General features: G+C 37.9%; 3 protein-coding genes, 1 long non-coding RNA gene and 2 pseudogenes across 28 annotated transcripts, besides 4 other annotated features; 4 read left to right on the top strand and 2 right to left on the bottom strand.

Moving 5' to 3' along the window:
- TPT1P14 (TPT1 pseudogene 14) lies at positions 37737-38751 on the top strand (annotated as a pseudogene).
- MOSPD2 (motile sperm domain containing 2) lies at positions 93990-142896 on the bottom strand. 3 transcript variants are annotated; one of them, NM_152581.4, is made up of 15 exons: positions 142780-142896; positions 142559-142628; positions 123439-123594; positions 120923-121009; positions 119079-119233; positions 115682-115742; positions 113313-113351; positions 107333-107457; positions 104904-105080; positions 103956-104068; positions 101718-101814; positions 100553-100649; positions 99991-100120; positions 97535-97637; positions 93990-96645 (listed from the first exon to the last, which is right to left on the bottom strand). In NM_152581.4, the coding sequence occupies exons 1-15, from the start codon at positions 142786-142788 to the stop codon at positions 96508-96510; spliced, it is 1557 nt and encodes a 518-aa protein (NP_689794.1). In that variant the 5' UTR covers positions 142789-142896; the 3' UTR covers positions 93990-96507. The 3 variants fall into 3 exon arrangements, with proteins under 3 accessions (NP_689794.1, NP_001170946.1, NP_001317170.1); NM_001330241.2 differs by having other exon boundaries at positions 94151-94937; NM_001177475.2 differs by lacking the exons at positions 142559-142628; positions 142780-142896 and adding an exon at positions 130860-131026.
- Positions 142929-143158: a silencer, noted in NCBI's record as "silent region_20671". NCBI's record gives its function as "represses an Ori minimal core promoter by ATAC-STARR-seq in GM12878 lymphoblastoid cells {active_cell/tissue: GM12878}" and the evidence as "EXISTENCE:reporter gene assay evidence [ECO:0000049][PMID:35858748]".
- Positions 143248-326793, top strand: FANCB (FA complementation group B). 15 transcript variants are annotated; one of them, XR_007068184.1, is made up of 15 exons: positions 143248-143310; positions 147274-147394; positions 150737-151757; positions 156983-157135; positions 158363-158455; positions 163150-163278; positions 165643-165812; positions 171031-171461; positions 171577-171814; positions 172336-172657; positions 219019-219135; positions 219396-219547; positions 220017-220157; positions 305294-305371; positions 323943-326793. XR_007068184.1 is itself a non-coding variant. In NM_001410764.1 (13 exons), exons 3-13 carry the CDS (start codon positions 150807-150809, stop codon positions 220048-220050), a joined length of 2790 nt encoding a protein of 929 aa, NP_001397693.1. In that variant the 5' UTR covers positions 143248-143331; positions 147274-147394; positions 150737-150806; the 3' UTR covers positions 220051-220689. The 15 variants fall into 15 exon arrangements, 10 of the variants coding, with proteins under 10 accessions (NP_001397693.1, XP_047297878.1, XP_016884845.1 ...); XR_001755672.2 differs by having other exon boundaries at positions 143248-143331; XR_001755674.2 differs by lacking the exon at positions 147274-147394 and having other exon boundaries at positions 143248-143331.
- Positions 180980-182159, top strand: NPM1P9 (nucleophosmin 1 pseudogene 9; annotated as a pseudogene).
- On the bottom strand, positions 284505-567538 carry GLRA2 (glycine receptor alpha 2). 8 transcript variants are annotated; one of them, NM_001171942.2, is made up of 11 exons: positions 486798-487019; positions 486192-486369; positions 485139-485345; positions 483945-484078; positions 441917-441944; positions 434911-435134; positions 411920-412002; positions 409049-409186; positions 407112-407326; positions 325458-325607; positions 284505-286110 (listed from the first exon to the last, which is right to left on the bottom strand). In NM_001171942.2, exons 5-11 carry the CDS (start codon positions 441917-441919, stop codon positions 285832-285834), a joined length of 1092 nt encoding a protein of 363 aa, NP_001165413.1. In that variant the 5' UTR covers positions 441920-441944; positions 483945-484078; positions 485139-485345; positions 486192-486369; positions 486798-487019; the 3' UTR covers positions 284505-285831. The 8 variants fall into 8 exon arrangements, with proteins under 8 accessions (NP_001165413.1, XP_047297955.1, NP_001112357.1 ...); XM_047441999.1 differs by lacking the exons at positions 485139-485345; positions 486798-487019 and adding an exon at positions 567039-567538 and having other exon boundaries at positions 441917-441984; NM_001118885.2 differs by lacking the exon at positions 485139-485345 and having other exon boundaries at positions 441917-441984.
- Positions 341934-343133: an enhancer, noted in NCBI's record as "BRD4-independent group 4 enhancer chrX:14691306-14692505 (GRCh37/hg19 assembly coordinates)". NCBI's record gives its function as "activates an origin of replication core promoter dependent on BRD2, P300/CBP, MED14 and CDK7 cofactors, and independent of BRD4, by STARR-seq in HCT116 cells {active_cell/tissue: HCT116}" and the evidence as "EXISTENCE:reporter gene assay evidence [ECO:0000049][PMID:35650434]".
- Positions 342196-342490: an enhancer, noted in NCBI's record as "tiled region #3255; HepG2 Activating DNase matched - State 9:DNaseU, and K562 Activating non-DNase unmatched - State 24:Quies". NCBI's record gives its function as "activates a minimal TATA promoter and a strong SV40 promoter by Sharpr-MPRA in HepG2 and K562 cells {active_cell/tissue: HepG2 | K562}" and the evidence as "EXISTENCE:reporter gene assay evidence [ECO:0000049][PMID:27701403]".
- Positions 449126-449728: an enhancer, noted in NCBI's record as "NANOG hESC enhancer chrX:14584711-14585313 (GRCh37/hg19 assembly coordinates)". NCBI's record gives its function as "activates a minimal SCP1, AML or CMV promoter by ChIP-STARR-seq in naive H9 embryonic stem cells {active_cell/tissue: H9 hESC(naive)}" and the evidence as "EXISTENCE:reporter gene assay evidence [ECO:0000049][PMID:30033119]".
- On the top strand, positions 459245-474822 carry LOC107985686 (uncharacterized). Of its 2 annotated transcripts, XR_001755803.3 has the most exons (3): positions 459245-471092; positions 471811-471931; positions 473756-474822. It is a non-coding gene; the product is annotated as an uncharacterized LOC107985686 (long non-coding RNA). The 2 variants fall into 2 exon arrangements; XR_007068396.1 differs by having other exon boundaries at positions 459245-471931.

The following is a 576716-nucleotide window of genomic DNA, read 5'->3' as shown; positions in this document are numbered from 1 at the left end:
TATTTCTGCCTAGTTTACCTTGCAGGCTCATCAATGTTGAGGTTCCTCAAGGCTTGATTCTGCAACTACTCTTCTTACTCTAAATTTTCTCTGATTTCATCTACTTCTTCATTTTCAGTTACCACTCATAAGGAAATGAGTCACACATTCATATCTTCAGCTCAAACCTTTGGTCTGCATTCCAGATTTGCATATCTAATTTTCTAGTTTATGTCTCTTCAATATCTTAAAGGCATCTCAAACTCAACATGATCCAAAAGAAAATACGATTTTTCCACCAACACCCTGTACCATACTATTGGTTTCTATTTCTGGGAAGTTAACAGTATCCATTCAGCTTTGAAAAGCTGAAACCTAGTAATCATTCTCAATTCATCCCTCTTTTTCATCATCATCCCACAACATGTCTAATCCATTATTAATTCAATCCTTTTGATTTTACCACCTAAATATTTTTGAAACCATTGACTTCTGTCTCTTACCATCTTCTGAACGTCTGCAAACACCTCCTAACTTGCTTGCCCACTTGCCCTGTACCACTGTCTGTGATTCATTATCAACAGTACAGTCAAAGTGGTATAATTATTTCCACCCTCATCCCCATCTTCAGATTTAAAACACTTTAAAGACTTTTCATTACTTATCAAGTAGACACGAGATCCTTAATCTACCCCCACAAGATTGTGCCCATCTGGCCTCTACCTGTTTCTTCAGCCTCATCTTTTCCTAGACTTTCCCTTCATCTCCCTGGTCTGGCCATAGTGACTTTTCTTGTGCTCCTTCATACATAGTCCTTAACATGGGGTCCTTGTATATACTGTTTTCTCTTCTTAAAACACTTCCCTTCCCCCTTCATTTGTTCCATACTTACTAATTTTTCAGATCTTAGATGAATTGCTACTTCCTTAGGGATGTTTTCATTCACCTATATGACCAGGCTAAATCCTAATATAAGTTTTCATCACACTACATATCTGTCTTAAATTACAATTATTACAGCTGAGATTCACAGTTATTTGTTCAATAAATGAATAACTGCATTGAATGAGTGAATGAAGAAAAGTTATAATCCCAAAACTAAAGTAATCTTATTTTCTTCTGTTATGGGCTGAATTGTGCCCCTCTCCCCAATTCATGAAGCCTTAACCTCCAGTACCTCAGAATATGACTGTATTAGAAGATAGCGTCTTTAAAGAGGTAATTAAGTTAAAATGGGGTCATTCAGTCATTACTTGATATGACTGACTGGTACTCTTTTTTTTTTTTTTTTTTTTGACAGTGTCTCACTCTGTCACCCAGGCTGGAGTGTAGTGGTGCCATCACTCCTCACTGCAGTGCACCCTCAACTTTCCAGGCTCAAGTGATCCTCCTGCCTCAGCCTCCTGAGTAGCTGAGACTATAGGAGCGCACCACCACGCCCAGCTAATTTTTATATTTTTTGTAGAGATGGGGGTTCACCATGTTGCTTAGGCTGGCCTTGAGCTCCTGGACTCAAGCAGCACTTTCTTATAAGAAGAGAAGATTAGGACATAGAAAACACAGGCCGAGGGATGACACACAGACACAGACACATAGAGAACACAGCCATCTGCAAGCCTAAATGAGAGGCCTCAGAAAAAAACAGCCCTGCTAACACCTTCATCTTGGACTTCTGGCCTTCAGAACTGTGAAAAAATAAATTTATGTTGTTTAAGCCACCAAATCTGTGGTACTTTGTTATAGCATCCCTAGCAAACGGATACATCTCTTTTACCTCAATGGGTTGGTGTGCACTATCTTGGAATGCACCCAACACTATCTCATGCCTCAAAAACTCTTCTCACATACTTTGCCAAATACAGCTTCTGACTGCCAGGATGTTCCCATCTGCTCTAAAAGAAGCAGTATTCATCACTGTCCCATGTGTTCAGTGTGAAAGCCAATCTTTATAAATTGAGGGATGAAATAACCTTGGTGTTATGTGTAGTACCCTCACTATATGGATATGGATCAAAAGTATACGAAGGAAGTCTCTTCAGACAGTACTTTTTAAGGAAGCTGCCTTTAAGCCATTTGACACCTTTGTTGTTAGGGGAATGTACTGTTTCCCTCTCTTTTTTAAGAACAAACAATAATATTTCCTACAAATCTTGTGACCAAGAATCCTAATATTCCTACTTTATTTGTTTTGCTCAGAGCAAACACAACAACTGGTAAAATCTCGTGTTTGAAATTATAAGATAGATACTTTAAATGCAAAGATGGCATTGGTCAGGAGTAGGATATTATAGGGCTATTTGTTTATTTTTAGAGAATTAGAGATATTTTAGAGAATGTCGTGACTTATTAATTTGTGAATATGATAGTATTAATAGTAGGACAAGATTTCTCTTTGAGTATGTTGTATCATTTCTGTGAGAGATGCTATAAGTGGCTAATAGCCTAACTTTAAAGCTAGCCATCTTTTCAAATATAATTAATATTTCTCTGTGTTATTCTTAATGCTCCATTAACTAGTGCAGAGTAAGTGGTCCTACTGCCAAAAGCCTTTTTCATTAAATGGAAAATACATTTACTCACTCTGTGAATTAATTAAAGCCATATGGAATTTAGAGCAGAAAATTCTGACTTACACATTTTGTTTTAGAGAGATTTAGAAAATATAGAGCCATTTGTGCCCAACAGGACTCCCATATGCTTTCATATCTTAAAACAAAAATACAGAAACAAACGTTTCAACTTTTTCTCAACTATCACAATTTTCATGTGTATGATTACAGCAAGATTCCAAGTTGTATGTGATTAATAGCAATGAGATACACTGAACATCAAAACCTTTGGAAGGAGGGGGATTCTTTGATGGGTTTTCTCCTGATTCCATAAATCTCTAATATGTTAGAAGTTTGAATATGGGAATGAGGGCTGGCTTCATGGTTAGTTTAGATGATGGATGGTTATATTCCTGGCCTGAAAGAAATTGTGTGACTGCCCAATTCAATAGCTATGCAGGGCCAGATATGGTACCCACTCTGGGAATCCAAGGAAACAGAAATCTGTACTAAGTCTTTATCCACTAGAGGTACACAGTTGTGCAGTAGGGAGGCCCACACATGACCGATTGATTACTCCAGAATTTGCATGAAGATGTGACTGTGTGGCTTAGGTAATGGAAAACATTGAGGACTTGTGTCTTCTGCGTATCTGTCCTTGCTCCTTAGCTCAGTAACTATTTATCAAACACCTACCATGGGCCAAGCAAACAGAGTAGCTGAGATGCCCCAACACATAATAATGTGACATACAGTGAGACGGCTCTGGCCCTTTCTCACTGCTTGTTCAAGGACGGCTACCTCCAAGGATTGATATTCATTTATGAACATCTTTTGAGGGAATTTGCTTATTTTTGTCACGTATCTCCAAAGGTACCATTCCCCATCTAACACAAAACATTTAAAACCCCCTTCATATCTTTTCCAAGGCCTAGGATATCAGTTCTCAAACTTGAGCATATATCAGGATTACTTGTTAAAACAGGACTTGTTAAAACAGATTGCTAAGCCCTAGCTTCAGAGTTTCCAATTCAGTAGGTCTGGGGTGCAACCCAAGAATTTACATTTTTAACAAGTTCCCAGGTGATGATAATGTTGATCTTGGAACCACACTTTTAGAACCCCTGGGCCATGACACAGCCATCCCCAAGCAGTCAGAATCCCCATTGTTCTTACCTAAATACTACTCCAGGCCCTCTCAGCTCTTCTGTAGTGAAGACATCTCCCAAGTTTTTCACCACCCAAAATGCCCCACTTAAAAATGAAAAGAGAAGAATCACTGGAAGGAGAAAGCCCTCTATCATGATTTCATCACTAGTTGAAGTAATTGTACCTCCATCTTAATGATAGACAATTTATTGAACACTCGCTATGTGCTAGAACTCTGAATAACAACAGTTAACATATACTGAGTAGTTATCTGTGTGTTAAGCACTAGTAATAGTAATTTAAATATATTATTTCATTTGATCCTCACTATGACTTGTTTTATAGGTAAGGAAATGAAGGTATAGAGATGCTATAATTATCCCAGAGACATGTGACATATAGCTAGTAAACATAAAACCAAGAAATATAAATATAAAATATTTTGAACCATTAAGATATATTACCTTTCAACAAATGTATCTTTGTCTGTCTGTCTATATATCTATCTACCTAAATTTCACTTAATGTTCACAAAAACCTTAAAAAGTAGGCACTATTGGTCCCATTTGTGGCAAATGAAGCTCAGAGGCATTAATAAGTTGCCCACAAGGTCAGGGATATATGAGAACATAGCCTGGCTGACTCCTGAGCACTTGCTTCTGGCATATAGTGGGTTATACTTGCCTTAGTAGGCAGGAATGGCTATTGTCCTCCCAATACTCATTGTGTGTCCTTGACCTGGTTAGGGCTCCTCCCCAAAGTGGATGAAATGAACGGGGAAAGATGAGTATGGAGCCACTAGGGTTCATACCATCTGAATGACAATGTACTCTTGTCAAAGGATTAGAACAGTTCCTCCAACAGACAGATGGTTGGCCAAAATTTCCCCAAGTGCCAAGAATTTGGCAGCAGTTGTTGGGTGAGGGGCCATTTTGTCTTGGGATTTTGGTTCTAAAGTCTAAAATGATTGCTCTGCAGGGACTAACTGGCCCACACTCGGGCTCATCAAGATGCAGGGAATTCCTGAGACCCCAGATTGTAACTTACAGCAAAATTAATTCCCCCTCATGCAGACTAAAGAACTCATTCCCCTAGCTGCTAAAAAAATTAATGACTGACAGATCACAGCTGAGTCTCCCTCCAGAAGTTGTTCTTGGCCGAGGAGAATCACTTCATCCGAGGTTATGTTTCCTTGGGTAGCAGGGGGACATCCCCTATCCAATGAATGGTTGATGCAGGGGCATAAAGATATTCCTAGTTGCAATTCAGGATATCTATGCAAAGCCATCCCAGCTCCAGAGATCCTAGGGTGACCACCCTGGGATCCTCTTGTGACTGTCTGAGGCCCAGCTTCTTCCACCCAGCCTGATTCCTTCCCTTCCCTCACAGATGTTGATTCCAAGACCATATCCCAATAGAGTTCCTATGTGGTAATCCCCATCTCAGAATCTGCTTTTCAGACTTTCCCTAATATCTGAGACACCAGTTTTTAGGGGAAATGCTAGAGGGTACTGTCACCTCCCATAATTACTTCTCTTTCCCTCACCTACTTAACGACTCATAGAGAGGGTCTGGAGAAATGGTATCAAAGATGATAGACAAAATAAAGCTGACTGAGATCACAGCCAGCATACTAGATTTACTCAGAAGCTCCAGTAGTTTAAATACATTTGTCAGAGATGCAGCCACAATATCTGAGACAGAGTGGAGTAAAGCTGACTTGTGCTATAATGAATACTTCTCATTTTAATTTGTGGGAAAAGTTGTTTGTATTGAAAGAAATTCTTTAAAACTCTCTACAACAGCGTCTAGTTGTTTTTTCTCCTTTTCTCTCTCCCCTCCCTGCCTTTCTCCCTTCCTTCCTTCTTTCTTTTCTCACTTGTTTACTTGCCTGCTCACTTGCTCTCTTGCTTTTGTCAGAGCTTCTGCCTTCACCAGAACTTTTAGCTAATAAAAATGTTTGCCAAGCCGACTCCCAGAAGTCGGATGCAACATTATTGAATTCTAAATTTTATATAACATGGGCTGTAATCAAGGTGGGGATCCTTACAGAAAAGTTATTAGCTTTGGGGATAGAAAGCTCAACAGAAGCATAATAATTAAATTGGCTCCCTGTTTTTATTTTATTGAGAACACTAAGCTATATTGATCTTCTTTCAAACCAGATGGTGATTCATGCAGCCCCTTGCAGATATTTTCTGAAGCGCTAATAGTAAAAGAAATAAACTTGACAATTCTACTCCAATGCACTAAGAGATATTAGAAAATTCCAACACTTAGAACTTCAAAGTGTCTGGCTTGGGGTTCTAAATGCCTTCAAGTGGGAGGACTCAACTGGGAGATCTAGTTCTTTATCTGGTGGTTCTCCCAACATGGAGAAAATCTAAGAAGAGAACAAGATGAGTATAGAGTGTCAGTTTTGCAAGATGAAAAGGTTCCAGAGATCTATTTTGCAATAATGTAAATATAGTTAACCCTACCAAACTGTACACTTAAAATGGTCTAAAGGATAACTTTTATATTTTGTTTTACACCAAAATTAAAAATAAAATAATTTTTAAAATATATAAACAACAGAAATTTATTGCTCACAGTTTTGGAGGCTGGGAAGTCCACAAATCAAGGTACCACCAGTCCTCTGGTGAGAACTCACTCTCTGCTTCAAAGATGGCATCATCTAGCTGTGTCTTCACACGGTGGAAGGGAAATACTAAAATAATTTTTTTAAAAACAGTGAGAGGCCAGGAGCAGTGGCTCACGCCTGCAATCCCAGAACTTTGGGAGGTTGAGGTGGGCAGATTGCTTGAGGCTAGGAATTCAAGACCAGCCTGGGCAACATGGTGAAATCCCATCTCTACCAAACATACAAAAAATTAGCTGGGTGTAGTGGCGCATGCCTATAGTCCCAGCTACTTGGGAGGCTGAAGTGGGAGGATCACCTGAGCCCAGGATGTCAAGGCTGCAGTGGCTGAGATTACACCACTGCATTCCATCCTGGGTGATAGGAGTGAGACCCTGTCATGGTTAAAACAAACAAACAAACAAACAAACAAACAAAAAAACTCAGGGGCAGGCATAATACAGTAAATGACCTACTTAATGCTTTTGCTTGAAGCTCAGACCTGATCCTAGCAGGAGTCCTGTTTAGAAACCTCTGAGTCCTGAATAACTCCCTACTTTCTCTAGATGTTTCTCCTAGACCCACTCTTCTGCCCAATTTTCTTATCTTCTAAACTTGATTCGCAAGCCTGTACCTCAACTGTTCTTGTTCAGTTTTCATCTCCCAGGACCACCTTCTCCCTCTGCACTCTATCGAATGTGTCCCCTCAATATTGAATGGCCTCCTCATGATCTGACATTTACTTTGCATTGGATCTCCTTATAGAGGTGTCCATTTGTATACTGAGCCAGGAGCTACCAGCAGCTCATGCTTCGTGGTTTCCAGCCTCCTGATCTTTCAGAAGGGGGGTTTCTGCCTGAAATACCCCACCCCCACACTCAGGAAGTTAGAAACACCCTCTATTTTGCTCACACACCCCCATTTGGCCCCTGGCCGTGTTGTCTTATAATTGTCTATTTATATTTTATCTGTTTACATTTCTGTTTCTGTAGCCAATATGAGACTGTGAGCAATTTGAGGGCTATAATTGGTGTATAGCTGACTAGAAAGCTATTTTATTTTTGTTTCTATGATAAGATAGAGGGCTTCTTTTTAATTTCACAGATTTTGATAATCCTGATAAAAGTGAGTTGATTCTGAGAATGAATTTGGCTAGAGAAAGGAATATTTCATTATTGAGCACATATGAATTGTAGAAGACATTGTTCTGATTGTATATTTCATAAAAGTATAAAACTTATTAGATAATTGCCATAATATAATTTTATTGATTGTCTCCAAGAGAAAAAAAAGTACAATAGTCTTTCAGTATTTACCTACTATGGAATATTGTTTTTTAAAAAAATAAAAGTCGGCCGGGTGCAGTGGCTCACGCCTGTAATCCCAGCACTTTGGTAGGCCGAGGCAGGCGGATCACGAGGTCAGGAAATCGAGACCATCCTGGTTAACACGGTGAAACCCCGTCTCTACTACAAATACAAAAAAATTAGCCGGGTGTGGTGGTGGGCGCCTGTAGTCCCAGCCACTCAGGAGGCTGAGACAGGAGAATGGCGTGAACCCGGGAGTCGGAGCTGGCAGTGAGCCGAGATAGCGCCACTGCACTCCAGCCTGGGCGACAGAGCGAGACTCTGTCTCAAAATAATAATAAGAGTAACAAATAAATGAATAAATAAATAAAAGTCTTAGTGTTAGTATAAATAAATGGGCTGTGGCATAAAATTATTTCTTTTCCTGTCAACATGCTTTATTCAGTCTTTCTTAAATCTATGTCACTCTTACCAAATTTACATCTCAAAAAAAATCTATTTGCTGTCACCTTCTTTTAGCTAATTATTGACATGAAAGCTATTAATCCCAAAGAGATCTGGAGCCTAGGATTTCTAAAAATAGAGAATGAACTAGATAGAATGCAGAATTTGTTTTTTTATTTTTTAATCAAAGTTATATTTTTATGTGTAAAGTTATAATGCCAATATTATGCACATATAATGTTTTTACAAATTTATGTAAAACCAGATGGCCACCATATCATTTACTGCTTCCAGTGAAAACCATTTTCTCCTCTTATAGCTGATTTATTTTTATGTAACTATTCTGTTTCTCCAAATAACACATTTGTTTCAATAATTGCTACTTCTTGATATTTTATCTTAGGCATTATTAATTGACTTCCCACAGTGGCAAATGAGCAGTCACTATTCTCCCCTTTTTTCAATATTCTTATATCTTAATTCTAGTTAGACTATTATTGTTTACCTTATTATGGCTATGTAAATACTACTTATGGGTGAGTTTGTAGTAAAATATGATTACTTTTCCTTTCATAAATTTTTAATCCTCTTGTGATTGATAATTGCCTCATTTATTGCATGGGAATGCTAGTTTGCCACATACTTAGCATTAAACATTACTTAATTTCCATGCATTCTGGCAACTGCCTGAATCTCTTCTCAAGAGCCTCAGTCACATCAGGTGCTCTGTGATGTCCATTTTTCTTGTAAAACCTCTCCCAGTACTTTCTGATAAGTGCTACTCTGGATGAGCTGCCTCTGTGCCTGCTGCACTACTGGCATGCTGAAGAATATCTTTCCCTCACTACTATGCTGGTTCTCCTGAGTCCTGTATTAGGGGACTTCTTCACTGTAAAGCATACTTTGCATAGCTTCCTAATAAAGATTATAAAATGGTACATAAGTTTGGGAGACCTTTTTGTCTCCCCAGTTGACTGATAATTTGGTTGCATGTAGAATTCTAGGTTTTAAAATCATTTTTAAAATGTTTTTTAAATTGACAAATGACACTGTATGTTTTTGTGTACAACAAGATGTTTTGAAGTATATATGCACTGTGAGATGGTTAACTTCAGCTAATTAACAAATGCACTACTTCATTTAGATATCTATTTTGTGGTAAGATCACATAACATCTATTTTTTACATTTTTAAGACTATAATATGTCATTCTTAACTATAATCACCTTGCTGTATCATAGCACTCTTGAAATTTACTTATCCTATCTAACTATAATTATGTGTCCTTTGATCAAGATTTTATCATCCTTCCCTTTCCAATCATCCCAGCCTCTGGTAACTACCATTTCTACTATCTAGTCCTGAGGTTGAATTTTTTTAGATTCCACATATGTGTGGGATCTTGTGGTATTTGTTATTCTGTGCCTGGCTTGTTTCATTTAACATGTTCTTCAAGCTTACTCATGTTGCTGCAAATGACAGGATTTCATTCTTTTTAATGGCTGCACATTATTCCACTATGTATATATAGCACGTTTTCCTTGTCCATTCATCCACTGAGGAACACAGGTTGATTTCATATCTTGGATATTGTGATAGTGCTGCAATAAACATGAGAATGGAGATATCTCTTTGATATTACTGATTTCATTTCCTTTGGCTATATACCCAGTAGTGGGATAGCTGAATCATATGGTAGTTTTATTTTTAATTTTTTGAGAAACCTCCATGCTGTTTTCCATAATGGCTGTAATAATTTACATTCTCATCAACAGTGTATATTTGTTTGGGTTCTTTATATATTTTAAATATTAATCCCTTATCGGATATATAGTTTGCAAATATTTTCTCCCATTCTGTAGGTTGTGTCTTCACTCTGTTGATTATTTCCTTTGTTGTGCAAATCTGATGTTTCTTTGTTGATTTTTTGCTGCAACTAGGATGTTGATGTCCCCTACTACTTTTGTATTGCAGTCTTATCTCTGCCTTGATATCTATTATTTGCTTTATATATTTAAGTGGTTCAATATTTGGTGCATATATAATTGCAATTGTTATATCCTCTCACTGAATCAACCCCTTTCTCATTATATCGTGACATTTTTTGTCTCTTTTTAAATTTTTGACTTGAAAGTCTATTTTATCTGCTATAAGTATAATTAATTCTGCTCTCTTTTGGTTTCTGCTGGCATGGTGTATCTCTTTCCATCCCTTCACTTTCAGCCTATGTGTTTTCTTACAGGTGAAGTGAGTCTTCTGTAGGCGGCACACAGCTGGGTCTTTTTTTTTTTTTTTTAATCCATTTGGCCACTCTATGTCTTTTAATTGGAGAAATTAACCCATTTACATTCAAGGTAATTACTGATAGGTAAGGTCTTACTATTGCCATCTTGTTACTTGTTCTCTAGTTGTTTTCTAGATCCTTTCTTCCTTTCTTCCTCTATTACTGTCTTCTTTTGTGGTTGAGTGATTTTTCTCTAGCAGTATATTTTGATTCCTTGATTTTTATTTTTAGTGTATCTTTCACAGGTTTTTGTTTTGTGGCTACCTAAATTAGGCCTACATAAAACATCTTATAAGAGCTTATTTTAAACTGATAACCACCTAACTGATCAGAAACAAACAAACAAAAAACTCTACACTTTAACTCTACTTCCCATTACTATATTTTGAATTTTGGATGTCACAATTTACATATTTTATTGCCTTTCCTTTAACAAATTATTATAGTTATTATTTTTAATAGTTTTTTTATCTTCATACTAAAAATATAAGTGATTTATAACCACTGGTATATTATTAGAGTATTCTGAGTTTGACTGTGTACTTACTTTTACCAATGACTTTTATACCTTTAGCTGTTTTAATATCCTTTTCTTTGAATTTGAAGAACTCCCGTTATTTCTTATAAAACTGGTCTGGTGGTAATGAATTCTCTCAGCTTTTGTTCATCAAGGAAAGTAGTTATCTTTCCTTCATTTTGGAAGGATAGCTTTGCTGGGTACAATTTCCTTGGTTGACAATTTCTTTCCTATAGCACTTTGAATATATCATCCCACTCCCTCCTTGCCTATAAGCTTCTGCTGAGAAGGCTGTTGCTAGGTGTGTTAGAATTCCCTTATATGTTACTTGCTTCTTTTTTCTTTCTGCTTTCAGAATCCTTTCTTTGTCTTGATTTTTCACCATTCAATTATAATATGTTCTGTAGTACTTTTATTTGGATTGAATCTGATTGATGACTTTTGACCTTCCTGTACCTGGATATTTATATATTTCTCCAGGTTTGAAATTTTTTTTGCTATTATTTCTTTAAATATGCTTCCTGCCCCTTTGTTATTCTCTACCCCCTTTTGAATTCCAATGACCTGAATATTTGTTCGTCTGATGCTGTCTCACAAATCACATAAGCTTTCTTTGTTCCTTTCTATTCTTTTTGCTATTTTCTTTTCTGACTATAGGTTTTCAAATAGCCTGTCTTAATAGTACACTGATTCTTTCTTCTGCTCAATCAATTCTGCATTGATAGTCTCTATTGCGTTTTTCATTTCTTTCACTGTATTTTTCACCTTCAGGACTTCTGGGGTTTTTATTATTTCAATCTCTCTGTTAAATGTCTCTAATAAAATTCTGAATTGTTTCTCTGTATTTTCTTGAAATTCGCTGAGCTTTTTAAAAACAGCTATTTTGAATTATTTGTTTGGGAGATCATTCATCTTCATCTCTTTGGGGCCAATCACCAGCATCTTATTTTGTCTGCTTGCTGAGGTTATATTTCCCTGAGTATTCTTGTTTCTTTCACTCATGCACTGATGTCCGTATCTTAAAAGATTAGGTATTTATTTTAGTTGTCACAGTTTGGCTTTGTGACCATCCTTCTACATTAGGTATGTCCAGAAATTCTGAGCAGACTGACTGTTGGTCCTTAGGCCCATGACAGCTGCAGTTGTTTCAGCACCAGAGAGTGCCTTAAGCCCAGGTTCACTGAAAGTCACATGAGGACTCTGAGGCTGGCATAATGCCTTACCTGAAACTGCTGAGGGAAGACTCAAGGAGGATACCTGGGATACTGGTAAAAGCTGTCTAGGGGCTTGAGCCCAAGAGCCTCATGGACCATGCCTCCTGCTGTATGGCACTGCTGAGTGGCCTCTCTAGTATGGTGCTTGTCCTGGCCATAATGAAGAGCAACCAGAGTCCTGCACTGGCCACTGTGAACCCCACCCCTATTCTTTGTCTCTAGCTGACCTCAGATGGCTTAACCATGCTGGCATTCACAGTACTTTCTGTGGAATGAAACAGAAGTGAGCCTCCTGCATATAGTCTCAGAATGTTGGGGAAGCCAAAAGTCTACCTTCAACTCACTTTTTCCACTATTGAAATCATGAGTCCAGGGGAATTCTCCATGTGTAACGCTGTGCTTGCTTGGGGGAAGGACATCATAGTCAAACAGAATCATTCTCCTTACCATCTGATCATGGTTCTTCTCAGTTCTGCAGTTCAAGGGACCATCACAGTCTCACTCCTAAGTTCTGAGATATTTCGGGTGGTAATCTTGCTTCTGGATAATCTTGCTAGTTGTGATTCTGTGGAGGAGAGTGAGTCCAGATAACACCTACTCTGCCATTTTGCTGATGTCACTCCTTGGAAATCATTTTTAAAGCATTATTCCATTGTCTTCTAGCTTACAGTAATGCTATTGAGAAGTGTTAAATTATTTTAATTCCTGATTATTAGTATGTGACATGCTCATTCTCTCTCCCTCTCTCCCTCCGTCTCTCCCTCCCTCAATCAATTTGTATTTGTATATAGGATCTTTTTATACCCATAATCCTGAATTTCTTGTTGAAGAGTCCTTGTATGTTTATTTAATCTATTTTCCTATTTGCTCTGTGAGAGATTTTTTTCCAATTTGGAAACACATATCCTATGATTCTGAACACTTTCTTGAATTGTTTTATTGGTGATTTTTGCCTTTCTGTTCTTTTCTGTCTTTTTACAACTCCTATAATTTGGATTGTGGACCTGCTGGGCTGGTCCTTTAGTTTTCTTTGCTGTCTTATTTTTATATCTCTTTTGAAAAAAGTTACTTCCTGGAAGAGTTCTTGAAATCTATCCCTCAATACAATTATTGAGGTTTTCATTCATGTTATAATTTTTTTAGTTTTTAAGGGTGTATTTATCTTCTGAATGTTCCTTTTTATAATATCATGTTCTCCTTTTATGTTTGTAGTATCTTCTTTGATGATATTAGTGATAGATTTTAAGGGTTTTTTGTACTATCCCTGCATAGTCACTATAATCTCTAACTTGCTTTTCTTTTTTTTTTTTACCTTGTTTACATCTACTTTATTTTTTATTATATATATATATATTTTATTATACTTTAAGTTCTAGGGTACATGTGAACAACGTGCAGGTTTGTTACATATGTATACATGTGCCATGTTGGTGTGCTGCACCCATTAACTCGTCATTTACATTAGGTATATCTGCTAATGCTATCCCTCCCCCCTCCCCCCACCCCACAACAGGCCCCGGTGTGTGATGTTCCCCTTCCTGTGTCCAAGTTCAATTGTTCAATTCCCACCTATGTGTGAGAGCATGCAGTGTTTGGTTTTTTGTCCTTGCGATGTTTGCTGAGAATGATGGTTTCCAATTTCATCCATGTCCCTACAAAGGACATGAACTCATCATTTTTTACGGCTGCATAGTATTCCATGGTGTATATGTGCCACATTTTCTTAATCCAGTCTAACTTGCTTTTCTTCTGGTAGGTTGTTTTTGGTATCAATATTGTTTATTATATGCTTTCCTCAGATGCCTGGTAATACTTGGTGTCTGCTTATATTTAAGAATGTGGGATTAAATATATAACTGGAAGCTCTGTCCAATCAGAGTCTCTCATCCCCCTGGATGAATTATTAATTCAGGCATGAGCATATTATTCTGAGCCAGATTAATAAGTATCCTTCTTAGATGATGGGGAAAACTACTTCTCATTCCTGAGATGATTACTAAGCTAACAGAACATGAGTCTCAACTTTCTGGTGTCATCTTGGCCTATACATGTAAAGAGCTTTCAAGAGATTGAGAAATATACAGAATATAGATGACAACACTTGAAGTCCTGGATTTCATTAAATACAACCCTAACTTCTTCATAACCTCACCTACTGTACCTTCTGTTTATTTGGGGGTTTATCTTCTTAAATTATTTTGAGTTGGGTTCTTGTGACTTTTAACTGAAAGATTTTTGACAGATAAAACATATCCCACAACATTTCTGTGCCTTCCTAAAAATAATGTAATTTATGCCACCTGCAATAGCAAAAGGTCATCAATTATTCATCATTTTCATTTCAGCTTTCTCCTAAAGGCTCATATACCCTGTGAGTTCCAGTGTGTCATCCAGTGTCCGATATAGCAACAGTGAGAATGTATGATATGGAAACTGACATAAAAATATCATCTGCAAGTAACAGTGATAAATTCACATTTTCTTTGAGGGCCATCTCCTTTTCCTCAAAGATCTCATTCAGTTCTGGGCTTATTTCAATGGGGAGAAATTGTGCCAAAGATTGTTCTCCAATTTTTTATTTTTTCACTCTGGCTGATTTACTCTTGAGAGTGTATATGTTAATGCCCCTTTCTTAGAATTTTACTGTACTTAGTTTGTTTGTAATAACAGTGTGAACATCCCTTATTCATAATGTTCTTATTTCCCAGATGCAACTATTCTTGATCTTGAGTATATTTACATAACCACTTTAAAACTTATACTTCTTACACAATTTCCAGTTACTCTTTTAGCAGGTGGGAAATAACTTCTCAATTTGAGAGGCATGTCTATTATTTAGAAAATTCTGGTTTAGATTCCTCTACAATAAATGAGAATTTTAAATACCATAATGATTTTCACTTTTTTTCTTGAGCCATGTCTGAATGTAAAATATTCTTTAGCTTTCCAGTGCTTCTAAAGATAGCTTTCTCTTAAACTTCAAATTCCTGCAAAATCAGGTTGCTTGCAAAGCAGCTGAAAGTCTGTGCCTCACACTCTGTATCCCCACAGGGCTTGATGTATTTTCTGTGTCCATAAAAAGGGGCTGCAGAATAATGACTAATTTTACTTGGAAACAGTTTTGCCCATCAAAAATACTTTTAAAGATTTGTGTAATCAATATGCCTGATTTTGAAAATGGAAAAATGGTGTTTATCATATTTATTAGCCAGCAACCTCACACATGAGCTTCTGGGCATGCTTACAAAATCCAAAGGCTGGAGAAAAAGAGACCATCATTCACTGAGGTGCACATTCTCCAGTAAGTGTCATAAAATAAGAAATATGCTCTTATTTCAAAGCCAATAAATAAGGCTTTGGAAATAGGGCCAGAATTTTAAAATAAGGGATGAGCATCACCAAAAAGAGGCAAAGCATTTGGAGGCCTCAGAGAGAAGAACCAGACATCCTCCAAACATCACCTTCTGATGGCTAAGACCCCAAGAGGATTTTTCAATCCCTGACTGCCTTCCCTCCTATTCCCCTCTTTTATTTCTGTGGGATCTATGACCTTGTTCCACCTATTTTCTTTTTTTTTTTTTTACCTTTTATCACATTTTCCATTTTGAAGATTTCTATTATTTATACTCTCCCAAAATACAGCTCTGTGGCTAAACATATTTTGATTATTATTTTTTTCCTTGAGTTTTGTGTGATTTAAAAATATCTATTAATTTATAGTCATTTTATCTAGAGGCAAGCCCAGAATGCATCCTAATTTAAGGACAGCTTGCTAATATCACTACAGGGAAACAGATAAAAAATGATACATGGCTGCATAGTCTTCCATGGTGTATATGTGCCACATTTTCTTAATCCAGTCTATCATTGTTGGACATTTGGGTTGGTTCCAAGTCTTTGCTATTGTGAATAGTGCCGCAATAAACATACATGTGCATGTGTCTTTATAGCAGCATGATTTATAGTCCTTTGGGTATATACCCAGTAATGGGATGGCTGGGTCAAATGGTATTTCTAGTTCTAGATCCCTGAGGAATTGCCACACTGACTTCCACAATGGTTGAACTAGTTGACAGTCCCACCAACAGTGTAAAAGCGTTCCTATTTCTCCACATCCTCTCCAGCACCTGTTGTTTCCTGACTTTTTAATGATCGCCATTCTAACTGGTGTGAGATGGTATCTCATTGTGGTTTTGATTTGCATTTCTCTAATGGCCAGTGATGGTGAGCATTTTTTCATGTGTTTTTTGGCTGCATAAATGTCTTCTTTTGAGAAGTGTCTGTTCATGTCCTTCGCCCACTTTTTGATGGGGTTGTTTGTTTTTTTTCTTGTAAATTTGTTTGAGTTCATTGTAGATTCTGGATATTAGCCCTTTGTCAGATGAGTAGGTTGCGAAAATTTTCTCCCATTTTGTAGGTTGCCTGTTCACTCCGATGGTAGTTTCTTTTGCTGTGCAGAAGCTCTTTAGTTTAATTAGATCCCATTTGTCTATTTTGGCTTTTGTTGCCATTGCTTTTGGTGTTTTAGACATGAAGTCCTTGCCCATGCCTATGTCCTGAATGGTAGTGCCTAGGTTTTCTTCTAGGGTTTTTATGGTTTTAGGTCTCACATTTAAGTCTTTAATCCATCTTGAATTAATTTTTATATAAGGTGTAAGGAAGGGATCCAGTTTCAGCTTTCTACGTATGGCTAGCCAGTTTTCCCAACACCATTTATTAAATAGGGAATCCTTTCCCCATTGCTTGTTTTTCTCAGGTTTGTCAAAGATCAGATAGTTGTAGATACGCAGCGTTATTTCTGAGGGCTCTGTTCTGTTCCATTGATCTATATCTCTGTTTTGGTACCAGTACCATGCTGTTTTGGTTACTGTAGCCTTGTAGTATAGTTTGAAGTCAGGTAGCGTGATGCCTCCAGCTTTGTTCATGTCCTTTGTAGGGACATGGATGAAATTGGAAATCATCATTCTCAGTAAACTATCGCAAGAACAAAAAACCAAACACCGCATATTCTCACTCATAGGTGGGAATTGAACAAGGAGAACACATGGACACAGGAAGGGGAACATCACACTCTGGGGACTGTTGTGGGGTGGGGGAAGGGGGGAGGGATAGCCTTGGGAGATATACCTAATGCTAGATGACGAGTTAGTGGGTGCAGCGCACCAGCATGTCACATGTATACATATGTAACTAACCTGCACATTGTGCACATGTACCCTAAAACTTAAAGTATAATAATAAAAAAAATGAAATTAGGCAGACACACACACACACACACACACACACACACACACACACAAAAGATACATGGGCACATACATAGATTTAAAAATTGAGACAAACTCCAGTCTAAATACTTCCATTACCTCTTCTCTCCAGGATTCTAGAAAGTATCTACCTCCATCCTCTACATATCCAGAAGATACAACAATAAGCCATTTCTTTAAAACCCTCACTTTCTTCTTCTTCCTTCAGGTAGTATAAAGATTGTTATAGAGTGTGATCTATAAAGCAATGTGATATTTTCTATCTTTAGGAGATGAAATGTCCATGCAATCTGGTTGTGCAAAAGAAACAGATCCGTCTATACCCATGTCATTGTCCTAATTTTTCCTAATGACCTAAAGGCAGAGGGTTGCTGGTTACCCTGATCATAAGGCTGCAATTCTAAAAATGTATTTTTTTCTGAAATAACGGTGCGGTGGATAATAAAAGTGATAGCCTTGGAATCAAGAGCTGATGCTTCTAGATGTGTAAAATATAGACAGTTAGATTAGATCATGTTAAGGTCTTTTCCAGCTGTAAAACATTTTATGCTGTATGTCAGTATGACTAATATCCTTTTGGAAGCACTTTCTCTCCTACTGTTCTTTTTGTTTTCCAAAAACTATCTTATTTTGTGAAAGACCTTTGTGAAACTCTCACATTGTAGAATATGGTAAGTCTATCCCCTTCAATCCCTCCATTATACCTCTCTCCTTCTAAGGACAGTGGGAATGTTAAATCAACTAAACCCTGTAATTCTAAGCTCTCTTGACTTAATATGATTACATGGGGTTAAGAACTCTGAACAGCTATACAGACACTCTCTCATCTTGTTTTTCCAAGAGGATTTTGTTCTTGACCTTCAAGAGTTGAAATAATTCAACAATAAAATATTGAGGATTTTGTAGTAACTGTTTCTCTATACCACAAACAGTTTTCCTTGGCACAGCGCTTTCATCAGAGAAATTTCCAATGTAATGGTGAGCATCCTTACAGATAAGCATTTTGACTTTCACTCTGGGACAGTGTATGGGGAGACATGAGCTGGATTTATGCTTCAATATTATTAGATAAGCTTCTGCCAAACATTTTTTTCTTGAGGTTAGAACCATTCTAACACAAGCACTTGAGTTTTATTCATCTCTGAAGTCACTTCCATAACTGGTTTATTGAGAAGAAGAGTATAAATATGACTCGATTTATTCTTTCTCCCATCACTACTTTCAACCATGTGCTGTCATATCTCTCTTCCCTGGCAAATAGTGAATCACTTAATGGATATCCTGAAAGATGCCATTAATTTCTGGTGGCTTTCAGTTACTTCAAGAGCAGTCCAGGTTAAAGCTTTAATCTCAGATTCGATTTATAACTTACCTTGTCACTGCCCCCAAAACAAGCTTAAACTGAGACAACTTAAGCTATTGGAGAGGAGCTTAATCAGCTGTGAGACATGGTTTTTTAAAATTCCACTTCTAGGACTACTGACAGAGGCATAGAGGAGAGATAGGGGAAAAAACAAGTGCCTCTTTATTTAAAGTGGTTATTTTCATCCCCTTTGGCTATCATAGTGTTGCTGGCTAACACTGTCTCATTGTTGATACCCATATGGCCGCCATCCAAATGAGCCAAATGCTGGATTTCTGGTGGAGTGAGGGTTTGAGGGTATAAGCTTTTGGAGATGGGGTACTTCAGGGGTTTTTTTCTTCTGTCCACAACTCTGAAGAGGCTGAGAGTTTCAGTAACAGCCCTTTCTAACTTCCCCTCAGCTGCTAGAGTTTTTTGTTCTTGGGGATACCTGGAATGATGGGAAGCTATCTTGGGTAGCATTGCATCAGGATGAATCAAATCCATTCGCTATACTATTATGGTTCCCCACAAGCAAGCTCTTAAATAAGAAATGCCAGAAAAGGAGTAGGGAAGACCGACAGTGAAGGGAAGACAGCTTTAATAGTGAATTGGCAATCAAGTTACCCTTAGGGAAGTTAGACCTCAATTTACTGGGAATCTACAAAAGCCAGTATAGAATGTGTGTCTTAGAATTATCCTGCCCAAGGGGTAAGGAAACTGAATATTATATAGAAATCTCTGTCAGTCATTGGTTTAGGGTTACTCTCAGGGATGTAAATTTCCCAGCATTTCTGGCTTGCATCAGCATGGGCAGGTTGGACTCCCATGGCAATAAAAAGCTCTTGTTCAAAAAGACACAGATGCTCAAAGTTGGAAGGCCCATCAATTGAGCCAATCTTCAAATCCCACAATCAAGGGTGTACAGTTTCCAGGGCCACTCTGTTTCAGGCTGTAGATCTGAGTAGCTGCAGAGTGGCTGGAGTAGCTCTGTAACACAGGCCTCACTCCCCAGCTCAGGGACAGTAGCTATGTGGCCACATTTTCCTCATGGCAGGCATTAGAGATTCCCAGAGGGGTGGAGGGAAGCACTAAAGATCTCTTAAGGTTTAGCCTTTGAACTAATTCTCTGTCACTTCTGCCTACTCATCATTGGCCAAATCCAACATCAATAAGGAGATGAGGAGAATACTATTTCTCCTATAGAAGTAGGGTAGGGGGCAGGGGAGGTGAATATTTGCTAAACAATAATCTAATCTACCACACATGGTCTCTGAGCATGAAAAAATTTAAGAGTACCAAAGTGAGTAGTAACAAATGTCCATAGAGAACACAAAAGTAGCTATTGCATTTGGTGGTTAAAGATGCCATTGATACCTTCAAGAGCATATTTTTACCAGAATAGAAAAGATCAAAATAAGATTTTTTGGTAGCTATTAGAAAAATTTAAATAGTATTCATTTATTTATAATGAATATTTATATTACATGTCTTATAATAATTAATGTATTAGTTGTAGTAAAATCTTAAAAAGTAGTAACTGAGACAGCTGATTTATGCACCTCTTTCTAAAAGCATAGCAAAGAGAAAAATGAGACAATTGGACGAGTCAGAGGAAAGAGTCAGTGAATGGCACAGAAAATATATGTTAACCTTTGATAGAAGAAAAGAAAAAACATTATGAAGAAAAAAAGAGGGGATTAATTGCAAAAGCAAATGTCCCGAGGAGGCTAGAATTCATTCTGGCAAAGAGATTTCTGAGGCTAAAAAGAAGAGAATGACAAATGTGGCAAGCAGAGTCAAAGAAATACATTTCTAAGGCCTTTTTGACAGAGTTCTAAGCTAATTATTCATTAAGATGCTGAAATTTATTTGCTGCTCCTTGTGTGCCAGGCACTGTGCTAAGTGCTATGAGGTGCCCTATTTCCTTATCCCCATGTTATTATACAATGAGGGAACTTGTCTCCAGCTACACAGTTGCTATGTGCAGGGAGTCAGGAATCAAACCTAGACCTCAGCTCTCATATTGTTCCCACCATGTTAACAGTCAGAAATCTACCATTTTACATTAAAGACACAAGGGCCTCATGGAGAAATTACTTATTCTAGGGCTACAGCAGGGAAGACAGGATGAGACAAGATGAGCCTGGAGCACTGTATAGTGCCAGAAAGCAAGGAAGTACTCAGAAAACAAAAGGATAAGGATGTGACAAAGAAACACAGGAGCTAACCTGAACATGCTCCCAGTGACCAAAACTGGGAAAATTTGAGTAAAAAAATAAAGTAGTATTGGATTATAACCCAAATTATAAAATAAATAGTCATGCATCCATATTGATATAATATTTAGATATCTCCTTCCAGGAGGTGGAGTTTAATTCCCCTCTATCCCTAGTATGAAGTAGTTTTAGGGAATCAAAGTAGTAACTTTATAGTGGAGAAAACCTGGCAGACAGCACCCTATCCACATTATTAAGGTTAACATTACCAATGATAAGTCATGTAGATATCATGTATCCCCTGATGTGATGTGATGTGGTGTGAAAGCTACTTCCCCTATGGTTTTCTTTCTCTAAAATCTATATCTCCGCTACAAATCATGAGAAAACATCAGACAAACCCAAATTGAGGATGATTTTACATAATACCTGACCAGTTGTCTTCAAAACTAACAAGATCAGGGAAAGTCTGAGAAAATGTCACAGACCAGTAATCCTATGAAACATGAAAACTAAATGCAATATGATAGAATGAATAGGACTCTGGAATACAAAAAGAGCTTTAGTGAAAAAATTGGTGAAATCCAAATAAAGTCTGCAGTTTAGTTAATAGTTTAAAAAAAAAGGGAAGGGAGTGCAATCTGAAGAAAAATGAAATGTAGCCATAGAATACTGTGTTATTGTTTATTACTCATCATTATAACAGCAACGATACTTTGATGGAGTATTCCATTCTTCTTCAAACTCTTTCCCATATGTCGCAGTGCTCCCAGATGTAAAGTAGCACAGATTTTATTGTCCTTATTTTACCATATCATTCAATACTCGCAATCTGCTGGGCACAGTCCATAATAGATTAGGTATAGTATCATATAACTCAAATAATCCTTACAACAACTCTATGAGGTAGTTACTATTTTATCCCATTTTCTAGAGGAGGATACTGAGGCACAGAGAGGTTAATTGATTTGCCCAAGTTAGCATAGCTAATATGAAGAAAAACCTGCCTATGAGCAGAGGTGGTTGGCTTTATGTCTTGCACATAACTACTAAGCTACAGTGCATTAAGTATTTGGGTTCAGAAAGGTTAAGTGATTGGCTCAAAGTCATAAAGTTGGTTGGTTCAGAACTGAGACTAGAACTGAGGGCTCCTGGTTCCCAGCCCAGTGCTTTCCCTCTATTTGCAGGTACCACCATCCACATATTTTTTTTTTCTTTTTCCAAAGCACAGTGAAATTCTTGGAATTTCAGAAGCCAATCTGAACATGTTCCCAGTGGCCAAAGCAGAAACAACTTGAGCAACAAAATAAATAAAGTAGTATCGAATTATAATCCAAAGTATGAAACAAATAGGCATGCATCCATAGCGATACAAAGAAATGATCAAATAAAACAATAAAATTGAGGAAATGCATTTCCAAATTTAGCAGCAATTATAACAACAGACATTTATGAAGGGCATTTTAATTTCCAAAGTTCTCTTACCCATGTGTTCTCCCCAGAGTCTCACAAAACCCAGTAAGTTTGGTTTTGTTATCTATCTTTTGTAAGTGAGGAAATTGAGATCACACTGAAGTTTACTCAGTTAGTTTAGGAAGAGCTGGGACACTATTATTTCATGTTTCCTTGAATTCTTAAAAAGAGAGAATTGTATAATGAAGTCACCAAAATGATGATGTAGAAGCAAGCTGGCTTTACTCCCCTCAACAGAAGATCAAAAACAAATACACAGCACTGAGAGCATCACCAGCAATATCCCAGAACTCAAATATGAGGATGGGAAAGTTCCTGGAGCCACAGAGAAATATTTTAAAAACTCCATGTGGCTGGTAAAAATAATTACACTTTTTATCTACAACACACTTCCTCCAAACTTTCAAGCACCAAGTGTGTGGAAAATTTTCCCCAAACTCATTGTTACTAACCTGGAAAAGTGGCGTTGTAGTGGACAGCCAGCTTTCCCACCACCTTCGGTTATCTAGCAGGAGAGGTCAGTCCCTGCCTCAACCTACTGGAAAAAGACGATTGTAGTAAGGCAAAATCCTGCCAACTTGTCAATAATCACTGCTTACCAAGTACTACATATTAATTGATTATTCTTAGATATACCACCTCCATCAAAATGACGACAAACCAAATTGAGTAGTTTAGAATGAGAATAGGAGATAAACAAGATCAAGACCAATAGTGGCCATTTTTTACAATTTCTACCCAGATTTCAGAAACAGGAAAATAAAACCAAATCATTGTAAGGCAAAAGTCTACTATAACATAGTGAGATAATAGATCAAATCTCTCAGAACTAAGTTTTTTTTATTAAATTCTAGTGCCCTATAAGGTACCTCATATAAAAATTGATATTTAGTACGCTGGTCATAGTGGCTCACGCCTGTAATCTCAGCACTTTGGGAGGCTGAGGTGGGAGGATTACTTGAAGCCAGGAGTTTGAGATCAGCCTGAGCAACACAGAAAGACCCAATCTCTATTTAAAAATCTTTAATTAAAAAATCAGTTTTTAGATTGGTATTTAGTAACTATTTTTAAAAATCAGGGCAGTAAGTGATGTAATGTTGGGGAGTGGGATGATTTTTAGACTCAGGCTCTAGCCTGTGGGATTTATTAGTTGAGATGTTTAATTGTAATGATAAAATCTTTATGAGGCTGTTGTTTAAAAGTGAGAACATTTATGTCCTTTGCATAATATACTGACATTCAATAATCTTTATATTTTTATTTATATTATTATTAAATGAATGTATTTTCCTGCTTTAGAGAATCTACAGATGCCTTCTTTTCCCTAGAATAGAAATGTCAACCTTGAGATTTGTTCTTTCTCCATACTTGTTGTCATCCCATGCTTTCAAAATTAATGTACCAAAGAATTACTTGTTTAATGCTCATAAAACCACTTCTTAGGCTATTTACTTGGAAATGAGTTCCATGGAGGGGAAAACATCAGGCAATAAGGCAGGAGGAGAATTTCCTCTATATATGATATTAAGGAAGTGTTACAAATATTGAACCAGCAGGTATTTCAGATGAAGTACATGCCTTTCAAATAATGACGAAATTCATGTGAAGCAGAAAGGTAGAGACAAGTCCAATTTGTTAAACAATCTTAAAATATAGAGGTATGAATAACACTTCAAACATATACAGCTTCTGCCTTCACACATGAAAGGAGTTTTATTCCAGTAACTATGGTTACCTTATATACTACTCAGATACTCATAAAGTGAAAGAGACGAGGGAAGAGTAAAGTTGAAATCTATTGAGACAAATAATGCAGAGACTGGTAACATAATGAAATTTCTGTTTGTTTTTAAGATTTAGATTTGCATGGACACTGATCTAGTTATTTCTGTATATGTCTTTAACCTGTATCAGGACTACACCTTGACCAGGTAGATAGTGGTGTTTTATAATCTAAAATAGCAAAACTTCTCATGGAAAAAGTACACTGACTGGTGGTGGGATAATGGGAATAATTGGAAGAGTAGGGCTGTAAAAGTAAGAGAAAAAATTTAATTAAGCATAGCATATAAATCTTATGAAGCAATACAAATCACATGTGTATAAAGAGGACACACAGTTATAATTAAGAATAGAAAAACAAATAAGGTACTCCCTTCCAGCATAAAGAAATAAGTGAATTCAAAAAGATGAATTGCATTACTGCATGGTTAATGAATCATTCACTGCAAGCCTGTGCATTTAGCTGGGACAGGGGTTCCAGGAATCTGGCAGTGGGATCTAAACTCATTGTTATCCTTGCTATGGTTTAATATCACCTGGTTTTACCAGAGCACCTGTTTATTCCAGCTAAAATATTGATGGAAATTATTCTGGGATCCATGGATGATTCTGAGAATCCTTCTGTTAGATGGTACTTCTTTTGTCAATTTAGGAAAGTTCATTCAAGAGAACACTCAGATTATACCTTCTACCTCTGCTTCCCAAGGTGGGATTCCTTCCTATTTTTGTAGAAAAGAAGAATTTTAAGAAAGGCCCTTAATATTATCTGAAATTTTCACTAATATTTCTTAGTCCATTAACCCTCCTACTCTCTACAATGTCTGTTTTTCATTTAAAAGGTATTGAGCTAAACCATTTATATATTAAAAGGGCAAAGAGTACAAGAAAACTTATAAATAAAAAGAATGATCCCATATAAGCATCCAGTGCTACTCCGTGATGGGATTCTTTGTTTCTATTTTCAGTTCTTCTAATGATGATCTTTGTAATTCTAAATAGTATTCTTGACTTATTAAGATAATTTTTATAAACATCTTCTATGAAATATGAGAATTAGCTCATTATATACTATCCTCCACCTATCTCCCATATACTATATCCAATGTTTGATAGTTATTATTCTAAGTTTTTTCTTGGTTACTTTCGTAACTTCAAATAATGTATTTATATTTCTATTTTTGCTCCATCAGAACTAAGATACTCTTTAGTTTGAATTTCAACCTTTATGTAAGATAACAATATTTTGCTCCTGAAAAGGGGAAAATGGCAACAGAAAACAAATGAAACAAATATAAAACAAATACATTTAATCTTTAACATAAAAATAATCACATTACATGTAAATGGTGTAAACATTCCAATTAAAAAACAGAAATTGTCAGATTGAATAAAAAATCAAGACGTAACTATATACTGTCTACAAGAAACTCACTTAATTTAAAAAAATATTTCCCAGTTTTATTGAAGTATAACTGATAAAGAATGTATATATTTGGATATACAATGTGATTATTTGACATATGTATACATTGTGAAATAATTACCACAGTCTAATTAACACATCCATTACTTCAAATAGTTACCAGTGTGTAGATGGGGAGGGGAGGTGAGGACACTTAAGATCTATTCTCTTAGCAAATTTCAAATATACAATACAGTATTATTAACTATAATTGCCATGCTGTACCTTAGATTCCCAGAACTTATTCCTCTTATACCTGAAAATTTGTACCCTTTGACCAAAATCTTCCCATTTTCCCTACTCCTCAGCCCCTGGCAACCACTGTTCTACTCTCTTCTTCTACAAGTTTAACATTTTTCGATCTCACACCTATTAGGATGACTATTACAAAAAAGACAATAGATAACAAGTGTTGGTGAAGATGTGGAGAAAAGGGAACTCTTGTACACTTTTGGTGGGCATGTAAATGGGTACCACCATTCTGGAAAACAGTAAGAGAATTCCTCAAAAACATCAAAAACAGAGCTACCATGTCATCCAGAAATTCACTTTGAATATAAAAATACACAAAAGTCAAAAGTATCTTTAGAAGTTTCTTTCTGAATCAGTCCCTCAAAAAAAAAAAAGAAAAAAATACCTGTAGAAGAATGAAAAAGATATATCATAATAACACTAATCAAAATAAATCTGAAGTGCCTATATTAATATCAGACAAAGTAGATTTCAGAGAAAAGCATATTATCAGGTATAAGCAGGCCAATTTCACGTGATAAAGGGATAAATGAATCAAGAGAACGTCATGGTTCTAAATGACTGTAGACCTAAAACAGAGCTTCAAGATATATGAAGCAGAAATTGATAGAACTCCAAGAAAAAATAAATACCCACAGTTACAGTAATAGATTTCAATATTTCTCTCTCAATAATTGATAGAACAAGACAGAAAATTCACAAGGATAGAGAGGACATAAGCAACATGATCAACCAATTTGACCTAATTGATATTTAAAGAACAAACCATCAAACAACAGCAAAAAAATGCACATGAAACATTTACCAAGATAGATTATATTCTGGGCCATGAAACAAGCAACAATAGATTTAAAAGGATTTAAATTGTACAAAGCATGTCATCTGACCACATTGGAATTAAATGAGAAATAAGTAAAGAAAGATATCTGGAAAATTATCCAAATATTTGGAAACTAAATTTATTAATTTGCTAGAGCTGCTGTAACAAAGTACCAGAAAATGGGTGGCTTAGACAACAGAAATTTATTGTCTCACAGTTCTGGAGGCTGGAAGTCCAAAATCAAGGTGTTAATAGGCTTGGTTCCTTTTGAGAGGTGTGAGGCAGAATCTGTCCTATGCCTCTATCCTAGTTTCTAGTGGTTTGCATTCCTTGGCCTATGGAAACATAACTCCAATATTCATATGGAATTCTCTGTGTAGGTGTGTGTCTGTGTCCAAATTTGCCTTTTTTATAAGAATATTATAAGGACACCAGTCATATTGAAGTAGGACCCACCTTAATGACCTAATTTAATGTGATTATCTGTAAAAGCTCTGTTTCCAAATAAGGTCACATTAATGCTGGAGGTTAGAATTTCAACATCTTTTGAGAGGAGGAATACAATCCAACTCATAACACTAAATAACACACTTCTAAACAACCTATAGGTCAAAGAAGAAATCCTTAAGAAGATATTTGGAACAAAATGAAAATGAAAGCACAAAACACCAATATTTGTGGGATGTGCTAAGAAAATACTTAAAGGGAAATTTTTAGCACTAAGCACTTATATTGGAAAAGAAGAAAAATCTCAGCTTCTACCTTAAACTAATAAAAGAAGAGCAAATAATCCCAATATAAGCAGAAGAAAGGAAATAATAAAGATAAGCAGAAAACAATGAAATATACAACAGAAAACAGAAATTCCAAAAGCTAGTTCCTTGAGAGCTAGCTAATAAAAGAAGAGCAAATAATCCCAAAACAAATGGAAAAAAGGAAATAGTAAAGATAAGCAGAAAATAATGAAATATACAACAGAAAACAAATGCCAAAGGCTAGTTCCTTGATAACATTATAAACCTCTAACCATACTAATCAGAAAAAAAGAGAGAAGACATAAATTACTAATATCAGGAATGAAAGATGACATTACTATGTAGCCTACAGAGATTAAAATGATAATAAGGGAATATTATAAACAACTTTGTGCCGATAAATTCTGTAACACAAATGAGAGGGGCAAATCTCTTGAAAAACACAAACTTACAAAGCCTACTCAAGAAGAGTTACGTATCCTTAAGAACGATACATCTATTACAGAAATTAAATTTTTTAAATCTTATGCTGGCCTAATTTTCATTCCTTTACAGTTATCCCATTGTTGTTGTTTTATTTTTCTTCTCTCTATAGAGAAAGAGGATTCCAGGATCCCTTCTTTATTCTTTGTAGTGGACATTTCTTTTTTCCTTCTCGCAATCTATTTCTCTTTCTACCCTTCAAACAATCTCATATTTCCGTTGGAAATCCATGGGTTTTAGTAGCATTTACTTTTCTCCAAGACACGTGGGTCAAACATATGAATTAGAACAAACCAGCCAGAACATTTCATCTTTCTGGCCATGTTATCTGTTTATGGGTAGGTGCATGACCTATGCCTGTTAAACCTGAATAAATCTCAGTGTTTTTCTGGAAACTCTGAAACACAAACTCTTTCTCATATGGACCCCATGGTATACAAATGTGAAGCCTTGAACTTTTCTTTCTTAACTTTTATTTTAAGTTCAGGGGTACATGTGCAAGATGTGCAGATTTGTTGCATAGGTAAACGTGTCATGGAGGGTTTGTTGTACAGATTATTTAATCACCCAGATACTAAGCCTAGTATCTGTTATTTTTCCTGAGCCTCTCCCTCTTCCCATCCTCCACCTACTGATAGTGTGTGTTGTTCTCCTCTGTGTGTCCCTGTGTTCTCATCATTTAGCTCATTTACTTTTACTTTACTTTTAAGTGTGAACATACAGTATTTGGTTTTCTGTTTCTGCGTTAGTTTGCTAAGGATAATGGCCTCCAACTCCATCCATGTCCCTGCAAAGGACATGATCTCATTCTTTTTTATGGCTTCATAGTATTCCATGGTGTATACGTACCACATTCCCTTTGTCCGTTCTATAATTGATGGGGATTTAGGTTGATTCCATGTCTTTGCTATTGTAAATAGTGCTGCAATGAACATATGTGTGCATGTGTCTTTATATTAGAACATTTATATTCCTTTGGATATATACCTAGTAATGAGATTGCTGAGTGGAATGGTATTTCTGCCTTTAGGTCTCTGAGGAATCACCACATTGTCTTCCACAATGGTTGAACTAATTTACACGCCCACCAACAGTGTATAAGTGTTCTTTCTTCACAACCACGCCATCATCTGTTATTTTTTGACTTTTTAGTAATAGCCATTCTGACTGGAGTGAGATGGTATCTGACTGTGGTTTTTATTTGCATTTCTCTAATGATCAGTGATGTTGAGCTTTTTAAATATGAATGTTAACCGCATGTATGTCTTTTGAGAAGTGTCTGGTCATGTCCTTTGCCCACTTTTTTAATAGGGATTTTTCTTGTAAATTTAAGTTCCTTATAGATGCTGGATATTAGACCTTTGTCAGATATATAGTTTGCAAACATTTTCTCCCATTCTGTAGGTTGTTTGTTCACTCTGATGATAGTTTCTTTTGCTGTGCAGAAGCTCTTTAGTTTAACTAGATCCAATTTATCAATTTTTGATTTTGTTGCAGTTGCTTTTGGCATCTTCACCATGAAATCTTTGCCCATGCCTAAGTCCTGAACGGTATTGCCTAGGTTGTCTTCCAGGGTTTTTACAGTTTGTGGTTTTACACTTAAGTTGTTAATCCATCTTGAGTTAATTTTTGTATATGGTGTAAGGAAGGGGTCCAGTTTCAATTTTCTGCATATGGCTAGCCAGTTATTCCAGCACCATTTATTGAATAGAGAATTCTTTCCCCATTGCTTGTTTTTGTCAGGTTTGTTGAAGATCAGATAGTTGTAGGTGAGCAGTCTTATTTCTGGGTTTTCTATTCTGTCCATTGGCCTGTGTGTCTTGTTCTTGTACCAGTACCGTGCTGTTTTGGCTACTGTAACCCTGTAGAATAATTTGAAGTCATGTAGCATGATGCCTCCAGCTTTTTTCTTTTTGCTTAGGATTGCCTTGGCTATTTGGTCTCTTTTTTGGTTCCATATGAATTTTAAAATAGTTTTCACTAGTTCTCTGAAGAGCATCAATGGTAGTTTAACAGGAAAAGCAAATTGCTTTGTGCAGTATGGCCATTTTAACGATATTGATTCTTCCTATCCATGAGCATGAAATGTTTTTCTATTTGTTTGTGTCATCTCTGATTTCTTTGAGCAGTGGTTTGTAGTTCTCCTTGTAGAGATCTTTCATCTTCCTTGTTAGCTGTATTCCTATGTATTTTATTTTTTTGTGGCAATTGTGAATGGGAGTTTGTTTGTGATTTGAAGCCTGGAACTTCTATTACCATTTTGCCACCATGGAGAAAGCCTGTATGGGAAGAATGCTGACTGTTGAAGGGAAGCCCTGAGAGAATGACCAAAAAATGAAGCCAGAGCCCTGCTCCAACTACACCTAAAGCATAATATTCAGTCAGGTGAGCTCTCTGTCTCCACCACACACCCAGCAGAAAATTTTTCCTTTAATTTCAAAGAGGAAATAAAAAGTATTGAATGAGGCTGGGCACGGTGGCTCATGCTTGTAGTCCCAGAACTTTGGGAGGCCGCGGCGGTCAGATCTCTTGAGGTCAGGGGTTGGAGACCAGCCTGGCCAACATGGCAAAACCCCGTCTCTACTACAAATACAAAAATTAGCCAGGTGTGGTGGCACACGCCTGTAATCCCAGCTACTTGGGAAGCTGAGGTGGTAGAATTGCTTGAACCCAGGAGGTGGAGGTTGCAGTGAGCTGGTGCTACTGCACTTCAGCCTGGGCAACAGAGAAAGACTCTGTCAAAAAAAAAAAAAAAAGAGACGGAGAGAGAGATAAAGAAAGAAATTATTGGACAGGAAATTAACTGACTGCCCATCACAAAATTTATAAACCAAATTTACAATGGCAAAATATCCCTTCCGCTCTAAGCCTCAAGTCTCCCCCATTATCCGGATTCCAGATTTCTCTTCATTTAGCATTCAAGCTTACTTATGCCCTGCCCAATTAAAAATTTCTCACTCTATCCGATTTTTGCATCAAATTGTTGCCCTGTTTTTCTTCTCTCTCTTCTTACCCAAATTTTTCAAAAGAATGCCCAATACTTAACATTTCCTCCTCTTCACTTTTATCTCACACTTTGCTTTCTGATTCAACATGTTCCACACGTTCAAAAGTGCTTTTACCAAGGTCATTGGTGACCTTCATGTTGCTAAGTCCAATGAACTTCTCAGACTCCTGACATTTCCCCACCTACCTTGGACATTATTGTCCTCTCTCTTTCTGAAAATATTCTCTTTCTTTGATTTATGTATACTATGCCCTCCTGGACACTCTTTTTGTTTTTTATTTTTCTGGGTACATAAGTGTAGGTATTTATGGGGTACATGAGATATTTGGATAAAGGCATACAGTGTGTAATAATTATATCAGAGTAAATGGGGTATCCATCACCACATTTATCCCTTGTGTTACAAAAAATCCAATATACTCTTTTAGTTATGTTTAAATGTATGATTAAATTATTACTGACTACAGTCACTCTGTTGTGCTACCAAATACTAGATCTTATTCATTCTTTCTAACTATTTTTTATACACATTAACCATCCCCACCTTCCTCACCCAACCACCCAGTACCCTTCCCAGCCTCTGGTAACCATCATCTTATGCTCTATCTCCATGAGTTCAATGCTTTTAAATTTTCAGCTCCCATCAATAAGTGAGAAGGTGCAAAGTCTGTCTTTCTGTGCCTGGCTTATTTCACTTAACATAATGTCTTCCAGTTCCATCCATGTTGTTGTCAATGACAGGATCTCACTTATTTATTTATTTATTTATTTATTTATTTATTTATTTATTTATTTTGAGATGGAGTCTTGCTCTGTCACCAGGCTGGAGTGCAGTGGCGCAATCTCAGATCACTGCAACCTCCACCTCCCGGATTCAAGCGATTCCCCTGCCTCAACCTCCCAAGTAGCTACAGGCGTGCACCACCACGCCCAGCTAATTTGTTGTATTTTAGTAGGGATGGAGTTTCAGCATGTTAGCCAGGATGGTCTCAATCTCCTGACCTCATGATCCACCCGCCTCGGCCTCCCAAAGTGCTAGGATTACAGGTGTGAGTCACCGCACCTGGCCCTCACTCTTTTTTTAATAGGTGAATAGCACTCCATTGTGTATAGGTACATTTTCTTTATCCATTTGTCTGTTGATGGACACAGGTTGCTTCTAAATCTTGACTACTGTAAATAGTGCTGCAATAAACATGGGAATGCAAATATCTCTTTGATATACTGATTTCCTTTCTTTTGTATGTATACCCAGTAGTAGGATTGCTAGGTCATATTTTTATGATCTAGTTCTATTTTTAGTTTTTTTAGGAACCTCCAAACTGTTCTCCATAGTGGTTGTATTAATTTAAATTCCCACCAACAGTATATGAGGGTTCCCTTTTCTTCACATCCTCACCAGCATTTGTTATTGCTTGTCTTTTAGATAAAAGGCATTTTAACTGGGATGAGATGATATCTGATTGTAGTTTTGATTTGCATTTCTCTGATGATCATTGATGTTGACCACCTTTTCATACACCTGTTTGCCATTTGCATGTCTTCTTTTGAGAAATATCTATTCAGATATTTGGCCCATTTTGAAATTAGATTATCAGATTTTTTTTTCCTGTGGAGTTGTTTCAGCTCCTTATATATTCTGGCAATTAATCTCTTGTCAGTTTGCAAATATTTTCTCCCATTTTGTGAGTTTTCTCTTCACTTTGTTGACTGTTTCCTTTGCGGTGCAGAAGTTTTTTAACTTGATGTGATCCCATTTGTCCATCTTTGCTTTAGTTACCTGTGCTTGTGGGATATTACTCAAGAAATCTCTGCCTAGACCAATATCCTGGAGAGTTTCCCCCAATGTTTTATTTAGTAGTTGCATAGCTTGAGGTCTTAGATTTAAATCTTTAATCTATTTTGATTTGATTTTGGTATATGGTAAGAGATAGGGGTCTAGCTTCTTTCTTCTGCATATGGATATCCAGTTTTTCCAGCACCACTTATTGAAGAGACTGTCCTTTCCCCAATGTATGTTCGTGGCACTTTTCTCAAAACGAGTTCACTGTGGACATATATATTTGTTTCTAGGTTCTCTATTCTGTTTCATTGGTCTATGTGTCTATTTTTATGCCAGTGTCATGCTGTTTTGGTTACTATAGCTCTGCAATGTAACTTGAAGTCAGCTAATGTGATTTCTCAAGCTTTGTTCTTTTTGCTCAAGGTAGCTTTGGCTATTCTGGGTCTTTTATGGTTCTGTATAAATGTTAGGATATTTTTTTCTGTTTCTTCAAAGAATGTCATTGGTATTTTGATAGGGATTGCATTGAATCTGTAGATTGCTTTGGGTAGTATGGACATGTTAACAATGTTGGTGCTTCCAATCCATAAACATGGAATATATTTCCATTTCTTGTGTTTTCTTCAATTTCTTTCATCAGTGATTTGTAGTTTTCATTGTAGAGATCTTAAACTTCTTTAGTTAATTTAATTCATAGGTATTTAATTTTATTTGTAGCTATTTTAAATGGGATTCATTTTTTATTTCCTTTTCAGATTGTTCGCTGTTGACATATAGAAATGCTACTGATTTTTGTGTAGTGATTTTTGTATCCTGCAACTTTACTGAATTTGTTTATCAGTTCTAATAGCTTTTTGGTGGAGTCTTTAGGTTTTTCCAAATATAAAATGATATCATCAGAATACAAGGATAAGTTGACTTCTTCCTTTCCAATGTGGATGCCCTTTCTTTCTTTCTCTTGTCTGATGGCTCTAGCTAGGAATTCCAGTATCATGTTGAATAACTGGTGAAAATGGGCATTCTTGTCATGTTCCGCATCTTAGAGGAAAGGCTTTCAGTTTTTCCCTATTCAGTATGATACTAGCTGTGGGTCTGTCATATATGGCTTTTATTATGTTGATGTATGTTCCTTCTATACGCAGATTTTTAAGAGTTTTTATCATGAAAGGATGTTGAATTTTATCAAATGCTTTTTCAGCATCAATTGAAATGATCATATATTTTTTGTCTTTTATTCTTTTGATATGATGTATCACACTGACTGATTTGCAAACATGGAACCATCCTTGCATCCCTGGGATAAATCCTACTTAGTCATGATGAATGATCTTTTTAACATGTTGTTGAATTTGGTTTGCTAGTATTTTGTTGAGGATTTTTGCATCAGTATTCATCGGGGATATTGGCTTGTAGTTTTCTTTTTTGAATATGTCTTTGGTTTCGGTATCAGGGTAATACTGGCCTCATAGAACACTTTTGGAAGTATTCTCTCCTCTTCTATTTTTTTGAATAGTTTGAGTTGGATTGGTGTTAGTTCCTTGAATGTTTGGTAAAATTCAGCAGTGAAGCCATAGGTTCCTGGGCATTTCTTTGCTGGGATACTCTAGTATGGCTTCAGTTGCATTACTTATTATCAGTCTGTTCAGGTTTTGTATTTCTTCATAGTTCAATCTCAGTGGGTTGTATGTGTCTGGGAATTTATCCATGTAGCCTAAATTTTCCAATTTATTGGCATATACTTCCTTGTAGTGGCCTCTAATGATCACTTGAATGTCTGCTGTATTGGTTGTAATGTCTCTTCTTTCATCTCTGATTTTATTTATTTGAGTCTTTTCTCTTTTTTCTTAGTCTGGCTAAAGGTTTGTCAAATTTGTTTATCTTTTCAAAAAAAACTTTTAATTAATCTTTTGTAGTGTTTTGTTTCAATGTTATTTATTTCTGCTCTGATCTTTATTATTTCTTTTCTTCTACTAACTTTGAGTTTCATTTGTCCTTGCTTTTCTAGTTCTTAAAGATGCATTATTATGTTGTTTATTTGAAGTTTTTTTACTTTCTTATATAAGAACTTATAGCTATCAACTACCCTTTTATACTGCTTTCACTGTATTACATAGGTTTTGGTATGTAGTGTTTCCATTATCACTTAGTAGATTTCCTCTACAATCTTCTCAAGTGCTAAAGGCAGACAACCTAAGAGTCAAAATTTGACGACTCTGTCACTCTCCATCATGTCTTGTCATAAAGTAAGAGAATGAAAGAATCATTTCATAGGAAGTTGTGAACTGAAAGAGGAACTTCAGAATCCAAAATTTTAGAGGTAGAAAAGTTTCAGGCAGTGGTATGTTTTTAAAAGTGACAAGAATCATAGAAGGCTTAAGTAGATGGGGAAGTGAGGGTCACTGGATTGAAACAGGACAACTATGAGATTGACATGTTGGAAGTTTCTCCATCTTGCTAGAAAAAAAATACTCTTAACTCTCTTCATATATTTTAATCAAAGAACAGACATCAGTTTTTCTTAATTAACATTTTTTTGGTGCAAAATGTTTCACCAGGAATTAGTGGGCATGTATTTCTAAATGATTTCCAGCAACATACAAACAAACCATAAGATGGAATAGTGACACCCTTTACTGTTTAGCATTAAATTGCACACCTCCTTTTCCCAGTTAGGAGAAAGTGATTTCTTTCTCCTAACCCTGCCCTTTGAAAGTAGAACTAATTTAAAGTTCTGGTCTCTTAGCAACCATAGTTGATTCACACACTAAGTGCGAATAGTAGATGTGCCTTTCTGAAAAGATTTGAAGTTACTATCTAAGCTTCCCAGGGCATGCTTTTAAAAGGTACTTAAACAGCATATAGCAAGGTATTTTAACAGAGATAAGAGTACTTTCATCTCAGCCATCATACTTTATTCATAGTCTTTATGACAATTAAATCTATTCCAAGTTTCTTGGCTGCCCACTCTTACCTAGCTGCAGTGGTAAAACACACATTTGCTTGCTTTAATTCAGGGATTTGCATTTTAACTTAGTCTTCTTTGCCACTCACAATAAAATTTTAGCAAATTGTGATTCATTATAATACTGTATTCTTCTAGCCAGTATACTGGTTGATGTAGAAGTACATTTTGACTAAAGACCTACTGCCTTGTTCAGGGGTCAACTTCTAAACTTCTTAACTCAAGAGTCGCAAACTTTGCTAAAAAACATCTCTTGTCATATCCAAAGTTATAAATTATAGTAGTAGAGGAAGCTGTCAAAAATGGCACAGTAAGCTGTTTGCAGAAAATTTAGTTTTAGACAAGTGTTTTTGTTGTTATTGTTTTTCTTCCTTTTTCCAGGCCAGAAATACAAATTCACATAATTGCTTTCAACACACATCAGTGAGAGGAAGGTCAAAAGTTCTCAAGTTTGATTTTTGTGTTTACCCCGTAGGCTCCAACACTTAGTCAGGGGCTTTCAAAATGATTGAATTTGATTTCTTTTATTTTTCTCCAAATAGCAAATGCTTGGTCAGTAGTTTAAGGAAATTAATAGAAACATCTTACAGATGATGTGGAAAAAAAGTACAAAGAATTGGAGAAAAAAGTCAAGTAATTTTCAAGCAAGCTTGAGGATAGAGCTCAAAACTGAAAAGAAAATTCATTAGTGAATAAAGTCCCTCCCAGATGTTAAAGGCTTCTGGGACCATTTGTAGTCTTTTGACCCTATTCAGTCACCTACTTTTTTGTTCCTTTCATCTTTAACTAGAGCATTTTCCAATCATACTCCTTGTTGATAACTCTAACTAAACAAAAGAAGTAAAACTCCCTTAGTCTACCTTTGTTCTATTTTGGCTCAGCTGGTTTGAAATAAGCTATCTCTAACAGAGGCCCAGGTACACTAGGCGTCTGCTATGCTTTTGATGTTTGGACCCTTCAAATCTCAGGTTGAAATTTGATCCCTAATGTTGAAGTTGGGGCCTAATGGGAGGTTTTGGATCATGGGGGTAGATTCCTCATAAACAGATTAATGTCCTCCCTCAGGCTTGAGTGAGTTGTCACTCTATTCGCTTCCACAAGAGCTGGTTGTTAAAAAGAGCCTGGCACCTTCCTGCTCTCTCTCTCGCTTCCTTTCTTGCCATGTGCTCTCTGCACATAACAGCTCTCCTTCACCTTCCACCATGAGTGCAAACATCTTGAGGCCCTTGCCAGAGGCAGATGCCCAATCTTGAACTTTCCAACCAGGAGAACCGTGAGCTAAGTGAACCTCTTTTCTTTATAAATTACCTAGTCTCAGGTATTTCTTTATAGCAACACAAAATGAACTAAGACAGCACCCATTAAATATTTATGGCATGAATAAACTCATCTTTCTGAAATATCAGTGAGGTAAGTTTCTATAATGTATCATCTTGTGATAGAACATACAAAATGGTCATAAAACATAAACATGTAGTTTAACAAACTATTAAAAAACACCAATGTGTCTTCCTCCATGCCAAAACAATAGAATGGCATCTTCCCCATAGAAGCCCTCCACCTGTCTCTTTCTGACCATAATACTAGCCTACCCCCTACGATGACCACTATGTTGGCTTTCATGCTGCTAATAATTGTTTAATGTGGCCTATTTTAAAAATATGTGTCAGTGGGATCATATAGTATTAGCCTAGCTTCTTTAGCTCAGTCTTTTGTGTTTAAGAGCTATCCATCTATGTAGTTTATTCATTGCTTCCTGTATAGTATACCATGATATAAACCTACCCCTATTTTTTTTTATCATTTCTACTATTGAGTTGTTCCTGTGTGGAGCTTCTATTAACTATGTTATTATGAATATTCTAATGCATGTTCCCTGGTGCATGTAAGCATGCATTTATGTGAGATACAAACACCTATAAATGGAATTGCTAGGTCATAGACTATACACATGTTCAGATGTACTATCAGACATTATTCAAAAGTGATTTTACAATGCATATTCCCATCAACAGTACATGAGAGTTCTCATTGCTTCACATCCTTGTTAATAATTGGCAATGCCACTTTTCTGCCCACTCCCCTCCCTTATTCCCTCTCTTGAATGCCACTGTGGCTGCAGTACACTTGCTCTGAGCTCCAGGCTCCTGCTAAGCTAGCACAGTCTCCCTTCAGCCACCATTATGATTATCTACTGGGACCTCATCAGACACAATGAGATGTTCTCTGACATTTACAAAATATGAAAGATCATGGACCAGCTGTGCTTGGAGGTAGAGGGAAAAATAGTTGATAAGACAGAGGGTAACATTGATGACTCACTGGTGGAAATGCTTCCACTGAAGGCCTCAAGGGTGAAGGTACCAAAAGCACAGTCATCACTGGTGTTGATATTGTCATGAACCATCACTTGTAGGAAACCAGCTTCACAAAAGAAGCCTGCAAGAAGTACATCAAACATTACATGAAATCAATTAAAGGCAGACTTGAAGAACAGAAACCAGAAAGAGTAAAAGCTTTTATGACAGGGCCTGCAGAACAAACCAAGCACATCTTTGCTAATTTCAAAAACTACCAATTCTTCATTGGTGAAAACATGAATACTAATGGTATGGTAGCTCTATTGGACTACCATGAGAATAGTATGATCTATATATGGTCTTCTTTAAGGATGGTTTAGAAATGGAAAAGTATTAACAAATTTGGCAGTTACTTTGGATCAATTGCCTGTCATCATAACTGGCTGCTGCTTGTCATCCACACAACACTAGGACTGATATCATCTTGAGCATCTCATTTATTGTGACTGTGATTTACTTGGAGTAGAGGCATTGTTTTTAAGAAAAAAAAATGTCAGTTGTCTAAAAATAAAATGCATTTAAACTCATTTGACAGAATGCCTCCTAGTTTAATACATACTTAAACTAAATCTATTCTGTAATGTTCCTGGAGAAGCTAGAGCCTGGTTGTAAGCCACTACTAGAAAATATAAGACTGTCATCAGGTAACTTGTACAGTGGAAACTACTTTTGGGACTAGAATCTAAAAAAAACAAAAAGTTTTAATTCTGAACTGCAGTAAAGGAAAAGACCATGCTAATATCAATGCCAACATTTTAAGTGGAGCCTTATACATTTCCTCACCTACAACAGAGTAGTTAACTCTGGAAGAGATTACCAAGACAATAAAAAGAAACTAACTCAGTCTGAAAGAAATACTTGGCAATGCTATATATTTAAAAAATGTTCACCATACTCATACATGTGTATTATCAGATGTTTTATTTTTGCCACTCCAATGGGTATGTAGTGCCAGTACATTGTGGTTTTAATTTGCATTTACCTAATTACCAATGAAGTTGAGCATTTTTCCATATGCTACTATTTCCTCTATTGGGATGTGCCTGTTCAGGTGGTTTTCCCATTTTTCCTTTGCATTGTCTGTCTTTTTGTTATTAATTTGAAAAAGGTTTTTATATATTCAATAGGAAGGTTGATTTTAATTATCCAGTTCACCCTCATGAGAAACTGGAAGCACTTATGTGTACATTTTATCTGTGTGCACTTTATGGTCTCAATTTCCTTGGTGGCTCATAGTGACCGGCTACCTGGAAAACTGAAAAAAGATTAAAGTAATTCACTAAAATCTATTCAATTTTAATATATCTGTTATTTTAATTTCTATGCAGCTCTATTGTCAGCATTTTCCCTTCTTTTTTCATTTCATGTAATAAGTTTACTTAGCAACCATTTTATGACTTGTAAATTTCTATCAATTAGTCCATCTTATTTTTCACAAGTACAAAGGCAAGTTAAATTATACTTTTCTACAGAACCAAGTTTACAATATGTGTAATATTGAATTAAAACAGATAATGATTAGCATACTAGAATGATTATCACACAAACACTCTAAAGTGATTAACACATAAAAAACTCAATGATATTTCTTATTAGACTCCATTTAAAAGCAGCATTATTTATTGACCATTTGTGGTTTGAAAAAAAAACAGCATTATTATTATCTTCCTGAATCCTGATTCCTTAAATTAAGATATTCTATGTCTTGTTCAAGTTCTAGGAATCAGAACTTTGACTAACCAGAATATTTTATTTTCTCTAAAATATTGCATACCTGTACTCTCACTAAAAATCTAGAAGAGATAAATCTTTAAATAGTCTTTTATGTAAGGCTTATAAAATCCATTTCAATATACTTTCAATGATCCTTTATCTTTGCAAACATTCTTTCTATTTTTCCTCTTTGGGGGCTTTATCAAAAGAAGAAGCATTCATTAATCTGAGAATAATATTAGTCCTCTAGAGGGTTTGGTTTCATATGGAACCCTGTCTTCTGTGGCTATATAGAAAATTGCAAAAGGATAGTCACATAAATGAAAACACAACTCAAATATCAATAAGTTTTAAATTTCTGATCATTTTGCAACTCATCAGGCTAAAAACTTGCAAGACTGAAAAAATTAGTAGTTAGCTATAGAAAGCAATTTCTGGCAACTATCTCTAAAGATAAATAATTCTAATACAGAAGAGTATTTCTTCTGATCCTTTTGGAGGGTTTCTGCTTGCTTTAGAACACACTTGGAACAGAATGGCACCAAAGGCTTCAAATATTCATATCGCAATGGCATCGTTTGAAATTATCCTGGAGGAAGTTTACGAAATACAGAACCTCCTTCTTTACTAGTTAGGTCCTAAGTTGCCCTCATGGGTATTTTACAAAATGTAAATTCTCAATGCTTTGATAGGCGCCATCAGTTTTATAGCAGTATAGGATTCTTTTATCACAATTTGTCTTTAAAATCAAAGGTTCATCATCCTCAATATGAAGACCTGCAAAGCTAACATCTGAAGGGCTTTAGTAACTTTTTCCAGCACTACTTTAGCTCTAAAGCATCATAATATTTATTTCTCATTCTTTTCAGAGAACAAATTTTATAATGCATTTAAATATGTCCTCATACAATTTCAGCATGACAGAAAATGTATAGAGACTATTTGAAAAATGTAGAATTTGACGGGATTCATTCATCAACCATATGAAACTGGATGCTAGGCAGTATAATCTATATTTCCTCTTGGAGCTGGAATATATATACTACTACTGTATGGGGCCAAATTCTAATAGGACATAGGCAATCTATTAAAAAATGACTTAACTAAGAGTGAGAAAAAGATCTATGGTGAATTTACATTACTATTCTAAGTTTAAATATGGTAAGTTTTTTCTATCTTGAAAATAAAATGTAGTGACCCAAATACATTCTTCCTATAGCATTTATAAAATACCAAGTGAACAAGGTAATAGAATATTATTAATTTAAGCAGAAGAATTTTTAAATAACAAAGCAAAATTAAATATTTCATGTTAAATTAACTCATCTACAACACTGACCATTAAAGGCAAATATCAAGGTCTCCTTTATTAAAGAGCAGAGAAAAGCCTACCTGGAAGTGTCCACATCTTTTTTAAAAAGGGTAAAACTTTCCATAAGATACAAGTAGAGGTTCCAAGATGGCCGAATAGGAACAGCTCCAGTCTACAGCTCCCAATATGAGCAACACAGAAGACAGGTGATTTCTGCATTTCCAACTGAGGTACCGGGTTCATCTCACTGGGGCTTGTCGAACAGTGGGTGCAGCCCACAGAGCGTGAGCTGAACCAGGGCGGGGCATCGCCTCATCCGGGAAGTGCAAGGGGTCGGGGAATTCCTAGCCAAGGGAAGCTGTGACAAACGGTACCTGGAAAATCAGGACACTCCCACCCTAAGACTGCACTTTTCCAATGGTCTTAGCAAACGGCACACCAGGAGATTATATCCTGTGCATGGCTCGGAGGGTCCCATGCCCACAGAGCCTCGCTCACTGCTAGCACAGCAGTCTGAGATCGAACTGCAAGGCAGCAGCAAGGCTTGGGGAGGGGCGTCCGCCATTGCTGAGGCTTGAGTAGTTAAACAAAGCCACCAGGAAGCTCGAACTGGGTGGAGCCCACTGCAACTCAAGTAGGCCTGCCTGCCTCTGTAGACTCCACCTCAAGGGGCGAGTCATAGCTGAACAAAGGGCAGCAGAAACTTCTGCAGACTTAAACGTCCCTGTCTGACAGCTTTGAAGAGAGTAGTGGTTCCCCCAGCATGGAGTTTGAGATCTGAGAACAGACAGACTGCCTCCTCAAGTGGGTCCCTGAACCCCAAGTAGCCTGACTGGGAGGCACCTCCCAGTAGGGGCCAACTGACACCTCATAAGGCCGGGTGCCCCTCTGAAACGAAGCTTCCAGAGGAAGGATCAGGCAGCAACATTTGCCGTTCTGCAATATTTGCTGTTCTGCAGCCTCCGCTGGTGATACCCAGGCAAACAGGGTCTGGAGTGGACCTCCAACAAAATCCAACAGACCTGCAGCTGAGGGTCCTCACTGTTAGAAGGAAAACTAACAAACAGAAAGGACATCCACACCAAAACCCCATCTGTACGTCACCATCATCAAAGGCCAAAGGTAGATAAAACCACAGAGATGGGGAGAAACTAGAGCAGAAAAGCTGATAATTCTAAAATTCAGAGTGCCTCTTCTCCTCCAAAGGAATGCAGCTCCTTGCCAGCAATGGAACAAAGGTGGACGGAGAATGACTTTGACGAGTTGAGAGAAGAAGGCTTCAGACGATTGGTAATAACGAACTTCTCAGAGCTAAAGGAGGATGTTTGAACCCATCACAAAGAAGTTAAAACTTGAAAAAAGATTAGATGAATGGCTAACTAGAATAAACAGCGTAGAGAAGACCTTAAATGACCTGATGGAGCTGAAAACCATGGCATGAGAACTACATGACGCATGCACAAGCTTCAGTAGCTGATTTGATCAACTGGGAGAAAGGGTATCAGTGATTGAAGATCAAATGAATGAAACGAAGCGAGAAGAGATGTTTAGAGAAAAAAGAGTAAAAAGAAATGAACAAAGCCTCCAAGAAATATGGGAATATGTGAAAAGACCAAATCTACGTCTGATTGGTGTACCTGAAAGTGATGGGGATAATGGAACCAAGTTGGAAAACACTCTTCAGGATATTATCCAGCAATACTTCCCCAACCTAGCAAGGCAGGCCAACATTCAAATTCAGGAAATACAGAGAATGCCACAAAGATGCTCCTCAAGAAGAGCAGCTCCAAGACACATAATTGTCAGATTCACCAAAGCTGAAATGAAGGAAAAAATGTTAAGGGCAGCCAGAGGGAAAGGTCGGGTTACCCACAAAGGGAAGCCCATCAGACTAAAAGTGGATGTCTTGGCAGAAACTCTACAAGCCAGAAGAGAGTGGGGGCCAATATTCAACATTCTTAAAGAAAAGAATTTTCAACCCAGAATTTCATTTCCAGCCAAACTAAGCTTCATAAGTAAAGGAGAAATAAAATCCTTTACAGACAAGGAAATGCTGAGAGATTTTGTCACCACCAGGCCTGCCTTACAAGAGCTCCTGAAGGAAGCACTAAACATGGAAAGGAACAACCGGTACCAGCCCCAGCAAAAACATGCCAAATTGTAAAGACCATTGATGCTAGGAAGAAACTGCATCAACTAATGAGCAAAATAACCAGCTAACATCATAATGACAGGATCAAATTCACACATAACAATAATAACCTTAAATGTAAATGGGCTAAGTGCTCCAATTAAAAGACTGGCAAATTGGATAAAGAGTCAAGACCCATCAATGTGTTGTATTCAGAAGACCCATCTCACGTGCAGAGACACACATATGCTCAAAATAAAGGGATGGAGGAAGATCTACCAAGCAAATGGAAAACAAAACAAAACAAAAAAGCAGAGGTTGCAATTCTAGTCTCTGATAAAACAGACTTTGAACCAACAAAGATCAAAAGAGACAAAGAAGGCCATTACATAATGGTAAAGGATCAATTCAACAAGAAGAGCTAACTATCCTAAATATCTATGCACCCAATACAGGAGCACCCAGATTCATAAAGCAAGTCCTTAGAGACCTCCAAAGAGACTTACACTCCCACACAATAATAATGGGAGACTTTAACACCCCACTGTCAACATTAGACAGATCAACAAGACAGAAAGTTAACAAGGATACCCAGGAATTGAATTCAGCTCTGCACCAAGTGAGCCTAACAGACATCTACAGAACTCTCCACCCCAAGTCAACAGAATATACATTCTTCTCAGCACCACATCGCACTTATTCCAAAATTCACCGCATAGTTGGAAGTAAGCACTCCTCAGCAGATGTAAAAGAACAGAAATCATAACAAACTGTCTCTCAGACCACAGTGCAATTAAACTAGAACTCAGGATTAAGAAACTCACTCAAAACCGCTCAACTACATGGAAACTGAACAACCTGCTCCTGAATAACTACTGGGTACATAACGAAAATGTGGCAGAAATAAAGATGTTCTTTGAAACCAATAAGAACAAAGACACAACATATCAGAATCTCTGGGACACATTTAAAGCAGTGTGTAGAGGGAAATTTATACCACTAAATGCCCACAAGAGAAAGCAGGAAAGATCTAAAATTGACACCCTAACATCACAATTAAAAGAACTAGAGAAGCAAAAGCAAACACATTCAAAAGCTAGCAGAAGGCAAGAAATAACTAAGATCAGAGCAGAACTGAAGGAGATAGAGACACAAAAAACCCTTAAAAAATCAGTGAATGCAGGAGCTGGTTTTTTGAAAAGATCAACAATATTGATAGACTGCTAGCAAGACTAATAAAGAAGAAAAGAGAGAAGAATCAAATAGATGCAATAAAAAATGATAAAGGGGATATCACCACTGATCCCACAGAAATACCAACTACCATCAGAGAATACTGTAAAGACCTCTATGCAAATAAAGTAGAAAATCTAGAAGAAATGGATAAATTCCTCGACACATACACCCTCCCAAGACTAAACCGGGAAGCAGTTGAATCTGAATAGACCAATAACAGGCTCTGAAATTGAGGCAATAATTAATAGCCTACAACCAAAAAAAGTTCAGGACCAGATGAATTCAAAGCCGAATTCTACCAGAGGTACAAAGAGGAGCTGGTACCATTCCTTCTGAAACTATTCCAATCAATAGAAAAAGAGGGAATCCTCCCTCACTCATTTTATGAGGCCAGCATCATCTTGATACAAAAACCTGGCAGAGACACAATAAAAAAAGAGAATTTTAGACCAATATCCCTGATGAACATTGATGCAAAAATCCTCAGTAAAATACTGGCAAACTGAATCCAGCAGCACATCAAAAAGCTTATCCACCATGATCAAGTGGGCTTCATCCCTGGGATGCAAGGCTGGTTCAACATATGCAAATCAATAAACGTAATCCATCATATAAACAGAACCAAAGACAAAAACCACATGATTATCTCAATAGATGCAGAAAAGGCCTTTGATTAAATTCAACAGCCCTTCATGCTAAAAACTCTCAATAAACTAGGTATTGATGGGACATATCTCAAAATAATAAGAGCTATTTATGACAAACCCACAGCTAATATCATCCTGAATGGACAAAAACTGGAAGCATTCCCTTTGAAAACTGGCACAAGACAGGGATGCCCTCTCTCACCACTCCTATTCAACATAGTGTTGGAAGTTCTGGCCAGGGCAATCAGGCAGGAGAAAGAAATAAAGTGTATTCGATTAGGAAAAGAGGAAGTCAAATTGTCTCTGTTTGCAGATGACATGATTGTATATTTAGAAAACCCCATTGTCTCAGCCCAAAATCTCCTTAAGCTGATAAGCAACTTCAGTAAAGTCTCAGGATACAAAATCAATGTGCAAAAATCACAAGCATTCTTATACACCAATACCAGACAAACAGAGAGCCAAATCATGAGTGAACTCCCATTCACAATTGCTTCAAAGAGAATAAAATACCTAGGAATCCAACTTACAAGGGATGTGGAAGACCTCTTCAAGGAGAACTACAAACCACTGCTCAATGAAATAAAAGAGGACCCAAACAAATGGAAGAACATTCCATGCTCATGGATAGGAAGAATCAGTATCCTGAAAATGGCCATACTGCCCAAGGTAATTGATAGATTCAATGCCATCCCCATCAAGCTACCAATGACTTTCTTCACAGAATTGGAAAAAACTACTTTAAAGTTCATATGGAACCAAAAGAGAGCCCACATTGCCAAGACAATCCTAAGCCAAAAGAACAAAGCTGGAGGCATCATGCTACCTGACTTCAAACAATACTACAAGGCTACAGTAACCAAAACAGCATGGTACTGGTACCAAAACAGAGATAGAGACCAATGGAACAGAACAGAGCCCTCAGAAATAATGCTGCATATCTACAACTATCTGATCTTTGACAAACCTGAGAAAAACAAGCAATGGGGAAAGGATTCCCTATTTAATAAATGGTGCTGGGAAAACTGGCTAGCCATGTGTAGAAAGCTGAAACTGGATTCCTTCCTTACACCTTATACAAAAATTAATTCAAGATGGATTAAAGACTTAAATGTTAGACCTAAAACCATAAAAACCCTAGAAGAAAACCTAGGCAATACCATTCAGGACATAGGCATGGGCAAGGACTTCATGTCTAAAACACCAAAAGCAATGGCAACAAAAGCCAAAATTGACAAATGGGATCTAATTAAACTACAGAGCTTTTGTACAGCAAAAGAAACTACCATCAGAGTGAAGAGGCAACCTGCAGAATGGGAGAAAATTTTTGCAATCTACCCATCTGACAAAGGGCTAATATCCAGAATCTACAGAGAACTTAAACAAATGTACAGGAAAAAATCAAACAACCCCATCAAAAAGTGGGCAAAGGATATGAACAGACACTTCTCAAAGGAACACATTTATGCAGCCCACAGACACATGAAAAAATGCTCATCATCTCTGGCCATCAGAGAAATGCAAATCAAAACCACAATGAGATACCATCTCACACCAGTTAGGATGGTGATCATTAAAAAGTCAGGAAACAACAGGTGCTGGAGAGGATGTGGAGAAATAGGAATACTTTTACACTGTTGGTGGGACTGCAAACTAGTTCAACCATTGTGGAAGACAGTGTGGTGATTCCTCAAGGATCTAGAACTAGAAATACCATTTGACCCAGCCATCCCATTACTGGGTATATACCCAAAGGATTATAAATCATGCTGCTATAAAGACACATGCACACATATGTTTACTGTGGCACTATTCACAATAGCAAAGACTTGGAACCAACCCAAATGTCCATCAATGATAGACTTGATTAAGAAAACGTGGCACATATACACCATGGAATACTTTGCAGCCATAAAAAAGGATGAGTTCATGTCCTTTGTAGAGACATGGATGAAGCTGGAAACCATCATTCTGAGCAAACTATCACAAGGACAGAAAACCAAACACTGCATGTGATCCCACTCATAGGTGGGAACTGAACAATGAGAACACTTGGACACAGGGTGGGGAACATCACACACCAGGGCCTGTCGTGGGGGAGAGAGGAGGGATAGCATTAGGAGATATACCTAATGTAAATGACAAGTTAATGAGTGCAGCACACCAACATGGCAAATGTATACATATGTAACAAACCTGCATGTTTTGCACATGTACCCTAGAACTTAAAGTATAATAAAAAAAAATTTTTAAAAAGATACAAGTATAAAGATTAAGAACTGTCAAAAGGTAAACTTGGGCACAGTAAAAATTTTAAAGGGTTTACTTGAACAAACAGCAATTCATGATTTGGACAGCTTCAAATTGGAAGTGGTTCAAAAGTTCTGCAGAGGGAATGCAAGGGGAGGCCTTCATAAGATGAATAAGAAAGTAAAGCAAGGAGAATATGTGATTGGGTACAGTTATGGAGTTGCCTTATTTGTGTATCCTGCAGGAAAGTCCCTAGTTATATAAGTTAATTTATGGCTTCTGATTGGTTAGCCTTAAGTTTCATTTTTTTCTCTAATATAGGCATTTATAAGAAATAGTCCAAGTTAATGTTTGCTTATGTTTGCAAATCAAGCAAGGTTAAGGTCATTTATGAGGTCTAACTGGCTTTGTCTTCCCAAGGATTCTTCAGGCCCAGTCTCTATTTACTTTAACAGGGCACATGCACTAAAACTCAAATTATTTGGTTAAAATTTCAGTTTCTCTTTTTGATGAGACAGGTCTTCAGGCAAATTATTGTCTTCTGGTATTTATTTTAAACATTTTTTGAAATACAGTAGATATACATAAAAGAATATTAAAACATTTTATACTGATTTCTCAAAATAAACATGTTAAAATGTTTAATTAAAAAAAAAAACCATGGATCCTATTCAACATAGTATTGGAAGTTCTGGCCAGGGCAATCAGGCAAGAGAAAGAAATAAAGGGTATTTAAATAGGAAGAGAGGAAGTCAAATTTTCTCTGTTTGCAGATGACATGATTGTATATTTAGAAAACCCCATCATCTCAGCCCAAAATCTCCTTAAGCTGATAAGCAACTTCAGCAAAGTCTCAGGATACAAAATCAATGTGCAAAAATCACAAGCATTCCTATAAACCAATAACAGACAAACAGAGAGCCAAATCATGAGCTAACTCCCATTGACAATTGCTACAAAGAGAATAAAATACCTAGGAATCCAACTTACAAGGTATGTGAAGGACCTCTTCAAGGAGAACCACAAACCACTGCTCAAGGAAATAAGAGAAGACACAAACAAATGGAAAAACATTCCATTCTCATGGATAGGAAGAATCCATATTGTGAAAATGGCCATATTGCCCAAAGTAATTCATAGATTCAATGCTATGCCCATCAAGCTACCATTGACTTTCTTCGTAGAATTTGAAAAAAAACTGCTTTAAACTTAAACAGCCCGTATAGCCAAGACAATCCTAAGCCAAAAGAACAAAGCTGGAGGCATCATGCTACCTGACTTCAAACTATAGTACAAGTTTACAGTAACCAAAACAGCATGGTACTGGTACCAAAACAGAGATAGAGACCAATGGAACAGAACAGAGCCCTCAGAAATAATACCACACATCTACAACCATCTGGTCTTTGACAAACATGACAAAACCAAGAAATGGGGAAAGGATTCCCTATTTAATAAATGGTGCTGGGAAAACTGGCTAGCCATATGCAGAAAACTGAAACTGAACCCCTTCCTTACACCTTATACAAAAATTAACTCAAGATGGATTAAGGACTCAAACGTAAGATCTAAAACCATAAAAACCCTAGAAGAAAACCTAGGCAATACCATTCAGGACATAGGCATAGGCAAAGACTTCATGACTAAAACACGAAAAGCAATGCCAAGAAAAGCCAAAATTGACAAATGGGATATAAATAAACTAAAGAGCTTCTGCACAGCAAAAGAAACTATCATCAGAGTGAACAGGCAGCCTACAGGATGGGAGAAAATTTTTGCAATCTATCCATCTGACAAAGGGCTAATATCTAGAATCTACAAAGAACTTAAGCAAATTTACAAGAAAAAAAAACCCATCAAAAAGTGGGTGAAAGATATGAACAGACACTTCTCAAAAGAAGACATTTATGGCTGGGCGTGGTGGCTCACACCTGTAATCCCAGCACTTTTGGAGGCTGAGACAGGTGGATCACAGGGTCAGGAGTTCGAGTCCAGCCTGGCCAACATAGTGAAACCCTGTCCCTACTAGAAATACAAAAAAAAAAAATCCGGGCATGGTGGCAGGCACCTGTAATCCCAGCTACTTGGGAGGCTGAGGCAAGGAGAATCACTTGAACCTGGGAGGTGGAGTTTGCAGTGAGCCAAGATCATGCCACTGAGCTCCAGCCTGGGCGACAGTGCGAGACTCTGTCTCAAAAAAAAAAAAAAAAAAAAAAGACATTTATGCAGCCAACAAAAATATGAAAAAAAAATCTCATCATCACTGGTCATTAGAGAAATGCAAATCAAAACCACAATGAGTTACCATCTCATGCCAGTTAGAATGGCGATCACTAAAAAGTCAGGAAACAACAGATGCTAGAGAGGATGTGGAGAAATAGGAATGCTTTTACACTGTTGGTGGGAGTGTAAATTAGTTCAACCATTGTGGAAGACAGTGTGGCGATTCCTCAAGGATCTAGAACCAGAAATACCATTTGATCCAGCAATCCCATTACTGGTATATACCCAAAGGATTATAAATCATTCTACTATAAAGACATATGAACATGTATGTTTATTGCAGCACTGTTCACAATAGCAAAGACTTGGAACCAACCCATATGTCCACCAATGATAGACTGGATAAAGAAAATGCGGTACATATACACCATGGAATACTGTGCAGCCACAAAAAGGATGAGTTCATGTCCTTTTCAGGGAAATGGATGAAGCTGGAAACCGTCATTCTCAGCAAAGTAACACAGGAACAGAAAACCAAACACTGCATGTTCTCACTCATAAGTAGGAGTTGAACAACGAGAACACATGGACACAGGGAGGGGAACAGCACACACTGGAACCTGTCGGGGTGGGGGGCGAGGGGAGGGATAGCATTAGGAGAAATACCTAATGTAGATGATGGGTTGATGGGTGCAGCAAACCACCATGGCACGTGTATACCTATGTAACAAACCTGCATGTTCTGCACGTGTATCCCAGAACTTAACGTATAATTTTAAAAAAACTTTAAAAAAGCAAATAATCATTGTAATAAAGTTATTCTCCTGCATACAAATATAAAAATAAAACCATGGAGATATATAAGTTGATATAAAATATGCTATAAAATATGCTTGTGGAGAGCTATACTTAAAATAACTGGATGCATAAGAATTTGAGTTTGGCACTTGTAGCCTCTCAGCACTCTGTGAAGAAGTAAGCAACATAGGGGCCATTATACAGAGGTCATATTTGGGGCCATTATACAAAGGTCATATTATACAGAGGTCAACATAGGGGCCATTATACAGAGGTCATATTATACAGAGGTCATATTTGGCTCATTTGTATAATAGTGCATCAAAATAATACTGTGCCCTTTTTCTTCTTCACTCATAACCTCACTTTTCCAAAGTGATTACTTTCAGGCCAGGTGCAGTGGCTCATGTCTGTGAGCAGTGGCTCACCAGCACTTTGGGAGCCCAAGGTGGGAGGATTGCTGGAGGTCAGGAGTTCAAGACCAGCCTGGGCAACATAGCAAGACACCCATCTCTACAAAAAAAAAATTGTTTTTAAACATGAAAACTTTTGATGGCTAAGAGGAAGGACTTTTGATTCAATAAGCCTAAGTTCAGTTACAGTATTTTCTATTCCAGCATTTTCTAGCTGTGAGATTCTGGGCAGGGTATGTAAACAGCTATTGATTTCCTTATTGGGAAAGTGCAAATAATAGTAGTGACCTTACAGATTTGATATAAGAAATAAGTAAAAGAATGCATGCAAAATATTGGTCCAGTGTCAAAAATATAGTAAGCACTCAATTAAACCTAACCGTTAGTATTATTTCTGCAAATAAGTTCAGTCATATGAAGTTGCCATTTTTGCTTGTCAATAATGGTCAAATATCAGCACTTTCTTCTAGTTCAACCTAATGCACACCATGAAAATCTTTCTAATCTTGAGACCTGGTGGTTTACTTTCCAAAGCTTTGATTTAATGAGCTGGAAGCCTGCACCTGCTTTCCTAACCCTTAGCAACATTTAGAATTCTCTGAACCTAAAAGCATTTGTCATCTTGTACTATTTCTTTCATTATTGGGAGCAAGGCTCTTCTGTGTCAAATTCCCCCTGTGAGAATCTGGGTTTTTGCTGTTCTTACCAAGAGATGGGCAAACTACAGCTATTGGCCACATTGGTTGCCACCCACTTTTGTAAATAAAGCAATGTTGGAACAACAGCTATGCTTGTGGGAAAACACTGTTTCTCTACACTCACACAACCCTTCTGACCCCAAATATGTGGATTTTTTCCCACACCAAATAATTCTGCAATTCTCTGGACACCAGCTAGATGTCCTACAATTCAACTCAATTCTGACACTACCTGGAGTTAGTGTCAAATCCCACAAGTTAAGGGCTCAGTCCCATAAGACTATGCCCACCTCAAATGCCAGTCACAAGTCCAGCCATCCACACTTCTGGACGACCAGCTATAAATTGAGGATTCCCACGGCCCACTCCTCAGGTTTGATAATTTGCAAGGGTGGCTCAAAGAACTCAAAAAAAAGCACTTCACTTAATGTTTACCAGTTTAGTATAAAGGATACAAATCAGGAAGAGCCAGATGGAAGAGATGCACAGGGCAAGTTATGGGGTAAGGGGGCACATGGAGCTTCTGTGCCCTCTCTGGGTACACCAACCTCCCAGTACCCTGATGTGTTCACCAATCCTGACATTCATCAAATCTCTTTTTTCAAGAGTTTTTATAGAGCTTAATCTCCAGCTCCCTCCTCACCTTCCCAGAAGTCTGTGGCTGGGGTAAAATTTCCAATCAGTTGGTTTTTCTGGTGACCAACCAGCCCCATCTTGAGGATATCTAGGGACCCCACCCTAAGTCACCTCATTAGAGTAAACTCAGGTCTGATTAAAAGGGGCTCTTTATGACTCACAAAAGACACTCCTATTACTCAGGAAATTCCAAGGATTTTATGAGCTCTGTGGCAGGAACTGGAGACAGAGACCAAATCTATTTCTTATTATACCACAGTGCTTGTTTATTCATGTATTGGCTATGGCTGTTTCTGCCCTACAGCAGCAGAGCTGAGTAGTTGCAACAAAGAGAGCATGGTTCACAAAGCTGAAAATGGTTATTTTCTGGCCCTTTACAAAGTTTGCCTACCCCTGGTTTAGACTACAGGTTTGCAAATTAGAGTACACACTTCTCAAGATCATAGTTCAGGGGGAAAATTCAAACTTCTATTTAAGATTATTGTTCTCTAAAAAAAAAAGGGAAGGGAAACAGGATTTTCTAGTACGTCACATAAGGGCTTACACTGGCCCCCTCATTCCTTCCATCTGTCCTGTCCATGAGACATCTGGAGAGAGTACTGGAATCCCACAATGAGGAGGAATGGTCAGTGGTGCCTCTAGTTTCATTTTTTTGCTATCAGTGTATGGTGACAGATGGCCTCTGCAAATGTCTGTCTACAGATTGTATTATCTAGTGGTAACTGACTTAAATCTCTGAAATGTATAAGTGGCTTTGAAAGATACCAGTAAACAATAATATTAATAAGATAATACTAATAATGCAAGCATCAGAGAGAAAATAAGATTTACATCAGTCACATGAGTAATGAAAATCAATCAAAGCTGATGAAAAATCAGCTAAGAAAAATTTAAAATCATCAAGATTACCTGAAATAAGGGTTTTCATACAGTATGATTAAGAATGGAACTTGTTAAGCATCTATCATGTTTAAGATATTAGTGAATTAAAATATGAAGCATCCTAATTAGCAAGACATTTAGTATCTATTTTTCTTCACCTTTTTCATATTAATTTGCAAATTTGCTTTTATTTGTAATGTACATACTATATTAAACTATACTATAAGCATATAATTTAAAAATAAATACATAACCGAACATATAACAGTAGGTGGGTACTCAAATTTCCCTTTATTTTCTACTTAGATCAGTGCACAATGAGTCGAAATTGGGCACCGTTAGTCTAGGCTTCCATATAGTGGCGCTTCTTTTGTATTCCACAGGGAAGGGATAGAAGCAGAAAAGTTTCTGTGGGATGGAGTTCCTGATGGCATTATTGAGAGTTGTTTTGGCAAAAGTGGTGCTGGGAAATGAGTAAATGATGAAAGAAGTTCAGACACAAAGTTTAGTTTAAAGGAAACGGAAAAGGGGGCAGTTTCTAGGAGTGAACGTGAGATAGAAATGGAATTAAAGGAATTTTTTATTTTTTTCCATACGAAAGAGACTTGATCATGATTAAAAGCTAATAGAGCTGGGCGCGGTGGCTCATGCCTGTAATCTCAACACTTTGGGAAGCTGAGGCAGGCAGATCACTGGAGGGGAGGAGTCGGAGACCAGCCTGGGCAACATGGCGAAACATCCCCCCCGCCCCCGACCGGCCGTCTCTACTAAAAATACAAAAATTAGCTGGGGGAGTGGCGCATGCCTGTAGTCCCCATTACTTGGGAGGCTGATGCAGGAGGATTTCTTGAGCCTGGGAGGCAGAGGTTGTATTGAGTTGAAAGCCCGCCACTGCACTCCAGCCTGGGTGACAGGAATGAAACCTTGTCTCACAAAAAAAAAAAAAAAAAAAAACGGTAATAGAGCCATTGCTTAAAAATTAGCTGTGTTTTGGCTGGGCGTGGTGACTTACGCCTGTAATCCCAGCACTTTGGGAGGCTGAGGTGGGCAGATCACCTGAGGTCGGGAGTTCAAGACCAGCCTGGCCATCATGGAGAAACCCTATCTCTACTAAAAAAATACAAAATTAGCCAGGCATGGTGGTGCATGGCTGTAATCCCAGCTACTAGGGAGGCTGAGGCAGGAGAATCGCTTGAAGCTGGGAGACGGAGGTTGCAGAGAGCCGAGATCATACCATTGCACTCCAGCCTGGGCAAAAAGAGTGAAACTCCGTCTCAAAAAAAAAAAAAAAAAATTAGCTGTGTTCTAATATTAACACCATCTTATTCACATATTATAACACTGGACCTCTTAAATTGTTAGACAAACTTCCTGTGGTCCCTGTGTGTGGAGGAAGAAAATGGGTTGAAATTGTTAAATAATAGCACATGCTGTCTAGTATATGTATATATATGTATATATATATGTGTGTGTGTGTGTGTGTATATGTATATATATGTATATATATGTGTGTGTGTGTATATATATATATTTCACTATTCACATCTATTTAGTATTCAGCAAATATTTATTGAACATGTACTATGTGCCATACCCTGAGAGATGCTTGGGATACAGAGGTAAACAAGATCAACAAGGCCCCACCATATATTCTTGTGGAGAAAACAGACTGTAATCAGGTTAAAATAAATAATGTGATTTTAGATAGGGTTAAGGTCTCTGAAGACAATAAAGCAGGGTAAAAGTGTAGAGAGATTAAGATATCAGGGGTGGGAGCATTTGAGAAGGGGTAATCTAGGAAGGCCTTTCTGTGAATCAATGGTGGTCAGAGGACTGAATTATAAGGAAGGGGGCATCCCCTGGGAGGAGAGAATTTCAGGGAGAAGGACCATAAAATACAAGTATGATACAGGAACAATCTTAGCGAGGAAGCCAAGATTGTCCCCAAAAAAACTGAATGAAGAAATCAGGGAAAGGCCTGATATTGGGGAAGTGGATGGTGGCCTGGTATGTGATGTACCATGAAGGGCCTGCCAAGGGATTTATTAAGTGTACTATAGGAAGTCATTGGATGGTTTTATGCAGAAGAATGGCATAATTCTACCTGTACTTTGTTATAAACCTTGCTCAACTTTTGCCAGTAATATCTTTCCCACTCCAACTTTAATGAAGAACCAGTTTTGTTCTAAGGGTCCAGCTGTCTATCATAACAGATTTTCCATGGGATGGAGTCTTGCTTTTCTTGTTCTTGGTGGCCAATGAGTGCAGCTTTGGAGAGAGTTATTAGGGTGTGTGATTCTATCATGATGTCTGCCTCTTGCCAACATCCGTTGAAAGCAGTCAGTTGAAGGGTGACATGAGCCACAGAAACTTAGTGGCACTTTGCACCTGATTAAGTCAGGAGAAATGCTCCTGGCAGTACCAAAATGTCCATCACCTGCTCACTTGCTGATGCATGAGGGAGAGAGGGGAACCTCCAAGAAAGGAGTTAAACATAAAATTCAATTCAACTTGATATTGTATCTGAGGACCCATGAGGTCAAATCAACCACAAAAGAGATTCCTGATAATCCCAGGCCAGATACTTGGTGTTTGTTAAGAAGCTGGCATAGGCCAGCCATGGGGGCTCATGAGTGTAATCCCAGAGCTTTGGAAGGTTGAGGTGGGAGGATCACTTGAGGCCATGAGTTTGAGACCAGTGGGCAACATAGCCAGACCCTGTCTCTACAAAAAATAAGAAAATTAGCCAGGCATGATAGCACATGCCTGTCATCCCAGCTACTGGGGAGGCTGTGGTGGGAGAATCACTTGAACCCAGAAGGTCAGGACTGCAATGGGGTGTGATCACAACTCTGTACTCCAGCCTGAGTGACAGAGCAAGACTCTGTCTCTAAAAGAAAAAAAAAATTGAAAAAGAAAAAAATAAATTAAAATTTTAAAACCCATAAATATATATACCTACTATGTACCCATAACAAGTAAAAATTTTGAGGTTGAACCTTTAAAAAAAATAATAATAATTTTAAAATAAAAATTTAAGGCCAGGCATGGTGGCTCACACCTGTAATCCCAGCACTTTGGGAGGCCAAGATCACCTGAGGTCAGGAGTTCGAGACCAGCCTGACCAATATGGAGAAACCCCATCTCTACTAAAAATACAAAATTAGCTGGGCGCGGTGGTGCATGCCTGTAATCCCAGCTACTCTGGAGGCTGAGGCAGGAGAATCGCTTGAACCCAGGAGGCGGAGGTTGCAGTGAGCCGAGATCACACCACTGCACTCCAGCCTGGGCAACAAGAGCGAAACTCCGTCTCAAAAAAAAAAAAAAAAAAAAAATTAAAAAGAAATGACATCTCACAGAAAGGCATGTAAACCAGTGGAATAGACATTGGAGTGTGAGCTACTGGCTCGGAATGTGTCAAAACATTTGTAATAACCCTTTCCTACCTAACCTGGTTTTGTTTTATTTTTATTCATTTTGCATAAAAGTTTGCCTCTCACTTTGGCTTTAATCTGTTGATGAGAAGAGATGCCTCAAAGCTGGCTTCTGGCACTGTTGTGGGGCTTTTACAAGGGAAATCTTTGAGTCATTGTAGTAAAATATCTACAGAAAAATTACTGGACCCAGAAATTATGGAATGGCCTGCAAAATCTCAACAGAATGCAGAGGGTGCATGTGACCTGTCTAAATTCAGCCTAAGAATGCAGATGATGCTTCTAACCTCAATGTTTCTGATTTTCTACACCATGCAAAAGGTAGTTCTTCTGGAACTAGCCTCAGGCATAGATATGTGTTTAATGATGGAATTATTCAGTTTAGTAACTGCTATGGTCTGAGTGTGTCCCCTGAAAATCCATATATTGAAACATAATCATTAATGTGATCATTTTAAGAGGTAGGGTTCTTAGGAGGTGATTAAATCGTAAGTGCAGATCCCTCATGAATGATCTGTAGTGTGAGGTGTGAGGGAGCTGTTTGCCTCTTCTACCATGTTAGAACACAGGAAGAGGGTACCATCTAGAAGAAACAGTCCCACACCAGACACCTAATCTGACTACACCTTGATCTTGGACTTCCCATTCTCCAGAATTGTGAGCAACAAATTTCTGTTGTTTGCAAATTACCCAGTCCAAAGTATTTTGTTGTAGCAGCAGTAGAGACTAACACAGTGACTGACATGGAATGTAGTGGGCAAGGGAAATGCTGGAGGGGCAAGCTTATATAGACTTCTCAAGACCTCTTTCTCTGTGTGTTGTGAAAGATGATGGCTGACAGTTAACAAATACTATTTTTTTGAGATATTATAGGGTTCAACTATAATATTTCTTAAGGTTTACAAGCCTGCTCAGTTTATTCTCAAAAACTGTTTCTCTTCTTTCCTGGAAGAATAAAAGCACACTCCTTCAGTTTTAATAATCCTGATAACAGTCCTGGAAAAATGAGTTTTAAAAATATACTGCCAGGCTGGCAATGGGAAGTGGGAATCTCAGGAAATGAGGAGGGCTCAATCTGGCTTTCACAGTGAGGATATCTGATGATCCTCAAGTTCTATTTTAGAGGTTGCATGGGATCAGGGGAACAGAGAATAAAGCCTAGGGAAAACTAAGGTGAAGAGCTTAATAGGAGATACGGAAGATCTTCAGGATCATCCATAAAACTAGGATCCTGAAGAGCTTCACCTGCAGGGTTAGGATGAACAAGAAATAAACCTACAATGCAAAGAAGACAGTTAGAAAACTTACCTGCCTCCACCTTTTTTCCTGGATAGAAAAAAGAGAAGGGAACTAGGCATACTGATAACATGCCTAGAAATCACTACATTACTGTTACATATGGCAACTTGGCTAAAATCTCAAAAATATAACACTGATGAAAAAATAGCAAGTCACAAAAGAACACATGTAGTATTATTCCATTCATGTAGAGTTATACCACACCAATCACATTGCATTAAGAGCCCACCCTGCTCCAGTATGACCTCATCTTTACTGATTATGTCTACAATGACTCTATTTCCATATAGGGTACATTTTGAAGTGTTGGGAGTTAGGAATTCAGCATATCTTTTGGAGAGACACAATTTAACCCATAACAGCACAGCACAGTCCCCCACAACAAAGAATTATCCCATCCAAAATGTCAATAGTCTTCCTTTTGAGAATCCCTGGAGTAAGGCAATAAAGCAAGCAAGGGAATGATTAACACATAATTCTGAATACTTTCTGGGGGTAGAGGAATAGAGAAATATGAGACTGGAGAGGAGTACACAGGGCATTTCAAAGATCTTAGAATGCTATCTTCAGCTGAGTGATGAGTACACAGATATGCACTTTCTTATCCTGAAATATATATTACCTATAATTTTTGCCTTTACGATGAAATATTTTTAAGATTATAAAATTCAAAAATTATGAGGATACAGGTAAGTTATAAGAGTATAGAAATAGGTATAGGCCAGGTGCGGTGTTTCACGCCTGTAATCCCAGCACTTTGGAGGCTGAGGCGGGCGGATCACTTGAGCCCAGAAGTTTGAGACCAACCTGGGCAACATGATGAGATCTCCTCTCTACTAAAAATAAAAAAAAAAATTAGCTGAGTGTGGTGGCTCATGCCTGTGGTGCTACCTACTCAGGAGGCTGAAGCAGGAGATCGATTGAGGCTGAAGTGAGCTGTGATCACACCACTGCACTCCAGCCTGGGTGACAGAGTGAGACCCTGTCTCAAAAAAAAAGAAAGAAAGAAAGAAAAAAATTGGTAAAGAAGAAACTGGGACTTTTGATGAATTTAGTCGTTCATTCATTTATTTTAGGTTCACATGAGGTTATGTTTAAATGTGTTACTTTGGGTTTCAGCCAGGAGTAATGGTGAAAAATTGACCATGTAGTTTGCCAGGTGTGAGCTAGCTGAGAGTTGCTTCTTATAACCATGACACATGTTTTCAAGATTCCCCAGGGGTTAGGAATCCCTGATTCTGCCAGATCCCTACTCTATTCAGCTAGTTTCGTTCCTGAGAAAGAACGCACAAACTACAGACACATGCATATCTTTCACTGGTGGTCTCCTCTTCCAGACCCTGAAGCAGCACAGTACAGTGAATGTGGTCATAAGATCCGGAGGCATACTGCCTAGGTTTTGCATCTTGGCTCTGTTACTTACAGCATGGTCAAGTTAATTTTTCTGAGCTTTGGTTTTTGTCATTGTAAAATGAGGATATTAATAGTGCTCACTAATAGAATTGTTCCAAAGAATAAATGAGGTAATGCATGTAAAACTTCGTCAAAGTGGTGGCATATGTCAAACACTTAATATTGTTAGTTCTCCTCCTCCTTCTTCTCCTCATTATCACTATTGTCCCTTCCTTGTTTCTTTCTTTGATGAGGTCACTTGGGCAATGTGTGAACCTGTCTTTTCATCCTTTTTGTTCTTAAAACAAAGACAGGAAGCATACCCCAGCAACCAGCAACTCTTTGCTCCTTAATTAGCTCCCACTATCTATTCTGTTAGTAGAGAAACTTTCCCAAGCCTCATGGCAACAGTCTAGCAGCATAGAGCCATGGAAAGAGAGAGATTCATTAGGAAGAGAATATTTTAATCTCCTCCAACAAACTCCTTGCTTTCCAGGATGAGATGCTGGCACAGTTGTGTCCTTAATGACTCATGTTTCTCTTCACCTACCCCAACATTCTGCTTCTCCATGGTGGGTGGAGTTGTGATAATTGGGAGACATATTTGTTAAAATATTGATAGCTGCTGTAACAAACAACAAAAAGAAACACAATGGTTTAGACACAAAAGAAGTATATTTCTGCATCAAGTAAAGTCAAAGTGGGGTACTCCCAATTGGCAGGAAGCTCCCTTATATGGTTTGGCTCTGTGTCCCCACCCATCTCATCTTGTAGCTCCCATAATTCCCACCTGTTGTGGGAGGACCTGGTGGGAGATAATTGAATCATGGGTGCGGGTCTTTCCTGTGCTGTTCTCATGATAGTGAATAAGTCTCATGAGATCTGATGGTTTAAAAAATGGGAGTTTCCCTGCACAAGCTCTCTTGTCTTGTCTGCTGCCATGTGAGATGTACCTTTCACCTTCTGCCATGATTATGAGGCCTCCCCAGCCACGTGGAACTGTAAGTCTATTAAACCTCTCTTTTTTTGTAAATTGCCCAATCTCGTGTATGTCTTTATCAGCAGCATGAAAACAGACTAATACAGTAAATTGGTACTGGTAGAGTGGGGCATTGCTGAAGAGATACCTGAAAATATGGAAGCAACTTTGGAACTGAGTAACAGGCAGAGGTTGGAACAGTGTGGAGGCCTCAGAAGAAGACAGGAAAATGTGGGAAAATTTGGAACTTCCTAGAGACTTGTTGAATGACTTGACCAAAAGGCTGATGATAATATGGACAATTAAATCCAGGCTGAGGTGGTCTCAGATGGAGATGAGAAACTTGTTGGGAACTAGAGCAAAGGTGACTCTTGTTATGTTTTAGCAAAGAGACTGGTGGCATTTTGTACCTGCCCTAGAGATCTGTGGAACTTTGAACTTGAGAGAGATGATTTAGGGTATCTGGTGGAAGAAATTTCTAAGCAGCAAAGCATTCAAGAGGTAACTTTGGTGCTGTTAAAGGCATTCAGTTTTATAAGGGAAGCAGAGCATAAAAGTTTGGAAAATTTGCAGCTGGACAATGCAATAGAAAAGAAAATCCCATTTTCCGAGGAGAAATCCAAGCCAGCTGCAGAAATTTGCATAAGTAACAAGCAGCCGAATGTTAATCTCCAAGACAATGGGGAAAATGTCTCCACAGTATGTCAGAGGTTTTCATGGCAGCCCCTCCTGTTACAGGCCCAGAGGCCTAGGAGGAAAAAGTGGTTCTGTGGTCTGGGCCCTGTGTCCTTCTGCTGTGTGTAGCCTAGGGACTTGTCCTGCATCCCAGCTGCTCCAGCCACGGCTGAAAGGAGCCAATGTAGAGTTCAGGCTGTGGCTTCAGAGGGTACAAGCCTCGAGCCTTGGCATCTTCCATGTGATGTTGAGCCTGCCAGCACACAGAAGTCAAGAATTGGGGTTTGGGAACCTCCACCTAGATTTCAGAGGATGTATGAAAATGCCTGGATGTCCAGGCGGAAGTTTTCTGCAGGGGTGGGGCTCTCCTGGAGAACCTCTGCTAGGGCAGTGTGGAAGGGAAATGTGGGTCAGAGCTCCCACAGAGAATCCCTACTGTGGCACTGCCTAGTGGAGCTGTGAGAAGAGGGCTACCATCTTTCAGACCCTAGAATGGTAGATCCACCAACAGATTGCACTGTGCACCTGGAAAAGCTGCAGACACTCAATGCCAGCCCATGAAAGCAGCTGGGATGGAGACTGTACCCTGCAAAGCCACAGACACAGAGCTGCCTGAGACTGTGGGAACCCACCTCTTGCATCAGCATGCCATGGATTTGACACATAGAATCAAAGGAGATCATTTTGGAACTTTAAGATTTGACTGCCCTGCTGGATTTTGGACTTGCATGGGGCCTATAGCCCCTTTGTTTTGGCCAATTTCTCCCATTTGGAACTGCTGTATTTACCCAATGCCTGTACCCCCATTGTATCTAGGAAGTAACTAACTTGCTTTGGTTTTACAGACTCATAGGCAGAAGGGGCTTGCCTAGTCTCAGATGAGACTTTGGACTGTGGACTTTTGAGTTAATGCTGAAATGAGTTAAGACTTTGGGGGACTGTTGGGAAGGCATGATTGGTTTTGAAATGTGAAGACCTGAGATTTGGGAGGGGCCAGAGGCACAATGATATGGTTTGGCTCTGTGCCCCCACCAAATTTCATCTTATAGCTCCCATAATTCCCATGTGTTGTGGGAGGGACCCAGTGAGAGATAATTCAATCATGGGAGTGGGTCTTTCCCATGCTGTTTTCATGATAGTGAATAAGTCTCATGAGATCTGGTGGTTTTAAAAATGGGAGTTTCCCTACATAAGCTCTCTTCTCTTGTCTGCCACTATGTGAGATGTGCCTTTTACCTTCCACCATGATTGTGAGGCCTCCCCAGCCACATGGAACTGTAATTCCCTTACACCTCTTTCTTTTGTAAATTGCCCAGGTTCAGGTGTGTCTTTATCAGCAGCGTGAAAATGCACTAGTGTACTCCCCTTCCACCTTATGGCTCTGCCATCTTCAACACATGGCTTCCAAGTTGCTGAGTTCATTTTCATCAAGTTGGCACAGAGAAAAGTGTTTGGAAATTCATGCAAGGAGAGATTTTTATGGACCAAGTCTGCACACATCATTTCTACTCACATTCCATTGGCTAAAATCCAGTCACATGGAGGTTGGAATAAGTAGACTAGTTAGGAAAATGATGATAGGATTTGGTGAACAGCTAGCTTAGGAAAAAAGAAGGGGATGTCATTGAATAATATATGCTCAAAGCAAATCATATATTTCATAGAATTATAGTGGTAGAAGGCTATGGTTTGAATGTGTCCCCCAAATTTCATGTGTTGGAAATATAATCTCCAGATTAATATTTTGATGATATTTGGAGGAGGGGTCTTTGGGAGGTAGTTAGGATTAGATAAAGTCATCAGGGAAGCCCCCATGATGGGTCTGGTGGCTTTATAAAAAGAAGAGATGCCAGACATTGTGGTGCATACCTGTAATACCAGCACTTTTGGAGGCCAAGGTGGGAAGATCACTTGTGACTAGGAGTTTGAGACCAGCCTGGGCAACAGAGCAAGACCCTGTCTTTACAAAAAAAATTAAAAATTGGCCAGGCATGGTGGTGTGCACCTGTGGTCCCAGCCACTCAGGAGGCTGGGGTGGGAGGATTGCTTGAACCTGGGGAGGTTGAAGCTGCAGTGAGCCATGATCACACCACTGCACTCTAGCCTGGGTGACAAAGTGAGAACCTGTCTCGGAAAAAAAAAAAAAGCAGAGGAAGAGAGGCCAGAACTGGCAGACTCTTGCCTTCTTGAGATGTGATGCCCTCCACCATGTTATGACATAGCAAGAAGGCATTCACCAGATAACAGCACTTTGATATTGGACTTCCCAGCCTCCAGAACTGTAAGAGATAAGTTTCTTTTCTGTACAAATTACCTAGTCTGTGATATTCTGTTATAGCAACAGAAAAAAAAACTAAGACATGGAAGGAGGGGAAATGCCTGATTACTTGGAAAATCATTCGCAAGGCTTAGCCTGGTGCAAATTACATGGAAAGATATCCTGTCCCCTGAAAACTGATTTTACTGCACAATGGTAAACATAGGGTTTCTAAGCATTCATTTAATTCAACAGCCTATCTAAAGGGGCACAATATGCTATTCTAGGAAACTCTGGGGCATATCATGCAGTGATACTACATAAGAGAAATTAGGATTTCAGCTCTGTTTCTGGAGCTTCTTTAACTCCTCACCAGAAACAGGATATTAACACTATCAATGGGAACTGAATATCAGACATTCTCCTGACATTTTCTGGTGCTTACTAAGACTACTGGCAAGCAGAAGTAGGCAAGTCTCAGCAGTCTTTGCCTTCAATACAGCACAACTTTGTCAGTCATTTTAGCTGGTTTTCTTACACTTGAGATACATTCTAGCGTCAGCACCATCTGGGAGAGTATTAGACATACAAAATCTCAGGCCCTACCCCAGGCCAGATCTACTGAATCAGAATCTGCATGATCTTCAGGGAAATCCTGTACAATTTGAAATTTCAGAAGTGCTTCTGTGGAATACTGATTCTTCTTCTTCTTTTTTTTTTTTTTTTTTTTTAAGAAACAGGTCACAGTCACCCAGGCTGGAGTACAGTGGCATAATCATAGATCACTGCAGCCTCAGCCTCCTGGACTCAAGTGATCCTCCCATCTTAGCCTTCCTTGAGCTGGGACTAGAAATGCATGCCACCCCCGCCCAGATAATTTTGTTTTTTGTACAGATGGTAGTGGCGGGGCAGGCGGAGGTTGGGGAGTCTCACTATGTTGCTCAGGCTGGTCTCAAACTCCTGAGCTCAAGCTATCCTCCTGCCTTGACCTCCCAAAGCACTGGGATTATAGATGTAAGCCACTGCGTCGGCCTGGAATACTGATTCTCAAACTTGGCTGCACATTGGAATCACCAGGGAAGCTTCAAAAAATGCCAATGTTTGGGTCCACCTGAGGAGATGCTGTTGTAATTGGCCTGGGTTATTGCCTGGGCATTGGAATTAATAAGAGCTCCCCAGGTGATGCTATTTTGCAGTTAAATTTGAGAACCACTGCTTTAAATGGCCCACTTTCTCACTAAAGTTTTCTCCTTGATCATTGTGGACACTTGTTTAAAGGACTCTTATAGTATTTGTTTGATATCTAATCTGACAGTCCAGATCAATTCACCTTAAACTGAGAAAGACCAGGAGTATTTTATGGACCTTGGTTAGCAGAGCTGCTGACCATGATGTCGCCGCTGGGAGCTATACTCTTGCAAAAGGCCTGGGCTAACGAACAATGCCTGTATATTTACCCTAAAGACCGCTACAGGTAAATTACCACCTTCTCCCTCGTTGGCATAGGCGTAGATAGAAAAAAGAAGTTTCAGGCTGGGCGCAGTGGCTCACGCCTGTAATCCTAGCTCCTCAGGAGGCTGAGGCAGGAGAATCGCTTGAACCCAGGAGGCGGAGGTTGCAGTGAGCCGAGATCAAGCCACTGCACTCCAGCCTGGGTGACAGAGTGAGACTCTGTCTCAAAAAGCAAAAAAAGACAAAAGGAGTTTCAAATGAGTTTTTTCTTCCATTCCTCTGCATCATTTTCTCAGAACACAAAATTGATAGAATTCTCTGATTTGGAAACAACCACGTATTTCAGTTTTTAATTCTGTGTAGAAATAGATTACTGGCATTTTTTCCACTCAGAAAACATCCTAAAAATGCTAGAGGACATCCGTTTATTTAATTTTGCACCCTTTCCCAATCCTATCCTATGCTTAATAAACAATGAAAGAGTAAACCTGGGTTGCTCATGACTGCTTGGTAAAAATGAAAAATGTACAAGAAGATTGCCCTCAGTATTAAAAACGTGGCTTGCATTTATTCTTATGTTGTACTGCCCTGTGTTGTTGATTTTATTCATGGTAAGTTAACCAAACCAAATCAGAGCCTAGGGCAGTGATTTATCTGTGGACCCTGAGCCAGCATCATCATTATCCCCTGAGAACTTGCTAGAAATGCAAATTTTATGTCTCACCCCAGGTTTTTAACAAGTCCTTTAGGTGATTCTGATGTATATTCAAGTTTGAGAAATGCTGGTTAAGAGTTCAAGGGGAGAATAACCCACCAAGTTTTGCCACCTTCTGTCTGTGACTTTGGGCAAGTTTTTCCGACCTCTGTGAGCCTCAGTTTCCTTATCTATAAAGTAGCAGTAATAACAGTAGTAACTAATCTGTGGAACTGCTATAAGATTTACATGTAATAATTGAAGGAAAGGAATTTATGGCATATAACTATCATTACTTGTTATTATCCATTTGTGTATTCCTTCATTCTATAAACAGTTTTCTATTGATCACTTCACATGCCAGAATTGTCTTAGGTACCACAGATGCAAAGCGGGACAGGGCACCATACTTACCCCTAAGAGGTTCATGATCTAATGGAAGAGTTATACAGAAAAAGCAGGGAGTTCCTAATTAGGATAAATAAGTGCTTGGATGGTCTTCTTTTCAGAGAGCCAAGCACCTGTGAAGAAGGGCAGGGAGAATAAAGGGTCTGTCTATGTGGTGCATACAATTCAGATAGAGTCTGAATCTGGAAGCAGAAGTTCCAATCCCAGGTTAGTTCTTCCCGGCTGTGAGGCCCAAGGTCACTTCACTTAACCTCTCTGGGCACTGGGTTCTTAACTACAAAATGAGCGGATGGTCTAAAATAATTTCTGATATACCTCCTGCTACAGATACCTATAGGGGAGTGGAAAATTGCTTCCTTCCCCCTTCTAAGTTCTTTGGCTGGGCTACAAATTAAATTGACGTGAGACAGATTAACAGGAGAAAACCATAGTTAATTATGTATGTATCTGTGAGAGTCCCACAAAATATGAAAGTCTAAGAAGGGCTAGATGATTGAAGCTTCTATGGCATCCTGAGCTACACAAAGAAAGAAAGGCTTGGGGCTTCTGGGGGTGGTGGAGACAAGTTACGGGAGGGTGAGAAGAGGAAATATATGGTAACTAAAGATTGCCTTCTTATGCGGGTAAGGGTCTCTCTGGAGCAGCTCTCTTCCTGAGACAGATAACTTTACTGATGAAAATTTCCCGGAAGATGTAAATTTCTTTTACAAAGGTACAGCTTCTCAGAGCTACTCCTGTGTCTGCAATTTCTCAAAATAACCAGCTAATAATCAAGAGCCCAAAGAGAAATATTTTGGGGTGATGCGTCCTGAGCCCTAACATACCTAAGAGTTAAAAGACTCAAAAGAACCAAGCAGACGTTATAACCAGTTAAAAGAAATATCCAGGCCGGGCGCTGTGGCTCATGCCTGTAATCCCAGTACTTTGGGAGGCTGAGGCAGGCGGATCATGAGGTCGGGAGATGGAGACCATCCTGCCTAACACGGTGAAACCCCATCTCTACTAAAAAAAAAAAAAATTAGCCGGGCGTGGTGGCGGGCACCTGTGGTCCCAGCTACTTGGGAGGCTGAGGCAGAAGAATGGCGTGAACCTGGGAGGCAGAGCTTGCAGTGAGACGAGATTGCACCACTGCACTCCAGCCTGGGTGACAGAGCGAGACTCTGTCTCAGGAAAAAAAAAAGAAAATCCAAAAAATAGACACAGTTGTAGATCAATATCAAACTAAATGTGCAAATGTAGATCATTATATAACAAAAAATTTGGACTGGCTTTTGTCCTCATCATTTCCTGGAAAGGAGCTTCTAAATCCTCGAAATTTCTCAAATGATAAAAGTGTCTCTGCCAAATTTGCAACTGGCATCTGTAGAGAGGGAAGTCTTGTTGAGGACTGTGCCCTTAACCTGTGGAGTCTGCACTAACTCCAGGTGGTTAGTATCAGAACTGTATTACAGTATTGTACATAAAACCAAAACCAGCTTTTGCCTCAGTGGAAGAAGGAAGTTGATTGAACCTCCGAGAAACAAAATTTGCCTGCATATAACCAAAAATTGTTTTGCTATTGGTTATCTATAGCTTACAGAGTTGTAAAATAGCTTTCATAGAATCAGAATAAAATAATGGGGAAAGGTGAGCTATAGACAACACATAGTTTCCCATTGAAGCACTAGTTTTTCTTTACATATCTTCTTTGCATAAAGAAGAAGTGGAACTTGAGAGATCATTAAATCCATCCTTCTGCATCAAGGAGAGTCTACCTAAAACCAGCTCTGGCTGATGAGTAAATAATGGCAAAGTCCCAAATTTAAATCTTCAAAGAAGATAAACTTCATCTCCATTCATACCATATTTCAACATCACAAACTTCCCAACTAGAAAATTCTTTCAGATGTGTGACTCAGCACAACCCTGTGGACATTAATAATCATGAAATTTGTAAATAAATAACCAAAACCTTCCTGCTTAGTTCTTCGGGACTAGTCTGTCCTTCATGTAAAAGATGAGCATCTCATCCACAAAACAACATTTCTTTGTCTTCCCAGTCTCCCCCACCCACCCACTCATTCTGCTTTCTGCATTTGGAGTTTGGTATTTCCATTGATGCCCCCATGTGTTTTTTTATACATTGTTTTCCTTGTTTAGTAGTCAGCTACTGCTTTGTATGTGAAATCAGAAGTTCCCATCACATGGCCACATCATGGGCATACAAAGTCAGCATCTTCCATGTGACTTCAAATCCCATGCTAACTTGACTTACTGGCGATCCAAATATATTTTTAAAATAATAATAATAAAATAAAATTTAAAAAAAAAGATACTTGGGTATAAGTCCCCAGAGTCATGTGTAAATCATCCTTTAAATTTAACAAAATACCCATAAATTATCCTCACAGTAGTGGCCCTCAGATTGTGGTCCCTGGATCAACATCAGCATCTCCCGGGGACTTGTTGGAGATGCAAATTCTCAGATCCCACCCTGGACCTACAGAACACAAAACAGACCAGGTGTGTTTTAACAGGCCATCCAGGTGATTCTGATGCATGCTGAAGTGTGAGAATCATTTGTATAGATTTTTTTTTTTTTGACACAGTCTCGCTCTGTCGCCCAGGCTGGAGTGCAGTGGCATGATCTCGGCTCACTGCAACCTCCTCCTCCCAGGTTCAAGCAGTTCTCCTGCCTCGGCATCCTGAGTAGCTGGGATTACAAGCACCTGCCACCACGTCTGGCTGATTTTTGTATTTTTAGTAGAGATAGGGTTTCACCATGTTGGCCAGGCTGGTCTTAAACTCCTGACCTCAAGAGATCCACCTGCCTTGACCTCCCAAAGTGCTAGGATTACAGGTGTGAGCCACCGCGCCTGGCGCATTTGTATAGATGTTTAATTTTGCTAGAATTTGAAACACAGATAGTCAGGAAAAGCCAGCGTGTATAATGAAAAATGCAATTGCTTCTCGTCTCTGTTTCTGGCCATGACCTGGTTACACAGCTTTGCAGGCAGAAACTCTGAACTTTTTAGCTAAACCTAATAGACAGTCATTCTGCTCCCTGATTTAGTAAACTCTTTACCCCAGGACAGACTACCCCTTATGTAGAAAATATACATATATATATTCATATATTTATATATATATTTATAAAATCAATGGGAAATTTAGAAATACCAATGCTCATTCTAACCCTCATTTATATTCTGACTTCACATCATCGTCTGCATGTGGAAAGAGCTTCCAGTGGGCTCAGCTGGGAAAAACCATCACAGTGTCTCCTAGATGTTTAAAAGCTTGCTTCCAGAATGCTCAGCTCAGGAAAATTGGGGACCACAAGCTTTCAATCCACATGTTTGCCTGCCTTTAGCAGTGGTTCTTAGGGCCCCTGCTACACACTCTTCCTTGCTGTATACATCCCACTCCTCTTGCCTATACGACTCATCTTCTGGCACTTATCCCTTTCAGTAAGAGGTTGGACTTTTAATCATAGCATAAAGCATATGATTCTCTCTTATAATGTCTATTTAAATTTCTTTTCTCTTTCAAGTCTCCCTGAAGATTGCTCCCAGGGGTGGTGATTCCTCTCAGATGCTCATCTTGAAACTGAAAGTGCCCACTGAATGGGGATGAAAAGAATATTTTAACATGGGATAATATCTTCCACTATTATGGAATCTGGAAATGAATGCAAGCAGTTATATTCAAAATGAGGCTGTGCAATTATGCACATCAGATGAAAATGGCAGTCTGCAGGTGGCATACCACTTTGGAGGTGTGATCACAAACACCAACTCCCTCAGGAGATGAGGTAGAGGCAGTTAGTACTTAAATTAGTTTATCTTTAATTTGCATTTGATGTTGGCCCACTAGGAGGTAGAGGGTTGATGAGTTGAGAGTTACTGTTTTGCAGAAGAGCTACTTTCCCTTCAGCACATCTGGAGACTTGGCGTGTTCATGAACTCTGCACAGTTTACACAGGAGACTCTCTGATGCACTGTCAGTGTCTTAGCTGCATGTGTAGGGGTGATTCAGATTAGGAATATGGTGTTCCAAGTAACGATGCATCTACGAACATTCTCTGTTGCACCGTGTTGTAGTGAGTCCTTAGCTTGAACATAAGACATTCTACGGGCCTACTTCTTGTTGACTGTTTTGTTAGGATCTTTGGTACAAAAGTCAGTTTTGCATCACTAAATAAAATATCACATTGACCAGTGATTTTCAAACTTAGCTAAACATTAGACTCTTTAGAGACTTAAAAATCTCAATTCCCAGATTGCACCCCAGACAATTTACATCAGGCTTTCTGGGGTTAGGGCCCAGACATTGGTGTTTTTTAAAGATCTCCAGGAGATTTTAATGTGCAGCAAAATTTGAGAATCACTGGCTTGGGTGCAGGGGCAAAGGGAACTTCCCTGTGCCCTCTGGAGGTTTGATTAATTTGAGTCTATGAAAATGCGCCGACAATAGATTGACAGGAGAAAGTCATATAAGGTTATTACATGTACAAGGGCATCACAGGAAAGTGAGTACCCAATAACCCAATGAGATTTAAAGCTTCTTCATAAAAGATATACCCTTCTTCATAAAAGAGAGAGAAGTGGGGAACGTAGGCAATTTTAAGTGTAAGTAATTTTTAGAGGAGATGAATGGGTCCGATGAACAGACAATATCCTGAGACAGAGTTCATCGGGGTTCTGGTGGTATCAACTCTAGTTTTCTTTCTAGAGAGTTACTCTTCCCCATTTGATGAGATTCTAGGGAGGGGGCTCAAAACCATTGCATTCCTTCTGGAGGAACTTCCCTTCGTCAGATAAGGTACCTTCAGAGAAAGCCCCTCCCTGTACTTAGGGAGAGGCAGAAGGCTGAGAAACAAAGGCAGGAAAAGTTCAGAGAAATGTTGGTTCTGAAGCTGCTTCTTTTGTTCAAAGTACTCAGTATGTCCGTCAGGCATGGACATACTGTAGTCCCAGCTCTTAGGGAGGGAGAGATGGGAGGATAGCTTGAGCCTAGGAGTTGGAGACCTGCCTGGGCAATATAATGAGACCCTGTTCTCCACACACACACACAAACAATACTCAGTATGTCCAAGTGCCATACTTTGGGATATTGTTTTCTGATCCTCAACATGAGCAGTTTCATGGCAGTTGGATGGGTGGTTGTGGGCTCAAAGTAGACAAATCCATTTGTAAGGGAAAGGGGATATTATGCTGTGCACTGGTAATAAGGCTAAGTGAAAATGGTTTCCCAGCCTTACAAATAGAAACAGTAGTCAACCAGGCATGGTGCCTCATGCCAATAATCTTATCACTTCGGGAGGCCAAGGTGGGAGGATCACTTAAGCCCAGAAGTTCAAGACCAGCCTGGGCAACATAGTGAGACCCCATCTCTATAAAATTATTTTTTAAATTTGCTTGGCATGGTGGTGCATGCCTGTAGTCCCAGTTACTTGGGAGGCTGAAGTGGGAGGATGGCTTGAACCCAGGAGGTCGAGGCTCCAGTGAGCAGTGATTGCACCACTTTAGCCTGGACAGCAGAGTGAGACCATGTCTCAAAAAATAAATAAAAATAAAAATAAATAAAGTAAGGCCGGGTGTGGTGGCTCATGCCTGTAATCCCAGCACTTTGGGAGGCTAAGGCGGGTGGATCACTTGAGATCAGGAGTTCAAGACAAGCCTGGCCAACATTGTGAAACCCTGTCTCTACCAAAACTACAAAAATTAGCCTGGTGTGGTGGTAGGCACCTGTAGTCCCAGCTACTTGGGAGGCTAAGGCAGGAGAATCGCTTGAACCCAGGAGGCAGAGGTTGCAGTGAGCCAAGATCGCGCCACTGCACTCCAACCTGGGTGACAAGAGTGAGATTCCATCTCTAAATTAATTAATTAATTAAATAAAGTAGTTAGCAAAATTGAAGAGACCAAACTGGGTCTTCCCCCCTCCCCCAACCTATAAAGTGTTCTCCTCCCTATTGAAGTGTTCAATCATCAGTGTGCAAGAACACAGATGATAGCTCTTTTGAAGATAATGGAGGATAAATGCCTAAACTGGTGGTTTTCAACCTTGACTGCATGTTGGAAGTACTTGGGGACCTTAAAAAATCCCTATGACCTGGCCATATCCCAGAACAATTAAATCAGAATCATTGGATGTCAGACATCAGGATGTTGAAAATCTCTCCCAGTTAATTCCAACTTGCAGGCAGGATTGAGACCCAGTGGCCTGAAACAGGGGTCCTCCAAATTCTGTATATTTAGAATCCTCTGGGAGATTTTCTCTAAGTCCTGATGCCTAAGCCACACTCCACAGCAATAAAATAAGAATCTCCAGGGCAAGACCCAGATATCAACATTTTATAAGCACCCCGGGTGAGTCCAACGTGCAGACAACAAATTTGAAAACTAGTAGTTGGAAAGAGAAGTTAATGGAGAAAAAAAGAGGACACAGAAAAGCATCACTAATAATTATATCCACCTGGTCAATTTGCCCAACTCCGGTTCTTTGTGGTGACTAGAAATAGCTAGATCTGTAGCTGCAACATAAACCATCCTGAGAACGAGCTGCATTCATTCTGTTATTTGGAGACTGAGTGTGAAGATAACTCTCAATCAGAAAACTCCACATCAGCATTTTTCCTCACCTGGCTTCAGGCTCTATTTTAAAAATTTCTATTAAGCTATACTCTTTATCCTAGGAGAATTGTTCTTAACCTTGGCTGCACATTAAAATCACATAGGGGAGATTTTACACTCTCACTGCCCAGGTCACACTCCAAGCCATTTAAATCAGAGTCTGGTGGGTGAAAGAAGTTGAATGGGGGTGGTGTTCATACTTTTTAAAATTGAAATTTATACTGAGATTGTTGTAGACTCTTATGCATTGGTTTTAATTTGCATTTTCCTAATGGCTAATGTTGTTGAACATGTTTTCATGTGCTTATTTGCCGTCTATATATCCTCTTTGGTCAGATATATGTTCATATCTTTTCCCCATATTCTAATTCAATTATTTGTATTTGTACTGTTGAGTTTGGGAGCTGTCTAGATCTTCTCCATACTTCATGAGACGTGGGTTTACAAATGTGTTCTCCCAGGTTGTATCTTGTCTTTTCACTCTCGTTACATGGACTAACACAGAGCAGAAGTTTGTGATTTTGATTAAGTCCAACTTACTTTTCCTTTTATAGACTGTGCTTTTTAATGAAGCCAAAGAACGTGTTGCCTAGCCTTAGACCCTGAGGATCTTCCTCTATATTTTCCTATAGAAGTTTTATAGCTTTACATTTTACATTTAAATCTATACACTGAGTTAATTTTTGTATAAGATGTAGGGTTTCAGTCTAGGGTCTTTTTATTTTTTTCTTTCTTTGCCTGTGGGTATTGAAGCATCAATATCTTTTAAAATCTCTCCAAGCAGCCAAGGCTGAGAACCAGTAGCATGGTGATTGAAATTAGAAATCTCAACTCTAAGGCCTTCATGACCATCACAATAAGCTTTAAAAAGAACAACAGAAATCTGTGCTTTTAGACCAGCACTGTCTAATAGAAATGTAAAACTAGGCTGGATGTGGTGGCTCATACCTGTAATCCCAGCATTTTGGGAGGCCGAGGCAGGAGGATCGCTTGAGCTCAGGAGTTCCAGATTAGCCTGGGCAACATAGTAAGACCCTGTCTCTATAAAAATTTAAAAAAGCAAATTAGCCGGGCATGGTGGCACACACCTGTAGTCCCAGCTACTTGGGAGGCTGAGGTGGGAGGATCATTTGAGCCCGGGTGGTGAAGGCTACAGTGAGCCGAGATGGTGCCACTGTACTCCAGCTTGGGTGACAGAGCAAGATCCTGTCTCTAAATAAATAAATAAATAAATAATAAAACAAGTCACATAAAAATTTAAAAATTTCTAGCAACCTCATTAAAAATCTTTTAAAGGTTAAATTAGTTTTAATACAATATTTTATTTAACCCAATACGTCCAAAATATCATTTTAACTTGTAGTCAATATGCAAATTATTAATGAGACATTTTGTATCCTTTTTTCTGGACTAAGTCTTCAAAATGTGGTATATATTTTACATTTTCAGGACATCTCAATTTGGACTCGCTACATTTCAAGTGCTTAATAGCTACATTTACTTAGTGCCTACCAAATTGGCAGTATAGTTTTAGACAAAGGCAGTCTTGTTTCCCACCCCCATTCTTTGCATGTTTCTTGACTGAATATTAAATTTCCGTACTGTTTCTTCCTGGTACAACTATAGGACTATTCATTTCAAATAATACAGGCTGTATTTAGAAAACCTTGCTTCTGCTTAAATCGGGATGAAACAACTCTTTTCTAGACAAATACATTCATAGTGGAATGTGCTGCCATAAATATTTATGTTGGGCTGACAGTGATGGGCCCACAGCCTTGGAGCCATGATGTCTTCCCTCATGCTTTGATTCTTATCTTATTTTTCCTCAACTAAAGTTATTAAATTCGCATGAGTTTGCACAGTGTTCTAAATTCATGAGGGCCTTGTTTATAGATGAAACTGTGCAGCAGTAAGGGTGGGACAAGGTAAATCTTATATGTCATCATTTAAACTGTCTAAGGAACAAAGAGCTGAACAACACTGATTTCCATTCCACAAAATAAAGCATGCCAGTTTAAATAAATGTACCTTTAGCCATGTCTACAGCATGGACTAGAACAATTTCTCAACATCAGCACTATTGATATTTTGGATTTTAAAGTTTTTAACAGTTTTTATTCTTTGTTGTGAGGGGCTGTCCTGTGCCTTGTAGGATGTTTAGCATCATCTCTGGTCTCCAGTAATCACACTCCCACCCCAGATGTGGCAACCAAAAATGTCTTCAGATATTGCCACATGTGCCTTGGGAGTCAAAATGATCTCCAGTTGAGAATCACTGGACCACAATGAAATGAATTTCTGATGCGTGCATGGAAGTCAACTTCTTTGTTTTTTCCTTTTTTCTTCTTTCTGGCCAAATCTGAAATTTTATATGACTAATAGTATTTCTTTAATATTAAAGAGTAATATTATAGAATGCCAAGCTCTCCAACTTGTTTTCCTCTCTGGGGGGAAATTATATTGTCTAAAAGTGCCTGTGATATTCTTTGGTCATTGATAAAACAGCACCGAAGCCATTTTCACACGGTTCCCAAGAAATCTGGACAGAAATAGAGTAATCATTAAGCATTCCTCAGGCTGCACTTGGTGCCACTTCCTTGTAACCACAAGTCACGTAACACCAGATCCTGACCATTTCCAGCCCCATTGTTCCTATCAATGGGATCTCTGACATTAGAAATCACAAGGCTTCTGTTTAAGAATTGTTTCAGCAGATCCTGAATTCCAGTGAAACAGCTGGTACCAACCAATATGAAGTCCCCTGCAGAGGAACCCAATCAGTGTGAGAACACAGCTTCTTCATCTCCCTGTCCCACAACTTCACCTTGCACTTTTCAAGCAATCAACTATCTCCACACTCTGGCCCACTCCAAAACCCTTAAAGCCCCTAGCCCCAGACTCCTTGGAGAGATGGATTTTGAGTTTCCTCCTATCTTCCTGTTCATTGTCCCTATGGTTAAACCTTTTTCTCTGCTACAACCTGGTGCCTTGGTGTATTGATTTGCTGTGTGCATCCAGCAACAGACCTCTTACAGTTAGAGTACCCTTCGTTTCAGGCCTTGGTACTATAAACTCTTTGAGATACAGAAATAGGACAGATTCTTATCTAATCTTTGAATCTTTGATATAAAATTTATCTTCTGAAACAGTCCTCTATATTCTGCTTGGTGAATTCCTGCTCATCCTCTAAGGCCTGCTCATCCTCCAAGGCCAGTTCAAATGCCTCCTCATGTATGAAAACTTTGCTAATTTCCCAAGGCAGAAAAATGACCCTTTGTCAGAGGTTTCTTAGATTTTTGCCAAAGCTCCTCTAAAAGCATCTATTCATTATGATATTCATCCCTGAATAGTGAATGAATGCATGATTCCAAGTGACATTACAGGTAGGGGGTTTGAGGCATGGCAAACTTTGATTAAACTGGGAAGTGTGTTGTATATATGCACAGACAATGTACAGAGCAAAAGTAACCAGTAAGTGGAGACATGCTTGGGACATGGCCAAGAAGCTCTCCAAAAAAGTTAAAAAAAATTCATAGAGGATTGATAGCGTCTGTAATGGAAACCAAAGACCAAAATAGTTAAAAAAAAAGATCATCGGTGCTGCTCACACTCTTAAGTAAATTGGAATCAATGTAGCAAACTCATCTGATTCTGTGATCTGTGGTTTTCAAGATGTACAGACCAAAACAATGAATATCCTTTATGGTCAAGAATCTCTGAATAAAATGTTATGTTGGTGCTGAAATAGTCATTTACACAAAACATCACTGGATTCAAATTTTATAGCTTTGCTTTATCTCACTGCACATCAGAGAGATGTCTAAACTTAAGTGGGACTGTCTGACTAAGCTAGAATCTTTGGAAGAACCATAAATCAATTCCCTTCTACCTGTGATAAATAACAGGATCCCAAACAGGCCATATTTTGCTTTTTTAAGTACCAAAATCAATCTGCCCTTAAGAAGGAATACTCAACTCAGTGATTCTCTAACTTTAAACCACTTGAGAATTATAGATACTAACAAGCATCCAGATCTCCTGGAGGATTCTGATTCAGATCTGGGTGGGGCTTTAGAATGTGCACTGCTAATAAGCCCTGAGCTGAAATGATTCTGATTTGGGTAGGTCAGTGATCTCTCTTGGAAAGAAAACAATGAACTCTAACCCAGTGGTTCTCAGCCACAGTGGGAGGGGGAGGAGGGAGGCCTCAGCAGTTGATGGGGGAATTTTGGAATTTTGCCCCCAAGGACCTTTGACAGTGTCTGCAGAGTTTGGATGACAATGGCGGTGGGGGTTGGGGGAGTTAGTTCTATTGGCTTCTAGTAGGTAGAGGCCAGGGACACTGCTAAACCCCTGCAGTGCTAGAACAGCCTTCTGCAGTTAAGGAACCCCGGGATAACCCACTGGTTCTGAACCTTGGCTACACAGAATTACCTGGGGAGCTTTAAAAAATTCTTCTGTCTCACCCTTAAACAATCTAATTAGTCTGGCATGTAGCATGGGCCTCTGGGCTTTTAAAACCCCCAAGGTGGGCTGGGCATGGTGGCTCACACCTGTAATCCCAGCGATTTGGGAGGCTGAGGTGGGAAGATTTGCTTGAGCCCAGGAGTTTGAGACCAGCCTGGGCAACATCGTGAGACCCTCTCTCTATAAAAAATTTAAAAATTAGCTGGGCATGATGGCGTACACCTGTGGTCCTAGTTACTAAGTAGGCTGAGGTGGGAGGATTGATTGAGCCCAGGGGATCGAGGCTGCAGTGAGTCACAGTTGTGCCTGTGCCAGCCTGGGTGACAGAGCGAGACCCTGTCTCAAAACAAACAAAACAACAAAAAACAATGAAAATAAAGTAAAACTCCCAAAGTGGTCTTTAATGTGCAACCAGGGTTGGAAATCATGAGTATAGGCCAATGGTCCTCAAACCTATTGTATCAGAATAATTAGGATAGTTTTAAGAAATATATTGAATAGATTGCAGGGCCCCACCCTTAGAGTGTAGGTCTAAGGTAGGATCTGAGAATCTGCATTGCTATGTTTCTAGGTGATACTGATGCTGCTAATTTATTTTATTTTATTTTTGAGACGGAGTCTCACTGTTTCCCAGGCTGGAGTGCAGTGGCATGATCTCGGCTCACTGCAACCTCTGCCTCTCAGGTTCAAGCGATTCTCCTGCCTCAGCCTCCTGAGTAGCTGGGATTACAGGCGCGTGCCACCACACCCAGCTAATTTTTTGTATTTTTAGTAGAGATGGGGTTTCACCATGTTGGTCAGGTTGGTCTCGAACTCCTGACCTCAAGTGATCAGCCCGCCTTGGCCTCCCAAAGTGCTGGGATTACCGGCGTGAGCCACTGCACCCAGCTGACACTGCTAGTTTAGAGACCACAATTTGAGGCTGTCTTGTGAGGCACTGGAAAGTAACTCCCTCTGTTTGGTCCCATTCTGATTCACCATTTTAATTTTGGGGCCAGTAAACTAGAAATAGCATTGATGACATAAATGTTCTTCTGCCAACATGAAGAAAACAGGTCAGGTCATTGAATGAAAATCAAGTGAAATTAAATGATTTCTAGTAGCAATGAGAATGCAAATAAGCATAAACAGCAATAGATAAATCATTTCATGTTTTTGTTTAGCAAAACTTGTTAGGGCCTGTTTATATGTATTTGAAAAAAATATTTTCCAAGAAGCTTGAACAGTAAATTCAAGTCCAACAGGAAAATAATTTTAATTGAGATGGTTGCCAGAAGGGTCAATAGAGAAGTTTTTGTAATGGGAACATCTCAGCATTGCTTTCAAATTCATGCTAACACATGTTCTAAATAAGAGCCTGAGAAATTAAAAAAACAAAACAAAACTAGCTGTCAGAAAAACTGGTCATAGGAGAAAAGAGTCATGAGACCCTCCTGCTGCAAAATAATCATACTGTGCTTGTCTTTTTGCTCTGCCATGAAGAATCTGAGGGTGTCAAGAGGAAGAAGAAAGTCTCTTTGACTCAAAAAAGAGCAGAAAGTTTTTATCAAATCTAACTGTGTAAGCATGTGAGCATGTAATTTTTCTGTTTGTCGTTCTGATGGGAAGAAGCAAGTTATCAGCTGAGAAGAGGAAAGAAGAATGAACATGAAAGAAAAGAAAGAAGAAAGAAAAGAAAAAAGAAAAGAAAGAAGGAAAGAAAGAGAGAGGGGAAGGATGGAAAGATGAATGAAAGGGAGGAAGAGAGAAAGGGAGGGAGGGAGGGAGGGTGGGTCGGTCTTTGGCCCTAAACTGGCTTAGGTTCTGAGTTTAGATAAATCTTTAGATCAGGGATTCTCAACCTCAGCACTGTTGACATTTGAGACCCGAACATTCTTTGCTGTGGAGGCTGTTCCAGTGCATTGTAGGATGTGTAGCAGCATCCCTGGTCTCTACCCACACCACATGCCAGTATTATTCCCCCTATGCCAGTCGTGACAACCAAAAATGTCTCCAGACATTGCCAAATGTCTTCTGGGAAACAGAACTCCCCTGATTGAGAACCACAGCTTTAGATGATCTAACCCAGATTAAAACATTTACACAGTGCTTCCCAAATTATTGGTAGGGAAAACCAGTTTTTAAAACAATTTCCTATTTATTGTGAACCCATACATCTTTCAAACACACTAACATTTACTTACTTAAAAATAAAGTAACAAAAGGACAAAAAATACAAAAACATTTTTTATTATCAGATTGAAATATAATTCATTTACTCTGTAAAGGTGACAATATTTCCAAGTACTCTCAACTTCTATACTTAAATGAGCAAGTAATGAATAATGAACCAGCCTGGTACTCAGTGGCACTAATCTGGAGGAAATCAGAGAAAAAAAATGCATTCATTTAAGAAATACTTGCAGCATAGTAAGAAATTGTTCTAAAGTCTATATTTCTTACATGTTATTCAGGTTTTTGTCATCTTTAAGTTATATTATTTAAGTTAGCTTTAGTAGTTTTGTTGGCAACCTCTATTTAATTTTTAAAAGGAGTAAATGACTTTAGAAAAGCATGTTAATTTATAGCTGTTATCCCAGGAAACCTGGCTATGAAGACTCCAGCTGAGATACTGCATTTAACTTGTAGATAGTACATCATTTCTTTGATTCATTGATTAATTAATGAATTCAGTGCATATTTCTTCTACAACCCACTGAGTATCAGACATTGGGCTAGGCCCCGGGGATCCAAACATCAGTGAGAAAGAAACTCCACTTATGAGGGAAGATACTGCCATTCAGGAAACCTTCCTGGAGGGAATGACACCTCAGCAGAGACAAGAGAACGAGTAACAATCCAGGAGGAGAAGCAGGAAAGACTGAGAGCATTTCAGGCAGAGGGTGCTGCGTGGGAGATGGTCAGCAGATTAGTCATCACCCCTCCAAGGAACTGAAAGTAAAATATGGCTGAAGCTGAGAGTAGGAAGGGAAGGAGCATGAGCTGAGGCTGTAGAAATAATGCAGGGGACTGGGCACGGTGGCTCCTGCCTGTAATCACAGCACTTTGAGAGGCCGAGGCAGGTGGATCACTTGAGGTCAGGAGTCTGAGACCAGCCTAGCCAATATGGTGAAACCCCATCTCTACTAAAAACACAAAAATTAGCCGGGCATGGTGGCGTGCTCCTGTAGTCTCAGCTACTCTGGAGGCTGAGGTGGGAGAATCGCTTGAAACTGGGAGGTGGAGGCTGCAGTGAGCAGAGATCGCACTGGCCATGATAGTTGCTGAAATTCTACCCATCACATCTTTACATCTGCACTCCAAGTCAATACTCCACTTCCTAATTTTATCTTATTTTTTTATTTTTTTGTGGAGACAGGATCTCGCTGGTCTTGAACTCTTGGCCTCAAGTGATCCTCCCACCTCGGCTTCCTAAAGTGTTGGGATTACAGGCGTGAGCCATCACACCCAGCACTGCTTCCTAATTTTAAAGGGGCCTGTCTTCAAATCTCACATCATACTTCAATTTATATATTCCTGACCAGGACTTGTTACATATTTATACCTTGTTATGAAGGAGGCTAGGTTGTGTATTATTATTTTTTTCCTGGACTGCCATGTACTGTATATTCTCTGACAAAAAATCAGAACTCTGTGACAAAGCAAATAGAAGAGAATGTACATTTGGTATCCATATCTCTCTGAAAGACTGCCATAATCAGGTTTACATTTCAGGAATATCATTCTGACTAGGGTGGAGAGTAGGTTGTAAGGAAAGAAGACTGGAGCCAGGTAGATCAACAATGAGGTAGTGGAACACTCTAGGGCCAGGAATGGCAAACTGTGAACTATAAACTATATCCAGCCCACTGCCTGTTTTTGTAAACAAGATTTTGTTACAATACAATCATGTCCATGTATTTGTGTATTATCCGTGGCCCCTCTTGCTATACAGCAGCAGAGTTGAGTTGTTGCAAAAGAGACCGTATGGTCTGCAAAGTCTAAAATATTTACTATCTGGCCCTTTACAGAAAAACATTGCCAACTCCTGCTCTAGAGAAGCAGCAAGTAGTGTTGGAGGAAACAGACACTTTCAGGAGACATCGAGGAGGTAGAAAGTGTAAGCGATTTGGGGGTATGGAGGATTAGAGGCACAGGTTGGAGCTCTGGCTGGAGCAGGCAGAGTATTTCTGAAATCCTCAGCAGTGTCCAGATCACTGTCTAGCAAATCAGGTTTCCATGAAAGGGTTCTTATGAGACTTGAGATTGATCACTTATAGTTCATTAACCAAACAAAAAAAAATTATTCAGGTTTTGCGCTCTTAGCTTTGATGAATAAAAATTGAAAGAGGACTAGTGTCCATTTTAAAGGTGAAGAAAATGAACATAGAAACATGGAATGTTTATGACGTGTAAGACCCTGTGCTAGAAATGCATTTATCGTATCTGTTTATACTCAGTGACAATTCATTTTTTAATTTTGCTTTTTGATGTTGGCTAAAAAATATTTTTAAAGTATCAAAAAATTATACCACTAATGTTTCACAATTTGTTTTTGTTTTATATCTTTATTAAAAGTTTTAGTTATAAAAAAGTATAGTAGTATCATAAGCTTATTAAACAATGGGATAAGACAGAAAATTTGGGAAAAAATCTGTCCTCTACCATTAGATACAATTGCTGTTAATTCACTGTATTTTCTTTTCATTTTTTTCCTTTCTGGAAAGATTAAGCATTTTCTTTTAAATTATACTTTCCAATAGTTATATATAATGCTTTCTTCACTTAAATTCTGTCACTTTTTTTAAATTATGTGATCTTTGTTTGCATTATTTTGGGTACAAAACCATTCTGAAGATTTATGGGAGGTGCTTGGATTTGCACAGGTGTGTGTGCATTTCACAAGCCCTATATTTTCTAATTGGAGAGGTAAATCCATAACATAATATCCTGCTGCCCCACCATCTACTCAAAGGACTTTTTGAGTCAAGAGGCCTTTCGCAGTACAACCCAACACTTACCTCATTTGGGAACTAGGAATCTAATCTTTGTGTTGGCAGCAAAGCTCTTCCAAGAGAGTTGCTGCTTTCATTCAGTGGCTATTTCTAGAATCTATTTATAGATGCAAACTTGCCCTTTGCCCTTTGCCCTTTTATTCTCTCCTTGTGAGTGGCAGGCAGGGTTGCTGTACCACACAAAACAACTCTTCTTTCCCATCTGCCTTCCTGTGACATTTCTTTGGACCTAATCATAATCTAAAGGTCTTGCCTGTTTCTTCCACGCTGGGAATACTTGGCTAGCCCTAGTTTAGGAAATCCTTTTTTAATAGAGGAAAATTGAAATGGCCTAAGATTAGATTGCAGTGATGGTTGTAAAACTCTGTAATATATTGAAAACCACTCAACTATAAACTTTAAATAGTGAATTTTATGCTATATGAACTATATCTCAATAAATCTGTCAAAAAAATTAAAAAAGAAAAAGAGACAAGTTAGTAGTGTTATGGCTTTTGTTTGTTTGTTTTGAGACGGAGTCTCGCTCTGTCGCCCAGGCTGGAGTGCAGTGGCGCCATCTCTGCTCACCGTAACCTCCGCCTCCTAGGTTCAAGTGATTCTCCTGCCTCAGCCTCCTGAGTAGCTGGGACTATAGGCAAGTGCCACCACACCCAGCTAATTTTTTTTTTGTATTTTTGGTAGGGACAGGGTTTCACCATATTGGTCAGGCTACTCTTCAACTCCTGACCTCAGGTGATCTGCCCGCCTCGGCCTCCCAAAGTGCTGGGATTACAGGTGTGAGCCACCACGCCCAGCCTAGTTATGGTTTATCTAAAGGAGCTAAACAAGAAATTGAGTGATTTCACAGATCCAGCAAAGCAAAATTCATTTAATTAGCACCAAAATGAAACACACTCACTTAATAAGGGTGATTGCCAAGAGAGAGTTTGGGTGGTATTTTCTGTTTCCAAGGACCATCCTATGTGGTAGTGTGTAAACAGAGGCTGGGTGCGGTGGCTCACATCTGTAATCCCAGTACTTTGGGAGGACGAGGTGGGTGGATCACCTGAGGTCAGGAGTTCAAGACCAGCCTGACCAAAATGGTGAAACCCCATCTGTACTAAAAATACAAAAATTAGCTGGGTGTGGTGGTGGGTGCCTATAATCCCAGCTACTCAGGAGGCTGAGGCAGGAGAATCGCTTGAACCCAGGAGGCGGAGGTTGCAGTGAGCCGAGATTGCGCCATTGCACTCCAACCTGGGTGACAAGAGTGAAAGTCTATCTCAAAAAAAAAAAAAAAAAAAAAAAAAAAAACAAACAGTACCTGTTCAGGTATTTTCTTAAAAAGTTCTAAATGGTACCTATTCAGGTATCTCTCTCTCTCTCTCTCTCTTTTATTTTTTTCCTTAAGACAGGGTCTCACTCTGTTGCCTAGGTTGTTGTGCAGTGGTGCAATCATAGCTCACTGCAGCTTCGACTTCCCTGGGCTTAGGTGATCCTCCCACCTCAGCCTCCCAAGTAGCTGGGACTACAGGCATGTGCCATCATGCCTGGTTAATTTTTTTGTATTTGTTGTAGAGATGGGGTTTGACCATGTTGCCCAGTGTGGTCTCGAACTCCGGGGCTTAAGCAGTCCACCTGCTTCAACCTCCCGAAATGCTGGGCTTACAGGCATGAGCCGCCATGCTTGGCCAAGGTATTTCTTTTATATGCGCTCTGGTGCTCTGGAGAGCTTCAGAATGTTGAATAATTGGTTTCTAGAATAAGCTCTGTTTTGTTCATGGGTTTTGAACATGAAACAAATCCACTAATTCTCAATGGAGCATTAAACGTCTGAATTCATTTTGCAAAGCTGAATGTCAAAGTGGCTTTTTAAAGTGAGAATAAACATAAAGCCATTTATTACCAGTGATCACACCAGCAGTTCTAACAACTGGACTCAGCCAATTGGAGGTCAGGGAATACCCTGCATTTTTTTACTGTGCTAGATTAATCCCACACAGGATTAATCCCACCAGTGTGAAAGTGGGTTAATCATTAATGTCTTCAAGATGATGCAGGGGTGTGTTGTGAGTCAATTCGTGTTCTAAGCTGTTTGCCCTATAGAAGATTTGCATTTTTGTGTATTTGATGAATGTTTATTGCATGCCTATCTTCTTTCAGATGCTACATTTACAGGGTGTGTTTTGTTAGACTACGGTAAGCTGTTTTCCACAGAAACTTCTTAGAAATTTGTTTCTCTTGTTCTTCCCCCATCACCAAGAGTCCACCCTCTAAATAGTGTACTTCATTAGCTAGCTCCCCACATGACATATCTATGCAAGTGAGAAGGAAAGAGTTAACAGCTGATCTGCAATCCAGCCTTTCTCACCCAGGGAGGCACACCAGAGAGAAATGACCAGGTCACTTGTCCTTGTGAATTTGCTAATTGGATTTCCTGATGGTATTTGCAAATGGGAGTCCTTATCTATAGAATGCTTTTGTCAAGGTTTGTCTAGGCTTATTTACAGTAAACACACCTAGAATCTGTGAATTTCTGGATCATGGCCAGCTGGAAAATGTCATCTTTAGTGATCATGGTACAAAATGAAGATGTTTCATGACAAAAATAGCTCCTTTTGTGGAAATAGTGTCTCTCCACTTCCCACCTTATGGCACTTAGAGATATCCTATGTTAAATCTGGGCTAGGATCATTTCACCATATAGCTGTGATTCCCTGAGAACAGACAGCACATCTTATCCCTCTTTGTAACAATGTCCAGCACAGTACACAGCACCTAGAAAAGACTCAATAAATATTTAATTCATTTTAAAGAATATACATACATAACATAGCCCGCTTATAAATGGCCGTAAACTACTTGGCTAGCAAAACCCACAAAAGATCATAACAGTTTTAACCACAACTGTTGCAGCCTAGAAAATGTTTAACAGTCAAATAAAATGAGAAGGCATTTAGAAAAAAAAAAAGACTTTTAGGTTAGGTGCAATGGCTCACACCTGTAATCTTAGCACTTTTGGAGGCTGAGGTGGCAGGATTGCTTGAGCCCAGGAGTTCAAGACCAGCCTGGGCAACATGGCAAAACCCTGTCTCTACTAAAAATACAAAAATTAGGTGGGCATGGTGGCGCACACCTGCAGTCCCAGCTACTTGGGAGGCTGAGGTGGGAGGATGGCTTGAGCCTAGAAGGCAGAGGTTGCAGTGAGCCAAGATCACCACACTCCAGCCTGGGAGACAGAGCGAGACAGACCCTGCCTCAAAAAAAGAGAGAGAAAAAAAGACTTTTGAATAAAAGGTGGGAGTCTTTTTGATGAATGTTTTTCAAACTTTAACGTGCATATGAATCACTTGGGAACCTGTGATCTTGTGAACATGTAGATTCTGATTCATCTGGGATGAGTCCTGAGATGTGTCTTTTCCAAAAATTTCTAAAGGCTTGTTACTCAAAGTGTGGTCTAGGCACTTTGGCATCAGCATAACCTAGGTGTTTGTTAGAAATGCAGAATCTACAGCCCTATCCCAGCCCTTCTTAAATCAGACTCTGGCTCCTTTTTCAATGATTCCTTCGAAAACACTCTTGGCAAAGGTCCACGGACTTCTTATTGATCTTTCTCTAAGGTTACCTGGCCCTGCTTAAGAAGTGGTATTTCTTTGATGGCTCTATATCTCCATTATAATTGATTGGCTTTTCCAAGCTTATTGCTAAGGGGACACAAGGCACATTTTTATTCCTACTTTTTCTGAAACCATAGAACTTTGAACTTTCAGTCCCTTTGATTCAAGCGTGTCTGCTTTGGGACTGCCTAGCAAACAGTGTAATACTGTTACACATGCTATTTACTGGAGGTCAGGAAAATACAATATTGGCTAATGAGTCCCATGGGCAAGAAAAGGAACTCAGAAATTTCCTGTATAATCTAGTCAAAGAACATTAGATTCAAGAAGTAGCAGAAAGATGTTCCTGTGGTAAATAAAATGTGTTTGGATGTAGGAAGCTCAGAGTTGCCTTTTTTTTTCTGGACCCTTTAATAAAAATGTATATTGATTTTAAGCCATGAAATGAAAGGGTTAATGGGTACAATTCGCTAAAACTCTGCTACGAATTGAAATTCAAAGATGTAAGTGAAGAAGAAAATACTACTGGAATGAAGGTGAAGAACTCAGCAGAATTTCTGTCTTCAGAGAAACAGCAATATGGAAAAGAAGACTCAAAAAGGAAATGCCATTAACATCCACAGAGAAGCAGGCTGAGATGAAAGAATTACGTGCAGTTAAATCCAAGTCTGACAATACTTACAAAATACCATTAGCTTTAAGCAAGTATTATCTCCATACTTATATTTAGGATCTATAATGAATTCCCCTAAATGCATAGGAACCTCATAATGCCCCTGAGGTCTACTTGGATTTGCCCCTAAGTCAATGAAAGCCAAAGGCAGGTGTGTGTCCTGCAGGTAATAACTGCCTAACTGCCAGGAGCTTGCACCCCAAGCTATGTGTGGGTTGGCTGAAGTCCTGCTGAGCAGCGAGCAGAGAGCAATAATGGCTGGTTGTCATGATGAACTTCCATCCCAGAGAGTCTCAAACACGTTTCACATATTTAACCAATCCACAGAAAGATGACAGACAAAAATTAGTCCATATAGGGATAAGAAGGAAGAGAGAGTCAGATGTGTGCAATCTGGCCCTGACTAAACTATGAATTGCTATAGCGGGAAAAATAGGACATAGAAATGCAAATCCACAGAAAGGTCTTCAGGACTACATGCAGCTTTTAGTTAAAATACACATGCTGTCACATCCAATTAATTTTACAAATGGAATTAAGAAAATGAGAATACAAAGATCTATCCTGGGCTTTAGCAGTAAATCTTCTCTCCTTTATTTACCAGTGTTGTGGAATTTTAACTTTGACCATCACCTTCAGCTCTGTTTTACATTTCTGTTGCAGATTGGGCCTACAGGCACACAGGAACCCTTCAACTCTGTGTTAAAACCCTCAACACAATGTATTCTCAGGATATTTAGTCCCAAAACGTAGTGCTTGAAAAGCGGATTCCATGATTTTATAAATTTGGGAAATACATAATATTCTCAGAGATTTGTCATACACATTAGTACACTAAAGATTCTGAGAAATTCTATGGGGGAAAACTTTAATTTTGTTTAACGCGATGTTTCTCAAAATTACATGGCAAGGGAAACTTTTTGGCCCAGTATAAACTATGGAATTAGTGTTCTAAGGGACCTACTTGAGAAAATGCAGGCCTACAGAGATAGAAAACAGCGCCTGAAAAACTGCTCTAGCATGATATTAATGGGGCATAGTTGTCCCTGCTGTGATGTGAGTAGAGGGTAAGAAAAGCTGGGGGAAGCTCCCTGTTCATTAAACATTTGGGTGAGTCCAAACACTATCCTGCTGTAGTGAGTCCATGACAGAAGAAATGTTTTTGCAAGTCTTGGAGAGACAAGGGCTCTACTGACCTATGATTCCCATTAGAGCTGCAGACCAGCTATTCCAGATTCTTTGAGAACAGCCACTGTCTCTTATACATGCTTTTCCCCCTAGAGCACCAAGTTATATGCTTTGCCTAAAGCTGTGCTTGATGAATGTCAGTTGATTGATGTACATGAGGCAAAAAGCTGGAAATGAAGAAAAGGAAGGCTAGCCTAGAACTGAAAAATAGTCTATTTTTTTATAAGTTCAGGAATATTTTCATCAGATAGGCTCCACCCATGTGGCAAGTACGGTATTGTGCTACGTGTTGGGGACTAGACGGTGAATACTTCATGGAGTTTATAGTCTAATTGGGAATGAGGCATTATAAAAATTGTACACGTTTTTAAATGCAAGCTATAATGAGTGTTATGAAGAAAACATGGTGGCGTCATGGGAGCATCTGATAAGGGGACATGACTACCTACATTCCTGGGATGAGGGATTCATTCTCTGAGCAAATGGTGAGCTGAGAGCAATCCTGAAGCGGTAAAGGTGAAAGGCTGAGATGAAGAATTCCAAGCAGAGAATGGGATTGAACAATGAAGAGGGAGCAAGGGGAATGAGGCCAGAAAGCAGGCAACCGCTCATCATTCAGGACTTTGTAGGACAAGTTAGGAAGTTTAATCATTGTTGAAAAGCCATGAAAGCAACTCGAAGCTTTTAATCAGGGGAGAGATATGACTGGATGTGCAGTTTCAATAGGCCCTGAATATTCCTGAATCAGTATGGAGAAAGGATTGTAGAAGATGCCCAGAGACCACATGAGATTGTTGCAGGAGTCCAAGTGACAGAGCTGTGGATTAAAGTGAGGGTGGCAATGAAGAGGGAGAATTGGCAAGGGGTGGGCTCTGTGGTGTCAAGGATGGAGTTCAGTTTCTAGCTGGTGTAAATGGATGGAGGTCCCCTTATTAGATTCTCCCATGACACCACCATGTTTTCTTCATGAAACTCATTACAGCTTGTATTTAAAAATTCGTACAACTTTTATTAATGCCTCACTCCCCATTAGACTATACACTCCATGAAGTATTCACCATCTAGTCCCCAGAACATAGCATAATACAGTACTTGTCACATGGGTGGAGCCTAGCCTAGCCTACCATCCATTGAGATGAGGATGGAAGACAAGGCTATAGGTTGGTTTTGACATTTTCTGTTGGATACCTGGAAATGCTGAGGTGATACTGGGTATGTGTGTCTAAACTTAAAATGGGAAGTCTGGGTTAGAAATATACAAGGGTTAATGGCTTATTGATGGTAATTGCAGCCATGGGTCTGGAGGAGTTAACCTAAAGGGGAGCGAGGAAAGAGAGTTCAGTTCTGACTTCAACATCTTAAAGACTTGGCGAAGGAAGATGAGCCAGTAAAGGAAACTGAAGAATATCACTGAGAGAAAAAAGCAGGAGTTTGTTGTCTCACAAAACTTGTGGTTGATATAGTCAAATGCTGCTGCAAGAACTCACTTCAGACTCAAGTCGAAGCGGATCCATTGGAAGAAGCAACAACGAGGTCATTGCTGGGCCATAGCAAGTACACTGTACTGTTTTGCCAGAGTGATGGATGTAAACAATAGACTGGAGTGTGACCACAAGGAGAGGGATGCAAGTGGAAATGTCCTGAGGGCCCTTTTTAGAGGTTTGTCTAAGAGGAAGATCAGATTTCAGTTCGGATTTTGGCCCTGACTATGTGAGCGACCTCACTTACATCTTAACTCTTAGAATGAAGAAGGTCTGTTCCACTCCACACATGTAGAATGGTAAATAAAAATGTTTTTCTTTCATTCATTCTCAATTCTCTTGTGCTTCTTAAAGCAGGAGAATCTTGCTGATGGTGATTCTAGTTTTAAAGACACAGTACATATATTTATTAGACTACATGACCCCTCCTCCTGGCAAAATAATAAGTAAACCAAATACTTTACCTGGTGTTAAAAATGAATGTTTAATTCACCAAGATATGAGTTATTATGGCCATTTCTGTTGTGGCACCTTCCTAATGATTTTTTTTTTTTTTTTTGAGACGGAGTTTCACTCTTGTTGTCCAGGCTGGAGTGCAAAGGCGCGATCTTGGCTCACCGCAACCTCTGCCTCCTGGGTTCAAGCATTCTCCTCCTCAGCTTCCCGAGTAGCTGGAAATACAGGCATGCGCCACCATGCCCAGCTAATTTTGTATTTTTAGTAGAGATGGGGTTTCTCCATGTTGGTCAGGCTGGTCTCTAACTCCCTACCTCAGGTGATCCACCCACCTCGGCCTCCCAAAGTGCTGGCATTACAGGCATGAGCCACCGAACCCAGCTGACATCTTCCTAATGATTTTTAAAGAACAGTTCTAACTATACTCAATTCTATCCTAAGCACTGACTTTAGAATATAGCTCCTGTGTAAGATGCACTTCCACCTTTAATGACTAAGTTCTTAAGCAGTTTTAAGAAATCCCAGAGCAGTAAATACAGGATTTGCAAGGAAGCTTTGCTTTTTACGTCAATTTCCTTTCACTTATCCTTTTTAGTAACTTACCAGTTCAGCCACATTTTAAAAAATTAAATTCTTCTGGACTGTGTTATACTATTGTTATTGCTTCTAATAATAGCTTCCTTCCTCTGCACCCCCACTAAAAGGAAGTAGCTGGAGTCACAGAATCTAGAATATTGGAAAAGTACCCAAAACACATTTTTGACATTTAGTTTATGACTGAAAACAGTTATTTGGTATTTGATTCAAGTTGTTCAACCATATTTGCACGGTAGTGGGCGAAGACAGTTCAGGGCAAATTTCATAAGTTCTACTGAACGAATCTGTATGATAGTATTAGAGTGAAAACTTGATGCAAAAAAGATAAATAGGTACTGGATTGAGAAACAGAAATGATTGGCTTCTTGGTTTGTTATAGTCTCAGATTCAGCAATGAAAGGGTCAGGCATAATATTAGGAGTTTTGGAAATTTCTTGCATTCAGAAACTTATTAAGAATACACACATATGTACATGATTTCCAAAATGAACCAAGAAATCAGTGAGATTTTTAAACACATATACATGTATACATAGCTCCAGAACAACCTGAAAATGTGCAGAGGACTTTCTGGTATAATAGAATTCAAGGCACTAGAATTTAATCCAAAGTAAATTGGACAGTATAAATGTTGGATATCATGATGCAGGTTTCTGTAAGAATTGTTTCCTTTTTTTTTTTTTTTTAAATAGTTTTAACCTTCTTATTTACTTACATCCACGGAGCATATTTATGTCTAAGAAAACTAACTCAAATTAACTGAAGCAAATGGATTATTCTGAAAGAAAAGGGAAAGTTAAAAAAGCTAATTGCTTTCACTAGAGCTTCATTTATAAAAGAACACAATTACTGGAAGTACCCTTTGTCCTAGCAAATTAACTCATTGTGAGAATCTTTCTTAAGTGCTTTTTATGATTGAATAAATGTTTAAAATAGTGGTGACATACTTTCCTCTAACAATTTACTTATAAAAGTTTGAATACTTGTGTGAACTGAAGCTGCGAGACTAGAGAAAGCCAACTAAGATAGAGATATGTTGTCTCAACACCCGCCATTTGGTGCCTAATGAAGAAGTTCTAGTCTATTTCCTTTCAGGTGTGGAACATCTGTGAATTCAAAGCTGTCAATCACACTGCTTAAGGTTGAGTTCAGCTTTTCAACCCTCTGTTTCCTGGGGGACTGAATTGGATGAGTTTGCAGGTCCCACCCAACACACTCCAAGCATCTCTCCTTGAGTACGGGGGTGGGGTGTTGCTTGTGAATGTGATGGGGTATCACTCCCATGATTAAGAAGAATTTTGCAGATATAATTAAGGTTCTGAATAAACTACCTTAGAGTTGATCCCAAGGGATATTGTCCTGGGTGGGCTTGACTTAATCAGGTGAGCCCTTAAAAGGAACTCGGCCCTTTCTGAAGGAAGATTGGAGGTAGCAACAGCCATGCTGGAAACTGCCTATAGGGGTGGGAAGCTGCAAAGACCTGGGAGGGGCCTCTAGGAGCTGAGAGTAGTCCCTTTTGCTAGCAAACTGACAATCTCAGTCCTATAGTCACAAGGAAATGAATTGTGCCAACAACTTGAAGGCACTTGAAAGTGCATCTTTACCTAGTGGAGCCTCCAGGGAGGATGCAGTCAGCTGACATCTTGATTTCAGACTACCGAGCCCCTGAGCAGAGAACCCAGCCATGCTGTACCACTGCAACCCACAGAAACTGTGAGATGGTAATACATTTGTGCTGTTTTAAGCTGCTAAGCTTGTGGAAATTTTTTATATGGCAATAGAAAACTAACATATGTGCTCTGATTTTATTAAATACAAGACCTGTTCAGGCTACTAGATGATGGCTCCTGAGACAACTGGTGGCAACACACCCTACTATATGCCCTTCTACAGAGAGATGAATAAACCTCCCTGAAGGTTGATGCTGCACATCAAACCACTCCACAAAGCAAACATATGTTAACCTGTATGTTTAAAACCTTTTTGAAAATATGGTCTGTGATACGGTTTGAATTTGCATCCCCACCCAAATCTCATGCCAAATTGGGGAATGTTGGAGGAGGGGCCTGGTGGGAGGCGACTGGATTGTGGGGGTGGATTTCCCCCTTGCTGTTCTTGTGATAGTGAGTTCTCATGAGATTTGGTTTTTTAAAAGGTGTGTAGCACCTCCCCCTTCTCTGTCTTCCTCCTGCACCAGCCACGTAAGACATGCCTGCTTCTGCTTTGTCTTCTCCCATGATTGTTAAGTTTCCTGAGGCTTCCCCAGCCATGCTTCCTGTGTAGCCTGCAGAACCGTGAGCCAATTAAACCTTTCTTTATAAATTACCCAGTCTTAGGTAGTTCTTTATAGCAGTGTGAGAATGGACTAATGCAGTCTGTCTATAGGTTAGAATACCAAAAAACTTCCAGCCAAGGGTCCTGAGTGGCTATTTTACTTTGTCACCTCTGCTTCTCAAGTATTTTATCTTCATTCTTTTTTCTTCTCATACTGTTGGTGAAGTAAAGTTCTCAGACCTACCTGTTCAGCATTTTAACCTACTACTCAAATGTGGCAGCTCTGGGCAGTTACGACAGCACTGGACTTGAAAGATTAAACTCTTTGTTCTGACACCAACTAGTCATGTTACTTTGGGAAAAAATTACTTCCTGGACCCTTGGTTTCCTTACCTATAAAAGACAAGATGTTATGATGTATTCCACTTATGACCAAAAAATTATTTGGTATCTGACTCAAGCTGCTCAACCATATTTGCGTGTTATGACAAGTATGTTTTGTCTTAAGACTGCTCAAGATAAGCGTGGGAAAACTGCTGGTTTCAAGGACCACTCAAATTTTCCCTCTAGGAAGACTTGAAAATATGCACAAATCTTGTCCCTATGGGTCAGGGAGATATTTCTCTGTATTCTTGTCAGTTAAACCAGTCGTCTTCAAATATTTTAACACGTGGAAGAGATTGGTCTCACTCTTCATGGCAGGCAACATGAGTGGGGAATAAAGAAGGTATGAGACTCTTTGGACATTACAGGGAGATAATTTTTATTCAACATAAGGACAAATTAAGATGCAGCTGTGAAAGAACTGATTTGATAATTTTATTGAGGTGCCAAGAATACAAGAGTGGATAAAAAACAGGAAAAAGTTTAGAGAATTGACAAGGAGGTGGAGGCAATATATTAACAAAGCAAGGCTAGACTCCATGCATGCTTTAAATGCATTATTTTCTCTCATTCTCACACCTAACCTGTGGAGTAGTACTATGATTATCACTTAGGGAAGCAGGCTGAAACTGGCTAACTTTCGCAAGTCACACAGGTAGTCTTACCTCAGAGCCCTCACTCCCAACAACCATTGTTTCAGTTGGAACAGAAGATTTCTAGTGTGTCTCTTTGGGCCAGGGAGAGAGGGGGAGCCCTATGCTTTTGAGGGCCCATATTGTTCTGATGTCAGGAAACCTAGAGTTGATGGTAAACATTTAGGGGAGAAAGAGCTGAAGACTGTTGTAAAGTCATCAATCCTTTCCTACCTAGCTGGAGATTTTCCTGACAGGAGCTCTAGTCTCCTAGAAAATTGTGCCCTTTAGGGACGGAGACCACCCTGTCACATCCCGGGTTGGTATGGTGTTTGTTGGCAGGTTAACATTCTTTGTGGCTCTATTTTGAATTTATCAGAGGGTTGGGACTCTTTAACCACCTGATTTTGTTATCTCCACATATTTTTCAGTGTAGAAGAGGGACCTGTCCCATTCATGCTATTTTTATGGAGAGGTAGCTGCCATTTGGGAGGTTGTATATTTCAGTGGTGACAGACCAGACATCAACAACCCTGAGAACCTCTAACATCACCATCCTGGGCTTCCCTGCTGCCCCTCTGCAACACCCCCCAGGTCCCGGGTCCTGAGCATGTTGTCTGATTTCAGAATGATCAGTGCCACACTGCTATCTTCCCTGTGTGTCTGGCAGTTGGGCAGACTTCTTGTTAGCCTGCCTCCTGCTTGCTGCTGTCAGAGAGAACTATGTGTGGATACTAGGACTGGGGAAACTACGTGGCAATTCTGACTCATTGCAGCTCCAGCAACAGGCTCCACAATGAGCTGTAAGCATGACAGTGGGTCCAATGCTATGTCTGGGGAAAACGAAGAACTACACTGAAGAGCAGCTACACCCGACACGGGGACGAGCAGAAACAGGACACACTAAAGGACAGGCTAACCTGACATTGAATTGTATCTTTGGAGGCCTGCAGCACTGTCCTTATAAAAATGCAAAGCAGATCCAAAAGAAATTACTATGATCTTTAAAAGGTCAGAGTGAGGTTGAATATTGATTTTCTTTAAGATGCTTTATCAATTAGAGACCAGAGGTTTTTTTCCTGATGATATTTATTTCATAAATGTAATTATTTTTCTAAAACATATTAAAATAGAAAACATGTTCTTTTAATCAATCAATTTATACAAAGAAAATACCAATATAGTAATAAAAATACTGAAAATATATGAAAAGCACCAGAACATTAGAGAAATTACACTGGCAACAATTCTAGGAATATATTTTTTTTTGTAGTTGTACAATAAAGTGCTATTAAATCCAGTCAAAATTAGTGGCAATATATAAAAACAGTTATGGTAGTATGAAATTTGAGGCCAGGTTTACCAGCAATCGCATTTTTAGGCTACTTGCAGATCAAGGTAATGATATTTCACTAATGCTTTCATGGAAAATCTATTAATTTCCATTCCTAAGTGAAAACAAATATCTAAATCTAAATGTTGGTTCCTTGGTAATTTGGTCATGAATAGGTAATGACATGATTAAAAATAAAATTACTGATTAGAGTACCAAAAAAATCATGCAATTATGATTAAATAAAAACAAATGAAGACAGAAAAAAATCAAGTGTAAATATATGATTAATCAAGACAAGTACAAACGTTTAGATGCCTTTGATTTTATAGTGAATTTTCAGTAATCCTGCTTAGTCACATTTAATAGACACACAAACATTAACAAGATATGTTATTAAATTCAACTGACCAGACATTGAGCAAGGATATTTTAGTGGGTCAACATAATTTTTCATATGAAACATTAAAGGGACACCGTTAGGACAATACATTTTCAATCTTGGCTAATTATTTCTTCATTTATTTGCCAAGGAACAGAAAACATACACAACTACTTTGGGATTAGATTATATTAAGGCCAAAAATCTACCATGTAAGGGGAAGCCACTGTGCACACACACAGGGAGATACTGTGCACAGTACTTAGGGTGGACTGCAGTCCATTTCACAGCTGGAGGTGGCAAACTGAAACAGAAAAGCCCAAATTAAGACAAAGTAGCACACCAGTGTCCTTTTAAGGTTTTATTTCCTAGGCCAATTTTGAAGGAACTGTTATATCATTCTTCATAACTCAGTTTTGGAATCAACTTCTTGAAGATGAAAACCAACAACACTACCCTTCAGAATAGTAATAAAATCTCCAAACATGGCTCAATCGAAACTCAACATTTTACAGGCAGACAACTGTTTTTTCTTTCATATAAAGTAGATGTACATGTGAACCAACATAGACCCAAACTGGTCATATTAATGAGAAAACAAACTCATGTCATTGCCTCTGCTACTGCAAGGTGTATCTTTTTAGGATTTTAGGAATACCGGGTGGGTACTACCATATCAAAGGCAGAATATCAAGTAAGTCAATTGGTCCTAGTTTGAAGGTTTCACAGATCATCATGAGTTACATTTTTCATTCTTTAAACGGAGAGCTGACACCTGGGCGTCTGTGTTTCTTTTTATTTTTTTTTGTTTTCACCCTTCTAGATACTCTAGTATTTTGTAAATTTCCTTGTCATGGGCTGACTTTTACAGGGAACATTTTAAAATCTAAATTTATTATCCTGCTTAGCATCTCAAACAACTAACCTTTCAAAAAAATTTATATCTAATACCTTTCATTTAGAAATGAGGAGGGAGACAGTGCAATTCATGGTCCACAGAGACTCCTCTGCTCTGGAATGGGGGTGAAGATGGGACAATAGAGGGTCAGGCCTTTATAATAAATTAGGCAAAAGGTTCAGTGTCCAGCTATAGTGGACAACATGAAACTCCATAAAAATGACTGGATAGGGGGACTGCTTGAGACTTTTCTTTTGGGCATTACTAACAGAATTCAAAGAAATTCCAACCACGCTTAGTTTTCCAAATTCTACTGAAATGAGAGTGTTCATAAAAAAGCCTGAGATTAATAAAAGGCAGGCTGTTAAGGAACACTGAGAAACAAAGGTTAAGGTGGTTTGGCATTAAATCGGTTTACATTCCAAAAGAATACTGACCATCACTGGGAGGAATTCTCAAAATTACAAAGTCATGGTTACATAAATTCCTCTATATAAGTATGTTTTCTTTCTCAATATACATGTTCTTCTATATACATAGTATAGAAAAGCTAGTAAGTCAGCTCAGCTATAATAATTCTGTCATAAAAAAGCAGATTACATTTTTTGGCTGCAACAAAGCATGTTACTTATACTTTTCAGTTTAGCTAATGTATTTACACGATAAAACTTAAGCTTTAAAAGTATTCAGATCAAAAGGAAAAAATAAATTATATTTAAACTATTAATTTACACAATGGATATGCCTTTACTTACTTTACTAAATAGCTATAGTCTCTTATAATCAATTTCTCCAGCATTTCTTTATTCTAGCAGTTTATTTTCAAGACATGTATGTGTTCCCCTCCACGTGCTGCATATTTCCTTTTAGGAAGCACAGATGTGCAATGTTTTTAGTAGCTTGGTAGAGTTTTAGGTCTGTTACTTTTTCCAACTAATGGACGAAGGAACCGTGGTTCCTACCCGGCACCACTTCTTTAACTGTACAATAAATAGAAGAAAGAGGTGACAAAAGCAAGCAAGAGCATTGTTAAGGAAAGCAGCAGCTGCTGGAACCAGATACAACGCTGAACTTGGTCTTCAAGCTTCCTATTGCTTTCTAGTAAACGACTGAGCTGAAGAGGGAAGAGGGGATGAAAGATTTATATCAATAAAACAGCCATTAATCATGGGCATGACAAACAGGAATACTAGAAATCCAAACACTGAAAGGATGGGGCCCACTACTCTGTAAGGCTGGTGGAAGGAGGTGGAAGTGCAACAGGGCATTAGATTTGTTTGGTGGACAGATATGTCTATGCTTATTCTCATTTTGAGAGGTCTGAATTTCTAGTTGAGACAGGAGCAGAGCAGTCAGTTCCTAGAGGTACAGAAACCCTTAAGCAGCCTTCAGCTACTCAGAGAGCCCCTCTGTCTCTTTCAAATTTAAATGCACTAATTGGTACTTTTTTCTGCAAGACTGAATTATTTGATACTCCCCAAAGTACCTTGTGCTTTGCTAAAAATGGCCAGAGCTTTCAAATGGTTAGTAGATCTCCAAAAATAACTCACTGCTTACACCATTTCTTTTCTTTTTTTATTGAGAAATGGTCTTGTTCTGTTGCCCAGGCTGGAGTGCAGTGGCATGATCATGGTTCACTGCAGCCTTGACCTCCCAGGGTCAAGCAATCCTCCTGCCTCAGCTGGGACTATAGATGTGTGCCACCACAACTGGCTCATTTTTAATTTTTTTGTACAGACAGGGTCTCGCTATATTGCCCAGACTGGCCTCAAACTCCTGGGCTCAAGTGATCCTCCTGCCTCGGCCTCCCAAAGTGCCGGGATTACAGGCAGCACCACACTTGGCCTGCTTACCATTTCTGATTTGGCATCTCTTCACAAAGAAGACAGTATTTCTATCGTGTCTATGCCAAATGTTTTTCTTTATGTCCGTGAGAAAAAAAGGGATTTCTAATGTTGATCAGCATTAACAACTTTGTTTGGGTAGGAAGAAAGTATACTTACTTGTAGACATATATCTTCACTGGTTTTATCTGACATATTGAAAGCATTGTCTTTTAACGTAAGAGTGTTTGGTTTACTGCTTTCAACAGTATGGCATCTTAACCTATTAAAATCCAAAGAAAACATAACTTCTTAAAAAGTTAATTTTCTTATAAAAGTAAAATATAAAATGAAAACAGTTATACACAGAAGTCTATGTAACAGAGGTAAAAGTCCTCATTCCTCTTCCCCAGGTTCACCTAAGACAGTTGCTCTGTGTATATGTATCTTCCAGCTTCGTTAATTAATGCATGTATAAGGAACACAACATATTGCAGATACCATTCGGTAAAATTCAAATGAAAGTGTTTATATGGTATTCAGTAGAATTCATCCAAATATCTTATGATTTGAAGGAAATCACCCTTTCTAGATAGGAGAAAGGTACTTTCCTTGAGCTTCAGTACCCCACCATCAAGCCTCCCTCCCACTTTCTGCAGGAGAACAGTGATCTCCTCTCACAGTTATAGAAAAGCAAGCCATCAGTAATTGGTAAAGCAAAAAACAAAGAAAACAAAGCAACTCGAACATAACAAAACCAAAAATAACCCTTCATTTTGAGGGACTGTTTCGTAAGAACTTCAAATTAATCTGCAACACCTTTTATACCAGCGTTTCTTACCCTTTCAAAATATTCCCATAACCAGTGTCTTTGAACAAAAGAAAAACTCTTGATAAAAACAGAAAGTAGGCCCTCCTGTAATACAATTTGAAAATTTAAATATTACACGTAAAAACAAGGCAGGCTGCTGACTTCCATCTGCTTCTCCCTCCTCCGGACTAAGGCTAATCTCCCCTGCTTTGGTTCCCCGCACTTTCAGCCTTCTCAGGAATTTCACTGTTCATAATCTATTTTCATGATCTATCAGCTAAGCTTTTGATTTTTTGTAGAAAGAAAGTTTCCCTATGTTGCCAAGGGTGGTCTTGGACTCCTGGGCTCAAGCAGTCCTCCCACCTCAGCCTCGCAAAGTGTTGGGATTACAGGTGTGAGCCACTGCGCCCAGCCCTGAAGGTTTCATTCAACCATAGCCATTATCAGGTTTCCCAGCTTCTCTATAAAGTAGGAAAAATGCCTTTCTCCCTCACAGGGCTGTCTTCATGACTGAATGAATCAATATGTCTAAAGCATCTAGAACAGTGCTGGCATACAGCAAATTCCACTTTAGTGTGAACTTGGTATCACTGCCCACCGTCTAGTTTCTACACAGTACCCAGAAGAATCCTTTAAAAAAATAAGCCCGGATCACCTCATGGCTCTGCTTAGTGCCAACTAATAGTTTTTCCTCTCGCTCAGAAGTCCTCACCATAGGGATGATCTGATATCCTACTATCTCTGTCCCCATCTCTCACCATGCTCCTCCCTTACTGGAGTCAAGAGACAGTGACTTCCTTGTTGTTCCTCCCAAAGGCCAAGCACACTCCTTTTGCATTTGTTGTTCTGTCTGGAAAGGTCTCTGTCCAGTTATCTATGTGGCTTGCTCTCTCATTTCCTTCAGGGCCTACTCTAATGTCATCGGAGTGGCCATCCTTAACTACCCTATAAAGCAGGATTTCTCCACCTCGACACTATGGGCATTTGGGGCCAGATCATTTTTGGGGGATGGGGCTGTCCTGTGTACTGCTAGTGGTTTAGCAGCATCCCTATGCTGCCCCCATTAGATGCCCACTGTACCCCATCCCCCAGTTGTGACAACCAAAAGTGTCTCCAGACATTGACAAATGTCCCCTGGGGGGAAAAATGTGAACACTCCAATAAACCATAATTCCAATTTAAAAAAAGCAAAACTACAATACAGCCCCTTCTATTCTCCTTTTCTACATATCTTTTCAAGAAATTTGTCACAACCTGATATATCTATATACATGCACATACATGTATATATCTATATATGCAAGTTTTTCCCCCTCTTAAATAGAATAATGTCCATAACCAATTTTTCTCACTAGATTTGTTTTCTAAAATATATCACAGATGTCTTTCCATGTCAGAACAAATAGACTTGCTGTACCTTTATGAGTGGTTGCAGCACACTTTAGTGTGGATATACTCAAATGTATCTCACTATTGCTTTACTGGTTACGATTTAGATTCTTTCTTTCCAGTTTTTCACTATTACAAACAATGCTGCAAAAAACATTCTAGTATGTAAGGTAAGCACTCCTACAGGGAGAACTGCTGAGACAATCTGTGTTTGTGATCTGGACAGATCCAGACTCTTGCACTGGCCTGCAAATGAGTTTCTGCTATCAGTGACCTCCTTGAGCAACACCAGGTCTCTTTCATCTGGGCATCCCCAGAGCCTTGCAGGGCACCCAGCAGATGCAAGAAGAAAGGGAGGCCACCTGGTCCATGGAGGCACTTTTCTCTTTCTGATTCTTCCCACTACATTTGAGAAGAATGTGAGGGAAAAGCTTACCTATGTTCCATCACTTTGTTTCTGGGAACTTCTTTCCAAAACTGAGTTAATTCTGCTGGGCCTGTGCCAGATGACTGTTCCATTTCTGCAGCCATTATCAGAAAACGGTCTTGGGCAGAGACTGTTAAACCTGCATTCCAAAAGGGTAATTCAGCATATAAACAGGAACCTTCAAAGCGGTTGGATATGCATGTGGTTTAAAGCATTATTCTGGAACTCAACATTAAGGAAAAAGAAGAAAATGGAAATGTCTTTAAAAAGGAAAAAGTTCTAAAAGTGAGGAAATTTCTCTTTTGAAATTCAATTTCAATTGGTGTCAGTTTAAACAATTTTACTTGTTAGAAACAATACATTTTAATGCTGGAAAGGGCTTTAGAGACCTCTTTGACCACCCCATTTCACATGTGGGAAAAAAGATGTCTACAGCGAGGTGAGGTGACTCGTGATACTCTGCTAATTTCTAGATTCTAGCCTGACATCTCTGCTGACTCAGAGCCAAGGTCCAGGTCCCCTTACCCCCACCACACCCAACACCTGCTGTGGCTACTAAGTGACAACTCACCCCCATGGGGAGACACAACTATATCCACTGATGCACCCGGGTCACAGCTGCTATTGCTTGGCTTGACTCTGTATTTTTCTGGAGCTGTTGTTCTCACCTATTTATAAACACAGTAGTCACATAACAACCTTTATGCTTTTTTGGGGGGAAATGGCTTAAGAATGACTTTAAAAAAATTTATTTTTATTTTTATTTTTATTTTTTTTATTTTTATTATACTTTAAGTTTTAGGGTACATGTGCACAACGTGCAGGTTTGTTACATATGTATACATGTGCCATGTTGGTGTGCTGCACCCATTAACTCGTCATTTAGCATTAGGTATATCTCCCTAAAAAAAAAATTAGCAGTGAATAATCAATGAACAAAGAGTTTACAAAGTAACATTGACGATTATGCATAGAAGGTATTTTTTCCCCACTAACAGGAAAAAAGCATCTCGACCTATCTAAAAACATACTCATATATAAGTCAAATTGTCATTCAGACTCCCTCTTAAATAAAACAATCCATCTGTTAAATATTTATCCTGTTAATTGCCTGAATTTAATGACATAAATTCACAAAAACAGAATGCACATTAGATTGCATGTTATTAATACCATGGTGTTCAGAAATTAAAAAACAGTAGATAATCAAAGCACATCAGGAACATCCTGGTAGTTACATCTAAATTAAATAGAAGATTTAAGGCAGGAAAACCTACAATACGGGGTAGTGACGGACTTAGTCTTGTTACACTTAATGCTCAGTATCAGGTTAATATCCGATATAAACTACACTCCAGAATATACCACACTTGGGGAAAATGCACTATCAATTTTATAGTTTTATGTTTCACTGTTATTATAAATTAAATTATTCACATAGTAAAGAGTAATTTTTCTTGGGTTGTTATTTACAACAAACATTAAACCCTTGTATTAACTTAGACATTAACCTATTACTGCACGTAAAAGATTCAGATACAGACCTCAGGGAAAATTTTTTGATAAAGCTATGCGACTTGGTTAGAACCAGAAGGTAGTACAACATGCCTAAAAATTGTCATAAATAAAAACACTGTACAAGTTCAAAATTTTCAATCTTTCAATTAGAATATGTCTAAAATCACTTCCCATGTCAAATTCTCAAACATAATTTATTGTATCTTTAAGATATTTACCTTAAATGCCACTATATTTTTAGTTACATTTGTCAACACTATTAAGGTTTTCTTCTCTCCGGATTCTGTACTTCCAAAGTACAGTTCTTCTGCTGGGCTAGGGAGTGACAAAAACATAAGACATTTGTAATAATCAGAATAAATGACAATCTAATCATTTAGCTTGAAGAAAAATATTTAGTTAATATCTTATGCTCATTTGTATAAAGACATTTCACCAAAAAAGACTTACAAAACAATTACCTAATACAATTTTGTATTTTAATCTTACTGATTCAATGCACACTATTTAAAAAGTCCTACGGTTTTCCCCAAGATCAAAAGCAAACCAGGAAGAACAGAAGAGAGAGTTATGAAGGCTCTGATTAATCCTATAATCAGCACTATCTTAAGGTGCGCTTATTTAAACTATTTGGAAGGTTATAGATAATAAAGCAAAGAAGATATTGCTGCTTCAACTTTACCTAATTACAAATAATTAGAATGAGGCATATTTCTATACACCAACAGAAAAGAGCATAACTTAAAAAGAAAGATGATTAGGAATGTATTTAACAGAATAATTTCTTACTATATAGCAGCTTTTCTAAGTAATAGGGAAGGAGAAAAGTAAACATAAAAGTAAGTTTGGGATGGGAGCTGTAGGAAGAACTAATCAAATAGTAAAATCAATGAGCTTCAATATTTAAATTTTACTATTACTTTCCATTGTAATGCCTATGACCTAAAAAAAAATTTAAAAGATTCAAGCAGTTTGTGTAGTTTAGTTACATTAGCCAAATTGTATCAGGTGGCTCAAAACAATGGGAAGAATAGTGTTTTTGTTTTATATAAAAAGGTGAATAATTTAACTAAAGTGAATTTTCAGCAAGCCGTTGATTTTGAGATACATCTTTAAATAGGTTAATTTTATATCAGGAATGTCTGTACCTTGGGAGTGTTTTTTAATCTAACTAACACATGTTTTTAAGAATGAGCTCTCCCAGAAGGGCTTTGCCTAGTTTTGGATAAGGTGGTAAATTTGCATGGTTGCTGGCTTTCTTCTAGAGCCTAATCTTAAGTAAGTCATAGAAAACCACAAGGTTATGGATCTCATTGTTCTTAGTAACCAGCACAACAACTGTGAGCAGCTCCAGGAAGACAGAGGTTGGTTAGGTCCTTGTGTCTGTGTAGGAGCAGCTCTGGGACTTCACCGGGGGCGGAGGAAGGGAGGAGCAGAGCCCAATGTGCAGGTGAAAAGCTGTCTGGCTTTCTCCCTAGCCTGCTTTTCCTGTCATACCTCTACAATTACAGGCAAGGACCTATGATGTAACAGGTTTACAGTGAAAACAGAATGTGTAACTTCCAAATAAGTAGGGAGAAAAATGGGAACAAGTAAACAAACAAAAAAGATAAACTCCAAAGGGGGAAAATGGGAAAGAAAAACCATGAAAAACAGAAAATGCATGCGCATCTATGTCTCTCTTGCTTGCTGTCTTTCATACATATAGATGGCGGAGATAAATCCAAATATAACAGTAATCAAAATATATGTAAACAAGCTAATACTATCAATTAGAGAATGTCAGATTAGATTTTTTAAAAGTCTGGCTATATTGTTCATAAGAGATATACATAAAACATAGCTATACAGAAAGGTTTCAAGTAAAGGGACAGAAAATGCTACATGAGATCATAAAGTTGGTGTAGCAATGTAACGTAAGGCAAAATATATTTACCAACCAAAAACATCATCAGTGAGAAAAAGGTCTTTATACAATGCTGAAAGAAACAACCTGGAATCTTTTGAATCAAATAACCTAGCAGAAAAATAGAGATGTCCTGAAGTTTGGCTTTAGTCACAAACCTATTTTTCCAGTTCATCTTTGGCTTCTGGAAAGTAAAATCAACAAATCCTTACTTTAGTGTCATTTCTGGCATTCCCAAACTTGGGCAAGTCTAATAGTATCAGTAATGTGAGGAAAATACATGCCATTCAGATTTATTAATATATAAATATTTAGTTTTATTATCTGATGTGTGATGAGAACCCTTTAAAGACACTCAACATAATAGAAGAAAGCAAGGTAGCTAAACATATGCACTACGTCTGGAAACCAAGGTAAGTCTTCAGATAACTCTTGGTTTTATATTTCTACAGTTTCAAAAACCAAATAGAAGTTTTCTTAATTTTGTGGCTCCCTCAAGGTGATCAAGATATGTTATAAAATTATAGCTAATAAAATCTTTGACGATTACCTGATGTGTAGTAAGGGGCCTTTAAATACACTCAATGGTTTCTTGAAAGCTTTCACTTTTGAATCAACTTTTTCATTTTCTTCTGCTTTGGAAGTAGATTCGGTTGGGTTAATCTAAAGACAAAAAAAAAGGATAACTATTTAGCATATATTAACATGACCATTAACATCTATTTTAGTGCCTACTATTATACATAACATAGGTTACTCTAGAAAATACAATATGGTCCTTCCCTTAAGAGTCTTTAAATTTTTCTAAATTATAACATTGTATTTATCCATCTATCAAGTTCCTGATTACTTGTAAAAAGTGACAACTACTAAGTGCTCTTTTAAAAATTAGAGAAAGGAACTAAATCAAAGTTTTAAATTAATTACTTTTAGACAAATAAAAAAATTTTAGATAAAACAATTACTTCTAGATGTGTTTTGCTAGTCTTTATACAAAAGCATGGAATCAGCCTTTATTTTATTTTGAGACAAAGTCTCACTCTGTCACCCAGGTCAGAGTGCAGTGGCACAATCATGGCTCAGTACAGCCTCGACCTCCTGGGCTCAAGCGATCTTCCCAACTCAGCCTCCAGAGTAGCTGGGATGACAGGTGTGCACCATCACATCTGGCTAATTTTTTATTTTTTGTAGAGACAGGGCCTCCCTATGTTGCTCGGGATGGTCTCAAACTCCGGTGCTCAAGCGATCCTTCCACCTCAGCCTCAGAAAGTGCTAGGATTACAGGTATAAGACACAGGCCCTGGCCTGGAATCAGACTTAAATACACTAAAGTGGTGCTTCTGGTCAGCTAATCCCATCCTTCCTCTTTCTTTTTACACACAAAAATGTGGAAGGGTAGCAGGTTAAGTGAATTACCCAAAATCACACAGCTGGCTAGTGTCAGAATTGGGGATAGACCACATCTTGTGATTCAGTTTCATTTTATTTATAAAGTTACCTTTTTAAGAAGAGGTGTTTGTTCTTCATTAGAAATTGTTTCCAATGTTTCTTTGCCATCACTTTCTATGTCTTCTTTACTTGAAGTTTCATCCTCACTGGTAATAGGCCCATTCTCACACAGTGGGGTCTGGAAGTCATCATCTACTAGTGGTGGATAGCTATACTTGAAAGGATCCTACAAGAAAATAATTTCACATGAGCCTACTAAATGGTGGGTAGAGAAATAACTCTCTTAGTAGATTTACAATTCATTACTTTGGCCAAGAAAACAGACTTAATTAGATCATGAAATTTAAAATAAAGGAAGCATTTCAAACCAGAAAGAAAAAGAGCAATAAGTGGTGTGGGACAATTGGCTAGCCATCTATACAGAATCACCTTAGATCTTTAGCTCGCTCTCTACACCAAAAAGAATTTCAGATGGATAAAAGCTTTAAATGTATATGTTGTTTGTGTGTGTGTGTGTGTGTGTGTGTGTGTATTTTTAAAGAACTATATAAGTTCTGTAACAATACAGAAGAGGGATACAGAATACACTGAAAAAGAATGAAAATTGTCTTTTGAATCATAAGAAAGTTTTCAACATCACCTATAATTAAAGAAATGCAAATTAAAATGACAGTGAAATATTTTTTACCTGAGACTGGCAATGACTACAAAAATGAGAATATGCGATGCTGGCAAGGAGGTGGTTCAAGAATTCTCACACATTATTGGTAAATGGGCACAATCTCTTTAGAGGAAATTTGGCAACAGCTATCTAAATTAAAAACTATACTCACAGATTTTTTTCTAGGAGTTTATTCTGTATGCATTCTCGCTGCACACATATATTAAGAATTATTACAAGGATATTCACTGCAGCAAAACTAGTAATGGCAAAAAATTAGAATACAACTATCAGTGCAGCCCTTTAAAAGAAGAGTGATTAAATCAATTATGTTATACCCGTCCATACAGTGGAATATTTTGGTTTAAAAATGAGATAGACCTCTGTGAATCAATATGGTGTAACCTGCAAAATAAAAGATGTGAAAAAAGTACAAATGGACAATATATATGGTATGTGACCATTGTGTAAAAAACTGTAATAGATAACTCCAGAGGGATAGAAAACTTGATGGTGACTGCCTTTAGGGAGTGGCAGTGGGCATGGACCTGGGAAGGCAGATGTAGTTTTCATGGTACTGTTATACTTTTCAATCTCTGGTATTGTATTTACTTTATTAAAAAATCATGTATATGTATTATTTTTTGAAAAAAAATACTTAAAAATTAATGTTAAAAAATAGTAGTCCTACTATAATTTTGACTGTAATTCTGAAGAAACATATCACTAAGGACAGAGAGGGGAAATAAAATAACCGTTTCTATACATAAAATTAACATTATTTAAAATGTTATGAATTATATTAATTATAATTATTTAAGATATAACAATTTTATGAGCAAATTATTAAAAATAAATAAAATCACATTTTAAATCAAGCATAGCACCTGAAATGAAGTATATTTGGTTTTTCTAGGTGAAAATGTGAAATATAAAGCCTTAGAATAAGAAAGAAGCAGACTTCAAATTAAAAATATTTGTTCAGGTCTTTTCTAATCAAAGACAATAAACAGAAGGACATATCGAAACTATTCCTCTTGCTAGTTCTGATTGAATACAATTTTGCCAGGCAGGCAGTATAAAAAATAGATTGCAAAAAAATCAAATAAGTGAAACATTATGAAGTTAACCCAAAGCGTACCAAGTCCATAAGTTGTACAGTTTTTTTATAAGTAGTAAAAATCAGCTCAAAAAAATCTGGATAGTATATGCTTAATAGTATCTTTTTAACTAAAAAGACTGTTGAACAGCAAACAATTGGAAGCACACTAAAGACACATCAAGAGGAAATTCACTAACTTATGTCTAGATAGTAGAATACTATGCAGCCATAAATGAGTATGAGAGCCTGCTACATATTGATTTGGAATAAGACGTACTGTGAAGAGAAAAGCAGGATGCACACTAGCACATAAATACACTGACTTTAGAAGAGATGAGAGGGAGGAAAAATTATATACTATACTTGTTTATATGGGTAATACATATCCCTGCAAATTAATACAAGAAATTCAGCTGGGGAGGGAATATGGTGGTTGGAAACAGAAGTAGGAGGTGATATTTTTACTGAAGACTTATTTCTCATTATTCTTCTGAATACTCTTCAGTTTAGAACCACATAAATATATTACCTATTAAAAAATAAAAAATTAACTTTAAAACTTTAAAAATGTGTGTAACACTACTTGCTATTTTGGGGGTATCTGTGATATTTCTTTGCATATTATGGTACTACTTTTCTTTTTCCCTTGAGGAAAGTATACAGCCTAATGTGCCATTATCCAGTATTGTTTTATAAACAAGTTTCAAATACTTACAGTTCCACCCATGTGGGGAGGCAGGTATTCTACACTGACATAGTCCTGGACTTCATTTTTGCTTGTAAACTTCAACAAGCTCACTGCTTCTGGACCAAGCCAGGTTTTCACAATTTTGAAAGCAGCTGAAGAAAAACCAGTCACTTCATTAAAATTCTCATCATTCCTAGTCTCAATTAATTTACCATAAATGCTAACCCAGGTCTTCTGAAATCAGTTTGGGCTATAATCTGTTAATATTTATCTTTACGTGATGTACTTAATTAACATTCTCTAATTTCTGTAGGCGTTTACATTGTGGCTCTCCCTTATGGGTTTCAAATGTTCCATGAAGATTCAGGAAGATTAAATTACCCTGATGTTCATTAATAAACTTATCAGGGTTTTGGCCTCTGAACAAATCCATCAATGATCCCAACTATTTAGATTTCCAGACACTGAATCAAACAGCAATATGATTCAGGAAATAACTGCACAATAGTATGGAAAGAGTCATTTACCTTATGGTTCTGATAAACTCTCTATCTGAAAAACCTTCTCAAACAGCGAGTCAGAAAAGAAAGAAAGAAATAGCCCTTCTTATTATGAGTGTGAGCTGGATCCAGCCTTCCTTTCTAACCCTACACTTCTCTGCCTCTCTCCCAGGCCTTGCAGTTTATATAATTGTGGGAAACTTACGAAATCTCAAAAATAAACTGGTTTTTAAATTTTTTTTGAGACAGAGTCTCACTCTGTCACCCAGGCTGGAGTGCAGTGGCACGAACTGCCCTGTTCTGTTATCAAACACAGCTGTTTGGTAATTACAATCTTGTTCTGTCATGTCATTTCTTATTTATGCTTAATTTTTAAACCTCATTTTCACTGTGACAATCTAAGTACATTTTTAAGAAATTAAAAGAGAAATACTGCATTAAATTTGCAAAACTGTCAATTAAAAAAACAGAAACTAAGAACAGTATGATAAACATTAAATGGTTCGGAGAAGTATCTTTTTATTTTAGCTAACTATAAGTTTTTTACATAACATTTAAATTTTCATTAATTTCAATTTAAAATGTGAGTTGACATGTTTGAAACTATGCTACTTTAATCTGATAAATCTGATTTTTCATAACTTTATTGAGATATAATTTACATGCCATAAAATCCCCCCTTTATACAAGTCAATGGTTGTTAGTATATTCACAGAATTGTGCAACCACCATCACCACCACCACAATCTAATCTAGAACATTTTCATCACACCAAAAAGAACCTTCATATAGCAATCTCTCTTTAGGCCTCCTTCTCCAAGTCCTTAGCAACTACTAATCTATTTTCTGTCTTCATGGATTTGCTTATTTTGGACATTTTATATAAATGAAACCATACAACATGGCTTTTTCTACTGGCTTTGTTCACTTGGCACATTTTCAAGTTTCATTCATAATGTAGCATGTATCAGTACTTAATTCCCTTTTATGACTGAATAATTGTCCATTTTATAGATATGCAATATTTGCTTTTCCATTCAGCAACTGATGAATATTTAGGCTGTTTCCACTTTTTGTTATTATGAATAATGCTGCCATGAACATTTGTGTACAAGTTTTTCTGTAGACATACGTTGTCACTTCTCTTGGGCATATACTAAGGAGTGGAATTTTGGGTCATATGGTAATTCTATGTTTAGCTACCGAACTGTTTTCTGATGTGGCCAGACCATCTTAACATTCTCACCAGCAGTGTATGAGGCTTCCAATGTCTCCATATCCTTGCCAATACCTGTTATTATGTCTTTTTTATTCTAGCCACCCTAGTAGGTGTGAAATCACACCTCACTTGGTTTTGACTTGCATTTCTCTAATGACTACTGATGCTCAGCATCTCTTTATGTGCTTATTGCCCATTTGTTTATCTTCTTTAGAAAAACATCTATTCAAATATTTCACTCGTTTAATTGGGTTACTTGTTTTTTTTTGAGACAGAGTTTCACTCTTGTTGCCCAGGTTGGAGAGCAATGGCGCAATCTTGGCTCACTGCAACCTCTGCCTCCTGGGTTCAAGCGATTCTCCTGCCTCAGCTTCCCAAGTAGCTGGGATTACAGGCGTGTGCCACCATGCTTGGCTAATTTTCTATTTTTAGTCAAGATGGGGTTTTACCATGTTAGCCAGGTTGGTCTCCAACTTCTGACCTCAGGTGATCTGCCCACCTCGGCCTCCCAAAGTGCTAGGATTACAGGCGTGAGTCACCATGCCCAGCCACTTGTCTTTTTAACATTGCATTGTAAGAGTTCTTTATATATTCTAGAATAAGTCCCTTATAAAATGTATGGTTTGTAAATGATTTCTTCCATTCTGAGAATTGTCTTTTCACCTACTTGGTAGTGTCCTTGAAGGCACAAGTTTTCAATTTTAATGCAGTCCAATGTTATCTGTTTATTTTGTTGCTTGTGCTTTTGTTGTCATATCTAAGAAACCATTGCCCAATCCAAGCACAAGGATTTAATCCTGTGTTTCTTCTAAGAGATTTAGCTCTTACATTTAGGTTTCTGATTCATTTTGAATTAATTTTTATATATGATGTAAGGTGGGGTCCAACTTCATTCCTTTGAATGTGGATACCCAGTTGTCCTAGCACCTTTTATTTAAAAAGCCTTATTTCTCTACTGAATAGTCTTGGCACCATTGTAAAAAAAAATCAACTGACCATAATAAACATTAGGGTTTATATCTGGACCCTCAATTCGATTTCACTGATCTATACGTTTATCCTTATGCCCATACATGCCCAATGTCTTGATTGCTGTAGCTTTGTAGTAAATTTTGAAATCAGGAAGTGTTAAGTCCTCCAACTCTGTGTTTCTATTTCAAGATTTGACTACTCTTGGTTTCTTGCATTTTCATATGAATTTTGGGACAAACATATCCATTTCTGCAAAAAAGGCAGCTGGGCTTTTGATAGGGACTGCACTGAATCAGTAGATCAATTTGGGAAGTGTTGACCTCTTAACAATACAGTCGGCCCTCCATATCCACAGGTTTCACATCCATGGATTTTTGATTCACCAACCACAATTGAAAATATTAAAAAATAAATAAAACCAATACGACAAAAATATAAATAAGAAACAATAGAGTAGAACAACTATATAGCACTCACACTGTGTTAGGTATTATAAATAATCTAAAGATGATTTAAAGTATATAGGAGGGGCCAGGTATGATGACTTATGCCTGTAATCCTAGCACTTTGGGAGGGCGGGGCAGGCAGAGCACTTGAGGTTCAAGACTAGACCAGCCTGGCAAATGTGGTGAAACCTTGTGTCTACTAAAAATATAAAAATTAGCCAGGTGTGGTGGTAGGTGCCTATAGTCCCAGCTACTTGGGAGGCTGAGGCAGGAGAATCGTTTGAACCTGGGAGGCAGAGGATGCAGTGAGCTGAGATTGTGATAATGTACTCCAGCCTAGGTGACAGAATGAGACTCATCTCAAAAAACAAACAAAAAAAAAGGTATACAGGAAGACGTGTGTCAGTTACATGCAAATACTATACGATTTTATATGAGGGACTTGAGCATCCAAGGATTTTGGAGTCTGTGGTGGTGGTGGGGGAGGGGTTCTGGAACCAGTCCCCCATGGATACTGAAGAAAGACTGTATTAAGTCTTCCAATCCATGAACAACATGTCTTTTCATTTATGTAAGGCTTGAATTTACTAAAATGGGGTTTTGTAATTTTCCGTGTCCTTGTCTTGAACTTCTTTTATTAATAGAAGTGGTAAGAGAGACAGTGTTGTCTTGTTACTGATCTTAGGGGGGAAGCATCCATTCTTTCCCTGCTAAGTAAGATGTTAGCTGTGGGTTTTCATAGATTCAGGTTTTTCATATATGCCCTTTATAAACAGGTGGAGGAAGTTCTTTTCTGTGAAGGATTAGCCTTACCCAAAGAGAGATCTGCACTTTGCCCTCAGCTTCTGAGAGGTAATCTTCATGCCTGATAGGATTGTCTTTGTTTGTCTGGGGGCCTTAAGTGACAATGGGACAATATGACTTAGGGTAGGAACTGGCCATAGAAGAAAGACCAACAGTGTGATTCAGGGTAGGCGTTTGGGTTACACAGTATCAGTAGACCTTGGGGGAGACTGAAGACTAAGATCAACCACATGGGCAATCAATCATGCTTACATAATGGAGTTCCAATAAAAACTCTGAACACTGAGGCTTGGGTGAGCTTCCCAGGTTGACTAACTCCATGCACATTGCCACACATTGATGCCAGTGAAGTAATATGCTCAACATTTGGTACTTCCTTGGACTCTGCCCTACACCTTACTTTCTGTGGTTGACCTTAATCTAAATTCTTTCCCTGTAATAAACCATAATTGTGAGTATAATAGTTTTCAGTGAGTTCTCAGAGTCCTTCACTAGACTTATCAAACCTAAGGGCAATTTTGAGCACCTCCTGAACTTGCAGTTTGTGTCAGAAATGGGGGTGGTCTTGTGTGGACTACTGTGGTCTAACTTGGTAGTTGTTTCAACTCTTTGCACCTTACGTTGCTAGTTTGTTGAGTACTTTTATCATGAGAGGGTACTAGATTTTGTCAAATGCTTTTTCTGTGTCTCTTGAGATGATCACATAATTTTCCCCTTCATTATATTAATATGGTAGATTACATTAGTTGATTTTCATATGTTGAGCCCACTTGGTCATGGTGTATAATCCTTTTTATATGCTGCTGGATTCAATTTGCTAGTACTTCGTTGAGGGCTGTTGCATCTATTTTCATAAGGAATACCAGTCTGTAGTTTTCTTTTCCTGTGATGTTTGGTATTATGGTTATACTTGCCTCATAAAATAAGTTGGAAAGTATTCCCTCTTCTTCTATTTCTTGGAAGAATTTGTGAAGGATTCATGTTGATTCTTCTTTAAATATTTCACATAATTTACCAGTGAAGCCATCTGGGCCTGGGCTTTTCTTCGTGGGAAGTTTTTTTTGATTACTAATTCAACTTCCTTTTTTATATTTCTATTCTGATTCTTCTTGAATTAGTTTCAGTAGTTTGTGTCTTTCTAAGAATTTGTTCACTTCATGTAGGTTATCTAATTTCTTTGCATATAATCATTCACAGTATCTCCCTATAGTCCTTTTTATTTCTTTAAGGTCAATAGTAATGTCCCTTCTTTCATTACAGATTTTAATACTTTGAGTCTTTCCTTTTCTTCTTTATTAGCTAAAGGTTTGTCAATTGTGTTGCATTTTCCAAAGAACCAAATTTTGGATTTGTTGATTTTCTCTATTGCTTTCTATGTAACAACTGACTTTTGCAAACACAAATGAGAATGTACATTCTGAAAATAACATTCAATTTACAGTAATTTTAAAGTTGGTCAAGACAGTTTATCAATCAATGGCTTTTTCAAAAAAATTTTACCAAAAAATATATCATGACTGTCAAAAGGGTCATGTCACTACAGTGATTTGGGGTGAGTTTCAGACTGATTCCACCTTCTTTCTCAACACCTGAAGCCCATGAGAAACCTAGACAAGGCCTGTGTTCTGTGACATACCTTATCTGTGCATGACAAATTGAGGCTTCTGACTAGAGTATTACCTTAATGGTTGAATATTTGAGGCTGTTGTTAATTTTTTTTTTTTTTTAAGAGATGGGTATCATTATGTTGCCCAGGCTGGCCTCAAACTCATGGGTTCAAGTGATCCTCCTGCCTCAGCCTCCTGAGTAGCTAGGACTATAGCCGTGCAACACCATGCCTGGCAAGGCTGTTTTTAAAGAAGACTAATGGGTGCCCCCAGATCCTGGGTATAAAATTTTAGCCCTGTTTGCTTAGGAATAGCCTTTGAGTGTTCTAGCTCCAGTCTCTTAAGAGAGCATGCAAAGGACAATATAAACATTATTTTAAACAATTGTAGAAATATGGCTAAATCGGCAAAGTAAAGGAAATTAGACATTTTGTTTTAAGAAAGTATAAATATACTCACCATTCATTAACCAAGGCATATCAAAGATCACTATTTTTGCTGAAAGATGAAAAAAAATTCATTGAATGTGAATCAGTACCTCTATAATAATATCACTCATACCAGCCTAGAAAAAACTGGTCATCTAAATTTAAGTAAAAACTGAGCTTGTTGTCTGAGCTCTAATTCAGTGAAGTGTATAGTATCATGAATAGTATTCCATGTGGTGCTGGAACTGAACTAGCATGTCACAATGGTGAGGTGCCAGCCCAGGAGGAAGACTTGTGGGAAATCAATAGTGCACTGTCACTGTCCTCTGGTAAACAGCCTATTCTTTTGTCACTCACTGCTTTTGTTGTTTGCAGGGAGGTACAAAAGAAAACAGTTAAGTGGATAAATGGAGTTTTTGGATGTGGCATGTCAAAGTAGTGCTGAAGCCACTGAACTTTAAAATCATTTCCAGGTCTAATTTATGGTTTCAATTACAATTTTCTAGAGATTCTATTGTTAAACCAGTCTCACAGTTGCCCCCTCCCCTTTTAATACATCACTACGTTTTCAGAAACAAAAATTATTTCTACTTTATATCATGAGCTCCAGGAAGCTAATAATTCCAAAGTATGCATAAGTATTATTTACACACTGAGTTGAAGATACTAAACAGCCCTATTAACAACTGAGACAACTGTGAGAAAGAACCAGAAACTGCAAAGAAGATTTTTGAGATTCAATTCATTCCTCTATTCCAGAGGAATCAAAATGTAATTTCACTCTTCTCTGAGCAGAGAACCTCTTAGAGTTGTTGCATTAATGTAGGACAAGTAAAGTACATATAAGGAAAAAGGCATCTGTAAAGAGGCACCCTGGTGCTTAATACCTCAGTCTTCGTCTGGGATATGCTTAAAATAATGTGGACTCAAGATTTTAAGATATAATAGTTATTCTTCATGACAGATTTTGAAGCATAATCAATTAAGATTCCACGAAATTCAATGTCTGCAAAACTATATTATGTAGGTAGAATATATATATATGTGTGTGTGTATATATATATATATAAAATCTCTAGTTAAGATGAATAGTATTACAACTCATCTTTATATAGATCTATTAACTTTTTAATAGTTCTCTCAAAAGAATCTCAGATGTATTTTACAAAGTAATAATAATATTTATACTACTGATAAGTGGCTCTTCACAAACTCCTTTAGATATTTCAATGATCAAGTGGATATTTTTTCATTTTGTCCATAAGAGCAACAAACTAAAACTATGGGGTAGTGATTCCCTACTGACCAATGACTGGCACTGCTCTGGAGGCCTTAAGGAATCAGGGTACATGCCAGATACAGGAAAAATCCATAAGGAACAGAAGATAGTACAGGTTCCCCAAACTGGACACTATTGATCATTCTTTTTACCTAAAAATATTCATGAATACTCTCTCTGAAAAGATGAGAGTATACAGCTAGGGGTGGCACTGACTCTTGATATCCATTATGCTTTTTGTCTATTCCTCACTTCACATTAACAATAAAATTAACATGCCAAATTAAGATAATTTAGGGATTTTATGCTAAAGTCACCTGAGTCACGAGTCCCAAAAGACCCAATTTGCTGTTTTCTAGGAGTACGCTCAGGCAGATCTGTAAATTCCCATTTTCTGACATCCCTGTTGCCTCTCTGCTGTCTTTTCACTTTTAAACCATTGGGGTTAAATATACTTGACTGTTTATGTGAGTTGGCATCTCGGCTTCCCTAGGGTGAACCCATCATACAAATTCAACAAGTAAAAAATGGACTATATAAGGTTTAGGAGTTCTTCATTCAGGTAATTAATGGAATAGTCACAATAAAAAACAAACAAACTCCAAATGCCAGATTCAAATGTAGTACCTTCTAGTCAAGTATTTTCTTAATGACAATTTTTAAGTAGCAGTTGGTAACAGTGTACTTTATATATCAATATTGCTTATTATACAGTGTACTCTATCAATACTGCTTATCTGTTCTTGTATGCAAGAAGTTTCATATAATAAATACTATTTGAAATGAATTTCTAAATTGAAATATTAGTAAAAATGAGATAATTTTGAAATAAATGTATGCTTTTATGTACCTATGTGTGTGAGTGGGTGTGTGTGTTATAGGATGCCATATATATAGTTTAGAACTTAAACTCTTAAAATTAACTGTGAAGGACAATGAATACTTATGAAAAACTTTCCTCTGTATGTGTTACAATAATGTCTATGAACACATTTAAAATTCTTCATCAGAAAACAAAGTTTCAGGTATGAAAGTCTATAATAACATAAGGCTCCACAATTCTCAGACATTGTCTACAGTTTCAATATGTTATATTTTTTATAAAGGAGTAAGTTACTTACAGAGGTATTTAGGGTAATAAACCTTAAAGCAGTTGATGATAAAGCGTACAAAGTCCATGTCCTAAAATAAAGATTAAATCTTTAAGACTGTCCACATTAGAGAACTTAAAATTGCACATTTCTAAAGGTGATAAATTATTAAATACAAGTGAGACAATTATTAAATTCTTTAAAAAGTAAGCTCATATGTAAATATCTATATTCTCAAGGATTAAGGTTTTAGGTCATTAAGCTATTTATAATAATCAGCCCTAAAACTGACTTGAAGAAACCAGATGCTTAGTGATGTTTTAAAATTATTCACATTACCTCAAACTAGTTACACACTTCAGGCTACTAAGGCAACAGGGCATAAAATGGATCTAAAAGCAATCTCCATAGAGAAATTCTAAAAATCTGTTGAATAACTAAAGAATTATTGAAACAAGTATACAGTTTATAATCAGACTACTTGGGATAATAATACACATGTATGTAAATTCTCATATATTTGCTTTTTAATCCTAATTTTTACACCACATAATAGTGTCAATAAAATATATTTTATCAACCTTTTTTAAACACAATACTTAATCTAATCACATTGGCCTGCTGTATCTACTCCATTTCTGGCTTTTTAAATTTTATTTAGAGACCTAGAATTAGTTTTTTAGTTTATATTCCAGTGTTGTTCACTGATTCTGATTTCTGGGAGACTACAAACATAGCTATCTGGTTGGTTCTACTGCTTTGAGCACAGCAACAGGAAATTAGGTCATTAAGGTTATTTCCATGAGTCATTTCACTCCATGGCCACATACTGATTCACTAATTCTGATTGGCCATCTTATAAAGACTGTGGGATGAAAGATACAACCAAGCAAACTGAAATCCATCACAATTACTGGAAAGGTGGGTTTTCCTAGAGATAAGTGTCTATAAATTCATCCCTGGAATGTTAGTTGCAGCATCTTTAATTGCAGTAAACTAAAAGTAAGCATCCTTAACTATCTTAAGTATTTGTTATGGGTATATATATAATAATACCTTTGTGTGTGTGTGTGTGTGTGTGTGTGTGTGTGTGTGTGTGTATGTATATAATATATATATATAAAATACCTTTGTGTGTATATATATATATAATAATACCTTTGTAACTAATCATTATAGCCACTGTGCATGGAGTTTTCATAATTGGCAGTTAAGTAACAGTCAAAGAAAATAGCTGAAAAGAACCAGTTATATAAAAATGTGGTTACCTAGTCTAGAATTTATGGCCCCCAGAGACTTTGTCTAAATAGTCTTGGAATAACATTCTTGTTTCTATCATTTATTTAATTGAATATCCTTCTTCGTAAAATCGTGAGTTACTGCTAATTCAAGTGGATATGATAAGATGTCACTGGTGTATTCTATTAATGGGGACTACAAGAAATAGCTCCATCAACCCTATTGCTCAGCATTCTATAAGGATGTTTTCGAGGAGGCTGTTATTATCTTGTAAAACGTCCTTTTGAGGACCCATGAAAGACTTTCTAGTTCAAGTATTAGGAATGGATATACTTCTAAGACACTGGTTGTGAAGGATGGCCGCTGAATAATTTTAAATGATTGCATTTCTTTCAGGCAGGCAGCTGAAAGCTTAGAGCCAAACTGGTGTCCCAACTCTAACAAATGATTTTCTTATTTTTTGCCTTGAAATTTATAAGCTCACCTAAATTCTTTGTGACATGTTTATAAGCTCACTTAAATTCTTTGTGACTCATGAAAGGGTCATTTATGAAAATAAATTATTCAGTAAGATTCAAGTATTTTAAAACAATAATGACTTAAATACTTAGTAGTGCAAATACACCTTATTTACAAATTAAAGATGGTGAGATATAAGTAGCTTGAAAAAATAAAACAGTTCAAGTCAATTCTCTGTCCTTATACTTGGCAACAAAAATATTAACATTTATTCTTCATGATTCTGGGTTAATAATTAGGAAACTATCATATCCAAAGGACAAAAGAATCAGGATTTATTTTTATGGAATATTTATTTATCTAGGCAAATTGATTTTGATTTTGGATATAAAATAATTTACTTTCTCTAATTTAAAACCACTGACATGGAAACTAGGTTGGAAAACTCCAGGGCATCGGATCCTTGAAAAATAAAAAGAGAAATAGAAACATGAAAAAAATTTGTGGTCCTACCACTGCAAGAAAGCTCTTGTTAGCAGTTCTCTCTAGCTGGTTTTGTGTTATGTCTACAGTTTCCTTTGTTGGGCTATGTATCACCATGGTATAGAATACATACATATTATAGTATGTATAATCATACAGCTTTTTTCATCTCAGAAAAAAGTGTTCTCTCCAATATTACTATAAATTCCTTAAAAACACCATTTTACATAGCTATATGTATACTCCATCAACTAACTAGATATACCATAATTTGCCATTTCATCATGTTGAACATTTATATTTTTTTCTAATTTTTCATTACTTTAAATGACACTGGGAAAATATTTTGATGTATGATGCTTTTTCTGTACTCAGGATTATTTCTTTAGAATAGATTTCCAGAAGTTGGTTACCAGGCAAAGAATATAAATACAAACACTTTAAGGTTCTTAACATAATTTGCCAAATGGAATTCCAAAAAGATTTCAACACTGCCCTGAGCACGTTTGTGAATACGACATTACTGCTATCAGAATTAGCCACAGATTAAATATAAGAGACAGTAGTTAGAATAAATGTGCCAAGTGATCTCAATTGCTGCTGAAGGGTTTGTAGGTATCACTAAGGTCACAAGGACCCAAATTAAAGACAGGTAGGTTTTACTTATTTTTCAAGCTTGGCAAAATCACCTGAAGAAAACTGGTTTCCAAAGCTAACCAAATCAAACAGATAGAAAACAAATCCAAACAAGCAAACAAAAACACTCAATAAAATCACAAAGTGTTATATGTGCAAAACTCATGTGAACATCTTGCAACTGTAAAACATGGTATGAATATAACAAATTCGAGATGGTATATTACCTTACTTGATATTTCCTGAATATATTACTATGTGGCACACACCGGGGCAGGTGCTATAGGATATTAGCTTTGATATCAAAGTTCACAGTTATCACATCGATTCATACCTTGCCAGCCTCGACATGCTACCTCTCCATCCTGTGTCTCAGACAAGGAACATTTCTAGGAAATCGACAGTTTCAACGCCAAATACAGAAACAAATTTAATTCTCTGCAAACCCTATTCCATGTTTGACTACACTCACACTGCAAGGTGAAAAAATAAATCCCTAATATAAGTTAGTTACCTCAATTTTACAGCAATATGTGGTTGGCAGCAAGGACAGGAGAAAGGGAGGAAGCCATGATAAACACTGATTTGGAATGAATGAAAAAATGCTTACAATGCTATTTATTCCAGTTTCTGACAGGTCAAACATCACTGTTACAGGTTTCCCATTTTCCCTCTTAGCATAACGTTCCAACCAGAATGCTATGAGCTTCTTTTTGTCCAATATGGTTTTCTGGTCTTTTACATGATACTTCACCCTGATCCAGACTTTAAGCAGAAGATAAAAATAAGAACAAGACTTATGGCATTATAATATTATTATACATATATATTGCCTTTCCCTTGACATTTTTCATTTACAATTCATTTTATTTCTTAGATCAAAAACATCTCTTTCTTATTTTCAATGAGAAACTGTTGCACTTGGGTGCCTTAAATTGAAGAGTAGCAGAGAGATAGACTGTTTCCCTTAGGAAATAAACAAATTTCACTTGTAAGAGGGAAAAGAAAATACAGGTGAACAAACACTATTTGATAATAATCTAAATGTGCTCTGCATTGTGCTTAACAAAAAAGAAAGTCATTGCTTTTGTCGAGCACTGGAAAAAATGTTCCGTCCAGAGGAAAGATACTGACACAGGGCGATGGAGGCATGAGCCAGTGCCGTGCGTGTGTGTGGAGCACGGTAAACTGTTCAGGTGGTGGTAGCTAAGATGAAATGTGATGAGTGGTGAGAGGAGAAGCTAAATAAGAAAGAACTGGACTTGAAGGACTGTGAATGAAACTCTAGGGCACTTTCATTTTCCTATTTTAGAACACCTTTCGGGCAATAGCACAGAGGGCAGACTGGAGGAGGCAGAGAAGGAAACCCACCAGGTTATGACCTGGGAAGGGACTGGGGCAAAGGTGTAGTAGTTAGAAACTGAATTGAGGAAGTAGCTGGTGAGGATGGATAAAAGGCCAAATTGAAGCTATATTAGAGGAAGAGCCAATGAGTGGGCCTGAGGTGGGCAATACAGAAAGTGAGCAAGTGGACAGGCATGGATGTTCAGTAGTGTGTTGTGCTAAAGGCTGCTGACAGTCAGGAGGGGGCAGTCAGTGGGTAGCTAGGTATGTGCATGTGGCCTGGGGATGGTGTGGGGTCAATACTGTGCCGGGGGAGGTAGCTAAAGCTGCCAAGATGCTCGTGATTGATCACCCAAGGAGACTGTATCAGCTGTAAAGTAAAAGAAGCAAGAAAGGAATAAAGCCTGGGAAACACCTTTAAGGGACAGGTGGAAGAAGAAAAATGAGAAAAAAAAGGTTGAAAAGGAGGAGGTGGCAGTAAGAGGAAAATGCAAAAAGAGTATTGCTCAGAGACGGACCACATGCTATGGAGGAGTGAAGATGAGTGCAGGACATCTGTTCAGTATGGGGCTTGAACATGCCTGCCAAGTTGCATCCCTGGTATAAAACCAGGCTGGATTTGGGGCAAGTGGGAGAGAGGTATAACAGGGGAGTCATTGGAACAAAAGAGATGATTGTTACTGTTCCTTTCATTATAATACACATTTCAGAAAAAGCTAGAGTGAGATTATGGGAGACTCGAAAAGGAAAAGGCCTATTTAGCAACCTTTAGCGACTGTCAAAAAAATTCTCCATAAAAATACTAAGACGAGTTTTAATATCACAGTCAGATTAGAAAGAAGATAATGACTCTGAATTAAATAACTTTGTTTATGCTGTAGGATGCAGCATTTATTTTTTGCCTTTATTGCCTACTTTATTATAATGCAAACAGTATGCACAGCTACTAAGTATCTAACACTCTGTAAAAATGGTCCTGCCAATCCCTCATTGCAGAAGACCTGAGGAGTGCTACAGATGGAGAAAGTTCTGCCAATTCTTAATTCAGTTGACATAGATATCTCAATCTCAAAATCTTGAAAAGCCAGAACATAAATTAAATATACTTACACAATTTGTTACCTTCTTTGTCATAACCATGGAGATAAATAACACCAATTTCCAATAACCATCTGGGAATGGAGGATTCATTAAGGTCTAAAAAGTGGTAAGCTTTGATCAGTAGTTGTAATTTAGGGGTTTAAAAATAAAACTCATAATGTAAAGATAATGTTATGTAGTAGTTCTGAGCTTTAAAAATGATATAATGTACCCAAACATTCAAAAAAAAATCTCTGGCAATATAAAGTGGTGCTTCCTACCAAGCAAACAAACTAAATAATGACACAGGGGACCAAAATGGACAAACTCCATTTCCCTTGACAGGTCATTATTTATGTGGATACATTTCCACATTTTGATTGTTTCACATAATGACTTGCAAACAAATATCACTGTCAGAGTTTCAAGAGAACATTCTAGTAAATATCCACATTGCAGCCTCAGAATTAGTAGAAAAAAATCACTTTGGTTTCTTTAGTAAAATGGTATTTTTCTATTAGGTTCATGCAAAAGTAACTGTGGTATTTGCAGTTAAACATAATGGCAAATGCTGCAATTACTTTTGCACCAATCTAATATTAAGTTTGTTATCTAGTAGACTTTAATGCATTTAAAAACCTTTAGGAAAGTGGAAAATACTTCAAGAAAAATGGCCAGGCATGGTGACTCATGTAATCCCAGCACTTTGGGAGGCCAACACGGGAGTATCATTTGAGGCCAGGAGTTCGAGACCAGCCTGGGCAACACAGTGAGACAACCTCTCTACAAAGATAAAAATATAAAAATTAGGCTGGGTGTGGTGGCTCACGCCTGTAACCCCAGAACTTTGGGAGGCTGAGGAGGGCAGATCACGAGGTCAGGAGATCGAGACCATCCTGGCTAACACAGTGAAACCCTGTCTCTGCTAAAAATATAAAAAATTAGCCAGGCTTGGTGGTGGGCGCCTGTAGTCCCAGCTACTTGGGAGGTTGAGGCAGGAGAATGGCGTGCACTCAGGAGGCTGAGCTTGTAGTGAGCCGAGATCACGCCATGCACTCCAGCCTGGGTGACAGAGCCAGATTCCATCTCAAAAAAAAAAAAAAAAAAATCAATCAATAAATAAATATTAGCCAGGCATGGGAGCACATGCCTGTCGTCCCAGCTACTCAGGAGGCTGAGGTGGGAGGCTCACCTGAGCCCAGGCATTGAAGGCTGCAGTGAGCTATGATCACAACACTGCATTCCAGCCTGGGTGACAGAGCAAGACCCTGCCTCAAAATAAAATAAAGAAAGAAAGAAAAGAGAAGATAAGAAAAGAAAACAAAAAATGTGAGAACTTGAACTTCAGCAGGAGGAACAAACAGAGTGCCTCTCCAGTTTTTGGGGAGGCTAAGGACCAACATAGCAAGGCAGCAAATGCCAATGTTTTTGTTTCATTCACCAGCAGTACCTTAAGACCTTTCAAAGATTTATCTTTCCCCATCCCCTTTTACCATATCTCTGCTATTTTTCACCAGGAAATAGCAATTCTGTGTAAGAAAACAAACATTGTTGAGTTTAAATATTTATTCAGTACTTAAATCGTTTAAAAATATCAGATTTATATTTCTTTCTTTGGTTAATAAATGCTTCACTGTTGAAATTACCTACATTTGTTAAATTTCCAATCACATTATTTTTTACTAATCCCCCTTTCAGGGATTCCTTCTGCAAGCATGAAGAGTGAGGAGAGTATCTGCTCTGGATTTATTGTTGACTATTTTGTGTTAAGTCTTCAGATTGAAGTCACTTCAGAGGTTATAATCCTCAAGGACAGAAAATTCTGCTTTATGCCTAACTGAAAACAGAAGTTATGCCAGTTTCTTCTTGTTCAATTTTTTGGTGGAGAGAACTAACAGGTCTTCATATACTTGAAGACCATTATAAAACTCCAAGACTTGAAACTCTCATTTTTGGAAAAAAATTCTATCTAGTAGCAGACTTAGAAATTAAGAAGTTAAGGCTGCATGTACCCCAAAATATGTACATCTACTATGTACCCACAAAAATAAAAACAATATACAGAGAAGACTGTGATAGGCTTCCTTGGGGATAAGCTTGCATTTTTGGGGTGACTCTCATTCATTTAACAATTCTATATGGCGTACCTATTAACCTATTAGCACAAGGAACTGTGGGGACAGAGAAAGGCATAGGCAACAACTGAGAAAAATGGACAGTATCTCCTTATTTCTAGGCCTAGTAGCAAAGATACTGTCTTGCTATTGCTTAATGGTACTGAATTAAACACAGATTAGGAAACTCTGCTGTGAATGAAGAATCTGAGTGTGATTCTGCTCTCTGGTGATCTGATTTCCTTATGAATGATCCCACTTAAAAGACTTATAAGCTGTTCCTTTGAAAATATTACTGGGTCTTTATAAATAATTATATTCTGGTGTTTATGATGACTGCTAGGAATATGTGCAAATACATGATTAGATAAATGTAAAACAATACCATTTATACAGTATATATTACAGTCAAGGTTAAATTGAACAGCTTACCATTGACAGAAATTTCTTTCCTCCACTGAAAACTCTCATCGAGCATCTTCAGTGTTTCATCTACAATATTATGTCTCCAAGATAAGTAACTTTCAACCCAGTTATCATCTTGTTGTAGCCTTTCAACATCACGTGCATCATATTTATCTGACTTATCTAGGGAAAAAACAGTAATAAACATCCAAGTCAGATTAATTCTGCAGTGAAAAATAACCACTAATGGCAAAGGAGAAGAAAGACTTCCAAGACAAAGTTAAGCTATTTGAGGATAGACTCAGGGATGTAGTTCAGATAAAAGCGCCATTTAAAAGATTGATGGTGCTATTGTTTGGATATGGTTTGCTTGGTTCCCCCAAGTCTCTTGTTGAAATCTGATGCCCAGTGTTGGAGGTGGGGTCTGGTGGGAGGTGTTTGGGTCATGGGGAGGACTCCTCAAGAGTAGTTTGGTATCATTCTCATGACAACGACTGAATTCTTGCTCTTAGTTCCCGCACGAACTGATTGTTGAAAAGAGCCTGGCACCTCCTCCTTTCTCTCTTGCCTTTTCTCTCTCACCATGTGATGCCTGCTTTCCTTCATCTTACGTCATGAGTGGAATCTTCCTGAGGTCCTGATCAGAAGCAGATATTGACACCATACTTCTTGTATAGCCTGCAGAACCATGGGCCAAATAAACCTCTTTTCTTTATAAATCACTCAGCCTCAGGTATTCCTTTATAGCAACACAAATGGACTAAGACTGATGGAATTCCCAAGTGTGAGGAGAATGCGTTATCTAAAGACTGCAGGTTTAAGTAAGCCACTACAGATGTTAAAAATTACACCAGAGTAAAGTATTTGGTATAGCCCTCTCTAAAACTATACACCAACATCTGGGAAGATTAATTATGTTATCTGAACTTGAAATTCTTAAGTCAATGAAAAATGAAGAAATTTCATATGTAAAGAAATAACTAAGTTGTGCTTTAAAAAGACATTTGTTTGGCAAGTGTCATTAAAAAAAAATTAAGTAGGCCAGGTGTGGTGGCTCATGCCTGTAATCCCAGCACTTTGGGAGGCTGAGGCAGGCGGATCACCTGAGGTCAGGAATTTGAGACCAGCCTGGGCAACATGGAGAAACCCCGTCTCTACTAAAAATACAAAAATTAGCTGGGCGTGGTGGCGCACCCTGTAGTCTCAGCTACCAGGGTGGCTGAGGCAAGAGAATCGCTTGAACCCGGGAGGTGGAGGTTGCAGTGAGCTGAGATTGTGCCACTGCACTCCAGCCTGGTGACAGAGTGAGACTCTGTCTAAAAAAAAAAATAAATAAATAAATTAAATATAAAAATAAAGACAAAAAAAGAAAAAACAACAACAATAAAAAACAGTAAAAAAAAAATTAACTAAGTACCGATGGAAAACTGATCATGTATGCCATATTACGGTATTTACTATTTTCAGACTCTGGCCAACACATTTTCAATAATTTCTTGGAATAATTATTTCTAATAACAATAATTTCTCATCAGTTGCTCACACACACACTATATTCCCACTAACTTGTATAGCAGACATTCCTCCTTCCTTGCCCTGCTTTATTATTCTGTAACTGAACCTTCCTTGTCTCTGCACATCCAAATGCTACCATTCTGCAAGTCTCCTTTCAAATGCTCCCTATTCCATAAAATTTTCCCTGAGTCCAGAAGTATTAGGTTGGTGCAAAAGCAATTACTTTTATGGAACTTGAACTAAGCTTTTCTTAAGGTGCTTACCACTTTTACCTTGAAATACAGTTACTAGCACGGAAGACATATTTCCCAAATAGACAGTAGAGACAGATAGTCTATACATCTGAGCATCCTCCAAAGCAGATTACAGTAGTGCCAATGAAAAGGCCTTCCATAAACATCTGTTGATGGAATCTATTCCTTCTCATTTTTTTCTCAGTTGTCATACCCTCCTAAGGTTCATACAAAAAACAAAAGAAAACAAAACAAAGCAAAACAACTTCAGGAAATTCCCTGGCTCCTTCATTTCCTTTTCTTCTGCATCTAGTTAGTTGCCAGGTTTTATGGATCCTATCTCTTCTTGATTTGCACTGCCTTATTTCAGGTCCTCAGAGATAATAGCTGAAAGGCCAGGAAAATATAGACTGCATTCAGAGAATTGTCTTCTTTGAGTCTCAATTTCCTTATCTTTAAGCTGTTTTATATACTCACAATGCTGTGTGAGGATCGGATGAAAAAGTATATATTTAAAGCACTAATTTTATATATTTAAAGCACTAAATTTAGTGGAAATTTAAAGCACTATAAAATATAAGAAGAGGCCATAAATCATGCATTTGTAAGAGTGCTGCTTTGGATATGGCTTTTAATAGCTGGGTTGTATTTTTCTAATCTATAAAATGAGTGGTTCTGTGGTAGGTAATCTTAGAGATTGTTGTTTAGCTCTGCTATTTGAAAATTCATCAGTATTCAAAACACATTTTTTACAATTTTTTTCAAGTAAAAAGGGTGGCCTATGAAACAGGTGACTAATTCAGCTGGCAACTCAAACATACTTAGCATGCAGAAGTGTTTTATGCACACTTCCCGATTTTGTCACACAGAACATTGAAAGGACATGTACTCAAGGGTCAAAACTTAATACAATTTACTGTTTCATCAGGGACTTTCTAAAATAAAATTGTCTTTTTTTTTTTAAACTAAGAGTGCTGACAATGAGGACTACAATGACTACCTGCCTTGATTTGGGCGAAGCAGCCAGTACTGATTACACATCATTGCTTCTGTGTAATCAGTGCAAATGTAAAGAAAGTGAAAAAGGCAAATGATATCTTAGCATTATTATGAAAATAGTTTTGACCTCATAGCTTTCTGAAAGTCTTGGGCATCTCCTAGGATCCCCAGATATATTCTAAAAACCAATTACTTAGAACAATATATGGCAAGTGGTAAAAACTCAGTAAATATTAGCCATATTAAGAAGAATAAAACACTATTGTTGTTGTTGTCATTTTTACCACCACTGCTAGTACCATCACTAGGGAATACCATAAACAAATGAATGTCCATTACTAAGAAATTTAAAGCCCACGGCTCTTTGATAGCTTTCAGCAATGTTGATCTTTGAAATTAGAAAGCCCCATTTATATTAAAATGATTTTTATTAATGTTCTTACATATAACATGCTAGTTGTTGACCATTTACCCCTAGACAAATAGAAATGAAATCAGAGTAGGGGAAAGAAAAGAGAAGACAAAGATTTGACAGCTAGGCACATGGGGGTTGGGGGAGAGAGGCAGGAGAAAAGTAGAGGCAGAAGACGACAGAGGACAATGGGACAGAGGAGAGGGTTGAGGGGGAAGAGAGGGGGAGAGACAGATAGAATGAGACACAGAGGAAAGAAAGGTGAGGGAGGTAAAGATAAAAGAGGCAGAGAAAGAAACAGAATAAACTGAGCATTGAAGGTAAGAAAAACATAGCCTGGAAGCACAAGGCCAAGGGTGATAAATAATTGTGCTTTTATCAACACAATTTGTTGCTTTCACACACAGCCCTCAGACAACTGAGCCCTCAAGCGATTGGAAATTTCAGAAAACCAGTCCTTGGGTAAGTTCAGATGTGCTATGGTTTGAAGCAAGCCTCTCCTAAATTCAGGTGTTGCCAATGTGACAGGATTAAGAGTAGGGCCTTTAAGAGGTGATTAGGCCATAAGGGTTCCTCCCTCATGAATGGCATTATGGCCCTTATAAAAGAGGCTTCATGCGGCAGTGTCCTCCTCTTGCCCTTCCACTTGCTGTCACAGGAGGACACAGCAAGAAGGCCCTTACTAGACACCAAGTACTGGCACCTTGATCGGAGACTTCCCAGCCTCCAAAACTGAGAAAATAAATTTCTGTTCTTCATAAATTACCCTGTTCTGTTCTTTATAAATCACTCAGCCTCAGGTATTCCTTTATAGCAAGACAAACGGACTAAGACTGATGAAATTTCAGGTATTTTGTTACAGCATCACAGAACGGACTAAGACAAGATGTTACAGAAAGATGCTAAAGATGTACACCCAAAAGATTATCTAAAGATATAAAAACACACATGCATGCACACAAACACACACACACACACACACACCCCTAGGACATTTTTTTGAAAAACTTTACCTATCAACAATTAAAATGTAGAGATGAGGGTAAGAAGGTGTATTATTCAGGGTTCTATAGAGGGACAGAACTAATAGGATAGATATATATATTTACTGTGTTAGTCTGTTTTCATAATAGCTGCTGATAAAGACATACCTGAGACTGGAAAGAAAAAGAGGTTTAATGGACTTACAGTTCCACATGGCTAGGGAGGCCTCACAACCATGGCAGAAGGCAAGGAGGAGCAAGTCATGTCTTACATGGATGGTGGCAAGCAAAGAGAGAGGTTGTGCAGGGAAACTCCCATTTTTAAAACGACCAGATCTCGTGAGACTCATTCACTATCATGAGAACAGCGCAGGAAAGACCTGCCCCCATAATTCAATCACCTCCCACCAGGTTTCTCCCACAACACATGGGAATTGTGGGAGTTATAATTCAAGATGAGATTTGGGTGGGGAGAGAGCCAAACCATATCAGAAGGGTTCAGTTTTATAAAAAGGTGTGTGTGTGTGTGTGTGTGTGTGTGTGTGTGTGTGTGTGTGCGTGTGTGTGTATATATTCTCCCAATACTTGTCCTCATACACAAATGATAGCTTGTCTCATAATACCAGTGAAAACCACATCAAAAACAACAGTAATTCCAAGTGGTGGATTTTTAAGCCTCATCTCTGTATTTCTTTAAAATAGCTAATTTCAGCCAATCCTTCATGAAGAAACCTTCTTAATGAACTATCAGCACCCTATGGTTCATTGGCCCTTTCTACTATTTATTTGTTCTAATATGAATTTTGCTCTGTAAATTGTTCTTCTATTTATACAAGTGTATTACCACCAAACAAATTGTAAAGTCCATTATTTGGGAGAGAAAGAACTAAAGATACATGACAATGGTGATATGTCTCTAGGAACACACAGTATTAAATATTCCAAGGTAAAGATGACCTGTCTCAGCTTTTCATGTCTCTCCATACACATGCATATGTGTGTTCTCTCTCACTCACTGTTTCTCTCTCACACACAATTTTTTAAATAAAAAAATAAAATTTTTTAAAAATTGTAAGATAAAGAAACTATAGCTCTTACTTGTAAAATAGCAAACTTTATTATTAACTTTTCTTTTTTTCTCTTGCATTTGTTGGCCAGTGATGTTACCAACAGGTCTGAAACTGTGTTTTAAGGCTAACAATGTGAGAAAATTTCTGGCCACATTCAGGATATAGAGTAGAATGATGGACTTGGAAGACCCATGCCACTATGTATAGTGAAGCTAAGCAAGTCACTCTAGGCTTTCTATTCTTCTCTGTAAAATGAAAATGAGGTCTGTCTACCTACAGTCTCAGAAAGATCAAGAACACTGAAAAACTTAAACACTATACAAATGACTTTCCATCAACATACGATAGAATGCTAACTATGAAAAGAAGACTAAATTTAAATTTACCTATTAGTTTACCAGTAAGGAAAATCTTGGAAGTACATTGTTGTTACAAATGTGCCTAAATTTCAGATAAAGGTTGAAAAAATATAAAGTATTCTAATAACGAAAACTAGAGAACAGTTAATATTCCAAAGCAGCAAACATATAACTCTAGATCATTATAGTAGTTTAAAACATCTTAGGATCTCTTATTTCTCCATGACTCTGAGCATAGATCCACTGAAAGTCCTTCTGGGGCATTAAGAGAGCATTCGTATTGGATGGACTATTTCTATTAGCTGGACTGCATAAATGTCAGTAATGGGTGTGATCAAGACAAAAGAACAAAATATTCCTTCAAGATTATTCTCTGCTAGTTGGCCACAACCTATTCTGAATCTCCACTTTCTTGTGAAACTGGTGAGACTGAGAGACAGGTAATCTTTTATAATGGGATTAAGCCATTGGTTTATAGCAGTGATTCTTCAACTTCAGCACATATCAGAATGATTAGGAAGGCTTATTAAAACTGAAATTACTGGGCCCCACCCCTAGACTGTCTAATTCTGGGTGGGATCTGACAATTGGTATTTGTAACCAGTTCCTACATACTGCTGATGCTGCTGGTCAGGGACCACACTTTGAGAACTGTTGTTCTACTGCAGGAGCTGGCAAACTTATTCTGTATAGGCCCAGATGGCAAATATCTAAGACTCTGAGGGCCATATTATATTCTTATTATATTCTCTGTTGCTGATTTCTCTCTCTCTCTCTCTCTCTCTCTCGTGTGTGTGCGTGCATGTGTGTGTGTGTGTGTGTATGTGTGTGTATGTAACAACCCTTTAAAAGGCTCGGCTCAAGGGTCATACAAAAACAAGACTTTGCTGATCTCTGGTCTACTCTAAAAAGGGGAGGTGCTTTCTGCTTCAGTTCTTATCCTTCAAGAGCTGGATTCCTTAGTACACTTGAACAAACAAAGCTAAACTTTCAAAACTGTTCTCCAGGTCCTCATCAGTCACCAGCCAGTTATCCAGGTTAATTAGATATAATGGACCTTGGTCTATTCCTGTATATTACAGACTCTGCCTCAAGGTCTTCGCATAAGCACACTATCTACAATCATTCCCTTGGCTCATTTTGGTCAAATGGGAGAATGTAAACCCAATTTCATCAAAACTAATAGGATAATAGTAAGAGTCAGTCATTTTGAGAGGAGCTCCTCAAATAGGGGATGGCATGAGAGGAGTCGGACTGATGCTGTCTCCTCTAATAAGCTCCATGAAGTCAGGGACTTTGAAAAGTCACACCCTGCTCCCTCCAACTCTGCCCAATACACAGTAAGTACATGCTAAATCTTTGTTACTGAATGATTAGCCATGTACAAGTCTATCCCCTAGTAGATCTTGAGTTCATTGAGGACCCAGAACTTCACTAATAAACTGTTTTATTTCCTTCCCTTTTGAAAAGTTAAAAAATTATAGAATAGAAAATAATGTTAACAAATATTTATGTAGCTGTAACCCAAAATTAACAAATATTAAGTTATTCGCTTCAGTTTTTTTTTTAATAAAAGGACTAGAATGTCATAGATAAAGCTGAAGTTACCCTTAATCTTCCCATAAAAGCCTTACATTTCTTTGCTAGATTAGGCAGTTTAGAGGATTTTGTGTTGTTATCATAAGCCTATGACAAGATTGGCAAACTTTATACCTCATATTTTCCTGCCACGTTCATAACTAAGTTATCCTATATAATGTAGAGTTATTGAAATAATAGCAGAAATCATTGTCTTTTTCCTGACTTTATAGGAATTATTCTAAAGTTCCCCAATTAAACATCACATTTGCTGTAGGTTTTTAGAAGATACACTTAACTTTAAGTACTCTGGAATTTCCAATGTGATGTCCTCTTTAACCCACGGGTTATTTAGCAGAAGAATTTACACCATTGCTGAGAAGTTGGTAATCCATGGATTATTTAGAGGTGTGTTATTCTAGTTTCCTATCATATGACATGTTTTTAAGTACCTATTATTGTGACTTCTGATGTAGTTGCTTAATAATGTATGGGCATGGTCTGTATGATGTAGCTTCTTTGGAATTTTCTGAGACCCCCTTTATGACTTAGTATGTGGTGAATGTTTGCAAAAGCTCTGAAAGTACAAATATATATTCAAAAAGTATATATTCTGTACTAGTTGGGCAGGAGAGTCTATATACTCATATACATACACACATACATATATATGTATAATCAAATTTGCTCATTGTAGTGTTAAAATCTTCTAAATCTTAAATATTTCTTGCCTGCTAGTTCTATTTCTGAAAGAGGGTTGTTAAAATCATTCAACATGTTTGTAGATTTCTTGAGTTCCCCTTATGATTCTGGGTGCTTTTTGCTTTGAGTATTTTAAGGTTATATGGTTAGGTAGTTTTTTATGTTGTTAGTTCCTAGGTGTTATACCCTTTTACGGTTCCTTTTATCACAAATAGTATCCCTTTTTATATGTATTAATGTCTTTCACCCTAAGTAACATTTTACCTAAAGTACTGCTGAAACAACATTACTTTTGGTTAATATTTGTTTTGTATATCTTTTTCCATCTATTTTCAACCTTTCTACATTAATTTATTTTAGGTTAGTCTCTTTTAGACTGCATGCAGTTAAGATCTTTAAAAATCTAATCTGATATCTAATATGCAGAAATCAGTTTATATTTATAGTAACTATTGATAAAGTTGGAATTCTTTCTGCTGTCTTCCTCTGTGTTTTCTGGTAACCAAGCTGCTTTTTTTCTCCTTTTCTGCTTCTTCCTGGAGAGGACTTTTCCTCCATTCCCCTTTTCATTCCTCCACTGGTGTGGAAGTCAAACATTTTATTTCTATCTTTCAATGATTACCCTTATTTTAAGTATTCACACTGAAAACAACAAAATCTGCAGTTAGTATCTCTATCCTCATTCTGAAAGTTCCTTGTAATACTTTACCTCCATTTCTTCTACTCTTATTATTATTTGTTTTTTCTTACTATCCACAGTTAGATTTTTTATTTACTAATTTGCCTACCCATTTCTTTGCTTTTCATTACTTCTTGCATCCCTCTGCTTCCTTTGGTGTACTATTTACTTATTAGTGAAGTAGACAAGTAGTTTTTTTTTTTCCAGCAATGGTCAATCTTTGCATGCCTAAAAAGTTTTACCTTCACTTTTGAATAAATGTTCTAAGTGAGCAGTTATTTCCCTCAGCACTTTCAGAAAATTATTTCACTGTTTCCTGGCAATACTGTTACTGATGAGAAATCAAGTATCAGTCTGATTTTTGTTTCTTTGTGGATGTGTCATTTCTCTTTGGGTTGTTAGATTTTCTCTGTCCTTGGTGTTTTTTGGTTTCACTAAAATAAGCATTGAGATTAATTTCTTTTTCCCTATGATGCTCAGATTTTCTTATGGTTCTTTAATCTGAGGATTTGATATCTTTTATAAATTCTGGGTAACTGTCAATGATTATTTCTTCTAATATCACTCTTTTTTTCCTTCTGGAAGTTTGATTAAATGTATATTGTGTTTCTCATGCCTTTTATTTTTCCTTACACATTTTTATCTGTTTTCTTCCTCCAATGATCTGGGTATAGAGTAAGTACTTGTAGAAAAACTTTAAAATAGTCTGTGAATGTCCTATGTCAGTTGTGAATATATAGCAGTATAATGGGTAAAGAAAAGCTTCTGCAAATCATGGCCCAGCTAGTAAGTACTAGTATCTAATATCAAAGAAAATTCTACACATATATGCCAAATCTTTATAGTCACTACAAGTTCAGCTTAAACTAGTTTTGATTGAAATGTAGCAAATTTTTGTCCTCCTATTCCTTGCAAAATGGCTACAGGAAGAAAAAATCCTTTAGGAATTTCTGTGAGCACTACTCAATCTCCTAGAGATCTTATCAAACCAAAATTCTTGTTAGAGGGTAAATTTTCAGTAATGAAAAACATTCATATGATAGAGTACTACTATCAAGAGCACACAGTAGATTTGGTAAACAGACCACTCCTCTCATGCAAGCTTTCCAAATGACAATGACTAAAAACAAATTCACATCTTAGAAATGACAGTATTCTAGTAACAGACTCTTTTTTTTTTTCGAGATGGAGTCTCACTCTGTTGCCCAGGCTGGAGTTCAGTGGCACGATCTTGGCTCACTGCAACCTCCGCCTCCCGGGTTCAAGCAATCCTCTGCCTCAGCCTCCCGAGTTGCTGGGATTACAGGCACCCACCACCACGACCGGCTAATTTTTGTATTTTTAGTAGAGATGGGGTTTCACCATCTTGGCCAGGCTGGTCTTGAACTTCTGACCTTGTGATCCACCCGCCTTGGCCTCCCAAAGTGCTGGGATTCCAGGCGTGAGCCACAGCGCCCAGCACCTAGTAACAGATTCTTTAGAGCTGCACATTTCCCTAACCATTCAGAATGAGGATATATGAAGAACAGGTATAAACAACTTAAAGAGATGAGTAAAAAAAAAAAAAAGAAAAAGAAAAAAACAAGAACATTCATCAGGCATTGCAAAAAGTCATTACTGAAAAGAAACATTCAAAAATAAATAGGTTTACCAAATTTGGTCTCCAATGTGAAGTTACAATCTGATATTCTCCAAAGCAGTCTTGATATTTTTAGATATGTAATAAGGACAAAAATTGGTAACTTTTTAAAAAATTAATTTAATTGACAAAAATTATATTTATGGTATACAACATGATGTTTATATACTGTGGAATAGCAAAATCAAGCTAACTGACATGCATTACTTCACATACTTATTTTTGTACTGAGAACACTTAAAATCTACACTCTTAGCAATTTTCAAGTATGTAATACATTGTATTTACTATAGTCTCCATGTTGTACAATGTATCTCTGGAACTTATTCCTCCTGTCTGATTGAAATTTTGTTTCCTTTGACTCATATCTCTTGAATCTCCCGCCTCAACCCTCACCCCTCCAGCCCCTGGTAACTGACATTCTATTCACTACTTGCGTGAGTTCAATGTTAAAAATCTAAAACATTAACATTTATGTGAGATCATGTGGTATTTGTCTTTCTGGGCCTGGTTTATTTCACTTATTTCACTTACCATGTCCTCCAAGTTCACCCAAATTGCTACAAATGATAGGCTTTCCTTCTTTTTAAAAGGCTGAATAGTATTCCACTGTATATATATACCACATTTTCTTTCTTTTCTTTTTTATTATGCTGCACCCATTAACTCGTCATTTACATTAGGTATATCTCCTAATGCTATCCCTCCCCCCTTCCCCCACCCCATGCCAGGCCCTGGTGTGTGATGTTCCCCACCCTGTGTCCAAGTGTTCTCATTGTTCAATTCCCACCTATGAGTGAGAACATGCGGTGTTTGGTTTTCTGTCCTTGCCATAGTTTGCTCAGAATGATGGTTTCCAGCTTCATCCATGTCCCTACAAAGGATATGAACTCATCATTTTTTATAGTTGCATATATACCACATTTTCTTTATCCATTCATCTGATAACCTCTTAAGATCTTTTCCTCTTATTCTGATGATGACAACTTTAAAAAGGTTGATCTTGAGAATGTTAATGATGGAGTAGAATTTAAGCAAATCCAAGTGTGTCTGTTTATTTATCAATCTTTTAAAGGCTTCCTCACTTGGAAATAATAATAACTCATTACCTATGAGCACTAATCTCTGATCACCTGCCACATGCTAGCCTAAAAGAGCCAGGTATTGCAGATGCAAAGATGAGTGGAGCCTGAGCTGGTCCCTGAGTGGTTCATAGTCTAGACACATAGGCAAACTCTCCAGTAGTATAGTTACATTTTAAATGTCATTTTCCTTTCAAGAAAGAGTAATCAATAAGGACAATCCCTGTTATATGTTCCCTTTACCCTACAGGAGTTTTTTCCATTTACTGCTTATCTTCCTGTCCTTGAAATTCTCCTTTTTTTGTTATCTACAATAATAAAGTTTCCTGGTTCTCCTACTTCTCTAACCACTTTGTCTCCTTCAGCCTAACAAAATGAAGGCATTCCTCAAAGCTAATTGCTTAATTAAAAAAAAAAAAGGACAAAATAAAGCTATTTTCAAGACCAAGAAAGTTTACTACCAACAGATCCCACCAGGAGAAATCTAAAGGTTATACTTTAGATGAAACAATAATGACCCAGGATACAAGATCTGAAACTCAGGAAGAAAGGGTAAATCAAAATAGTAGTAAATATATGGTAGATAAACAAACACTGATATATAAAACAACAATAACAAATTGGGGGAGTGGTGAATTTGGGGAATTAGGTTGTGCTAAACAATCAATATATCTTATAGGGAATAGAAAAGAGGTAACACTCACTCTGAAGCTTAGATAATCTTGATGTCAATATTGCACAAGAAAAACACTAGAAAGGAAAATTATAGGCCAATTCAAGAATACAAATGTAAAATTCTTAAACTATTAGTAAACAGAATTTAGCAATTTATTTTAAAAACCTAATCAATGTAATCTACCATATTAACACAGTAAAGGAGAAAAACCAAATCAAAATGTCATCAAATATAATAAATGTGTGCAACAGATGAAGAAACTGCATTTGGTAAAACTCAATCATCAATCATGATGGGAACTAAACAAAACAAACAAAAAACCCAAACTAGCAAACCAAAAGTGGAAGAAAATGTCTTCACTTTGATAAAGGGTATATACAAAGATCATACTTAATGGTGACATGTTCAGAGCTATCTTTCTATCATTAGGAATAAGATAAGTAGGCTATTATCACTGGTTCTATTCAACAGTGTTATAAAAGTTCCAGCCAATGTAGTAAAGGAAAAGTATTGAAAGATTTAAGAATTGGAAAGTTAGAAAGAAAACAATCAATATTTCAAGGTGGTTATTATGTACATAAAAAAATCCCAGGTAAATTATCAGAATTTATAAGAGTAAATTCAATATTAATGGAAAAAAGTCATATATATTTCCCATAAACCAGCAACCATCATTTAGAAAATATATATTAAGACATACCATTTAAATAACAACAACAAAAATAAAACACATACAGTATTTGGGAAGAAATATAACAAAAGACTGTGTTAACCACTATAAGGAAAATGATAAATCTTTCAACAAGGAAGACTTTAGCAGATACAAATATATACCAGGTTCTTGGATAAAAAGACTCAACCATGATAATGTCAACTTCCATGAAATTATATTCTGATTTAACATAATACCACTGAAATCCCAACAAAAGTGGTTTTTGTTTTGTTTTGCAGAAACATAAGCTGATTCTGAAGTTTACATGGAAGAAATAAGGGCCAAGAAGAGTTGGAAGGAGTAATTTTCACAGAAGCAGAAACCAAAGGTCCCATAAAGGTATGAAAAAAAAAGCTCAATCTCACTGGTATTCAAAGGCATTAAAACCACAATGAGATCTCCCAACATGCCCATCAGATGGGCAATTTTTTTTTAAGTTACAGTGCCTATTTTTAGGATGTAGAAAAACAAGGATGCCCAAATACTGCTGGTTAAAATGAAAACTGGTACAATCACTTTGGGAAACAGTTCAGCATTACCTACTGAAGTTGAATGTGAAACAATGTGCCTATTCTACCACCTACTCATTTTACTGGTGGAAACAAACCCTAGAGCAGCAGTTCTCAAACGTTTTGGTCTCAGGACACCTTTTACACTCTTAAAAATAATTGCAGACCCCCCAAAAGTTTCTTTGTTGATATGGGTTATATTTATTGCTAGTTACTGTATTAGGTATGAAAATTGAGAAAAAGAATTAGACATGAGAACATAAAGCACACAGTCTATCAGCCATCAGAACAATGTCATCATCACATGCCACCCAGCCTCTGGAAAATGCCACCATACGCTTGTGAGAGGATGAAGGTGAAAAAGGAAAATGGTAGTTTAGTATTATGAAAATAGTTTTAACCTCTCAAACTCCTTGCAACGTCTCAAGGAACCCCAGTTCTTGAACTAACTTTGAGAACCACTGCCCAAGACAAATTCTTGCACGTGTGCACCAGACATGTATAAGGATGTTCATAGCTATACTGTACATGATACAAAAACCTAGAAACAACCCCAAACCCATTAATTGGTATATTTATTCTATGAACTACTACACAGCCATAAAAAGGAATAAATTAGTCATATCTGAGAATATAACTGAATTTTGAGCAACAGAAGCAAATCATGAAAAAATATATTCAGCTTTAATATAAAGTTCAAAAAGAGGCAAAACCTAATGAAGTACTGGTGAGGAATATGTCATAGGTTGCAAATTTAATGAGAAGTAAGAGAATGAGTAACACCAAATGCAGAAAACTGTTCCCTGAATAGCAGGCATGGGTATATACAGGAGGCTTCTAAGGTACTGGGAGGCTCTAGTTCTTTGGCTGAGTAGTGAGCACATGAGTGTTTATTTTATTCACGTTTTATACATTTTGTACATAAACAGAATTCCAAAACTCAAAATTAAAAAATAGTAAACTGTTGGCACACCAACATGGCGCATGTATACATATGTAACAAACCTGCACGTTGTGCACATGTACCCTAGAACTTAAAGTATAATAAAAAAAGAAGAAAAAAAATAGTAAACCAAAACAAAACAAAAATTAAAAGACTAGAAAGTCACTTTTAATGGCAAAAACCACAATTACTTTCGCACCAACCTATTAACTTAATAGCCATAGAAGAAACCACAAAGGAATGGGTAATTTTGAATATATTCAAAAACTGAAAAAAGTGAAAGTGACATAAACAAGAAAAGCCCAGACCAATATTAAAAGTCATACTAATAAAAAAATGTTTAAACTACAAATGGATGTAAATGCATGAAAATAATTTACCCTTATTAGCAATCAAAAGCAAACTAAAACAACCATCAGTTAAGAAATAACAACGCTAAATATGAGTAAGGGTGTGGTAAGACTAACACTCTCCTACAAGCCGGCAGGAATGAATATTGGTGCAACTTCCATGGAGGAAGTTTAGCACATATGAGCAAAGGCCTGAACAATATAAACACTCTTAAAACCAATAATTCAGTTTCTGAACATGAATCTTAAGGAAATAATCTCAACTACTGCACAAAAAACTGTATTAAATGAAACTGGAAAGAATCTAAATGTCCACAAAGGGACTATCTAAGACAAAAGATAAGAAAACTATCTTTTATTTATAGAACCAAATATTAAATGGCAATATACAATGTTGCTTACTTCATAAATACGGAGAAATAAAATCATGTCAATAAAAATGTATTTTATAATACACAAAATTATATACGGAATTTTTTTTTTTTTTGAGATGGAGTCTTGCTCTGTCGCCCAGGCTGGAGTGCAGTGGTGTGATCTGTGCTCACTGCAAGCTCCACCTCCTGGGTTCACGCCATTCTGCCTCAGCCTCCCGAGTAGCTGGGACTACAGGTGCCCACCACCACGCCCAGCTAATTTTTTTTTTTTTTGTATTTTTAGCAGAGACAGGGTTTCACCGTGTTCGCCAGGATGGTCTTGATCTCCTGACCTCATAATCCACCCGCCTCGGCCTCCCAAAGTTCTGGGATTACAGGCGTGAGCCACCGCGCCCAACCCAGAATAGTCTTCTAACTTTGTTTTCTTAAGTGTATAGAAAAAAGACTGTAGGCCGGGCGTGGTGGCTCACGCCTGTAATCCCAGCACTTTGGGAGGCCGAGGCAGGCGATCACCTGAGGTCAGGAGTTCGAGACTAGCCTGACCAACATGGAGAAACCGCATCTCTATTAAAAATACAAAATTAGCTGGGCATGGTGGCACATGCCTGTAATCCCAGCTACTCAGGAGGCTGAGGTAGGACAATTGCTTGAACCCGGGAGGCAGAGGTTGTGTGGAGCCAAGATCACGCCATTGCACTCCAGCCTGGGCAACAAGAGCGAAACTCCGTCTCGAAAAAAAAGAAAAAAGACTGTAAACAATGTATCCACTGTTATGACACCTATCTCTGAATGGTAAGTTTATGGGGGTTTCTTCAGATATTTTTGGTATGACCCAAATTAATTTAAATGAATTCATATACTTGTAAAGCCAGACAACAAACCTAATTACAAAACACACAAACCTCTCAATGGCTCTCCATATTAACTAAAGTACAAACACATGACTCTGGTGCCCAAGGCTCTCTACACTATATTCCCACTGTATTTAGCCATGTGTGCTTACCCTCCTTAAGGTTATCAAAGTAGACTTCCTATTACTTTGGAACATGCCCCATACCTTTTGACCTCAGTGCCTCAGTTCAGACTATTCAATCTGCCTGGATCACCTTCTCTACCTGGCTGAGTTCTACCATCTTCCAAAGTTCATGAGAAACACCACCTTTTTAATGAATTTTTTTCTAACTCTGTGCTAAACTAGTCACCCCAGCCAGATGTTATTTCTCTCTTTGACTTTTACAGAAAATATTTCAGCACCATTACCCTTAATACAATTTGCCTTAATTTTAATAGCTATCTCTGTTTTAATGCCTCTACTAGGTTGTAGTAGTTTCAGAAGGGGCTCTACCCTTCCTCCGCTCTTTCTCTAATACTGATACACTGCTTCCCAGAATTAGGCATATAAAGAGTACTCAAGGAACTTAATAAATTATTGTCACAAGAGATTAGTCTCTTTCCTTGGGCATGAGAAAGAGGAAGAAAGAATGGGAAACGTTTCTTATTTGAGATTCAGCATGGAATTTCTCAGAAACAATAAGGAAAAAAATACCATAATTAGGGGCTAATACTTCATTCTTTTTGCCAGCTAAAAATCTATACATAATGGTAACTTAGTTTCTATGGACACAAAAATGTGCTTGGGATTCCTAAGAACCTAACTCCAAAAGCATTTCTGGAATACAGTTTGTGCTTGAAGTGACACACTTGCAGAAAATAAATATTTTCCTTTAGGAAAAACATCAACTTTGCTTAAGTCTGCCTTCAGCCTCTTCTGAAACAAAATATTGTTAATGACAATAGAAAGGGTGAAAGAAAAAGAAGGAAAGTGGATGTTCTAAACACCTGAGTTAATTTCTAAAAGCAAATTCTAAGGGGAAAACACAGGCAAATTAAACAAACAAAACACCCCTTTTATTATCACTTTCCAATTCTACCTTTATTTGTTGTCATATTCCAGGAAACAACTGAAACCTTAAGGTAAGAAGGTCTTCAAAGGCTTCTATTTTCTTTTTCCATGCAAATCTTTAAAATTGGACCAATCTTCTTATGTATATATTTAAGTATTGCTATATTCATTCAGTAAGTATATATTGAGAACTGTGCTGGGCATACAAAGGTGAGTAAGACACACAAGGCCTCTACTCTCAATGTCTATAGGCTGCTACGGAACCCATGTACACTCTACTGGAGGAAATGAAAAACACACAAACCAATGAACAAGATAATTACAGATTACGATAAGGGCTGTAAAGCAGAGAAAATAAACAAGACGGAGACATTTAATAATCAGTGAAGGCCTCTCGGATACATTTAAACACTGAAGAGAAAAAAGGACCAAGCCATGCGCAATACCTGGGTAAAATCTTCCCAGGCAAAGAGAAGTGGAAAAGTCCGAAATTGAAACAGCCCCATTCTGTTTGAGGAACACAAGGCAGTGTGGCTAGTCGTGGTTTTTCAACTGGGGGTCACATTTTAAATTGTGATGTTAAGTTTGTGGGTAATTTCATTTTTTAAAAGGAAGTCAAATAGAAAAAAATACATCGAGAGTCACATGTTTTCAGAAGTATTCTTTAATGAAATTTTGCTTCAGTTATGTGAGTGTGCACGTTTGTCCTGGGTTGCAACATATAACACGTATCTTACTTTGAACGGTGGTCAAATCTGCACTAAGCAAGCAGAGTAGTAACAGATGAGGATGGCGGGTGGGGGCTGGCAAGAGCCAGATCACACATGGCCTTGAATTACAGGCCACCATAAAGAATTGGGATTTTATTCTAAACGCAGTTGGAAAGGCACTGAAGGGTTTCAAGCTGGAGAGTGACATGATCTAACTTGACATCATGGTATTGCCAAAAGATTACTGTAGTGAAAATCAGAAGACATGAGCACTAGTCCTGGCCTAGCCAATAACATCAGGGATTTTGAGCAAATCTCTTAATCTCTCTAGACCTCACTTTCTTCATTTTAAAAATGAGGAGGTTGCCCCAAGATGACCTTTAAGATCTTGTTTATTGCCTAATTTCTGCCTGTATTCTGCTTCCTCCCTTGGGCATAAATAAATGACTATTGGGGTGTTACTAGCTCATTAGGTCGAATTCTGAGTTACTTCTTAAAATATTATAAACCATGTATTAACAGCTATAATAGTTACATTTCTGTAGAAAGCAATTGAAGAAGGATCTCTTTATTGGAACCAGCTATATTATTAGAAATGGGAACTCTGGGTGAAAAGTGAATCAAGTGCTTTTGCAACTCTCTGGAACAAAGTTTGGGGTGTGAAGAAAATTGGCAAGGAGGTATGAAAAGATTTACTGACAAGTATTTGAAACCGATTTCCATATTTGTTCTATGTCATCAACTGATGTATAATCTAGGATGGTTTAAAGTTGCAGGGAACCTCTGCTGAGTACTAGTCAAGATGTAGAAGCTTAACTCCTTTCACAGTAACCAAAATGACAACTGAGGCAAAATATTCACTGAGAATCCACTATATTTTAAGACATGCTAGATGGTTTATGTTTTTTTAAAAAATTTAATCCTACTAACTTTATTATTTGCACTTCACAGATATGAAAACGGGCTCAGAATAGACAAGTAAGCTATGTAGTGGCAGGGTTAGGATTACAATCAATCTTAAGGTAGGCAACATATAAATCCTTATTTAATTCCATATTTACAATAAGTTATTCCGTATGTTTTACAAAATTACTGTACAAGCATTAAATATTCAGTTAAGTACCTGACAACTCAAGTATCTGTGACATCTGGACACAGAATGTTCAACCAATAAATCAATTCTGGACTCATAGGTACTTTGCAAGATACAGTTTGGGATAAGAACTTGTTCCAGCATTGGAGGGCCTATTTTGTGGGTAGCATGCTGGGTTGTATGAAAGCCAAATCAAACAAAATATCCAAGGAATTTGTATACCCAATTAAGTACACATCAATAGTATTATGGCAGTTTCCAGGTACATTTTCGCTAGTGTTGCTGGTGAAAGGCCAGCAGTGGAACCGTGGACTGGACAATGTCACCCGTGTTGTGGGCCTAACAAGTATCCTGCAAGTTCCATAAACACGAGGGCATGCTAAAAACTTAACCGATTTCCAACTTACATTAACCCTTTAAAGGGAGCATGGGACACACCACTTGACCATTTGAAGCAGTGCACACGGCTTGTCATGGAGAGGAAAACCTTTGAGACGTGCCCAGCATCATTCCTGTGAGGGTCGAAAGGGTCCCTAACACCTCCCACAAATACACTCACAAACACTCCAGCAAAGTTGGGGATGCTCACTGCACACCTTTCTTAATACCTGGAACAGAGTACCCACCTGTCACATACTCAGCTTCGAACCTCCTCCGGGTCTCAGAGATGAGCTTGGCTTTATTCTGGGCGTGATTCTGGATGGGAGACACGATGGGACCTTAGATACTACTTGCATCAACCCGCTTACCCTCAACCCAGCCCACCTGCACACGGGCGCTCGGTCCCCGGGCCTCAGAGGCGGCTTCCGGGTCCGGGGGGCCAGCGGCGGTGCAATAGGCTCCTCACCTCTGCCATGATCACCGTCGTGGATGTGATTGCGGTTGTCGCCGTCGCCCGTTCTACCGTCGCCGACCGAGTATCTCATCACCCGGCAGTCCCGCCCAGAGGTAGACAGAGAAGGGTGGGAGGGGGAGGCGGTCGCGTGACACCGGAAGGCGGACAGAAGCGCCGCCGCACCGCCCAATCCAATGCGGACGCCTGGGTCTGGAGGCGGGACCAGGCCCTCAGCCTAGGTCCCATTCGATTCTCGTCTGGCCTCGCCCCGCGACATCCCCCGCACTGCGGTCCCGCCCCCGCCAGCCGCGAGATCGCCGGCGCTTCCCCCGCGGAGCTCCGCCCTAGAGAGCTCGCGGGCTCTCTGCTTTCACAACACTCCCCAGGGCCCCGCCTCCTCAGCCTCCCTTGGCCACCTCTCCTGGCTGGCTTCTAGGCTCCGCCTCCTCTGCGTTCGACGCAGCCTCCGCCCGGCCTCCCAGGATGCAGCGCGCTGGCGGGAGGTTTGGAGCAGATGGATACCGTATCGACGTGGGGCCTCCGGTATGTTGCCGCTGCGTTGAGGTAGGATGGGGCTGGCGAGTCTTCCCTTCCCAGGACTTCGCAGAGGGGGCGATGGGGCTGGATTTCCTCCCCTTGTCCCCGCATTGCGGGAGAGAGGGAAGGAAGCGGGCATCCCGAGACCTGGGTCTGTCATTCCTTGCAATGATAATTGGATTTTAAGTGCTACATTCGCTTGAAGTTTTTTTCATCCCTTCAGTATCCTTCCAACTTGGAGTGTGAGATGCTTAATGAGCAAAATATCTCTGAAATCTTTAATCTCAAATAATTATATAAAGTTAAAAAAAGCGTGTTTCGGCTTATTAAGGTAGTTGTGTTCAGCCGGGGGGGTGGGGGGGTGTGTGTGGGGGGGGCGGTTTTACCACCCAGGGGACCTTTGGCAACCTCTGGAGACATTTTTAGTCACCACTGCTAGGGGCCGGGGGCAAAAGAGATGCTCACTGGCTACTAGTGGATAGAGACCAGGGAAGCTGCCAAACATCCTCCAGTGTACATGAAAATTCACAACAGTTATCCAGCCCAAAATGTCAATAGTGTCAAGGTTGAGAAAGATTTAGATTTAAAGGGACTGGAACAAATTTTATTCGTCAGTTAAAAACAATTGAAAGAAAATAGTTGCGCATACAATATTGCCTTTTTTAAAGTTGAAAGATACTGAAAACTACAAACAAGTTGTAAGAATAGTCCCCCATATTTCCATCAACCGTAGTCATCCATGACAGAATGGCATGTTAGCATCTTTTGTCCTAGACTTTTAAATATATTTACATTTTTTATGGGAAAAAATGAACACATTGTTTAAACGTTGTTTGACTACATCCTTAAAAGATATTTCAGATATAACTAAAGTCTCCTTCTACCTCTACTCACCTATCCTGGACACTTCCTTGTCCAGAATCAACAGCATTCAGAATTTGGCATGAAATGTTTACAGTTTTACATTTTTTTATTTTGGATCATACTGCCTGGGTTTGAATCCTGGCTCTGTCACTTCTTATCTGCAAGCCTTTGAGAAGATCCTGAAACTCCTTGCCTCAGTTTCTCCATCTATAAAATGGGATAGTAACAGTGCCTATGTCATAAGGATGTTGTGAGGAAGAAACGAGTTAATCCAAAGTGCTTAGAGCAGTACCTGGCACTGTTTCTTCAGGAAAAAAAAAAAAAATAGTACATGGCACTATTTCTTGAGAAAGCACTCAGGGACTGTAGTCATTGTAGGTAAATAGAACATATATAATGCTGTTTTATTTGTTTTACATAAATAATATGCTGCAGTGTACATTTGTCTGCAACTTAATTTTTAATTCATTTTATTTTTGAAATTTAACCATGATTATATATATATATACACACACACACACACACATATATAGATAGATAGATCTAATTCATTCCTTTTAACTCTTGTTTGATAGTCCATCTATACTCATTCCCCTATTGGTGTTCATTGAGGTTTTTACTTTTTTTATATTGCAAATATCAGCACAGTGAGCTTCTAGAGCAATGTATTCATTCATATGTGGGATTATGTCTCTGGGTTTATATCTACAAATGAAACTACTGGGTATATGCATTTCAGTTGACTGCCAAATTACCTTCAGAGTCATCTCTCCCTTTTATTTAAGTACTCATAATTTTCTTCTAATTGTTAGCTCTTTTTCCAGTCTGATCTCACTCACACCTTTAACACTGTCACCAGGATCTTCATAACTCAAAAGTACAGTCCTGTGATTTCTGTTTTTGAAGTCTTTCAGTGGGTTATCATTACTTATATGAGAAATTTATAAGTCCTTAATATGACATAAAAATCTTCTTTAGCGTAATCTTCCCAAATCCTCTAATTTAGTTGATCACGATTCTCCCGCATTTACTCACATTTCAGGCATATTAGATAATGTTGAAAAAGGTGAGATCAATTCTGTATAGGACCCAATAAATAACTTATGTAGGGAGAAAAAAACTTTTAACAGTGGCCCTATTTTGTAGGAAAGTTAATTTACTTTGGTTAACAATGTCATATGTCTTGGAAAAACAACATCTATCATTATTATCTTCATAAAATTATGTTCAGTATTATTAGGTGCCATTTTAGTTGAGTGTCTTAATTTTACTTTTTTCCCAAGGATACTTTCTCTTGGTCACAGTTAATATGGTTTCTTAGACTTTTTGGATGTCATCTGCTCTTCTAGGATAATCTGGAACCACACTGATAGTTTATTTAAAGAATTGTCACATTTATAGGGCCAAAATGATTTATGAGCATTTAAAAAGAATGAACAACATATTTATTAAGAGGGGGGGCAGTAAAGAGTAGATGAGGATGATAATTTTATTGCCAGCCTACTATTTTTATGTTAGCATATGCTTGTATATATTATCATTTTTCTAGTATACACACACATCTGTTTTAATTTTATGTATAAAATAGATAGTCAACTTTGATGTATGGTAATATAGAACAGGAAAAGCTCAAATTAATTATGTAGTATTTTATAAATAATCTACTTTCTGGTCTCCACGCCCCGCCCCGCACCGCCACCCTGCCCCGCACCGCCACCCCTAGTTACTTCTGTATCTTCTGCAGCCACTGTTATAATGTTAATAAGTAAAAAGTCAAATAGCCCATAGGCTAGAATAGTAAACCTGGGGCCCTGATAAGCAGAGTTTAAAATAGTGAGGGGTTGCTTATAATTGGACTAAGAACCTGTAAATTGAACCTTAGTTTGATTTGTTTCCAGATATGTTTCTATTTTTTTTAAATGCCAGTTATTTCATGGCCTGCAGGTTTTATGAACATATCCCAAGAACTTTAAAAATAGATGTTGCAGCAGCAATACTTAATATCTACTGTCTTAGCAGTTACACCTCAATAAAGCTGGGAAAAAAGTTAAAATTCATTTTAGCAATGAATTAAATTTTAATGATTGAGTATTACTTAGATATAATAAATAGCAAACATTAAAAACAAATGAGATTGAAAACATGTTGCATCAGTATAAAATATAGTGGATATGCACATATATGTAAATTCAATAAGTCTTGCAAAAACTTTTCACTCAATAGTCATAAATAGTCATTTATGTTTTTAGATCAGTTTAAGTTCATGAGAATAAGTTTGCTTTCTGCCTGGAGATCGTATTGAAAGCAGGTCGAATTAGGATTATACAACAGAGTTTTGAATGCCATGCTAAGCTTCATAGCAATGATTTGCAAGCTTTTTTTCTCTACACCATTCATATGTTCAATTCACAGTGTTTAGCATCTATTTTTCCAGGTAGTAATTCAAGAATCACAGGTCTATTGAGAAAGGCAAGGGGCATGTAAGCTTTTGGATTAGGGGGTGGACAGTGACAGGATCAAGTGTGTGTTTTAGAACAATTAACTGATGTATTAAATAGCATAAATGAGTTGATATATTGGAGGGAAGATAGATTAGATTAAGGAAGACTAATTAAGAAGCTTTTACCTCAGCCTGAGAGATCACAGCCTGAACTATAGTAGTGGCAACTGGAACAGAGAGTTGGAAGATAGATGTTTCTAACTTAGGGAACTTGATGATGACATTTAAAGAACAGAATGTAAGGAGCCTAACTTTCATAAATTCTGACCATTTTATAATCAGGTTTTCCTTACTCCTATCACACTTAAGTTATTGGTAAGTGAACCAGAGCATTGTACTGATTAAACATTAGTTGTGATATTTAACATTAAAATAATAAAATTCATACAGAGGTGATTTTTGTTTTTGATATTAAGAAATCTGAAAAACTTTGAATAGGTAGTAAAAGATGATGAATTCTTAGAGCTTTACCTCAGAATGTGTAATTTTCATGCTTTTCCTTTCTAGAAATCTAGGAAACCTGACATGGGACCTTTGGTAAATACATTATTATTCATACATTTTGATGGAATATAACTAATATGTTTATTTTCTCTAAACCATAGTTTCATAAGTACAAGCCAGACCTTTGATTTACCTACCCTATCTTCTTTACTGATGAAGCTGAAACTACTTTGTGATGCCTATTGTCCCAGATCTTTCTGTTAATTGCCTAACAACAAACCAGTAAGCCAATGACTTCTTTTTTTCTTATTTACCTGTTTTTATTGACACATTGTAATTGTATATATCTAGAGAGTGCAATTTGATGTTTTGATACATACATATATTGTATAATGGTCAAGTCAGAGTATTTAGTGTATCCTTCCCTCATGAATGTATCCTTTCTTCCTGGTAAGAACATTCAAAAACATCTAGTTATTTTGTAATAAGTAATAAATTACACTTTAGTGTTAACTATCTTTACCCTACTGTGCAATAGGACACTAGAACATATTCCTCTTATCTAATTGTAGCTTTGTACCCTTTGAGCAACCCCTCCCCATCCTCCCATCCTCTCTCCTTTCCCCAGTCTCTGATAACCAGTATTCTACTCTCTGCTTCTATGATAGCAACTCTTTTAAAAAAAATTTTAGATTCCAGCTATTAGTGAGATCATGCGGTATTTGTCTTTTTGTGATTGGCTTATTTCACTTAACATGATGTCTTCCAAGTCCACCCATGTTGTTACAAATGACAGGATTTCATTTAATTTTGTGGCTGTATTAATAGTATTCCACGCTATGCACCAAAAATTGGTATATACACCAAATTTTTTAATCCATTGATTCATTGTTGGACACTTGGGTTGATTCCATATTTTGGCTATTGTAAATAGTGCTGAATAAACATGGGGGTGCAGACATCTCTTTGACATTGATTTCATTCCTTTGGATATAGACCCAGTAGTGGGATTCTGGATCATATGGTAGTACTATTTTTAGTTTTTTGAGGAACTTCCATACTGTTTTCCATAGTGGCTATACTAATTTACCTTCCTACCAGCAGTGTGTAAGTGTTCCTTTTTCTCCACGTGCTTGCCAACCTTTGTTATCCTTTGTCTTTTTAATAATAGCCATTCAAACTGAAATTAGGTGGTATCTCATTGTGGTTTTGATTTGTGTCTCCCTGATGATTAGTGATATTGAGCATTTTTTTTGTGTGTGTACCTTTTGACCATTTGTGTGTCTTCTTTTGAGATATGTCTATTAAGTTATTTTGTCCATTTAAAATATTGGGATATTGCTGTTCTTTATATATTCTGATATTAATCCCCTGTCAGATGTATAGTTTGCAAATGTTTTCTTACATTTTGTAGGTTGTCTCTTTACTTTTTTTTTTTTTTTGGCTGGGCAAAAGCTTTTCAATTTGATGTAATCTCATTTGTCTCTTTTTGCTTTTGTTGACTGTGCTTTTGAGATCTTATTTAAAAAAATCCTTGCCCAGCCCAATGTCATAAAATGTTTCCCCTATGTTTTGTTCTGGTAGTGTAATAATTTCAGGTTTACATTTAAGCCTTTAATCCATTTTGAGTTGATTTTTTATATGGTGAGAGGTAGGAGTCTGGTCTCTGCATATGGATATCCAGTTTCCCAGCACCACCATTTATTGAACAGACTGTCCTTTCCCCAATGTGTGGTTCTTGGCACCTTTGTCAAAAATTAGTTGGTTGTTGGTGCATGAATTTATTTATGGCCTCTCCATTGTGTTCCATTTGTCCATGTGTCTGTTTTTATGTCGGTACCATGCTGTTTCAGTTACTGTAGCTTTATAGTATATTTTGAAGTCAGGTAGTATGATGCTTTTAGGTTCATTCTTTTTGCTCAGTATTGCTTTGGCTATTAGGGGTCTTTTGTGGTCCCATATGAATTTCAGGATTGTTTTTTCTATTTCTGTGAAGAATGTCATTGATATTTTGCTAGACATTGCACTAAGTCTATAGATTGCTTTGGGTAGTATGGCCATTTTAACAGTATTAATTCTACCAATCCATGAGCATGGGATCTTTCCATTAGTTTGTGTCATCTTAATTTTTTTCATCAGTATATTATAGTTTTCATTGTAGAGATCATTGACCTTTTTGGTTAACTTTATTTCTAGTTATCTTATTTTTTTTTGTAGCTTTTGTAAATGGAATTGTTTTCTTGATTTCTTTTTCAGATAGTTCGCTTTTTAGCAAATAGAAATGCTGCTGATTTTTGTATGTTGATTTTGTATCCTGTGACTTTACTGAATTTATTAGTTCTAACAGTTTTTTGGTGGAGTCTTTAGGGTTTTCTCAGTATAAGATTATGGCATCTGCAAACAAGGACAGTTTTGCATTCTCCTTTCCAATTTGGATGTCTTTTATTTCTTTCTCTTGCCTAATTGCTTTGGCTAGGATTTCTTGTATGCAGTTCATAGAAGACTGAATAAAGAGATATCAACAACTTTTTTTTATACATGTGTTCAATATTGAGGATATTCTTTTATCCTTTATTTTACTAATTCTCTCAAGTTACCTTTCTTACAATGAGTTTGTTCAGAATAAGGGAATGCATGCCAGGGCAGAGTGGTAGTTAAAAGTGTAGACTCCAGAGTCAGAAGGCCCCTTTTCCAAACTAGCACCATTGCTGATTTCTGTTAACTGTGGATTAGTGTTGTAACCTTGGAAAATTTTCTTATCTTCTTTAAAATAAGGCTTTCTTGCTTAAAAGGTAGAATAATAAGGGTACTTATTTTAAGACAATAGTTATTAGAATTAAATAATGCATGTATTGTACCTGCCATATAATAAGCTTGAATGATTGATATTATTTAATTCTTGTGTTCATTGTAATAAATTATGTTAATCCTCTATTTTTTCTAATTTGAATAAGAATAGTGACTTTGTTGGGTCATACAAATGCATACAAATGCATTGCCTTTGTAAACTAAGATTTATTTTTATTAATCCTATGGAGATTTTTTAAAGCCTTGTTACAGCATCTCCTATTTTTATTCCTGGGGTTTCTTTTTTGTCTTAGAGCCTGTATAGGCTCCTGTCTCTAGAAAGCAGAAGCCCAATTGCCTGGGCTGTGGGAGAAGTATAATTGAAAATCAACGTATTTGGGGAGAGTGAGTTGCAAGACAAGTAAACCCCTAATTGAATTGTCATTCTAAAGGGGCTAAGGCAGAGAGTGGGAAACCACATTAGAGTTGTTAGGTTTGAAACAGAGAAGTATAACCCTTAAGCAATTTTCTGAGCCAGAACAAATATCTGAAGTCACTTTTAATAGAGCATCTAAAGCTTTAAATATATGCCGTTGACACATTCAGTTATCTTTTTTGATATGGTTATTTGAATTCTTAGCAAACTTTTTTAAAGCGTCTACAGAAATAATATTTAGAATTTTTTTTATAAGTATGATATTGTCAAAATAGTATAAAAAGCTTAAAATGTTTACTTAATAAAATGTGTAGTTACCTATGTTGTAGTTCTCTAACAGAAACGTGTTTTCTTTTCAACCCTTCCTACTTCATGGCAGTTTTTCCTCATTTCTTTTTTAGGTTTAGAAACATCAACTGGAATCAATTTGCATTTGAAAATTAGATCAGCACAAAGACTTGATATTGTGGAATGACTAGCAAACAAGCAATGTCATCTAACGAACAAGAAAGGCTCTTGTGTTATAATGGGGAAGTCCTTGTTTTCCAGTTGTCTAAAGGAAATTTTGCAGATAAAGAGCCTACAAAAACACCCATATTACATGTCAGAAGAATGGTATTTGACAGAGGAACAAAAGTATTTGTTCAGAAGTCCACTGGATTTTTTACCATAAAGGAAGAAAACTCTCATTTAAAAATCATGTGTTGCAACTGTGTGTCAGATTTCAGAACTGGAATTAACCTCCCTTACATTGTGATAGAAAAAAATAAAAAGAATAATGTTTTTGAATATTTTTTACTAATCCTTCACAGTACTAATAAATTTGAAATGCGTTTGAGTTTTAAACTAGGCTATGAGATGAAGGATGGCCTAAGGGTCCTTAATGGCCCTTTAATTTTATGGAGGCATGTCAAAGCATTCTTCTTTATCTCTTCTCAAACTGGCAAAGTTGTTAGTGTGTCAGGTAACTTTTCCTCTATTCAGTGGGCAGGGGAGATTGAAAATTTAGGTATGGTTTTATTGGGACTAAAGGAATGTTGTTTATCTGAGGAAGAATGTACTCAAGAGCCTTCAAAATCAGATTATGCAATTTGGAATACCAAATTTTGTGTATATTCTCTTGAAAGTCAAGAAGTATTAAGTGATATATACATTATTCCTCCTGCTTACAGCAGTGTGGTGACTTATGTACATATTTGTGCAACTGAGATCATCAAAAACCAGTTAAGAATATCTCTCATTGCCCTTACTCGAAAGAATCAGCTGATTTCATTTCAGAATGGAACTCCTAAAAATGTGTGCCAGCTTCCATTTGGAGATCCTTGTGCAGTTCAACTTATGGATTCAGGTGGAGGAAACCTCTTTTTCGTTGTATCCTTTATATCCAATAATGCTTGTGCTGTATGGAAAGAGAGCTTTCAGGTACAACACTTATTGTAATAATAATTCAGTTGGTGGTCTCAGACCTTTTAAACATTTGTATAGTTCATAGAGTTCATTCTGGAGTCTTATTGTCTAAGTCAATTTTCAGTTCTGTACATGAAATGATAAATATTACATTGTTCTTTTTTCTTAAGGTTATCTGAGTACAACCTGATGGTGTTTTTTTTGTCTTGCCATTTTGAGTCATAAAGCCTTTGAGTTGTTTGGAAATGTGTAAATACATATGTAACTAGAATTATGTATTTATTTTTCTATTATAACTTTCTAATTTTTATTAATATGATAGTAGATGTGCATTTTCACTTACAATAAGATTATTAGTGATTTGACTAGATAGATAAGCCTTCCTGGAAAATTCAAATCAGTTTTTCATCTTTTTATTTTTATTTTTTTATATTTTTTTTGAGACAGAGTCTCGCTTTGTCATCCAGGTTGGAGTGCAGTGGCGTGATCTCGGCTCACTGCAGCCTCTACCTCCCAGGTTCAAGCGGTTCTCCTGCCTCAGCCTCCCGAGTAGCTGGGATTACAGGCATGTGCTACCACACCTGGCTAATTTTTATATTTTTAGTAGAGATGGGGTTTTACCATGTTGGCCAGGCTGGTTTCAAACTCCTGGCTTCAAGTGGTCCGCCTGCCTCGGCCTCCCAAAGTGCTGGGATTACAGGCGTGAGTCACCATGCCCGGCCAACTTTTTAAACATTTATAATTATCTATTTAAATTTACTTGTTGTCTCTGATTCATTTCTGAAAGTGAAATATAGAGAAATTCCTTGAAATCTGGAGAGACAAATAATTGTTCTCCATAGACAAGTGGTAAGCATTACTTTTTCTAAAAACTTACTCAGAGATTTTTATTATGTTATATTTTGAAATGCAGAACTGACCTTTGAGCAAGTATTCACTTTTTTAAGTTTGGAAATTGTTCTAAAATATTCACTGGTATTGAGTGTTAAGTAACAGGTAAAAAGGCACAGAAAACCAATAGGAAATTAGAGTTTTGTAACTGGGTGTCTCCACCAATAATATTTCTCTGACTCTGTATTTTTGGGTAATGTTGCATCCTCCTGGTTGAAAATGTATTCAGTTATGTGATTTGAAGTGTTTATGAATTAAGACAAATTATCATTACTAGTTAGAAATGTCTCTTCCAAAAGTAGTACACTATACAACTTTAGTTTTTGTGCTACTTAGGAGAGAAAAGCAGATATTGCCTTATTTTGTGTGCCCTATCCATTTAATTAGAAGCTCAATGAAAATTTTTATCATTATATTATCACCTCTATGTGGAATATTGTTAAATGTTTTAGAAAGTTTGAAATTCATTTTTAAATGTGAATCATTATTGTTTGTGTGGGGGGAGGAATGTCAAGTTGGAATTATGAATCAGGCTTTGCCTTACCAAGTACTTTTATATTAATAGGGATTATTTTGAATTTCTGTAATACGTATGTATCCTCTATAATACATAGAGAATGCAAAAGGAAAATAATTTGAAAGCTATCCTATTTTATCTTGAAAGCAATCTTTTAAAAGCGCATTATACATTTATTTGAAAGTTATTTGGAATTGTCTTTTTCCATTCTCTTTTCCTTTAAAGAAATGGTAGGGGAAAAACATCTGGTATACCCTATAGTGTTTTACTGTAGTCAAGGTAATATAATAGAAAGAACACACGTACCCTGGGTTTGAATCCCAACTGAGCCACTTACCAGTGTTACCTTAAGGAATGTAATTCTTGTGAACTCATTTTCCTCCTTTATGAAATTTGGGATCATTCTGACTCTGAGAGGGGAGAATTAAGTCAAATGACATTGTAAAGTGTCTTGCACAGAGCTTGACACATAGGAGGAACTCAGTTAGTAGTAGCTATTACTCTGTTATATTACTGTTAGACAAAAGCCAGGGCTGTCATCAGTTACTTACACTTACTCAAGATCCCCTATTCACCTAGATAAGGAAAAAACAATTCCTTTATGTGTCATTAATTGCAATCGTCACTCTCTTGAAGTGGGTCCCCTGCTTGGACCCTGTAAAGCTTTGCCACTAACATGTTACCCAAGGCAGGAGACTGCATCATTCCCTGTAGGTGGACCTATAATTGCTGCTTCCCTGACCCGAAGTTGTATTCTAGTGCACTCTCTCTACAATGGACCACTATCTTTTCCACACGTTACTTACCTAAGTCCCTACTGACTTACCCCCTAAGGTGCTTCAGGAATTCTGTACTTCTAACCTGCTCTCAAATGCCCTGTTTTAAAAGCTCTGGAATTCACCCTGATATCTACAAGTAAGTGCTTCAAAGTTGCCTCTAACCCTGCCACTTTGGGCGTATTCAGGTCCTGCTTCTATCTTGGTGTTACATTTATACTCAACTTCTTAAAAAAAAAAAAGGGAAATATTAGTTTAGGGTAAAATATTCAGTTACTTTAAAAACAGAAATAAGGCTGGGCACAATGGCTCATGCCTGTAATCCCAGCATTTCAGACTGCCGAGGCAGGCAGATCACTTGAAGCCAGGAGTTCAAGAGCAGCTTGGCCAACATGGCGCATGCCTGTAGTCCCAGCTACTCAGGAGGCTGAGGCATGAGAATGGCTTGAACCTGGGAGGTGGAGGTTGCAGTGAGCTGAGATCGCCCCGCTGCACTCCAGCTGGTTGACAGAGCAAGATCTGTCTGCAAAAAAAAAAATTAATTTAAAAAAACAGAAATAAGAGCTAAGAATCTAGAAATAAAGTGGGAGTAGAAATAATTATGCCAAAAACTCAGGTTAAGAGAAGTAACTACACTTGAACAATTACCTTTAGTTTTAACAGTTAAGGCAAAAAAGTAAATATGATGGGTTTTACAACTGAAGGGAACATACTACAAGGGAAAAGATTTTTTTCTAACATTAAGTTCTGAGAAGAATTTACTGTTTGTGGTATTTTGTAAAAGGTTTTGAGTAATAAGGTGAATACCTTATTAAATAATAAGGTGGGTCTTTGATAGCAGTTTTCCCCCAAAATAGAAAGCAATAGAAGCAGTTTTCCTTTGGGTTGGCTATGGATCCATCCATCCATCTATTCTTTTATTACCTCATTCCAAGAAGGAATTAAGCCAGCTTACAAAGATAGGTAAAATACAAACAAGCATAAATTAGAGTAAATAATGAAAACAAGGTTAGTGTTTTCCCAGATCAACACTTCATAAAAGCCCGAGGCATGATGTTTAATGTGGTAATAGGACTTGAAACAGAGCTGAATCTAAAGGAATACATGATTAACTTTTTTCTTCTTAGGCTTTCTCTCTTGGGTAGGAATTGTCTCTGCAAGTTTTGACAAGAATCTATGTGGCAGGCATTTCAAAATTGAGGTCATTGGCCGGGTGTAGTGGCCCACGTTTGTAATCCCAGTGCTTTGGGAGGCCAAGGTAGGAGAATTGCTTGAGACCTAGAGTTTGAGACCGGCCTGGGCAACATAGTGAGACCCCCATCTGTACAAAAAATTAAAAAATTAGCTGGGCGTGGTGGCATATGCCTGTAGTCCCAGCTACTTGGGAGGCCGAGGTGGGAAGATTGTTAGAGCCCAGGAGTTCAAGGCTGTAGTGAGCTGTAATTGTGCCACTGCACTCCAGCCAGGGCAACGGAATGGGACCCTGTCTCAAAAAAAAAAAATCCATCTGTCAATAAAATTGAGGTCATTGTCAAGTATACCTGAAGCATAGCTATTGGTGTGTTGTTGATAGAGGTTAATGTATTCTGGTGCTGTGCTGTCTGATATGGTAGCTACTATCCAGATGTAGTTATTCAACTTTTGAAATGTGGCTAGTCTGAATTAAAACATGTTGTAAATGTCAACCATCAAATTTCAAAGATGAATAGAAATGGTAACATCTCTTAATTTTTTAATGATTACATTGAATTAAAATGACAATATTTTAGATATATTGTGTTAGATATATTAAAATTTCATCTTTTTACTGCTACCAGAAAATTTAAAATTATATGCCTTATATTTGGGGCTCACTTACCTTTCTATTGGATGGCACTATTCTAGAGCTATAGATTGCAAATATGTGTGTGTACACATGCATACATACATAGTTCTGTGCTGTTTGCCTGCCAAACACATTCTTATTACTAATGTCTTTTCCCATAGTCCATTATACTCCATGATACTGGTGGGAGAAAGGGAGGATATGGGTTTACAGAAAAGCTGTCTCTCTGCACAAGTGAAGAATCAACTTTGGCAATTAGCCTTATAGGGGAAGATTCATATTTGGGTATGTGGGTTGAAGAGCCTTACTTTCATTCTTGCTCTAATGTGAGCTACCTTCCTGTATCATCTAGATGATGTATCTGTGCTGCTGGAATTCTGAGAAGGGGTTTTAGATTTTTTGTCTCAGGGAAAAGGGGGATTTGATCCTCATGGTGTTAGTTTACCCTGGGACCAATCTTGAGGCTTTCAGCTATATGTACCATTAAGAAGTTGTCCTCTATTTTAAACTTGAGGTCTCAGGTTCTGATATAAACTGACCAAATCATTCCGTGAGGCTAGGATGGTTCTGGCTGTCCCACTTTTAGGACCCCTCACCTGTGTACCCGATACTAGCTGTATTCCCCTCCACACCCACATCAGGGTTTAAGGTTTTAAGCTCATCTTGACTCTATTATAGGTTATTTTCCATTAAGAGCTCTTAAGGTGTCTACTAGTACTGTCTGGTTACCTGACAGTACTGCAGCTGTCAGGTATGCAACAGAATGCAACTGAATTCCTTGGGTAATTTGTCTGATCATAAATACATATACACTAAGACTTAATGGGAATGAAGGTCATCCTTAAATTAGCTGTGCGAGAGAAGGAATCTTCACTAGAGTTTGACTCATGATAAATGTTAGAATTTCCAAAGGTTAGTCATGAAAAGTGTTAGAACTTATAAATAGATTACAATAAAATTTTGATATAGAAATCAAGAATGTGACAGTCCCTGGACAAACCTGAATAAAATATTAAATCTAAGTACCTTGCTATTTATAAAGTTTTTATAACTCTTATATTTCCTCATCCCCTAATATCTTTATTTTATTTTAGTTTTTACTATTTTCATTACTCATTTATAAGATTGAGTTTTACAAATGACAACTACATGAAACAAAAGGACTTAATTTATTTATTTCACATTCGATTTTTTCTTGTCTACTCCTCCTATAATGCTCCCTTTCTTTTAGGTTGCTGCTAAATGGGAAAAACTTAGCTTAGTACTGATAGATGACTTTATTGGAAGTGGAACTGAACAAGTACTCCTACTTTTTAAGGACTCCTTGAACTCAGACTGCCTGACTTCATTTAAAATAACGGATCTTGGAAAAATAAACTATTCGGTAAGTTCTATTTACTTATTATATGGTATTTTAAGAACCATTTTAGAAAATTTAAGTGCTCAAAAGCTTTGACCTATCATTTAAATATTGGTGGTTTTATACTTAAAATTTTGAACTTTAAAAATATATAGATTGAATCTTTTAAATATATACATTGAATCTCCTTTCAACAAATGTTATACAAATTGACCATGCTTTTGATATAAATTTGAATTGTAGTACATTTGGTGGTCACTTAAGTGACAGCAGTACTATAAATTAACTTTATTTTTGCTTCTGAAAATCACATTTTATACCAATAAATATAATATTGGATTAAATAAGGAATAAAATGAAGCAAAATTGCTTTAGTAAAGGAAGTAACAGCTCACAATATCTTGAGATATTGGACATAAGGGAAATTATGCCCCTGAAGTTTCAGATCAATACAAAATCTCTCTAAGCCTCAGTTTTTTCATTTGTAAAATTAGCATAATTTTAATTTTCTCCAGTTATGGGATTTTAGGATTTTTTAAAAAGCTAATGAGAGCCCAGGAATTCAAGGCTGCAGTGAGCTATGATTATTATGTTGCACTTCAACCTGGGTGTCAGAGCAAGACACTGTCTCTTAAATAAATAAATGGAAAAATGTTTACTCTTTAAAAAGAAAGCTAACCAGCTGATACTTTGTAAAGCAGTATATAAATGTTAGGTGGTAGTAGTAGGAATCATAATAATTTTTTTCTAGTTACAAGAAGATGATGGGGAAAATATATAGTTTGCCTTTGTTTATTTTTTTTTTTTTGGAGACAGAGTCTTGCTCTGTCATGCCCAGGCTGGAGTGCAGTGGTGCAATGTCAGCTCACTGCAACCTCCGCCCCCTGGGTTCAAACGATTCTCCTGCCTCAGCCTCCCAAGTAGCTGGGATTACAGGTGCGCGCCACTATGCCTGGCTAATTTTTTGTATTTTTAGTAGAGACAGGGTTTCACCATGTTGTGGGCAGGCTGGTCTGGAACTCCTGACCTCAGGTGATCTGCCCACCTTGGCCTCCCAAAGTGCTGGGATTACAGGCGTGAGCCACTGCATCTGGCCTATAGTTTGCCTTTTATAAAATAGTGTGTATTTTATACACACTAGGGAAACTGTTCTGACTGGATATACTTTAATTGTATTTTGTTAGTTTTGTGAATTTTCAATTGTTGCAAAATTTCAGTCTTAGTGTATTTATTTATTTATTTATTTATTAGAGTGAACCATCAGATTGCAATGAAGATGACTTATTTGAAGACAAACAAGAGAATCGTTACCTGGTGGTTCCACCTCTAGAAACAGGACTGAAAGTTAGTGTCTGTTTGCTTCTTTTGCTTTTCGATTAGTGTTATTCTAAATGAAGGAAAGAACATTGAAAGAAAGGTCCTTAAAGTATAAGCAACTTGGTGCTTGGGTAAAAATGGTATTTCAAAGGATCTTTATCTTTTTGGCACCTCTGTACAAATATTATGATACTACTTATAAATGTATCATCTAAACATACCTTTTTTGTAGTAAGACTATATAGATTTAATAAGCCTCATGAGACAAAATAGAAGCAGCTCACTTTTGAAAACACATTCTTTCTGGGATCAGTATACCACAGTATCTTTTTAGAGTAGCAGCGAATATGATAAATCATAATGCATTCCAGACATGAACAGTTTACTCTCATATTTTCCATAAAAAGCTCCACAAAAGAGTTTTTATTTTTTTTCCCAAATGTACCAAGGTAATGAACATTCCCTGTAAAATACTGAGGCTTTGCAAAGAAATGTCAAAACAAAACAAAATAAAAAAAACCTAATGATTGTCTGTGATTCCACTATTTTGCAATAACCAATTTTAACACTTTGCCCTGTATATTCTTGCAGATTTTTAAATGAATATACGCATTACATAGAAATGTGATTATAAGATGTATGTTCTTTTGTAAGCTGCCTTTTTTGTTTATAGCATTTTCAAATATACAGAAACATTCCAGGAATACAGTGATTATCTCTGTATCCCCAATACATTCAATTCTTGTTACTTTTAAAAATCTTATTGGCCTCATGTGTTTGTGTTTGTGTGTGTATGTGTGTATATATTTTTGTAGAACCATTTAAAAGTTGCACATGTTATATTTCACTCATAGGTATTTCAGCAGGAATCTCCTAAAAATAAGGATATTCTCCTCATGCAACTATAATACCATTATCAAAGTTAGAAAATTGTTAATGATCCCTTAATCTTATTTGCTATCTTGTCCATATTCAAATATATTTAGTTATCACAAAAATGTTTTTATAACTGTTTTTTCCAGGATCCAATCTATCAAAGTTTTTACTCGCATTTGATTATATCTCTTATTGGTCTTTTTATGTAGAATAATTCCCCCTTCCCCCTTTTAAAAATTATGCTAAAGAGGAGGCCACGCTAGTTGTATCCTCTCTTTTGGATTTGTCTCTTTTCTTGCTGTGTTATTGAACTTTTTCTTCTTTGCCTAGGGTTGGAAAACTTTTTCTGGAAAGGGCCAGGTGGTAAATATTTATACTTTGCAGGTTGTTTTAAAATTATTTTGCAACTATTTCATTATTAGAGTGAGTTCACTTTAATAAATGCTTATTGAACACATATTAGACATGAATTTGAACAATAGATAAACATCATAACAGACAGAACCATGAATGAAGACATTGATCTATTCAAAATTTTTGTACCCTGAACAAAGTAAATGTAATAAGACAAATTGTGAAAAAAGAAATTGTAATACCTGACAAAATATTAATTTTCTTAATATAAAAGTACATTCTTCTATAGTATTTTTGTGAATGTATAGTGAGTGACCCAACCTTCTCAGAGGAAAAGTTATTATAGTTGCTAAAATATGAATTACTTATGTCTTTTTACTCTTGCAGTTTCACTTCTAGAAATCTCTTCTAAGGATGAAGATGATTTTACAAGAATGTTTATGTAGTATTTATAAACTACAATATTGGTCCAAATCTAAACATACATCATTAGGAGTATGATAAGTAAATTGTGATGTGCCTGAACTATGGAATACTATGTAGCTGTCAAAAAGAATAGTGTATATTTTTATACTGATTTAGAAATGATGCCAAAGTACTTTAATTTATGAAAGCATGACTTTATGAAAGGCTTAATTTATGAAGCAGGACCAACTCTCCTGATTAAAACTGAAAATGATAGATGAAGTCTCCTTTAAAAACATTCTTAGAAGCTTCAAAAAGCTGACACTCTAAGAATAAATTATCAAATCAAACTTTCAAGGCTGGAACCCAGAGAGATAAGGAGAACACTGATGCTACTTTTGCCCTGGGAGCATGTGTATTGAACTTAAATTGGTGGTGCCCCAGGCATCTGACAGAAACAAACAGAAAATCCTGTCTGGAAACACACATTCATCCTAGCCCTCATAAATCTCACAAGTAATTTTTCAAAGAAAATGAGCTGTCCACAGAATAACTAAGCACATAAAGAAAAAAGGCATCGTGAGTAATTATTCACAGAAAATAACCAAACAGCATCTCTTTCAAGCAAAAACACACTGAAATAAAAAACTCAATAGATGACTTTAAGAGTTAAAGAGATGAAAGAGATACAGAGCAAATTAGTGACCCCGAATATATGAGAAAAATTATCCAAAATGTAGCACAGAGACAGGGAAAATATGAAAGGCTTTAAACAACATTAAGGGAAGGAAGGGAGGAATGGAGGTGGTGGATAAGAGATAGTTGAATATCCATTTTGTTTCAAGTATCCATATTTTAACAGTAGCTTTCAATGTAGGTAATAAAGTTCTAAATGCTGGAAGGCCTTTTAGAGATGAACAAGCCTACCTTTGCACCATTTTGCACATGACGTAACAAATAGCCAGAAAGGTTACGTGACTTGCAGAGCTAGAACTAGAGTCCATTTCACTGTTCTTTCTCCCCTGAAATTTGTATTCTAATCAGTTACTGGAAGGGGAGATGGGGAGACCAGGACCTTAGAGAATCTTGTACACATGTACACAGATGTTCATAGCAGCATTGTTTATAACACTGCACAACTGAGCATAACCCAAATACCCATCAATTGGAGAGTGGAGAAGTAAATCGTGGGTAGTCATATGATGGAATACTGTAAAGCAACGGAAGGAATGAACTACAGCTACTAGTGATAACATGGGCAACTCTAAAGCCTGATACATGCAGAGTGATTCCATTTATAAAAGGTTCAGAAGCAAAACACACAAAAAACTTAAAATACTCCTTAAGAATTCATACAAAGGTTGTAAAATTTGAAGACAGGCAAGGAAATTATCTTAAAAGGCCAGGGTAGTATTGACTCCAGGGGAGAAAGGGCAATTATGATTGTGGAGGGCCCCTGGGCAGCTCCTGGAATGCTACTTTTTGATTTGAGTGGAATTACATGGGTGTCGGCTTCATTATTAGTCTGTAAAATGTTATTTTGTACTGTGCATTCTTCTGCACGTATGATAGAGATCACAATAATGAACAAAAAAGCAAGGTTCAGTGTCGTGCAGTACGATATGCTCCTGTATTTGGTTTTGGGTGGGTTTTTGTTTGTGCAAAGGAAAAAGCATTCCTTAATATGCACATGGAAAAGTTCTGGGAAGGTACACAATCTATTGGTTTTGCAAACGGGATTGGGCATCTAGGAAGAGAAGGTGAGGTGTACTTTCACATTGTTTAAATTTCTTACCATGTGTCTAATTTATTTTTGTAGTTTTATAGCAAAACTTCACAGCCAAGATTATTTAACTACTCTACTCAATCACTATATTGTCCTGGAGTAAGGGGCATGTTAAGGAGGAAGGAAGAGTGAACACTGACAATTTTCGAGGGTGCATTTCAATCTGCCCACATAGTTTTTTCTTCTACTCCCCACCCCTCCAGTAGCTCAGTTGTGGCTACATACCTTTGATGGGTACATCTGCCTCCCCCTGTCACGAATTACTGAGTGATGGAGTGTGAATCATGTGCATCCCACAGAACTAGGTCAACATAAGAAGTTTTAAAATATTAGCTAGACACTTTACATACTTTGTGCAATAAGGTAACATATAGGAATAATTCAGTCTTCACTCTCCAGTTTCTATTTGTTGATTAAAATAAAAAGAATTTACTTGCTTTGAAATGTAATTTAAAAGAAAAGAATCCCAAATAATGATGCATTTTGTTGCATAAATCTAGAAAAATATGTTTTATTAAAAGCCAGATGAATACTTAAACAGCCTCAGATATCCACCTGAAATGAAACAACTTCTATCAGTTCAATGACATGACTCTTTAAATTTTCAGTAGCAAACTATATTCTGTGAATGTTTTATCCTTAGTGCTGAAATCTAGTTATCTGGTATCATAAAAGGAATGGATTGCTGTATGCCCAGTTCAGAGCCAAATTGTTATTTTTTTCAGTAGTTTTCAGTAGACTCTAGCACTGAGTTTATTAGCACAAAAATAAACATAGTTTGGGGGCTGTTATAATTTTAATTTTATTTAAAAATTTTGCTATGAAGGTTACATGAACAGAAAATTTCGAGCAGTATCTGATTAAAAGTGATATTTTCTATTCATTATGCTGTCTTTGCTTATGTGGATGCCTTGTTTTTGAAGCAGAAACTATTTCAAAAAGAAAAAGTTATTTTGTGTGGGGTGAGTGTATTTGTAGGCCTTGATTTTTATTTACATTGATTCGAAGTTACTTAATAACTCACTAGTGAAACATGCTAATATATTGCCACTCTCTCAATTTGATACATAAGCTCTATGTTGCAGTTATTTTTTATATTTTCTTTTGAAAGAAGATACATTTTTTAAACTTAGAGACTTAAAATCTATAAACAAAACTGTTTTGCTCTGAGAAGTATTTTATTTTCTATAGAAAAATGAATTGATAAGCACATTTGGAGAAAGTATTTCCTGAATTATTGGTATGTCTGGTTTCATTTGAAATCATGTTTCTTGCCACTATTTTTCTTTCTACTTTACAGGTTTGTTTTTCTTCTTTTCGGGAATTACGGCAGCATCTGTTGCTTAAGGAAAAAATTATTTCAAAATCTTACAAAGCTTTAATAAACCTAGTTCAAGGAAAAGATGATAATACGTCAAGTGCAGAGGAGGTAAAAGTAATCATGTGACCATTTTATCATTTTATGAATTGAAAATCTATAAGCTATTGAAAAGTTATTTAAATTGGAATATTAGAATATATTAGAAAATGCTGCTCAGTGGATCAAGAAGAAAAGTAGCAGAGGTTATAATGGTGGACTTTTATGACATTGAAAAATATTTGATTAAGGAGCCAATATTTTATCAATTTATAGGTAATTCTGTAGCATATTAAAATTTCAGTTATCAGGAACCTTGGGGAACAAGTCCTTTTGTTTACAGATTTAACCATTAAACTTTTTTATTTGTATTGTTTGGATAGAAATTACTCATAAGTGAATTATGTATTTACTGACTTAAATAGAATATACTGAGTATTATTTAACTTTGTATTGGTGATGAGATAATTTTATTATTAGGATAATGATTGTTCTTTTAGTCTGTTGGATTGTTTGTTTCTAAGGTTATTTTTTCCTCTAGCAAATGTTCCTACACTGCTATGGGTTTTTTTAGTCCTTCTATCTGCTTTTCATAATTTTACTCTCTTTTTCCTTGTGGCTGATCATCATAAGATCCTCCTCAGGGCCGGGCGTGGTGGCTCATGCCTGTAATCCCAGCACTTTGGGAGGCCGAGACGGGCGGATCACGAGGTCAAGAGATTGAGACAGTCCTGGCCAACATGGTGAGACCCTGTCTCTACTAAAAATACAAAAATTAGCTGGGCATGGTGGCTCGTGCCTGTAATCCCAGCTACTTGGGAGGTTGAGGTAGGAGAATAACTTGAACCTGGGAGGCGGAGGTTGCAGTGAGCTGAGATCGCGCCATTGCACTCCAGCCTGGGTGACAAGAGCGAAACTCCGTCTCAAAAAAAAAAAAAAAGAACCTCCTTGGGTCTCTTATGTGGTAACTTATGTCAGTACATTAATGTAGGAAGTTAGCAAAAACTGCTGAAACTTCATAAAAATAATATTTATGCACATTAATTTCATACAGAGAAAGGCACAGCACAGCAACACTATAGTAAATCAGTAAGAGCTGAACTAATGTTGCATTTTATTCCCTCAAGTCACTGTAGTGCCTAGCTCTGACTTCCTTCTGGATTGACCATTCTTGTCATGGGCTATGCTTTGTGTTTGTATTTCAGTCTTAGCCATGTAAGGGTTTGGGTCCAAAATATGATCTTGTTAATGTAATAAAACGTAACAAAAAAACATTGTGTTGCATTTCTATATTACTGTTCTAATTTCCTGGGAAACCTCATGAAAGTCATTGTTAAAATTGTTTCACCATTTCCTTTCCTCACCTCAATGATTTTGCCAATTTTAGAAAGGGGAAGGGTTGTTTAGAAATTAATATATTGAAACCACTATGTGCAAGGCCCCATTTTTGGCTCTTTACATTGTTAGTTTTAAAAGCAAACCTGGCGGCAGGTAGTAAAAATTTCCCCAGGTTTCAGATGAATAGCCTGCTTCAGAACTCGCAGCTACTGGCAGTAGTGTCAGATTCCTGGGAACATATTTAGTCTCCTATTGAGTGAATGCCTCTATCTTTAGTAATTACCACATGGAGAGGCAGTATAGGGTAATAGTTAAGGAAGAGCATGGGCTCTGGAACGAGTTGGCTTCAGTTCAAATCCCAGCCTTGCTACTTGCTAACTGTGTGACCCTGGGCAAGTTACATAACTTCCCTGTACCTCATTTTTCTAATCTGTAAAATGTAGATGATAATACCACAGACCTAGGGCACTAGGGTTATTGTGTGGGTTAAATGAATTGATACACAAATGGCATTTGGAACAGTGCCTGGCATAAAGTAAACACTCAATAGATGTTGTATATTATTATTATCGTTACTATTATTCTTATTACTACTCTTTCGAATGTTATATATCCACATGTGTGTGGAAATGAATATGGCTTGGACTTTAAGAATAAAATTTTAGCAATAAGCTATAAGTAGTCTAAAGATAGTTTAATCAGTTTTATTCATACAAAAGTTTACAGTTATAGGCTTAGTGCAAGTCACTGATAAAATACAGACTGGATTATTTTCAGTATAACTGGGGTACATATTATCAGACTTTTTTTTTTCAAAATGGACTCCAGGTTTACCTCCCTTTTGGCTCTTTGTTGGATACCCCATCTTGCCATACCCCAGTCATGCCATGCCTCTTGATCTGAATAGATAGGGAATTTTATATATTTTATACATTTCATTTTAGTAAATTGTGTATAATCTATAATATGATATGTTATTTGTTTTTAAATGTTTGGGCCATAAGCCCTAGCCAAAAGCACACTTAACTTTTTTTTTTTTTTAGTTTTGCTACAGACGGTACGTATTTTATAATCAGTTATTTAAACTTTTTTTTTTAGAAGGAATGTCTTGTTCCTCTTTGTGGTGAAGAAGAAAATTCTGTCCATATCTTAGATGAAAAGTTATCAGACAATTTTCAAGATTCAGAACAGCTAGTAGAGAAGATATGGTATCGTGTAATAGATGATAGCTTGGTTGTTGGAGTGAAAACTACATCTTCTTTGAAGCTGTAAGTAAATTCCAACATGATAACACTGTCTTGATGCTCCAGAACAGTACTGTCCAATAGAAATTAATGTAAGCCACGTGCAATTTTAAATGTTCTAGAGGCCATATTTAAAAATGTAAATAGAAGCAAGGGAAATTATTATTACTGTTTTTTTTGAGACAGAGTCTCACTCTGTTGCCCAGGATGGAGTGCAGTGGGATGATCTCGGCTCACTGCAACCTCCACCTCCTGGGATCAAGCAATTCTTATGCCTCAGCATCCCCAGTAGCTGGGATTACAGGCACGCACCATCATGCCCGGCTAGTTTTTGTATTTTTAGTAGACACGGAGTTTTGCCGTGTTGGCCAGGTTGGTCTCAAACTCCTGACCTCAAGTGATCCACCCACCTTGGCCTCCCAAAATGCTGGGACTACAGGCATGAGCCACCATGCCTGGCCATTTTAATGATATGTTTTATTTAACCCAATATATCCAAAACATTATTTTAACATGTAATTAGTATAAAAATTATTAATAAGATATTTTGCATTTATTTTTTCATACAAAGTTTTAAAAATTTGGTGTGTATTTTACATGTATAACACATCACAATTCCAACTAGCCACATTTCTAGTGCTTAATAGCCACATGTATCTAATAGCTACTCTCTTGGCCAGCACAGCTCTAGAAGTATCTCTTTTACACAAATGCATTGAGTTAATAATATGAAGAGGATGAGGTTTATGAAATTAAGATGCTATAGTCTCACGGTGAAGATAATCAAACAGCATACAGAACTTTCTAATCAAAATATTTAGAGGTATTAGGGATACTTAGAGACTATTGACCAAAGTGAATAGGTAAAAATTTCGTTAAATAACAAAGTATCTCTCCCTCTGATAACAGACGATATTCTCTTTTGGGATGTTGAAATCATGGATAGAGAAGTATTGTGCATGCCATCTATATCTGCAGTCTAACAAAGAGCTTTTTAGCCAAAACAGGCTAAATACAGGCATTACAGTAACTACATTGAATTTGAACCACGGGTACGCAGAGAAACCAGGTAGTGCCTTGTAATAGGTGATGGCAGTATATTTGAGCAGCTTAACACAGTAAGGGAGCCAGACTACTTATCTAGTGGGTTTGAGATATGGATTTATTGTTTTGTTTCAGTGAATTTCTAAGCTGTTTTGGGCTGGTTGATCATCTGGGTTTTTCTTCTCTCTTCTTTAATGTGGTACTCTATATTAATCAATTTTGTCTTATAAAATCAGTCTTGCATTCTTGTGATAAACAGTTTGTCACTGGATTTGGTTTGCTATCCTTTGGTCAAGAATATTTGCATCTAAATTCATGAGTGAAATTGGCTTGAAATTTTCTTGAATGATACTTGCCTGATTTTAGTATCAAGGCTATACTAGTTTATAAATGAATTGAGGAATATTTCCTTTTTTCCTGTTCTCTGGAGCAGTTTGTGTAAATTTGGAATTACCTATTGCGGGATCTGGCCAGCAGCCCGCAATGCAACGGGGCTCTCTCTTTGTTCCTAGGCAGATCGGCAGGTTGAGAAATAACACACACACACAAGATAGTGAAAGCTGGGTCCGGGGGGGTCACTGCTTTCTGGTCCCACACTGCCAACAATGCACTGGATATACCAGCATTTATTATTAAGGTTAGTGAGGGCGGGGGTAGGTTAGTGAGGGATTTAGGGTCGTTTGATTATGAGGTGAGATGGTCACGTGGGGATGAAGTAATTCTTTAACATAACATTTGTATGTAGAAGTACAGTACATTTTTGTATGTAGAAGTACAGTATACAGAGATAAGAATTTACAATATAGTGTGTGTGTCAGTAATTTCTAACAGAGCCTTAAAACAGAAACACAATCTTTCGATAACCTATGATTAGCAAGATATTAATCAGCAGTAACAATTGCAACAAAAGCTGGTTACTAACAATCCATGGAAACAGGACGTGAAGCTAGACAACCGGTTAGACCAGAAATTCTCAGAAGGGAGTATGCCTTAACCCTAAAGAGGCCTAGAAGAGCCGTGGCAAGATGAGGGTGTTTATAGCCCTATCTTATCCATATGGACAGGCGCCCCCTGTGCGTCCATTTATAGGCTCTCTACAAGGGTCGCATTCCATTCCCAGAGCTATGAACATCTGCTTTTCTGGGATAGGAATCTTGGTGATGTGAAACCTCCCTGACTGCACGTCCATTCATAGGCTCTCTGGAGGGGGAAGCACATCACGCGCTGTTGGCTCGTTCTGGCAGTCCAACCTGGCATTGTCTTTATGCAATCCTGCATGCAATTTTGTATTTACAATAATCAGGAGCATTTCATCTTTTATTCCATAGCAATAGTTTCAGGGGGTCTCCCTACAATTACCTACTCTTTGATATTTGGTTGTAGTCGCCTGGAATGCAGTAGAAATCTGGCATTTCTTTGTGAGGTGACTTTTAACTACTGATTCAATTTCTTTAATAGTTACAGGATTATTCACATTTTTATTTATTCTTGAATACATTTTGCTTATATTTTTCTATTAATTATTACATTTATTAGCATAAGTTGTTCCTAAGATCCTCTTTAGATATTTATCACTGTGTTGTTAGTGTTTGTCAGTGTCTTTTTATTCCAAATCTTATTTGTGTCTTCTTTTTCCTTGATCTTGCCAGAGTTTCATCCATTTTATTAGATCTTTTCAAATAATTAAATTTTTTGTTGATCTTCAATTGTGTATTCCCTGTTCATTTCTGATCCCTTATTATTTCCTTTTACTTTATTTGGATGTATTCTGTTATTCTTTTTCTAAATATTTGACAATGACATGATTAAGTGCAGATTTCTTTTTTTTTTTTTCCTCCTTTAGATTGTTGAGCTTCCTCAAACTGTTTTGTTTTCTTCTGGCAATTCAAACAATTCTTAGTTCTTAATTCTCAAGATACTGATGCTTCCTTACTTTCTCTAGTATCTGTCTCCTTCTGGAACTTCAGTTAGTCCTCTGTTAGATCTTCTCATTCCATACTCTATGTCTCAACATCTCTTTCATATTTTCTATTCACCTGGATAATTTCTTCTGATCTATATTCTTTTCACTAATTTTATCTTCAGTTCTTTCTAGTCAGCTATTTAATCCAGTCATTGAGTTTCTAAGTTTTATTATTATTTGTATTATCATAAATTTTATTCTTTCTTTTTTAGATCTGCCTGGTAATTTTTTATTCTCTATTTTCTGTCTTTTCTTTTTTTCATATGCTAAATAGAATTACTTAAAAATGTTTTTATATATAGAACATTTGAAACATACAAGGAGAATAGTGTGGTGAACTCTTCTGCCCGTCACTCTGCTCCAGTAATTATCAACTCATTGCTAATCTTGTTTCATCTATACCTCCATGCACTCCTCACCCCCATCCCCCAGATTATTTTGAAGCACTCAAAGGCATTATATTATTTCATCTGTAACAATTCCAGTGTATGTATCTAAAAAATAAGAACTTATATAATTACCCCCCCAAAATTATCAGTAATTCCCCCAGTAAATGGTCAAATTTCCCATTTCTGAATTTAAAAATATTTTTTCAAATCGTGAGCCAGATAAGGACTGTAAATTGGACTTGACTGTTATCTCTAAGTCCTTTGTAATCTGTAGGTATCCTTTTTCTGTCTTTTTTTTTTTTCATGCAAAGTATATTTTATAGAAGCCAGGCAGTTTACCCTGTGAAGTTCTATAGACTGGATTTTGCTGATTACTTCCTGTGATATTGCTTAACATGTTTCTCTGTCTCCTGTATTTCCTCTAAATTGATGGTTAGATCTAGAGACTGGGTCAGAATAATGCCTGAATTTTTGTTAACAGAATACTTAATAGTATTGTTTTCTTCCACTGGGAGGTATGTAAAGTGTGATCAGTTTCATTTTGTGATATTAGCAGCTATTGATGCTCATTACTTAGTTCCATTGTTTCATTAGATTTTATAACATGGTGGTATTCTAATTCTATTACTGCTTCTTTATTTATTAGCTGGAATACTTCTATAAAGAGAAACCTCTTCTCATCAATTATTTAGTTAGACCCTCAAGTATAGTTTGTAATTTAGAAATCAGAATTTGAGTGCAAGAGGTGCTTATTTATCCTCAGTGGGTTGTTGTTTCTGGGCCTTTTTAGTAAGCAGAGGTAGGAAATATGTGTTTTGTTAGTTTGGTCTGTTGTGGTTTTGGTAAGTCCATGCTGATACGTCCAATTCAGATTAAGGACTTCAGGTTTTTACTTATCACCATGATGTAAAAACTTCAAGGTTTTTACTTAACATCATGATGTATCTTCTTTCTGTATCTTCTGTCTCCGCTATTGATAATCCCAATTCTCTGTTGCACCTACTACATAATTACTCTACAGTATATATGTAGTGTTCATAAAACAGCATTCCCAACAAAACAATAGTTCAATTAGTGCAAATTAAGATTTTTGAGTTCTTTTTAAATCTTTAGTGTAACTCATTAGACATATGGTCAAATTCCTGTATTAAAGGAGTTTTCAGTATTAAATTTCTACATTCAAGTTCTTTCTTTGGTCATGTCACCATTCTTACCTGTTTTACTTGATAAACTTTGACAATGCTGGAATGTGCTACAGTAAGCCTGTATATATTTGTAAATTATTATAAATGTAGATATGGAAAGAATTGCTGAGGGATGAACAATATTCTGACTGAAAAAGATTTTATTCAAGTCGTTTAGAGGAACGAAAAATACAATTTTTAGTTTAGAGCTGTTTGCATTCTAACGTATCACCAAAATAAACTCTTAAAAAATAATGAGGAGGTTTTTTCTTGTTTAAAAAGAGGAGAAAAAAAAGACCAACCTGAAAGATAAAATCCTGGCATTATTTTGCCATTCCTTTATCTTAAAAAAATTTTTGTCTTACTTTAATTTCTCTTACTATCATTCCTAATACCATTCCTCTATCTTAAAAATTTTACTTTCCTAAAACCTAGCATAGTTACAGTGTTTTTGCTTGCCTTTTGAGAAGTGCTATCACAGGACCTTTAAAAATGTGTTTGGCTTTTACTCTTAACTTTTTGATATATTTTACATTTGAAATGATGTTTTCTAGGAAAGGAAAGAATAAACATTTTTTACTGTTGTTTGTATGACATTTAATCATCAATTTGATTTTAAAGAATGAGCTTTTAGATTAAACCAAAGTCTGGGTTTTTTACAGGTCCCTGAATGATGTGACTTTATCATTGTTAATGGATCAAGCCCATGACTCCAGATTTCGGCTTCTAAAGTGTCAAAATAGGGTGATTAAGTTGAGTACAAATCCTTTCCCAGCACCATACTTGATGCCATGTGAAATAGGATTGGAAGCAAAAAGGGTCACGTTGACCCCTGATAGCAAGAAAGAGGAAAGCTTTGTTTGTGAACACCCATCTAAGAAAGAGTGTGTACAGATAATTACTGCTGTAACATCTCTTTCACCACTTTTAACATTCAGTAAATTTTGTTGCACTGTACTGCTACAAATTATGGAGAGAGAAAGTGGTAACTGTCCTAAAGATCGTTATGTTGTGTGTGGCAGAGTTTTTTTAAGTCTAGAAGATCTTTCAACTGGGAAGTACCTACTGACATTTCCAAAGAAGAAACCTATAGGTAATTTTGTTGGCACTTTTAGATTATATATTTAATTGAATTAGAAAATTTTAAGAATTCTGTTTATCTGATAATGGGCAGAGTTTAATGATAGAGCTTGTGACTTTTTTTGTAGAGCACATGGAAGATCTTTTTGCACTTCTTGCAGCATTCCATAAATCTTGTTTTCAAATCACATCACCCGGCTATGCCCTGAATTCAATGAAGGTGTGGCTCTTAGAACATATGAAATGTGAAATAATCAAAGAATTTCCAGAAGTGTACTTTTGTGAAAGACCGGGAAGTTTCTATGGGACACTCTTCACTTGGAAACAGAGAACACCATTCGAAGGGATTTTAATAATCTATTCCAGGTAATGCATATTAAATTGTAATTGGTCCAGAGAAGTGAGTGTGTATGAGTGTGATCAATGTGTGGTTCAACAGCGATCCGCATGTGTTTTGTATTATTGCCATGGCAATAATACAGAGCCATGGCCTAGCATGAATGAACGCATCGGCTTCATTTAGAAACTGAAGATCTCTGTTTTAATTTTATATTTGTTTTTGGCTTTTTTTAGTGCCTAGTAATTATTTTGAGATTTCCCGTTACCTCTCCTCCACAGTAAAATTTAAAAAAATATTATATTGACCTTATTACTCAGCAAAAAAAATTTTAATTGGAAACAATCTGATTAATATTAACTGATTCGATATGGAATATGTATATTTGATTGCTGTAGTCTGAATTTTATCAATGCTCACGTACATAATTGGTTCTGTTTATCATTATGGTGTTTATAAATGAATATTAATTGATTACTGCAGTATATTGTACATGACTGCTTTGTGCTGTCCTAATTTTTGTAATATTTTGTTTGTTTTTTTATTTTAGGAATCAAACAGTTATGTTCCAGTGCCTTCATAATCTCATCAGAATTCTCCCTATAAACTGTTTCCTCAAAAATCTAAAATCAGGAAGTGAGAATTTCCTAATTGATAATATGGCATTTACTTTGGAGAAGGAACTAGTCACCCTTAGTTCTCTTTCTTCTGCCATAGCTAAACATGAAAGCAATTTTATGCAGAGGTGTGAAGTGAGCAAAGGAAAGAGTAGTGTCGTCGCGGCTGCTTTATCAGACAGAAGGGAAAATATCCATCCCTACAGAAAAGAACTTCAGAGAGAAAAGAAGAAAATGTTGCAAACGAACCTAAAAGTGAGTGGTGCCCTTTACAGAGAAATAACTTTGAAAGTAGCTGAGGTTCAGTTGAAATCAGACTTTGCTGCACAGAAACTGAGTAATTTATAATTATAATTTCAATTTGATCATATTTTAAAATATGTTTTCACCACCATATAAGATTTTGGTTCTACTTGCTATATGCCTCCTTTGTAAAAATAAACACCGAGGCTTACTGTAGTAGAAACTTTAGTTTTGATGATGCACAAAATAAACAGCAGTGGTTCTCAACTAGGGCCATTTTATCTCCCTCTCCTCTACCCCAAGGGGCATTTGGCTATGTCTGGAGATATTTTTTTTTGGTTGTCAGAAGTTGTGGGGTCAGGAAGGGGTGAGGCAGGGGTGCTATGGGCATCTAGTGGATAGAGGAGACCAGAGATGCTGCTAAACATCCTACTATGCACAAGACAGCCCCCTACAACAAAGAATTATCCAGCCCAAAATGTCAGTAATGCAGAGGTTGAGAAATCCCGTCTTAGAGTTACTTAAGTGAAGACCGAAATGGCATAATAGTATTTTGGTCTAAATCTTTTAAAAACTTCATTTTTTTCTTGCTTTCTGCTTAGTAAAACCTAGCATGTAAAAATCAACTTCAAATAGATAAATTAAGCAAGGTTGTCAGGATCCACAAGTTTCTGTAAATATCAGTATTTCTCCTACAGAAATTTAAATGGCAGATTGTCTGGGCGAGACCATTAAAATGAAAGGTTTTGAAACCCTTGTCAATTTGAATGTTGTTACAAAGCTGCCCTGAAATTATGTAAGTCTATAAGAATGTGAAAATTGTAAGGCATTTTTCAGAAAAGCATCTCTCTTTCAAAAGGCTAAGTATACCTTACAGGCCACTGTTTAAAGAAAAAAAATGAAAACGCTTTTAAGCTATCTGAAATTCCAACTCTAGGCAAAATTAAAATTTAAAATTCTAACTAAAGTAACATAAAGAATATGGCACTCCTTAGGGACTGAGAAATTTAAAAATAAATGAAAATTCACTTCAGTTAAGAAGTGATTTATAAGGGGTCCAGTGAGATACATTTCAAAGGGATAAAAATTCAAGCTAGTCTTTTCTTTGAAAAATAAGAATGCTGGATTAATAAGAGAACGTCAGGAGAAAGAAAAAGACGCAAAAGGATATGGGCCAAAATAAATATTCCTGATCCTTTTTGCTCTAAAATCCTTAAGTGAGATGCAGGTTTCCATCTCAGTTGAGAGAAATAAAGATGATTATAGAATGTGGCATCTCGTGCTTGTGGCTGTGAAGTGCTAATTCTCTCATGCCTTAGAAATGCTTATACCTAATGATCTTGTGATGCACATGGTTTTTAGAGAATATAGGTTATTAGTTTCTTGTCTTGGTTTTTATGATGGTCCATATAATAAGGGACCTCCTTTCCTAGTAATCCATTGCAAATTGAGATAGAACTCTACAGCTCTATCCCTATGAAATGTCAATGGAAAATATTTCAGACTTTCTGCATATGGAAATGGAATAAATTCAGGATTAATCGTAGAAATCTGGAAAGAATATGTGTCATGTGCTATCTGTTGAAACTGCCCATGACATGTTCTGAAAGAACAACCAAATATAAAATACAGGAAGTAAATTGTAAAGTAGAGATGGTGAAAAAACTAAACAGTCATTTTAGTAGAGTTGCTTAGGAAAAAAAAAACTAAACAGGATTTAATTGTAATAGTTTATGTGTAGGGAAGTTAAGATACTAAAAATAGCATATTGCTTATTTTTAAATTACCAATGCAACCAAAAGATACAGATATGCCAAATAACTTACAAGTGAATTTTGTACTCCAGTATTTTTTTTAACTTACTACAAACTAGAAAAGCCGAAGTTGAAGAAATGACACTCTTGCCACTTTCATGATTCAGTTGTGTCTTTGCATCTACAAGCATATGTTATTGACCACTGCCCTGGTCACGACTCTGAGACTCCCCTCAAAAACACAGTCCTCCCAAATCCACTCTGCCAAATTGAAAATGAATTTTGTTTTGGAATGTAGCTAAGGAGATGCATGAAAACACCTTGATCCTGTACTCTTGTTGCAAATTATTTCAAAAACTGTAGACCCTTCAAGAATTCTAATAGTACACAAGTGACTCTCCTATTGTCCTCAGAGCATCTCTTTATACCATGTAGAATTGACTACTCAATTGTTTCTAGTGTTAGAAAGGAAAAGGTGTTATTAACATACATCTCTACCTGCTCTCCCCAGTAGAAACAAAAACTTCAACTCTCTTGGCTAGAAACCTGTGTAAAACTTTGCTTTCTTTTTCCTTTCTTTCTTTTTCCTTTTTGCCTAAAACTTGGACAATATCAGAAATTGAGAGGATTCCATTTTCTTCCTTGTCTTCTAAATTACAAAGATGTTACTTTCCATTCTAAGAATTTGGGAGTGAAAGATCTTTCATGTGTAAGCCATCTGAAGAATTTTAGGCTTCTGCTAAAGACAGTGTGGTGCAATGGAAAGAATACTGATACATAAACACTATTCTTAATTCTTCAAGGGTTTGTTGTTTTCCATTTTTGGACTTTCTATATTGGTTACTTGCATTGCTTTACTGCCTCAACAAAATAGCCCTGTCCTGTAAGATCCTACTATGATGAATATCTTTGCAATGCTAATGGTCTGGTCACTTTCTAGGGCCTTATTTCAATGATCCTGCCTTGCCTTTTTATTCAGTAGGGTGTCACACTATTCAGGTCCTGAACTTTAGTAAGGGCAGTAAATTAGACACCTACCATGCTTTGACTATTCAGATTTTTTGCTTTGCTACACCTGTGAGCAACTATGCTGGACAACCGTACCTGTGTGCATAACTCTGGCTCATAATGGCCTTAGGTTCAGCTAGAAAGTTTCTGTAGCATCCTTAACTTAAATTATTCATTTCCCCACAGCAGCAGCCACTTACCACTAAATGTACAAGCAGTGCTATGGTCAGTAAAGCATGCTATTAGTAATCAGTCAAAATATTTAACACTAGATAGCAGGTCAGTCAGGAGTGAGAAAGAAGTGCAGTCTATTGATTACCTTTTCCACATCTATTTCACTTTTTTTCTTACTGAAACTCTCGTTTTGTCCAGGGAACTTCCTTTCCCATAGTTCATGTGATTGGGGAGGTGAATCTCATCCCTAGTTCCAGAGGTTAATCCTGACTAATCTAAGCCAGTTAGTGCAAGACCTTTCCCTGGCAGCTGTTATTGGTCTGGGGTGGACACAAGACCTAAATTGGGTCTAATCAGACTGAGGGGAAGGGCTTGGTTCTTTGGTGAGGAAAAGACTGTCAGGCTGGAAGTAGGTGGCCCTTATTTAAAAAGTTGAGAGTTACCTTATAATCACAAGGCAATCAAGCCTTAGAATGAAATTGACACAGTGGAATGCAAATTTTTTATTGTTGTACCTCAGAATCAAATCTAAATCTCACCCTTTTCCTGGACTGCCAATTACTAAAAAAAAAATTCCTTGGCCGGGAGCAGTGGCTCACGCCTGTAATCCCAGCACTCTGGGGGAGGCTGAGGTGGGCCGATCACCTGAGGTCAGGAGTTCGAGACCAGCCTGGCCAACATGGTGAAACCTTGTCTGTACTAAAAATTAAAAATTAGCCAGGTGTGGTGGCACATGCCTGTAGTCCCAGCTACTTGGGAGGCTAAGGCAGGAGAATCGCTTGAACCCTGGAGGCGGCGGTTGCAGTGAGCCGAGATCGCGCCACTGCACTGCACTCCAGCCTGGGTGACAGAGTGAGACTCTGTCTCAAAAAAAAAAAAAATCCCTTGTAACAGAACTCAAGGTTTCCATTACTTGTAGTTAAAATTGTTTCTAACTGTTAAAAATGGGAAAAAGAATGCCAGAGAATAAAGCAAGGGGAATCCCAGGATAGAAACAGTTTATTACAAAACAGGATGCTTTTACCTTTAAAAGAGTAGTAAAGAACCATCCACTCACCACCCCCATATGCCCCTTTTATTTCTGGGCAGTGGCTTGCTTTTTTTCCTTTTTGAGTTTATAATTCAATTTATTATACACTTGATAGTAGTATATACCTGAAAATAGATGCTTTAATTATTTTTTTATCTTCTTTTCTTTATTCCTTAGCTTCTCTCTGGTATTACATGAGGCCAGTTGATTTATTATGCCATCCTCATTGGGTAGAGGGATATGTCAGATTATTTAACTTGTTTCTCAATATTTCATATTTTAGAATATAAAATTATAAATGTAAGGGCCATATCTGTCTAGTGTGTTTCTTAGATATCTGAATTCAGACTTTCAGTTCTCATTTCTTTCTTTCTTTCCGTTTTTTTTGTTGTTGTTGTTGTTGTTTTTGTTTTTGAGACAGGGTCTTATTCTCTTGCCCAGGCTAGAGTGCAGTGGCGTGATCTCAGCTCTGCAGCCTCCGCTTTCTGGGTTCAAGTGATTCTCCTGCCTTAGCTTCCCAAGTAGCCGGGACTACAGGTGCATGTCACTATGGCCGCCTAAGTTTTGTATTTTTAGTAGAGATGGGGTTTCACCATGTTGGCCAGGCTCATCTTGAACTCCTGACCTCAGGTGATCCGCCCTCCTCGACCTCCTCCCAAAGTGCTGGGATTACAGGCATGAGCCACTGTGCCCAGCCTCAGTTCTCATTTCTCCTGACAGCCATTCTCATATTCTCAGCTATATCCTCTCCAGTAGGAAGAGAAGGAAATCTTTATCAATTTATATTGTTCTAGGAATCTTTCTGCTAGAAACAACTGATTTAATGTCATGGGACTGTTTAGGAAATACAATAGTATTGCTATATAAAAAGAGATGCACGTTATTATTAATTAGAGCTTATAACCTTTCCAATGATAACATATGTACTAAAACATGAGTGGTTGCCTTTTAGTATATACTAGGAATCAAAAGACAAACTTTCTAACTTCATTCTAACCTCATTAAAAAACAAGGTGATGATAATTTTAGTAGGTTTTTTTGTAAGCCTGATGAGATGTTTTAAGATTTAGAATGACTCAATTTGGTTATGTCAAGTACAATAATCAAATCATCTTACAAATTATCCCAATAGGAAATCAATATGCTTTAATACTTGAAAGATTCTGGTAAAAGTAGTAAAAACATTGGGGGTGTGATGGGGGTCAGGGGTGATGGTGGTGGTAGAATCTGAAGGAGACCAGGACCAAATGTGTTCTTAATAGTCTGCAAAATCTTAAGAAAAACTCAACATGCAGCACATGTGTTATGCCCAGGAATGGTGGATAGGGCTTGGTGTGTAGGCTAGTCAGGTGTTTCCTGAAGCCAGTGCCAGCTGGAAGGGGAATTAGCCAGTAAATATAAATAGTAGGAAAAAGAATTATCCACAAGATTTAGGAAAAGTGTTAAAATTATAGCCCACACTTGCATACCAATTTTCTATGGCATGGTGGATAATATAAATAGTGAATATTTATTGATTATTGTGTGCCAGACACTGATCTGAATGTGTAGCCCATGTGATCCTTACAACCCTATAAAACTGTGCTTCCCAGGATAGTAGCTATGAGTCATATAGGACTATTTATGTTTAAATCAATTAAAATAGAATAAGGTTATACATTCAGTTCCTTAGTTGATCCTAGTCACATTTAAGCTGTTCAGTCACATAAGGCTAGTGGCTACCATTTGATCACTGCAGAGAACATTTCCAAAATCACAGAAAGTTATATTAGGCAATGATGTTATAAGATGTATACTATTAACTAACTCTGTTTATCGATAAAGAAACTGAGACTGAGACAGGTTAAATAATATATCCAAAGTCACATAGCTGGTAAGGGGTAAGGAACAGAGCCAGGATTCTAATCATCCAGTCCAGCTACAGAACCTTTGCTCTTTCACCACTATGCTATTCTGTGTATAAAGTCAGTTTGTAATAAAACACTATCATGTCTTGACAGTTTTATATTACCAAAATGCATTTATTGTTGAAAAGGAAAAGTTGCACATAATACACAATTCTATAAAAGTATAAATCTGTTAATATAATTGAATTGTCAGGGAGAATGTGGGCCACATCATCCTAAATCCTGTAATGAGCAAGTTATTAGAGTTGGTTGATGGCCCCAGCTGAGTTTTATCTCTTGACTACTTCCCTCCAATTATGTCTAAATACCTGTGTGCCTGTTCCCTATTTCCTCTCAGTTTTCTTTGTTAGAACCACCAGTCTCCAGAATTATTGCATTACCATTGCTGGTTCATGTTTTAGGGACTTTTAAAATGAAAGTGTCAGTTCTCTAAATAGCCCTTTATGTAGTTTCTCTTTGAAACATGTCTAGGCCCTGAGAATCTCTGAAGTGTTTGTCAGTGGCTGGTGATCGCTGCAGTTGAGGGCTTGGGATTCCAGGGAAAGGTGCAAGGTGTCTAGCCAGGAAAACTTACATCTTTATTCGCTATGAGTACTACAGCACTTGAGAAGAAAAGGAGGTAGAATTCTGTTTTCTATTTGTACCTTTTGCCTGATCTAATCATTCCAAATGATATGCCTATAGAAAACATTTCACCTCTTGCAAATTATCAATAGTGTACAAAGTAGAAGGGAATATAGAGATCTTTTATTCAATCATGTGTCTATAGAGGTTTCATTGAACACATTCTCATGCACATCTAGGTGCCAGATAAATTTAAGACTCTTGTTGGTTTTCAGAAAGCTTGCAGTCTTAATGGAAGAGACAGTGGCAGAGAGTTGTAGGTGACATTGAGGTAATTAATACAAAGTTTTACTGAAGTTCCATGGGAACACCCTTATAGGGCACTATACCCAGTAGGGATATCCTCTGAGAGCAGTTCTTAATTTTGGATAAGAGGACTCTTTGGGGTTCTGACAAAAGCTAAGGATTTCATGTTGGGGGCGGTTGTAAGATTAAAGTGGTATTTTAATATAATGGTGTTTTACCTCATCATTCAGAGAGAATCTCAGAGAAAAATGTCTACACAGAGAAAAAAGTTCAAACCAAAGCACTTTGAATAGCAAAAAGGGGTCTAAAATATTTAAATCATGATTTTGAAGTATTTCTTGGTTGAAAAATTGGTTTATTTTATTGCGGAACTGTAAAATAATTATCTTTAAAGCTTTTTAGAAATAAGATTTGTTGTAAAAATTTAAATAACATATGCATGTACATTAAAGCAAATAGCTTTTAAAAATCGATTACCTCAATTATTTTGCCCTATTTATTTGTTGTAGTTGAAAAAACATTACATTTATCATCCTAACAATTTTTAAGCATATAGTTCAATAGTGTTAAATATATTCATGTTGTTGTATAGCAGATCTCTAGAACTTTTTCATCTTGCAAAACTGAAACTCTATACCCATTGAGCGTTAATTTCCTCTCTCTCTTCCACCAGCTCTTGGCAACCACCTTTCTACTTTCTATGATTTTGACTACTTTAGATACTTCATGTGAGTGGAATCATAGAGTATTTATATTTTTGTACCTGGCTTATTTTACTTAGCATAATGTCCTTGAGGTTCATTCGTGTCATAGCTTGTGACACTATTTCCTTCTGTTTAAAGCTGCATAGTATTCCATTGTATACATATATCACATTTTGTTTATCTGTCCATCTGTTAGACATCTAGGTTGCTTCCACTTCTTGGCTGTTGTGAATAATACTGCAATAAACGTGGGTGTGCAAATAATTGTTTGAGATCCTATTTTCAGTTCTTTTGGATATATACACAGAAGTGAGATTGCTAGATCATATGGTAATTTTATTTTCAATTTTTTGAGAAACCTCTGTACTATTTTTAATAATAACTGCACTATTTTACATTCCCACCAACAGTGTACAAGGATTCCAATTTCTCTGCATCCTTCCTAACACTTGTTATTTTCTGTTCTTTTGATAGTGGCCATCCTAACGGGTGTGAGGTAATGAATTATTTTGCCTTTGAGAGACCCTGGGCAGCCTTTTGAGTTTCCAGTTCAGTCACTTTTTTTTCTCTACATCAGTGGTTCTCAAAGTGTGGTCCTGGAGGAACAGCATCAGTAACATCTGAGAATTTATTAGAAATGCTAATTCTTGGGCCCTACCCGAAACCTGCTAAATCAGAAATTGAGAGTTGGGCATGGTAATCTGTATCTTAACAAGCCCTCTAGGTTATTCTGATACACACTCAAGTTTGAGAACTGCTGCTCTACACTAATAATTCTCAGCCACAGTTGTATATAAGAATCACCCGCCCAGGTGTGATTCTGTCCTGCGCGGCTCTTCTCTTGAGCTGGGGTCGTTTATCTCTGTCCACCTTCTCTCCCACCTAAGTGCATGTAGCCACCTGATGGAAGATTCGATGGACATGGACATGAGCCCCCTGAGGCCCCAGAACTAACTTTTCGGTTGTGAACTAAAGGCCAATAAAGATGATCACTTTAAGGTGGATAATGATGAAAATGAGACCAGTTATCTTTAAGAACGGTCTGTTTAGGGACTGGTGCAAAGGATGAACTGCACATTGTTGAAGAAGAGGCAATGAATTACAAAGGCAGTCCAATTAAAGTTAACACTGGCAACTTTGAAAATGTCTGTACAGCCAAAGCTTTCCCTTGGGGGCTTTGAAATAACACCACCAGCGCTCTTACAGTTGAAGTGTGATTCAGGGCCAGTGCATATTAGTGGACAGCACTTAGTAGCTGTGGAGGAAGATGCAGAGTCAGAAGATGAAGAGGAGGAGAATGTGAAACTCTTAAGTATATCTGGAAAGCAGTTGGTCCCTGGAAGTGGTAGCAAGTTTCCACAGAAAAAGGTAAAACTTGTTGCTGATGAAGATGATGATGATGATGATGATTTTGATGATGAGGAAACTGAAGAAAAAGCACCAGTGAAGAAATCTATACAAGATACTACAGCCAAAAATGCACACAAGTCAAATCAGAATGGAAAAGACTCAAAACCATCATCAACACCAAGATAAAAAGGACAAGAATCCTTCAAAAAACAGGAAAAAACTCCTAAAACACCAAAGGGACCTAGTTCTGTAGAAGACGTTAAAGCAAAAATGCAAGCAAGCATAGAAAAAGGTGGTTCTCTTCCCAAAGGGAAGCCAAGTTCATCAGTTATGTGAAGAATTGCTTCTGGGTGACTGACCAGGAGGCTATTCAAGATCTCTGGCAGTGGAGGAAGTCTCTTTAAGAAAATAGTTTAAACAATTTATTAAAAATTTTCCATCTTATTTCATTTCCATAACAGTTGATATCTGGCTGTCCTTTTTATAATGCAGAGTGAGAACTTTCCCTTCCGTGTTTGATAAATGTTGTCCAGGTTCCATTGTGAAGAATGTGTTGTCCAACATGTCTGTTTAGTTTTTAAAGATGGAACTCCACCCTTTCTTGTTTTAAGTATGTATGGAATGTTATGATATGACATAGTAGTAGCGGTGGTCAGACATGGAAATGGTGGGGAGACAGAAATATACATGTGAAATAAAACTCAGTATTTTAATTAAAAAAAAAATCACCCAAGGGCTTCTTAAAATGTTTTTCTGATCTTATGCCCCACCTCAAAGAAAGATCTTGATCCATGTGGTTTAGGGGGGTTTTGCCTTGAGCCTTGGCATCAGTTTAAAAGCTCCCCAGGTGATTTTTTTGTTGTCGTTTTTGTTTTTGTTTGAGACAGGGTCTCACTCTGTTTCCCAGGCTGGAGTGCACTGGCACAATCTCAGCTCACTGCAGCCTCTACCTCCCAGGCACAAGTGATCCTCCCACCTCAGCACCCCTGAGTAGCTGGAACCACATGTGCCCACCACCACACCCAGCTAATTTTTGTGTGTACATATATAAATAGTGGTTTTTATTTTTATTTTTTTTTAAGAGACGAGGTTTCACCATGCTGCCCAGGCTGGTCTGGAACTCCTGGGCTCAGGCGATGCGCCCACTTTGGCCTCCCAAAGTTGGGATTTTAGCTGAGATTGCAGGTGTGAACCCCCCCCACACCCAGCCTCCCCAGGTGATTCTAATGTACAGCCAGGGTTAAGAGCCACTGCTGTACAATCAGCTTGACCATTTCAGGGCGCAGGGCTTCACAGATTTTTCATTTTTAGTAGCATCATTGTCTTAACAATGTAGTAAGCTAGTGCTTCTCAAACTTTAACATACATACTATCACCTGGAGATCTTGTTGAACTCTACTTTGTGATTCCGTAAGTCTAGGGTGGTGCCTGAGACTGCATTTCTAACAAGCTCTCAGTCGATGCAGATTCTGCTGGTTCATGGGCCACACTTTGAGACTCAAGGTAATAAGTAACCCTCTTCAAAGTCAGGGCTTTTGTTTTGGGGAAAATTCAAGTATTCAAATAGAGCTTTGTTGTCATTCCAAAAAGTCCTCACCATCCGATGTGTTCTTTCAATGGATAAATACAAGGTAATCCATCTTTGCTGGTGTTGTGCTTTCATTGATAGAAATTTTGTACAAAAGTATTTCCCTGCATCATCTGTGTTCCAGCATCTTTGGTGATGAAAGGAAAATGAAAAGATACATGAACTTAATCTTTTTCTTTTTTTACATTTTACCATTTAGGTTATTGTTCATGCCTTATGTAAATAATCATTGTGGAAGGAAGGATATGTTTTCTTTAATTCCTAAATGAGAAATTACTCTGAACGCAGAAGCAATGGGAAGATGATGATTGTACAATGCCTAATATCCTTTATTCATTAAGACTTACACTAAAAGAAAACCCAACTCAAAACAAATTTACACATGAAAGACATATAATGGTTGTTGTAACCAGTGGAAAGCATTCAAGCTTGAGTCAGTTTGATTCAGCAGCTTAGCAGGATATTAAGGAGATTGTCAGCTTCCTCCTAAAGTTGGCCCCCCACATGTTATGGAAGGGCTGAAACACTTCCAAGATACACATCTGCACACCACTCCATCCAGAAGAGAGCTTTATGGAAGAGTGAGGAACCTTCTTTTCCAAAGGAAAATCTTCCCTCATGTCTTACTGCCCCACATTCATTCACACATTCAATCCTGAACTAATATCTATGGCCAGTTGAATACCCTGTATTAATTGGCTTAGGCGTGAAGATAGAGAGGGAGACTTCACATTTTACTGTTTGCTACTACTACAGTTTTTTGTGTAGGCATTTATTTATGGGTTGAATTATGTCCCCCCAAAAAGATATGCTGAGGTTCTAACTCCTGGTACTTCAGAATGTGGCCTTGTTTAGAAATAGGGTTGTTGCAGATGTGGTTGAGATGAGGTCATACTGGAGTAGGGTGGGCTGCATTCCAGTGACTCACGGTGTCCTTTTAAGAAGATGGCCACGTTAATACAGAGACACAGGGAAAATGCTCATGACAAGGCAGGGGCTGGAGTTATGTAGCTGCAAGCCAAATATTGCCTGCAAATCACCAGAAGGTAGGAAGAGGTAAGAAAGGTTTCAGAGGGAGCCTGGCTCTGCCAACACCTTGATTTCAGACTTTTAGCCTCCAGAACTGAGGAACAATAAATTTCTGTTGTTTTAAGCCACCCAGTTTTTGGTATTTTATTACAGTAGCCCTAGGAAACTAGTACAACATTCATTACTTTTAGAAATTAGAAAATCAAGTGTATGTTGGAAGAAGGAGGGTAGGTCATTCTAAAGGCAACAAAAAATGAAACACCATGATGTTTCCAGGGGACTGTAAACATGATTGTTAGTGGTCAGTCTGTTCTCCTAAATATCTTTTAATTTTTTTTGAGTTTTCCTCATCTTCGTTGCTACTCCCTATTTCATGCTACCATTATTTCTAACCTGGACTATTTCAGCAGCTTCCCAACTTGTCTCCTTGTTTTTACTCTTGCTTCCTTCCGGTTTTGTTCTACAGACTGCTGCCACAGTTGTCTTGTCAAAGCACAAGTCTGATCATCCACTGCTGAAAAACTATTCATCATCTTTCCACTGTTTCAGTGTTCATTCAATGACTTCCCATTACTTTTAGAATGAAGATCAAATTCCCTATGTGGCAAGCAAGGTATGGTGTCATCTAGCCTACCTCATGAGTCTAGCTAAGATTCCGTTCCCCATCTCTGTGGGCTGTAGTCTCTGACATCCTTTCAGTTCAAGCACCAGCGATTTGCCTCCTACCTCAAACTCTGGACAGGCAGTTTCCATTGCTTATACTGCTTTCTCTTCAATCCTACTTTCCCATTCACCTAGTTTTATACCCATTCATTTCTCACCTCTCAGCTCTTGATTCATTTCTTTGCAGTGTTCACAGGTATAATTTAATAGCTAATAATAATTATAGACAGGTCATATAGTTAACACCAATTTGAAATCATGGCTTGTTGACTCCAAAAGGTAAAACCCCTAGTACTCTAACTTCCTTTTAGGCGGAGCCCATTTTCTGTCTTGATCATCTTTGTATCCCATCTAACATAATGCTTTGCACATAGTGGGTGGTAAACTAATATTAGTGTAATTTTTTCAAGAAAACATGAATGAATGAAATGTATTACAGTTTTAAGAAAGTAAGGGGCTAGTCTTTGTGTCAGAGATGAGGGTCCATTAAGGAGCTTGTACTTCATTCTGCAGTCAGTGGTTCCCAGAATTTTTGATCACATTGGCAAGTGTCATTTTAAACACTGTGGAGACTAACATAAAGTTCACAACCTTTTTGTTTTGCCAGGTCAGGACATTAAAAAATGTTACCCCTGCCACCATGATTTCATAAAACAAAGAATATAGTGATACTAAATGTGTAATCATAGAATACAGATAATTTAAAGTGAATACATTTGGTTTCATGGAAAAATCACATTGTCTTTATTTTTCTCAGTCTCATTGTGCAACACACTAGTGGAAAGGTATGGATGGGCATCCATCAGCGGATAAATATTTAGGCACCGCACATGGGGAATCTTGAAGGAATTTATGTCGGCACGTGGCATGGTCAGCTTTTTTACATAGGTGACCATGTCAGCTGTTTGGAGGCAGGACAGTAAGAGGCAAAGTAGATTCTGGAATGAGGGTATTGCTAGAGTGGTCTAGATGTGAGGTGATGAAGTATTGATTTAAATTTGCAAAGGTAAGGATGAAGTGTATTGCAGAGATATTTAGGATATATTGTCAGTTGGACTTAGTTTTTCTTTTATTAATGGTTCTTAAAGGGTGGGGAACCAGAATCACTGGAGCTAAATATGTGTGTATGTACATGTACACAAAGACATGTATATAACTGGCATACCTTGTTTTTTTGTGCTTCACATATATTACATTTTTTACAAATTGAAAGCTCCACAACCCTGCATCAGACAAGTCTACCAGCACCATTTTTCTGACATAAGGTGCTCATGTTGTGTCTCTGTGTCATATTTTGGTAATTCCTGCAATATTTCAAACTTGTTCATTATTAGTACGTCTGTTATGGTGATCTGTGATCAGTGATCTTTGACACTACTATTGTAATTGTTCTGGGGTGCCACAAACCACACCCATATAAGATGGCAAACTTAATTGATCAACATGTGTGTTCTGACTACTCTACCTACCGGCCGTTACCCTGTTTCTCTCCCTCTCATCAGACATTCCTATTCCCCGATACACATCAATATTGAAGTGAGGCCTACAGTGGCCTCTTGAGTATTCAGGTGAAAGGAAGAGTTGCATGTCTCTCACTTGAAATCAGAAGCTGGAAATGATTAAGCTTAGTGAGGAAGGCAGTTGGAAGCCAAGATAAGCTAAAAGCTAGGCTTCTTGCAACAGTTAGCCAACCCATGAATGCAAGGGAAACGTTCTTGAAATTAAAAGTGCTACTTCAGTGAACATACTAAGAAAGCAAGACGTCCTTATCTTTGGTATGGAGAATGCTTGAGTGATTTGGATAGATCAACATTCTTCTATTACAGTATTCCCTTAAGCCAAAGCCTAACCAGAGCACTCTCTAACTCTCTTCAATTCTGTGAGAGCTGAGAGAGGTGAGGGAATTGGAAGAAAAGCTGGAAGATAGAAAAGGTTGGTTCATGATGTTTAAGGAAAGAAACCGTCTCTATAACACAAAAGTGTGAGGTGAAGCAGCAAGTACTGATATAGAAGCTGCAGCAAGTTATCTGGAAGATCTAAGGTCACAAATAAAGGTAGCCATACTAAACATCAGATTTTTAATAAAACAGTCTTCTACAGGAAGAAGATGTTATCTAGGATGTTCATAGCTAGAGAGAAGTCAATGCCTGGCTTCAAAACTTCAAAGGACAGGCTGACTCTCTTGGTAGGGAGTAATGTAGCTGATGACTTAAAGACAATGCTTATTTACCATTCTGAAAATCCTAGGACTGTTAAGAATTATGTTAAATCTATTCTTCCTGTGCTCTGTAAATGAATCCACAAGCCTGGGTGACAGCACATCTTCTTACAACATGGTTTATTGAATATTTTAAGCCCACTGTTGAGATCTACTGCTCAGAACAAAAAGATTTCTGGCAAAATATTACTGCTCATTGACAATGTTCCTGGACACCCAAATACATCTTGTAAGGCTATAGCTGCCATAGATAATGATTCCTCTGATGCATCTGGGTAAATTGAAAATTATCTGGAAAGAATTCAACATTCTAGATGCCATTAAGAACATTTGTGATTCATGGGAGGAGGTCAAAATGTCAACATTCAGCTGGGTATGGTAGCTCACACCTGTAATCCCAACACTTTGGGAGGCCAGGGCAGGAGGAATACCTTGGTTCCAGGAGTTTGAGACCAGCCTGGGCAACATAGGGAGACCCTGTATCTACAAAATATAAAAATAGGCAGGTAAGATGGTGCACATCTGTGGTCCCAGCTACTCGAGAGGCTGAGGTGGGAGGATCTCTTGAGCCTGGGAGGACAGGGCTGCAGTGAGCTGTGATTGCTCCACTGCACTTCCAGTCTGGGTGACAGAGACTGTCTCAACAACAACAACAACAAAAATAAACTTTAACAGGAGTTTGGGAAAAGTTGACTCCAGCCCTCATGGATGACTTTAAGGGATTGAAGACTTGGTGGAGGAAGTAACTGCAGATGTGGTGGAAATAGCAAAAGAACTAGCACTAGAAGTGAAGCCTGAAGATGTGACTGAATTGCTGCAATCTCATGATCAACCTTGAATGGATGAGGGGTTGTTTCTTATGGATAAGCAAAGCAAGTAGTTTCTTGAGATGGAATCTACTCTTGGTGAAGGTGCTGTAAACATTATGGAAATGACAGCAAAGGACTTAGTACATAAACTTAGTTGATAAAGCAGCAGCAGGGGTTGAGAGGATTGACTCCAATTTTGAAAGAAGTTCTACTGTGGGTAAAATGCAATGAAATGGCATTACATGCTACAGAGAAATCTTTCCTGAAAGCAAGAGCCATTCAACATGGCAAACTTCATTGTTGTCTTATTTTAAGAAATTGCCACAGCCACCTCAACATTCAGCAACCACCACCCTGATCAGTCAACAGCCATCAACATCACGGAAAGATCCTCGACTAGCAAAAAAAATTACAACTCGCTGAAGGCCCAGGTGATGGTTAGCCTTTTTTAGGAATAAAGTATTTTTAAATTAATGTATTATATATATTATGGTTTTTAGACATAATGCTGTTATACACTTAGTAGACTAAAGTATAATTTAAACATTAAACATAACTTTCATATGTACTGGGAAACCAAAAAAATATGTGGCTCACTTTATTGAAATATTTGTTTTGTTTTGGTGGTTTAGAACTGAACCCAAAATGTCTTGGAGGTATTCCTAGACTTGCTTTATATCTGAACTAGAATCATCAAGAGTAAGGCCTAGCTATATGTATTTTTTAAAGCTACAAGTGTGATTTTGGTGCTCATCATTAGTTAAAAACCATGAGATGGTCAGTGGAAGGAGCAGGAGTAGTCAAGGAGTACTCACAGGTTTTTATTTTGGATTAATTATATAGAGGATTTTGGAAGAATAGTTTGAAATCCTTCAATAAATCTATCCCACTTTGTGAAAACAATTTGTATTAAATGGGCTGACCTCAATGAGAGCAGCCTTCGTTCTTTACCCTCAGATAGTAATTCTGGTTCATCACTGTGGCTTCTTTGGTACTTTTAGGTACTGAAGAGCAATCTCATTTTCAGGTATTGAAAAGTTCATTCCAATCTGTTGTCTTCAAAATGAGACTATATAAGAAAGCAAATATAATTACATTAACAACTAAAATGTACTAATCACAAGAAATGTGTAAGATCTGAATGAAAAAAGCCATTTAAATAATACTAAAAGATTTCAAAAAATGGCTTTAAAATAGTAATATATATCATATCCTTGGATAGGAAAACTAAACGTCACTGTCAATTCTCTCTATGTTAGTTTACAGATTTAACTCACTCCTGATAAAAATACCAATAAGCTGTCTAAGGCACAAATCAAGCTGATTCTAAAATTCTGTGGAAAAATTTGCAAGCCAGAAAAGCTATGAAAACTCTGAAAAAGAAAAGCATGTGGGGAATAGAGATCCACTGTGCTGGATATTAAAATATATAATATCAATAAAAGTTTGTTTCTAGTGTGCAAATAGACACCTGCTACAATAGAATAGAAAGTTCAGAAATAGGATCAGATACACATGAGAATTTAGCATATGATAATGATGACATTCCACTTTAGTGAGGAAAAGATGATCTTAGGAAATCTAAGTAGCCATCTGGGGAGAAAGGAAGGGATGTGCCTATCAGCATGATCAATTTGAAATAGAACAAAATTTCAAATGTAAAAAAAAGAAACAAAAATATTAGATGAAAGCAAGGGATAATTTTCTTACTAACTTAGAGTAGGGAAGACTCATCAATCTATGTCACAAAAGTCAGAAGCCATGAAATTCAGTCACATACAAAAAGCCAAAACATCTTCAATTAAAAAACAACAACATAAGTTAAAAGACAAGATACACACTGGAAAAACATTATTTGTGACTCCTGTCTCAGAGAACTAATCTCGATAATACAGAGAAAATGTCTTGAAAATGAAAAGAGTCAATAGAAAAAGCGGCAAGGAAACTTAAAAATAGTTAACAGAAAAAGAAATGCAAGTGAACTCTTAACATGTGCAACTTCACTCAAGTGAAATGCAGATTAAAATTACATTGAAAAAATGACTTTCACTTAAGAGTGAAATAAAATAGGTTGCTACAGGCATACTCTCCCACTAGACAAAACTGGATACATTACAGAAATCATCTTAAAGGCAATGGAGAGCTGTGGAAATAAGGTCTAGATGAGCTAAAATTACAGAAAAGGGAGAATTATTCCAAAGTAACTTAATAACGGTACACTCTTTGTTTCTCTAGGGACAGGCTGTGAAACAGGCTTAGTCCAAGGAAAGGGCTTCTGCTTGGGGACAGAAGTCAGCAACCTTTTAGCAGCTGTATGGTGCTGTCATGACAGATTAAAATATGGAGGAGGCTTAAATGCACAAACAGTTTTCATCTTGGAATATTTTCATAGTTCTGTGGTTACACAAGAAATGGGAGAGCTAGCCCCAAAACTTCTAAAAGGCAGATTGAAATTTCTTTAAATTGTACAGTGCTGCCAGGGAGGAGCTCTACTTAAAACACATGGCTGGTTTCCCTTTCAAGACATTTGCCAAGTTTTGAAACTGAATGAAGTAGGAGGCTAAAGAGCTAAGCTGAAAACTTTTGAAGGACAGAACTGTCTCTGTTAACTTCCAGGGCTAAGGCAATGTATAGCCTTCAGGATTTAGGAAGATGAACATACCAGAGATAGCTTGAATCTTACTAAACTTGCAGGATATTTCTGATTAAGCACAAATTCTGATTGGATTGAGTTGATTAACCACTCACTCTTATTGCCTAATGGAGTAAAAGGGAAATCCTCTCTGGTGGAAGATAAAATTATCTGGAACATCTATGGTTCTTCTATATACAGTGCCTGGCACACAATATAATAATATCTAGATATGTAAAGATGAAAGACAATGAAAATCAAGAGAAAAATGCAGATCCACAGATATGACAGATATTAATGTTAGCAGATAATTATAATATGTTAAATGATATGTTCAAAATAGAGAGGACAAAAGATGAAAGGATGGAAAATTGAAAACCATCGGAATGTTTAAATAAGAATCAGAAAGTTTGGAACTAAAAAATGCAATATCTGAAATTAAAAACAATGAATGAGTTTAGCTGGAGAGGGCACATAGCAGAATCCAGAATTAGTAAACTGAGATATAGATCAATATAAAATACTTAAACAGAAACACAGAGAGGGAAAACAAAGTGGGAAAAAGACTAGCATATAATAGACATGTGAGACATACACACAATTGAAGCCCCAGAGGAAAAGGAGAAAGAGAATAAGGCTAAAGCATTATTTGAAAAGGTAATAACCGATAATTTGTTTAAAACTGATGAACGACATCAACCCAGAGACTCAAGTTCACAAAACCCCAAGTAGGAAAAAAAAGAAGAAAGCACACGCACTTCATGGAAAATCAGATAAACAAAGGCAAAGTCATTGAGAAGATCTTAAAGTGGTTGGAGAAGATTGCCTTCAAAGAAGCAACAATGTAACTGACAGCTGATGTCTTGTCAGAAACAAATCCCAAATGCAGTGGTATTAATATCTTTAAAACTGCTTATAAAAAATAGCCTAGAATTCTATGCCTAGCAAAAATTTGCTTCAAAAATAAGGAAACGATAAAGACATTTTCAGACAAAGACCAAGGGAATTCCTTTCCAGCAGTCCTCCTCTACAAGAAATATTTGGACAGAACATGGAAATGCAGGAGGTAATGAACAACATATGAAAATACATGTAGTATGTAAATATAAATAATTTCTGTACAAGACAATAATTGCCATGTCTTGACTTTATTTGCGGAACTAAAATGCATAACAACACTCAAAAAGAATTTAGGACAGCAAATAGATTTTAAGTTACTACGTTCTAGAAGTATCAGGAAAATGAAAAAATAATAGGTATTATGACGTGATAAGCCAAATATGTGTTTTGTGATCTGTAAGTCAAACACCAAAAGTTAATAGAAACCTCTGTGACTTAGCACTCCTAAGTAGTTGCTTAAAATAAATGAAAATATTTGTCCACAGAAACACCTGTACACTAATGTTTGTGATAGTTTTATATGTAATAGCCTCTGAAGGAAACAACCTAAATGTCCTTTAATAGCAGAATAAATAGGTTGTGGAATTTATATTCCTACCATGGAATACTAGTTAGAAATAGAACAAAGACATGGATTAATCTCATAAACATAATGTGTAAAAAAAACCGTAAAAGAGTAAATACTTTATGTTTCCATTGTATGGTAGACATACTTGTGTATGATAGATGCACCTGACAGCAATAAGTTAAGCGTACCCCAAGAATGGCTCTGTATGGCAGATAAACCCAAATGTGTGTTTGGAGGTCCCAGTGTGGCCAACCCAAAGATTCATTTCTTATCTATGAGGAACATCTGAGCCTCCAGCCCCTGTCCTGTGGAAAGTGGGTGCACAAGGGATTGAAACCCTTTATTTTGGATTAAATGAAGGTTTTCGGGCAAGGGTTGTTAGGGGGAGGGTGTTAAGTGAAAACACTATATAAACTGCATGCTTTCTGTAGGCAGTGGCAGTTCTCCTGTCCAGTCTGCTGCCACTGGACCACCCTGTATGTAAGTTTGCCTCAAAAAACCCTATGGCTCATTTGCTAGCTCTGGGTCTCTTCTTTGGCCTCTCAAACCTGGTGCTCTCCTTATTGGAGTGTGTAGGGGTCCAGCATGACATCCATTTATATGAAGTTCTAGAACAAATGTATGACTGGGGGAGGTGTTAACTAGAAGGGGTCATGGAAACTTTCTGGAATGATAGAAATGTTCTATATCTTGATTGGGGTGGTGGTTACCCAAATGTGTACATTTGTCAAAAATTATCAAACTATATCTTAAAAATCTGTGCATTTTGTTTTAGTAAATTTACCTTAACAAATAATTATTAACAAAACATCAATGTAAGGAAAAAGTAGAAAAAATATAATTAGTTGAAAAGAAGGCAAGTAAAGAGGAAATAAGGAACTAGATAGGCCAAATAGAAAACAAACAGTAAGATGGTCGCTGTAAGTTCAACTATATCAGTAATTACATTAAATGAAAAGGGACTGAACATTCCAGGTAAAAGAAACAATTTGTTGGTTTTATTTGTGCATTTCTTCATGTGTCTGTGCTGCATTCAAGAGACATATTTTAAAGAGTAAGATACAGAAAGGTAAAAAGTAAAAGGGTAGCTGGGCACAGTGGCTCACGCCTGCAATCCCAGCACTTTGGGAGGCCGGGGCGGGCGGATCACGAGGTCAAGGGATTGAGACCATCCTGGCCAGCATGGTGAAGCCCCATCTCTATTAAAAATACAAAAAATTAGCTGGGTGTGGTGGTGCATGCCTGTAATCCCAGCTACTCGGGAGGCTGAGGTAGGAGAATCGCTTGAAACTGGAAGGCTGAGGTTGCAGTGAGCCAAGATCGCGCCACTGCACTCCAGCCTGGGCAACAAGAGCGAAACTCGTCTCAAAAAAAAAAAAAAAAAAAAAGTAAAAGGGTAGGCAAAAATATAGTACGCAAACATTAACCCAAAGCAAACTAGCATAGCGATATTAATCTGCAGAGTAGAATCATTTTTCAGGCTATATGTCTGAAACTACTGAATATATCAGGTATAAAGTTAACACCAAATATAATGTGATTCCCATCTTCAAAATAAAAAACTACCATGGTTCAGAATAGTGAGAGAATTCTTTTCAGGTAAAAAGAGCAACGAACATTTTTCAGAACCATTAGAGGGAAGCAAATCTAGAAATAAAGTTAATAGGAATTTTCTAGGGTTTGTAGAACCAGAAGAAAGTTATTTCCCTTAACCACATACGTGGCTTCAGGAGAGGTCAGATTGGAAATTAATACCGGAACCCTTTGTATTATTTGCAATGAGTAACAAGTCTTCTGCTGAAGTTGACCATTTTGTGAACTCTGCTTGAAAGAGCTCAATCTTGTGGGTTTAATTACTCTTCGCTAATCATGTATATTATTCTTAGAAAGTAAAGACTACTTTTTAGAAAATGGGCAGTGTTCAAATCTAGGATGCACCATTTACTAGTTAGGAATACTAGGCCAGTTCTTTAACCTCCATTGGCCTCAGTTTCTGTCAGGAGCTCAGGCAAGCTAGAGAGAGCTGAGCTGCCAGTTGTGAGGGCAGTTGATTAAGACCACAAGCCAAAATGAAATTAACATTCAAGTGTTTAATCCCTTACAGTGATAATGTGAAGGCTACCCCAGCCCTGTTCCATTTTCCCCCATGGCATCAGTGGAGGATCAGGCAATCAAGCAGAGTTGGCTACCTACCTCCCACAGCATCTATTTGGCCTACAGAGAAACCTGTCACCCTTATGCCCCTGAATCTCAGGAAGTACAGTTGCTTGCACTGCTTCCTTCTCTCCCAGCTCTCAGGGGGCAGCTCTCAGACCTCTCCAAAGGACAGTCTGGCACTAGTCTTGGCGCTCCTTAAAGGTCTATGATTGCTATCAGGTCTTCCTGAGAATCCTCTTGCACTCTAGTCTGGTGAGACAGGGCAAACCTGTGAATATGTGCAGCTCAGCAAGCACCAACTGCAGAGTGAGGTGCTCTTCTTCCCTTCTGACAAGGATTTCTCCCGTCTCTTCAAAGGATTTTCTTGCTATCCCCTTGACCTGGCTTGAAGGAGGAGAGAATGTCCCTATGAGGAAGAAAACAAAATGCCAGGATGCTCTCATTTTTTCTCACTTTGAGAAATCACCTCTCCTCATTTTTCTGTCTCTCTGGGTCTCTCCTAAATAAGTTGAGGGTAGGTAGTGGTTACTGAACCAGTCTGGCAACCTCTCACTAAGTTAGCAGCTGACTTTAGAATGAATACACACTTGATGCCTATTGGCTTCAGTTCTGGGGGCTTAACAGGACTCCCCAGATGATAAGAAAAGCCCCTTGTGAATTTGTAGCAGACTAAAAGAGAACCAGAATAATCATCTGTTTAAATAACTAGGTTATATATGTCATAAATTATACTGAATGTTTTGTCTTACTCTGTTAGGGTCTATGTCATGTCATATGTCTTAACTATTTGTCAGCTGTGTGACTGAGGGTTAATTGTTAGAGGATGGCATTTTCTGAACAAATATTTTAAAATATAATTAAAACATGAAATTAGATAGACTCTTTTCCCTGCTTAACTGGCTTTTATGACTTACACCCTCAGCATGGGGCTTCACTTTTCATATGATTTTTCTCTCTCTTAAGGGTTTTCTGTAATTAAGACACATAATCCACTACTGAACTGTGATACAATTATAGTGTGTTTCAACTAAATTGATATGGCAGTTTCTTAACTAAGAATAGTATTTTAGCCATTGTAGGCATTATGGAATTTTGAGAATCAAAGCATTTTTGAGAACCAAAGCAGTTTATGGCAAAACAATCTTAATTTTCTATATTTACTTTTATCTTTATAGCAAAAAAAAAAGTTGTATAGACCAGACTCATCATAACATGTCTAGTAATGCAATGAAGAGAATATTTTAGGCATTCAGAATATATATCTGAGACCCATGATCAATATTTATTTTGGAAAACATTCAGATTTTCATTCTCTTGCCCTCACATTTTCATGAAATTCCTTTTTTGAAGGGTATTACATACCTAAGAAGGAGAGAATGCATCCAAAATCATTTTAAAAAGCTTTTAAATTTGGGATCATTTTAGATTTGCTTTCAATGAGTTGCAAAAATAGCATAGAGTTCCTGTATACCATCCCCCCAGCTTTTCCTCATGTTAACATCTATAACTATAATAAAATGCATTTTAATAACAAAAATACAATTTTTTTTATAAAGATCTGGACAGCTGAGATCATTGCTATCTATCTTTCTCAGTTATCTTTTTTAGATTTAAACTTTAAGAAGGTAAAATTTAGGTCTAATTGGATTGATGCCCTAACAAAATTATTTATTGCCACTACTCTGCATTTAGTAAGTCAGAGTTACTTTTGATATTAAATTGTATTACATTCTATTTATTTATGTAACCCATTTTTATTCTGTGTCTCCTATCAGCTAAACTCTTACAAAGTCCTTGTCCTTAATGAGCTTATCTTCTAGTTGGAAAACAAAAAAGAACAAATGACATGGACAATTATAATACCAATACAATGGATATTACAATACAATAAAGTTCAGTAGTTGTGGGAGTATATAAGACATGACTCTAACCCAGTCTTGGGGTATCACCAAAGCAATGACATGGGTTTCAACTGTAACATAAGGAAGTAGGAAGCATACCAGTAAAGAACAGATTATTTCAGGCAGAGGAACAAGAAGGGAAAAGGCTGGGAAGTGAGAGTTGGAGAGAGAAGGGGAAGGAGAAAGAAGAGAGACATAGGCAGAGACAGAGGGATGGAGATAGAGAAAGAGAGAGAGATTAGTGTTTTCCAGGAAGAGAGAACCAATCAGGAGGATAGGACTAGGGAAGAGGGATGGGTAGGTTAGTTGAGTGGTGAGAAAGGCAGGGGATGGTGAAATGTAAGGCTGGAGAAGGAAGGAAAGGCTGCATCATGAAGGTCTTGCAAAATCATGTTAATGGGTTCACTTGGGGGACAATGGGAAGCCTCTGACTTGTTTTAAACAAGGAAGTGACATGATCTGATTTGTGTTTGGAGAGAGTACTCCGGCTACAATTTGGAGAATGGGTTGGGGTGGAGCAATACTAAGCAGGCAGTGTTAGGATGCTACTGCAACAATCCGGGTAAAAGATGTGGCCTGATCAGGGTAGTCGTAAGGCAAATGAATGAAACTGAGAAATATTTTGACATCCAAAATGGCAGAACTTTGTCATTGCTGTGTAATAGATTGCCTATTCAGGCAGACATTGAGTGGGGTGCTCTTTGCAGTGGTTTCCTTGAAACAGATCTTCACAGTACTTCACTCCTTTGGTTATAATACTTTTTCCTATAAAATATGTGTAGAAAAGAGAATAGAGAATAAACAAACACAAAAACAAAACCCAACCAACCAATCAAACAAAAACCAGGTTCCTCTGAGGTCTTTAGCTGGGGGCTGTTTTTCTGTATCCTATCTCTTCTTCAGTCTTGTCGGTTCTTCCATCCAATTGCCTCTCAGATCCTCGGCTCCCCTGCGTTTCTCCTTCTCAGCTCCAGTTTGAGTCCTCATTACTTCACATTTTATTTATGACAATAAACTGTTCATTGGCTTCCCTGTTTTTTTTTCTCAGTTCTGCTGCATATTAACCTCTCTAGAAATCTATTTTTATCTTGATGCTCTCCAAGTGTTGGATAATATAGAGTGGCTCTGTTTTGTGGACTAGCTCATATACAGAGTCTACCTCTGTGCATTCTGGGTCTATGTTCCAAGGGCCTTATGTCATGGGACAACCCTGCTCCACCCCTAGAACCCATCTTCTAGACCTGAGCTGCCTAATGCATAACCACTAGCCACCTGTATGACTCAACTCTTGAAATTTGTCCAGGGGGGCTGGGGAACTGAACTTTGAATTACTATTAGTTAATTGGCATTTAAATTTAAAAAACTGAAGCAGTTTTGTCGGTGTGGATTTGAATATTAATGGAAGATGATTTTTTGATATTTGATGCAATTATTGGAAAACTTTTAAGTGTGTTTGGAACAACTTGAGTATGTGAATTCACTTTTTCAGTTGCAAATTTTACCATATCTAAGTTCAGATCAAGTGCTTCTGTTGAAAATTTAGTACCCAAATTGAGATATGCTTAAGTGTGACATGCACATTATATTTCAAAGACTTCGTACGAGTAAAATAATGTAAAACGTCTCCATAATTTTTGAATATCAATTGCATATTGAAATAATAGCATTTTGGATATACTGAATTAGTTAAAATATTAAAGTAAATGTCAACTGTTGCTTTTTGCTTTTTTAATGGGTTTATTAGAAAACTTTATATGTGTGGCATGCGTTATATTTCTACCAGATAGTGCCCTTCTAGAGCAGTTTGGACCATTTTCCTTATTCTCTCATCCCTTCAACTTAGATTTTCCAGGGAAGCCTCAATTTTTAATATTTTCTATAACATCCCCCCCAATCTTCATAAGTAACTCATGCTTATTAAATTGTTTGTTTGAATGAATGTTTTGGAACATGATCCAGGCTTCCACCCAACCCCCCGCCAGTGTTTTCTAATGTTCTTCACATCTAGAGTCTCTCTCTTTTTTTTTTTTTTTTAATAAGGCCTACATATGCTTCTGGGTCCAACTCAGATATGCTTCTGGGTCCAGCCCAAGAGATCTGCCCCACCCCACCCCGTACCTTCTTTGACGAGCAGTCATGGGTTGCCATTTCCTATCCCTCCATTCCCAGGGCACCACTCTCCCTACTGCTTTCCATAGCTCTGACTTCTTACATGTAAATCTTACCCTCCCTTCTAAAAATTCACCTGAGTCAAGCATTATGCTTTCTCACTCCTTTGACACCCACCCATCAGATCTAATTTTTTTGAGCAATACAAAGGCTCAATGAGGACCGGTTTATTAATAGCTCAGTGAGGGAAATTCCAAATATTTGAAGTCTATCCCTGTTGAGTTGCCAAATATTAAATTTGGTACTCGTAATAAATTTAAAATATATATTTATGTTTGTGCAGATGTGCAGCAGTGGAAAAAGCAGTTGCTGTGGAGTTGGCAAACTAAGGCCTTTATTCCATTTCTGTCTCTCTGGTGCCTGACCTTGGGCAAGTGCACTTCATCTTTCCGGAACTGACTTTCTTCATCTAGAAAACAATTAGATTAGGTAATCCCTAAAGTGCATTGCAAATCACATATTTTACAAGTCTGTGATGGAAATCTTTTTCAAATGCCTTATACACTACCCTGAATTTTTTTTAAATGGAACATGCTGAACAGAAATTAGCATTTTTTTCAAAATGTCAGAGTCATTATTAGGAATGTCAGTTATTATGCGCTGACAATGTAATGCAGCTAGGGGGTTATTGTGGTGTTTATGGCTGCTTACTCTCCAGAGCATGTAGTTTTTATTTTTAAATTAATGTCTGCCCTTTAATTTACTCTTTTAATGTCAGACCTGTTACTTCTTACTACTGACATCTTGACACCAGTTCTGATTGTATTAACACCTTCCCTATCCCTATCCTACCTAATTTGGGACTTCTTTGGTGATGTGGAGAAGCCTGATAATGATAATCTTGTTTGCCTTATGTCTGAAATTGGTCATTTCGTTTCTCAGCAATCATTTATTGGGTGTCTATACCTGTATGCGAGGCACAAGAGGATGTAGGGGCAGAGGAGGAAATAATTTATAAACCATCTTAATAACCTTGGGGGGCTTTATGGTGAGAAATGTATCTGACCTTTAGTGCAGGGCTTCTACATGCCTTTTTCTTCACTTCTCAGTTTCCAGCCTCTTTCCAAATGGCCGAGTTTCTCAGACAAGTCACCTGTGGATAATAGAGGGCTAATAATAATAATGGTTAATAAAAACAGTGGGGAATTCTCACAGAAATATGCAGAGACACAAATAGAAGAGAACGGAAAGTTCAGAAATAGACTCCCTGTGTCTATATAGGAACTGGGCATATAATAGGATGTTTCCCAAAACAGAGAGAAAATAGTAGGTAGTGTCTCATTTAATTCTTACAATAAGCTTGTGAGCTAGGTAACATTATTCTCCTTTTATAGATAAGGTAAAGAGTGGTTCAGAAACTTGCCCAAAGTCACAGGGGAAATAAGTGGTAGATCTAGGAGAAGGTGTTTCTTTCATCTTTGGTCTACTCCACCTCTATATGGGCCAGTTGATGTTTTAGATCATCTTCATCCTTTTAGATGATTTACTGGTCAAAGGAAACTTAGAAAAGTGGTTCTCAATCAGAATTAATGTTCTCACTCTGCCAGGAGCATTTGATAATGTCTGAAGACACTTTTGCTTTTCACAACTGGAGTGGAATCTGGTGGGTAGAGGCCAGAAAGGCTGCTAACACATCCTGCAATGCACAGGACAGTGCCCAAGAATGATCCAGCTCAAAATGTCAATAATGTCGAGGTTGAGAAACCCTATGATAGGTTAAATAAAGCTCTCATTCCCCCATTAATGACATGGCTTGGATTAAAATAAATAAAGTGTTTGAAGTCTATTTTTTATTTCTTTTTTCCTTGGTCACAAGAGTCTGAAACAAGAAACAAGTGGGAGGGAGGTGGGAAAAAACTTCTGATACTTGAAAATACTTGGAAACATTTTAATTTTATTTTTACTATATAACAATTTATTTTATTTTTCCTTCTTTGCCTACAAGTAAAATTTAAAAATAATCTTTGTATCTGTAGTAGACATTACTAATATTTGCCAAGATTTCTGATCCTCTTTTTAAAATTATTTTGTTTTATTTTATATTTGTACATTTTATTTGTTCAATTCTTTTTTATTTACATAAATTTAGAGGATACAAATGCAGTTTTGATACATGGGTATATTGCCTACTGGTGAAGTCTGGGCTCTTAGTATAGCCATCACCCAAATAGTGTACATTGTATACATTAAGTAATTTCTCATCCCTCGCTCACCTCCCAACCTCCCACCTCTTGTAGTCTCCAATGTCTGTTATTCTACACTTTATGTCCATATGTACACATTATTTAGCTCCCACTTACAAATGAAAACCTGAAGTATTTGGCTTTCTGTTTCTGAGTTATTTCACTTAAGATAATGGCCTCCAGTTCCATCTATGTTGCTGCAAAAGACATTATTTCATTCTTTTTTATGTCTGAGTAGTATTCCATGGTATATATGTACCATATTTTCTTTATCCAGTCATCTGTTCTTAGACAGGTTGATTCCATATCTTTGCTATGGTGAACAGTGCTGTGATAAACATGTCTGTGGGTATCTTTTTGATAAAATGATTGCTTTTCCTTTGGGTAGACACTCAGTAGTGGGTTTGCTGGATCGAATTGTACTTCTATTTTTAGTTGTTTGAGAAATCTCCATACTGTTTTCCATAGAGGTTGTACTAATTTACCTTCCCACTAACAGTGTATAAGTGTTCCCTTTTCTTCACATTCTCACCAACATCTGTTATTTTGTGACTTTTTAAATAATAGCCATTCTGGCTGGTGGTTTTAATTTGCATTTATCTGATGATTAGCAATATTCAGCTAATCAATCTGTTCAGTTATTTTGCTGTGTAGAAGCTTTTCTTTTCTTTTCTTTTTTTTTTTACCTTTTATGGCATCTTTTTTTATTTGGGATTCTTCCCCCCCACTTTTTTTTAAATTATACTTTAAGTTCTAGGGTACATGTGCACAACGTGCAGGTTTGTTACATATGTATACATGTGCCATGTTGGCTTGCTGCACCCAGTAACTCGTCATTTACATTAGGTATTTCTCCTAATGCTATCCCTCCCCCTGCCCCCCACCCCAAGACAGGCCCTGGTGTGTGGTGTTCCCTGCCCTGTGTCCAACTGTTCCCATTGTTCAATTCCCATCTATGAGTGAGAACATGCAGTGTTTGGTTTTCTGTCCTTGTGATAGTTTGCTGAGAATGATGGTTTCCAGCTTCATCCATGTCCTTACAAAGGACATGAACTCATCCTCTTTTATGACTGCATAGTATTCCATAGTATATATGTGCCACATTTTCTTAATCTAGTCTATCACTGATGGACATTTGGGTTGGTTCCAAGTCTTTGCTATTATGAATAGTGCCGCAATAATCATATGTGTGCATGTGTCTTTATAGTAGCATGATTTATAATCCTTTGGGTATATACCCAGTAATGGGATGGCTGGGTCAAATGGTATTTCTAGTTCTAGATCCCTGAGGAATCGCCACACTGTCTTCCACAATGGTTGAACTAGTTTACGTTCCCACCAACAGTGTAAAAGCATTCATATTTCTCCACATCCTCTCCAGCACCTTTGTTTCCTGATTTTTTAATGATTGCCATTCTAACTGGTGTGAGATGGTATCTCATTGTGGTTTTGATTTGCATTTCTCTGATGACCAGTGATGATGAGCATTTTTTCATGTGTCTGTTGGCTGCATAAATGTCTTCTTTTGAAAAGTGTCTGTTCATATCCTTTGCCCACTTTTTGATGGGGTTGTTTGATTTTTTCTTGTAAATTTGTTTCTTTGTAGATTCTGGATATTAGCCCTTTGTTAGATGAGTAGATTGCAGAAATTTTCTCCCATTCTGTAGGTTGCCTGTTCACTCTGATGGTAGTTTCTTTTGCTGTGCAGAAGCTCTTTAGTTTAATTAGATCCCATTTGTCAATTTTGGCTTTTGTTGTCATTGCTTTTGGTGTTTTAGTCATGAAGTCCTTGCCCATGCCTGTGTCCTGAATGGTATTGCCTAGGTTTTCTTCTAGGGTTTTTATGGTTTTAGGTCTAACATTTAAGTCTTTAATCCATCTTGAATTAATTTTTGTATAAGGTGTAAGGAAGGGATCCAGTTTCAGCTTTCTACATATGGCTAGCCAGTTTTCCCAGCACCATTTATTAAATAGGGAATCTTTTCCCCATTTCTTGTTTTTGTCAGATTTGTCAAAATCAGATGGTTGTAGATGTGTGATGTTATTTCTGAGGCTTCTGTTCTGTTCCATTGGTCTATATCTCTGTTTTGGTACCAGTACCATGCTGTTTTGGTTACTGTAGCCTTGTGGTATAGTTTGAAGTCAGGTAGCATGATGCCTCCAGCTTTGTTCTTTTGGCTTAGGATTGTCTTGGCAATGCAGGCTCTTTTTTGGTTCCATATGAACTTTAAAGTAGTTTTTTCCAATTCTGTGAAGAAAGGCATTGGTAGCTTGATGGGGATGGCATTGAATCTATAAATTACCTTGGGCAGTATGGCCATTTTCAGGATATTGATTCTTCCTATCCATGAGCATGGAATGTTCTTCCATTTTTTTGTGTCCTCTTTTATTTCGTTGAGTAGTGGTTTGTAGCTCTCCTTGAAGAGGTCCTTCCCATCCCTTGTAAGTTGGATTCCTAAGTGTTTTATTCTCTTTGTAGCAACTGTGAATGGGGGAGTTCACTCATGATTTGGCTTTCTGTTTGTCTGTTATTGGTGTATAGTGTATAGGAATGCTTGTGATTTTTGTACATTGATTTTGTATCCTGAGACTTTGCTGAAGCTGCCTATCAGCTTAAGGAGATTTTGGGCTGAGACGATGGGGTTTTCTAGATATACAATCATGTCATCTGCAAATAGGGACAATTTGACTTCCTCTTTTCCTAATTGAATACCCTTTATTTCCTTCTCCTGCCTAATTGCCCTGGCCAGAACTTCCAACACTATGTTGAATAGGAGTGGTGAGAGAGGGCATCCCTGTCTTGTGCCAGTTTTCAAAGGGAATGCTTCCAGTTTTTGCCCATTCAGTATGATATTGGCTGTTGGTTTGTCATAGATAGCTCTTATTATTTTGAGATACATCCCATCAATACCCAATTTATTGAGAGTTTTTAGCATGAAGGGTTGTTGAATTTTGTCAAAGGCCTTTTCTGCATCTATTGAGATAATCATGTGGTTTTTGTCTTTGGTTCTGTTTATATGCTGGATTACATTTATTGATTTGCGTATATTGAACCAGCCTTGCATCCCAGGGATGAAGCCCACTTGATCATGGTGGATAAGCTTTTTGATGTGCTGCTGGATTCGGTTTGCCAGTATTTTATTGAGGATTTTTGCATCAATGTTCATCAAGGATATTGGTCTAAAATTCTCTTTTTTGGTTGTATCTCTGCCCGGCTTTGGTATCAGGATGATGCTGGCCTCATAAAATGAGTGAGGGAGGATTCCCTCTTTTTCTGTTGATTGGAATAGTTTCAGAAGGAATGGTACCAGTTCCTCCTTGTACCTCTGGTAGAATTCGGCAGTGAATCCTTCTGGTCCTGGACTCTTTTTGGTTGGTAAGCTATTGATTATTGCCACAATTTCAGAGCCTGTTATTGGTCTATTCAGAGACTCAACTTCTTCCTGGTTTAGTCTTGGGAGGGTCTATGTGTCAAGGAATTTATCCATTTCTTCTAGATTTTCTAGTTTATTTGTGTAGAGGTGTTTGTAGTATTCTCTGATGGTAGTTTGTATTTCTGTGGGATCAGTGGTGATATCCCCTTTATCATTTTTTATTGCATCTATTTGATTCTTCTCTCTTTTCTTCTTTATTAGTCTTGCTAGCAGTCTATCAATTTTGTTGATCCTTTCAAAAAACCAGCTCCTGGATTCATTGATTTTTTGAAGGGTTTTTTGTGTCTCTATTTCCTTCAGTTCTGCTCTGATTTTAGTTATTTCTTGCCTTCTGCTAGCTTTTGAATGTGTTTGCTCTTGCTTTTCTAGTTCTTTTACTTTTGATGTTAGGGTGTCAATTTTGGATCTTTCCTGCTTTCTCTTGTGGGCATTTAGTGCTATAAATTTCCCTCTACACACTGCTTTGAATGTGTCCCAGAGATTCTGGTATGTTGTGTCTTTGTTCTCGTTGGTTTCAAAGAACATCTTTATTTCTGCCTTCATTTTGTTATGTACCCAGTAGTCATTCAGGAGCAGGTTGTTCAGTTTCCATGTAGTTGAGCGGTTTGGAATGAGTTTCTTAATCCTGAGTTCTAGTTTGATTGCACTGTGGTCTAAGAGACAGTTTGTTATAATTTCTGTTCTTTTACATTTTCTGAGGAGAGCTTTACTTCCAACTATGTGGTCAATTTTGGAATAGGTAAGGTGTGGTGCTGAAAAGAATGTATATTCTGTTGATTTGGGGTGGAGAGTTCCGTAGATGTCTATTAGGTCCGCTTGGTGCAGAGCTGAGTTCAATTCCTGGGTATCCTTGTTAACTTTCTGTCTCGTTGATCTGTCTAATGTTGACAGTGAAGTCTTAAAGTGTCCCATTATTATATGGGAGTCTAAGTCTCTTTGTAGGTCACTCAGGACTTCCTTTATGAATCTGGGTGCTCCTGTATTGGGTGTATACATATTTAGGATAGTCAGCTCTTCTTGTTGAATTGATCCCTTTACCATTATGTAATGGCCTTCTTTGTCTCTTTTGATCTTTGTTGGTTTAAAGTCTGTTTTATCCGAGACTAGGATTGCAACCCCTGCCTTTTTTTGTTTTCCATTGGCTTGGTAGATCTTCCTCCATCCTTTTATTTTGAGCCTATGTGTGTCTCTGCACGTGAGATGGGTTTCCTGAATACAGCACACTGATGGGTCTTGACTCTTTATCCAGTTTGCCAGTCTGTGTCTTTTAATTGGAGCATTTAGTGCATTTACATTTAAAGTTAATATTGTTATGTGTGAATTTGATCCTGTCATTATGATGTTAGCTGGTTATTTTGCTTGTTAGTTGATGCAGTTTCTTCCTAGCCTCGATGGTCTTTACAATTTGGCATGATTTTGCAGTGGCTGGTACCGGTTGTTCCTTTCCATGTTTAGTGCTTCCTTCAGGAGCTCTTTTAGGGCAGGCCTGGTGGTGACAAAATCTCTCAGCATTTGCTTGTCTGTAAAGTATTTTATTTCTCCTTCACTTATGAAGCTTACTTTGGCTGGATATGAAATTCTGGGTTGAAAATTCTTTTCTTTAAGAATGTTGAATATTGGCCCCCACTTTCTTCTGGCTTGTAGAGTTTCTGCCGAGAGATCCGCTGTTAGTCTGATGGGCTTCCCTTTGTGGGTGACCCAACCTTTGTCTCTGGCTGCCCTTAACATTTTTTCCTTCATTTCAATTTTGGTGAATCTGACAATTATGTGTCTTGGAGTTGCTCTTCTTGAGGAGTATCTTTGTGGTGTTCTCTGTATTTCCTGAATCTGAATGTTGGTCTGCCTTGCTAGATTGGGGAAGTTCTCCTGGATAATATCCTGTAGAGTGTTTTCCAACTTGGTTCCATTCTCCCTGTCACTTTCAGGTACACCAATCAGACGTAGATTTGGTCTTTTCACATAGTCCCATATTTCTTGGAGGCTTTGTTCGTTTCTTTTTATTCTTTTTTCTCTAAACTTCCCTTCTCGCTTCATTTCATTCATTTCATCTTCCATCACTGATACCCTTTCTTCCAGTTGATCGTGTCAGGTCCTGAGGCTTCTGCTTTCTTCGCGTAGTTCTCGAGCCTTGGCTTTCAGCTCCATCAGCTCCTTTAAGCACTTCTCTGTATTGGTTATTCTAGCTATACATTCGTCTAAATTTTTTTCAAAGTTTTTAACTTCTTTGCCTTTGGTTTGAATTTCCTCCTGTAGCTCAGAGTAGTTTGATCGTCTGAAGCCTTCTTCTCTCAACTCGTCAAAGTCATTCTCCATCCAGCTTTGTTCCGTTGCTGGTGAGGAACTGCGTTCCTTTGGAGGAGGAGAGGCGCTCTGCTTTTTAGAGTTTCCAGTTTTCCTGCTCTGTTTTTTCCCCATCTTTGTGGTTTTATCTACTTTTGGTCTTTGATGATGGTGATGTACAGATGGGTTTTTGGTGGGGATGCCCTTTCTGTTTGTTAGTTTTCCTTCTAACAGACAGGACCCTCAGCTGCACGTCTGTTGGAGTTTGCTAGAGGTCCACTCCAGACCCTGTTTGCCTGGGTATCAGCAGCGGTGGCTGCAGAACCACGAATGCTGCTGTCTGATCGTTTCTCTGGAATTTTTGTCTCAGAGGGGTACCCGGCCGTGTGAGGTGTCAGTCTGCCCCTACTGGGGGGTGCCTCCCATTTAGGCTGCTTGGGGGTCAGGGGTCAGTGACCCACTTGAGGAGGCAGTCTGCCCGTTCTCAGATCTCCAGCTGCGTGCTGGGAGAACCACTGCTCTCTTCAAAGCTGTCAGACAGGGACATTTAAGTCTGCAGGGGTTACTGCTGTCTTTTTGTTTGTCTGTGCCCTGCCCCCAGAGGTGGAGCCTGCAGAGGCAGGCAGGCCTCCTTGAGCTGTGGTGGGCTCCACCCAGTTCGAGCTTCCCAGCTGCTTTGTTTACCTAAGCAAGCCTGGGCAATGGCGGGCGCCCCTTCCCCAGCCTGCCTGCCGCCTTGCAGTTTGGTCTCAGACTGCTGTGCTAGCATTCAGCGAGACTCCGTGGGCGTAGGACCCTCCGAGACAGGTGCAGGATATAATCTCCTGGTGCGCCGTTTTTTAAGCCCGTTGGAAAAGCACAGTATTAGGGTGGGAGTGACCCGATTTTCCAGGTGCCATCTGTCACCCCTTTCTTTGACTCGGAAAGGGAACTCCCTGACCCCTTGCGCTGCCCGAGTGAGGCAATGCCTCGCCCTGCTTCAGCTCGCACACAGTGCGCTGCACCCACTGTCCTGCACCCACTGTCTGGCACTCCCTAGTGAGATGAACCCCGTACCTCAGATGGAAATGCAGAAATCACCCATCTTCTGTGTCGCTCACGCTGGGAGCTGTAGACCGGAGCTGTTCCTATTCGGCCATCTTGGCTGCTAGCTCCCTCATATTGTTTTTTCTATTTCTTTGAAGAATGTTGTTGGTATTGATAGGGCTTGCATTGAATCTATAGATTGCTATGGGTAGTATGGATACTTTAACAATATTAATTCTTCCAACCCATGAACATGGAATATTTTTCCATTTTTTGGTGTCCTCTTCAATTTATTTCTTCAGTGTTTTATAGTTTTCATTTCTTTGGTTAACTCCTAGGTATTTAATTTTATTTGTAGCTATTGTAAATGGGATTACTTTATTTCTTTTTCAGATTGTTCACTGTTGGCATATAGAAATGCTACCGATTTTTGTTGATTTTGTATCCTGCTACTTTACTGAATTTGTTTATCACTTCTAATAGTTTTCTGGTGGAGTCTTTAGGTATTTCCAAATGTAAGATCATATCATCAGCAAACAAGGATAATTTGACTTCTTCCTTTCTAATGTAGATGCCCTTTGTTTCTTTATCTTGTCTGATTGCTCTAGCCAGGATTTCCAGTACTATGTTGAATTAGAATGGTGAAAGTGGACATCCTTGTCATGTTACACATCTTAGAGGAAAGGCTTTCAGTTTTTCCCCATTCAGTATGATACTAGCTGTGGGTCTGTCAAATATGGCTTTTATTATGTTGAGGTGTGTTCCTTCTATACCCAGTTTTTTAAGGAGTTTTATCACGACAGGATGTTGAATTTTATCAAATGCTTTTTTAGCATCAATTGAAATGATCCTATGGTTTTTATTCTTCATTCTGTTGATATGATGTATCACATTGATTGATCTGCATATGCTGAACCATCCTAGCATCCCAGAGATAAATCCCACTTGGTCATCACGAATGATTTTTTTTAATGTACTGTTGAATTTGGTTTGTTAGTATTTTGTTGAGGATTTTTGCATCAATATTTATTAACAATATTGGCCTGCAGTTTTCTTTCTTGATGTGTCTTTTTCTGGTTTTGGTATCAGGGTGATACTGGCCTTGCAGAAAGAGTTTGGAAGTATTCCCTCCTCCTCTCTTTTTTGGAAAAGTTCTAGTAGGATTGATTAGCTCTCCTTTAAATGTTTGGTAGAACTTAGCAGTGAAGCCACTGGGTCTTGGGCTTTCTTTACTGGGAGACTTTTTATTACAGCTTTGATATTGTTACTTTATTGATCTGTTCAAGTTTTGGATTTCTTCCTGGTTCCATCTTGGTAGGTTGTATGTGTCTAGGAATTTGTTCATTTTTTCCAGATTTTCTTCTTTTTGTTTTTGGCATATGGTTGCTCATAGTAGCCATTAATGATCCTTTGAATTTCTGTACTATCAGTTGTAATGTATCCTTTTTCATTTCGGATTTTATTTATTTGTATGTTGTCTCTTTTTTTTCTTAGACTGGCTAAAGGTTTCTCAATTTTATTTAACTTTTCAAAAAACCAACTTTTTGATTCATTGATCTTTTATTTTGTTTTCTTCATTTGTACAGGCTTTGTTACAGTTAGTATAGTCATGTAACCACAGTGTGAGTTGCAGATTAATGTGTTTAAAAAGCAACTCATGATGGGAGTGTGTGTTGATATGGAAAAGCCATAGAATCTAAGCATCATGGAGAGTAATAGTCCTGCCTAGTCTCCCACATCTACTGAAGACATTGTATGAGTAATAAATAATCTTTTTATGCTGCACCACTGAGAACTTTGGGGTTATAACTGCAGCATATCCTAACTTATCGTAATACATCAAAATTAATTAGCAACTCTTCAGGAATCCTTGAACTCCCAAATTTCAGAGATATAGCTTCTGCTTTAGCAATCATGATATATTATCTCTCATACATATTCCTTCACACTGCTTTCTTAAACTCTGTTTAGCATAGAAGTCCAAGAGAAATGTTAGCCTCCATAAAACTCTGGTGACTCTGCAGTAAGTACCAAATGTTCTCACATATAGTTGTTGGGGCTGTGTGTGAAAGAATTTTTTTTAGGCTTTGGAAATACACTTTATGTCTGAAATGATTTCTGTTGGCATTAAAATATGTCCTGAATTGTGACATCTCAAGCTTGATGACTTTTACCTGCCTATTATATAAATTCTATTATGTAAGATATAATGGAAATTTGATTTAGTTTCCTGAATTTCTAGCTTAGAGTTTGTGAAAATTCTAGGACAATGATAATAAACCTCTCCCTTTTCTTCCACACACTTCCCTCTCTCTCTTTCTCCTAGTTTGAATCAAACCATGTCATTATTTATCTGAGCCATTGGAAACAATATACCTTTTTTGTAAATTAAGGATCTGGAAAATAAATTCCAGTTTTTAAATAATCATTAGTCATCTTGTGAAGTTAATTCTTTTCTCAAGTCTGACATGATTTTACCAATACTTTTCAATAAGTATATCCATTTTAATTTATATTTTGTGTATTTATCATTGTATATTCACTTTTTCAGAAGTATTTATTTACTTCATAGCAATTCTGTGACTTTCTTATATGGGCTATAACTATAACTGGAAATTCCTAATTTTTTAAGCCTTACAGGAATTGAGTCTCCTTTTCCTCTGTTGTTAAATAAACTTCCCTGAGACACAATCCCTCAGGTTGTAGAAAATCTAACACCCTGGCTAACATGTCTGTTTAGCTGTGTGCATCTCACTTTCCTGTGGTCAGTCTACACTGTGGCCTGCTTCCCTGTCACCCCTTAGATGATGGTGGCTACTGTCTTCTCCCTACAACAGCTCTGCTCTTGGTACACCTGCATCACCTCTGACTTGGACACTACTCTGCACAAACACAAAGTGCCATTGGAACAGATTTTTATAGAAGGTTTAGGAGTAATAGAGAGGCTCACAACTCAGAACAGTGAAGACGAGCCATGTAAAATGGAATCAAAGGCACTCGAGTTCTCTAGAATCTTTTGGCCATCCTCATCCCTGAGAAATTCTCAATGCATGTCTCTCTTCTCAGGCCACAGCATCTCATCATAGTACTGGGCTCTCTTTCATTTTCACACTTGTCTCACTTATCCTCTTCCCTCCTTTCTCAGGGTCCTCACTCCCTCTCTATCAAACTTTTCTCACTTCCCTCCTTTGAAACTCATAATTCTCCTTACTCTTACTTGTATGTACTACAATTTGCCTAACCCAGTCTTTAACTCATTCTACTCTGGGTATATACCCTTTGGAAACATGTGTTTTCAGATTAGCATTTTCTGTAACACAATCACATTGTTAGACATGGGACTCCTACTCACCAATGTTTAGAACAAGGGGAAGCAATATAAAGTATCAAGGCATTCGAGAAGGATAAGAAGGACTAGACATCCTTGTGGGCAGGAGTAGCTTGTGAGTACAGGAATGTTGTTGAGCTGCAGTGAATGGGATTAGAGCAGTCAGAACGGGCCATGTAATGGATGATCTTGGTAAGTATCTTGTGGGCAGAAGGAAGTTGTTGAAAGATGGAAGATGCAGAACATCGTGCTCAAAACTGCATTCTAGAAAGATCACTCTAACCACAGTCAGAGGGGCAGAATGGAGTCTGGGAGAATAGTTATAAGACTTTTAGTCCAGAAGGAAATACAAAATGCCTGTGCTGAGGCAGAGCTGGGTCATCCCTAATGGGTTTGAGAGTTCTTCAGAAGGTGGGATTGATGGGGGTTGGCAGCCAGATGGACCAATAAGTCAGCGAGAGAATGAAGCTGGCTTGAGCAGTTTAGCGGGGGTGATGGTGTGTTCTCCATGATAAGGGAGCAAGGAATCAGGAACAGTTTGTGGTGGAGGTGGAGAGGCCCATGGATTCAGTTATTCCTGTGGTTAGTTTGAGGTGCCAGTGTGACACTATCTTAAATATATTGAGTAGCAAGCTGTGGACCCTCAGACACTGGCACCCACAGCTTTAACACACTTGGTTTTGAATGTTCTTGAGGTTCATGACATCACTAAAGCACAAACATGAATCAAGAGGTAAAATATTGGTGTTTAGGAGTGATCATGTAGCCTGCGAGTGAGACTCATGCACCCACTTTTTTGGAGATCAGGAGAAGTCAGGAATGGTGGGCTCAGGGAGAAGTGGTGGTGTCTAGTAGCATGAGAAGGAGGAGATGATAAATACAATTGAGGCATGTGGAGTTTGAGGCGACAGAGTGACGTACAGGGGACATATCCAAAAGCCACTGAAAAATCAGGACTGGAGCTTGGGTGGTATCAGGACTGGAGGTGTAGATTAGGGAAACGTAAGTTTAGTTCATTTGCCAAACTACAGCCTTTGATTTCTTAGTTCTGTTAAGTGGTAGAGCTGAGAAGCAGGCCTTAGCTTATGGAATTTGCTGTATTTGTACAAGGCAGCCTGTGAAAATTGGCAGAGGCAGGTTAGGTCTTTAAGAATCTACGAAGGGATTCAGGTAATAAATTTGGAAGAGGATGAAATATAATCCATATCAGCAGAATTATATCTTTATTATGTCTATCTGCTATGGGTAGAAAACAAGCATGGCATTTGAAGGTAGAAGATGTACTAAGTTTTCACTTCTGTCACTTTAATTTTCCTCATTTTTTTTAACTTTTTTATTTTTATTTTTATTTTTTTATTATACTTTAAGTTTTAGGGTACATGTGCACAACGTGCAGGTTAGTTACATATGTATACATGTGCCATGTTGGTGTGCTGCACCCAGTAACTCATCATTTAACATTAGGTATATCTCCAAATGCTATCCCTCCCCGCTCCCCTCACCCCACAACAGGCCCTGGTGTGTGATGTTCCCCTTCCTGTGTCCATGTGTTCTCATTGTTCAATTCCCACCTATGAGTGAGAACATGCGGTGTTTGGTTTTCTGTCCTTGCGATAGTTTGCTGAGAATGATGGTTTCCAGCTTCCTCCTTGTCCCTACAAAGGACATGAACTCATCCTTTTTTATGGCTGCATAGTATTCCATGGTGTATATGTGCCACATTTTCTTAATCCAGTCTATCATTGTTGGACATTTGGCTTGGTTCCAAGTCTTTGCTATTGTGAATAGTGCCGCAATAAACATATGTGTGCATGTGTCTTTATAGCAGCATGATTTATAGTCCTTTGGGTATATACCCAGTAATGGGATGGCTGGGTCAAATAGTATTTCTAGTTCTAGATCCTTGAGGAATCGCCACACTGTCTTCCACAATGGTTGAACTAGTTTACAGTCCCACCAACAGTGTAAAAGTGTTCCTATTTCTCCACATCCTCTCCAGCACCTATTGTTTCCTGACTTTTTAATGATTGCCATTCTAACTGGTGTGAGATGGTATCTCATTGTGGTTTTGATTTGCATTTCTCTGGTGGCCAGTGATGATGAGCATTTTTTCATGTGTCTGTTGGCTGCATAGATGTCTTCTTTTGAGAAGTGTCTGTTCATATCCTTTGCCCACTTTTTGATGGGGTTGTGTGTTTTTTTCTTGTAAATTTGTTGGTAATTTTCCTCATTTTAACGTTTCTGATGTCTACGTGATGCTCCTCCCCCAACCAGAAAAAGAAAGAAAGAAAGAAAAAAGTTGGCAGGAGTTTCTTCTCCTCCTTAATCTCCCTCCCCTTCCACACACAGACATACACACCCAAGGAGCTGTTATTAGGTAATTTCCCTTCAAAAGGCATTTCGAAATGTAATTTCTTCATTGGTGAAGAAACACATGGGGATCATTTAAAAATACTGAGTGGCAAAGGAATTCCTGAGTTTTTTTAAGATAATAGATTAAACTGAAGCCTTATTCTGCAATAGCATTTGCTGATGCCAAGTTTATGGCTGAAATCCAAGTAGCATCTCTGCTTTGCCCCAGCACAGTACATGCCTGTGGCTAATCAACATACAGGTCTTGAAATCCCTGGTTGATCTATACACCTTGTCCCTAGTAATAAAAATCATTCCCTTTGGGAGAACTTGAGCCTGGATTGTTCATAACCAGTTCTTTTTGTGTATACAAACTGGTTGGTTTCTTGGAGTTAGAGACAAATTTGTGAGATCAGGACCCTGGTTAACTCTTCTCCACCCATGCAAACATCTTGGCTCTCATAATGAAACTTGATTGTCATATACTGGAATGACAAGAATTTGTTCAAGTTTTAGCACTACCTAAGATCTGAAGATACCAGCATTTGTGCTCTAATTTTTTCAGAATGTCTTGTATTCCATGCATATTGACACTTTCTCTGTCTGAAATTCATTTCAAAAGAACATGGTAGAAATCATAGCCTGATGACTTTAAAGGAAAGAATTTATTGACTGAAGGCCTGTGCATTTCTTGGATTGTTTGATTGCACTTCAGCTTACAAAACAAAAGAAAGGGAATGCCAGATCCAAGTGTCCAACATCCTAATTCACCTGGACATCCTATAGGCACATTAATTCAATCTGGGCCAAACTGAACTCATCTGTCCTCATATGTTATTTCTCTTCCCATATTCCTGTCCACCACCCATCCAACCACTCAATCAAGAAGCATCGGGGGTTATCCAAGACTTTGGCTTCTTCACCAATTTTCAATTTTTAAAATTTTCATCTCTAAAAATCTCTTATTTTCATTCCTTCCTCTGCTTTCCCTGCACTTTCCTTAGGTCCCCACCATATCTCATCTGATCTGTGGCACTAATAGTGTCCCATTGAATTTTCCTGCCTCCAGTCAGCTTACCACCCCTGCTCCCAGCAATTGACTCAGCTGTCCTTAGAAAATGATCTTTCTATATTGCAAATCTGATTACTTTATTAGAAGTTTAGACCCCTCAGTGGTTTCCCATAACTACAGAATAATGTCTGAACTCTTTAATATAGCTTCCAAGGCTTTCCCTCTGTAATTTGGTCTCTGCCTTCCCTCTTTACCCATGGTCCACCATTCTGCTGTGTGACCCAACATTTCAGCTGCATCATATGATGCCATGCCATCCTATAATACACCAAGTTTTATGGAGTTGGCATTCATTTCATGTACCCTGCATATATATTTTTTTCTCTACCTGAAGTGCCCTTCCTCCCCCTTGTCTGACTGGCAAACTCCTAGTTGTCTTTTAAGAACATCTTATCCTTGGTAGCAGCCTACCTTGTTTTCCTTAACCCCACCCTCAACACCACTTAAAACATTGCCTCGAATGATATTATCTGTAATGTTTATCTTCACAATCCATCAGGGAGCACCATAAGGAGCCATGATTCATGTATCTTTAGTATCTAAACTTGCTACAGCAAAGGGAGGAAGATAAATCATGTGACCACAGTCCCAAGGTTTCAAGGAAATCATAAGGCTCTTAAAGGAGACTAAGTCACAGAGCGCTTCTTATTGTCCATTTTGCCCATTTGTTTATGTTTTCTCGGGACTAGAGTCTTTGAAATTCATTGTTTCTGGCAGTCCTCAGTCCTCATGGCCTGAGGACATGGTGTTAATAAGAATAAATAGAAGGGTGGCTACATGAACTGTATAAGGGGCCAGTGGTCATTTTTAAACTGAAGGGAATTTTGAGCTAATGATCATGCCCTAGAGCTATGTTTTTCAAACTTTGAAAAACACGATCCCCAGAAGGATATAGGATTTTGTCATGACCCAGTACACACACACACATGCACACACGGTAAAATCAATAAATGGAAAAAAGTTTATGAAACACTTTACTACATGACACACATTCTGATATTTTCTATTCCATTTAATCTATCCTATTCTATTTTGTTTTTTAAGAAAAATCTGTTTATAACCCATCAAATGATTTCACAACTCACCAATGGGTAATGACCTGTAGTTTGAGGAATCCTGTTGTCTAAGCGGCCTTCCTTTCACTCAGGTGCTTGGTTGTATGTGGCTGAAGATGGGCCACATCCCCAGAGGCCCTAACAAGAAACAACTGTTTGTGGGAGGAAGTGATTAATGGTTGGTGAGATCAGTATCAGCTGATGAATAGAATTCCTTGCATTTTAAAGACCTGAAAGAAGAGTGCAATGTAGCCAAATCCTGACTCTTCCAAGAGCTGAAAAAATTTGCCTGATTAACAGAACATGAACTCAGAGACTGGAACCATTGATGACCGTTAGGTCCCAGCTACTTAGGTCACAGGGATTTGGAAGCCCATGCCATGGCACCACCATTTGAGAATGCTTCCAGCAGCCACGCCCACGGTCAATCTAATCAATGTGGTGCTTCTGCTTCTGCTTCTGCTTCTGCTTCGGTAATTTCTACTGCTATGGTCGTTCACTGTGCATATCAAAATGACTGACAATTATCAGCTCAGCATGTAAACAAAGCCCAAGCAGAATTCAGATTACTTACTAATGAGCAGTGGTGTTTGTCAAAAGAACACTGTTGCTTATTTCATTGGATTTCACATACAAAAATATTGTATTTTTGCAATCATGCCAGAGGGGAAATGAGGAAATTGGAGATCAAGGAAGATGCAAACAGACCAAAATGACAAGTACTATAACTTTCAAAATATCTTAAGCCATGTTTTAAATGAAATCATGCAATTAAATTATTTAATTAATGTAGTCTAATGTTTATTAAAATGTTTATCTGCTGTTCCCCAAGCAGGTACAGAATACATGTGGGTTCCGTACAAGAGGAAACTTCAGCTAGTCAATATGTGTTTTTGATACCTCCTGTATTAGTTTCCTAGGGTTGCTGTAACAAAGTACCACAAACTGCGTGGTTTAAAACAATAGAAATTTAGTCTCTCGCCTTTCTGGAAGCTAGAAGTCTAAAGTCATGGTACTGGTAAAGCCATTCTCTCTCTCTCTCTCTGAAAGCTCTAGAGGATTTTTTCTTGTGTCTTCCTAACTTGTGGCGGTTGCTGGCAATTTTTGGCTTTCCTTAGCTTGTAGATGCATCATTCCAATCTCTGCCTCTGTCTTCACATGACATTCTGTGTGTTGCTGTATTCACATGGCATTCTCCTGTCTGTCCCTCTCAGTTTAACAGTGTTTCTACTGGTCTAAAATTTTCAACAGTTTGTCGGCCTTCCATGAAAGTCACAGGGTTCTGAGCCATTAGACATGAGTGTTCTTCATAGATCCTTCCTGTATACCTCTATCAATATCCGTGGCTGCTGCTGAGATGGTTGATTGGATCCATAATCTCTTTACCAAATGGTTGTCTAGTCACACCGTTGATGTTCTTTCCAGAGCATACTCTCTCACATTTTGCTGTTATCTGAATAGACTGAGGATTTTCCAGATCATCAAGTTCTGGTTCCTTTTTACATAACAATTCTCTCCTCAATTTATCTCTTTCTTCTAGAGTCTTGCTATAAGCAGCAAGGAGAAACTAGACAACACTTACCATACTTTGCTTGGAAATCTCCTCAGTTAGATATCCAAGTTCATTACTTACAAATTCTATTTCCCAAAAAACACTAGAATACAATTCAGCCACATTCTCTGCCACTTTATAATAAAGATCACCTTTCTTTCAGTGTCCAACAACATTTTCTGTCTGAGGTCTTATCAGAAGTACCTTTAACATTTATATTTCTACTAGTATTCTGTTCATGATGATACATGTATTCTGATTTGATAGAAGCTTTCTCTACTGTGCTCCTCACTTCCCTCTGAACCCTGTCACCTTTAACGTCTATATTACCATCAACCATCTCTTCAAGGCAATCTAGGCTTTTTCTATCAAGCTCTTCAAAATTCTTTCAGCTTCTACTCATTACTCAATTCCAAAGCCACTTCCACATTTTTAGATATTTGTTACAGCAGCACCTCACTTCCCAATACCAAGATCTGTATCAGTCAGGGTTTGCCAGCGAAACAGAACTAATAGAATACATACAGATCTGTATCTATACCTGTATATCTGTATATCTTAATGATACTGGTGGGCTAGAGGAGGTCCCCAAACACTGGTAGGACTTCAACCCTGGCCAGTGTCTGGGCCCTTGACAACTTTGCGAGAAGGAATTTAAAGATAAGTCAGAAAATAGTGAAAGTGTGGAGATTTTTTGCAAAGCAAAAGTACACACTCAAGAAAGGGGAGTGTGAGTACTCAAGAGAGTGAGTTGCACCAACAGTGTTTGGGGTTTCTATCTTTATGGGTTTCTTTAACCACGGGGTGGAATAATCATGAACATTTCTGGAAAAACATTAAGATTTCTCAGAACTGTGGTGCCACTCATTTTTGCACCAAATATGAATGTTCCTGGAACAGTCATGGTGCTGGCAGGTATGTGGTTTAGTATGTTAATGAGCATATAATGAGGTTCTGGGTGAAACCTAGGTCATTTCTAGTGCCATATTCGGTCCAGTCAGTCCAGCCAGCATGGTCCACATCCTGTTTTTTAGGATCTTATTGGCCCTTAGCTTATGCAGCAATTTCACCAGTTTCCTTTTTGTCATGTGAAACTGCTGCCTGGAATTTTCTATTCTCTTAATCATATCTACAAAATACCTTTACATCAGTATCTAAATTGGTGTTTGATTAAATAACTGGTTACTATAGCCTAGCCAAGTTGACAAGAAAACCCTAACCGTCACACTCCCAAAGTCAGACTTGATCACGTTCTGTCATGAATTATCAAGCATCTGATCCTTTATAGGCTCAAAATATTCATGATTTATGCTTTTATTTATAAGTTTTTGACTTCATACTTAGCCAGAAGTCTCTTGTATTTGTTTTATTTTATATCTTTGTTTTAGACTACATATGATTTTGAAAATGCAGTGTATTAAATACTCTCCTTTTGGGTATCATACCTCTCTGTAAAACATATTGCTTATTTCTTTGTGTTAAGAAAAGCATTTTGAAGGCTGGGCACGGTGGCTCACGCCTGTAATCCCAGCACTTTGGGAGGCCGAGGCGGGTGGATCACGATGTCAGGAGATCGAGATCATCCTGGCTAACACGGTGAAACCCCGTCTCTACTAAAAATACAAAAAATTAGCCAGGTGTGGTGGCAGGTGCCTGTAGTCCCAGCTACTTGGGAGGCTGAGGCAAGAGAATGGCGTGAACCTGGGAGGCGGAGCTTGCAGTGAGCCAAGATTGCGCCACCAAGATCACGCCACCGCATTCCAGCCTGAGCAACAGAGTGAGTCTCTGTCTCAAAAAAAACAAAAACAAAAACAAAAAAAAAACAAAAACAAAACAGGAAAGAAAAGCATTTTGAATTTTATAAAGTTCTTTAATGATACTGAGTTTTTTATCATAGGAAGTTTTCACACCCGCTTGCATGATATGGTATAACATTAAGGCTGACAAATTGCCCATCACAGGGCTGTGTGCTTGCTTGCTAAGGTCTTAGAGTTATAAGAGACACAAGAGTGGATGCATATGATAGAGGAAACACTTGGCTACCCATTAGAATCACCTAGGGAGCTTTTACTCATCACATACCAAGTCAAAAAGGCTAGGGGTGGTAGCCAGTATAAGTATTTTTTTAAGCTCCCGAGATGTGGTTTTAAAATATATCCACAAATTCTTTGATATTCCTTTCTTCAAGAAGCAAAACTTAACTCCCCCCTCTTTGAGAGTGGGTTAGATTTAATGACTTATTTCTTTCTCTCTCTCTCTCTCTCTCTTTTTTTTTTTTTAATGGAATCTCACTCTGTTACCCAGGCTGGAGTACAGGGGTGCGGTCTTGGCTCACTGCAACCTCCTCCTCCCAGGTTCAAGCAATTCTCCTGTCTCAGCCTCCTGAGTAGCTGGGACCACAGGTGCACACCAGCACACCTGGCTAATTTTTATATTTTTAGTAGAGATGGGGTTTCATCATGTTGGCCAGGCTGGTCTCGAACTCCTGACATCAGGTGATCCACCCACTTCAGCCTCCCTAAGTGCTGGGATTACAGGCGTGAGCCATGTGCTCAGCCTAGTGACTTGTTTCTAACATGAGAATATGGTAGTGACTGTGTGTGATTTCCAAAACTTGGTCGCAAAACATATTGAGACTTCTATTTGGTTTTCTTTTTTAGATCACATGTTTTGGGGAAAGCCAGCCAACCTGCCATGAGGACACTCAAGCAGCCCTAGGAAGAGTCCTACCTTGCAAAGATCTGAGGCCTCCTGCTAACAGCCAGCAAGGAATTGAGGTCTTTGTGATGGTTAATTTTATGTGTCAACTTGACTAGGCCAGATATTTGGTCATACATTATTCTCTGTGTGTATGTGAGAGTATTTTCAGATGAGATTAACATTTGAATCAGTAGGCTGAGTAAAGCAGATTGCCCTCCTAATGTGGGTGGGCCTCATCTGATTGATTGAAGACCTAAACAGAACAAAAAGGCTGAGTAAGATGGAACTACTTCTGCCTGACTACTTGAAGTGAAACATTGGTCTTTTCCGACCTTAGAACTCCAACTGCCAGCTTTTGGGCTGGAATCAACACCACCAGCTCTCCTGGTTCTCAGGTCTTCAGACTTGGACTGGAACTATATCATTGGCTCTCCTGGATCTCCAGCTTGCTGACTGCAGATCTTGGGACTACTCAGCTTCGATAATCATGTAAATGAGCCAGTTCCTTATAATAAATCTCTCTCTCTCTCTCTGTGTATATGTGTGTGTGTGTGTGTGTGTGTGTATATATAGACGTGTGTGTGTGTGTGTGTGTGTATATATGCACTTAGAATTGCCTTTCCAGCAATATATATAATATATATTATGTAACATATATAATATATAATATGTAACATATATATTATATAATATATAACATATAATTTATTATATATAACATATATAATAGATTATATATGTTATATATTATATATGTTATATATATAATATATGTTATATATATAATCTATTATATGTGTTATATATATAGAATCAATAGGAAAAAATATATAAAACCAACCAATAGGATATATGTATATCCTATGTGTGTGTGTGTGTGTGTGTGTATACATACACATATATCCTATTGGTTCTGTTTTTCTGGAGAACTCTGACTAATACAGCTTTCTACCAACAGCCACGTTGGAAACCCCAGTCAAGCCTTCAGATGACTAAAGCCTGAACTGACATCTTGATTGCCAATGTGCAAGAGATGCTGAGCCAGAACTCCCAGCTAAGCTACTTCTAAATTCCTGACCCACAGAAAGTATGTGAGACAGTAAGTGCTCATTGTTTTAAGCTACCAAGTTTTGTGGCAATTGGTTACACAGCCATAGGTTACTACAACCATAGGTGATTCCAACATGTAGCCAAGCTTAAGGACCATGGCCTTAGTCTTCTGTCAATAAAAATCATGAAATATCTGCCTTTTAGGCACTCAAAGGGATCTTAACCACTTATTTGTATTATAAGGCACCTATCAAATGTCTAGCTGAAGCAACAGATCTGTAGTGCTACCTCTTTTTTACTCCTTAATATTTTCCAGTTTCATACTCATGTCCCATCAAACCCTCTATCAGCAAGCTGTATGGCTGGATCATATTGCATTGATGTCTCTTTCTTCTGTGCACTCAGAATTGCCTTTCCAGCTCCGGTAATTCTGTTCTCTTGTGTTTATGGTGTAGACATCTTTGTGTTTGGGACATAATATTGTTCTAAATATCTCTGCTTGTTTGAAACTTTCCCCTTGATTTTCAGAAGAAAATTTCACAGGAAAAATAATAGAAGTCATTAAACAGAAATTCTCTCAATTGTCTTGTCATCCAATTGCATTTGCACGCAATCTTTCTTCTCCTCTAGCTGTTACATTTGAAGAGTCATGTCCCCTTTTCATAGGTGAATCTTTTCACCTGTGCTGTGCATCACACCCTCTCTCCTCAAGGGCTGGTCTGCATCTTCACCCTTTTCCTCTCTTCTGGCTGCTTCTCATTAAAACTACTCATGATTTAAGACCATTAAAGACTGGCTTCTCTCTGCAGCTAAACTGTAGTCTTCTAGAAGGCAAGGGCAGTGTATTGTCAATGAAAGTGCATTAAATATATGAGTGAATGCATTAATTTTGAAAACATTTCAACATTTAATGGAATATAGTTACTGTTTGCTAGTGTCTACCCCAAAATTTGTATTTCGTTTTGTTGAAATGAAAAACTAAGATGAAAATTAAAGCCTTTTCTCCAGAGATGTAGTAGAAGGATCAAACAAATGTACTAGATTTAAAAGAGAGATGTATCTGACTGGTGGTCAGCTACCAATTTGGCTACCTAATGACCACTTGACAGCCTTTAAAGCATTGTGTTGAAATTGAAAAGCTGGCAATCCAGGACACCCTTTCTCTTATTGCTGCCTAAGTGTTCTTGACTTCTCAATTCTCTTTATTCTGTAGAGTCAAAAAGGCATGTTCACTCAAAGAGCCTAATGAAATGTTTTCTGGGAAGCCAAGTAACAGCTATTGTCAGGTGAAAGCATCACTATAGCAGAGTGGCTATGGTCCTTCTCAGTCGCACCTTTTATTACCTTCCCCTTTTGGAATATAAACTACAAACAAGCTACATTGGATTTTTCCATCACACCCAATATTGTGCCTATTCTCTCCCCACTCTACAGACTTTTTCTGGATGAGCCCACCTACTGCAATGACTGTGTGACTTAGAAAAGATCAGCAAGACACAGAGGGAAAAGCATAGGCTTCACATTTAGTGAGAGTTAGTTGAATCCTGGCTCTGCAGCTTACTAGCTATGTGGCTTCTGGAAAGTTACTTAATCTCCCAGAATCTCTCAGGGTTTTCATCAGTAAAAATAATGTACAGCTCAGAGTTGCCATGGACATTAAATGAAATAATTTTGAAAAACATTTATTATGTTGGCAGTTTAATTGTCTTCCATATTCATGATGACTTCCAAAATATATGTAGCTCCAATTTTCCCTTTAATTCAAACCCATGATTCCAACTGCATATCTCAAAGTCATCTCATTTTCAACATAGTGACTCAACTCATTATTTTACCTTTCATCCTTTCCCCTCTGGTGTTCTATAGTTTAATAGCAACATCACAGCCACCCAACATAAAAACTTTTGCATCATCTTCCATCTTTCATCATTCTTTCCTTCAGTCTTCATCCCCAGGATCTGTCAGTTAACAAACTCTGTTGATTCTGCCTCTAAGATACGTTAAAAATCAAAGCTCTCCTCCTCTCCACATCTACTGCCTTGGCTGGGGCTGTCTTTGACTCTTCAACCTGGACCATTACCTAGCTGTATGTAAAAGTATGTAAGTATCTGCTTACATACAAGACACATTTGTAACAGTGTCCTAGAGCCTACAAAAAACAAACAAACAAACAAAAAACCAGACAAACAAACAAATAAGAGCAAATTTAGCAGGACATATGAAATCTTCCATGTTCTGGCCTAAACTCACGTTGTAACCTCATTACCCATAAATAACTGCTGTCCTCTCATCTCCTGCCCTTCCATACTTCCCATTCCATCTCCTTCTTCAACCCAAATATTGTTTCTTCCATGCCCCTTCTGACTCCTGACTCACTGAAATACAAGTTACCACCTCTTCCTCTATAATTGCAAAGCATATTTTATATAGCACTACTTTAAAAAAGAAAAATCACACTCCACTTTGCCTGGCTTCTGTGTTCAACTCAAGATGGGAGTTTCATCCTTGTCCTCTCTCTACGCGTGTTAACTCAGTATTTGATTTCTGTTTAGTGAATGAACAGCTTAAGACATTACAGAGTTAGAGATTAATTGAATTTCTTGCTCACTGACACAGAAAATATTGCTATTGGATTTTGAAAATTTGATCTTTTTTTCGTAACAGCTTTATTGAGATATAATTCACATACCATACAATTCACCCATTTAGAGTATACAATTCTATGGTTTTAAGTATATTCACAGAGTTGTGCAGCCATTACTACAACCAATTTTAGAATATTTTCATTGCCCCTAAAGAAACCCTATACCCTTTAGCTTATACTGCTAAGCAGCTGCCAATCTACTACACATTTGCTAACTCTAGACATTTCATATTAATGGAACCATACAATATCTGGTCTTTTATAATTGGCTTCTTTCACTTAGCATAATGTTTTCAATGTTCATTCATGTTATAGCATGTGTCAATACTTCATCTCTTTTTATGGCTCAATATATTATGGGTTTTTAATCTAAATTTAAAGACTTAAATTTTTTACATATCAGTGAGAAATTTTACATGTTAAGAAACATACATTGATTTATTTCCTTCAAAAAATTCAATTGCTTGGCTTATTGAAATAAAGATAAATTCCATTAGGTAAATATGGAAGAAGAATTGATTAAGTCATAACCCACTAAAACACCAATGAAACTTGTAATTGAATAATTCATTTGGAAATGTAGAATTAGCTACAAATTCCTCTAATTTTATTTTATGTTATGTTTGGCCTGGGATAGTAAAAAACTATAAATTGAAAACATGATAAGGAGAATATATAAAGAAATAAGTCAGATATCATAATAAAATCTCCTCTAAAGAATGATGGTAACTTGTCTACCGTGAAATACAACTAATGCCCTCGGTTGCCTTCTACTTTGGAAATTTTGTGAAAGGGAAGAAAAAAATTGTCTTACAATGTATTTTAGAATGTATTTCTATATACATGAGAAAGTGTGTTAGAAAAAGGCAACTCTTTACATTTCTTCTCCTACAATATAAATATGGCACATTTTCTTTTTAAATTTACAGTATTATAAGTGAAAATATTATGTAAGACAAAATATCTGGGTTACTTCCAACCTACTTTTTGTGTTTTTAATTCTTGACTCCTTTTAAAATAAGACAATATATTGAATTTTTGAATTGAATATATTGATTTTTTTTAATGGTGCATTGATTTTGAAACACTGCCTCTGCTTCCACTTGGCCAGCAGGGTTTAACATCTATATTCATACCAGGAAATTGCTTCACTTCGAGGAGGGACAGCTCAGCCAGGTGGGGAGGGAAAGTCAGGTTCTAACCAAAGTAGGGCATGAGAAAGGCGTCAATGGAGAGCCTTGCTCTTTTTTCAGATCAAATTTATTCAGCATCTTGAAAAAAATCCTCTCATTAATTTGTGCACATATCTCTTTTGAGATTGATGTTTTTGGAAGGAAAGTACAAAATGACAGTGTCTGAGAGGAGTGCTCTTAGCAAGATATTCCTGACCCAGTTAAAGAATCTTAAATTTCAGGCAAAAACTAATGCTCCCGATGTTCTTGGCAGTTCTATCATACATTTTTAGTGAATTCATTATAACTTTTAAAGCTTTTCCAATGTAAAAGATTATGAATATAAATGTAAGATTTTTAGGTATGACACAGTTGTCATCCATCTTTTTGTTTTTGTCATTCTTACCCTAAAAGAAATGGAGGCTGTTCTGGAGATCAAGCTGTTAAAATGTCCCCCTTTCAAATGTGTTAACAAATGTAATTGCTTCATATAAAAAAGGACATGGGATCTTAATGGCTGCCTTGGGAAGAAAAGGTATATTAACAACTGAGAGAAGAATAGGAGGGTTTATCATTGCTTCAAATATAATGAACATAGAGAACAAACCCTATGACAGTGTAGGTTATAGTTCTAGCCATTGCATTTGTATTCCATTTGCATTCCCTTTCTTTAGGGAGAACTGAGAAACAAGAGGCTAATCTGTCACCTCAGTATGTCCACAGTCTATGAGCTCTGTAGCAGATGTCTTTAGTGCTTGTGTCAGTGTCACCTCCCTTGCCTGCCTGTAATATCAGCCATAGCTGTGTTGCTCAGTTCTTCCCATGCTCAGATTTCACACAGCAGTGTCTGTATTAGTTTGCTAGAGCTGTTGTTACAAAGTACCACAAACGGAGTGACTTACTCAGCAGCAATTTATCATCACCAGTCTGGAAGCTGGACATCCAAGATCAAGGTGTCAGCAGCCTGCACTCCCTCCAGAGGTGCTAGGGAAGGGTCTGTTCTAGTCCTCTCTCCCAATTTCTAGTTCCTTGGGTTGTGGCAGCATAACTCCAATCTTCACATGACATTCTCCTTGTGTACATGCGTGCATCCAAATTTTCCTCTTTTATAAGGACACCAGTCATATTGGATTAGGACCAACCATAATGACCTCATTTTTAACTTGATTACTTCTGTAAAGACCCTGTTTTCAAATATGGTCACATTCTGAGATAGGATTAGGTTTCAACATTTGAAGTTTGAGGAGACATACTTCAACACATAACAGTGTCATACCTTAAATTCACGCCTTGCTTTTTTTTTTCTCATGGTCTTCTCAAAGCTAAAGCTGTGGGGACCAGTTGGCCTTAGAAAGTGAGGTTGTTGGCATTTTGGGGGATAAACCTCAATTAATCAGGGATGGGATCCAGTGGAGAATGTACTAGCCTCTTCTCCTTTGGTTGGGCAATTCTAGGAGGTATTCTGTCTTTTCTCAGAAGTCCTGGTGCGACTGAGTCCTAATTGCTACAACCCCCACCCCACTAACCATCCCAATTTTGGCTTTCTCCTCTATCTCACTGGTCCTTTTCTCTTAGTACAACTTCTTGGGATCCCTACTCAATCAAATGACCAACACTCTTGTGGGATTATTTCCTTGTTTCAGACTCTGCTTTTGCAACACTCTAAACAGTCTGCCTTTGTTTTTCAGCAGGAAAACTAACTGATCCTCCCTCCATAAGGTTGCATCTCAATTCAGTAGGACAACTATGTGATCGCCCATAAGGCTGCATCTCAACATGATAGTAGTACCTGAAGTTATGATATGAAATATGAGAAAGTATATTTTTCTAGTCTCCATAAATTTAACCTGTCTTGCTAGCATGATTATAGTAGACATATAAAAAATATAACTATCACTGAAAATGCTGTTGAGATTCTACTCCCATATTGGCAGGTGAGAAAACTGAAGCTCAGAGAGTATAAATTGATAATTACAAGAAGTTAAACACAGAGATGTGGCTAGAACCTAGATTCTCTGATCTCTAAATTAGCATTTTTCCCACCACACACTTAATTCCTGTTGCCAGGAATATTTCATTAGTTAACAATGAAATATTTGTTGTTCCTTTCAGAGGGTGTTTTACAAGCTTTCAAGGTAATGGAATATAAATTTCTTAAGGACAGGGAAGATTCCCATTTATATTTGTGACAAATGGGGTTATGTCTTTCATAGAATGAGTCCTAAATAGATACAATGTTAGCTCCATAATGGCAGGGATTTTGGTCTGCTGTATTCACTGGTATATCCCAAGAACCTAGAATAGTACCTGCCACATAGCAGGCATTCAGTAAGCATTTGTTGAGTGAACAGAGGAATGCATACATTCTTATAAGAAATAATTGTTTCTGTCTCCTATTCCATCTATTAGATTGTCACTTAATATGCATTAATAATAGCACAATTCTACCTGTCAAAGAATGTTTTAGATTGTTTACATATATTCTTGATCTAATCTAATCCTCATGATATCCCTACAATGTAAGGAATCTGAGGCTTAGAGGAATTTAGTAACTATTCCAGTATCACCAGACTAATGATTGACCCTACCATGTCTTCACCATGTTACCTCTGATTAGCATGACATAAATAACTGCAGTGTCAATGCTACAGAAAATGGCACAAGGAGCTCTAATCATCACTCATATAATAAGCAGTCATCTTGCAAACATCATAAACTGAAAGGTGAAGGACTTAATCCAAGCCATTTCCAAACACTGAGTGTGAGGGAGCATGACGACTCATCATAAAAGCAGAAAGACAACCCTTATTCCTCCCTGCTGGGTTGTCTGTTGGGAGTCAATTTTATTAAACTGAAATTACTTTCATTGTTATAATTCTTATATTATTAAGTGTCATTAATTGTTGGCTTTTCTTAATTTGTTATTATTTTTATTATTTTTTGTAGAGGGAGGTCTTGCTATGTTGCCAGGCTGGTCTTAAACTCCTAGTCTTAAGCAGTTCTCCTGCCTTGGCCCCTCAAAGTGCTGGGATTACAGGTGTGAGCCACCGTACTGGCCTAATTGTTGGCTTTCTTTGTCCAATTTATTCTTTCTGAGAAAATAACATTCTACTGAATAATGGCAGGCAAATAAAATCTCTTCCTTGTGAAAGCATGGGGTCCCTTTGACAACCTGAGACAATATACCCCAGCAGTTAAGTCAAGGGCACTAGAGTTCACTGTTTGGCTTTGACAAGTTCCTTACCCCCTCTAATTTTCAGGTTTTACATCAGTAAGATGGGATAAGAAAAAGTACTGAGCTTATAGTGTTGTGGTATTAAATAAGATAATGAAATCAAAGTGTTTTACATAGGATAGGACCTGACTCTAAATGTACATACTGAAATAAATATTGCCACCATCACTACCATCATCATATTGAAGAAAAGTTCTTTTTTAATGACATGATACTGTTATTTGTTTGAAGAAAGATCACCTTTGCTGGGGTAGGGATGGTTTCCCTGGGTCTGCAGATACAACATAGAAGGTGAAAATTTCCAAGATGATCTGAGTTCCTTCTTATGTGATTTAGGGCCACTCTATTCCCTACAGCTGTGCTTTCTAATATGGTAGCCACTGGCCACATGTGGCTCTTGAGCCCTTCAAATGTGGCTAATGCAACTGAGGAACTAAATTTTTTGTTTTATTCAATTTCCATGTGTTTAAATTGAAAGTCAAATAGCTACTTGTGGCTAGTGGCAACCAGAATGGACAGCACTGTGCTTTATCATGCTGAGGCTGGGATTTTGCAAACCTTTGCCAGCTGATGCCGTGTTAGGCTCTGCCTATAGGGAACCCTAGAGAGAGATGTCAAGGTTAGAAGGAGGAGAAGGGACCTGCTCCTTTCTGTCCAACTCTGGTCCCATCAGTCGGTATCAGGACAGCAATGGTTCTTCACCCTGATAGTTGCAGTTGGTTCCAGTATTGCTACATTCCCAGAACTAGCGTCGTTGTATCCCTCAGAGATACCATGACCAGGCTGGGCAGTGCCCCTACCTTGGATGTCTGAGTCCGTATTCCACAGGGCTCCTCTAAACCTTTAGATTCCAATAACCTTAACCTCTTATGTAGTAGTGGGTAACTGCGTCAGTTTCTCCTGTTTTTCTTTTCAGTTCTCTGGCAACAAACAGTTCAATTCTCTGCATTAAATCCTTTCCATTAAAATACTTCATATAGTGTCTGCTTTCCAGCCTGGTCACAATACAGGCTTCCTGGAATCTCAGTCCCTCTCGGGCACATTTCTACAGCTGCCTGAGTAGAATGCAGCTCCAGCCCCGGGACTTGTCCTAGCACTTTCCTCTGACACAGTCTAGCCAGATTTCTCCTTTTCTTTTTGCTAATTTTTAACTGCAGCTTTTACCTAAAAAGGTTGAAGTTTTATTTAGTCATACCATACTTTTCTCACTGGATCTCAGTTTTATAATCATTCATATATATATATATATATATATATATATATATATATATATATATATATTCTATTTTTAAAAATTAGAGTTATTTATTATTATTACTATTTTTGTCTTGTCTTCTGGTTTTCTCCTTAGTTCCCTTGTCTAAGTCACGTCTGTTTCATTGTTCCTTTCTGTTATTTATACTAGGTTCATAAAAAACTAACAAATTAACTTTTTTATTTTTAATTTATAGATTTAGGTTTGCCTTTATTTATTTATTTAAATTGACAAATAATAATTGTAAATATTTAGGGGGGACAATGTGATGTTTTGATCTATTTATACGTTATAGAAAGATTAAATCAAGCTAATTAACATATCCAACACTTTACCTACTTATTTTTTGTGGTGAAAACATTTAAAGTCTTCTTTTCTAGTAATTTTGAAATATACAATACATTAATTCTGGTCATCATATTTTGCAATAGATCACTAAGTCGTATTCCTTCTAACTGAAAATTGGAACCCTTTGACCCTTTTTCCACATCCCCACCCTCATGTTTCCCCTTTTTCCACACCCCCACCCTCATCCCCTGGCAACTACCATTCTACTCTGTATGAGTTCGACTTAAGATTCCATGTGTAAGTGAGATCATGTGGTAGTTGTCTTTCTGTGCCTGGCTTATTTCACTTATATGTGCTTTTTTTTCTTTGTTCTTTTTGTTTCATATATGTTTTAAATGACTTTTCATAAGGATGGCAAGAATTGAATGAATCCCAAGGGGCATTGATGACAGACTTTAATCAATGAGGAAAATGGAAATTTTCCTCCCTCTCACTTCTTCATGTCTATTTCTCTGGCTCCCCCTCAGCAACCCCCTACCCTAAGTGAGGCTTGTTCTCTAAAGAAATTCACCATGTAGTGACTGAGGCCATATAAAAATTAACTTTTCTCAGAGTCATGGTCTTCATTTTGCCTTTGACCCATTTTCTTCACTGGAAAGTTTTTGCATTCTGACATTTCACTTCGTTTGACTCACTGAGCTCTAAATCCATGGTCTATGAAATATATTATTATTGGATTATAGACAGATTCTTCTGGTGTTATGTCATAAACCTGGAGACATTGGTACTATGGAGGTGGCAGCCAGAGCAAGGCTGATACCATAGTGTTCTCAGGTGGTATTGAACTTCTCAACATTAATGGAGGCCTGATAGAGATGATTTTGCTACCTCTTGGACAATTTTACCCCAATCTGCTTCTTGCCTACTAATTATGAGGCTCCTTCTCCTCACTTTCTTATTGCAGACATGGAAAATTTTCTTTTAAGTGCACTTTTCCTCAGCTTCCTTCCCTTGTCATGCAGGCCAAGAGACACTGAAAGGATAGGCATTAGCACAAATAGAGGGTTAAAAATGTTTTATTTCCTTTTGGGGCGTTCATTCATATGTCAGGTTCCATTCTTGGCAAGCAATGATAAAGAGAAGTGTCAGACCCCCACCACTTTTAGATAATGGGTCCACTATGCCACAGTCCTCATCTAGGGGTCAGGAAGAGTCCTCTCAGCATATTTAAGGTGCTGAGACAAGGCTTTTTTCAACTTTTAACCATTGCCCTTATAATAGATGATGCTGTGAATAATCCGGGTTTTCATTTAGGACTGAAGCGCCTATCTCCCCTCCTCCCCCATCTGCTGGGTGCTGCTGGCTGACAGCTCTCAGCAGAGTTCCTCTTTGGGAATTCCCTTTGGCTGAAGAGAGCTACCTGCCTGGTGCATCACACCTGATTTCCCCAGAGAAAGCCACAGCCTTTGACTAGTTGATGTAGGAGTATAAAGGCCCAGCCCCCTTGCTTCAAGGCAGGACAACTGAAAGGACCATCTGAGCTCCAGAGTGCTCCACCTGGGCTCAGCTGAGGCCATGGTGGTGAAGACATTGCAGTTAACTTCTCTCTGCAGTTAACTTCTCTCTCTGCTCAACTGTTTACTCAGACTTTTCTAGGCATTCCCAAGAGCACTCCTGTAGCCATGAGGTTTGGTACCCGGAGTGGTCTGAGAAAGCACACTCTAAAATGGAATCACCCACCAGCTTGCCAGCAATCAGGACCCCATCACTTGGGGGAGGTAAAGGTCAGACAGCATCTGGCGTACTGTAGTCCTGTGATTGTTAGAACTGTGATGGGAAGCTTTCATCTCCTGCAGCCAGATAAACGAGGGTCCCATCACAATATAAGCCTGCCAGGGAAGTGCTGGCCTCCCAAGAGAAAGGGGGACTATACCCCAAAGTTGCTGCCAGATCTGGTCAACATATGCTGCTGTTGGGAACCAGAGGAGGATTGTGCTACTGGATTTTGAGGACACTGGATCAAGGAAAGAGCAAAAGTTGGATCAAAGGGAGTGTATTGACTTAGGTGCATCCTCCTCTGATGCAGGATTTAACACTCGGTAAGAATGCAAGGAGAGTATGCTGATACACAATTAGGTTGGCTCATGGAAGCTTGGAGAAAGCAGTTACCTGCACCAAGTCAAGTAAAAATGGCAGAATTGCCATAGCAGGTGGTGTAAGAAGAGGTCAGAAAGCTCAAAGAAATGGGCACTCTAGCATGGATATACTGTAAGGCTAGAAAACCCAGTGTTAATTATATTCCTAATCCCAAGAACCTGTGCATATGTTACCTTACCCGGCAAAAGGGACTTTCTAGACGTGATTAACAATCTGGAGATGGAAAGGTTTTCCTGGATTATCTAGGTGGGCCCACTGTTATCACAAGATTCTTTTTATTCTTATTCTAAGTTCTGGGGTACATATGCAGGATGCACAGGTTTGTTACATAGGTAAACGTGTGCCATGGTGGTGTGCTGCACTTACAACCCATCACCTAGGTATTAAACCCAGCATGCATGAGCTATTCTTCCTAATGCTCTCCTTATCCTTTGCCCCACCCCACAGTAGGCCCCAGTGTGTGTTGTTCCCCTCCCTGTGTCCATGTGTTCTCATTGTTAAGCTCCCACTTATAAGTGAGAACATGCGCTGTTTGGTTTTCTGTTCCTGTGTTAATTTGCTAAGGATAAGTGACTTCCAGCTCCATTCATGTCCCTGCAAAGGACATGATCTTGTTTCTTTATATGGCTGCATAGTATTCCATGGTATATATGTACCACATTTTCTTTATCCAGTCTATCATTGATGGCATTTGGGTTGCTTCTATGTCTTTGCTATTGTGAATAGTGCTGCAGTGAACATATGCGTGCATGTGTCTTTATGGTAGAATGATTTATATACCTTTGGGTACATACCCAGTAATGGGATTTCTGGGTCAAATGGTATTTCTGGTTCTAAATCTTTGAGTAATCACCACACCATTTTCCACAATGGTTGAACTAATTTACATTCTCACCAACAGTGTAAAAGTGTTCCTATTTCTCTGCAACCTTGCCAGCACAAAGATCTTACTAAGAAGGAGGCAGGAAATTCAGAGAAGAAGATGAGAGGACAGAAGCAGAGGTTGGGGTGATATGATTGCTGGTTTTGGAGATGGGAGAAGGGAAGGAGTCATGAGCTGAGGAATCCAGGTGGCCTCTGGAAGCTGGAAAAGGCAAGGGAATGAATTATCCTCTAGGACCTCCAGAAAGGAATGCAGCTCTGCTCTGCCCTGCCAACACCTTGACTGTAGCCCAGTGAGACCTGTGTCAGACTTCTGACCTCCAGAAATGTAGGAGAATACATTTGATATATCTTTTTCTTTTTTGAGACTGAGTTTCGCTTCTTGTTGCCCAGGCTGGAGGGCAATGGCGTGATCTCTGCTCACCGCAACCTCCGCCTTCCAGGTTCAAGCAATTCTCCTGTCTCAGCCTCCCAAGTAACTGAGACTACAGGCGCCCACCACCATGCCCAGCTAATTTTTGTATTTTTAGTAGAGATGGGGTTTCACCATGTTGGCCAGGCTGGTCTCGAGCTCCTGACCTCAGGTGATCCGCCTGCCTCGGCCTCCCAAAGTGCTGGGATTACAGGCATGAGCCACCGCGCCTGGCCTTGCATTGTTTTAAAAAGCCACTGAGTTTGTAGTAATTTGTTACAGCAACAATGGGAAACGAATAATTAATACAGACATGTATTGCTAACAAGGCACATTTGCATTCCTTGGCATTTATAGCTGTTGCATTCAAGGTAATGGGGCAAGCATCCAAACACTCCTGTCTTTTCTTGTAGTCAGGCTTGAACCTTTTCATATTGAAATATGTGTTGTTTTATTGTGAATTCCATTCTTTTTATATATTCTTACCTTTTGGGTTCAACATCCTTAAGATCTGTTCCCAGAAATATCCCCAATTTTCTATCTTAAAGCCTCCATTGTATAAGCCTTCTCTTCCCTAGTTTGATTCCACACTCAAACCCTTTCCAGGCATGCTAGAATCTGATTATGGTTATTGACTGAGCAACAATAACTGGTGGGGTACAAATTACTTTGTTCTGCAAGGCAGCATAATCAGGCCAGGAAGTAACAGTTTCTTTAAGCAAGGATAGGAGAACTGCTCTGCAGGCCCAGAAGGCTGTGGGAAGTGCTTCATTGGGAGGTTGGGGATTTAGGGGACTCCTCAGAGTGTTTCAGATATTTCCATTTAAACTGCTGGGATTGTACTCTTTCCAGGTCACTGCCTTTGCTCACATCAAAGACCTAGCAGGGCTATGAATTCAACTGATACTGTGATTCAGCAAGCAAACTTGGATTCGATCAGATTCAAAGTCTGAGTTAGATTTTTGGATATTTCATTCTTTTTGCTATAAGGGATAAAATATTTTTTAAAGCATGGTTATAGAAAATCTTTGATTTTAATCTGTGCCTTGAGGTGAAAATTTAGATATATGAGGTTTTTGTTCTCCAGGCTTTAGGTTTCACACTGCCAATCAGGAGCAGCCATCCAACTTAATTAGCTGTTTCAGCCCTGCCTAATTTGAACTGCTGGGTTCCTGTATCAGATTATGGACATAAGGTTCGGTGCATTTTCCTTCCTTGCTACTCAGAATATGGCCTGCAAACCAGCAGCATGGTCATCCCCTTAGGAGACTGTTAGAAATGCAGCATCTCAGGCTCCATTCTAGACCTGCTAGAATAAGAATCTGCATTTTAAGAAGACCCCCCGACTAATCAAGAGCCCAAGGTGGTCTGTATGCACATTAATGTCTGAGAAGCATGTGCCATACTATCTTGGCCAGATAAATATGGCTGGATTCTGAGTCTAGCTTCTTACCATCTCCTGGCTCTGCCTTCTTCCCTGTGGCTTTCAATTTGAGCTTCAGGTGCTGGCTCTAGCCTTAATATACCTCATATCCTCTCGGATTTAGGCCTAGGAAGAAAGGACACTGTCCTGTCTCCAAGAAGCCCTAGAAAAAGACTAATCACCTCTTAATAGTTCTGACTGGGTCACAAATTATTCCTGAACCAATCACTGTGGCCAGAAAAGTAAGATACACTGACAGTGGTCAGAGTCTCGTGTTAAAATGAGGGGTGAGGTCTAGTCAGAAACATCTGCTGAACATTGTCCACTATTAGTTGATACGATGTCCTAAGAGGATACCTAAGGACTTGATGAGTTTCATTTTACAAGAAAGGTAAATAAATCCCGCAGACAAAACAACAGATATTGACTCTGCCTCCCTTTGGGTTTTTGTGCTAGCTCCCACTGAGAGTGAGTTCTCTTTCCTGGTGGGCTCTGCCCCATCTTTGAATGTCCCCCTGTCCAACTTGATTACAAACAGTGATATTTCTCCTCATTTTCTTCTGAGTGATAGATTAAGACCTCAGGCTAAGAGTCTATCTTAATGCCCTTTCTTCCAGAAAGAGTTGTTAGGACTCATCCTTTGTTGCATGAACAGTGCCCTCTTCACTGCTGGTGACCTTATCTAAAAAGCTACAGACTCACCTACACTTAGTAACTGCTCACAAACATTCTAAATTGGTCCACTTAGACCTGCAGTTGTAAGTTTTGATTTCAGGAGTTTGCTTTCCAATCCATGACCAACATTTCTTTCTGGGTGTGTGGCCAGTTGGATAAGGCCCCTAGGATATTGGCTTTCTTCTGAGTTTTTAACTTTATAGCTTGTGAGTGACCTTGCTTTTAGAATATTAATCTCCTCAAATCTGTGATTTTAGGCTCCCACAGAAATAGAATATTACAGAAATAAATGGTATTACCCTCTGTAGCAAACACTTTTTGTTCCTTGTGCCATATCCCCATGGCCCACTTGTGATGGTGGATGCTGCTCTGGTAGAAAGTTCCCAAGCTGGCCAGCAGTATCTCATCTTGAGTTCTTGAACCACCTCTTTACTTTTTTGCCTGGGGGCTTTTGCCAAAGCAGAGGGAGGTTTAATGACCCACAGGTGGGGGAACCTGAAGTGAAGGGACTGTATTCAGTAGATAATGACTCTAGCCTTCTGCCTCTCATCCTTCAGAGAGGCATTTCTAAAGCACATTCATCTTTTATTTTTTTTAAAAGAAATATTTATTTTATTATTTATTTATTTTTTGAGACAGACTCTCATTCCATCACCCAGGCTGGAGTAGAGTGGTGTGATCTCGGCTCACTGCAACCTCTGCCTCCTGGGTTCAAGTGATTCTCGTTCCTCAGCCTCCCAAGTAGCTAGCTGGGATTATAGGCATCCACCACCACACTTGGCTAATTTTTGTATTTTTAATAGACATGGTGTTTCATCATGTTGGTCAGGCTGGTCTTGAACTCCTGACCTCAAGTGATCCGCCCACCTGAGCCTCCCAAAGTTTTGGGATTACAGGCATGAGCCACCACGCTCAGCCTACAGCATATGCTACCAGTTTCTCAGAGAGTCTCTAGTGGGATAGAGCCCAACTGCCTGCAGTAACCAACTCAGCAACACATACTTTGTTGGTTTTTTTCTCTTTCTTGATATCTCTTTCTTTCCTTTTCTCTCTCCATGTTACCTCACTCTTGCTTCCTGGGGCTGCCTCCCAAATAAACTGTCTGTACCCAAGCCCTTGCCTCAGCCCTGCTTTGGGGAAAAAATTGGGACACCAATTTCTTGGGCCAAATTCGTCCATTACCTGTTTTTATACAGCCTGCTTGTGAACTAGCAATGGTTTTTACATTTTTTTAATGGTTGGAAAAAAAAAACAAAAAAAACCAAGAATATTTTGTGACACATGAGAATTATATGAAAATCAAACTTCAGTGTCCATAAAGTTTTATTGGGACACAGACATACCCATTATTTGTGTAATATCTATGGCTGCTTTTGTACCGCAATGCAGGGTTGAGTAATTGCAACAGAAACCATCTGGCTTGCAAAGCCTAAAATAATTACTATCTTGCTCTTTACGGTAAAATCTGCTGGCCCCTGATCTAGGCAATAAATGTTAAATTAAAATTGAATTGTAACATTGTTAATCAAGTATAGACTGAACTCTAACCTTCTGTGTTATTCACATCAAAATAATTTCTTTCAGAATGTTTTAGATAGTCATTTAAAAAGTTTAACAGAGTTTCTACTTGACTGTCATTTATAACTTGCTTTTTAGATCTCAAAGATTTAATGTTGTAGGTAACTCTTCTGTTTATATGTACAGAAAAGAGAGATTAAAAACTCAGAAAGTGATTTCAATATTCGACTTTAATATTTCCTTTTAAATAACCTATTCAGCGTTTGACACATAGTAGGGAATATTTAATAATAAACAAATAAAAAACGACCACACTTTTTCTGACATACCGAGTAGTTTTCCTGTTTCATGTTAGAAAATTAGCTTCTTATAGAGGTAAGTGTTGCATTTTGTAAAATAAGTGGTCCCAGGCTTCGGGAACACAAGTTTCCTTTTTATGGTTTGGTTATAATCATAGTTCAAAGTAATTTGGTCTATTCATGTATTTCTGGAGCACAAAGCCCCTTTGTACAGAGAAAGTAATCAACACCTAAGAATTTTTCATTTTCTTTTATTACATTTTGCTGTACTTTCAGGTTCCCCATTACTTAGTAACACACTTGGAAAATGTCCAATAAATTATGTTTAGTATCAACTAAGGTTTATTAATGTAGCAATTCTGTTTCATGTGGAATGTTCTCTCTTACTGAAAAATTGTTAATAGTTTTCCATTGCTCACAGGATATATCCAAATACATTAGTTTGACTCATTCTGGGTACAGCCCATCTCTCAGACCTTATCTTCCACTATCATCTAGTCCTCACTTCCTTCTCTATCTTCTGATTATTATCGCAATGTTTTAGTCCATTCTGTGCTGCAACAAAATACCTGAGACTGGGTAATTTATAAAGAACAGAAATTTATTTTTCACAGTTCTGGAGGGGCTGGGAAGTCCAAGATTAAGGCACTGGCATTTGGTGTCTGCTGAGGGCCTTCTTGCTGTGTCCTCAAATGGTGGGCATGGGGGAAGGTAGAAAGGCAAGAGACAAACACTACTGCTTGAAGCCTCTTTTATGACGACCTTAATCCCAGTCATGAGGGAGGAGCCCTCATGGCTTAATAATCTCTTAAAGATCCCACCTCTTAATACTGTCACATTGGCAATACCAGAATTTTGAAGGGGTACATTCAAACCATAGCACCCACCAAAGCCCAGTTAAATGTCCTTTTACTCTGAGAAGCACTCCAACCTCCCTGGCCCTGCAAGATATCTCTTCTTATGTGTTGGATTGGGTTCCCCAGAAACAGGCCCAGAGATAAGAATTTGTGTGCAAGTGATTTCTTAAAGAAGTGCTCTCAGGAGAAAATGGTGAAGGAGTTAGGGAAACAGGACAGGGAAGAGTGTGATTTTTGTCTTGCTTGGGTATTTCAACCTGATCATGCAGAGGAACTCTGGAGTGTAAGTTACTTCTCAGCCTTTGTCTTACCTTGAGGAACAGGAGTTGGACTTTTATACTCTCAAAGTCCTGAGTTATTGGTGAAGGACTGCTCAGGGGCAAGTAGAATCCCAGGCATCATGTGCTTTGCCCCATGCATAGGACCAAAGTGGCTTTCAGTGGTATCTTCTGAACAAAGTCACAGGTTATAGACCATTTTAAGCAGAAGCCACGGGAAGGACATACAGAAGTGGTAAAAGAAATCTCAATTTCTATCACATGATTTCCTCTAGCATATGCTTGGCATGTGTTATGTACCACCTTCCATTTCCAAATTCTGTTGAAAGGAAAATGGTCTGGGATTGAACTCTGTCTCACTACCTAGCTGAGAGACCTTGAACATATGACTAAACTCATAGTCTTAGATTGTGCTTCTTTAAATGAACATAGTTCTGCCTACTTCAGAGAATTATTCATCGAGTTGAAGGGGTTACCTGGGAAGCTGGCACACAATAGGTCTTCCACATATGTTAAATCTGAAATTGCCTCACTTTGCCAGTCTTTGGCAACCTCTTGCTCTTCTGGCCATCATCTAGGATTAATCTCTATTATATGACACAATGGAATGATTTATGAGCTTCTCTATTTTAGTACAGTTAAGCACCATTGACAAATGATGCATGATGTCTCAGTTGGGTTAGGTGGGAATTCTGAACCTCAGCATTAGTGACATTTTGGACTGGATCATCCTTTATCATGAATGGCTGTCCTGTGCACTGCAGGATGTTTAGCAGCATCCTTGACCTATACCCACTACATCCTAGTAGCACTTTCTCAAGTTAAGAAAACCAGAAATATCATCAGACATTGAAACAAAATGTCCCCTAGGAAGCAAAATCACTCTTTGTTGAGAATCACTGGACTAAAGAAATCTCCAGGAGCTGTGCAGAGTTTATTTCAACCTCAGAAACCATGTAAGTAGGTTAACAGCAGCACCTGTTAAATGCTAGAAAATGTCCTCCCTTTCCCTCTTTAAATAATAGAATTTTTCATACATGGTGGGTTTTTCATTTTTATTTTCTTTCTTATTATTGGCTATTGTTTTGTTCTGGACATTGAGGAGGAAGGCAGGGAGGAACCTCACATTCCAAATGTAAGAATTTGGAGGGCCATGCTGCAAGCAACATGTAGGTCTTAGAGATCCAGAGAACTCACATATATCTTATAACAAGTCTCCAAAGGAGCCATGATTTGAATTCATACTGCTTTGCTCACTCCAGCATTTGGGAAGCAGTCATTGAAAGATCGTGATATCGGGTAGTGATTGATTGTTTCCTGTTACATTTTGTTGGGGACAGGAGGAGTAGAATGAATGTTATTGGGTAAGACAGGATGTGCCAATCTTCTTTGTAGAAGGAAAGCTTTGCAACATTTTGTTACTGTGATGCTAATGAGTCATATTTAGGAGTGAATATTTCCATACAAAATGCTGTCCAGTGATCTTACCTTTATATGACCTATGGGTTCTAATTTTACTGTGTTTCAGTCATCCTTGTCAAAGAGAAAGCCAGAGTAATTGAAATCATCAGATTACTATAATTGCAGCTTTATATGAATCCAGTAATTATCCCCTGAATTCCATTTTCAGCACTGAATATTTATCTATTTGGAGCAGATAGAATTTAAAAAAATATTGAGTAATGCAAATTGTAATCTCAGGAATTTGAACTGGTAGAATAACATTACTTTCCCATCCTAGAAAAATAATATGCTATTTTCAATCTCTCCTGAAGTGATGATAAGTAACTGCCAACTGAGTGATAACTCTCAGCAGGTGTCCTAATAGGTAGACCCCTGTGAAAAATCAGCTAATTTACACTACCAGCAGACCTTCATTTAAGAGAGGCTTTTGAATCTTTACGAGTTGAGTTTATAAACCTTTAAGTATTTCAGTATTGTAATGATTGGTTTTATTTTGTTAACCTGCTTTTAGACCCAGCAATGCCTGGCAAGGCTTCAGAAACAACGCATTCTTACATGTGATAAAGCAGGAATGCCTGTGGAGACCAGTAGATGAGGCCAGTGTTGCCCCACTGTTCCCCTCTAGGCACCCTCCAGTTACTTTGAGCTCATTTCACATGAGTACCCAGTAATCCTCTTTCCTTGATTCCTCTTTCTACTTTATCTTCCAACCCTTCTCTCTAGCTTCAACACCTCAACTGCCTTACAAGCCCACCCAACGTGGCCCAGATGGCATGTCTTCATTTCTTGCATTAGTGAGTTCCATTTTGCCCAGAATCCTTAGGAAGTTCAGAATGGCACACCTGCAAGATAAACACTCCTCTCTCTTGCTAATAGTACCCATTAGTCCTCATAGCTCTACTGTGGTGTTTCCTTTGAATTACTATTTTGGTTAAGTGGTTGTCCAAGTTTATTTTAGCAGTCAAGATTTTCCCTCAAATAAAAACAACTAAGTAGCTGCAATATGTGAAACTGACATGTATGCTGTTGCTCTTGGAGAGGTGGGGCTGGGGGCCTAGGGCCATCTCAGCCAGCCTTCACAGTCCCCTTTTCTCAGCCCAGGCACTCCCTAGACTGGAGTGCGCTATTCAATACCATTTACAAATTGCTGATATAGCACAACCTCTTTATTTTACAAAGAAAAAACGGAGGCCCAGAGAGGTTCGGGCACAAATTCCAAGTCTCATTGCTCATTTCTGACAGAGCCAAGATTTGAACTGTTGCTCTTTCCCCAACAGCCCTCCCAACCATCCTGGCCAAATGTCCAACAGGTATTTTTGACAACCTGAAGCGGGTGGGCATTTTCCCTAGGATCAGAGACCCAAATCAGTCTGAACTACTTGCTTTATCATTGCTGATGAAACAAAAAGCACTCTGAAAAAATACCACACCCAAGCTGATGATGTATAGCTTCTCAGAGGAAACCTCTTTTTTCTTTATTTCCACCATTCCTGCCATTGCAGGGCTCTCCTCCTCCCCTTCCCCCACCCCCACCCCAGTGATTTCGAGAGCTATCAGGGCATATCAGACGTGCCCATAAACAAATCACGAATTTTTCTTTCCATCAGGCCTGTTGGGCTCAGGCTGTGACTTGTCCCTGTGAGTTTGTAGGTATTGATGACCTGTCCACTGGGCACTGCTGTTCTTTCTTGAGGACTTGGTATGAAGTGGGTGAAGAATTTCCCTTTTCTCTGTCATCCTCTGCATAGCAGCTGCTTATGCCCCAGTGCCTTACAGAGCTCTTAGGAATGTGACCAAGGACCCTCCATAAGTATTGGACACACTTGTCCAATTGTGGATGCTGGGTAGGAAGATAACTCTAAATAACTGACTCGATGCTGTACTCAAAATAGCCCCAATCCTCTGATCACTATATCTGGATCAAGCTTGTTGTGCAGGATTTTGTTTTGTTTTGTTTTGTTTTATATTGTTCTGTCTCAGGAGAACCCTTAAATGCTCAAATAAATAAGCAAAACAGATTTCTGGCACTGAGCCCACAGAGAGGCCCAGACAGCCTCAGTTCTCCTTGGTGACACAGCATAAGCTCAAGCTGAGACTTCACTGGGCTGTGAAAAGTGATTTCCACAGTTTAGGATTTGGCTACAGCTTGCACCCTTGCCTAGCTGGCCGAGCTAGTCTCGAATAGCTATCCTCCTGCCCTTACTGCTTCCCAGCAGCTACAGGAGTCCTGCCTGCCTTCGCAACACCTTCTCCTGGCTCAGCTAGTTCTTCTGAGTTCTTTTGTCCCACAATGCCTGGCCAAGTATCAATTGTATTGAAAGATAGAGGAAGGCAGGCAGGGACACGATCAGCAGCAAGAAAGTCTTCAAGTATAGAAGCGCGAAGATGGGAGCTGGCAAGTCAAAGGAAGGATCCCCCAGAAGGAAGGAGAAATAGAAAGTCAGAATGACGGTACCAAAGTAAAAAAAAAAAAAAAAAAAAAAAAAAAACATTAGAGAAATAGAAATAACAGAGTGGAGGCCGGGTGCGGTGGCTCACGCCTGTAATCCCAGCACTTTGGAAGGCCGAGGCGGGCAGATCATGAGGTCAGGAGATCGAGACCCTCCTGGCTAACACAGTGAAACCCCGTCTCTACTAAGAATACAAAAAATTAGCCGGGCGTTGTGGCAGGCGCTTATAGTCCCAGCTACTTGGGAGGCTGAGGCGGGAGAATGGCAGGAACCCGGGAGGCGGAGCTTGCAGTGAGCCGAGATTGTGCCACTGCACGCTAGCCTGGGCGACAGAGCAAGACTCCATCTCAAAATAAATAAATAAATAAATAAAAATAACAGAGTGGAAATAGAAGGGAGCCTCAAAAAGAAATGTTATTGTTTACGGACAATAAAGAGACATGGCCAGGGCTTTCAGAATCTGACCCTTTGTTACCTGTGAAAAGATAGGAAAGACAATGACTATTAAAACATTTGTACTTTTCCTCTGAGTTGTATACTTCACATAAATCATAGGAAAGTTTTTTCTACTTCTAGGAAATTTGTTCATTTTCCTTTCTTTAGTACTTTTAAGATTTCAAAGTTTTACCTTTAAAATTGATCCATTTGGAGTTGATGTTGGTGCACACTGTGAAGTATGGAGCCAACTTTTCTTTTTCCAGAAGGCTACCCAATTGTCCCTATTGCCATTGATTAAAAAGCCCAACTTTACCAAATAGGTTTGAGATGCCCCCTTCTATCATATGCTAAATCCTCATATGGATTTCTATTTTATATTTCTGGACTATTCAGTTGCATTGGCATTTCTGGTTGTGTATCAGCTCCATATTTTAAAATAATTTTGAACATTATAAATATGTTTTAATATCTAGTAGCACTTGTCATTCTTCATTACTTTTGTTATTCTTCAGGCTTTTGCCTAGCTATTCTTGTATATTTTGTCATTTAACTTTTCAATTAGAATGACTGGTTCTAGACAAAAATGATTGGCACTCATTGGGATCTCATTAAATTTATAAAACAATAATTTAAATTTTTAATAGCTACTTAATATTTTTCATACTCGAATTTATTATGCTGTTTTTTGACATTTAAGTAGTAGGCATTTATTATTTTGTCAGATCTTTATTTGCTCTCCTTCTTTGAGGCAGTTGCTCCTTTCTCAGTCTAATTATATGATTTGGGTGGGTCCTGTGAAATATAGAACCTCACCACACCGTTGTATCTGGTTCACCTAATGGATCTGTGTATCAGGCCAGACAAATTAAGACTCTTCCCCGGGACTTCTTTGAGAGCGAACCTCAATGGGTGTAGAGATGTGAGGTTGTGAGCAAAGATGGTTTCACTTCATGGAGAAGGTACCAGGAAAGAAGAAAGTGGACACATACAGAGTGCCCTGGTGATATATATCTCCTGCTTCAGGTATCTCTCACTAGAGTCCCACTCTTGCTGTTTACAAGAGCCAAGCAATCCCATTCTGCTAAAGATAGTTTTATTAAAGGAATACTTAACAATATAAAGGTTCAGTATTCCTTTCCTCCCCTCCTCCATGCCTTTGTTTAGATGTGAGAATCTCATTGAGCATTGAGCATCCTCTAAAATGCAGTCATGGGCTCTGTACCTGTATTTCTCTCTCCTTTTTCTTCCAGCATCCTGCATGTCAGCTAAACTGCTTTATGACTATACCTTTGCCTTGCTTGCCTTTGAAACCTGTTCTAAATCTCCTAGATTCTCCCATTTTCTGATTCCCATAGTAATATTATGACACCTTACTATTCACAAGAGGTATGTTCAGAGCTCTCACAGACCCCTGCCATTGCTGACATGAAATGTTTATTTAGGCTTTCTTTTTAGCTGCATTTTTGTGCAAGGCATGCATGCATCCTAGAGCCAGCTCTTCAATCATCACTAAAGTTTTAGCTTTCACTTAATTGCTGTTGTTCACAAACACCTTTTAAAAATCTCCTTATAAATTTCTATATGCGGTACTAAATTAAAGAAAAATAGATTGGGATCCAAGATGGCTGATTAGAAGCATCTGCAGTCTGTGGCACTCATGGAGAGGAATGAAAACGGGCGAGTGAATTCAGCACCTTCAACTGAGATATCCAGGTTCTTGCATTGGAACTGACTGGGCAAACAGCTCAACCCATGAAAAACGAAGAAAAGTAAGTGGGGTGGTGGTGGGGGAAGGGGTGTGGCCATGACCCACCCGGGAGCAGCATGGAGCCAAAGGAACTCCCACCCCTAGCCAAGGGAAGCAGCGAGTGATTGTGTGACTCTGCCTGGGAAACCATGCTTCTCCCATGATTCTTTGCAACCCTTGAATCAGGAGATCCCCTCCTCAGTCCAGGCCACCAGGGCCTTGGGTCTGGTACACAGAGCTATGTGGAGTCGTGGCAGAGCAGCTGCTCAGGCACACACCGAGATCCAGGAGTTTTATATACTCTGGCCCTGGGATCCCCTGCAAGGCAGGAAATCCATTTGTACATATCACTAGGAAGGGGACTGAATCCAGGGAGCCAGGCAGCATCATTCTGCATGCCCCACTTCCATGGAACCTCACAAGTTAAGACCCACTGGCTTGGAATCCCAGCCGTCCAACAGCAGCTGGTTGGAGTCTGCCTGAGAAGGGTTCGAGTTCCTGGGAGGAGGGGCAGCTGCCACCTATGCAACTCAGTCAACTCAGCCACTCCAGCCTGCTGGCTGTGGAGAACACAGACAATCCAGATAAGGAAGGGTCCCCAACAATGAAGCATAGCTGCCTTGCCAGATTGTAGCCAGACTGCTTCTTTAAGCAGGACCCCAGTCCATTCCTCCTCACTGGGCAGGAGTTCCCTGTGGGGGCTTCAGCCATTCCAGCCAGGGTTCTATAGACAGAACTTTGATATCTCCCTGGGATGGAGCTCCCAGGGAGAGAGCGGCCACCATCTCTGCAGTTCAGTCAACTCAACTGTTTCAGTCTGCTAGCTTTGGAGAATACAGGTGGTCTGGACAAGGAAGGCCCCCCAACCCCTCCAGCCCCCAACACAGCACATCTGCAGCCAGTCTGCTTCTTTGGGTAGGTCCTTGATCCCATTCCTCCTGACTGACTGAGACTTCTCAATGAGGGTCTCCAGCCACCTCCTACAGGTATGTGGGGGCCAGCAACAGGTCAGTATCCCCCTGGGATGGAGCTTCTAGAGGAAGGAGCTGGCTGCCATCTTTGCTGTTTTGAAGCCTTCACTGGTGATACCTCCAGGTACAGGAGAAACTGAGGCAACTGGAGTCTAGAGCAGACCCCAACAAACTGCACAAACAGAAAACAACAACAACAACATGAACAACAAAAAATACCTCACAAAAAACTCATTCAAAGGTCAGTGACCTCAAAGATTGAAGGTAGATAACCCCACAAAGATGAGAAAGAATCAACATAAAAACACCAAAAACTCAAAAAGCCAGATTGCCTCTTCTATTCCAAATCACTGCAACACCTCTCCAGCAATGGCACAAAACTGGGGTGAGGCTGAAATGGCTGACTTGACAGAAGCAGGCTTCAGAAAGTGGGTAATAACGAACTACACTGAGCTAAAGGAGCATGTTGTAACCCAATGAAAAGAAGCGAAGAATCATGATAAAACAGTACAGGAGCTGATAGCCAGAATAGCCAGTTTGGAGAGGAACATAACCGACCTGATGGAGCTGAAAAATATGTCGGGAGAGCTTTACAATGCAATCATAAGTATCCATAGCAGAATAGACCAAGCAGAGGAAAGAATCTCAGAGCTTGAAGATGCTCTGTCTGAAATAAGACAGGCAGACAAGAAAAGAGATAAAAGAACAAAAAGGAATGAACAAAACCTCCTAGAAATGTGGGATTATGTAAAGAGACCTAACCTACGACTGATTGGGGTACCTGAGAGAGACAGGGATAATGGAACCAAGTTGGAAAACATACTTCAGGATATCATGCAGGAGAACCTCCCTAACCTAACAAGACAGGCAACAGTCAAATTCAGGAAATGCAGAGAACCCCACTAAGATACTCCATGAGAATATCAACCCCAAGAAACATAATCATCAGATTCTCCTTGGTCAAAATGAAAGAAAAAATGTTAAGGGCAGCCAGAGAGAAAGGCCAGGTCACCTACAAAGGGAAACCCATCAGACTAACAGCGGACCTCTCAGCAGAAACCCTACAAGCCAGAAGAGATTGGGGGCCAATATTCAACATTCTTAAAGGAAAGAATTTCCAACCCAAAATTTCGTATCTGGCCAAACTAAGCTTCATAAGCAAAGGAGAAATAAGATCCTTTTCAGACAAGCAAATGTTTAGGGAATTCATCACCACCAGGCTTGCCTTGAAGAGCTCCTGAAGGAAGCTCTAAATATGGAAAGGAAAAACCATTATCAGTCACTACAAAAACACACTGAAGTACACAGACCAGTGACACTATGAATCTATCACATAAACAAGTCTTCAAAATAACCAGCTAGCATCACAATGACAGGATCAAATTCATACATAACAATACTAACTTTAAATGTAAAACGACTAAATGCCCCAAATAAAACGCACAGAATGGCAAGCTGGATAAAGAGCCAAGACCCATCAGTGTGCTGTCTTCAAGAGACCCATCTCGTGCAAAGACACACATAGGCTCAAAATAAAGGGTGGAGGAAAATTTACCAAGCAAATGAAAAACAGAAAAAAAGCAGGGGTTGCAGTCCTAGTTTCTGACAAAACATACTTTAAACCAACAAAGATCAAAAAAGACAAAGAAGGGCATAATGGTAAAGGGTTCAATTCAACAAGAAGAGCTAACTATCCTAAATATATATGCACCCAATATAAGAGCACCCAGATTCATAAAGCAAGTGATTAAAGACCTACAAAGAGACTTAGACTCCCACACAATAATAGTGGGAGACTTTAACACCCCACTGACAATATTGGACAGATCATCAAGGCAGAATATTAACAAAGATATTCAGGACCTGAACTCAGGTCTGCATCAAGTGGTCTTGATAGATATCTACAGAACTTTCCACCCAAATTCAACAGAATATACATTCTTCTCATTGCCCACATGGCACTTACTCTAAAATTGATCACATAATCAGAAGTAAAACACTCCTTAGCAAATGCAAAAGAACTGAAGTCATAACACACAGTCTCAGTTCACAACATACTCAAGATTAAGAACTTTACTCAAAACGACACATCTACATGGGAATTGAACAACCTGCTCCTGAATGACTCTTGGGTAAACAATGAAATTAACGCAGAAATCAAGAAGTTCTTTGAAACAAATAAGAACAAAGAGACAACATATCACAATCTTTGGGATGCAGCTAAAGGAGTGTTAAGAAGAAAATTTATAGCACTAAATCCTCACATCAAAAAGCTAGAAAGATCTCAAGTTAACCTAATATCTCAACTAAAAGAACTAGAGAACCAAGAGCAAACAAACCCCAAAACTAGCAGAAGACAAGGAATAACCAAGATTAGAGCTGAACTGAAGGAGATGGAGACACTAAAACCCTTCAAAAATCAATGAATCCAGGAGCTGGTTTTCTGAAAAAATTAATAAAACAGATGGACCACTAGCTAGACTAATATGGAAGAAAAGAGACAAGACTCAAATAAACACAATCAGAAATGATAAGGAAGATATCACCAATGACCCCACAGAAATACAAATAACAATCAGAGAACATGACAAACACCTTTATGCACATAAACTAGAAAATCTAGAATAAATAAATTCCTGAACACATAACCCTTCCAAGACTGAACCAGAAAGAAATTGAATCTCTGAATAGACCAATAACGAGTTCTGAAATTGAGGCGGTGATAAATAGCCTACCAAGCAAAAAAAGCCCAGGACCCGACGGATTCACAGCTGAATTCTACAAGAAGTACAAAGGAGATCTGGTACCATTTCTATTGAAACTACTCCAATAGATTGAAAAGGAGGGACTCCTCCCTAACTCACTCTATGAGGCCAGCATCATCCTGATACCAAATCCTGGAAGAGATACAACAACAAAAAAAGAAAACTTCAGGCCAATATCCTTGATGAACATCAGTGCAAAAATCCTCAATAAAACACTGGCAAACTGAGTCCAGCAGCAGGTCAAAAAGTTTATCCACCATGATCTAGTTGGCTTCATCCCTGGGATGCAATGTTGATTCAACATATGCAAATAAATAAATGTGATTAATCACATAAACAGAACTCATGCCAAAAACCACATGACTATCTCAATAGATGCAGAAAAGGCCTTTGATAAAATTCAACATCCCTTCATGTTAAAAACTCAATAAAGTGGGTATTGAAGGAAGATAACTCAAAATAATAAGAGCCATATATGACAAACCCACAGCCAATATCATACTGAATGGGCAAAATCTGGAAGCATTCCCCTTGAGAACCGGCACAAAACAAGGATGCCCTCTCTCACCACTCCTATTCAACATCATATTAGAAGTTCTGGCCAGGGCAATCAGGCAAGAGAAAGAAATAAAGCATATTAAAATAGGAAGAGAAGAAGTCAAATTATCTTTATTTGCAGATGACATGATTTTATATTTAGAAAACCCCAATGTCTCAAATCAAAAGCTTCTTAAGCTGTTAAGCAACTTCAGCAAAGTCTCAAGATATAAAGTCAATGTGCAAAAATTGCCAACAGTCTTATACACCAACAACAGGCAAGCAGAGAGCCAAATCATGAATGAACGCCCATTCACAATTGCTACAAAAAGAATAAAATACCTATGAATACAGCTAGCAAGGGAAGTGAAAGACCTCCTCAAGGAAGACTACAAACCAGTGCTCAAAGAAATCAGAGAGGACACAAACAAATGGAGAAACATTCCATGCTCATGGATAGGAAAAATCAATATAATGAAAATGGCTATACTGCCCAAAGTAATTTATAGATTCAATGCAATTCCCATTAAACTACCACTGACATTCTTCACAGAATTAGAAAAAACTACTTTAAAATTAATATGGAACCAAAAAAGAGCCCAAATAGCCAAGAACAAATCTGGAGGCATCACACTACCCAACTTCAAACTATACAAGCCTACAGTAACCAAAACAGCATGGTACTGGTATAAGAACAGACATATAGACCAATGGAACAGAATAGAGAACTCAGAAATAAGACTGAACACCTACAACCATCTGATCTTCAACAAAACTGACAAAAACAAGCAATAGGGAAAGGACTGTCTAATAAATGGTGCTGGGAGTGCTGGCTAGCCATATGCAGAAAACTGAAACTGGACTCCTTCCTTGCACCATATACAAAAATTAACTCAAGATGGATTAAAGATTTAAATGTAAAATCCAAAACTATAAAATTCCTGGAAGAAAATCTAGGCAATACCATTCAGGACATAGGCACAGGCAAAGATTTCATGACGAAATTGCCCAAAGCAATAGCAACAAAAGCAAAAATTGACAAATGGGATCTAATTAAACTAAAGAGCTTCTGCACAGCAAAAGAAACTATCAAGAGAGTAAACAGACAACCTACAGAGTGGGAGAAAATTTTTGCAATCTCTCCATCTGACAAAGGTCTAATATCCAGAGTCTACAAAGAACTTAAACAAATTTGCAAGAAAAAAAAAACAATGAAAAGTGGACAAAGGATATGAATAGATACTGCTCATAAGAAGATGTACATGGGGCCAACAAACATATTAATAAAAGCTCAATGTCACCGATCATTAGAGAAATGAAAAATCAAAACCACAATGAGATACTATCTCCCACCAGTCAGAAAGGCTATTATTAAGAAGTCAAAAAACAACAGATGCTGACAAGGTTGTGGAGAGAAAGGAATGCTTTTACACTGTTGGTGGGAGTGTAAATTAATTCAACCATTATGGAAGACAGTATGGTGATTCATCAAAGACCTAGAGGCAGAAATACCCTTAGACCCAGCAATCCCATTACTGGGCATGGACACAAAGGAATATATATCACTGTATTATAAAGATACATGCACGTGTATGTTCATTGCAGCACTATTCTCAACAGCAAAGACATGGCATCAACCCAAATGCCCATCAAGGAAACTAGATAAAGAAAATGTGGTATATATACACCGTGGGGTATGCAGCCATAAAAAGGAACAAGATCATGTCCTTTGCAGGGACATGGATGGAGTTGGAAGCCATTATCCTCAGAAAACTAATGCAGGAACAGAAATCCAAACACTGCATGTTCTCACTTATAAGTGGGAGTTGAATGACAAGAACACGTGGACACATGAGGATGGGGAACAACACACATTAGGGCCTGATTGGGTGGGGAGTTGGGGAGGGAGAACATCAGGAAAAATAGCTAATGAATGGTGGGCTTAATACCTAGGTGATGGGATGATCTGTGCAGCAAACCACCATGGCACATGTTTACCTATATAACAAACCTGCACATCCTGCACATGTACCCCTGGACTTATAAGTTGAAGAAAATTTAAAAAAAAAAGAAAAAGAAAGATGAGTTAATGAAAACACATATATCCAGGTAGTTTTATACATTGGCCTAATGATGTATTCTTCAACTAGCCGACAGTGACAACTGCTCTTCAAATGTTTGCCTTAAGAAAGTTACCCATTATTAGAATTATATTAATACAAAGCTTCGTTGAGTCAGTAGGATTTTGCTTCACTTTACTATTAACTCTAAATTTTGTATTGTTTTGAAGGAAGAACACATATTTGATTCATCCCTCATTACTTCTGGGTGCTTACTAACTTATTTAATAGCTGAATGAATGAATTTCTTATGCATGTTAGTTTTTCCCAAAACACCTGGCACTCTGAAGCACTCAATAAAATTTTGTTGAATGAACAAATAAATGTATGAATATATGAATGTAGAATGAATAAATCAAAGAGCCATAGACTAGATCAATGAACTAAATATTTTCATAGTAGAAATTTCCTGAATACCAGAGAATTACAGCAATCTGTTTTGTCAGTATAACAAATAGTGTGTTTATACCTCTCTTAAGCAGGGTTTCTCAACCTTGGCACTGATGACATTTGGGGCTGGATAATTATTTGATGTGGGGGCAGTGTAGGATGTTTAGCAGCATCCTTGGTGTCAACCCAATAGCTTCCAGTAATACCTGCCCCTAGTGCTGACAACCAAAAATGTTTTTGTAAGTTGCTAAGTGTCGCCTGGGAGAGGGGGGAGAAACAGCCCCCATTTAAGAACCACTACTCTTGAGATCCTTTGGTTACCCATTTTTCCTTTCTTCTCTCCAGCTGCATGTTTAATAATGTGTAAATCATTTTTAAACATCTTTTCATTTCTCCGGCGGCAGAGTGGACACTGCCTGATCTCTCAGTTGTGTAATGTGCATTTGCCATTTTCATGTTTGCTTGAGGAACTGTGGGACCTTCTGTTTACAGCAGACATCACTTGCCTGTCATCAGCATTTTTAGGCTGAATCAAGCTGTCAGGCTTTGTTATGTTGAAGCTGCTGTTGCCAACTTCAGTAAGTAAGAACAACAAAAAATGCCTTCTGACTTCCCTAACAAGAAGTCCTGTTTGACAGATTTAATTTGATTAAATAGATGCTGAGGCATTTCATTAATAAATGACCAACTTAACTGTCATTTCTGAGCTATCTTCTTACTCTTCAACTGGAGAACGGAGTTTGCTCCTTTAATGGTGGAACTGTTCTTGATGATTGTATCTCATAAAAAAGACAAGCTGGCTGGCCAAGATAATGGGGTAGACAGTTACATATTTTATTAGTCCTCTCTTACTGTGTAACAGATTACTCCCTAAACAAGTGGCCTTAAATAATAAGTATGTATTATTTCACTCTCTGGGTGGGGCAGGAATTTGGGAGCAGCTTCCATAGGAGGCTGTGATTTAGGGTCTCTCCTAAAGTTGCAATTAAAATGTCAGCTGCAGTTGCAGGTCAGATGATTTGACTGAAGCAGGGCTTAAGGAAGCTTGGTCACTCTCATGGCCCCTGGCACGTAGGGTTACCAAATTATGGGAAACATACACAAAATCAAAACTCAGGATGCCGAGTTAAATTTGAATTTCAGATAGACAATGAAAAATTTTGTAATATAAGTATGTCCCATGCAGTATTTGAGACATACTTATGCTAAACGATTACTCATTGTTTATCTGAAATACAAATTTAACTGGCATTCTGTTTTTTATCTGGCAACCTTATTGGCATTGGCAGTTGGTCTGAGTTCCTTGCCACATGGGGCGCTCCAAAGGGCTGTTGAAAAGTCCTCATGGCATGGTAGCTAGCCTTCCTGAGAACTAGTGACAAATAGGTGAACATTGCATTGTCTTTTATGATCTAGCCTCAGAAGTCACATGCCATTACTTCTGCCATACTTTATTGGTCACATAAACCAAACATGATACAGTGTGAGAGGGGATTATACAAAGGTATGATCATTAGGTGCCATCATGGAGGTTGGCTCCCACATCTATGTTGTGGGATTTTTTTTACTCTTTTTGTGGTTGGCAGAATTCTAAGAGAACCCCAAATGAGTTATGCCCTTGTATAATATCCTCCCCTTGAATGTGGGCAGAGCCTTGGATTTGCTTCTTGCTTCTCACATGTCTTATTCTAGCCAATAGAATGTGAAAAAGGTGATGAGATATTTATCCCTTGATTAGGTTAACTTATAGGGCAGAGATGGTAGGATGTCATTTTCATAATTAATTCTGTTACATAAGTCCCTTTTAGCTGACTAGAGCAACAGACACTCCCTTGCTGGCCTTGAAGAAGCTACCATGTTGAGAAGCCTGTGAGAGGGCCTGCGAGATGGAATATGAGCAGACTCTATGAGCAGAGAATGGCCCTCAGCTGGCAGCAAGCAAGAAAGCAGGGATCTCAGTCGTACAGCTGCAAGGAACAGTATGGAAAGATAGACCAACAACCACAACCATGTGAGCCTAAGACCCTGAGACTCCTAAAAGAAATGCAGCCCAAGTGACACCTTAATTGCAGCCTTGGGAGACCCCAAAACAGAGGACCCAGCTAATCTCTGCCTGGATTTATGAAACACAGAAACTATGAGATGATAAATATGTGCTGTATAAAGCTGCTAAATTTGTAGTAATTTGTTACACAGCAATAGATAACTAGTTTACCCTTCTATCTTTTGCACTGCACCAGGGCTGATAGTCTACCCTCGGGGAGTATTATTAAATCTTACTCCCTTCGCATGCCCCCTATTAAAAGTTGTGCACTTTCACAATGTGCCTGAAAAGATATATAAAGCCAATTTGCAAAACTTGATTCAACAACTATTTGTAATTAAATATGAAGAGTTGTTAAGATAGGAGAACAACGGGGAACTTTGAACACACAGCATGATGAGCTAAAATAGTCTAAGAGTTTAGAAAAGAACTTCTGGAAGAAACTGAAAGTTGTAGGAGCAAGCATTAGCCAGGCAAAAGTGGATGCTGAGTAAGAAGGGAGATAATTTTTTAAAGTGTAAACAATCGTGATATGACTTCACAGAATACTGCATAAATTTTAACTGTGCAGCTTGACAAATTTTTACAAAGCAAACACCCATGTAACTATACAGATCAAGAAGCAGAGTTATAAGCTTCCTAGAAGCTCCCTTGTGACCCACCGTGCTTCTCTGCAATGGTAACCCTGCCCTGATTTGCAACACCATAGTTTAGTTTTGACTATCTTTGTACTTTATGTACTTGGAACAATATACTATGATTTCCTCTGTACCTGCTTTTCCCCCGCGATGCTAAGTTTGTGAGATTCATTCATATGGTTGCATATGGCCATATCTACTTTTATTTCATGGCTGTATAGTATTCCCTTTTTAGAAGATACCACATTTATTTATGTTATTGTGAGTGATCTGGATTGTTTCCCATTTGGGACTATTATGTATAGTGTTGCTGTGAACATCCTTGTACATTACTTTGGTGAACAACAGCATATTTTGAGTAGATATTTAGGAGTGGAAGTGGGTCATAGGATCAAGGCATTGGATTTTTGTAATCAAAGAGGGGGCAATCTAAAATAGCTAATGGAGGACTAAGCAATCTAGCACCAGCCTACCTTTCCAAGCTCAGTTTAGATCACTCTCTGAAGTACAAATATTCAGAGGAGACAGTAGTCTAAAAATAGAGGTTGGAAAGGTAGGTCAGTACTAGATTACTCACTGCCCCACAAGCCACAGTAGAATCTGGACTTTATCCTGATAAGTTATTAAAGGGTTAAAGTAAATAAAATGAAATATCAAAATTCATTTAAAATATATCTACCTGGTTACATTTTGGAAAATGAATTGGAAGGAGGCGAGCCTGATACAGGGAGAAGAGTTGGCTGCTATTACAGTAGTTGTGAACCACAAAAAGATTTGATCTTCTAAAGGTTTATTGAGTCTGGTGTTGATGTTGGTTTCTGAAGTAAAGGACCTTGCATTTAATTGTTGTCTTTTCCTGGATCAGCCAGAGGACTTAGTTGTCATTTCCCTTGGGAGAAATGTGGAGGTTGGTAGATTCGGTGGCTTGCTTTTGTTGGCTATCATGCACACCTGTTGTAGCTGTATGCCTGTTTTCTTTAAACATAAAGAAAACTGTAAAGAAAACAGGAGAAGCACGAGGGCCACAGTGGTCTGACTGTGTCCCTGAAAATTCATATATTAAAATGTAGTTGCCAAGGTAGTAGCATTAAGAGTTGGGGCCTGGCCGGGTACAGTGGCTTATGCTTGTAATCTCAACACTGTGGGAGGCCGAGGTGTGAGGATTGCTTGAGCCCAGGATTCTTAGACCAGCCTGGGAAACATAGGGAGACCCTGTCTCTACAAAAAATAAAATCAAATAAAAAGAGTTGGGGCCTTTAAGAGATGATTAAGTCATAAGGGCAGCACCCTCATGGATGCGATTAGGTCCCTTACCAACAGGCTTGAGGGAGTGGGTTTATTTCCTCCCATCTCTTCTGCCATGTGACGACATAGCATTCTTCCGTTTTGCCCATCTGCCTTCCACCATGTGAGGATGCAGCAACAAGGTGCCCTCTTGGAAGAAGGGAACAGGCCCTTAGCAGACAGTGAACCTACTGGCACCTTGATCTTGGACTTCTTAGCCTCTAGAACTGTGAGAAAATAAATTTCTGTTCTTTATAAATGACTCAATCTGTGGTATTTCATTATAGCAGCAGAAATGCACTAAGATGGACTCCACCTAACCTCCATTTTCATTCTCCCTACTCTACTATATTTTTATACATTGAGAAGGCAGTATTTTTTTCCCACTTAATGCCTACAACCACATTCAGGGATCACCCTTAGAGCCTTAGAGTCTCTGAGACTGTTGTCTATTCTATCAAAATTATGATCACTTTTCTGGAAAGTGATGATACTTGTGGGCTGAATGGACCTACTTTCCTTGGGGCTGGTCAAAGAAGCAATTGTTTCTTAGTGTTCTAAAAGTTTAGCCTTTGCCCAGATATCGCAATCATACTGCTAATCCATTGTCTGCACCCTTCCCTGATCTGCAGGTGCTCAAGGATTAGGACTCCCCTCAAACCTGTTCCTGGTGCATCACTCAATTTGGGTAACACTGCCATCTACTTCTACCAGCGTTATGTTCCCAGTCCTTTGTAATCTTTCAATCCTATGCCCAATCATGAAATGCTGTACCTTCTGTTTGGAGATTCTATCTTATGCCATCCTCTTTTCTCTACCCCCCTGCCTTAATTAAAACTCATCACCTCTGGAATCGTTTGCAACTGACCTCCCTGCCAGTATTCCCCTTGTCCAATTTGTCTTAAAAATATCCAGACTCTTTCTCAAATATTAAACTTTTATGTTAATCTTAAAAATCTTTTAGGTGGGGCATGGTAGCTCATGCCTGTAATCCCAGCACTTTGGGAGGCCAAGGTGGGAGGATTGCTTGAGCCGAGGAATTTGAGATCAGCCTGGGCAACATGGTAAGATCCTATCTCTACAAAATAAAAAATAAAAATAAAATAAACCTTTAAAAATTACCTCTATAGGGATAAAATTCAATCTTTCCTTAAGAGAACTGACCTACGTTTTTGTTCTATTTATAGTTTTAATTTGTATTTTTTTGTTGAGGTAAAATTTACACAAGATTTATCATTTTAAAGTATATAATTCAGTGGTTTTTTTTTTGTTGTTGTTGTGGTTGTTTTGTTTTTGAGACAGAGACTCACCCTGTCACCCAGGCTGGAGTGCAGCAGTGCAATCTTGGCTCACTGCAACCTCGGCCTCCCGGGTTCAAGTGATTCTCCTGCCTCAGCCTCCTGAGTAGCAGGAATTACAAGCTCACGCCACCACACCCAGCTAATTTTTTTGTATTTTTAGTAGAGACGGGGTTTCACCATATTGGCCAGGGTGGTCTCGAACTCCTGACCTCAAGTGATCTGCCCACCTCGGCCTCCCAAAGTGCTGGGATTACAGGCATGAGCCACCGCACCTGGCTGGCTTTTTTGTTTTTTAAAAATTGGTTTTAAATTGACAAATAGTATTGTATATATTTCTGGAGTACTGTGTGATATTTTGACATGTGTATACATTGTATAATGATCAAATCAGTGCATTTAGCATATCCCTCACCTCATACATTTATCATTTCTTAAGCAATTTTGAAATATACAATAGTGTTAATCATAGTCACTCTACTGCACACTAGAATGCCAGAACTTATTTCTCCTAACTATGACTTTGAACCTGTTGACCTGTCTCTCCTAATCATCCTTTCCCCACTACCCTCCAAGCCTCTGGTAACCACTATTCTACTCTCTACTTCTATGAGATCAATGTTTTTAGATTCCACATATGAGTGAGATCATGTGGTATTTGTCTTTCTGTGCCTGGTTTATTCCATTTAGCATAATGTCCTAGGTTTATCCATGTTGTTGCAAATGTCAAGATTTCATTGATTTTTATGGCTGAATAGTATTCTATTGTGTATATTTACCACATTTTCTTTCTTTATTTAAGGTTAATATTGTTATGTGTGAATTTGATCCTGTCATTTTGATGTTAGCTGGTTATTTTGTCTGTTAGTTGATGCAGTTTCTTCATAGTGTCGATGGTCTTTACAATTTGGTATGTTTTTACAGTGGCTGGTACCGGTTGTTCCTTTCCATGTTTAGTACTTCCTTCAGGAGCTCTTGTAAGGCAGGCCTGGTGGTGACAAAATCTCTCAGCCATTGCTTGTCTGTAAAGGATTTTATTTCTCCTTGGCTTATGAAGCTTAGTTTGGCTGAATATGAGGCCATTTATAGTCAATGTTACTATTGAGATGTGAGGTACTATTCCATTCATCATGCTATTTGTTGCCTGAATACTTTTTTTTTTTTTCCATTGTGTTTTTGTTTTATAGGTCCTGTGAGATTTATGCTTTAAGGAGGTTCTATTTTGGTGTATTTCAAGGGTTTCTTTCAAGATTTAGAGCTCCTTTTAGCAGTTCTTATAGTGCTGGCTTGGTAGTGGTGAATTCTTTCAGCATTAAAGACTGTATCTTTCCTTTGTTTATGAAGCTTAGTTTCACTGGATACAAAATTCTTGGCTGATAATTATTTTGTTTAAAAACGCTAAAGATCAAACCCCAATCCCTTCTAGTTAGTAGGGTTTCTGCTGAGAAATATGCTGTTAATCTGATAGGTTTTCCTTTATAGGTTGCCTGATGCTTTTACCTCACAGCTGTTAAGATTCTTTCCTTCATTTTGACTTTAGATAACTTAATGACTATGTGCCTAGGTGATGATCTTCTTGCGATACATTTCCCAGGTGTTCTTTGAGCTTCTTGTATTTGAATGTCTAGATCTCTAGCAAGACCAGGGAAGTTTTCCTCGATTATTCCCTCAAATATGTTTTCCAAACTTTTACATTTCTCTTCTCCCTCAGGAACTCCAATTATTCTTAGGTTTGGTCATTTAACATAATCCTAAACTTCTTGGAGACTTTGTTCATTTTTTAAAATTCTTTTTTCTTTGTCTTTGTTGGATTGAGTTAATTTGAAAGCCTTGTCTTCAAGCTGGGAAGTTATTTCTTCTACTTGTTTGATTCTGTTGCTGAGACTTTTCAGTGTATTTTGCATTTCTCTAAGTGTGTTCTTTGTTTCCAGAAGTTGCGATTGTTTTTTATTTATGCTATTTTACTGAAGATTTTTCCCTTCATATCTTGTAATTTTTTTTTTATTTAAGATGGACTTCACATTTCTCTGGTGCCTCCTTGATTAGCTTAATAATCAATCTTCTGAATTCTTTTTCTGGCAATTCAGAGATTTCGTCTTGATTTAGATCTATTGCTGGTGAGCTAGTATGATCTTTTGGGGGTGCTAAAGAACTTTGTTTTGTCATATTACCAGAATTGTCTCTCTGCTTCCTTCTCATTTGGGTAGACTATGTCAGAGAGAAGATCTGGGGCTCAAGGGCTGTTGTTCAGATTCTTTTGTCCCCCACAGGGTGCTCCCTTGATATGGTGCTCTCCCCTTTCCCCTAGGAATATGACTTTCTGAGAGCTGAACTGCAGTAATTGATATTTCTCTTTTGGATCTAGCTGCCCAGCAGAGCTACCAGGCTCCAGGTCGGTACTGGGGAGTATCTGCACTGAGTCCTCTGATGTGAACTGTCTTTAGGTCTCTCAGCCGTGGATACAAGCACTTGCTCTGGTGGAGGTGGCAGGGGAGTGATGTGGACTCTGTGAGGGTCCTTGGTTGTAGTTTTGTTTATTGCGCAAGTTTTTTGTTGGTTGGCCTCCAGCCAGGAGGTGTTGCTTTCAAGAGAGCATCAGCTGTGGTAGTATAGGGAGGATGAGACGGTGGGTGGAGCCCTAGAGCTCCCAAAAGAATATGTCCTTTGTCTTCTGCTGTCAGCACAGGTAGAGAAAGATCATTAAGAGGGGGAAAGGTTAGGCTTGTCTGAGCTCAGAGTCTCTTTGGGCAGGGCTTGCTGTGGCTGCTGTGGGGGATGGGGTGTGGTTCTCAGGCCAATGGAGTTATGTTCCCGGGGGCACTGTGGGTGCCTCTGCTGCGTCATGCAAGGCAGTGGGAAAGCTGTACCGCGGAAATGGGGGAAAGCTAGCAGTTATAGGCCTCACCTGGCTCCCAAGCAGCCCAAAAGGCTGGTCTCAATTCCACCGTGCCTCCCCAACAGCACCTAGTTTATTTCCAGTCAGTGGATGAGCAGAGCTGAGAACTTGCCCCAGGCTACCAGCCTCCCAGCTGAGAAAGCAAGTAGGGCTTTCAGGTTTCATGCCTCTCCGTCTGCCGCCTGCCTGCCGTGGCTTCTGTGCTGTGTCTGCACTCCCGATTTGCCCTCTCCCCCAGGTTCTGTCCAGGAAACTTTGCATTCAGTCAAAAGTGTTACAAAGTTCAGCTGGAAGTTTTCTTCTCCCTGTGGTCTTTTCCCAGTTCCTCTGGCATCCCTCCCCAAGGATCCGCGTGAGACAGAAATGGCTTTCCTGGGGACTGAGAGAGCCCACAGGGCTCTTTTTGCTGCTTCTTCTACCCCGTACTTTGTTCGGCTCTCTAAATTCTTCTCAGCTCCAGGTAAGTTAAGATCCTTTTCCCGTGATCTGGACCTCCAGGTTCCCCAGTGAGGGTCTGTGTTTGGGGGCAGATGATCTCCCTTTCATTCTTAGAGCACTCACAGTTTTTTGGCTGTCTTCAGGGGCTTGTAGCAGCAATCCACTTCCTTCAAAGGGTCTGTGGAGTGTCTTGGCTTTCCAGATAACTTTCCTGTGGTAGTTCTTGGAGCAAAAGTTCATGATGTGAGTCTCCACACACTGCTCTGTCCATCCGAGTGACAGCTGTAAGTTAATCCTCCCATTCAACTGTTGATGGGCATTTAGACTGATCCCATATCTTACCTATTGTAAATCATGCTGGAATAAACATGGAAATGCAGGTAGCACTTTGACATGATTTCCATTCCGTGGGATGTAGATCCAGTAGTGGGATTGCTGATCATATGGTAGTTCTATTTTTAATTTTTTAGACAACTTTTATACTGTTTTTCATAATGGCTATACTAATTTACATTCCCACGATAGTGTATAAGAGTTCCCCTCTCTACATCCACACTAGCATTAATTACTTTGTCTTTTTAATAATAGCTATTCTAATTGGAGTGAGGAGATACCTCAGTATGGTTTTCATTTGCATTTCCATGAAGATTAGTGATGTTAAGCATTTATTCATATCCCTGTTGGCCATTTTTGTGTTATCTTTGGAGAAATGTATATTTGTGGCTGACTGCCACAGCTACTACTTGAGACCATCACTATGACAGTTACTATTGTCACTACTTGAGACCGTCATTACAGCATTTACTACTGTTACTGCTTGAGACCGTCATTATGACTGAATGAAGGGACAAACGTAGAAATGATAACATAAAACAAAAGAAACTGTTTTGAGGAAAGGCAACGTGGAGAGAAGAGAAGAGCTCCCTGCTTCTAGTGAGCAAAGACCGCTGCCCGAGCTTCTCAGCCCTTCATATTTATTGGGTAACAGGAGCAAGGAGGAGGAGGTAATGACCGGTCAGTTGCTTAATTGATCACAGGTTCATATTGTTACTGACAGGCTTCAGTTGTGCCTAATCATAAACATTTGTGCGGCCTCCAACATGTATTGAGGTCTTTTGCCCATTTCAAAATCTAAATTATTTGGTTTGTTTTGTTATTGTTATTTTTCTATTGAGTTGAGTTGCTTATATATCCTGAATATTAACCCCTTGTCAGGTACATAGTTTGCAAATACTTTCTCCTATCAGTTGTCTCTTCATTTTATTGAGCATTATCTTTGCTGTGGAGATGCTTTTTAGTTTGATGTAATCCTGTTTGTCTATATTTGCTTTTGTTACCCATGCTTATCAGGTCTTATCCAAAAAGCCTTTGCCCAGACCAGTGTCATGATACATTTCCCCTAAGTTTTCTTTTTCTAGTGTTATTATTTCAGGTCTTTTAGGTCTTTAGTCCATTTTGGGTTGATTTTTGTATGTGGCTGTAGGTAAGGGTCTAGTTTCATTTTTCTGCATGTGGACATTCAGTTTTCCCAGTGCCATTTATTGAAGAGACTGTCCTTTCTCCAATATGTGTTCTTTGCACTTTTACTGAAAATCAGTTGGCTGTAAGTATGCAAATTTATTTCTCTATTCTGTTCTCTTTTATATTCTGAGTTTTCTTTTCTGTTCCATTGGTCTATATGTCTGTTTTTATGCCAGTACCATGCTCTTTTGGTTGCTATAGCTCTGTAATATATTTTGAAATTACAGAGTGTGATGCTTTTAGCTTTGTTCTTTTTGGTCAAAATTGCTTTGGCTATTCAGGGTCTTTTGTGGTTCTATATGAATTTTAGGATTTTTTTTTCTATTTCTGTGAATAATGTCATTGGTTTTTTGATAGGGATTGCATTGAATCCATAGATCACTATGGGTAGTATGGTCACTTTAATGATATTAATTATTCTAATTCATGAACATAGGCATAGCTTTCTGTTTATATGTATCCTCTTCAATTTCTTTCATCAATATTTTATAGTTTTCCTTGTAGAAAGTTTTTCATGTCTTTGATGAAATTTATTCCCATGTATCTTATTTTTATTGTAGCTGTTGTAAGTGGGATTGCTTTCTTGGTTTCTTTTCCATTAAGTTTGGTACTGGTACGTAGAAATGTTACTGACTTTCATATGTTGGTTTTATATCCTGCAACTTTACTGAATTTCTTCATTAGTTCTAACAGTTTTTATGTGTGTGGAGTTTTAGGGATTTTTTTTAAATATATAAGATCATGTTATGTACAAACAGAGACAAGCTGATGGCCTCCTTTTCAATTTGTATTATTTTCTTTCTCTTGCATAATTGTTCTATGATCCCTGTACTATGTTGATTGGAAGTGGTGAAAATGAACACTTTTGTCTTATTCTAGATCTTAGAGAAAAAGCTTTCAACTATTTCCCATTTGGTATGATGCTAGCTGTGGGTTTGTCACATGTGGCCTTTATTACGTTGAGGTACATTCCTTGTATACCTAATTTGGTATCATGAAGGGACATTGAATTTTATCAAATGCTTTTTTCTCTATCTAATGAAATGATTATATGGTTTTTGTCTTTGATTCTGTTAATGTGATATGTCACATTTACTGGTTTGTATACGTTAAACCACATGAATGATCTTTTTAATGTGCTATTGAATTTGGTTTGCTAGTATTTTGTTGAGGATTTTTGCGTCTATATTCATCAGGGAGATTGGCCTGTAGTTTTTATTGTTGTTGTGTATTCTTTTCTGGTTTTCGTAACAGGGTAATGCTGGTTTCAGAGAATGAGTTTGCAAGAATTCCCTCTTCTTAATTTTTTTTTTGCGTCGTTTGAAAATAATTGACATTATTTCTTCTTTAGGTGTTTGGTAGACTATATTAAAAACCTGCATGTGTACCCCTGAACCTTAAATAAACATTAAAAAAACTAAAAATCTCAGAAAAATGAAATAGGGATTCTCCTCCAATGACTGTTATTCTGAGATTGAGTCAGCCCCTCTCATTTTGTGTGTGTGTGATATTGCCCATCAACCCTATTCACAGCAATTTAGCTCCATATTTTTGTTAAGGGCATGAGTCCTTACAATATCAAATATCAGGGTAACATATATACATTTCTGTGAGTTACTGTTAATCAACCAGCTTAGAATTATGTTTTCGTAATAGATTTTCATCTTAAAAGTAACATTTATTGCTTTTAAAAATACGTTTGGTAGAATATAGCACTGTGGCCATCATTCAGTCTCGTTACTTGTTATTGGTCTGTCCAGGATTTCTATTTCTTTGTGCTTCAATATTGGTAGGTTGTGTGTTTACAGTTTATCAATTTTTTCTAGACTTTTCAATTTGTTGGCATATAGTTCATAATAGTCTCCCCTATGATGTTTTTATGTCTTCAATTGTAATGTCTCCTTTTACTTCTCTGAGTTTAACTGCAGCAGTTCAGCTGGCGAACTATTGTACGTGTGTATGGTGTCATGGCTGTAAAGCCACAGGGATGGGGAGATGCATTGGCTACCAGATCCTGGAGCAGGACACACTCTCACAATGCGTCTGGTTACAAGATGGCACCATGTTGCAGCAGCTTGGGTCATGGAGGGGGAGGGGGCAAACATTGGCTTCTCTGGAGCAATGCGGCTGTGTAAACTTCTGCCAGCTCCCCAAACTGTGCTCAGATCCTGTGCATATTCTTTCTAATAGCATATTCTTTCTTTCTTGAAAAAATATTTTATTTCTGGCTTTTGCCTGCTGTGGTAGATTATAAAAATGGCCACAGATCATTCTACTTCTATCTATGGTCTAGGGAAGCGCTCTGCCACACTGACCCTAGGCTGGCCTTGTGATTTCCTTTGGCGAATAGGACATTAACAAACATGATGCAAGTGAAGGCTTGGGAGGTCTTTGTTCATTGGGGCTTACTCTCTTCCTGAGCTTGGGAACTCGGTAATCACTACCATGTGAATGAGCCTGAATTAGGCTGCTGAGAGACACATGGCTAAGTCATCCTTGTCACCCAAGCTGATATTCAGCCAACTGCCAGACATGTGAATGAGGTCATCCTAGACCACCCAGCTTTAGCCAACCTGGCCCAACCAGAAGAAGCATCTAGCTGAACCACGGAATAGTGAGAGATGAGAAGTATTTGTTCTAATAAATTTTTGTTTTAAGCCACAGACTTTTGGGATGGTTTATGACATAGCAATAGATAAGTCGTATAACCTAGATAAATAATTCTATTGTAAAAATAATGGCTTGCATTTTTCCAAAATGTCAGTATCATTAAAGAAAAGAAAGACCAAATAACTTTTCCATATTGGAGGAGAGTAAAGAGGCTTGAAAAGAAAATATAAAATGTCATACTGGATTGGATCTTGGATTGAGTGGAGGTAATGCTTTAAAGGACATTGCTGGGATGATTAACAGAATTGGAATGTGAACTGTAGAAAAGATAAAAATATGGTGGCGATATTAATTTTCTCAAATTTTATAATTGTGGTTATATATGAAAATATCATATTCTTAGGAAATGTACACTAAAGTATTATGAGGTAAAGTGGCATGATTTATGTAATCTCTCAATAGAGAAAAACTAATGTGTGTGTGTGTGTGTGTGTGTGTGTGTGTGTGTGTGTGTGTGTGTGTCAGAGAGAGAGAGAGAGAGAGAGCCAGAGACAGAGAAGAAGGAAGGAGGGAGGAGGAGAGAATTATAAAGCAGCTGTGGCAAAATGTAAAAATTGAGCAGTCTGGGTAAAGTTTTATGGGAGTTATTTGTACTATTCTTGTATTTTTTAACTTTAAAAAATGTTTCAAAAAAAGTAAAAAGAAAAACCTTGACAATTGAGGAAATAAAGACATAATTGATACAGCTTCCTCTAGAAATTTCCTAACAATATTATCTCAGTACATTTGTTTTAGGCAAAAGCCAAGATACTCATTTATGTAGACATCAGACCTGGGGACTTATGATTGAAATGGGAAATGCAGAATGTTGGAATCATATTCATTTCATGTCAACTACATGTGAAGAGAAACAGAAGTCCTTTAAAGGTATGGGGTAGGGAAAGGATGCTAAATAGGGAAGAGAAAAATCTGGATTTCTTTTGGTCATACTATATGTCTTAAAACAAGTTATTCAAGTCTCTTGGCCTTAATTTTATCTTAGACTAAATGGAAAGGTAACCTCTTAAACTTCCCTTTGATGGTAACATTTATACAATCACTTATAAAAGGAAGCCAAATGTGTTGATCAATGATTGCTAGTGTTGTAATCTTAGTGGCCTTTTGTTATTATGGGATAACTCCACATGACAAGTATTTATGGGTGCCTTGTTCAATATGTAGAAGCATGTGAGCATAAGCTTGAGTTATTACCTGTAGTTACCCCTGTGGAAACCAGGCTATCTGGAGGTGATATTAGCAGATAATGATTTTTACATGATTATGATATTGAAAGTCTTATTGGTGATTAGGGTAATATATAAATTGCAAGGACTGGCATTGGTTAGGATGACTCCCTACCCTTACAAAACACAAACATACACAGACACAACCTAACTCCCCCAGCATACCAAAATGACAAAGGAAAAAAGAATCACAATGACAGAAATGACAGGGTGACATATGGAACAGAAAGACACATTATAATCTGGAAGACATGTAGTGGATTGCCCATAGGGAAGACTTGTATTTTCAGCAGTGCTAAAACTTAGCCCAAATAAGAATGCCAGGGTACTGTGAAAAAAGTGACCTGGACCCTTTTGCAATTGTCAGGGTTTAGATATAACAGAAATGGCATGATTTAGAGAAGTGGTAGATATCTCTGGCTGTTGATACCCTGCAGCCTTATTGTGTGTCCTCACCCTCTCCTCCCTCTTTATGGCTTATTTTCACATTTCTCCCTTCTTGCTCCTTTTACCCTTTTATCCCCTTCCAGAGGCTGTGGTACTTGTGAGCAATATTTAAGCCCTTTGGGGGTCTCTCAGGGGAAAGACATTATTTTTAAACACTTTTTATTGATGTAAGTATATAACTTAGTGAATTTTTACAAACTGAGTGTACCCAGTAATTAACACCCCTATCCAAAAAGAGAACATTACCTGCATCCCACAAGCCATGTTCATGTCTATTCCCTTGCAATATCTCCCTCCAAGGGTAACGATCAATCATTTTCTCTCTAACGGTGCAGATTAATTTTGTCTGTTTGGAACTTTATATAAATGGAATCACACGGTAGGTATTCTGTTGTATCTTCTGCTCAATATATGCTTGTGAGATTCATCCATATTGGTGCACGTAGCTACAGTTTGTTCATTTTCATGCTGTGTAGCATTGTGTGTAAGATATACCACAATCTATTTATCCATTGTACACTTGGTGAGCATGAGTATATTTCTGCTTTTTAGCTATTTGAACAGTGCTGCTCTGAACATTCTGGTACTTAACTTTTGGCAAATATATGTATTTGTTGGCTATATACCTGGGAGTGAGTTGCTGGGCTATGGGAGATGTATGTGCTCAACTTCAGGAGATGCCATGAGGGCGCTATTTTACAAGTGCCTTTTATGAGCCAAGCACTTGCCATGTCATTACAGTAATCTTCTTATTGAGGGTATGCTGCTGAAGACATTGAAGTTTGGAAGGGTTAAATAAATTATGCAAGGTCTCTCATTGCTTGGGCTGGAGCAGGGATTAGAACCTAGCCTGGCTTGACTTCAGTGCCTTTTTTTTTTTTTTTTAAATAATGTCTTCCCATTAGCTTCTGATCTCTGGTTTAGAACTATGAAGGCCTATTTTCATATGATTTAAGGATAAATGTCAGCAGCTTTCTGAGCAAAGCTATTTGTTTTATTGATAACACTTCTAGCTATAAAAACCTTTGATGTGTGTATTCCCTAGAAATGCTGGCAAGAGGCAAGGATACAAAACAGTAGACATCTGTGTTCTTTCTGTTCCCAAGTGAGGCATAGTGGTTTCCTGTCCCCCAGAGACTTGGGCTCCCCTTTCATAGTGTTGAGTTGTTCCTGGCAAACCAGGAACAACGTTTTCTACCACCCTTGTGCCTAGCAGAATGTATAAAAAGTTCTCACCACAGGAATATGAGTGGAAGTGATGTATGTCATCTCCAAGTATAGGTAGCTGAAAACAGGTGTTCCTCCTTCATCTTTTCCTGTACACCAAACAGATACAGAGGATTCGGCCGTAGACTTTGAGCCATGGTGATGGTGGAGCCATTGAGGGAGTCTGGATCCCAAATCACTGCTTAGAAGAGAGAAAAGCTACCTGCCAATCCGTTGCTTTGAGTGAATGACAGACGTCCATTGTGTTAAGCCTCTGAGTTTGTGGGCTTATCTGTTAAAGCAGCTAGCATTACCTTAACTAATACACCAGGGAAGTCCCCACACTCATCCCTCCATTTCCCCCTGCCTAAATCATTTGGATGCTGGAACTTCTTCCATGGCTGAAACCTGGAAAACATATTTGAGAATCATAGGAATTGAATGCTCTGCTTCACAGAGCCTCAATCTGATTATCTTTGTGAATCGTCTTCAGCCCCATTATTTATTGTACGTTCTGTGACAATGTGATACAATTTTTATGTTATTTTATCCTTTGAAACTCTTTGCTCTTTGTAAAGGAAGCCATTACACACTGAAAAAGGGTCTTTTCATGGCTGCAATGGAAAACTTAGTGGAATCTCTTTTTCTGTGTAGCCAAGCATTTGTACAGCCCTTTAACACTTTTCAAACTTCAACCTTCACAGAAGCTTTGTGACATAGGACAGGCAGCTATTATTATCTTTATTGGGCAGTTGAATTACCAATATATGAAATGCAGAGAGGTTAAGTCACACTAGACTAGAATCCAGACTTGTGGCTCCAGTTCATTGCCCTTTTGGCTCCTCTCTGACGTGCCAGTGTCTGTGTCAAGAATCAGAGAATTATCACTGGATTTGCTAAACCAATTATGATAAGATGTTACATTTGGGATTCCTCAGCCTGGGTATGAGGAATCAGTAATTCAAATAAATTATTACTTTTTTAATAATTTATTTAAAGGTGGGTTTTTGTATACGAATTTTATGTATCAATTTCCAAAGCTTTATTCGCCTACCACACGGCTGTAGTGTACATCTGTATAGATTAAACACTACATAACAATATCTGGCAGCCAATATGGTCATATAAGGGAGGATCCTGCCACAAGATCCAGGTAAGGGTTTTGGCATACTCTAAGCACACATCTGAGCCCTACGTCTACAAGTGTGAGCCTTTCCTCTTTCTTTCCTTCTGCTTCAAGACTGTGAAACTATAAAGTTTCCCAAATTCTGATGCCTGCCACATTTCCTGCCCACCCATTTATCTTATTTCCACATTCATTCTGCTTCCTGCCATAAAGTCTCACACAAATGTTCCTTGGTTTGTTTGTCTACCAAAATTTGTCCTCCTTACCCTGCTCCTTGTAGGTACCATTTCGCTCCAAGGCCTCTTCATCCTTGCTTTTCATATGAGCTTCAGGATGACTGACTGAATCATGGAGATTTTGTTTTTTGGTACCCCTCACATGAGACACAGTCCCATCACTGTTCTTTCTGTCATATAGACTCCTTATGTGAAATGCCTTCCCTAACCCTACCCATTGTTTCAAGCCCTGCTTAAGTCATACTTTATACATTCAGGGTTCTCCAGCCTTTCTGATCTTCCTGTCTTCTATACACTATCAAGAGATGTTGTGGAAGAACCTTAGTGTAGGAGTCAGGAGCCCTTCGTTCTAAAATGACACTGCCATGGTCCTGGGCAAGTCACTTAGCTCTTCTGAGCCTTAGTTTCCATTTCTGTAAAATGATGGGATTTGGCTAGTGACATCAAAGTTCCTTTCCGGATAGTGATGCTCTAAATTTGGCCTTGATTTAAAGTGATGGGATCCAACCTAGTTTTTGGCAAGTCCCCTATTTAGTTTTCCACAAATACCAGACAATGTTCAGAAAGTCATGGTCTATTTCCAAGAAGGAAGTATCTAAGTATCCAGATCGTGTGAACTCTTCAGGGAGTAATTAAATCATGCATTGTTGTCGTTGTTATCAGCATACATTTACTGAGTGTATTAGTTAGCTATTACTGCATACAAATTGCCTTAGAGTTTAGTGGCTTTAATACAACAAACATTTATTACTGCACAGTTGCTGTGGGTCAGGAATCTGTGCATGGCTTAGCTGGGTCCCCTGTCTCAGAGTCTCTCACAAGGCCACAAAGTGCTGTCCAGGACTGCAGTCACCTCAAGGTTCAATTGGTGGAGAATATGGCTGTTGGCAGGATTCAGTTTTTCACAGGTTACTGGACTGAAGGCCTCAGTTGCTTGCTGGATATTGGCCAGAGGCCTCCCTCAGTTCCTTGCTATGTAGACCTCTCTGTAGGGCCATTCACTACATAGTAGCTTGCTTCTTTTGAGTAAGCAAGCAATAAAAGCCACAGAGAGGGCAAGACAGATGTCAGAGTCTTTTGTAACCTGATCTTGGAGGTGACACCCTGTCACACTTGCTGCATTCTAGTTATTAGCTGGGGCCAGCAAATAGCCATCTCCTTTTTTCATTGGGTTGTTAACCAGTTGAAAAATAAGACAAACAGGTAAGGCAGATGAGAGGCCCAAAATACAGACACCTCTAGCTTGACATTGGTTTTGTGTTAATGAAATCAGTTGTTCTATATGAAAATACTAAAGGAGCCCTTTTCCAATTATTTTAAATAGGGAAAATTATTGTGCATTACAAATCAACCCCAAACCCCCAACCAACTAAAACACATTAAAATGTCCACGCATGAAGAAGAAACTGTCATATCATGAGATAAATGCTTAAAACATTGTTTCCTTGGTACCAAACCAACCGAAATTAATATGGCTATTGACAAACAGTTGCTTTGTCTGCAGTGATATTTTTCTTAGTGCTAGGAACATCCTAGCCACAAATCCCCTCTGTTGATACTTGGAGCACTTTAAAATAGCTATGTGTACTTCTGATTCATCTAAACTTGATTCATTCTAAATGCCAGTTGTATTTGGAGTGAAACTTCTGGATGTTTTTCACACATTCTTTTGTTAAAAATGTTGTATTGATTTTTAAAGGCATAAATGTAGTTTTTTTAAATGCAACCCTCATTCCACTGAGTACTTAGGTAAAGTTTAGTTTTTAAAAACCAAGAGGCATTCTCCTGAGAAAACATTAACCAAGGACAAATTCTGTGTGGTATACCTGTGTCAATTTTGTTGCAAATAGTGCTTATATTGGAAAATGTGATTTATATCTGTGGACAAGCAGGCTTGAAAATTCTGTACTCTAGAATTAGTTAGACTTACCTGTTGAGTCATAGATCATGTTGGAGAACTGTAAGCTTTCCCTGGAGGGAAATATTGAAAACATTTTTCTCCGTAGAAAACATTCCCATTATGTTGAAAACATAAGGCAAGACCAGAGCACAACATACCATTTTGGAGGGTAGGCATCTCCCAAGAAAAAGGAAAGAGGAGTGGGGCAGAAAAACATCTTCAAACTCCCTAGTCAGATCCAGTCATTCTTTCTGTGGAGGGGCTGACAGAGGCCAGAAAGAATACCCTAGTGAGCTCTCTCCACATGTAAAGAAACCACTGAGTTGGGTAGAAATGACCCTCATCACAAACCATGTAATGTTCCAATTCTTTACATGCATGGATCTCACAATGGCCCATCGTAAATTTGGTGCTGCTATCCTTGTTCCCATTACAGATGGGAGAATTTGAGAGATGAAGCAACACATCAAAGGAACAGGAACAAAAAGGAAGAGAAAGTGGCACATTTGATACTCAAACATAGGTCTCAAATGTACTTAACCACAAAGTGATACAGCCTTACCATTTTGCATACTTTGCTTAACTCCTGATTGTAACTGGAAGTGGAATGTTGCTGAATATTCAGCTGGTAGCACCATGATTTTTGACAAATTTTCACTGGTAAAGTTTTTATTCAAGTTTCTAGGGTCCGCTTTGTTTCTGTCTTTGTCTAGGCTGGAAATTCTCCTTTGTTCAAATGATGTTCATCAGTAGATGGATCTTGTCACGTTTCAACAGGAATATTTAATTTCAAAACTTTAGAGATCACTTAGATCCATCCAAGGCTTTCCTGAAATCAATACCATAATTACATTTATCCTTTCATTCTTCTTTTATCCTTTCATCCCCTTCTGATCTCTTCCATACTTTGTAGTCAGAATTATGTGCTGAAATGCAAAATCACTCTTAAAATCTTGTAATGGCATCCCACTGCTTACAAGATAAATCCCAAGATCCTAAAACAGGCATGTGACTTCATATTTTCATCCCTGCTTTTCTCTCCAGCCTAATTTCTCATTCTCATTCTAGAATGACAAGATTCAATCATTTGAAACTATCTGCAGCTGGCATAGTTTCTCTGGAGAAGGATGTGGAATGCTAAAAGTTTTGACTGAATGATTTAGTGAAACTATAATCATAAAATCAGAGATCTCCAAAAGTTCTCAGACACATCTTCATCTTGCTCCCCTTAACTGCCCCAAAGGGCCCCTAATATATTAATGACAAGTTGTTGTTAGGGCTATTTCTTTAAAAATCCAGAGTTTCGGCCGGGTGCGGTGGCTCACGCCTGTAATCCCAGCACTTTGGGAGGCCAAGGTGGGCAGATCACGAGGTCAGGAGATCGAGACCATCCTGGCTAACACGGTGAAACCTTGTCTCTACTAAAAAATAGAAAAAATTAGCCGGTCATGGTGGTGGGCGCCTGTAGTCCCAGCTACATGGGAGGCTGAGGCAGGAGAATGGCGTTAACCCGGGAGGCGGAGCTTGCAGTGAGCCAAGATCATGCCACTGCACTCCAGCCTGGGCGACAGAGTGAGACTCTGTCTCAAAAAAAAAAAAAAAAAAAAAAAAAAAAAATTCCAGAGTTTCCAGTCATCAGTCTCAAGACTTGTATTCATTTTGGAGGTAGCCAGAGCCTCCCAGTAAAACACTGGGTTATGTGTTTGTCCAACCAAGGAGGGGAAGGTGTTGGTTGCAGGATTCTGAACTGGTTGGAAGGGAAGGGAACTGAGGAGTGTTAAAATAATTAATTGAGAGGCCATTAGATTGAGGTGGCTCCAGCACCCTGGATTCCTGCATAAGCAAACCAAAACCCAAGTCAGAGCAAATGGTCGTATCCTAGGAAATGAAACTTAAGCTTAAATAATAAGAAATAACCAACTAATTTCAAACTAGGGACTCTAAGGCTACTCTTCTACCTTAACCCATCAAATGTTTTCTTTGTTTTGCTTCCAAACTTTTGTTTACAAAAGTTTTCTTCTTACCCTGTGTCAGTGGAGCCCAAACCCCTTGTAGTTTGTTGCTGCCTGATTCATGAATCACTGTCTGCTCAAATAAACTCTTTAAAATTTTAATGTGCCTAAGTTTATCTTTTAACAGGGGGAAGTATATCTGGAATTTTTAAAAAATTCATTTCCTTAATGGAGCTAGAGAGGAAAGATGTAAAATCAGCTTTAATTCATTTCAATCCTGAGGTTTGGGGTCTTCCTGTTCGTGCAGCCACACCACAGGATGGATGGAACTAGGACACAGTAGCTCTTAGTTTTGCCTTGCTACTTCATTAACAGCTTATTAAATCAGTTACCAAAGCCATTGAGAAAATTAATGAGTGAACCATGCTGACATACATTAAAAGTTACCTTGAGATACCTCCCAGAACCCACTAAGAGGACCTTTTTGCCTGCCTTGATGTGTTCCGTGCAGGTACTTTGTAGTCTGCCGACCCTGACATGTGAGCCCATTTTAATGATAACTGAGACCACAAGAGGAAAAAAAAGATCCATCCAAGGCTTTCCTGAGATCAATACCATAATTACATTTTAGACCCTCCAGGTATTAATCTTCTATTTTCAGAAAAGCAATTCCATTTTCCTGGCATGGTCTCTTAGAAATTATACTGCTTCTCCATGGCTTTTTAATTTTTTCCCCTGAGGGGAAAGGGAAGGCAAGCCTTTTCCTTTTCACCTCCTTCCCTCCTACAGCCATTCTCTCTTTTAAATTGAATGTTCATTGATGCTCTAAAAATACTACACACAGAGAAAGGGTTGATGTGAGAATATTTTATAATATTAACAGCTGAATATAGGCTGTTTTAGTGCTTTCTGGAACTCCTTGCTTGCATTATTTCATTTAAAAATATTGTGTTTGCTGTCTAAAAATAATCTTTGTTGAATACTTCTTATGGACTAGTTATTGTTCTAAGCACTTGTTCTGAATTAACTAAGTTCAGTCTCATTAGAACCCTGTGAAATAGGTACTATTTTAAACATTAGGACTCCAAGGCATAGAGCATTTGGAACCATCGCTTAAAGGCTCACAGTTGTTAGAGGCAGAAAGAATGTTTTTTTCCCAGGGAATTTTACTCCGGCACCTGCATGCTCAGTCACCAAGCTATCTCTGGCTTAATCTGTATGTATTTTACACTAGGGCCAGGGAATCTATAAAAATATTAGACACAGTTGGTGCCTATACTTGGTTGAATAGTGTGTACCCAAAATTCATGTTCACCTAGAACCTCAGAATGTGACCTTACTTGGAAATAGGATCTTTGCAGATATAATTAGTTGAGCTAAAATGAGGTCATACTGGATTAACATGGGCCCTCTAAGGTGTTTTTATAAGGAGAGGGAGTTTTAGAGACAGACATACAGAGAGAATATGGCCATGTAAAGGCAGAGGCAGAAGTTGGAGTGATGCAACTGCAAGCCAAGGAATGCAAAGGATTACCCGAATCACCAGAAGCTAGGAAAAGGCAAGGAAGAGTTCTTTTCCAGAGACTTTGGAGGGAACATGGCCCTGCTGACACCTTGATTTCATACTTCTGGCTTTCAGGATTGTGAGAGAATAAATTCCTGCAGCCCTAGGAAACTAATACAGTGACCTCAAAAGCTCATAGGCTGGTAGGGGAAATGGGTAAGGAAATGAATAATTTAAAATGATATGACAAGAGCTACAAAAAAAAAAAAAAAGAAAGAAATACACAAAATGTTACATAGAAGCCCTGGAGGGGAGTATAACTGATGAAGAGGGGAGGGTAATATAGCATTTTTTCCATCATAATAATTTATTTCATTGAAGCAATATGATGGGGTGATTAAGAGTACGGATTCTGTGGAAACATTGCCTGGGTTTGAATCTTGGCTGTGACATTTATGAGCTGTGTGCCCTAGGCAAGTTACTTAGCCTCCCTGTGCCCCAGTTTTCTCATCCATGGAATAGTTTTCAGATACCTTTGACATTCATGGTTGAAAGGTGGGGAGGTGGGGCAAATCTCATCATTCTCATCTTATAAACATTGCCAAGAGCCACACAGCTAATACCTGATGGCAGGGCCCACTTCTGTGACAGTGGACTAGTTTCTTAACCTGTGCTGTTTCAGTTTGCTTATCCGTAAGGTTATGATCATGGTGGTGGTGGTGTTGCTACTTATGGTTTTGATGATGGTTATTATGCACTGAAGGCCTACTCGCCTACTCCGTGCTAGTCTCTCTGATGGGAAACCATTATTCTTCTCCATTTTACAGAATAAACTGAGGCTTTGAGAGAAACTGGCCCAAGGCCGCCATCCCTGTGTTCACAGGATGATTTGGCAGAATTTATGTTAAAGCAATTTATAAACTATACTGGCGCTACATCAATATTAGTTATATGTAGCAAAAGCCCTGCTTATGCCAACATAAGCCTTTTTAACATTTCAATTAGGAAAATGTTTACCTTTCTGTAGTAGGTCAAAATGAAACAGTAAAAACCCTGTTGTCACCGTTTGCTAAAGAAGTTTGTCCAGACTGTCTCTAGATATGGTCTCTTCACTTCCAACCAGCCTTTTTGATGTTTAGGCAATGATTTAAAATTACGGTAGTTATAGTAGACCACAAAGGAATAGACTTCATTTATAGGCGATAGGTTCTGAATGGCATCATTAGTGAAGTAAAACATTATTAATTAACGGTGGGTAGGAAGGGAAATGAGAACTAGTATTTATTTAGTACCCACTAAGTGCAGGTACTAATCAATTTAAACCTCACCTGCAATTGTACAAGGTATATACTATTATATTTTACACTATCTTCTGTCCCAGGGCATTAAAGCTTTGCTCAAGGACACTCAGCAAACCAAAGACAGAGGGATAATTTAAATGCCAATGTGACTTCTCAAACTGTGCCTTTAGAGCTATGACACTTACCTTCCGGAAGAATGGGCAAATAATCACGTGGAAGTAGAATAACTTAAAGGAGAGGAACTGCCCTTTTAAACTTTCTCTACCTAGAATATATGGAAAAAGGCTCATGGGAATGGTTAGAAAGGAATCAGGATAGAATTCAGGGGACTTTGGTTTTGAGCTCAAAGGCACATTAACATGCTAAGTAATATGGGCCATGTCACTTTAACTCTCTGGGTATTGGTCCTGTTGAGGTATGATATTGATATTCAGATGATAGTTAGGCATTACATTTGAATTGCACTTGTCCTTAAGAAACTTGGAATTAGGCAAAAAAGATTACAGATGCTCTTTTAGTGTAGTGCTGGGCATGGCATGGTATTTTCTAGGCTATTTCACCCATAAGTAGAGGCAGAGATGAACTAGTAGAATTTTATCTAATAGAAACTCAAATAATTTCTGTCCAAAGAACAGATAACCATAAAGGTTACTGTTTATGAACTCTATTGGACATTAGCCCGTTTTTAAAAAAATCTAACCCAGGAAACTTATCCTAACATTGCTTGTAAATACCTCGCTCCTTAAATGCTCTTTGGTCTGGAACATTTTACTGTTTTTTCATCAATTAAAAAGCTAAATTTCGGACTTGTGCTAATTTTATATTTGCCTAAGAGTCATGATTTTATCCTTTTGAATACTATGAGTTAAGAGTATTTGATAGAAAACCTCAAGTGTAAAACCTTTCCTGGAATCTCTGCCTCTGCTTCATTCAGATGACAAAACAGTGATTTCATTGAACTGATACTGCTACCTGGCACTTGGTGCTTCTTGTGCCAGGGAGTCAGTAGGCAAAGAAGGGGGTTGCTGTACTAGCTGGGGCGATTTATTCTGAGTATTCAGAGGAAAGTGAGTTACTAGTACATAGTGAGGGTAAGGAGAAATATGTTCAGAATGCAGGAGATCCTCTGGGGTCCCTCTTAGAGAGCCCACATTTAGAATACCCATGCTATCTGATAAAAGTCATTGAAACTACAGTGACTCAATCCAGATAGGACTGCTAATGTCCCATACCCTTAAGGATATATAGTAGGGTTTTTCAGAACACACTTTAGAAAATGTTTATCTAGTGCAGTTCCTTCATTGTTATAGACTCAAAACCTACTTAAGTTTTGACAGTGATTTTTATCTAACTGGGTAATACTAGGTTCCTTAGTTCTATCTCTAAGCCTTCCATACACCCAATTAACTCCCTAATAAATGTTAACTATTCAGTTATTCATTGAACAAATACCATATTGATTAAACATCTACTAAATACCAGGCACAGGTCTAGATCCTGAGAATACAATAATGAACCAGGTTCCAATTTCTCACTTAGAGCTGTCCTTCGTGTGTTCGTGTGTGTGTGTGCGTGTGTGTGTGTGTGCATGTGTTTGTGTATTAGAGAAAGAGAATAAACACATAAAAATACCAATTGTCAGAAAGTGTCAAATGCTGTGAAAAATATAAGGTAGAAATGGGAAATAGAGAGAAATTATTGGGAGGTGCTAATTTATACAAGGTGGTCAGAGAAGGCTTCTCTGATAAGAAGGCATTTGAGCAGAGGCCTGAATTAAATGAGTGAATAAGCCCTGTATGTATCTAGAGCAGGGATTGGCAATGTACTGTCTATAGGCCAAATCTGGTCTGCCACCTGCTTTTGTAAATAAAGTTTTATTGGTGCACAGCCACACCCACTTGTTTATTTAATGTCTGTGGCTGCTTTCATGCTACAATAGCAGAGCTGAGTAGTTGTAGCAGAGATGGTATGGCTTGTGAAGCCTAAATCATTTACTACCTGGCTGTTTAAAGAAAACTTTTGCCAACCTCCTAGTATTGGAAAAGAGGGTGCCAGGTAGACGAATTGGCTAGTGCAAAGGACCTGTGGTGGAATTGTGCTTGGCATGTTTAAGCACTGGTAAGGTGGCCACTATGCTTGGAGGGAGAAGGTATGGCCGAGCATGATGGGAGATCATGTAGTTAGATCATGTGGCCAAAGTGAGGACTCTGGCTTGTTCTCTGAGTAATATGGGGAGGCATTGAAGACTAAAACAGTGACATTATCTGGTTTGTGTCTAAAAAACACCTTTCTGGCTGTTGTCTTCCTTTTATCTCTTCTCCCTTCCCTACTACCCTGCCCCTAAATATTTCTCCTCAAGAAGCAGAAATAGTATAAGAAATGATTATTCATTGAATTTGATGAACTCTTGGTTAGTCCTGATCCTTGCACGTGAAGGGTCTCCTTGTCCTTGGTTTCATCATTTTTGAGGACCTGGAGCTACTAATGAGACTTCAGTGTGTATGAGGACTGACCAAATTGTCTGTTCCATGAGCAGCCCTGGGCTCTACTGCAAGAGGGCCAGTGTGGTACACACTTCACAAAGAGCACCCTAGAGCTTTGCACTCCTCTTTGAAGCTACATTTACCTGCTTATGAATCATTTGTGCCAAAGTGATAATGTCCTTTCTAAATGCTAGCTCATAGTCTAAAAACATCTAATACACGCTTCCATCATCTTGGGAAACTATATATTACTTGTTATTTTTAAACTGCATTTGCACCCAGAGTAGAAATAGTGCCTCTTTTCTCATGTGGGAGCATGTGTAACAAAGCAAACGTCATTTTCCCTCCTTCAAAAATGAAAATAAACGCCTTTGAAATGGAATTTTGTTGGTCTTTTTTTCAACTCCTGTATCTTTTGGGCCATTCAATCACACAAAATCTTGACTCTGAAGATGTTATTAATGCGGTATGCACAATTTTAAATTATTTCTCTTAAGCATTTTCAACAGAAATATTCTGGGCTCTCTTTTGACATTTATTTCGTCATTCATGAGCATGGATCAGTGGTACCATGACCTTTTACTTTCCAGGTTTTTCTTTTCTTAGTGTGGATATAGTGAAACTGTATATAGTCTGAGGAGTTAAGAAACAAATTGTGCTGGATGTTCAAACTCTAATATGATAGGTGATCTTGGGCAAGGAGTTTAATTCATGGAGCTTCTGTTTATCTGTTGATCAAAGGGTGTATATTGACTCTTTGTGATCTGGGCACCTTGGATTGTTGTTAGGATCAAATGCTGTCATAGGCATTAAACATGTTGATATTTTGAAAACACTATGTAAATATGAGGTTATAGTGTTATCTTTAATTCTTCTACTTTATAATCTATGAAAAAATATATTGCTTGAATCATTCAAATTATACTTAAAAAACCCTAAATTGGTGAAAATAAGAAAAGGTTTAAAGCAGAGGTTGAAAGATTAAAAAAGAATTTCTGACAGACATATGGTTTAGATTCATCCCACAAATTGGCTTTAGGCTTAAAGTAGGAAATGCATAAACCCTAAAAAAATTCTGAATAGATTTTTTTATTTTCCAAAGCTGTGAATCATATGATATGGAATTTTGTGCCGTGTTTTGGTTAGAACCTTCTTATTTGATATTAATGGAGTAAGTGAAATGTAAAATGATATTCATTTAATCTTTATTGGAAATTTCGCTTTTAGAATTTGGCAGTCCTGTTCAGTGGCATAGATGAGGAGCTTAAAGCTAGCGCTGCTTGGAAGGATTTTTAAAAATCTACAGCCAGTCTGGTTTGTAGCATCGGTTTAGGGCCAAGTTATTTGAGAATGCCATAAAGAGTCTCAAGCCTTAAGTCATCCCTATGTGTTTTTAAAACCAAGTGGTAGGAATTGAAAAATGTTTAAAAGACAAATCCTCCAGTAATCCATTATCTGAAAAAATGATGGCAGTAGTTAGTTACCTTCTGTAATTTCTGGGTTGGGGAAAACTTATGTGACTTTTTCAGTAGGCACAGCATATCCTCCTTCACCAATGTTTTTCTAGCGATAGTAATAATATCCGTTGGGGATTTGAGCTTTGGCAGGCATTGCGGATAACCAGTGGAAACATAGCCACTTTCTCCCAAAAGCTTCCAATCTAATGAAAACAGGTAAGAAGGTCTCTTCCTCAGAGCCATAATTGTACTTTTGAACTATTTTCCCTGAAATACTATCACAAAAGAAAAATGTCCAAAATAAAATCCCCAGTAACGTTATAAGGGAATTAATCTGTTTCACCAGCATATGTGGTACTCAAAATATTTTCTCTGAGATTTCATCTTATTTATATAACCCACATTGGTGCATTTAAGAGTTTATTTCACTGAATGTAGTCTAGAATCAGAGAAAAGTCAAGAAGTCCTCTTGCCATCCAAGACGCCTTTGCCTACTTTAGTGGCTGGCAGATATATTTTGGTGTGAATCTCTTCTCAGTTTTCTAATGGGAGGACTGTACCTCCCTCCAAAATTTTATGGCACACACATTGATTAAACATAATCAATTGTCTTAGGATTTTCTCCCTAAAGTGCCTACCCACTCTGCCATATGCTGCATTGGGGTTCTTCCTGGGATACTTATGGGGTTAGGCCCATCTTTGGGAGGCATGTTAGCCTCAATTTTACTGTTTTGCAGAGAAAGGAAAAGAATTGAGAATAAACACTTCACCTTATTTGTCTGGAAAGGAATGACCAATAAGACAGAAACAGTATTTTAAAAATGATGCAAAAAGCATGTCATTGAACTTGACAAGGCTAGACGTTGTGAAGCTTCTTGCCCAATGGATAACCAATGCTATTCATAACAATAATTATTTTATTATCTTTTAGTTATTGAGAATTTAATATGTGTTAGACACCATGCGAATGGCTTTAGCTGCATTACTTCCAGTCAGTTCTCTTGAAACTCTATGAAACAACTATTCAGAAAAGTCAGGTAATTTATCCAAGGTCACACTGTTGATAGTGGCTGAGCTAGTCTCCCTATCTCCAAAGTGGTTAAAGGTGGTAGCTAAAAGCTCTCGTAAAGTTAAAAGTGGTAGCTTCTAACCACCCTGCAATATTCCTCTATATGAAAATTATTCAATATTTGAATAGGTTTAAAAGGCCGTAAACATTGTCTTATGAATCCATATCTTCCTCAGAATACTGATTAATATCTTTGGTTAAGGAAAATCTACAGGAGTCAACACGAATTACCTCTACTTCACAGGGGCTCTCATAATTTTTCTTTCATCTTGGAACTCCATTGTTGACAAAGTTAGGATGGGTAGCTGAATGGGTTGGTAACTTAAGTTTCGTTTCACCTTAAGATTTTATGGTTCCTCAGTGCTCTTGGCTTTTTTTTGTTGTTGTTGGAGTTTTGCTCTGTTGCCAGGCTGGAGTGCAGTGGTAAGATCTCGGCTCACTGAAACCTCCACCTCCTGGGTTCAAGCAATTCTCTCGCCTCAGCCTCCTGAGTAGCTGGGACTACAGGAGTGTGCCACCACGCCCAGCTAATTTTTTTGTATTTTTAGTAGAGACGGGGTTTCACCATGTTGGCCAGGATGGTCTTGATCTGTTGACCTTGTGATCCACCTGCCTTGGCTTCCCAAAGTGCTGGGATTACAGGCATAAGCCACCATGCCTGGCCTCACAATGGCCACTAATACTTCCATTTCTCTATTTCTACAACGAGAAAAACATATTTTTTCTTTCTTCGTGGAGATACTAATGCATCAATAATATAATAGCTGTACAACTGCTTCAAGCTTATGAGGAAAACCAGATACGAAAATCCAAGTTATCATTGTCATTTAAATAATCTACATTTTGGAAGATGGCCAAATAGGAACAGCTCCAGTCTGCAGCTCCCAGCGAGACCAACATAGAAGGTGGGTGATTTCTGCATTTTCAACTGAGGTACCCGGCTCATCTCACTGGGACTGGTTAGACAGTGGGTGCAGCCCACGGAGGGTGAGCCAAAGCAGGGTGGGGCGTTGCCTCACCTGGGAAGCACAAGGGGTCGGGGAACTCCCTCCCCTAGTCAACAGAAGCTGTGAGGGACTGTGCTGTGAGGAATGGTGCATTTCAGCCCAGATACTATGCTTTTCCCATGGTCTTCACAACCCACAGACCAGGAGATTCCCTTGGATGCCTACACCACCAGGGCCCTGGGTTTCAAGCACTAAACTGGGCGGCCATTTGGGCAGACACCAAGCTAGCTGTAGGAGTTTTTTTTTTTCATACCCCAGTGGTGCCTGGAATGCCAGCAAGACAGAATAGTTCACTCCACTGGAAAGGGGGCTGAAGCCAGGGAGCCAAGTGGTCTAGCTCAGCAGATTCCACCCCCACGGAGCCCAGCATGCTAAGATCCACCAGCTTGAAATTCTCAATGCCAGCACAGCAGTCTGAAGTTGACCTGGGATGCTCGAGCTTGGTGTGGGGAGGGGTGTCCGCCATTACTGAGGCTTGAGTAGGCGGTTTTCCCCTCACAGTGTAAACAAAGTCACAGGGAAGTTTGAACTGGGTAGAGCCCACCGCACCTCAGCCAAGCTGCTCTAGCCAGACTGCCTCTCTAGATTCCTCCTCTCTGGGCAGGGGATCTCTGAAAGAAAGGCAGCAGCCTCAGTCAGGGGCTTATAGATAAAACTCCCATCTCCCTGGGACACAGCGCCTGGGAGAAGGGGCGGCTGTGGGCGCACTTCAGCAGACTTAAATGTTCCTGCCTGCCAGCTCTGAAGAGAGCAGCAGATCTCCCAGCACAGCGCTCTAGCTCTGCTAAGCGACAGACTGCCTCCTCAAGTGGTTCCCTGACCTCTGTGCCTCCTGACTGGGAGATACCTCCCAGCAGGGGTCAACAGACACCTCATGCAGGAGAGCTCCGGCTGGCATCTGGCAGGTGCCCCTCTGGGACGAAGCTTCCAGAGGAAGGAACAGGCAGCAGTCTTTGCTGTTCTGCAGCCTCTGCTGGTGATACCCAGGCAAACAGGGTCTGGAGTGGACCTCCAGGAAACTCCAGCAGACCTGCAGCAGAGGGTCCTGACTGTTAGAAGGACGACTAACAAACAAAAAGGAATAGCATCAACATCAACAAAAAGGACATCCACACAGAAACCCCATCCGAAGGACACCAACATCAAAGACCAAAGGTAGATAAATCCATGAAGATGAGGAAAAAACAGTGCAAAAAGGCTGAAAATTCCGAAAAACAGAATGCCTCTTCTCTGCCAAAGGATCACAACTCCTTGCCAGCAAGGAAACAAAACTGGAGAGAGAATGAGTTTGATGAATTGACAGAAGTAGGCTTCAGAAGGCGGGTAATAACAAACTCCTCTGAGCTAAAGGAGCATGTTCTAACCCAATGCAAGGAAGCTAAGAGCCTTGAAAAAAAGGTTAGAGGAATTGCTAACTAGAATAACCAGTTTAGAGAAGAACATAAATGACCTGATGGAGCTGAAGAACACAGCATGAGAACTTCGTGAAGTATACACAAGCATCAATAGCCAAAGTGATCAAGTAGAAGAAAGGATATCAGAGATTGAAGATCAACTTAATGAAATAAAGGGTGTCAAAAAGATTAGAGAAAAAAGAATGAAAAAAAAAAAACCGAACAAAGCCTCCAAGAAATATGGGACTATGTGAAAACACCAAATCTACGTTTGATTGGTGTACCTGAAATTGATGGGGAGAATGGAACCAAGTTGGAAAACACTCTTCAGGATATCATCCAGGAGAGCTTCCCCAATCTAGCATGACAGGCCAACATTCAAATTCAGGAAATACAGAGAACACCACAAAGATACTCCTCGAGAAGAGCAACCCCAAGACACATAATCATCAGATTCACCAAGGTTGAAATGAAAGAAAAAATGTTAAGGGCAGCCAGAGAGAAAGGTTGGGTTACCCACAAAGGGAAGCCCATCAGACTAACAGTGGATCTCTCTAAAGAAACCCTACAAACCAGAAGAGAGTGGGGGCCAATATTCAGCATGCTTAAAGAAAAGAATTTTCAACCCAGAATTTCGTATCCAGCCAAACTAAGCTTCATAAGTGAAGGAGAAATAAAATCCTTTACAGACAAGCAAATGCTGAGAGATTTTGTCACCACCAGGCCTGCCTTACCAGAGCTCCTGAAGGAAGCACTAAATAGGGAAAGGAAAAACCAGTGCCAGTCACTGCAAAAACATACCAAATTGTAAAGTTATATAAGTTAATTGGTGGCTTCTGAATGGTTACCCTTAAGTTTCATTTTGTTTCTCTAACATAGGCATTTATAAGAAATAGTCCAAGTTAACTTTTGTTTATGTTTGCAAATCAAGCAAGGTTAAGGTCATTTATGAGGACTAACTGGCTTTGTCTTCCCAAGGATTCTTCAGGCCTGGTCTCCATTTACTTTAACAGGACACATGCTCTAAAGGTAAAATTGTTTGGTTAAAATTTCAGTTTCTCTTTTTGATGAGACAGGTCTTCAGGCAAATTATTGCCTTCTGGTATTTATTTTAAACATTTTTTTGAAATACAGTAGATATACATAAAAGAATATTAAAATACTTAATACTCATTTCTCAAAATAAACATATTAAAATGTTTAATTAAAAAATAAAACCATGGGTCCTATTCAACATAGTATTGGAAGTTCTGGCCAAGGCAATCAGGCAAGAGAAAGAAATAATGGGTATTCAAACAGGAAGAGAGGAAGTCAAATTGTCTCTGTTTGCAGATGACATGATTGTGTATTTAGAAAACCCCACTGTCTCAGCCCAAAATCTCCTTATGCTGATAAGCAACTTCAGCAAAATCTCAGGATACAAAATCAATGTGCAAAAATCACAAGCATTCCTATACATCAATAATAGATAAACAGAGAGTCAAATGATGAATTAACTCCCATTGACAATTGCTACAAAGAGAACAAGATACCTAGGAATACAACTTACAAGGGATGTGAAGGACCTCTTCAAGGAGAACTATAAACCACTGCTCAAGGAAATGAGAGAGGACACAAATGGAAAAACATTCCATGCTCATTGATTGAAAGAGTCAATATCATGAAAATGGCCATACTGCCCAAAGTAATTCATAGATTCAATACTATCCCCATCAAGCTACCAATGACTTTCTTCACAGAATTAGAAAAAACTACTTTAAATTTCATATGGAACCAAAAAAGAGCCCATATAGCCAAGACAATCCTAAGCAAAAAGAACAAAGCTGGAGGCATCATGCTACCTGACTTCAAACTATACTACAAGGCTACAGTAACCATAACAGCATGGTACTGGTACCAAAACAGAGATCTAGACCAATGGAACAGAACAGAGCCCTCAGAAATAATACCACACATCTACAACCATCTGATCTTTGACAAACCTGCCAAAAACAAGAAATGGGGAAAGGATTCTCTAATAATTGGTGTTCGGAAAACTGGCTAGCCACTTGCAGAAAACTGAAACTGGACCCCTTCTTTACACCTTATAAAAAAATTAAGATGGATTAAAGACTTAAACGTAAGACCTAAAACCATAAAAGCCCTAGAAGAAAATCTAGGTGATACCATTCAGGACATAGGCATGGGCAAAGACTTCATGACTAAAACACCAAAAGCAATGGCAACAAAAGCCAAAATTGACAAACGGGATCTAATTAAACTAAAGAGCTCCTGCACAGCAAAAGAAAATATCATCAGAATCAACAGGCAACCTACAGAATGGGAGAAAATTTTTGCAATCTAGCCATCTGACAAAGGGCTAATATCCAGAATCTACAAATAACTTAAACAAATTTACAGGAAAAAATCAACCCCATCAAAAAGTGGGCAAAGGATATGAACAGACACTTCTCAAAAGAAGATATTTATGTGGCCAACAAACATGAAAAAAAGCTCATCATCACTGGTCATTAGAGAAATGCAGATCAAAATCACAATGGGATACCATCTCACACCAGTTAAAATAGCGATCATTAAAAAGTCAGGAAACAACAGGTGCTGGAGAAGATGTGGAGAAAAAGGAATGCTTTTACATTGTTGGTGGGAGTGTAAATTAATTCAACCATTGTGGAAGTCAGTGTGGCAATTCCTCAAGGATCTAGAACCAGAAATACCATTTGACCCAGCAATCCCATTACTGGTATATACCCAAAGGATTATAAATCATTCTGCTATAAAGATACATGCACACATATATTTATTGCAGCACTATTTACAATAGCCAAGACTTGGAACTAACCCAAATGCCCATCAATGATAGACTGGATAAAGAAAATGTGGCACATATACACCATGGAATACTATGCAGCCATAAAAAAGGATGAGTTCATGTCCTTTGCAGGGATATGGCTGAAGCTGGAAACCACCATTCTCAGCAAAGTAACACAGGAACAGAAAAACAAACACCGCATGTTCTCACTCATAAGTGGGAGTCGAACAATGAGAACACATGGAGTCAGGGAGGGGAACATCACACACCAGGGCCTGTCGGGGGGGTCGGGGGCTAGGGGAAGGATAGCATTAGGAGAAATGCCTAGTGTAGATGATGGGTTGATGGGTGCAGAAAACCACCATGGCACGTGTATACCTATGTAACAAACCTGCACGTTCTGCAAATGTATCCCAGAACTTAAAGTATAATAAGAAAAATTTTCAAATAAAAAAATGAGATAAAGTAAATATCTACATTTTAATTCAAAAATGAAAACGAAAGCCTCTAGAGAAGTTTGCGGCACACTTAGCTTTATTGAAATTGAACAAATGCTTTTTAAAATAACCCCTTGTACAGCACATGTAAAATTTAATTATTATATTTTTACAGGTTGTCTTTTATCTGAGTAAGCAAAAATACGTCTTTTTTTTTCTTACTTAAAACATGTAGCCAGAATTCAAACCACGTAGCTCTGGTACCAAAAAGGCAACGGGTTATGAAAATCACAGTACAATTTTAAAATTCTTTAAGTTAGTTAAGGATATTTAAAACAATGTTCACTTATATTGACTGACAGTAGAAATCATGGGTCAGTTGACATTAGGACTAGTAGTTACACCTACAATGAGAGCAGAAATGGAAAGTTCAAGCTGACCTGAGCTACACTGTTCAGGACACACCATCTCCATAAATACTGTAGCTGAGTAGCTGCAATGACTAGTCACAGTTGGGCGATTAAAGTCACGTGTAAATATAGCCAAAGCAAAAATATATATATAATGCACTAACTTGGATATAAAATAAAGTGGGCATTTATTAAGAGGGTACACTATCAAATTAATTACACAATACACAATTTAAGTTTCAAAATTTTATCTTGGAAAGAAAAATATTAAAATGCACACCTATATGGACAGTAAAGTAGAAATTTTTCTGTCATTGGTGTTTATTTTGTCATTGTTATTTACTGGATAAGTAGAAATAATTTACGACCCACAAAAGGCTTTCTCAAGTGAAACACTAATTACAGACATTGTAAAGAACATAGCTTAGGAGGCTTGTTTTAAAAACGAGGCAGCATTTTCCTGAAAAAGTTTGGTCCTCGACTCACTATAGGCTAGTCACTATGGTCAGATGGTTAAGCATTTTTGAAGTTTGTGTGTGTGTGTGTGTGTGTGTGTGTGTGTGTGTGTGTGTGTGTGTGTGTGTGTGTGTATAGCTAACTTTTCAGTACCAGAATTAGTCAAAGCCAAACCAAACCAAAAGGACCAAAAGGCAAACAGCCCTTAAGAACTTGACCCCGCATATCATGTCTGAATGATGCGCATATCATGTCTGAATGTTGCGCATATCATGTCTGACTGAAAGAACAATGCTAAAGATTATGGAAGGGAATTATTATGCTCCCGTGATTCTGCAACCCCTTAATTTTGTGCAGTTTTCTTCATCACCCATATAACTTGTCTTTTTTTTCATGTAGGTGCCAGGAAACCCACCCCCATGACCCTCCCTCCCCCCTCCCTCAATCTTCTCCTCTGTCAAAGTGATATAAAGACAATTTCACTGTGTATTTACAAGCACAACACTGAGGCAAGAAGGTCCCAGGGTCTGTAGGGCACATCTATTTCTTGTGGACATCTTCATGCCGAATGATCTTGTATGTGATCCAGTAAAAGATGTTGAAAATGAGGAAGGCCAATGGGAAGGCAGCTCGAGATATCGTGTCAATCCTTTTTGCCCGGTCCACAAACTTCTTCTTGATAGCATCTCCATCTTTTGGCGGTTGTGGGAGTGGGTTGGCAGGTGTGGCCTTGACAGCTGTTCCATCTTTCACTTGGAGGCAGTGACCCATCCCATAACCGCTAAAATTAAAACGACTTTCACGAGTAACGTCTTCTTCCTGACGGAATAAAGACAGAGGAAGCACAGATTGGTTGTCAGTCAAGTTAGATGGAAGATGCTTAAAATTCTTTAGAAGTAAAAGGATAAATCACAGTTAACTGGTGGTGTGGGAGGCTTTTGGAATAGCGAGTTCTCTTTCAAGTTCAACTCAATTATTCATGGAACAGATACAGTTGATTAACTTTTCAGACTGAGAAATTAAGGGTAAGAATAATGACTGTGGTCATTTTAATTAATTAACAAACAGAAACACCTACATTATATTCAGTACTGACTTTCCCAAAATCTAGTTTATTAATCCCTAGATATGAATAGAGATTTTAAAGCAGTTCTCCAAATCCCAGTGTTACACTGTAAGTCTATGAAGAGGACCATTCATTCATTCATTCATTCATTCAGAAAACATTTACTGAGCCTGTGCTGTGTGCCTGGCCCTAAGGAACCTATAGTATTGTGGTTCATTCACAGCGCAATTCCCCCATTAACATTAGGTTTAATGTTGATGTTACATCTAAGGTGAGCCCCTTATATATATACCTGTTCCCCCTCCAGCCCTCTAGTTCATCTCATTTATATAGCAGAGATTAAATATTCATTAATAATTTAATTTTTCCAGTGTTGATTTTTAACATTGATTATTTGGCTGGTGAATCATTTCTACCATATTTAAATGTGTCATTTTAGCTGATGTCAGTGATATTTGTATGATTATTTCTACATAAATTAGATAAAAGTCTGAAAAATTGTATTTATTCCTTGGTGTAAAGGACAAATAGCCTTAGAGAAAAATGTATGGGATCTGGGTATGTGTTTGGGTCAAAGGAGGGGGTCAAACGGTGGGGTTGAAAAGGTGGGGTTGAAAAGCTGGGATTGAAATGACTTAACTGTAAACAGCCATCAATTGAATTATCTTCTTCTGTAACTAGATTACTGCCTTCCACAATAACATGCAACTCCTCTGAGTCACCAGAGGCACTAAACTCTTTATCTTGCCAGATAATAATAATGGTTATGTTTCCCAAAAGACAAGGAAACTTGGTATTAACTTTATTTCATTAATGCTTACTGAATGTCAGTAGTGTCTTCATCCACATATAAAAGGTATACTAAATGAAGGACTTATAATATGAATGACAGCCTAAGTAAAACTCAAATGGTACAACAAGGACAATTTGTACCTTGTGTACTTAAATGAGTTTTGTAAGTTCAACAGCAGATCCCTGGAGAGGTAAGGAAGGTGAGAAGAACTATTTCAGTTAATTACACTTGATCATGTGCAAAATGGGGAGTGAAAGAGCAGGTAACAGTTTAAAGAGTGGTGCAAGGACTTCAGAATAGGTAGATTAGATTATAGTATACGTGCTCAGAGGGGAAGCTGCAGAACCTGCAAGGCAGAACAGATTTGCTTCTATGTGGCTCATTTAGCTAAATTAGTGTAGTACCCAGGTGCCACCTCCCTTTGTGGGAGATACATGCAGCCTGAAAATGAAGAAGAGTTCAACGCAGTCCTTGAGGCTTTTGATTTATCGACATTGCCCATTGTGATACAGTATCTCTGGTGAAGCCAGCCCTAAACATGGCTGAACATTCCATTGCAACCTGGCAATGACTTGGAATTTGAGCTGGAGAGATAGCAAGTGTGAATAATTGCCAAATATTCCATGTCATCCTTCGCCATGTAAATTTGATCTCTAGGAAAATCAGGTGGGAAAACAGAAACCTCATTTGCTTGATACATTAGTAGGTTTTATTAATGACTGCACCTAGTGCTTCCAATAAAAAATTAATTATAACCTTTATTATTATTATTTTTTGAGACAGTCTCACTCTGTTGCCCAGGCTGGGGTGAACTGGCATGATCACGGCTCACTGCAGTCTCAACCTCCTGGGCTCAAGTGATCCTCCCGCCTCAGACCCCTGAGTAGCTGGGACTACAGGTATGAGCCACCATGCCCAGCTAATTTTTTGTTTAACTTTTTGTAGAGACGGGGTCCCACTATGTTGCTAAGGCTGGTCTTGAACTCCTGGGCTCACGTGATTTTCCTGCCTCGGCCTAGTTGTAACCTTTAATCAGACCATTATATCACAAAAATCAGACCAAAGGTCTTTAAAAAGTAACTATAAAACTACTACTTTATAAAGCCATCTTTCCATACTTTTATTTATATGGGATTATCCTACACAAGTTGGCTAAAGGCACTCTGTCTCATTTCTTAACAAAATATAATAAAGGATTTTTAATTCAACCATTAATTGTTGAGTGTTGCCTCTGTGACAAGCATTGTACTAGGTGCTGGGAGACAATTGATGAAGTTGGACAAGGGCTCTATCTGCATGGAACTTTCAGAATCTGGTGGAAGGGGCCAAACTAAAGGTATTATCATATAAGGAAGTCAGCAAACAAAATCCAGCCTAACATCGGAGTACTTCCATGTGCTCAGTTATATAAACTCGATAATGAAGACTTAAAGTGGGACTCAGATTCAAATATTAAACCTGTTTTCTTTGCCTTAAAAATATGAATATTTTATGGATGCAAAAGTTTTAAATAAGTGAAGCCTTTCAAAATGTGGAATAACTGGATATATTAATTATTACAGTGTCATCAGTGTCCTCATAACTATCTGAAGACTTACTCAGTGCTTAGCAAGAAAAGGAAGCACATACAGGTCATTAGGAGGAGGGGACTTGTTATAGGCAGTCTTGGACTTCCCAACTACTACTAATTGGTAATTAGATCTCAACCAGTGTGAAGTAGAAATGATGCCAGTTGGTTTAGTAAAGAGAGATCCGCTCTGGGAATTTGGATATTTCTGTTCTGTGCCTGCTCCAAGGCTTATAAGCTGTGTTGACCTTAGGCAAGCTACTTATTCTTTCAAAGCCTCAGGGACCTCATGCCAATAATGTCAAGGCTGAGCTGGGATCTGTGGGTTTCAGCTCTGGCTGCTGGGGAACTTTTACAAATACATGTATGCCTGCCTCCCCTCCCAGCCCTTTCTAGACCAGTCTCTGGGGATGAGAACTTAGGGTCTATTTTTTTTAAAGATCCAGTGACTCTAATGTAAAATGTTGGAAACCACTGGTCTAGATGAGTTCCGATGTCCATCTCTAAAATGTACAACCTATTCTATATTTTTAAGTCTAAAGTTACTATTGAAATAGAAACAACCCCTCAAAATACCTTTCTCCTTATCTGCTCAAATTTACTGTGCTGTTTTTTTCCTTTGCGTATCTGCAGAATCTTGCAAATTACAGCTCTCACCTCTATAAACCTTTAGAAACTCATGATTAAGCATATAGTTCACCGCCTCAGTAAGATAATGTTCTTTTAAATTCTGAAGCCCCTAAAGAAATAGAAAGGGTATGTAGGTAGTAAACTATTTTTAGCACACAAAAGGAAACTTAAATATACATGTCCACGTGTCTTTTCAGATTGACTCATTCATTTAATTTCTATAGTCTTTCATCACATACTGTGAATGGACAGCTAAAAAGATTAACTCATTCAATTAACAGAGCTAGAATAGAAGGATGTCAGGTTAGAATCTCATTATATTGTACATCGTCATGCAAACTGTGGGGGCTTAATAAATGTTTGCTGAATAATGAACAAAAGGGAATTTTAAGAGGGTTTTCCCTATGCTTGAAAATACTTTCCTCATTCATTCAACACTATTTCAAATTATGCTTCTGAGCATAGTTATAGCTAATTTAATCAATTCTTTAAAATTCTCTGCCACAAAAATAAACCTGTTGTGAGTAAAAATTATCCATTTAAGGTTTTATGTGCAGGAGGTATGAATGCTAGTTTAAGGGTCTTCTTATTTACCATTATGATGCATTCAATGCCTTTTAAATATAGAACTTTATGGTATTCACATCAAAGGAGATGGTTTTGATTCTGAAAACATAACTGCAACCAATTTGAATTTTTTTGTGTTATAATAAATGACTAATTGCCTTTCTAGCAGGTTCAGAATAAAATGTTATGGTAATATGACAAGATTCCTATATGAAATGAGCTTGAGTCATGGATAAACTGAAACTAAAATAAAGAACAATCTGTAGCCACAGCTGAGTTGAGCATATTTACAGGTAGACTCAGTTAGGTCCTTCCAGTAAGGAAATAATTAATTTTAGGCATATATTCTCCATTTCTTCTGATTAGCCAGAAACTCAATTAATTATCCATCATCTTCCATCTTTAGTAACTGAGCAATAAGCACTTCTAGCTGACCCTCTTTTGTTATTCACTGATTAGTTAAATTCTCACAGAAAATGAATCATCCAGTCAAGGTTTCAACACATGCAATTTTTATATCGCACTTTGATAAGATCTCCTTAATCCCGTCTGCTGTATAAAGCACTGCCATGGCACTGTGCAATTTGCTTGAAATTTATTATCTAATTTTATGTATTTTATGCATCAGTTTTACTTATTGTAAAATTTGCTCATTCCTGTGTTTAGAATAATTCTTGTCTAGATGGGAAATTGACCTAAAGCTCACTGGAGTTGCATTGTAGTGAATTGTTTGTCATAAGCAAATGATTTCAATATAATTAAAGAACATGGCACTTACAGATGAAAAGATTTTAGCAGAGTCTATATTTGTAATTTTTCTTTTATTCTTGAGAAAGGAGGAAGTAAAAGGACTCCTAAAAATCTTTCCATCGCATTTCTCACCCAGATTTTTTTATTGGACTGAGCCTCCTTTCTGTTGGGACAGGAAATTTCTCAGTTGGAACTGAAGGTTGTAGTGAGTCTCACTCAATGCAAGGACATAATGGACTCTCCAGTCTGTCTTAGGAAGCAATATGTGTCCAAATACAGTGGGTTTTCACTGAAAAAATCTCCCAAGCAAATGATGGTTGAATGATGCTTAATCACAGACCTGGATATAAGAGGAATGGCCTTGGGAAATTTTCTTCAACTGTTAAGGCTTCAATTTCCTCCTTTGTATCATGGGTACTTTGGGAATAGACATGAATAATAAATGGATAGCATTTATTAAGAGTCTGTACCATTCACTTAAAACCATGGTCAGTCCTGTTACTGAATTGATCTTTCAAGTCACATATTTCTTGGGGAAACTGAGGCCAAGAAAAGTTATGTGGCTTCCTATAGTTATAGTGCTAATAAATGTTGAAGCTGAGATTCAAATCCAGGTCTGTCTGATTCTAAAACTGATTCCAAAGTCTCTGGGTTTGATTTGTGTACGTTTTTGCCCCTATCAAATCCCAAATGGCTTCCATTATCAAATCCCAAATGGCTTCCATTCAAGATTATGAATGAAGAATCTGACTGAGCTTTGCAGAACAACAAAGTTGAAATAAACTAAACCAAATATAGCCCCTTGTTGCTTAATGACATGTGCTGAAATGAATTAAAACTGTCAAAGTGTCATTTTGGGCAGATTGTGAAAGGCAATTTTTCCAAAAGAAAAACATGTCAATGTATTATCTCTTTCTCAGTGCAGCATATTTTTATCATTGATTTTTAAAGAAGAAACTTCCAGGATTTATTTATTGAGCAACTGCCATTCTTCTTCTTGTTTTTTTTTTTTTTTTTTTTTTTTTTGAGACAGAGTTTTGCTTTTGTCACCCAGGTTGGAGTGCAGTGGTGTGATCTCATCTCACTGCAACCTCTGCCTCCTGGGTTCAAGTGATTCTCCTGCTTCAGCCTCCCGAGTAGCTGGGATTACAGGTGCCCACCACCATGTCCAGCTAATTTTTGTATTTTTAGTAGAGACGGGGTTTTACCATTTTGGCCAGGCTGGTCTCAAACTCCTGACTTCCGGTGATGCACCCGCTTCGGCCTCCCAAAGTGCTGGGATTACAGGTGTGAGCCACCATGCCTGGCTTATTTCTCACATTTTTAACAAATATTTATTGAGTACCTATTATGTGCCAGGTACGTGGTAGAGTTACAGCAATGAACAAGAATACAAAAGTCTCTGATTTTTTGGAATTTACATTCTAGAGGGGGAAACAGTAACAAGTAAACAAATTATACACACACACAAACATATTTATACATATACACACATATACATATACGAATGCATATACACACAAGACACACACAGATAATGATGGGTGCTTTGGAAAAAAATAAACAGTTAAGGTAAGAGACTTAGGCAAGTGGCATAGAAGGGAGTGTTTTAGATTGAGTGGTTGGAAAAGGCTTGCAGAGATGCCAGGCACTGTGCTATGTGCCGGGGATCCAGTGGAGAGCAAAATAGATTTGATTCTTGCCTTCAAGGAGTTTGCAACCTTGAGATGAAGGGAAACAATAAAGTAATCACATGAATACATAATTACTAACTATGATAAGGGCTCTGAAGGAAAATTATAAGATGCTATGAGAGCTTACTAAATGGGGTCCTGGTCTAATCTGACAGATAAGAGAAGCTTTTCCCCTAGGAAGTGATATTTCATTAGAGATTTAAAAAATGAGAGGCATTAAAGAGGTGAAGGCAGGGTTTGGCAATGTCTGAGATAGGAGGGTTTGCTGCAATTGAGGGATGCAACTGAGGCCTGGAATACAGGGGGAGTGTGGAGTGAGACAATGTTTCAGAAATGAACCAGGGGCTACATCATATAGGGCCCTGTAAACCAGTGTCTGATGAAGCTTTATTTTGAGAACCAAGGGGAGCCATAACTGGCTTTTAATGGAGATTGCATGACATAACCAGATCAGCATATTGAAATAAATCACTTTGGTTGCCATGTGGATGACTGCCTAGAGGAACGCAAAAGTGAATCCAAGAAGTTACAAAGCTACAGCAATGGTCCAGATGAGAGATGATAATGATTTGGATTTAATGGGTGGTGGTATAGGTAGAGAGCAATGTGCCAACTAGAGACATAGAGGGGCAATCAACAGGTCTTAGAGATGGATTGGAAATTGTCAAGGTTAACCTCCAGCTTAAACCACTAGATGGATATTAATGCCATTCAATGAGAAAGAAGACACCAAAAGAGGATCACATTAAGTTTGGGGAAAATAATACGATTGAGGTGCACTTGAGACATTCGAATAGATACATGGGGTAGGTGATTGATTGCAATGGACAGTCTGTAACTCAGAGAGATCTCAGCTGGAGGCATACACTTGGTTATATTTTAATGCATGACTGGCAGTCTTTCTTTTCAACCCCAAACTGTTTGCAAGACAAAAAATACTGAAGGTGACTTATGCTAAAATCAGCCATTAGCCAATACAGTTAAAATTATTCTTTTAAATACTTTTCAAGTTTTACCCAGATAAGGCAATACTTGTAAATAATTTTGGATTCAGAATAAATCTTTGCTCTGATGCTGAGGATAAAATGAAATTATAAGTATCATTCTGCATGTCAGCTAAGTATTCCAAAGGAAGCTTTATGGAGTAGCCATGGTTTAGGTCAGCTGGTGGGATCCCCTACACTCATTCTGCAGGGCCCTCTCAAACTGGTCTGTGGATAGCATAGTGGCATGTTGGCAAGGCAAAGAGAAGAGAAGCAGTTCCCACTTCTTTCTCCTCTGCATGCTTCCATATGTCATATAGAAGTCACAGACTGTATTATATTGTGTTTGCCAAAGATAGCCACAACAATATCTCCCATCCCATATGCTTTTTTCTTAACAGTATTATCATTGACACTCTTTCCATTGAGACATGGGGTCTGTATCCCCTCCACTTGAGTCTAAGTGGGCTTGTGACTTGCTCCTAATCAACAGAATTTGGTGGAAGTGACACTAAGTAACTTCTAAGTCTAGGTCATAAAAAGTGATGAAGCTCCAATCCTGGTGTGCTTGGAACCATGAGCCACCATGTCAACTGTCTGACTGCCCTGAGACCACCATGCTATGAAGAACTCAAAGTAGCCCATGTGGAGAAATCACATGGAAAAGCCCTGTGAGTACATGAAGAAAGAATGATGCCTGCCCAACTCCCAGCTGTTCCAGCCCCAGTTACTGTCTGACTGCACCAAGAGGAGAGACCCCGAACCACAACTGCCTAGCTGAGATCTTCCCAAATTCTTAACACACAGAAAGTGTGAGAGATAATGAACTGCTTGTTATCGTTTTAAGCCACTAAGATGTTGGATGATTTATTATGCAGTAATAGATAGCTACACAGATAATTGATGCTGTATCAAAAACTGAAATGTTGTGGCATTATCTTTGGGACCAGGCAGCAGGCAGAAGCTGGAAGGCCCTCAAGGAGGTTGTTGGAAGACTGGGAGGAAAGAAAGGCAATTGCTGTGGAAAGCTGGAGGATGGGGAAAAGTTTACCAACATTGTTTCCTGTGGTAACATGGAAAATAGAAAATATACTTAATAAACCTCATCATCTACCTAAGGAGATTTCCAGATAGAGCACTGAGGATGCTGCTTGGCTTTTAGCTGCTGATACCAAACTGAGAGAGGACAAAGAACTGAAGAACAGGCCATTAAGTGTCCAAGTAGAAGTTGGAGGAAATGTAAAGGATCCAGAATAAGTCTTTTCAGCCTGCGAAGGGTCCTCAAATCAGAACAGGCCTCAGGGGAAAAAATCATATACAGGGTGGGACTGTACGATTCTTTGTTAAAACCTGAGAAATATCTAAAGCAGTACCTGATAAGCTCTTTCAGACAGGCAATAGGTCTTATAAGGATCATAAGAACATGCCTTACAGATTGTCTCCTCTAAACAATAAGCTTCTACGAATATTAAGGGTGTTGGGCCACACAGCATACTCACAGGGAGCCTAAGATAACAAGGGCTTATAATTGATAAATAATAATTGTATATATTTATGGAGTATAATGTAGTGTTTTGTTGTGGAATGATTAACTCAAGGTAATTAACATATCCATTACTTCACATACTAATCATTTTTTGTGGTGAGAACACTTAAAATCTATTCTTTTAGCAATTTTGAAATGTACATTATTATTAACTATAGTCACCATGCTATGCAATACATCTCTAAAACGTAATCCTCCTAACTAAAACAGGGTTTATCTTGAAAATATTTGTGAGTATAGCTTTTGTCTAATGAAGTGGATTATAAATTTATATATAAACCCCAACAGTATTTTTTTTTTTTTTTTTTTGAGACAGGGTCACACTCTGTCACCAAGGCTGGAAGTGCAGTGCCATGATCACAGCTCACTGCAGCCTCGACTACCCAGACTCAAGTGATCCTCCTGCCTTAGCCTCCCAAGGTGGACGGGTCATGTGCCACCATGTCTGGCTAATTTTTTTGTAGAGGTGGGGGTCTCACTATATTGTCCAGGCTGGTCCCAAACTCCTGGACTCAAGCAATCCTCCCATCTTGGTCTCCTAAAATGCTGGAATGACAGGCATGAGCCAACATGCCCAGCCCTGCCCCCAACAGTTTTTAAGGAATTGTATGTTTGGACTGAAAACAACAAAGATAGTATAAAATGAAAGGAGGTCTTTAGACTCCTAATCTTTTAAAGACAATAAATAGACTAAAAAGGTTACTCAGTGGCAAACAAGTGCCCCTTCTTATAGAAAAAGAAAGATGTTTCAAATAGCAGAATAAGAGTCCAGAGAGCAGACCCAAAAACTAGAGAGGACAACCAAGGAATATATCCCCCAAACAAGGATCTTCCAACATGGACCTTTCTAGGTCTCAGAATTCCTGTTAACTAGTGACTGCTGTGTGCCTCTTGTTCCCCCTATTTTTGAATGGAAGAGTCTATAACAGTTATCCTCTGTATGTCTCCATATTGTCTGTTGAGTAAGTGGAGCAGATACCTTGTCTCTTTAGTTCCCAGGTTTTCATTTTTAACTGTATCCAAAATGCTTAACCTGAGATGCTTCATTTGACTTACATGATGAGATCCTGAGTTTTGAGCTACATTTAAATTTTTAAATATATTTTAATGGACACATAATTGTACATGTTTATGAGGTAAGGGTGGTATTTCAATACACGTGTACAATGTGTAATGATCAAATCAAGTTAATTAGTATATAAATCACCTCAAAACTTAATCACTGTGTTGTGTTGATAACATTCAAAATCCTCTCTTCTAGCTCTTTGAAAAAAATACAATAAATTATTGTTTACTGTAGTGCTATAGAATACTGAAACTTGTTCTTCTTATGTAGCTGTACTTCTGTATCTGTTAATCAAACTGTCCCTATTCCTCACTCCTTTCTACCCTTCTCTTCCTCTAGTAACCACTATTCTACCCTCTACCTCTATGAGATCTACTTTTTCAGCTCCCAAAAATGAGAAATTGTAGTATTTCTCTTTTTCTGCCTGACTTATTTCCCTTAACATAATGTCCTCCAGACTCATCCATACTATTAATGACAGGATTTGATTTTTTTAAGACTGAATAGTACTCCATTATGTATGAACACTACATTTTCTTTATCCATTTATCTGTTGATGGATATGTATGTTGATTTTATGTCTTGTCTTTTGTAAATAGTGCTGCAGTAAATATGGGAGTGCAGATATCTCTTTAACATACTGTTTTCCTTTCCTTTGGATATAGAGCCAGTATTGGGATTGCTGGATTATATGGTATTTCTATTTTTAGCCTTTTGAGCTATACTGTTTTCCATAATGGCTGTATTAATGTACATTCCCACCAACAGTATATAAGAGTTCCCTTTCTTCTGTATTTTTGCTAGCATTTGTTATTTTTTGTCTTTTTGATAATAGCTATTCTAACTGGGGTGAGATGATATCTCATTGTGATTTTGATTTGCTTTTCTCTGATGACTAGTGATGTTCAGCATTCTTTCATATACCTGTTGGTCATTTGTATGTCTTCTTTTGAGAAATGTCTATTCAGATACTTTTTCCATTTTTAAATTGGATTATTTGGATTTTTTGCTGTTGAGTTGTTTGAGCTCCTTGTATATTTTTGATATTGATCCCTTATTGGATGAAGAGTTTGAAAGTGTCTTCTCCTATTCTTCAGGTTGAGCTACATTTTAGTTCAATACCTGTAATCAATGTTTCACCCATTGAAGTCTTTTATAGGTCATTAATTATTTCCCCTTACCCAGAAAATAAAATAAAACACCAATAACAAAAAACAGCTTTCTATTTTACTATTCCTGTAGGTGTGCATTTAATATTGGTGGTCTTGGAAAAGGGAGTGAGCATATTTTGCACGTGGGAGGGATGTGAATTGTTGTGCGAAGAGGGTGGACTGTGGCAAAATGTATTTGTCAAAGATGGCCACAACAATATGTCCCATTCACATGGTTTCTTCATTGTGACTTTGAAGCTCTTCCTACTGAGAGTTAGGGGTCTATGTCCCCTCCCTTTGAATCTGGGCAGGCTTATGTTTGCTTGTAAGTAATAGAATGCAGTGAAGATGACACTGTATGACTTCCAATGTTAGTTCATAAAAGGCAATGCAGCCTTGCCATGTTCACTGGTGCACTTGGGCCTGGAGTCTTGGGACACCATATAAAAAATCCAACTACCCTGAGGCTGCCATGCTGTGAGGAAGTCAAGCCACATGGAAAGACTATGTGTAGGCACTCTGATGAGCAGTCTTAGTCTTAGAGTTTTCCTAGCCTAGGCACCAGACATGTGGACAAACAAGTCTACAGATGACTGACTCCTAGCTGTCAAATAATCATGTGTCTTTGAATCGTCTGAGCTAATATGTCAGACATCATGTAGTAGAGACAAGTCATTCCTACTCTGCCTTTTACAAATTCCTGAGCATAGTAAGATGGTTGTTTTGTGCCAATAAGTTTGAAGTGGTTTATTCAGCACAGTAACTGGAACAGGCTATTTGAGTCATCGTTGTGCCAAATATTACACTTTCAATAGCTAGTTATCTAAACCTAGAATTCCTGCCATAAAGTAAGATAAATATTACAAATATATGGGATTGAATGTGTTCCTGATTGACCACTGGTTGGCTTTTCAAATTTAAAAGTAGGACTAAAAATGCCAGTCTAAGTACAGTGTTGGTGAAAACTGCTCTGTAAGTCATGCTAGGTAAACTGGCTAGTGGCTCTCTGTGCAGTGAGCTGCCTGTATCTTATCTTAGTCACTTGAGATACAGCATCACTGCCTAAGGCTCCTATATCCACCCTACTATAGGAATCAATCATATCCCTGAAGAACTAGCAGCACTATAATGTAATGTCATATTGATAGAGAATGTAACTTCTGCTTGAAAAATAAACATCTTGACTTCATCTCAGTAATGATACATTAGCAGGAAACCAATGTCGTACCCGACGACATTCTCAGGGGTACCATTTCAGAGAATCACATTTACTCATCAGCCTATCTCTCCTCTGTTATAAAACCAAACACAAGTGTGCTTCCTTTCAAAATAAGTATCTGAACCATATAAAAGCAATAAATCAGTGGATGATTTCTTTGAAATTGGATTCATAACTGAGTAATCTAATGCGTGCTCAAAAAATTCTTGATAAATCCTTGTTTATTGACCGATGGGTTTTTTTTTTTTTTTTTACTTTACAGAAGGATCTTCCAGTTGCTAGTAAATCCAAGCTCATCTAATTCATGATGTACTCCATATAAAGTGATTTATACTTAACCTTTTCTATAATATCTGCATTCCACAGAGTTGAATGTACTCATAACTATATACAACTCTATGACAAAATAAACTTAAGAAAGAAAGATGATCTCTACAAATAAATATTAGAGCAGGCTTATGCACAGGTAAAGATTGTGAATGAATGCAATCAAAACCTGACCTGGTTAGAAAAGTGAGCCCGTGTCCTATAAGGTAGTTTAATTATTTCAATTTAAAATGATCAATGAGAGGTAAAACTGTGTGTAGGAGTATATATAAGAATTAAGCCTAGGTAAAGGACTTGATATCTACTTTTTTTTTTTTTTTTACTTTCTTAAGTGAAGAAATTGGCAGAAGGATAAAAGAAGAGTGAAATGGCAGAAGTATCTCTTGGATGTGGCTGACCCTGCTTCTCTCACCTTGATGCACTGAAAGCTTCTCTCTGTACCCAGGCCCTCCACTTGGAGGGTGCCCCCAGTTACACTGACCTCATCTGTCAATCCATTCAATTTATTGACCATCGGCAGTAATGTTGAATAAAGAAGCTCCTATTATAGGGCAGGCACTGGACTTGGCTCTGGAAGCACATAATTAAGATATACTTCTAAACTTTGGACACGTCAGATTTGTTGTTGCTTTTTTTGAAGGGGGCATAAATAACGAAATAGAGTATAATAGGAGGCATATTTTTGAGATATGTACAAAGGTTTATTGGGGTTCAGTTTAGCCTGAAGTCTCCAGAGTTGGTGAAGGTACTGATGGTAACACTGCTGAGACATACAAGGCGATGTGCAAATCATCCATGATTCTCCTATTCTGAAAAAGACTTTCTAGTTACCTATTGGTTTTAGGTATTAATTTCCATTTTTCTTTTTATTATTTTCTTTAATATTGCTTCCCATTCATATTAAAGGATAGATGCCCAAGGACTCTGGGTTTTGATAGCTGATTTTCACTATTATCTTTGCTCACCAGAGGGGTGAGCTCCTGGGAGCATGTCAAAATTAACTCTGTAGCCCTATTCTCTAGAGTACATTGCCTGGTTCCTAATCATTACTCAATAATTGTGTTTGTAGTGATCCTCTTAATTCTAAGTAAGGACACAGAAAAGTCGTGCTCCCTGGGGGAAGGGAGAGGACAGCAGTTGTCTCCTGGCAGATAACTCTCTCTTTACCAATTGTAGTCCTTTCTGCAGCCTCTGGATCAATCTCTTCCCTCAAAGGACTTCCATCCTCTTCTACTCACTTTAAATAGACTGGATATTGCAGAGGAACAGAGGAAATCACTGGGCTAGAATCTGAAAGGCTTTGGTTGAATTCACATCTTTACTATAACCTAGATGTGTGAGGTTGGGACAGTCCCTCAATTTTTTTTTGTTCTTCAATTTCCTCATCTTTAAAATGAAGAGATAGGACATTTGGCCATTTTCTGAATTTGTGGGTATAGGACTATAATGCTGGCTAGTATGTTGCCTTGAGACTAATCTCTAGCTGGTTGATATATTTAAGATTTTTCTTCCCAACCAGGGAGTAGACACATGCAAATAAGGGTTTTATTGTCTTCTTTCAACCCCGGCCCTGAGACCTTCTGACAGGGTCAGCTTCGTGAGTATGCATACTATACAGTCACACAGTGCCCAGTGCTTAGAAGGGTCCTGTGCTTGGCTTAATGCTCTGCTATAGCCATGTTGACATTCATAATAATTTTTAAACAAGGGACCTACATTTTAATTTTGCACTGTGCTACGCAGATTATGGAGCTATCCCTGCCTTCTACTTTAGTGGAATAGATGCCGTTGGACCATTGCTTCCATTTCAAGACTTAATACTTTTCAACAGTTTCTCATCTCCTTAATGACCACTCCCAAGCTCCTTTGTGTGACATTCAAGGACCCCCATGTCCTGCCTTACACCTACTTCTCTCATAGGATTACATGACCTTTGACTATAAACTGCTTCCCTTTATATAGAATAATCCTCACCTCTTTTTACCTGGTAAACTCCTTCAAGTCTTTTAAGATTCTACTCTGCCATTATTCTATTCAGAATGCCTTTTCTTGACCCCTGATCCTGAGCCATGGGTTCCTCCTTACCTCCTGTAGTACATGTCTCCATAATGGAATCTACTGCATCATATTAAATTCAACTATTTACGTGTCTGCCTCTTTCATGTAACTTTCAAGTGCAGGGGCCCGTTCTGACATATTTTGATATCCCCAGTGCCTAGAATAATACTTGGCTGAATCTTCCTACATTGAATGCATATATGTATAAAGTAAAGGCTTAAGTGAATGGTAATATGAAAAAAGTATTTTGTAACTTGAAAAGTCATTTCCTTGCTTATTTACCATATGGCTTATTTTTGCATACTGGATTTATATAAAATTAGGGCAAACCTAAGCTTAACAATGTCACTCAATAACTGAGGTTTTCTATTTTTGAAACACCGTCCATTTTTTTGGCCAAGTATTAAGCTCGTGAGCAGCCACATAGTGTGAAAATTAGATTCACCCTGTTAAGAATCTTAAAAGAAAGTGCATACTTATTTGCAAGGAAAACAAATGGAATAGACAAAAATTTTAGAATATAAAGACTTTTTTTCATTTATGTATGTGTTTACAATTCAAAATAATAAAGCTAGTTAAAAGTCAATACATATTAGATATATTCAAATATTTTACCAAATAAATTTCGATCTTATCAGTTAACACCCATAGCAAAAGACTAAGGAGTATTTGTATAACATTAGGGTATTTGAACTCATATTCTATTCATTTGGGTTTAGCAAGGAAAGCAAAATCCCTGTAAATCTATAGTAATTACCAAACATCCGTTTTTAAGTCTTAAAATTCTAATTAATGGAATATTCTCTTCATAAATCTCTTAAAACAAATTAATACCTGCACTGTGGTGCTTTGTACTATTTAGCTATCATTATACAACATCACCTTCATTGCCTTGATCACACATGTTATTTTTACAAGCCTCATGCATTTAAAAATGCCAGTAGGGCCTCTTATTCATGACAGACTTCACCCCCAGTAGTGGGGAAAATGTATGGGCAGGGGAGAACAAACAGAACTCAGTTGTGGTATGAGCAGAAATCTTGGAACTGATGTTGCCACAGCCTGTAAATGGCTGGGGTGGCGGCATAGGGAGTTGAGTTGGGCTATACAACTCCTAGTTACCACCAAAACCCATTCTTTATTTCTTCTCATAATGGTGGATCTTTCTTTAGTTCAAGGTTGCTTACCTGCAGGAATATTGATACTTGGGGCTAGATAATTATTTGTTCTTGGGAACTGAGCTTTGCATTTCAGGATGTTTAGCAGCCTACATGGCCTTTACCCACTAGATGCCAGTAGCACCCCGCCCCTGAACTGTGACACCAAAAATGTCTCAAGACATTGCCAAGTGTCTCCTGGATGAGTAAATCAACCCTACTTGAGAACCCCTGTTTTGGCTGGTCATAAATGTGTACGTGGAAAGTCTGAATATTCTAGCCTCCCCTACACCTATGTGGGGCTATGCAATATATCTAGTATCAGGAAATAGAATCAGTTCAAGCTTCAAACCAGGAAATAGAATCAGTTCAAGCTTCAAACCAGAACCTAATAACTTCTTGCCATCTCCAACACTACATGCTGGTCTGAGCCACCCCTTGGTGGCTCATCAGGATAATTCCCACCAGAATTATTGCAGTAGTCATCTACATGGTCTGCTGGCTTCTAGACCTGTCCTCCCAACAATAGTGTCTATTTTCAACATAGCAAATAAATGGATTCTGTTAAATTTCCAGTCAAATCAGGTCATCTTCAGCTCAAAACTCTCCAGTGGTTCTCCTCATAAGTCCTTGTAACATCCCCTTTACCTCTCAGACCTTAACTCCTGCTGTTCTCCCTCTAGCCCAGGAGTCAGCAAACATTTTCTGTAAAGGGCTAGATAGTCAACATTTTAGGCTTTGTGGGCCATGCAAACTCTGAAGTCTTTGTCTTTTCAATGTATATTTTGAATAGAATTTTCTATAGTGAAATATATTTTTCACTCTTCTTTGGATCATACCTCACCTACAGCACCACATTTTAAATGGACTAGAAGTAATTGTTTAAAAATAGTTGTTTGGCTTTCTGTTCAAAATCTATCAAGCAGAAATGTTTTTATTTAATGTCATCTGTAGCCTTAGAGAGTAGTTTAGAAATGGATAATATGGCTGTGATATTTCAATTCCTCATAAGAGAAGCAATGCCTTGCATATGGAAATTCTTTCACAGCAGTTTCTGTCAATTCTGCTCTAGCTAGAGTGCTCAAAAGACACACAAAATTCTAAGAAGCATGAAGGTGAACATCTTCCATCTGGAGTATGAGCTGTTTGATTATTAATATCATTTGCCATCTGTTCAGGGTGCAAGGTGAATGTTGAGACTGGAGGGGTCAGGTGATTAGGGGATGAACCCACTACTAAACTCAAAACAATAATAACAGCATCAGTGACAAATCACATCAAGCATTTGCTTGTTTACTAACTTGGATGATTCTGACTGCCAAATTCTCTAGATCTTTATCGTGCTTCAACTTCTCTCTCTATATATATCCACACACTTGGTGCCAAAGTGGTTATTGTATGGGATTATCTGTTGTTTATCTGGCACCACCACTCCTTAGGCATCTGCCTAAGGCTGGGAAGAACTATATTTCCCAGAATTCTCTTCTGGATTGGTTGCAGGTTAGGATTTTTCAGTAAGAGAAACTTGGAAGATCTGGAAAGCAGAAAGGAAGCAGAGGCTATTACTTTTGGGAATCATTGGGGTCAGAAGAGGCTGCTTTGTTAGACACGGTGGCTAGACCTTTCTGTGGACTCCCACTTTATGATCTTACTTTGGTGCCTAGACCTGGTGACTTCTCAGATTTTTCTGTGAACACTTGGTTTTCTACTCAGAACTTCATGTTAAGTCCCATCCTTTGACTATTGCCTTTTAGACCTTAACCCCCCCAGTTACTCCCCCACATTCATATAAAGCCTAATTTCTATATTAAACCCTTGATTTTGGTACTACTTTTAATGTCTTTGTCTTCATGACTATACCCAGATGGATACAGGTGTACAGTTACTCCAGACTTTTAACTACAAAACGCCACTTTAATGCAAGCAACTATAGTTTTTTTTTTTTCAATTAAGAGTGATTATCTTAATGTACCAAGCGTTGGACAGAAACAAGGATAAAGAAGACAAAATCCTGCACTTGAAGTCAGTGTGCGATTAGTGGAGAGGATCTAGAACATGTAGACGAGTGATTCTCAACTAGGGTCATTTTTGCCCCCTAGGGGATATTTGGCAATGTCTGGAGACATTTTGGTTGTCACAACTGGGAGAGGGTGTTTTACTGGCATCTAGTGGATAGAGGCCAGGATACTGCTGAACATCCTGCAATGCACAAGACAGCCCCCACCACAAAGCATGAATTATCTAGCATCAAATCTCAACAGTGCTAAGGTTGGGAAACCCTGATACAGACAAATGACTATAATATAATGTGATATCTGCTCTGGCAAAGGAACAGACCACCAGATACTATGGAAAAGGTAATGTTATGCCAAGGCAATTGAAGGAAAGCTAGATGGCATTTTTTTCTATAATAACATGACAAAATGCACTGCCTCTGCCATTTGGCCATTAGTTGGTATCTTTTAACCATCTGGCATCTTAATCGCGGAAGATTTGTTACAAAGGACAGAAACTCACTCATAGTAGCTTAAATAAATGGAACTGTCTTTAAGGAATTATTATAAGAAAATTATTGTAAGATAATCTCATAAGTTTCCAAGGATAGGGAAGCAATGCCCTGTAAAGGTGAGAAGCCTGGGCTCTGGAGCGAAAACTCTGGTTTCAAATCTTGGCTCTGCCACTAACCATTGTGGGAACTGGGTAAGTCACTTACTACGTGCCTCAGTCTCTTTTGTAGTAAAATAGAGATGATATCTCCTTCCTTAGAGGGTTTTTTGAGAAGATTCAGGGAAATGTACATTAAAAGTTTACATGCCTGGTATATAGTGTATGCTCAATAAATGTTAGCATGATGGTATACACAGGGCTATCTAGCCCAGGAGCTCCAATGAGCAAGTCAGGAAGTGAGAGTGTTCTCAATTTCTCAGGGCTCATGCTCTCTCCAATTTCTGCTCTTCTCTTACCAGGTTCCCATAATCATTCATGTTCCAATCAGGCCCACACCGCCTCAGCTCTATGTGAAACTGTTCAACTCAAGTCCTCACTGTCATCTAATTAGCGTATCAGAACCTCTGTTTGAATTCTTGAAAGAGAGAATCTCATTGATATTCCAATTTATAAACAGTTGTCCCTGGGTCACTGGATAGAAAAAGGGGTAGGATTATGAGATACAAACAGGACAGATTGAGAATAAGTTTGGGGGCAAGGGAACCCTCCCAGGGTGGTGAATGTTCCTGAAAGTGACAACACATGAGGAAGCATAAAAGGAACAAGAATAGAAGGAACAACAAAAGGCTGGCCTTGAGAAGAGATAAGCCTGGCTGATATGACAAGTATTTTCAAAAGAATGAAGGGCTCTTTTGAGTTCACTCATATTTGTATTAATGGCTCCAAGGAAACTAATCAGAGACTGTTGGTTGATATTACAGGGAGACAGAATTCAACTCTATATGAGGATGAACTTTTAACAACTCTGTGACTGAACATGGAACATACCACCTTGGAAGGTAATGAACTCACCATTGCTAGAAATAGTCAAGTATTCAGCCATTTGTTGGAAATGTTGAATGGGTTAGGGGACTAGGTGAAAATTTATATCTCTTCTATTTATGGAGTCTCTGTGTGTAAAAACTGCTAAGTTAAGAAGTCTAAGAGGGTAAACCACATTGAAGGTGCTGACCCAAGTTCAGGAAAGATGTATTTGATAAGCTATGTCCTGCTATGGCCCTCCATAATCTCTCAGAAGTTTCTAGTCCAGTTTTGAGAAACCCTGTTCTAATATAATCAACCGTAACAACAGTTCAGTTCAGGCATATTTTCCTCTTTCAATTATCTTTGACGTACATAATATTTTATTTCATCATTTTTAAGGGTTTTAATTAGGCAACAAGTCCCTTTGCTGCTGTTATAATTTTGAAGATGACTCTAATATAGAATATATAAAATATAGAATATAGAATAAGAAAACTCCTGATATAGTAACATGTTACCTCACATTATGTAAATAATGAATGTATGTCCTTTTAGAGGCTGACACATGGTGTTCACAGAGGCCTGTCTTTATTATATTGTTTTGATAGCCTAGAGGCTTCAAGCAATGATATCAACCTTCCAGATAGCCACTGCTTTCTTTCCCCTCTTCCCTCTTACTGCTCAATTTCTGCTGGAAGTAGCTCAGAGGGATGAAAGTCAATGCTGTTTGCAGTGGAAGTTTGGTGAGTTGTTTGTTTCTGCAGGGGGCTCAGTAAACTCAAGAACTGAGAACTCAATCACTAGGATCAGATCTATATTTGGTCTGGCCCTCGATGTCTTCCTGCCAACTTAGAAGAGACAGGTTAGGTTCATGATGAAATCGCCCAGGTGTGACTTGGAGAAGTGTTAGGAGGTTTCTAGCAGAGGGGCAGTGAGGCATGTCCTGAGGAGAGAGACATCTATGGGCCATCATGTCATTGCTTTCCACAGCTGCAGAACAAATGTGTTTCTCCAGGTGAAAAACTATAAACCTGCTTTCTCTGGCCAATCTTATCTCCTGAATTTGAATGATGTTGGTAAGCTAGCTCTTCTTTAATGAATATGGACTGTAGGTTCTGGTTTAAAATTAGCAGTTACCGAAGCAGGTGAACACTGTAAACCATCAGGAGGCACTTTCCTATTGCTTCTCTCAAGGACATTCAAAGCAGCAGAGTAAGGAGGGGGTATAGCTCAGAGGTAGAGCATTGGACTGCAGATCAAAGCAGCAGAGTGAACCAGAAACACAGTCTATGCTCCATTATTCTGGCTTATGATTGATTTAGCTTTGCAGATCATCTCTGTCCTAGCTCCCTTATGCTTTCCCTGCAACCATTTGTTTGTTCACTGTCGCTTATAGCTTCTTATACGCAACTCTTGCTGGAAAAAAATGGAAAATTATGGATAAAATGAGAGTTTGTTTGGTGGAGTATCTGTAGTGCATTTCCAAGAGTTCCTCTTTTCTCTGCTTCATTATTACGGTTACCAGATTTAATATTTCAGAGAGAAAACTTGTCTGTAGGCCCAGAGGGAAGATTGATTGAAGTAAACACAGAAGACAGATTGGTCACTATGGGAAAATAATGCCAGTATCTGTTGATCTAATTGTTGACCAGCTGAGTTTCTAGTTAAGAAAGTGTGCATGAAGGTATGTAACACAGTATTTGGCACATGATGGGGGGTCTGTAGCCCTTCCCTACTCCTTTTTAAAGAGACAGGGTCTTGCTCTGTTGTCCGGGCTGCAGTGCAGTGCCGTGATCATAGCTCACTGCAGCCTTGAACTGCTGGCCTACGTGATCCTCCCATCTCAGCCACTCAAGTAGCAGGGATTACAGGCATGCACCACTGGGCCCAGCTCTCCCTTTCGTTTTCAAAGATGTCAATACAATAGTTATAATCAGAGGCAAAAAGGAAAACCTGATATGGTTCTAAGACGATATATTTTCATAGAAAATGGACTTAACTCCTGAGTTGCTGTCTCTCTCTCTTTTTTTTTTCTTTTTGTGTGGAGACGGAGTTTCTCTCTTGTTGCCCAGACTAGAGTGCAATGGCGCGATCTCGGCTCACCGCAACCTCCGCCTCCCAGGTTCAAGTGATTCTCCTGCCTCAGCTTCCCGAGTAGCTGGGATTACAGGCATGAGCCACCGTGCCCGGCTAATTTTGTATTTTTAGTAGAGACGGGGTTTCTCCATGTTGGTCAGGCTGGTCTCAAACTCCTGACCCCAGGCCATCCGCCCACCTCGGCCTCCCAAAGTGCTGGGATTACAGACGTGAGCCACCGCGCCTGGCCTGATGTCTCTCTTTTCTCCCAGCTGTGTGCTGTATAATTGGGCAGATGTTGTGTCCAGCTGAGGATGACACAGCTTGAACTCTGAAGGCAGGTCACGGAGTGATGAGCCCACTGGGTCATGGGCATCATAATACTCAGGTGGCGTGTGAGTGTGGGCTGGTCAAACAAAAGCGAGGGCTTAGCAAGTTTTAGTGAGGTGCAATATAGTTAGTGCAACATATACCTCCTGTCCCTGTCATCATGGCAACCAAATGACCCCTCCTACTGTGTCTGTGACTGCCTCTTGAGGGTATGTGAGAAGGTTTAAGCCTGAGATGGTCAGGTGAATTTGTTTACCTGGCCTGATCCACCCTGAGAGCACTGGCCTTCAAAACTTTTTGCTGTGAAATACTGCAGGTTCTCACTTATATGTGGAATCTAAAATAATCAAACTCACAGAAGCAGAGAGTAGAATGGTGGTTGCCAAGAGATAGAGTGAGGGGAAAGGGGAAGATGTTGGTCAAGGGATACAAAGTTTCAGTTCTGTGAGATGAATAAGCTCTGGAGATCTAATGTACAACAATGTGACTATAGTTAACAATACTGTATTGTATACTTGAAATTTGCTAAGGGGGTAGATCTTTAGTGTTCTCATGAAAGAAAGAAGGAGGGAGGGAAGGAAAGAAGGTAGAAAGGAAGGAAAAAAAAGAAACTGGTAACAATGTGAGATGATGGACATGTTAATTAGTTTAATCATGGTGATTATTTCACAGTGTATACATATATCAAATCATCAAGTCGTATACCTTAAATATATATGATTTCTAATTGTCAATTATACCTTAAAGCTAGAAAAAAAATAAAGACTGTCATCTAACAGTGCATGCAACACGCGCGCGTGCACACACACACACACACCTTTTTTGCTGTCAAAGTAGGAAAACATATTTTCCATTACTAACCAGGACACACATACACACACTTCCACACACATTAATATATCTAATGGCAACAAAAGTTTCACAAAGTAGTATTTACTTTTACAAAGCAGGATATACCATGATATTTTCTTTGTTGTTGTTTTTTGGTTTTTTTAGAGGGTGGAGGGTGGGGGGTGGGTTAAAAAACTACCTATCAGGTTCTAAGCTCACTACCAGGGTGAAGGGATTCATGCTCCAAACTCTGTATCATGCAATATTCTCATGTCAAAAAGCAGGCGAAAGGAAGAGAAAGGAAATACTTCATAAGTATTGGCTGTATGCAAGGCACTGTTCTTCACGTGCATAATCTTGCTTGCTCCTAACAGCAGCCCATGAGAAAGGACTTTATTAGACTCTTTCTACAGATGAAGAAACTGAGACCCAGAGTGGTTAGGCCATGACTCTAATCACCCAGCAAATAAAGCACCAGCCAGGATTTAGATTCAGCCAGCTGGACTCCTGGCCCTAAGCATGTGTCACTATGTCATGCTTCTCTCTCATATTCTTTTTTGCATGTTTTGGAGAGAAAAAGTATATGTTATTAAGAGGACGGGAATTCAATGGCAGTAATTCCAGGAAATGGTGCTGTAATGAAACATATTGACAGGATAGGGTACTTGGCTGGGATGAAGAAGGCTGACTTTAAGACAGGTATTTTTGTAAGTTTTATTTTAATCAATCTGCCCTAAAAGACAGGAAGTGTGAAAGAACATTCAATGATTCTGTGTTGAATTAAGGCGTCTCAGGTCTGGCAGTCAGGAATTGGCTGTACGACATTCAGCAAACCTTATAAACTCCCTGTGGAGATATCACTGCCAAACTACCATAATTTGAAGCATTTTGTGCTTTCCAGAATGAAGTTGTATGACTATTTAGAATTATTGTTTTACTACAATGCATGTGTGCACTGTTCAATCTTGTTAACAAAGGTGAAGCTCCTCACTCTATCATGGATCCTGTTACATGCCATTTCAGATCATTTCCTCCTTGTGTATGTGAACACAGAGCTGAGAAGGAACCTTCTCAGTTATAGGAAAAGGTCTTTCATGGGGTTCCCATTTGGCTCCTAATACCAGAATGATAATCCTAGGCTACTTAGTGATTACTCTTCTTGAGAGAAACAAAACAACAAGCAACATAGGGTTAAATTACTCTATATGATTGAAATCTTTCACAATTAAAAATAAAATTTAGTGCAAAACACAAGCAGCCACAGTAATAAACTTAATATTTCTTACCAAGTGAAAATAATTCTATTTAAAGCTTTGGAGCTTTTTACCATGTCTTAATAGTAATAGTATGCCTTGTTTTAGACTGTGCATATTGCAACATGCATACAATTTAAAAGTGGACTCTCTGCGATATATTCTAGAGCAGCACTTCTCAAGCTTTAATGTGCTAGTGAATCTCCTGAGAATCCTGTTATTTTTGATTCCACACGTCTGGGGTAGGGCCTGAGAGGCTGCATTTCTAGCAAGCTGTAGGTGATGCTGATGCTGCTGGTCAACAGATGACATTTAAAGAAGCAAGGTTCTCAAACTTGGCTTCACATTGCAACCACCTGGGAAGCCTTATAAAACCAAGATGTCTGGGCTCTACACCTAAATATTCTGATTTAATGGTCTGAGGTGGGGTCTGGGCATTTAGATTTTAAAAAGCTCCCAGGTGTCTCTAGTGTGTAACCAGGATTGAGAACCATGCTGTAATGGGTTACCTTGTTTCTAGAAAATACCAGAGCTCATTTCTGGTATGACTTCTGTTGCTCTTGAACAAATCCTAGCAGCAGCAGATAGAGTGGAATGAAGTGGAGGCATTTAATAACTTAACCTCCTGATGTTTTTACACCCATGTCAACATGTCAACATTTTGAAAAGCAATTAAATCATACACCCAACAAAATTCATGCCCCTGTTCATTACCAGTACAAAGAACCATATTTTGGATCCCTGATTTGCTATATGATGTAAATAAAAAGAACTTTATGTAGAGTAAAAGAGTTCACTTACAAAAGAGGAAATTCTTAATGAAAGGTTTTTCTGACTATTTTGTCAACTGGGTTATACTAGCTCTAATTAATTACTCCTGACAGGAGTGACATCTTTATTCATAAGCAGCTTGCACTCATGAAGCTAAACCTCAGTCCTCTGTGTGCACAGCATGCTTCTGTCCCTTAGATTAGGGTTTTTCAAACTTGACACTATCCATATTCGGGTCAGATGATTCTTTGCTATGGGCACCATCCTGTGCACTGTAGGATGTTTAGCAGCATCCTTGGTCTCTACTCATTAGAGTTCAGCAACACACACAGTCCCCAACCCCAAGTTGTGAGAACTAAAAACGCCTCCATACATTGCCAAATGTCCCCTGGGGTGGGGAAAAATAGCTCCTGGCTGAGAACCACTGCCTTAGATCAAACAAAGCTTCCGTGTCACTGACTCTCACTTTCCTCTTGAAGGTCTTGGAGTGGGAAGCTCTCCAGGTTCATCTGATGTAAATGTGTATCAGCAAGGCAGGATAAGGCTACTTTCTAATGAGCATTAAATGCCACCTTAAAGAATGTAGTTTTCATTACCTATTTAATTATTTAATCTCTGTTTCATTTACTGACAATAACAAGATGAGTTTAGAATAACTTACAGTTAACATTCTAAGATAAAATGAACTTTACAAATGCTGCTTCTTTCTTGAGAATCTCCTCCCTCCTTAAGAGCTGGAAGTACACTATACTCTCCCTTCCTGGGAATTGCCACAGCTCCAACTATAACTCTCTTATGGTTCTTAAAATTCTCTACCTCATATTAGAACATTTTTGTACTTTTTTTCTGATATTGACCTCTAAAATTTTGTGAAAACAGGTTTCAAGCAGTTTTTTTTATCTGCCCCTTATCTAAAACAAAACACTGTACAAGGCAAGCATTCAAAAACTATTTGTTGAAGAAATGAAATCTAGGATTGTCTAGCAGCTTAGAATGAAAACTAAGAAGGCAGGGGTCGTTTCCTTTTACCCACTCCTGCACAGAGCCAAGGTCATTTATTTTATAAACGGTTATACTCGCGTCTGATGCTGCCTCATCAATCAGGTGGGAAATAACTCCATTTAAGCATATTGTCCCCAAATCAGCTTGTTAAAAACAAGAATAACAGTGATAGAGACAAATTACTACTATGATTAGGCAAACCCACATCTCTGATGTAATGCCAAGGAAGCACCAGACTTTTCTGTCATTTAGCTCGATCTTTTTATGAGAGTCCAGTTATGCTGAAATAACTACAGCTCAAGTTGCCATCAAGAATCTTAAACCATTGTGCAGGATCTGGATTTTAAAGTGGAAAAAAAGAATCTTACACCAATTAAGAGCTAGATAGTGAAAGAAGAAGGTTCAAGGTATCTGCCATCATAGCCTTTATGAAACACTAGTAGAGCTGAAGGCACAGGCTTGATTTCAGGGACATAAAGCAATAGAATTGTGTTATGAAACCTATTTTAGAAGCTCAGCAGCACAGAAATATTTTAGCAATGCCAACTGTAAGGTACAATAAACCATTGTTTGACACTTGCTGCTCCTAGATTCCCTCTGTTTCCACACTTTAGGCACAAAAAGTCCTCCAGAATCTGGTGTTTAGTGGGGAGGCCGAGGATGGGGTTCAGTGGGTTGTGATTCTCATGAGGTCCTTGGCCTAGGAGGCATTGCACCTTAGTTTGTTTTTGTTCTCTCCAAAGCAACCCTGAGATGAGGGATTGCATGCAAGAGGTTTACTTGGGAGGCAACAACAGGAGTGTGGTGAGGGAGTGGGGAAGTGTAGGACAAGGAAAGGAGAAAAGTCAATAAAGGATGTGTGAATAATCAGCAGGTGACCATGGTTGCCAAATGGGGCTCAAACCTCTGAGAGACTGAGACTTGACTTACCAAGGGTTGAGGAAGCTTGGTATTTGGCCACCAACTCCCAGTTCTCATTGGTTGAGGGCCACTCCTGTAGCATTCACCTCCTGGTACTTCTGGACTGTCCTGAGTGTGCATGGAGCATGCTACAGTGCCCAACGGATGCTCTCAGAGTTGCAGTGGAAACCATTGCTGTTTGTGGCAGGCAGGATAATGCCTACCAAAGATGTCTGTGTCCTAATCCTTGGAACCTGTGAATATGTTATCCTACAAAGCAGAGGGGCTTTGCAGATGTGATTAAGAAACTAAGGATGGGGAGAGGGCCCTAGATGATCTACGTGCTCACAACTTAATCACATGACTCTTAGAAATGGAGAACCTTTCTCAACTGTGGTCAGAGGTACACATGGCAATGGAAGAAGGGTCAGAGAAATGCAATGTTATGGCTTTGAACAACTTTCCCCTTTGGAGAAAGGGGACTATGAGCCAAGGAATGTAAGTAGCTCTAGAAGTTGGAAAAGTCAAGAAATCAGATTCTCCCCTAGAACACTGTTATATAAATGAGCCAAAGATGGCCTCTGAGTATTGTCCCCTTGGTTGTTTATTTCCCCACTATAGGTTGAGACCTGTTATCTCCAAAGCTTGCTGGCACCAAACTCAAATTTTACACATTCCATTATTTTAAAAATAGCCTAAACAAGCAGATTTTTAGCCATCTAGACCCTGACTGCTTTGCATAGCCCACGAAACCATGCCTAGCATCTGCTGGTCCTTGCACTTATAAGGTCCCATGGCACTGCTGCTCTTTGAAGCTCTCTGACCCAGAGGCTCCCCCACTGTGCAGCTGAGCAACATCACCTAGACAAGTGAGCCCCCTCTGATTCACCTCCCCACTGGGAGTCCCCTTGTCCTCTCCTCTCTGTATGGTGGCCCCTGTCTCTAAGCCTCTGGATCATTTCATGCTGTGAGGAGCCACCTTTTCACGCAACCCTGTCCAAGTGCCACCCAATAAACTTTGTTGTGTATTACTGCCTGCGTGGTCATATCTTTTTCTTTGATATGGCCCCCAATCCCTTGAACCCCCGTGACAACCCTCCAGAAGCAATGCAGTCCTGCCAATACCTTGATTTTAACCTAGTGAGGCCCATTTTGGACCTACAGAAGTGTAGATAATAAGTTTTTCCTGTTTTAAGCCATTAAGTTTGTAGTGATTTGTTACAGCAATGATAAGACACCTGTGTTACTGCAAAGAATTCAAACCAGAAAGCCACTTTTATATTCACACTTAAGACAAGCTTTGGTAAGTTTATAATATACATCCCAGATTTGGAAAGCTAGTTCTAGCAAAATTACAAAAAGGCAAACCAAAATAGTAATAATGATCTATGCCTCTAGGGAGGGGCTTCAGGGAAGTGTAGACTACTTATAAAATTAAGGGTGTTTTTAAGTTGAAATGCTGAAGCAGCATTTTCCTGATCTTGTGCCTTATTCCAATCTGATCCTTTCTATATAGAGTGATGTTTCCACAGTTCCAATCTGATTGTAGCATTCTATCATTTATAAAGCCTTTTGGTGGCTCCCAGTTCAAGAGCAACTGAAGTCTTCCTTCCTTTTAGGCCCCATGCTTTAGCACTTTCCTGACTCAACTTTTTATGATGTAGTGAAAGCATCATGTCGTTTCTAACATCTGAACCTCTGCATAACCGTTTCCTCAGCCTGGATATCCTCTTAATTTTCCTTTTGACCTGGCAAATTTCTACTCCTGTGTCAAGACCCAGACAAAGGCTCAACTCCCTGGCACTACCAAGTGGAGAAGATGCTTTGTCCTCAGTCATCACTTTAAATCATGCACTTAAACCTTTCCCACAGCACACAACATTCTGCACTGAAATATTTGTCTGAGCCTGTCTACCCCAGTAAACAAAACAACACAAAAAGGACACTAGTTGATACAAGTTTTCTTTCTCATTTAAACATTGAACTCCCTTCAAAAAATCTGTAAAGCAAAACTCCCTTAAGAAGGTCTGTGCAAAACTAGAACTTCAACTAAATTTGGTAACTATAGAAATATAAAGAATCATTGAAATTAAAAGCTAGAGTTAACTGTTTTATTGCAAATAAAGAATAAATAAGTGGGCTAACTGCCACATTTTATTGCTTACATTTATTTCACTTATGTGTAAAATATTCTCCTTTCATTCTCATCTCTTCTTTACAGTATCCCCCTTTCTCTACCCTGCTTGGACCATCACGTGATTCATATTTTTATCCATTCATCCATCCTGTCTGGCAAAACCCTCAGCTTGGATCCAAGATTGGCTTCACGGGCATGCAACCTGTGCAGACACACAGGGTCCATACACAGAGGGGTGCTAGGCTTAGTTTAATGCTCTGCTGTTGCCATCTTGAAATTCTTAATTGTTTTTGAACCAGGGGTTGCCCATTTTTATTTCAGTCAGTCCTGCCTGGATCAATTGTGGAACCCACCATCTGGTTATTCTAGGCTGCTGAGCTCCTCTGGAGAACCTCACCGAATCCAGCACATTGATGCCCCTACATATCCAATTTCCCCTACGTCCGATGGACCCTAAGCCTGCTTGAGAAAACTTCTGTGGGTTCCTGGTGATGTATTTCGCAATTCACAAACATTTCAAAGTTTTCCCACTGTTCTCACACCTCCTACTCTGTCACCTCCCTCTTTATTCTCTGAAAATGAATGTGTTTCCTGTGTCACAGAAAACAATCAGATGCCATCATGTGGGGATTCCTTCAAAATCCTGTCCGCCTACCCACCCACCCACAAACTTGCCATGTCCTTATTCTTATTCCTTCTTTTGTCTCCCAGTTATCAGAAGGAATACCTTCTACTGGGTATGGCTAGTGGCTCCACCTAAGTATGCTCTCCCACCTTTCCTCAAAACTCCTGTAAGTAATATTATTCTCTCTATAAACAACTCTCTCATCAGCATTTAAATGTACTCAAGTTGCTCATTAAAAAAAACACTAAATAAAAAGCAAAAGAACCAACCAACCAACAAAAAAATCCATGGCCTATATGCCTCCTCAGCCACTTCTGCCTCTTTTTCTTGGATAAAATGGCTGCATTCAATGTCCTCACTTCCTCACTGTCCACTTCACTACTACACTGCCTAAAATCTTGTGTCTGCCTCCGTCTCTCCACTGAGCCTGCTGTTGTTGAGGTTACCAATGTCCTCTGACTTCCTAAAATCCATGGCTGCTTCTTAGCTTTTATTTTATGTGAACTCCACATCTTTAGATACTATGAATTTTCTTCCTGAATATGTTTCTTTTTCTAGCCTCTGAGTGATTACATAGCCGTCTGACCTTCTCTGTCTCTCTCATGGGCTCCTTTCCCCCTGCCTGTCTCTGATATGCTGGTGCTCACAGGAGTTTGCCCTCAGCCCTCTGCCTTGCCTTACACTGCCTTCCCTTACACTGCCTTCCCCTTCCATTCCCTCTTCCTGCTCCGTCCCTGCCCCTTCCTGCTCTTTCTCAACCTTTCTCCTCCACTTCTCTTCTCACTCTGTACACTCCTGCTGGGTAATCTTATCCACTTCCATAGCTTTAACCTCCATCTATATCCTAATGACTTCTCAGCATGTCTGTCCAACCCAGTCCTCTCTCCTGAGTGCTGGACTGCCTCATGGACATCGCTACCTCCATCTCTCACATTTCACCTATCCCACACTGAGGGTCATGTCTGTAACTGGGGGTCTGTTGTACAGATTATTGTACAGATTATTTCATCACCCCAGGTCTTAAGCCTAGTACCCATTAGTTTTACCTGATCCTCTCTGTCCTTCCACCCTCCACCCTCCAAAAGACCCCAGTGTGTGTTGTTCCCCTCTATGTGTCCCTGCGTTCTCATCATTAGCTCCCACTTAGAAGTGAGAATGAGTGGTATTTGGTTTTCTGTTCTTACATTAGTTTGCTGAGGATAATGCCCTGCAGCTCCATCCATGTCCCTGCAAAGGACGTGATCTCACTCATATGTGGAATCTAAAAAATTTGATCTCATGGGGGTAGACAGTATAATAGTGGTTATCAGTGCCTAGAGAAAATGAGGGGGAGGGAGAGATGAGGAGAAGTTAGTCAGTGGGTACTATGTTACAGTTAGATAGGAGGAATAAGTTCTGGTCTTCTATTGCACAGTTGGGTGAAAATCGTTAATGATAATGTATTGTATATTTCAAAATATCTAGAAGAGATGATTTGGTGAAGAAATAAGTGTTTCATATGATTGATACAGTAATTATCCTGATTTGATCATAATACAATGTATAAAACCTTAAAACCTCACATTGTACCCCATAAATATATACAACTATTATGTGTCAATTAAAAACAAAATAGAAGAAAAATAAGTAAAAGGCAACTTGTCATTAGGTGGCCCACATGCCATAACCATGTTCTCAAGCAGCCACAATTTCTATTTAGTAGCTGAACAAAAAGAAGTCAGGGCTATCTGGGTAACTGGAAACATTTGAAATTAGGTACAATGCCAGAAGTAAGGCATGGTGCAGCCAGATATAAAATGAAAGTGGGAGATAAATGCAGGTGAGGCTGCATTGTAGAGAAGTTGTTATAACTTCACATGGTGCACATATTTCTTATTGGAGCAGAGGCGATAACATTAAAACAGAGTTTTATTGCATAGACCTGGGGCATCAGCTTCTAATAGACTGGGGTTGGCCAGTTCTGTCAGGGAAGATCTGGGCGTGATTGTTTCTGAGAAACTCTGTTTTGATAAAATTGACAGTGGCTGCTTTACAAAACCTAGAAAAGATAATCAAAGCAAATACACCTAGTTGCACATTGCCCGGCCACTCCTTGAAAGTGACCCCATTTGATAACTTGATTGCTCAGTAAATACCAGACACTCTTCCCATGCATGTAAATGTAATCTCAGGTGTTCTCTCAATAAATACCTTCCCTGAATAAAGCTTAATGCCATTGTCTTTTTGGGAGATGATCTGCTCTTGTTTTTTGTTATACCTTCTAAAATATCAACCTGTATGTTATTTCAGAGGTCAGTTTCTCAGTAGGAAATTAAAGAGATGACATATTGCCTTGGGAATATTTACTTTTTTTTTTTTTTTTTTTTTTTTTTTTGAGATAGATAGAGTCTCACTCTGTCGCCCAGGCTGGAGTACAGTGGCGTGATCTCAGCTCACTGCAATCTCCACCTCCCGGGTTCAAGTGATTCTCCTGCCTCAGCCTCATGAGTTCCTGGGACCACAGGTGCATGCCACCATGCCTGGCTGATTTTTGTATTTTTAGTAGAGACAGGGTTTCACATGTTGGCCAGGCTGGTCTCAAACTCTTGCCCTCAGGTGATCCACCCACCTCGGCCTCCCAAAGTGCTGGGATTACAAGTGTGAGCCACCGCTCCCGGCCAAAATATTGAACATTTTTAAATAATTAAAAAAAAATTAACTCAGGCCACAATGCATTTCTGTGAAAATTAATTTAGTAGTTCATGACTAGGTGGGCCCCAAACTAGGGGAAAACAAGTGAGGCCTCAGGGGCAAAATCTGAGGGGGTACCCAAAACTCCAGTACTCAAATGATATTTAATGCAATGTTTGAAAATATCATTATTAATACAAAAAATCCATGGTGAACAAAACATTAAATAAAAAATAAAACAGGATCTGACCCTGTACTTGTGTGACTCACTTGCCTCACCCTATTTGCTTCACCTTGCCTCACCCTATTTTCTTTTTGCATTAGTTTCCTCATCTGTAAATTGAGATAAGAACAGTATCTTCATTGTTATTAGTTAATTTACTCAATTTAATCCAAACAAGGACAATTTTGATAGTGGCAAGTGGCACTGACAGACATTACAACTCTATAATGTTGACAATTGCAAAGTAAAAAAAAGTTTTATCAAACAATAAAACGTAGTTAAAACGGATTTATATCATACAAAAATGAAAAAAATCACTCAATTATGAGCATTCAGATGCTCAACAGCAAGACTGCTCAGTTTTTCTTTCCTTTTTATGTGTACAGAACCTGTGATTTTCCATGTTTCCCACTGACCCTATGAAGTGATAGCCCGGTGGCTTCATGGATTTTGCATGCCATGCCATGCCATGCCATAGAACAAGGCTGGTATCCCAAGTGACCAGTAGGGGCAGCAGTGACCCATCACTGATAGAGAGCAACATCTGTCCCCAGCCTCTGGTGTCCAATTGCACTTCATTTTATAAGCAAGCTCCCCTCCCGCAAGCTATCCTGGAAAGGGAGTGTTAGTTATGACACTGCATCTGGAACATATGAAGAAAAGATGCCTGGATAGTAGTGATTATTATTATTTTTTCGATTTCACCATGTGTTAAGGTGAGAACTCGTTCACTGCACATGCATACCCCTATACCGGAGGATCACCCTATGACAGAATCCAGGTCTATAAAGTGGAGGTCAACCAAACCCGTTTCCACTTATTTTAATGCAACTATTAATAAAAAACATTTTGTTTAAAATGAGTAATCCAGGACAAATTCTAAATCACACAAGGTATTGGAAAAATAGGCCTAAATCAAGACTTTCCCAGGTAAACTGGGCTGTATGATTGCATTACTCACACAGTTGTAGTGGTGATTAAATGAATTACTATATGTAAAGTATCTAGAAGAGTACCTGGCATATAGTAAGCCCTCAATAAATGTTAGCTCTTGTTATCATTTTTTTTTTTCTAACCATGGTTCAGACTTTTTTAAAAAGCTGAAAAATGCTGCCTTTCCTAAGGGACAAATAATTGGAAATATTTCTTGCCTATTTTTTCAAAATTCAACCATCGGTGATAATTAGGAAACTTGACCACAAAGCTTAAGCATGATTTGATTTGCTCTTCAACTCCCCCCAAGACTTAACTTTGGTAATAAAACATTATGTTCTGAATAGCCATACACAAACTTAAGAACATCTCCATGTCAAACATGCAAACTTGCATTTCTCAATAAACATAGCAGGGATTGTAACTGCCAACTGGCATCTCTAAAACATCTTTTAATCTAAGGTATCCTTTTTGCTCCCCACTGCAATGCCCAAACCATATCTTTTTCCTCCTTCCTCAAACCCAGATCCTTTGGCGTCTCTGAAGCTCAGGTCATTAGACTTCACTACTGATTTTCCTTATCACTGCTGTTACCTATCTGTGCTGTTACCCTTTATTAGTTGTACTCCTTTATTAGTTGATGACTTTAGCATCCATTTCCCTGTCAACCCAACACTCATACTAATGTCATCTTTATTGGGGGATCTTCAATATTCATATGGATAATAGACCCCATCCTCGGCCTTCCAATTCCTGGACTGCCTTGCTGTCAATAATTTTTTCTCAACCCAACCTTAGTCACACATGCTTATTTATGATCATAACCTTATCTTTGTCTTTACTTCCTGTGAAATCTTAATTTTGAGTCTCTCTCTTTCTCTCTCTTGAATACAGTGTCTCTTCCGTGTTTTCCCCTCTCTATCCACCTTAGAATTTCTGGTTCATCACTGCAACTACTGCCATGCAACCTCCCTTAACTTCACTTCCGTCCCTCCCTCCCTCCCTCCCTCGCACTCTCCCTCCATCCCATTCTCCCTCCCTCCCACTCTCCCTCCCTTCTTCTCCTTTCTTGGTTTCTTTCTTCCTTCCTTCTTCCCTTCTACATTCTCTTCTTTCAACTCCTCTATTGTCTTCTCTTTGTCTTCCACTCACTTTCCTGCTCATTTGGCAAAACTTCAATTGTAGTTAAACCGAAGTACCTGTTATCTCAGTACCTGAATCTGATCCTGGAAGCTTGCTGGGGGGAAACACATACCTCCTGATTGTTCACACTTTAAAGTCATAACCACAGTTCTCATATGGGCACTCCCACTGCCTCTGCCTCAGCATTCTGCCCCATTACTCTTCTTGGAGGAATGGCTTTTTTACCCTCCCAAACTACTATTTAATACTTGATCCTTCTTCCTCAAACCTATGTTTCTTTTTTCCACCATACTCTTAGCTGATAGCCTCAGAATTCATGGACATGATAGGAGCTATTAGTTAGGAGCTCCTACATCCTATCATAATTGGACATACCAATTGGCTAGCAACCATAGTCATTCTCCCATTTTGTTTGTACAATGGTGAAGCACACAGACTCTGGGAACACAGTATCTCACTTCAGACCCACTACACCACTTCTTGGCTCATGAGAATGAGCAAGCTATTTAACCTCTTTGTGCTTCAGTATCTCCATCTATGAACTGGCAATAATTTAAGTCATTATTAAAATGGGTGAAATAGTTGTCTCCATGTAATGCCAACCCTGACCCTTTGCTTTGAATTTTATTTTTTCTCACCTTCTTAAGACATTTGTTCTTGAAATTATGCCCTCCTTTCACTGCAATGTGAATACCTCCCTTTTCCTTTGCCAAATGCATTCTTTTATCTTCCATTTTGGAAAAAATATATCCCCCCATGAGCACACATTTTATTCCATACCATCTTCTATGTTCCCCTGCACAGTAAAGGCAATTGCAAGTGATATCTAAGGTTTGTCACCATTTCCTTTGTTCCTTTTTCTGCCCAATCCACTCTAGATAGGCTTTCTAAATGATGGAATGCTCCATTCTCAGAGCTTTTTTTTTTGTTTCTGTTATCTCAATGTGTAATCTCACTTAGTTTTGTGGATTTAAAACAGTATCTGTTTGCTGGTCACTGCCAAATATACATTTCCAGATTTTATCCCTTTCTTGAACATATATTTCTATCTAATTACTTGCCAACTCTATCGAGATGTCTCATGGGCATCTGAACTTAAGAGCATAAAAATGTGACTCAAGTTCCACTCCAAATCTGCGCTTGTCACAATAGTCCCCATCTTAATAAATGGTAACACTACTTACCCAGTTGCTTAAGCCAAAAATCTGTGAGTCATATTCAATTCATCTTCTCATCTCTTCACATAAAATGCATCAGCATGACCTATTGGTTTTACCTCCAAAGCATAACCACTAGAATGTAAGTTTCATCAAAAGGCTGCATTTTTTTCTGTCCTGTGAAGCAACGTATTCTAAGGATTTACACAGTGCCTGGCACATAGTAAGAAGTAAATAAATTTTTGTGGAACAAATGAAAGAATCCTGAACCTAACCACTTTCCTTCATTCTCATGACCAATACCATAATCTAAGCCATCAACATTTCCACCTATAGTTCTACAATAGCCTCCTAACTTATCTGCTGCTACTCTTGACACCACAACTATCCACTCAATAGCCTATTTGCTATATTGAAACTAACTAGTGGATTCCAATCACTTAGAATAAAATAAAATCCTTTATACTGGCTTGCAAATAAATCTTGAAATTACCTATTTTTCAACCTCATTTTCTACTTCTTTGTCCCTCTCATTCTCTACTATATTCACAGCTTTCCATGTTTAAGCATAGTAGGTGCTCAATAAACATCTTTTGAATGAATATATATATTTAACCTGTGAGTAGTCTAATGATGACAGGGAGTGAGATTGTGCAGAAATTTGTTTTACCCTCTCTCCCTTTGAGAGCTAAATTTTCAAGTAATCTATACTTGCTTTTTCCATATCCTCACCTACCTTAAACTACTGCAATCTGGTTCTTCCCAAATGCTGATTTGAAAACATTCATGACAAGATAATCAGTAAACTTAATGGACCATTCTTTTATTTTATTAATTTTTGCTCTTTGTGTTTTTTTTCATAGTTTTTCACTCCTTCTACACTCTTTGGATTTAATATCTTATTCTTCATTTTGTCTCCATGAAATAGATTCTTAGATAATCAGTTTTCAGCTTTCCATCTTTATAAAATATGCATTTGAAGTATACATTTTTCACTAAGCATGGCTTTAGCTCAGTTCATATATTTTGATATGTACAATTTATCTTTCAATTCAAAATATTTTCTAACTTCCAATGTGAATTCTTTTTGATTCCTGAATTATTTCAGAAGTATTTGGTTATTTCCCAATTTATAGAGATGTTCTAGTTATCTTTGTACCATTGATTTTTAGCCTAATTCTATTTACTCAGATAATATTATTTCAGTGTTTTGATATTTGTTATGAGGTGCGTTATAGTCCAACTCATGATAAATATACCAAAATGTTTCTTCTGACTTGAAAAGTATATGTTTACTGCATTTGAGGGTGTAGTTTGTTAATTATGTTGTTAAATGTTTTATATCCTTACTGATCTTTCTGTCTGCTTTTTTTCTATCAGTTGCTGAGAGGTATATTACAATTCCTCACTATGAGTGTGAGTTTGTCTATTTCTTCTTTATATCTGTCAATTTAAACTTGGTGTATTCTGAGGCCATGTTATTCGTTGTAGACATATCTATAGTAATCACATCCCCCTATTGAAGTGATCATTTTGATTATGAAATATCTCTATTTCTAGTAATAATTTTGGTCTTAAAGTCTACTTTATCTAATATTAATGGAGCTAAACTGGCTTTATTTGGTTAGTGTTTGCATGAGATATCTTTATCCACAGTTACTTTGAAGCTTTCTCTATCTTTATATTATAGGTGTGCCTATTGGAGGCTGACTAAAGTTGAGTTTTATTTTTAAATTTCATCTGAAAATGTTTGTCTTTTAATAGAGGTATTTATTCTATTTTTCTTTACTGCATTTATAATATATTTGGGTTTAATCTACCACTTCTCTATTTGCTTTCTCTTTGTCTGTCTGGTTCTGCATTCCCTCTTTCTTTTTTTTTTTTGTTATTATACTTTAAGTTTTAGGGTACATGTGCACAATGTGCAGGTTAGTTACATATGTATACATGTGCCATGCTGGTGCTTTAGATTGATTTTGTCTGTTTATTATTCCATATCCAACCCCCCTTGTTTGCTAGTTATACTTTTTTAAAAATTAGTCTTTAATATCTGTTATTATGTAATGCCAGACATTGCTAATTGATGACAGATCTCATTCCCACAGAGCCCAGGTACAGTCTAAGAATCCTTCACACAGCATTTCAAAAATTCCCTAACAACTATTTAGAATTGGGAAGCAAAATGAAACCCATTTTCCATCTTTGGTCTAGGAGAGTATGCAGTCAGTAAGCCAGGATAGTGTTTCTTAAATTTATCTCATCATAATAATCACCTAGAGTGCTTATTAAGGGTACAGATTCTTGTATTCCACCCAACTTTATAAATCAACATCTGAAAGGAATTTTGCTGAGAATTAGTATGTTTCACAAGGGTCCTAGGTGAGTCTCATTATGATAAGGTAAGTTTGGGAAACCTGAGCAGTATTACCATATGTAAAAGAAGTTGTTGAAGGACTTAAACCATCCACTGACCAATAGACAGTTGCAGCATGAATTCTTTTAACTCTGTACTGTTTTGTGTTGAAATACCATCGTAATGTAAGAATATTTTCTAGGTGGCACAAGTGATCCTGAACTTTTGCTGCTGTGTGCTGGACTTCTGTGAATGTGATTAAAGAAACGTTAGCACCAACAGGGAGGCAGTGAGGAGAAAATTGAGAAAGGCACAACATTAAAAGGTAATGTACAGCAAAGAGGATATTTGTGCTTGTTTACTTGTTTTCCTTATCTATGGCAGGACAAAATGTTCCTGAGAGGTAGCGAAGAGTGAGACAGGGCAGCTAACAGGATAGATTTATCTCTTCCAGCCCAGAGTATGTGCAGGAAACCTTTCAGTGGATGCAGTCAGAACTCAGTGAGCTCATACCCACATAAACTCCTCAATATAAGCAATGTCTCACAACAAATATTCAGCTTTACATCTAGGTATTTGCAGCATTAATAGGGACTGTGAAATATTTTTGTTTTCATTCCAACAGAGTAGCATATAACTATTACTTCACCAGCAGGATTAATTTATCAAATATTTTCTGGAACAGATTTTGAAAAATCTTTCTCTCTCTACTGTACATAAAATGTTAACTTTAGTTCTCAAGCAATATTGTTACAGGAGGTAACATTCTTCATATCAAAGGGTATGTTTCTCTCCCAGAGTTTGAAATGGAAAACAGGTGCAAGCCTTTTGATAGCCTCTATGAGATTGGGTTATAAACCAGAACAGTGCTTTCCAAGCATGTCTGCACACCAGAATTGCCTGGGGAGCTGCAGAAATACAGAGGCTGGTGCCCCTCCTAACATTGAGGTTTAGTTGGTGTAAGGTGTGTCTAAGGCTTGGGATTTTTAAAATATCCCCAGGCGATTCTAATGTGCAGGCAAGTTTGGGAACCACAGGACTGGAGATCTTGAGCTATGCATTTCAAACCTGAAGTCTCTGGACAGTGTAAAGCTTAGAATTCTGCACTAAAGTTTAAGTTGAGATAATGAGGCCAGTCTCACTGGATTTATCATGTTGCAATCTACATGGGTACGGCATAATTTACATAAAGCCAGAGCAATTGATGAAAAAAAGTCAATCAGATCAGTGATGTACACGCACGCACGCGCGCACACACACACACACACACACACACACACACACACACACACACACACACACACAGTCAATATTTAGAAGAACCAGGATTTTAAAGTAACTTTGTCAAATCAAGTATATATCCCCAATTAGAGTTGCCAGATAAATACAGGGAGCCCAGTTACTTCCGAATTTCAGATAAACAATTTTTAGTATAAGTATGTCCCATGCAATATTTGGTATGTGCTTATACTAAAAATTGTTTCTTGTTATCTGAAATTCCAGTTTAACTCCATGATATGTATTTTTATTTGCTGAATCTGACAATCCTCCCCAATTTTAAAGGCCTAAGCTGAGCACTAAGTCAGTGTAGTAGGACAAATCAGAACAAAAATTAACCTTGGCTTCTTGCTTATTGTGTGCTCTTCTGTTTTCTGAATTACATTGCCTAGCTAACCAACTCAAGCTCTACATTGTCTGAACTGAGGGGCAATCATACCTTATTCTGCCTCTTCTGTCTTCTTCGGAGGCGCAGGAACTCCTTGTGTTGCCTGGAGACGAAGTTCACCGCTGCGTATTCCAGTAAGGCAGCAAACACAAACAGAAGGCACACCGCCATCCAGATGTCAATCGCTTTTACATAGGAGACCTGAGAGAGAGAGAGAGACACACACACACACAGAGAGAGAGAGAGAGAGAAAGAAAGACTATGAAAGCCTGCCAGGAAACCAGATTCTTAATGGTGTGAGCAGCAAAATAACCTAATTTCCTTGGTCAATGATTTTCCAGCGTTTTCTTAAGAAAGTGCTTAAGCCATTGATTCTACTTTGAAGATTCTGGGCAGAGCACTGAAAGTCACACGCCCCTGAACCAGTAGCTTTATTCCTGAGACCAGCTCCAATGACTTCAAGAATTTCCTTAATGACAGATTTTAAGTGTTCTCACTACAAATAAATATGTGAAATAATGCATATGTTAAGTAGCTCAATTTAGACATTCCATGATGTGTACATATATTGAAACATGTTATACACCATAAATATATACAATTTTTACTTATCAATTAAAAATAATTATTCTCTTAATTAGACAAGAAAAACAAAACTTTGAGGCAAAATAGATGGGTGCTATTATTCAAACTGCTCACTTCTATTTTTTAAATTGAAATTTAAAAATCAATATAATTAAGATAATTTCAAAACATGGATGAGAAATAAACTATATATGGCCTTAGGCTCTTCAAAAGCCAATTTGTAATTTTCTTCAATTTACTGATCCTAACTGACATGAAAACACAGTTCTAAATAGTTTTAAATCCTCACAATTAAAGAGTATTCAACCAAAGTAAAATATGAGGAATACAGCCTTGAGAAGGTATCTGGTTAAAAAGAAAACTTTGATAACCCTTCAGTGTTTGCTTAAGTGTTTAGTAAGTCTTATAATTTGACAAAGTAGATTCTGAAAGCAAATACTTTTTGCTTGCAATGGAAAATGCCCCTCATCTCACTCGACTTACAATTATTTTTTCAAGTGTAAAAGGGAAAAATAATTGGAGGAAGCTATAAAATATTGGATCCTAGACTACAAAGAATACTTATTAAACTACCATCTGAATGTGTACTATTCAGTTCTAATTTTTAAATAGAGTTTCCTATATTTTGATAGCTGTCAAGTGCTTGCCAGCCAGTATTTTAAGCATTTTACATGTGTGAATTTTTTAACCCTTACAACAACTCATCCCAATTTTCTGATGAGAAAACTGGGGTAAAGAGGGATGAAATTATTATCCAAGGTAACAAAAGTAATAAATGACAGAGTCAAGATTGGAATTGGAACTCAGTCTGACTAATGGATTTCCTTTCTGAACACACACACAAACACATTGCTAGGATCACAGTTTGTATCTTTGCATTTCCCTTTGACCTTTATACTGAGCATTTCCCATGTTACTTATTTTTCTTCTAGATCATAATTTCTAATGCTTGCCTAATGGTCTATACCATGATTAAACATTCTACATTGTAGGACATATAGGTTATTTTCTATCTAATATTTTATGACTGTAAGTTTTGCTGCTATGAACATTCTTCTCCCAAAATACTTGACTGTGTCCCTGATTATTTGTTGGATCAACTTTTAGGTGAGTTACAGAAGTAAAGATATGAAAACAGGCTCTTGAATTAGAAGGTTTGCAGGAGCACAGTGGACATAAAAGCAGAGATTCTGGAGTAAGATGCCCCAATTAGGAAATGCTGCTCTGCTACTATCTGTATAATTCAGTTATGTTATTTAACCTCTCTCTGCCTCTATTCCTCATCCCTAAAATAGGAGCAATAATAGTACCTACCTCATAGAGCTGTTAAGTGGATAAAATCACTTAATATACATAAAGATTTTAGAATAGTTTCAGAAAGAAGTTCCAAGATGGCCGAATAGGAACAGCTCCAGTCTACAGCTCCCAGCCTGAGCGACGCAGAAGACGAGGGATTTCTGCATTTCCAACTGAGGTACCACGTTCATCTCACTGGGGCTTATCAGACAGTGGGGGCAGGACAGTGGGTGCAGCCCACCGAGCGTGAGCCGGACCAGGGTGAGGCATTGCCTCACCCGGGAAGCGCAAGGGGTCAGGGAATTCCCTTTCCTAGCCAAGGGAAGGGGTGACAGATGGCACCTGGAAAATCGGGTCACTCCCACCCTAATACTGCACTTTTGCAATGGTCTTAGCAAGCGGCACACCAGGAGATTATATCCTGCGCCTGGCTCGGAGGGTCCCACACCCACGGAGCCTCACTCATTGCTAGCACAGCAATCTGAGATCGAACTGCAAGGCAGCAGCGAGGATGGGGAATGGGCGCCTGTCATTGCTGAGGCTTGAGTAGGTAAACAAAGCGGCCTGGAAGCTTGAACTGGGTGGAGCCCACAGCAGCTCAAGGAGGCCTGCCTGACTCTGTAGACTCCACCTCTCGGGGCAGGGCATAGCCAAACAAAAGGCAGCAGAAACCTCTGCAGACTTAAATGTCCCTGTCTGACAGCTTTGAAGAGAGTAGTGGTTCTCCCAGAATGGAGTTTGAGATCTGAGAACAGACAGACTGCCTCCTCAAGTGGGTCCCTGACCCCCGAGTAGCCTAACTGGGAGGCACCCCTGAGTAGGGGTAGATTGACACCTCACATGGCCGGGTACCCCTCTGAAATGAAGCTTCCAGAGGAAAGATCAGGCAGCAACATTGGCTGTTCAGCAACATTCACTGTTCTGCAGCCTCCGCTGCTGATACCCAGGCAAACAGGATCTGGAGTGGACCTCCAGCAAACTCCAACAGACCTGCAGCTGAGGGTCCTCACTGTTAGAAGGAAAACTAACAAACAGAAAGGACATCCACACCAAAACCCCATCTGTACGTCACCATCATCAAAGACCAAAGGTAGATAAAACCACAAAGATGGTGAAAAAACAGAGCAGAAAAGCTGAAAATCCTAAAAATCAGAGCACCTCTCCCCCTCCAAAGGAATGCAGCTCCTCGCCAGCAGTGGAACAAAGCTGGAAGGAGAATGACTTTGACGAGTTGAGAGGAGGCTTCAGATGATCAAACTTCTCCAAGTTAAAGGAAGAAGTTCGAACCCATCACAAAGAAGCTAAAAACCTTCAAAAAAGATTAAATAAATGGCTAAGTAGAATAAACAGTGTAGAGAAGTCCTTAAATGACCTGATAGAGCTGAAAACCATGGCGCAAGAACTACGTGACGCATGCACAAGCTTCAGTAGCCGATTCGATCAACTGGAAGAAAGGGTATCAGTGATTCAAGATCAAATTAATGAAATGAAGCGAGAAGAGAAGCTTAGAGAAAAAAGAGTAAAAAGAAATGAACAAAGCCTCCAAGAAATATGAGACTATGTGAAAAGACCAAATCTGCATCTGATTGGTGTACCTGAAAGTGACGAGGATAATGGAACCAAGTTGGAAAACACTCTTCAGGATATTATCCAGGAAAACATCCCCAACCTAGCAAGGCAGGCCAACATTCAAATTCAGGAAATACAGAGAATGCCACAAAGATACTCCTCGAGAAGAGCAACGCCAAGACAGGTAACTGTCAGATTCACCAAAGCTGGAATGAAGGAAAAAATGTTAAGGGCAACCAAAGAGAAAGGTCGGGTTACCCACAAAGGGAAGCCCATCAGACTAACAGCAGATCTCTTGGCAGAAACTCTACAAGCCAGAAGAGAGTGGGGAAAAATATTCACTATTCTTAAAGGAAAGAATTTTCAACCCAGAATTTCATATCCAGCCAAACTAAGCTTCATAAGTAAAGGAGAAATAAAATCCTTTACAGACAAGCAAATGTTGAGAGATTTTGTCACCACAAGGCCTGCCCTAAAAGAGCTCCTGAAGGAAGCACTAAACATGGAAAGGAACAACTAGTACCAGCCACTGCAAAAACAAAGACCATCGAGGCTAGGAAGAAGCTGCATCAACTAACGAGCAAAATAACCAGCTAACATCATAATGACAGGATCAAATTCACACATGACAATATTAACCTTAAATGTAAATGGGCTAAATGCTCCAATTAAAAGACAAAGACTGGCAAATTGGATTAAGAGTCAAGACCCATCAGTGTGCTGTATTCAGGAGACCCATCTCACATGCAGAGACACACATAGGCTCAAAATAAAGGGATGGAGGAAGATCTACGAAGCAAATGGAAAACAAAAAAAAGGCAGGACTTGCAATCCTAGTCTCTCATAAAACAGACTTTAAACCAACAAAGATCAAAAGAGAAAAAGAAGGCCATTACATAATGGTAAAGGGATCAATTCAACAAGAAGAGCTAAGTGTCCTAAAGATATATGCACCCAACACAGGAGCACCCAGATTCATAAAGCAAGTCCTTAGAGATCTACAAAGAGACTTAGACTCCCACACAATAATAATGGGAGACTTTAACACCCCACTATCAACATTAGAAAGGTCAACGAGACAGAAAGTTAACAAGGATATCCAGGAATTGAACTCAGCTCTGCACCAAGCAGACCTAATAGACATCTACAGAACTCTCCACCCCAAATCAAAAGAATATACATTCTTCTCAGCACCACATCACACTTATTCCAAAATTACTTCCACATAGTTGGAAGTAAAGCACTCCTCAGCAAATGTAAAAGAACAGAAATCATTACAAACTGTCTCTCAGACCACAGTGCAATCAAACTAGAACTCAGGATTAAGAAACTCACTCAAAACTACACAACTACATGGAAACTGAACAACCTGTTCCTGAATGACTACTGGGTACATAACGAAATGAAGGCAGAAATAAAGATGTTCTTTGAAACCAATGAGAACAAAGACACAACATACCAGAATCTCTGGGACACATTTAAAGCAGTGTGTAGAGGGAAATTTATAGCACTAAATGCCACAAGAGAAAGCAGGAAAGATCTAAAATTGACAACCTAACATCACAATTAAAAGAACTAGAGAAGCAAGAGCAAACACATTCAGAAGCTAGCAGAAGGCAAGAAATAACTGAGATCAGAGCAGAACTGAAGGAGATAGAGACACAAAAAACCCTTCAAAAAATCAATGAATCCAGGAGCTGGTTTTTTGAAATGATCAACAAAATTGATAGACCACTAGGAAGACTAAGAAGAAAAGAGAGAAGAATCAAATAGACGCAATAAAAAATGACAAAGGGGATATCACCACCGATCCCACAGAAATACAAACTACCATCAGAGAATACTATAAACACCTCTACGCAAGTAAACTAGAAAATCTAGAAGAAATGGTTAAATTCCTGGACACATACACCCTCCCAAGACAAAACCAGGAAGAAGTTGAATCCCTGAATAGACCCATAACAGGCTCTGAAATTGAGGCAATAATTAATAGCCTACCAACCAAAAAAAGTCCAGGACCAGATGGATTCACAGCCGAATTCTACCAGAGGTACAAAGAGGAGATGGTACCATTCTTTCTGAAACTATTGCCATCAATAGAAAAAGAGGGAATCCTCCCTAAGTCATTTTATGAGGCCAGCATCGTCCTGATACCAAAGCCTGGCAGAGACACAACAAAAAAAGAGAATTTTAGACCAATATCCCTGATGAACATCGATGCAAAACTCCTCAATAAAATACTGGCAAACCGAATCCAGCAGCACATCAAAAAGCTTACCCACCATGATCAAGTGGGCTTCATCCCTGGGATGCAAGGCTGGTTCAACATATGCAAATCAATAAATGTAATCCAGCGTATAAATGGAACCAAAGACAAAAACCACATGATTATCTCAATAGATGCAGAAAAGGCCTTTGACAAAATTCAACAACCCTTCATGCTAAAAACTCTCAATAAATTAGGTATTGATGGGACATATCTCAAAATAATAAGAGCTATCTATGACAAACCCACAGCTAATATCATACTGAATGGGCAAAAACTGGAAGCATTCCCTTTGAAAACTGGCACAAGACAGGGATGCCCTCTCTCACCACTCCTATTCAACATAGTGTTGGAAGTTCTGGCCAGGGCAATCAGGCAGGAGAAGGAAATAAAGGGCTTTCAATTAGGAAAAGAGGAAGTCAAATTGTCCCTGTTTGTAGATGAGATGATTTTATCTTTAGAAAACCCCATGGTCTCAGCCAAAAATCTCCTTAAGCTGATAAGCAACTTCAGCAAAGTCTCAGGATACAAAATCAATGTGCAAAAATCACAAGCATTCTTATACACCAGTAACAGACAAACAGAGCCAAATCATGAGTGAACTCCCATTCACAATTGCTTCAAAGAGAATAAAATACCTAGGAATCCAGTTCACAAGAGATATGAAGGACCTGTTCAAGGAGAACTACAAACCACTGCTCAATGAAATAAAAGAGGACACAAACAAATGGAAGAACATTCCATGCTCATGGATAGGAAGAATCAATATCCTGAAAATGGCCATACTGCCCAAGGTAATTTATAGATTCAATGCCATCCCCAATCAAGCTACCAATGCCTTTCTTCACAGAATTGGAAAAAACTACTTTAAAGTTCCTATGGAACCAAAAAAGAGCCTGCATCGCCAAGTCAATCCTAAGCCAAAAGAACAAAGCTGGAGGCATCACCCTACCTGACTTCAAACTATACTACAAGGCTACAGTAACCAAAACAGCATGGTACTGGTACCAAAACAGAGATCTAGACCAATGGAACAGAACGGAGCCCTCAGAAATAATACCACACATCTACAACCATCTGATCTTTGACAAACCTGGCAAAAACAAGAAAAGGGGAAAGGATTCCCCATTTATTTATTTATTTTTTAGTTTTTTATTTTTGAAACCCAAGTTTTACTATTCTGTACATTCACGTAGCAAAATCCCATCAAATTAATGTCATAGACATTATAGGCCCATAATAAAATTCTTAGCTAAGAATTCTCCATGGCCCTACTGATTCTGCTTTTTTTTTTATTATTATACTTTAAGTTTTAGGGTACATGTGCACAATGTGCAGGTTAGTTACATATGTATACATGTGCCATGCTGGTGCACTGCATTAAATAGGATTCCCTATTTAATAAATGGTGCTGGGAAAATTGGCTAGCCATATGTAGAAAGCTGAAACTGGATCCCTTCCTTACACCTTATACAAAAATCAATTCAAGATGGATTAAAGACTTAAATGTTAGACCTAAAACCATAAAGACCCTAGAAGGAAACCTAGGCAATACCATTAGGACATAGGCATGGGCAAGGACTTCATGTCTACAACACCAAAAGCAATGGCAACAAAAGCCAAAATTGACAAATGGGATCTAATTAAACTAAAGAGCTTCTGCACAGCAAAAGAAACTACCATCAGAGTGAACAGGCAACCTACAGAATGGGAGAAAATTTTTGCAATCTACTCATCTGACAAAGGGCTAATATCCAGAATCTACAATGAACTCAAACAAATTTACAAGAAAAAAACAACCCCATCAACAAATGGGCAAAGGACATGAACAGACACTTCTCAAAAGAAGACATTTATGCAGCCAACAGACACATGAAAAACTGCTCATCATCACTGGCCATCAGAAAAATGCAAATCAAAAGCACAATGAGATACCATCTCACACCAGTTAGAATGGCCATCATTAAAAAGTCAGGAAACAACAGGTGCTGGAGAGGATGTGGAGAAATAGGAACACTTTTACACTGCTGGTGAGACTGTAAATTAGTTCAACCATTGTGGAAGACAGTGTGGCGATTCCTCAAGGATTTAGAACTAGAAATACCATTTGACCCAGCCACCCCATTACTGGGTATATACCCAAAGGATTATAAATCATGCTTCTATAAAGACACATGCACACGTATGTTTATTGCGGCACTATTCACAATAGCAAAGACTTGGAACCAACTCAAATGTCCATCAATGATAGACTGGATTAAGAAAATGTGGCATATATACACCATGGAATACTATGCAGCCATAAAAAAGGATGAGTTCATGTCCTTTGTAGGGACATGCATGAAGCTGGAAACCATCATTCTCAGCAAACTGTTGCAAGGACAAAAAACCAAACACCGCATATTCTCACTCATAGGTGAGAATTGAACAATGAGAACACTTGGACACAGGAAGGGGAACATCACACACCGGGGCCTGTCGTGGGGTGGGGGGAGGGGGAAAGGAAAGCATTAGGAGATATACGTAATGTAAATGATGAGTTATCGGGTGCAGCACACCAACATGGCACATGTATACATATGTAACAAACCTGCACGTTGTGCACATGTACCCTAGAACTTAAAGTATAATTAAAAAAAAAAAGATTTTAAAATAGTTTCAAACACAGAATAAGTCCTTATAAATGTTTGCAATTATTTGGCCATAGAAGGGTGTGATTTTGTTAATGGATAAATTTTGGAAGAGACAAAAATTAATAAGGAACATAAAACTCACCCACAATCATAATATATTCTAATTATTATTTTTAAGATCACCACCTGCCTTACACTATTTGTCTAAAACAATCTGAAGTACTTGTATCAGTTCCACATGTGTTGTGATAAAATGATCTAGCACTTTATCTCCAGTCTTTTAAACATATTATTCTTCCTACCTGGGATGGTTATTCCCACTCCTTCTGATTAATAGATGCCTCAGAATTCTTTAGGACTTAGCCAAGATATCAATTCCCCTGGGAATATCCCGACCTTTCCCCTTTCTCTCATCTGAGTTAGGGGCCATGTTTCTTTGTTCCCTTATCACTCTCTATTGAACTTATCTGTTCCTTCTTAGCCCACTTTTTACATGGAAGATGTCCCTCATCTCACTCAACTTACAATTTTATATATATTTATATATATACACACACACACACACATACATATATAAATACATATATACACACATAAATATACATATATAGACACACACACATATATATACATATATATATATATATATATTTTTTTTTTTTTTTTTTTTGAGATGGTGTCTCGCACTGTTGCCCAGGCTGGAGTGCAGTGGCGCGATCTCGGCTCACTGCAGCCTCTGCCTCCCAGGATCAAATGATTCTCCTGCCTCAGCCTGCCGAGTAACTGGGATTACAGGCACGTGCCACCACACCTGGCTAACTTTTGTATTTTTTAGTAGAGACAGGGTTTCACCATGTTGCCCAGGCTGGTCTCAAACTGCTGACCTCAAATGATTTGCCCATCTCAGCCTCCTAAAGTGCTGGAATTACAGGCGTGAGCCACTGTGCCCGGCCAGTTATATTTTAAAGTATTCCCTGACCCTACTCTTAGACTGTAGGTTTATTTTTTTGTTTTCGTTTTTAGTTTAGGCCCTGTGCAGTATTACTTTGTATCACCAGCACAGGACCTAGCAAATAGTGCATAGGCAGTAGTTATGTGGGATGGATAGATGGATTGGTGGATAAATACATGGTGGATGGATCTATGATGGATGGACTGATGGTTGAATGAATGAATGAATTGAATGAAAGAAGGAAGGAAGGAAGAAAGCAAGGAAGGAAAGGAAGGAAATATCTAGCTATTTTTGCATCTTTGTGCTTTAATTTAAACAGTTATGAATGATATACTGTTACCCACGATTGTATATATTTGATACTTCTAAGAGTGTACTATTAGTGAGTTTTTATTCTCTTAGCTCGCCTAACATTCCTGGAACATTTGCTTCCTTAATAGTTTGTCTTGTATTTGCTCTTCTGGAACACCAACATGGCACATGTATACATATGTAACAAACCCGCACGTTGTGCACCTTTAACCTAGAACTTAAAGTATAATTAAGTTATACTATTTTCCTGTAATAATAGAACATTACCAATCACAGCATTTCCAGTTATATATTATTCACATGGCCCATAAATGTTTTAAGACCCAATAATGAGAGGAATGTGTTAATGCCCGAGATATGTGCCTACCAAGAGCTAAGTCCAGTAGAGCTGACCATCATTCCTCCTCTTCCTGGTGTTTACAGCATTCAGTAATTTATACACCTTTTCCCCATCTTCTAGCAATCAGCAGACCAAGCTCATATTTGGCTTCTTTTTCAGCTGCTCACAAATGAGTCCTTTCAGTCTCTTAATCATTTTGGTTGCTCTCTGAGTTTCCTCCAAATCATGAACATCTTTCCAGCATTGAAGTGCTGGCATTAAATGCATTATTCACATGGATTTAGAGGGTGTTGTGAGACATCTATCACATATGATGTGATGTTCCTTGGTGCTGGTTTCTCAGAACTGAAATGCCTTTTTGTTGCTTTTACCCAGCTCTGATGTCAGATTCTCTTCTTTCAGCTGCTAATCCTTAGATGTTTTGAGCTCACATCTTCCCCTGTTACATTATTTTTATGATTCTTGGGCTTACAAGATTCCTTCTTGAACTACTTTACTACAAACTTGCAAGATAGTTTTAAAAGGTAATGAAGTTCTCAAAGTGCTGTTATGATTAACTAAGTTGGTATCTTTTCAGGCATAGCATATTTAATTCAGAAAAACAAAAACAAACATTGAGAGCATACTACATTGAAGGCTCTACTAGGTGCTGGTGGGAAATGGGGTAAAAGATACAAAGATGACTAAGAAGTATATTAATTCTCCCCAGGACTTCCCAGATTATATTTCAGGGGACCCCACTCATGCTGTGCTCTAGAAAGTATCATTCACATAGATCATGGAGCAGCATATTATAGTCCATGGATCAAATTCAGTCCACTGCCTGTTTTATAAATAAAGTTTTATTTGAAGACAGCCATATTCATTCATTTACATATTGTCTGTGGATACTTTTGAACTAAAATGGTACAGTTGAGTAGTTGTGACAGAAACCAAATGGCCACAAAGCCTAAAATACCATATGGCTCTTTACAGAAAACATTTTCCAGCCTCTGACCTAGACTTTAGTGTTATCTTGTTTTTCTTGGGGTTGTACATCTTAGTGGCCCTGCTTCACCACTTAAGAATCCCATGGTCTACTGAGGGAAACAGTCACATGAACATATAAGTGATATAAAGTAGATGGTTCCACATGACAAAGTAAAGGAAGGACAAAAAGTCGGTAGAATACGGGGAGGTTAATATCGATGGAAAAATCAGTAAAGGCTTTATTCCTAGGTGGTGTAGCACTTGTTTTAGGCTTGAGGAGAGCCAGGTCTTTGGTGGGTAGAAGAAGCTGTAAAATCAAAGCTGTAAAGATGGGAGAGAGTATGGTGGTCTTGCGAATAATGAGCAACCCAGTGACCGGGATATGCTGGGCACCTGGGAGTTAACGGTGAGGGGTGGACAGTTAGGCTGGGCTGGCAAAAGAAGGCATTGAAAGCCAAGCTGATAGGTTTGGGGTTTCAAAAATTTGTAAAGATAAGCTAATGATGGTTTTGAGGTGGAGTATAGATGTATAAGGTGTCTTTTTCTTTTCTTTTTTTTTTTAACAATCATCATGATGCTCTTTGCCTCTGATGAAAGCAAGAGTCTTAGCAAAGTAGACATTATCCTCCTTATGGAAATTTACCTTCCGTCTTCTTGGCACTTTCACCTCTATATAGGTTGGTTCTCTTCTAGGCTCTCCAACATCTCTGAATCATCTGATCTTCCTTACTCTCTTTGGGACATCTTATTCCATTTGGTATTTCCATTTCTTGAACTCTCCTCCTCAGTTTTCACTCTATCTTCATATCCTCAATGAATTAATCCACTCCTATAGCTTTCTTCTTATTTCTGTGTGTCAGGGTGGTGGTGGTGGTGGTGGTGGTGGTGTGTATGTTGAGCGCTATAACAGAGACTGGCTATATTCTTCTAAATTTCATTTCCTCTACCAGTAAGCTGGATTTGCCACTTCTTTTGGATCCTCCATGGAATGTAGGCAGAAGTTACACATGTTAGGACCGCTAAAATCTTCCATGAGGCCCTTAAGACTATACCTTCTGCAGCCACCTTAGATGTCACCGGTTTAAGATGGCAGTGCCGTAAGATGGAAGAAGGCTGGATCCCCAAAAGACCTAGGGCCACCAACCCCATAGTAGAGTTTAATGTGAGTGAGAAGGAAATTTTTATTTTGTCAAGCTACAGGAATAAGAAGAAAGCTATAGGAGTGGATAAATTCATTGAGGATATGAAGGTTTTGTGTTTCCAAAGCTCTCAAATTATTCCCTCAGCCCTGACCTCACAGCAGCATTCTGTGATAATACTAAAATAGCTAGTTAGTATTTGCAAAATTAAACATATTAAATGCCACCTCCTTCTTATTCATCTCATTTAAATCTTTCTTCTCACTAGCAACCTGGTTTTACCACTGTTTCCCCCTCCATTGTCTTCATCTCTAATACTCAATCTATTGCACAGACTCAACATTTCTCTCTGTAAAGCAATCCTGGGTTTACTCTTTACTCTCTCCATTCCAAAGATGTCACTTTAATCCTATCCATCAACACCTAATGCCTGGTTATTATAACAACTTCCTAACCAGTCCCCCTGCATTCAGTTCTTCCCCATGGCACCTAGTCTTTTGCTTCTGTGAAATTAAATTTAAAACACCAATTTCATTTTGAAACACATCTGCTTAGGAATTACTGTGGCTGCCTATTGCAGTCTCTGGTATTCAAGGCCTCGCACAGCATGTGTCTACCCTAGTTAATCAATCTTATTGCACTCTTTCATAACACAAGCTTGGTGTTTTGTTTAAACAATTTTGCTTAGCCCTGAGTAAGCCAAATCCATTCCCACTGATGACTTTGTCTACACCAGTAGTTCCTAAATGAGGTTGACTTTTCACTCCAGGGGACATTTGGCAACGTCTGGAGATATTTTTGATTGTCACAACCAGGGAGCAGTGCTATTGGCATCTGGTAGTTGAGGTCACGGATGCTTCTAAACATCCTATTATGCACAGGACAGCATCCAAAACAAAGACTTATCCAGTCGAAATGCTAATAATTCTGAGGTTGGAAAACCCTGAGAGAGAGAAAGCAAAAACAAAAACAAACAAACAAAAAACCGAGGTAACTATATCCAGTCCAGTGGTTCTCAACCAGAAGTGATGTTGCTCTGAAGAACATTCAGCAGTGCCAGAAGATGTTTTTGGTTGTTCCATCTGGGAAGTAAAGAGTTGCTCTGGTTTCTAGTGGGTTGAGGCCAGGGATGCTGTTAAATACCCAACAATGCAAAGGACAGCTCTTTATGACAAATAATTACCCAGTCCCAAATGTTAATAGTGTTATAAGGTGGAAAAACCCTGGTCTACACTCTTCTCCCAGCATAGAAACATTTCCCACATTTTATATCTGTTTATTTCCAGATAATTCTTCAAGGAGTAGACCAAATTCCATCCCCAAGGTGATAATTTCTTTGCCTATTCTAGCCCACGGTCGTCTTGCCCATCTTTAGAATTTGTAACGCACTTAAAGATAGAATCATCCAGTTTAGTCTTCGCTTCATGCATATGTGTTTTATCCACCCAACTAAAGTATAGGATACTTGGGGGAATATAGATCCAGTAATGTCTTCTGTATCCATGCCACCAAGGACAAGTTTTTGTGCATATAGTAAGTGTCCCTGTAAGTTTTTGTTGACTGTCAAATTTTCCAAGTGCTATATAAATTCAAATTCCTTTCACAATTATTGCTTTATATAAAGGGTAAGCTACAAAAAAAAAAGACAACTAAAAAGAAGAAAAATGTAGTTTTGGTCTTTTAGAGATGATAGTTGTTGATATCCAAATTACTCTGGATTTATTTTCATTAACGGAAAGGAGAATACTTATTATTTAGATGACTTTATAACTTATGTAGTTTGCAAATATATCTGGCGGGAAAGTAGAACCAGTCAAGTGGTTTAGAGTTTCATGGTGCTAGATAAGCATTTATCTGTTGTTTGAACAGATAAGTGAGATGGTGGAATTTGGTTAGTTGCTCAGTTGTTTCGCATTGTATAGACATTTCTTAGAGGTGTTTCCCATTAATATTCTTTTTAATACTGTCTTGGCATTTTTGAAAACTTTGGCAAGTTTTATTGAGTCAATTTTTTTCATGAATTACATCATTAGTTCAGTTTCAAAGTAGAAAATCAAGTCATGAATTTATTTACTTTAGCCCCACAATTTGTTTTGTCTGTGTTCAGACACTGTACTGTTTCCTGTGCCATGAAGCCAGTTGATGTTATTGGTTGGGACATTTTCTACATGATGTTTATCCCCAGGACAGAAGAATGAGTCACCATTGTACAAGGATTACTTGAATGTCCTTACAGCTTGGATACCCTCTCCATTCCTCATGGGCAAGGCACTTCCATGTGATAATGTGCCAACTAAAGTATATTCACATTCCCAGCCCCTAGGCTGACCCCAGAGAACTGCGACATTCCTCCAGCAGCTAATCAAGGAGGATTGCTAATGAATGTGTACAGAGAGCAGTTCACTACAGTGGAGAAAAAATCACAAATGACTATGATCAAGTGTTGTTTTGTAATAGAAAAGAAACAAAATGAAATTCATAGGGCAATCTCAAAATATTCAGATATTCCTTCTTTAAGTGGAATGATTCCTCATATCCACCTGCTTGAGTCAATGTTTAATTATTCTCCACAATATATCCATGTAACAAAATTGCACTTGTGCCACTTACATTTATACAAATAAAAATGTTTAATTATTCTCAAACTATGCCTGAAAACTATTGGTAAAGCAGAATAGTTTTCTGTACAGTACAATTTCATTTTATCTAATTTATATGTGGAAAATATGTAATTAACCTTGATTAATGCAGCTGTTGAAATGAGAGATAACTGTTGGCCACAGTAGCCTGAGATGTGTTTCTGTTACATAAAATAGAAGGCTTTGGTAACTCCAATCAACTTATCTTTTATTGAGTGCTATAAAGTATACCATCATGCTTTCCATTCCCATTTTGGGGGGAAATTAGTTTATTAAATGCATATCTAAACTTTATATAGCTAGTAATTAACAGAGGTGGGAATGAGAATTCTGGCTTTGCTTTTTCTGTTTGATCTCTTACCTATATTCAGTAACTGTATCACGAGAAAAAAATATAGTCAAGTTAATCCTGGTGCCAAAGATTCATGGTGCTGTACAATTTCATGTTTATAGTTTCACTGCCAAGTTGCCATTTTTATTGCCTAATTAAGGAGCTCACACCTGCCATTTAATGCTGGGGAAATCAGATTTCCTTGGCAGAGATGGATGATGACAGCACTGACTACCTGGCCCATCCCAGTGTCACCACCCTCACCCCATTTTCTCTCCATATCTAATATTGTTGAGTTCTATACTGAGTAGTTGAGTAAAGAGTTACTTATTAAAGTGCTGTTTGCAGAAACAGACACTGAGTGGCAATGCCTCCAAGCCTGGTATCTGCAGGAACCACCCAATTATAAATGGACCTTTGGGGACCAATTAGTTTGTTGGGCATTGGACGGTACACAGGCCTAGTGAGTTGATATTCTTTCCAAAGATGAATACATTTCTCTCCATTATGGTGGTCAGAAAATTGTTTAAAGTAGCTTGCCAAAACTTACTATCCGTGTGAGTTTCATGAGTGGAGAGGTACAAGAAGAGTAAAACTGCCAGCCCTAGAATACACAAGCAACACCAGGTGATATCCATTGTTAGAGGCACCATAGGGACACTCTGCAGAAAGGCACCTCTAAGTCTCAGCCTCCTGCAAATGTAGGCATCTGAGAGAGTCAAGGTGAAGGAGGGGTTAGCATCTGGAGGAAGTAGGGCAATGCAGCATCTTCTTCCCTGTGCTTATGTCTGCCACGTCACTACATTTTTGGCTGATAGACAAGCACATTGATTCCTGCCATAGTCTACTTCCTGTGCCTGCACCTTCAGTGACAAAACAAGTGATGTATGTTTATTATCTAACAAGGGCAGGAATAAGGGGGAAGTGGGGATTCGGAACAAATTGCCCACTGGTGGAAAAACAATCTCAATGAAGAAAAGACCCAATTGGGTGATCTCAGTATTGGAAAGACAACAATGGGCTTTGGGGAGATGATGAGATGATGCTTCACTTAATAAATGTTTGTGTAGTCAGAGAGTGTGTGTGTTTGTGTGTGTGTGCATGGGAGAGAGAGAGAGAAAAGGAGAAAGAAAGAGAAGAGAAAAACTGGGAGACTATGAAGATATGGAAGAAAGAAAAAAAAGGAAAAATAATGAATATTTTTGAAGCTAGACCAACTTGGATTTGAATCCTAGGTGAATGACCAATGAATTTGGAAAAATTACTTAACCTTTTTGAATCTTGATTTCTTCATATCAAAGTAGGGGCCCACACATTCCAGTTTCATGGGGTCATTGAAGGATTGAATAAGATACTTTATATAAAACTTAACACTCATTTGGCAGATTGTAGATTCTCAGACACATTGGCTTGTAAGGGATGAGCCCCTGAAGACACTGCATAATTCAAAACTTGCATAATTCAAGGCAGTTTTCCCCACAGGAATAATGTAAAGTAAAATATCTTGTATTTGATGTTTTGTGCATGGACTAAGACTTTGTTAGTATTTTTATATTGCTTTGCTTTAAATTCACATAATCTAAGTTCACATAAATGGAACTTCATTGCAGTGAGCACTCCTGTATATCATGGGGACTGATATATGCTGTTACAAAAAGAAAACAGAACAAAATCACCACCACCACTATCATCAACAAAAAGCTTACACCACCACCATTCTATGAGTTATCTCCATTATAAGGATAAGGAAGCTGAGTTCACTCATTAACTTTACCAAGATCACACAGCAAAAGAATAGTTGAGCTGCGATTTGCATTAAATCTGGCTTGACTCCAAATTCTGTGCTTTTCTGCCTCACTGACCCCTGTGGGAACCTCCCTCTCTGGCGATGAGTCAGAAGAATTACTCACAGACTGTGCTTACACCAGATGACAACATCTGATGTGGAAAAGAGGTGAGAAGGTACATGCAGTGGGACTGGCAAGCAAGAAACAACAGTAGCACTGTCACACCTGCAGCCATGGACATACTGTGAAGATAAGTGTTCATAGATGGCAGATAACCGCAATCTTCATTTGTTTTCTCAGTCAGCAATTAGTGCCTCGACTACTTGTATACTATTTGTGCATTTACTCCCTACCCTAACCCAGGTTCAAAATTCATACTTACAAGCAAGGAAATAAAAGAGGGAAGTTTAATAACTGTTATTTGGAAAGGCCTTGGAATGGTGGGTAAGGTTTATAGTGATGGGTAGAGGAATATGGAAGAGCTGACAGGTCTCCACTCCCTGGACTGAGCTTGTTGGTTTATGATTTCCAAGTTGCCTATGCCTCCTATAGTGGGATGAGGAGCCAAATCAGGAAGGAAGCAGTGGCCAAACCTTTCACCCCTGACCATTTCTCAAACTCAGAACCTTACCAGAGTGAGTGGGTGTACCTGTGTTAAGTGACTATGTGCAGATGCGTCATCATCTCATAACAATTATGGATGATGTACTCCTGAGATGAACAGTGGGTAAGATATGTAGGGAATGGGTGATTCTGGAGTACAAAATAGAGGCAGTCTTAGAAGCCCAGTTCAAGTTGCAGTGATGGAGAAATCATTTCCTCAGAATACCTAGAATCTTGTGATAACTCCAGGATACAAAGAGGCCCCTTCTGGTGCTGAACTTCTCCACCAATGCACCTGAACCCTCTGAGCACTGTGATGCTACATCCTGGGGATGAGAACAGGGATTCCTTTAGTGGAGGGCCATAGAGTATTTAATATATGAGAGTATAGTGTGAAATATGAATTTCAATTGAATGGTAGAGTCAGTGGTAGCCGAGAAGCTTTCCGACCCAGACTCTGGCTTGTGGACTGATTTAGTGTCAGCTCTGTACTTTAATGTGAGCTCACAGTGGAGGCTGCAGATCATCAAGGATGTCTCGATAGGAGCCAACTTGCCAGACACCTTCCCTTCTTGGCATGGCACTCTGGGCGCTCAAGCCTAGTGTGTTCTAACCTAAAGCTCTTGAAGTTAATCAGCTACCTACTGTTTCATACTATTCAAAGTGAAACTGAAATGGAAAAATTCCAGGCATCCACCACGCTCCAGGTTCCATGTGGGGAGGAGAAAACAAGAAAAGGAGCTACAGGTCAGTCAAAGGTTTGTAATTAATGTGGTTCAAAAGCTTCTGGCTGGGCTGTTGATCTCACTTTTTGTTAGTTATAAATTACCAAAGATTATGTCTCTACTGTATCCACTTCCTATAGTTGAGCAGCATTTTGATACAAGTCAGCTCCATTCCTTTCTCTTTAACAAAAAAACCAGAAGCACAAATCACCCATTAATAGTTAAATACCTATTTGCAATAGATACTAGCCTACAGGAGTCTGTAATGATTAAAAAGAAATCCTACTGCCTCTTGAGTAAAATGACATAAGTAGATGTGTAAGCTCTTTGAAGAAATAAAAGGCCATGCCATCAGATAGCATTATTATTTTTCAATATGGAAGTGTACAGAATGCTTAAAAGATAAAGTGTAAGTGTGAAAATATTTTGGTTGGGCTCATTGAGTGCCTCAGTTTCTAACATATCAGTTGCATACATCTGCTTCAGAAAGTTTAGATCAATCTCAGCCCCTTGGCGGAAATCAATCCAGTATGACTATCTAAAGTAAGAGAAAGCAGCAAGGCTGTGTTAGAGAGAGCCATGAGAAGATGCCAAAAATGTGGACCTCAGCTTTGCCACTGGCTCACATTGCAAATTTGGGCACATTATCTCACGATTTGGGGTCTCACACTCCCACTTGGGATATAAAAGGATCGGGCTGATAATTTTCAAGGGTTCTGCTATTCTAAGATTCTGTGACTCAAGGGAAATAAAAAGTGATGAGAGAGGAAACCACATCAATAGCAGTATGGGTTCCCAATGTCAAGGTGATCAGAGCTGTGAGTCCCAGTAACAGCCTTCAGGCCCTCTACTCTGCATTCTTAGCACTTTCAGTATCATCTGATAATGTCTATTCATTGAATGCCTCTATGTGCCAGGCAAGACTTGCCTAAAATAGTGAATTCCTTGCTTAGAAGCAAATAGTACTAATTCAGGAAAAACAATTGCATGTGCAATACTATGTGCATAGCAGATACACTGAGTTTACTTGCAGATTCAATGGACAATTCTCACATAAACCCTCAGCAACTCACCCCAAGCTCTGCTTTTCTGCCTAAGAGATTTCTCTGGTACCTTGGAAACTTTCTTGACATGCATGCAAGGAAGCCTAGAACACTACCAGGGGCAGTCCTCAACCATGGAAGGATGGGGGTTGGTGGATAAAGACCCTGGATTTCCTGGTACTTGTTGGGGCAATCTGAAGAGAATTCTACACAGTTTTTGGAGGATCCCTAGCATAATTGAACACTAGTTGTCCCTCATGGTAACCAACTCAATAATACACTTGTTTGCCTTTTCTCTTTTCACTATTTACATTCCACATTCTCTCTTGTCTTTCTTGTCACCATCTTTCAAATAAACTGCATCCAAATGCTTGTCACAGGGTCTGCAGTTTACTGAAACAAATGACTCAAACCCCAAATTAGATCAGGAGAGCCTATCACAAAAATGATGCCTGCCACATCATTGCCATTTAGAACCAGGATAGCAAAGAAACACATCCTGAAAATTTTTTTCTTACTAGCAAATATCCTATGCCTGGCTGGCTTGCCCATCACCAGTAAGAATGGAGTGTTGACATGAATCAAAAAACATTCTTCAAGCAGTAAGTACCAAATCAATTTAGGACCTATATTGCCCATATGATTTAACACCTATCACTTCCCTTTTTGCTCTGCACAGCTAGTTTTAAATTTATAAAATTAGAATAATGGAGCTGAAACAGAAACTAGTATTTCCTGTCTAATACTGTGCGAGAATCATTCAGCATATGCCAACTCTCCTGGGGTCAGATAATGAGAGCACCTTATTTGCAGAAATGTTATATAAATAATCTGTCCCACCCTGAGCTCCTTAGGAGGACAGAGTCACAGTTACATTTTGAGCCTATAAGGATGTGGATATTACGAAAGTACAAATTACTCCTGTTGACAGGACATCAGTTAGTTAAAGGTTTTAACAGTGATATGGTTTGGCTGTGTCCCCACCCAAATCTTATCTTAAATTTCCATGTGTTATGGGAGGGACCTGGTGGGAGGTAATTGAATCATGGGGGCAGGTCTTTCCCGTGCTGTTGTCATGATAGTGAATAAGTCTCGCGAGATCTGGTGGTTTTAAAAATGAGAGTTTCTCTGCACAAGCTCTCTTTTGCCTGCTGCCGTCCACATAAGATGTGACTTGCTTCTCCTTGCCTTCCACCATGATTGTGAGGCCTCCCCAGCCACGTGGGACTATAAGTCCATTAAACCTCTTTCTTTTCTAAATTGCCCAGTCTTAGATATGTCTTTATCAGCAGTGTGAAAACAAACTAATACAGTAAACTGGTACAATAGAGTGGGGTATTGCTGAAAAGATAGCCAAAAATATGGAAGTGACTTTGCAACTGGGTAACAGGCAGAGGTTGGAACAGTTTGGAGGGCTCAGAAGACAGGAAAATATAGGAAAGTTTGGAACTTCCTAGAGACTTGTTGAATGGCTTTGACAAAAATGCCGATAGTGATATGAACAATAAGGTCCAGGCTGAGGTGATCTCAGGTGGAGATAAGAAACTTGTTGGGAACCAGAGCAAAGGTGACTCTTATTATGTTTTAGCAAAGAGACTGGAGGCATTTTGCCCCTGGCCTAGAGATTTGTGGAACTTTGAACTTGAGAGAGATGATTTAGGGTATCTTGTAGAAGAAATTTCTAAGCAGCAAAGCATTCAAGAGGTGACTTCGGTGTGGTTAAAGGCATTCAGTTTCAAAAGGGAAACAGCATAAAAGTTTGGAAAATTTGCAGCCTGACAATGCAATAGAAAAGTAAATCCCATTTTCTGAGGAGAAATTCAAGCTGTCTGCAGAAATCTGCATAAGTCGAGGGGCCAAATATTAATCACCAAGACAATGAAGAAAATGTCTCCAGGGCATGTTGGAGACCTTTGCAGCAGCCCCTCCCATCACAGGCCCAGAGGCCTAGGAGGAAAATGTGGTTTCATGGGTTGGGCCTGGGGTCCCTGTGCTGTTTGCAGCATGCAGCCTTGGGACTTGGTGACCTGCATCCCAGCCATTCCAGCTGTGGCTGAAAGGGGCCAACATAGAGCTCAGGCTGTGGCTTCAGAGGGTGCAAGCCTCAAGCCTTGGCAGCTTCCACGTGGTGTTGAACCTGTGAGTGTACAAAAGTCAAGAACTGAGGTTTGGGAACCTAGATTTCAGAAGAGGTATAGAAACACCTGGATGCCCAAGCAGAAGTTTGCTGTAGGGTTGATGTTCTCATGGAGAACCTCTGCTAGGGCAGTGAAGAAGTGAAATGTGGGTTGGGAGCCCCCACACAGAGTCCCTACTGAGACACCACCTAGTGCACCTGTGAGAAGAGGGCCACCGTCCTTCCGACCCCAGAATGATAGCTCCACTGACAGCTTGTACTGTACACCTGGAAAAGCTGCAGACATTCAATGCCAGCCTGTGAAAATAGCCAGGAGGGAGGCTGTACCTTGCAAATCCACAGGGGCAGAGCTGCCTGAGACCATGGGAACCCATCTCTTGCATCAGAGTCACCTGGATGTGAGACATGGAGTCAAAGGAGATCATTTTGGGGCTTTAAGATTTGACTGCCCTGCTGAATTTTGGACTTGCATGGGGCCTGTAGCCCCTTTGTTTTGACCAATTTTTCCCATTTGGAATGGCTGTATTTGCCCAATGCCTGTATCCCGATTGTATCTAGGAAGTAACTAACTTGTTTTTGATTTTACAGGCTCATAGGTGGAAGGAACTTGCCTTGTCTCAGATGAGACTTTGGACTGTGGACTTTTGAGTTAATGGTGAAATGAGTTAAGACTTTGGGGGACTGTTGGGAAGGCATGATTGGTTTTGAAATGTGAGGACATGAGATTTAGAGGGGCTAGGGGCAGAATGATATGGTTTGGCTGTCTCCCCACCAAAAATTTCATCTTGAATTTCCACGTGTTGTGGGAGGGACCCAGTGGGAGGTAATTGAATCATGGGGGCAGGTCTTTCCCGTGCTATTCTCATGATAGTAAATAAGTCTCACGACATGTGATGATTTTAAAAATGGAAGTCTCCCTGCACAAGCTCTCTTCTCTTGTCTGCTGCCATGTGAGACGTGCCTTTCATCTTCTGCCATGGCTGTGAAGCCTCCCCTGCCACATGGAACTGTAAGTCAATTAAACCTCTTTCTTTTGTAAATTGCCCAGTCTTCAGTATGTCTTTGTCAGCAGTGTGAAAACGGACTAATACAAACAGCATTACACTAAAAGACCAATGCAGAGTTAGTTTTATTAAAATAGTGTGTGGTAGGCAGCCTTCTAAAATGGGCCCCAATGATTCGTGTCTCTTGGTATTCATGTGCTTGGATAATCTGCTCCCCTTGACTATGGGCTGACCTACTGACTTGTTTCTAACAAATACAATGTGTCAAAATTGATGGGATGTTACTTCCACAATTAGGTTATAAAAGACTGCCTTCCATCTTGCTTGCACTTTCTTTCGTGCTGGCACTCTCTTGCTGGCTCTTCTCATGTTGCCTTTGTGGAGAGGGCTACCTAGCAAGGAACTGAGGGTAGCATTCAGCCAATAGCCAGTGAAGAGCTGAGGCCTCAGTCTGACAGCACAGGAGGAACTGAATCTTGCCAACAACTATATGAGTGAGCTTTGGAAGTAGATCCTTCTCTAGTTGAGCCTTCATGTGAGACTACAGCCTTGGCTATGAAATCATGTGAGATTTCAGCCTTGTGGGAGACTCTGAAAGAGAGGTTCCAGCTGAGTTGTGCCTGGATTCCTAACCCATAGAAACTACAAGATAAAAATGCTCATAAAAACTGTAAGATTAAAATATTGTTTAAGCCACTAAAATCTGGCAGAAATTTGTTATGCAGCAATTGACAGTTAATATATGTTATCTTTGTTGTGGAGGAGAGAGAAAGAAATATAGATAGATAAAAAAGATGAGAAAAGGGAGATAAGTTGCTTATTTTGGGCCTCATGAATCCAGAATTTGGAAAAATTTGATTTTTTTTTCTTTACTATTTAAAGAGAAAAGTTCAGTTTAAAAATAATAAGCAAGGTATCTGGGAGGATAATTAATCAGTATAAGAGAAGAAAAACCATAATATATTCATTTTTAATCTATCCATTCAAGTAGGCTCCATGCTTGAACATGTATAAAAGTAGCTATTCAAAATCAGTTTACCTAAGCTGAAGTCCAGGAGTCATCAAACTACTGTCCATCAGTTAAATCTGTTCTGCTACTTGCTTTTGCAAATACAGTTTAATTAGAACAAAGCCATACCCATTCATTTACATATTCTCTATGGCTCTCTAGTGCCCACTTACCATGGTAGAGTTGAGTAGCTGCAACAGAGAACTTTAAGCCCAGAAAGCCTAAAATGTTATCTATTTATCTCTTTATAGAAAAAAAGTATTATGAATTACTGCTTTAATCCTATATTTTAATTCAAGCTAATCATTACCTAATATAGTCTGAATCAACAAATTTTCTCTAATTTTAATGATCATAAAAAGTAAAACTGGATAATTCATATCTTAAAACATTTAATTGTAAGGGTTTATTACGGAATCACTTAAATAAATTCTCATCTCAATTTCCACTTGTCATTGTATACACAGATATGGGGCCCCAAAATGAATTGCATATTTTCAGCAATAAGTCAACAAATCACCGTAGACTGTTCCTTGTGTGTGAAATGCTGAGAAGTATACAAAGATGATTAACATTTGGTTCCTGCCCTTGTGTAATCTGTTTTACAGAGGTAAATAAATACAAGAGAATAGATGATTGACTTGCACTCTATCAGTGCTGAGTTAGAGTGGTGATAAACCCTGTAAGCACTAGTATTGGACTTTGAGGGTCTAAATCCTGTCTTGCCTCTTCCTAGCTGTACAGTTTGGACACAATACTTAATGACTCTGTGCTTCAGTTTTCTCAGCTGAAAAATGAGGATAATAATGGAGCCCACCTAATAGGTTTGCTGTAAGTATTGAGATATCTGTGAAATAACAAGTAGGTAGTGCTTTAGAACTGGGCCTGGTACCTTGTAAATGCTCAAACATGTTAACTCTCATCATCATGGTGGAATTACCTTTTATACTTCTATCCGGCCATTAGAATCAATGCCCTGAGTGCTGCAAATTAGTTAGATTAATTAATAGTTTCATCCAATTTAGGATCTTCATTAAAGTTAAACGTGGGAGTCATTCTTGTGTGACTTCTTCCTGGATAGTAGCACTTAAGAGATATGGGAAAACTGCTGTTTCTTGACATCAATGCTATCAGAGAGGGGCTAACTTTCCTGCTACAATTCTTGCTTTAAAATTACTGTTTGGTTTGAAACAGCTCAGTTTTACCTTTACATCTAAAACTATTAATTATTAATTTTCAGAAAGCCAGGCAAAATTATTTCCATGGAATTTTGGATAAACTGTATATCAACTGTATAGTCTCTCAAATGCTAGAGATCCATTTATGCTTTTATAATGCATAATTGAATTTGATTTTTACCATAAACATTTGTTGAGCTTTATCCAGTGTTATGACTCATAGTGGTGATAATGAAGGCTTTTCATTAATGAGTAACATTATGAAAATACCAAGTTTGTATCATTTTGCCTGATTTTCTCTCACATGAAGCACATTGTCACTGTGAACAATTATTATGTATTTTGTGTAGGATAAACTAATTTTTCAAAAAGTTAATATATAACTCATTCTATCTCTACATACAATACTTGTGCAAATACTGAGGTCAGAGAGCTTGAGAGATTTTCCCAATCTCAAAGAACCAGTTAAGAGAAAAACCAAGCCTGGAGCTAGATTCTTGGTCCAGCTTTATTTCCACTGTGACATCACATACTCATTCTAGTTTTACCACTTGGAATATCTTTTATTTTACTCTAATTCTTTCAGCATTAGTTTTCCTGGTATCTTGCACCTAGCAATTAATAAGAATATTTGATTAACCTACACTACCTTTTCCCAGGGGATTTATGTCTATGGAAAGGACATGGACCAGATGATCTCTTAGGCCTTTCTCCATTCTTTGTCTTTGATCATTGATAACCTATTTCTGTATTATCCACTGTTAAGATGATTTGTGCCATACCTCAGTGCTGTGGATGGTCAAAGACTGACTATACATCCCCTCCACCATGCCATCTGCCGTTTGAGGATTTATTATGAATTCAATATTTGCCTTGCTTACCCTCAGCAATTCTCCAATGGTGATTGGGGTTATTTAAAATAATTTACAAAGGCTAAATGCCAGAACTTCAGAGCTGAGACAACTTTCTAAATCAGCTAATGGAATTTATCATTTTTCAGATGAGGAAACGAAAGGGAAAGGGCAAGATTGTATATGGCCGCCTCCAATAAACTATGCTGATTCCATGCATTCACAAAGTATGATTAGGCATGAAAGTGGAAGAGCTATTCAGAAGATGTATTTAGATTAGCAGGCTCCCATTTGGCAAAGAAAATATGCCCTGAAAAATTAAGTTGATAGAGTCAGTCACAACTCCTTGCAAGTTACTTTAATAAAACCAATACTCAACTGAGACTGGCCTAATTGGAATTTTCATTGCAAAAGGGAGAAAAGGACTGAGGAAGTTTCTAAACATTGAAGCCAGAATAATAATATGAGATTAGTGGTGTCTTCAGAGGCAGGGTACAAAATTAGGGAAATAGGTAATGCTGGTGATGAACACTGGCCCATTTGCCATTTTTCCTGTTGCAGTTGGGCTGATGGCGTGCTACTGATCCATATCTGAGTACCAATGTGTTAGGCTGCCAGTGTCTGACTGAGAATTATAGAACTTGTTTGGAAGATTTTCCATTTGCCGGACACCTCCAATGTATCTATAATATTTTCTTCCCAGTGTCTCCTTCCCTGACCCCTCCCCTCCAGCCTTCTCTTTAAAGAGAAATTCTAAATGGGAGAAAGTTATAAAATACTCATCCATTCATTCAACAAATGATTTTGAGGTCATTCTATGTGCTAACAGCTGTCAGGTCCTGTTTTCAAGGACCTTGAATGTATGGACAAGTAAATTATAATGCAATGCAAGAATTGTTAAAGTAGCAGGAAGTACAGGTGCTAGAAAAGCAGAGAAAAGGAGATCATCTGGCCTCAGGTTGTGCAAGTTTGAGAAAATATCTATGGAAATCTCTAGTAAGCTGACAGCTGAAGGGAGATCAAATGGAAGATCTAAGTAACATAAGCAACACGGAAAATCTAACCGGTATTTTCTGAATTCTGTAAATAAAGAATATGCCTTCTTTGCAAGTACCCATAGAATATTCATAAAAATCAACCATGTACTAGACTGCAAAGACAATCTCAATAAACTTCAAAAATTAAAAACAATATAGCAAATATTTTCCCATAATGTGATAAAACTAAAAATAAAACAACAAAATGTAGGAAATAAAAAGATTTTGCTTTCTGGGGAAAGCATGAATTTCTTAGTCCTTGAACCAAAGAAGAAATACAAGCTGAAATTGCACAGTGTCTACAAAATAGTAATAAAGCAATTTATACCACAATTTATATGACCTATCTAGAGACATACTCAGAATGAGATTTAATATTTTTATCAGTAAACAACAAAATGGACTAGGGGAAAATAGAATAAAGGAATTAATAAAGATAAAAGCAGGAGTTAATGAGTTAAAAAAGAATATTAGCTGAATAATAAATACAATGAAGAACTAGCTTTTTAAATAAACTAAACTGCTAGACTAATCAAGAAAGAGAGAAAATATAGCTATATAAAATAAGAAACAATAATGGGAAAGAACACAGAAAATTAAAAGACTCTTAAGAGACTACTTTAACTTATACATATACATTGGAAAATCAGGATGAAATGGACAGTTTTGTAGAAAAATATACTTTACTGAAACTGAGGAGATATTTTTAAAAAATCTAAGTAGCCCATTTCCCTAGAAAAATTTTTTCAAGGGCTACAGTTTTCAGCATTTAGCCATATGATTTTTCTCCTTAGATAAATTAACATGAAATATTTTAGTAATAGATTTTCTTATAATAAATTATCGTTGCATTATTAAATAAATCGTACTTGGTCATAACTTATTTTTAAATTTCTAGCTGAATTGTTTGCTACATAGCATTTTTACATCCATTTTCCTAAGTGAGACTTGTCTTCAGTTATTTTGTGTGTGTGTGTGTGTGTGTGTGTAATCTTTTCTAGTAATTTTGGCATGATTGTTATGCTTGCTTTATGATTTAGAAGTTTTTCTTTCATACATTAGGTTCTGGAATTGACAAAACAAATTAGCATCATCTACTTTTTCAAGGTATACTAGAAGTCTTCTATGAATCCATCTGCGCCTGGAATCTAATGCAAAAATTATATGATCAGCTACTGATATGCTAAACAGATTTTGCAACATTCAACCTAAATTCTTCATGAAAATCTTTAATAATACTAATTCAGGGAAAATATATATACAAAAGCCAAAACTATGTTTAATGGGGAAATATAGAATTATGACTAGTACCAGGAACAAGACAGGGATACCTACATTAGCATTATTATGCAACATTGTACTCAAGGTAGACATTAAGGCACTTAGGAAAAATAACTAAAGGTATACAAATTAGAAAGGAGATGGTAACATGGTAGCTACTTGTGAATGATATGACAGTCTATCTGGAAAACTCAAGAGAACCAACTGAAAAATCTACTACTACTAGTATAAATATTTAGAGAGTTCAGTAAAGTAGTAAAATACAAAATTAATATGTGGAAATTAATAACTTTTATTCATACAAAATATAATGAAAAATAACAATAGCAACAGAAAAATAATAAAATATTTATGAATAAACTTAACAGGAAATGTGCAAGAACACAAAAGTTGATTTGAACAAATGAAAAGACATTCCGTGCTCTGTCATAGAAAAGTTCAGTATCCTATGTTTTAATCCTTTTATAAGTTAACTTTGTAACTGTAATGTGTTGGTAATAAATATATAAATTGTTTGCCTGTTGACAGAGATGCAAACTTAGGTACTGTGCCCATAGTATATGTGGTCAGGGAAGACTTTAAAACAAATCATATATAGCATTCATGTAAATCTATTCTTGTTCAGAAAATTAAATAAATATTTTTATAACTCATGTGTGCCTAAACCTTTAAAGCCTGAACATTCATATATATTTTGTTTGGAGCCTGGAATGCTTATCAGGATAATTTCTCTGCTTTCTATCATCATTCACATCTGAAATTACAGTTTTAAAAATGAGTTAGCTTAAGAAAATAGTGTTGCTCATCTTTCTGTGCAGTAATATATACTGAAATTAATGTAAAAAAATGTGAGCCAAGCTTTCTGCAACTCTGAAATCAAGTTATATCTGCTCCTTTAAATAAAACTGCCTTGTTGATCATGAATTTTTATTAATAGGTATCTGTGTATATGTAAGAGTGTGTGTGTGTGTGTGTTTTATTCTGCTTTATGAATTGCAAAGGAACAGATCTGAAAATGTATAATTTATTCTCATTTGTCACAACTCAACAGAAGGAATTATAGTAACAAACTTGGTAATATTCAGGAAAATAATAAATCTCGGTGTCCTGATACATCAGTTCTATCTACCAAACTATTCCATTCCCTTTCTTAAATAGGAGCTGGAAATTAAAATTGATAAAAATATTTATATTAGTATATTTATTTGGGCAGAGTTGCTACTTTGAATACATCATAGGCTTGAGATATTATGAACCTCAAAAATTTATTAGTAAGCTGCAAAAATATACTTAATTCTTAGACTGTGGATGATATTGGCAAATGTTTTCTACTTTTTTTTTTTTTTTTTTCTGAGACAGAGTCTCACTCTGTCACCCAGGCTGGAGTATAGTGGCACAATCTTGGCTCACTGAAACCTCCACCTCCCAGGTTCAAGTGATTCTCCTGCCTCAGCCTCCCGAGTAGCTAGGATTACAGGCGCCTACCACCACACCCAGCTAATTGTTCATATTTTTAGTAGAGACAGGGTTTTGCCGTGTTGCCCAGGCTGGTTTCGAACTCCTGAGCTCAGGCAATCCACCTGCCTTGGCCTCCCAAAGTGCTGGGATTACAGGCCTCAGCCACCACACCCAGCCATTTTCTACTTTTAAATTAAGCTATAATAAAGTTATCTACTTCCTAGAAGTTATTATTTTTCTCTTGTCTTAGTCTGTCAGCTATACATTTTTTTTTCTCAGATGGATGAATATTCCTGACCTTTTACTTTAGACTTTAGTTACTCTGATCATCCAGCTTGTCTAGAAATTGACAACTCTTCTTTGATCAATATGAGTCATCCTCTTAAAGCAAGAATAACTTGGACTGTCAATATATGTATTATCTCTTCCTACAACTTAAATGATGGAAAAGATAGCACACTGCCAAGTTCAAAGTCCATATTTGATCCTTTACTATGATACCTGCTTGAACATGCAAGCTTTCTAAATACCATTAGAGGTAAATGAAACAACTTGAAGTCTTTTTCCTTCCACAGGAGGAAAATGTTCTTGTCTCAAAGTGCATAAGTAAGTTAGCGTCATAAAAGTATGTGTCTGTTCATTCATTCATTCATTCATTCATTCATTCATGTAGCATCTTTGAACATCAGCAAAACACAGTGTTATTATGTTTCTGGCACCATGTTAAGGGCTGGAGATAAATGAATGAGACAGGCTCTTGCCATGAAATAATTTACAGTCTAGTAAACGAAACAAAGAAATGCCAGGAGCTGTATTTCAATCAGTGAAATTTGTATCTTTAGCCAAAACCTTCTATTAACTCCACACTCCTATATCAAATGCCTATTCACTGACTCTACTTTGATGTCTCATAGCTGTCTACATTAACCTGTTCTAATCGCAGTCTTTCTCATGGTCAAGTAGGCGCTAACTCCATCATTCCAGTTACTACGCAAAACATTTAACTACTTTATTTCATTTAAATCCCATATCCAATCCATCAGGAAGTTCTGTTGGCCCTACTTCAATGTACATGCAGCAAAATCTGACCCTTTCTCATCTCTCCACTGCTAGCCACCGGTCCCAATCTCCATCTCTCGCTTTGATAACTTCAATAATCTCCTAACTGGTATCCTTGCTCCCTCCCTTGTTCACCCACAGTCTATAATCAACAAAGCAGCTGCAGTATCCTTTTTAAAACCTAAGTCATACCATGCAGCTTCTTTGTCCAAAAACCTCCATGGCCCACATTTCACCTAGTATGTAAGCTGGAATCCTTTCAGTGGTCAACAAGGACCTACATGGTCCATCCACCATAATTACTTTGACCTCATTTTCTAATTCTCCCTTCACTTTCTACTCCAGACACACTGTCCTCTTTGTTGCTTTCACCGTAGAGTTTCTGCACTGACTGTTTCCTCTGCCTGGAATGTTCTTTCCCAGACGTCTATGTGCCTTTCTCCTCACTCCATCAAGTCTTTGCTCAAATATTATCTTCTCAATCAGGCCTACCCTGACCATACTATTTAAAATTGTATTCCTCCATTTGTAGTCTCAATCTTCATTACACTATTGATTCTTTCCTGCCCCCCAACAGCACTTAACTCTTTCTAAAGTGCCATATAATTTGCTTATTTGTTGTATATATTACTTATTATCTGTCTCCCCCTGATGGAATATAACCTATAAGAAGATTACGGAGGTCTTTAAATTTTGACTGGTAAATCCCAAGGGTACTTGGCACATAGTAGATGCCCCATAAACATTTCTTGATGAACTTGTTAACTAAAACGATTTGCCAGAACCCAATTTGCAACAGATAAATCCACTGAATGATCTGCGTGTCATATTGAACAAATTTATCAAATTACCAAATTATTTTAAAACTATTTGTAGGTTGACAGAAATTAGTATTGGATGTGATAGTAGGACTCACTCATTAATGTTGTGAGTAGCTAGAATCCAGAGTTCTGGGCTGTCATACTCGCCCCCAGCTGCAGGGTCTCCTATCTTCCTGTGCTTGGCCTTTCTCCTTCTTTCTCCCAGGTTCACTCCTCTTGATGGCAGCCCAGGATGTGCTCTAAAATGGCTCTTCTCTCTGCCTTCCCCCAGACTCAGGGTCCCCTTTCTCTACCCCAAACCCTCCAGCTAACTCAGCAGGATGCAAGGGCAATGAGAAACTGAGCATCACTGACATATTAATTAAGAAAACAACATAAGAACCAAGCAAAGAAACCTTTGCAGAATGATTCAAAAGCTGTTAATTTCACCCAACACAAATTGCTTTAAATCCTATAAGTAGTTCAAATAAATATATTTTTGTTAGATTGGTAAATATAGTATGGTAAATGTCATAAATAATCTACAAATAGATTTTTGGTGAATTGGCCTGTTTCTGGTTAACTGTAAGAGGTGCTATGAGGGTCTTCTAGAGCTGGAGTCAGCAAACTTTCTGTAAAAAGCCATACAGTAAGCATTTTAAGTTAAGAGAGCAATACAGCCTTTGTCAGAACTACTCAACTCTGCCTTTGTAGTGCAAAAGCAGCCATAGATGTATGTAAATGAATGAGTGTGACTATGTTCCAATAAAACTTTATTTGCAAAAACAGGTAGTGGGCTGGATTTGGCTCATGGGCCATAGCTCACTGACCCCTGCTATAGAGGACACTGGAGCCTTTAAGGCAGAGTGAAGAGATTAGGCAACACATCCAATAACTAGTCTGGCTAAACTCAGGGGCTTTTATTTACTCAGAGTAGGTTCATATTCTGGATTTGTATTCATTTACCCTATCACTTTGGGTAAGAGATAACCGTCTCTGATCCTCAATTTTTCATCTTAAGATGGCAAAAACTTAAAGCCATTTAAGAGTGGTGATGATAGATAAGAATATATATATGACAAGGGGAAAATATAAACATATGAATGGCCATTGCCTTTTCTTTTTTCTTCTAAGGTTCCTTTGTTGCTAGGGCTGCCTGTTTGATGAGGTTGGTTGATTCAGCTTTCATCTCATTGGGTGTGTAGAACTGCCAGTGTGAAGAAGCTTAAGACACAGTAGATTTATTTACACTAGAAAGGATACAAAACTACTGTAGGGAGAAAAAATAAACTAGATTTGGAAAGAAAAAGGAGGAAAGAAGGAAACGAGGAAGAGACAGAGGAGCAAATCAAACCTGGAATGAGTTTTGAGGAAAGATTTTTAGAGTTTGGAAGAAGTGGGATTGGATACAGCTCTCATGCATTGCTTATGATGAGGGAGGATGAGGACAAAGGGAGAGAAAGATTATCAGAAGTGTTGTTCTGTGTTATGAATACTATTATCTTTCTGGACTTTTTAAAGATAATGCAATAAAGACGAAAACGATTTAATTTTACAGTATAGGACTTTGAATAAAACCATTTTATTGCATGGCCAGGAGGCAGCCTAACTTTATAAGGGTTACACAAGCACAACACCAAGCACAGAGCTTGACACAGAATAAGAACTGAAAATGATAATAATATAGTCTTTGTCATAGTGTGTATACCTGATGAGGGGCAGGTAAGAGAAAGTTTCATTGAGAGTAGATTCTTGAGCCGAATTTTGTAAAATAAGTGGTTATTTCTCAGGAAGATATGCAATATGACTATGAACTCAAGCTTTGGAATCAGAAATGCTGGGGTTTGAGGCCTGGTTAAGTGTATAACTTTGGACAAGTTGCCTAATGTCTATGTGACTCAGTTTCCTGGTAATGAAGACAGTGCCTAATACAGAAGGGGGATCGAATTTGATAATACATATAAGGTAATTAGAAGAGAGATGAAATAGAATTAAAGTTATTTTGTGTAAGTCCATGTTGTTATATTATAAATGTTTAATGTGCATTGCCAGAGTCAAATGACATGTGAAAAAGAGGAGACCCATTATGGTTACATTACTCATAATCATCATCATCACCAATCATCATCATCAAGCATTGTTCCTTTGAGGGCTGATATTTTAACTTCAAGATTTTGCAATTAAGGTTTCTATAATTGGGACACAAATCTATGGACCCTAGATGGACTTTGGCAGCTGAACTGTAGAAATAAAACCATGATATCTGAAACAAAATGGTTCAAGAAGCAAGAGAGCAACAAAATTAATGCCACTCAGCCCCTTGGCTGGAACCAGAGACTCAAACAGTTTGGAATCAGAGCCATGCCCCAACACCCAGGACACCATGCCCAGAGGGCTGGCTCTTTGTGCTGATCCCTGTTTTCTGAGCAGTTCACTCAAAGGGGAAGAGACAGAAGCAGGAGAGTGCCTAAATGGACCTTTACATCACACAAGAGAGCAGGAGTAAATTTGCTGAACTCAAGGCACTGCCTAGAGAAGTAAATATTATCTCTGTATGTGTTTGGTCTCACGATCCTGCTGATCCTAAAGTAAAATATTACTATATTGGAAAGTACAGAAGTTGAGCCAATGATGATGACACTCTTGGTTTCTGTTACTTTTGTGCTGCCCCAATATTGGGCATTTATGCCTGCAGGTGATTTATGTTTCCCATAAGTGCTCTAAAGCTTTGATACTTTTAAGACTTAAATACGGATCCTTTAAGTCATAGACTAGAGACATCCACAAAGAATGCTACTACAACCACCCTTGCTCTTTGTCTAGCGCTTGACCATCATTAGCTTGTTTCTGACCCAGGACTTCTATTATTGGAGGCTGTCTGCTTAGAAAGATCTTTCCTGCCCCCAGATCTTTGCCTAGCTTTCCTGTTACACCATTCAAGTCTCTGCTCAAATGTCCCCTCTTCAGAAAGGTCTTCTGTGATAACCTAGTTAAATAAAGTCTCCCCACTGTCACCTAACAATTTACCACGCTCCAACACTTAACTGTGCTCTATTTTTCTTCTTAGCACTTATTACTACCTATGCCTCTATCCTGCTTCATATTTTTATTTATTTGCTTGTTATTTATATCTCCCATTATAAGTTCTATGAGGACAAAGGCTTTTTCTGTCTTGGCTGTTGACCACTATCTCCTCAGTGCCTAGAACAGTAGCTGTTAAAGAACAGATGTTCATACACATTTATTATGTGAATGAATGACTGAATAACTACTAGAGTTAGAAGTCATTCACATTTGACTGAACAAAAACATTGACTTCTGAGAGGTTTAAGTGATCTGCTCAGGGTCAAAGAGGTCATGGCTTACAGGGCCAGGACATAAATGCTAGTCATCTCCCCCCTGCTTTAGTACCCCATCAACCATGAACATGTCATTGAACAATGATTATACACTTAACACCATACCAAGGATGATTTGGAGGATTCACAAAACATAGAAAATGTGGAAGTGGCCTTCAAGGATCTTCTAGTCTAACACAGAATATACAACATGTACAGCTAAAAGGGCACAAATTTCACCTAATATTGCTTATTCTAGGAAAGTGTGTTTCAGCTGTGAAATGAAGTAAATATGGAACAAATATAAAACTTGAAAATAATATCCATATTAGGGCCCTGCCTCAAATCAATTAAATTAGAATCCCTAGGAGTGGGACCCAACTTTGATATTTTTTTAGAAGTTCTCCATGTGACTACTGTACAACCAGCTTCAAAAACCACCACTGTAGCCCAGCGTATTTCAAATTGTAATATGCACCTGAATCACCTGAGGATCTTGTTAAATTTCAGATTGTGATGCAGTAGGTCTGGGACAGGGACTGAGATCCTACATTTCCAGTAAGTTCCCAGGTTATGCCTATGCTGGTTTGTGGATCACACTTTGAATGGGGAGGTTCTAGAGTGTAAGTGACCTGGGTTAGAAAAAAAAGTATTTGCATAGTTATGAAATAAGTACAGAGAGCCACATTACAACACAGATGGACTCATGGCAAAGACCCCATACTTAATAGGGAGGTTACATCATATTTGGGGAAAAAATGGGAAACCAACAATGTACAAATGCAGGCAACGAAGCCCAGTGGAAGCATAGCTCACAAGTGCTGGGAGGATGCGGAGGGAAGCAATTAAGAAAATATTCTAAGAGCTGAGAATAAGTACCAAGCTGTAGAAACATCCTTCTGGGCCTATTCTGAGAATGGAACAAATCCAAAAGTGCAGCTGCAGGAGCCAACTTCACATTTCTCTAGGGAACAGTGGACATCAAAGAGTCAGATGGGGAGTTTGTGCAGGAACCCTCAGTTTGGATTATTTTCATCAAGAATAACAGAGATTTAACATGGAGAACATAATCTGGCCATAACCTTTCCAAGTCTACAGAAGGAAGTAATTCAGGAGTGGCTGAACAAAAATGAAGTTAAGCCTGTTACAGGTGACCTCGCCCAGATTACAGTGGGGAGAACAGGAACCCACCACTGCAAAGATAATAGAGAACCTTGGCAGACACCCAGCTCTGTGCTCCACAGATGCTCCAAACAACCTAGCTTGCCTCCATCTCACCTAGTTTGTTTTTTACCTAACTTCTCCATATTTGCAGAATGAAATTTCAGGATTCTGTGATTTACCCAAGTAATCACTTACTTCCATCTTTAGAGAAGTCCCCATGTGCAAGCAGTCTCTGCTCAGTGTCTATATTACACCTGGCTTATTATTATTATTTTCTAATCCAAACAGCTCTCCCTCTCCTCCATTTTGGAATACTGTTGATATGGTTTGGCTGTGTCCCCACTCAAATCTCATCTTGAATTGTAGCTCCCATAATTCCCACATGTTATGGGAGGGACCCAGTGGGAGATAATTGAATCATGGGGGCAGTTTCCCCCATACTGTTCTCGTGGTAGTGAATAAGTCTCACAAGATCTGATAGTTTTATAAGGGGAAACCCCTTTCTCTTGGTTCTCATTCTTTCTCTTGTCTGCTGCCATGTGAGATGTGCCTTTCACCTACTACCATGATTGTGAGGCCTCCCCAGCCATGTGGAACTGTGAGTCCATTAAACCTCTTTTTCTTTATAAATTACCCAGTCTTGGGTATGTCTTTATCAGCAGTGTGAAAATGGACTAATACAACTACTCTGAAAATCCAGGCTACCATGTCCTTCAACCAAAAATATTTCAGTATCCATCATGCTTAGGGCACTGAGTTTAAATATAAGTTCACTAGAGGTGGATACTGATTTCAGAGAATTAAAATGCATTAGTGATAGAAAACATGCCCACATGCTAACTACAGGCATACCTCAGAAATATTGTGGGTTTGGTTCAGACCACTGCAATAAAGTGAATATTGCAAAAAAGTGAGTCAAACTTTTTGGTACCTTGGTGCATATAAAAGTTATAGTCTAATAAGTGTGCAATAGCAATATGCAATAGCATTATGTCTAAAAATGTCTAAAATTTTAGACATAGCATTATGTCTAAAACATAGCACAATGTAATAACATTATGTCTAAAAAACAATGTACATACCTTAATTTAAAAATACTTCATGGCTAAAAAATACTAACAATCATCTGAGCCTTCAGTGAGTTGTAATCTTTTTGCTGGTAGAGGGTGTGATGTGGTCTTGTCTTGACATTGATGGCTGCTGACTGCTTAGGGTGGTGGTTGCTGAAGGTTGGGTGACAGTGGTAATTTCAGTGATTTTTGTTTTGTTTTGTTTCTTTAAGAGACAGGGTCTCATTCTGTCACTCAGGGTGGAGTGCAGTGGTACGATCATAGTTCACTGCAGCCTTGACTTCCTGGGCTCAAGCAATCCTTCTGCCTCAGTCTTTCCAGTAGCTAGGAATATAGGGGCACACCACCATGCCTGGCTTATTTTCAAACTTTTTGTAAAGACACAGTCTTGCTATGTTGCCCAGGCTTGTCTCAAACTTCTGGCCTCAAGTGATCCTCCCTACTTAGCCTCCCAATTCGCTGGGATTACAGGCATGAGCCACTGTGCCCAGCTGGCAATTTCTTTAAATAAGACAACCATGTAGTTTGCTGTGTTGATTCACTCTTCCTTTTACGAAAGATTTCTCTGTATCATGTGATGCTGTTTGATAGCATTTTACCCACAGTGGAACTTCTTTCAAAATTGGATTCAATCCTCTCAACTCCTGCCACTGCTTTATCAACTAAGTTTATGGAATATTCTAAATCCTTTGTTGTTGCAACAATGTTCACAGTATCTTCACCAGGATGTAGACTGCATCTTAAGAAACCACTTCCTTTCTTCATCAACTCCTCATCTATTCAGACTTTACTATGAGATTGCAGCAATTCAGTCACACCTTTAGGCTCCACATCTAATTCTAGTTTTCTTGCTATTTCCACCACACCTGCAGTGAATTCCTCCACTGAAGTCTCAGACCCCTCAAAGTCATCCATGAGGGTTAGAATCAACTTTTTCCAAACTCCTGATAATGTGGATATTTTGACCTCCTTCCATGAATCACAGATGTTCTTAATGGCATCTAGAATGGTAAATCCTTTCCAGAAGGTTTTCAATTTACTTTGCCCAGATCCATTGGAAGAATCACTGTCTATGGTAGCTATAGTCTTATGAAATTCATTTTTTAAAAAATAGTAAGAATTGAAAGTTGAAAATACTCTTTGATCCATTGGCTGCAGAATGGATGTTGTATTAGCAGGCATTAAAAAAAAATGTTAATCTACTTGTACCTCTCCATAAGAGCTCTTGGGTGACCAGGTACATTGTCAATGACCAGTAATATTTTGAAAAGAATCTTTTTTTTTTTCTGAGCAGTGGATCTCAACAGTGAGCCTAAATATTCATTTAGGTGTTCCCTGGAGTAGCACTTTTAATTTCTTTCAATAACTTTTTCTTTGTATTCACATCTTGACTGTTTGGCACAAGAGGCCTAGCTTTCAACCTATTCTGAATTTTTACTTACGTTCCTTACTAAGCTTAATCATTTCTAGCTTTTGATTTAAAGTGAGAGATGTGCAACTCTTCCTTTCACTTAAACATGTAGACCATTGTAGGGTTATTAATTGGCCTAATTTCAATATTGCTGTGTCTCAGGGTATAGGGAAGCTTGAGGAGAGGGAGAGAGACTGGGGGACAGCTGGTTCATAGAGAAGTGAGAACACACACAACATTGATCAATTAAGTTACCATCTTATATGGGCATGGTTCCTGGTACCCCCAAAAAATTATAATAGTAAAATCAAAGATCACTGATCACAAATCACCATAACAGACATAACAATAATGAACAAGTTTGAAATACTGTGAGAATTACTAAAATATGACACAGAGAAAAAGTGAGCACATGCTGTGGGAAAAGGGGTGCTTATAGACTTGCTTGGTGCAGGGTTGCGACAAATCTTCAATTTGTAGAAAATGCAATAGCTGTGAAATGCAATAAAGTTCAGTAAAATGAGATACGCCTATATATGTGGAGAGAAATGCAGAGGGACAACAAAAACAATGTTATTCTGCTGTGTCAAGGACACCAGGATGATTTTCTGCCCTTACTTATGTCCGGTAATCCCCTGACTCAGTTTCTGCTCAGACAAGCAAAGCAGTGGCTAGATGACAGTCTAGGTAAAGCACACTAAGCAAAGTTAGTTGAATATGTTCTAAGTTAGTGCCTTTGTCAGCTCTGACTGCCATAATTAAACACCATAGCTTGTGTGTTAAACAACAGAAAATCATTCTTTTACAGTTCGGGAAGCTGAAAGTCTGGGATCAAGGTCCCAGCACGGTCAGGTTCTGTTGAGGGTCCTCTTCCTGGCTTGTGAATGGCTGCTTTCTCATTGTGTGCTCATATGGGGAGGGAGAGAAAGAGAGCAAGTAAGCTTTCTGGTGTCTTTTCTTACAAAGGCACTAATTCCATTATGAGAGCCCTGCTCTTATGACCTCATCTCAACCTAATTACCTCCCAAAGGGCCCCATCTTCAAATACCGTCGCATTGGAGGTTAGGGTTTCAACAAGAAATCTTGGTGAGACACAAACATTTATTTCATAATAGATCTGATTTTACTGGGGGATATCTGGATATAATAACATGGCATTAGGCTATATACAATCACATGTCACCTAACAATGGGGATACATTCTGCAAAATGTGTTGTTAGACAATTTTGAAGTGCAAGCATTATAGATTGTACTTATAGAAACCTAGACTGTATAGCCTACTACCCATCTAGGCTATATGGCATATCTTATAGTTCTTAGGCTACAAACTTGTACAGCATGTTACTTTACTGAATGCTGTAGGCAACTGTAACATAATGGTAACTATTTGTATATCTAAACATACCTAAACATAGAAAACACATGGTAAAAATACAGTACTATGCTTTTATGGGACTGCCATTGTATATGTGGTTCATCGTTGACCAAAAAGCTCATTGTGTGGTACATGACTGTATATTATAATAATTATATAATAATGTAATATCAATTTTACTTTGAAATTTCTCACAACTCAGATATTTACATCTAAAAAAACTACACTGCTTCCTATCCCCAGCTTTGGAATTACAAAGTATGGGAAAACAGTTTTCTGGAATTATTTAAAGCTCCTGCTTGAATTTTATGTATTCAAAAATTCTTCCCTCATGAAGCCCTACAAGTTCTTTTGCAAGTGATAAATGTCTTGGTGTGGTTCACATTCAACAAAAGAGTAAAAAATATATTCATGTTTGTACAAAATTATCTCAGAGATGGCACACTACAGCGAATACTACACTATGATAGTTGGACTGTTGACATATATGTTCTGGACTATAGCGATCTTTACTAATGTCATAATAAGCAAAGGACATAGGAAAATTCCCCTTTTCTACCCTCCAAACAAGAACACATTTTCAGCATCAGAATTCACAAAGGGATATTCTTTTGATTTTTATGCATCAAAGCAAAGATCCCTCCATTCACTTATTCCAGATTATAAGTGGACATTGATGAAGTCCTTAAAACAATAAAATCCCATGTCAGAGAGTTCAAGCTTGGGATGCCACAGTTAAGCTTTCTCTAGCCTTATAAATACAGGCAAATGTGGATCCTCCTGATTTCTCTTTTGGGATGCAAATGAAAGTAAGACCCTTGTGCACCTGGGAAAGGTGTGGAGATGGGGGAAATTGTGATGAAAGGGAAGACAAAGGAATAGACTGTCTATTATAATTAAAAATTGCAATGCACAAGTTACATTTTTTTTGGTCCATGGTAAATAGATTGCTGCTAGAATTTCTCAATGGGTAGAAAGCCTGGGTGCCCAGGCTTTGTTAGAGAGGAGGCTGGAAGGAGTGGTTGGAAGCTCTCTCTGACACTAGAGACTTCCCGAAAGTGAAAGGTACAGGGAATATTCAGATGTATTTTCCCTTCCTGCCATATTTATTTGATTAACCTGTCACTAAAGAACAAAAGAGCAGAAGAGAACAAGGAAACAGGGATTTTGTTTTTTTTTTTCTGAACAGAACTTAATTTGCACACCATGAAGAAAAATTGATCGTTTTCTTATGTCTGCTACTCTGTTGAGAGTGTCCTATGTAGAAAATCAATTTCCTTGTCTCAAGTTGGTTTGCCTATTTAATTAACTTAGCAGCTTAATGGAGGCAAACGTGATTAAAACACAGTTTTAAAAAGCTTTCAAAATTGTTATTTATTATATATTGTAATATTGCATCAAAGATTTCCCTATAGTAATTATGGTGTGTTTAGATTTTGTTTTCCTCGCACCAATGTTTTATTAATTATTGAAGATGATTAGTTCAGTAGTCCTGTGATAATCAGAAACTAAAATATTCCTATTAAGCTTTAATGTATGCAACACAATACTACCTGGGCTTGAATATTATTTGTCATATGAATCTGTAACTTGGTAGTTTTTTGGCTTACCTAGAATTTTTGCATTGAACAATCATTTCATAGTTGTCAACTAATTCAGAACAATGAAGTGTTTTAATGATCAACTTTTAGAAAATCATTTTATATCTGCTTAACATTTTTAAACTCCATGTTTTTTAGAGTAAGCAGTAAAAATCCATGTATCCTGATGAGAGGTAGGGAAGAAGACTTAGGAATATTTGGAGTCAGATTAGGCAGGTCAGAGAAAACTTAAATATTAGGAAGAAATATCATGTATTGCGTCTTGGACTTTATTTACTTTAAAAGTTATTTTAATCTCTCAACATTAAAAATACAATTAATTTAAAGTGGCCTAACTTTTTTAAATTACAAGGTCATGAGTTTATTCTTCTCCATCTCTAATTCTTGCTAGATGTACTGTATCTGCATTGTCAGAACATAAAGCCATTATCTACTATGTTTTCTTCTTTATAGCCATAATTTAGTTTTAGTTCTATAGGTACACATATATTTAATGATCACCACCAGTCCTTATACTCTTAAAGTTCATAGTATAGATACACTACAGTATTCATACTCATCCTACTACTGATGGAATTTGGGTTGTGTATTTGGGAATATTGTAAAAATTACTACTCTGAACATTCATATACAAGTCTCTGTGTAGATGTATATTTTAATATCTCTTGGGTAAATACCTAGGAATAGGATCATTGTGTTACATGGTAAGTATATTTTAATTTTTTTTTTTTTTAAAAAACGGAGTCTCACTCTGTCATCAGGCTGGAGTGCAGTGGCGCGATCTCGGCTCACTGCAACCTCCGCCTCCTGGGTTCAAGCGATTCTCCTGCCTCAGCCTCCCGAATAGTTGGGACTACAGGCACGTGCCACCACGCCCAGCTAATTTTTGTATTTTTAGTAGAGACGGGGTTTCACCGTGTTGGCCAGGATGGTCTCGATCTCTTGACCTTGTGATTCGCCCGCCTCGGCCTTGCAAAGTGCTGGGATTACAGGCATGAGCCACTGCGCCCAGCCATATTTTTTAATTTTATAATTCGCTACCACATTATTTTTAAACATTTTGCATTTCCACCAGAAGTGCATGAGGATTTCAGTTGCTCCACATTCTCACCAACATTAATCATTCTTTTAAACTTTAACCATTCTAGTAGGTGTATAATGATATCTCATGATTTTATTTTGCATTAACCTAGTACTAATGATGTTGAGCATTAAATTGTTAAATTTAAGTTAAATTAGGCTAAATTGGCCATTTGTATACCTTCTTTGGCAGGGTCTGTTGAAATTTTTTGGCCCATTGTTTTTAAGAGCTCTTTTTTGTGTTTCGGATATAAGCGTTCTGTTCAGTTATGTGTCTTACAAATATCTTCTCCAAGTATATGGCTTGCTTTTGCATTTTCTTAAATGTTAGTTTAATTTTAATAAAGTCTATTTTATCATTTTTTAATGGTTTGTGTTTTTGTGATCTGAGAAGACTTTCTCTAACCCAATGTCTCAGAGATTTTCCCTGCTGTTTTCTTCTAGAAGTTAATAATTTTAGCTACTTTATTTAGATCTATGTTTATTCAAGATTTATTTCAAATATCATTTCCCATGTGATTCTTCCAGGAAGAGTTCATCAAACCCTCTGTATTTTCATAATATCATATGTACACTTACCTTAGAGTACGTGATTATTTATTTAAATGTTCATTTTCCCCACTAGACTGTAAGCTTCAATGCATAGTGATAAGTCTTATTTGTTTATGTAAAATGCCTAGACCATGCCTAATAAATAACAGACTCTCAATAAGTACTTGTTACATAAACAAAGGAATACAATTATATTAATTTATTAAATATTTTTACAAAGCATTTTTGCATCAACTTCTCATTAAAATCTCACAAGAATTTCATGAGGCAGACATTGTGTTACTTCCATGTTGTAAACTAATGTTGGCTTTTCAAAGCCTAATGAATTAAGATCAGACTATTTAGCCTGGCATTTAAAGGATTCTATGATATTATCCTCCAACCTTTCCAGCTTTGTTTTTCACTATTTCCTTTTACATATCCATTGCAACACTTAAAGTGGACAATTCATTTTTCTTCATCTATGCCCTTAATTTCTACGTTTTTACATTCATTCAAGCTATCTCTTTCACCTTGGAATTCTCTCTACTTCATTTCTCCCTAAGAATATCATAGCCATCTCAAAAGCCACCACTTTTATGTACCTTCCCATGATCTGACTAGATAAATGACCACATAAATGTGAATGCTTCTTCATCTACATAACCACAAATATCCATCCATCTTTACCTTAAATAAAATAAATGGTGTTTTTCCTTAGCTTCTCACCATTTTTCTCTTAATACCCATTCTCCTGACTTGTAGCATGTTTTCCTCTATTAGCAGGGTCCCATTGGTCTCCTGTTTTCCCTTTCTCCACATTGCCCTGTTCAGCCTTATGTATACACAGACTGGGAGTTATAAGAAATGGATTCCGACTCTGGTACTGCCAAGCACTGGTAGTAGAGCTTGGACCCTTAATTGCCTCCTTTGTAAAGGAGATCTACTCCTGCCTGTCTTTGAAGGCTGCTCTGGAAATTAATAATACAATGGATGGGAAAGTCATTTGTAAATTTAACATGTTATACAAACTCTTATAAGCATGATTGAAATCAGTCTTTAGCTTAAATTCATGCATCTGTCAGCCCCACAGCTGAAGACAAATGTTTGGGACAAATGTGTTCTGGGGCACCCACATTGGTGTTACTTCCAATGGCTCTTGGCTCCTGAATCTCCCTGTACCAAGGTGAGCCCTGAGCTTGTAACTCTCCTGGTTCCTTCTGCACTTTTCTCTGTGTTTAATTAGATGCTTTTGGATCCCTCTGTGCACTGCCCAACATCTGTTCATGCTTCCCCGTGTCAGGCTCTGTACAGCTAATATGAAGGCGGAATGTTGACCTATTTTGCTTGATTTAATCAGGTTTTGCAGTTGTAAAGCCCTGCCCCAAGGTGGTTGTCACTGTCTTTTACAAGGTCCTGGGACACATACGGCAAGAAGGGAAAGTGGAAGCCCAGAGTAAACTGTCACTTCTTATTTTTAACACAATTAAAAGATCGTGCCTCCCTAGGTAAAGCTGTGAAATTATTGCCACTGGGATACATACCTTTCTCCACTAATTGATTCTCTCTACCTTTGTTAAACTCCCACCTCTGGACTATATCACCCTAAGTCTTCTCTATCGTATGTCTACCTGCACATCCCAGTTATCCTCTTTCAAGTCCACTGGACTGGTATGAGACTGAGACTGGCTCCTCAAATTAAGTTTACTTTGCTGACTTCCTATCACAAGAAAGGTTCAAATTAGTTATTTAGTGATACAGGGAGAGGTAGCAGTTAAAAGTGCAGTCTTTGGAGCAAGATTTTCTGAATTCAAATTCTAGTTCTGCCATACGTCCTTTCTGAAGATAGCAAGTTACTGAGATTCTCTTACCTCAGTTTATGAAACTATAAAATGGGCTAGTAACAGTCCCTGCCTCATTTGTTGTTTGATTAAATTAGTTAATTAAAATATTAATCAGGTAAAGAATTCAAAACAATGCCCAGTACCAAGTAAGCAGTCAATACAAGTACAGTATTTTGTGCCAATTAAAGGAACCTAGAATGGAGCCATAATGCACATGGCTTCAGAATTATAAATCTCTAGGTTCTCATCTTGTCCCTGCCACTTACTGGCTATGCAGTCTAAGTCTAGACAATTAATCTCTGTAGGCTTTAATTTCTTCATGTATAATAGCAGTGTCTTCACCATATGGGGTTGTGTTAAGCATTAAATAACATAATATGTAGAAATCGTTTTTAGAAGAGGGCTTGGTACATAATTGGCATGCAATTAAATTGGCTATTTTTATTTCTTAGGATAATGTAATTCCCCTCCCTAACTACTTAATCATGGTCTTCTGGAGCATTGTCCAACTGTCTCCACTTTTTTCAGAGGAAGTGCTTTAATGGTGTATTCATGCAGTCAGGTTGGAAGGTAGAAGAGCTAATTTTTTGTAGACTAAATTTGTGATACTTCTCAGCTCACAGAGGATCAATGGAGGTATTGTACAAGGAAGACAGCAAAGCATGGGAATAGGCAAACAAATGGGCAGTTTTAATTAACCCAACAGATGAAAGCCCTTTAATTATTGTTCAAGGCACATCTATCTCACTCTGTGGGAAAACAAGTTATCTAATGATGCACCAAGTCCAGCAAGCCCCAGGTGGACTCCACCGAAAGCTGTGGTGTGTTCTTGCTCTGGTTTCTCCTTTAGGTTAATTGCAAAGAGGTGAGATAATGAATTTAGAGTTGTGTTTTGTTTGGATCTATGTTCAAAGTATTTTGCTTTGAAAAATGGCTCTGCCATTTGCACGTATATTTGGGCACGGTGTCTAATTATGAGCTCAGAGGAAAGGAGGGAACATAGAGTTTACTGTCATTTCTCCATAATTTTCTCATTTTCTGTTGACAAATAGATGATCCATCCCAGAGGAAGATACTGGGAAGTAGAACCCAATAAAAATATGAACCATGTGCAGCCATGAGGAATGGAGAAGAGAAAAATGAAAGCATCAACTAAATTCTCACCTTTACTAGTATAAGGAAAGGAAGACTATGTATTAGACACTTTGATCTGTATGTAAAGAGGGTTTGTGGCTCAAATCAAGGAAATATATACCCTCCACCCTACAATCATCATTTGTCTACCCAAGTCAATTAATCAAACCATGCACAGAGCAAACATGGAGTTTCTGTTCATCTTTACCTACCTATGCTATTAATATGGATCATGGAAGTCACATCAGTTTTTTAAAACCAACATTTCTCATTAATGGCCATATAGTAAAGTTGTGCAGGCCACAATTTTATTCGTGCTACCATCCAAATTCTTCTTCACATTGAAGATGAAGGCTTAAGTATTATGTTTTCAGAGATCCAACCGTGAACAGCATTTACAACACCCGTTAAAGTGCTGTGATTAGTACTAGAGTTCAGCACTAGAAAGGTAGAAGATAAGCAAGTAGGAAAGAAATTGCTTTTATCAAACTGAAAAGCCGATACTGAACTGAATTATTTTCTTCTGTTTGTCTTTCCCTCAAATCAGCATTTGACTAGCAAGAATGTTTAAGGACAGAGTAATACTTTAGATAATTTAGAACCACTCGTTTAGGTAGGGAATAAAATTATTGCTTGGTAGAACAAGCCTTCTAGTTTTATTAAAAGCATGTTAATTTGAACAAAAAAAGCAATAAAATCCATTCTCTAAAATCTTATGTAGGCAAAAGAAACACTGTGAGTAAGGATAATAAAATAAATCACCCTGATTTGACACCCTGGGCTTTTTATTTTGAGATTTTGGCTGTAGAGAATGCCATAGTTCTTATCTCATTTGAAGTAGCAGGTCATGAAAACCACACTTTTTTCTGTAAAGAATATATCTATTATAATATTTAGAAAGCTTAGCATAGTCTCTGAAAGAGGGATTTTCTAAATATCTAGATTGCCCCCTTCATTTATGAAAATCCATGACCCTCAGTTTCCCTCTTCCTAAAAAAAACTACTGTATTTCTTCATTCGACTATCCCACTAGTCTATCTAAACTCATCCAACAAAGCAAGAGATGTGACCTCTGTTGAGGAGAGTGCTTTGGAAAACAGCACTATTTGGGCACTATTATGGGGAAATCTTTCTGAAAAAAATCTTATCCTGAGAACTGAAAGGGCTCTGTTCCTGGCCACAGAAGAAGGGCAAAGGAGGTCAGGAGTGTAGAGAAAATCCAGCAAGATTGGTGGCACATCATGGAAAGCAGAGCCCAAGGTGAGTGGACCACACCAGAGTAGAAGGCCTACACATCTCTTCCCAGGAGCTGCTGGGACAGAGAAGTGTATTCTTCTCTCTCAACAGTTTCTTATTTTAGCTCTGTGTTAGACACACCCAGGACCCATCCTTTCATCCTGTTTCTCTTCCAGGATTTCTGGATCCATATATTATAGTTTCCTGTAATGTAATTCTGGAAATCATTTAATATTTTTAATCACCACTTCCCACCTTCCACTTTTCTAGCACCTTGTGACACCTAGGCTATGTATGTTTTAATAGTGGATTTTGTGACAAAGACATGTAATGTCAACATGTTCCCATTGCATTGATGGAGCTGTCATGGCACTACTGAACCTTGCCTATGTTGTTACAGGAATGGGGAAGCACTCTATACACCAAATATAAAAGGAGAGCTCAAAAAGCAAATAACATTCCTGGTATAATTCAAATTTGAAGGAAAAATGGTTGTCAAACTCAGCACCTGGTGAACTCTTATGATAGCACTGGCAGACTTGATGTTCTTTCTTCCTTGTCTCAATTATATTGCAATAATTATGAGCATGATGGTGTCAATTGGAGTCTCTTTCTAGTGAAATAACCCCATGATTTCAAATAACCCAAACTAACCCCGGGTATTTCTCAGGCCATTTAATTTTTTCTACCCAATTATCATCTACTGGTCAGCCATTTAAAAGAATGCAATGAGAAGAAACCAGGTATGTTCCTTTTCTATTGCTGCCTAACATATCACCACAAATTTAGTGGTGTAAAGCAACACCCATGTATCAGCTCACTTCTGTAGGCTGGAAGTCTGACACATCATGGCTGAGTGTTTTGTGTCTCACAATGCTGAATTCAATGCATCAACCAGCTGTGTTTTCACCTGGAGCTTGGAGTCCTCTTCCAAGGTTATTATTCCTATTATTGGCAGAATTTAGTTCTTTGCAGTTACACAACTAACATACCTGTTTCCCTGATCGCTGTCATCCAGGGGCTTCTTTCAATCCCTTAAGGCTGCCAACATTCCTTCTCCTGTGGTTACCGCTATTTTCAAGCCACAGCTGAATCTCTCTTATGCTTCAAATCTCTCTGACTTTCTCTTCTGCCAGAAATATCTCTGTTTTTAGGGGATAGTCTGATTAGATCTGGCCCACCTAGATGATCTTCCTATTTTAGGGTCAACTGTACCATATACCATGATGCAATCATGGACATGATATCTTATCAGCTCACTGGTTCTAGGGGAAAAGGGCATGTAATCTTGATGGGAAAAGGGATTTTTAGAAATCTGCCTACCATACCTGATCAATAAGAATATGCAAAAGGACTCAAAGTCTATTTTTCCCTTGAGCCAAATAATTCCTGTGTCAATTTCTTAAAATTCAGGAAGTAGAAAGTTGAAAAAAACTAAGCAAAATAAAAACAATTACATGCTATATGGATATATAATAGTAAGAAATTAATATAGCTATAACATGATGTATTGTAAAAAAAAAAAAATCATGACCAGATGCAAATCATTGCACATTTTCACATAAGCATTTATGGGAAGCTAATATCTTGATGGCATAGATTGATAAAGGATGTGATTCCCTTCTGAAATCCAATGACTCAGCAGAAGAAGGACAGGCAGTCAGCGCTGTTCTCTGTCCTCTGCATCCAATGGCCAAGGAGCTGGGTGACTGAATAATCATACTTAGCTGTGCCTTGAAATGCACAGAAAAATTGTTTCTGACATGCCACTGGCACATGCAAAGAGGTAGAGATGAAGACTTATTTCTTCCAGTATTAGGAAGAGCAGATTCTCATTAGCAGAAGAACTGCCAGGCACCCAGCCCAGGCAGATGGACTTAATGAGAGAAAAACCCCATGGCCCCCTGTAAGTTACTGGCAGAGAGGAGGTTCTCTTATTTAGGCAATTTCCTCTCCTGTCACATTTGACTTGCTTTCTCTGGCCACTTGGATGCCCTGGAATATATAACCTTTATAGGAGTGTTACTGCAGATTTTACAAGATGATTCTTGTGGAACCTAAGTTTCTATTTTATTAAAGTGCTCCTGTGTCTTGGGCTGCCTGTAAAGGGAGCTGCTCTTTCCCTCCTAAATCTTTTAGTTTCTACCCAGAGCCAGACTGAACAATTTACCAGTCACGAATATGTATAATTTGGCATGGGCCCTCCTAACTCATATACCAACAGAGCCATTAGGCATATGGTGGGTCTGAAAAGCCAGATGGACCAGAAAGTACATTTACAACAGGCTTCAGTAATCATTTCAGTGGTCATTTCACACAGCTAGACCTGGAGATTCAGACCCAATCCACCCAGTTTATGTCTGAGTGGTCCAGATCAACACGTGAATGTTTCCCCAGTGTGTTGGATAATGTTCTAACCTTAACGGACACAATGAGGGCCTAATATGACACCCCAAGAATGTTACCAATAGCCAAACTTAATGAGGGCTTTCAATGTACTAGGCATCACCCAAAGAGCTTCATGTAGGTCTATTCCGATGATCTCCTCAACACTATGAGGCAGGTCCTATTATTATCCTCATTTTATAGATGAGGTATCAGAGGTATGTAAATAAAACTAACTTCATATGGCTTGAACCCAAATATCTCATCTGAACCACCAAACTGTGGGATTTTATCTTACTTCTGATAATATATGCAAGACAGAATTCCTGCCATATAGAATGCTGCTCTTGAAAAAATGGTCCTTTTAAAACCACTGCTTTTGAAAACACCACAGAGAATTTCAAAAAAGGCAAAAATTATTACCTATGAAAAACTTAATTAGACTGTTTTATTAAAATCATGTAGAACTCAACATAGAGTACTTGGATAAAGAGTTCAAATCCAGACTTGTGCTTGGGTAAGAAAATAATGAGCAAAAAGTTGGATCAAGCACTTCACAAAAGAAGACAACTAAATGGCTACTGAGCATGTGATAAGGTGTTTTCTTGGTATCATTAGTAGTTAGGAACATGCCAGTTAAAACCACAATGAGCTACCACTAAACGTCATCTGAATGGCTACATTGAAAAAAGTAGCAACCTGACAATAATGAGTGTTGACATGGATGTGGAGCAATTGGAACTCTCATATTTTGCTAGGGGACTGTAAATTGTGTCAACCACTTGGGAAAACTGTCAATACACACTGGAGTCAAGCATGTCAATACCTTATAGCCCAGCAACTCTACTCCTATATATATATATATTGTCAAGATAAACGTGTGCATATGTCCATCAAAAGTATGTACCAAATTTTCATAGAAGATTTAATACATAATAATCTAAAACCTGGAAGTGATGCCCACCAACAGGAGAACGGACAACAAAAGGGAAAAAATTACAGTTATACAAACAACACAGATACATCCCACAGGGATTGAGTTTTGTGAAAGAAGCCAGTTATGAAAGAATACGAACTGCAAAATTCCATTTATATGAAGTTCAGTAAGAGGCAAAAGTAACAATAGTTAAACAAGTCAGAACAGTAGTTACCCCTAGGACACTAGAAATATTCCATATCTTGATCTGAAATGTATACATATATAAAAATTTATGAATTGTACCCTTAACATTTTATGGCATTTTAATGTACATGGGCATTTTATGCATTTTAATGTATATGTTTTACTCTGAGAAAAAGGAAAAGAAGACTTTGTGTCTGACAAATGTTTTACTTGCGATAGAACAGGACATTTTAGCTCTTTTTTATTTTCTTTTCATTTGCATGATATTCCTTTGCTCATGGTACAAGCAATATATTTGCTGAGTGATTACGTTTTTTTGTGATGAGTTTACCACGTAATGTTAGGGATCTTCCAAGCAAACATGGTGAGGCATTGCACGTTTCCTTTCTTAAAAGTGCCTGTTGTATATTGCCTATCTCTTGGCAAAGTAGTGGGAAGTTTAAGACTTGCTTTAAAAAAAAAATAAACACAAATCCTTAAGGAAAGCAAACATTAAAAATTATATCAATTTAAAATGTGTATCCACATGCCATGGTTTGGGTTGGGCATTACTATACTGTGACAATGCAAAGAAGGAGAAACCATGCAATGGCATAGGAACAGAGTTGCAAGGTATTCTTCCAATTGGGAATACTACTTGGATCACCAAATATGTGAAATTCACATATGAAATATACTTGTTCTATATATCATTTAAAAACTTTTTACTATGAATATTTTTAACATCTGTGTAGCAGTTCTTTGTATCATTACAAATATTCTGCCAAGTAATAAAGTTTTTAAATATCTATATGAAAACATTCACAGTAAAAAGAACAAATAAGGCAAGTGAACAAACAGGGATTTATTTAAATGAGAGTAAACTTTCCTCAAGTTTACACCAGTTTCAGTTGTTTTGGTAGGGTCTCCAGGCATTTGTTAGAATTTAGAAATTTTACAAAGGCAACACAAGTCTCAGCATTGCTAATGATGTGCAGTGTTTGAGGGGTAGAAAGCACAGGGCACAGAACTGAAGAGCTGGTTTTGACAGTTGTCCCTGGGGTTCCCACACTGGCACTAAAATAGGGAAGCATTGTCACTGAATAGAGAAAAACATAAGTAATTGCAGTGCAGGAGGGAATTTTCCTCTAAGACTGTTAAGTTGCCTAATTTAACTATTTAAATGTTAAGGATTTCCTTGTCTGATACAGGATTTCCTCCATTGGGAAATTCTTAATTTTCCTCTAGTTATTCATTCAACAAATACATATTGAACACCTGCTTCATACCAAGATGTCTGCTGTGCTGGGTACACAATGGTTCTCTGCCCTCATGAGGGATAAGGTCTACAGTGTCATATTTCTCAGCACTGGGAAGTGGTTCCCATTGAGTCTCCTGGGAAGGAAGTTTGAGTGACTCCTTGAGGAAGATTAGCAGGAATTTGAAGGAAGAGAGAGAAAGATAATTACCTTTTATTGAATATTCCACATTAGACTTTACTTACGGAATATATCATGTAAGACCTTACAGCAGCCTTAAGAGGTAGCAAGTGTAATAATTGGCTTGATCAAGGGTATTTACCAGCAACAAAGGATTCAGATCCAAGGAAGTATGAACCCTGGATGTTTTATCTACTGTAGAAGACTGCCTCACCAAGAATTTGAGTATTTAGGTATTCACTCAACAAGTGTTTATTGAGTGCCTACTTTTGTGAGAGGCATTATTCTAAGCACATTATGGTATTTGAATTATATATCAAATATATATTTTAAATTCCATTTACTCTGTTTGGCTTTTAATATTAGTAAATTTTATTAAATTAGTCAAAACAGGAATGGACTATAATACAAGGAGATTTAGACATTTCTAGGAATTCATATTTCCACAACACATTGTGAGTAGAATAAATATTATACTTTCTATTTATATGCTCCTAATTATCAAATGCATATAGGTGCTGGTGTGAATGTACCTGAATTCATAGTAGCTTTTTGTGTTTGCAATTATATTTTCAGGAAGTTGATACCAAACATAAAATTACTTTCATCTAGGAGACATGGCATATTTTGATATTAAAAGGAAGGTCCTCAAACCCAAAAGTAATGGAAATCATTGGTTTATGGAAGGATAAAAATAATATTTCATTATTACCATTAATGTAAAAATAACAAAATAAAATTCCTCATTAGTAAATGGCCACATGTTTATTTGAATGAGAAACAATATTTGAAACTTGGCCTTCATATAAATAATAAAGAAGATCATGAAAGCTGTTAGTTGCAAAAGCAAGGAAAAATACCATGAAAATAGGTTTTTTTGAAGATATGGCAAAAGTTATAATTATAGGTTTTGAAAGTACATTGTGCAGATTCCTATATAGTCAACTCTACTCCATCCTCCCACCACCACCCTCCCCAAAAATCCTTGGCAAACCTTCCTTTTCATACTTCTCCAAATATCAAAGAAGCCACCTATTAAGTTGTTTTGTTACCCTTTTACCTACATGCTAACAATGCCATTTCAATAACCCTTTTTCATCTGAAATGCAGGGTGGCAGTTCAAAGACATTGGATTACTGGTTAGGAGACCTGGTACTCAGACCCTACCCTGTCTCTAGTAAAATCTTCTCTAAGTACCCCTCTTTTATTTCTAAAATGTAATACTAGTATTAGCCTTGCTTATATCCAGGACTTCTTCAGATGGTTTAAAAAAAGAGCATGTTTGTTTTCTTGTATGGTTTTTATTTTTGTGGTTCTTGTTTTCAGAGCTACATAAAAATGGACATTTATTTATGTGATTATGTGTAGTATTATAAATGTATCCCTTATATGAAACCTGTGGGAGCAATTATGCACTGTAACTCAGAGTTATTCAGATTTTATTAAGGTAATACTGTGACGTATACAATGTATTACATGCCCCTTACTCCCAGTGGGGCTTGGGGAAGACCCTGTAATCAAACACATTAATATTTCTTTGGAAAACAGTATGAATATTCACACTAAATGGGATATGCAAAGCCTATAATTAGCCTCCCATCAGTTCAGAACAGGTTTTGCTGCCAAATGAGCTGTGGGAAACCTTTTGGTTTTCAGAGCTTAGGAGATTTCATAAGTGTGGATAGAAGATTTTAGACCTGCATATTTTCAGAAGTGCTAAATATTTATGTTTCATATTAAGTCTACTCCCTCTCTCACTTAGATACTTTATTTTTATTCCTTTAGCTTTATTGGGTGGAACCTGTTCTGTCCTTTCCACCACTTTTCATCCTGGGAGAAGCGCCTTTTCTTTCTCATTCCACCTCCCCCATAGTTCCCCACCATCCACAGGGGTGATACACTGGGAAGTCAGGTACATACATGTAACTCTACTCACTTGATGGCAATTCATTTGTCCAGGGTGATCAGGGGACCTAAGCTAGGCTAATCAGAGTCCCTTCCCTGACCCTACCCCCATCACAGATGATAGGAATCAGAAGTGAACTCCTGCCTCAAAGTGAATGATCCTTTCCTCTGAGAATGTGGAATTGGGTCAAAAGAAAGAGCAGTTCCTCTCCAGGTGTCTAGTATTTTTTTTAACATGAATATCTTGGCACTGTCCATAGCCAGGCTTTCTACCTTTTGTGGATAAGGGACAAGGAAGAATGAGAGAGAGAATAGAACAAATTAGGTCTCTTATTCAGAGACAGAGAAAGAGGATTCCTCCAGATTTTTCCAGCCTTCCAGTCCATTTTGAATGCCTAAGCACACATCCATTCTTAGATTCTGAGACATTTCAGTTGCTTTCAAATATTTATCACTTTTTAAAATAAACTTTAAAAACTTTAGAATAGTTTTAGATTTATAGAAAGTTGTAAAGATAATACAGTTTTCATAAACCGCACACCTAGTTTCCCCTAGTGTTAACATCTTACTATGGCGTGGTACATTTATCACACCTAATAGATCAATACTGATATCTTAGTTTTTATCTAACTTTTTTTCTTACTGTTGTTCAAGGATTCCATCCAGGATACCATGTTACATTTAGTTATCATTCTCTCCTTAGGATCCCTTTAGCTGTGACACTTTATCAGACTTTCTTTAATTTTGATGAACTTAACAGTGCTGAATACCACTCAGGTATTTTGTAACATGTCCCTCCATTGGGAACTGTCTGATGTGTTCCTCATGATTAGACTGGGATTATATGTTTTTGGAAGGAAGACCACAGAGATAAAGTGCCCTTCTCATCACATCATACCGAGGTTATATACAATCAATATGACTTATTGTTGATACTGACCTTGATCACCTGACTAAGGTCGTATTTGTCAGGTTTCTCTACTGTAAAGTTACTCTTTTTTCTACTTTCCATACTGTACCCTATGGGAGGAAGTCATTATGGGCAGCCCACATTTAAGTAATAGGGAGTTATGCTCTACCTCCTTGAGGGCAGAATATATCTATATGAGTTATTTGGAATTCTGCATGGGAGATTTGTTTTTTCTACCTCAATTATTTTTATGCAATCATTTATTTATATCAGTATGACCTTATGGATATTTGTTTTACGATGTGGGTAATAATTCAATACTACTTTACTTATTTTGTTGCTTAAATAGTTCCAGCTTTGGTCACTGGGAACTCATTCAGTTGGCTCCTGTGTTTCTTGGACATACCCTATCATATTCATTTGACCCAATCTCAGTTGGTCCAGGAAATACCAGGAGCAGTGATTCTATTAGGGCACAAGGGGAAGCATCTCTTTGCTCTCAATTCAAACTGCAATGTTTGATCCCCATGATTTGGGGATAGGAAATATACAGTACCCAAAATTTCTCCCTAGGAATTGTTTTCAATAGACATAACATGAGACATACATTTCACATGATCTCATTAAATTCACATAAAGAACAAATTAATACTTCTCTGGAGGCCCTTAAAGACAATGACAGAAATTTCCTTGATTTTTCATATTTTGAAGTCTACATTGTATTGTTGCTAAACCGTCCATTTTCTCCTGAATAGTAACACAGTTTTTGGCCTTCATGTTTCTCTTATTTGCTTATTTGGTGACATTTACTAACAAAAGAACATTACTACTCATAAGCTACCACCTACGTAGTCTCAAAGACACACAAGCGTTATAGAAACAGATCCTCATGACGGATGGTGGCACTATTTGCTTCTAGAAAATCTTCATTAAATTATCCTCGGCCTCTTCTTCCCTCAGCCACATGTGTGTGGTCAGATTCCATTTTTGCTGTCTTCATTTTCTCAGTGGACATGACAGCTCATTTATAATTCTGCAGTTATTTACTCTCATTGCAATTCAAAAGATTTATTTAAATGCTAACTGCTTGGTGTTTTTCTTTAAAGAATTGCTTGGAAACTATGTCTGTGAAACATTATACATTTTAAAAAATGATTTCTATGACGATACTAGTGATTCCAGGAGGATTTGAGAATACTTTATTAGCAGCTTTCCTCTCTTCTCAGGTTAAACTTGACATAGACAATTTTGTCTGCTGCTACATAATAGAACGCATAAGCTTTTAACTCATTTCCTAAGCTTTAGTATTCATTTTAATATTATACTGATTTGATTTTAACCCATTTATTTACTCCAAATTCCATGCAAAATGTATTCAAACATAAAGATTAATTCACTTAATTAACCTTTTGATTAAAAACTAAAACCCCAGTACTTATCCATCTGGATTCTCTCCTCGAAACAGATTGTGGAGAATTGCAACTTAGAAGTTGTATTTCAAGTGGCTGCTAATATGGTCAAATCTACATTATGAGGGAATTAACGCACATAAAGTTGAAAGATCTCTAACCAAAGCCCTTGTTGAAAAATAAAGGTGCTAATATAAGGAATGAACATTTTCATTCCTTGTCAGTAGGCTAGTCTTTAAACCATTTCTGTAGGACCTCAATGTCTATTTGATAAGTCCAAATGGTTTGGGCTTGAAGTGGATGTTTTCATTACTAACCATGCAATATTTTTGCTCTGCTGCTGGGTTCTATCTCTGTGCTAGAAACAATGAGAATTCAAAGTTGAATGGGATATAATCACTGCCCTAAATGTGAAGATTGTCTAGTAGAGGAACAAACAGAAGTGCAAAAATAACCATAATATAAGGCAGAATAAAATAAAAGACCAAAGACAGGAGCTTCGCAGGTCTACAAGAGGAAGACATTATTTCTGCCTTGGTTTATCCAAAGACCTTACATTTTCCTTATTTTTCTATTACACTCCTTAGTATAATCAACATACCAGCCAAACAGAACTATGTACTTCTTCCCAAAATCTTCAGTGCTTACTCATCACTGTTAGTTATTTCAGGTTTTCTCCTGTGATATGATCTGGCTCTATATCCTCACTCAAATCTCATCTTGAGGCCAGGTGTGGTGGCTCACGCCTGTAATCCCAGCAATTTGGGAGGCCGAGGCAGGTGGATCACTTGAGGTCAGGTGTTTGAGACCAGCCTGGCCAACATGGTGAAACCCTGTCTCTACTAAAAATACAAAAATTAGTCGGGCATGGTGGTGGGTGCCTGTAATCCCAGCTACTTGGGAGGCTGAGGCATGAGAATCGCTTGAACCAGTGAGGCGGAGGTTGCAGTGAGCCAAGATCGTACTATTGCACTCCAGCCTGGGCGACAGAGTGAGACTCCATCTCAAAAAATTAAATAAATAAAAATAAAATATCATCTTGAATTGTAATCTGAATTGTAATCCCCATGTGTTGGGTGATGGACCTTGTGGAAGGTAATTAGATCATGGGGGCAGTTCCCCCATGCTGTTCTCATGATAGTAAGTGAGTTTTCATGCACTATATGGTTTTATAAGGGGTTGTTCCCCTTTTGCTCTGTACTTCTCTCTCCTGCTTCCTTGTGAAGAAGGATGTGTTTGCTTCCCCTTCCATCATGATTTTAAGTCTCCTGAGGCCTCCCCAGCCACGCAGAACTATGAGTCAATTAAACTCTTTGCTTTATAAATTACCCAGTCTCGGGTATTTTATTATAGCAGTGTGAAAATGGACTAATACACCCTGTCATTCCTGCTTTTCGTAATTCTGTCTAAATACATCAGCTTAGATATTGCTGCCTCTCTTAAATCATTCATTTGTTGTTGTTGTTGTTGTTGTTTTAGAGATACAGTCTCACTCTGTCACTCAGGCTGCAGTGCAGTGGTGCAAGCATAGCTTACTATAACCTTGAACAACTAGGCTCAAGCTATCCTCCTGCCTCAGCCTTTCAAGTAGCTGAGACTACAGGTGTTCACCACCACACCCAGTTAATTTTTTATTTTTTGTGGAGTCAGGGTCTCATCATGTTGCTCAGGCTGGTCTCAAACTCTTGGCCTCAAGCAGTCCTCCCAACTCAGCCTCCCAAAGTGCTGGGATTATAGGCGTGAGGTGCTGCACCTAGCCAATTCATTGTATTTACAAATCAAGTATTAAGATATGAATCTCCCTTCTTTGACATCCCATGACACTTGTTTCTGGTCATCTTTGTGATATATCTATTGTTCTATGTTGTGTTTCTCTGCTTTTTTCCATTGGATCAGGGTTTTATTGGAACATAACCATGCTCATTTGTTTTCATGTTGTCTATGGCTGTCTTTGTGTAACAACTGCAGAGTTGAATAATTGTGACAGAGACCTTATGGCTTGCAAGCCTAAAATATTTACTATGTGGTCCTTTGCAGATGATGTTTGCTGACTCTTGTACTAGATCATAAATTCCTCATGGGGAAGAAACTATCTTATTATCTTTTTGACCTATTTAATACCTAATACAGTATGTGTACCTTGAATATTTATTAAATTGATTTAAACCAAATTAAAGTGAATATGTGATTTAGTGGCAGCATCCATGGCGTTAAGTATGAACCATTAAGAAAAATGGTTCGTTGACATGTAGAAAGAGGTTGCTGGATGGGAATAAGGTCCCCTACCCCCCAAAGCAGTCTACAGTGTATTATTTAAAAAGAGTTAAGAATCAGCAATTATAAGCCTAAATATGTTGAACGATATTACCTTGAAACAAACCTTTTGATGAAACATTTTGTAGAACAAAACTGATTTCTATTAGAATATTAATATTTATTACTGTACATACCAATTATTAATTCCTTTACAAAAATTTGTTCTCAGTCTTAGAGTTCATGGATGATATATTTAATAAATAGTCTTCATTGATTAGAACAACTGAACTAAGCATTTACAAGCTAATGCTAGTTGTGATAATTATTTCAATTATCTACATTGTCACATTCAATTTATTCACATTCCATGTCAAATTTTAAAAAGAAATCAAGGATTCAAAACCATGGCAGTGATTGCCACTTAACGTCAAGATGGAGTAACAGGGACCACATTTACCCTCCATCCTGAATCAACTAAAAAATTTGGTTAAAATATATTTGGAAAATGGTTTTTAAGGCAAAAGACATCAAGTAAAAAAGGGCAGTGATCCCTGAAAGGTAGGAAACAAATGAGGTTAGGCCTACTATTGTTCCAGTTTACTGTCTAGAGAAAGTTTCTAGGTCATGATGCAAGGAGGAGGAATCTAAGCAGAGCCCAACCAATTCCCAGAATTGAAAAGATGGATCTGAGGGTCTGTTGAGTCCACAGAAGCTGAAGTTCACAGAGAAGAGTACCAGAATGAAGACACTTGTATATATTGTCTTCATATACATTGTATATACATATATACATATACATATGTATGTCTATATATATACATATACATATGTATGTCTATATATGTCTACACACACAAGACAATATATACACACACATACACTCTCTCCCTCTGTCTATAGGGTGTATATGTATGTGTGAACTCCAGAGGTCTGCAGAGGATTCCTCTGGAGCACTCAGCAAAGTACTGATAAGTGCATGCATGTGAGAAGAGTAACTGAGGCTAGGGGAAGAATCTTCAAAAGAATTAGAGAAAACAGAACTTGCAGTTCTCAGTTCTTGTTTCCATAAGCCAGACTGGAAAAGTTGATCATTCATAAGGTATTAAATAGAGTGCTCAAAGGGGTCTTGCCTATCTAAAAAATCCTAAGAGCAAGACAAAAAAAAATCAAATTGTTCCAAGTAACTGTCCCAGAAAGTTTCAATTATATGTATATCCACCACCCAACAAGATAAAAACCACAATGTCTGGAATCTAATAAAAAGTTACCAGGCATACAAAGAAGCAAGAAATTAACACACATGATTAAGAGAAAAAGAAACCAATTGCAGCCAACCCAGAATTGACACAGATATTAGAATTAGCAGACAAGGACATCAAATCCTACTATAACTACATTCTATATGTTCAAAAAGCTAGATAAAAGAATGACTAGGTTAACAAGAGACATGGAAGACATAAAAAAGACCCAAATCAAATTTCTAGAGATGAGTACTGTGTCTGAGATGGAAAATATACTGAATTGAGATTAACAGCAAATTAGACATTGCAAAAGAAAAGGTTAATGAATTTGAAAATAAGACAGTAAAAACTAAAATGAAACAGAGTGCTATGATTTGAATGTTTTGTCCTCTCCAAAATTTATGTTGAAACTTAATTCCCAGTGCAACAGTATTGGGAAGTGATTGAGTAATGAGGACTCCACCCTCATGAATGGAATTAGGTGCCCTTATAAAGGGGCTTGATGGAAGGAGTTCATCCTCTTTTGCCATTCTGCATTCTGCCATGTGAGGGCACAGTGTTCCTCCCTTCCAGAGGACACAGTGTGCAAAGCACTATCTTAAAAGCAGAGACCGCCCACACGTTGTGCACATGTACCCTAGAACTTAAGGTATTAAAAAAAAAAAAAAAAAAGCAGAGACCAAACCTTCACCAGACGACAAACCTGCCAATGCCATGATCTTGAACTTTGCAGCCTTCATAACTGTGAGCAATACATTTCTGTTCTGTGTAAATTACCCAGTCTGTGGTATTTTGTTATAGCAGCACAAATGGACTAAGAGGAAAAATAAAGGACCAAAAAGAGAACAGATGCTTAGTAAGCTGTATAACAATGTCAAATAGCCTGATGTACATGTAATTTAAGTCTTTGAAGGAGAGGATACAGAAAAGGGTACAGAAAAATTATTTGAGAAACTAATGGATACATTTTTTCCAAATTTGATGAAAACTATAAATCTGCAAATCTAAGAAGCTTGATGAACTCCAAGCACAAGAAACATTAAGAAAATTACACTGAGCCACATCATAATTAAATTGCTCAAAACCAGATAAAAATGAAAATAGTTAAAATTACCAGAGGAAAAAAGACAAATTATGTACACAGGAAGAAATATAAGATGACAGCAGATTTTTAAATTGGAAACAGTGCAAGTGTGAAGACAATTAGAGAAACATCTTTAAGCTACTTATTAGGGGGAAAAAAGGTCCATCTAATATTTTATAACCAATAAAAATATCTTTTTAAAACAAACATGAAATAAAAGACTTTTCAGACGTATAAAAGCTGAAATAATTTACAGCCAGCAAACTTGTACTATAAAAAATGTTAAAATAATTCCCATGGGTAAAAGAAAAATGATACCAGATGGAATTATGTATCTACCCAAGAAATGAAGTACATTGGAAATGGTAACTACCAAGGTGAATACAGAAGATTTTTTCAAATTAGTGGAATAATTTAAAAGATAATTGGCTGTTTAGACAAAAATAATAAAAATGAACTGTGGGGTTTATGATATATAAAGAAATAAAATATATGACAACAATTGTACAAAAGCTGGAGGAGAAGAAATAGAAGTTTGCCTTGTAGGGCTCTTATACTATATGAGAAGGGATATAATATTAGTTGAAGGTAGACTGTGATAAGTAAAATATATGTACTATAAACCCTAAAGCATTTAAAAAACACAAAAAGAGTTATGGACAATAGGCTAACAAAGGCTACATGCATTAAAAAATACGATATCCAAAAGAAGGTAGGAAAAGTTTACAAAGAACAAATGGGACAAATGAAAGACAAATAGCAAAATGGTAGGTTTAAACCTAAACATATCAACAGTCATAGGAAATCGAAATGGTCTAAACATCTCAATTTAAAAACCCCTGAGTGGTGTTTTCTGCCAAAGGCTGATGGTCATGAACCTATGGTGGTGTCACAGAGGTAGGGCTGCAGTTACTGTTTCCTGTTGATGAAAACCACAGGCAATGAACTCTCCCACTACTTTTCTGGTTCAGATGGGCACTACTGAATCACACTGTGCTCCAACAATAGCCCTAAATGGGGAAGTATGCTTCGGTACCTAATGACACTAATTGGTAAGTAAGCTACAAATCAGTGCTTCTTGTGCTCCCAGTGCTTTATGGGGAAGGCTTTTCACTGTTCCTCACAGCCTTCCTTCTCTATTATTCATGCCTGAGTTACAAGACACCAGGCTGTACTCAAAGCCCCAATTCCTTCCAACCCTGATGTGTTGTCCTTCGGTCAAGCCTATGGGTCTTCATTTTTTCATCCCTTATGATGTGTCTTCAGTAGTTGGCTTTGGCCCCATTTCTGTCTCCACCAATTCCTTATATATAATCAATTGCTATGTCCCATTAATTCTACCTTCAATATTTATCTTGAATCCATTCATTTATCTTCATTCCGACAGCCAGTATCTCGCCTAAGCTACCTCTCCCTTGTTATAGCTGTAGCTCCCCAACTAGTTTCCCTACATCCACCCTATCCCCTCTCAAATCTTACTCTACACAGTAATCAGTGCAGCCCTTTTAAACAAATTAATTGGATTATGTTACATCCCCATAATGAGGAAACTCAAACTTCCTGCTAGGGCCCATGAGGTCCTGTGTGACCTATGTGCCTCCCTGTTTGCCATTTCCCCTTTTGTCCTCTACATTCCAGCCACACAGTCTTTCTTTCTAATTCTCTGAAGTTTACTGGCTCATTCCAACTTCAAATCCTACAGACCAGTTTCCCTTTCTGGGGTTGTCCTCTGCCACCTTTATATAGGTACCTATTATTAAGCCTTAAAATCCCACTTAGCCTTCACTTCCTTGGGAAAACTGGAAAAGCACCAGTTTCCTTCTTACATGTTCTCATGACACACAGAGTTACTTCTTAATAAGCATTATCTATTAATTTGTGCTTAATATTTGTCTCTACAGTGGGATGTGAGCTCTCTGAGGGCTGAGAACATGTCTGTCTTACTCACTTCTGTATGCCCAGTGCCAAGCACTGTGGCTGGCTCTAGAAGCTTAGGATAGTAGTTCATTAAATCTAAGATGCCAGCAATCATAAGATGCACCATTATTTTATATGCCACTAAGGCAAACATCTCTAATTAAATTCTATTTTGCCTTCAATTTTAAGACGCAACCCAAACTCAGAAATGTGAAAAGGTGAAAAAGTATGTCTTAGAATTCAGAATATATTGTAAATATTTTAAAAACTAAATAAATGAGTAAAAGAATCATCTTTGTCCTCATGTAATCCCCATTATGCCTGGCCCAACAAGCAATCCCCAATATGCCTGGACATTAGTATACCCCAAAATGAATTTACGTCTTGGTGCTGTCAAACCACGATACCCTCACTATACTTGAAAGTCTGGACTGCTGTGTCTATGACCATTACCTAATTCTTGCCTGTTGAAATTATATTAGACTAATCCTATAATCAATGCTATTTCCGTATTTGTCCAGCATACTTTCTACAGAGTCCCACAAAAAGAGAAATCTACACATACGGTTTGGAACTAACAAAGTTCATTGTAAAACGAAACGGTCTTCCATATGAGCCAATTACAAAATATTAATTCATTTTTTAAGAACTCTTTTACTTAGGGTTACATAGGGCAAGAAACATTATTAGGTGCCAATTTCTGTTTAATATCTTGTACCTACCTTCAGATTCTCTCCAATGACAGAAAGCTCTTAATAACCCTTTCCATACGAAAGAGTTGTTCAGGAAGTGAGTAGGAAACAGCAATGGGAAGCTAAAGATAAAAGGTGGGACTGTTCCAGTGAGAATTCAGAACTAGATGGAGGATTTACTGTGATTACTCAAAATTGTGAACTTAAATATGGAAAGAATCTCTAGGCTGCCAAAACCCTCCAGTCCCATCAATCAACCCTTAAGCGTACAAGCTGTAACTGGCATGGAGGACATACATTTTAAAGGTTGAAGGGATATTAGTCACTATAAAATGGGAAGGAGAGCAGCATAGTGAAAAAGGAATAGGGTTTAGGGTCCAGTGAAGTTTGGATTCTGGCTTTGGCACTTATTAGTTGTAAAGTTTAGACTCAATTTACTTATCTAAGACCAATAATATCTATCTTATAGGGTTGAGAAGATTAAATAATATATGAATAAAAAGCACTTAGAAGCAGGTCTGGCACATAGAGTGAATAAATATCAGCTTGTATTATTTTTATTCTGGAAAAGGAAAAAGAGGAAACTTCCTAAATTATGTGAGTGTTCTCTATTTGGATTCATTATTGTTGCAATCCGTTTTTAACTTATTTTTTTAAATATTGAGAAGTACCCAGATCACAAGTGTATAGTTTAATGAATCACCACAAAACGAACATAACCATGTAACCACTACCCAGGTCAAGAGATAGAACATTACTTGCTCCTGAAAACCTAGCTCTTCATGGTCCCTCTCAATCGCTACTTTCCCTAATTTCCAAATCCAATCATAATTCTGGTTTGAGTACCATAGATTAACTTTCCCTGCTCTTTTTCAACTGAATAAGCATAAAATTATGCAGCAAATATTCTTTTGTTCTTGGTAACTTTTCCCCAACATTAGATTTGAGAGATTCATCTCTTGTTATGTGTGACTGCAGTTCCTTCATTTTTATTTACATCTATTATTTTATTGAATGAATAGGCTACAATCTTTTTAACCATTTTATTGTCAATGATCATCCAATGTGCTTTCCTTCAACCTTTTAGTTGCCACTGAATGACAGTTAATGTCTTATACCTGGTTGGGCTCTTAACATAATCTCACATGCTGTGAATTGATGAAAATGATGGTTAAAATGGCTACAGCTGATAGAGGCAATAAACAGCAACTGAGTTAAACTGAGAAAGTGTGCTGAGGAGGAATGTGCTTGTCAACAAATCCAGGGTGCATACTGGAAGCCTCAGGAACCATTATAAAGTATTCCTAATATGAAAGAGAAAGGGCAATCAGGCAAGCATTGCCTCTTCAATAAAATGATAAACAATATGTGAACTGCATGTAATATACAGTGAATTCAGTATGCATAGCCAAAAGACAGGGATTTCACAGTCTAGAAAATAACTTATTTCACAAATAAGGGCTACCGCCTATAATTAGCATAGTATGGACAATGTGATGGGACTTAAAATTCTTAGTTCTTCCTTTTAGAGGATTTGAATTGACTACTGATTTAAATCTGGGTTCTTCACTTGCTACAAATGTAACTGTCCACAAACTGCTTAAGCTATTTATGTTTTAGTTTCCCTACATATAAATTGGTGATGCAAAATACTACTTACCTCATATGGATGTCATGAGATAATCTATGTAAAGCGTTTAGCACAATGAAAGGCATCTAAAAGGAGCTCAATAATTGTTCACTATGAAAAGTGGTATGGCATAATGATTAAACACACCAACTTGGAGCCAGACTGCCTGGGTTCGAGATCTAGCTCTAGTTTAAGGTCTAGCTCTGTATGACCTTGAGCAAGGTATTTAACCCTTCTGTGCCTTAGTATCCTCATCTATAAAGTAGGGATAATAATAGTACCTACTTCGTTGGGTTGATGTGAACTTTAAATGACACATAGTAAACATAGTGAAAACACTTCCCCACATAACAGTAAAATTTAGAGTTACAGTTCACAGCCCTGGCTACACATTAGAATCACTTGAGCAGCTTTAAAAAATGTTGATGTCTGGCAGTTCTCTCAGCAGAAACTCTACAAGCCAGAAGAGAGTGGGGGACAATATTCAACATTCTTAAAGAAAAGAATTTTCAACCCAGAATTTCATATCCAGCCAAACTAAGCTTCATAAGTGAAGGAGAAATAAAATCTACTTTACAGACAAGCAAATGCTGAGAGATTTTGTCACCACCAGGCCTGCCTTACAAGAGCTCCTGAAGGAAGCACTAAACATGGAAAGGAACAACCAGTACCAGCCACTGCAAAAACACGCCAAATTATAAAGACCATCGATGCTAGGAAGAAACTGCATCAACTAACGAGCAAAATAACCAGCTAGCATCATAATGACAGGATCAAATTCACACATAACAATATTAACCTTAAATGTAAATAGGCTAAATGCGCCAATTAAAAGACACAGACTGGCAAATTGGATAAAGAGTCAAGACCCATCAGTGTGCTGTATTCAGGAGACCCATCTCACATGCAGAGACACACATAGGCTCAAAATAAAGGGATAGAGGAAGATCTACCAAGCAAATGGAAAACAAAAAAAAGCAGGGGTTGCAATCCTAGTCTCTGATAAAACAAAATTTCAACCAACAAATATTAAAAGAGACAAAGAAGGCCATTACATAATGGTAAAGGGATCAATTCAACAAGAGCTAACTATCCTAATGATACATGCAGCCAATACAGGAGCACAAAGATTCATAAAGCAAGTCTTTAGAGACCTACAAAGAGACTTAGACTCCCATACAACAATAATGGGAGACTTTAACACCCCTCTGTCAACATTAGACAGATCAACGAGAAAGAAAGTTAACAAGGATATCCAGGACTTGAACTCAGCTCTGCACCAAGCAGACCTAATAGACATCTACAGAACTCTCCACCCCAAATCAGCAGAATATACATTCTTCTTAGCACCACATCACACTTATTCCAAAATTCACCACATAGTTGGAAGTAAGCACTCCTCAGCAAATGTAAAAGAAGAGAAATCATTACAAACTATCTCTCAGACCACAGTGCAATCAAATTAGAACTCAGGATAAAGAAACTCACTCAGAACCACACAACTACATGGAAACTGAGCAACCTGCTTCTGAATGACTACTGGGTAAATAATGAAATGAAGGCAGAAATAAAGATGTCCTTTGAAACCAATGAGAACAAAGACACAACGTACCAGAATCTCTGGGACACATTTAAAGCAGTGTGTGGAGGGAAATTTATAGCACTAAATGCCCCAAGAGAAAGCAGGAAAGATCTAAAATTGACAACCTAACATCACCATTAAAAGAACTAGAGAAGCAAGAGCAAACACATTCAAAAGCTAGCAGAAGGCAAGAAATAACTTAAGATCAGAGCAGAACTGAAGGAGATAGAGACACAAAATACCCCTTCAAAAAACCAGTGAATCCAGGAGCTGGTTTTTTGAAAAGATCAACAAAACAGATAGACCACTAGCAAGAATAATAAAGAAGAAAAGAAAGAAGAATCAAATAGATGCAATAAAAAATGATAAAGGGGATATCACCACTGATCCCACAGAAATACAAACTACCATCAGAGAATACTATAAACACCTCTACACAAATAAACTAGAAAATCTAGAAGAAATGGATAAATTACTCAACACATACATACACCCTCCCAAGACAAAACCAGGAAGAAGTTGAATCCCTGAATAGACCAATGACAGGCTCTGAAATCGAGGCAATGATAGCCTACTAACCAAAAAAAGTCCAGGACCAGATGGATTCACAGCCGAATTCTACCAGAGGTACAAAGAGGAGATGGTACCATTCCTTCTGAAACTCTTCCAATCAATAGAAAAAGAGGGAATCCTCTCTAACTCATTTTATGAGGCGAGCATCATCCTGATACCAAAGCCTGGCAGAGACACAACAAAAAAAGAAAATTTTAGACCAATATCCCTGATGAACATCGATGCAAAAATCCTCAATAAAATACTGGCAAACTGAATCCAGCAGCACATCAAAAAGCTTATCCACCATGATCAAGTGGGCTTCATCCCTGGGATGCAAGGCTGGTTCAACATACGCAAATCGATAAATGTAATCCAGCATATAAACAGAACCAATGACAAAAACACATGATTATCTCAATAGATGCAGAAAAGGCCTTTGACAAAATTCAATGGCCCTTCATGCTAAAAACTCTCAATAAAGTAGGTATTGATGGGACGTATTTCAAAATAATAAGAGCTATTTATGACAAACCCACAGCCAATATCATACTGAATGGGCAAAAACTGGAAGCATTCCCTTTGAAAACTGGCACAAGACAGGGATGCCCTCTCTCACCACTCCTATTCAACATAGTGTTGGAAGTTCTGGCTAGGGCAATCAGGCAGGAGAAAGAAATAAAGGGTATTCAATTAGGAAAAGAGGAAATCAAATTGTCCCTGTTTGCAGATGACATGATTGTATATATAGAAAACCCCATTGTCTCAGCCCAAAATCTCCTTAAGCTGATAAGCAACTTCAGCAAAGTCTCAGGATACAAAATCAACGTGCAAAAATCACAAGCTTTCCTATACACCAATAACAGACAAATAGAGAGCAAAATCGTGAGTGAACTCCAATTCACAATTGCTTCAAAGAGAATGAAATGCCTAGGAATCCAACTTACCAGGGATGCGAGGGACCTGTTCAAGGAGAACTACAAACCACTGCTCAACGAAATAAAAGAGGACACAAACAAATAGAAGAACATTCCATGCTCATGGATAGGAAGAATCGATATTGTGAAAATGGCCATACTGCCCAAGGTAATTTATAGATTCAATGCCATCCCCTTCAAGCTACCAATGACTTTCTTCACAGAATTGGAAACAACTAAAGTTCATATGGAACCAAAAAAGAGCCTGCATTGCTAAGACAATCCTAAGCAAAAAGAGTAAAGCTGGAGGCATCACGCTACCTGACTTCAAACTATACTACAAGGCTACAGTAACCAAAACAGCATGGTACTGGTACTAAAACAGATATATAGACCAATGGAACAGAACAGAGCCCTCAGAAATAATACCACACATCTATAACCATCTGATCTTTGACAAACCTAACGAGAACAAGAAATGGGGAAAGGATTCCCTATTTAATAAATGGTGCTGAGAAAACTTGCTAGCCATATGTAGAAAGCTGAAACTGGATCCCTTCCTTACACCTTATACAAAAATCAATTCAAGATGGATTAAAGACTTAAATGTTAGACCTAAAACCCCAGAAGAAAACCTAGGCAATACCATTCAGGACATAGGCATGGGCAAGGTCTTCATGACTAAAACACCAAAAGCAATGGCAACAAAAGCCAAAATTGACAAATGGGATCTAATTAAACTAAAGAGCTTCTGCACAGCAAAAGAAACTACCATCAGAGTGAACAGGAAACCTACAGAATGGGAGAAAATTTTTGCAGTCTACCCATCTGACTAAGTTCTAATATACAGAATCTACAAAAAACTTAAACAAATTTACAAGAAAAAAATCAAACAACCCCATCAACAAGTGGGCGAAGGATATGAACAGACACTTCTCAAAAGAAGACATTTATGCAGCCAAAAGACACATGAAAAAATGCTCATCATCACTGGCCATCAGAGAAATGCAAATCAAAAGCACAATGAGATACATCTCACACCAGTTAGAATGGTGACCATTAAAAAGTCAGGAAACAACAGGTGCTGGAGAGAATGTGGAGAAATAGGAACACTTTTACACTGTTGTTGGGACTGTAAACTAGTACAGCCATTGTGGAAGACAGTGTGGCGATTCCTCAAGGATCTAGAACTAGAAATACCATTTGACCCAGCCATCCCATTACTGGGTATATACCCAAAGGATTATAAATCATGCTGCTATAAAGACACATGCACACATGTTTATTGCAGCACTATTCACAATAGCAAAGACTTGCAACCAACCCAAATGTCTACCTATGATAGATTGGATTAAGAAAATGTGGCACATATACACCATGGAATACTATGCAGCCATAAAAAAGGATGAGTTCATTTCCTTTGTAGGGACATGGATGAAGCTGGAAACCATCATTCTGAGCAAAGTATCATAAGGAAAGAAAACCAAACACCACATGTTCTCACTCATAGGTGGGAATTGAACAATGAGAACACTTGGACACAGGATGGGGAACATCACACACCGGGGCCTGTCGGGGGCTGGGGGACAGGGGGAGGGATAGCATTCGGAGAAATACCTAATGTAAATGACGAGTTAATGGGTGCAGCACACCAACATGGCACATGTATAAATGTGTAACAAACCTGCACATTGTGCATATGCACCCTAGAACTTAAAGTGTTAAAAAAAAAAGAACAAATAATCAGAACAAACTTTTAGTTTTAAAAAAAAAATGCTGATGTCTGGACCCTATGCCCAGATAGTTTGGTTTAATTTGTGGTAGGGTCTGGGAAACCTGTGAAATCTCCTCAACTGATTCTAATGTGTAGCAAAGTTTGAGGTCCCTGCTTTAGAGACCCTTCCTTATTAAGACAAACTCCAACACTAATTCTTACCTTGATCACAGAGAATCAGGAGCCACTGAACACTGTCTCTTTACAGTACTTCCACAATAACTACTTACGGGCTCTTCTGTTTAAGTCATACGGGTCATGCAAAGTTGAAAAACATATGGCCTTCTCCAAAAGGAATTTATAGTACAGTTTGTTAGAGCAAGTACACATGGGCCCTGATCACTAAGCCCCATGTCAGAATGCAATGATTGAAAGTGGCATGGAAGCAAGAAAGCGTCGTGGAAGTAAGGAAGAGAGGCCATTTACACCTAATGGCAAACCATAAGGGGTTCATGTAAGAAGTGACATCTACTTCAAGTGGCTCTTGAAAAGTGGATTAATCTTCATCAACATCAGTTTTCTCATCTCTAACAAGATTGCTGAGGCCCCATGCTCTACTAACGCAGAACTCTAAGATTTTATGAGACCAATCCATGTGTAATCTGGAATATATTTGATATTCCAGTTTCTTTAAGTTATAGTCATTTTTGGAAAGCAAACTGCAGTCCCAGTCCCCATTTTGTGATAAAGGATGGAAAATGGTTTGCTTTAGTTTGTAGTTTGTTTCAGATTGGAGTTCATGGCCTCTTAAGTCCTAGATGAAGTTCAAAGCAATCCTTAGATTCAAATGCACAGATAGTCTTTAATGACACCTTAAGATCAAGGAAAATAAAACCTTACTCAGTTCTTGCTAGATAAAGAAAAAGGTGCTAATTTTCTGGCATTTGGGCTCCTGTGGAAGAGTGTGGGGCTGTACCTTTGGTCCAGAGCTGCTGTATAGAGTCCAGATGAGAAGATCTTTAGACACCTTTATCAGAATTCAGAGAATAAGCCTGCATCCTAAAAAACTGGAGAAGCGAGAAGGGACAATGGAGGCTTGCGTCAGCACACCGAGAAACCCCCAAATTAGTTGTGACAGTGCTGAGGAAGCAAAGCTGAGGTAAAAATAGTCTGTCTTGATGCCCTCTTATCTAAACCACTATTTTATTTTATTATTATATCTTTGATTAGATTACTCTGTAAGAAATATATATCAAAGAAAAAGAAATGTAACACTACTTGATACTATCAGAGAAGTGAAACTTATAAAATGTTATTATATTAGAATAACATACTATATGCAGCCGGATTCTCTGTGGTAAAGAATAACCAGTAAAAAAAAAAACGGGGGGGCGCCTGGCTAGGTAGGTTCCCTTTTATTCTTTTCATATCTTAGATAAAGGTTAGATGGATAGTTCTCAGTGACCCAACTCTAGAGATGTAGATGTTCATTCATTATTCAATCAACAAATATTTATTGAGAATATACTGTGAGCTAGATGCTATTGAAGGGAGCAAGCCAGATAAAGAACCCTGCCTTCATGGAGCTTATAATCAAGCTAAGGGAAACAGATAATATACAATAAACATAATCCATAATAGAGTTTGATATAAATGATAGTGTTGCTATAAGGTAATAAAGTACTGCGGGGAAACAAAAAAAAAATTAGAAAGTTGAATCAGGTCAGGGTATTGATGAGAGCCTAGGTCAGAGTGGTAATGACCAGGCTTTGCTGAGAAGATAAGATTTGAATAAGGATTTAGAGAAGGTAGAGAAGGTAGTCAAGTGGCTATCTGAGGGCAGAACATTCCAGTCACAGAAAACAATCATTGCAGGGGCCCAGAGCACATGCCCTCTATATTTGGGAAACAGCAAGAAGGTCAGTGTGCCTGAAGCAGTGAGCTAGGGGGTAGGTTAGTGGGATATGAGATCAAGAGGAAATAGGGGATAGATTATGAATTGTTCACCATAGTGAGGACACTGGCTTTTGCTCTGAGTGGGATGGGGAGCTATGGGAAGATGTTCAACAGGGAGCTATGGGAAGATGTTCAACAGGGAGCTACGGGAAGATGTTCAACAGGGAGGTGCTAAATAGGACTTTTCTGGCTGTTGTGTTGAAAATACAATATAGAAGGCAAAATGGAATCAGGGAGACTATCCAAAGAATATTCCAGTACAAAGGTGTGGTAGGGAGAATTCTAAATCCCAAGACCCCAAGAGTTCCAGTCCTGGCTGTGCATAATCCTGCTAGTTATTCCATCAAACACTGATCTAGAGACTGTTATGGAGGGGTTTTACAGATATAATTAAGATCCCAAATTAGTTGACCTTAAAACACAGAGATTATTAGGTGTGTCCGATCTAATTAACAAGCCCTTTAAATCTGGGTATAGAGGAAGTCAAAGATTTGAAATATACGAAGGAACTAATGTGCTGTTTCTGACTTGAAAATGGAAGGCACCACGTGTAATGAAATGTGTACAGTCGTGTAAAGAAATGTGTACAGCCTCTAGAAACTAAGAGCAGCCCCTGGCTAACAGCCAGCAGCAAGGAACGGGGGCCTCATCTCTACTGCTGCAAGGAGCTGAATTCTGCCAGCAACAAAAATGAACTTGGAAACATATTTTTCTTCAGAACCTCCAAAGAAAACCTCATCCCAGCTGACACTTTGATTTCAGCCTTATAAGACCCTGGGCAGAGAACCCAGTCATGCTAAGCCAGGCTTTTGACTTACAGAATTACAAGCTAATAAATGGGTATTTTAAGTAGCAAAGTTTATTATACAGCAACAGAAAATTACTGCATCAGCTGAAAGCTTTCTAATATTCCTTATTATGCTATATATATGTTTATTTTAATTCATAAACATAATGCCGTTTACATAAACATTACCATACTATATCTCTGTTTAATTCATAAACATAATACCCTTTACATAAATGACTACATTATCATGCATGTATACAAACACATAATTCTGTCTCATGAAATGAGCATATTTAGTATAAGGATATGTACAAAAATGGAAACTTGCCCAATTGTTAGTGAGTGCTCAAATTGGTGTGTTTATCATCAGCATCCTGCTCCTTCCTGGGCCATGAGAGATATTTTATAAAGAGAGGTAGGCACATAACAATTGCCTAATTGAGGCTTCTTCTTATGGAAAGCTATGAGGAAACTTTTCCAAAGAATTTGAGAAAGCTTCCTGGAAGAAATGGTAAATTTTAAGAGTGGTTTCAAAATTAGAAAGAACATCACCAGACTAAATGGCGATATTCTTATATTCTTATCCTATATTCTTATTATAGACTTGTTCCAAGGACACTAAAGTTAATATCAGTCATTTTATTTAAAACATGGTGGTGGTAAGAATTTGTGTCCAAATAAAAACTTCATCTATTTTCAAAAAAATTTAGTTCAGGTGCTGCTTCCTCATGTCCCTTCTTCCAGGAAGTTCCAGACTAGATCAAGGATCCTTCTTAGCAGCCATAACTTTTGCTGTGTAACAAACTACCCCAAGATGTAGTAGCTTAAAATGACAGCTATTTATTTGTTCACGATTCTTTGGTTCAACTATTTGGTCTGGGCTCATCTGGGATGGATCGTCTCTGTTCCACATGGCAGTGGCTGGACACCCTCATGTGTTTGCATGGCCTCACCTGGTGGTTGAGATAACTGGGCCATGTGTCTCTTATCACTCAATAGGTTAGCCTGGTCTTAGTCACATAGTAGTGGTCACAGCATCCCAAGAGTAGCAGGAGAGAGCTAGCTTCAATATGCAAGCAGTTTTTAAGCCTCTAGTTTTGCTGCATTTGCCATTGTCCCATTGACCAGGACAAGTCACATGGTCAAGTTTACAGTCAATGTAAGAGGAAGCTATTACCCAAGGGTGTAGACACAGGGAGGGAAATTATTATAGCCATTTTGTAAAAAAATCTGCCTTTACTGCACTGAATTATAATCTTCTATTTTATGTTTATGTCTTCTTAAGGACAGAAGTTCTGTTTCTTCTTGTCTGTAATGTGATCATGTATTATAACATAGTGCCTGACACTGTGTTGCATGCTCCACAATAGTTCATTTTTTTCCTCACTGTGTGGTGTTTATAAGAACCCAAGCCATTTGGACCCATAGTTACCCATTTTAGTGAAATGGAAAGAGAAAGAGTTCAAAATAATCCTGAATTTCCATATGCCATCCCCAAAGGCTTACGAGCCTCACCAGGACTTGAGCAAAAGCCTAGCTTGGATAGCTTCTCTCACTGTCAGCTTCCCTGCAAAGGCTGCCAACAACATTCTTAAACTAAAGTACCAATGGTGCTTCAGCTCTCTCCCCAGAGAATTCTCACGTGTCATCTCTTTGCATATTTTTTTCACACACTCACTACATCAACGACTCTTCAATTTGCTGTGGCTTGGGAAATGTCGGGAGGGAAAGTTTATGAAGTCTCCTACATATGCAGACATCTGGCTAAAGCAAGCAGGCCTGCAGATCAATTTGCTTGGCTTTCTTACTTTTTAATCTTTATCCAAGAACTTCATAAGATCCTGATTATGTACAAAAAATAATTGTTTCCAACTTCTTTCAGAAATACTGGGAAAGTCGTTTAAATTAGCTGGGGATATACCTGATTCAAGGAGCAATCATCTTTATTTTTTAGAGCTAAAACAGATATCCAAACAAATCTTTAAAAACTCCTACAGGTATCAGTCTTACTGTTTTCGTAGTTCTCTTACTGCAATCTCTAGTTAGAAGCATTCTGGTAGGGGGAATAAAGCAAGACCAAATGTGGCAAAACTATGTATGGCCTCTTTCGTTTTAAATTCCAAGCATGTCCTGGGTTTGTCAGCTGCTTGAAATGGTCCAGCTGGTCTTAGTTGACCAGATGGCTGAAAAGTAAGGAGAAATTTCCTTATATAGGAAATAGGCCATCCCAGTTAATAATGGCGAAAGACAATGCCTCTGGATCCTTGCTTCAAAGAGACAGTTCTGGACCTGTCAGAGTCGTCTGCACACCTAGGTCATTCTAGCTATCCCAGTGTTTGCTTTCACTTCTATAGTCTCTGGGCTTCAGCCACAAATGAGGACTCAAGACACACTTAGGAGTGGCTATAAATCATCTAGCTGTGATAACAAACATGGAGTAAAGGAAAATAATCGTTTAATCTTATTTTGCCATGTGCAAAGCCTGCCTGATGTCTCAGTCTTCCATCTTCCATTCAATTCATCCTCATACTTTTCTGAGGGTGGGAAAGACAACATGCAGCCTTTAGTCTGCCACTAGAGGCTTTATGCTCTAAACGGTTAAAAGAAGTATTGCCAGCACAATAGCTTCTTGGGGGTTGGCAGAGATGTATGTTTAAAAACCAATTTTATAGCTTCAAAGGGAAAGATACCGATGAAACACATATCATGCTGGTATTTGATTTTCCTGTATTTAGAGAAGGGATTGAACTTCTGAAAAACAAAAAATCAAGAACAAAAACACAAAAAGTATTGGTTGGCAGGAAGATAGGAAATTAACTTGGAATCAATAAACACAAGTTTCTTACTTGAAACGTGTTTAAAATGTGTGAAGCATGTTTGAAATGTACCCAGATTTTTTTCTAGAAAGCCTTATTTTAAAAGTGTAGCCCAAATATTATGAGTAGAAGGTCCTCATTGCCTGGAATGCCCTTTACCTCCTCCTACTTCACCTACTTAATATGCCTCGTAGATTCAGCTCAGGCTTCCTCCTTCAGGACATTTTCCTAGATCTGCTCCTGCTCTCTCTACTTCCTTTGCTCCTTCCCCCTCTCTTCTCTCCCTTCTTCACCCACCCATTCTTCCCTCCTCCACTTAATAGGTTAGGCATCTTACTTCATATATCTTTTTATCCTACATTGTTAAATAATCACCATTCCAAATGCCTATCTCTGGCCTAGCAGATTACAAGCCCCTGAGGGTAGGGGCTGTGTTTTATCTTTGACCCCTAGAAGAATGCATGGCACAGATAAAACATTCAATAAGTGTTAGTTGAATAAATAAATGGATGGATGAATCATCAATTGAATTATACTGGGAATACCCCTTGATTACAAGTATTTTCAACACTGTTCATTTATTCACTGATTTACTCTTTACTGAGCACCTACTGTGAACCAGGTGTTGTGCTGAGGGGTGGGTACACGAACATTTCCAAGAGCAATGAAGTCCTTGCCCTCATAGGGATAAAAGTCTAAAATTAAGAGTGTATATTTATATGTGTAACAGTATGGGAACAGGATATTCTTATTGCCTCAGCATTTTTACTAAAGCCTTACACTAAAGGGAGACGCTGCACATATACATGCCAGATACAGTACTTTCTAGAAGACAGAAAATGCTGTCTAGAGACTCTTATACCCAACACCCTGTATTATTACAGAAAACCAGACATTCGAAAACATTAATTGAAGTAATGGAATTTGTGGACGTTGACAGTGCTGTGGCATTCTCCCTGTTCTCCTAAAGATGGATAGAAGGTGGTTTATACCCACCCCTGTAAGAAAAGAGACTGGTATCTCTTCCATATGCCATATATTTGGTAAGCTGCTGAAATTCCAACAAGTTGCCCCTGGATCAGAGTTCTTAAGAGAATCTCTCATTTGTCTTTAGTATTTGGGTTTTATATGAAAATGTGAACACCAATATCTTTCTTACCTGAGTGAATTTTGAAGGCAGTAGGTTAGCTGGAATACCCATGATAGTAGGGTGAAAGCAGAAAGATTAGCAGTTGGTTAAGTTGCATTTCTATCATTTAGCAAGGCAATAATGCACAAGTTCTTAGTGAGCCTAATAAATGGTGTGGAAGATAGCCAAAGGTGAGTCATCTGGAAAATACATCAACCAGAAGGGCTATCTTATTAAGGAAGGGGACCTGAGGAGTAAGAAGTTGTATGGGATATACTGCTAGGAGGTGATAGCTAAGAGGAGATGGTAAGACATCACCCAGAGAATACATTATTCATCTGGAAATGGTGTAGTATGTTGGATGCCCTGGGAACTCCAAAGAACTCAAGTTCACCTCACAAGAAATCCAGCATTTGGGGGCTTGCCATTAGAGAAGGCACTAATAGTATACCACAGCTTCGGTCACATGAGACTTTCCTCCATCTTTCCCATTACTCTCAGCCCTCAACAATGGTGAAGTCAGCAACATGAGTGAGGAAAAAAGTTGGAAATACAGGGGAGGAACTGTGAAGGAACAGACAAAGTGCTCCACATCGCTGTACATTTTCAAGGCACAAGTCAGGCCTGAGCATGCGGCAAGGGAAGAAAAGAGCATTGAATTGTACATGAGACTGAAGTTTTGTTTCAGACTAGATAATTTTTTAAAAGTCTGATAATAGACTATCCTAAAATATCTGTTTGTCACTGATACTTTAGCTGTCTATTAAATTGAAAAATACACGTTTGTACATTCCAGGTCTAATAGCATAGCATATAGTACTGAGAATCTATAGAATCCTCCAGGGGCAGAGAAGACATAGCCAAGTGAGGGTATTTAATGGTAGTGAGTGGGGAAAAATTGACTCATATCTTATTCAGACCCTCTGGAACTGAACCCATTTAATCAACTATCTGTAAAAAAAACACACACGTGTATTTGTGCATATGTACATAGTTGCCCCCTTGGTATCCACAGGGGATTGGTTCCAGGATCTTTGCAAATACGAAAATCTGTGGATGCTCAAGTCCCTTATATGAAATGGAGTAATATTTGCATATAACCTATGCACATCCTCCCATATACTTTAAATCATCTCTAGATTACTTATAATACCCAATACAATGCAAATATTGTATAGTTGTTATGCTGTATTGGTTATTTTTTTTATTGTTGTTTTGCTTTCTTTGTTTTTTAAAAATATTTTTGATCCATGGTTTGTTGAATCTGCAGATGCAGAGCCTGCAGATATGGAGGACTAATTGTATCTTGTACACACATACATATGACAAACTTTGGTTAATCTCATTGACAGTACAACTATAAGTGAATAGTGAGCCATCCAAAGAACAGGACATCTTCTATTCATAAGGCCCTTTATGCATTTTCTAATATAACCTCTCATGCCATGGAGCAGTCTTTTCTACTACATTATGGACAGGGAACAGTAAGAATAAAAATAACCAGGATGAGATGAATACCGACGATGTAGAAAAACTGGGCTAAACAATTTATATAAGTACTGCTTCATCTCATCCTCATTTAATTTTTTTAAGGGGTAGATAATAATGTTCTCATTTTATAAATGATGAAACAAACTTAGAGAGGTTGAGTGAAGTAAAGGCTCTAAGATTTAGATCAAGGCCTATGTTTCAAAATATGTCTTTGTTCATATTTTTATTATTATTATACTTTAAGTTCTGGGTTACCTGTGCAGAACATGCAGTTGTGTTACATAGATATACACATGCCATGGTGGTTTGCTGCACCCATCAACCCATCATCTACACTAGGTATTTCTCCTAATGCTATCACTCCCCTAGCCCCCCCACCCTCCGACAGGCCCCAGTGTGTGATGTTCCCCTCCCCGTGTCCATGTATTCTCATTGTTCAACCCCCACTTGTGAGTGAGAACATGCAGTGTTTGGTTTTCCATTCTTGTGTTAGTTTGCTGAGAATGATGGTTTCCAGCTTCATCCATGTCCCTGCAAAGGATATGAACTCATCCTTTTTCATGGCTGCATAGTATTCCATGGTGTATATGTACCACATTTTCTTAATCCAGTCTATCATTGACGGACATTTGGGTTGGTTCCAAGTCTTTGGTATTGTGAATAGTGCCGCAATAAACATACCTGTGCATGTGTCTTTATCATAGAATGATTTATAATCCTTTGGTTATATGCCCAGTAATGAGTTCGCTGGGTCAAATGATATTTCCAGTTCTAGATCCTTGAGGAATTGTCACACTGTCTTCCACAATGGTTGAACTAATTTACTCTCCCACCAACAGTGTAAAAGCATTCCTATTTTTCCACAACCTCTCTAGCATCTGTTGTTTCCTGACTTTTTAATGATCGCCATTCTAACTGGCATGAGATGGTATCTCATTGTGGTTTTGATTTGCATTTCTCTAATGACCAGTGATGATGGGCATTTTTTCATATGTCTGTTGGTTGCATAAATCTCTTCTTTTGAGAAGTGTCTGTTCTGTCCTTTGCCCATTTTTTGATGGGGTTGTTTGTTTTCTTGTAAATTTGTTCATATATTCTTAACTTTGCAAAGTCTGCTTGAGAATTTTTGGAAAGGGAGACATACTCTAGAGAAATTCCAGTCCTTTATAGTACATGTAATATTATTATGAGATTCTTCTGTACATTAAAACTCAAATACTTTTCTGTGTAACTTTCACCCATGGATTCTGCTTCAAGTCTGATCTACTAGGTTGGTACAAAAGTAATTGCGATATTTGCCATTACTGTTAATGACAAAAGCCAGAATTACTTTTGCACCAACCTAATATCTTCAACATGGCCTCACATGGGAGAACATGGCTGATCATTAATTTATCCATTCGATGAGAATTTATTGGTCATCTAGTCTAAGCCACATACTGTTCTAGGTGTTGAAGTTAACAGAATGAACAAGACAAAGTTGTTGCCTGCATAGAACATATATCCCATCAAATATCTTCTCATAGATCTTCCCTCATTCACTCTAAACATGCTCAGTACCTTCTTTTTTCTCATTGAAAGTTTTTAAAAATTAAAAACTATATATATGTTATCTAGAACACAGTGGGCTACAAACACTCCTATGCAAATGTATTTATAATTATCATACTTACAAAAGCAAAAAAGAAAACTCTAAATATCTAAGATGGTGTAAAAGTTTGACCTCAATTTTCTGTGTGTGCATGTGCATGGGCTTGCCCATAAATGCACATGGAAAAAAGACTGAAAGAAAATACACCAAAGTCTTAACAACAGTTATTTAATGGTTGGTTAACATTAATCATGTTTTCTGTGTTTTCTGTCTTTTCTATAACAAACATCTTACTTTTAAAGTGTAATGTGCATGTGTACTCTGTACGGGGCATTGTAGGAGGCCCTGAAGTAAATGTACAATCACCACAGTGGAGCATCTGGTCAGGGATTGCAGTGTTTATAAATTAAAATGAGTATTTACATGCATGTGCATGTATAAGTAACTGTATGACCAATTCTTCATTTTCCATGACTCACTTTTTATCCCATGTGTTTCACACCATCATCCACATAAGTTACATTTCCTCATGGTCAGTTGAAAGCCAACCATGTTTAATAACAGCATAAGAAAAGTACACAGAGGAAGATAAACCTAATGGTGGCAAAAGGATAACCACCATGAGTTCAGAGCCAAGTGTAAAATGATTTTTGATTTTACTCTCTTTTGGTTTATCTGAGTTCCTCATTGCCTTTACATACAAAGATCCCTGATCAGTGAACATTTATTTAGCAATAGTTTTGACCATTGATGCAGAATCATAACAGCTTTATAAAATGAATAACAAATTTATAAAAACTCAAACTCCCATTTTGAAGATAAATGACTACTCTTTTCACAGCAATGAGCAGTTGGAGGCTAAATGTCTTATATTTTGACATTATATGCTTACAGTTTGTCACCAGTACTTTAGCTGTCTATTAAATTGTAAAATATATGTTTGTACATCCTGAGGTTTAATGCCATGGCATGCAGTGATGGCAATAGCTAATGACTAATAATAAATAAGCAAATGAACCTGTTTGGGAGGGGCACAGAGTGGATTAAAAGTGCTATTAGGTAAAATTGATTTTTGATTATACAGGTTAAAAAAGCTGTTAGTATTTCTGACATCTGTATTCCAGTAGAAAAATAATACAGGTACATTATACTATTTGTTATTCTAGAAGATAAAAAAGTATTAGAGATACCTCTATTCCTTTCTCTATGACCATATAAAACCTAATGTTTATCTTTGGAGGCATGGGACTTAATAAGTTGTGTAAATATTTCTCCAGTATTCAGCCCACCTCTATTATAACCACAGACCTCCTCCATATGTCATCTTATCTTCTGGACATGGGAGATAATGTGGAACATGATCTAACATTTCTCATTATGTCAAATTCAGCACAACCAAACATAAACTCAAGCCAGCAAAAATATGGAATTACATCTTCATTATTTTCCGGAAATGCATTTTGGAGAGACTGCTCAACCAGTATGAGACAATGTACACTGAATCCTAAATTAAACTCATATTCTGGAAAATTGAAGCCAATGGCTCAGTGTGCTCAGTGAAATGGGGAAGCACACAAAGGCACACTTCTGGGGTGCTAGAGCATTTCAAAAGTGGGACATTCATCATTACTTGCTTAAGCAATATTTACAAATGCAGATGGCCTTCTTTTTATAAAAATAGATTACACAGCCACTTATGGATTATTATTTGAGGTGCTATAAACTGTCTATATGTCCCTGATATCGATCCCACACTCCTCTGTCACCATGCCACATTTCTAGGAATTTTCACCATTTTAGATGACTCTACTGTTCCTTCTCTGGGTAACTGTGTCACTCAAAAATAGTAGCATATCAGCCATTAAAGGAAATTAAGGCATAGCAATGTTTCATATATCAGATTGCTGTACCCTAATATTGTACATTAATTTCTTACATATATTTATTGATATGGCTCTTCTGTGATTTCCAGGAGCCTAATTCAAATTTTTATTACTATAAATGACTTCACTAAACATATGAATTGCAATAGTTTCACCAATAAATACTTGAAAATATGGCATAAATTGCATCAGTCTTACTCCAATTCTTGCAAGCTTCATGTCTTATAAACAACCGAGATCAAAAGCACTCAAGGGCTTCCTAGAGTCTCTAAGCCATGTTTCTGCCTCTACTCATTTCTCTTCCCTCTCAATACTAATTTCCCTTTCCTCTAAATGATATGATTTTGAGGGTTCCCCATGTTCCCAGATCCCTGATTCTCTCAAACTCAGCTTCTTGTCCTCTTATTGCATTCATATCTATGACAGTGTCATAGGGTGGCCAACATTTCTGTCCTCACAGAACTCTCCAGCCCACAAGACCTTTGGGAAGCTTTCATGTCATCTGTTATCAAGCAAGATTTCTTACCTTTGGCAGAGATGCCCTGGAGCCTGAACTCTGGGTGGTCATCGTTAAGACTGTGGTGATGCCCAGTGCGACCCTGGCAGGGGCTGCATCCATATTTATCCAAAAGGAAACCCAGGACAAAATTACTATAAGCAGGCTTGGGATGTACATCTGGATCAAATAATATCCCATTTGGCGTTCCAGATGAAACTTGACCTCAATGCAGGTAAACTTTCCTAGAAGGAGGAAATGATCATTTAAAGTCCAGCCTGAATTTATATTTCCAATTCCATTATCCCACGTTGTTTAAAAAAAAAAAAAAAAAAGACTACTGCAGATGGATTTGGAAGATTGCACAAAATGTTCACCCTACGTAACCAATTCAACTCTTCTCCAACTGAACCAGTAATAGAAATAATTACTGTGGAATAATAGTGATAATAATAGTGTGAGAATGTGTGATCTAAAGAGTCACTGGACCAAAACCATAAAGCATATTTAATTTTTAAAATCTGTGCTTGCTGCAGCTTGATTGTTTTAGACAGAGCTTCAGAATTTACAAGACTGACAGAAAATAACCAGTGGAAATAAAATATTCAAATTTTGGGGGGTTATAATATGTTATATATAGTATATTATATATTAATAGCATATACTATATAGCATATAATATGTAACACATGACATACACTGTGTAATAGTTGAAGCCATTTCCTCCAAAGTAGTACAGTTTACATAAAACTACAAAGTATTTAAAGAACTGTGTATTTATCATTGTGTTATTAATGGCAAGAGAAAAATGTACATTTGTATAAGCCAGTGTATAGTCTAGTCATTGTAAAAATTTCCTAGCCTTCTGGGTAATTGCTTCAGGACATTTAGCATATGCCTAGGAACTACGTACAGTGTTTCTTTACCTGTAAAAAGGAGTTCATATAAAGGTATTAAAACTTCTAACATTTAAGAGACAGATATTCCTACCCCTTCCCACTTTTTTTCTCCTTAATTGACTTGGAGTTAGAACTCCAGAAGGTAATTTTGCTTAGTCCATACAGATTACAAGATATAGGGTTGAATTCTTCTTGGTCAGAAAAAAAACATCCTTGGAATCAGGTTTTGGTTACTTCATAAGTATCACTGTTGGCTGTTGGAACAAGTGTGCATAAACTGTTTTCCTCAGCAAGGGACCTAGACCAGTTACTGGACAAACCATCATGTCTTGATTGTCTCTCCATGATCAGCTTGCATAGTATTGAATGAACACCATGGTTTTTCTTAAGAAAAACCATCAACTTTTCTGGACAGGTAAAATCTTCCAGAAAACAACGGATGCCTATTTGTTGCTACCACCTCAAGTTCTTCCTTCACCACCTGCCCCCCAACCCCATGTGTCTGTCAGCACTACTGATAACACATGACTTTAGAGCCAGCTGAATTCCTGCCAGCTGACTTTCATCCAAACTTCTATTGCTATCCAGGACTGAAGAACACAACAGCTCTATTTCTGGGTTTACAAAGACCTGTGTTATTGTCCCTCTTTTCCACTAAGGCACTAAGGCAGTAAGACAGTGGGTGCAAATTGACCTAAGCATCCAATGGCAAGAGCGGATGCCAGAAAGGAGCCAGAATTTATGTTTTCTGCACCACTAATGAGGTTTTCTACATCTTTCCTCAGACTCATTCGACAACAGATGGTCAGCTAGGAACAGCAAAAGATCCTAAATCCTCTCTCCTTCTCTCTATGTTCTGGAGAAATTACCTCTTGTGTTTGCTGACCTATTCCAGAGAGTATAGGAATCTTATCTGTTGAGGGAGTTTTGAGCCAAATCAGGTCCGTGCGACATAGGTCTATTTGCCTGGTAAATATGCAGCAATTAGAGTAATGAGATGTATACTCCAAACTGCAAATGGCGCTCACTTGTGTTTAACAGCTGAAAAAAAAAAAAAAAGAAACTTACCAGTGTTGTAGTGCTTTGTACAGTAGCCAAGTTCCTTCTCTTCTTTCAAAATAAACTGGGGCAGGGTCAATCCTTCAGCAACTTGCACTGGACCATCACTTAACCACTCAAATATCAGGTCATTCATCGTGTACCCAACTGAGGTAAAGAAATCATAGTGAAAATTGAATATGGCTTTCCAAGAAAGCTTGAAAGTCTACCCATGTAAAGAAACAAACAAAGAAACTGTCTAAAGCAGACATACGCTCAGTCAATTCAAGAGCATTCTTAATAAAAGAGCTGCAATCATCACTACAACTCTGTGTCATTGGAGCCAAAGAAATTTAAGACAGAAAGCTACTTATGGATGGATTTTTTTTCTGTGTAATGAAAGAATGGAATCTAAAAAGTCTATTGATTTCTGCCTTTTTATTCACTAACTCTTTCTGAAGAACAAACAAGTGAACAAACATAAAAATCCTTTGAAGATTGTCTTTACTTGCAAGAGCTGAGGCTTTAGCAATCCAATAAGACAATCCAATCCACAGTGCCAGTCAGTACTTTAAATGAAAACCATTCTTTTTTTAAATGAGAATGAATTAATCACGGGCCTGCCTAAAACATTCCCATTACAGACTTGGCCCTCCTCCTAGGGTCTATTAGCTTTGCATTCAGAAAGCTTATGTTAAAGTCCTTCTACTTTAGCAAATGGGGAAGACTATTGGCAGGTAATCTAAGAGGAAATTATGGAATATGCAAATTAAGAATATTCATTTGTGCTAGTGTCTTGCTAAATGGGCCCACTCATCACAATTATTAATACAAAGTAAAACAGATTACCTATTATGAAAGATCATATTTTTATATGACTTGAACCATCCAAAGTAAAATTGTTATCAGTTTGGTAATCCAAAGTTAGCTCTTAGTCTCCAAGCTAGGTCATCATCTGTCAATTTTTTCTGGATCTTTCTCTACCCTAGAAATGAAGCCTACTCTTCTTTCATGCACCATTTCTCTACCTTTTCCCTTTGTTTGTAATATTTGAACTTTTCAGATAAGAGTGATGAGGACAGAGGATATTATGTGAGGTCTTGGCTGGCCAAAATCCTCAGCATGTTTTTTTTTTTTTTTTTTAAGTTTATGGATTCTTATTCTTATTTACTGCAAGATAGTGACTCGCCAGAGCTACCCAGAAATCAATGGCAAGTTTAATTGTAATCTACTTTCCTGTTTCTTTGGACTACCTTTTCAACATAAAGCCAAAAAAAAAAAAATAATAAGAACATGGAAAGCAAGGAGATACAAAGAGGCCCTATACAAGCATTGGTGGTCCACAAGGAGAATGGCAAACCCTATCTGTGTGAGTACACCTTGGAAACCTCCAGCAAATACTACTCTAAGCTCACAAAATACCCCACGTTCTTGTCTGGTGAGCTTCTCGTTGGCCACCACAATAAAAGTTCTTGTCAGTCACCCTGAAGCCCCAGCATGGGGAAGACAGCAGAGGTAAAGAGGTGGGGATGAAGAAAGTAATATTGGGATAGAAAAGGAAAAAAATAATAATTCCCACCCTTCACATCCAAAGTTAGTGGTAAACATGATGTTTCTTTGATTTCATTATTCATGCCAGGACTGAGCTTATTTACTAATTCAAATTTTCTAAGCCTTGGATGAACATCAGTTGACAGCTACGGCTACTGTTTTACAGAAAAAATAAAAGTGTTGGGTTGAGTCAGGGGAGATTTTGGAGCAGTAGAGAAAACAGAAAGAAGGAATCATGTAAGAAAATGTTTTTCTCAGCTTTTTTCTCAAGAGAAGGAGCAATAAGGAAAAAAATGAATACATAAGGCCTATTTTAAATCAGAAATTTTCATTTTATCTATGACAACTTCTTAAGATAAAGAGGTTTCATCATTTTGTTTATTTCTCTGGGATGTTTCAAGGGAAATCCATAGTGATTTTAGATGATCAGAATGAAATCAACCCTGTCACTACCTCTTTTTAAATAATAGATAAGTCTTTTTACATATATTCTTTTTCTAAACCAAGAAGTTAAAAGTATTTCCTTGCCCATGCCTCATTAAATCTCCTAACGTCCATGTAGGTCAGTGGCACTTATTATTCTCTGCATTTTACAAACAGAGAAACTGATAGACCAAGCCAGAAAGAAATTCATATCTCTTAACTGAAAATCCTGTTACTTTGGAGGCATCAGCAACTTATGGTGACACATATCAAAGACTTTAGTGGCATCAGGGTTAGGTCATAAAGGGGACAAAGTAGATGGCCTTTTTCTACTTGCTTCACCATGCTTTTGTGTATCCACTGCTTATCTAAGAGAAATGCCTCTTATTCTGTCTTATTCCATCTCATCTCATGCCCCTCATTCTTACATCCTCCTCTGGCCAAGGTCCTTATGTCTTGTTCTCAAAGCAATTATCCCTTCCTGCCAGAATTCCTTTTGGGGTGATGGTCTACATGGGCATAAGATGGAAAGAAATTCAATTTTCTGATTAAAGAGTGATTCACTATAAAGATTTAATGACTAATAATTTTAATTTTCTCAGGAGACATTTTCATTTCAATGAAAAGCTTACCAAATCAGGCTATTTTTTGGGCGGGGGGAGAAAGGCAAGTTATTTGGCATTTTACTTTGAAAGGTTGCCTATGCTGTATTGATAATGAGATTTTGTATGACACACACACACACACACACACACACACACACACACACACACACACACACTTTGGTTTGTCTTTCCATTAGGATGTTGGGGGTTGGTCAGTATATAGGGAATGAGTTGTAAGGGTCCTTTCTCTTTAATGACATACTAAAAGAACCAGGTCATTGGTTAAAACAAGCAGGGAGTCATTTCAACAGTGGTGACTTACAACTCTCCAGCTGCATTGTACAGGTCTGGACATCCATCGGAAAGTTCTTCAAGTCCATGGGACAGGATAAGGTCAAGGTGAGTCTTAGCAAACAAAAAAAAAATTAAAAACCATTTTTAAATCTATGAAGTCCAGTTGTTGAGAAACAAACAAAATACACTTGGCATTAAGCAAAGTGACATTGATTCAAATAATGAAATCTAAGCTCCAACTCAGGGCAGTGCTTTTTGTTTTTAAAATGAAGAACAGTCACTGATAAATTTTTTAAATATTGTAGTATTTCACCATAACCTCTTACTCTCTATTTTTCATCTTCCAGCCTCTGATTCTCCCTCCTTCCCCCAAAATGGTGCTGTTCTCAGCTTTGTACTAGAATAAACAAGACCACTGAGATATAACATAACAAAAACAATAGGCTCTTACCCACGCCAATGTCCAAAAGATATAAAGTTTATACTATTTTAGAATTACACCTTGGACTTTGCTTCAAGGACAGAAATGATGTAATAAGTATAACTGATCATGGTAAGTGCTAGTTCTTCTTACATCAAATGGGCAAATGCTTAACTCCACAGTCTTCTCATTTACTGCATGTATGGGTTAACAATATATTGTAGCATTTATTCTAGAATTTTGATAATTCTGGAGCATGTAGTTCTTGAGCTAGAAAAACCCATTTAAAGATCATGGTTTATTTCATTAAGTCCCACATATTATCTTTGTTTTTATTGCATTTGTTTTTGGGTTCTTGGTCATGAAATCCTTGCCTAAGCCAGTGTCTAGAAGGGTTTTTTCCAATGTTATCTTCTAGAATTTTTATAGTTTTAGGTCTTAGATTTAAGTCCTTGATCCATCTTGAATTGATTTTTGTATAAGGCGAGAGATGAGGATCCAGTTTCATTCTCCTACATGTGGCTTGCCAATTATCCCAGCACCATTTGTTGAATAGGGTGTCCTTCCCCTACTTTATGTTTTTGTTTATTTTGCATGGCAAAAGGAACAGTCAGCAGAGTAAACAGACAACCCACAGAGTGGGAGAAAATCTTCACAATCTACACATCTGACAAAGGACTAATGTCCAGAATCTACAATAAACTCAAACAAATTAGCAAGAAAAAACCAAACAATCCCATCAAAAAGTGGGCTATGGACATGAATAGACAATTCTCAAAAGAAGATATACAAATGGCCAAAAAAGATGTGAAAAAATGCTCAACATCACTAATGATCAGGGTAATGCAAATCAAAACCACAATGCGATACCACCTTACTCCTGCAATAATGACCGTAATCAAAAAAGTCAAAAAAAAAAAAAATAGATGTTGGCATGGATGTGGTGAAAAGGGAACCTTTCTACAGGGAATGTAAACTAGTACAACCACTATGGAAAACAATGTGGAGATCCCTTAAAGAAAGAAAAGTAGAACTATTATTTGTTCCAGCGATCCCACTACTGGGTATCTACCCAGAGAAAAAGAAGTTATTATATGAAAAAGATACTTGCACACACGTTTATAGCAGTACAATTCACAGTTGCAAAAATGTGGAACCAACCCAAATGCCCATTAATCAACAAGTGGATAACGAAACTGTGGTACATATATGTGATAGAATACTACTCAGCCATAAAAAGGAATGAATTAATGGCATTCACAGCAACCTGGATGGGACTGGAGACCATTATTCTAAGTGAGGTAACTCAGGAATGGAAAACCAAATATCACATGTTCTCACTCATAAGTGGGAGCTAAGCTATGAGGATGCAAAGGCATAAGAATGACACAGTGGACTTCGGGGACTCAAGGGGAAAGGGTGGGAAGGAGGTGAGGGATAAAAGATTACAAATTGGGTTCAGTGTATACTGCTCAGGTGCTGGGTGCACCAAAATCTCACAAATCACCACTAAAGAACTTAAGTCATGTAACCAAATGGGACCTTTTTCCCAAAAACCTATGGAAATAAAAAAATTGAAAAAAAAAGGAAAAACAAACTACTCATTATCTTACAAAACAAACAAACAAACAAACAAACAAACAAACAAACAACGGTTTGTACATAGTCTTCAGCTCTCTGCACCCAGAAGGGGTTACTCTGCTCCACTTTCCTCTTTCCTTAACTTTTTTGAACTCCAGTCAGCTCTGGCTGATCCTTATATCAGGATATTCGTTGAGCTACCATCTCATTTCCACCATTTCCCTTTTTAATCCTTAAGGGAATGATGCACACCTCTTGCTCTCCCATTTTTCTGTATCTCCAAGATTCAAGGAAGGAAATTAGGATTGAGAATTAGTAAGTCTTGGTTCCCTTCCTAGTACTGCCTCAAACTATCTCTTCCCCCAAACAAGACCTTAAACTTGCTAAACATTTGTTTTGTCATCAACCAAATGATGAGGTAGGTAAGATGATGCTTATTCTCATTTGATCCTAATACTACAATCCGTATTTTTCTAAAGTTGACTGCTTCAAATTCTGTTCATCGTATCTCAAACACCTTTTATATCCAAAGACCCCTCGAATTCTCACACTGTTGCCTAAACTCTCCCTTGCTGTCATGCTCATTCTTGCTCTGCCTTCCTGCTTCCTTTATTTTTCCTTTCTCTGCTTCATTTTTACAATCTATTCAAGTAAAAGCAAACAAAACAAAATTTAGCACATGTATTTTAAAGAAAGGAAAGGGTTGCGATTTGAAGTCAGATTAGACAAAGAATCCACGCTGACAATCATCAAAATTATTAAAATATAATGACTGGAAAAAGAAAGATATAAAACAGTGCAATGTAAAAACATGTTTTAAATCTTGGAAATAAGCACACCATTATATTTTTGGTTAGTGGGATGATTCATATTTTGTTTTTATTCTTTATCTTGCATTATCTGAATTGAGCAGTATAAATTATTTGAAAATGTCCATAAAAACTATTCATATAACAGCTTTCCCATCTTTGTGTAATTAGCTGTGCCTTTCTTCAAACAATAACTGAAAGGTAAAATTACAAAATTCCATTTCGTTCAGTAATTTTTTGCTATTACAATCATATCATGATTATTAAAAATTTGCCACAAACCTACAGCATTTCACATTCATTGCTAAATAAATTAGCTACCTTCCGTGGGCTATTCTGAGAACCCAAACATGTCTCTAAAGGAAAAAATGTGGCTTATAGTTCTAAACAACTGACTTAAAAATAACATTTTAGGCAGGAAAAATTGTTGTCAATTATGGAGTTCATTTACAGATATAGCTATAGATATACAGATATTTAGTTTTTGGTTCCCAGCATAAAGACTTTGTTTTTTTGAAAACACAATTTTGTGTAGATTAATGCCATGAACTCTTTGAAATAAGGACAGAATATAAGAACCAAAAAAAAGTAAACAAACAAACAAAAAAAAAAACAACAACAAAGCTGACACCTTATTAAAGGTGAAAAAAATTCAAAAGGATCCATGAGCTTAAAATTATTATTACCATAATGAGAATCTATTTTTTTTCTATTTTTCAAAGAAGAAATAAATATTTTCATCATACAAAAATATGTTCATTCATAACTTGTCTATTATGAATAGTGCTGCAAAAGGAAACAAAGCCTCAATTAGACAGAAGGAATAAATTTTTCTTTCATGGAGATATATTGCATAGCTTGGTGAAAATAGTAAATAATAATGCATTGTATATTTCAGAATTGCTAAGAGAGTAAATTTCAAGTGTTCTTACCATAAAAAAATAATAAGTATTTGAGGGAATGGATATGCTAATTTGCTTGATTTAATAACTCCACATTCTATTCTTAAATCATAACATCACTTTGTGCCCCATAAACATAAACAACTATAATTTGTCCATTTACAATTCAAAAAATTAAAATTTAAATTAAAAAAATGTTCATTATATGAAAATAATTAGATGGCATATGGATAATTGGTTTCAGTGAATCAAAACCAAAAAATCTGGAAATTTCATTATAGTTTTGAAAAGTTTAAAGAAATTAAAAATAATAATAATGAAGATGAACACAGCTTAAAAGAACATGTTCTTTTAAGAATGTCACAGAATTCAACTATATATTGGTTTGTTACTGGAAACAACCCAACTTTAATATTCCTAATCATAGGCTTGCTGAATTTGACTGTTTTGCAAAATGACCTTTTCACATTTCTTCAGGAAGCAGAGATCTCACACACAATTATTGCTGCCTTTGTGGCAGATCTAACTATCCTAGAGGGGCTCAGCATTTTGGGAGCCAAAACTATTAACAGCATGGGAGACCCCACTGAGAGAAATACCTAACAAGCATGACCCTATCCCTGAATCTTGTCTCAGCTGAGAACTCAGTGGGTTTTTTTTTCTTCTTTGTTTTTCTAATTTCCTTTCTAGATAGGTTTTGTACTGGAACCCAGTGGGTGCCAATAATAAGGAGGAGAGTTAACAGTTCCGCAGTTTGTTAAATCATGAGCAAATAGAAAGATATTGTAAAGATCTAATAAGTCCCTGCCTGAGCCTCAGAGCTCATCATTTATGACATCCAGTCTACCGTGCATCTAAAGGCCTAAGATCTAGGTTTTTCCCGCTACTTATTTTTTCCTTTTTCATTTTTTCTACTGAAGTGTACATTAAATACAGTAAAAAAACACAAATCTTAAGATACAGTGCAATTACTTTTTACATCTGTATTCACCTATTTAACAAGCTTTCAGATCCAGATTTAGAGCATTCCCATCACCCTAGAATATTTCATTATGCTCCCAGACAAGAATCTACAAAAGTGCCACCCCATTTGCTATTTAAAAAGGCTATTTTATGATTTTTTAAATATGAGTTTGGGGGAAAAAAAGAACTTGATATTATTTTGTACAGACATGCAGAAATTGCACCAAATAAGGCTGATATGTCTATACACCAATATACTAAAATGTGAACAATTTTTATCTCCTTTGCTCTGGCTTTTCACCCACTTTGGGTGGGTCTCACAGAATTAACTATTTTAGTCGGGAAGCCAGTAGTCTTCCGAACTTGCCTGGACACTCAGACTTCTCACTGGCAGACATTGACCAGCATGTCAGATTTGTCCTCTTCCCCGATAATCTGAAATATTAAGGCCATTGCACATGAAGGCATTGAGCTGAGGCTGCCCCTCTTCCTTTTGATTTTTGTTAAATAACTCATTTCCTGAAGCATTATTGTCCGTTCCTCCACTGTGCATTCAGGGCACCCCTGCTCCTGTTTGCACAAGGGAAGAAGTAAAGTTCCTTCACAGAGGCCCTGCTTCTTTACTGAAAGTAAGAAGGCTGAGCAAGCATTCCTATTTTAAAGGCAAAGAATAGAACAAAGCAAAGAAAGTCCGTCTCCCAAAATCTCACCTTTCCTGCCCTTTCCCTTTCTTACTACTTTCCTATTGAGTTCACCTTGCTCATAAAACCATCTCTTGGGTTTATACCTCACTTAAAATTTAAATGACTGATAGATGCAGACACTGTAAACTATTTCAGTTACCTTTACAGTTGTTAAATCAAATATTGTAATTTTTATATTTTTTATTTATTTTTCTTCCCTACTACAATGCAAGATTTATGAAGGCTGAACCCCTGTCTCTGCTTAGACCAGAGTAGGTATCCAAGAAATATTTATTGAACAAATTAATGAATCAGTATCCTAAAATTTGTGTGAGAATTTCAGGCTTTTATTCTGTGGAAATGGGAAAGGTTAAAGGATTTAGAAGGGACGAGGCCAGTCATCAGAGTCCACAGGATGCTGCTAAATTACAGGACTGTCAAAGCTTGCCTGGTGCCTCCGCTAAGTTGCTGGCAGATTCTCACTAGAAATAAAACAAATCAAGTTAAAGGAATGCCAGGAAGCCTGGCTGACTTGTCCTGGAACCTTGGTCAACTAGTTAGGGCCATGGCTGGGGCTATTTTCACATTGCTAGAAGAATGTAAATTAATCATTTAACATTACAATGTTATGGCAGACAGAAGGCTGCTTGACTCATAAAGCAACTACTGGTTCATAAGGAACTTAGAATTAGAACTCGGAGTTCATTCCCAATGAAACTCTTGAGGGAAAAATACCATTTGAAGAGAAGATGAATTTTCAGGTACAAATACAAATTTTAATGAGTGATCTGCTTCCCTAAAGCAAGGATTGACAACATGCTATTTTTGGAGAGTTAATTCTAATGATTACAATAGTTTCTCTTGTTCAGAGAGGAAGGACAAGAGGATGTTTCTGTGTCTTTCAGGACGAACAAGAGAGTCTTGGGGGTATTGCTGTTCCTCTGTTGGGACCACATTTATCTCTCTTTATGCAGCACACCACAAACTTTCAGTGGCACATGGACACATCTGGGGGCTGGAACCTATGGTGCTCCTTTAGGATGAAAATACTTAGGCAAACTAAAAATTAAAGTGATGGTGATAATAGTATTAATAATCATAATTCTCAGAACACCTGCTGTGGGTCAAGCATTCTTATTATTTTATAATCACTGAGTATTATCACACAAGGCAGACAGTGTTACCTCCATTTGTGAGATAAGCAAATTGAAACTCACAGAGTTTAAGCTTTGTTCCCAAAGTCATAAAACCACTAAGCAACCGAAGTTAGATTTGAATACAGCTTTAACCGACATCAAATTCCCTTTATTATTTCCCACTCTATCACATTTCACATTTCCTCCTTAGGAAAATAATCTGTTACCAATTTATTATCCTCTTTTGTCTATGAAGCCAGCAGAGTTGGTCATAGACACCTTAGTTGCCTTGTACCTGCTCAGGGATACCCCTTTCATTTTTCCTCAGACACCCAGAATCCTCATGGCTTGTTGTTTTAAAAACTCCTCCAGCCTCTCCCGGCAACCCAGAAACCTGGGTGATAGACCTGGCTTACCCATAAAGAGCTATTTGATCTTGACTAAATCTCTGGGCCTCCCCCAGCAAACATCCCCATCCTGCTCAACATCTCTGTGATTATAAACTATAAGTGAAGGCAACCAGCTTGAAGGATTTCCTCTTATAGGTAAATTTACCCTCTTGAATATGATGAAAACTTTAAGTGCAAGTAACACTTCTTAAAATAGGAACTTCTTGGCAATCTGGGCAGATAGGTGAGACATTTATTGCTTCCATAGGGCTTTGTCATCCAACATCCTAGAACACTATTCACTCTTTCACTGAGAACATAAGGAAGGCCTTCCTGTACCATGTTGATCCGTTGAATCTTTCCTCCCAGTTGTACCTTGAAATTTCTGAACCATGTGACATTCTAGTGTCAGGGAGATTTGACAGGATGCATCAAGTATCAAACAAGAGTGTCATCTTAACCCACCTAGACCTTAAGTGAAATTAGCCTGGGGGCAAGTTAGAAGTCAAGTTAAAAGTGCATCATTAATACAGCCCACACATGGAGAGAGGGAGGGAAGATTAGGAAATCACTGGGATAAAAAACACCGCTAGGCTGGTTGTCTGATCAACCATCTTTTAGTATAGTGGGTTTCAGTCTCTGGTGGGCATAAGCATTGTCTTATGGGCTTGGTTAGAATGCAGATTATCAGGCCCTCTTGATAAAGCAGCCCAGGTTACACCAATGCTGGTTTCCTGGAGCACACTTTAAGGAGTACTACTTCAGCATATCCCGAGGGATGACTTTGATTTCTGTCAATGTGATAGACAAAAAGGAGAAGGTTTTAAGAAAGAGGTCTATAATTTTTCAGTAACAGTAGCACTCCTTTGGGAAATATTATTATTATTTTCTTTTTGAGACAGAGTCTCGCTCTGTCACCCAGGCTGGAGTGCAGTGGCATGATCTCGGCTCACAGCAACCTCCACCTCCCGAGTTCAAGCGATTCTCCTCCCTCAGCCTCTCGACATTAGGGTAGGACAGTTAGCCTCAAGTAGGCTGCTAAGTGATTGGACTAGGGGTAATGATACAAGTTGGGGGTGTTAATCATGGGCTTCAGTCACATTGGAGAGGTATACTGGTTAAGTCAGGGCAGTGAAGCCAAAATCAGTCCACTGGCAACCAAGAATATGGTAGATGTGGCTAGGAAACTGGGAGAGCTGCTAAGAGGGTTAGGAGGACAGTTTCTAGGTAAGATAGAGAAGAAGCCAAGACCATCATGCCTTTTAACACATGCCAGTGTGCAAAGGCCAAAAGTAGGCAGTGAACTCTACTCAGGGCGATGGCAGCATATCAGATTACTGTCTCTGATGTCTGGAAAATAGGCCACCAAGAAATTTCAAAAGAAGTTAGGGAGGTGGCTGCAACCTGCATTGAATGAACCACAACAAAAATTTTAGGAAATCTCATGGTACTGGTCATAAAGAACAGAGTACATGGGAAGACTAGCTCTAGGTCCTATTGTGGAGGGATTGGTGTTAAGCAGGACTGCATCTGGGCTGTAACTTAGTATTATACATCCATTCAGCAATATTTTGGCAAATATTTATTGGGCACCAGGCACCAGACACTTAAAATAAGACAGTGTGTCTCTTGAAGGAGATCACAACTTAATATCAGAATTGCAGATATGTATCCTAATAGTTTCAATTTATTATTGAACTTTTCGAAGTTGTTTCCAACTCTCCCACTTAGACAATACTTTTGATGATGTGAATCAGACACACGTGAACAGAATCAAGTAAAGGACCTTTAATTACTCCCTTGGGGCCCAGATAAGCACTCACAGTGATCGGGTAGAGCAGGTTATCTATTCTTACATACCTGGATCCTTAGAGGGCCCTTTTGGTCTATCAGAGAAGCATGACTTGATGCTCCTGAATTGAACCTGAGGTACCCACATGAGGATCTTTATTCACAGAAAACAAAAGGAATTGGTCCAAGTCTGGTTAGGCAGGCAAGGAATGAAATTTTTTAACTTACCATTTCTGAAAGCTCTGTGATTAAATGGCTACTTTGAACTTACATCATGTAATGCATAGAGAGAGTCCTGCCTACTCCAGCCCTGAGCTTGGCACCTGGGAAGACTTTCCACCTAATCAAAGTTTGAAAAATTAATGGTGTATAAATTGTTGGGAGTTCCACAAAGGTCCCAATATATCCTTGCTCAAACACCTTCCAACTCTTAGCTGCTATATATAATAAATAAATACACATTTAGCTAAAGGCTTCTTTGACTATTAAGATGCAAAGCTAGGAAGAGAAATGTGTTTCAAGTACTGTTACTCATTTCCTTCTTTGTGTAAATAAATTGATAGATTCCCAGATTCCCTATTGATATCTCCAAGGGCAGACTGTCATACTAAGAAAATCAAAGGGAAAGATGAAACTAGATGAAAAACAGGGCTCAGAACAGTGTGGCTGGGCACCAGAGACACATCATTTTTTCAATATTGTCTAAGGCTGGACCTAAATCCCAGGTTGTTTCTAAGCTGTATGGTTAGACTCTTTCCTCTCTATTAATTCCAAATAAGCACTTTTGCTGTTTTTTTTTTTTTTTTTTTTCCTGTTGACCTTGGGATGTAGAGGAGATAAATGGCAACACTGCTTGGCTCATTAGCTATTCTCCTCTCCCCTGACTAAAATCCCAGTGGCTGAGTAGGAAGGTCCATGTTTACCAAATATTATAAAGGCATCATAAAAAATACCCATATGCACTGAGCAATAGTAGCTGGGAAGGACAAAAATACAATATCTGTTCCCATCTGTGTGTGGTCCTTTCAGAAAGTGTGCACACATATGGTTGGCCCATGTTAATTAAGTCCAAATGTGGATTGGATTCAACTTGGAGAGCAACTGATAAATCTGCAGCTAAAATTTTCCCAAATGCTTTGATATTTCCTGGATGAAAATGTTTTGAAGGTGTTGAATAGAAGAGGGATAAATTGAACACCATCAGAGGAAGGAACTCAAATTACCAAAGATTTAAATAATCAATACTCCCCCACATCTTAGTTACATTTTACATTTCAAAGTCATTTCACATCTAGTATTTATATATCAAAACATTGGTGAAGGTAAAATGTAGCCTGCACATTGAAATAATGAGAACTGCCTTTTTCATTGTTACTATGCGTCTAGTATTACAGCTATTTAATCGTGGCACTGAGGTGAAGAAAGGGAGAAAGTTACTGTACAGTGTAGCAATTTTTAAAATGTTTTGAGTTCATTTTACTTTAAAAAAAAGGGGGAAGAGAACACGTGTAAGCATGCTTATGAACTGCAGATACCGTTTTGAGAAAACCAAAGTAACCTTGTACCTGTTGACAACTGAGGGCAAAATTGTGTTACCTGGCTGATATTTTGCTGCGTTAAAAAGACTTCCACTGTGGTAACTGATGGAGACTTACTGACCACTGTTTCTGGTGGCAAAGTTTGGAGAGAGAATGGAGTTCTGGTCAGTTGATAGGATGGTCCATCCTTGACTGGATAACACTTTGAAACCAAGCATAATTCCTCAGTTTACTTTTAACAAGCAGCTAAAGGGGAGGAACAGCATCAGCTAAACTATTATCTGAAAGTAGATGCAACTGTCACCTCTGTTATGAGCTACATGTCTCCCAAAAAGAGGAAACTCAAGGCAAGGAGAGTATCCATCTGCTTTGGACTAAGTGTGGAAAGTGAGTGGAGCCTGAATGGTACAAGTATGTCCATACGTATGTGTTAAGGAAGGTAAGGGGCGTTGTCGCCCTTACTTCCTCCCTTTTATCCTACAGCCAACTCAGGGATAATTAAGACATTCATTGAACATTTATTGTGAATCTGGAACTGAGAAAAACTGCAGGTCAAAGAAAGGTTAAATGACTTTTTATGGTCATTTAGTAAAATTGGATTTGAATCCAAGTATTCCTGACCCTCAGAACTGACATTTGTCCCACCCCAATAGAATTCTGTCTTTAATCCCCTAGCATACTTTTTGCTTTCTATCCTTCATCTGACTGCTCAAGTTTAGCAAAATATCCATACTAAAATGAAACATCAAATAAAACCTTTATTTTATTGTCATTTGAAATAACCAATCAATCAGAAATGAGATGGCTTTGCTCTGAGAGTATATCTCATGTGGAACTTCACATAATTGTATTAATATACGTACTTAATAATCTTTTAATGACTGTCCAATGATAAATATCGTATCCTCTTTGATACAGATGTTGGTTTGTAATTTTAAACACCACAAGCGAGAAGAAACTTGTTGGAGAGACTGCTGAGATACGCAGATGGACACATTTTTTTTTCCATTTTAAAATAAAGTACCTTTTCCTTTGGATTATGTGCTGTGAGAATGAACTAAAGTAATTCATATGTTTCATAAGAGCCATGGTGACATTATGCATGTTTATTTTGGTATTAATGTCATCCAGGGAGCCTTTCAAAGCAGCAGTGTGGACCAGGTAGAAGCCCACATTAATGTAAGTTGAGCACCCTCACCAGAACCTCTGGTTTTCCTTTGGCTTTCTGCCATGAGAAAGTTCAGGTGATGAGTAATAATAGCAGACTAGCTCTTCAACTCTGCTGGCTCAAATCTACCACATGATTCCTTTAGTCTACATATTCAGTCAATTATTTTCCCAGCCAACCATCTTTGTGTAATTGTCTAAAAGTATATAAACCTATGTTTCATGAACATATTCTAAAATAATAGTTCACAGATATTCCTGGTGATTGAATCAGAGGGTACAAATGATCTAGTTTACGACTGGGAAGTTTCTCAGGGCACTTGATACTGAGTATTTGTCATTGTGTAAACTATATGTTGAATTTTTCTTTTTTTGAGACAGAGTCTCACTTTGTCATCAAGGCCGGAGTGCAGTGGCATGATCTTGGCTCACTACAGCCTCGACTTCCTGGGCTCAAGCTATCCTCCTGCCTCAGCCCCCTAAGTAGCTGGGACTACAAACACACGCCACCAAGCCCAGCTAGTTTTTTTGTATTTTTTGTAGGGATGGGGTTTTGCCATGTTGCTCAGGCTTGTCTTGAACTCCTGAGCTAAAGTGATACACCCTCCTCAGCCTCCCAAGTGCTAAGATTGCAGGTGTGAGCCACTCTGCCCGGCCATGTTGAATGTTTTAACGCTGCCTCTTAAATTACAGGTAGTCCAAACCTCCCTAACCTACTCCAAAATCAGGTTCCTCTTCTCAGGAGTTGTATATTTAATTCAGGAGAAAAGGGTTCAAAGATCCAAGTAGTTTAAGACAGGCACCTTGAAATTCTGAATCTCCTCTGCTGACTCAAGCCCTAAGGGACATGAAGAATGCACTCTTATTTACTCATCAGGAAAGTGTTTTGTGGTTTGGGAAGGAGAGGGACGTTATTTTGAGTTACAGACTTATAATAGTGCTAGAAGGAGCCTCATACTTGGTCTAAGTGTCTGGTTCAGTCTCATTTTATAGAGGAAACTGAGACCCAGAATGATAAACTTATGGAGCTGGAAAGGCTGTTCTATGATCCTGGGAGATACAGTAAATGATGAAAGGAAGTGTGGAGATCACAATGCCCTGAGCCATCTTCTCAATATTCTGTTCTTTGTACCATTGCCTGAAGAGCAAACTGATGAATGTTAATGAAATGTAAGGTTACCTCTAAATGGAAGAAAACCTACTGGTTGCTATTGCTAGTCCAGTCACGTAAACAGTTAAGGACAAGTGGTCATGCTAGCTGCCATGTATTTCATTGATCAAGTCTCTCCTTTCCTCCAAACAAGCATAAGATCTGTAATGGTTAATATTGAGTGTCAACTTGATTGGATTGAAGGATGCAAAGTATTGTTCCTGGGTATGTCTATGAGGGTGTTGCCAAAAGAGATTAACATTTGAGTCAGTGGACTGGGAGAGGCAGACCCACCCTCAATCTGGCTAGGCACATCATCTAATCAGCTGCCAGCACGGCTAGAATAAAGCAGGCAGGAGAAGATGGAAGAGCCAACTTGCTGAGTCTTCCGGTCTTCATCTTTCTCCTGTGCTAGATGTTTCCTGCCTTCGAACATCAGACTCCAAGTCTTCAGCTTCTGGACTCTTGGGCTCACACCAGTGGTTTGCCAGGGGCTCTTGGGCCTTTGGCCACAGGCTAAAGGCTGCACTGTCGGCTTCCGTACTTTTGAGGTTTTGGGACTCAGACTGATCCACCACTGGCTTCCTTGTTCCTCAACTTGCAGACAGCCTATCATGGGACTCTATCTTGTGATGGTGTGAGTCAGTCAGTTCTCCTTAATAAACTCCCTTTCATAAATATATGTAATATGTAACTTGTAGTTCTGTCCCTCTAGGGAACCCTGACTAATACAAGATCCTTACTCTGTTGTGTCTGAACCAATATTAGGTCCCATAGTGTTTGCGTATTTCTAACCTGAGCAGGAGCTCAACAAAGCTTTCCATACTTTATGAGAGTCTGTCATACATACAACGCACTTTCTGGACCTTCATATTTCTACCCTCAGCTGTACCTTTTTAAAGAGCCCCTCTCCAAAAACAGCCCCTCCACACCACAGCTCCTGCTGAATCCACTAGCATATGTGCATGCCAGTGCTTCCCACCCTCCCGACCTTGCTCGCCTCTAGGAAGAATGGAATCATTGTGGTTTCCATGGCATTTCCCAGCACTTCTCTGAAGACTGCTTAATTCTGATGTGGACGCTTATGTTACAGACATTAATTACTTAAGTCACAATACTAATGAGGATTTGGACACAGAGTTAGAAAATGAGAATGTAATTTTGCCTGGATTATAGAACATAAAGATAAATAATGGTCCAAATATGCACAGCGAAAAGAAATCATAGTTTTTCATAGCTGCCTTCTAATAGAAAATACGGGCTTATGTGTCTCATCAAAATTGAGAGTAAGGTAATCAAAGCAACACCACTGGCAACATTTAAGGCAGGTCTCAGTTCATTGTACATTTTATTTTTGGCTCTGACATCTAAATAGAGAATGTCCTTATTCCCTATGCCATAAAAAAATATATAACTAAAGTTAGAATCTTTTGAAGTTCTTGCATCAGACTATAGGATGAGTCAAGGATGGGAGGCCATGTGAGAAAAGCTAGCCTTTTATGTATGTGGGTAGAGTTGGTCATTAGACAAGATTGTTTGGAGGAACATCGTTGGATGTCTGTCTAGAAATCTGCACTATACCTACTCTCAGTGGTGCCTGTAATCTATCATCAGAGGGAAAAGCGTGTCAATCCCCAAGAGTTCTCTATTACAACTCAAGTACTACTGGGAAGGCAGAATACTGAATTATCAACACCCAGAATTGCAAATAGAATCAAAAGGGATTAACAAGCAAATCACCTCCAATGCCATAAAGTTTTAGGTGCCAATAAGTTTTAGGTCAGATAAAGGTTGATGATGAGGTAAACAGATGCTTTGGTGATATGGGGTGCTATTGTTGAGGGGCAATTTTATAATTATTTATGGGTTATTAGATGGTAGTATGAGGCCCCCAGATAACTGGTCAGTTTAATAACACACTGAAAGCAAACAATATTTCCTTAATCACTTCACCTTTAGGCATACCCATTCTGGAGGCATGCAGTAAATCTGGAAACAAAGCTCAAGCTCTTAACAGTTGGAGGGTCATAGCTTCTTTAATAAAGATAAGGACCTTTTCCTCTAAACAAACAAACAAAAAATAGCTTAAATAACCTAATGCACAAAATATGCATATATATATACATATATATACATATATACACACATATATATACACATATATATACACACACATATATGTGTGTATATATATACACTATACATATATATATATATATTTTTTTGAGATAGAGTCTCGCTCTGTTGCCCAGGCTGGAGTGCAGTGGCACAATCTCTGCTCACTGCAGCCTCCGCCTCCTGAGTTCCAGTGATTCTCCTGTCTCAGCCTCCTGAGTAGCTGGGACTACAGGCACCCGACACCATGCCCGGCTAATTTTTGTACTTTTTTTTTTTTTTTTTAGTACAGATGGGGTTTCACCATTTTGGCCAGGATGGTCTCGATCTCCTGACCTCATGATCCACCCATCTCGGCCTCCCAAAGTGCTGGGATTACAGGCATGAGCCACCGCGCCCTGCCAAAATATGCATATATTTTGAGGAAGGTTCAAGCAAAACCATATGATCATCCCAATAGACACAGAAAAATCTTTTGATAAAATTCAAAATCCTTTCATGGTAACAACCATCAACAGACTAGGAATCAAAGGAACATCGCTCAAAATAATAAGAGCAATCTATGACAAACCCACAGTCAACGTTATACTGGATGGCAAAAGCTGGAAGCATTCCCCTTGAGAACTGGAACAAGACAAGGATGTCCTCTGTCACCACTCCTATTAAACATAATACTGGAAGTCCTAGCCAGAGCAATCAGGCAAGAGAAAGAAATAAAAGGCATCTAAATAGGAAGAGAGGAACTGAAACTATTTCTCTTAGCTAATGATATGATTCTATACCTAGAAAACCCTAAAGACTCAGCCAAAAGGCTCCTAAATTGATAAATGACTTTAGTACAATTTTAGGACACAAAATCAATGTACAAAAATCAGTAGCATTTCTATACACCAATAACATTCCAGCTGAGAGTAAAATTAAGAACACAATACCATTTGCAATAACTACAAAAAAAATGAAATACTTAGGAATACAGCTAACCAAGGAGGAGAAAGATCTCTACAAGAACTACAAAACACTGCTGAAGGAAATCAGAGACGACACAACTAAATGGAAAAACAACCCATGCTCATACATTTGAAGAATATCATTAAAATAGTCATACTGCCCAAAGCAATTTACAGATTCAATGCTATTCCTATCAAACTAACAATGTCATTTTTCACACAATTAGAAAAAAAAACTATTCTAAAATTCATACAGAACCAAAAAACAGCCCAGATAACCAAAGCAATCCTAAGCAAAAAGAAGAAAGCTGGAGGCATCACACTACCCAAGTTCAAACTGTACTATAAGGCTACAGTAATAAAAACAACATGGTACTGGTACAAAAACAGACACATAGACCAATGGAACAGAATAGAGAACCCAGAAATAAAGCCACACACAACCAGCTGATCTTTGACAAAACAAGCTGGGGAAAGGACTCCTTTTCCCAAAAAATGGTGCTGGAATGACTAGCTAGCCATATGCAGAAGAATGAAACTGGACTACCACCTTTTACTATATACAAAAATTAAATCTAGATGGATTAAAGATTTAAGTGTATGGCCTCAAACTATAAAAATCCTAGACAGGGCTGAGCATAGTGGCTCATGCCTGTAATCCCAACACTTTGGGAGGCTGAGGTGGGCAGATCACTTGTCGGGAGTTCGAGACCAGCCTGGCCAACATGGAGAAACCCTGTCTCTACTAAAACTACAAAAATTAGTTGGGCATGGTGGCATGCACATATAATCCAAGCTACTTGGCAGGCTGAGGCAAGAAAATCACTTGAACCCAGGAATGGAGTTGTCAGTGAGCCAAGATCACACCACTGCACTCCAGCCTGGGTGACAGAGTGAGATGTTGTCTCAAAAGAAAAAAAAAAAAAAATCCTAGACAGAAGCTAGGAAACACCATTCTTGACACTGGCCTTGGAAAATTATTTTTAGACAAGTCCCCAAAAGCAATTATAACAAAAACAAAAGTTGCCAAATGGGACTTAATTAAACCAAAGAGCTTCTTCACAGCAAAAGAAATTATCAATAGAGTAAACAGACAAGTTACAGAATAGAAGAAAATGTTCACAAACTATGCATCTGATAAAAGCCTAATATCCAGAATCTATAGGGAACTTAAGCCAATCAATAAGCAAAAAACAAATAGCCCCATTAAAAATGGGCAAAGGACATGAACAGACACTTCTCAAAAGAAGACATACACATGGTCAACAAACATAGGAGAAAATGTTCATCATCACTGGTCATTAGAGAAATGCAAATCAAAACCACAATGAGATACCATCTCACACCAGTCAGAATGGCTATTATCAAAAAGTCAAAAAGCAACAGATACTGCAAGGCTGCAGAGAAAAGCAAACACAAACTGTTGGTGGGAATGTAAATCAGTTCAGGCACTGTGGAAAGTAGTTTGGAGACGTCTCAAATAACTTACAACAGAGATACTATTCGAACCAGCAATCCCATTCCTGGGTGTGTACCCCAAAGAAAATAAATTGTTCTACAAAAGACACATGAAATTGTATGTTCATCACAGCACTATCCACAATAGCAGACATGGAACCAGCCTAGCTGCCCATCAATGGTAGATTAAAGAAAATGTGATACATATATACCATAGAATACTACGCAGCCATAAAAAAGCATGAAATGATGCCCTTTGCTGCAACATGAATTGTGTGTGTTTGTGTCTTTGGACTTGGGTTGAAGTAAATGAGGAATTAATGTGGGGGTAGGAAATGACAGCACTGAAACAGAAGTTAAGAGCCCTGATTCTTGTCCTAGCTTTCCTACTTACTAGCTCCATTGTGACGTCCTTATCAACAAAACAAGGGTGTTGGATTAGATATTTTACAAGGTAACTTCAAATTTAAAAAAAATCCTTCTATAAAAGTCATATTTCTGACTAAATTCTCAGAAGCAATGGGATTTTTAAAAAGAAGACAATATCAGCAAAGATACTGTGGGCATGTGAGATGAGCTGTTCTTCAAAAATGCTCACCTTCTCCTTTTTTCTTTCATGTTGTCCACCATATCCCATGATGTCCTGACCTTTATTCCAACTCACAATATTAAATTCAACAAATATTGTTTAAACAATAATATGTACAACCTTCAAGACTCACCTCACTATTTCAGTATGGATTCAAGTATGGATTCATTGTAAGTAATGTGAATTTAGAATTTGACTCTCTCTGAATTTAGAATTTGACTCTTTCCCCATCCCAGATGAAGGACCACATGTTACTCAGTACTTGATCTCTATTCTCTGGATTATTGACTTTCTCTGAAGAAGGTTTACAAATCAAAATGTATACTCTTGTCAGAGATGATCAATAATTAATGGGGCAGGTCAACAAACAACTTAGGAAAAAACAGAGAGTAAGATAAAACATTAGAGAATGAATATTAAAGAAAAATGGACAGAAATGGATTTGGTACTTTTTCATCAACAAAGATTGTGTCCTACATCACTGGATAAAAGGTTTATTAACACTGAGATAAGGCCTTTCCTTCCTATTTAAAAGATTTGTTTGAATTTTAGTCAAGGTACCCCAAGTGTTCATAAGGATGACACTTACGGAGTTCTGGTCTACTGCCTTCTCTTTTTTTTTAGACCCCTACCTTTTGGAATACAGATATATGAAGTATTAGGAAAGGTGATCGTGCTTGTTATGAAATCAGTGGACTGTATATTTCTATATTTGTTTTGTTTGACAATCAAAACCTTGGGCTTTGGTGCCCATATAGAGTTAATTCTACCCCTACACCTACAAAGCCAAGAAAAGCATGGAATTTTTCCCAGATTAAATGCAATTGATATTTGCTTTAGGTTTCAGGAAAATGCAAATACAGAGTATCAAGACAGAACATTACTTTTTAAAATGTGGACCACATGCTTACATAATTAAATAATTGCTTAAGTATTTACTGTGTATGTGGAGACAGTTTTAGGGTTTTTATTTGGTACTTCTAGCCCCTTCCTTGTATCTTTCCCAACCTTTCTTCATTCTATCCCATTTCTCCTCTTAGGAATCCAGTATGTTCATCCTCAGAAATAAATTTTATATCAGCTCTTTAGAGTTTAGTATGGATTTAAGCCAGTGGATTTCCTCTCCTGGGAGTATTTGTGTTGTAAACCTGAGTATGCAGGGAAATTACTTTCTAATGGAACGTCAGCAGGAACTTTTCAGCACCTTTAAGACATGGACACAACTGTACCCCCCTTGGCCTTAAATTTGAGTCAAACCTGCAGCTGGGCATATATTAGCATTAGTTACTCCTTGACCTCTAGTTAAATTGAGCCCACTGACAAACAGGACTGTGGATGCCAACTGCCAAATTCTGACAATATTTTGATCACATACTTCATTTGCAAAATTAGAGCCACTTTTGTTTTCCTTGTTTCCTATTTATTCCTATTACTTAATTTATCATGCATCCACCTGCCTTGTTAGACTGAAGTCATTCCAGGGGAAAGACCACATCTTACTTAGTTCTGGATCTCTAGACCCAGTACAGTATCTGGTTCATCAAAAGCCCTTCTAGGCAAATAATTAGATTCTTGCAGTTCAAATCTCCGAACAGCTTGTATTTTCTTAAAATGATATCCCCAATTCTCCTTTACCAAGGTTTTTTATTTTGATTTCAGAAAATACTCACAATGAAAGAAAAGTATAAAATAGCCTGCACAGGACAATCCCCACCTAATCCAAAACAGTTGTCAGGGCATTTCAGGGCCTGTAATGTGCTATGCTTGGGAACCAGAGACACAAGAATTGCCTCTGGGTCTAGGCTTGGGAGCATCATACTCTTCATGATTCTAGAATGTAAAGACCTTCACAAAACAGCAAGAAAGCAACAACAGCAACTACAATCTGATTTTATTTCAGCAGTGTGTGATGCCTGGTATTCATTAGAGCAAATGCCACCCAAGGCCTGGAGGATTAGCTGGGGCAGCTGATGCTCTGTGCTGCTTTTTATAACTCTCCTTCCTAGCACCACACTCCACATATGTCCCATTTTCTCAGGTCCGATCAATTTATGTTGTGCTCAGTACTGCATTTTACACCAACCAAACACATCACCATGGAGAATGTTTTGTGTTTCCTTAAAAATGAATGGTCACTGGGGGAAGTTTCCTGGTTTTCTGTGCAAGCAGTGACTTTGCCGCTTTTTACAAATGAGCAGCTTCTTTTATTCCACAAGACATTGGGGCTGTCAGCCATCAGCATGCTGTGAAATTACTAGGTATAAGAATGGAATTTACAATACAGAACCAAATCATATACAGAGTTGTCAAATGAGGTGATGATGGTGAGTCTGCAGACTTGGAAAAATTATTTGCAAGGAGACTAGCTGTTTACTTTTTTGGTAATAAATTTATATAGCGAAAGGGGGCATTCTGTTAAGGACCTTTAAATGCCAATACTTTATTCAATGTACTGTCTCTCATATACAGTACATTGTCCTAGACATTTGGTAGATGTTACAAAAAAGACAAAAACCAAATATCTTGAATTGAAAGAGCTAAGAGCTTACTACTGAAAAGGAACATTAATTTTTCTAAACGCTGATTTTAGGTTCAGGGATACATGTGCAGGTTTCTTGTATAGGTAAATTGCATGTCATCGGGGTTTGGTGTACAGATTATTTCACCACCCAGGCAATAAGCGTAGTACCCTATAAGGCAGTTTTTTGATTCTCGTCCTCCTCTTTCCCTCCACCCTCAAGTAGGTCCCAGTGTCTGTTGTTCCCTTCTTTGTGTCCATATATATTCAATGCTTAGTTCCCACTTATAAGTAAGAACATGCAGCGTTTGTACTGCATGTTCAGTTGAACAGTACTGTACTATTCTATACTATTCACTGAACAGTATTCTTCTGTTCCTGTGTTAGTTCACTTAGGATAATGCCCTCCAGTTCCAACCATGTTGCTGCAAAGGATATGATCTCATTCTTTTTTATGTCTGTGTAGTATTCCATGGTGTACAGTGCCAGTTTTTGTTTTGTTTGGTTTTTTGTTTTTGTTTTTGTTTGTTGACACAGAGTCTCACTCTGTCACCCAGGCTGGAGTGCAGTGGCACTATCTCGGCTCACTGCAACCTCCGCCTCCCAGGTTCAAGCGATTCTCCTGCCTTAGCCTCCTGAGTAGTTGGGACTACAGGCACGTACCACCATGCCCGGCTAATTTTTTATATTTTTTAGTAGAGACGGGGTTTCACCATATTGGCCAGGCTGGTCTTGAACTCCTGACCTCGTGATCCACCCATTTCGGCCTCCCAAAGTGCTGGGATTACAGGCGTGACCCACGGCGCCCAGCCGCCACATTTTCTTTATCTAGTCTACCACTGATGGACATTTAGGTTGATTCTGTGTCTTTGCTATTGTGAATAGTGCTGCAATGAGCATACATACACGTGCATGTGTCTTTATGGTAGAATGATTTATATTCCTTTGGGTATATATCCAATAATGGGATTGCCTGTTCAAATGGTAATTCTGCTTTGTTTGAGAAATTGCCAAACTGCTTTCCACAATGGCTGAACTAATTTACATTCCCACCAGCAGTGTATAAGTGTTCCGTTTTCTCTGTGACCTCACCAGCATGTGTTATTTTTTGACTTTTTAATAATAGCCATTCTGACTGGTGTGAGATGGTGTCTCATTGTGGTTTTTATTTGCATTTTTCTAATGATTAGAGATGTTGAGCATTAAAAAAAAAGAACTGATTTTAAAATACAGATAGCCATTATTTTATTTATCAAACATTTACTCTGTGTCAGGCACTGCAGCAAGTATTTTTAATATATCTTATATCAAGGGTTGGCAAACTACAGCCAAAGGGCCAAATCCAGTCCACCATCTATTTTTGTAAATAATATTTTATTGAGACACAGCCGTGTCCAATTGTTTGCATATTACCTATGGCTGCTTTTGAGCTATAATGATAGAGTTGAGTAGTTGCAACAGAGGCAATCTGGTCTGCAACATTTAAGATAATATCTGGCCCTTTACAGAAAATATTTGCTGACCACTACATTACTCATTCACACAAGAATATACAGAGATAAACATGGAGTTTCCCGTTTTAAAATTAAGGTAACTGAGGGTCATAGATTACATAACTTAGTAAGTGGCAAAGCTTCGATTTGATTCTAGATTTGTCTAATTCCAGAAATCCATGTTTTTATGCTATACTCATGAACAGCAATAACCAAAATAATAAGGCAGGAAAAAATAAGAGCCTTACAGAGTCACAGATAAACTGCTATTAGATAGCAAAGACTTGGAACCAACCCAAATGTCCAACAATGATAGACTGGATTAAGAAAATGTGGCACATATACACCATGGAATACTATGCAGCCATAAAAAATGATGAGTTCACGTCCTCTGTAGGGACATGGATGAAATTGGAAATCATCATTCTCAGTAAACTATCGCAAGAAGAAAAAACCAAACACCGCATATTCTCACTCATAGGTGGGAATTAAACAACGAGAACACATGGACACAGGAAGGGGAACATCACACTCTGGGGACTGTTGTGGGGGTGGGGAGGGGGAGGGATAGCATTGGGAGATATACCTAATACTAGATGACGAGTTAGTGGGTGCAGTGCACCAGCATGGCACATGTATACATATGTAACTAACCTGCACGTTGTGCACATGTACCCTAAAACTTAAAGTATAATAAAAAAATATGGAAAAAAAAAAAGAAACTGCTATATGAGTTCAGAAAAGGGGGAGATTATTTTGAGCCTAGAGTGATAACACTTCTGGAGAAGATCATATTTGAATATAAAAGCAAAAATGGATCTCAGCAATTGTCTGTCCCAGGCCCAAGTCCAAGAAAAGTTAAGAGATCAAGGTCACGTGTTTACTTAGAAGCAAAGCTGACATTGGAACCAGGTTTCCATGTATCCAGCTATAAGTATGTTGTTAATGACTATGCTGAGCTATTGAATTTGTGTGTGTGTGTGTGTGTGTGTGTGTGTGTGTGTGTGTGCATGCTTGAATGTTACAGAATGGCAGAATTATTGAAATGAGATTTTGTATATTATGCTTAATGGCAATTGAACGGAATAGCCTGTACTTCCTTTACTGAAGCAATCAGGAACACATTTGTGCAGGTGATTACACAATACCATTAACCATGTACCATCCTACCAAATACATTCTTGTTATGGAGAATCACATTTATGAGACCAAAGGGACTTCTGACACTCTCCACCAACTTTAAGATTCAAATGATAAACAAGAAACCACAAAAGTCAAATATTCATATACATCCTACCCTGCAGAATCAGGCAGCTCTACATTAGTGGAGAAATGGAGATGCGAACATGTGCAGCCAATGGAGGCTTACCTGATACTGTAGAGCACTTTGCCATTTTTCGAAATCCGTAGCAATTTGTTGTCAGTGGTGACATCGTGGAAGTTGGCACCCTTCTCATTGGCAAAGAACAAATCTGGTTTCCAAATGGAGTCTAGCATGGATGGGTCCAAGTCCAGGGAGTCATCTGGGTACTCACTGTACGCCAGCCGTGAATCATTCCACTGTTGTCTCAGAAAAATATTCACTCGGTAGTCCTACAGAAATGCCGTGGACAAGTGTTACTGATTACCCTGGCACAGGAGTTCTATTTGCATTTCTCTCTCATTCTTCTCCCTGATTTGATACAGCTTTGGTGTCCGAGTAAACCAAACTGTGTATACCTTGGTCAAAATAAACCATTTAGTTCTATTAGGAGAGGGGACAAAAGGGAGAAAGAAAAAGGAAGATTCAACCAAACCAGAACACCAATAAAACGGGTTGACTTGGTTGAATTTTTTAGTGTTTAAATTATTCATTTTGGGATGAAATAATACTAAAGCTGATTTTGCTACAGAAAAAGGTAAACAATGAACACAGAAATCAGTCTGTCATGGCAGATTGTCAAATAAAACTGATTTATTTTCCAAATCAGAAATCACATGATCTCTGATCCCTTTCTGCTGAGATGCTCTGGGCAGAAGGAAACCCACTGCGTAATTTGAGTAGTGAAAATCTTATAAAACTATGACATGATGGGGCAATATTTTAAAATTTATCAACGTAAACATTAAGATCTTTCATGTTGACAAAATATTTTCCTTGCAGCTACTTACTTTTGAAATTCTTATCATTTTGTCTGAATGTGTTGTATCTACACTAGCCAACTTGATGCTTTATCCAGAGATGTTTCACGTTCTCAATCAGAACACTGTGGGAGACTTAGGTACACCCCTGGCATTCCCATTTGGTCTGGGAATTTTCTTCTGTTAATGAATAGCTTGGGGGCAGTGACTGCTCTTCTGGGGACTTCTACTCAAAGACCTTAGGTTCATTGAAAGTACTACTTCACTTGATAATCTGGACTCCGATTGAGGCTTCAACAGTATTCCCTAACCAAGCCAGTCTGTGGTTTCAGAGCTAGTAGTTATCCACTATTGCTACGTGTGACCACAAGTGTGATATATACTAATTCATTATTACTCTCTTTCCTTTACATTTTTTACCCTTACTTGCTCCATCTCCACATATTTGGCAACTGGATTTTTGGTCATTGTTTACGTTACTCTAATGGTGACTAACTTGTCCTGGTTTGCCTGAGAACTTCCCAATTTTGGCCCCAAAACTCTCACATCCAGGGAACTTCCTCAGTTTAGGCAAATTGGGATAGTTGGTCACTCTACTGGGAGTCACTCTACTCTGGAGACCATTTCAGGATGGCAAGTTTGGGTGAATTCCCCCAGGATCAAAAGGGAAAAAAATAATTAAGTTGTAAAGATTAGGGTGTATGGAAAAAAGCTTCAATACGGTTTTTGTTTTTGTTTTTCTTTTTTACCTATTTACTAAACTATACAAATTCCCATGACTTATTTTCAAATACATTCATCCTGATGATCAAGTTCATAGAGCATTTTGGAGGCAGTAGCTCTTGGGAAGAGTGCCCAAAGTAGGCCTAATCTCAAGTCTGTGCGAGCTTTAATATGGGAAAGCTAACCTTGAGTTTGAAGTTATAGGGGGCAGTTACTTTATGATAAATTGAGGCTTTACCATTGCACTGCTAATTTAGAGACCAAGGTCACCTTATATGTTTGTTTAAAAAATGTCAGACTTGGCCCAGGTGCTGTGGCTCATGCCTGTAATCCCAGCACTTTGGGAGGCTGAAGTGGGTGCATCACCTGAGGTCAGGTGTTCGAGACCAGCCTGGCCAGCATGGTGAAACACCGTCTCTACTAAAAATACAAAAATTAGCCAGGTGTGCTGGTGCATGCCTGTAGACCCAGCTACTCAGGAGGCTGAAGTGGGAGAATTGCTTGAACCCAGGAGGCGCAGGTTGCGGTGAGTGGAGATTGCACCACTGCACTCCAGCCTGGGCAACAGAGGGAGACTCCATTAAAAAAAAAAAAAAGTCAGGCTTGTAATAGATTCTTGATTCTTCCTTAAGAAGTCAAAAATAAGAAATGTAGCTACCTGCTATCCCTGATAAGTCAGCATCTTCTTATAACTTGTTTACGCAGCTATAGAATGAAAGGGGACCCACAGTCTCATTTCAGCAGTTACAGCACAACATGCATTCTAATAAGGGGCTGTCTATCTTCTTAATCTGAGTTCTTCAGGAATGTGATTTCAGATTGGAGATAAAACAACTCTTCATTCTGCAGAAGTAACCAGCAAAGCATGTGAAATGTCTGTTGTGGGGAAGGATTTGAGGGAGCTAGAATTATATTCTGGAGATGTTCTCTGAGCAGACACATTTTGTACACTTTGAGTTCACCCTCCTATCTGTTAAATAAGGAGCAGACTAGGATCCACTGCTGTAGCATGGATAGTGTTCCAGCATCCATATGTCCAAATCACACACTATCTACCTACATCCTTCCAGGCAGTCATTTGGAAGCTGGGAAGAGAGCATCTTTTCTCTATTTTCTGATGGCCCAAACTTATGGGAAAGCTATATACAGATGGTATGAAAGCACCCTTGACCCTTACTGACATTACTAAAATTCTCAAACCATGCCTTTATATCAGGAAATAGGGGTTGCAAATATACTCCCCATCCTGTAAATTCACTTGCCGTCAGAAACTAAAGAAAAGAGAAAAATAAAAGAAAACGGTAAACTCACATTTCAAAAACAGAATATAACCTATCTTATCATTTTCTCCTTATTAGTCATCTAAGTCTTTGGGACCACACAAAATTTGTTCCACTGAATACTCTTAATGCTGGGGCAACTAGCAATGAACACTAACAGATTTCTGTGTGTCTTAATGAACAAAAATGCATTTTTGAATAATATATCCATAAAAATAATGATACATAAAAATACTCCTTAGAGTAACACAAATGTGTTGTCCTGTGAGTACACATCTCTGACACTAACATATCAGAGTGAGAATTGGTATTGGGTCTGTAAGCAGGCCTCTACTTTGTGGGCAGGCAACACCTACAATAAATTAGTGGGACTTCATTAACCATAGGAAGGGCAGACTGGATAGCAACAAAGAAAGCCATCTTGACTTCTTGAAATATATAATCATTGCCTTTGATCTGGGAACAAATACCCCAAACTAAAACTTTTAATAATGCTATTTGGATAATGGGGTGAGAGTGAAGTGTAAGGGAAGAGAGGAAAGTCAACAGGTTTAGAAACTCAAAATTCTGAGGCATTCTTTGACATAATTTATTCCAGAAAATGTAGAGAAATCAAAACTATTACCCCAGAAAATAGCACCAATCAATGTCCTCAATGACCTCATCACTGTGCATAAAGCTAAGGATTCTGACTACAACTAAAGACAGTTCAGGGAAGAATCTGTTTCTGTTTAATTTTTTTGACCAATTTTTCTGAGTCAAATTTTGTGAAACTATCAGTAAATTCATGGATGGTAAAATCTTAGCGGTATGGTAAAGAAAGCTTGGGCTGTGATGACACTTTGGGTGTGCAATGGACTGAATGTTTGTGTCCTCTCAAAATTCATATGTTGAAATTCTAACCTCCAATGTGATAGTATTGGAGGGTAGAAGCGGGGCCTTTGGGTGGTGATGAGGTCGTAAGGGTAGAGCACTCATGAAGGGGATTACTGCCCCAGATAATTTTCTTTCTACCATGCGAGAATACCAGAGGAAGTCAGCAGTCTGTAACCCAAATAGAGTTCTCATCAGAACCTGACCATGCTAGTACCCTGATCTCACACTTCCAGCCTCCAGAACTGTTAGAAATAAATTTGTGTTGTTTATAAGCCAACCAATCAATCCTTTGTTATCACAGCCTGAGCTAATTAAGACTGGTGTACCAGGTGGAGTCCCAGGCAGGGCCTCAATTATCTTGGAAGATGAGGCCCTTTCTTGTTGGAGCAATTCTCACATTCTTATTATGCATCCACTTAAATATTGATGCCCTAAATCTGGGGCTGGCAACCTATGGCCTGTGGCCCAAATTTGGCCTCAGCCTGTTTTTGTAAATAAAACTTTATTGGTACACAACCACACCTATTTGCTAACTTGGGCCTTGGCCTGTTTTTGTAAGTAAAGCTTTATTGGTGCACCACCACAATTATTTGCTTACTATTGTTTATGGCTGCTTTCATGCCAAAAGGGCAGAATCACATAGTTGTGACAGAGACTATCTGGCTCTCAAAGTCTTAGGTATACTGTCTGGCCTTTTACAGAAAAAGTTTGCCAATCCCTACCCTCGGTGGCCTGAGGATTTCTTCTTTGACAAGCATGATAGAGTTCCAAAAAATATTTTCTGTAGTTTTGCACCAAAGCCAAAATTGAATAAAACAAAATATATTTTTAAAGCAAATGGAGTTTGTCATTATATCAAAGCTAAGAAGTAAAACAAAAGAAGCACAATATACATCAGTCTTCTAACCATGCAATTCAATCTGTGTTATACAGCAGAATAGACAGGCTGTGTATGTTACCCTTGAGCAACAGTTTCCAAATTTTCTGGCAGGAAGCATGACAAAGGTCACTAAATAAGTGGCCAGGAAGTACCTGAGCAGCCCATTTATTAAACTTTCAGTAGCTGTTAAAGATAGCAGAAAACAAGGATATCCATAGCTTCCATTTTAATCTCTTTAAATGTTTAGCTTTTTTTTGCATTAATGAACATCGAAAAGGTGCACATTTACATTTTTGATTGAGAATACGATGCAATGAGGAGATTTAATCAAAGCAACATGGGAATCTAATTAATGCAATCAGCATTAGGTCGTGCAAATATTGTCATTGAATGCCATCGTGTAAAGCTGGTGACAGTGATTTGGGCTACTGGAAGCTTTGCCCCCTCTCTTATTACGATAAAGCCAAGAGGGGAGAGACAGAAACTGAATGTCAACCTGGGAGTTGATATACTCTTTCTGTGTTTAGCTTTTATTATGAGTCATTTAATAGCCCTATCAAAACTATCCTATTTAGGTAAATTTTTAAATGCACCACATCCTGTCAAAGCCTCACAAGTCTCATTTCTGGGTAATAATGTTTCAGAATAATATCAAAATGGGTAATGGAGTTGAATTATGTCTAATTTTGCCAGTGGAAAAAAAGTGGTAAAGGTAAATTAATTCTTCCTAACATGAAGGACACCACAAAGAACAGTAATTTATTAAACATGATGTTAGTTGCCAAAAAGAGAAAATTCATATAAACAAGGAAACCTTTTTTTTTTTTTTTTACTTCTCAATGGCATTATGCTTATTATTTTTAGGACATCAGGCACCATAATACTTAGTCAAACTCAATTACACTTGATTTTGGTTTTATCAAATGAATGGTTGTAAACTTTACATAGTAATGCAAATTAGACCCAGCCAATTGATTTAGGACTTAAAGTAAATAATATGGGGACCAAGAAAATATCTCACCCAAAATGCAACCTCCATGCTGTAGCCGAGAACCCTGTGGGGGTAAGACTAATGATCCAATAGGCTATGTCACAGGTAACATGACCATGACATTTATGAAGAGTGTTGGTAGAAGCCTGGGTGTAGTAGTTAATGCCTTTAATGCTGGTGCTTTGGGAGGCTGAGGCAGGAGGATTGCTCGAGGCCAGGAATTTGAGACCAGCCTGGGCAATATAGTGAGATCCTGTCTCCACAATTTTTTTTTAATTAACCAGATGTGGTGGTGTGCACCTGTAGTCCTAGCTACTTGGGAGGCTGAGGCAGGAATATCGTTTGAGCCCAGGAGTTTGAAGTTTCAGTGTGCCATGATCTGCACTCCAACCTGGGCAGAAGAGTGAGATCCTGTGGTGGCTCACGCCTGTAATCCCAGCACTTTGGTAGGCCGAGGCAGGTGGATCACCTGAGGTCAAGAGTTCAAGACCAGCCTGGCCAAGATAGTGAAACCCTGTCTCTACAAAAATACAAAAGTTAGCTGGGCATGGTGGCGTGCACCTGTAATCCCAGCTACTCAGGAGGCTGAGGTGGAAGAATCGCTTGAACCTGGGAGCCAGAGGTTGCAGTAAGCCGAGATCGTGCCACTGCACTCCAGCCCGGGTGACAGAGAGAGACTCCATCTCAAAAAAAAAAAAAAAATGCACTGGTAGATTTTATAGTATCTGAAATCTTTTTCAGATATATGAAACATGTTTACTCATACTGTATAATGAGCTTCTAATTAGCTTTAAGTTTAGGGGTTTTTTTTTTTGGAAAAGGCATTCATATGGTATAATTGTTATGGACTTGGGACTACTTTCTCTTGTCAACAAAATTGTGTGTGTGTGTGTATTTTTCTAATTTCAGCCCTTTGGAATATATCTTGAATGTGGCATCGAAGGGAGGCTCAACTATCTTAAAAATTCCATTACATGTAAAAAACTGGCTATACTGTTACATCTCTCAAACTTTGAAATTTGTACTTCTGAAGCATTGGAGATGCACCTATTTAAATATCCATAACTATGCATCATGTTTATTGTGGATAATTCTACAGAAAACCATTAAAACATCAAATGTTTTAAAAATTTCTCTGGCACGATAGATATAAGATCACTGAATATTAAGTAATGAACACTTGACAAATGACTTTACAAAATAAAGTAGTATAAATTATTGCTTTTCAGAGGCGAGCAAAGTTGGAAATTGGCACTCAGTAAATGTCTCACAAATATGCCACAGTGCACTTCAATCCCACATCCCATTCCTTCACACGATGGCTTCAATGCTCAGTCCCACTCACCATTGTAGTTTCTGCTATTGACCCAAAGCTGTTGATAAATATGTTGCAGGTAACATTTACAGGAGGCCCTGCAAGTTGAACAATAGAAAATTTGACAGTTTGTGTTCACAGCATAATTGAGTTGTGTCTTTCTCTTGCCAGTGGCATTGCAGCACTTACCATGGTCGTTTCTGTGACTGATCCAAAACTGTTGATAAAAATATTGCAAGTAACGTTTACTGGAGGACCTGCAGAATGCAATGAGAATATTGCAATAGACATTGAAGCAAAAATACAGCTCCATTAACATCTGTGCAATTGGCTAGAGATTTGAATACAATTAAAATGATGGTGAGATTGCCAAAAAAAAAGTTTTACCCTGAGGTGCATAATGATAACATTCCCACTTGTATTTTGGATAATGGCTGTTAAGCAATGGCAACTTACCCTGAAGAGTTTTGGATTTGGAAAATATAAGCTGAAAACTATTGAACTGGATTCACTGTCATAAGTTTCTATTAAAATAGCCTTTTGGGTGGTGGCTTTTTTATTTTTGACCTTAGGATCATCAACATTGTAGACATCAACAGCGGTTCCCTCGTAGTGATGAAATAGCCTGGTCATGAGGTCAAAATGGAGCTGCATTTTGAGTTATGGATGAGTCAGAAACACCCACCTCCTTTTGTATGACATTCTTTAAATCAGCAGGTTACTTTGATTTTCTTGACACCTCTGAATTTACCCCACTCCTTCTTTATATCCTCTGACCACCAATGAGAAATGATGTACAGAAATATAACAAACAAAATTAACTTAAGACATAAACACATACAGTAATGTCAATTTACGTCCATATTGTTACCTTAGTAAATATGGTGTAAAGCAAGGATTATTGCATCCTAGATGTGCTTTGGACACAATAAGAGTCCATTGTTATCTCCAGAGATCCAGTGACTAGCCTGACTGCAGTTCTCTTTTTCTCTTACCTTTTGTCAGTAGGTAAATCACTGTCTGATGATTCTCTGCTTCACATTTTGCTGGGGAAGATATTTATTGCCTTTGTGGAATTTTCTCCTAATGCTTTCTGAGCTAATATTGCCATGAACTATCTATTTACTTGCTGCCTTCTCCTGTAGAAATGTGTATGTCTTCATGCAACAAAGGATCAGCAGCCCAGTGCAAGAAACACCCTAGTTGGCTCAGTACCCAACAAATCTGTAGGATCTGAAAGAAGAGGAATTTGGCTTGAGGCCTCCCTCGAAGGCAGTGAAAACACAAGTTATGGCAGCACTTAAACACTGCATTTTTAAACCTCTTCAGAAGTCCGTGTGGGGTTCTAGAAATGAGGAAATTTGGGGCACAATGGCTAATTTAACTCCCCAGGCAAAATCTTTTGGTAAAAGAAGGAGCAAGGAGTTGTGGTAAAAGAGATGTGTTGTTATTCTTTGAAACATAACTAATTTTTCTATTTTTAATGAAACAGTAATTGTGATTGTTTTTCATGTGTTTGCTCATATCTGTGTAATCTTCTGCAGTGGGGATGTGAAAAGAAATGTACTGAGTTCTGTGACCCTTGAAAAACACCTTATACCCCTCAGAACTCTCTTTTCCTAATGAAAGTACAAGTGTGTTCTTATGCACACTTTTGTATAACAGGATTTATATTTAAAATAGTTTGGATACTTATTACTAATGAATTTTGATAGATGCAAACCAGGACTATCAATGTGTTTTTCTCTTCTTTCACCTCTTTAACTCATTCATTTGAGAGGGCCCCTTGTAGCCCTCCTTAAGTCTACCTTTTGAAATGTGATTGTGATTTTAAAAAATATATTTGTAGGCACAGAATAACAGGCACCACCATATTACCAAAACAATTTTCAGTAGACATCTTTGAAATGCTCCAACTATTTTTAATTTGTCCCGGCCCCTCTTATGTCAGCATCTGCCATGATGAATTCTTCTCCATGGTCACTTTCTACTCTGCTGGATTTTGTTTTTCTTTTTTGATTACTCAAAACAAAGCAAAATAGATACTTTCTCTTTCTTGGCTATAGAATTCTATTTTGTAACAAAGATTTTTCTGCTAATGAGAAATAAATTAGACAAGGCAGAGGCAAGTCACAAGAAATTATATATGTTTGCTTTTTCCCTTTCTCTCCACAATGAAATATTTCCTTCGAGATCATCCAGTTCAAGGTGGAAAACTTTCCTGAATTCTTATATGCAAGATAGATAGAAAAATGAATGATGGGAAAAATAAACAGGAAAAAGAGAAATGTCATTTAAAAGCATAAATTTGAAAATTTAAACATTGGTTGTCTTGTACATTTTCTGCTTCTCTAGCCTACCCAACTGGCTTGGAAGCATTTAGAAAGCTGGGTCATACCATTATATATTCGTTTTTATCTTTCCTGATAAGTGGCATTATGAGTATGTTGCTGGAAGTCAAAATAATTTTTAAGTTACCATATATTGCTGCACTGTGCTAAGTGCATGTAAAAATTATCTAGTGTAATCCTCACAAAAGACGAATCTGTTTATTGCTCTAGTAAATGTTTACAGATGAGAAAACATGGTGTTAGAGAGGTTAAATTGCTTGAAGTCCCATCACAGTAATTAGAAAAGCTGAGAGTCAGTGTCTCATCATTCTGATTCCAAAAACCTAAACTTTCAACCTTTTTGTTGCACTTCCCTCATTTCATAATATCCTGTTGCCCTCCTGGCCTGCTAACCATGGTATTTTACATTGGTTTGTACCTTTCTTAATCCTTTACATCTGACTTTTTCAATTTTGGGCACTTTTTTTTGGTTCAAGGTTCATTTGCATTTCTATATAAAACCTTAGAAAGAAAAAAAGTTTTTTGATGAGGGATTAGCACACGCATATACTAAGAACTGACATATATTTGAACCTTGCTGTGTGCCAGTGAATGTATTATTTCATTCTTCAATAATTATCATCACCTCCATTTCTCAGATAAGAAAAATTGAGGCATAAAGATCATTAATTTTCTCAAGGTCGCAGAGTTTATAAGAGGCAGAAATTGCCTAACTTTAAGGATATTTTTCTTAACTGCAGGGGTAAAATGCCTGAGGCCAATACAATTATCCTAGTGATATAAGCTACCTAAATATGGAAGTTGACCTGCAAGTTCTTTGGGTTGAATTGTAGATAACTGTTTTTTTCCCCACTTTTAGGAGTTATCCTAGCATGTGTCAGCACAACCTTTCATCTGCATTTAGCACAATAGTCTGCTCAGGTGTTCTGATTGACAGGGACATGTTCTTAGATGTGATCACCAGTGAATGAATGTGCTCTGTAAACTACAGAAGGAAATATTTTACACTAGTTAACCCCATCTAATTGATTTATCAGCAAAGTGATGATATTCAAAAATGAGTTGAATGAGAATCTGACTGTTGAAAAGAATTATGTAAACATCTAGTTTTTCATGGCACTATCATTCCTATCCTTCGTTCCTTCCTTGTCTCCTATTTCCCTTCTTCCCTCTTCTTCCTGCTCCCCCCTTCCCTTTCTCTCTTGCTCTCATTTTTCCTTTTTCTCTTATTCTTATGAGAAAGAGTGGCCTGGCCATAATTCAAGTATGCAATCCAAATATAAATGGAAGTAAGATATAGATCTGGCATACTTTAAATGTATTTGAAAAAATAATTCCACCTCATCTGCCCCCAGCACCAAGTATGACAATCCCCATCCCATATTGATCTTCTTTGTTGCTATATATCACTTTCTCAGAGTATCTTCTTTGGAATAAGGTATTTGTCTTAGAAACCCATGTAAAATTATAACTATGCTACATTGGAGACATAATAAATTATTGATTATTATCCATTAACATCTTTGCTTTCAGATCAGTTGATCAAATTGGCTATGGTAGGGAACAGGATCATGAAGAATAGTGCTATTCTTCATATATAGTACTATTATATCCCCTGCTACTCAAACTGTGGGCTGAGGACCAGCAGCATCAGCATCACCTAGGAGTTTGTTGGAAATGCCAAATCTCAGGCCCCATCTGAGCCCTGCTGAAGCAGTCTGCACTTTAACAAGGGGGACTTGTTACTGCAGACCATCTTTCTCCCTTTCAAAATTATGATCACTTGTACTTTGTTTCTATCTTTCATAAATGTCCTTGGAAATGTTAACTGTAGTCCATTTTTAAAACTTCCAAGGTCAAACAAGTTTGGAAAGCACTGTTGAATAGTTATGTAGTTTCTTTAATGTAGATTTTCCCAAAGCATTTTATTGTTTTTAAATCGTGGTGTTTTATATACATATGTGTGTGTATTATGTATTATAACACATGTTATTTGTTTTATATAAATATATATTTAAACTATATTCAGTGGCATTAACTGCATTCACAATATTGTGCAACCATTACCAGTCTGTTTCCAAAACTTTTCAATCACACCAAATAACAACTCTGTAACCATTAAGAGATAACTTTTCCTTTCCCCTCCCTGCCACTTCTGGTAACCTCTAATCTACTTTATGTCCCTATGAATTTCTCTATTTAGGATATTTAATGTAAGTGGAACCGTATAATATTTGTCCTTTGTGACTGATTTCTTTTATAGCATAATATTTTCAAGGTTCATCCATGTTGTAGCATGTATCAGAATTTCTTTCCTTTTCATGGTGGAAAAATATTCCATTGTATGTATGTATAAAACATTATTCATCTGTTAATGAACACTTCAGATTGTTCTCATCTTTTTGACTATTATGAATAATGCTGCAATGAATATTTACACACAAGTAGGTTTGAGTCCCTGCTTTTAATTCTTTTGGATATATACTAAGAAGTGGAATTGCTGGGTCATAAGATAATTTCACGTTTAGCATTTTGAAGAACTGCCAAACTGTTTACCATAGCATCTGCACCATTTTGTCACAAGCAATGTGTGAGAGTTCCAATTTCTCCACATCTGTGTCAACACTTATTTTCCATTTTTAAAATTATTGCCATCTTAGGAGGTGTGAAATGGTATATCATTGTGGTTTTGATTTACATTCCCCTAATGAGTAATGACATTGAGCATCTTTTCATGTACTTACTGGCTATTTGTATATTTTCTTTGGATAAATATCTCTTCAAGCCCTTTACCCATTTTTGAATTGGGTATTTTGTCATTTTATTGAATTGTAGTTCTTTACATGTTCTGGATATTAAACCCTCCTCAGACATGATTTACAAATATTTTCTTTATTGTTTTTTCACTTTCTTCATAATGTCCTTTGATGCATAAAAGTTTTTAGGGTTGTGGCTTTTTTTGTTTGTTTGTTTTTTTCTTTTTTGAGATGGGGTCTTACTCTTTCACCCAAGCTGGAGTGCAGTGGCACAGTCTTGGCTCACTGCAACCTCTGCCTCCCAGGTTCAAGTGATTCTCCTACCTCAGCCTCCTGAGTAGCTGGGATTACAGGCACCCACCATCATGCCTGGCTAATTTTTGTATTTTTAGTAGGGGCAGGGTTTTACCATGTTGGCCAGGCTGGTCTGAAACTCCTGACCTCAAGGGATCTGCCTGCCTCAGCCTCCCAAAGTGCTGGGATTACAGGCATGAGCCACCACACTTGGCCTTTAGTTTTGATAAAGTTTAATTTACCTATTTTTTCTTTTGTTTCTTATGCTTTGGTTTCATATCCAAGGATCAATTGCCAAATCCAAGGTAATGAACGTTTACCCCTATATTTTAAAAAGCAGCTTTTTGGTTTTAACGCTTACATTTAGGTAATTGATTCATTTTGAGATAATTTTTGTATATGGTATGAGAGAGGTCCAACTTCATTGTTTTGCATGTGGAAATTCAGTTGTGCCAGCACTATTTCTTTTTTTTCTTTTCTTTTTTTTTTTTTTTTTGAGACAGAGTCTTGCTCTGTTGGCCAGGCTGGAGTGCAGTGGCACAATCTCGGCTCACTGCAACCTCCGCCTCCCAGGCACAAGCAATTATCTTCCCTCAGCCCCCCGAGTAGCTGGGATTACAGGCATGTGCCACCACGCCCGGCTAATTTTTGTATTTTTAGTAAAGATGGGGTTTCACCATGTTGGTCAGGTTGGTCTCGAACTCCTGACTTCAGGTAATCTGCCCAACTCGGCCTCCCAAAGTGCTGGGATTACAGGCATGAGCCACCATGCCCGGCTGAGTCCCAGCACTATTTCTTGAGGAGACTGGTTTTTCCTCATTAAATGGACTTGCCAACCCTGTCAAAATCAACTGGCCATAGGTGTGTGGGTTTATTTCTGAACTATCAATTTTATTCTATTGGTCAACATATTTATCCTTATGCCAGTATGACACTGTTTTGATAATGTGGTTTTGTATTAAGTTTTGAAGTTAGGAATTGTGAGTCCTTCCGCTTTGTTCTTCATTTTCAAGGTTATTTTGACTATTCAGGGCCCCTTGCAATTTAATATGAAGTTGAGGATTGAGTTTTCCACTTCTGCCAAAAAAGGCTGTTGGAATTTTGATAGGGATTGCATTGAATCTGTAGATAACTTTGGGTAGTATTGACACCTTAAATATATTGTCTTCCTACTCATGACTTAATAAGGGATGTTTTTCCATTTATTTAGGTCTTCTTTGATTTTTTCAGCAATGTTTTGTAGTTTTCAGTGTACAAAACTTTCACATGTTTGGTTAACTTATTTTTAGGTATTTTATTCTTTTACATACTATTATAAATGGAGGTGCTTTTTTTCTAACTTTCTTGTCAAATTGTTTATTGCAGGTGTACAGAAACAACTGATTTTTGTGTGTTCATTTTGTATGCTACAACTTCACTGAATTTATTAGCTCTAGTAATTTTCTTTTGGATTCTTTGGGGTTTTCTATACGTAGGACTGTGTCATTTGTGAGTAAAGATATACTTCCTCCTTTCAAGTTTGGATGCCTTTCATTTATTTTTCTTGTCTAATTGCTCTGGATAAAACTTCCAATACAATGCCAAATAGCAGTGGTGAAGGCAGGTATTGTCTTATTTCTGATCTTCTTAGAAGGAAAAGCTTTCAATCTTTCACCCTTCAGTATGCCTGTTGTAGATGGCCTATAGTTGGATCATGTTGTTAATTGTGAGTTTTAATAAATTCCCTTTATCATATTGAGGAAGTGTTCTTCTATTTCTAGTTTTCTGAGTGTTTTTAAAAATCATTAAAGGATGTTGGAATTTTGCCAAATGCCTTTTCTGCATCAGTTGAGGTGATCGTGTGTTTTTCTCCTTCATTCTATTAATGTGGTATATTACTTTAATTTGTTTCCTTATATTGAACCATCTTTGCATTTCTGGAATAAATCTCAATTGGTCATGATGTGTAATCCTTTTACTGTGCTGTTGGATATGGTTTGCTAATATTTTGTCAAGGATTTTTAAATACATCTTCATAAGGGTGTTTTGAATGAAACTCTATCAACCTAGCTGTTAACTACTGTCCCCCAGCAGCTAAGAGACTTGGACAAAAGAGCACCAGCAGAGGCAATCCACATCTGTACGCTTTGGGGCTGCCTCACTGTCAGGGGTCAGATTGCAAGAACAGCTTTAATGACGCAACCACAACGTGAAAGTTTAAGAGTTTTTACTACTTATGTACCCTGGAGGGTACACAGCATGCCCAGAGACTGCACACATGTAGAGGTCAGGGTGCACAGGCAGAGAGAGAGAGAAGGGACCCATGGGCCAATGCTTTTATTCAGTCTAGGGTGTTATCTAAACAGGCTTCCCACTGGGGGGCTTTAATTGGTGGTTTTAAAGTGAGCAGGCAATCGTTTCAAGTGGTCATTTTGTAACTGAGAGGTGATCACTTTAAGTTTGCAGGCAAATGTCTGAATGGTCTCTTTAAAGGACGTAGCAGGAAAGCAGGGAGTCCTCCCTGCTAGGCAGGAGAGATGCCTCTAAGTTTTACCTCTGGCTACCATTCAGGTGGGAAGAAGAATATGAGACTATGTCAAGGGTGACTGAGCCCTGTTTCTGGCATGAGAGAGTTAAACTTACATATAAAATGGATGCCAAGACAACATACAATTACAAGCACTCACTACAAAGGGATATTGGTCTGTGATTTTCTTTTCTTGTGGCGATTTTATCTGACTTTGGTATTAGAGTAATGCTGGACTCATAGAATGAGTTAACAAGTGTTTCCTCCTTGCCTACTTCTTAGAAGAGTTTGAAGATTCATGTTAATTTTTCTTTAAAATGTGTGCTAGAATTCACCAGTGAAGCCATCTGGTCTTGAACTTTTCTTTGTTGTGAGGTTTCTGATTGCTGATTCAATCTCTTTACTTGTTATATGTTTGTTGAGATTTTTAATTTCATCTTCAATCAGTGTAGGTAAATTGTGTGTTTTTACTTATTTGTTCATTTCATCTAGGTTATCTAAATTATTCGTAATCTTCTCTTAAAGTTCTTTTTATTTCTGTAAGGTCAATAGCAATGACTCCATTTTCATTTCTGATTTTGGTTGAGTCCTCTTTTTTTCTTCGTCAGTCTAGGTAAATGTTTATCAATTTGGCTGATATTTGAAAGAACAAACTTCTGGTTTCGTTTATTCTGCAACTCTTTTTCTATTCTCTGTCTTCCTCCCCTCTAATCTTTATTATTTACTTTCTCTGATAACTTTGGGTTTAGTTTGCTCTTCTTATTCTAGTTCTTCAAGGTGTAAATTTATGTTGATTTGAGATTGTTCTTCTTTTAAGTGTAGGCATTTATATTATACATTTTCCTCTAAGCACTGCCTTCACTGTATCCCATAAGTTTTGGTACGTTGTGTTTTTGTTTTCATTCACCTCTTATGTCCCTTGTGATTTCTTCTTTGATTTATTAAGACGGTATTATTTCCAAATATTTCTGAATTTTCCAGTTTTTCTTCTGTTATTGATTTTAGCTTCATTCCACTATAGTGGGAAAAGATACATTTTATTATTTTAATACTTTAAAACTTACTGAGGCTTGTTTAGTGGCCTGAAAACAATTATATTATATATTGATAAAATGGTCAACTCATTAAGATATAATAATTCTAAACACATATGCACCAAACAGAGCTCCAAAATATATAAAGCAGATATTGACCAAAATGATGAGAGAAATAAACATTTCTACAGTAATAGTTGGAGACTTCAACATACCATTTTTAATAATAAATAGAACATCTTTAGAGATCTCTCTCCATATATAATGTCATTCTTTGTCTCTTTTAACAATTTTTGACTTAAAATCTATTTTGTCTAACATTAGTATACCACCTCAGCTTTCTTTTGGTTACTATTTCATGGAATATCTTTTTCAATTCTTCTGCTGTTAGCCTACTTGTGACTTTGAAACTAAAGTGAGTCTCTTGTAGATAGCATATAGTTGAATCATGGTTTGTTTTATCCATTCTGCCAGTATATGTCTTTTGATTAGGGTGTTTAATCCATTTACATTTAAAGTAATTACTGATAAGCAAGGACTTACTTCTATCATTTTGTTTTTTGAATATCTCATAGCTTTTTATGTCCTACATTTCCTCTATTATGACCTCTTTTATGTTTAGTTGATTTTTTTTGTAGTGAACCATTTGGATTTTCTTTCATTTCCTCTATTATGACCTCTTTTATGTTTAGTTGATTTTTTTTGTAGTGAACCATTTGGATTTTCTTTTCATTTCCTTTTGTGTTAACTTTTCACATATTTTCTTTGTGATTACCATGGGAATTACATTTAACAACCTAGATTTATAACAACCTAGTCAGAAATGATACCAACTTAACTTCAATAACATATGATAGCTCCACTCTTATACAACACCATTCTCTCTGATACCAACTTAACTTCAATAACATACGATAGCTCCACTCTTATACAACACCATTCTCTCTCCTTTATGTTTTTGTTGTTGCAGATTATATCTTTTTATTGAATGCACAATAAAATCAACTAATAATTTTTTATGCATTTGTCTTTCCAAGTCCTGTAGGACATAAAAGTGCAGTTATAAACTCCAAATACAATAATAGTGTTTTTACATTTGCCCATACATTTACCTTTACTGGAGATCTTTATTTATTCATAAGACTTCTACTTACTGTTTAGCATCCTTTTATTTCAGCTTGAAGGACTCCCTTTATCATTTCTCGTAGGCCAAGTGGTAATGAACTCCCTCAGCTTTTGCTGGTCTAGTAATGTCTTAATTTCTCCCTCATTTGTTGAGGACAGTTTTGCTGGATATAAACTTTCAGTTACAGTTTTTTTTTTTCTCTCAGCACTTTAAATATATCATCCCATTGTCTTCTGGCCCTTATGGTTTCCACTGAGAAACCAGTTGATAGTCTTACTAGGGATCCCATGTATGTAATGAGTTGTTTTTCTCTTGCTGTTATTACAGTGTCCTCATTGTTTTTGGCTTTCGACAGTTTGATTATAATATGTCTCAGTGTGGATCTCTTTGGGTTTACCCTACTTGGAACTTATTGTGCTTCTTGGATTTGTAGATTTACATATTTCATAAAATGTGGGAACTGTTATTTCTCAAAATTTTTTTATTCATATATTCTTTCCACTCTTTATTCTTCTGGAACTTCTAGAATGTGTATATTGGTCTATTTGATGGGTTCCCATTGGTATCCTAGGCTCTGTTTACTTTCACTTATTCTTTTTTCTTTCTGCTCCTCAGAATTGACAATTTCAGTTTTCCTATCTTCATTAACTGATTCTTTCTTCTGCCTGCTCAAACCTACTGTTAAACTACCCTAGTGAATTTTCAATTTCTGTTTTACCTTTCAGATACAGAATTTTTTTTACAATTTATATTTCTTTATTGATATTCTCATTTTATTCCTACATAATATTCCTGATTTCCTTTCATTCTTTGTCTTTGTTTTCCTTTAGATCTTTGAGCATATTTAAGACAGTTGTTTTAAAGTCCTTGTTTAGTAAGCCCAGTGTCTGAACTTCCTCAGGGATAATTTCTATCAATTTATTTTGTTCCTTTGAATTGGCCAATACTTTCTTGTTACTTTTTATGCATTGTGATTTTTGTTGAAAACTGTATATTTATCATACTGTAGTAACTGAAAATTATCTACCTTCTCTAGAATTTGCTGAATGTTTTGACTGTTGAAGGGTATAGTAGGCCATTTGCTTAGTGACTTTCCAAAACTATTTCTGCGAAGACTGTAATATTCCTTCTCATGTGTGGTCACTATAGTCTTTGTTTCTCAGCCTGTGTTCAACTAGAATTTTATGAGAGATTTTCTTGAGTATCTGGGGCCAAAATACAAAGCAACCAATCAACCAACCAACCAACCAAGCAAACAAAACATAACTCTCCCAGTCTTTGCAGATTGGCTCTATGCCAGAGCCCTTCAACAACTAGCTGGGCTTGAACTGAATCTAGGGATCAGCCCAAGGTGAAAGCTAAGGGTTTGCTCGGGTCTTTTCTGAGCACACATATTTCCCTGAAAATGCAGTGGCTTTCTAAATTTGCCATATGCATGGTCGATTTTGAATGTCCTAATTTCCCTAAGAAACTCTAAGTTTCACTTCCAAGCTTTTAGATGGTCTATTGTATATTTCAATTGTAATATTTTGCCCTTTAAGATTTTTAGTTTGACTTGCAGTATTTTTTTAATTAATACTCACTGCCTTTCCATCCTGAGTTAGGTAAAAACAGAGATGAGCATTGTCATAGGCTGAATTGTGTCCCCCCCACATTCATATGCCTTAACCCTCAGTACCTCAAAATGTAACCATATTTGGAGATAAGGTCTATAAAGGGTTAGTTAAGTTTAAGTGAGGGTTGGCCCCTAATCTGATATGACTGGTGTCCTTATGAGAAAAGGAGAAAAGAGACACCAGGGATGTGTTTACACAGAGGAACGACCATGTGAAAATGCAGTGAGAAGGCAGATATCTACAAGCCAGGGAGAGAAGTCTCAAAAGAAAGCAAACCTGTCAACATCTGGATTTTGGACTTCTGGCCTTCAGAACTGTGAGAAAGTACATTTCTGTTGTTTAAACCACTCAGTCTGTGGTATTTTGTTATGGTAGCCCTAGAAAACAAATATAAACTCCTTGCATTTGTCCTTCTGGTAGCCTATAGAAAGGTTAGAACAGACACACAAAATAATTTGTGAATAAGGTTTGGTCTACTCCTTCCAGATCAAGGGACCAGGGCCCCATACTAGGAGTGTAGGCTGCTACCAATTTTAAACCAAAACTACTGCCATACTAGGGAGGGAATGGGACAAGGGCAAGTGGGAATACCACAAAACTTTCCTACCATTTCGAAGTTACCTTTTTCTTGATTTTGTGGACATTTGGTTGCTGTAAACTTTTGACTGTTTTCCAGAGTTCTGACAAAATTGGTTCTGACAGTTTCTACTCTTTTTGAGAGCTTGAGCTGTCTACTGTGCCGTTTTGTTGATGTCACCCTCCCTTTCTCCAAAACTTTAATACACCTATGTGAACTATGGTGTTCCTGAAAATAAATAGTGTGTGTCATTATTTCCCAAACTTATTTGACTATAGATTTTTTTGTTTTTTAGATAGACCATCCTTTTCGTGGAACACATTTCAAAGATAGCAAGCATTCTGCAAAACATAGCTTTGAAAATGCTGATCCACATTTTTTCATTTATTAATTCAATTAAAACATTCTTATTGAACAATATATATGTTAGATGATAACAATAGAACTATTCAAAGGACTAAAGGCAATCAAAGGGCTATTATAAAACTCTGTGCTCCTGCCAAGGAAGAAATGTTCTATTTGGGCTGCAGAGTAGGTACCTAGGATAGAGAGGCAATAGAAGAGGAAAATCAGTAAAGTCAGCTTAACTTTTCCCAGTTATCTATAAGTTTAAGACTAAATTTATGATTCTCTAGTCTGCAGATATAACTTATGGATGTGATTGAAAAGCTCTATTTGTAACTGGATTTGACAAAGTTATTAATTCCTGGCTGAGCTGTCTTAAAAACTCAGTGCCCTAGTCAACATCATTTTTTTAAGGGGCCAGATATTAAATAGTTTAGCCTTTGTGGGCCACAAGGCCTCTGTCATAACTACTCAATTCTGCTTTTGTAGTGAAAATAGCTGTAGACAATATGTAAATAAATGAGTGTGGCTGTGTTCCAGTAAAACTTTATTTACAAAACAGGTGGTAGGCCAGATTCGGTCTGTAAGCCAACTTTGCCTGGCCCTGCTCCTAATCAGACTAGGAGGCTAGAGAACAACAGGAATTATTATAAATTCCATGGTCTTTCCATAGATGAAATGAGGACTGACCATGGACATGGAAGAGCATAGGGACTGCCTGTAGGACTATCTACAATGAGTTTGATATTGTGCTCTGTAGCATGAACAAAGTCATAGCAGAAAGAATGGATGGGAAATGATGGCCTCGGAGCCAGATGCACTGGAGTGGGCTCAGGTGAAAAACCATCAAGCCTGAATCAGAACACTATTTATCACAAGCGTTAGGAGGTAGTATGGAAGTGAAACAGGGCTAAGCCAGATAATATGGACAACAAATACTTAATATATACGACTCAGTTATTATAATGACTTACATCGCTCATAAACATACATGAGACTTCTGTATTTTGCATATTCAAAACCTAGATAACAAAAATGTTTTCTATTATTCATAATGACTATATTTTAAAACACTTGTTAATGTTATGTGTGTGTATGTATATATATATATGTTTGTATTTACCACAGATTTCTAAGTTCACAATAAATGTTACTATTATTCTTTTTTTTTTTTTTTTTTTTTTTTTGAGACAGGGTCTCTCTCTGTCCCCCAGGCTAGAGTGCAGTGGCACTATCACAGCTCACTGCAGCCTTGCTCTTTTACCTCAGGCTCCCAAGTAGCTAGGACCACAGGTATGCACCACCACGCCCAGCTAATTTTTAAATTTGTATTGTTTGTAGAGACGGGGGTCTCACCGTGTTGCCCAGGCTGGTCTTGAACTCCTGGGCTCAAGCAGTCCTCCCACCTCAGCCTCCTGAAGTGCTGGGATTATAGGCATGAACCACCACACCTGGCCAAATATTATTTTTTGAAAAGCATTGTGATGGATTCTATTTAAAAATAAACATTGGGAAATAATAGGGTATCCTGTGTAACACCAAGACAATTAGTCACTATTTGTTAGTTCTCCTTAGTTATTTCCCAGCGTCCTTTTAAGGTAAAAGCCTACTTGAGAACAGAGGGAAATCTTTGAGTTCCAAGATGGAAATGATATTATTTTTCTCTCTTGTCACAAATAGAAAAAAGTGGCATTTTCACTTTGCAATTTCACATAAATAACTTAATGTGTCTTCAAGTACCACAATTGTTTTAATGTGTGGCCCTTGGATGGGAATAGAATATGAAATATATGGGCTTGACATATACAGAAATTAAATTTCCTTTAGAATAAAAAGATTTTGTCTAGCATAAAGATTCTTGCCATTAGCTCAATAGACAAAGGGGGAAAATAAAGCACACAGAAGAAGCAGGAAGATGTAGAGTTAAGGGTCAGAGCCTTGATATCTGAACATGAGTAAGCACTGTTTCTTATTATGGCTTCCTGCGTTGCATGGTGCTTTGATGCCCATGAAAGAGAGAGCCTTGGAGGATAGGAGGATCACAAGGGAGAGGGAATGACTTTTCTTCATGGCACTCCCTTTATGAGAGAGAATTTAAGTCATTTAATCTGAAAGAATAGAGAAATTTTTTAAATGTCATGATTGTAATTAGAAATGGCCCCACAATCGAGGCGGAGGTTGCTGTGAGTCGAGATCGTGCCATTGCAATCCAGCCTGGGCAACAAGAGTGAAACTCCATCTCAAACAAAAACAAACAAACAAAAAAAGCTGGGTGCGGTGGCTCATGTCTATAATCCCAGCACTTTGGGAGGCCAAGGTGGGTGGATCACCTGAGGACAGGAGTTTGAGACCAGCCTGGTCAACATGGCAAAACTCCGTCTCTACTAAAAAAATACAAACATTAGCCAGGCGTGGTGGCGGGCGCCTGTAGTCCCAGCTACTCGGGAGGCTGAGGCAGGAGAATCGCTTGAACCCAGTGGGGTGGAGGTTGCAGCCACTGCACTCCAGCCTGGTGACAGAGCAAGACTCCATCTCAAAAAAAAAAAAAAAAAAAAAAAAAAAAAAGAAATGGCCCCACAATCTAACCCACTGCCACTGTGCTGTTTTAATCTCCTTGAAAATTCACCGTAAATTATGTATCGATTCTTCTGCTCAACTCATACGCAAATGGTTTTACCAGTCTTACTGCATTCAGCTTGTTTGCTGACATTCCAGGTTTGTGCAAAGGGTAAAACATTCAGAGAAGTAAACATGCTGGATGTTTACAGATTCCCACAGCCTGATGAGACAGCTTTGGACTCATCAAAAACCATTTGCTTTGGACAAGCCATGTTGATAGAAATTAGAAAATTGCCATACAGATGGGTTGTGGTGGCTCACGCCTGTAATCCCAGCACTTTGAGAGGCAGAGGTGGGCAGATCACCTGAAGTCAGGAGTTCGAGACCAGCCTGGTCAACATGGCGAAACCCCGTCTCTACTAAAAATACAAAAATTAGCCTGGCATGGTGGTGGGCACCTGTAATCCCAGCTACTTGGGAAGCTGAGGCAGGAGAATCACTTGAGCTTGGGAGGTGGAGTTTGCAGTGAGCTGAGATCATGCCACTGCACTCCAACCTGGACAACAGAGTGAGACTCTGTCTCAGAAAAAAAAAAAAAAATTCTAGACAAAGCAATTAATTAACACCTAAGGTAGCTTAAATATCAAGAACCAAATAGCATCTTCTGTGAGTCCTTCCCACAAATGGCCACCAGTTGTCAACTGCTCCCACACAAGGATAAGTAAATGGACAAATAAACACATGGCTCAGATACATGTCAAAGGGCTTTGAGAATGCCAGCAAGTTTCTATATTTGCCTGATGTGGATTTCTCCAGTTTAAAGAGAAAAGAGAGAATCCATCATCTCATAAAGAGTGATCACTTTTAAGAGAAAGTGAGTGCTATTAATAATTATACAGGAAAATCAGGCAGAAACCAGGGCAGTCCTGAGAAAACCTGGAATTTGGGTCATACTACTTAAAGATATATTTGAAGTATGGTGGCTACTAGTCTGTTTTATCTTTAACACTAACTCTGATTATTACCACCTGTCAACTTTAAACAGCTGCCAAAAATTCTCTGAGCCTGTTAATTCTGCAGAATAGAAATAATGATGCTTACTTTGATGATAATTGTGATAATTAGTAATAATGTATGGAAGGCATGTAATGGTTCCTTAATAGATCGTAGTTACTGTTATTTATAGTAATGGTAGTAGTATTACTATCATTATTGTGCGTTCATTGGATTGTAAAAATATGCCTGTGTAGGAAATACATTGTCAAACCCATTTTAATATAAACTGAAATCTTGGAGACTACAACTTAGATCTTCCAATATCCTCTATGCCAATCTTTACTGAAATAATGCCCATCTTATCCTATTTCCATTCTCTTTTCTCTGTAAACTTTGTTTTGTTTTGTTTTTTCTTCTTAGCTTTACAGGACTTCTTGGCAGGACCCAACCACCTTTTATACCTTTCTTGTTTCTGGGAATTATGCATAAACATTCTTCATGTCTGGAAAACCCATGTAGCCATCATGAATTTGAGATTATTGCAGCCAGCTTCTTTTTTTAAAATAGGCTTTCTCTACCTTGGGACTATTGGCATTTTGGACTAAATCATTCTCTTTTGTTAGGAGTTGTTCTGTGCGTTGCAGGGTGTGTAGCAGCATCCCCCTCCTCTACCCACTAGATGCCAGTAGCACCACTTCTCCCACACCCCCTGTTGTGACAATCAGAAATGTGTCTAAACATTGCCAAATGTCCTCTGTGAGACAAAATCTCCCCAGTTGATAACCACTAAATTATAAAAAGAAGGTAAAATTGCAGGATGAGTAGGAAGTTTATTTAACAAAGATCACATTTTATGTAATAATGAAATGAGCTTCAGTTTACTCTTCTGCTTCACCAAACAAATGCTAGTATCATATTAAAATATTTCTTGGTCATATGGCTTTCTTATGAAAAAGTCTCACATGTTTCAGCAAAGAGTGTGGATTTTAAAAAATATTTAGAAATACTTTAGGTGGGCCGGGCACAGTGGCTTATGCCTGTAATCCCAGCACTTTGGGAGGCCGAGGCGGGCGGATCACGAGGTCAGGAGATCAAGACCACCCTGGCTAACATGGTGAAACCCCATCTCTACTAAAAATACAAAAAATTAGCCGGGCGTGGTGGTGGGCGCCTGTAGTCCCAGCTACTCGGGAGGCTGAGGCAGGAGAATGGCGTGAACCCAGGAGGCGGAGCTTACAGTGAGCCGAGATCGCGCCACTGCACTCCAGCCTGGGCGACAGAGCGAGACTCCGTCTCAAAAAAAAAAAAAAAAAAAAAAAAAAAAAAAGAAATACTTTAGGTGAAGACATGGCAGTATAATAGAACTTATACTCGTTTGTTGAGTTTGTTAATCAGAAAACTGAATTTGCAGACATTTGCTGAATTCTGTGTATTTTCATGTTACAAATCCTCAGTCGCTTATTAAATCAACAAATATTTATTGAGTACCCATTATGTGTCTAGTATATACTTGGTCTTCTACTACTTATGACCTACAAGTAGATGGTAAATTGTGGTGCTAAATAAAAGAAAATCAGGCATTAAGGACAAGTCAGAAACAATTTGCTGAATAGCTCTTGAGTCACTCTGCAAGAAATGTCAGATGAAACAAAACGTGTCTGCCCAACCAAGCATCACAGAGAGGGCATTTTTACTAAGCCTTTTCTAATACAAGTGAACTGCTGCTTTTTTGTTCATTGCGGGATCATAGTGACCTTAAAGTGAACAGTTTATGTTTTGGGAGATTCAGAACACTTTGCTTGTGGTAACAAGCTTCATTTCCTATTTTAAAGATCTCAGAGGCTAAATGGAACCTTCAGGTTGAGAACAATTTGTAAGAATAATTTACATATATTTCTATTTATGCTATAATAAAATGTCATCAAAGAATTGCTGGAAAACATGGGATTCTTGCTATTTGGGATTGGGGTGAATAATAAATAAAGAGCCATTTAGCCTTAGAAGAAAATGATTTTGAATGCCATTTGGAATTAGTTTTGAAATATAAAGACCTGAGAATTTTTCATGAACCTAAATGACATATCCTTTCCTTTTAGGAAGTAACAAAAATAGAATTAAAGATGACTTTCTCTCATGTTAATTGAATCCTCTACTATGAATAACAAGTTCACCAACTTGTTAGGCCCTGACAAATTGGAAATAGAATTTTTTGCATTAATAATTTTTAAGAAGAAACTATACTATGTTTGGAGTTATGATAATGGAATTGGCTGATAGGATACACACACATATACACATTTGTTTCCAAGTTAAAAACTTATCCTCCAAAGCCAAATGATACCTAATTGATGAAATTTTGCATGATTCTCCCTATATGAATATCATCTTTCCTAGCATTCCTATAACCCTATAACCCTTATCTTATTGTATTATGGTCGACTTTTATATGTGTCTAATCTTTTCTAGTTTGCTCTGGACAGGGCATGGATTTTACCCGATTCACTGTAGTGTTCCCTTGGCACTTAATATAGTACTGAGCACATAGTAGGCATTCAGTAAATGTTCAATAAATGCTATTAATAAGAATATAAGCCATTTTTATGTAAGGAACTTTTAGTGGCATCCCAGGAAATCTGATTCAGAACAACTTTTAAGGCATTTTAACCCAGTTAATCGGCCTTCATTTCTTCAGCTTCAAAAAGTAATTCATTCAAAAAGTAATTCATTTAAATCAAATGTTTAAGCTAAACCTATGAGATCAGAAGCCAATTCTGTTTATCTCTCCAGAGCACTCAACAGAATGAGAAAATTATGACAAAAATATGACAATCACCAATGAGAAACACTGCTACATGCTTCTTCGATACCACTGCTGAACTGCCCTGTTTGAGGTGGGGATCAGGAAAGTCTTAACCGTTGCCCTCCATCCTAACATCATCCTTTACCAGTACAGTATGGCATAATGGAAGAAAATCATAAACTTCAGGGCTAAAAAGACTGGGTTTAAATCCTGGCTCTACTATATACTATTTGTATGACCCTATGTAGGCTACTTAATTACTCTGGGCTCCCATTTCCTCATCTTATAAAAGGAGAAATATCTTCACCTAACTCTCAAGTTCATTGGGAGAACTGAATGAGATAATGTAAATGTGAAATATCAGCTACTTCTTTTCTGTTACCATCTCTTTCCTTCCCCTATCAAGGAAGGATCTTCCTCCTAAACCTTGAGATCTTTTTCTTAACAATCAGATGTACTTTTCTCAAGCATAGTATCTCTGCCCTGCATTTGATTACTCTCATCCCTATACACAGTGTTAAGAAAATGAGCTGGATTTTAAAAGTATAAGTAAGCTCTAGTAAAAAGTCTAATTCCCCCTTATTGGAGAAATATTGCATTATTAAATCAAACGATCGTGAGTGTAGGGAAAAATTATGCTTCAGTAAAAAACTATACATTGTCCATACAGCATACCTTTCAGTGTTATCAGACTCTGATTCTATGGGAGCTATTTTAAAACTCTGCAAATTATATAACTAATAGTAATACAAAATATCCCTTGCTTATAGGTATGGAAATTCTGTCCTGTAGAGGTTCAAGTGACTTCCTTCCCCCACTGTGGAAGAGGCTAATTTTGCCTCCATTTGCACATTTATTTCAATATTTTTATCTATAGATGTGTCTGTTCTTTGAGGTTTTTTTTGAACTGATTATACCATCTGCCTGGTTCCCTCATTGACTAATGAGTTAAATAAAATCTTTAACATGTATTAATTATATAACTGTGTAAGAGTCATGATTTTACCTTATTTTGGAAAATTATTTTTTCATGTGAGGTTTTTAAAAAAGAAAGAGATTATTGCTCTTTGGACATCTTGGGCTCAGAGCCAAGCTTTAGCAGCTTGGAGACCTAAATCCTGTTCAAGGCCACTGCACTGCCAGGCAACCCAGCACTTTCTATTTAGCTGTCAAAAGAGATCTTAAAGCACCATGTCTGCCAACGAATAGTACCTAAGCTCTCATTTCCCTCCTCTGTTCCTCTGTGGCTTCCACAAATGGGGACTTGTTTCTTCCTTAGGCATTCTGCACCATTTCTCTGAGGGTGGGAAGGTCACTACAGTACTGTTAGGAAACAGGTTTTCTATGTCAGCAAGAGGTCTAAAAATAGAAGCCAGAGCTTCCGATAATGTACTCTTCTCTACTAACAACTAGGACAGCCGCCTTCCCACTGCAAAGGGAAATCCTGAAATCATGGTGCTTGTTGTGTTTACAAGTGCTCAAATTTGACTGATAGGCTCCCAGCACTTACGTAGCATAGCACTTCCACGTTTTATCTCATGCTACACTATGCATCTTTGTAATTCAATTTTATTAAAAGGACATTTATTGAAGTCCTTCTGTATATTGGGTGCTTACGTAGTTTGTGTTCTCCTCGAGTCAAGGATTTAGGTGAAAGTCATTTGTTAGGGATGTAAGTAATATGCTGGATGAGACGTCGGGAAGTAAGACAGGTTAGGCAAACAATAAAAGGTGTGTTAATAAGTCCATTATTTTCTGATGGCAAATGAAGCCTTGTCCCATGAGCAACTCTGGAAGCCAGTATAGAAGGACTCCTCAGAGCTATTCTGCCCAAGGGGAGAAGGAGCTGGTGTATGTTAAATTGATTTCCACCAGTCATTGGATGAGAGTACTCTCAGGAGACACTAATTCACCTTTAATTCTGGTCTGCCACAAGGGTGGGCAAAATGGCTTGGATCAGAGAATGCCCTCAACGAAGAAATGCAGCTGCTACCATGTAGAAGTCAGGTTGATGTGGTAAGGGACCGGGGATATGGGAAAGACACAGACACTGATGCCTTGTAAGCTCCTGGGAATACCAAAATGTACTGAATCTTTGCATTAAAAAAAAGCCATCATCTATCAAGGCAGAAAGACATGGATTAGACTAATTACAATGTCATGTGATAATAACAATAGTGTTTAAGGGAACATGGCAGAGGAGGCAACAAATTGTGCATGAGAAAAAGAGAAAGGGAAAGGAGAGCAGAGGTTCTTTGCAAGGGATTGATGTATCTCTTCATGTGCAGAGGAGGGGGAAGATATGGCTCTATTTCATAGTGAGTATATATCACTAGCCAAAGTATAATCAGCAATTGAAGGCTGAATCTGCATAATTGCTCTTTATTGCATATCCTTTCTCTGATTTGAAGGCCACCACATTTTGTATTGTTAGACAGTCTTGAGGTGATGGAGAAACTGTTCTATGTCCGGATTTTGATATTACATATTTCTACCTCCATCTCAATGTGAGACAATCTCTGATAATAAGCCGAATACGGTTGTCCCTCCAAGATTGAAGAAGCCACACGGCCTCCTCTCATTCATCATAGTTGAGTTCACACTTGAAATTGAGGAGGTCATTCTCCCACTAGACACCATCATTGCCTGTGTGCTCATGATAATAGACAGTGACATCACCTTGGGACCTTGAGAGGGTTATAATTTGAGGACATGAGAGTTGCTAATGAAACAGAATAGGGTTTTTACCCATGATCTTTTCATGCTAGAGACAAGGTTTGTTGAGGCTTTAAAGAGTCTCTAATTTTGTGTGTTGTACCAGACACAATAGAGCAGTACTATAGAAAAGCAAGCCCTCTGATGAGAAATGGCCTCATTCTCCTACCCTCAGGCAATGGAGGTAGAAGGTCTGCCAGGTCAAAGGGGAAGAATCCTACTAAGAGTCTTTTGGGGTATTGGCTTGGGTTGATGCATACCTCTCAAAACATTCATCTCCAGTCATATGACCTGTATATTTGCAAACGCAGACACGATTAGCCTGCCTAGGCCACCATAAGGTGTAGTACAGTTGCTGAGTATGTGGGCCTCAGCACCAGACTGCCTAGATTTGACCAGCTTCTCTGTCTCTCACAGCTTGCCAGCTCTAAGGATTCTGAACATTAGCTTCTGGATTTGGAAAAAGGATATCGTTAACAGTAGTACTTATCAATTTTGTAGAGAACAAATGAGAGCATGCATATGACACACTTAACATGTTGTTGGGCACATCATGAGGAACACATTGCCTTTGCATACCCCACCCATACTCCAAGTCTTCACGTCATTTTCCACCTCTTCCTTACACTTCGGCCATTATCAATTCCCCTTATTCAGAACTTCTAATCTCCATGACATAATTCCATATATAGCTGTACAATTATATAGAGAGGAGTTGGCTTCTGTTGCTCAGACTTGTTTTATGTCTGTTATTTCATTTGCTGAGGAAGATGATGCATTGCTAAAGGACAAAAGTTGCCTGTCACTGCTTCTGTAAGTTCTCAAAGTTGCTATACGTTAGGCACATCATAAATGTCCCTCATAAATACTTTGTAATTAATTTGTACCTTACTACAAAGTTAACTTGAATTTGTACATAAGCAGCAAGTACTTCCTCTGCTTAAGAAAAGAACAAGTAAATTATTTCAGAGAGCATTCTCCTTAGTTCTGAAGGAACATCATCCCAGCAAGCAGCCCCCAGACTTTTCCCTTTCCTATTCCCTGAGCAAGCTTGGGCTCTTCATGTGTGTTGGAAAGTAATAAGAGAATAAATTATAGACTTCATGTCTCAGACTTACAGTTTTCTCTCACTATGCCCAAATGATTTGAGATTGTTAAATGAAAACATTCCTAGGGTCCGGAGAAAAACTCTATTTAGAAGCAAACTATAGGACTAGATAAAATCTCATATGAAAGGGCATGTTTTTGGTATATCATAGCATTTTCTTGAAATATGTTTAAGTACATCACAAATTTGCACTCAAAGATGTAAAAAAAAGTTTACAAAATGCCGTTAGTCAGAGACAAAGTCATGTAATGTGTAGCCCATGGAGGAAGTAGTCCCTGTATCTCTTCTGTTTTCCTTAGCCACCAACTGTTCTTTACCATACCTCCACCCCACGATCTACAATCTAGTTCCAATACATCCCAAGCAGAAAGCTGTTGGGTGATTGGAGAGAAATCATCTTTGCTCATTCATTTGATTATTCATCAAATATTTATGGAGGATTATTAATGTGCTCAAATCTGAGGATGTAAAGTTAAATAATAAACACATCCTTAGGCATGCCTCCAGATTCACAAGCCCCTAGCATGGCTGTAATTAAGAAATGATTATAGGCTTGGTGTATAACAACACAAATCTTTAAGGTTTTTACTATCCCACTAATAGCACTGAGGGCAGACTCATGCTAGACTGCCTGGAATCAAAAGCCATTTCTGCACTCTTACTAGCTGTATGACCATAAGCAACCAAATACAATTTCTGTTCTATTTTGTAATCTGTGAAATAGGGATGATAATAACCTTCTCTGTAAGGTTATTGGAAGGATTAAATGAGTTAATATGCAAAGTGCTTAAATGCTTGACACATAGTAAGGACTCATTAATATAAACCAACAATGTTATTATTAACAATTTCTGAGTTCCTACAATGAAAATGGTGTGAAATATACGCATGGGTGCAGTGAGGAATAAAGCACTGGCTAAGAAGTGAGCTGATGGATAACTTGGACACTAAGTCCCTTTACTTCTGTTCATCTTTTGTCTGAGAATTGTGCATAATACCTTCTGGCTTGATCTTCTGGGACATATGTTTGAAATACATAAAATATCTTCCTACTCAATAAGCCAACTGAGAAGTATAAATTTTTTTTAGAAAAGTCTGTTTTCATGATGTGTTTAAAATTTTTAAATGCTTTTTGAATCTTTGTGGTCTGTCCTGGCGGCAAAGATGGCAGGTATCAAAGCATCAAGGGCCTGATGCTCTTTTTTAGCTTCATGGTGACTGTGCCCAGGACCAGCCCATGCTTGTGGCAGCAGCCCTTCTGTGGCAGATGACAGAATACTACTTCACCAAGAAAATACAGATCATTGGATGTGAACTTATCTGACTACCTTCCCCTCCACCTGTAAAACTTATTATCAGAGTAAGGAAATGGTATTCCTCCTTCAGTGCAAAGGTAATCTCTTCATCTTCCTTATGAGATTGATTCCTCCTGCTCCTTCCAGAACTCTCCTCCATCAATTATCCTCTATCTCACTCGTACTTTCAGTCTCCCTTTCCTTTATTCTACAAATGTACCCTTCTCATCTTAATTTTAAAAAAAAAAAAACCTCCTTTCCCTCAAATTCTGTAATCTAGTATTCAATCCCTCTCTTTCTCTTTGGCACCAATCTTTTAAACGATAAATCTACAGACTTACTTTTCCCCACTTTCTCAAATCTCATTTACTCTACCAACTCAGTATGGGCTTTTGTATCACCACTCTAGGGAAATTGGCCTTGCTAAGGTCAAAAATGTCCCAGTGGTCAAATCCAATGACCTCTCTTGTTCTTTCTACTCAACATTCCTGCTGCACTTGTCGTGGTTGCTTTCCTCATCTGCAAAACTCCCTCTTCCCTTAATATCAATGACTGCATCTCTTTCTGGTTCTCCTCCAGATTTTCTAACCACTCTTTCTCTGTATCCCTTGTTGAGTCCTTCTCTTCCTCTTATTCTTTCAATGTTCATGCTCATGGAAATCCTATTCTTATTCATCTTCTATATTTATTCTACACATTCTCACTGGGTGATCTTAGCAATACTGTCATTATATGATGACTACTATTCCTACATTTATAGCTCTGGTATCTGTTCTTGGCTCCAGATTAAAATTTTCAACTGTAGATTAGATATCCTCGTGTGTCCCTGACATGAATAAACAAAATCACTGTCTGCTCAGTTGCTCAAAATGGAACCTTGAGTCAAACATTACTCTTTCTATTGTACCCGCTACATCTTGTCTGATGCAATTTTACCTTAAGTTTATCTTGTGAATCTTGCCCGTTTTCTAACCCATTGCCACTCCCTAAGCCCAAACCTTCATCATCTCTCTTTTGTGGATGATTGTCCTGGAACCCTGGTCCCTTACCTTTTTCGTATATCCTTTGAAAGGTATCTTGAGTTATCTTCTTAGAAATCTTATGTAATTATGCTCCTCTTCTGCTTAAAAACCTTGATTGCCTTCCTGTTACCTGTGGTTAAATCTATGCTTCAATAATCTTCTTTACATTCTGGCCTTAACTAACTTTATTCTGTAGGCTTATCTTCTATGATTTATCCCTTTCACTTCCTCTAGAGATACTCATCTTTTATTATCCCCCAAACTAGCAATGTTCTTTCCAGACATGGACAGTTCTCTATCTGAAATTCCCCTTTTCATTCATTGAACACCTATTTGCTCTCAATACCAAATTCAAGTACCTCCTCTTTTATAAAGCCTAGAGCTACTTCTTTTTCCTCCTCAGTGAACTGAGTTCTCCTGTACCACGGGCCCTCTAGAGAAAAATAAAGGTCATCACTATTAGTGGATACCTTAGTTAGCCCCCCTAGTCTTTTGTAAAGATTTTTGGTTCACTGCCTCATAATCTGGGAGAATCCTGTACTTGAGAACTACTCAATTTTTTTGTAAAGCTGGAAGATGAAGCTCAAGAGGAGAATTTCAGAAGATGCCCAACCACAGACTCACTGGTTGGAAGGAAGTATGGGCCATAACCATGAAGTGAACCTGAAATTACTTTAGCAGTCAGAACTCCCTGGCAATTCAGGTATATCCAATATTATCAACATGTATGATTTATGCGCCTTTGGTTTTATTTACTGAACACTGCAGACACTGAGTAGGAGAGTGCCTTAGGCCAGGGATTCTATTTGGATAAGTTAGATGTCACTATCCATCCATGTTCGGTATTAGGCATGGAAAAGAAAACTTTTTATAAATGGGATATTGGTACTGAAATAGTGGTAAAGTAGAAGAAGGTGGGATAGTAAAGTTGCAGGTTAGAATGCTGATAAGTTAACAATTCTCCTTTGAATCACCCTCTACTTTGTACTTAGCGCAGTGTCCTATGCATAATAAATGCGTGATACATGTCTACATGTAAATAAATCCACTTACTCAACATTAAATATTTATTAAGCTCCTAGATAAACAGAAAGTGCACAAAAACCTGGGGCTTCAAAGATAAATTCAATTCAACCTGTAATAGAAAGGGCAGCAGCTGTGTTACAAATATATTCAATAAAGTATTGCAGATGGGGAATGAGTGTCCCTGTTGTCATTTTCTAATGACTTATACTCCCCTCCATCCTAGGTTATATATAAGGAAAGGTAGTGTTTGTCCAAGTCCTATTTGGCAGCAGGATAACTTTTTCTTCCCCTAAATAACAAGAATGATAAAATTCTGGCTGTTTTCTATTCAAGAAAATGCAGTGAGGAGTCAAATGAGATGATACATATGGAGGGACTTCATGAATTTTAAGTGAATCACAATAATTAGCAGATAATAATAACTTAGTTCAGTTCTTAATATTCAAGTTTGCATTGGTACAGATTCTGAGATTAAGGATTAGTGTTATCAATTTTTAAATTTACTTGATAAATGTCTATTGACAACCTACCTACTGTCACGTGTTGGAGATACAATGTAGAATGAGATAAGCTCAATCCTAACCTTCTTGAACTAGTCTAGGATGGAAAGAAATAGAGAAGCAACTAATCACAAGATAGACTCTAGACTGAGCACGTAGGAAAGGTTGGGATTTGTAGTTTAAGAGAGGCTTTCTAGAGGAAATGACATTAACCTGAAGTCAGAGTAGAGAGTAAGCTGTTGGAAAGGCAGGGATGGTAGAGAGAAATGCAAGTGCCAAGCACCAGAAATAAAAGGTTTGAGGAATGGCAAATGGGGCATCGAGGCTGGAACATAGAGTGGGAAGGTGTGGCTTGAGATGTGGAATGAAGATGTTGAAATTGACAATATAGATGCTTGGCTTTCCCACTTCTTTGTCTCATTTCCTCACTCTCTTATATGTCTCCCCTGATTGCTTATTCTTAATAAATCTCTTTTGCACAGGGTCTGCTTCTTGGAAACTCAACCTCAGACAGATGTAGTAAAGAACCTAAACACAGAGATCTTTGTGAGACATGTACAAGTGCAAGCACTTTATCCAAAAATGATGAGAAGGCCTAGGAGAGTTTCAAGGGTCATGAGAGACCTAGAATATCAAGGATACTAGTATTTTGAGCTCTGCACTCCCTTGGGTGACAGCTCAGCTTCCTTTTTCTGTGCATTCAGATAAAGATATAGGCAATCAGGCACCCCAGAGCAGCTGCACTATGGATTTTCTAAAAAAAGTACAGGAGTTTATTTTTGATCTTAGCTTTCCTTTAGGATCTATTTATTATGTCATCTTTATTTCTTTGCCTTCTTTGCACCTGCCACATCACCCATCTAAAGTCAATAATATTTTTTAAAGGTGTCATTCTGTGATGTATATAGCATATTACATGATGTCACTGATGGATACTTTTTGTTAATACCCTCAAGTGCTTTGCTCTATCACTGAAGCAGATAATTTATTCTGGCATTTATATGAAAAGTTAGACACTGAGAGGGTACCTGCTTATTTGAGACTTTATGTATGCATGGTTTATTATGGCACATATTGTTAGCACATGGCTCCAAATTTTTATGTAATAATTATATTCTTTTCAATATGTGGGGGAATGAGAGAGGCCCCATGATGAAGGAATAACTCAATCATGAAAGCTTCACATGTCAATCCACTCTTACTGAGCATCACAAAGATTCCTTCAGCCAAACTACAGTGCTGTTAACTATACATTGGCACCTCTTAAATGAACTCATTCTGGGAGATGGAGGTGCTATAGAATACTTTTTACCCAGGAGCCATTTGCAAACCCAGTTTCAACTGTAGGCAGAAAAAAAAAAAAATCCCACGTGTGTAATTATCCTATTTGCAGAGCTGGTTGACAAGTAGAATCGTGGAGTTTTCTCCTTGAGATAAGTGTATTCTTTTGCCAAGGAAATCTTTTTTTTAATAGGGTTTAGGATATTTGCCCCAAGTCACAAATTCATACACTCTGCGGAAAGCCCTGCATGTTATAAACTTTGTTGGCATTCAGGAGATCTATGGAACAGGAAGCCGCCTGCTGGGTTTTAAGTGGGAATATTTGCTCAGAATATTTGATTAAAGGATGCACTTAAATGAGGCATATGTGCATGATAAACAAACGTGAGTCAGAAACTTGGGGGAAATAAAAGGAACACATATTCCAGACTGTGGATAATTCCTTTTATGTTGGGAGAGCTAGAGAAATACATCTGATAATATAGGATTAGTTTGATAAAGATCAGGTTAAGCATGCCACTGGTTACAGAGTGGGCACGGATTCTAGGAAATGAAATGGTAATATTTCAGATAAAATAAATACTGAATAGTATGGCAACCTTATTAACAAACTGTGACCTTAGATTTTGGAGAGAACAGGTAGCCTGGCATTCATCTATTTAAAAAGGCCTCTGAAAAAAGTGAAATTTTCAGTGCCAGGGCTTCCTATTCACAAGGCATGACCCTGGGCATATGTAACATTTCCTTTCAAACAGGGATGATGTCTTAAATTTTTATATTTTGGGAACACACTGTATATACTTCCTTTGGAAAGCAAATCTCAGGATTCCAAAGAAAATCTTATCCTCTTGTTCATATTCCTTGACATCTATAACTAATAATTCAGCAAAGCCACCTTCTCATACCCCAATATCTAATGACACCGTCTGTCCCTTGGAAATGGAGAAGCTGTGACCCTGGAAGCAAATGATAGCAAAGGATCTAAGTCAGGCACTCAGATTATATAAAACAAAATTTGAACTCAAAGTAAGCAAATGTGTGCATGCCCAAATAACTTCTTTATAGTTAACCTTTATTCAGTTCTTCTTCAAGATGCAGTGTATCTAAGACTGCCAACCTCAATCAAAAGACAAACTTAATCAGTGCTGTGGTTTTAATGTGTCCCCCAAAGCTCATGTGTTGAAAATTTAATCCCCAATTCAATAATGTTGAGAGGTGATGCCTCTAAGAGATGATTAGGTCATGAGGGCTGTGCCCTCATGAATGGATTAATGTCATTGTCATAGGAGTGGGTTAGTTCTCACTGGAATGGCTTCCTGATAAAAGGATGAATTCAGTCCCCTTCCCCTTCTTCCTTATGCCCTCTTGCCCTTCTGCTTTCTACCGTGGGATGATGCAGCAAGAAGACCCTCGCCAGATGCAGACTCCTCAGCCTTGGACTCCCAAGCCTCCAGAACTGTAAGAAATAAATCTCGAATCTTCAAAATTACCCAGTCTATGGTATTCTGTCATAGCAACACAAAATGCACTAAGACAATTGGTATCCCATTATCTGTGGGCTGTACAGTGGAATACTAGCAATGCTAATGTCATCACTGTGGATACTTTGTCTCAAATAAAGGATTAGTTTGATATAGAATGTGTAGGGGCTCCATCACCAATGTGTTTTCACCTAGTGTGTAAAATAAATGACATGAATCAGGAGCCATTGATTAAGTCTGAGGTGGCATCACTATTTCCCTACCCCTACTCCGTTATTTATCTCTTCCTAAGAGCTTGGATTGAGAAGAAGGAAGAAAAAAAATCATGCTTGCTTACTTGACAAACACTCTCAGAGAAAGCATGGAGGAGGAACTAGTAATTTAAAAGTATATATTATATTTAAGAATATCTATATATAATCATCCTTTCCCCAAGACATTTAGTGATATTTCAAAGACATTTCATTTTCTGCATCCATCTTCATTGCAAACAATTTTCAATAGTTTTTCCTTGGAATTTATATATTGAAGTATATGAAACATTATCATTTTTAAACAGAGAAACTTAGAGTGATTTAATACTAATAAATAGGAAGTTAATCTTAAATCTGCACAAGTTAAGATAAATATTGCATAATTTCAATTTTAAATGAGATTTTTGGTATAGATTTAAATTTTTAAAATTTCATTGCAAGGAAGTGATGGAAAAACTATTCTCAGCAAATGAGTGGAAATTGCACAACTACAAGATTTACCCATTTTTTGAAAGCTGCCTGAGAAAGAAGATAGCAATCCAAAAGAAAATTCTTCATACAGGTATGAAACTTTGTCATATACTGCTGAAGAAATATCTCTAATTCAAGGTTAAAGGTCACTTGTTTAAATGTATATATTTGTCAGCTTTTGTAAATCATAAAGACTAAAACAGTAGGTGATTATTAGATCCAAGTATTTTGATGTATTGACTAATTTCTTTTCTCTATGCTTTTCAAAATGCCACTGTTTGTTTATTTATTCATGTAGATGAAGCAGGAGAAAAATAGACTGCAATAATATTCTAACTTGTAGAGTAATTCTCTTGTGGCATCATAATGCTAATGTTGACCATGAATCAAAATGAAAGCCTCATTTACTGAATGCTGGGCCCTTCTCACTCTTATGAATATTCTCTTTCTGGCAAATTATTATATTTTATGTATGTTTAAGTTCCCCATCATCTATTTTCATGGCAAAATTTGTTTAGGTTTCTGGATTTTACCAAAACTACATTTTCCAAAATATTCCATAAAACACTGGTTCTCCAGGATGTTACTCATGATAAGGAATCTGTGATCAAGTGAATATCAAGCAAACCCCTGTGTAAAAAAAAGTTTTTAAAATATTTATTTGTGTATTTATTTTTACTACATATTTTCTCACAACTTTTTAATATGCTAATGGATATTAAGTCTCTCTCAGAGGATGTTTTGCAGAATTTCCTATACTTATTTTACATTTAAAAACTTAGAGAACATTTCATGGACTACAGTTTTGGGAAACATCTTTGGCCAGATGCTGAATTAAAGAAACTTGGTAGCTACATTTCCCAGAAGCAGCCTTTGTACATGAATTTGCTACCTCCAAACCAAGAGCAAGGCAAAAATTGTAATAGCTTATTTCTTCAGTAATCTCCTCATAAGTTTCCAGGGTCTTCCCTGCAATAACAATTCTGAATGAAATACTGGGACTTGAAATAAGGTAGAGACAACTGTTAAAAATGCTGGACAGAATTAATAATTTCCAAGAAAGGAAACATTATCTAGGAAGATTGGGTGCATCCAAGTTCTCTGGGTGAGTCAACAATTTACAAAAGGATATACCCAAAGATATTAATTTAGACTATTAGAACCAGGGACCATCAAAGTTAGAAGTGAAGTAGAGAGACATCTTGTTCTAAGTCCTTTTTTTTTTTTTTTTTTTTTTTTTGCAGATGACAAGAGTGACTCCCAAAGAGGTTAAGTGGCATGCTCCAGGTCATAATTGTCAAAACTGGAGTTAAAATCAGGCCTCATGAGTCTCGATTTAGATATTTTTTTCTCTTGTGGGATTTTCCCCCTTCATTTCGTAAAACAATATAGGCACATAGGATCTTGGGAAAAATACTATAAAGAAGGTATCATCCTTCTGATATAAGGGCAAAAATGTCTTATTCTAGTCCTGTAGGTCTTAACCTGTAGGGAGTAATGACTTTGTTAAAGTTGTAAACTTAAAATCCTAAGCCCCTACTGACTGAATGGGCCCTCTTGTAGCCAAGGGGACTCCAGAAAAATCTTAAAATTGAGTTCCCAGCCACAATGGGACAGGAGGTTAGACACAACTCATTATACCTCCTCTCTTTTGGCGTTTAGACACAACAACTGACCAGCACTAATGTTAAAGTAGAGATCATAAGACTGACAGAACAGACTCTTTGTGGCAATGAGATATGAAATTATATACAGGACCTGAAACCATGCTAGGCAAGGGGTAAATCATGCACCCCTACACTTAAAGAATAAACTATGTTCTAACTGCCACAGGGTTTTTTTTTTTTCTTCTCTAGCAGTTAAATAAGGACTGGTCTCAAGATAAGCAATATTAAAACAATTACAACTCATCCAGTTCACAGATGCTAACTGATCCCCTGTTCCATCAACCATAACTACAGCTTTGACCGGACAAGAGACTGATGTCAGTAACTTTCTCCTAATAAGAAGACCACCAACCATGGACTGATGATTCTGGCTGGTTTAAAGAGATCACTCTTGCATGCCTCTGTGTCCTAAAAAGGCCTTTTGACATACAGGCCCTAATTGTAAGACATTTAAATGTTAAGTCTCCACCTCAAAGTGAACATGGGTTGTATGTTACATGCATGTTTGCTTTATACACATGCATCAGAACCACCTTTGTGAATATTCGTAGCCTTCTATAACCTGTTGAATATGTATGTTTAGCCAACCTGTTCAACATAAAGCTCCTATACCAACCGTTCCTCCTTTGAAGTGCCTGTCTCTGGTCTTGTCCAAAGACATGCTTCCCAGGCTGCAGGATGGTCACTTTGCAGACTATAACCCTTTACAAGAAATAAAGTCTCCTTTCCTTTTCCAAATTTATAGATTTAAGTTGACAAAATGAATACTCCAAGATCCCATCATCCATATATTCTGTAGATGGAGAGGTGTGGGGCCCAGGATTTGCCTTTTTAACCAGACTCTCAGGTGGCTTTGAATCAGGTCTTCTGAAAAACATGGCTTGAGAAACACATCTGGTTGGTTGTTAATTTGTTTTAGTATTAAATCCTAAATCCTTTGATTTGGCATACTATATACAAACTTATGTAATAAACCAGAGTTAATTCAAAGGAAAAAGTAGAATATGAGAAATCCATTGTCAGCACCGTACATTATATTTATAAATTTTCCTGAATCACATAATCTAACTTAAGTTTGGTTTGCCAAATGTGTGCCTCATTCACTTTTCAGAGACTCTGAGATTCAAATATAAATAAACGGATCCCTTGTTTTCTGAATACATTTATTTGGGTGGTGGGAAATGGGCAAAATGCTTTTTCTAATAGAAAGCCTGATAAAAGAAATCTTGACTGTCTTGTTGGTCATGAAGTGGTTATTAGAAATCAACATCTTGAAGTATTTAAATGCAAATAAATTAGAAGAAGATACATTGTATTACCTTCTGTGTATGTTTGGTTTAAAAATGAAGTAAAAATTGTGTGGTAAAGTAGTCCTGGGCTTTTCCTAACGTAGGAGAATTGCCAAGATGAGTAGCTGTATTTCAAGTGTGATAATCAAACCAGCCAAGGAGTGGGAAATGAGCAACTGTTCCCAGAACTCTCCATTTCCTGGAAATGCACACTACTCTGCCCCTGGTCTTCATGCCTTTTTAACCCCTTACCCAATCTTTTCTTCTAACACCCTTTCTCAAGGTCTATGCAGAGCAGAAGAGCATGAAGGGAAAGAATTTATCTCAAAAATGCTTCCCCAGAGAGACTTGGCATTAAATCTTCTGCTCAAATCCAAACCCACAACACATCCCAGCATGGGGAGCCTGGAGGGAATTACTGTAGGGACAAGCACATTAATATTAGCAAATATGTTAAATCAGACAGAAAGGAAACTGTATTAATTATTTTCGTAAGCTCCACAGGAAGATCTCTCTTTTTTTTTCTCCCTCCGCGTCTCTCTCTATCCCTTGCTCTCTTTTTCCTTTCTCTCTTTCTCTCCCCTCTGTCTCTTCCTGTCTCTCTCCCTTTATTTCTAGTGCCCCCTCCCTTTCCTCCCCACCTTGCACCCTCCCCAGTTCCGTCCTTCTTTCTCTTTCTCTCGCACACACGTATACTCCAATCCATTTATTGCACCTCTTCCTGTTTTCTATTTAGGAGACAGAACAATCACATTACACTATATTTCTCTCTCTTCTCTGCTTTTGGGGATAGCACTTATCTATTGGGATAATATATCCAAATGGTCTCCAGACTGATCAAAGAAGGCTTACTAAATTTGTCATCAGTGTTGGAGATGTCTGCTCAACCACCTGAATGGTAAGGGGTGAGTTTGCTCTTAAGTTGACATTTGTGCTGGTTGTCTTCCATTTCCCCACCCCAACCCCTCTCTTCTCTTCTATTCTCTGTACCCTAGGAAACTGTCCTTCAGGGTTTGTATCAATGGGCTCCCTTGCTCTCTGACTGTTAGTTGAATCTGGCTAATGAAAGGCTTCCACAGGAGAATGGAAAACAGGAGGAGGGCAAGGTCTGGATATTTATTCCCAGGCTTACTTCCTGCTAGGATAGCACAAATTGACTACATTCCTCCACAGGTTTCATTAGGTGACCCTTCTGTATAGCTGCCTTCACCAGGTTCTGGTAATCACTCCCTCCCTTGCTTCTTCAGTTCTGTTGATAGTCCCAGAATACTACACTCTCCCTTTAAGGGTTGTTTTTTTCTCTCACACCATTGAAATGTGTGGTCTCTTTCCTGCAAATATCCTGGATAATAAGCATTCAACCTACAAATTATATTCCAGTTTTTATTTAAGTGAGATAGTAATAGTAAGAACTGACATTTAAAAGCTTAAATTTCTATTTACCACTCTATACTTAGCACCTAACAATGGTACCTGGCACATGGTGACTAGTCACTAATTATTTATTAAAATAATTAACAAATTAACTGTGTTTTTAGACTCAACTATAAAGATGTAAAACCATTACATGTAATTCTTTGTGCCTACATTTATGCTCCCTTGCCACAAATTTATTCTATTGCTTTGACAGTGCATAGGCAAGTGTGGCTTTTCTTCCCCACAAGAAAATATGTTCCACCATCATCAGAAAAAAAGAAAAAATAGAAAACAAGACTTATCCAGTCATATATATACTTCACAGATAGGTGAAGATGCCTTTTCTCAAATGATAATTGCCTATGGACTTTTCATACTTTTACTGAATCCAGAATTTATTTTGCCCTTTGGATGAGTATACAGAGCCACTATTTGGTGTATCATATTAATAATGGAATGGTGGATACACAAACCATAGCATGAGTCAAAGAAAGGGTCCAGCTTCTCTCTTGTATTTACCTCATAACCACTTTGGTTGGCTGGCCAAACTAGACTCCAAGTGAGTAACCTGGTGACTTTGTTCTTACATGTACTGCACACATTAGAATATCCATTTGAGGCCTATGCCTTTTGCTCATATGCTCCCTTTAGTGGCTTCTGCATGGCTGAAAGTGTCTGTAGTCAGTCATAAGTGTGCAGAGTAGCTCTCTCAGGAAAGAAATCAATGAGCAAACGCTTCATACAACAGTCAGGACAGCATCCTAGGCGTTAATTCCAAAGGGAGCCCAGAATGCTTCCAAAGACCTTGTTATTGAGGCTTCGTCAAACATAGTTACATTTTTAAGACCCTGTTCCACAGTGTCTGAGCAACACACCAAGAAAAATATCCAACACCATCAAGAACAAACTAATGACTTATTTTTTTTCTCACTCTAAACCTAACTGCCCCAACTGAACACATTATACTGTCCATTCATTGAGCACCAAGAGACCTGAATATTGATGCCATTTAAGTCTCAGATTATCAGCAAAATTGACTGAATTATCCTTCAGGATGTGGAGGACCAGCAAGGTCTATAAACTAAGGATAAAATATTTAAGTTCATTCAATAATGAAAATTAAGGATATGGGGTCGCCCAGAATCAACCAAGGAGCAATGCAGTACTTTCTCAAAGACTAAATTATGGGCTTCCATTTCTGGTACGCTTAACCTGCCATGTTGTGAGACCAAATGCTCTCTTTTAAATACTAATTCTAAAATAGGAAATCATCTCAGTACTATTGTGCAGTGAACCTTGCAACTATAGTAACTGGACAAGAAAATACATCAGAAATGGCAGTCATATTATCTTCAGTTAAATTTAAGGTCCTCCTTTATAGGACTAAGTTAAATTTGTTCTATTTCTCTTATTTGGTTTATTTTTTAAAATGAGTCCAAGAAAATAATCAGAGATGGGATTTGAATGGGTAAAGATAATTCCTTCCCACAAATGGCTCCCTCATTGTTTTATATTTAGGAATATGAAATAGCCGTTTCAGGTTGGAAATTTCCCCACTGAACTAATATAAGGAAAACCAACTGAGGCTTATGACCTCTACATTATGGTTACTCTGGTAGGAATCTAAGATGCCCGAATTTCTCTAACTTGTTTCTTTCCATTTAGAAAATCAAGCAGCTGTTTTCACAATACACAGTAAGTGTTGGCTATGAAAGAAAAATGGTGGAATTGCAATAATAACTCAAATTATCTGTATAATAGTAACAGTTGAAAACAAATAATTCATGCTCATGATATCATTTGATCCTCAGTACAACCCAAGTGAGGTAGGTAAAGGCAGAAGAAAACCTGAGGCACAGATAGGTGAAGACATCTTTTCTCAAAAATGGCTGAACCAGAACTTGAACCTAGGTCTTCTAGATCCAAGTTCAGGGCTCTTTCCACTATACTACCCTGTCACCATGGAATGAAAGACATGCTGACAAACTTATTGCAATATGCTTTACCAGGGTGCATTAGAATGCTGTAGATGCCCTCTTGATGCCACTTCAAATCCCTGAAAAACCTTGTGGGTCCATAGTAGGAGCCTAGTATATACAAATGTGTTGTTTGGTGTTCATACAGCACACAAAAGCTGTATGAACACCAACCAACACATTTGTATAATAAATTGTGACACAGCCAGTGATTTTTGATGTTCAAAAATCTTCATCAATATTGTCTCTGAATGAAACTATCATATATGTTTCCCTTTGTTACTCCCAGCCTTTCCTTTCAATAAGGAAACAATATTTTATTTCCTTATTGATAATGTTTTATAATGCCTTGTTTTATAATGCCTTGCACCATCAATATTCTTCCCCAGTGCCAGACTACAACCAAATACTCTCATTCAAATTATGGAGTAAAATACTAATTGGGCTTACTGTCATTTCCATCAAGTAGTTTTAATATGAAATAAAATCTTTAATCCAAGAACAGAAGCAACAGTGCTGTAATTTTAGCCATTATAATAGCAAGCTAGGTTAGAATAGTTATTGGACAAGGGATTTCTTTCAAGGGCTTGGGTACTATTGAAATCAGGCCACGTGCATGTTACTGCACTTAAAGTAAGAGTGACACTGACTCTAATCTGCCACCATGGACCATACTACCCAAGAGAGGCGCTTCCTTGAGCTTTACCTCTCTAGAAGTGCTTAACAATTAATTACCCTTTTGAATTGGAAATACATATAATGATGAGCATTCAAGAAGCATGCAGAGAAAAGTAACTTTTCTTCCTACCCATCTCCCTGGCATCCAGTCACCTTTCTCAGAAGCACCTGATATTTCCACTCTTTTGTGTATCTTTTAGGGACATTCTATTGCATATACAAACACAACATTTGTGCATATATATAGACATACTAATATATACATAGTCCCCCATGCTATATGTACTTTGCAAGGTAATTTTATAATAATTTGTCCTAAAATAAATCTATTCTTCCTTTCCTTCTTTCTATTCTCCCTTAGTTGTCCTTTAATTTCTTCAATGAATGGTTCCCACTGATAACTATAGCCTATGTATTTAGCCAAGAGTAATTGCCCTAATGGGAGTGTCAACTGTCTTGGAATTGGGCTTAGTTCTAGGCCATTTTAAAATGACTGCTTTCATAATTAAAAGATAATGTCTCAAAAAATCATATGCTGTATTCTTATCATTTTAAAAGTTTTATAATTGACAACTCTGACTCATACTTGACATTCGTAGACACCTGAAAACTCTTTTTTTCTGTATACTTTTTAATAATGACTCTCATATTTTTCAATGTGGGCTTAGTGCCATTAGGGCTTTTTTTCATCTCAGCCATTAAAGAGTGATTTACCTCAGGCCTCTTGATTAATTAAGGGAGACCTAGAATTAAGGGAGAATAAGAATTCTTCTGTGAGGAAGGTAACTGTCAAGCAGATAATCCAGATAATTCCATAATCACTTCCAAGGTGATTTATAATTGAACCAATTACTGTCTGTATTTCCTAATAAAACCACAATGTCAGCATGGCCATGAAGTTACTTTTTCAGGTGCCTGTAGGCTTCTGCTACTTTCTGCACTCAGGCACAATGCTTCTGATACTTGCAAGCATTTTGGTCTTCTTTCTCAGGTTCCATAGTAATGTCTGATGCCAACCAGGCTGATCAAAGAAATGGCGATGCTGGGGTTGCATTGTCACTAACTTAAAGAAGCACCCTTTCCAAGTGTCCCTGGTGGACGCTTGTGCTCAAGCACCTTCTACAGGGGTTGGTATTCACAACATTTGAACTTTAGCTCCACTTGACTACAGACATGATCATTTTCCAGGGGCAAAATCTGAAAACCTCTGGTTTCATGGAAGTGGATCTATGATACTTGAAACACCTCTTGAACTGCTAGCTCTTTGGAAATTGCAGAAAAACATATTTCAGGCAAATGTAGGTTTTAATGTCACACATTACACTTTCTAACTTAGGTCTCTAGATGTGGGAAAAAAATAGTGTGCATGGCAGGCACAAAGAAGTGGAATGAATAATTATCTCCTGGCATTATCTACTCTAGATTCTATCCCAAAAAGAATGTTTTAGTGAAATGTATTTATTCACATTGGGATGAAAACTAGGATGTAACGCTAAGTTAATTTTATTTTCAAAGAAAATTTCATTAAAATAGATAAAGGCTTTGTTTCAAAAAGAAAGAAATGGAACTAATGCATTTTGCCCAGATTTGAACATTTCATTAAAAGCCTAATGTTTAAAGTGCATTTTCAAGATACAATAATACTGACAGAAGAATATCTGATAGGATGATGGAATAACACCATGATAAATCAACTGAAAATGAGACAAATCACCTAAGTGGGGAAAGAGGTTCATCTCTTGATATAGAATCAACATTTACCATGGTTTCAGAACCAGGTAATTGTGAATGGATATAGCTTGTGTTTTTATCTGAATTGAGGATTTTCATTAAATGTATGTTTTGACAAGATCTGAAACACGTCTCTATGGATCTTATAGATAAAATTCAATTGACAACTCTGACTCATGACTTTGTTTATACACTTGTGCTTCAACACATCAGAAAAGCTATTTTTTCCCTGTAGTTTCTAAGAATGTCTCTCAATTACAGAGTCTAAGTCTGAATCATTTCTGGTGGTTATCTTTTCTAGCTTACATCCATTTTTCCTTCTTATATATATGCCCATTATGACATCTTTCAAAGCCCATCAGGAATATGGAATAGACATGCAATATTTTACTGACTTGAAAGTATACAGGAAAAATTCTTTCCAATAAGAAAAATTATACTTATGCACTTCTTTTTCCCTTGCCAATGCAGGGCAGCAAGGAAAACAGAGAAATATGCTAATATTTAATAAGAATTCTAGAATAACCATTCTGTTTACCTCAGTGGCCCATATTTGGCTCTTGATTTTATTCTGGTGGTCAAATTTTGCCCTTCTATCTTCTTAACAGTCACCGTTATTTTAATTGTCAACATCATCATCACTATCATGTTTATAGTTATCACAGAAAATTGCTTTTTCACATTTACAGGGAGACCGTTACTATTCTGTATGCATTCACATTTCCTAATCTCCCTTCATTTCTACTGACTATATTAAATTCCTCATTGGTACATTGCTAATCAACTATGGTAAGTATTATAGTGTTTATCTAAGCCTCCTCCTTGTTACAAGTTCCCTATTTTCTCTGTCTTTTCTTTCCTTCTCTTCACCTCAGCTAAGATCATCTTTGCTTGCCACTATGACTACTGGCTGGTCTCTCAAAAGTTACCACCCTCACATTCTACTACAACAACCAGTTGGAAGCACTAATCTTCATTAATTGATCTACCTTTTCCTCTCTGTCTTGGTTCTAATTTCCTTATCCTGGAGAAAAGGATCACTTATTTTCCCTACACTACCAATATTTTATGTATGTATGTATATATAAAATAAGGTACTTCCCTGCCCTCTCAGATGTGGTGTGAGAATGGATCAATAAAATATACATATGTAGAAGGATCATATTAGACATATAAAATTCCATGGGAACATCAAGAAAAAATTATTGTAGTCTAAAATAATGGGGAGTGTTTTAAATCCAGGAATAATCAAGCTCCCCCAAATGAAGAGAACTTTGGGAGATGTCAGATAATTGATCTGATATAAATGGTCTATGTAAATAAATTTTATGAAAAGGTAGCAGTGTTCATTGAATTGGAGAGTTAAAGGGAGAGGGAGATAAAACTCAATGAATCCCACTAATGTTAGAGTCTTCTGTGATATCCACCCCATTTCTTTTTTATAAGTCATTAAAATATCCTGTACTTAGACTTTAAAGTAGTAGATAGATCAAAAAAAAAAAAAAACATGGCCACACTTTGCTGAACCTGACATTCTCCTCATTTATTTATCCTTTGGAACCATGATAAATATCATTTCCCAAAGGTGATATCCCCGGAAGAACCAGGAAAAAATTGGATGTGGAAATGATGGCTCATTCTTGTGTGGTCACTTAAAGTAGCAATGTCAACATGGGTGTGTTTTATTACTCTTTGTACTTTCCTGCCCTTTTGAAAAAGTATTTCTAGAAAGAAATGAATAACAGCTATGAAAGAAGATGCTTGTAAACTTGAAACAATTTTCCATCTCTGGACCTTCTCTATAAAGCTTTCCATTAATATCTTAATAGGAAATTATCTTTCCATTTCTTGGAATCCTGTAGTGATTTACCTGTATTTCCTAATGGTACTTTCCTATTTCCATCTAATAGTAAAAGTATTCATGTAACATCTCCTCCCTCCACTAAAATTTTTGATAGAAGCACCTAAACTGTTTCATCTCCCAATTTTACAAAGCACCCAACAGTTAGTATTTTGCAGATAGTCCAGACTCAAAAGTTGTTCAATGACTTAGTGGATAAATATATGAATGAGCAATCCCATTGAAAGCTGGTTCTCAGTTTGTTACTCACAAGATTTTATTTCAAATATTGACTTCCAAAGCAATGACCACAAAATTAAGAAATGGGATGAACATGACCATCTTTTTTTTTTTTTCAGAAAAATTTATCTCTGAATGTAGTTCAGTTATCTCTCTTGGAGATACTTAAAAAATACTATTTCACCAAAATTCTGACATATTTCTTTATAAAATATGCCCATACCTGGGTATATTCAGAGGTGTAACATTTAAAGAAGAAATGAATTTAAAATTTAGTTTTCATGCTTATATTTGCCAATAATAAAAATCAACACTGAAGAAAAGTGTGCCATTAAATTGCTAATAAACAAAAGTAAGCAATGCATGAATTGCTACATAATATCCAGAACATTATAGGTTTCTCCTTTTATAAAATGTTATAAACACTTCACAATGCATTATGTTAAATTTCATTACAAGAAAAAGACAACATCACTTAAACTATGTATTTAAAAATTAAAGCATCAACATGATTCAGTTATTAGTAATTGATTCTTATTCTTTTTTTCTGATTCAGAATAAAAATAAACTAAATATATTTAAAAAGCATTTCTGCAGACTATTAAGTATATTTTTGTAATGTTCAACAAATAAAAACAAAAAATATTGGTTTGCTTCTAATTGAACAAAGAAAGTATCCACCATCTTTGACATGTGCACTTTAAAATTCTGTGATCTTTGTTGATTTCAAATAAACAATTTCAAATAAACAATGAGAATGCTTAAACAAAAAGGAACAAAAAATTAGAACCTCTTCTTACGAAGTCTAAAAATTAAAGAGGCCTGAAAGTATGTAAAGTGGCATATTTTATAGAGATTTAAACTCTACTTTGATGTAGGTATTTAAAATCAAAACCAAATATTTTGGAGTAACCACTGAATCTTGCATGCATCCTGGTAGATATTCAAGCAAGTCAAGTCTATCACTTGCTCTTGTATTCACTTTCAGCCACACTCCCACTTACGAAAAAATAAGGACTGTGGCCATAATTTATGACACTAGTTTTATTTGTGAAATAGAACACAAACAAGGAAAGTTTTCAAATGTGGGAAGTGACAGGTAAAATGAAAATATCAGTAACTAACGCAAAAGAATACCAAAATAAAATGAACACTATACTTGTCATTTTCATTTTATAATTAAAAGCCCTGAAAATGTTTTTCAGTTAACTATTCAAACATCTAGAAGATTTCTCAAAGGCTTAACGTAAGTTTAAGTGGAACCTACCTTTAAAATTTGGCCTGATTCTTGCATCATATCCTGATGTCCTTCCCATTAACTTGTCCAAGAAATCTGAAGGAGATAGGGTCTGTGAAGGTTGTTTTCCAGACCTGGAGTCATGGTCTTTGCAGAAAGCCGTCCTAAACACATCATTAACTCTTTTAGCAACAATTTCATTTGCATCCCTTGAGAGCTAACGCTCACTGCATTTTTAACTTTACATTTTGGTAAAGATATTTGATATGTTAGTATGAAGAAAACTAGAAAAATCCAAACTCTTTGGCCAACTTCTGAACTTGTACATGTTCTAAAGTTAACTTTAAATGATGAGAACTATAAATCCTGAGTCGCGTCACCCAGGTTTCCAAACTTTAACCATAAGATGTTTGAGAACAGACAATGTATTTAGTTTTAGGTTGTAGATTTTATGTATATATAGTTAAAACTATTCAGAGAAATGAGATGATATTTTTTTAAATTCATGTGATTGTCTTAAAATCATTTCTATCTGACTTAAAAAAATTGTTTCAGCATTTCGGCCCTAAATATAAGTCATCTACCTTTTATAAGAAATATATAATAAGATGGGCAGAACAAACTTATTATTTCATTGCTTATTTTTCCCATCTGCTAGTTCTAATCCAACTATCAACTATTAATATTTTTCAATGTGATATCTAAAAGAGAACCTTCATTTGGACATTTCATTTCTTTTTAAAATAGGTCAACAATGAGCATGTATATGACTTCTATTATTTTATCAGTTATTTATATGCTTATATATTAAATGCTTATATAAGCATTTAAATTGTTGACTCTCTAAAAAATATTGATGAAAACACACTTCTAAATCATTTTGACTTTTTATCACCAAAACACTGAAAGTTGGTGAAAAATTTCTCAGATTTTCATTTTCCTGTTAAAAGTAATAAAGAGCTTATTAAACATAGCATATTTGGTTTGTAGCAAAATTAATTATTTCACAATACATAGTGGTTAACTGAAATTTCTTCCCTAAAGTATGTATTTTATAAGCTTTGTTTTCAATAGTTTAACAAATAGTGTCTTATGAATTCTATCACTAAGAAAATACCACATTCTTGCCAGCTTTTCAAAGAAGGGGTATTCAAAATAAGTGCAAAGATGATATAAATATTTTGTAGGAGTTAAAAATTGATATGAGCATGCATAAATACTCACATTCTCATATGCAGATTCATCTGATTAATCAAGTATTATTTGATTATGATGGTGGTGGTGGTGAGGATGATGATGATGATGATGATTCTAATAAAAACCAGCCTATATTTTTTCTTAATCATAGTAGGAGGTGTAAACCTGAAAGGAACATAGTGGGTTTTCCCAGTATTCATAGCATTATTACTATGTGTTCCATTTATCTTGGTTCTGTGAAAAAATGCCATAAAATTTAATGAAAATTAAATTTAGAGTCCTATACTTTGTTGTAAGAGCATCTCCTGTCTCTGCTCAGTCTTCCACTCTCTGTTATTAGATGACTATTTCACTTACTGGTAATGATTTGATATTTTGAGGTATCAATTGATTTGGCAACTATTCGTAAACCATGTAGAAAATGCAAGCATGAAAATAGTAATTTCTCACTTTTTAAAATTATGCATGCTCCACTTCTCATATGTACATAAATACAATTATGTCATATTAACTAAATTTTGGTAGGCAATCCATTTCCAAACAGATTGAATAGTAGAATATAGTAGTAAAAAGAAATTTTTGATATTTCAAGAAAATTCCTGAATTGTAGTCCTCATAGTATGCTTCTAGTTTCTGAAATATAACAGAAGTCCCAAGTTGGCTGAGAATTAGGGATCTTTTATATTTTATCTAAAATGAGCATGCTCCTGCCAAATTAATACAATCATCTTATATGAAAAACACTGCACCCAATAATCTCTTTAAATTACTTTCAGAAAAATAATTACCCTTATATAGAAATGTAAAGAGCATGCAACTCATCAGACTACCTTAATATCACGTTGGCTGTGAAAATGTGTGTTGAATTGCATAGAGTGCGGCTATGCATCATAAAACTTGCTTTTGTGAAAAATTTACCACCCTCCCACAATTATTAGGCGTTTTAAATGAACAAAAGATATCTAACTTTCCTCTATAAAATTAAAATAATATAGTCCAGAGCACAGATAAATACACAATTACATGACACATTCTCTTTTAAACAATTTAAATATCAACATGCAAAGTCGTTTCACCTACCTGAAGTGGTTTGTCTCTAAGAAAAATGCAAACAAGGCTGTCAAAATGTTCACTAGCTGCCGGTTCATTCCTGTTTCTGTGTTGCTTGTGGAAAATATCCCGAAATGATTCCAGAAAGATGCTAGGACAAAGTGTCTGTTTATTGTCCAGATTCAAAATTTGGCAGGAACCTAGTTTCCTTGAAAATCAAAAAGAGATTTGGTTTTGTACAGTTTGCTGAGAAAAAAGAAAAAGTGCCAGTCCTGGGCATCATGGTCAGGTCAAACCGAGGCTTGGGACCATCAGTTAACCCAGAAAGACAAAGCCTCAGAACTGATGAATCCCCCAGCTGCTTTTCCTGAATAATAAAAATGCTGCTACCTTAATCGCATCACCATGCAAAGGGAGTTGGTGACAATGCCATGCTAGATAGCTGTGGCTTTTGTTTTATATCTTTTCTGTTTAGCAAAGCCCTTTTTCTAGAAAATGTTTTCTTTTAAAAAGAAGTTGTAAATGAGAGAGAAGAAAGGACTCTGCGCGCTGGAGTGGGTGGGGGGAAGAGGGAAAAATTGCTGAGATCCTGTGCTGGAATGAGGGCTATAGAATGAGACGGAGACGTGATCTTACCCAGCCTATAAATTTCAGCACTCGGACAGCTCCAAGCTCTGAAGTGCGCATGTTTCCTTTTTCAGTTGCTTGGGGCGGGGGTCGGGGAAAAGCATTCAAGAGGGGACGTGCCTGCTGTTCGAAGGCAAAGAGTGACTGGCCGTTCAGCGAGGGGATACTGAAGGGGGTACGATGACAGCAAGAGGAGAAGAGAGGTCGGGAGACGGAGAGGGTGAGGGAAGTGGGGTCTGAGCTCCTGGAAATGCTAGGCTGTCGGTGGGTGGGCGGGACGGGAATTTGAAGCAGAAAAGGGAAGGGAATAAGGTTTAATCGTGGGAAAACGAAATTGGGGGAAACAGAGAACAGGATTCAGAGTACTGAAATTATAATAAGGGTGTGGACAGTTCACTCTTTGTCAGTGCAAGCCGGAGGCAAAGAGGAGTCCTGTGCCGAAGAGAAGGGAACATTTCCTTGGCACAGAGAAGCCCGCGTGCAGAAGAAGGTTCATGAAGATCGATAATTTAATTTAGAAGTCCTTTATGCCTTCCTCGCCTTTTTAATGTTTTCATTTGATTTTAGCCGCCTAGTCCCAAAGGATCTCTCTACCTCTGTACTAGGGAAAGCCCCTTCCAACTGAGCTTTCTTCAGTGGCTCAAAATCCTTGGGCATCCGCAAGTCACAGATTTGTAGAAAAGGAAATGAGACAATGGGCCGGCAGGGGGCAGTAGCAATCTTTTCTTGCCATGGTTAAAGGTTAGAGCAGGGCTCCATGTTAGAAATGGAGCAAGGAAAAGTGCAACTGGGAGTTTAGTTCATCTGCCCATTCCAGATGTTAATCACTAGGAACAGTCATGTAATAAAGTGCATATGCTATTCTCCTAAATTGGCTAAAGGGACTGAAAATAGTGGAAGTTCATAAATCTGTACAAAAGTCTGACGAGTAACCCTGCTATTTCAAATCAAAATTACAAATATTATTATTAATAAAAAAGAGGAAGGGTAGATAGTCCAATGCGGATAATTAGCAGCTTCTGGGAAGGGGGAATGAAAAATGCATGTCCTACCATAAGCTAGGAGAGTAACCTACTTTTTGTGGAATATTCCTTGTTAGTCACCTATGTGCTTTACTGGAGGTCTTAATTTTAAAACAAAATAATATGATTAATTTTTACTCCGTAAATGACTAACTTTGGATCAGTTTAAATATCATAGTAGAGTAACAATGAATTCTATGTTTTTAAGAAGTAGATTCAGAGAAAAAAGATGGCAAGTTCTTTTTACCTTTTAATGTTAATATAAATCACCAGAGGATCTTATTGAAATGCAGATTATGATCCAGTAGGTCTGGGGTGGGGCCTGAGATTCTGCATTTCTAAGAAGTTCCTAGCTGAAGTTGATGCTGCTTGTCCACAGTTCACACTTTGAGTAGCAAGAGTCTATATGCCCTTTCATAAGATGTCTATCCCAGTAAGACAGTGAAAATACAGGAATCTCTTTTTAGATGAAATGCAGTAGTGCCCAAGCATTCTATTTACATACAAAATCAATTCTTCAAATATGTTTTCTTAACTTTCAAAGCCTAGAGAAAATGATTCAATTTAAAAGAAAAACAGTATGGTGTAGTGTGAGACATCCCTGGACTGCAGCTTCAAATCTGTTCACTTCCAAATTCATCCACATGGAAACTCTAGACCTGATTTTATCCCTGCTGTCCTGACCCAAAAAAATATATAAAATCAATTCCTGGAAATATTTCTTCAATTGGTTCTACATGGAAAAATAGCACAGATTTTTTTGTGTTCAAGATTCTTTCCAAAAGAAAATTAGGTATAAAGATAGAAGAAAATTATTTCTCTCAAATTTAAGGTTGTAACGATGCTTAAATAATATAGTCTTTGTAAATCATTTCTCTTTTTTTTTTTTTCCCGAGATGGAGTCTCACTCTGTCACCGGGCTGGAGTGCAGTGGCGTCATCTCAGCTCACTGCAACCTCCACCTCCCGGGTTCAAGCGATTCTCCTGTCTCAGCCTCCTGAGTAGCTGGGACTACAATCACATGCCACCATACCCAGCTAATTTTTGTATTTTTAATAGAGACAGGGTTTCACCATGTTGGCCAGAATGGTCTTGATCTCTTGACCTTGTGATTCGCCCACCTCAGCCTCCCATAGTGCTGGGATTACAGGCGTGAGCCACCGCGCCCAGCCGAATCATTTCTTTTAACAAGAGTTGTGTTATTAACCAGGAATAGGATGAGTAAGGAAATCTGTGACAAAGGAGACTCAGGCCAGCAGCATGAAATCACAGCATTATATTATTGTAGAGTTGTAAGGGACATTAGAGAGGATCTAGTTTAGCCTCCTCATTTGATTTCTCAGCTCTCCTAAATTTGGATTCCAGCCCTATCAATCCACAGAAACAGCTCTCACTAAGTCTGCCAGTGAATTTCTTGTAACTAAGTCCAAAAGACATTTTTCTGTTCTCATCTTACTTGACATTTCCATGGTACCTAATGTCATTGGCCTTTTCTTCCTCCTGGAAACACTTCCCTCTATTGACCCTGTGACACAGTGCACTCCTGGATTACCTCCTATTCTGTCTTCTTGGCAGGCATATCCTCCTCTACCTGGCCTATAAAAGTTGGATTTCCTAAAGGCTATATTCTAGGCTGTCTCCTCTTCTTGCAGTACACTCGCTTAGAAAATATTATGGTAATATAATTTCCATTATCATTTTATGTACATGACACAGAAATGTATATTTCTACCCAGACCTATACATCCAACTGCTTTCTAAACAATTCCTAATGTATGTCTCAAAAGCTGCTTAAACTCTTCATGTCAAAACCGAACTTCTGATAATTCCTCCAACTCCTACTCCTATTCTACTGTGTCTATTTCATTGTTACCAACCAAAGGCCAAGGCATCATCTCCATCATCCACTATATCTAGTTCTTCACCAAGCCCTATTGATTTTTTTCTCCTAAATCTTCTCACTTCCCTCCATCTCAACCTCCATGACCCCAGTTGAGATATCTTTATCTCTTGCCTGTACTGCTGCAGCCATCCTCTTACTAATCTACCTGAACCAACAGCTGGTCTTCTACTACCTCATCCTGTATGCTGAAACCAGAGTGATTTGTTCAGAATCAGAATCTGATTATGTCACAGCCCCTGGTTAATACTATGGTTCTCCATTGATATTTGTGTAGAACAAGGAAACTACTCAATGACCTAAAGGTTCCACATGGTTTGGCCCATGCCTACATTGTTCCTCATCTCATCCACTAATCATCTCATTTCTTCCCCTGTAGCCATATTGGTCTTTTTTCTTACTCCCTAATGCTTACCGTATTGTTCATGAAGTATATCATGTCCCCCATCTTTGTCTGGTTAACACCAGCCTATTTTTCAAATCTCTGGAAGGCCTTTCCTGACCTGCATTACTCTAACAATTCTATTACAGGCCTTCATAGTGCTCTCCAACTCTGACTCAAGGAGCTCGTCATCATTGTATGTATACATGTGTATGACTGTTTGCTTATGTAGCAAGCTTTGCAATGGACAGAGACAGTACATGCTTTGGTCCACCATTATATCCCCATACATTCAATGATAATGACAATCATCATAATGGTATTGATGATAACTAGTATATAATTTTAAATATATACCAGAAATTTGTGGCTTAAACAAAATAATATAAGTACATATGTATAGTCCACAAATAGTTCTTTCAAAAAACTACTTGTTAGGGAATTAACAAGTTAAGATCTGTGATTATTTGAAAGGAAACCAAGTTCAGTGGCGCAGCAGTCTAAAGCATAAAATTAAATTCAAAGTAAGAGATTATTAATTCAATATCCTTGATTCGAGTTCTACCTCTAACACTCATTGGTTATGTGACTGGACAAGTCATTTAATCCCTCTCAGTGTCATTCTCATAATATATAAAATTTATATAACATAAAGTGTTACATAATTACATAAACACATATGTTACATAAAATATTTCTATGTAGAATACTCTTGAAAATCACGTGAAATCAGACCTGAGGATGTGTTTTTAGAGTCTTAATCTCATTTACTTAATTTATTTAATCTCATCTACTTACTGTTAAAATTCATGTTTTAACTTTGTTCATTGGACAATTCCACTTTCAAGGACAGTAAGATTTAGGAGCTTTGAAAAGGTTTTATTTGCAATGCAATGGAAACTGAAGTCTAATTCTCCTATGCCTCTAACTTACCAAACTGTAACTGGTTGAGGTATGTGGAAACCTTATTCTGTACTCTTTTTACAAGAGAAATGAAAAGATTGTGACCCATCCTATGTCATAAGGACCAACACACAATATTTGGTCTATATCATGCTACATATTAAACTTTAAAAAATAGATATAAAAAATAAAAACACTTTTCTTAACATCAGTATCATTTACTGATACTGATAAACCTTAAGAACTCTAACATATACATAATGCTTTATAGTTTTCAAAATACCCACATTATATGGCAGAAAAATAATTGATATCTATATATTTTAATGAGGAATCTATAGTTTGTGTAAGTTTATCAATTTTCTCAGGTCTATATGATTAAGTGACAGTCATACTTTTTATATTTACTACCCATCAACAAAATTATTTCTCATTACGTGTGATTGCTGTTATTTTTTAAGTCACTGAAAGCCTACTATATGCCCACAACTACTTTAATAATTATGTTTTTGTGATTCCATTACATTAAACTTTGGTTACTATTATATTAAGATACACACACACACACACACACACACAAATATGTTGAATGGAATGCCCACATTAAGAGTCTCAGAGTCAATTTCCTCAAAGAAAGAGTCAAAAGATATCCAATATATCAATATCCTGTGTCAGGACTTTTACTGAACGGGTTTCCTACAGAAAAAACGTCCTCCTCAAGTACAGACATTCTTTCCTCCACTTGAAAATATGAAGAAGTTAAGAAAAGACTATTAATTTACAATAGACACCCACCAAATAGAGGTTTGAGGCAAATTAGAGAAGGCAAGAAGTTGTTTTTACCAAATCTTTCGTTGTTAGAGATGCTTTCCCAGAGAACAATAAAGACAATTTCACCTTGATAAAATGCACCTCCTGAATTTTATGAGAGATTTGTCTCAAATAGACTCTCTTCTCACTATAGGGCCATAGATTAAAATAGATTTCTAGATGAGAAGACCTCTGGCATGAGGATGCATGGCCATTATGATATTTACTAAGCCATATGGCTTGTGATATCAATATTAACGATTGCCATTTCTTAACTACCTATAATATTGTATTAGAGTTCTCCAGAGAGACAGAACCAATAGGATATGTATATATAGGCATACCTTGTTTTATTACAATTTGCTTTATTGTTTCACAGATATTGCATTTTTTACAAACTGAAGATTTATGGTAATCCTGCATTGAGCAAGTCTGTTGGCACCATTTTTCCAACAGCATGTGCTCACTTTGTGTCTTTGTGTCACATTATGTGACTGAATTGCTGCAATCTCATGATAAAACTTGAATGGATGATGAGTTGCTTCTTACGGACAAGCAAAGAAAGTGGTTTCTTGATATGGAATCTACAGCTGCTAAGGATGTTATGAACATTGTTGAAATGACAACATTCTCACAATCTTTCAAACTTTTTCATTATTATATCTATTATGGTGACCTGTGAATGGTGATCCTTGATGTTACTACTGTAATTGTTTGGGGGCACCATGAACCACACCCGTATAGGATGGCAAACTTAATCGATCAATGTTGTATGTGTTCCGACTACTCTACTGACTGGCCATTCTCATTTCTCTCCCTGTTTTGGGGCCTCCCTATTCCCTGAGACACAACAATATTGAAATGAGGACAACTAATAACCCTACAATGGCCTTCAAGTATTCAAATGAAAGGAAGAGTCATATGTCTCTCACTTGAAATCAAGCTAGAAATGATTAGGCATAATGAGGAAAGCATATGGAAAGCTGAGATAGGCCAAAAGTTAGGCCTCTTGCACAGACAGCCAAGTCATGAATGCAAAGGAAAAGTTCGTGAAGAAAAATAAAAGTGCTACTTCTGGGAACACATAAATGTTAAGAAAGTGAAACTGCGTTATCGCTGATATGGAGAAAGCTCAAGTGGCCTGGATTGGAGATCAAAGCAGTCACAACATACCCTTAAGCCAAAGTCCAATCCAGAGCAAGGCCCCCAACACCTCTTTTCAATTCTATAAGGCTGAAAGAGGTGAGGAAGCTGCAGAAGAAAAGTTTGAAGCTGACAGAGGTTGGTTCATGAGTTTTCAGTAAAGAAGCCACCTCCATAACATAAAAATGCAACGTGCTCGAGTAAGTCCTGATGTAGAAGCTACAACGAGTTATTAAGAAGATCTGACTAAGATCATTGATGAAGGGGGTTAGCGTAAACAACAGATTTTCAATGTAGATGAAACAGCCTTCTATTGGAAGTAGATGCCATCTAGGACTTTCATAGCTAGAGAGAAGTCAATGCCTGGCTTCAGTGCTTCAAAGGACAGGTTGACTCTTTCGTTAGGAGGTAATGCAGCTGGTGACTTTCAGTTGAAGACAATGCCCATTTACCATTCTTAAAATCCGAGGGTCCTTAAAAAGTATGCAAACTCTACTGTGCATCTGCTTTATAAATGGAACAACAAAGGCTGGATGACAGCTAATCTGAACATTTAGGTCCACTCTTGAGACCTACTGCTCTGAAAAAATATTCCTTTCAAAATATTACTGCTCATTGACAATGCACCCAAGGGTTCTGGTCACCCAAGACCTCTGATGGAGATGTAAAAGGAGATTAATGTTTTTCTCATGCCTGCTAACACAACATCCATTCTGCAGTCCACAGATCAAGGAATAATTTTGACTTTCAAGTCTTATTATTTAAGAAATACATTTTGTAAATCTATAGCTGCCATAGACAGTGATTCCTCTAATGGAGCTGGGAAAAGTAAATCGAAAACCTTCTGGAAAGGATTCACCATTCTAGATACCATTAAGAACATTTGTGATTCATGAGAGGATGTCAAAATGTCAACAAGAGTTTGGAAGAAGTTGATGCCAACCATCATGGATGACTTTGAGAGGGGTTCCAGACTTCACTGGAGGAAGTAACTGCAGATGTGGTGAAAATAGCAAGAGAACTAGAATTAGAAGTGGATCCTGAAGATGTCACTGAATTGCTGCAAACCCATGACAAAACTTAAACGTATGAGGAGTTGTTACTTATGGATAAGCAAAGCAAGTGGTTTCTTGAGTTAGAATCAACTCCTGGTGAAGATGCTGTGAACACTGTTGAAATGACAACAAAGGATTCAGGATATTCCATAAACTTAGTTGATAAAGCAGCAGCAGGGTTTGAGAGGATTTACTTCAATTTTGAAAGAAGTTCTACTGGGGGCAAAATGTTATCAAACATCATTGCACCCTATAGAGAAATATTTCATGAAAAGAGGAGTCGATCTATGTGGCAAACTTCAATATTGTCTTATTTTAAGAAACTGTCACAGCCAACCCAACCTTCAGCAACCACCACCCTGTTTAGTCAGCAGCCATCAACATAGAGGCAAGACTCTTTACCAGAAAAAAGATTACAATTCACTGAAGGCTCAGATGATAGTTAGCATTTTTTAGCAATAATGTATTTTTTAAATTAAGGTATGTGCATTATTTTTAGACATAATATTGCACACCTTAATACACTAAACATAACTTTTATATGCACTGGGAAACCAAAAAATTTGTATGACTCACTTTTTTATTATATTCACTTTATTGCAATGGTCTGGAACCAAATCTACAATATCTCTGAGGTATGCCTGTATAGATATATGACAGAGATTTATTGGGGTAATGGCTCATGCACTTATGGAGACTAAGTCCTGTGACCATCTGCAAGCTGGACCATCTGCAAGCTGGACACCCTGATGCTGGTGGATGGCTCAGTCCATGTCCAAAAACCTCAGAACCAAGGAAGCAAATGGTGTAATTCTCAATCTGAAATTAAAGGCCTAAGAACCTGGGAGAGGGCACTGATGCAAGTCTTGGAGTCCGAAGGATGGAGAGCCTGGAACCCTGATGTTCAATGAAAGGAGAAGTGTGTCCTATCTTCGGGAGAGAGAGAGAGAGAAATGAAGTTGCCTTTCCTCTGCCTTTTTGTCCTATCCAGGACCCCAGCCTATGGAATGGTGCCCACCACATTGAGGATGGATTTTTCCCACTCACTCCACTGACTCATATGCCAATCTCCTCTGGAAACACCCTCCCTCACAGACACACCCACAAATAATGCTTTACCAATTCTCTAGGTATTTCTTAATCCAGTCAAGGTGACACCTTAAATTAAGCATCACAAATATCTCAGGGATCAGGTAGAGAGTCTCTCTCTCAAAGTGAGACCTCTGAGCTACCACTGCAGAGTCCACAATGGCTCTTGACTTTCATGGCCAGTGATTGGCCCATATGTCCTTTATTTCCTTGCATTGGTTATATTGGAAATCAAAGGCATATTAAAGAGCCCACTCTGTTGGATTAGATAAGTTGTTAGAAGCATAGTAATAAAAAATGACGAAAACAAAGCATAGTTTCTGTACATTGATTTGTGCAGGCTGCTACAAGCATTGGTACTGATGAATTTAAAGCTGTTTTCAATGGCCAGCAATGTCCATAGAGCAAGAACACTTAGAGCTGATGTCACTCTGCATTTACTCTCTCTAATTTTCAAAAGTCCAGCTTGCTTCTCTCCTTTTTATTTTGCAGAAGGCATAAAGATGCCCATCATGCAGAGAGACAAGCTTCAAGGACATGAAGCCTAAATGGGAAATCACTGCTCTTCCAGGCTCCATGCAGGCAATTGGATGTCTGTCCAGAACATTTCTGGATTAAATTGTTTAGAAGTCAGAAAAATTATTTTAGGACTGGAGTTCTGCTTATTAGTGTTCAATGTTCACAGGCCATAAATGTGTCAAATGCTTGAAACAATTTATATTTCCAGTGATGATTCATGGCAAGTGATTGCTTCCCTGTTGGCTAATGTGAGAAATGCAGCGTTTCTTTTCATAAACATTAACAGGACAAACAGTAATTTGGAGAATAAATAAAATGTAATTCCACTTGGATGCATTAGAAAGATTTCTCCTTTGCTACAATTCTAAAGATGATAATAATGAATAACAATGAGATTGATTGTTGCAGTAGCACTTGTCTTAGAATCTTCTAGGTTTTGTTCTGCCACTGATGTGAAAAATCCCTTGACATCACCTTCGTTATCATGATACCTTCGCTGAAAATGTATTTTGGGGAGTTCTCACATTTGAAACTTTTGTTATTGACTTCATGAGTATCTAACCCCCATTCCATAAAATGCCTCTTCTGGATTGCCTTGGATTCCGAGAATGCTGAAAAGAAGCTGAATTTGGAAAGAGTGAATTATTTGAAGTTGAACAATATTTTTATATTTGCAAGTAAGTTAGCATTTTGTAGCTGACATGGAATTACATTCATTATAGACAATGATGACTTTATTATTTTGAAGCATAATATAGATGCTAACTCATTAGTGCATGTGTACCCAACAGTCCTATACCAATCAACCAGTCAACGAATATTAGTTAGGCATTTACTTTATGCAAAATACTGTTATTTCTTTGAAGATTAGACAAAGTAATATGAAGCATTATTTCTTCTTTGTAGGGACTTAAGACCTATCTATATGTGAAAATAAGGAAAATAAATATTATGAAAGTGGGGCTCTAGGTTACAGTATCTAGGGAGATCAGCTTACTGATACCCAAGACGTTTCAAAATGTGGCATTCATCCACGTATTCTTCACAGTCTAAATCCTGGTTCTTAGCCTTGCAGGTTTATAAAATTAATCTTGTTAGAGCCTCAAATATGTTATTAATCAGGAATGTGACATACTAATTCTATAATACCTAATAACCTGACATATAAGCCAGAATGAAAATATAGCCACTGGGCTGCCAAGTAACCCATAGGCCTGGGCAGTGTGTAAGCTTCCTAGGTACATGCTGCCTTGGAAGGTTTCATGATAAACATGACATTAGAATAATGGGATCTGACTATAGTTGAAATGTGAAAAAGCTGTGTGAAACCTATATAAAGTAGACTGAGGATGTCACCTCTAACTTTTAAATACTCATTTGAGAAACTGAATATTTACATCTGTTCCCATTACTCATTTCTTGGATTGGGATTTATCTCTCAGACTTCTTTTTAAGCTTCATTTTTGATTAAGTTCACCACTAATTGAAATATTCATTGCATTTTGAAAATGGCATATGATGAAATATTATACACTTACACAAATGTGTATAATACATATAAATTATATATAATAATAAAATAAATTGCCTTGTAGCCACAGATAACATAAGACACAAAAAATCACCAATACTTCTGAATCCTACTGAATGGTAATCTATTACCTGATCTCCTTTTTTTTTTTTTTTTTTTTTTTGAGACCGAGTCTGGCTCTGTTGCCCAGGCTGGAGTGCAGTGGCGCAATCTCGACTCACTTCAAGCTCCGCCTCCTGGGTTCACGCCATTCTCCTGCCTCAGCCTCCCAAGTAGCTGGGACTACAGGCACCCACCACCACACCTGGCTAATTTTTTTTTTTTTTTCAGTAGAGACGGGGTTTCACTGTGTTAGCCAGGATGGTCTCGATCTCCTGACCTCGTGATCGGTCCGCCGTGGCCTCCCAAAGTGCTGGGATTACAGGCATGAGCCACCGCACCTGGCCACCTGATGTCTTATGTCAGCTTTCATACTGAAAAATTTTCTTAGCATTTTGTTTTCACACACACACACACACATACACACACACACAGTTTAATTTCTCATGTTTTAGACAGTACATAAATTGAATGAGAATGTATTCTGTGATTTAGGTCAATATTATGTAATTGTACATATCAAGGATTCATTCCTTTTCATGCTGTATTTCTCCATCCTTTGAACATTACACAATTTCTTTATCTGTTTCACTGCTGATGGGCTTTGGATCATTTCCAGTTTTGTGTGTTTTTTGCTATAATAATGCTGCATAATATTCTTATACATTTCTTCTGTTGTACATGTGCAAAGTTTCTCTAGCATGCATATTTAGAGGAAGAACCATTGGGTCCTAATATATGCACAGCTTCCATTTTATTAGAGGATGCCAAGTTGTTTTCTGAAGTGTTATAAAATTTATGCTCTTGCCATAATGTAAAAAGGTTATAACTAAGTAAAAAAGATATAATTTTATATCTTTACCAACACTTGGCCTCTTCAGACTTTAATTTTTGCCAACCTGGACAATGTTAAATAGTATCTCACTGTGATTTTGGTGTACATTTATCTGATTACTAAGGGTTCAGTACCATTTCAATATGTTTACTGACCATTTGTGTTCCATCTGTGAAATACCTGTTAATTTTTTTGAAAACTATTCAATTAAGTTGTTTCCTTTGTCTTCTATATGTATAAAGACTATTTTATAACAATGCTTTGCCAGTTTATGTCTTACAAATATTTCCTGGTTTGTGGCTTTTCACTTTCTTGATCATATTATTAAAATAAATTTTATAAATCAAATATTAATAAATTTATAAACTTTATAAATAAAATATTATTGGTAACATTTGTTAATCTTTCCCCTTATGGTTTTTACTGTTTTTATCTTGGTAACATTTATTCATCTTTTTCCTTATGGTTTTTACTGTTTTTATCTTAGAATAGAAATATTTTTCAATACTGAGATTATGAAGATGTGTTCTTATATGATCTTTGATATGGTTTGGCTGTGTCCCCACCCAAATCTCATCTTGAATGGTAGTTCCCATAATCCCCACATGTCATGGGAGGCACCCGGTGGGAGGTAATTCAATCACGAAGGTGGTTATTACCCCATGCTCACTCATGATAGTGAGTTCTCACAAGATCTGATGGTTTTATAGGGGGCTTTCCCCTCTTTGCTTGGCACTCAGTCTCTCTTCTGCCACCATGTGAAGAAAGACATGTTTGCTTCCCCTTCTGCCATGATTGTAAGTTTCCTGAGGCTTCCCCAGCCATGCATAACTGTGAGTCAACTAAACCTCTTTCCTTTATAAATTACCCAGTCTTGGGCAGTTCTTTATAGCAGCATGAGAATGGACTAATACAATCTTCTAATGTTTTTAAAATGGCACATATTTAAATAATTAATACCTAGAGTAAATAGTATCTCTATTAGTTATCTATCTTCATATACTCATAGTTGTTAATTGATGTGCATAGATTATATATGATGCAAAAATTAGGTGCTCTTGTTCAAAGAGTTTGAAAATTAAAATGCCTTATAATATCAACATAGCATGTTAGACTACAGATTTGCAAAGAGATACAAGGGCTACTAATTCAAAACATCTTGACTGTTGATCTGGTAATGTATGGTTGTGTAATAAACTATCCAAAAACTTACTGGCTTAAAGCAATAATTTGTTAATATCTTTCATGATCCAGTAGATTGAGTGGGTTCATCCAGAGATTCTTGATTGGAATCTCTCTAGCTGTTACATGGAAGCTGAGGCTTGAGTCATCTGAAGGTTCAACTGGACCAAACTTCCAAGATGGCTTGCTTATATGACTGGTATTTGGTACTGGCTGTTGGATACTGAATAGGAGTTCACCTGGGACAGTTACAAGAGGACCTACATGTGGCCTCTTTCTGGAGGTTGGGCTCCTTATGCCATGGTGCCTGGGTACAAGAAGGTACATCCCAACAGTGAGCATTCCAAAAAAACAAGGAAGATGCTGCTACAAGGCTTCATATGACCTAGCCTTGGGAGTCATGTAATGTCACAGTTTCTTGCATTTTACTAGTTATGTATGGCCGGCTCAGTTTCAACATAGGAGGAGACTTCTCTAGGGTGTGAATTCCAGAAGGTACGGTTCACTGGGGCATCATCTCTGAAGATTAGTTACAACAGTTAGGTAAAGGGATGGCTAGTATTAATATTTGCAGAGAGAGTTCTATGACATCATCTAATTCAAGCAAGAAATAAGATTAAATAGATTGAAAAACCTCTCACTACAAAACATCTAAATTTTATGGATAAAATGTATGTTTTTAAAAACAAAGGTGAATTGGCCATGAAGAAAAATTCTCAGAGGTCCAAAACAAGAAAGCATAGATTTAGAGTAAAATTTAAATGCTAAAGACAGATTAGCTTAGAGTACCTTTTGATCCCAGACACCTATGACTTTAGTTTTAATGCACATTGGTGTGGGAGGGAGGGGATAATAGAGAAACGCTAGAGCCAAGGTAAGGTGGATAATCTATTTGAAGACCCTCTACTATATGAGCCATGAAGTGTGCTATACAAAAGGAGGGATAGCAGGAAACATGCATATTCAAAACTTGACTCTAAATGGAACTTAAAAGCCTCTGAGAGTTTGTGAACAAGGGAAAACATCATGTAGGTTTGTGACTATAATTAGTAGTAACTCTATGATCCAAACACCTCAAACCAAAAATTTATTTAAAGTTATTTTAAGTTGGTGATCCCAAGTATCTCTGATAGAAGCAATGAAAATTCAGTTGGGGGAAACAAATTTCAACACACATCTCAAGGTTTTTCTTCAGCTAAAGTTCTAATGGATATGATTTGCAAACACAAATCTCAAGACACATGGCATAACAAGGACCTCATGAGTAAGAGCCAGGAGAATTTTTAATACATGTATTAAATATGTCTAACAATTACAAAGGCAAAGAATGAGTAAGAAACAAGTGACTCAAAAATAACCAAATAGAATATCTAGAAATGAAAAGCATAATAATTAACATTTAGAAGTCTAACTATTTAAAATAATATTAGATTTAACTTATAAGTATTGACTTGGAAGATAGACCAAAAGTTCTATTCAGAAAATAGCAGACAGAGACAAATAATTTGGAAACATCAAAGAGAAGTTAAGAAACACCGGGGATAGAAAGACAAGATCTAACACGTATCAAGTGGGTGATTCAAAGAAATAACAGCAGAATTGATTTTTAAAGAGGCAATGGCTAAAATTTTTCAAAATTGATTTAAAAAAACTGGGATCATCAGGATTAGGAATTCCAATGAAATTCAGGAAAAATTCTGAATATCCACACCTAAATACATTGTACTGAACGTGAAACTTAAAAGCTAAAGACAAAGAAAAAACCTTCAGATCAGTTGGAAATAGATTTTTTAAAATTACTAGGTGACAGTTGAATGGCTGAATTATCAGCAATAATAACAGGACAAGAAGACAGTGAAATGACTTCATATACTCAGGGAAGGTAACTGCCAACATAGGATTATATATCTGCAAAGTTATTTTAAAAAACAAAACACGAGTGAAATAAATATACTTAACAGACAAAACTGAAATTCTTGCTACCATTAGAACTCGAGGAAGGGAATAAAAGAAAAATAAAATAAGAGTAAAAGACTATTTCAGGAAGAAGAAAAATGCTCTCAAGATGAAAGTATAAGATGCAAAAAAAAGTGGTAAACATAGAAATTGCTATACAAATGGGTAAATATAAACAGTATATAGCATATTAATGGGTTTTAAGGCAAAAAATGAGATTTTATTAGGAAAGGCAAGGATTGTACACAGATTAATCTGATTAAAACTATACTATGACACCACACTGGAATAAAGCAGAAAGAAAAACCAAGGAAGATGAAGACAAGTAGAGAGAAAAATAAAGGGAGTAAAAAGTTGAAGGGGCCTCCTGAGAAGTTTTCAAATGCTAAAAAAAATTGTTGACCAGAATTAACATTTTTAACTGGAGAATTAAAGAATCTTTCTTTCTCTGGCTTTTCTCCCTAACCCAAGGCTTGCCTGGTATTAATCCTACTCCAAAACTCTCTACCACTTTAAAAAGGTGTTGCCAAATAGAGAAACAGGTTCTCAGAGTCCAAGATACTGGAATTATTTTACCTTATATGAGAATGTTAAATGACAATTTAAATGTTGTCTTCAGCAATTTAAGCTCCATTTCCTTTTTCTTTTTTGTGCCTTTAATGTTTCTTTCTCTTTTCTTTTTTTAAAAAAACTTATTTTTTATTTCCATAGGTTTTTTTGGGGAACAGGAGGTGTTTGGTTACATCGGTTCTTTAGTGGTGATTTCTGAGATTTGGTGCACCCGTCACCCAAGCAGTATATACTGTACCAATTTGTAGTCTTTTTTGCCCTCACCCCCTCCCACCCTTTCCCCCGAGTCCCCAAAGTCCACTGTATTATTCTTAAGCCTTTGCATCCTCATAGCTTAGCTCCCACTTATGAGTGAGAACATATGATGTTTGGTTTTCCATTCCTGAGTTAATTCATTTAAAATAATGGTCTCCAACTCCATCCAGGTTGCTGCAAATGCCATTATTTTGTGCTGAGTAGTATTCCATGGTGTATATATATACCACAATTTATCTACTCATTTACTGATGGGCATTTGAGCAGCTTCCATATTTTTGAAACTGCAAATTGTGCTGCTATAAACATGCATGGGCAAGTATCCTTTTTGTATAATAACTTTTTTTTCCTCTGGGTAGATGCCCAGTAAGGGGATTGCTGGATCAAATGGTAATTCTACTTTTTGTTCCTTAGGGAATCTCCACACTGTTTTCCATAGTGGTTGTATCAGTTTAAATTCCCACCAGCAGTGTATAAGGGTTCCCTTTTCACCACATCCATGCCAACATCTATTATTTTTTGATTTTTTGATTATGGCCATTCTTGCAGGAGTAAGGTGGTATTGCATTGTGTTTTTGATTTTAATTTCCCTGATCATTAGTGATGTTGAGCATTTTTTCATATGGTTGTTGGCCATTTGTATATCTTCTTTTGAGAATTGTCTATTCATGTTCTTAGCCCACTTTTTGATGGGATTGTTCGGTTTTTTTATGCTAATTTGTTTTAGTTCCTTGTGCATTCTGAATATTAATCCTTTATCAGATGTATACATTGCAAAGATTTTCTCTCACTCTGTGGGTTGTCTGTTTACTCTGCTGATTATTTTGCTGTGCAGAAGCTTTTTAGTTTAATTAAGTCCCATCTATTTATCTTTGTTTTTGTTGCATTTGCTTTTGGGTTCTTGGTCATGAAGTCTTTGCCTAAGCCAATGTCTAGAAGGGTTTTTCTGATGTTATCTTCTAGAGTTTTTATGGTTTCGGGTCTTAGATTTAAGTCTTTGATCCATCTTGAGTTGATTTTTGTATAAGTTGAGAGATGAGGATCCAATTTCATTCTTCTACATGTGGCTTGCCAATTATCCCAGCACCATTTGTTGAATAGGGCAGGCGTTCTTTCCCCCACTTTATGTTTTTATTTGCTTTGTTGAAGATCAGTTGGCTATATTTAGCTTTATTTCTGGGTTCTCTATTCTGTTGCATTGGTCTATGTGCCTAGTTTTAGACCAGTGCCATACTGTTTTGGTGACTATGGCCTTATAGTATAGTTTGAAGTCACATAATGTGATGCCTCTAGATCTGCTCTTTTGGCTTAGTCTTTCTTTGACTATGCAGGCTCTTTCTTGGTTCCATATGAATTTTAGGATTTTTTTTTCTAGTTCTGTTCTGAGAATGATGGTGGTATTTTTATGGGAATTGCATTGAATGTGTACATTGCTTTTGGTAGTATGGTCATTTTCACAATATTGATTCTACCCATTCATGAACGTGGGATGTGTTTCCATTTGTTTGTGTCATCTATGATTTCTTTCAGCAGCGTTTTGTAGTTTTCCTTGTAGAGGTCTTTCACCTCCTTGGTTAGGTATATTCCTAAGTTTTTTTTGCAGCTACTGTAAAAAGGGTTGAGTTACTGATTTGATTCTCAGCTTGTTCACTGTTGGTGTATAGCAGAGTTACTGATTTGTGTACATTAATTTTGTATCCTGAAACTTTGCTGAATTCATATTTCAGTTCTAGGAGTTTTTTGAAGAAGTCTTCAGGGTTTTCTAGGTATATGATCATATCATCAGCAAACAGTGACACTTTGACTTCCTCTTTACTGATTTGGATGCCCTTTATTTCTATCTCTTGTCTGATTGCTCTGGCTAGGAATTTCAGTACTATGTTGAATAGAAGTGGTGAAAGTGGGCATCTTTGTCTTGTTCTAGTTTTCAGGGGAAATGCTTTCAACTTTTCCCCATTCAGTATTATGATGGCTGTGGATTTGTCATAGATGGCTTTTATTACCTTAAGGTATGTCCCTTCTATGCTTGTTTTGCTGAGGGTTTTAATCATAAAGGGATATCAGCTTCATTTTCTAAAATATGACAAACCAGCATATCTCCATCTCCTTTCTGGACAGCCATATAGGGGCCATAATTCTAAAATACATAAATGGTAGGAATTCTTGCCAAATGGTTGATGGCTGTACTAGCAAAGAAATGGGTGGAATCTCCATCAACAGTGCTTTTCAAAAAACATGTATATCTTTCATAAACCCACTTATCCTCTTACAGGCCTGTGCGGCTATGGCACATGGTATTAATTGGAACATTCAGAAGATATATATTAAAGTTCTACCTCTTCTGCTTACTAGCTATGCAGTCTTACACAAATTAACTCTCTGAGCCCCAGTTTAGTAGAATGGGAAATAATACCACTTTTCTTCTTGACCATCCTGGTTGTAGCAAGGATGCAATGACACGGATTGTAGGGCTATATAAACTTCAAAGACTCCAATAAATGTAAGTTGTTATTCTTGAATAAATACTTTTCATTATCACAATCACATGAAGCTATTTATGTAATAACCTCCTTAATTCTAAAGAGATGATTATAATTTGTTTTCAACTTTCACATTAATTTAGGAAAATAGATAAAAAGAGATGCATTTTCAGTGATGATGAATAGTACATGCAAAATATATGTGAATGAAGAAAACAAGATTCTATTATTTTTCAGCTGAGCAATTATCATATGAGCCTCTGGAGAGAAAATCTAATTCAACTTTTAAGTTACTAACTTTAGTAATTCTAAGCATGTTTAACAGTCATGACAAATGACTTAGATAAATTGCTAAATATGAATAAAGGGAAGAATTCTATTGATACAAAGGAAAGGTATTCTAGTCAGAAAAAATTTAAAGGGGGCTTCAGATAATTTAATGTACATATAAGACTAAGTCTGTGGAAAATATTGAATTGTGTTTGCTTCTTGACTAGCACACCAAAAACATAATCAACTAAAGAGATTGAAACAAGTGAGTAATCATTTCTCTTTCTCCTTTTAAGGAAAACTATTTCTGTTAGAGTTTTGAAAGCCTTAAAGATAAGGCCAAATAATATTACAAAACTAAATCAGGTTTTTGCTAAATACTAGACAAATCCAGTTGTATAGGCTTTTATCATATAGTTAGAAAATAAGCTTTTCTATTTATTTACACTCTGGGGAGGGATAGCATTGGGAGATATACCTAATGCTAGATGACGAGTTAGTGGGTGCAGTGCACCAGCATGGCACATGTATACATATGTAACTAACCTGCACATTGTGCACATGTACCCTAAAACTTAAAGTATAATAATAAAAAAATAAAAATAAATAAAAAAAAACCAAAGTGTTATAAAGGAGGGATGAATGTAATTCTCAGTGTCTTGTCTACAAAGTAGCATTGATACTAATAAGAATGAGAAATGGGATATGAACAATGGATGACAAATCATTTTCTTGAGTCTCCAGAAGCCACTTAAGTATTAAAATAAAATGATGCCATAATTCATATTTTGTGCCATGAGGATATCAAAAACAATCTGACTGTGGACTTCAGACTTTTTTATTCTGTTTTGTTGAATAGACCCATTTTCCCCAGGAATATGTCCCTTCACCATGGAGTTCCAGCTCCTTGCATCAGGATGGTACACTCTTACTTTCCAGTTATGTCCTACAGTCTATTCTGTTTCTGGTATTTTTTCATCACCAAGGGCCCATGACTCCTGAGCACTCTGTTTTCCCCCTTTGTCCCTCCAGATTCCCTCTCCACCTTTCATCCTGCTCTATACCTCTGGGGGCCAATGTTAATGGACTGCAAAAATTAGGCTTCATTGACATTTGGCTTACAATTCAGCTCAGCCAATATAAGGTACCAGCAGGAGTTGAGAAGGAAAGACAAATTGGGGTATTTATTTCACCAGCTTCCTCCCAGCTCAGCAGAAATTTGGTGGTGGCTTTGTCCTTCTGTTGAAGGCCACAGTTCCTGAAAGATGACTCTCTTCTATCGCTACAGCTCTTCCTAGTTTTCAGTGATGGTTTTCTACTCCTGTGCTTTTAGACCTAGGACAGTAACGGCTCCCTGCTATTGTTGGTCCCTGGGTGTTTTACCATCCCTAGTTTTCTTCCCTTAATTTTAACCACAAACTTTTATATACAGTCCCTTTAATAAATCCTCTCTAATTTACCCTATTGGGTCCATCTTGTTTCCTGCCAGGACCCTTTCCCACATAAGCCTACCACTGCCTATGAGATAATCTTTAAACTCTTCTCTCTGATTTTAACTCACTTTGCTATTTGTCACCTTCTATTTTTGCTAGCTGTGAGCAAACATTACTTTCCCCTCTTCTAAATGGAATCACCTCTAGCACACATTTTTTCTGCTCTATTATGCCTTTGCACTTTACTATAAACTCAGGTATAATCATTAACTTAGGTGTAAGATACATTTCATCCAAAAGATGACAAAGAAATTCATTCTTCACACTTCTCATAGCATCTAATCCAGGAAGAGACACTAGTTAGGAGCTGGATTTGAAATTTTAATTCATTATTCCTTGATTTGTTTCTCTTCCTTTCCAGCCTTCGTTAATTTCTTTCCATTTTAACCTACGCCTTCATCCCTATTTTTCTCTTGGCCTCAACTTTTACAACACTTTAAGCCCTAAGCCCCACTTTATGAAGCCACTACATTAGATTATTGATGTCAAATCAAGGAACTCTGAGTTTATGAGTCTGAAAGTCCTTTTCTTCCTCAATATAACAAAGTCTGAGTCTTCCACGCCTCAGGGCACAATACAGAGCTCATCTAATTTTTGGTTGTTTTGCTGATCAATGAAAGGTGGTCCGTTTTCTTGGAAAATGTTATCATGTTTACTTAAACTAAACACTGTTGTTAGTTCTGTTACTGTATTACAAATATTCAAGTGAAGGAAGCTCAAGGGTAATATAATACATGAAGCTGTTGGAACAGGGAAGATAAAGATAAGACTAGAAAGAATTTTTAGAATCAAATTTCACTTTGGCTTTATTCTTCAATCTATTACAGTAATCTCTACTTTTGTATCCCTAAGGGCTAGCTTAGGTTATTTAAGACAAAGCCAGAACACATTCCATAGATGAAGACAGAGAAATGGAAGCCTTCTTGCCCACAGTAAAAGCATCCAACTTTATCTTCCTAGTAGTAAGTTTAAGAAGTGCCACTATACATTCCTTTTTAGAGAGGAGTGAGAGAAGTGAGGGGTAACACAGCCTCAGTGAAATCTGGGGAGTGGGTGGCCTAGATTAGATATCCTAGGGCCACTCTAATGTGAAAAGCATGACATTTGTTTCTGGTGTCATCTCTGCAGCAGGCTGTAGTAGGATGAGCATGAACTCTGGAGTTAGACAGCTTTGTGTTTGAATCCTGGTTCTACCATTTAGCAGAACCAGGTATCCTGGACCAAACCAATGACAAAACCATGTTTCTAGAGGTATTCTATAATTGGTGACCTTGAAATTCATTTTTTTCATTCAACAAATATTTGATTGAATGCCTACTGTGTTCCAGGCCCTATTCTAGGCATGAAGTGTATTAAAAATGGAAGTAATATGAAGTCCCTAATCTCAAACAATTTATCATGATTTTGCAGGTTGGCCTTCTCTTCAGCCATCAATTGACCCTAAAAGTGCTAGATGGCACAGTGTCCCTCCTGTGTCTATAGGCACTCATGCAAAATGCACTAATTAAATGTCTCCATAAGGACTGTGTGCTGCAGGAATGGCCCAGTGCCAATGCCTTGAAGTCTGTGCTCCAAATGCCACTCTTGTCCTCAAGCTAATGGATAAAGTGACCACAGCATACATTTAGAATTGATTGTTTTCTTTAGATTTAATCAAGCCCTCCTCTCCTCCGCCAATGAAAATTTTAACGTTTTCTTTCTACTACAGTCACTATACCTTAACATGAAAAGAATTAAATTTTCCTCTCTGACTTTTAATTATCCCCTGACAGCTTTGAGAAATGGCATGAGTAATACAAACCAGAAATGCCAGTTGGCTTTGGAATGCATCCCGTGTGCTTTTGAAACAGATTTTCTGAGCTATGTTTTGAACAAGTGTTAATGTTAATTTGTGTTTCTTTAACAGACACCAACAGATGAGCAAAAAAGAGAAAGAGGTCCTTCACAAATGTAATAGTCTGACAGGAGGGCTTTCCAGGATTGACAATACCATGAAGACAATCAGCAGCAAAAAAAGGAGAAGTCATTGAATATCCTTAAGAATGTCTCGCAGTGGCTCACGCCTGTAATCCCAGCACTTTGGGAGACCAAGGCGGGTGGATCACTTGAGGTCAGGAGTTCAAGACCACCCTGGCCAACATGGTGAAACCCCCTTTCTTCTAAAAATACAAAAATTAGCTGGGTGTGGTGGCACGTGCCTATAATCCCAGATACTTGAGAGGATGAGGCAGGAGAATCGCTTAAACCCAGGAGGCGGAGGTTGCAGTGAGCTGATTGTGCCAGTGCACTCCAGCCTGGGAGACAGAGTGAGACTCTGTCTCCAAAAAAAAAAAAAAAAAAAAAAAGAATGTCTTTCGTAGTGATATATTTAAGTGGTCGGTCGGACATTTTCTCAACTGAGGTTTCAACTACATTGGTGCTTCTCAAAGTATCTGTGAGGAAAGAACCAGTTTTTTAAAAAGAAAATTTTCCAATCTAAAAGTTTCTAAGGGCTGACTCTCAATTTCTGTACTTTTTCATCACAGACCAGTAACAAACAAGCATCACTGCTCCATGAACCACATTTAGAGTAGTCCTGTTTTATTTAAATAACAATTGCTGTTTATGGGGCAGATAGCGTGCCAAACATTTGATAAATATAATTTAACGTTCACAACGATCTTATGTGGCAAATCTTTCCCACTTAACGGCTAAAAAAGTGAGATTTAGAGAGTTTAGGTAATTTGCAAAGACTCATAAAATTAATCAGTGGTAGAACATTTCATCCTAACTTAAATCTATTCATTACCATCTTTTAAGAATCAGGAGCAGCAAGGTTGGATAGTTCAAAATATGCAGAATTATTGACAGAAGAATGACATTGCAAAAAGTCAGATCTGATAGTCCAAGGACACAAATTAATGAGGAAGCAAAAGACCAGGAAAATCTAGTTGGGCATGAGTCAGGTACTAGGTAATTGAAGAAAAGAATGGTTGAAACTGGGTTGACTGCTGGAATGTAGAGTGTAGCTTGTGAGCAATTACTCAAATAAAGATTTTTCCTTTTGTTTAGTGTCCTTTCTTCCTAAGGTAACAAAACATATTCTTATTAATAGCTGTCACCTGATTCTTCCACCACCTTCCAATGTACTGTGTCTGGGGCTTGCTGTACCTCTCTGGTCCTGATCCTTTTAAGGTGATATGGTCATCAATATCTATCCATAGAGTTTGATTACACCCAGCAAAGGGAGGGATACATCCCTTGGCAAGATCTGAGGCTCAATTAGAGGGTCTTCATCCTCTGGGAGACCAAATGGTGCACCATCTAGGGTTGTCAAATTCAAGGACTTGGCTCCTCTTTATTAGAACATCCTTTTCACAGGGAAGCATAGCCTGTGAGGCCTAATGAAGTGGGAATGGATCACCCCTTAAGTCTTAGAGGTGTGTACAGCATGATTACTAAGCTATTTGCAAGGAGAAAAGAGGCCTTTGGCCGGGGAATTAGCTTGTAGGGAGACCCACTGGAAACAGTGTGGCATGTTCAGTCCCCTAGGAACAGGGGACGTAAACACTAATTTATGAAATTAAATTATGAAACTCACATTGGAAGCCAACATGGCAAAGGGAGTCCAAATGCAGGGTGGAAAATGATGTAGGAGAAACTGAAAACGTGCACTGTGAAAGCGAGGATGCAAGGCAAAAAGGAGGAACCAAGAAAAAAAAGTCTCTGAGGAGGAGGAGGTAAGTAGATCAAATAAAGTAGATGAGGCCAAACCTTGTCCAAGCTCCAGGGTTTTGCATAAGATCAAGTAAATAAATATATTCAGATTGTAGACAATACAGAAACACAGGCACACACATTTTTATGCCACCACAAGAAAAAATCCATTACCCATATTCATACCACCCAGAGATGATGATTTAATTATGTTTTCTATGCATTGTTTGACTTTGAGAGTAAGCAAAGCCCAACCAAGCTTGTTGCCTGACTGTATTCTGATAGTGTGTGTGCTAGAGGGAGGGAGAGATAATTGAGGCAGGGACAGTTAATTCACTTCTGAAAAAATCGGTGTAATGTTGCAGATGGCCAAGGCATCATGGGATTTCTGACCCAGAGAGAACTTGAAGATCATCCAGCTGATGGTTTTAAAACTGTGTTTTTCAGAGCCATATAGGTCCAGCACAGATGCCTCAGGGGCTGTCTGGGGGCAGAATTGGGTGTACAGCCAAGTGGTCAGGGTTATAGGTCTCCCAGCCTGGCTTCAACCCAGCAACTCTGCTTTATCTGGTTTTTATATTCATTTCTGGGTAAGGTTTTATTTGAAAAAAATGTTCTGCTGCTTTCAAAGGAGAACAATAAAAAGATTTAAAGTCATTGCCCTAATCCCAAGTATTCATTTTGCAGCCAAGGAAATGGAAACTGAAATCCCAAGAAATAAAAGGACATTCAGAAGAATGTCTAACCCATGGCCAGATGTGTTAGCTATAAGGTACATTCTTGATTCCCTATTTATTCTCTGACATTCCCCTCAAATTGTCTGTATCTCTTTATAGTCTTCCTTAGAATAGGCCTCCTCTTACTCAGAAAATGTTCAGTCTTGGCTCAGGATTATATAACAACAGAATAATCAACTGTTTCTGTTTTCCCAGGACTGAGAGGCTGTCTTTGGGTACAGGACTTTCAGTGCTAAAGCCAAGAAAGTGCCACAAAAACCAGAAGGGTTGGTCTACCTATCAGGAAGCCTCCAGTTCCCAGATCTTTTCTTACTAACAGCTCTGTATTTGTTTCGGAAATTCTAGGTAAGTTTGTCTCACTTTAGATTTCTGACTCATAGAATCCTTCAGCCTTTGGAACTCAATATTTGAGTTTGGCTTCCTAATTTCTGTTTCCTGACCTCACTTCTGATTCATGCCTGTGTAGACACATTCTACCTGCTTACTTCTCTGTGTCATGGACAACACACTCTACCCAGTCTTTATTTTTTCTCCCTGGGATCTGATTGTGTGTAGTCTTTGAATATGTCACTGTCAGGGTGTCATTTGCCATTCATGTGAATTGAAGTAACTGCTGACACCTTACTAATCAAGCAATACTGCCCAACTTCTGGTACATTCTAGAAGTTCCTAGACCCATACTCAGACTTTTCTCAGAGCTTCTTTCCATTATCTTTTCCCTTTACTGCCAACAGGCTTGAAAAACATCATATCTTGGCTGCTGGACATCAACAATATATTTTATGCCCCATGTGGTTCATGAACTGAGTGTCCCAACCTAACAGATTAGTACCAGATAATTTTTTAAACTGCATTCATTAATAGTTAGCATCTCTTTGGATCACTGCTGATTAGAGTATCTAAATTATTCTCACAATTTTGTTTTACCTTAGGAAGACTTGCTGTATATAATTCAAAGAGGGTTTTATTAAGTAACTCAAGCATGGGATTTTAGTGTCTCATTTGATGAGAACTCTGCCAAAGTGTCCGTTACTTCACTCATCATTTGGCCTGTGGGGAGAGCCTTGTGGACTTTGCTCTGCTCATCTGCCCACTCAAATTTATTCTAGGTTTACTTTGTAGATTTTGATCTGAACTATTTTTCAGAATCCCAGACAGGTTCTTTTTCAAAAACAAAAACAAAAACAAAAAAAAACCTGTTTGGCTCAACTCTGTGTCTCTTTTGCTCTTTCTAACCACAGTGATGGCACTCAGATCTCAGTGCTCAAGGGATGTGATTAGAGACAGAAAATGGCATTGAAATTCATGTCACAGAGCATTTAAGTTCAGCTATCATGTGAAAGATCATAGTGTTTTTGTTCCCATTCAGTATACACTGAGTTATATTTTTGCCTCTTTTGTTTTTGTTTCTTTGGAAGGAAAAACATCACTTTATTTTCTTCCAAACTTGTGAATAGGGAGACAGACATCAATGATGTCGTAAACATACTGTGGGGAAGAAAATCTATTAATTAGCATATTTCTTATAGTAGCTATATTAGTAGAAAAAAAGACTGGAGGAGGAAGTGTCCCGGTAGTTTTGAAATGGAATTTAGGATTGTAGCTTACAGCATATTTTCTTGGGACTCATCAGATGCCAACATCTTTTTCTATATATGAGTAAATTGAAACACAAATAAATCAAAGTGGTGGTTCTCCACTCTGGATACACATGACATTCATCTGGGAATTTTAAAAAAATAATTTAAATTTAAGATGCCTGGGCCCCACCCTCAGAGCTGATCTGATTGGTCAGGGATAGAGCTTGGCATTATTGGTTTTTGAAAACCCTCCTGGAGGTTCTCATGCGCAGAGGAAATTCAGAATCCTTGTATTAAAGTTCAGTGGCAGAGTGCGGAGTAGAACAAGTCCATATGAGTCCCCAACAGAGATCTGCTCACTGCCCTCATGCCCTCACCTTGAAGAATGCTGGCTGTTGGCATTGAAGAGAGCACCAAAAGGTTAGCGACACATGCTGAAGAGGGCAAGTATTGCAGCCAGGGACTATTTGAGTAAAAGAGATAATGCTATTTCCATATCAAGTCAAGTGCAAGCATTTCCCAGGAGACAGAGGACACACAAAAACATGCTGACATACTACATAACTCAGTTTGAACTTCACTAGGGTCTTCCCCAATTGTGGTACCCTCTGGAAATAGAAACTAATCGTCGGAAAGTGGAGTGACAGCAGAGCTCCTTCAGGAGGCAGATACTTGGAATCCTCTTCCTCTCCAGAGGATTCAAAGAATCAGAACATTTCTGTAAACTCCTTAAATCAGCAGGTCACTCATTAAGTCCCTCTTTTGCCACCCTACTGCTCTGTCCTCTGCTAGACAGTAAGCAACACTAAAGCAACTGCCTTGTTCTGTAGTGTGCCCTAGAACCTAATACAGTGATTGACATTACTCTAGGATTCTCCTTACTCTAGGATTCTGTATTTGTGAACTAACTTACTTGCCAAAAGTTATTTGCAACCCCCAAAATCAATAGTAGCAGCAGTTTCATGGTCATTAATGGATATGTGCTAAGCAATGAAAAATTTTAGTCTCTCAATATGCATGCATGCTCCCAGCTGAGGTTGAACAAGGTGACACTCTGCCTTCTTATTTCTGCTCTCAGACTCTAAACAAGTGTCCTTTTGTAGTCTATTTACTGCCATGGTTTTTTTTTTTTTTTTTTGCATTTTTGTGCTTCTTCTTGGTAATTTCACTGTTTAAAATGTAGCGTAGTGCTGGAGTGCTGTCTAATGTTGCTAAGTACAAAAACGCCATGATATGCGTTACAGAGAAAACACATATGTTAGACAAGCTTTGTTCAGGTATGAGTGATGTGCTGTTGGCCATGAGTTCAATGTTAATGAATTAACTATATATTAGATAAAGTGTTTTGAAACAGAAATACACATAAAACAAAGTTATATATTGATCAGTTATTGAAAATATTGTGGCTAGAGGCTTATAGGAACCTAATCCTGTGTTTCTACTAGGAGCAATGGTTCGGTATTAAATAATTCAGTGTTCACAGTGACTTTAGAGAACATAACCAACACAAATCATAAGAATTGACTGTATACAGTAAATACTCAATAAATACCTGTTAAGCAAATGAGCAACTGAATAAAAATCTCACATTTGCATATTTTTACATATATCAATATGTATTATGTGTATTTGTATTGGATTCTGTATTGGTGCTGGAATGTCAAAGATGCTAATAATAGTTAACCTTTATGGAGTGCTAACTATGAGTCAGGCACTTTGGACATCCATTTTTATTTAGTCTTCACAACAGTTCTGTGAGGCAAATACTTCATTTAATGGAGAAGGTAACTGAGGCCAAAAGAAATGAAGGAACTTGCTCAGATTCCCTTAGTTAGAAAGTAGTGAATATATGTTTGATCCAGGCAGCCAAACTTCTGTTGTGGGCTCAACTGTGGGTTCTCACAAATTCATATGTTGACATTCTAACCCCAGTACCTCAGAATGTGACTATATTTGGAGATAGGGTTTTTAAAAAGTACTTAAGGCTAAATGAGGTTATTGGAGTGGGTCTTAGTTCAATATGACAGGTATCCTTATAAGAAAAGATTAGGACACTGACACATGCAGATGGAAGATGTATAAAGACATAGGAGGAAGACGGTCATCTGCAATCCAAGAGGAGAGACCTCAGGAGAAACCAACCCCAACTACACCTTGATCTCAGACTTCTAGCTTCCAGAACTTTCAGAAAAAAAAACATTTCTATTGCTTAAGCCACCTAGACTGTGGTACTTTGCTATGGCAGCTTGAGCAAACTAATACAACTATAATTACGATTCCTGGCTGATAAATAAAACATGCCCAGAGCCTCCAAATTTCTTAAGTATAGCCACTTGCTATAATCCACTTGAGATATTTTTCTTCAGAGGGAGAGCAGTATGCTGTGAATGAGGCTGTGAATAAATTTGAAATTCTGGAACGGCTCGTAGGATAGAGCAAGTGAAAAAAAGTTGCTGGATCTTGAGCCAAAGCCAAGTGGAGCATAAATGTGGCCAAGCCAGAACAAAGCACAAGGAGGGGTGCCAAATCACAGAAGTACAAGCAAAGCAGGGAGGGGTTGTACTGGATGGAACATAAGCCAAACGATCCAGTCAAGGAGGAGGACCAGGTCACAAAAGCAAAAGTTTAAAAAGCGAAGCACAAAAGGCATAAGACAATAGGAGATGGATCATGAGGACTATTTTATGGATGCGTAGCCCACCTGGGACCCAACTGGCCACAATATGTAGGTTTAAAAAGTTTAAATACACTTTCCTTTCATGTTCCTTCACCTGAATAAAAAACAGTGTTGAAATTAAATTTTGACATTCCCATCAAAATATGGTTGAGTGATAGATCATTACTGTGTCATGGTGGGTTCCGCAGAAACAAATGCTGAGAGGGAGATTCTGGAATACAGCAGTCTTTAATTTTAGTAGCAGGTAGGATAAATCTTTTTTTTTTTTTTTTACTACTTTTTCGAAAACATTCTTGGCAATTTTTGCATACTTTGTTTTCTTATGAAAAATCATTTTATCAATTTTATAAAGAAACCTTGTTGGGTTTCTGATTGAAATGATATTAAGTGTATTTATTTGAAAAGAAATCACATTTTTATTATATTAAGACTTTCTGAGGACTTCCAGTTCCAAAATGGTGGTGTAGATATAAGCTGGCTTCATTCCTCCCATCACTACAGAGAATCAAAAACATATACAGTGTCAAGATGATCACCAACAATGTCTAATAATTAAAATATGAGGATGAGACCATTTCTGGGGCCACAGGAAAGTGAAAAAACTCTGAGCAGATGGGAAGAGAATTGGATTTGTACATCTGTGACACCCTTCCCTGCAATCTGTCCATCACTAAATGCACAGAAAACTTTTCCCTGACCCATGGTTTCCACACTGGTGAAAGTAAGACAAAGGTGGACAACTAGCTTCCCCACCATCTTGGATTCCCTGTCAGGAGACCTGTCCCTACCTCAACCCACAGGAAGCATCAAGAGTACCTGAAAGGAGAAATATCCCTGAGCATAGCCAGAGACAAAGGGGTGAGGTAGGACTACCATCCAAAGTGGCTGTTTAGCATCACCATGCTATAGTCTGGGTTTTGTTTGTTTCAGGTTTGTTTCAGGTCCCCTGGGCATGAACCTCTAACAAGACTTTCCATACTACTGGGATATCCCCTTTGGAACTTTCCCATTTGGGTTGGATGGCACTCTAATTGTGTATTAGAACCAAGGCAAACCTGGGCCTCAGCAAACCTGGCAGCCATCTAGTGCTGAAAAAGAGACAGTGACTTAGCTGAGAAAAAAAGAGAGACAGCATGGTGATGCTGAACAGCCACTCAGATTTGATGTCTCCTTTGGCCAAAATACAGAGCAGAATTTCTAGGGCTTTGGATGGTAGTCTGGATAAAAATATTTTGTGTAAGACTGCAAAAGCACAAGCAACTGAAGCAAAAATAGACAAATGGGATTACATCAAACTAAAGCTTCTGCACAGCAAAGTGAATAGACAACACACAAAGTGGAAGAAAATATTTGCAAACTATCTGACAAGGGATTAATAACTGGAATCTTTAAGGAGCTCAAACTATCAATAGAAGAAAAAATCCACAAATAATCCAATTAAAAATGGGCAAAAGACCTGAATAAATTTTTTTAAAAAAAAATCCATTTTTACTTTAGATTTGGGGGTATTGGTGTAGTTTTGTTATCATACAAGATTACAGTGCATGATGCTGAGGTTGGGTTTCTATTGATCCCGTCACACAGATAATGAACATAGTACCCAAAAGGAGGTTTTTCAGCCCTTGCTTCTCTCCCTCCCTCCTGCCTTTTGGAGTCCCAGTGTCTATAGTTCCCATCTTTATGTACCCAAGATTAACTCTCACTTAAAATTGAGAACATGCGATAATTTGGTTTTCTGTTTCCATATTAATTTGCTTAGGATAGTGGCCTCCAGCTGCATCCATGTTGCTGCAAAGGACATTATTTCATTATTTTATGGGTGTGTAGTATCCCATGGTGTATATGTACCACATTTTCTTTATCCAATCCACCATCGATGGATACCTAGGTTGATTCCAAGGTATTTTAAGAAATACCATGAATAGGTATTTCTTAAAAGAAGACATACAAATGGCCAATGGGTATATGAAAAAAATGCTCAACATCATTAATCAGGGAACTACAAATCAAAACCACAATGAAATGTCATCTCACTGCAGTTAAAATGGCTTCTGTTAAAAGACAGGAAATAACAGATGCTGGTGAGAATGTGGACAAAGGGAAACACTTGTACACTGTTGTTGAAAATGCAAATTAGTACAGCAGCTATGGAAAACTGTATGGAAGTTCAAAAACCTAAAAATAGAACTGCTATATAATTCAGCAATTCCACTGCTGGGTATATACCCAAAAAGAAAGGAAATCAATGTATCAAAGAGATATTTGCACTCCTATGTTTATTGCAGCATTATTCATAATAGCCAAGATATGGAATTTATCTAAGTACCTATTAATGGATGAATGGATACAGAAAATGTAGTATGTATTCACAATGAAATATTATTCAGCCATAAAAGCATGAAATCCTGTGATTTGCAGCAACATAGTTGGAACTGGAGGTCATTATGTTAAGTGAAATAAACCAAGCTCAGAAAGACAAATATCACATATTCTCCTTCCCACGTGGGAGCTTAAAATGAGAATCTCATGAAGATAGACAGGAAATTGATGGTTATCAGAGGCAGGGAAGGGTACAGGGTGGGGGGAAATGAAGAGAGGCTGATTAATGAGTATAAAGATACAGTTTGTTGTAATAAATTAGACCTAGTGTTTGATGGATCAGTAGGGCGGCTATAGTTTATAATAATCTATTATATGTTTCAAAAATAACTAGAAGAGAATAATTCAATTTTTTCTATCATAAAGAAAAGTATTTAAGGTGACAGATATCCCAATTGCACTGATTTGATCTGTACAAATTATACAAATATATTAAATTACCTCATGTGCCCTCAAAATATGTATATTATATATAAAAAAATTTAAAAATAAAAATGTCAATGACCTAGGGGGGAAAATACTTTCTATCAAGGGGTATAGTTTGTCAATACATTTATTCAGATCTCATTTTATGTCCTTCAATAAAATTTATAGCTCTTTTAAATAAATGTTACATTTTCCTTGTTAAATTGTTTCTATGTAATTTGTAGTTTTTATTTTATTGTTAATGAGGTGTATGGTTGTGTTTTCCATTTCTATTTCTATCTGGTTTCTATGAGTAAATCAGTTGGTTTTTAAAATATTTTTCCTGGTAACCAGCACCTTACCAAATTATTTTACTTCTAGTCACATAATTTTCTTTTAATTGAGCCTGTTGGTTTTTTTTTTGTTTTTTTAGGTAACCATGGAATTATTTGCAAATCAGTGTGATATGACTATCTTCCAATATTTACATAACTTCTTTACTTTTTAAAGAATTCTCAAGAACTCTGAAGAAATGAAAATAACATCTCTTCCTTTAAAGAGCATAAGCTATTGGCCAGTGTTCACTATATATTAGAGTTGTAATTGTGATGGCAGGTACTTTACTTGTGATGCATAATCCATCTTGCTGTCTGTTCTATTCCAGGATGATATTTCTGGGTTAGAGTACCTCCTTAAGCAGAGCCACATGGAAACAGGATTTTTAAGGGACACATTTTGAGTTGGTCTGCCTAGCTGTGAGATAGATGGGAGGGGGTGGGGCAAAGTGTATCTTAGAGGCCAATTGTCCCACAGGTTTTCAAATAAATGGCAACATTTTTTAAAACTAAGAAAAATTGAGCTTTTGCCTTTTAAAATCTGGTTCAAATGTCCCCTTATGAAACAGAACGAAGTGAAAATGCTCCCAGCAACATGTCATGTGTCTGGATGGGAAGTGGAGGCTCAGCCTGCCACTCTCTCACTATGTCTCCAAGGACTGTGCTGTGGTTTGTGACTCAGCTATTGTTTGCAAAGCCCAGGACCACCACATTTTGTACCCTTCTCTGTCTTCAAGGAGAAAACCCACTTCATATAACCAAGCCCACATGGATCCTCACACTGAGAATTATAAAAGACTGCACCGAGCTGTTTTCTTCCTGTTACTCTTATGATAAATTCCTTTCTGAGCTTTAGAAATAAGTAGCTGGGGAAATTTGTTCCCTCTACTTTCACTTTTGCTTTCTCGTTTTGAAATCATCATGAAAGCTTACAGAAGCTAACATCAAGTTGCCCTGGTTATCAGACGATTTCTCTTCTCTATCTTGACCCCTCATCAACCACTTTACATCATCTTTCCATGTGATACAACTATTTATTTGAGTGCCTTGGGCTCTAAGCTCTGTAGAGCAAGCAGCCTATACTTTATTTTTCCTCTTCTGTGTTCTAAGACACTTGTAATAATTATCAGCCTAAAATTAACCCAAATATCAGACGCATGGTGTTTGGTAGCCCTTCAAAGCTTTTTTGTTTTTTTCCTGGCCAATCTCAGGTACAATGGTTTGGTATTAGACTAAATTTAACATGTGTACAATGAAAAGATTTTGCTTCATTTTTCTAGGACTTTGATGCTCTGGTATTTTGAACCACCTAGGCTGTGATCACTCAAGTTGCCTAGTAACCAGCTGAAGGCCAGCACCAGAGTGAAACCAAGAGAAGCCACATTCCTTAATAAAGACAGCAACAGCTGGGGAACCAGCAGGTCTAGGTTCACGGTTGAGCTGGATCCTTACTCCTTTGAGGATGTGACTGACATGTCTTTTATTAAACTGCTTAAATCCTCCATCTGTAAAATGGGCCTGACGTTTGACAGCAAGTACCTCCTGCACATATTGTGAGGATTAATGAAGAATCTAGAAAACAGTTTGAACCTTTCAGAATAAAAGCACTTGGAAAACATGTTGGATTTACAATAATTTAGTGCTAGCATTAAGATAATGTTGGAAAGCAGGGTCAGCTAAATCACTGATTTCCAAGATTTAAAGACAACTACAGTAATAACAGTCTTTCCACTTGCCTTATAGTTAATTGTGTTTATATAATTATCTCAAGGACAGAAAGTGGTGATAAATGCATTGAAAATGGAGAAAAACGTATTATGGTATTAAAAAACAATCTGAGTTACCATATCTGAGATCAACCCACATATGTGCGGATTTACTCAGTACTAATTCAGCTAATCTTTCTTAGAGATGACTGTCAATTCTAGAAGAACTCAAGATACAAGGTAAGACCATTAGCTTGGTGTATAGTCTGATGAACAGCATATAAAAATGGCTTTGTTTGGGAAACAGTCCCTCTATGTCAATATGGAATTCTGGGCTCATCTGAGCCAACACACTTACCTAGGATTCAAGTTCCTTCCCCTCACCTACAATCTATGCATTCTTTTTTTCTTGTCATTACCCCATGTAGACTTTGCATTTCGCCCATGCTAAAATATTTCATCTCCCTTTCACCCCAAACACAATGAACTCTCCTTAGCTAGAAATGTCAGCTCACAAGCTTCTGTCTTAGAACAATTTTTTTCCACAATTCTCTTGGATTATCTGAAACAAAACTATCCTGAAAACCACCAGCTCAAGTACTCCTTTGCAAAATGGACTGTTTTATTTCCCAGGCCCAGAGTGGTCATAAAGTCCCTGAGGTATCATTAGGCATCAAGAAGAACTGGGTTCAAATCCTTTTTATGCTTTCTGTGCATACATAAGGCAAATTACTTAATTTCTCTCAACCTTAGATTCTTATCTATAAAACAGATAATAATACACTCAAAGGTTGTTGGGAGGATTAAATAAGGATATATATATATGTAATATTTTCATATATATCCTTATATAAGTATATAAGGATATATATGCAATATGTATATATGTATGTGTACATACATACACATATATAGTGCGTATATATATATACACACACTCACACAGACATATATATATGGTGGGTCAGAAATTTCAGAAATATACCCCGTGCTCAATCAACGTAATTGATAGAGTTCTCTTTCCCCCTTCCACTCCACCTTCTTTCTAGCTCTCATACTAATCATGGCTGCTTTTCTAGATGGTAGAGTAGAACCCTATATCGACTAACAAAATAGATGTCTTCTATTTGAAGGGATTTAGAACCAGGTTAAAAAGTAAAACATAATGTCCATTCGCCTGCATTATAGTTTTCTGCGATGTTTAGAGAATTTTTTTAATGACAGGTTTTGATTGTCTTATATTGAATATGTTTTAAGTGGTTTTCACCTAATATAAGAGGAAAACATCAAAAGCCACAATCCTAGAAAGAGAAACTACATTACATTGAAAACTCTCAAGGGCTAATGGGCCATTTATGCCTTTTCTCTGGGCATTAGGAAACTCATTGTATGGTGACAAGTTTGCCTTGGCTCAATCTGATCTACCAGCAAGGACTCTGAAAGACATTCATTCAATCACTTGTCCATCCTGAAGCCACTGCTAAAATTGCAGCCACTGCTAAAATTGCAGCCGGCTGAAGTGACACAGGAAACCAAGTCCCTGTACTTAACTTGGAGGATGAAAGGAGGCATCATACAGAGGACTGATTAAAGGCCAGGTGATGTGGCGGCCCTCATACTCAGAACATCTGGGAATTTTTAAATGCTGTCCTGACCCTCACTAGTTTTCTTCAAATACTGGAACTGCTGGAAATTCCACCCAGTTTTTCTGCAAAACCCATTTAGGTGCTTCTACGGGAGTCAGGTGATTCCCAGAGTCCAATAACTCCAATGACATGAGACTTCGGAGATTTGCTGTTTTCTAAAAAGAGCAAGACAACCGTCTCTTCCACTTCCATTCTAGTTTTCCCAGGACTTTCCCAGTTTTCCAGTGAAAGTCCCTAGTCGTAGGAAACACCTCAGTTTCAGGTAAACACTGAACAGCTTTCTCAGAAATATAGCTAGGATTGGGGAATATCACAAGATCACCAACACTTTAAATAGGATAGGACTTAGACTCTTTCAACTCAGAAAAAGACAGAAAAAAACCAGTTTTGTGATCAACCCACAAACCTAATGCCATCCAAGGTCTGTTCTTTCTTCACCAGTTCAATGGTTACAATTATTTTTGAGGCAGAAAATCCTTTGCAAAACAGATGAAATCTGTGGAAACTCTTGTTAGAAAAATCTATTCATATCCACATAATACTGAAGTATATAGCACACAAAGCAAGTGTACTAATCAAAAGATTACAGCTTTATAAATTTTCACAAACCAAACACACCCATTTGAACAGCACCTAGGTAAACAACAGAATATTACCAGCACCTCAATAGGATTTATCTTTCCCTTCCAGTCACTACTAGCCTGCCAAGGGTAAATGCTGCCCCAACTTCTAAGACCTTAGATTAGTTTTACCTTCTTTTGAACTTCATATAAGTTAAATTATTTAGTATGTACACTTTCATGTTTGGCTTCTTAAATGCAACATTTTTTTGTGACAGTAGGTCTTATTATTGTGTGTAGTTGCAGTTCATTAATTCCCATGTATGTTACATCGTATGAAAATACTATATTTTATTTATACATCCTATTATTGGTGGTTATTTGGTTAGTTTTTAAAGTATTGTGAGTAATATTACTGTAAACATTTTCATGTATATCCTTTAGTGAATAATTATATGCATTTCTTTTGGATATAAGCCAAGGAATAAAATGATGGGGTTCTAGAACATATATATGTGTGTGTGTGTGTGTCTATATATATATGTATACATATGTATACATATACACGTATATATGTATACATATACACGTATATATGTATACATGTGTATACATATATACGTGTATATGTATACACATGTATACATATATATGTGTACATATGTATATATATGTATATATGTATATATGTGTATATATGTGTATATGTGTATATATGTATATATGTGTATATATGTATATATGTATATATGTGTATATATGTATATAAGTATATATATGTGTATATATGTGTGTATATATATATATATGTTCAGCCTTAGCAGACACTGTTTTTATTTTTAAATTTACATATAGTAAAATTCACATTTGTTTTGGTGTAAAGGTCTGTGAATGTAGCCTTTTTAGATTAGCCTCTTTCATTTCACATAAGTATTTGAGGTTCATTCATGTTGTTTACATATCCTTAATTCATTCCTTTTTTATTATGGAATAGTATTCCATTGTATGGATGTATCACAATTTGTTAATTCACCTGTTGAAAAACTTAAAGTATAATAATAATAAAATTTTAAAAAACATGATAGAAAAACATTTTTTTTCCACTTTAAGGCTATTATTAAAATTCATGTACAGTTTTGTGTGAATATAGTTTTCATTTTTCTATGTGATATGGTTTGAATGTATGTGTCTCTCCCAAAATTCATATATTAGAGCTTAAAACCCAGCATGTTAGTATTTAGATGTAGGGCCTTTAGGCAGGGATTAAGTCATGAGAGCAGAGTCCTCATGAATGGGATTAGTGACCTCGTAAAAAGTCCTGAGGGAAATAGCTAGGCCCTTTTGCCCTTCCACCATATGAGGACACAGTATTCATCCCCTTGGGAGAACACAGCAACAAGGCACATTTTGCAAGCAGTTATCAGCCCTTAGCAGACACCAGACCTGCCAGCACCTTGATCTTGGACTTCCCAGACTTCAGAACTGTGAGACGTAAATTCTTGTTCTTTATAAATTACCCAGTCTCAGGTATTTTGTTACAGCAGCAGGAACAAACTAAGACACTAGGGTAATCATTTAGAAATTTTGGTTCTCATTTGTTCTTTAACTTTATAAGAAACTGCAAACTTGTTTTCCAGAATGACTATACCATTTTGAATTCCCATCAGTAATGTGTGAGATCTCCAGTAGCTCTGCATCCTCACCAGCACTTGGTAGTCTCAGGCTTAATAAGCTATTCTGGTAATTATGTAGCAATATCTTATTATGGTTTCAATTTACATTTCCTTAATGATTAATGAGGTTGAATATACTTTTATGTGTTTATTTAGTATTCCAGATAATTTATGTATTATATCTAAAATTTTTAATTGTAATTAGTGGGAAGATAGGGTAAAGTGTATGTATTTCATGTCAGCCAGAAGTTCTCAATACCTTTTGAATTGGATTTTAGTCTATTCCTCAAGCAGAGTCTCACAGAGACTGAGCATGAGGAGACTAGATGATAGGAATGCATCTCAGTGACACTCAAGGAAACCTCATGTCCTTTGAATCATGTTTCCTAGTTTCCTGACAGCCTGCTGTTCTGCAGGCTAAGCTCCTACAAAACTCAAGTGGACAAAAAAACTTGTCTGAGTTAATTGAAAATCCACTTTACACCTGTTTTTTTTTTCAATCCATTTTGCTTCCTAAGGGGATGGATGAGTTCACTCATTCTCCTCAGGCTATGGTATTTTAAACTGCTGTCATAGAAAGTAACAGGATCTGTTTGGGTGCTCTTTCTCTTTCTCACAGTTCTACTAGAATGACCTCAAGTTTGATTTGACCCAGTACTTCCCAAGCTAAGGAAACAAGCTTTCTGAAAGTGCACATACTTCTGTAAAGTGCACAAAGACTTTACTGAATTGGTAGGCATGAGTCACAATGATCAGCTATGACGACATGTTTGCCAAACTGGGGCTGGTCTCAAAACATAATATTTCTGGAGGACACCCACGTCTTGACATCCATCCTCACTTATTAGGCTGGATTATTTGGACCCAACTACAATCCTCTAGGAGGACGTCAGGTGTTTTGAATGGCTCCATTAACTCAGCCAGGCCATTAGAACAGTACTACTCAAGTGTGCCCTGCATACCCATAGCATCACATCACCTGGGAGCTTGTTAGAAATCCTGATGCCCAGACAACATTTTCGAAATCATATCTCTGGGGCTAAGTACAGGAATCTGTGTCTTAACAAGCTTTTCCAGGGATTCTTATGCATTCTGAAGTTTAAGAACCACTGATTAGAATTTGCATTTACTTATGACAAAGCTAAATTAAAAGATTGGGAAAAGGAAATGAGATTTTTTCCCAATGTTTTCAAATTTCTACTGAGTGTTAATCTATTACTCTTTTACAAACAAACTCTTCAGGCAACCTACGAAAGGAAGAACTAAGGTGACTTTAGTAATAGAAGTGAACAAAACCGCCAGTTTATAGGCGAGTATGTGGCCTTCCTTTTGCAATCATAGATGGCAAAACAATATTATGAAGTGTAGGTAAAAATATGATCCTATTTTTGAACTATTTTACAGCAAATGGACAGAATAATATAATTTTTAAATGAAAAAGCTTATTGTTTATTATTGATGTTTAAAAAATATTTGAAAATCATCAGGAAAAAAAGCTGTTTGGTGAGTTTCCCTCTAGAAATATATTATTTTCTGACCATAATAGCAGGCCTATGTGAGCAAATTTTATAGTAATTCTGACTATAATCTCAGTCTTGAGCCTAGTTAGAGGAATTCTGAGAGCTGAATTCAAATAGAGATAGACTGGAGAAAAGACAGAAGCAGTCTTCTAAATTGATCTTGAATTGGTCAGATGCTGTTAGTAAATATTTATTGGGTACTTCTTATGTGCAGAGTGTGTGCTGTGTGCTGAAGCTGGTCATATCAATTTGGAAGTATGATAAGATAGCCTTATAAAATGTCCATTAAAACCCATGTAGGTGATAGAAGGCAATAAAGTTTTTCCCCCATACACTCCTTCTACTTCTCTTCAATCTTCCCACCCCTTATCAAGGTGTGTTTTCTTACACAAGAAGCCACTACCACCGATTTAGCATCAATGACAGAAGATTTTCATTGTTTGTTTGTTTCATCCAGCCATGAAGATTCTCTGATTCACCTTCCCTCCTCCTAGTTGTTACCAAGAACATGAATTTTGCAAGCTGATAAACTGAAATCTGAAGTGCAAACTGTGGAATGGAACCGAGCTAAAGGAGCTTGTATTACAGAAGGAATTTATTTTTTAGAGAATTGTCTGTTCCTGCTGTTCCAACTTTAAGGAAAAGATACATATCAGATTGTACTATTTTTAAACTGTTTTTCCAATTAATTTGACTATGAAAAAACTCACTAGAAGTGAATTACTCATTGCATCTTATCTCTTGATCTTGGTACTAGAGCCCAGCTGCATCACCAGTTTTAGCCTTCCCTTCTGCCTCCCACACACTCCCCCAAGCCCACTGACTTCACTTGCAGCTTACTGAAGAACAGATAATGTTGGCTATTTAATCAGAACTGCAAAGATATTTGACACAGTGTACATGCAGCCCCTGGAGCAATTGTAACTGACTACCCATCTTCCTACAGCTGAATCCCAGGCAGGTGAGTAGCCTGAGATGAAGGGAGGATTGTTAGAAAGGAGAGGATACTGACTGATGGGTTAGCTGGGCACTGTCTCTATCCAGGGACACGTAAGGGAGTCAAGATCAGGACAAGACAATGCTTGGGTGAGAAACTAAATGGCTAGATGCCTGGGATTCCTTGACTTTTTGTCATGCTCTCTCTAGGTCCTATTATTTCCTCATGTTTGGAAAGACATTGTACTATTATAGGATTTTTCAAAAAAAAAAGAAAAAAAATAATCACTTTAGATAAGCAATGGATTTTTATTTGGTTTTAAAAGGACTTTGTTAATTTTCCATTGTTAACAACCCAGATTCTGTCCCAGGTTCTGCTCCAGCAATATTCTAATGTCTACTGGTCAGCAGTGACAAAGCGACAAATCCTTGTTGCTCAATGATTTGTAACGTCCATTTGCAGGCATTAGTTCATAATGAGACAGCCAGGTGGTAAGGGCTCCTTGGCAGAGCCTCTGACCGACCTGCACACTGGGAGGAGTGTGCACTGGAGTGCAACCACAGAAGTCCGCATCGCTTTCTCTGGGGAGAAGCCTGGCCCCTCCTCTTCCTGGGTTGTACCTGGGATTCAGTCTGCAAGGCGGGAAGCCCATGAGCAGAAAGCATAAACTCTTACCTCGCTAAGAGTCTGTTTCCCCTTTTCTTCCTTTTTGTCCAATAAATCCCATTTTTCTCACTCTTCAAATCGTCTGCGAGCCTAAATTTTCATGGCCATGTGACAAGGACCCCATCTTTAGCTGAATTAAGGAAAAGTCCCACAACAATAATAGGAGATGGCCCAATTCTGCATGACTTAGATCAAGGTTTCCTAACATTTGTGAGTTTGAGGACCCCTTTATACCATCAGAAAAGTCCCCAAATCACCATACAATTTTACCTGTGTTTCAAGTTATTAGTTGATTATAACATATTTGTACTAGGACAAAAAATGACTATCAATTCAAAAACCATTTTAAATTATCTTGTATAAGTTTTCAAAAAAGAAAGGAAATAACCACCATATATTAACCATAACACTTGCAGACATTTGAAAATAGCAGTCCATATACAGGAAGATCTGTTTTTATTCAGTATGCAGCCAATACTTGGTAAACAGAGGGGTTAAAGGTATCTTTTGTACAGCACTTATAATTCCTAAGTGTCCACAATACACAGGCTTGAAACCAGTGACTTAGGCAATGAATTATATCACACACAAAAAAATGAATGAATAATAAAGAAATAAATAATTGGGGAAAAAAACAAACCTGGGCTTGTTATTAAAACATAAGAAAGGAGAGCTTTTTGTTGAGGTTGGAATTATAATTACTTTGGTTGGTAAATGGAAATTATTTTATGATGGTTCTTGTTATAGCTATGAATACTTGTGATGAATTTTGGGGTGTTTGTTGTTTCTGATATTACAAACTATATTAGTAGAACAATAAGATGAAATATGCCTCCTTTAGAAGTAAATTTTAGCAATTAAAATGGTGTTTTTAAAGATGTCTTTTTCTCTTCAGGGATTCAGGACTGCAGGCCATGCAAACATTTGTGGCTTTAAAATGCGACATTGCCAGGATGGCTAGGCATATCCTAAATGTCTTAGGTGAGGATGGAAAGTGACTTGATGTCTCCTGCTGTACCATCTCTAGTATTTATGGAATAATGACCACTCATAAAGTGAGGGAAACACCTCTTTAAAGAGGGATGTTAGCTCCTAGCAGGGCCATCCTACAACTAAGAGCAGACTGTGACTTCTCTAACTCCCTGTTCAACTCTGAATCAATCCCCACCTAGTATCTCTTGGGTGTGGTAATGGGGCTTCAAGTGCCATTATATGGAAGTTTGGCCTAAGGATAAAGTATCACCTAAATTTTATCTTGGCTCAGCTCATCTGTTCTCCTTGAAATTCCAAAGGCACTGTGCTCACAATAGACAATGGCAAGGGAAGAATGGCATTATTTCTTTTCAGTGAGCCTGTGGGTGAAATTCCAATGTCAGCTTTCTAGGCAACTGGACAGGAATCCATGGCTTAGACTCAAGAGATGAGGGGAGTATGCATTCTGCCCCAAAACTAAAACCCCACTTTCAAAATTTTACCACCTTCATGGCAGCTGCATTAGGAACATGAGGGCAGGGTTTTAAACATCCAAGTGCATGTGCAATGGAAAAGAGGGAAAAGACACCAGAGTCCAAGGCCAGATTCTGCTCTATGGAGGCAAGAAAAATAGAGAAAGACACTCATGTATTTGATCCTGTAACACACAAGGTCAGATTCTCACTAGAGTATTAGAATCTGAACCACTCAGATTAGCAATGCCTGCTTTGGTAAAGGACCTAGAAAGTAGGTGGGAGGGAGACAAAGATGTTCCTCTCTAGTACTTATGGATTTTATTCTGCAAGACCATTGCCCACTTATATGTCCTACCTTGGAGGACATGTAGCTTTAGATATCTTTATACAATGAATTATTTTAGCAGATTAAATTCTGCTCACAACCTTGTTGGCATAGAAGCTGAACATATATGCATGGAAATAATCTCTGACTTTCTGAAGCCAAAGAATAATCAGGCTCATGCTGGCACTTGATGAGTTAAGTGAGCTGAAATATGAAGTCCAACAAATTTGTTAATGGCATTTCCTTTAACTAAAAGGATCAACGAAATCCATAGGAAGTAAATCTTTGCTTCATCTCCTACTGCTGTTACTAACAGAATTTTGGAAACCTTTTTTTTTTTTTTTTTTTTTTTTTTTTACAGAAAACCAATGAATTACTGGCTTTTATTAAAAAGTGGACAAAAAACAATATCTAACTCTAGGGAGATAAGAATGTCCTAGAACAGTGCTGCCCAATAATCTGCACTGTCTGATATGGTAGCCAGCAGCCACACATATGGTTACTGAGCATTTTAAATATTATAGTATGACTGAAAAATTAATTTTAAATAATTTAAATAGCTGCATGTGTCTGTTGACTACCATATTAGACAACGCAGTTCTAGAACTGTTCATCATTGCTGTGTTTTTTATTAAATATATCATAGGCATAAATTAGTATATAATATAGTTTAAAGAAGAATAATCCATGTACCCCCCAACTCAGCTTAAGAAAGAGACTACTGTCCAAACCTCTGAAGTTCTTCAAGTGTCTCTGTCTGATCCCTTCATATGCCACCCCACCCCCAAAGGTACTTAATATCTTGAATTTTATGTTTGCCACCATTCTTTTATTTTGCTGTGTATTTTGGTATGCATTCCTAAACAAAATTTTATTTCATTTTACATGTTTTTGGATGTTTTATAAATAGAATTATACTGTATGCATTCTTTGATGAAGTACACATTTTTTACTTTATAGGGTAATGTCAAATTATTTTTAGAGTGGTTGGACTAACTTTATACACTCACTCACAGTTCAAGAACTCTTTGATTCTCCATATTCTGGCAATAATTATATTTGACAAACTTTTAAATTTGTGTTTATCTGGTAAGTAGGCATAAAATGTCATCTCATCGTATGCCTAATTAGTATCCCCAGATTATTTATAGGATAAGGGATCTTTGCATTCATATATCTCTTCTTTTGAAGTGCCTGCTTAACTTTTATTAATTGATTTATGGGATATTTTTATATATTCCAGATAGTAATTTTTGCCAGTTGTGTGTACTGCAAATATCTTCTCCCTATTTGTGGCTTGTCTCTTACTTTTCATGGTCTATTTATTGAACAGGAATTTTTAATTTTATTGTACTTAAATTTAACATTTACTTCATTTGTGTATCTGTCATCTTTTAAAAGAAAGCCTCCCTACCCAGAGGTTGTAGAGCTATTCTCCTATATTTTCTTCTGTAGGTTTTTATTTTGCCTTTAAGTCTTTTATCTATCTGTAATTGATTTTTGTGTATGGTGTAAGATGGGGATACAAATTCCATACCAACTCTTGTATATGTAGGCACAATTCCAGGCCCTCTCTTTTCTTGTATCTCTCATTTCCTTTCATATTTTAACGTATCTTTTCATGTTTTTCATGTATATGTGGGCACAATTCCAGACCCTCTCTTTTTTCCCACTAGTCTGTTCAGTCCTGAGACAATACCAGTGTCTTAATTACTATAATGTTGGAATAAAGGAGCCAGACACAAAAGAGTAACTAATCTGTGCGTCCATTTATGTAAAACTCAGAATGTTCCACATCCTGTCCCATGGGGCAGGGAGAAGAGCAGGAGACAATGTCAGAAAGGCACTATAGGGATAGATCATGGAGTAAAATGGAAGTCACTGGAATGCTTTCAGTAGAGGAGCTACATGATCTGACTTATGTCTTTAAAGTATCACTCTGGAGCTTTGTTGAGAATAGACAGCTGTGGAAGCAGGGGACCAATTACGAGGCCAATGCAACAATCCAGATGACAGAAGATGGCAGATGGGACCAGAGTGGTGGCAGTAGGGGTGGTGACATGTGGTCAGATACCAGGCACATTATAAAGATAAAATTGATCATATTTGCTGAAAACTTGCCAAGAGAGTAGATTTTAGGTGCTCTTACCACAAAGAAAAAGGGCAACTATATGAGATGATGGATATGTTAATTTCCTTGACTATAGTAACCAGTTCACTATGCATAAGTCTGTCATAACATCATGTTGTACACCATAAATATATACAGTGAAAAAAGAGTGACACATCAAGGTTTTGGGGCGAGCAACTGTAAGGATGGATTTCATAGTATAAACAAAATACATATAGAATACATGTATGTTTATATGGAATACATGTAAAGTACACACACATACATAGTGCCTAGCACAGGTTGGGAACATATTATATGTATACGTTTAATAAATAGTTCCTTTATCTCCCTCTTGGGGCATGGATATAAAGGGCAACCTAGTTCAGACTTTCATATTCTGCAGCTTCGTAAACCTAGAGATAACCTCACACTCAAGTGATGATTCTGAGTTATGCTTGCCTGACAATGAAGTGGAGATGGAACAAGGTACGTGAAAGAGTGATGCTTACAACTTTGATTCTTGGGCAATGGGCATGCAGTAATAAGGATGCCCATCTTGGGAAATAATCAGAGTAAACAAAAGTATCTATAACCATGTGGTTTCCAAGAGGATAACATTTTTAAGACCAAGTGCTATTTTAGCATGAGCTTAAGGGTGTATGTTTACAGTAGAGAAATTTGAGATGTCTGTGTTATCTGAGTATAAATAGAACATTTGAACTCCTTGGAAGAAAGCTTAGGTATTTACCGAAATGAACATTATTCTCTCTGCTGCTGTCGACCAATAAACTGCTTTCCAAATGTGATTTTAATTGCATCAGCCCTTAAGATGGTGGCTTGATATGACCTTATTAACTATGTGCCCTTCAGAGATGACAGATCCCATCACCAACATGACATAGTGTCCCTCTATACATCTAAGTCCACGAAGCCATTAGGCACTTGGTTTTTAGACTAACATTATCAACACCAAATTAATCTCTCTGGTTGTTACAAAAGCCATGCTCACTCCTTTTTTGGGTTTATAATTAATGTCTAACCGAAAGACTTTGCCAAGAACTCCATCCCTCTATGCTACTCTCACATCTTCTTTATGTAAAATCATTCATATCCCTATGCATTCATGAAATTATGCCCAAATTCTACTCTCCATCCAGTTGGGTTAACTGCTAACATAAGGTCAACAACCTTAAGTATTCTTGACTTGGTGTTTCTTGAAAATTGCAAAGAAAGTCCAGAGCATTAACCAGCAGTAAAGATTGACTAGGTTGAAGTAAAACCCTTCCTCAAGGAATGCAAAGTGTTAGGAGATGCTTTAAAGTAATTTGAAGACCATTTTCCATTTGCATCATTAGTTGAGTATAGCAGCTATTTTTATATCAACATGACTCCACTTTTGAAATTTGTAAAATTAGTGCAAGATAGACAAAGGCACAAAAGAAAATGTTTTTCTTATCGTATTAGGGTTCTCTAGACAGACAGAACTAATGGAATATATATACATACAAATGATATATGTATATATGAAATACATATACGAGTTTATTAAGTATTAACTCACATGATCACAAGGTCCCACATAGGCCGTCTGCAGGCTGAGAAGCAAGGAGAACCAGTCTGAGTTCCAAAACTGAAGAACTTGGAGTCTGATGTTCAAGGGCAGGAAGCACCCAGCATGGGAGAAAGATGTAGGCTGGGAGGCTAGGCCAGTCTCTCTTTTCACATTTTTCTGCCTGCTTATGTTCTAGCCACACTGGCAGTTGATTAGATAGTGCTCACCCAGATTAAAGGTGGGTCTGCCTTTCCCAGCCCATTGACTCAAATGTTAATCTCCTTTGGCAACACCCTCACAGACACACCCAGGAGCAATACTTTGCATCCTTCAATCCAATCAAGTTGACACTCAGTATTAACCATCACACTTATCATCCACACTTTTTAAAAATGCAATAAGACATTATTGAGTTCTAACAAATAAAAAGGTAGTTATGCCAGGTACCTGCTCTTAAGGAGTTTATTGTCATTTAGAGGCCAGTGGTTTTAGAGACAGCAAATGGCCAATGATTGCCTTCAGAGGACAGTTTTCTTGTAAGAGATGAATACTGTAGTCAGATAATGCAAGTTAACATTTATCATACAGTTCTAAGTGTGTTGCATGTAGCATCAAATTTAATATTTACTATAACCCTATGAAGTAGGATATTGTTTTTATATCCATTTTGTAAATAAGGAAATTGAGGTATAGTCACGTTAGGCCTAAGTCACACAGGTAGCAAGTAGTTCAGTCAAGATCTAGAATAATTCAGGCCATCCTGCTCTAAAATCTGCATCTCAGTTTCTGCATTGTTCCAGCATTGTGATGTCCATGTGGAAAAACTGTATGGCATAGTAACAAAGGGTGCGTGACAAGAGAGAGCTTTCTATTTTATGCCCTAGCCTGTGTGTGCACAGCAAATTTGATAACTGGGCGCCTTCTTGACTAGTCAGATAATGGTAAAAAGACCTTTAAATTACATTCAGGTATCTCTTTCATGATTCGTATTGGAAGAGGGTTGCCTTTCAATCTAGCAAATGTTTGTTGCATGCTTTAAACTTCTAATGTTTTAAGAAGAATACCAAGTCAGGAACATTTAGGATTGCTGACTCTGTAATAGCAAATAACTGGATGGACAGCATAATTTGGACTCTAGTGGTATATATTCAGCTGCTCTAGGACTAAATTTGTTCCCCCTGTAAAAGGAAAATAATAATAATATCTAACTTACAGGGTCTGTGTGAGAATTAAATAAGATATGGAAAGTGAACTGCTTAAATATATGCCTGGCACATAAAAAATACCCTATGATGACAACAAAGATGATGATGGTGGTGGTGGTGGTGGTGGTGACAATTATGATAATGATTAAAAAAAATCTTTGCTGATGACATGCTCAATTTTAGGACCTTCAATTTTAGGGCCCCTGGCTGAGATGTTCTATATTTTATACTTATGAATATAATATTGGTAATTAGAAATATTCATATACCAATGAACTCTTCTAGGGTCCATTACTAGCTTTTATATGCATTATCTTAGCCATCTCTGTAAGACCTTATAAGAACATTTGAAAGACAAATTTTATCAATTGCCCTATAACCAGGGTTGACTTAAAGTTGGGTGAGAGGATTTTTGCTTTGGTGAAAGTTTCCCCACCCTCCACTTCCTGCATTGCTCAAGCATTTGAATTTGAAGAACATGATTCTGAACAATCCTATGAACATATTAGAGCATCCTGGAGATGAAAGAAATCATGTAATAGTTGCCTATAAATGGAACAACCCACCTAATTCATTATGCATACTAAATATGCATCTACTTCCAATATAGAGTCTAATGTAACCAGACACAATGAATTCCAATAAATAATTCTTTTGGCATTCTTACCAAAATTAATTTTGAATTGTGTTCACCAGGCATATATGTTATTTGTAATTAATGATGAGATATCAAGTAAGTTTTCTTCAGATTCTAGAATTTCATTCATCATCATAGAAAGTTTACTCTCAGATTTTAAAACACCAATTAGGATTTAAAGCACATTTTTGAAAAATCTGGAATGTGTAATTAAACCAAGTGGTTAGCCCTACTTGCTTTTGTGTGTATATATAAACATTTTAATTGTATTCAATTCTATAAAATAGAAACATTGTTTTCTTTTCTTTCAACTTTCTAAAGCAGTATTTACAGTGCAGTCTTAGATGTTAAAGTGGGCTAAAATATGGACTTATAAATATGACTAAACTTCCTTGAATCAGAAGAAAATTTCACCACCGAGAGGGAGTGTGTATGCACATACATGTGTGTTTTGTTTGTATTACCATACATTGTAATCACTCTTCAGGATCTGAAGTAATAAGAGTATTTTTATGGATCTTATGGAACTCATTTACAATCACATAGTGAAGGAAAACTCCAGATAAACATATAATTGGCTTATTAGAATATCCAGTTTAGATAAGTAATACAACTCTAATTTTAGTAATAAAGATTGGGTGATTTTCTATCTTCCATTCATTCTTTCTGGACAGGCCTCAGTTTCCCTGCCAGTAAACATCCATTGTTAAAATGTCGAAGAGCTCAAGAGAATGGGCAGCTGGATTTTCACTCTAAATTGCTAGCTTTCCTGCTTTGCCAGCTGCCAGTCCCAAGTGATCATCCCTATCCCATAACTCGCTATTGACCTCAATGAGATACCATCAGATGCAGGCCTAATACTGACTTACTTCTGGCTTTGGGATATGCAATGAATACCAAAGGCTTAGTGAGGCTGAGAGAGGCCACCCAGGCATTAATTAGACCAGTAGATGAAATGTGGAATCCAGTAACATAGATCTGAATCAAAGTGAGGACTTCAGTAAAATTTCAGGATACAAAATCAATGTACAGAAATCAGTAGCATTTCTACACACCAACAACATTCAAGCTGAGAGACAAATCAAGAATGCAGTCCCATTTATAATAGCCACAAATAATGAAATACCTAGGAATATATCTAACCAAGGTGGTGAAACATCCCTAAAAAGAGAACTACAAAGCACTGCTAAATGAAACCATAGATGAGACAAATGGAAAAACATTCAATGCTCATGGATTGAAAGAATCAATATCGTTAAAATGGCCACACTGCCCAAAGCAATCTACAGATTGAAGACATTACTATCAAACTACCAATGTCATTTTTCACAGAATTAGAAAAAAACGACTCTAAAATTCATATGGAGCCAGCCAACCAACCAACCAAACAAAAAGCCCGAATAGCTAAAGTAATCCTAAGCAAAAAGAGCAAACCTGGAGATACCACGTTACCCTACTTCAAACTATATTATAAGGCTATAGTAACCAAGACAACATGATACTGGTACAAAAACAGACACATAGACCAATGGAACAGTATAGAGAACACAGAAATAAAGCTCCACACCTACAGCCATCTGATCTTCAAAAAGTCGACAAAAACAAACAATGGAGAAAGGACTCCCTATTCAATAAATGGTGCTGGGGATAGCTGGCTCGCTATATGCAGAAGGATGAAACAGGACCCCTACTTTCACCAGATATAAAAAATCAACATGGATGAAAGACTTAAATGTGAGATCTCAAATTATAATAATCCTAGAAGAAAACATAGGAAACATCATTCTGGACATCTGCCTTGGGAAAGAATTTATGAGTAAGTCCTCAAAAGCAATTGCAACAAAACCAAAAATTGACAAGTGTGACCTAATTAAACTCAAGAGCTTCTGCACAGCAAAAGAAACTATCAACAGAGTAAACAAACAACCTACGGAATTGGAGGAAATATTTGCAAACTATGCATCTGACAAAGGTCTAATATTCAGAATCTGTAAGGAGCTTAAACAACTGAATAAACAAAAAACAAATAACCCCATTAAAAATGGGCAAAGATATGATCAGACACTTCTCAAAACAAGACATATACACAGACAAACATGAAATAATGCTCAACATCACTGATCATCAGAGAAATGTAAATCAAAGCCACAATGAAATATCATCTTACAACAGTCAGAGTGGCTATTATTAAAAAATCAAAAAACAGATATTGGTGAGGGTACAGAGAAAAGGGAACACATACACTGTTGATGGGAACGTAAATTAGTTCAGCCACTGTAGTAAGCAGTTTGGAGATTGCTCAAAGAACTTAAAACAGAACTACCGTTTGACTCAGTAATCCCATTACTGTGTATATATCCAAAAGAAAATAAATCTTTCTACCAAAACAACATGTGTACTCACATGTTCATCACAGCATTATTCACAACAGCAAAGATACGGAATCAACCTAGGTTCCCATCAATAGTGGACTGGATAAAGAGAATGTGATACCTATACACCATGGAATACTATGCAGCCATAAAAAAGACTGAAATTGCATCCTTTGTGCAACATAGATGCAGCTAGAGGCCATTATCCTGAGAACACAGGAATAGAAAACCAAATACCACGTTTTCACTTAAAAGTGGGAAGTAAACATTGGGTACTCATGGACATAAAGATGGCAACAATAGAAATTGGGACTACTTGGAGAGAAGGGGGAGTCAGGGTTGAAAAACTAACCATTGGATGCTATCCTCAGTACCTGGATGACGGGATTATCTGTACCCCCAATCTCAGCATCATGCAACATACCCAGGTAAGAAACCTGCATTTGTACCCACTGAATCTAAAATAAAAGTTGATAAAAAGAAAATAAAGCCAAAAGATCCATTGAAAACTAGTCTGGAAACAAACCAAAAATAAAAACCATTCTGGTTCTGCAATGTTAAATCTGACTCAATTAAAGAAGGTTTTACCGATGGTCCCCAGTAATGCTGTGAAAACAGAGCAAACTATCTCTGATATTCAGCACTCAGAATATTTTCTTCTAATAGATCTCTGGAGGATAAATTAAAGAATGAATGTGAATGTTTCAAAGCACAGTTCAGTGTTACATTCTCCACTTGCCTTTTTTTTTTTCTCTGCATGCCTACTTCTGTCTTCTCTCATTCCGGCATTCTTTGTGTGTCTTTCTCTCTCCTTCCCTCCCTCTCCTGATATTTTCTCCTTCATGCATGTGACAGAAAATATGGCCATATCTTGTTGTGACTCCTAAGTTAACATCACCTCCATTCTAAGGACCAACCCAAATGCCAAATGGAGTCAAATTTTAACAGAACCAATTCCAAATAATGTATTCATGTGTGCCCACCTTCTCACAAAATATTGGGGCCATCTTAAAGTAAAAATGCATAGATATGTAAACACAGGCTAGTTTAAGGGAATTGAAATTGTGGTGAGGAATCATATAAAGAAAGTGAGGCTATAACAGGAAGAAAATAATGAAATGATATGAAATTATCACCATAGTGACAAATAAATTTAGCTGGGAGCTTCCTGGCAAACAGGATAATTAAGGAAACATTATAGATTATAAAACTATCACCAACAGAAGAAATCATCATTTTTTAAGAACCAGGGCTTATTATAATACTTTGCATATAGCAGGTTCTCAATTTAAACACTTGTCAGATGACTAGAAGAAGGTAAACATTTTGGTAGATAAAAATGTAACATTGTATGCACACAGAAACACACCCACACAAATAGGATATAAGGCTGTATAAGACTTTTCATCTAGCTAGCAATACAATGAATTGGACTACTTCAACCATATCTCTATACAAAATCTTGTTTTGAGGATTCTGATACAAGTTGAAAGATAGCTTGTACAGACAGTAGTTCAGAGAAGACATTCTTCTACTTACGACTCCTTTGGCTGCACACAACAGAAATGGACTCAAGTGGATCCCAATTAGTATAAGAAAAAAGCGACCATTTATTATTAAGATATAATAACATGGATCCCAAAGGCCTTGGGAATGGATTAGAGTAAGTGCTTAAGACACCATCTGAACTGTCTCCATTTTTTCATCTCTGCATCCCTCTATAAGTCTTCTTGATTTCCTTCTCTTTCTTTGTATCTAAGTTTCTGTATCTCTCTTCTGGGTTTCTCTGCTCTCCAATCCACATAGTGAAAAACAGTATCATATCACCACTCATGGATATATATATATTTTCTCTTTTTAAGCTAGCAGTCCTGGTAGAAATTGGAATTGCAATTCCAATTCCAAATTTTCAAGGAAGTTCCTCTTTTTTGTCCAGTTTAGGTCACAACTTCAAGTCTGGCTGATCAGCTGTGCATGGGAAGCCTAGGCCACATCACAGAAAATCGTTGCCAGGAGGATGCCTCTTACTATTGGGGTGGGAGTGGGGTGATGTGCCAAAGAAGGATTCTACTGCATCCAAGATAACATTATCTGAATGCATTACTTTCGGGAGATCTAAGACTTAACACAAGCTACTTTAAATGGAAGCCACTACACTGTGTGGTGTTTGGGCAGTTAGTGATAATAAATATAGCCAGTGAGTTCTGGTTAGAGTTCAGCTCCTACTCAAGTCCCATAAGCCCAAAAGGACACAAGTTGCACCGTTACACAAGGCAACTGGAGGTGCAAAGTATCCCAGGCCAGACTAAACTATAGCAGCTGAAAGGTAACCAACAATATATCTCTGCTGGGGAGAGTGGTTAGATTTTTATTATCTGACCATATATGAGATCCTAGAATTATTGGTGGATAACCTAGACTGTCTCTTGCAAGTATAATCCTTCTTGACCATGATTTTGGCCAAAGCTACATCTCAATTCAAAAATAAGCTCTCTGGTGAGTATCGGACATGTATATATTTTATGTTGTTGAACTAAATGTCTCATATGATTTTGCTTCCAGATGACTATGTGGAAAGGTTAAATAAACTTTTTTCTTTTTAATAAAGAACCTTGGGAAATTTTAAAGGAAGTTATTAGTATCAACTGCTATGACCACTGCAGTACCATTCTGGCCCTAGGAATCTTCTGGCCACAAGTGTGGGAGAGAAAGAGAAAATAAATGATTATATAAGATTTTCAAATTATCTTTCCCTGGGAAGCACTCAAGGCGTTAATCAGCTTACCATGACCAAGAGAGGATGATTGCCTACCATTCCTCCAGAATGCAGGGTCCTCAGTATAGGGATGAGTCCCCTATCCCTTGCATTAAAACAGTTAAAGCTGGTTTGTTCTAAACTAGAGTAATAGAGAATTTTCAGGGAGGTCTAGACATAACTCAGTGTCTTCCTTCCTCTTTCTTCACAGCCAAGACAAACTATGAGGTTCTTGTAAAAGCAATTGCAGTTTTTCCCGTTACTTTCAATGGCAAAAACAGCAATTTCTTTTGCACGAACCTAATAGAATGGCTAGAACAAAAGCCACATTTATGCATTGGGAGGAAAGAAGCCAATATAACAACTTGCTACGTTGTCCAATTCTCACTACACATAAAATTTCCAAGAATGTTCTACTCTCTGCTTGTAGTAAATTTCCAAATAGCATAAGGCACAATACACATTTCTTTTCCCCAGGCCAGTAGAGTCAGGTTGAGACCTAGCAGACCTTTGGAGGAAGAAATGATTAATAGTATCAGAATGACATCTGTGAGGGACTGATCTGCTGTCTGAGATGACAATAATCTAACTTTACAGAACAAACAGCACCGCTAGGCTGGGACTTGAGCTACCTTACCACATTCTGAAGAAACGGAGGAACCAAAAGAGCAGCTTTAGCATAGTCAGGAAACATGCCAGTAAGACAATGGTTGGAGTACACTTGGCAGGCTTTAGGGAAACACCAGCTGAATCCAATATGTTCATTACACAATGCAAGCTAAGTCTGAGTGAGTAGAAAGCCAGCTGAAGCAAATGTAGCTGAAAGGCAGTAATAAAACAATCAGGAAATGGAGTAAATATGGTTAGAAATCAGCAATAAAAATCAGTCTGGAAACTTGAGAATTTCCTTAGGTTTGTGGATCAAATAAAGGAGACTGAAATATACAGAGCAGTGGGACTGTAAGCGTGGTCCTTGGAGAAGCAGCATCAGTCCAGGAACTTGTTGGAAATGCAAATTTTTGGCCTTATCCCAGTGTAACTGAATCAGAAACTCTAGGGGCGGGTCTCAGAAACTTGTGCTTTAACAAGTGTGCCAGGTGATTCTGAAAGCCACTGGTACAGGGGACTGGATATTAAGAGGCATTTATTACGCATTAGGGGAAAGGCATTATATATATTAGCCATGTATCCATAGAAGAAACAAAAATGTTTAAATAAATGTACTATAAGCATATTCCCCAAAGCTGTGTTTTTCAAAATCCAGGTTATGACACATTGGATTATGAAATATACCTGAACCACTTATCAGCATTTAAAAAATTAATTAGAAAATATCTATTATACTTAGGGTATTTTCTCCTCAAAATCATTTTTAAGTCATCTGTCTTTACATATATGTGTGTGTGTGTGTGTCTGTGTGCGTGATTGAAATGTAAAAATTATTTATTACCTTGGATAGAGGTAGGAAAGTTGCAAAAGCCACTTCTTTAAGGCAGTGGTTCTTAAACTTTAATGTAAATAAGAAGAACATGGGTATGTGAAAGATAAATTTCTAGGCCCCAAGCAGAGATTTTGGTACACTAGACCTGAGGTGGGACCTCATTTTCACAATCTGCATTTTAACAACACTCCAGGTGATCCTGATTCAGGTGGTTTGTAGATCTATATGTTTCTAGGGTCAAGCCAGTAACTGATGTTAATAACAAAAATTTAACAAGTTAGATTAAATATTTTTGAGCCCAAATTCTATGCTATGCTAAAGGTTGTGGAGTTTATAGTGTTGAATTAGACATGCATCTTTCCTCAAGGAACATTAAAAATGTAAAGAAGCAGTCTTTATTGTTGCGCCTGCTTGCTTTAGCAAGTCTGCAAAAAGGACAAAGGATAAAATATCCTTGGGGATTTTATCTGCTGCTTACAATGTATTTAGTAAAAGAAAACATATATTGGTGCAATCAGTCTCTGCTGGCACATATGTTGCCTCTGTGAGTGGTAGAAAGAGGTATCCACTTTGGGCTAATGAATTATGAAAATACACACATAATGGGTGAGCCATCTAGAAAAAGGTGTCCACTCCTCCACACTGATGCAGCTTCAGACCAGTGCCATGATTTTGTGTGGTAGATTGCAACAAGGGCTACAAATATTTGTTTCCTATTCATAGTCTTTGGTACTGCCTTCCCACACTAATTCTGGACTGTCCTTCAGATTTGATTTGGCCAGTAGGACCTTCACAAACATAATGTAAGCAGAAACTTGAAAAATACTTATACATTGGGGCTTTCCCTCTTGTTTCTCTCAATAACCCTTGTTACTGTGCAAGTTAGCCAGATGGATGATGAGAAACTATAAGGGGAGAGGCCCCAGTCATCCCAGCCATCCCAGCCATCCCAGCCATCCCAGCCATCCCAGCCATCCCAGCCATCCCAGCCATCCCAGCCATCCCAGCCATCCCAGCTGAAGCCATCCTAAACCAGCCAGCTTCAGCCCACCCACCAGCTGACTGTAGATATTAAAGTAAGCCAGCCAAGGTCAGCTAAGCCCACCAAGCCCAGAAGAATCACCCATCTGAGCCCAACCCAGATTTCCAATCTATAAAAATCATGAGAAAAAGCAATGGTCATTTCTTGAAGACACTACATTTTGAGGTGTTTGAGTAGCTAGTGATAAGATACAGTCAGTGAGTTCTGGTTAGAGTTCAGCCCCTACTCAAACCCCCTAAGCCCAAAAGGACACAAGCTGCACCATTACACAAAGCAGCTGGAGGCGTAAAGTATTCCAAGCCATACTAAACTGTAGCAGCTGCAGGGTAACTAACAATAAATCTCTGCTGGGTAGAGTGGTTGGATTTTGATTATCTGACCATACATGAGAGATTGAAATAATCTGTGAAGAGCCCGGTGAGTTGGGAAATTTGATGGTCTAATGATAAGATCAGACCTAGTCAATATATAACGGATTGTACATCATGACAAAAATTCCAGATTGGCTGTTGTAATCAAGGTAGTTGTACACACACAGCCACTTAGGCCTAAGGATTATTATGGGCTATTTTTATTAAGCAAAGCATGTTAAGACTAGAATATCCTACTGTATTGCTTCAATCTCATTATCAATCTGGATCCCTGTAAAAAACGACGCTGAAAATGTGTTCTTATGTAATAGAACAGCAGGAAACAACCAGATAAGTTCACGTCAATTTCCCCCCACTTTCCACTTCTCACCATACCATCCAATGTGAAGGGGAAAATCTCTATTTTCTTCAATTTGGAAAGATTTTATTTTTCCTTTTAAAATCTGAAACAGTTTCCTTTCATATAAACAAATACCTGCAATTGATCACAGAAAAAGGAAGATCATATCCCTTCATAGTCCACTGTGTACAGAAATGAAGCCTGAGCAGGCTTGTTTATTATTCTAAAGTGGGAGCCAACAAATATTGAATGAAAGATGAGATGGGTGCATAGAAGATGAAAAGACACATGGATGCCCAGAGCAGAATGGCAGCATTTTACACACTTATAGGGGAAAGGAGGAAACCTGGAGTAACACAGTGAGCAATCAGCAATGCTGATGTCCTCTATCAGGATTCATGGACAGGCCATAAATAGCATGCAAAACCACCAGAATTAAGTGCAATAGTTCATGTGCATGAATATATGTACTTTTATCTGTGGAGAAGGTTTGATTGTTTTCATCAGATTCCTAAAAGGATCTTTGTCCTCACCACCTTCTCCCAAAACCTAAGAACCACTACACTAATGGAATCTAAATTTATAGGCACCTCAATTTGTTAGAGGGTGACTTGGTTTTCTTTTTAAACCACATCCTGAATGTCCTTTACACACAAGTACTTTGCACTACATATGTAATATGAATTTTTTCTTTCTCTTGATTTTATAATGAGGTCAAACATGTGTTCCCATGGGGAAGGAAAAAAAGTCTTCCAATTGTTAATAAACAAGAGTCAAACTAGTACACGCAACTTTCCCCCCAATCTCCTCTCTAATTTTCTTACAGTCTCCTTTCTTATTTCTTCATGGGTCCTTTCATGTCTTAGAACATTTTTTGTCTGATTCTAAGACACATCTGAAGCTCCTTACCTCGCTCCACTGTCCAAAGGAATTTCTCTGGGTCATGAGCATCCCTTAGGATCCCCCAGTTCACTTCACTTCAGCTGCCAGAACTCTACTCTCTCTCTTCTTGTATAGGAGTATTCACCAGAGCTGAGATACTTATATTAGCATTCCCACCAACATTCCCTAACACACACAGAATGCCCCTGGTCTGAAGGTTCTAACGTTTGAGATTTGATGGTACAGACAATGAATCAGTTCCCTTCCTCATCTGAATCTCTGTGAGTTCAGAACAATGCCTACTTATTTGACCAAACATACCTAGCAACCCTTCATTAAAAAGATGCGACAGGAGCTGGAAGCCATTATTCTCAGCAAACTAACACAGGAACAGAAAACCAAATACCTCCTGTTCTCGCGTATTAGTGGGAGCTGAATGATGAGAACACATGAACACGATGGGGGTTGGGGAACAACACACACTGGGGCCTAAAAGAGGTTCAGGAAGGAGGTGGGAGGAGTGAGAGCATCAGGAAGAATAGCTAAGGGATCCTGGGCTTAATACCTAGACAATGGGATGATATGTGCAGCCAACCACCATGGCACACATTTACCTATGTAACAAACCTACACATGCTGCATATGTACCTTTGAACTTAAAAGTTGGAAAAAAAAAGAGATGCCATATGAGATTGTCAAAGGTTTCTCCATACTGCTATCCCCAGTGCTCTTGAAAAGAATCTGGAAGCAGGGAATGATGAAAGTCTTTGTGCATGTCTGTCAGCTACACTGGCCAGCCAGGTATCCATAGCTCAGGAGAGACAGTGTTCAGCCATCAGCAAACTTGATTACAGAGGCCACAACTGATTTAAAAGCCTAGGCAACCTATTTGAACAGTGAAGTTGATCTGGTCACCTATTCTGGGAAAAAATTTACGTTAGGTGAGGCAGGACCTGTCCACACTTAAGTGGGGTAGATTGAGGAGGGATGTATTCGTTGGCTTCTATTGCTTCTCACTTTAAAAGCAGCAAAACCACATCACAAAAAAATTGGAACATGAGGTAAAGAAGCAAAAAAGAACCCCAACCTCCACTCCCAGTCCACCATTCTCACACAACCAAAATTAAGATGTAGCTCTGTTTTAATCACACTGTGAAATCTACTCTTTCTTGGTATAATGTATAAAACCCAGTTACCTCAACCCTTGTTGGTTCTCAGGTTGTCCGATTCTGGGGATTTCTATAGTGGTTAATGATTCTCACACAGAATTTCAAATTAGCTGAAAATATGTGAAAAACCATCTTCCAGTGAATCAAATTAGACTATGGGACAAAATTGGGCTATCCCACTTATTCGCTGTGCAAATTGGACCATCTATATGTATCAGTTTTTCCTCTCTAAAATGATAATAGTAATGATCACTAGCTACATGCATTGGTGAAGAGTTAAATAAGACAATCTTTTAAAACACATAGCAGAGTACCTGCTCAATAAGTACTGGCTATTAGTAGTAATAGCCTACCACAGCATTTGCTGGTTTATGTTTCCCATATACTGTTTACATCCCGTAAACTGGGAGCATAGATCCCTTGAGTCAAAGAGAAAAAAAGAGGACTATAATCACTTCATGACCTGTAGTTGTCACAGCTAGTTCTTAAATGAGAATGGAGCTCCTCTGTTGTGCTCTCAGTCTTATGTTTGTTTAAGATATCAGTTGAAGGTGCCCTTGTGAGCCTACTCAGCACTGTTATGGTTTTCTATCACCATCAATCAGGGAAACACATGTTAATTAACTGCTTTACTGTTTTGCACATGATTTATTAGGTCTCTTCTCATTAATGTGTTTAATCAAAAAAAGTAATTAAGTGGGGAATAGTGGCAGCAACACATACTTGGCATCAATTATTAAAAATAAAAGTTCTTAGGATGAGAGCCTGATCATTTGTCCTTAAGCCATTTGGGGGGGTCTCAGCTGATGGCAAACCATCTGAACTATTACTACCACTAATTCTTATATTTGCTGGGGCTTTCTTTTGAAGAACACTAAAGGGAAATATAATTTGATATTTACAATCAAAATACCAGCAGCTGGCAAAGGAAGACTGGAATTGCACAATCTTCTCTTTATCCCTTAATCATAGAAAGTCAATAAAACGCCTCTGCAGTCAAAAACCTGTGATTTGTCCTTTAAATATCAGTGATAACACTTTATAAGGTAGGCTTCTCAGAAAATAATGACTGCACCATTTGAAGGGGAAACAACTCATTTTAAAAGAAAAAAGAAACATTATTTTTTCCTTGAATAACTTGTTTTTCTAATGGAAGAGTTCATAACAATTTGAAAAGCAATGCCAGAGGTTATTTTGTGTATCCCTCATGTTTCTAGGCAGGGTTATAAACAAAATCTCCTAGAATTTGTTCTAGCCTTTTCAATAAAAGCACCCAACATAAAGACTATTATTCAGATATTAGAATTAATTCTGCTATTGTGATGAATCTATAAAATGAAGGTTTTCCTCTCTCTCCTTAGAGATATTAAGATGCTATTGGTTTTCAATATCTGAAAGCCAATGAGTTTTAATTCCTAGAGTCAAATTAAAGATATATAATCATCATAAATTATGCTTGGATCAAGGTAAGGAATAAATATACAAATAAATTGGATGTCACTGTCAGGGAATATTCAGGTATAATAAATATTCAGCCTTAGAATATTGTACTAAGAATTATGTATCTGACCATTACTATGAAGCTAATTTTTCTATCTTGCATCTATTACTATTTCATTTTGATGATGTTTTATCAATATTCCACCTTGTATTAGAAAACTTTTGTATTTGAAAGTTCTCGTAAGAAAACGGGCCAAATGTGAAAGTGACATTGCCATATACAAAGTAGAACATGAAACCTGCTAAATGGAAGATAAAAATTTGACTTAAGGATGAAAATGAAAAAGTTAATTCAGAAAATACTTCAATTTTTGGAAAAATCTCTATTAAAATATTAAAAGTTGTGACTCTCTTAATCATTGCAAATTTTTGTGCTTATCTGTGTTCTTCAAATCAAATTCTACATAAGGTGCATTGACTTTGAAATTACATCAAAACGTTGCTTTTTAAAGCTGATTTCATTGAGTTAAAAAAGCAACAAACTAAAAATAATATTAGCTTTGTTTTTTTTTAAATTATTATTATATTTTAAGTTTTAGGGTACATGTGTACAATGTGCAGGTTAGTTACATATGTATACACGTGCCATGCTGGTGTGCTGCACCCATTAACTCGTCATTTAGCATTAGGTATATCTCCTAAAGCTATCCCTCCCCCCTCCCCCCACCCCACAACAGTCCCCAGAGTGTGATGTTCCCCTTCCTGTGTCCATGTATTCTCATTGTTCAATTCCCACTTATGAGTGAGAATATGCAGTGTTTGGTTTTTTGTTCTTGCGATAGTTTACTGAGAATGATGATTTCCAATTTCATCCATGTCCCTACAAAGGACATGAACTCATCCTTTTTTATGGCTGCATAGTATTCCATGGTGTATATGTGCCACATTTTCTTAATCCAGTCTATCATTGTTGGACATTTGGGTTGGTTCCAAGTCTTTGCTATTGTGAATAGTGCCACAATAAACATACGTGTGCATGTGTCTTTATTAGCAGCATGATTTATAGTCCTTCCTTACACCTTATACAAAAATTAATTCAAGATGGATTAAAGACTTAAATGTTAGACCTAAAACCATAAAAACCCTAGAAGAAAACCTAGGCATTACCAGTCAGGACATAGGTGTGGGCAAGGACTTCATGTCTAAAACACCAAAAGCAATGGCAACAAAAGCCAAAATTGACAAATGGGATCTAATTAAACTAAAGAGCTTCTGCACAGCAAAAGAAACTACCATCAGAGTGAACAGGCAACCTACAGAATGGGAGAAAATCTTCGCAACCTACTCATGTGACAAAGGGCTGATATCCAGAATCTACAATGAACTCAAACAAATTTATAAGAAAAAAACAAACAACCCCATCAAAAAGTGGGCGAAGGACATGAACAGACACTTCTCAAAAGAAGACATTTATGCAGCCAAAAAACACATGAAAAAATGCTCACCATCACTGGCCATCAGAGAAATGCAAATCAAAACCACAATGAGATACCATCTCACACCAGTTAGAATGGCCATCATTAAAAAGTCAGGAAACAACAGGTGCTGGAGAGGATGTGGAGAAATAGGAACACTTTTACACTGTTGGTGGGACTGTGAACTAGTTCAACCATTGTGGAAGTCAGTGTGGCGATTCCTCAGGGATCTAGCACTAGAAATACCATTTGACCCAGCCATCCCATTACTGGGTATATACCCAAAGGACAATATTAGTTTTTTAAGTTTTTTATGTAGGTAGGTTTCTATATATTCCTGATTTAACTTTGGTAGTATGATAACATTATGCTAAAACTGGAAGTAACTTTCAAAATCGTCTACATTTCCCAGTATAAGTTCCATAGAACATTAATCTTACGAGGTAGTCCTTGTAAACAAGCGTTCCACATCAAATAAGTTTGGGAAGCCCTGCTATCCACATTCAGAGGCTCCATCCAAAGGATCTAAGAAGCTTGCCACTAATAAAACCTGTTGAAGTCTATTTAACCCACTATCTGCCTACCTCATTTAACCATGGGCAACATTTTTCCACAAAACTCTTAACATCCCATCACACTGGAAAATGTTAATCTAGAGCAGTCCTCTAAAGAATGAAACTTACTCAGAGCTGTTGCTCAAGATCCAACAGCTAGATAATAGCAGCTTTGGCATTGAAATGCAAATATTCTAACTCCCTGCCTGGTGATCATTTTTATTATGCCCAAGTATTCAACATTTTTTACTCAAAGATGAAGAGATGCCAATTTTTCCTTTTACATTCATCCAGTAGTCCTTTCCTCACCTCAAGGAAACAGATCAGGGAAGATTTCTCTTGATACCTCATTCTAATATTCAAGTCAACCTAACATTGATGCACCCTCACGCCTTAGAACATTTGGATGACTATGAACAGACCTGAATAGTCCATCTATTGACCCACTTAAGAAGCAAAATTCTGCCTCACCCTTTGCTATTCCCATTTTGGCTAATATGAAATGCTCCTCTCTGCAATAAACTTGAAGTAAAGGATTTTTTTTTTTTCGGTCCTTACACACTAATGCCTCTTGAAGGCCATTTATATCACACTTCAGGAGGTTTTTTTCCTCATTACCTGGGGAACAATGAGAGAGTGAAAAAATCACTACTCATCTGGGAACTGGAATGGAAGCTATGTTTAGAACTTTTACAGCTATTCCCACTAGTTTTATTCTCTTGTACAAAGTTTAAATGTTCGGACATGCAGGCCTATAACATCACCTTACCTTTAACTTGGAATGTTTTTCCTGGTGGTAATAAAGTATTTGTTGTTTACCACCACTTAGATGTTGTCTGCAAATCCAGACCTTCACATATTCCCTTTATTGTACTGTTACTTTCTTTTTCCTACTTATTTTCTCTCCCTTTTAAAATATTCCAAGACATTTAAAGAATAGTTAGCATTTTGGTATGACAATACAGCCTTCCTCCTCATGTTGAGGTCTGTGGACGTTACTTTGGGAGTGGTGTAGAAATGCAGAACCTCATAGTACTACTCAGGTCCCACATAGTACTACTCAGGCTGCATTTTAACACGATCCCTGTGGGATTTGTGTGCACTTTCAAGTTAGGGAAACATTGACCTGGGATATGTTACAAAGGCATTTATTTGCTAACCCCTTCTGAACACAAACATCTTTTTTTTGTTCTAAAATATACACCAAAGCTAATATATTAGATATGTGAGCTTTTAAATATTGTGAAATAGAAACAAACATGAAGACTTTCTGAAATGTTTCAAAGGGAACATCAAAATATAGCACATATAACTTAGGAAGTCAATTTGACTCAGATATCAAATAAGCTAACAGGCAGCCTTCTTTCCTTCTAGGAACTGACAACTGAAGCTGGGCAGCACAGGTCAGAATCAACCAGAGCTATTGAGGGGTGTGGATGGAATAAATGCAACCCTTTCATTTCCCCATGTGGAACCATCCTGGATGAGGCATTAGCATGCACAGCAGAGTGTAATCAGTCCATGGCTTTAGTCTATCCAGGCATTTCTACGTTGTAATTTCCTTGCAGCTATCTTACTGGGACTAATGGGAAGAGGGGAATCAAGTATTTAATGCTCCCTTGATGTAAACAGGAAAAAAGTGTGATTTTCCTCAGGATACTAAAAGGTGATATGTGTGACTCTGTACTAATCTTATTTGATAAGGCCATTATTGATTTCTTTTTCCATGCATTTAGAAGTGCTGTATCTTAGCAGTAGCATTCTCTAAGGAGCTTTACACAAGCAGCTCATTACACCACAAAAAAAATCCCTGTGAGGTAAAGGGATCAATATTTATTATGCTCAATCTTAGAGCCAATGGAGACAATGCATGAAGAGTTAAACATGTTGAGTTAAATTTCAGACTGCTACCTCTAAGCTAAATACCCTATGTAGTGGTGTCTCCAGAGGCCAATTTATAGAATTAGGAAAAATGAACTTATTAGTTTTATTAGGTTTACTGTTAAGTAGTCCTAATCATCCTCTAGATTTACAACAGGGAGGTAGATGGATGCCAAGAATCCAGGGAGTTGTATCTTAGACAACAGATTTAGTTGTTCAAGAGTAAGGAACAACTAAATTTCCAAGCTGTTGGAAGGCATGCTGATTGTGCCATTATTACTTGCTAATTAATTGCTTACCTGCTCATTTGTGGTCAGTAGATATCAATGCATCCTCAAATCTGCCCTTAGTTGGGGATTCTGCCTTACTTAATCAAAGGTTACAATCCAGGATGAAACACCATAAATCAAAAGGAAAGCCAATATGAAGGAGCAATTAGGTGTAGGTTGTCTAGCATAGAATAAAATCTAGAATATAAAGTCTGGAATAAAACAATAAGCATTGATAAATTTCTCAAGAACAAGTACGTAAGCCCATTTTTATCTGAAACCTATGGGTATACATCCAACTAGAAGTGTTCATGGGTTGGTTAGGGCTAAACACAATTATAATAAGTTAAAATGGAGAATGTGACACCTCTCCCATACAGCGTATTTGTACTTTAGCTGGGGTCTCCAAAGTATTAACCTAAAGAAGTGGTAGTATTCCTACTTATTGTGATCAAGACAAGATAAAGAATTTGGGGCAAAAAAGCTTTTGGTTTTCTTCAATGCATGCTATCCAGGTAACTGCCAATTCTAACTTGTTCAATCCTTGTTTAGAGCAAGGATTTCTGAAAGTAGAGGACACTTGAGAAACTGAGACCCAATTTTTCTCACACCTAGGACAGAATATCAGTCTCTCTAAATCCAGATATTTTTTGATACAATAGCTGATAGAAAGAAGATAAGCATTTTCAAATTATGCTTTGCCCAAGGCATTAAGAAACATGCAAGAGAATAATACAATTATGTGCCAATAGCTTCATTATAATACTGGAAGTCCTAACCAGAGCAATTAAGCAAGAGATATAAATAAAGGGCATCCAAATTGGGAAAGAAGAAGTCGAATTGTCTCTGTTTGCAGATGATATAATCTTACACGTAAAGAAAACCTAAAGACTCTACCCAAAAACTCTTAGAACTGATAAACAAATTCAGTAAAGTTGCAGGATACAAAATCAACATACAAAAATCAGCAGCATTGCTCTATGTGACCAATGAACTAGCTGAAAAAGAAATCAAGAAGCCAATCCCATTTACAATAGCTACAAAAATACCTCTATAAGGAAAACTACAAAACACCGATGAAAGAAATTGAAGAGGACACAAATAGACATTCATGCTCATGGATCAGAAGTAATATTGTTAAAATGACCATACTGCCCAAAGCAATCTACACATTCAATGTAATTCCTATTAATTCTTCATAATTAATGACATTCTTCACAGAAATAGAAAAACATCCTAAAACTTATATGGAACCACAAAAGACCTCAAATAGTCAAAGCAATTCTGGGAAAAAAGAACAAAACTGGGGGCATATGCTACCATATTTCCAAACATACTACAAAGCTATAGCAACCAAAAACAACATGGTGCTGTCATAAAAATAGACACATAGGCTGGGCGCGGTGGCTCACGCCTGTAATCTCAGCACTTTGGGAGGCCGAGGTGGGCAGATCACAAGGTCAGGAGATCGAGACCATCCTGGCTAACAAGTGAAACCCCATCTCTACTAAAAATACAAAAAATTAGCTGGGCGTGGTGGTGGGTGCTTGTAGTCCCAGCTACTTGGGAGGCTGAGGCAGGACAATGGCATGAACCTGGGAGGCGGAGGTTGCAGTGAGCCGAGATCGCACCACTGCACTCCAGCCTGGGTGACAGAGCGAGACTTCGTCTCGAAAATAAATAAATAAATAAATAAAAAATAGATACATAGACCCATGAAACAGAATAGAGAACCCTGAAATTCATCCATCTATCTACAGCCAACTCACTTTCAACAAAGGCACCAAGAATATTCATTGGGGAAAGGATAATCTCTTCAATAAATGGTGCTGGGAAAACTGGATATCCATATGCAGAAGAATAAAACTAGACCCCCACCTCTCACCTTATATAAAAATCAACTCCAAATGCAGTGAAGACTTAAATGTAAGACCCAAAACTATAAAACTCCTGTGAAAAACATAGAAGAGATGCTCCAGGATATTGGTCTGGGAAAACATATTGTGAATAAGACCTCAAAAGCACAGGCAACAAAATCAAAAATAAATAAATTGTATCAAACTAAAAAGCTGCTGCACATCAAAGAAAACAATCATCAGAGTGAAAGGAAAACCTACAGAATTGGAGAAAATATTTGCAAACTATCCATTTGCTGGGGAATTAATATCTATAATATACAAAGAACTCAAACATCTCAACAGCAAAACAATCTGATTAAAAGTGGGAAAATGGGTACAGTAGCCTCCAAGGTGGCAGATTAGGAACAGCTCTGGTCTACAGCTCCCAGTGAGATAGATGCAGAAGACGGGTGATTTCTGCATTTCCAACTGAGGTACGTGGTTCATCTCATTGGGACTGGTTGGACAGTGTGTGCAGCCCACGGAGGGTGAGCCGAAGCAGGGCAGGGCATTGCCTCACCGGGAAGCACAAGGGGTCAGGGGATTTCCCTCTCATAGTCAAGGGAAGCTGTGAGTAACTGTACCTGGAGGAGTGGTACACTCCTGCCCAACTACTGCACTTTTCGCATGGTCTTCACAACTGGCAGAACAGGAGATCCCCTCCTGTGCTTGTCTCGGCGGGTCCCACACCCACAGAGCCTTGCTCACTGCTAGTGCAGCAGTCTGAGATCGACCTGGGACACAGGAGCTTGGCAGGGAGAGGGGCATCCACCATTGCTGAGGCTTGAGTAGGCGGTTCTATGCTCACAGTGTAAACAAAGCTGCAGGGTAGCCCGAGATGGGTGGAGCCCACCACAGCTCAGCAAGGCCTACTGCCTCTCTAGATTCCACCTCTAGGGGCAGGGAATATCTGAACAAAAAGCAGCAGACAGCTTCTCCAGATTTAAACATCCCGGCCTGACAGCTCTGAAGAGAGCAGTGGTTCTCCCAGCATGGCATACGAGCTTTGATAACGAATAGACTACCTCCTCAAGTGGGTCCCTGACCCCGTGTAGCCTGACTGGGAGACACCCCCCAGTAGGTGCCGACAGACACCTCATACAGGCAGATGCCCCTTTGGGATGAAGTTTCCAGAGGAAGTATTGGGCAGCAACATTTGCTGTTCTGCAGCCTTCACTGGTGATACCTAGGCAAACAGGGACTGGAGTGGACCTCCAGCAAACTCCAACAGACCTGCAGCTGAGGGGCCTGTCTGCTAGAAGGAAAACTAACAAACAGAAAGGAATAGCATCAACATCAACAAAAAGGACATCCACACCAAAACCCCAATTGTAGGTCACCAACATCAAAGACCAAAGGTAGATAAAACCACAAAGATGGAGAGAAACCAGAGCAGAATGGCTGAAAATTCCAAAAACCAGAATGCCTCTTCTCCTCCAAAGGAACACAACTCCTTGCCAGCAAAGGAAAAAAACTGGACAGAGAATGACTTTGACAAGTTGACAGAAGTAGGCTTCAGAAAGTCGGTAATAAAAAACTTCTCTGAGCTAAAGGAGCATGTTCTAACCCATCACAAGGAAGCTAACAACCTTGAAAAAAGGTTAAATGAATGGCTAACTAGAACAGCGTAGAGAAGACCTTAAATGACCTGATGGAGCTGAAAACCACAGTATGAGAACTTCGTGAAGCATACACAAAGTTCAACAGCTGATTCAATCAAGTGGAAGAAAGGATATCAGTGACTGAAGATCAAATTAATGAAATAAAGTGAGAAGACAAGATTAGAGAAAAAAGAGTGAAAAGAAATGAACAAAGCCTCCAAGAAACATGGAACTATGTGAAAAGACCAAATCTACATTTGATTGGTGTACGTGAAAGTGACTGGGAGAATGGAACCAAGTTAGAAAACACTCTTCAGGATATTATCCAGGAGAACTTCCCCAACCTAGCAAGGCAGGCCAACATTCAAATTCAGGAAATACAGAGAACACCACAAAGATACTCCTCGAGAAGAGCAACCCCAAGACACTTGTCACATTCACCAAGGTTGAAATGAAGGAAAAAAAAATGTTAAGGGCAGCCAGAGAGAAAGGTCAGGTTACCCACAAAGGGAAGCCCATCAGACTAATAGCTGATCTCTCGGCAGAAACCCTACAAGCCAGAAGAGACTGAGGGCCAATGTTCAACATTCTTAAAGAAAAGAATTTTCAACCCAGAATTTCATATCCAGCCAAACTAAGCTTCATAAGCAAAGGAGAAATAAAATCCGTTACAGACAAGCAAATGCTAAGAGATTTTATCACCACCAGGCCTGCCTTACAAGAGCTCCTGAAGGAAGCACTAAACATGGAAAGGAACAAGAGTACCAGCCACTGCAAAAACATGCCACATTGTAAAGACCATCAACGCTATGAAGAAACTGCATCAATTAACAGGCAAAATAACCAGCTATCATCATAATGACAGGAACAAATTCACACATAACAATTTTAACCTTAAATGTAAATGGGCTAAATGCTCCAATTCAAAGACACAGACTGGCACAATGGATAAAGAGTCAAGACCCATCAGTGTGCTCTATTCAGGAGATCCATCTCACGTGCAAGGACACATATACGCTCAAAATAAAAGGATGGAGGAAGATCTACCAAGTAAATGGAAAGCACAAAAAAGCAGAGGTTGCAATTCCAGTCTCTGATAAAACAGACTTTAAACCAACAAAGATCAAAAGAGACAAAAAAGGCCATTACATAATGGTAAAGGGATCAATTCAACAAGAAGAGCTAACTATCCTAAATATATATGCACCCAATACAGGAGCACCCAGCTTCATAAAGCAAGTTCTTAGAGACCTACAAAGAGACTTAGACTCCCAAACAATGATAATGGGAGACTATAATACTCCACTATCAATATTAGACAGATCAACGAGACAGAAAATTAAGAGGATATCCAGGACGTGAACTCAGCTCTGGACCAGGGAGACCTAATAGACATCTACAGAACTCTCCACCTCAAATCAGCAGGATATACAGTCTTCTCAGCACCACATCACACTTATTCTAAAATTGACCACATAATTGGAAGCAAAACACTCCTCAGCAAATGTAAAAGAACAGAAATCACAACTGTCTTTCAGACTAGAGTGTAATCAAATTTAAACTGAGGATTCTCACTCAAAACCGCTCAACTACATGGAAACTGAACAACCTGCTCCTGAATGGCTACTGGGTAAATAATGAAATGAAGGCAGAAATAAATATATTCTTTGAAAATAATGAGAACAAATACACAATGTACCAGAATCTCTGGGACACATTTAAAGCAGTGTGTAGAGGGAAATTTATAGCACTAAATGCCCACACGATAAAGCAGGAGAGATCTAAAATCGACACTGTAACATCACAATTAAAAGAACTAGAGAAGCAAGAGCAAACACATTCAAAAGCTAGCAGAAGACAAGAAATAACTAAGATGAGAGCAGAACTGAGGGAGATAGAGACAAAAAAAACCCTTCAAAAAAAATCAATGAATCCAGGAGCTGGTTTTTGGAAAAAATCAACAAAATTGATAGACCACTAGCAAGACTAATAAAGAGGAAAAGAGAAGAATCAAATAGACACAATAAAAAATGATAAAGGGGATATCACCACTGATTCCACAGAAATACAAACTACCATCAGAGAATACCATAAACATCTCTACGCAAATAAACTAGAAAATCTAGAAGAAATGGATAAATTCCTGGGCACATACACCCTCCCAAGATTAACCAATCCCTGAATAGATCAATAACAGGTTCTGAAATTGAGGCAATAATTAATAGCCAACCAACCAAAACAGCCCAGGACCAGATGGATGCACAGCCAAATTCTACCAGAGGTACAAAGAGGAGCTGGTTCCATTCCTTCTGAAATTATTCCGATCAATAGAAAAAGAGGGAATCCTCCCTAACGCATTTTATGTGGCCAGCATCATCCTGATACCAAAGCCTGGTAGAGACACAACAAAAAAAGAGAATTTTAGACCAATATCCCTGATGAACATTGATGTGAAAATCCTCAATAAAACACTGGCAAACCGAATTCAGTAGCACATCAAAAATCTTATCCACCACAATCAAATCGGCTTCATCCCTGGGATACAAGGCTGGTACAACATACGCAAATCAAAAACGTAATCCATCACATAAACAGAACCAATGACAAAAACCACATGATTATCTCAATAGATGTAGAAAAGGCCTTCAACAAAATTCAACAGCCCTTCATGCTAAAAACTCTCAATAAACTAGGTATTGATGGAATGTATCTCAAAATAATAAGAGCTATTTATGACAAAACCCACAGCCAATATCATACTGAATGGGCAAAAACTGGAAGCATTCCCTTTGAAAACTGGCACAAGACAGGGATGCCCTCTCTCACCACTCCTATTCAACACAGTATTGGACGTTCTTGCTAGGGCAGTCAGGCAAGAGAAAGCAATAAAGGGTATTCAAACAGGAAGAGAGAAAGTCAAATTGTCTCTGTTTGCAGATGACATGATTGTATATTAAGAAAACCCCATCATCTCAGCCCAAAATCTCCTTAAGCTGATAAGCAACTTCAGCAGTCTCAGGATACAAAATCAATGTGCAAAAATCACAAGCATTCCTATACACCAATAACAGACAAACAGAGAGCCAAATCATGGGTGAACTCCCATTCACAATTGCTACAAAGGGAATAAAATACCTAGGAATCCAACTTACAGGGGATGTGAAGGACCTCTTCAAGGAGAACTACAAACCACTGCTCAATGAAATAAAAGAGGATACAAACAAATGGAAGAACATTCCATGCTCATGGGTAGGAAGAATCAATATCGTGAAAATGGCCATACTGCCCAAGGTAATTTATAGATTCAATGCCATCCCCATCAAGCTACCAATGACTTTCTTCACAGAATTGGAAAAAACTACTTTAAAGTTCATATGGAACCAAAAAAGAGCCCTCATTGCCAAGTCAATCCTAAGCCAAAAGAACAAAGCTGGAGGCATCACGCTACCTGACTTCAAAGTATACCACAAGGCTACAGTAACCAAAACAGCATGGTACTGGTACCAAAACAGAGTTATAGACCAATGGAACAGAACAGAGCCCTCAGAAATAGCGCTGCATATCTACAACTATCTGATCTTTGACAAACCTGACAAAAACAAGAAATGGGGAAAGGATTTCCTATTTAATAAATGGTGCTAGGAAAACTGGCTAGCTATATGCAGAAAGCTGAAACTGGATCCCTTCCTTACACCTTATATAAAAATTAATTCAAGATGGATTAAAGACTTAAATGTTAGACCTAAAACCATAAAAACCCTAGAAGAAAACCTAGGCAATACCATTCAGGACATAGGCATGGGCAGGGACTTCATGTCTAAAACACCAAAAGCAATGACAACAAAAGCCAAAATTGACAAATGGGATCGAATTAAACTAAAGAGCTTCTGCACAGCAAAAGAAACTACCATCAGAGTGAACAGGCAACCTGCAGAATGGGAGAAAATTTTTGCAATCTACTCATCTGACAAAGGGCTAATATCCAGAATCTACAATGAACTCAAACAAATTTACAAGAAAAAAACAAACAACCCCATCAACAAGTGGGCGAAGGATATGAACAGACACTTCTCAAAAGAAGACATTTATGCAGCCCACAGACAGATGAAAAACTGCTCATCATCACTGGCCATCAGAGAAATGCAAATCAAAACCACAGTGAGATACCATCTCGCACCAGTTAGAATGGCGACCATTAAAATGTCAGGAAACAACAGGTGCTGGAGAGGATGTGGAGAAATAGGAATGCTTTTACACAGTTGGTGGGACTGTAAACTAGTTCAACCATCGTGGAAGTCAGTGTGGCAATTCCTCAGGGATCTAGAACTAGAAATACCATTTGACCCAGCCATCCCATTACTGGGTATATACCCAAAGGACTATAAATCATGCTGCTATAAAGACACATGCACACGGATGTTTATTGTGGCACTATTCACAATAGCAAAGACTTGGAACCAACCCAAATGTCCAACAATGATAGACTGGATTAAGAAAATGTGGCACATATACACCATGGAATACTATGCAGCCATAAAAAAGGATGAGTTCATGTCCTTTGTAGGGACATGGATGAAGCTGGAAACCATCATTCTCAGCAAACTATCACAAGGACAAGAAACCAAACACCACATGTTCTCACTCATAGGTGGGGATTGAAGAATGAGAACACATGGACACAGGGTGGGGAACATCACACACCGGGGCCTGTTGTGGGGTGGGGAGGGGGAGGGATAGCATTAGGAGATATACCTAATGTTAAATGACGAGTTAATGGGTGAAGCACACCAATATGGTACATGTATATATGTGTAACAAACCTGTACACTGTGCACATGTACCCTAAAACTTAAAGTATAATAATAAAAAAAAAAGTCAAGAAACGACAGATGCTGGAGAGGTTGTGGAAAAATAGGAACACTTTTACACTGTTGGTGGGAGTGTAAATTAGTTCAACCATTGTGGAAGACAGTGTGGGGATTCCTCAAGGATCTAGAACTAGAAATACCATTTGACCCAGCAATCCCATTACTGGGCATATACCCAAAGGATTATAAATCATTCTACTATAAAGACACATGCACATGTATATTTATTGCTGCACTATTCACAATAGCAAATACTTGGAACCAACCCAAATGCCCATCAATGATAGACTGGATTAAGAAAATGTGGCACATATACACCATGGAATACTATGCAGCCATAAAAAAGGATGAGTTCATATCCTTTGCAGGGACATGGATGAAGCTGGAAACCATCATTCTCAGCAAACTATCACAAGATCAGAAAACCAAACACTGCATGTTCTCACTCATAAGTGAGAGTTGAACAATGAGATCACATGGACACAGGGAAGGGAACATCACTCACTGGGGCCCGTGGGGGGTGGGGGGCTAGGGGAGTGATAACATTAGGAGAAACACCTAACGTAGGTGACGGGTTGATGGGTGCAGAAACCACCATGGCACATGTATGCCTGTGTAACAAAACTACATGTTCTGTACATGTAACCCAGAACTTAAAGTATAATTTTTAAAACAAGTGGTAAAATGATCTTAACAGACATTTTTCAAAAGAAGAAATACAAACGGCCAAGAAATATTTGAAAAAAATTTAAAAAAAAGCTCAACATCACTAATCATCAGAAAAACGCAAAACAAAACTACTGTGAAGTATCATCTCATCCCAGTTAGGATGGCTAATATCAAGAAGACACAAAATAACAAATGTTGGTGAGGACGTGGAGAAAAAGGAACCCTTTTACACAGTTGATAGTAATGTTAAACTAGTACAGCCACTATGGAGAACAGTATGGAAGTTCCTCAAGTAACTACAAATAAAACTACCATAAGATCCAGCAATCTCACTACTGGGTACATATCCAGATGAAAGGAAATTAATATACTATAGAGACATCTGCCCTCCCATGTTTATTGCAGCACTATTCGCAATAGCCAAGACATAGAATTAATCTACGTGCCCAACAACAGATGAATGGATAAAGAAAATATGGCACATACACATGATGGAATATTATTTGGCCATAAAAATAATGAGATCTTGTCATTCATGGTAACATGGACGTAACTGGAGGACATTATGTTAAGTGAAATAAGCCAGAAAAAGAAAGTTAAATACCACATGTCCTCACTCATATGCAAAAGCTTAAAAAAGTTGATCTCGCAGAAATAAAAAGTAGACCAGAGGACACCAGAGGCTGGAAAGGGAGAAGGGAGGTATAGGGGGAGATTTGTTAAAGGATACATACAAAACAGCTAGATGGGAGGACTGGGTTCTAGTGTTCTGTAGCACTGTAGACCTAATATAGCTAACGATAATATATTTTATAGATTCAAATAGCTAGAAGGACGACATTGGATGTTCCTAACACAAAGAATTGATAAATGTTGGAGATAATGGATATGCTAATTACCCTGATATGATCAGCATACATGACATGTATCCAAACATCACTATGTACCCCATGAATATGTATAAATGTTAGGTGTCAATTAGAAAATAAAATATAAAAAAGAAAAGAAAAATTATTAAATATGACCAAATAGGGTTAAAAACTTAATAGACCATGGAAAAAAATTTAAAATTCTCAAGATTCTTTCTTCCCCCACAAAGGCCACTGTGATCAGATAGTTCTTCAGATTAGGGTTATCATATCGTCTAGGAAATAAAAATCATGTGTATTCTATTTAAATCATTCCAAAGGTAAGGAAAAAAGTCCAAATTTATGTCTGAGAGACTAACCTAACTCTGATATGAAAATCAGATAAGGACAATGCCTCTCCCTCAAAGAAAACTGTTGACTAATTTCATTTACGAATATAACTCAAACATTAGCAAATTGAACATTAAAGTGGATTTTAAAGGAATATACATGGTACACAAAGAATTCAAGGATAAATCAATATCAAAAAACAATTTACATAATTAAAAAAGTAAAACCCATATAATCATCTTAACAGATTCATCTGCTAAAATTAAACACAAATTCATGATAAAATGATTCGTAAGTAGTGAATAGAAAATTATGCCTTTAATTTGAGTAAATATATTTATCAGGAACCAAGAACAAACTTCTTCCAAATAGCAAAATATAGACATGTCCATTAAATATAGGAACAAGACAATGATCCCTACCATGAAACTATTTTTCAACATATTTTGGGGCAACAAGAAATGCTTATTTATTTATCTAAATCATTATTTAAAACAAATATCACTTTTAGTGAGATAAGTTGATTTTTAGCCTTTAGTTTTTCCTCAAAAAAATGTGTCAGATAATTTCTTAAGTTACCATATTGCTCACTGAATAAAGAGAAATTCTCTTTCACATTTTACAGATACACAATATCATTGTCCTATGTGATTTTCCAGATGTTTTCTGAAATCATGCTGACACTCGTTCCATCTTGGCTTGACACGTAGACTATAATTATCTTCTAAGTGTCAAATAAATCAAACAGAAGAGAGTTGAAAAACCTAAACTTATCTTCTCCTGTTGCTTTCTACCTTCTATGGTTTCAGAAATAGCAATATCCTTCATTTTACAAAGCAAGTTTTATATCTTTGGTAGGCCATTCTCTGAATTCTCATTAGTACCAGAGGTATGATAGTGGCTGATTTTGAGGTAAAGCTACTAGCACCACTGCAACAGGGATGGCAAATCACTGTTCATCTTAAAGGTAATAAAGATATATTCTTAATTTAGCAAATTAACAGAAGAACAAACACATTAGGCTGACATTTACATAGGTGATGTCCATCAAGTTCTAATTAGAAACATATTAATTAGAAATGTTGAATAAATAAAACTTGGAATGGGATAGCTATTTTTAAAACTTCAATTTTGTTTAAATGTCAGTCATATTTATAGTCTCTAATGAGGTTAATTTTTATATCATTGTTTAGTTCTAAGAATCATAGCATATTGGACACAAGTTACAGTCTAGTAAAGGATGAACTTATTTCAAGTGCTATATTTGTATTGATGGCAACAGACAATGTTTACTTAGCCTAGTGAAGCATGTGTAGGTAGGAGGGACAGACAGGGGCATTTGCAACCAAAATGGTACAGTGGAAGGGGATCACTATAATTTTTATAACTAGTGATATTAGGAAATTATCAATAAGGTTGGACACGCTTTTTTTTTTTTTTTACCTTGAGGGCTTACACTTTATTTGAGAAAAGAAGACAAAAATCACAATGAACTTACGCATAAAAAGGATATAATTTACTGAAAGGTTGTACAATCCAAACATTATTATTTTCAAACTATGTGGATCTGAATTCATTTTTTTAAAGTTTTTAGTTTGAGATAATTGTAGATTCCCATGCAGTTGTAAGAAATAACACAGAAAGAGATCCTGTGTACTTTTACCCAGTTTTACTCCATAATAACATCTTTCAAACTATGGTACAACATCTCAACCAGACTACTGACATAGCTACAATCCACTGAATTTGTTCAGATTTCCCTTGGTTTCCTTGAACTCATGTATGTGTGCGTGTGTGTGTGTGTGTGTGTGTGTGTGTGTGTGGGTGTGTGGGTGTGGGTGTGTGTGGGTGTGTTTAGTTCTATACAAGTTTATCAGAATGGTAGGCTTTTGTATCCATCACTACAGCATAATCCTGAACAGTTCCATCACCACAGTGTTGCCCTCTTAAAACCAACTCACCTTTCTACTACGCTCCCTCTCCGCTTAACACCTGGCAACCACTAATCTGTTCTTTACTATGATTTTATGTCAAGATGTTATACAAAGAGAATTTTGTAATATGTAATTTTTTGGGATTGGCCTCTTTCACTCAGCATAATTCTCAGGAGATTCAGCCAAGTTGTTGTGTGTATCAATTGCATATTCTTTTTATTGCTGAGTAATATTCCATGGTATGGATGTACCATAATTTACTTAACCATTTGCCCATTGAAGGACATCTGTGTTGCTTCCAGTTTTGGGTTATTATGAATAAAGGTGCTTTGAATATTTGTGCACAGGCTTTTGAGAAAACCTACATTTTCATTTCCCTTGGATAAATAAATGCCCAAGAGTGCAACTGCTGTGTGATATGGCAATTGCAGGTTTAGTTTTATAAAAAGCTGCCAAACTGTTTTCCTGAGTAGCTATTATCATTTTACATTGCCACTAGCAGCACCTGAGTGATTGGATCCAGTTTCTCCACATCCTTGCCAGCACTTGATGGGTCACTATTTTTACTAGCCCATCTATTATAATAGATGTTGAATGTACTTTTAATCCAGGATTCTCAACATCAGCCTATTGATATTTTGGACTGAATAATTATCTGGTGTTGGAAGGAGGGCTATTCTGTGATTGTAGGATGTTTAGCCATACCCCTGACCTCTACCTACCAAATGTCAGTAGCATGCCCTATCCCCTACCCTCCACCCCTTCTTGCCTTTATTAAAATCAAACATGTCTTCACACATTGCTAAATGTCCCAAAGAGGCAATATCTTCCCTGTTTGAGAATCATTATAATTTATCATGACATTCTAAATCTAAAACAAGATCACTAGTGCTCATTTATCTCCTCTGGGCTCTTTCCCTTTTTTGGGAAATATAAAACTTTTCTTAACACTCCACTCTCTTTCTCTTTTCCAACCAATCCCCTTAACGCATCACCCAGATCCATAAGATTATAAACCTGCTACGATGACTTATTGGACTAGAACCAAAGTGAAATTGCTTTCATATGATCTTGTTCAGGCTACTAACTCTCAAATTATCTCCATCAGCTAGGAATGTGTCTACTCCCATTTGTTTGCTAGGTGCTAGTCTCAGGCAGAAGCAAATTCAGAATATCTGTGAGATGAGAAAGGCGAGGAAAACCTGAAAAATAGGCTTTTTAAAAGGGAGGTGGTGCAGATTAGAAAGAATCCAGGTTAAAACAGAATATGCTGCAAGTTGGGAAAAACTAAAATTCCAGCCACTGTACCTGCATACTCTTATCACTAAGCACAAAACTCTGCACCTAACTTTAGGTATATGTCCGAACACTAATCCCCCCACTTCTCAGTCTATTAAAATACTTCTCATCCTTCAAAGCTCAGATCAAGTACTATCTCTTCTGTAACACCTTCCCCATTCCAGCTGGAACAAAATAAGCTTTCCCCTGGATTCTGCCAACATTTATCTCCACCTTGATCATTACTAGGACTCGTATCATTCTGTCCATGCTTTGATTATGTGTGCATCTCTGCCCATCCTGAGATGGCTAGCTTCTTGAATTTCATTTAGCAAAAAGACCAGGGCAAGAATGCCTGTGCAGTGGTACAGTAGGTTATGTAGAAGGCAGAATGAAAATGGATAGAGAAGAAACAGGCAGCATAAAGAGAATCAAAGAAAGGGTCATTTTAAAGTCAGAACTTTTAGGGAAATTTGGGGCTAAGCCCACCTTGAAATTTGTATCCAAGAAACTTCTACAACTGGGATAAAAGAAAAAAAACTGTTGACTGTGAAATAGAGGAAGGAATATTTTGAGTGAGTGGTTCTTAAATGGAATCACCTGGAAGGTTTCTTCTTTTAAAAAAATGTAAGCTTTGACTTTAGATTCAAGGGTTGCATATGCAGGTTTGTTACATGGATATATTGTGTGATGCTGAGTTTTGGGACATGAATGCTCCCATCATCCAGGTAGTAAGCATAGTACCCAACGGTCATTTAGTTTTCCCTCTTTCCATCATGACATTCCAAATCTATGTAAAATGAAATTACTAATGTTCACTTATCTCGTCTGGGCTCTTCCTCTTTTTGTAGAAAAAAATGTTGGGTGCATATATATTTAGAATAGTTAAATCTTGTTGTTGAATTCAACCCTTTATCATTATGTAATGACCTTCTTTGTCCTTTTTTTATGGTTGTTGGTTTAACATCTGATTTATCTGATATAAAATAGTGATTCTTGCCCTTTTTTTCATTTGCATGATAGGTCTTTCTCCTTTCCTTTGAGCCTGTGGGTGTCCTTACCTGTGAGATGGGCCTCTTGAAGACGGCATATAGTTAGGTCTCGGTTTTTTAATCCAACTTGCCACTCTGTACCTTTTTTTTTTTTTTTTTTTTTGGAGACAGAGTCTCACTCTGTTGTCCTGGCTGGAGTGCAGTGGTGTGATCGTGATCTTGGCTCACTGCAACCTCTGCCTCCTGGGTTCAAGCAATCAAGCAATTCTCCTGCCTCAGCCTCCCGAGTAGCTGGGACTACAGGCGCACACTGCCTTGCTTGGCTAATTTTTTGTATTTTAGTAGAGATGGGTTTTACCGTGTTGCCCAGGCTGGTCTCAAACTCCTGAGCTCAGGCAATCCACCCACCTCGGCCTCCCAAAGTGGTGAGATTACAGACATGAGCTACCACACCCAGCCCACTCTGTGCCTTTTAAGTGGGGTCATTTATACCATTTACATTCAAGGTTAATATTGACATGTGAAGTTTTGATCCTATCATGTTGTTGTTAGCTGGTTGCTTTATAGTCATGATTGTATAGTTGTTTTATAGGGTCTGTGGGCTATGTGCTTTCATGTGTTTTTATGGCAGCAAATGTTCTTTTGTTTCCATGTTTAGAACTGTCTTAAGAATCTCTTGTAAGGCTGGTAACAAATTCCCTTAGTGATTGCTTGTGTGGAAAAGATTATTTTCCTGTATTTATGAAGCTAAGTTTGGCAGGATATGAAATTTTTGGTTGGAATTTTTTTTTTAAGAGTGCTAACATAGGACTGGGCATGTTGGCTCACACCTGTAATCCTAGCACTTTGGGCAGCCAAGGCAGGTGAATTAGAGTTCAAGACTAGCCTGTCCAACAAGGCAAAACCTCATCTCTATTAAAAATACAAAAATTAGCTGGGTGTGGTGGTGTGCACCTGTAATTATAGCTACTCAGGTGGCTGAGGTGAGGTGGGAGGATCACTTGAATTTAGGAGGTGGAGGTTGCAGTGGGTCAAGACCATGCCACTGCATTCCAGCATGGATGATGGAGTGAGACTGTGTCAAAAAACAAAACAAAACAGAATGCTAAAATAGGCCCACAGTCTCTTCTGGCTTGTAAGGTTTCTGCTGAGAAGCCCACCGTTAGCCTGATGGGGTTCCCTTTTAAAGTAATATGCCCCTTTTCAATAGTGGCGCTTAAGAGTAAGGGCCATCTCTTTACATATAAAGCAGATGGACTCTTACTTATCCATGCATCTGTTTTGTATTTCAGTGCATATAGAATGGTGATCTAGGGAGGGCAAGAGATGACTCCCTCATCAGGTCTATTCCTGGGCCTAGGCAGAGCCCCCTACAATTACTGGCGCCACACCTGCATTTCCTTAGCCCTAAGTGGGGCGTTGGCAGGCTGCACTCCCTGCTCCCTCAGGGGAAGTCTGAGCTGAAGGTTAGGTCACCAGGAGGCCTGCAACTCTCCTCCAATAACCCACTAGTCCTCTGAGCTTGGCAAAGTCAGAGCAGGTTGTGGAGTATGTCTGCAGGTGGTCTTGTGATGCACTGGGCCAAGGGTGGAGGATCCCCAAGCAGGGCCCTTGTGCCATGGCTGTGCAACTTGTATGGCACCTGTAGCCTGAGGTTTTTAGCCCAGCAAACATCTGTGTGGCCCACACAGCTCACGCTCCCCCAACTAGGTCTCTCTCTGGCATCTGCCTCAGGAGTAATCCCAACAAGCTAGACTTGTCCCAAGCCTTCTGCTCCCTCTAGGGAGCACTGTCACCTGGAACACCTGGGCTCCCTGAGGCAGTATCTGTGGCTGGATGACAGGCTACACCCTTCCTGGACTGGTCTTGTGCAGGGAGGGATAGCTAGCTCCTGTGCCAGCACATGAGCCTATACCACACTCTTCTCAGTGTTCTGAAACTGGGCGCTCCTCCCCAACCTCAGCTCAGGCCACAGATCTCAGCTGGATACCCCTGGACAGTGTGCTCAAATCCTGGGGTATTGTGATGGGGCCCACAGTTTTGTCTGCTGGCCCATTGGGTCAAACACTGGCTGTGCTGACAGGATGGGGGCTGGGGTGCTGAACTGCTCCCAGGCTGCAGGCAAAACATTCAGGCAGGGAATTGGAGGTTGTGCTGTGGGCACCCTCCTGTGGGAGACCCAGGCAGGTAGTCTTGGGAGGGGATGGCAGGCAAGTGGGCACATGGATCAGGTGCACCCTAGTTATGTGGGAATGACAGCTCTGCTTTCTCCCCACCTGGCCATCAGCAGGGCTAGAGCCACTCAGAGCAAGATGGAGAGCCTTGGGGGATGGGTGCCTATGGCTGCATTTTACTGAAGCTGCATCTGGCACTATGACACCTTCTGGACTCCACACAGGTTTAAGCTCTGCTTCCTCTGGGGAGTTCCCCTTGCAAACTCAAATGTCTATGTGAGTCATGGGATCTCTTTTTGCTAGGATCCCAGAGGTCCACAGTGGGAGAGTGGTTCCCTGGAGTTCCTTCACTTACCTCTTCCTTAGGATCAGGAGCCAGTCCTGGCACTTGGCAGCTCTGTGCAAGCTTCCCAGCTTCCTCCCTCTTCAATTTTGGTGTCTGCATCTCCTCTCTATCAACTTTCAGTATTTTCTCTCAAAAGATCTGTTTGAAGTGTGATGGTTTACTCGATATTTTGGTGTCAGGTTCACGAGTACACCAAATGTCCTGCTCAGGGTCAGGTTCCAGCTCACGCAGAGGTCTGAAGGGAGTGGGTGAATGAGCAGATAGCTGAAAGAACGCTCAGCGGGTGGGGTGGCGGGGTAGGCAGGTGAAATGTAGTTTTATTCAGTAGCTCTCTCATCAGCAGCTCACTCACCGTCCACCTCGTCTCAGCTGCTTGAGCCGGTGGCTTCCACACACAGCTGCATGGCTGGCTCTTCCTTCAGGGTCAGCAGCTTAACTCTTTCTCTCTCTAGGCACGAGTGAGCTGAGCTGTGTCCTGGCTCCCCTTGTCCATCTGCAAAGACGGACAATTCTGGCTCGCTTGCTCTCTCTCTCTCTCTCTCTCTCTCTTTCTCTCTGGGTGCAAGCATGCCTGTAAAGTGTTAGCGGGGCAATTATATCTTTTATAGACAATAGTGGCGTAGGTCCAAGGGATGGCCTTTCCATGTTATGGCTACATGGCTGTGATAACAAGTGGAGTTATATGACTGCACTACAAACTCGCTGAGTCATGCAGAATATAAACATCCTACCTCGACCTATCCTTGACCAAAGCACAGCCATGTTCCTTATATTTGGTTTCCCTCGGTAAGCGAGGCATTTCCCAGCTGCGTCTCATGGGCCACCTTATTTCATTTTCCCCACCTGAAGGCTTCTTACAACAGATTGCTAGGCTCTACCCCTAGAAATTTTGATTTGGAGAGTCTGGAGTAAGGCCTGAGAATATGCATTTTTAAGGAGTTTCCAGGTGATGCTGCTATTGGTGGTTGAGCACCACATGTTGATAACCACTGGTGTAGCCTAACCCTCAAGGTTCCTCCACCTGTGGAGGTCAGCCCAGCAGCACTGCTATGCAAAGTTATTGGGGGAAGGACTTATATAGTGGAAACAAACTGGGAAGCACCTCCTCTTTGCTGAGCAATCTAGAATCTTCCCATGAGCTTCGGCTCTGGGCCTTTTTAATGACGTTAAACAAATATTTAGTAAGAAATTTATGTTCATATTTATATTTCTGAAATGCTTTGCACACAATAGATGGGGGATATACAATAAAGGCTCATTATGTGAAAACACGGATGGAATGAATTTAATATTCTTGCAGTTCTTGCATGTTCATTGCATAGAGAAATTTCCTAATAAAAGTTTGTTGGTCTTGTTGTTGTTCCTATTGGTAACGACGCCATAACATCCTTCTCAATGTGATGCTAAACATACAGAAGATAAGGAAATGTTTAGAGAAATGAATAATAAGTTTTGCAAAGATAAAAGTCTAGAAAGCTAGTCTAGGCTGCAGATATTTCCCATAATCTGGCAGGTAGGTGAGGAGATAGATAGATAGAGATTGATAGATAGATGAGATACAGATAGATGAGAGAGAGAGAGAGAGAGAGAGACAGACAGACAGACAGAGACAGAGATACCCACACACCTCATGGATTCTGTGGCAGACAGACCTCTAAGATTGCCCCTAGGATCTCCACCCCTGGTATTCATGCCCATGTATAACCTACTCATTTTGAGTGTCCTGGCTCACTACAGTGATTTGTTTTAAAAAATTGAATACAGCAAAAGTGATGGATATTACTTCCTTGATTAGGTTATGAAACATTGTATCTTCCTTTCATTTTATTTGTACTCTCTCTCTCTTTTGTCTTTTCATGTGCTCAATCTGACAAAGTCAGCTTTGATGGAGAGGCCACATGGCAATGACCTCAGAACAGCCTCTGACCAAAAGCCCGTGAAGAACTGAGCCATCAGCTCAACATGGGCCCAACAACCTGATGAGTGAGCTAGGAAGCAAATCCTTCTAAGTTAAGCCTTGAAATCACACTGGCTTTGTTAGACACCTGGAGACAGTGGGCCTAGTTAACCCAAATGTGCATTCCTGATCCACAGAAACTGTGAGATAATAAATGTGTTTTAAGGTGCTAAATTTGGGGGTTATTTGTTTTGCAGTAATAGATAATGACACAGATTATTTTCTTAAAATGCCAAATAATTAATGTATTCTGCAAAGCATCAAAGAAGTAGTGTGTGTGGATGTGCATGTGTGTGTGTGTGTGTGTGTGTGTATGTGTGTGTGTGTGAGAGAGAGAGAGATCAGGCAGGGTTCCAAAAAGATTTCTGATCTCATTTCCCATTGCACAAGACTTGTTGCTAATCTGATCCCCTAAAAAATTAAACACCAAAAGTTCCAGAATTAATTAGGGTCATCACTATTATCATTATTATTCAAGCTTTCCAGACCTAATTGTGCCATCCCACTCACCTTACTCACAACTATTGACAGAACTGTAATATTTGTAATAATGGTTGGTCTTAGCCTTTCTGACTCACATGTTAACTCTACTCAGATCTTCTTGCAGACTTAAGTGAGACTGAAAGAGAAGGTAGCTGTGCTCTGGCCATGACTAGAGTTTAAAGTACCACAACTATACATAAACATCTCTACACATCAAGAATCACAGACAACATTCCATCCATCACTTATCCATCCAATTTTCAACAAATGTTTACTGAATACCTACATTGAGCAATGCACCATGCTAGGAAGAATAATTGAAAGATGGCCATGATCATAATGTGTTCATATTCCCTTTTAAATTTACAGTAACCATGACACCTCCCTTACCTCTACAGTGTTTTCTTTTTAGCAGTGTCTATATAGCAAGTATTTTGAGCACATTGCCATTTGTGAAATGCTGTCAGTGAAAAATCTAATTCTTAAGAACGGACAAGAAGTCTGCCATTGGCAGGTACTTCAACTAGGCTTTTCAAAGTTGAAACACCAACAACGGGCCTTTTGCTATTGCTGGCATGACATTTGACTTGATATTTGAAACTCTTGTCTGGCCATTTCCCAAGGGGCCACAGTGAAGGCTCAAGGGGCTTCGCTGTAAAGATGAACCACAGCAAGGCAGATACCAGTGTGCGTCTGACATGGATTCAGCTCTCCTTGCACAGTCAGCCTGTAGCACAACCACAGCTCATAAAATCCCATGTCCCTCAGGATTCCCAGAGATCATAAGAAGTAAACAAAAGACAGAATAAGCTCATGAGGCACATTGCTTTTAACTAAAAAGCAATATACAAGTATCAAAATAAGTCCAGAAAAGGCCATTTGGCAATCCATATGAGAAGATTTAATTTGTATTTTGCATATCTTTTGATCTAGCAAATCTACTCATAGGAATTTATCCTAAGTTGTGTAGGGGAGTGGGAAGATCATAGGGCTTTGAAAATCTATGGCTACGGGGGCGTTTGCTAAAATGATGTTTATGAGGAAAGAAATTAGAAACCACCTAAATATGCACCAAGAGAGGACTGGATAAATTAACTGTTATATAATCATACAATGGAATATAATTTAGCCATTAAAATAACATTGTGGAAGAATAAGAACTAGGGAAATATTAATGTTCAGTATATATTATTAAGTGAAACGGCAGGTTAAGAAACATGTACAATATTTTTATGTTTTTGTTAAAAAATGCATGTGCATACTATATATATGTACATGTATATATATATAGAGAGAGAGAGAGAGGTGGGAATGTTAATAGTGGTTTTATCTCAATATTGAGTTTTTGGATAATTTAAATATTATTTTTATTTAACTATATGGTTTATATTTTCATAATGAGCATACAGTTTTGAGATTAGGGATAATTTCAATTTTATTACTTTTATTTTGCTATTGTCTGTATTTTCTATAATGAATACACATTGTTTAGAAAAACATTAAATTATTATTTATAAAGGGATCGATTAACTGAAAATGTACATTAAAGAAATTCTTAAACTAAATCTTGAGGTTTTAAGTACATGAAAAGGGAATAAACGTAACTGAGCATCTTCAATTCTGCCTTCTGCCCAGCAACTTAGCTATCACTCAAAGGAAATAAAAAGTTAGAGTTTAAAACATCACTGTCACATAACCACCCTAAATCTTGTTATCTTCTGGAATTGAGACTTTTTTTGCCAATGAATGAACCAAAAGGAACTTTTCTTTGTGCTGGAGGAGGAGGAAATGATCTTTTTAGGAGGAAGGAGAGAAAGCACACCCTCATATAAGGATAACCAGATACCAGCTGGAGAAGGCACATATGTGTGGCCGCTACTTACAGAGGTTCTCAAGGCAGTTCAAATGTGAACACATTTTCTGTTCAGGGACAGTGTAAGTTTTCCATTTTTAAAATTAGTCTCAATAGGCAACTTCAAGGAAACCAAAGTGGTAGAAGATATAAGTATTATAGGTATAAAAATAGTCTTTTTCTAAAATTAAGCAGAACTTGATATTTTAGAAGGCAATTAATTTTTATTTTAAATCAAAACAGTGCTTCATGTTTAAGTAATGTTTGCCTCTAAATTTTTCTATTTCTTTTATCTAAATAAAAAAGAGAAGCTCTCAACTAGAGTTTGAGGCATACATAAAATAGCAAAATAGACCAAAAACATATAATTTAACGAATACTGTGACTCAATTACGTTACTTCTTTCTAGGAGACACAAAACACATTCTGAGGAAATATACATTCACTACACGTGCACGGGAATCATTCATTTACTCATTTAACATGAATTATCACCCACAAAATGTTAAGTACCTAGAATAAGGAGATAAAGATCAATCCTGTCCTACAGACCCACTGTAAAAAGAATAGGTGGGGCAGTTGAGACAGAAAATATGTTAAAGTCTTCTTTGTGGGGCAGATAAACAAATTATATTTTCAACACAATGTATTAAGTGCTTTAATAGATTAATGCACAGTGTGATTTCTGTTGGCACCAGAGGACGGACATTCGAAAAATACTCGACAGGAAAAGACATTAGGGAGGCTTCCAAGAGGAGGAAAGACTTTTGCTGAATCTTGAAGGGATGGAGAATTAAGCCCGTAGATGAGTGAGGAATACATGTGGGGCACAGAGATGTGTCACTGATGAAATGTAGGCTGGATACATCTAAAACAAAGGAATCCTTAGGGCAACACAATGATATCTGCTAATGTCTGTTATTTCATTAAAATAGAATTTGATTATACATTGACATTTAGCAAGCTCATAGGTTTAAGAACTTGTGAGATTGCTCAACTATGGTATATTAGGTTATTGTTAAAAATTATTCACTCACCCCTCTTTCACTTTGTGGGTGGAACATGCTTGCTCATCCCTTGATTCTGGGTTTGTCCACTTGCTTGCATTAGACAGTGGAATGTCAGGAGATACAAGGCATGAAAAGCACTCGAGAGACAGGGCTTTCTCACTTACACCTCTGCAAACCTATGGAAAGAACTCGTTCTGACTAGCTCACTGCTCTTGGGAGGAAAATGAGAGAAACAAAGAGCAGAGCCTCCCCACCCAAGTCCTCCTATATAGCCATCCCTTAGCTGATATTCAGACTTGTGACCCTATTGTTGTATGCCTCTGAGATTCTGTGGCTGTTATGCAGCAGTATCGTGGTCATAGTTACTGATACACCAATCAAAAATATTTCCTGATACAGTGTATACGATTCCAAACTTAACTAACATTTCTTAAATGAGTAGCTCATCACAATTTTGTATTGCGTTACTGTGTGATGCATGAGTTTTGATTGGAGAGATGTGATATGGAGTTTGCTTGAAATGAACATGCCCAGACACCCAAAAGAAATTGATGAGGTTCCTGGACTTCCAGTGGTATAAAAGTGAGAAGAGAAGATAAAAAAAAATGCAGAGTGGTACTGAAGCCAATACTCACCTTCTTCACATTTTTTTTGGTAGGGCATATCTGGCACTCAACTAAATGTTTAATTTGGGGGAAAGCAGGATTTATTCCAGATCTTTTTAAACTTTAATCCTGCTCCTCCACATAGACTATATTCATGGGTTCAAATAATCAATATTGTAAAGTTACCATTTTTCTCCTAATTGGTCTATAGATTTGATGCAATCTCAATCGTAATGGAAATGCACAAACTGCTACTAAAGTTTATATGGAAATTCAAAGGCCAGGAAAAGCCATGGAAATCTTGAAGAAGCAAAGAGCTAGAGGACATTGTCAGATATCAAGACTTATTATAAAGTTAAAGCAATGAAGTTTATGTGGTATTGGTGCAAGAATAGACAAATAGATCAATGGAAGAAAATAGAGTCTAGAAACAGACCACTCATATACTGTCACATGATTTCTGATAAAATTGATTATGCAGTGGCATGGGAGACAAGGTGATCTTTTCAAGAAATGGTCTTGGATTATTTAAATATCCAACTGATAAAACAGTGAATCTTGACTGCTACCCCCACACCAACCACAAAAATCAATTTCAGATAGATAGTAGATATAAATGTAAAGTAGAGAAAAGAAGAAAACATAGGATACAGTTTTTATGACTTTTGAGAAAGCAAAACATTCTTAAACAGGACCATAAAGAAAATAAATGACAATTAGATGATAAAATTTTAATCCTCCCATTCTGAAGTGATGCTACCAGTCCCATTTCAGTGGGGGAAGGGGACATTTGAGATGGACCAAAAGATGTTATTTCATTTACTGAACAAACACTAAATTTTTTTCTTTCTACCTTAAGACTCATTTTATAAGGCCATCAATCTATGATAGAAAAGATCAAAGCTTCCCTTACTAGTGATATAAATAGTGACTATAGAATGAATGAGTTTCTTTTCTAATATAGATTTATAATTAATATTAGGGAGCAATTTTAAAAAGGTCATTTTTTCAAATAAATTTCTCCAATAGAGGCATCACAGAGCAAAGAGGTAATACCTTCTTACTTCCCACTCCATGCCCCTTGCAGTATTTCATTAAAGACCTTTGCAAATAGCAAGTATCACAACAGCACATTATGATATTCCACAGATTATTAATTATGTGACTGACTGATGGCACTAAATTTCATGTTAGGAGCCTTGTTAAATGGAGATCACTTTGGAATAGAAATAAAACATCTCGCATTATGATCTGAATCAAGAGGAAAGATTAATTCTATATAAGCAATTCTCAATAGCATCCATCACATGAAATGAGGTAAGCATATTCAGTTCTAGGCATTTCAAGAGTTGAGAAGTTCTGTGGAAAGAAGATCTCAAAATATTAACTCCCAAAGAAGCATGGAAATGAGCCAAGCAAAGGGCAGCCCGAGCAGTAGCCCTGTGTTCTCTTTTTGCTCTGTGATGTTCACCAATACACAGGTGTCAGACGTCACCTGAAGTGACCTGGAGACCACCAGAAAAGGTTACTCCTGAGAAAATGAAACTGTGATCTATTTTTTTTTTCTCTGCAGATGTGTGTCAGGATGAATTTGTGCCCCAAAGGGAGAAATCAGAGCATCAGCACAGAAGTCATTTCCTAGAGAGACGTCAGCTTACCCCACAGAGAACCCTTCCTCCCTAACAGGCACAGTTGCTGACATCACACATCCTACCTTGCTGATTCCAAAAGGGCCTGGCAGAATCAGAAAGTTCAGGTTGCAAAAGACACCCCCCTCCCCCGCGTCCCCCACCCCCAACACACAAGAGAAGTGTTCTATAGCCTACCGCATGGAAGTATTCAGACTTGACAGTATTGAGCTACATTATTAAAAACTACCTACAAGGACTGCTCTTTTGTCTCTTGGGAAAGGAAGGAGGCATAATGCCTGAAGGAAGAAAAAACAATGTATATTATCAATACTAAAAAAAAATTGTCAAAAGGCCATTTTCCCAATATAATTTGCCCGCCCCACCAAATTTAGCTGCTATAGTGACAGATGTCATAAAATGACAGCTTCCATGTTGTCCATCTGACTTTCTCAGATCTTGGATTAAGTTAACCCCTTCTGGGTTTCTTTATATGCAAAATTAACATGTAAAGTATTTGGTTTTTGCCTGATTCAAAGGCTCTAGAACATTTAAAACTTGGCTGATTACTTTCTGTTCTGGAAGCTCAGTGTATTATGCAGTAGCATGCTAATACCCAATTGTACCTAACCTTGGTTAAGGACTAATTGATTGACTTTAGAATGACTTCAACTTTTAGTTTAAAAGTGCACAAATACAAAATATTTGTGGCCATTACTGAGAGAGTTTTGATGGATTTATTTTTGTAGAGCAGAGCCAAAAAATTTTTATTGAAAAATGAACCACTTATTAATCTAAAAATGATTTTTTCCTTTAATAAAAGAAAAATCAGCCATTCATAGGAGATTCATGCATAACTGACTATGTGTTAAATACTCTAAACAGGCTTATAATAATATATTTAGAGATTTTAGCACAATTAGAAACACATGATACCTCCCTTTTCCTTTAAGCATCTCCCATAACTCAAGTCCCAAATGAACTCACAGAAAGAGAGGAAGACAATTTGTCAGTTCTGCAATATTTGGTAATAAAGATACCTTTGGGAAACAAAGACTGTGAAGCTAACACATCAATATGTATCTTTGGAAGACAACTCTGCAATGGATTTAGCAAAACACATTAAGATTCTGGCATTGCCAGTTATAAGCAGACGTGAGTGGAAAGTGGCTTTTTTGTTTTGTCTGATCAGTGTACCTTGTAGTGGTCATCAGGCTTCCAATCTCTCCTTCCTGTTACTGTCTCCCTCTGTGCTTTTCTTGATTAAATGAAGTTGGCTACAGTCTGATGGGCTGTGTAGATTAATTCAAGATATGTGTGGAATCCACCTGGCAAACCTGATAAAAGCAGCTTCCAAGAGTGGAAATGGAACAAAGGCATGAATAATAACATGGGGGATTTGCAAAGGACAAAAATATGGGCTGCCATTTGATAGTGACAGTAATTACTTAAGTAAATGTCAAAACACTTGAAAGAAACAAGAGAAAGACAAGTCATGAATATTTAAAGCTGAAACATGCCATTCTATTGATGTGCCATTTGGAAAGAGATCTTTCCCATGTTCGCTCAGTTAGTATGTTTTGAAAGTGGTGTACAGCCTATCTGTCTTTACACTAGGCAAACTGAATTATAATTAATATAAAATCCACAGGCATTTTCATCCAATCCCTTAGTGCCTCGTTTCTCAAAGTACTATCTGTGACTAGCAGATTCTCAGACCCAAATGACCTGTCCATTGTTGAAAGTGGGGTGTTGAAGTCCCCTATCATTATTTTATTGCAGTATCACTCCCTTTAGGTCTGATAATATTTGATTTATATATCTGGGTCCCCCAGTGTTGGATGCATATATATAAAATATATATATATATTTACAACTATTATATCCTCTCTTTAAATTGATCCTTTTATCATTATATAATCACCTTCTTTATATCTTTTTACATTTTTTGACTTAAAGTCTATTTTATCTGATATACAGATGGCTACTCCTGTTCATTTTTGGTTTCTATTTTCATAGAATATCTTTTTCCTTTCCTTCATTTTCAGTTTATATTTGTTTTTAAGAGTTAGGCCGACCTCTTGTAGGCAGCATATAGTTGGGTCTTGTGTTTTAATTTATTCAGTCACTCTATGTCTTTTGGATTGGAGAA

Source organism: Homo sapiens, chromosome X, assembly GCF_000001405.40.
Source record: "Homo sapiens chromosome X, GRCh38.p14 Primary Assembly".
Taxonomy (NCBI): Eukaryota; Metazoa; Chordata; class Mammalia; order Primates; family Hominidae; genus Homo; species Homo sapiens.
The sequence above is the reverse complement of the archived record's forward strand: the minus strand, read 5'-3'. Positions and strand labels throughout refer to the sequence as shown.

Excerpts from the sequence above, each read along its gene's own strand:
- MOSPD2 (NM_152581.4), bottom strand. Across the intron at positions 121,010-123,438 it reads GAAAGAAATTTCTGTCAATG|ACCTTAATGAATCCTCCATT; the intron begins GTAAGCTGTTCA and ends ACCACTTTTTAG. Across the intron at positions 105,081-107,332 it reads CTCCCCACATGGGTGGAACT|GATCCTTTCAAGTATAGCTA; the intron begins GTAAGTATTTGA and ends ATTTTCTTGTAG.
- FANCB (NM_001410764.1), top strand. The coding sequence starts at position 150,807 with ATGACTAGCAAACAAGCAATGTCATCTAACGAACAAGAAAGGCTCTTG. Across the intron at positions 172,658-219,018 it reads TGTTGCAAACGAACCTAAAA|ATCACATGTTTTGGGGAAAG; the intron begins GTGAGTGGTGCC and ends TTTCTTTTTTAG. Across the intron at positions 219,548-220,016 it reads TACTCAGCTTCGATAATCAT|CCACGTTGGAAACCCCAGTC; the intron begins GTAAATGAGCCA and ends TTCTACCAACAG.
- GLRA2 (XM_047441999.1), bottom strand. The coding sequence starts at position 486,259 with ATGAACCGGCAGCTAGTGAACATTTTGACAGCCTTGTTTGCATTTTTC. Across the intron at positions 441,985-483,944 it reads AATCAGGCCAAATTTTAAAG|GTCCTCCAGTAAACGTTACT; the intron begins GTAGGTTCCACT and ends TGCATTCTGCAG. Across the intron at positions 325,608-407,111 it reads CCAGGGCATCTCTGCCAAAG|GTCTCCTATGTAAAAGCGAT; the intron begins GTAAGAAATCTT and ends TCTCTCTCTCAG.